This window comes from Acomys minous, assembly GCF_964271855.1.
Source record: "Acomys minous genome assembly, chromosome: 14".
Taxonomy (NCBI): domain Eukaryota; kingdom Metazoa; phylum Chordata; class Mammalia; order Rodentia; family Muridae; genus Acomys; species Acomys minous.
This window is the reverse complement of record NC_140496.1, coordinates 42,844,276-43,335,038: the sequence shown is the minus strand read 5'-3', so window position 1 is coordinate 43,335,038 and position 490,763 is coordinate 42,844,276. Positions and strand designations below refer to the sequence as shown.

Here is a 490,763-nt window from a genome sequence, read left to right as displayed (position 1 = left end):
TGCGAGAACAAGGTAGCCAGCTTTGATATGTTAATAGGCACCTTAACCATTTGCCCTGGGCTTGAGACCTGAAGAGAGAAGCTCCCAAAACTTCCTCCTCCAATTAGCTCAGTTAGGAGCCTCAAGGGGGAGGGTCTAGAAGCACAGAAGGGCAGGCTGCACTGAGGAATCCCAGCTGTGCCCCTAACCCCCTCCCTACCTGTCAAAGAAGGCCTCAGGCCTGAGACGGGCTTGGGTTGGGAGTCACCACTAGCCGGGGCAGAATTCCATCCCACTCACTCACCCGGCCTGCCCACATCTATCTGTCACATGTCCGGCTACTAATTCCCTCGTTCCAGAAACCTCACTGAGCTAGACAGCCACCCTCTCGGGAAGTTTCTGCCCACTGAACCCCCCCACTTTACAATTTCTCCCCAACACTTAAACCATCCAGGGTTCACTTCCCATCAAGGTCCCAGACACCAGATGGGGAACGAATGCCAGGCTGAAGAACTGGGTGGGGTGGGGTGCGGCTCTAAGGGGTCCCGTCCTCCCTCTCCTGTCCTCCCTCCCATCCCCGAAGGCTGTGGTGTGGCCCAGGCACAGTGACATTCATCCCCCGGTGGGTCTGACCTCCTTCTTACAACCCACCGACAACAATGAATGTTGATTGTGACCTTTGCTGTGGCCTGAGGGAGGGGACGACAGGCTGCCTGGGGCTCTCCCAGATCTAGAAAGGGGGCGATGGTGAAGGGGTAGACGGCAGTTCCAGGTCTCAGGGTCCACTCAACGGTCGATGGTTTGTCTGAGCTGCCCAAACTCACCGACAGGTTGAATGTTCCCCCAAACCCTTGGCAAGTTCTTGGAGAACTGAAGTGGGCCAGAGAGGTGGGGAGCATGTCGGGTAATGGAGAAACCAGGGTCCCTTTGACTCAGGAAATCAGCCACCAGTTAGACGGCATCAACTGTCCTTTTGGAGACTGGGGAGAAGCAGCCCTGGCAACGTGCCTGCCTCCACTCATGTGCTTTATTTAAGGGGGTGCATGGAAGGCTGGCATTGGCGGCAGGTTCCAGGCCAGCCTGAGCTTAAGAGTGAGTTCCTGGTGAGGGCTATGGAAAGAAAAATAAATAAACAAAATGCTCCAAAGCCCACGTGAGAGGAGCAGATTCCCTTCACTGGTTGGCTGGAAAAGACTGAGGCCGAAAGAGCACAAAGCAGGGCGGCGATTCGCAGCCACCACTCTAGGAAGTCTGGCCTGGGTGGGCATAGAAGCAACTGAAGTGTAAACAAGTTACTTTAACACAAAGTAACAGGGCTCCTCCGGCAAGGTTGACTGCGAGATAAATAAGACTTTCAATACAATGTAAACCTTTCTGCCTTCCCATGGTCCTAAGCTTAGGTTGGACTGCTTCTGAGCCCACCGCTGGCTGCAGAACAGGAACAAGCAGGTTGGGAGCACCAAGTGTATTATGCTTATATGAAAACTCCAGAGTGGGCAGCACCAGCCTATGCAGGCGGCCCTCTCAGACTTGCCCTCAATTCAGGCTTCTGCCAGGGTCCGCTAGTCCTCCAAACTCAACCACCTGACAGCGTAGGTCATGTCTAGCACCTCCCTGTGGTGCTAGAGTATCCCCAGAAGTCCCCTGTAAATTCAGTCCCTTCTAAGGTCCACCCCAAGCCGCAGACCCAAACCAGGGTCCTGACCCCAGCCGGACTCAGGAAGCACCCCCGGCTTCCTCAGCCCACGCTCCACAGCTGGGAGGCAGCCACCCCCTCCCCAGGCCTGTGTACCTAGCCAACAACCCCTTCCTTCCTGCTAGGGGCTAAAGGGGGGGGGGGGGGAAGGCAGCCCTACCTGGGAAAGGTGAGTCTCTTGCCTTGGGTGCTCTTGGCCCTGTGGAGGTAAACGCCTAGAGAGGTCAGAGGGAAGCCAGGCGCAGGGGCTTTGTACAGATGCCCACTGTACCCCTGAGGAAAGGGATGCTGCGAGTTCAGAAGAGTTTTTAGGGGTTCCTGTGAGCTAAAAAAATTCATGTTTGTGAGGCACATAAGACACCCTGGGCAGCGAGGTTCATCCTGCCGACACCCCTCTTTTATTCTGTAAATCCACTTTGCTTACTTCCCCAGGCAGAACTCTGATTTCGTCTTTAGGCCAAGGGAGGTGTCTGCTAAGGGTATTCCCAGCAGGACAGCAGGCCTGTGGGAGTCTGGCAGAGGGAGGGGGCGTGGCGCGCTGGAGACGCCAGGCCCCGCCCCCTCTTGTCTCTTTGTCTGCAGGCGTGGTGCAGGCTTCCCGCCCTCTGTGTCTGTCTGCGCGCTTGCATGCCCTTTGTCGGCGGGGGTCGCGTTGTCTGGGGCTGCCTGCACCCTTCCTGTGGGTCTGTACGTCTGTCCCTTCTCAGTGTGGCTCCGTGAGGGTGTTGGCAGCCATGCCCCGCTGGTGTGTGAGGATCACAGCCCTGACCTGAGTTCCTGGGTCTGGGGACTTCCCGCCAAGTGTCTGCTGCTCTAGAGTGCTTGGGCGGGAGGTTTGACTTTGAAGTCCTTTAGGGTGGGGGGTGGGAAACTCTCCTCCACCCTAGGTCCCGGTGCAGGGCACCGCAGCGGGGAGGGTCGGCTTGGGAATGACCTAGGTGGGTCCTGCTCCAGTTCACTCTGGGCAGCAGCAAAGCTGGCAGCTGGCTCATACCCTAGAGGGCAGGTTGAGGTGAAATGCCAGTCCCAGCCAGATGGGGCTAGCTCTACAATCAAGGGAAAGTAGTGGATGGGTCAGCTGTCTGCTGTGTTTGCTCCAGTAGTCTGCTGTCGTCAGTGTGCAATGCCTGTGTGTAAGTCCGGGGGGTCGGGGACAGAAGCTAGGGCCTGGGAAACAGCCTATCATTGGGGTCTAGTGACAAGACAGGAGGGCTCTCCGTGGTTTGGCCCAGGTTGACTAGACCTCTTTTCTGTCACACTTAGAAGGCTTCTGAGGTACAACCCACCCTTCCCTCCCAAGCTTGGGGCTCCCATATCCTCCTCAGCCTACGTGTAGAAGACGGGCCAAAAGCCCACATTTTCCAGGCTGGATGGATGTGAGGCCAGGGGTGCGAGCAAGGGAGAGGGGTCTGGCTTCTCCTGGGTTGAGGGCTATGATGCAGGGCTGATGGGAACTGCAGACAGTCTTCTGAACTCCTTTAGCTCCCGGTGGCGGAGGGGTCCTGGGTATGCATCAAGGTGGGCGATCTACACAAACTCAAGTAATCTACACGCGCTTGTTAACCAATTAGTGGGGTGTGTGTGTACACCATAGTAGGTGATACTACTAGTGTCCCTGTGTCAGTGTATGCAGTCACTCCCACGAGCTTGTTTGTGAGTAGACGTCAGCATTGTAGGTGGGCGTGTCAAGTTCATTGTGTGTAATTGCAGGTCGATGTGTGAACAGTTGTATGTGGGCGTCCAGGGTTCGTTAGAGTAGCTGGGTGACTGCAGCCTGTCAGATGATGGCATCCTTTAGGCCCAGCCGCTCAACTATCAGCTGTTAAGGAAGGGAATTCACTCTGAGTCACAGGGTTGTCCCCAGAGCTGCTGCTGCTGCCTGGCACACGGTAGCTGCTTAATAAGTAAGTGTCGTTGGACATGGTGGCTGTGAGACCTGTCACCTCTGTACTTGGAGGCAGGACGCCTTTCATCCCAGCACTCAAGAGGGCAGAGGCGGGCAGACCTCTGAATCTGAAGCCAACCTGGTCTCTGTGTAGTGAGTCTCAGTCCAGACAGGACTCTACATAGTGAGACCCTGTTCTCAGCAACAACAAAATGAGTTGCTGTGTGTGAGTCTAAGTGTCCTTTCCCTGGGGGTGGTCTGTGTGTCTTATATGCATGTAACCACCAGCGTCTTCAGTCTTCATGTGCACAATGAAAGTGCTGCAGTATGTGACTATGGATGCAGGGTCCATGGGTCGGTTTTTTGTTTGTTTTTGTGTTGGGCACCAAACGCCAGGGCCCTGTCACCATTCCAAGTCAGCACAGAGCTTTACCACTAAGCAACATCCCCAGCTTTGTGTGTTTTGTGGAGATCTGTTTGTTTGTTGTTTGAGCCAGGGTCTCCCTAGTTGGCCTGGAATTCACTATATAAACCAGGCTGGCCAGGAACTCGAGATAGCTGCTTGCTTCTACCTCACAAGTGGAGGGATTAAAGTGATGCTCCCTCACACCTGGACTTTTAAAGGCAGAGACTCTAAATTGCCCATGTTGACCTCAGATTCCTACTGAAGCCCACATAGGCCTTGAGTTTCCCATTGTCCCGTCTTGGCCTCCCAAGGGCTAGGAGGACAGGTCTGTGCCACCATGTCCAGCTCCAATAAGGAGTCATAGGGTTTATGGGTGACTCTTTCTATAAGTGTCTGTGTCAGCATGCACACCTGAATTCTGGTGACTTTGTTAGGATAGCTGGACCTTTTTTGGCTCATATGAGGAGTGTTCTTGTTTGGGAGTGTGTTTGCAAACTAAGTTGCTATGGGGGCCATCCTGCACCTGTGGTTGTCAGTTATTCTGGGTATGTGAGTGACCAAGTGAGAACGGGCACCACCAGTGTGTGTCTACACTGTGCCACCTTCTACTGGTGACTGACTGTTCCTTTGCAAGGGAATTTTCCCAGCCTTTGTGGGTGCAGTGTGTGCACGGGTGTCGGTGTTGTGGTTGACTGTGTGCTTAAGAAATAATTATAATGGGATAGTATGTGTGTCTGTGTCATGCCGTATGGCTTTTAGGACTTTGTCTGATGACTTGAGACTAATTTTGGTTTGGCAAGTGCATCTGTGAGCGTTGGGGGATGGGTGGGAAGGAAATGGGGTAACCCAAGTGTGATGGGGGGTACTTTCCCAGCCCCCAGTTAGCCCAAGAGGTGACTTGTGCAGCCCCCGGCCCTAGCATGCATGCCCTCTGGGGCGAGGTCCCTAGGAAAGGCGCCCAGTCGCTTTAAAGCTAGGGCTCCTCAGCAGAGTGATCGGGGCCATCTTTCCTTTCTGCGGCCACTTTTGGAGGGTGGGATCCAGTCAGCAAACCTTGTCCCCACAATCACCATGCAGAAGCGGTCCGTGCCCCGGGCCAGAGGCGGCCTCCCGCCCCGCGCCCCGAGAACAAAGCGCCCCGGCCCCGCGCCCCGGTCGGCCCGGCCCAGGCGCTCGCGGCCGCGTCCGGGTGCAGGCGGCGTCCCGGGCCGCACGGCCGGGAACAATGGAGGCCTCGGCCGTGGCCGTGACCGGCAGGTGCGCCCCCCGCCCCGGCCCGCGCTCACCTCGTCTCCGCCGCTGCAGCGCCCTCCGCTCCGTCAGGGCCCGGGAGCCCACCCCGCCGCCCGCGCGGGAAGGGACCGAGCGGTTCGAACCCGCGGCCACGCGCCCGCGCCCCCGAGGCCCCCGCGCGGCGCCGGCCGGTGGGTCCAGCTGTGGCCGTGCGCGCCCCGGGCCGCCTGCAAGCCCCCGCGCTCCAGGCTGCGGCTCACGGGGGACTCGGGGCGCGGGCAGGGACCCTGACTGCACGCAGCCCTCCAGGCGCGGCGGGAGCACGCGCGCACAAAGGCACGCGGGCCACAGACAGGGAAGGTGCGCGGGGGGCCTTGGGGCGTACACCCGCCGCCGGACGAAGGGGGTGGCGGCCACACACGAAGGGACACCTGGGAGCAGCAGACGCCTCTTTGAGGGACAGCATGGAATGTTCTTAGAACTGAATATGCCTAGCCAGAGCCCAGGTTCACAGATCACACCCCACCATGTACACACAACCGGGTGTACAGCCCAGGAAAACCTGAAGGTTAAGGTACAAACCCAGAACACTGTTGGTGAGCGAGTCTACACCTGTAAACCCCTGAACTCAGGGGGCTGAAGCAGGAGGAAAATCGCGGTGTCAAGCCAGTGTCGACTTCAGAAGTTGAGTTTCAGACCAACCTGAGCTATGTGAGGCTCTGTCTCAAAACAAACAAAACCCAAACAAACCAGAACCTCCAGACTGTACCCTCTGAGCACACACAGTTACTGGGTACCCAAATGTGCACACAGCCATTCATGGTTGAGGACCACCAGGTATTTGGTAGGACCTAACACTTGCTTCTGGGACCATGGGGCAGAAACATTCACGCAGTCTGGTTGTGCGAGCTCCTCCTGTGGTGGTGGGGGCACACAGGGAGGTGGAGGGGACTCCAGATCCGCCCAAGATGCGTATGTAGAACCCCAAAGTGGCAGCACTTTGAACACCACACAGGCAGGGAGCACTGGCTGAGCCCTTCCAGAATCTTCACATAGACCCCTAAGAGTTCCCAAACGCACCTAATCTTACCACCAACCTCAGCTGGTTGGGAGAAGGTCAAACCAGCCTAGGGCTGAGCCAACAGAGGACACTTTATGTATGCCCCGACCCAAGTCCCAGGGCTGAGGACTTTGAGCCCCTCAGACCCAGGCCATTACCTTTGTGGGGCGACAATACTGGCATTCCTGGCCCCTGCCTGCCTTCCTTTAAGTCCGTGTTTTTATCCCTGCCTCAGTTTCTCCTTAGTAGGCCTCCAGACAGCTCCCTACGTAGAAAGACAAGTCCCTGCTGGCCCAGGAAAATTCCCTGGGGTTGGAGGGTGAGGCTTATGCAAAGAAATACGTGGGAGTGTAGAGGAATTTGGGGGCTGAGGATGTGGCCCAAGTTTGTAGTGTCTAAGCTGCGCGCAGAAGGTCGAGGGTCCATCCCGGCACAGCATGAGCCACGCGTGGTTGTACAGCACACTGGAACTGTATGTAAGAGGCCAGAAGATCCCCGTCATCCTTGGCTATATAGAGTTTGAGGCCAGCCTGAGCTATGCGAAACCCTATCTCAAAGAACAAATAAAAAGCCAGGCGTGGGGGTGGGGGTGGGGGGCTGGAGAGATGGCTCAGCAGTTAAGAGCACTGTCTACTCTTCCAGAGGTCCTGAGTTCAATTCCCAGCAACCACATGTTGGCTCACAACCATCTATAATGTGAACTAATGCTCTCCTGGCTTGCACACAGGCAGAGCATGGTATACATAATAATAAATAAGTCTTTAAAAAAAAAAAAAGCCAGGTGTGATGATGCACGCCTTTACTCCCAGCACTTGGGAGTCAGATCTCTGAGTTTAAGGCCAGCCTGGTCTACAAAATGAGTTCCAGGACATCCGGGGATACATAGAGAAGCCCTGTCTCAAAAAAAAAAAAGTTTTTTAAATTAAAAACAAATAAAAAAACCAAAACACCAGCTGGGCAGTGGTGGCACACACCTTTATTCCCAGCCCAGGAGAGGCAGAGAGGCAGGTGAATCTCTTGAGTTTGAGGCGTGAGTTCCAAGAGAGCCAGGGCTGCACAGAGAAACCCTGTCTCAAAAACAAAAAACAAAGCAAAGCAAACCTCAAAACACCTAAAAGCAATTGGGCCTTCATAGATGAGGTCAGCTGTGTTGAAGCCTCTGCGTGTCCTTTTCCTGTCCCCCTGCAGGAAGTCAAGACTGCCCTTGGACTTCTGATTCTTCTGCCTCCACTTCCCAAGTGCTGGGATTACAGGCCTTGCTGCCATGCCCAACGCGGGCATATCTGTCCACTCACTCACGCGTCTGTATCTCTCAGCTTTATTTTGGCTTTAATCTCGGATCTACAAAGATTGACATCTCAGAGCCAAACCAGTCCTTGACAACCGAGAAGCCGCAGAGGCAAGACCCTTGCCCTAGGCCCCACAGCCACAGCAGCCAGGGCATCCGGTGTTCTGTCTTTTCCCGACCGGGTTTTCTTGCCTGTTTAGTGTCCTTTAGGGGGCAGCAGACTCCAGCGCTCCTCAGTTTTTGGGTCATGCTGCCCTGCAGTGAGCTTTCCCTCCTACAGCAAATGAGGAGACTCGACCTTCCGCCCTAGTCTGAGAAACGACCCCCTCTGCTCCCCTCCCCTTACTAAAATGCTGAAAAAGCTCTTCTGAAAATAACTCCACCTCGAGAAATGACGTCTGCTCCAGGCTCCCTCTGAACGTTGGACTTCTTCCCTTCCTGTGGTGTATTCACTGTGCCCGGGCAGGCGCCTTTGCATTCCGAAGCCGGTTAAGGTCGGGAGACAGGCTTTCCGATTACCAGCCAGGTGGCCAGTCTGCTTTCCGGGAGCCCAGGACAGAATTGGGAGCGGCAGGCACACCCGTGCCTGGACCACTGTCCTGAAGACTCTCTGCTCTTCCCGATCACGCCTTGCGAGCTTCCCGGCCCCCTTTAGGTCTCCTTGGGGACCCAGATGTGGACGTCTTGGGCTTCAGCATCCCAGAGTCCCAGAGTTGACAGCTCTGGGCATTGCCCACGGGTGCTCAAAAGCATGCGGCTCTCACACTTACAAGTCATCCGGGAAATAAGGCGCAGCCTTCTCGGCACCCCTTTGGGGCCTGGGCGACAACAAACAAGGCTAGAAGGACGCTAGCCCTGGAACCAGCTTCTGCCACCTGCGCCGTCTGCAGTAACGACAGTACCATTCTCCACAACCTTTAGAAACGTGCGGCGAATTTTCAAGTTCTGTTTCCCGTTTCCTGTGTATGCATCTGGAATCCTGCTGGCTTTCAGACCCCCCCACCGGGTCATCTGTCTTGGACAAGGCTACCTACCTGTCTAGCTGGTCTTTTCGCCCTCTCCAGCTGTTCCTTCTTGGCCACCAGAGGGCGCTTGGACCACCCAAGGCTACTCCTCAGAACTAAAACCAAAGTCTTGCGCAAGGCCCGCGCGTTGTCCATCTGGCCCCTGCCAGCCCTCACTTTCCCTATCGCCCAACTCTCTGTCTGTCCTCTTGCCTGACCTTAAGCTGGACAGTGCCTTGACATAAGCTGTTTCTCTCACCAGAGGTCTGTATACCCCTAGTGCCGGGCGTGAAGGCCTGCACCACCACAACTAAACCCATTTCTTCACTTTTAAATACAGTGAAACCTGGCCTCCTATTGGCCTCCGCTAGCTTTCCAGTGAGCCCCAGAAGGCCTTCAGTCTCCACTTCCCCAATACTAGAGTACACACGTGTGCCACCAACCACGCTGTTACAACTGTTTTGTTTTCCATTTAGTTTTTTTTTTCTACAATTTCCCTCGGTTCCAGCAGAGACAGGTGGTCACATAGCAAGTTCTCCACAAATCAGGGTTACATGGTGAGAGACTCTTCAAAAAAAATTTTTTTTCTCAGCCAGGAGTGGTGGTGCAGGCCTTTAATCCCAGCACTTGGGAGGTAGAGGCAGATGGATCGCTGTGAGTTCAAGGCCAATCTGGTCTACAAAGTGAGTCCAGGACAGCCAAGGCTACACAGAGAAACCCTGTCTTGGAAAACAAAACCAAAATTTTATTTTCTCATGTGTGTGTGTGTTCAGAGGACAATTTGCAGGAATTGCTTTTCTCCTTCCCCTATGTGAGGGTGGAATGCGGGACACCAGGCTTGGCAGCAAGTGCTTTTTACTTGCAGATCTTTCTTTTCTTTTCTTCTTTTTGAGACAGGGTCTGTGTTAGCCTTGGCTACCCTGGACTCTCTTTGTATACCAGGCTGGCCTCGAACTCACAGAGATCTGCCTGCCTCTGCTGGGATTAAAGGTGTGTGGCACCACCGCATCAGCCTTTTTCTATGAGTGCTTCTGTGAGCACTTTACTGAGCTAGCTCTTCAGTGTCCTCTCTCTTACTCCTTCCTTACCTCTTTCTTTTTTTTTTTTTAAGATTTATTTATTTATTATGTATGCAGATCTCATTATAGATGGTTGTGAGCCAATATGTGGTTGCTGGGAGTTGAACTCATGACCTCTAGAAGAGCAGTCAGTACCCTTAACCTCTGAGCCATCTCTCCAGGCCCCCTCTACCTCTTTCTTTTTCCTTCTTTCCATCCTTCATCCTTCTCCACTTCACTTTCACTCTTCTGCCTGTAGCCCAGGCTGCCCCTGACCTCTGTATCAGCTGCCCTCCTCTCCCTCTCTCTCTCTCATCTCTCTCTCTCTCTCTCATATCTCTCACTCTGTCTCTGTCTCTGTCTCTCTCTCTCATCTCTCTGCTGGATCCATAAATCATCTACTTCAAGTCGTAGGTTTGCCTTCTGTTTTGTTTTCACAACCAGGGATTGAGCCTAGACCTCGTGCAAGCACTACCACTGAGTTGGAGCATCATCAACTATGGTCCTCGCTGCCATTATACCATTTGAGCATCTATCCGTTGAGCCTTCGTAATCCATCATGACCAGGGAAGAGAACAGATTGAGACCTCCCCGCATCGTTGGGAGAGGGGCTGGCAGGCAGCAGGTACTTCTCGGGAGTCTGCTGCTCTGAGAACTCTGGGGGCGCAGGGACGTGTGGGAAAGGCTCAAGGCTGGGGGACTGAGCCACCACGGAGGGGCTGTGGCTTTCGGGGCAGGGCTGGTGACAGAGTGGAGGGGTGGCTGTGGAGGCCAGAGGACAGCTTTTAGGAGTCTCCTTTCATCACTTAGGTTTTTGAGGAGAAAAGGCCAGTAGTCATCAGGCAAAGGACCTTAATTCTCTGAGCCTTCTCATCAGCCAGCTTACAGTAAGATTTACACTTTCTATCACATGAGATAGTCTTTAATATACAGTAAGATTTACACTTTCTATCGCTCTCAGGTTGTTTTGCTTTGAAACTTTCATCATCATCATCATTATTATTATTATTATTTATTTGGCATGTGTGTTTGTTTTCTTGAGAAGGTGTTTTACTGTGGAGGCCAGGCTTACCTCTGACTCCCGAGCCTCCCATGCGTCTAGCTGTTTAGTGGAATTTCAAGCAACCGGTGACCACATGGCCACTGGCAACAGCCTTTAAGGGTCCCATCTGTCCTCATGTGGCTCCTTGGTGCCACATCATATCCTGTCCTCATTGGAAACTTCAGGCCTGGCTTCCTTGGGGATTTCTCTCTCTCCCTCCCTTCCTTCCGTGGGGGCGGGGATGGAATCCAGGGACTCACTGTAGCTGTGCCCTTTCATGTCAAAGCCTGCTTCCTAAGAACCGCCCTGTTTTCACTTTGCACATAGAGCCTTGGACACCAAGCCAGACATGTTAGTGCATGCCCAGAATCCCAGCTGCTAGGGAGGCCGAGGCAGGAGGCTTCAAAGCTCAAAGCCAGTCTGGATCCAAAAGTGAGTTTCAGGCCCGCCTGGGAAACTTGGTTAGACCCTGTCTCAAAAATTCTTCCTTTCCTTTTTTTTTTTTTTTTTTTAACCTCCTTCTCTTTCTTTTCTTTCTGTTTGTTTTTGTTTTTCCAGACAGGGTTTCTCTGTGTAGCTTTGGCTGTCCTGGAACTCACTATGTAGACCAGGCTTCAATCTCACAAAGATCTGCCTGCCTCTGCCTCCCAAATGCTAGGTGAGCCTAGAAAGGAAAGCAGGCCCCATTTTTTGAGTTCATTTACGTACAAAGACTGAGAGCCAGGGTTGCAGGGGCTGCTGTCTAGAAAGAGAAAAGACCTGACTGCTAGTGAACTCAGGGTTTTCTTGGGTGGTGGTGAGAAGTTCTGAAATGGCTTATGGGCCATTGTGTGACTTGACATCCGCACCTTTGAAAGGCCCAGGCAGGAGGACCCCATATATTGCTACAGTAGTGGCTCAGTGGTTAAAAGCACGGGCTGCTTTTCCAGAGGTCCCAGGTTCTGTTCCCCTCACCCACATGGTGCCTCAACCATTTGTAACTCCAGGTCTCTAAGATCTGATGCCCTCTGCTGGACTTTAGGGGCACTGCACACACTAGGTGCACTCAGGAAAAACACTGACATAAAATTAAGAAGCATCTGTGCCGGGGAGATGACTCAGGGGTTAAGAGCACTGGCTGGCTGTTCATCCAAAGGTCCTGAGTTCAATTCCCAGCAACCACATGGTGGCTTACAACCATTTACAATGAGATCTGGTGCCCTCTTCTGGTGTGCAGGTGCACATTTGGGCAGAATACTGTATAAATTATAAATCTTTTTTTTTTTTTTTTAAAGAAGCAGCTTGATCCCAGCACTCAGGAGGCAGAGGCAGGCGGATTGCTGTGCGTTCGAGGCCAGCCTGATCTACAAAGCAAATCCAGGACAGCCAAGGCTACACAGAGAAACCCTGTCTCGAAAACAACAACAACAACGCGTCAAATCATATAAAACAATGTGGTACCGGCCTGTAATCTTAGCACTCAGGTTCAGTCTGAGTAACCAAGTGAGACCTTGTTTAAAGACAAACAAGAAAACTCACAAAACAAATAACTTATATTACTTATTTTGTTTTGAACCCCGAGCGAGCCACCCTGCCTGAGTGCTGGGGCTGAAGGTATGTGTCTGCCAAACCTGGCCCCTTCTTAAGTCTTGCACCCACGTGGAGGCTTAGTGTCCCCACGCTTGGTTTATGTCTATGTCATGCCTGAGAAGGCTCCAAGGTCTCAAGGAGAGAAAGCTGGCCTCCCTCAGCCTAAAGTGGTCCTGAAAAATGGGGAGATGCTTCCAGCACCCGCTTTCCCTGTCGGCATTAGACAGCCTGATTCAATTAGCCTGCTGTGTGCGTGGGCCCTGCAAAAAAAAAAAAAAAAAAAAAGATCCTCTGCTGTCCTGGCAGTGATTCAGGCGGCCAGAAAGCCCCCTCCCAGGGGATGCCAGGCCCTGGATGGTGATTTTCCACATCTGTGGTAGATACCCAGGCCCAGGCCGGGCTCCTGGGGACAGCCCAGAAGTGTCTTGGTCCCACTGTAAGACCAGAGAGGGCCCTGGGGCTGGGTGGGGATCAAGAGCTCTTCTCAAAGGTCCTTTGTAGGAGCGGCTGGTGGGGGAGGTGCCGGGGACCCCGCCCTGTGACTCAGCCTCATTGCTGGGCAGTGACTCATGCCCAGGCCCCCTCCGGACGCCACCCGCAGCAGGTGCTGCCCGCTCCAGCTTCCACAAGTGTCCTTTACACTCACTTCCATGGCAACTACTCCGGCCTATGACACACACTCACTTCCGGGAGTGCCCACGTTGCTCTGCCTGCCTCGGGCTGCTGGGTACAGCCATAGAGGGCACCTGCACCCTGCCCCTCATTGTGGTAACGGGATGTGGTCCTAGGATGTGCTAGCTAGCCTTTGACTCACTTTTGATATGGAATTCTTTTTGTTGTTGTTGTTGTTGTGTTTTTGTTTTTTCGAGACAGTGTTTCTCCGTGTTAGCCTTGGCTGTTCTGGGCTCGCTTTGTAAACCAGCCTGGCCTCAAACTCAAAGCGATCCGCCTGCCTCTGACTCCCGAGTACTGAGTACTGGGATTCAAGGCGATACATGGAATTCTTAAACCCGTCCAGAGTTAGCCTCCTTCTGCCTCCTTTAAAAAGTGGGGCAACTGAGGCTACTGTGCAGGCAGGAGAGGACTTCAAGTAGTGATATGTGGAGGCACCAGAGCTGCTTACTCTTGCAAGGGGGCCTCCATTTTACTTATGTAAAAGGTAAACTGAGGCAGCAACCCAAAGCCCAGGCTTGCCCGACTATGCCCCCGCCGCAGTCCTCCCGTCGCCGCCAGCCCTGGGCTGCCTGCCAGCCCGCCCGGCGCCCGCCGGTCCGCGTCACGTCGCGGTGAGTCACCGCCTGCCCCGCCCCCGCCCCAACAAACAGCTCGTTGCCCAGCAACGAGCCGACAGCCTCCTTCAGCCCAGGTTCGAGCCTCCAGCCAGGACAGGAGCCAGGCAGGAGCCATCCCCTGGTGACTTTTCCTGCGTCGGGGTGCAGATCAGCCCTGCAGAGGTTAAAGGGGACATAAGAACAATCGAGTTTTCACCTCTGGATCCCTGAAGAAAGGCTGGTGGCACCTGGACCTCGAGAGTCAGGAGAGTCAAAGTTGCTCTTCTAGAAGCAGACTGCTTAGAGTCCAGATGGCGGACCAAAGTCTGCCACAGGGACTTTTCCATTTTTGCTAAATGCCCGGTTCTAGGCATGTGTTTGAGATCTGTCATTAACAAGTTAATTGTTTTGTTTTGTTTGGGGGGGGGGTGTTTGGTTAGACAGGGTTTCTTGTGGTACAGGCTAAACCTGGAACTCACTATGTAGGCAAGGAGGACTTACAACTTCAGACCCTCCTGTCTCCACCGGGGTCTGGGGATTCCTAGTTTGAGGTGAAGACAGTCTCCAAGCATTGACACTGCCATCTCTTGAGGATGGAAGACAGACTCCCAGGTGTGTGATGTGAGTGGCTGCTGGAATTGTTAACGTCTGGAATCTTCTGGTGTGTGGGCATGAAAGCCAAGTCCACCCTGGAGCTCTGGATGCAGTTAAACACTTCCTCTGACACCTTCCCTGAGGAGGCAGAGACAGAACTCCCTAAGTGTCTATACCTTCCTTTAGGCTCTCAGCATCCCTTAATAGTCATCACTCACCTGGCCTTCTGTACAGAATGACCAGCTGCCTGAAGAGAGGTGGTTTTTAATCCCATTTTAGGACGAACGTAAGGGCTGTGGAGATGGCTTGGTAGTTAAGAGCATTTGCTGCTCCTACAGGGGACCTGAGATCAGTTCGGGACACTTAAGGCTGATTGTAACTCCAGTTTAAAGGATGCTATGCTCCCTCTGGGCTTTGAGGGCATCTGCACTCATGTACGTGTACACACACACACACACACACACACACACACTCATAATCTTAATTTTAATTTCTAAATTTGATTTATGTGTATGAATGTTTTGCCTGTAGGAGTGTATGTGCACACCATGTGTTGTAGAAGCCAGAAGTGCGTGTCTGATCCCCAGAAACTGAAGTTTCAGGCAGATGTGCTCTTAACCCCCTAGTCATCGCTCCAGTACGGCATATACCCAGAATTTAAAAAATAAATACAGGGGCTGGAGAAACGGCTTAGTGGTTAAGAGCGCCACCTGCTCTTCCAAAGGTCCTGAGTTCAACTCCCAGCAACCACATGGTGGCTCACAACCATCTGTAACACGATCTGACACCCTCTTCTGGGGTACAGGTGTATATGTAGGCAGAACACTGTATACATAATAATTAATAAAAAGTTAAATACAATCTTTTAAAAAACAGAAATGAGAAAATATTCAGCTACATCATGATGGTACATGCCTGTGATCCTGTCACTCTGGGAGGCAGAGGCAGGAGGATTGCTTCAAGTTTAAGGCCAGCCTTAGCTGTATAGTGAGTTCCCTCAAGCCTAGACTATACAACAAAATCTGTCTTCATTTCTTTAAATAAAAAGTAATGTTTAGTTAGTATACGTGGTGGTGCACCCCTGTAACCCCAGACTTTGGGAAACTGAGGCAGGGCTGGGGATGTGCCTCTGCTGGTGGCGGCCTGGCTTGGCATGTACAGAGGCATGGTGTGGTTCCTCTTGTTTTTGTTTTTGTTTTTTTCGAGACAGGGTCTCTCTGTGTTAGCCTTGGCTGTCCTGGACTCACTTTGTAGACCAGGCTGGCCTCGAACTCACAGCGATCCGCCTGCCTCTGCCTCCCGAGTGCTGGGATTAAAGGCGTGCGCCACCACGCCCAGCTGGTGTGGTTCCTCTTAATGCACTTGGTAACTGGAGGTAGGAGAGTCAGGAGTTCAAGGTTATCCCTGGCTACCTGGGGAAGTCTGAGGCTTAGCCTGTGATATCTGAGATCCTGTGTCAAAACAAGCCAACAAGACTGAAATCCCAATGCAGGAGGTACCAGGACAGGGGTGGGGAGTGGGGGGGTGGGGGGGTAGGGGGGTGAGGTAGAGGTGGGGGGGGGTGCAAAAGGAGTTGGGGCTTTGAAGGGCAAGAGGGGAAACCAGGACTAGATTTCATTGTTTTCTGGAGAATAGAGGGTAGAAGATCTCAGGCTGAGAATAGGGAGCTGTGTGCTGTTGGAATGTTTTTAGGCCAGAGACCCCAGCACCCTCCTGGGACGACAAAGCCAGCTGTTAACTGCAGCTGCTGGAAATCCTAGGTTCTTCTGAGCTCACTGGCCCCTGCACACATAGGCAGACACAGGACAAACATGCATGTTTTGTGGAGTTTTTTGTTTTGTTTTGTTTGTTTTTTTAAGAGACAAGGTTTCTGGCTGTCCTAGACTCACTCTGTAGACCAGGCTGGCCTCAAACTTCCAAAGACCCTCCTGCTTCTGCCTCCCTGAGTGCTAGGACTAAAGGTGTGTGACACCACGGACTGGCAATAAAAAATATTTTTATGAAAGTCATGCTGGGAGCCAGGTGTGGTGGGGCACACCTTTAATCCCAGCACTTGGAAGGCAGGGGATCGCTGTAAGTTCAAGGCCAGCCTGGTCTACAAAGTGAGTCCAGGACAGCCAAGGCTACACAGAGAGACCCTGTCTCGAAAAACCAAAAAGAACAAACAAATTTAGACTGAGGTCTGGTGGTGGTGGAGCAAGCCTTTAATCCTAGAATTTGGGAAGGTGAGGCAGTGATACCTGTTGAGTTCAAAGCCAGGCTGGTCTACAAACTGAGTCTAAGACAGCCACAGCTGTTACACAGAGAAACCCTGTCTCAAAAAACAAAAACAAACAAATTCGTGCTGGGCCAGGCAGTGGTGGTGCACTCTTTTAATCTCAGCACTCAGGAGGCAGAGGCAGGAGGATCTTTGTGTGTTTGAGGCCAGCCTGGTCTACAGAGTGAGTTCCACAGCCAGGGCTACACAGAAAACCCCAGTTTAAAAAAACCAAAAACCAAAAACCAAACCAAACCAAACAAAAACCTTAATTAAAAAAATTTATGCTGGGCATGGTGGCACACACTTTTAATGTCTGCACTCAGAAGGCAGGTGGACCTCTGCAGTTTAAGGCCAGCCTAGTCTACAGAGTGAGTTTCAGGCCAGCTAGGTTTACATAGTGAGACCCTGTCTCAAAAAATGCACTAGCTAAAGCCAAAAGGCATGATGGTGCACACCTTTAATCCCAATACACTGTGAGTTCAAGGCCACCTTGGTCTACAAACTGAGGCCAGGACAGCCAGGGCTACCCAGAGAAACCCTGTGGGGAAAAACCATAGTATATTTGCCTCCTAATATTATACAGGATATAGATACATATTTCGTTGTTACTATTGTTTCTTCAAAATGATCCACAATGTAGCTCTGGCTGTCCTGGAACTCACTCTGTAGACCAGGCTGTCCTCCAACTCACAGAGATCCTCCTGTCTCTGCCTCACAAGTGCTGGGATTAAATGTATACACCACTAAACCAGATTTACAGTTACATACTGAAAAAAAAAATCTGGGCATGGTGGCACACGCCTGTAATCCCAGCACTCAGGGTAGCAGAACAGATGGATCTCTGTGAGTTCCAGGACAGCCAAGGCTACACAAAGAGACCCGGGTGGGGGGCGGGGGCAGAGAAAGAAAGAAGGGACAGCCGGGCATGGTGGGGCCACACACCTTTAATGCCAGCACTCGGGAGGCAGAGGTAGGCAGATCACTGTGAATTCGAGGCTAGCCGGGTCTACAAAGCTAGTCCAGGACAGCCAAGGGTACACAGAGAGGCCCTGTCTCGAAAAACCAAAGTAAAATAAAATAAAATAAAGGTGGGGGGGGGCATCGGTGGTGACACAGGCCTTTAATCCTAGCAGTTGGGAGACAGAGGCAGGTGTATCTTTGTGAGTTCAAGGCCAGCCTGGGGTAGTCTACAGAGCTATTTCCAGGACAGCCAAGGCTACACAGTGAAACCTTGTCTCAAAAAACAAACAAACAAAAAAAAATCCCCCCAAACAAAACAAAACAAAAAAAACAAAAATCAAAACCAAAAAGAAAGAAAGAAAGAAAAAGACTATGGCTGGGCCTGTAATTCCACCACTTTCCACCACTTAGAAGGCTGAGGAAAACTGACGAGTTTTGGGGCAACCTAAACCCTAAGCTAAACACTCAATTCCAGTCTGGGCTTCAGTAGGAAACCCTGTCTTCCAAAACACGCCCTCCCCGCTCAGCGAAACAAAGACGGAGTATTTGGAAATCAAATGGAATTGCATGCTTTGTGGTCTGGAAACCCCACTTGGGGGAGGCGGGTACGAGGCACACCTGAAGCGAGAATCATTTCATTGGCCTTTGTCCCAGCCTGGGGGTCTCTCCCTGCACCTGACAGAAGCCGACGGATGCGAATCTGTTGCCATTTCACAGAGGTTAGGTGAGGCCAGGGGAGATTACCACTAGTTTTTAAGTACGTGGGTGATGGGTTTGGCTGGTACGGTGAGCCTGGTCCCTGCTCGGGTTGTTGCCTGCTCGCTTGTTTTACCTCCTCCCGCAGCCGGCGACAGGAAGTACACACGCGTGGGAGCGGCAGGGACGTCCGCTCAGTCGCCTTCTCCGGACCCATCGCCTAGAATCCTGTGACAGGGATCCCCATCCCCCGATCCGGCGTCGGGACCCCCGTGCCGAGCTCCGCCCCTGCCATTGTTTACTCCGCCGCCGACTCCAGGAAACTTTGCTCGCCCGCAGTAATTTTATTTGGGAAAGTCGGCCGGTTACCATAGCAACCCCGCTGACGTCAGAGGGGCTGGGGCCCGAAATCCCCCGGAAGGGAGGGGGTGTTGAGGAGAGGAGACCCCAGAAGAGCTCTCTTTAACCCTGTGCGCTCCAGCGCCTAGTGGCCTCCTACAACCAAATTTAGCATCTTGAGCCGCCTCCCAGACTTCCCCCCTTGCCAGCGCTCCATGTCAGCCCTGGTGCTGAACGAGGCCTGGGGCCACTCCTGTGTCACCCACCCTAACATCTTCCTGGTAACTACTATGCCACCTACCACAAAAGCGCCCTGGTAACTACCCATCCCATGGGCCACTCCTGTGTCACCTATCCCAACAGTGCTCTGGTAACTACCCATCCCATGGGCCACTCCTGTGTCACCCACTCCAACAGCTCCCTGGTATTACTCATCCTGGGGCTACTCCGGTGTCACCCACCCCAACAGCTTCCTTGTAACTATCCACCCCGGGGGCCTCTCGTGGCCACCCACCCCTCCAGAGACCCTGGCAACGCTGTTCATCTCCAGGGGACCCCTGTGAGCAGCAAAAAGCTGGCCACTCTGTCGGGCCCTGGGCCCCATACCGGCGGTTGAATGACAGAGCTGGGCGCCTTCCCCGGATGCGGGGAGCGGCAGTGCCCCAGCGAGGGGGCAGGGATCTGGTGGGCCTGGGACAGTCCACAACACAGCCGGTCGCCACGGCGACAGGAGGCAGGCTGCCTGGCTGCCTGAGGAGCCAGCCGCCAGCCAGTGGGGAGGAGTCTCCCTAACCGCAGTGACGTGTGGCCTCCCTGTTTGAAGTCTCTGTGCTGCGTTGCCATGGGGCCCCGGGAGCCCTGCGTGTATGCCCGGGTGACCTGTGGGGCGACCTTCAGAACTGACAGGATCCCTTGACACAGCTTCCCCCCCCCAACATTGTGGGATCTAAGATGTTCTACTTCCTGTGGGCCAGAGCGTGACAGAACCAGCACCCAGACATTTCAGCCTTGTGTATGTGTGTGTATGTGTGTACATATGTGAGTGCCCACATATCTGGTCTTACCCTGTCCTCAACTTCCCCACTTCTTCCATGGTCAAAAAGTCAATAGCTGAGCTGGGTGTGGTGGTGCACGCCTGTAATCCCAGCACTCGGGAGGCAGAGGCAGGTGGATCCACTGGTGAGTTCGAGGCCAGCCTGGTCTACAAAGTGACTCCAGGATAGCCAAGGCTACACAGAGAAACCCTGTCTCGAAAACAAAACCAAACCAAAAGTCAATAGCTGAGTTTGGTGAGGTGAGATCCCGTTGGCTCCCACTTTGGGGTTAGGGACAGACCATGAGGGTCAGGGGTCCTGGGGGCTCCTTCCTTGGGCCGTGGAGTTTTGAAGTTGTTGGCGTGAGCCAGACAGAGCCAAGTCACACACCGGAGTGATGAAACAGTCCACCCACTGGTGAGTGGAAGTGATGGTGCATGCCTTTCATCTCAGCTCTGGGGAAACTGAGGCAGGAAGCCCATGAATCCCTAGCTGGCTGAGCCTGGGCTCCACAGTCAGCAGACTCACTCTCACTACAGGAAAATGGGAAGAAAAGAGAGGTGTCCACAGAGAGCAGGTGAACCTTTGGCTGTATGTGTCTGATGACAGGTGATAGGGTCTGGTGCCTAAGTCTTTTTGGATTATTTCTGTGTGTACACGGGACACCCGGGGAACCCCATGCGTACTGCCTTGTGCTTTCTCAACACCTCCCGCCCCAGTCTTTATATCTTTATATAGCTCTATTTTTCTTTTTTTTTCTTTTTTTTTGAGAAACAAGGTCTCATATAGTTCAAACTGGCCTCAAACTCGCTGCATAGCACAAGTGTGACTTTTAACTCCTGATCCTTACCCCTCCAGCCTTCCACACAGGGTCACACTCTCTGTAGCCCAGGCTAGCCTTCAGCTTGCAATGCTCCTGCCTCAGCCTCTGGAGTGCTGGGGCCGATGAGCTAGAACCCAACTTTTGGTCCTCATTTATACCTGCTCAGGGGGCCAGGAGGCCATCTCTCCCACCTTCCAGGCCCCGCCCTGAGTTGGAGAATTCTGTGCCACTTCAAATCCTCCCCTGGGGCCCCAGTAGGGTGGGCCGCCCTCTCTCCTCCTGCCCCAACCTGTCAGATCCTGCACTCTGGACCAGCCTGTCTGTTGGGCCCCACGTGGAAGGAAGCTTTAGAGTCGTCCCCCCCCCTTCCTCCCCTTGGGCCTCTGGGATGACAACTTGGTACAACTTCCACCCCAATCCTAGGCACACCCCAAAGTGTGCTGACCTGAACCACTGAAGGGGTCCGGGAGGGATGGGTTGAAGAGGTGACCGAGGGGCTGTCTGGCCCTCCAGTGCCCTATCTGGCATGTGCCAGGTCATTGATCTCCCCTAGCATTATTCAAAGTGGAGGTGTCCCCTCCCTCAGAAGATGGGGACTCCGTGGCAGTCTTTGGAAATGTTGGGGGTGGTTGGGAAAAACTGGGCCCAGAGTGATATAGCAGCTCAGTTCGGGGGTGGGGGGGGGTGGGGGGGGAAAGCCCTGACCCCGTGCTGTGTCACTATGGTGTTCAGTGTGGGCTGGGGTCCACCCTGCCCTGTCCCGCCCTGCAGAGGGCCAAGTGGCAGGCCCACATGCCCAAGGTTGGCGTGGCCACAGAGGGCACCCTGTCCCTCCTTGGCTGGGTTTTGTTCCCGGGCCCCCTACCTGGGCACCAGGCCAGGCCCTGAGGCAGGGCCTCGGTCTGGGGGAAACAATGCCACCGTGTTCCTAATGGTGGAGGGGAGGCCTAAGGACGAAGAAGAGACACGCACAGAATAGGGGAAAGGAAGGGAATGAGGGAGGATATTCCCAGTAGCTGTGGAGTCTCCCTGAGGTCCCTGGATGGGGTGCCAGGAAGCCTGGAAAGGGGAGGAGGGGCACAGACTTAGGAGTCACCTGGCCTAGAGTCCGGAATTCTTTTCTACAGCAGCAAGAGGGGATTGGGTGAGATAAACGAAGGGACTTCCTAGAGTGCTGAGAAGGTGCTGTCGAAGTGAAGATTTCTGTTTGGCAGGACCCCAGAGTACCCAGGCCCATGCCGGATATGGAGAAAGTTGGGCCTGAGTTGGGGGGACAAGCGACTGAGCGTGGGGCGGGCCGCCTCGGGGGCACATGACGGCGGCGCCCGCCCCGCCCCGCGCCCGCCCCCTGCCCGGCCGTGGGGGGAGGAGACGCGGAGGTTTTAAAGGCGATCTGGGCCGGCCGGCGGGGTGGGGCGCGGCCGGCGTCGTCTCGCCCGCGCGCTGCCCGGCTCCCCTCCCCCGCGGGGAAGTGGGGTCCGACCCGGGAGAGAGACTCGCGGGGCGCAGGCGGCGACAACTTTCCCGCGCGGCCCGGGAAGGAGAGAGGGGCCGTGATCGCCTGGCCCGGGAGGCAAGCGCTGGATCTCACGGCGGGGGACAGCAGGTAGACTTGCGGGGCGCCCGAAGAAGGCCTGACCCCGGCGTGGTGCAGCGCCGAGGCCACAGCCCTTGGTCTTGACCGGAGGCCTGGTGTCCTGTGCTAGCCCCAGACTGACCTCTAGATTTGCAGGCCACTGAACCCCTCAGCTGTGTGTGACCTTCCAACCCGGCCAGGCCCCATTGGGCATTTGAGTGTCTAGGAAGTGCCTTGGCTCCCTGTACCTGCCCCCTTCCCAGCCTGCAGCAGCTGCCCTCCTCTGGCTGGGTGGCCTGAGAAGGTAAGTCTGAAGGACCCCTGGCCCCGGGGGCTACCCCAGCCAGCCTAGCTCAAAGCCCGCACGACCCGACAGGTGCGCAGGCTTCCAGGCGAGGTGATGGCAGGCTCGCCCAGGCCGCTCACCCATGCACCATGCCTGGGCCAGCCTGGGCACATGTGTTCACACCACCACAGTGCTAGTAAGAGAGGATCCTGCATTGAGGCCCTTGCCCAGGGGAGCGTCATAGCTTTCCGTCCTTGTTGGGGAAGGGTCCCCTGAGAGCATCCCTAAGACCCTTCAACTGGGCAGGCCTTGCTTTTGAGGACCTAGCAAGGGGCCTTAAAATAGCTGTGGGCCCAGCCCATGGCTGGCACGCGGCGCATATGCGTGACAGGGCGTGTCCAGGGGGTCGGGCCTGTCTGTGCTGGCCCGGCCTCTGAGCTTGGCAGATTCTTGCTTGCTGGAGTAAAGGCAGCCAAGGCGGATGCCCCACGAGGCACCCCCATGCCATGGTCACCCTATGCCTGTTGCAAGTGGAGGCCAGATGTTGCCAGCAGGCCCCAGCTAGCCCCATCCTATTGCAGTTCCCTGTAACAGGCCTGTGTGGGAACCGGAGGGTCTCGCGGGAGCACAGGCCGACTTGGAGCTTGTGTGGCCCAGGTTGGTGTGGGACACAGTGCAATATTCCTGCCTCAGCTTTGCGAGTGCCGGGAAGGCTGCATTGTATTGTTTCAATAAGCAGCATCGGGCTAGTTAACTATTGTTTTCTGAGACAGAATCTCGGGGTAACCCAGGCTGGCCTCAAACTTCTGATCCTCCTGTATCCACACCTGAGTGCTGAGGTCCCAGGCTACCATCCCTGGCTTTCACAACACTCAGGACCTGTGCGTGCCAAGCAAACATTACTCGAGATCCATCTCCATCCGTTTTTTAGTTGACAGAGACAGGGTTTCTTGTTTCCTGGGCTGGCCTCAAACTTGTCCCAAAACTTGAACTCCTCATTCTCCTGCCTAGGATGATAAACATGGGCCACCAACCCCCCAGCTCAGGTGGCCTTTTCTTTATGGAGAGTGTAGACACCACTGGGAACGTCTCTTCCGCCTCAGTTTTCCCATCTGTAAAATGGGACCATTTGGAGACAGTGGAACAGAGTCCACCCCATCCCCTCTCGTCTGGCCTCTTTCCTCATCTCCTGCTGTTGAAGGTCCTGAGTGGACGTAGAGGTGTGTCTTCCTAGCTGGTCATGGGGAAGGATGGAGTGTGGTGGCGTGGGCGTGAGAATTCTTGGGTAGGGAAGGACAGCGCCATGCCGGGCATGGCTGAGTCACACTGTAGCGGCGCCTTGCCTCAGGCTGCTGCGGGAGCTGGAGCTGGCGCCACCCTGGGTGTGGCTACTGAGCCCTGGCCCTGGGCAGAGCAGGGCTGGGTAGCCAGGATGGGCGCATGGACCTTGAGGGGCTGGGGGAAGCAAATGGAAATGTCCTTGGTGTCTCCCTTTTGTCTCCTGGGTCGCCTTGTAGGACTGGGGCCATTCAGCCACAAGTAAGCGTTGGGGGATCTGGAACGCTAAGCCTTGGGCTTAGTAATAATAATCGTATTTAATCAAAAGAACTTTTTCTGAGGCATGGCCTGGAAATGGATAAGTAGTCCAGGATGGCCTTGAACTCCTCCTGAGCCTTAAACCTCTACCTCCTGAGTGGTAGAGTTACTTGTGTGCACAAGATGGAACCCGCTGATCCTATGCATCCTACAAAAAAGCCAAGAACTCAATTTTGGGTGGTCGAGACAGGGTCTCATTTCATAGCCTAGTAGTGGTCTTGAACAAACGGCAGTCCTCCTGCCTCAGCCTCCTGAATGGTAGAATGACAAAGCCTGGCTGGTTCCTGGAAGTTTTGGAGTGTTAAGGGAGTGAGCCAAAGCCTCTTCCAGGAGACAGGGAGGGATGGAGGCCAGTGCTCCTATCCCAGGCCAGGCCAGGGCCTCGGATGAACTTCATCCTGTGGACTCTGATTGGCTTGAGGGGAATCCAGCACCGCAAAAAAGAATGCTAAGAAATGGAGTAGGGGATTTGGTTGGGCCGTGCGGCTGGCGGGCAGCGAGGGTGGGACGTGGCTGTCGTCTTTCCCTATTTATACCAAGTGATTCAACCCTCCCTCACCCCTTCCTGCGCCCCCTCCACTCGCGGGTAGGCACCGGGCCCACCCACTTGCCTGTGCCCTGCCCCCCAACCCGGGCGGGCTGTCTGGTCCCTGCGTGGGGACGGGGCGTGGAGGGCCGGCATCTGCGCCGCAGGTCGGGTTGGCCCCAGCCCAGCCGCCAAGCTCCTGGGAAGAGTCTGGGCCACTAGCAAGCGCTGGTGACTGGGGCGGGGGCGGGGCGGGGCGGGGCCTGCAGCCCTTGGTATTTTCCGATCCTCGCTGCTTCGCGAGGGTGGAAAGTATTTGGGGATCAGGCTTGAGGACGGCCGCGGGGGCGTCCACCCTGGTTCCTTCTTGGGGTCCACTGTGGGTCCGTCAGGGATGCCGAGGGCTACACTTGTAGGCTGTGTGTACAAACACCGGCCGGGATGCCACAGCTCAAGGCCCGCCCTGTTCCCCAAAGCCTCTAGCGCCAGGACCTCTGTCCCGTTGGGTCCCCTCCTGTGAGACCGAGAGGCACGGTGCTTGGTACAGGGTGTCCCAGCTCCTGGACACCTGCGTGGTAATGCCTCTCCACGCCACACACAGACCTCTGGTGTGTGTGTGTGAGGATGGGAGTGGCCTTGGCCGCAGCCTTGGGCTCTTTGTAGGGGAAACCCCACAGGAAACCAGCCCGGCCAAATGGCCGCCCTTCCCGTTCTAGTCCCTGGGACGAATATGCTGTCTCACTTCCGGAGTGACTGGGGAGGCTGATCAGCCTATGGCCCTGAGGTGCCCCCAGACCCCAAAGGGACAGAGGTGGGCTGGGGCCTGGTGGATGGTAGCGTGTGTGTGTGTGTGTGTGTGTGTGTGTGTGTGTGTGTGTGTGTGTGTGTGTTGGGGAGACACAGCAGGATATCGCCCAATTCTTATTCCTCAGACTTAGGTAATGCCAGATGTAGACAGTAGGATTCATTGTCCTACCTGTCATTGATTATATGAGAGAATCCTTTTGTCCTGATGTCACAGGTCACCCAAGGACTCTCCCAATTACTTAGAAAGTAGAGATTTTTCTTTCTTTTTTAAAAAAATTGTGTGTGTGTGTGTGTGTGTGTGTGTGTGTGTGTGTATGTGTGTGTTGGGTATGTGCATGAATGTGTAGGTGCCCGTAGAGGCCAGAAGAGGGCGCTAAATGTGATGGTTGGCACCACAGGCAGCAGCTGTGTTGTGAGCAGGGGAATCCAGCTCAGGTTCTCTGAGAGCAGTACGCAGTCCAAACCACCGAGCCATCTTTCCAGCCCCGAATTTTTCTTTTTGAGAGTCTCATGTACCCCAGGCTGGCCTCCAGCTTGATCCATAGCCAAATTTCTTGTTTGTTTTTGTTTTTGAGACAGGATTTCTCTGTATAGCCCTGGTCTTCTTGGAACTCTTCTCTTGTAGACCGGGCTGGCCGGGCTGGCCTTGAATTCAGACATCTGCCTGCCTCTGCCTGTAGAGTACGAGGACTAAAGGCGTGAGCCACCACTGCCCGGTGACGTCAAATATCTTATTCCCCACCTCCACTTCCTGACCGCTGGGATTACATGTTTGTACTGCCACACTATTGATACTGCGGATGTAGCCAGGCCCCCAGTATGCTAGCCTAGTGCGTTGCCATTGTTGCTTTTCTTTTCTTTTCTTTCTTTTATTAAAAATTACTTATTATGTGTATAGGTGTTTCGTGTGCATGCATGTCTGGTGCCTGCAGAGTCCAGAAGAAGGTGTCAGAGTCCCTAGAGCGGGAGTTGTGAGCCGCCATGTAGGTGCTAGGAATTGGCCTGGAAGCGTAGCCTGCGCTCTTAACCACGGAGCAATCTCCCTAGCCCCTTTCCTTTGAGACACAGTCTCATTTGGTAGCCCAGGCTGGCCTCTAAATGGAGATCCTCTTCCTCCCTCCCGGATGCAGGGATTTCAAGTCTGCCATCATTGTCACATCAGATCAGGGTCCGAAGTAATTCATGATCCCTATTTTGCAAATAAAGAGACTTTGTCACCAGGAGAAGGGTTATGTTCTTTGCCCAGAGTCAACCAGCAAAGAAGCTGCAAGGCTGCATGAAGGCCGACAGCAGCAGAGCCAGAGGCCTTCAGCTCTCCTTTTTCTTTGCTGTTGTTGTTTGTTTTCCCTTTGAGAAGGTCTCATCATGTAGACCAGGCTGGCCTCAAACTCACATAGATCTTCGTGCCTGAGGAGTGCACTGCTGGAGGGCTTTCGGAAGGCCTGGCCCTGGCGCATGGCATGGCATGCCTGCTCCCCGTGTGCGTGTGCAGAGGCAACCTCAAGAGTAGTTTCTCAGGAATGTGTGCGTCCGGTGTCCTCAAAGGTCGAAGACATTGGATCTCCTGGAGCTAGAGGTACAGATGGTTGTGAGCTACCATGTTGGTGCTGGGAACTAAACTCAGGTCCTCTGAAAGGGCAACGCCACTGAGCCATCTCTCCAGCCCCTGGGTCCTGGAGCTGGTGAGGCCGGCTGGTTGTGAGTCCTATGGATTGCTCTAGCTCGACCTCCCAGCTCTCGGTGACAAGTGTGTGCTACCGTGCCAGATGATAACGCAGGTCCTTGTGCTTACGTGGTATCCATATTTTTGACACATCTATCACCTCAGACCCTTAAAAGAAGACATGTGTTTTGTCTGGTCTGTGTGTGGTTTGTAGTGTGTCAGTTCGGTGCCCTCAGAGACCAGAAAAGGAAGTGTCAGTATGTGGCCCACGCTGGCCTTGAACTCACAGAGATACGCTTTCCTCTCTGCCTTTCAAGCGCTTAGACTAAGGTGTGCACCACCATTCCTGACTCTTAAATGTATTTTTATTGTATGTTTGTGAATGTTTGCCTACATGTATGTATGTGCACACCCTGTGTGTGCCTGTACTCACAGAGCCCAGAAGAGAGCATCAGAGCACTGGAGTTAGCTAGCTGTAATTGTCATGTACGTTCTGGGAAGAGATCCTGGGTCCTCTGTGAGAGCACCAACTGCTCTTAACTGCCGAGCCATCTCTCCAGCCCTGAAAATCTTTAAGGTTTTTTTTGGTTTGTTTTACGTGTGTGTGTGTGTGTGTGTGTGTGTGTGTGTGTGTGTGTGTGTGTATGTTCAGAAGTAAAGAGATCAGAGGATGACTTGCAGGGGTCAGTATGTTTTTCCACTGTGTGGTTCTTGGGGTTTAGAGCAAGTTTATTTGCTGGACCATCTTGCTGGACTTTTTCATTGGCACGCAGAAGGCTGTTCTACATCGGGTGGGTCCTAAACTCTGCGCTTGCCATGGTACTGAGTGCCAAATACCTTCTCTACACATTTACATTGGCACACCTGGTGGAGGGTCTTGGGGTTTGTTTGTTTGTTTGTTTGTTTTGTTTTTTGAGACTAGGGTCTCATCTGTGGCCCAGTTTGTCATAAAACTCATCATGTAAGCCGGGCATGGTGGTACACGTCTTTAATCCTAGCACTTGGGAGGCAGAGGCAGGCAGATCGCTGTGAGTTCATGGCCAGCCTGGTCTACAAAGTGAGTCCAGGACAGCTAAGAATATACAGAGAAACCCTGTCTTGAAAAACCAAAATCAAAACAAACAAACAAAAACAAAACAACAACAACAAAAAACCCCCAGAACCAACAACAAAATACCTCACCTCATTATGTAGTTTATGTGGGCCTTTGATTGGATTCTTGGCACCCTTCCTCTCTGTCTCCTCAGTGCTGAGCTTGAGCCACCAACTGCCACTGTTCTTGGTCTGCTTTACAGATGGGGAAACTGAGGTTTGAAGGCCTTTGGGAAACTTGGGGAGCAGGGACTGAAAGTTTGCTAAGGTTGGAGTGGATTGGCTTGCTTCCCCCAGCTTGGGTCTGGGGTGTATGATGGGGTGGGGGTGGGGTATGTCTGAGCAGGCTGTGGAGGAGACAGCTATGAGACGGGAGGTGCTGGAGTTTCCTCCTGCCCTTCAGGCTTCTAGGAAGTGGCGCCAGCTGGGGGTGAGGTCACTTCCTCTCTCCAACCGCCCACCTCCCTCAGCTTCCTCTCTCCATGGCCCCATTTGGCCTGCCTTGGGCTCAGGGCTGTGGGTGGGGGGAGAGACAACCGGCTGAGAAGGCGCTGCTGCCTTTAGGGTTTTCTGGAACCTCCAGCTTTGTAGGGCTGGGGCTGGAAGCACTCCTGGGCCCAGAACCCAGCCAGCTCACTCTGTCCTCCCTACTGATGCTCCTCAGTGGTTGAATAAGCCCGAGAGAGCCCTGATTCTGTCCCCAGCACCAGGTAAACTTGGTGTAGTGAGTGTCCAGAGGTGGAGGCAGGAGGACCAGCAGTTCTTTTAGACCACCTCAGCTGTGTGGGACCCTACATGAAATAAATAATAAAAATAATAAAAGATAGGCAGCAATGTTCCCAGTCTCATTCTCCTCTTTCTTTCTCCCCTATAGGTGGCTACACTCCGACTCCATCTGCCGTCCCCTCACTATGCCACGGCCGGCTGGGGTTCCTGGGGATGGGATTTGATGCCAGTCACAAATCACATTGCCAGGGATTTCCAACTGACCCTGTGCTCTGCCTTGGGGCCTCCTGTTGCCAAGGATGCCTGTTCTCGCTACTGGGGGACAGAGAAGCCCGCCCTGAAAACTGGCCTGAGGAGCAGGGCTTAGCTGCTTGTGAGCAAGGTCCACAGCAAGTCGTGTTCACAGTGGCTAAGTTCCGCCCCCTGGACCCCATCTCCTCAGGCCGCTGCCGCCGCCGCTGCCCACCCTGCTCTGCCTCCTGGCTGGCATGGCTGTGCCTCTCCCTGGGCTCCGCCTCCTGTGCCTACTGAGCTGAAACAGTTGATTCCAGTGCACTGGCTCAGTTCAGCAGGAACAGGAGTCTAGCCCCCTAGGAGCTGGCACCCCTGCAGAACGTCTGCCATGACCCAAGACAGGGATGGAGTGGGCACCAGGAAGCAGTGGGGGATGATCAGTCCTGCCTAGGCCCTTCCCCTAAGCCTGCATCTGGGTCTCCCACCCTATGTGGCCATACCTTAAGATTTTTGTGGTTCCCAAAAAGATAAGTGAGTCATCCTTGCATTAAAAAGGCAAGCCAGTTGTGCCCCTTCAGGGCCTGGATGCCCTTCCTCCCCTATGCCTGGTGAGGCCCAGGCACAGTCCTTACAGACACCTTCCTAGCAGTCAGTTACCCAAGAGGAAGCTGTTTTAGGCCCGCTAACCGTTAAATGCCAACTCCCAGCTTCCGCACTGATTCAGTGTGCCTAACTCCCGAGGGGCCCACAGCTTTCTACTGGTGACAGCGAGGCAGGGGGCCCTCAAAGGATATGAACAGATTCCGCAACGCACCCCCCACCCACCCACCCATTGTGGCTTGGAAGTTAAAAAGGTGCCCACTACCCCCAAATCAGATGCAGGCTAGTTGGCATGGGGCTGACTTAAACTTTCCAGACCACCCAGTGGCCCCTTCCCACCCTAGGCAGGGGTAAATGGAAGCTTGGCTGGAGGAACAAGAATCAGAGCTTGTTTTGAGTGTTGTGCCTGATTTCCAAAGAAATAAAAGCTGCCCAGTTCCATTCCTTAAGGCCTGACGTCTCTTCATTGCTGCCTCCCACATACACATACAGACTGCCGGCTTTTTTATTTTCTCTTGTTTTGAGACAGCGTGTCTCTGTGTAGACCAAGCGGACCTTGAATCAAACCCCGTTCAGTGTCTGGAGTTTTGGGATACCAGTTGCACCTCTATGCCCGACCCTGGGCTACTGACTGCACCTATCCCCGACCCTGTGCCCCCTGCTTCTAGGAAGAAGGTACAAGTTTATTTCTGTGGTCAGAAGTGTCCTGATCAGAAAGTGCTGTGTTTAGACAGCTGGGGCCTAAAGATTCTGAGCAGTGACAACTGGGGCGGCTTGGACCAGAGGGGTACCTCAGGCCTGGGGTGTTCCATGCGAATCAATGTGAAGAGACCTTAGGTTTGAGGTGTGGTATGGAGACACGAGGCCTAACTGGGCGACACTGAGTCACTGGCAAACCTGCGTGCACCCCTGTTCTGTGAGGGAGTCTTGTTCTTGACCAAGATGTAGTGTCCCAGGTCCAAGTATGTAAGCTGCACAGATTGGATGCACTGGCCAACAAGGTGTTAGGGCGTCAGGCACTGTGAGTGCCGAGAGGGGGGCGTACACATACACTCCCCCCACCCCAGAGATGGGTTGCCCCTATTGGCTTCCTCCAGGGAAGGGCAGCACTATAGGCCAGTAGTCACAGCCAGCTCCCATAGTGCCCGACCTGAAGGGCTGCTAGAGCAGCCAGAACCCCTGCCCCCCCCCCCCCCCCCCCGCCATGGGAGAACTGCTCTCAACAATGACACAGTGGGTAAAGGATACAAAGAGCCGGAAAATGAGAAAACCAAGCCACTGACCCCTGGATGAATCCACCTGAGGGATAGGAGCCGTATTGGCAGCCCAGATGCTCAATGGGCAGGTCACAGGGGACACAGGAGTCGTGTCGTGTCCCCCGTCCCACCCGACCCCCCACCCCCGCGTGCCCAGCTGCACCTGGAACAACCTCCCGAGCTCCAGACTACATTGTCTGGAGCCAGGCGCCCTCTGGTGGTCATTTCCTCCGACGACCACTTTCCTAAAACTTTCAGTCTGTAGGTTTGGGCATTGTAAGCCTCCTAACTAGCAGATAAGTTATGACATGCAGATGGTAAAGCAGTACAGCTTCCAGCGAGAGCTGGTCCTTTGTGTCACCAATATGCTACTGGAGGAAGTCCGCAATCCCTCCCTGTCCCAATCTTGAAGCTGTGCCCAAAAACTAAGACGGAAATTTTTTTGGTTGATAGAACATGGTGGACCTGGGTGTGTGTGGCAATGCAACCCGATCTCAAAGTTAAAAAGTTGTGTTCAATCTTTTAAAAAAAAATAATAAAGAATACAGTATGGGCTTCAATAAATAGGAAAAAAATGTTACAAAATGGTGCCAACTTTTTCCTTAATACACAAGAGAGAAGACAGGTTCATCTGGGGTAGAGTCTCCCTTTTCTTCCTCCCTGGGCCTGGGATAAAGGGCGGCCTCTGAGAGCAGCTGGGAGATACAGACATGGCTAAACTACAGAAGTGGGGAAACAAACGGAGGTGTAGAGCAAGAGAGACAGGACGGGGGTCCCTGGCTGTCTGCCTGTGCCCCCCACAACAGGTTGGAGGGCAGCCTGGTTCCTGAGTTGTGTGTCCAGTTACTAGTGGTGGAGTCTAGGCAGCAGAGAGGTGTCCCAGTCTACCCTGTGACCTTGGTGCCCAAGACAAGACAGGTCCTGGCTGGACAAGGGTGCTTGGGGGTGAGGTATGTGGCAGAGGCCCAAGACCTCTTAATATCCTTCAGTGGGGGTGAGGCATAGGTTTGTGCTGGGAAGCTTAGGCCAGGAGCACAGGGCAGTGGACAGGGCCCCTGGGCTGTGGGAGAAGGAAGAAACATAATGGGATTTAACTACCCTGATGGCAAGTCCCCAGCACCTGGGTGGGCTCTGGAAGATCTGCTATAGTGAACTTAAGGACGAATTTCTGGAACGTTCTGCCTCCCAGCCCTTCTCCTGAAGTCCTAGGTAACCCTGTGAGTTTGGGAGAGCCAGAGCTTGCTTCTTGCTTATGGGGTGCCCAGGCACATGCCCCTGCAGGCGGCTAGTTAGTGGTATGGCTTCGGATCCTCAGACCGCCTCCCATTTGTCTGTATGCTCCTAGGCACACACTTGGAATGGTGTCACCTCCTGCCTCCCACTGTCTGTGACTTAACCCTGAAGTGGCCAAAGGCCTCCTGTTTCAGGAAGGCAGGCCAGGGGATCCTATGCTCCCAGCTTCCTGCAGCCCCTCAGCCAAACCGCTCCCGAACCAAGAGCATCAACTTCTTCTTCCCCTTGTAGGTCTGTTTAAGGTTCTCTAAGAACTGTGCGAACTGGAGGTGCCCGTCTGGTGCCAGAAGGAAGGTCTCCCGGGCTTTGCCCAGGAACTCAATGAAGTCACCATAGTGACGTGGGCTGATGTGAGTGAGGCGTGAGTGGCTGGTGCTGATGTAGGCGGCTACCGCAGCATCTAGGAGCTGGCAAAGCGGTGCCCTGTCAGTCCCAAGTGGCTTGGTAGCCCTGCGGGCCCCCAGGGGGCCCAGGCCGGGCGCTGAGAGTGTCCAGCGGCGGAGGATGTCCGAGAGCATTGGAGCACAGTGGATGCTGCGGATGATGAGAGGAACAATGGCCGACAACTCATGCCGCCCCAGCGAGTGGCTGAGCGAGCAGGCCCACAGCACATCATTGACTGCGGGGTGGCTGTCTTGGTTGAAGGCGATGCTCAGCTGTGCCAAGGCTAGCGTGGCCAGCTTGTAGGCCCGCAAAGGCAGGCCTCGATGCTCCATGTATCGCGCGACCGTGAAGAGATGGGCGTGGCCGAGGCCACCGGCTGCGGCATCTAGCACAATCTGGTAGGCAGCCTCAAAGGCCGCGTGGTTCTTTTCACACAGGGTCAGGGCTGGCAAGGCGCAGTTTTGGGGGTCCTTCATGGCGCACTGTAGTGCTAAGGTGCGAGCGCAGGCCCAGAGCTCCTCTCTCCCGGTTGTGTCTAGCTGCAGTCGCAGCAAAGTGGCATGCGTGGTGCCTGTCACTGCCACTATGGTGACTGCCTCCACCGGGGTGAACAAGGAGTACCAGTTCTTCATGACACTCATCAGCGCTGGTGGGCCTGTGTGGGGCAGAGGGCGGGGCAGGGTGTGTAAGTGTGCACAAGACCCTGCCGCCTCCCTCCCACCCCGCAGCCAGCACCCTCCAGCTTCACCATGCACGAACTTTTTTGGGAGGAGGGGTATCCTCACTATGCAGCCCCACTTGACCTCAAATTCAAGAGATCCACTTACTTCTGCCTTTCAAGAGCTGGGATAACAGATGTGGGTGGGCCATCATGCCCAACTAGGGTTTTTTTGTTTGGGGTTTTGTTTTGTTTTGTTTTTGAGACAGTGTTTCTCTGTATAATCCTGGATGTCTTAGAACTCACGCTGTAGACCAGGCTGGCCTTGAGCTCACAGAGATCCTCCTCCTCTGCCTCCCAAGTACTGGGATTAAAGGTGTGCATCACCACTGCCCGGCTTCGTTTTTGTTTTTATGAAAACAAGGTCTATAGTGTTGGAGAGAGGCTTGGTTAAAAGCACTAGCTACCCTTCCAGAGGACCTGGGTTTGATTCCTAGCACCCATGTGGCTTACACCCATTCCTAACTCCAAGGGACCCTCTGGCCTCCACAAACACCAGGCACACATATGGCACACAGGCAGGCGACACACACATACACATAAAATTAAGTAAGTTTTAACAAACAACAGGCAAGGTCTCCTACAAAAAATAGTCCAGGCTCACCTCAAATTTGCTATGTAGCTAAGGATCAACTTCTGGTCCTCCTGCCTCTACCTCCCAAGTGCCAGGTCACGTGTCCCCATGTCCAGAGAGAACACAAGGTAGTGTGTGCTAGGCCTGTGCTCTTATCTTCTCTACTGCGGAGATGTAGTTAGGAACCTCGCCCCGCCAAGCAATCACTCTACTGCTGGGCCACACCTCTAGCCCATGGAGTTTTGCGACAGGGTGTCGTTATGAGCCCAGACTGTCCACAATGTCGGCACTCTTGCCTCAACCTCCTCAGTGCTTGGATTCTAGGTGCACCACCATGTCTAGATAGAAAAATTTCCCCTTTTCAAAGGAGCAGGAGAGGCTGGGCTGCGTGGACACCATGGCGGAGGCTAGCATCTGGGCCTCCCCACTCCTGACTCCTTCAGCCTGGCCAACCACCAGACTGTCACCTCCGCCCACCTGCATGCTGTTCCCCCAGCTGGCCTAGAGCTGGGACAGGCCAGGAGGGGCCTGCTTTTGTTTTACTTTTATCTCTGCTTTTAGGCAGTTTTACTATGAAGGCTTAGCTGTCTTGGAACACACTATACGGACCAGGCTGGCCTCAAACTCATACATCTGCCTGCCTCTGCCTCCTGAGTGCTGGGGTAAAGGGCTGCAGTGTGCCAGGCAGGGCCAGTGTTCCTGGAGCCTGTCAGGTTTCCCCAGTGGCTCCTCTGGGTGCTCACCAATCTCCGTGGCACAGCTAACCAGCCAGCGAACCATCTCCCTGCGCCGCCAAGTCATTGTGTTCAGTGTCATCCGCATCACCTGGAGGGAGAGAGCAGGGTGGGGATTCAGAGTCCTGCTGACGGCTCAGGACCAAGGAGGGCGGCAGAGCTGATGCAGCAGACCTGGGGAGGGCCCTCGTCTCATGACCGCTTTATGGCTCAGTGAAACAGGGATAAAAATACAAACTGGGAGGAGGTGTTGGGATAGGTGCTCAGTGACTAAGAGCACGTGTTGCTCTTGCAAAGCGTGGAGTTTGGTTCCCAGCACTCTAGCTCCTGGGGATCAGAAGCCTGAGGGCACACACACATGGATGCACATAGCCACACACAGCACAAATGCCCTCACACACACACTCACACACACACACTCACACACACACACTCACACACATGGATGCACATAGCCACACACAGCACAAATGCCCCCCCCCCACACTCACACATAATTAAAAATAAAATAGTTTTTAGAAAATGAACTTGGCATGCTTGCTGAGGCCAGCAGATCTCCGAGTTCAAGGCCAGCCTAGTCTACAGAGCAAGTTCCAGGACAGCCAGAGCTACACAGTGAGGCCCCATCTGCAACAACTGGGAAATGCCTTGGTTAGTAAAGGCCTGCCAGGCCAACATGAGAGCTGAGTTTGATTCTCGGTAGCCATGTCAAACAAAGCTCAGAAGCTAGAGACGGCTCGGTGGCTTAAATGCTTGCTGCTCTCCCAGAGGACTCAAGTTCAGTTCCCAGCACCATGTCCCAACTCCAGCTCCAAGGGATGCCCTCTTTTCTGGTCTTCATGAGTCCCTGCATGTACATGTGCGTGCTAACACACAAACACACACAGATGCACACAAATAAAAATAATTCTGAAAAAAGAACAATCTACTGCATGGTGGTGCTGTCCAAGTAGCTGAGTCTCTCTGCAGCAATGCTGACTACCCCTGCTATCATCTAAGGCTTCTCTCAAAATCTGACTTGTAATGAACCAACCGGCCCTTCTTTCTGGAAAGTTCTATACCTCAAGTCAGAAGACTCTTCCCTGTAGTCCCAAAGCACACGACCTTCAGCCCGTGCCCTCTTACATTTGCCTGTCCCGAGGCCGCAGCCCTGAACTTGCCTCTGTAAGCTCCCACACTGGTCTTTTCTCACTGGTTTTGTCTTCCCTTCCTTCACCAATCCCTATAGCTATTAGGACCTACTGTGTAAACTGTGCTAGGTTGTCTTTTCAGTTGCGTCCATGTGCCTCGTGTATACAGTGTGCACGCACACATGCATGTGGAGGACAGAGAGCAGCCTTGAGTGTGTTACTCAGGAGTTGTCCACTTTGTTGTTTCAAATTTTCTTTTTGGTTTTGGCTGGGCAGTAATGGTGCACACCTTTAATTCCAGCACTTGGGAGGCAGAGGCAGGTGATCTGTGAGTTTGAGGCCAGCCTGGTCTACAGAGTGAGTTCCAGAATAACCAGGGCTACACAGAAAGCCTGTCTTAAACCCCTCTCTCCCAGACTGTTTTGAATTGTGTGTATGTATGTGAATGTGTGCGTGTTAGAACAGGTTCTCAGGGGCCAGAGGAGGTGGATCCCTCAGCACTGGAGTTACAGGTGGTAGTAAGCTGCCACGCGCGGTGATGGGAACTGAACTTGGGTCCTTTGGAAGAACAGCAAGTGCTTCTTTTTTGTTTTTTGACGACGTGGTTTCTCTGTGTAGCCTTGGTTGTCCTGAACTCTCTTTTTAGACCAGGCTGCCATCTGCCTCTGCCCCGCTGAGTGCTGAATTAAAGGTGTGCACTACCCCGCCTGGCTCAGCGAGTGCTCTTAACCAATGAGCCAGCTCTCCAGTCCCCACCTCGGCCTCACCTGTTAGGCTGCACTGGTAGATCAGAAAACCCTAGGGCCCGGCCTGTTTCCTCCTCCCCAGTGCTGGGATTACAGTTTCCCCGGGCCCCTCAAATTTCCCTGGGTTTCTTTGTGTAGCCCTGGCTGTCCTGGAATTTGCTCTGTAGACTAGGCTGGCCTTAAATCCAAAGCTCCTCCTGCCTCTGCCTCTCCAATGCTGAGATCAAAGCTATATGCAAATATACCTAGCTGATTAGATTTTTAATTTTCTTTTTTTGGTTTTTCTTTTCTTTTTTATTTGTTTAAATTTAATTAATTTATTCAGATTACATCTCAATTTTTTTTTTTTCAAGACAGGGTTCTTTGTAGCCTTGGCTGTCCCAGGCTGACGTTGTAGACCAGGCCTCACAGCCTCTGCCTCCTGAGTGCCGGGATTAAAGGTGTGCACCACCCTGCCTGGCAGCTTTAAAAAAAATTAAAAAAAAAAAAATCTGGGTTCTGGGAACCTAGTTTTCTGCCTGTATATCTGTGTGAGGGTGTCAGATACCCTGGAATAAATTACAGACCGTTGTGAGCTGACATGTGGGTACTGGGATTTGAACCAAGGACCTTTGGAAGATTAGGCTGTGCTTTTAACCCCTGAGCCATCTCTCCAGCCCCTGGAGACCTAATTTTCATACAAGCACTTTATTGACTGAGCCACCTTGAGAGCCACTCTTAGCTTCTTTAATTTGTCTGGTCTTTTTTGAGTCAGGTCTGCAGCCCACACTCGCTGTGAACTTTGGTCCTCCTGCTCAGCCTCCTTAGTGGCAGGTGTGCCTCACCACATGAAGCTGTTTTTCTTTTTCTTTTTGGTTTTTTGAGACAGTTTCTCTGCATAGACCTTGCTGTCCTAAACTCTACGCCAGACTGTCCTCACTCACAGAGATCCACCTGCTTCTACCTCCCAAGTACTGAGATTAAAGTTGTGCACCACCACGCCCTACTATGAAGCTGCTTTTCATTTATTTACTAAGTCCCTGCAACTGTCTGAGGTCTGTCCCCGGTCCCCTGCCTGTCTAGCTCTTCGTTTTCTAGGCATCCTAGGACCCCCGTATCAGGGCCCTTGACTGGTGACTTACCTATGGGCTGCATGCAGGCTGCCTCAGCCTTTTAATGGCAGGACACTGATATGCAGCCATAGCCCTAGCTTACAGAGCCCAAGCTAAGGGAAGGAAGCCCTTCTCCTAAGCTATAACCTCCCCCTAGCTGGCCTTACTCTTTATCCTGTTTCCAAGGGTTCTCCTTATTGGCTGAGTCTGCCCCGTTCGTGGTCCTTGATTGCACTTTATCTATCTCTTTTTTTCCCCCGGTTTTTCGAAACAGGGTTTTTCTGTATAGCTTTAGCTTTGTACACCAGGCTGACCTCTCATAGAGATCCACCTGCCTCTGCCTCCCAGAGTGCTGGGATTACAAGTGTGCACCACCGCGCCCAGCTCTATTAATGTGTATGGATGTTTTTGCCTCCATCTGTGTCTGTTCACCACGTCTGTGTAGTAGTAGAGGCCAGAAAAGGGCATCAGATCCCCTGACCCTGGAGTCATAGCCTGTTGGGAGCTGCTATGTGGGTGTTGGGAATTGAACATGGGTCTTTTTTGTTGTTGTTTTTGTTTTTTGAGACAGGGTTTCTGTGTGTAACCCTAGCTGTCCTAGACTCACTTTGTAGACCAGGATGGACTTGAACTCACAGTCATCCACCTGTCTCTGCCTCCCTGAGTGCTGGGACTAAAGGCGAGTGCTGTTTAATTTGGCTCAATCATTACTTTTCCTAGGAACAGCCCCTTTCAACATCAAGCAACATTTGTTTCAATTGTTTTGTTTGTTTTGGAGACAAAGTTTCTCTGAGTAGCCTTAGCTGTCCTGGAGCTCACTGTGTGGACCAGGCTGGCCTCCAACTCAGACACCACCACCTCAGCCTTCTGAGTCCTGGTAGTGAGTGTGCACCACCACCACCACCCAGAGAATATGGATCTTTTGGGAGAACAATCAGCTTAACTGGTTGAGATATCTCTTTAGCGTCCCTGTGTTTATTTTCACCAACAACACAAGCGGAGACTCCAGGCTCTATTTCTTTCTTTTCCGTTAAAAAAAAAAAATCAATACTGGAGCTGAAATTCAGGACCCATTCAGCATCTGCTTTGGTTTTGTTAATTTTTTTTTTTTATGGGTTTATTTACATTTGAGACAGAGTCTGAAATGGCTCAGGCTGGCCTCCAACTCTTTTTGTAGCCAAGGTTGACCCTGAACTTCTGATACTCCTGCCTACGCTTCCTGAATGCTAGAATTATGGTTGTGTACCAACACACCTGGCTCACATGGTGCTGAGGCTGAAACCCAGGGCTGGGTGTATGTTAGGCAGGGGCATTCTGCTAGCATTCTCAGCCCCTCTTACGTCCCCTTTCCTGGCCCGTCCACTAGCTTACTGACCCTGCCTGCCCGCTCAGGATCCTCTTCATTTTCAACCACAGCCCTGGAGAAGGGTTCCCACTCCTCAAACCTACAGTGATCTCTTATCACCTCAATTTTGCCCACAACTCCACCCTCAGAGGTGTAACTCCTAAGTCGGCCTTTGCCTGAGGGGCAGAGCTCCCACTCAGCCACCGCAGGCTGCAACACCCTCCTGGTGCGGTTAGCTGGAGTACCTGAAGGCCGAGCTCCAGGGCGATGCCCAGCAGCATGGTGTCTGGTGGAGCGCTGGCTGGTGTGGCTGTCTTGCAGGCGTCCTGGGCCAACTTGAAGAGCAGGGCTGGGGAGTGGATGTTTTGCTGGACGGAGCCCAGGACTGCATGCAGCCACTTGGTATCTCCTGGGCAGAAGGAGTAATAGAGACCACAGTTGGACACCAGTGTAAGTGGAGCTGAGTGACCCCCCACATCAAGCCTCCACTCAGGACCTTGTGTGAATGGCAGCTCTAAGAGGCTCCACAAATGCTAGGTGTTTTGTTTGTTTTATATAAGGCCGGGGATCCACCTTGTGTGTGTTAGCCATGTGCTCTCTTCAGGAGCTGTATCTACAGCCTAATGCTGGCTTTACTAAAACTGTCACCATTGCCCTAGATTCTAGACTTTTATCCCTGCTCCGGTCACACTAGTCTTCTCTTTATCATTGTCATAATTTTGCAGTGTTGGGGATGGAACCCAGGGCAGCACACACACTAGGTTAGCACGCCACCTCTAAGCCACACTGGCAGATGCTAGGCAGGGGCTCTACTGCTGAGCTCAGCCCTCCATCCCACCCCACCCTCCGTGTCTGATCATCTCTTGTTCCTCAGGTATCACAGCTGGGACCCTCGGGCCTCTGCACTGGCTATATCTGCCTCCAAGGTGTGGAAGCCAGGTGTGGTGACACACGCCTTTACCCCGAGCACTCGGGAGGCAGAGGCAGCTCTGTGAGTTTGAGGCCAGCCTGGTCTACAAAGTGAGTCCAGGACAGCCAAGCCTGTCTCAAAAAACCAAAAAAGGAAGAGAGAGAGAGAGAGGAAGGGAGGGAGAGAGAAGTTTAAACTGTGTCCCCGTGTTCTTCCAAATTCTTGTGTTGGAAACCCCTGATGGATGGGTTAGATGAGGTCAGAGGGTAGGCCCTGTGAGTGCCTTTATCAGAGACAAGGAAAACTTTGTTTCCTTCCCTCTCCCTCCCCTCCACTGAGGACAGCATGTGTAAACCAAGAAGGAAGCCCTCACCGCCAACCAACCCTTCTGACTCCTCCACCTTGGACCCTGGCCTCCTCAGCTATGAGGGTCCCACTGGAGCTGCTCAGCTTGTGCTACTGTGCTACGGAAGCCCAAGCACAGCCCTGCGCTCACATGGCTCTGTGTTTATGCTCCTACAGGCTGAGCTGGGGTGGGGCTCAGCGGCAGAGTGCTGGCCTGGGCCCCCTCAGCACCACAGGAAAAAACAAAGTTGCCTGCTTTAGTGGTCCTTGTGACACTGGTATCATCTTTCTTCATACATGGTGATCTTCTCCTTGTTTTCTGTCAATGTTGTGCATGTTCATGTGAGTGTGGACATGTGTCTATACACATATGTGGAGACCAGAGGTCAAGCTTGAGTGTCACTCCTCAGGCACTGTCCACTTTTTAAAAATATATTATTTTGTGGGCTGGAGAGATGGCTCAGAGGTTAAGAGCACTGACTGCTCTTCCAAAGGTCATGAGTTCAATTCCCAGCAACCACATGGTGGCTCACAACCACCTATAATGAGATCTGGTGTCCTCTTCTGGCTTCCAGGCAGGATATTGTATACATAATAAATACAGAAATCTTTTTTTAAAAAAATATTTTGGGGATGGAGAGATGGCTTAAGAGGTTGAGAGCACTGGCTGCTCTTCCAGGGTCCTGAGTTCAATTCACAGCAACCACATGGTGGCTCACAACCATCTATAATGTGATCTGATGCCCTCTTCTGACCTGCAGGTGTACATGCAGATAGAACACTGTATATACAATAAATACATGAATATTTAAAAAATATATATGTATATTATTTCATTTTTATGTGTATGGGTATTTTGTCTGGTGCCTGCAGAGGCCAGAAGAATGTGTTGGGGGGCGGGAGGGAGGCTGGAAAGATGGCTCAGAGGTTAAACGTACTGACTGCTCCTCCAGAGGTCTTGAGTTCAATTCCCAGCAACTATAGTGGCTCACACCATCTATAATGGGATCTGATGCCCTCTTCTGGCACGCAGGCGTAAAATGCAGGCAAAGCACTATATACATAATAATAAATAAATCTTAAAAAAAAAAAAAAAAGAATTTGTTGGGCCCCTGGAACTGGAGTTACAGATGAGTGTGAGCCAATACATAGGTGCTGGGAATTGAACTCTGGTCCTGTGCAGGAGCAGACAGTGCCCTTAAGCACGGAGCCACCTCTCCAGCCTTCCCACATTTTTTTGAGACTAGGTTTCTCACTGGCATAGACTTCACAATTATGCCAAACTGACCAGATAGCAGAGTCCGAGGATCCTTTGTATCTGCTTCCCCAGTGCTGGGGTGACAAGTGTGTGCCATCACCTTCAGCCTTTTAAAAAACTTACTTCAAAGACAGGTCTTAGTATGTAGCCCTGGCCATCCTGGAACTTACTATGTAGACCAGGGTGGCCTCAAACTCACTGAAACATGCCTGCCTCTGCATCTGCCTCCCAAGTGCTGGGATTAAAGGCAGGTGTACCTAGCCATATGCCCATCTTTTTATGGGATCTGGGGACTGAACTCAGGTCCTCCTTTCATGCTTGTGTGTGTGTGGCAAGTGCTTTACCAAATGAGCCATCACCCGCAGGCCATCTGTCTGTTCCTGTGTGCTGGGGAGCTCAGGCTTCACATAGGGTGAGCAAGGGCCTGGCGAGTTGATTCCACATCTTGACAGAGAACGGGGCCTGGGGCAGTATTGCTACCTGCCGCCTCCCAGCACTGGGCAGAGTTCCTGCTTGATGCTCTCAGAGGATGTGCAAGCAGTAGTGGGGAAAAGCAATTTGTTAAAAGGAGCAGAGCAGGTGTTGTGGAACAGAAGGCCAAGGGAGGAAGATCAAGGTTCAAGCTCAGTGTGGGCTAAACAGTGCATTCCAGGCAAGCCTGGGAATCACTGTGAGGCCATGTCCTAAAACAAAAGTGGGCTGGAGAGATGGCTCAGAGGCTAAGGGCACTGGTGCAGAGAACCAGAGTTTGATTCCTGGCCATGCTTACTACCCACATGGCACCTCACAACTATCACTCCAGTTCCAAGCAGTCTGATGTCCTCCATGGGCATAGCACACACATGGTGCACAGCCAAATGTTCAGGTAAATGCTCATACACATAAAAAAGTAAATGAGGGCTGCAGAGATGGCTCAGCAGTTAAGAGCACTGTCTGCTCTTTCAGAGGTCCTGAGTTCAATTCCCAGAAACCACATAGTGGCTCACAATCTTCTATAATGTGATCTGCTGCCCTCTTCTGGCATGCAGGTGTACATGCAGATAGAGCACTCATATACATAAAATAAATAAATAAATCTGTAAAATACCAAAACCAGCAAATAAATGAAGGGTAAGAGTGAGTAGGAACTGGACGAGGGAAGGAGAGGAGGTCTGGGGAACGAACACCAGGATGCCAGGACACCGGTCACCACTGCTCTCACCCTTGGCAGCAGTCAGCATGGTGGAGGCCAGTTCACACTGGCGGGTCTCCAGGTGGCCTAGGATGAACCATCGGGGGAAGCGGTTGGTGACGATGGAGTCCAGTGGGTTGGGGTGAGCTTCTCCAGCGGGGACTGTTGTCTCCAGCACAGGCAGCCTGCAATGGGAGAAGCACGCACAGAGTGAGCTGGAGCTGCCACTGCTACCTTCTGTCCCTACCTAGACTCTCCCAGAGAGGGGCTGGGGTCAGGGTAGAGTCTGGCATGCCAATAGCCCTGGGTTCCATCCCCAGCACTGTAACAAAACATGGCTGTGACTTTAATGGCTACCATGACACAGAGAGACATACATCCTGGCAAGGATGGGGAGAAAAGAGAACGTGTTGAAGTTCTAGGATCTGAGCTCAGTATTAGAGCAACTGTGCAGTAAGCACTATGCCCTGCATTTGGTCCTCTGCTCCAAAACAAAACAAAAGAAAACAAAAACTTCCACATGGTAGTGAGTTAGTACAACCATCATAGAAAGCAGACATTCCTTGGGAAACTAAACACACACACACACACACACACACACACACACACACACACACACACACACACAACCCAACAAGCTAACAGCCCCAATGTGATATTCAACACACGTGAACACAATGAACTACAGAAAATGTAACACCTGTACACAAAGGAATACTATTCATGCACTTGCAGCTATGGTATTACATCCACTCAAAGAAGCCAGGCACAGGGAGAAACACCACACTCAATCATCAACAGGAGCTAAAGCAGGTAACAAGCCAGGTGTGGTGGCCAACACCTGCCCCAGCAGCACTCCAAAGGCTAAGACAACAAGGTTGAGTCTTAAGCCAGGGGCTGGAGAGATGGCTCAGTGGTTAAGAGCCCTGGCTGCGCTTCTAGAGGACCCGGGTTCAATTCCCAGCACCCACATGGCAGCTCACAACTGTCTGTATTCCAAAATCTGACACCCGTAGACATATAATGCACATAAAATAAAAATAAATAAAAAGAAAGAGAAAAAAACTACTTAAAGGAGTCTCAGGACCGGGCCTGGTGGCATGCCTTTAATCCCAGCACTCGGGAGGCAGAGGCAGGTGGATCTCTGTGAGTTCGAGGCCAGCCTGGTCTACACAGGGACCAGGACAGCTAGAGTTGTTACACAAAGAAACAACTGTCTCTAAACAAACAACCCAAAAAACAAAAAAGAGTCTCAGGCCAGCTTTGGTAACACAGAAAGAACCCACCCTAAAAAAGAGAGAGAGAGAGAAAAAAAAAAAAGACAAACAACAGGTGGTACTCTAAAAGGGAATGGTGAGACACTGACTAGTAGAGTTTACAGCAGGGAGTGCGGTTGGGGATTGAGACAAGTCCATCCCATAGTAATTACCCACCCTCCCCACCACCACCCGTTCTCTCTCACCGGGTATCACCGGGTATCACCTATCTAGGTTTTGAGATCCAGTCTTGTTATGTAGCCCAACCTGTTTTGGAACTTGAGATCTTAACTCAGACTCAATGTGCTGGGATTACAGGCCTGTGTCATCACAGCTGGCTATTAAGAAAATGCACTTAGGCCTGGCAGTTGTGGTGCACGCCTTTAATCCAAGCACTTGGGAGGCAGAGGCAGGTGGATCTCTGTGAGTTCGAGGCCAGCCTGGTCTACAGACCAAATTCCAGAACAGCCAGGCTACACAGAGAAACTGTCTCAAAAAACAAACAAACAACAACAACAAAAGAAAAGAAAGAAAGAAAGAAAAAAGAGGCTGGGCATGGTGGCATACACCTTTAATCCCAGCGCTCAGGAGGAAGAGGCAGGTGGATCGCTGTGAGTTCGAGGCCAGTCTGGTCTACAAAGTGAGTCCAGGACAGCCAAGGCTATACAGAGAAACCTGTCTCGAAAAACCAAAAAAGCTGGTGTATGGCTTTAGTCCCCACACTCAGCAAACAGTAGGTGGCTCTGATCTCAGAGTTTGGTCTATAGAGTGGTCTAGTCTGGTCTATAGAGTGAATTTCAGGACAGCCAGGGCTACACAGAGAAACCCTATCTCAAAACAAAACAAAGAAAAAGAAAAAGATTTAATAAGTATGGTGAAGCATGTCTATCATCCCAGATGCAGGCAGAAGAATCCTGAGTTCAAGGTTGGCCTTGGCTACATAGAGTTTGAGGCCAGCCTAAGCTACATGAGACTCTGCTGCAGAACAAAACAACCCTCATCCGAGAGGATCACACATTGCTAAGATGACCTGAGAAGCGGTCAGTTTGTGACAGGGAGGAGCTTTATGTATGTAGATGCCCCCTCCCCCTTGCTGGCTTCAAAACCACAGACCTACGGGGAGCTCAGGCGCTGCATTTTCTCTGTATGAGCCATCACAGAAGGGAAAATGAGGCTGTCATTCCTGTAGATGCTCCTGAAAGCAGTGTGCCCACAGGGAGCTAGCCAGGCTCTGCTGGAGCACCCTCCCACCCACACAGCCCTTCCGCTCCCCTGCAGGGACTTAAGTATTTCTCTGCCAGGTTCCCTTGAAGCCCACATGGAAAACTGCAGCTTTCTGTCCAACCCATCCCCCTTCTGTTCTCTTCTCCCTATCTCCTGGAGCACCACCAGCTGCACCAGCTTTGTTTGTGTTGCACTTGCCACCACCAGCACACTGTTAGGTCCAGCTGGGGCAGAAGCACTTGTGAATGACGTATATGTTTCCACTACCCTATACGTATTTTAAACATGAATAGAAATATACCTGCTGAAAATGAACATGTTATATGGGCAATGCGGGCACTGGCCCCAACCTCACGACCCCAGGCCGCCACAGCACTGCTGAGTCATGCCCTAGTGCTCGACCCTAACCCTAACCCTCCATTGAGCCTCAGGAACTGACCAACCCCCCCCCCAAAAAAAAGCCTGTACTCTGAGCGCGTTTGGGGTCTGTAGCTGTGAACTATTCTCAAGTTCCATTTCACAATGAAACACACACCCTGTTGCGCCGGCCGGCCTGATTAACCAGACAGCGGCCCAGCTTGGAGGTGGGGCTCCTAGTCCCTTATTCTCTCTCTCGCCCTTACCTCATGGCTCGGAGCGCCAGACGGAAGGCCAGATCTGGGTCGTGGGGCAGCAGCGCAGCGAACAAGTATCGGGCACAGGTGTGCATGGGTACGCTCTCCCGGAAAATCACTTCTCCGAAGCCACTGAAAGGACCTCCTACAGGGACAGAATGACCTCAGTCTCCACTATTCCTGCGCTCCAGATGCATGTGGAGGAGCAGAAGAAAAGAGGGGTCCCTAGGCAACACAGTGTGGTGAAGGAGAATGAGGTTACAGGATGAGGTGCGCCAGCCCTAGCCACAGCAGTAGGGGGAGAACACTTAGCAAGGAGCCAATAGGGACGGACCATGGGCGGGGCTAGAGCGTGGGGCGGGGCTTACAAAGTGGTGGGTTGTCAGGTCAGAACACCTTTGGGCTAGGACAAGACTAAAGCCAGGAGCCCGGTCCCGCGGGGCTCACCTTCCAGCAGCAGCCCGGCCTGCTTGCGCAGCACTTGCACCAGCCGCTCGTCCAGCTCCACCTCCTCCAGCAGGGCCAGCAGCTGCTCTTCGTTGCGCACCACTTTGTCCTGGGCGTACAGGCCCTCGGGCAGGGCCCGCTGCTGCCCTAGCCCCAGCAGTGCCACCTCCAGGGCCAGGGCCAGGTAGGACTCTCCGGGGCTGCCCGGCACCGGCACGTGCTGATAGGCCAGCTTTCGCTTCTCTGGGGCTGAGTCTGGGGAAGACACATTCACAGCTGCTGAGGTCTAGACTCCCTCCTCCACCTCTGCCCGCCTCTTCAGCCCCAAGCTTGGTGACAGAGGTGGTTCAGGCATAGTTCTCTCAGCCCTGGCCAGTGGCCCCTCATTGTGAGGAAAGGCTAAGCCTACTGGCTCCTGGCTACCGCCAAAGCTACCAAGCTTGCCACATGACCTTCTACAGCATCTGGACAACTGAGTGGGTGCAGGCCCTCCTGCTGGGGTCCTCAGGGTAGGTACCTGGGAACAGATTGTGAGGCTCTTCCTCCAGGCGGCAGGCCTCCAGCAGTGCTCTGCAGAGGCAGCCAATGGGATCCAGGGGATGGCCCACCCAACCTTCAGTGCTTGTGACACAGGTAGCACCTTTCTGCAGCAGCTCTGAAATGGGAAGAGGTGGGCTCTGTCCAGACACCCACCCAAGCTCTGGCAGCTTCCGCTCACACCCCCACAGTAGTCTCCCAGTGCCATCCGCCAGCCCAGGAGCTGCCTCATCTTCCTGAGACGTGCAAAGCAGTACTCTTTTCTCCTAGGCCCGACTTCCTCCCCATCTCTGCAGCCAAGCCTCCAGCTTGAGGCCTCCCGTGGGGCAACATGAAAGCTCTCCTAAGGTGGATACCTGAGTGCCCTGTAGGGCTGCTCGTCCACTGGCCTCAGAATGATGCACACTGGCTCTGAGTTCTGCCTCTGGCCCCTGGAGACCAGCTGATGCCACCATTCGAACGCCTGTTCCTCCCTCACATGCTTCAATGTCATCAGCTTCACTGCTGAACACTCAGCCAGTGGCTTCTTTTCTGTCCCCAGATTTAGTCACAGCATTTCCTTTTGTTCAGTGCGACTGGTGCATTTGTTTGTGTGCATAATGTGTGTGCATGTTCCCGAGTGCTAGGACTAAAGATTTGCACCACCATGCCTGGCATCTTCCTTTCTTTTGAGGCAGCGTCTCACACAGTCTAGGTAGGCCTTGACCTCTGACCTTGAAGTGCTACGGTTAGAGTTAGAGCCATGCCTGACTGATAAGGTGCTAAGGTATAAAATGCATGCTAGGCAAAGCCCTCTACCAAATAAACCATACCCTCCACCCATATTTGTTGGATCTGGAACACAATTTGTTGCCCATATTTAAAAGCAAGCAAACTCTACATCAAACAGCCTAGTCTTCCAGCTTCTCTCTACCTGCAGCCGGTCACGTAGAGGACCTGGCTGGGTCTGGAAGCTTCTACATTTCCCAGCCTCCCTTGCATGAAATGTGGATGAACAAAGGGGATGCCATCAATACTCTGTGACAACTGCCCTATGAGTGGGGGTGGCTAAGGCAAGTTGAGGTGCCCTCTTGGCAACTGGCCCAGGAGCCATACACAGCTGTTAGCGGTCTGACCTAAGGCCTAAGGCATTAATAAATGGCTTCTACCCTAGAACTACACCTGGCCCATTGAGTTCTCCCACTTCAACCAACAGTGCTGCTTATGATAACATCTTTTCTGTCTGTGAGACTAGGAGTGGGAGCTAAGGCCGTGCCCAGGCTGTCTTTGCTACCTGTCATGGCTAGCGTTATGTCTTGGGCACCTGGTCTGGAGCCTGTGTCCCCACGCACCTTTTTTTTGCTGCTTGTAGCTCTCAAGCTGGTGTTGCCGCTGCAGCCGTAGGGTGTTGATTATGGCACATGCTAGCCGCAGAGCCTTGTGGGGATAACCGTGGGCACGCAAAGTATCTACCCGTGCACAGGCAGTAGGCAAAGGTTCGCCCAGCCAGATGGGGTGGCCCTGAGGGTCAAAGGTTAGCTTGTCACCTCCCATATTGCCAGTGAGGCCGGGGCCACAAGAATCACTGGCTAGGATCCTCTGCAGGTGGCTGTCATTCCAGTGCAGCTCTCCAGCCTGCAGTGCTCGGCTGAACACTGTGCGGCGGGGGCTGGCGCCTGTCACCTCCTCCTCTTCATCCTCTGAGCCTGCAGGAGAGGCGGCAAATGTGGCAATGGTAGTGCTGATGGCTAAGACATAGCCAGCTTCCCCCACCAGGTGCCAACCCTGGGTTCCACCCTAGGCAGGTAATGGATGCGATTTTTTTTTAATCATTTTATTTTATGTGCATTGATGTGAGCGCTAGGAAGAACAGACGTGCTCTTAGCCACTGAGACATCTCTCCAGCCCCAGATGTGAATTCTTGAAGCAAATCTTCAAAGGGAAAGTGGGGCTGGTGTCCGTCACAGCACTGGCACACAGGTGAGGTCTCTTTGCTCCCTGCTTGCCCACTCTTGTCCCGCCTCTCCTCAGTCTCTTTGTCCCCTCTAATCTCTCTGTTTTCCTTCCATCTCCCTCTTTTCTTGCCTCACCCATACCCGTACCACTGTCCCTTCCTATTGGCCTGTCCTTGTCCTTAGCCACCTGCTCACTGTATCTTTTGCTAACTGGAGGCCCAGAAAGCACTGTATTTCTCTGTTCTTATGGATGCCATTACTCTTGCCCTTGGCACTTGCTCCCTCTGGCTAAGAGGACAACTAATGGCCAGGGCCCCCTTTCATCTCTCTTATCCTTGCTCTCCTGGGACACAGTGCTGTGAGAGAAGGTCGGACTGTAGTGAGTGGTGATGGTTGTGTTGGAAACAGGTGGTAGGGCCCCTCTCCTACCTGTCCTGGAGGTCAAAGCAGTCTGTAGGCTGGGGGTGTCGAAGGAGTAGTTGCCCTCTTCCAGTGGGCACACATCTAGCTTGTCCCATGTGGCCAGCAGCTGCAGCCAGCCTGACCGCTCATCTGGTTTGCAGTGGGGGCTCAGAATGACACAGACCCACAAAGCCCCTGAAGAGCAGAGAGAGGATCAGCATCCAGGCCAGTGTCATTACCACAAGCTGACAAGCAGCTGCTGCAGCCTGGGCACATGACCTCCCCTGAGGCTGGGCTGCAGCGCAGTGTCTCTTCACATTATGGTAAGGAATGAAACAGGACCAGTGGGAGGGCGCAGGGGGTAAAAGTGCTTGCCCCCAAGACTGATGGCCTGCAATCAGTCCTTTGGACCCACACACAGAAGGAGAACACTAGCCCCTCCAAGTTGTCCCTTGACCTCCACATGAGCAGCATGGCATGCCCCCCTCCATATATATATAATATAAACAGATATAATTCAGAGAGAGAGAGGAACTGCAGCATGGCAAAGAAATTCCATTCATCCTAGGTCACACTGCATGCAAGCTGGAAGTCAGGGCTCAAGTCAGGATTTGGTACCTAGTGTTCTGCGTTGTTTCTTTCTCCTTTTTCACATTTTATCACCTGACACAGGGCACAGCAGCCAATGGGAAAAATATTGCACATATGGAAAGATAAACACATAATCTGTTTTTCCCCATTGGGATCTCTCGCCGAGTGACTATTCCGCTAAGATTTGTCTTTGCTCTTTTTTTGAGGCAGGTCTTACCCTATAGCCCAGGCTAGCCTGGAACTTAGCACTCTCCTGCCTCAGCCTCCAACTAGCCTTGCCATATTTTCACATTTTTGAGTGGTGAGGAGAATATTTGTTTTTTGGCTTTTTGTTTTGTTTTTTGAGATAGGGTTTCTTTGTGTAGCCTTGGCTGTTCTGGTCTCACTTTGGAGGACTAAGAGCAATCCACCTGCCTCTGCCTCTCTAGTGCTAGGATTAAAGGTGTGCACCACCATGCGTAGCAGGTGAGGAGAATATTAAAAAGAAAAAGAAGATTATTTTGTGATTTGTGCATATGATACAAAATTCAAAGAAACAAGAGTAGCTGTGGGTTGTGCATGTCTGTAACCAAGCACTCAGGAGGCTAGGCAGGACTGTGGCCAGCCTGGGACACAGAGTGAGACTGTCTAAAAACAGAAAGTGAAGCTAGGCGTGGTGGCACATGCCTTTAATCCCAGCACTCGGGAGGCAGAGGCAGGCGGATCGCTGTGAGTTCGAGGCCAGCCTGGACTACAAAGTGAGTCCAGGACAGTCAAGGCTACACAGAGAAACCCTGTCTCGAAAAAACAAACAACAACAACAAAAAAAAAAACCACACACACAAAAAAACCAGAAAGTGGCCAGGTGTGGTGGTACAAGCCTTTAATCCCAGCACCTGGGAGGCAGAGGGAGGCAGATTGCTGAGTTCGAGGCCACCCTGGTCTACAGAGTGAGTCTAGGACAGCCAAGGCTACACAGAGAAACCCTGTCTCGGAAAAAACAAAAGCAAAAACAAAAACAAAAATACCAGGAAGTGTTCATAACTATGTCTTACTGGAACGCTTCCCTTCGTGTTCTGTAACTGTGTACATGTGGGCTGTGCACAATCCTGAGGCCTTGTTCCTGCCACACAAACACCCAAGCACTGGCTGCACCCCAACCCCTTGGTGACATAGGTCTGGCTGTTTATATGCTACACTGGTGGAGCCCAATAAAGCTGAAGCAACTATTCAGCTTCGTGAAACTGTGAGATGTGGTCTGACCTAAAGTTGTCATCCCCAAATTTGAGGATCCAGTATTTGCTGGTTCTATCAAACATAAAATGAATTGGAAGTAATTTTTGGAAAAGGCTGTGTCTTTACTGGACTGGAACATGCATCTTTTTCTTGTTATTATTCTTCAAACAATACAATGACAAACTATTTCTGTGGCCCTATATTTATATTTTAAGTCACCAGAAGTAACTTAGAGAACATAAAGGGCCAGTGAGTCCCAGCTCAGGGGTGCAGCACATGTTTAACAGGCATGAGGCCTGAGGCTCTATTTTCAGCATCAATCAATCAATCAATCAATCAATCCAGCCATCTCTGGTGGTGACCACTGAATGTGGGACGAAGAGGATGAAAGACCTGGGTCATCCCTGGCAACACTGTGAGCTTAAGGTCAGCTTGGCCTACATTGAGACCCTGTATCAAAACCAAAACTGTACAGAAAGGATATGTACAGAGTAGACACTGTCTGGTTTTATGTAAGGGTCCTGAGCATCCCAGATGCCTGTGTCTTGGAGGATTTGGGACCAGTTTTCTAAGGACACGCAGCCATCTATGCAAGCATGCATCCTCCCATCTACCCACCGTCCACAGACATACCCAGCACACTTGCTGCAGCTGCGACTCAGGGTCTCACGCATGCCAGGCGACCCTGCAACACTGAGCTATATCTCCAGCCCTAACCATATACTACCAATCATGAGTCCTCCCCACTGAATTTCAGTCCCAGTTGGGCCAGAGTTCTGTGTCTTGTTCTTTCTCTTGGGGAGTCCCAGCACCCAGTAAGGTGGCCGGCATGTTGGCAGTGCTTAGGAGTGTTAAGTGGAGGGAAGGTTTGGGGCGCCAATGCTAATGTGGGTGGGAGCCAGGGTCTAGGCCTTACCCAGCTCATCCCAGAGCTGCCGGCACTTGTCTGTCATGCCAGCACCCTGCTGTCGCCACAGGGCCAGGCGAGGGTCCTGCAGGAATTGCTCAGTCATGAGGATTAGCATTCGTGCCCCATTAGAGTCGCGTGCCCGAAGCATCTCCCGCACCTGTGCAGAGAAGTGGGCGGTAAGAAAGGGAAGGGCACGCCAGGACCTCTGTGCTGCCCACCCTTAGCCCTGGCACCTTGCTGAACATGGAGCGCAGCTGCTGGCTGGCCCCATAGTGGCCACCATTGGACAGCAGCTGCTTCACCTGCTCCTGGATCTGCTCCTCATCCAGATGCCAGCAGTTGGCATCTTCAGTGCCTGCACCCGCCGTGGGATCTGGAGCACCTGCGAGTGAACAGAAAAGTGCAGAGTGGGAGAGAGGGTGTCAATCTGTCCTCTGTCCATTCCTCCAGAATCAGCAATGTATCCCATCAGAAGCAACACCCACCAGTGTGTCTGTCCACCCAGACCAGCATCCATCTGTCCCTCCACCCACTCGTTTACTCAGCCATCCAGCCATCATTCTCTTCCGTCCACCTAACATTCCATCAATACATATGCCCATTGGTCCATCCACTGATTTGTCCCAAACAGTACAAGCCCCTCCAGTCACTCAGTCAGGTGCTCAGTCCACTCATCCATGGCAACACTGTACGCACCCACTCATCGCCCACAAAACACCAGGCGCTCACCCATCATCTCACCCAGAACACTGCCCAGCCATACCAAGGCAGCTTCTACCCTGCACCTCCATACTAGTGCCTCCACACCCACATCCCTCATACTGCCTGCGTCACTAGGCCTGCCTCCCACCCACCCACAATGTGTGCCCTCACCCCATGACCCCACCTGCCCGCTATCCTGCTTGTCCTGCCAATCAAAACGCCCACCCTCCCAGTTCTGAGCCAATCAGCCATGTTGCCCACTCACTGAGCCACTCCAGCTCACAAACATGCTCTCCCACAAACCCTCACTTCTACATGTTCCTCCCAGAACACCTGCGCATCAGTCCCTGGTGTGTGCACTGCTAGTATGTCTTTCTTGTTTTCAAGACAGACTCTTACTCTATAGTTCTGGCTGTCCTGCAACTCACTCTGTAGACCAGGCTGGCCTCAAACTCACAGAGATCTATCTGACTCAGCCTCCTGAGTGCTGGGATTAAAGGCCTGGCTACCCACTGGCCTTTCACAGCATCCCATCAAAGCCATCTCTACCCAGCTGCCCACCCCCCCTTCCAATGGTCAGCCCCACTCACCTGCCTCTGCACTTAGCTAGCCACCTGCTCATCCCAAGACTCTTCCAGGATGAATCATGGCCTCCTGGACCCACCCAGTACCCCCTGACCCACCTGATCCATTACTCACCTGCCTTCCTACCTGTGTAGCCAAACAGACCAGCAGCAGACCCTCCCTCCTAGCATCTCCTGGATCCATCTATACCTCAGCTCATCCTGACACCTACCTTCAGGCCTTTACCCTGGGACTCTAAGCCACCCCACCCTGTGGGGGCACCTCACACCAGAACTGAACCCTTCTGCCCTTGCCTGCTGCCTCATGTCCCTCTTTCAACATAAGACAGGGTGTCACTATGTTCCACTCCACCTCAGCTTCCCTGGTCCAGAGATGACAGCCAGTGCCACCACACCTACCCTATTTCTAACTGCTCAGATGCCCTACAGTCAGACACCTCAGGATGTGTGACATCTCCCAAAGCAGGACGGTGACACCCGCTCTGCTGGCCTCGGCACCATGGCCCCTCCTTCCCTGGACTCACCATGCACCAGGTTGATCTCAGAGCCCAGCAGGAGGATCTCGTCAGCAAGGCGCTGGGCGGTGGGCAGCACCTCAGTGTGATGTGCGCTGATGAGGTACTGCACAAACTTCTGAAGCTGATCGCGGTTCATCTGAGACAGCGTCTCTGAGATGGGCAGCCGCAGCTCCACCTGGCGCGCGTGACGGATGCGGTACAGGGACAGTGCTACCACGTGGGCGCAGTAGAAGAGGTCTCGGTTGTCGCAGCCACAACTCACGGATGTGATCTTGCAGCGGTCAAAGCTGATGGAGACGCGGTAGAGCTGCTCTGGCTCTCCTGGGGCTCCCGGTTCTCGGATGTTCCCACTCAGGTGGAACCCTACGACAGACAGAAACACATGTGGTGGAAACTGGACCGTCCCGGCCAGACCTGGATGTGCGGTCCTGCTGAGAAAGCCAGCGCCAATCAGTTACCCAAACTGCCTCAGCTTCACCATCTGCCCACAGGCAGCAGCAATGACCTCCTCATTACAGTTCCAATAACTCTTGACAAGCATTTAGAACGGCTTGGCATAAAGTTAAGTCACAAGCAAACCCCTATTATTCTTATATTGGGGGGATGGCCTCATTTTTCTTCACCGTGTTTATTTATCTTTGGCTATTTGAGACAGGGTTTCTCTATGCAGCCCTGGCTGTACCGATACTGGCCATGTAGATCAGGCTGGCCTCAAACTCACAGAGATATGCCTGCCTCTGCCTCCTGAGTGCCAGGAATAAAGGTTGAGCAACTAGCTGGGTGGTGGTGGCGCACGTCTTTAAACCCAGCACTAGGGAGGCAGAGGCAGGTGGATCGCTGTGAGTTCAAGGCCAGCTTGGTCTACAAAGGGAGTCCAGGACAGCCAAGGCTACACGGAGAAACCTTGTCTCAAAACAACAACAACAAAAGGTTGAGCTACTATGCCGGGCCTCTACATTATTTTTTTGAGACAGGTTCTCTCCTTGAACATGAAGCTATCCCCTTTGGCTAGACTTGCCAGCCAGCTAGCTATGGAAATCCTCCTGTCTCTGTCTTCTTAGTGCTGGGGTTACAGGCATGCAGCGCCATACCTTAGCTCTACATGGATGCTGAGCATCTGATCCCAGGTCCTCACACTTCAACAGCAGGCACTTTACCCTGCTCCTCTGTCCTTACAGTAATGATCAATACATAGTATTATCAATGTTGACACAATGTTTGAAATGCTTTCACCAGCCCTTGGGTTGCTATGGTTACAACTGAGCTTCAGAATCTCTGAGCTTCCTGAGAGCATGCCAAAGGCCTGTGGCACTTGAGGGCAAGGGGCTGATGGAGCAAGTCCTGGGCAGTCCTGAGTGTCTGTCAGGCTCATCCAACTGGTTGGGCAGCCTGATGCAACCTGCGTCACGCAAGGCATGGCTTCCTCATACCAGGGGTGCCAGGGGGCCTGTGGCTGGGTTATGCCCAGACAAAGGGGTACAAAGAGGCTGCCAGGCAGGGACACCATAGCCGAACCAGGCAGCTATGAGAAGCCAAGGATCAAGTCTTAATCATTTTTTTGGCTCATTACTGGTCATCTTCTAAGCTCCATGCTAGTGTCTATGGCCTCTTTTCCTCATCTTCTTCCCCATTTTCCCAAATCCAGCCTTTTCTGACCCTTTTCTTTCCTTCTTCTTCACAGCCACTGGGCCCACTAGCTGACGTCAGAGCCTGCTTTCTCCTCTAGCCCTAACTTCTGCTCCTCAGCCTGACTTAGAGGCGTGAGGTGTGATGTCAACTCTGACAACTGATCCTAGGTTTCCACATTCTCTCTAAGATCTACTGCCTGAGGTCTGAGCCCACCCCTCATGGCCTTAGCTTTGCTTACTTCGTTGTTCAATCAGTGCTGTGTGTGTGTGTGTGTGTGTGTGTGTGTGTGTGTGTGTGTGTGTGTGTGTATACCCTACGTCATCTTCCCCATCACACACAATAATTGTACACATTCATGGCATATGGTGTGGTACTCGATGCGGTACACAACCTATGATGATCAGAACAGGGTAACTGGCTTTTCCTGCTCCGTGAACAGTGATTACTTCTGTGTTTGGAAGCTTCTAACTTCTTCCCTTTAGTTCTTTATAAAATACACAGTAAATTTTTGTAAACTATAGTCACTCTACTGTTCTACACACAGCTATAAACCTTTGATCACAATCTCTCCCAGGGCATGGTGATCTAGCCTCAAAGTCACTGCCCCTGAATCTGTGTGACCAGCTTCCACCTGGGGTCAGCCACTCAGGCCTGGGTTTATTGTTTGTTGTTAGACAGGGACTCACTGTGAAGCCTCAGCTGGCCTAGAACTCGCAGAGACCCATGGACCTGCGCCTTAGGCACCAACCACCACACTGGGGACTGCTTTGAGTTTTCAAAGCAGGGTTTCACCTGTTTAGTCCAGGTTGGTCATTACTAGAGGCTCTCCTCTGGTCCCAGGCTCCTGAGCACTGGGGTTACAAGTGTGTGCCACCATCTCCAGCCTTAGCATCATTTGTCCCTTGGCGTTGTGCTCCACTGTGTAGTCAGGAACTTCTCTTCCTGTGGCTAGCCCTCTGGCCTTCCCTGGGACCTCATTTCCTCCCTGTTTCCCCACCTCTTCTTCCATTATCAACTCAGCGGTCTGAGGTCTGTCTTTCACCTTCAGCTCACAATCGTGTCTCCAAGCCCAGCCTGAAGTCCAAATTCTAGAACTGTCATTCATGTCTCAATCCCTACAGCACTCCCCCGCCCCCCCAAATCTGAGATCTACAATGAGCTCCACTTCTGCTCGCTTCCCTTCCCGTCCTTCTCTACCCCCACTTTCTGCTTCACCTCTTCTCCCTGAGTTTCCCCCAAGTCCTGATCTCTGAGGTCTACTGTGCTGCCCCCACCCCCACAGAAACAGGATGTTACTGTGTAGCGCAGGCTGGCTCTGCCTCCCCAGTGCTGTGCCTGGAGAATGCCACAGTCTCTCACCCACTGCACCAGAGCAGGCGGCTTGGAAGCTCCCCAGCCCCTAGCCCGTCTCCCTCTTCCAGCATACCCCAGTCTTTGCTGCCTGCCCCCAGGGTGAGGGTGCTCACTCACCCACTTGCAGCACGCGATCCACAGCCCCACTCTGCAGCAGGTGCAGCCCCCGAGTAAATGGCACCCTGGTGTCCTGTTCGCCTTCTGGGGGCTGGTAGCCTAGGGATGAGTACATGCAGATCTCCCGCTCACTTCGTGGAAAAGACCAGAACACTATGCGCTTCTGAACTGGCTCTGGCACCCGAGAGAACCTCTCCTCCACCTATGAAAAGGGCCGGCGGGTTAGAAACCTGCGATGGAATCCTGGCTTTGCTGTTTATAAGCAGCACAACCTATGTTAATTGAGAAGATAAAATATATACTAGTGAGCCAAGCACGGTGGAGAACCTTGAAATCCTAACTACTTGGGAGGCTGCACTTTAGCCAAGGAGTTCGGCACGAGCTTGGGTAACACAGTGAAACCCCCAGCAACAAAACAGCTTTCGATACAATAGTACTTATTCATAATAGTGTCTCATCATTACTGTCTAGAAGTTTTTACAGCCAGGTCTCAAGGGTCTGGGGTAAAGCCCTCGGATTTTGTGGGGGATAAGAAGTTAGATATGAGCATAAGATGAGCAAGAGCTGGGTGTGGTGGCGCATGCCTTTAATAACCAACACTCAGGAGGCAGAGGCAGGCAGATCTCTGTGAGTTCAAGGCCAGCCTGGTCTACAAGGTGAGTCCAGGACAGCCTGGGCTCAAAAAAGAAAGAAAAAAAATTTCAAGGACATGGGTTTCTAGTTTTCCCTCTGTTCTGCTCCATACGGAGAAGGCTTCTTATCCTCACAGAGGCACAAGATGCTGAAACCACAGCACTGCGTCAGCATCACTACCTCAGAACCCGAGGGGGTGAGCATCACTGCCTCAGAACCCGAGGGGGTGAGCATCACTGCCTCAGAACCCGAGGGGGTGAGCATCACTGCCTCAGAACCCGAGGGGGTCAGCATCACTGCCCCAGAACCCGAGGGGGTCAGCATCACTGCCCCAGAGCCCGAGGGGGTGAGCATCACTGCCCCAGAACCTGAGGGGGTCAGCATCACTGCCTCAGAACCTGAGGGGGTCAGCATCACTGCCTCAGAACCTGAGGGGGTCAGCATCACTGCCCCAGAACCTGAGGGGGTCAGCATCACTGCCCCAGAGCCTGAGGGGGTCAGCATCACTGCCCCAGAACCTGAGGAGGTCAGCATCACTGCCTCAGAGATCAACAGAACTCTCTTCAGGATTCCTAAACCAAGGAGCTCAAAACTCCCAAGACCACCCTGGGTGTTTTCCTCCTGTCCCTCCCCTGAGAAGAATCCCCTAGAAGGCAAGGACTATCTTGCCATTCCGTGGCCTCCAAGGAACAGAACCAGCTATTTGAGGCTGTGTTCCAATCTCAGTTGGCTAGTCACTGGCTGGGTGACTTGGGACAAGTTTCTCAACCTCTCTGTGCCCCAGTTTCCACAAAGTGAGAGCAACTCCCGAAGGGCCCCAAAAGCTTTCCAGAGAGTTCTCTTTGCACCTGGCTGGGCCCGAGGCAGCTGGGTGGGAGTCCTAAAGATGGTTTTAGGCTTACTCTGTCCGTGTCACATAGGGTGAACAGCACAGAGGCCCTACCCAGGAATCTAGGAGAAGGGGGAGTCAGTGACTGGGCTCCTGACAGTTGGCAGATGACTAAGGAGGGATTTTCCGGTCATGAATCAGAGCCTGTTCAAACCACGGTCAGTCCAAACCCATCCATCCTAACGCAGGAAGAGTTGTGGAGCAAAGAGCACCCTCAAAGTCAGACTAACAGATGCCTGTATGGGACTGAGAGGAGCCCCCGCACCGTCTCGTCTCCTTGGGGGGCACTGAGAAAAGGAGAGATTTCCGGGGCTCCACCCACGAGTCATAGAACAGGGGTTCCAGATGCCCCTGCCCTGTGTATCCCAATCTTGGCTCTGGAATGGCGCAAGGGAGGGGGAAAAGGGGGAGGAGGGGGCACAGAGCCCTTCCCTCAGTGACCCCGCCTCTTGTCCCCTTGTCGTGGGATCTGGAGAGGACAGGTGGGCTTTTGTAGGCTGGAGACCAGGGATACAGGGGTGTCCTGTGTAGGCCCCGCAGAGACGGGGGGGTCTTCCTCCTGGAGGGTGGGACAGGGGAATGTAAGGCAGGAGCGGAGCGATGTGGGTCCCTCGGCAGTTGTCCCTCGCGGGGAGAGATGTAGCCTGAATAGGGACCGGGAGGGTCGCGGGTGGAGAGGCTCGGGGTGCGGGGCCCCGGGGGGTGGGGCTAGCCACTGGGAAAGGGGGCGAGGTGCGAGGCCTGGGGCAGGCCGGGGCCTTACCTGCTCGAAGGCCCAGCTCTCGGCCACCCGCTTGGCACTGAGGTCCAGCAGTGGTTCGGGGCGGCTGCGACGGGCCCCGGTCCCGGGCTCGTCCCCCGCGGGGCAGCCCCGGCTGCGCTTGGCCGCCGGGGGCTCCATCCGGCCGAGCCGGCCGGGCGACGCGGCCCCTTTAAGAGTCTTCACAACAATGAAGCCGTCTCCGCAGCCGCTGCCTCCTCAGCCGAGGCCCCGCCCCCGCCGCCCTACCTCTCCCTCGCCATTGGCCATCTTTGCGCACCCGCCCCCGAGCAGCCGCTTCTCGTTCGACGATCCTCACGTCCGTCTTTTCGGTACCATCCAATAAGAGGTCGCAGAGAGAGGCGCTGTCCATCACGGGGCGGTGTGAGCCAATCAAATCGAGGGGGCCCCCCACGGTTCGGCCTTGTGTGGAGTTTCGGGGCTGTCCCACGTTCATTCACAACATTCCTCCCCCGCCCCCATGGGCCGGCCTAGGAGCCGGGCGGCTGGGGCTGCGCCTACACACGGCTTTGTTTACGGAGGGTCGCTTCCGGGCGCCTCGGGGCCCCGGCTGACTCTCCCTGGGCTCCGTGACTCTAGAAACTCGCGAAACCTCTCGGGACGACCGGGACGGTGGCTTTAAGAGACGACTGGGGCCAGCAGAGCCTTCTAGCAACGCACTTGCGGGCTGTTCACCTCTGGAACAGCGAGCTGAGACACCCCAATCTTTTCTTCTTATGTGGAATGACGATCGTGAAATTGCACCTTGCGACCATTTTGACCCATGAGTGTCGTTAGGTTCGATTTAATGCATGTCATATCCCCGCCCCCCCCACCTTTCTGTTGTTGTTTTTGTTTTTGACTTAACTTTTTCCAAAGCTCGGAAAGCCACCATTACCCACTCCACCACCGTGACCTTTTAAAAGAACCCTGCGTTTTCCTACCCACGCGGCCTCTCCAGCATTGTTTATTCACCTAGCACAGGATTAGGCTCCCCTCGCCCTGCCTCTTGCTCCCCGGCCCCTTCTCTCAGCATGCCCTCATATAACCCCAAATTAATCTGTGATTGGAGATCCTCCTGCCTCATCCTCCGGAAGTCTGAGATGCCAGGCATGTGCCTAGGGGCCGAGGTTGTTAAACGTCTCTCTGGGCTCTGAGCTCCGTGGAGCAAGGCTATACCCACTGGGAGACCAGTCAGCAGGTGGAACCGCGCTGAGCATATAGTAGATTCTCAGTCTAAAACCTGTTGACCCAGGCAATTTATGCTGTGATTCCCTTTAGTTGACATGGCCCTCAAAGCAGGAAAAACCCCGAGCCTCACAAGCCAGGGCCTCACAACTGCACACCCTATGACACTGGTCCTCCTGGACCTAGCCTGTGAACCCCTGAAATGGGGCTGGTTCATGAGGGGCCGTGTTGGAGTGGTAAAGAACACTTTGGAGGAGCTGGAGAGACGGCTCAGAGGTTAAGAGCACTGCTTGATCTTCTAGAAGACTCGGGTTTGATTCCCAGAATCAAACTGCTATTGACTCCAGCTCCCAGGGAATCCTACATCCTCAGCTGACTCTGTTGGACAATAGTAGTAATACCCTAGCTTTCTTTGTTTCTTTTCGTTTTGTTTTGTCTTGAGACTAGGTTTCTCTATTTAGCCCTGACTGTCCCGGAACTCTGTAGTCCAGGCTTGCCTAGAATTCAGAGATCTGCCTGCTTTGGCCTACCGAGTGCTGGGACTAAAGGTGTGCACCACCACGCCCAGCTCTTTGTTTCTTTATTTTGTTTTGTTTGTTTGTTTGTTTTGAGACAGGGTTTCTCTGTGTGGCCCTGGCTGTCCTGGATCTCACTCTGTAGACCAGGCTGGCCTTGAATTTAGAGATCCACCTGCCTCTGCCTCCTGAGTGCTGGGATTAAAGGCGTGTGCCACTTGTCCCAGCTTTCTATAGAGGATCATGACCGAAAGCATTTGGGTTGGAGAGGGCTGATTTGCCTTACACATCCTGATCACTGTCCTTCATTGAGGGAAACCAGGGCAGGGACTTAAGGCAGGGGCCTGGGGGCAGGAGCTGAAGCGGAAATTACAGAAAAATGGTCCTCACTGCTTTGCTCCCGTGGCTTCCCAGCCTGTTTCCTTATACAACCCAGGACCACCTGCCTAGGGGATGGCTCTACCCACAGTGGGCTGGGCCCTCGCACATCAGTCATTAAACAAGAGATGTCCCATAGACTCGCTTAGAGGTCAATCTGATGGAGGTGTTTTCTCAGGTGAAGTTCCTATTTCCCAGGTGATAATAGCTCGTGTCAAGGTGACAAAAAAATAAAATAAAACAAAACGAAGAAAAATGTAACAACCAGCGTTAACAATCTAATCATTAACATAGCCCTGGCTGTCCTGGAACAAACTCACTTGAGATCTGTCTGCTTCTGCCTGTGGAATGCTGGGATTAAAAGCATGTGCCAGCATGCCTTGCCTGAAATCTTTTTTTCTTTTTCTTTTCTTTCTCTCTTTTCTTTCTTCTTCTTCTTCTTCTTCTTTTTTTAGGCTTTCTAGGATAAGATGGGGGAAACTGAGGCTTAGACAGAGGCAAAGTAGGGCTGCCCTATAGGATCAGATGAGGGAGGGGCCACAGATCTGAAGCTTGGGGGAAATGTCTACCCTGAGGGTCCCTGAGGCTCAGCTGCTTGCTGAGGTCACCCAGCAGGAAGAGGTAGCCTGGAAGGCTTGCAAGCCTGGATTACTGGGTATCTTGGTGTTTACTTTTCAGTTTGCAGGGCTGGGACAGCAGTCAGGGCCTCCATGCCGAGCATGCTGGGCCAAAGACAGACCCATGGGAAGGAGTAGCCAGGGCCAGGGGAGGCTGGGGGACTTGGGGTCTTCCCTTTTGAGTGTGCCTTGGGGTGGGGATATGGTGGTGGGAGGGGGGGGCTGTCCAGGGAACTTGCCAGCATCTAATCACGTTCTAGGACAGGAGGGATCAAGTGTCCTTGACCATGACCATCACTCAACAAAAGATGAGGGCAGCGTCTATATTTTCATTTGCTGATACAGGATCTCAGTGGACCAGACTGGCCTTGAACTCACTGTGTTGCTGAGAATGACCTTGAATTTCCGGAGCTTTGCAGAGTTGAGCTTATAGGCCCATGCCACCACACAGTTTATTCAATGCCAGGGATCCATTCCCGGGCATTCTGCCAATTAAACTCTGCTTTATCCTTGAGACTGGTCTTCCTATGGCCTAGAATCTGCTATGTAGTCCAGGCTAGCCTTGAACCCCTGATGCTCCTGCCCCAGCTTCTCAAGGGCTGACATGAGAGGTGTAGTCCAGAATGCCTGGCTGCTTATTCCCTTTATTCGGATCCCATCTCACAGATGAGCCAGCTGGGGAGCAGAAAAGCTGAGTGTTGACCTGACTGGGGTCACAGGAGACAGCAGAATCTGCATTCAGGAAACTGGACCGATTGAAGTGAGGTCCAGCGAGGTAAGAAAAGCTGCCCATGGTCACACAGAGATCCTGGTAAAATATTGGGGTCAGAATAGAGCAGAACAGTTGAGGGTCTCTCAAGACTTACTTCAAGTGTGCTCCCCCCTCAGGAAAAGAGGTGGCAGTGGTGGTGACCCAGACGCTGGTGCCCTCCCTCTGCTGGAGCCCTGAGGCTCTGGCGTCAGGAAGTGGCAGGCATTTGTATTCAGCCTGCACCGTGAGCTCACTGTCTAAGCATCTCGAGCTCCTGACCCCAAACCCAAGCAAAGTAGGGCTGCCCTACAGGCTCAGATGAGGGAGGGGACAGGGATCTGCGGCCTGAGGGGCAGGCATGTCTACCCTGAGGGTTCCCTGTTCTCGCAGCCTTGCCAGCAGCAGCCAGCTGACTCAGGCAGTCTGCCTTTGCTTGTGGTGGCGCCGCAGCTCGGCAGCCCCTGCTGGCCAGTTCAGCTTTGTGACTCTGGCTTCCTTTTGGAAACACAAGCTCATAGGTAGAGTGTTGCCAGGAAAAGCAGCATTCCAGACAGGGAAAAAAATGGGGTCTGAAATCACATTTGATGGTTCCCTGGCCCTGGAGAAGGAACCTCCAATGGCTAAGGACAGTTCATCTGCACACTAAAGAGCCTTGAGTTCTCCAGGCTCCTGCTTTGCCCAACTAGGGTGGGATTCTGGGTCTCCATTTTATTTATTATTATTATTATTATTATTATTATTATTATTATTATTATTATTATTATTATTATTATTATTATTATTTTCCGAGACAGGATTTTCTCTGTGTAGCCTTGGCTGTCCTGGACTCACTTTGTAGACCAGGCTGGCCTCGAACTCACAGAGATCCACCTGCCTCTGCCTCCCCAGTGCTGGGTTTAAAGGCATGGACCACCACTGCCTGGCCTTGGGTCTCTATTTTAAATAGATGGGGCCATGGGGGCTCAGAGAGGTTAAATGACTAGCTGAAGGTCTCTCTCTCTCTCTCTCTCTCTCTCTCTCTCTCTCTCTCTCTCTCTCTCTCTCTCTCTCACACACACACACACACACACACACACACACAGCCAGGAGGTGGCTGGGCCCGCCTGCCGTCCCAGCACAGGCTAAGTTTGAGGCCAGCCTGAGCTACACACAACTGTCTTAGAGCACAATCATGTAGAATTTGAGGTGTGGGAACTAGTGGCATCTCAGTGGAGGGGAGTGAGGAGACAGGTCATCGAGGACGCTTAGGAGACAGGTGTCATTCCAGATCCCTGGCCACAGGGGCTTTTGAAGAGGACCACCAAGCTGGGAGCAGAGCCACAGGGCAGCTATTCTCAGGGTCTCTTGGTTTGCTTGCAGGCTAGTTGTGGGCAGGCCTGGCTGGGTTCTTTTTTCTTTCTTTCTTTTTTTTTCTTTTTAAGTTATTATTATGTATACAGTGCTCTGCCTGCATGTACACCTGCAGGCCAGAAAGGGCATCAGATCTCATTATAGATGGTTGTGAGCCACCATGTGGTTGTTGGGAATTGAACTCAGGACCTCTAGAGGAGCACTCAGTGCCCTTAACCTCTGAGCCATCTCTCCAGCCCCTGGATGGCTTCTTTGTAAACAAAACACCCCAAACAAGCCCAATTATTATTATTTTTATATGCACAAGTGCCATCGCAAGTATGTGGAGGTCAGAGACCCACCTGTGTGGGATCTGTTCTCTCCTTCCACCTTGTGGAGGCGTCAAGCTCAGATCATCACATTTGGCGGTAAGCCCCTTTACCTGCTGAGCCATCTTGCAGGCCCCAATGGTTCTTGGAGAAGAGCAAAGTTAGGCAGCTTTAGGCCTCCCCTATGTCAGAAGATGATGCTGGAAAGCATGAGGGATGCAGTCTGGGCTAGAAGCCCCACCTTAAAAGAAGGATGCTCTTCATTGTTTGAGGGGGTCACAGGTGGCCAAGAGCCCTGATTCCCAAGTGGGGCAAGGGTGTGGCTCTGGGGTCATGAAGACCAGTCTGTTAGAGACAGGGGAGGAAGGGGCTTGACCTCTATGGAGCTCCAATCCCAGAGGGCAGTCTGGCTCTCTCCTCCATTGGTTTCCTGAGCAGAAGCTGAAAGCAAGCTTCCTGGTGCACAAGAACCCAGAAACCAGATAGCAAGCCCTTGCACGCTGAGCTGGCCCTCCTAGCTTTAGTTTTCCCCAGTGAACATCCCTTACACTTCTTTCCTTTCTGTGATGGAAGTGGCAGGCAAGCTCTCTACCACTGACACCCCAGCTCCTGGCTTTTGGATAGTCTTTACAGCCCAGGCTGTTCCTGGCAAACCTCACACTGATGGCAATCCTCATGCCTCAGCCTTCCAAGGACAGGGTTTATAGGTACCACCGCTGTCAGCACACACGAGTGGAAGGTTCACCTCTATTTGGCTCTAGAACTTTCTGGCCAGGAGGCAACCCAGTTCACCGCCCACCATGCCCCTTTCCTCCCAGGCAGCCTGCTGCCTACCCCGCCCTTTCACAGAACTGTACCTAGCTACCCTCTGCACCTGGTTTGTTACAGAGGCAACCTTGGACTCCCTTGCTTCTGCCTCCTGAGCACTGATATTAAAGGCATGTACCACCAGGCCATTTTTAATTTATCTTCTTTTTGTGGAGGCAGGGTCTCAAGTGGCTCAGGCCTGCCTTTAACTTGAACTGGGTGCTGGCTGATCTTAAAGTTCTTGAGTTTATGCCGGGCGTGGTGGTGCACGCCTTTAATCCCAGTACTCGGGGAGGCAGAGGCAGGTGGATCGCTGTGAGTTCGAGGCCAGCCTGGTCTATATAAGCGAGTCCAGGATGGCCAAGATAACATAGAGAAACCCTGTCTCAAAAAAAAAAAAAAAAAAAAAAAAAAGTTCTTGAGTTTTCCCGCCTCCACCCCGAGTGCTGGGCTTACAGGTATGTAGACCCTATGCCTAGTGTCAGCATCATCTTTTGAGGGCTGATCTATGTTGGAGCCTGGATCAGTGATTGATTTTTTTTCTTTTTCTTTTTTTGGTTTGGAACAGAGTTTTTCCATATAGCCCTGGCTGGCTTTGAACTCCCAGAAATCTCCCTGAGTGTTGGGATTAAACATGTACACCACCATTCCTGGCACACACTACATCTATACACACATACATACATACATACATCTGTTATTTATGTAGGAGGCCATAAAATATATATATATATATATATATACATATATATATATATATATATATATATATACTTTTTTTGGTTTTTGTTTGTTTGTTTGTTTTGTTTTGTTTTTTGAGACAGGGTTTCTCTGTGCAGCCTTGACTGTCCTGGACTCACTTTGTAGACCAGGCTGGCCTCAAACTCACACCGATCCGCCTGCCTCTGCTTCCTGAGTGCTAGGATTAAAGGCACGCACCACCACCGCCCGGCTAAAATATTTTTATAATATACATAAGAACCACATTTAAATGAGTAAGAAATATAATGGTGATAGAACTTAGCATTTATAAATGAAACTATCAATAATTAACAGAGAAGAAATTCAAACAGTATTTAAAAATTAAAGCCATGCATTTCATTATTTCTAAATTGCAAGAAGGTATTGGGCTTTCTTTCTCTCTCTCTCTTTTTTGAGACAGGGTTTCTCTGTGTGGCCTTGGCTGTTTTAGACTCACTCTGTAGACCAGGCTGGCCTCGAACTCACAATGATCTGCCTGCCTGTCTCCTGAGTGCTGGGATTAATGGCGTACGCCACCATACCCAGCGGTATTGGGCTTTTAAAGGTAATCATTTTTTCAGTGATCTCAAAACATATTTCTAGAAAATGTCATAGATGGACAAGAAAAAAAGATAAGAACTTTGGCAAACAAAGTGGTAGTCCACAGCGGCCTGGTAAAACTTTATGTAAATCACACCTGATATATTTTTTATGAGTGTCTTCACACATGTAAACACACCATTCCACGCAGTGCCCACAGAGGGACAAGGGCATTTGGAAGGCCAGGTCAGGTAGTAGTGGTGCACGCCTCTAATCCCAGCTCCTATGTGGCAGAGGCTGTGAATCTCTGAGTTCGAGGCCAGCCTGGTTTACAGGGCAAGTTCCAGGACAGCCAGGGCTAGACAGAGAGACCATTTCAAAACAACAAAGGGCATTGGATCCTCTTGTCCTGAAGTTACAGGCATTGTGAGCTACTGTGGGTGCTGGGGGCTGAAACCCAGGTCCGCTGCCAGAGCAGTAAGTGCTCTTAACCACTGAGCTGCTGTTTGTTTGGGTTTTTTGAGACAGGGTTTCTCTGTGTAGAGCTAGCTGTTCTGGAACTCTCTGTAGACCAAACTGGCTTTGAACTCCCAGAGATCCACCTGTCTACGTCACAAAGTGCTAGGACTAAGGGAGTGCACCACCACGCCTGGCCTTCATTTCACTTTTATTTACACTTATGTAGGGTGTGAATGTGTGTGAGCATATGCATGCCATGATGCAGGAATGCACGTCATGGAACAACTTAATTTTGGTTCTCTTCTTCTACCATGTTGGATCTGGGCACTCAACTCAGGTTGTCAATTCTTTTTTTGTTGTTGTTGTTTTGTTTTTTTGAGACAGGGTTTCTCTTTGTAATAGTCTTTGGCTATCCTGGACTCCCTGTTGTAGACCAGGCTGGCCTTGAACTCACAGTTGATCCACCTGCCTCTGCCTCCTGGGTGCTGGGATTAAAAGCGTGAGCCACCATGCCTGGCTGGCAGCAAATTCTTACCCCGTGAGCAATTTTTCCATTTTCACGGCTGAATATCCCACTGTAGCCAGAGCAGATTCTCGCTCAGCCCAGTTAACGCAGAGAGGTTGTTTCTGCCTTTGTGCTAGTGCAAAGTGGTCTACAAACACTGGTGCAAGCACCCATGTGAGTGTTTTCAAGGTTCTTTGTGGATACAGTAGGAAGGGCATTTATTGGATTAGTTTACATAAGTGCTGAGTGCCAGAGTCACTGAGAGACAGGAAGCTCCCTGGGGTGCTGCCGCTGTTTGGGGGTACAGGGAAAGATTGACAGTGGCAGACACTGGGGTAGGGGGTCACATACTAAGACAGGGTCTTCCATCTGTGCTTCCATGGTGTGGGTCAGTCAGTGTGGTCATTAGCCAGCCTGCACCCTGCATGTGCCACCTCAGACACAGAAGCTGCTGTCCAGTCAAGCTGACCACCAAGTCCATTCTTCCCACGCTTCTGATGTTCTGGGACAGGGTCTATGTAGCCCTGAGTGGTGTGGAACCCACCCTGTAGACCAGGCTGAACTTGAGTCTGAACTAGAGCTAGACTGAGCTCAGCAGCTTCCACTGCTCTTTGCACCGACGTAGGGTGGCTCACAGCTATCTGACTCTAACTGTAGATGACGGGTTATTCTACCCATACCCATGGGCACACACAGACATAGACAAAAAATGACCCAGGCCCTTGGGCGTGTTAGTCTCAGAACATGGTAGGCAGAGGCAGGTATGAGTTTGAGGCCAGCCTGGTCCCTTTCAAAGCCCAGCCTTAAAGTAAGCCACAGCCAGTAAGGATGCCTCCCGTCTTGGTAGGATTAGGACCCAGCAGGTCCATCCCATGCCTCTCAAGTGCCTTGGGAGGTTAGACTAGGGCGTGGCTCAGGTCAGAACCCCAGCAGCCAGCTACGATGAGTCAGAAGCCAGCCTGGAGCACTAGACAGACTCATCACTGTATGGGACCAGATCCCCCGAGTTAGGCTGGGAGCAGTCACTGCTGACCCGACACTTTGCTGCCTCCTTAGTGGGTAAAATAACTGGACACAAAGGGATGGGCCACCAGCATACTCACCTAATACCCCAGGGCCACACTAAGGGAAGATGCCGCTGGGCCAAGCAACCCTGCAAAGGACATGATCAGCTTGTGGTCCAGCGGGTCTGAGTGACTACCTGGGCTGTGAGCCACTCAATGGACAGGGGCAGAGCTGTGCTGTGGAGGAGGGTGGGTGAGTGGGCAGCTCATGGCTCTGGAGTGTCAGCAGGCCGGCTCGCCCAAGACAGAGGTGGGCGAGTGGGCAGCTCATGGCTCTGGAGTGTCAGCAGGCCGGCTCGCCCAAGACAGAGGTGGGCGAGTGGGCAGAAAACCACAAAAAGGGCACCCAGCCTCTGTGAGCACAGCTTTATTGGCTAACACCGGAGCATCCCCAAATGGATCTGGATCACTAGAGTGACAGGGTGAGGTCACTGAAGACATGGGACCCTTCTTTACCCATGGGGCAGTGATGGTTAACATTAGATGACTGGAAGGGTGACCTGGAAGAGACTCTTCCCAGCTGCCAGCTTCAGGTGCGGATGTCATTGCACTTTCTTGGGTCAGAGGTTGTCGGCGAGGGCACCGTGTGTGAGAAGTTTCTTGTGGAGACCCATGAAGCTCACCTGGCCCCCAGACAGCCTCCTCATCAAACCGCACAAGAGCTAGAAGGACCACAGAGCCAAGTTTATCACCCGCCGCCACACCAGTAGAGGAAATTCCAGCATCCTGAAGAGCTGGCCTAAGGCTTTACCACCACCTGCCCATTGCCGTTCCAGATGCCAGCAGGACTGGAGCAGGGTCCTCTTCCCTCAAGTCCAGGCAGCCTGTGGGGTCACCTGCCAAGTCTCAGTGCCTTTAGGATGGTGTCTTGCTATGGGGGGTGGCCCCTGTCTTCTTTGATGCTCCTTTCAGCAATGCAAGCTTTTTAGGCAGGCTGGAGCTGGCCTTCATCACTACGTCATGCTCAATCTTCTTCCGGATCCCCACTTCCAGGTTCTGTAGCGGGGGACACAGAACAAGCCCTTACTCTCCTTAGCTCGAATATACACTTTTGTTCCTTGTTTGCTTTTGTTCCTTGTTTGAGGACGGCCTCAGACTCGCGGTCCACCTGCCTTGATGCACTATTGCAGGCCTGTGCGACTGTGCTCAGGTCAAAAGCAGACTGACTCCTTCCACCTCTGTGTCTCTGCTGAGGTCTGTTTTACATACGGGGAAACAGGCTCCTGCAATAAGCAGGCATCTGCCCAAGACAGGGTTGATGGCGATTGCCCCTTCTGTCCCACAACTCACCTACTTTCCGGGGGGCCCCATGTGAGGCCACGAGCCAGTTTGAGCCAGTTTAAGTCATTGACTGGCAGCTTGGTTGCCTGAGCTCCTATCACCATGATGGCTTCGAGGGTGAGCACAGGAGTTATGAGGAAGATAACACTGTGTCAGGCATGAGAAAAAGAACTGCTAATAAGAAAAGATTCCACAGGTGATGGTGGTGCACACCTTTCATCCCAATCCCAGCACTCAGGAGGCAGAGGCAGGCAGATCTCAGTGAGTTTGAGGCCAGTCTGGTCTACAAAGCAAGTCCAGGACAGCCAAGGCTACACAGAGAAACCCTGTCTCCAAAAACCAAACCAAACCAAACAGGACTGCCAGGGCTACCCAGAGAAACCCTATCTCAGCCAAACACAATGTTGGGCGTGGTGGCGCATGCCTTTAATCCCAGCACTCGGGAGGCAGAGGCAGACGGATTGCTGTGAGTTCAAGGCCAGCCTGGTCTTTGAAGGGAAAACAAAACACCAAACCAAATAACAACAACAACAACAACAAAAAACCCCAAGAAACTCCCCGCTTCAAAAACAAAAAACAAAAATAAAAAAATAAGAAGAAAGAAAAAAAAGGAAAAAAAAAAGGTTCTAGGGACAATGTGTTCTGTGTGAGCACATCGTGTGTAGTCGAGCAGCAGAAAAGAACGAAGGACGAATGCCAACGAGGAAGGTGAGGTGAAGGAGTCAAGCTTTTCCTGGGCGGGAAACAGTCGTGGAAAGTTCTGGGCATAGGGGAACCAGTTTTGAGCCCAGGCAGGTGTTTTGGCTGCTACAGCAGAAGAGGGCAGTTGGCTAGGAGCTGACCTTGAGGGTGGGCGGGAGGTGAGGGGGTAGAAATAGGTGGACTCCAGACGGCTAAAGGGACTAGATTGGACTTGAGGCTCAGTCAAGGCTGACCTCTGAACCTGGGAGGGCAAAAGGTAAAGCGGTTCCATGGTGAACTGTGGGGTTCACTTAGGACCTGAGAGTGGGCGCCCCATGGAGAAGAGCAGGCTGCTGGGTAACCTGCTTGGGAAATCTCTGGGAAGACAGAATGAACTTAAGACTGAAACCAGACTGGAGCTTCTGGTCTCCTTACTGATTTTTTGCCTGCACATCACATGCATATAGTGCCTGTAGGGACCAGACGAGGGCGCTGCAGATCTCCCGGGACTGGAGTTTCAGATGGTTGTGAGCTGCTATGTGGGTGCTAGAAACTGAACTGACCTTGCTCCTAAACATTGCCTTGCTCCTGAATCTCCAATGTCCTAATCAGCTCAATGCTTTCCACCTGGATTATCATGTGACTCTGATAATAAAAAATCAGAGCTGGTGTGCAACAGCCCCGTACTGCAGCACTCAGGTGATAAAACATAGGCCCAGATAGAGTTCAAGACAAGCCCAGGCTAGAGTCAGGCCTTGTTTTAAAAAAGAGGGAGGCTGCCGGGCGAGGTTATGCCTGTAATCCAAAAGCCAGGCGGTGGTGCATGACTTAATTCCAGCACTCAGGAGGCAGAGGCTGGTGATTCTCTTTGAGTTCGAGGCCAGCCTGGTCTACAAACCAAGTCCAGGACAACCAAGGTTACACAGAGAAACCCTGTCTCAAAAAACCAAAATAGAGGCCGGCTGTGGTGGTGCAGGCCTTTAATCCCAGCACTCGGGAGGCAGAGGTAGGCGGATTGCTGTGAGTTCGAGCCCAGCCTGGTCTACAGAGCCAGTCCAGGACAGTGAAGGCTACACAGAGAGACCCTATCTCAGAAAAAGAAAAGAAAAGAGAGAGAGAGAGAGAGAGAGAGAGAGAGAGAGAGAGAGAGAACCCAAAATAGCATAAAACAATAAGAAGAGGGGAGCTGAGTGTTGTGGTTCACACCTTTAACCCCAGCACTCTGTAAACTCAAGGCCTGCCTGGTCTACAAAGTGAGTTCCAGACCAGCCAGGGCTACATAGGAAGGCATTATCTTAGGGGACAAGGAGGTAGGGAGTGGACAGGCCCTCTGTTGGAGGGCCTGCCTAGCATGCGCAAGTCTGAGTTCAATCCGCAGTACTACATAAACAGGGTTGGTGGCCCGTGTCAGTAGCCTCGGCATCTGGAGGCTGGGCTATGTAGCTCTAGGCTAGCCTAGGCTTGGATGACGCTCTGTCCCAAAAGCACAGCAGCAGACAGAACAAAAGACAACAAAAGGGGCTGGGAGACGGCTCAGTGGTTAGGAGCATGGGCTCCTCCGGGTTCCCAGCACCCACACACACCAGGCACGACCATCTGTAACGGCAACTCTGGGGACGCTCTGGTCTGTGTGGTGCAACTGCAGGCAAGATGCCCAGACAGATGAACAGAAATACAGTTCTTAAAGGGGAGGAGGAGGCAGCCTAGGGAGGTGGCTCAGTAGTTAAGAGCACATCTTTCACAGAGGACCTGACTTCTTCTTTTTTTTTTTTTCTTTTTGGTTTTTCGAGACAGGGTCTCTCTGTGTAGCCTTGGCTGTCCTAGACTCACTTTGTAGACCAGGCTGGCCTCGAACTCACAGCGATCCGCCTGCCTCTGCCTCCCAAGTGCTGGGATTAAAGGCGTGCACCACCACCGCCCGGCGAGGACCTGACTTCTGTTCCTAGCACACATGCCGGGCTCATAGCTCTTGCTGCCTGCAGCTCCAGATCAGATGCCCTGTTCTGGCCTCTGTGGTGCACACAACACACACACACACACACACACACACACACACAATTAAAACAATATTATTTATTTTGGAGGCTAGAATATCACCCAGCTCTTAAAAGCACTTGTTACTTGGCCAGGTGTAGTAGCTCAGGCCTTTAATCCCAGCTCTCGGAAGCAGAGGCAGGCAGATCTTGGTGAGGTCGAGGCCAGCCTGGTCTACAAATCGAGTTCAGGACAGCCAAGATAACACAGAGAAACTCTGTCTCAAAGCAAAACAAAACAACGCCACACCCAAAGCACTTATTACTCTTATTTGTAGACCAGACTGGCTTTGAACTCAGATCCACCTGCACAAGCCTCTCCAGCGCTGGGATTAAATAAAGGCTTGCACTTCCGACTCTTTTTTAAGACCAGGGTTCAGTTGCCAGCACATACAAGATGGCTCGAATCCGTCAGTAACTCTAGTTCTGGGGGACTACACATCCTCTTTTAACCTCTTAGGGTACCGGGCACACACTTGACGCATGCACAAACGCAGGCAAAACGCATTTAAAAAAAAAACACATAACAACAACAACAACCAAAAAAACCAAACCACAGATCCGAGGCTATCTGCCGACAGTCCCTAAGGTGCTAGGGTCACCGATCGCTGCATCGGTTCACTCACCTTCTTCAGCTTTTGCTGCTGCACAACGCGCGCCTTCTTGGGAGCGATGACTCGACCTAAGGGGAGAGACATCATCCGGTGAGCCTGGGCCGTCCTCCGCGAGCTCGCCGCTCTCTTCCTCTTCCCCACCCCACTACTCACCGCCTTTCCGCGGCCCGCGGCTCCGCTCCGCCGCAGCTGCCTTGCTTTTAGGTTTTTGCGCCTGGAACTTGCGCTGTCCCTGCGCCATGTTGCACCACGAGCCGGAAGAGGCGGGGCTACGAGGAGGAGGGCCGAAAGTCACGGAAGGCTCAAGGCCTCACCGGACGTCGACCGGCATACTTAAAGGAACGGCTGTCAAAAAAAAAAAAAAAAAAAAAAAAAAAAAAAAGAAGGAAAATTGTTACTATTTTCAGGGGTCAGATCACCTTTGTGTATTATAAAACATATGGTATTTTGTGCTTTTTATACATAAAAGTTCAAGTTAGGCTTGGGGTGAGGCAAAGGAGAAACTCACTTTTGGAGGAAAATTAAAGGAGTGCCCCCAGACGTCAGTAGTCGTTGGGTTGGTGGATAAAGGTGCTTGCCGCCAGGCCTTCAGTTCCATCCTGGATGGTGGCGCAAGCGTTTATCTCAGCACTTGGGAGGCAGAGAACTGACTCCTGTAGATTGTTTCCACACAGAGAATAAAGAAATACAAATGTCACTTAAAAAAAAAAAAAAATCCCGGCTGGGCAGTGGTGGCGCACGCCTTTAATCCCAGCACTTGGGAGGCAGAGGCAGCTAGATCTTCGTGAGTTCGAGGCCAGCCTGGTCTACAGAGCGAGTTCCAGGACAGCCAGAGCTGTTACACAGAAAAACCCTGTCTTGAAAAACAAAAAAACAAACAAACAAAAAAGGGGGGGAAGGGCTGGGCGCGGTGGCACACAGCTTTAATCCCAGCGCTCAGGAGTTTGAGGCTAGCCTGGTCTACAAAGCGAGTCTAGGACAGCCAAGGCTACACAGAGAGACCCTGTCTCGAAAAAAACCAAAAAACAAAAAACAAAACAAAAAAAAAAACCCAAAAAAACAAAGGGGGGTACCCCCTTAGGTTATCATGATACATTTATTTTGCAGCTGTGCTGGGGACAAAAACACAGCTTGATACTTGCAGCACAGCCACAGCATCGGCTATGTTCTTTTTACTTTTAAAAGGTTTAAAATATGGCCCGGCACGTGGTGGTGCATGCCTTTAATCTCAGCACTAGGGAGGCAAAGGCAGGTGGATCGCTGTGAGTTCGAGGCCAGCCTGGTCTATAAAGTGAGTCCGGGACAGTCAAGGCTACACAGAGAAACCCTGTTTCGAAAAAAACAAAACCAAAAGGTTTAAAATATGTACCTGCTGGCTGGCTGGCTCAGTGGGTGAAGGCTTATAATTCATGAATGAAGACCTGAGTTGCACCCCAGTGCCCTGGGAGCGATGATGCACAGCACTTCATCCCAGGGCTGAGAAGGCTGGAGACAGGAGGGTCCCTGCAGACTAGCCTAATTGTTGAGGTTCAGGTTCAGAGACATTCTCAAAAAATAAAGGGAAAGTTGTAGGGGCACAGGCAGAGGCAGGTGGACCTCTGTGAGTTGGGGGCCAGCATGGTACACAGCAAGTTAAAGGACAGGCAGGGCTATGCAGAGACTCTGTCTTAAAAAGCTAACAAAACCTTGATTACTAAACTTTGGTGTTCTCACCAAGTGTGGTGGTGCACGCCTGTAATCCCAGTACTTGGGAGGCAGAGGGAGGTGGATCTCTGTGAGTTCAAGGCCAGCCTGGTCTACACAGAGAAACCCTGTCTCGAAAAACCAAACCAAACCAAACCTAAACTTCGGTGTTCTCTTTTAAAGCGCCTGTTGCTCTTGCGGAGAGGAGCTGGCTTCAGCTGCCCGCACCCATACGCAGCTCACAACCATCTGTAATTCCGCTTCTAGAAGATCCAGTGCCTGAGAGAGCACCAAGCACTTGCACGTAAAACGCTCATACACAGGGGCTGGGCATGGTGGTGCACACCTTTAATCCCAGCACTCAGGAGACAGAGGCCAGCCTGGTCTAGAAAATGATCCAGGACAGCCAGGGCTGTTACCCAGAGAAACTCTGTCTCAAAAAAACCAAAACCCAAAAAAACTCAAAAACTATTCACATAAATAAAAATAAACAGCCAGGTGGTGGTGGTGCACACATTTAATCCCAGCACCAGGGAGCCTGAGGCAGGTCAATCTCTGTGACTCTTAGGCCAGCTTGGTCTACAGAGAGTTCCAGGACAGCCAGGGCTATACAGAGAAACCCTGTTTCAAAAAACAAAACAAAAGAAACAAATCTTCGGGGGCTGGAGAGATGGCTCAGAGGTTAAGAGCACTGACTGCTCTTGCAGAGGTTCTGAGTTCAATTCCCAGCAACCACATGGTGGCTCATAGCCATCTATAATGACATCTGTTGCCCTCTTCTGGCCAGAAATCTTCAAATGTAACTAAAAGACCATCTTGATTATCCCATGCCTATTTTGGATTCTTTGGTTTTTCAATCTGTAGGCCAGGGTAGCCTAAAACCCAAAGAAATCCTGCTGCCTCAGCCTTCCAGGAGCTAGGACTACAGGTGTGTACCCCCACAGCTGGCTTTTCACCCCATGCATAGATCATTCAAAGGATGGACCTGGGACATGAACCTGGGCAGCTCTGTTGTGGATGCTGGGACTCTGCAGAGCCTGGAGAATCCTGCCTGCTCCTGTAGCCGGAAGAGGAGCTGTGGGTGAGGATGAACTTCTGGGTAGCCGGTTGAGAACTTTATTATAAAACCACAGGAAAGCAGGGCAGGGCAGGGCAGGGCAGGGTAGGGCAGGGACGGCCAGCTAGTCACATCTGGGGACTGTCTAGGGTCTGTCCTTCTGAAAAGATGGAGGCACTTAGAGCTGTCCGGAGCTCGTCAGGGGCAAAGACGCCCAGCTCAGTGATGATGCCACCGGTGATGAGCTCGTGGGGGGTGACGTCAAAGGCGGGATTCCAAACCCGGATTCCTGCAGGGGAGAGAGGGCGCATAAGGTGGGCTTGGCTCTGAGAACTCCCTGACTGTGGTCATCTGTCCTTACCACAGTAATCCCTGGGCTAGAAAGTACTGAGACTCTAGGGGTTCACACACACCAAATATAAGGGTGCACAACTTCTTCCTGCTACCTAAGAAGGCTTCAGCCTTACAGATTTCTACCCCACTCTTGCCTGCTCCTAAGATTTTAAGGATATCAGAATCCACTCCAGGGCCTTTGCACTGACTCAAATGTGGGTGTGCTTTGCTGCTGCATCTGTTTTTCCAGTTCTGGGGATGGGGTGGAGTCCTCCATGCTTTGAAAATCAATTAAAAAAAAAAAAAAGAGGGCCAGATGTGGTGGCCCACGCCTTTAATCCCAGCACTCGGGAGGCAGAGGCAGGCGGATCTCAATGAGTTCGAGGCCAGCCTGGTCCACAAAACTAGTCCAGGACAGCCAGGGAGTCTGTCTCCCTGAGTGCGGGGATTAAAGGTGTTCACCACCATGCCCAGATGTATATGATGTATTTTGATTGTTTTTAATTGAAAATGTTTCTGATGTAGTATTGCAGTTAAATCCCAGGCCCCGCACATGCTGACAAGGACTCCATGGCTGAGTTATATCCTTGGCCCTCTTTCAAATGTTTATTTGGAGGTAGAGTTTATAATGACTAGGCTGGCCTTGAACTGGTGATCTTTCTGCCTCAACCGGAGCAGTCACCAGGGCCTGGCTTTCTGATTTGTTTATTTTGTTGTTTTGTTTTGAGATAGGGTTTTTCTGTGTAGCCCTGGCTGTCCTGGAACTCACTCTGAAGACCAGGCTGGCCTCGATCTTGGGAAATCTGCCTGCCTCTGCAAGTGCTGGGATTAAAGACGTGCACTGCTACCGCCACAACCCAGCTCTTTCTGATTTTTGAGACTCGGTTCTCACTATGTATCCCAGGCTGATCCCAAACTCTCAGCAGTCCTCCTGCCTCAGCCTACCTAGTTCTGGCATCACAGGAATGTACCACCATCCCTGGCTGTTGTATACGGACATTTGTCCTGGCAGAGACTTGTTAGTTTTATGCTTTTTCTCTTTTTTGTTCTTTATTTTTTGGGGGGTGTTTCTGACAAGGCCTCACTTGTGTCATCTGGTCTTGAGTTTGTTGTGTGGCTCCTCCTGCCTGGACTTCCGGTGGATTACAGGTCATACCCTGACACCCAGCACTGTTCTTGACCTGTGTGCATATGCTCTTGCCTACAGAAGCGGGCGGCCAACCCCGGTCGTGGCTCCTTAGGAACCGTCCAACTTATTTTGTGAGACAGAACCGGAACCTGGGCTTGCTGACTAGACTCTGCTGGCCGGAAGCCCCAGGGATCTGCCTTCTGTCACCGCATCGCTGGGATTACAAACCCATGCTGCCACACCTGGGTCTTTGCTTCTGGGTACCAAACTCAGGTCCTTATCCTAAGGCTCCAGCAACTGGGCTCCATCTGCAGCTACCCATTACTATTGACAAAGTCTGACTCTGAATTTAACCCCCACCGTCAGAATCCAGCCGAGGAGGAGCTGGGCCAAGCAGCTCATGGCTTCCGAAGCCCACACCTTACCCTGTGCTGCAATCCTGACCCCATTCAGGTCAGTCAGCTCCTGGCTGGGGCGTTCCTCTATGACAATCTCCTTTCCAGTCTCCAGATGGAGGTCACAGGATGAGCTGGGGGCAGCCACGTAGAAGGGGACACCGTGGTGCTTGGCGACGATGGCCAGCTGGTAGGTGCCTATTTTGTTGGCTGTGTCTCCGTTGGCAACGACACGGTCAGCTCCTACCACCACCGCTGGGGATTGAGGGGGTGAATTGGGGAGGTCACATCCCTGGCTCTGAGTGCCCAAAGGCACTGCCTGCCCCACCGTGCCCAGCCCACTGACCTGATACACCCTGGTGTGCCATGGCAGCAGCGGCCATGCTATCGGTGATGAGAGTAGCAGGGATCTGCTCGTACACCAGCTCGAAGGCCGTCAGCCGGGCTCCCTGGTTGTAGGGCCGGGTCTCCGTGCAGAAGGTGTGCTCCAGCCGGCCCATCTCATGCAGGGAACGGATCACACCTGGAGGCACACCAGCAGACAAGCAGGGTGGTTCTGAGACCATGGCGACAAGCGCTTAGGCTACTGCAGAGCACAACATGGCTCCCAGTCTTTCCGGTTCCTGACACACCATTCCCACCTTCCCACGTTTTTTTTTGTTTTTTGTTTTTTGTTTCTTAAGACAGGGTTTCTCAGTGTAGCCTTGTCTATCCTGGACTCAATTTGTAGACCAGGCTGGCCTTGAACTCACAGTAATCTACCTGCCTTTGCCTCTCAAGTGCTGGGATTAAAGGCATACGCCACCACCGTCCCGCATTTATTTTAAATATTTTATTTAATTTTAATTTATGTGCATTGGTGTAGGGGTGTCAGATCTTGGAGTTACAGACAGTTGTGAGCAGCCATGTGGGTACTGGGAATTGAACCCAGGTCCTTTGGAAGAGCAGGCAGTGCTCTTAACCTCTGAGCCATCTCTCCAGCCCCGCCCCCGCCCCCTTTTTTTTTGAGACAGGATTTCTCAGTGTAGCCTTGTCTGTCCTGGACTCACTCTGTAGACCAGGTTGACCTCGAACTCACAGAAATCAGCCTCTGCCTCCCGAGTGCTGGGATTAAAGGTGTGCGCCACCACACCGGCCCCACCTCTTCTTCACATCAACTTTCTGACACCCCGAGATTCCTCAGTCTCACATAGCAGCCCCACCATCCTGATCTTTTGTCCCTGCCCTGCCTGTGTCATTGTTGAGACAGGGTCTTGCCTTGTGCCTCAGCTGAACTATGATCTTGCCATAGCTAGTTGAGTGGCTTTTTAGCACCTTCTAGTAATGTATTTTGTGTCTGTTCTGCAGTGTTGGGGATGGATGGAACCCAGGGCGTTGCATTTTAGGGCCAGGTGCTCTACAGCTGAGCCACACACGCAGCTCCTCAACAAAGGGTTCTTAGCGGTGCCTCACTGCTGACCCATGCTGCTAAGCCCCTTGTCATTCCTCTCTGTACTCAAGTCTATGGATGCCCAGTGTCTCTCCCACGGTTCACTGCTGTGTTTTCAGTCCCTGGGAACAGTCAGTAGTTGCTTAAGAAATGTTGGCCAGCTGGGCAGTGGTGGCGCACGCCATTAATCCCAGCACTTGGGAGGCAGAGGCAGGCGGATCACTGTGAGTTCGAGGCTAGCCTGGTCTACAAAGTGAGTCCAGGACAGCCAAGGCTACACAGAGAAACCCTGCCTCCAAAAACAAAAACAAAACAAACAAACAAACAAAAAAAGAAATGTTGGCCAAGTCAATGAATGGGGGCACAGGGGTCTCATTCTGAAAATCTGGGTTCCAATGAGCAAAGAATGCTGGGCTCAGGCAGATAGTAGAGCTTCCTGGACAACCAAGGTCCGGGAGGAATCTGCTGCCTTGACTCCCAAATCTCTTATCTCCTGGCCACTGGGTTCGTTGACCTACTTAGGGTGTGTCACTCTCTGCTCCCCGTCCTCTGGGCGTCAAAACTGTGCCCTTTCTCTAAGCATGGGGCTCAGGTCAGGCCAGGCAGGTGACTCAGGGAAGTTTCTAGTCTCTGATGGCAGAACTACTTCAATCCATGGGCAAAATGAGGGACAGGGTCCTAATGCCTTTGGTTGAATTCTTGATGGACCCAGACCTGCAGACAACTGCCTAAGTGTTTCTGTATAGGAACTAGTATATGGGGAGAGGGTAGGGAAAAACAAACTAATATACTGGGCTGGAGAGATGACTCAGTGGTTAAGAGCACTTGCTGCACTTAGAGGACCTGCCGGGCGTGGTGGCATACGCCTTTAATCCTAGCACTTGGGAGGCAGAAGCAGGCAGATCGCTGTGAGTTCGAGGCCAGCCTGGTCTACAAAGCAAGTCCAGAACAGCCAAGACTACACAGAGAAACCCTGTCTTGAAAAACAAAAACAAAACCAACCAACCAAACAAAAAAAACCCCCAAAACAAAACAAAAAAAGAGGACCTGGGTTTGGCTCACAATCATCTGTAACTCCAGCTCCAGGGGATCCAATACTGTCTTCTGTCCTCCCTGGGCACCAGGCAGGTGTGTGGTGCCCATATACACAAGCAGGAGAAAAAAAAAACCCATACACACAAAATATTATTTCAAAACAAAACACATATTCACACTTCCGTAGTCCAAACAGTTTCTTCTTTTGGGTTCTGGGGACTAAATCCTGGACTTTGTGCATGCTAAGCTATGTATTCTTTTACAGTATTTATTTATTTTTAATTATATACATATGTGTCTATATAGATGGGAGTGCAGGTACCCATGGAGGACAGAAGAGGGTATTGGGTCCTCTGAAGCCAATGTTGGAGGTGGCTATGCGGGCGCTGAGAACCTAACAGGCTCTTGTACTCTCAACTGCTGAGCCAGCCCCAGCCAAGCAAGCACTCTCGCTACTGAACTACACACGCCCAGCGCATCAGCTGCTTTGCCTGGCACCCAAGAGTCCCCTCCCATGCCCTGACAACTGAAGGTGCCTCCTCCTCACCTAGGGCTGTACCATAGCCAGCAGTGGCCAGAGCGCCAGTGTTACAGTGGGTCAGCACAGTCACCTTGCCGCCCCTGGGGTGGGTGTGCTCTAGGAGATGGCGGGCTCCGAAGTCGCCGATGCTCCGGTTATCTCTGAGGTCCTTTTCCAACATGTCCTCGGCGCGGCGGATCACTCTGGGGACAAACGGAGCTCTTAGCATTGTTGGAAGGGAGCTGGCTTAGCTGCCCTGCACCCTTCAGAGCTGTGGGGCTCTCCTGCGAGCATCTCTGGAGACACACGGGACACTCTCCCCCACTAGTGTGTGTGAGCCAGGTGCTGGGGGTGAGGCACAGCAGCTAACATGATAAAACCGTTTGCCTCTGTGCTGATGACATTAGGGTGGGAGAGGCAGTCGATGGAACTGGTGAAATAAGGACGCGAGGGCAGAATCAGGGACAAGGTGTTTTTGAGGAGGGGAAGGAAGGGAGCAGGAACCTGAAGGTAAGAGTTCCAACTCTAAAAAAAAAAAAGAGTTCTAACTCTAAAAAAAAAAAAAAAGAGTTCTAACTCTAGAGTTTTAACTTTCTAGTCTCAGGCCGGAGGCAGGCGCCAGACAAGTGCAGCCAAAAGGCACTGAAAAGTAGCTTGACAGGAAGTGGAAAGGGAAAGAAAAAGGTACAGAGGAAAACAGGACAGGGCACATAAGGCCTCAAGGCAATCCTCACAGAACCGGTGTGCAAAAGCTGGCGTGGCGCTGCCAAGGGGATGAATTCAAGGGGGAACACAGCGCACGGATGGGCCTTAGTCCTGCCAGTGGGCCTCTGGGCACGGCACACGCGTGCACTGCGCCTGCTTCTTGGCGTCAGAATGGAAAAGGGCGGTTAGTAGCTTCCGCTTGGTGCACAGCCTGGTCCAGGATCCCGTACCTTTTCCGCACTGTGTCCTCAGTGGCACCCTCTCGTTCCGCCTCCAGGGCCGCCTCGCGAGTCAGATCGCGAGCGGCGCGGGCCATGTTGACAGCGGTGGGCCGGGCGGCGACGAGGAGGAGCAGCTGGTCTCGCACGAAGGCCACCAGAGCAGCGAGCCCCGGGCCGCCGGCGCCCGCCCGCAGCTCCACCGCCAGGCTGAGGCAGCCCACCAGCGCGATGGCGGGGGCGCCGCGCACCTTCATGGTGCGGATGGCCTCCCTGGCCTGCTGCACGGAGCTCAGCGTCTCGTAGCGGCAGTGCTCCGGCAGCTGCAGCTGGTCGAGGATCTGCAGCGAGCCCGGAGAGTAGCGGATCGCTTCCAGTCGCATGGTGCCTGGCCTGCAGGGTCACACCGAATCCAGCACAGGTTGCGGGGGCGGAGTTGCAGCCTGCCGCAGGCGCATGCGCGCACGCCGCCCAACCCGGCTATACAGTAGTTAGCTTCTTCGCGCTTCCTTGCAACTTGCCCCAAGGCCTTGGATTTGGGAAGTCCAAGGTGCTTGGTGGTAGGCTTATTTTTGCCGAGAACAGTCCATCTGCTACTGAAGCTATGACTTGGCAGTCTCAGTTCGGCTCATCTGACGGTTCACAGGCACCCACCGCTTAATCAGTGTCAAAAGACCTTCCTTAGACCACTTCTATTTCCATTTCTCTTTCTCTCTCTCTCTCCTTTCCTCTCCCGCCCGCCCTCCCCCCCGCCCCCCCAGGGTCTCTCTGTGTAGCCTTAGCTGTCCTGGACTTGCTTGGTAGATCCGCCTGTCTCTGCCTCCCAAGTGCTGGAATAAAAGGCGTGCGCCACCATGCGCGGCCTATTTCCATTTCTTTACAAGCAAGCACCACTAGGGGCTGAAGAGATTTTCAGCGGTTAAGAGTGCATATTGCCCTTGAGGAGGACCAGACCTCAGTTCCCAGGTGGCTTCAATGTGGCCTCTACCTCCAGCTACAAGACCCACTTCAGACCTCAGTGGGGCAACATACATATGCAAACACTTAATTAAAAATGTCACACTTTAATACTATTTCTTGAAAGGCAGAAATCTGTGAATCTGAGCCTCCCACCCCCGTTTACATAGCGAGTTCCAGGACAGCCAGGGATGCATAGAGAAACCCTAGCATAAAACAAAACCAAAAACTATCCAAGGGACTTCTCTATGTAGTCCAGGTTGAACTGGACCACATCTTGTGTCTATTGCTGGGATGCCAGGATGACAGGTGTGTGCCCACCACACCTGGATGGACTAGGTTTTTGATGGTTGTCTCAGAAGCACCCCTACTGGCAGGTCATCCTGAGTGGCCCACACCAGCCTGTTGTCCTTCCTGCCCACCTCTAGCACTGTTTCTGTGGCTCCAGCAGCCTGGCCCTCTCCCAACCTTCTTACATAGTCCCTGCCACCTCCTACATAAGTCATCCCAGCCCATGACCAGTCTTGATCAGTATCTCAAACTCTTCATCCTGCTGTGTGGGCACCACATTGCTGTCAAAATAATGCTGCAGCAGCATCTGCTTAGTTGGGAGGAAATGAAGACAGGGCAGCTACCAGCTGTGTTTAGTGACCCAAGGCAGGGACCAAGAGCAGGGCTTTAATATGGAGGTGTCAGGGGTCACACCAAGGCACAGGCACCCTCACCAAAACCAAATAAATAACAATCTGTACAGGAAGATCAGTCTGTGGCAGGGCTGGCAGCAATGGGGCCTGTGGTCCCTAAGGTCTGGACGAGTTATGGCTTCTGGTCCTGGAATTCTGACCTCCTTACTCGCTCTCGGAGTCAGAGTAGTCAGCTACCAGAGAGGCGTTAGGGTTGCTGGGGTGCAGCAGGTCCTCCTGGGAGGGACCTAGGGATAAGGCCTGGTCTCTACAGTTTCTCTTAGAGTCTGATGTCTTGCTGGTCTTGGATGCCTCTGCTGTCTCTTGAGGTCTGTCCTGGGTGGTTCCGGGTGGTTCTCTTGGTTCTGTTGACAAGGAGCTGTCCACTGCACACTGGGAACTTTCTGGAACTTCTCGAGACCTTCTCCTCACTATGCCCAGGTCTCCCACTGTGCCTGTGGTGCTGGGGGGTGGTCTGCGGCCCTGGCACAGCTTCTTCAGGACGTTGCTAGCTTTGCTGCTACTAGCATTGGGTGCCTGGGCTGCGGGGAACCAAGAGCGGTGGATGATCTCTGTCCGCTTCAGTCTCTGTTTGTCCTCATAGGCTGTAGGGAAGAGGGCCGGAGGCTCAGGGGCAGAGTGTGCACAGAGCATACCCCAAGCCTTGAGCATTCTCCCCACCAAAGTAAACAACAGAGCCCGAGGGACCAAGTGCCCCCAAACCCTGCAACCCCTGCTTCCCATGAACCTCCCGGCCGGGTGCCACCACTCACAATCCAGGGTGTGCAACCTTAGCAGGGCAGCCAGCCTACGGTCATCCTCTGACTCTGGCACGAGAGGGATGGCTAGGCTGGCCTTTGCCTGCAGTGCCTGGTCCTTCTCCTCCTCTTCCTGCATGGCCTTCTTCTTCTCCTGTGGGCGGGTATGGCACACAGGGAGGGACATCAGAGTCCACCCTGAGACCCACAAGCTCACTCCAGCCCCTGGATTTCAGTTGCCCCCTTGGCCCTGAAGCAAGAGAAGGCCACACAGTACCTGTGGCGCAAAAGTGGCCCCACGTGTAGGGGCTCTGAATGCCAGTGTTCTGCATGCAGTCCCTCACACATTATCGCCAAAAAGACGGCCATATGCCACAGGGCTACACTCTGCTCAGTGACAGGCTGCAGGTGTGACCCACTAGATGAATCCCATGAGAGCTGATAAATAAGGTGTGGTGGCCCGTGCCTGTGATCCCAGCACTTGGGAGGGCCAGGCGGGGTAGAGTTTAAGGCCATATGGAAGCCTGAGCCACGCTGTCAATTCTGGGTTCCTACATTTTTTTCCTACCCTTTTATTTTTTTTTGGGGGGGGCAAGGAGTTTGGGAAGGTCTCCCTCTGTAACCCAGACAGACCTGGAACTTAAAGTAGTTCCCCTGCCTCAGCTTCCTGAGTGTTGCGGTTATAAGCCTAAGCCACCAGGCCCAGCTCTGTCCAGCTCCTGGGCTTGGGTGATCCTCCCCTGAGTAGCTGGAGTCACAGACAGACATGACTGAAACTGGCTCCCTGCTTCCGTTGAAACTTAGTCCCCTGTGTGATAGCTGACAACATGAGGCTTCGGGGAGGTAACCTTGTGAGTGCTTTCCCTGATGAAGGGGTCAGTGCCTCACGCAGGATCCATAAAGAGCCTGTGTGATCCAGCAGGAAGTTCTAAGGAACCTTACTGGGCATTTTGTACAAGGTCAATTTGCAAGTGCCTAACTGCTAGACTTCCAGCTTGCACAGCAGTGAATAATATATTTGGAAGATAAACTTCCCAGCCTGTGGTATGTTGGTTATAGTAGCAGGAAGAGATTTAACAGGGCATGACTCTTGTGCTGCACATAGGGATCTTGGGCTCAGAGGGGAAATGACCAATTTGCAGGTAGGAAGTGGGGACACAGGTCTGAACCACGGGCTCCCAGCTCTGAGTCTGCTGGTGCTCCCCTGTGGGGCGTCCCTCACCCGGAACTGTCTGCGCAGCATGCTATTCAGAGCAAAGTCATCCTTCCAGGCATTCTGTGCCTCCTGGATGTGGCTGAGGGTGGGGAGGGCCTTCTTCAGGGTGCTGCGGTCAGCCTCCCCGTGCTCCAGGCGGAACATGGCATCTGTCTCCAGTTTCTCTTTCTTCTCGTGCTCTGCAAGGATCACACACATAAGCTTGACCCTGGGGAAGCAGCCGAGGGTCACGTGGGAAAGGTGAGCAGAAGGCGCTCACCTGTGGTCAGCACCTGCTCATTGTCCTCCATATCCCAACGCTCCTCCTTGCGACTGGCACCACTCACGATGACATAGTCACAGTTGGCAGGGTCTGTTTGCATCTCGATGTAGTTGACACAGAGGTGGCATTTCATCCGGAACCTGAGAGGACGTGGAGTTGGATGGTCTGACCCTATCCTGAGACCCCAGGGCCACTGCCCACTTCCTTTGGTGTTTCACACCCTTCAAGAAGTCACTGAGCATCCGCTGCACCCAGCTCAGATAGGGGAGAACCCTGAGGAAGACACAGGCTTGCACACAGATGGAGCAACAAGAGGCTGAAGATGGAGCTGGAGGTTCAGAGTATAGGGCCTGCTCAGCAAGATCTTGCTGGCTTTCACCCCCAGTGTGACAAAAACCCAACACTGAGTGGTAGGTGTGTGGCACCCGCTTGTGGTCCCAGCACTCGGCTACACAGTAAGACCCTGTCTCCACCTAAAACCCACTACCTAGAAACTAAAGCTGGCTCTTTCATTCACTGCCTATTCCTTCATTTGTTCATTCCTCACCTAACTATGCACCCATCACTCACCCATCAGTCCCATCAATTTATTCATCCACACATTAGCCCACCCATCCATCTCCATACAACCCATCCATCCACCTACCTGCCCACTGCTCCATCTATGCACGCACCCACAGGTCCATCCACCTACCTGCCCACTGCTCCATCTATGCACGCACCCACAGGTCCATCCACCTACCTGCCCACTGCTCCATCTATGCATGCACCCACAGGTCCATCCACCTACCTGCCCATTGGTCCATCTATGCATGCACCCACAGGTCCATCCACCTACCTGCCCACTGCTCCATCTATGCATGCACCCACAGGTCCATCCACCTACCTGCCCACTGGCTCATCTATGCATGCACCCACAGGTCCATCCACCTACCTGCCCACTGGCCCATCTATGCATGCACCTACAGGTCCATCCACCTACCTGCCCACTGGTCCATCTATGCATGCACCCACAGGTCCATCCACCTACCTGCCCACTGGTCCATCTATGCATGCACCCACAGGTCCATCCACCTACCTGCCCACTGGTCCATCTATGCATGCACCCACAGGTCCATCCACCTACCTGCCCACTGGTCCATCTATGCATGCACCCACAGGTCCATCCACCTACCTGCCCACTGGTCCATGTATGCACGCACCCACAGGTCCATCCACCTACCTGCCCACTGGCCCATCTATGCATGCACCCACAGGTCCATCCACCTACCTGCCCACTGGTCCATGTATGCACGCACCCACAGGTCCATCCACCTACCTGCCCACTGGCCCATCTATGCATGCACCCACAGGTCCATCCACCTACCTGCCCACTGGTCCATGTATGCACGCACCCACAGGTCCATCCACCTACCTGCCCACTGGCTCATCTATGCATGCACCCACAGGTCCATCCACCTACCTGCCCACTGGTCCATCTATGCACGCACCCACAGGTCCATCCACCTACCTGCCCACTGGCCCATCTATGCATGCACCCACAGGTCCATCCACCTACCTGCCCACTGGCTCATCTATGCATGCACCCACAGGTCCATCCACCTACCTGCCCACTGCTCCATCTATGCACGCACCCACAGGTCCATCCACCTACCTGCCCATTGGTCCATCTATGCATGCACCCACAGGTCCATCCACCTACCTGCCCACTGGCTCATCTATGCATGCACCCACAGGTCCATCCACCTACCTGCCCACTGGTCCATGTATGCATGCACCCACAGGTCCATCCACCTACCTGCCCACTGGCCCATCTATGCATGCACCCACAGGTCCATCCACCTACCTGCCCACTGCTCCATCTATGCATGCACCCACAGGTCCATCCACCTACCTGCCCACTGGCTCATCTATGCATGCACCCACAGGTCCATCCACCTACCTGCCCACTGGCTCATCTATGCATGCACCTAGAGGTCCATCCACCTACCTGCCCACTGGCTCATCTATGCATGCACCCACAGGTCCATCCACCTACCTATCGATCCATCCAATTTATCCATCTACCCATCCTTTACCTGTTCATGCTCCCACCCTTCTGGTCACCCACCTGGGCATCTTCACACCCACCATCCATCCCTTTCTTCCTCCCTCCCTCCTTTCCTCTATTGGCTATTATGTGCTAGGGTGGGTGCCAATAGCTAGGAAAAAGCTACCAGTCAGCTCTGGGAGGGACTGATGTGCCTGGGACGAGCATGTATCAGCAAGAAAAGCTACCACACAAGAGGTGACAGCTTTAGAACAGGTCCTTTGTAGGCAGTGTTTGAGCAGCACAGAGGTGGAGCCATTTGGCTTCCTGGAGAAGAACTTTCTGTGTGGAGGGAGCAGAGGCTACAAAGCTTGAAGCAGAGTGAGAAGGCCTGACCTTTTGCTGAGGAAAGTGGGAGCCATGAAGGGTTGGAGGAGGCTGACAGGACAGGATGGACAGTTCTACAGAGAATGGCTCTGGAGGAAGATGACGAGCTCCCTTCCCCTTCAAGACTCCTGTATAGACCCTTTAGCCACACTTGTCCCTAAGGTGCCACCAGATGCTCCTACCTGTAGATTGGAGTTGTGTAGTAATTGCCAACCTTCTTCTTTTCTGCATTGTAGCGCACACCTGACGGGGCGGGGAGAGAGAGAGGCTGGGACCAAGGCACGTCCACAGCCTTTCTGTGTGGGGGACAGACAAACTGGTGTTTTGTTGCCTGGCAGGGCAGGTGCCCTGGAAGGACAGGGAAACTCAGGGTAGGGAAGAGAGGAGCTTCGGAGGCACGAGTGCCCATGCTATAGAACGTGTGGACTCAAGAGGCCGGCCGCGGTGCCAGCCCTGCGTCCACTGGCTCTCAGTGTGTACCCTAAGCAAGTGCCCTGTCCCTTTGGGCCTCGCTCCCATCTAACCTATAGAGATGGCGGTAGTTCTGTCTGCACAGGACTCTGGGAACAATCTCGACGGGGTGGAAGCTGGAGTATGGTTGGGCCCCAGCACTTGGGAGACAGAGGCAAGATGGAATTGAGGCCAGCCTGGGTGACATAACGAGACCCTGTCTCAAATAAATACATACAAACTACCAAGTGAATAAATTCAGCTTTCACTCTTCTTTAAAAGATATGCCGTTTTTCCTGGGAGGTAACACAGCCCCACCTTCTGACTGTGAGTAGAGTTTGACTACAGCAGCTGAGCCTGGGTGCTGCCCATGGCATGGCCTGGCAGCTGCTTTAGTGTTGGCTGGAGGTGGCCATGAGGCATCTGGGTGGTTCCCACAGCGTAAGTGCACACCCTCAGGTAGGTCTGAGGGCCCTGTGGGTCTCTCTCACCCTGGTTGCACAGGCCTCATCCTTTCCTTTCCAGAGCCACCTTGTCTCCCAGCACTGTGCATCTGGGCTGCCATTCTCACCTCCCAGAGCCTAGCTAGCCCCGAGGCAGGCCACCTGTCCTTGCTTTTCTGGCCTGGTGCTGGATCCAAAGAGAAGCCCCGCCCGCCCTGCCCTTCCCCAGGGCCTGGCTTCTCACTGTTCTCTAGCTTGGGCTCCTGCCACCGAGACCTGGCACAGAGGGGCTAAGGGGCGGGCAGGGCAGGTGGGTGGGCGGCACTCACCCATGCCAATGTGGTTCTTGCAGCCATCACACCAGATGTTGTATGGCATCTCAAATCTAAACAAAAGACAGGATTTGCTGCGGTTGTTTCTCTTGTTTAGGAGTTTTCTCCCATTTATCCATTTATCCATGTGCATGTGGTGGTCAGAGCACGACTTTCAGGAGCTGGTTGTTGCCTTCTGGGATGTGGGCCTGGGGACTGAACTCAGGTGTTTGGCTTGGCAGCAAGGGCCTTTTCCCACTGAACCACTGCCGTCCCCCACCCCCCAAGATGTATTCTAGCTGTTACCCAGCCTGCTCTTGAACTCTTAGATCCAGTGATCCTCCTGCCTCAGGCCATCTAGTAGCTGGGAGACAGGTGCAAACCTGTGCAGGCCCTGGCTGGCACTCTTCTGTGGTCATGTCCTTGCTCATCTCTCTGTGGCTTGTCCCTCCCAGAGGAAGAGTCTGGCCCCAGCCCTGGAATCAGGCAATTGATAGGGAAGAGGGGACAAGTGTGTCAGGTCTGGTCTTGGCCTTAAGAGTCCTGGCACTTTTGTTCACTCTTTTGGGGCCGTGACACTGCTGCTCTGCTGGAAGGAAGACCCACTGTGGAGTAGTCTATCTGTACAGGCCATGGCCCACAAGGGCAGCTGGTCTTCTGCTACCAGCCCTCACCAATGAAGGAAGAAGGCCTAGTCAGGTCCTTTTAAGCCCAGAAGAGGCACCCAGACTTGTTATCAATAACAAATGCATACAATAGCTGACTGCTGTAATGTCTTCCTGCTTTGTGGAATTATAACCTTGCAGCACTGGGTCAATCAATCAGGGGACATGAGGTTGATGCAAAGTGCTGGTCTTGGGAGAGGGGGTGGGTAGTTTCTTACCGGATAATGAGGATGCCTTGTGACAACTTTCGAGCCCGTTCTCGAAGGGGGTGGCTGTTGTGGTACCGGTTGAGTGAGCCATGCTGTACAGAAAGGGTAAGTGAAGGTAAGCATCGCATAGGAGGCTGTGGAGGTCTTAGTAAGGTATACAGCTTAGAGCCAGGGGCAGAGTGGTCCTTGATATCTGAAGCAAGTGGTTCAGGAGCCCCGGGAACACCAGAGTCTACGGGAGCACGTTATATGCAATGGCACGGTGACTGGGTGGCGCCTGCACCCTCCCCTCAGGGGCCCGGGAGACCTGTGGGGTGGGGGTGGGGGCTGCTCACCTTCTCGGGGTTGAAGTCCGGAGGGTAGTACTTGTTCTGGCCTTTCCTCTCACCCTGAGAGCAGAGGGAAACATGAGCTGGAGAGGGCTATGCGGGGCCTAGGGACACGATGAAGGCTCCATCCAGGGTCTGATCTACAGCAGCAATGTGGCTGAAAAACCAATAGCTATAACTCTGGAAACTTCCTTAAGATTACACAGTCTCATAGGAGTGGCTGCACATTCTGGGGACTGCAGGCAACAGTGAGGAAAGGGGGACAGCCACTGACACCTGATGGTTTGACAGGGTTTTAGGTAGTAGCCACAAACTTGTTTCTTAGCTAAGGCTGGCCGCCAGCCTCCCGTTTTCACCTCCAATGCAGGCATCACAAACGTGCACCATACCTGGTTTGTGGGTTGCTGGAGGTGGACTCCAGACCATAATTATGCTAGGCAAGCACACTACCAAATGAGTCACAGCCCATTTCCACTTTTAAAAAATGAGACAGAATCTCATTCCACAGCACAGGCTACGCTTGAACTCAAAGCAATCCTCCTGCCTCAGCATTCTGAGAGCTGGAATTACAGGGGTGTGTTATTATTCCTTACTATCATTTCTCTTACACTACCCATGGAAGACACTGAAAGACTCTCCCATACCCCCCCCCCCACGGCTGTCAAGCTGGTCTTGAGACCTGGGTCCTGACGCAGGTCCACTCTGACATGGTGGCTGTGCCAGGTACTCAGAGGTTTCCAGATAACAGGGCAGCAAAGCTAGGGCTTGTTCTTCACAGGAGTACACTTCAGACAGTTATCAGGGAGAGACAGCTGTCCTCCATGTCTACCCGCAGCGTGGTATTGCCTATACCACTGCTCCACACCCAGCCTGGCCATGTCCTCCTCCAGGGTCTAGACTGGTAAGTGCAGTCTCTACCTCCCATCAGGGAAACTCCTCTTTACAAGGACAGAAGACCACTACAGAAAACCACAGCCCGTCAATATGCAGAGCTGTGGAGCGGTCCCCCATCTACAAAACTCTCCCACACCTACGGCTCAGGACATTGTGGAAGGGAAGGCAGGAAGACTGTAAGGTCTGTGGGGTCAAGGACTTTGCTGTGAGGGTGTGTCTCTTAGTGACAGCAGAAGCCATATCTGGAAAGTCTCACCTGTGAGCTGGACAAGAAGAATACCGACAAACATGGCACGAGGCCTCAATCCTACACAAAGAACCACAAGCCACCGAGGAAAGCTGGCAGCAGGAGGGGCTGCCCTCCCCAAGGAAAAAGACACCAATGGGTTGTCCAGTGCCAAGTGGACATACACACAAGTGGCACCGCACGAACTCAACAGGTTATCTTTGGGAATACTTATGTATTTATGAGTGTGGTGACAATTTTGGAATTTTGGTTTCTTTAAAAAATACAGAAATGAACCAGGCAATGGTGGTCCATGACTTTAATCCCAGCACTCGGGAGGCAGAGGCAGGCAGATCACTGTGAGTTCGAGGCCAGCCTGGTCTACAAAGTGAGTCTAGGACAGCCAAGCCTACACAGAGAAATCCTGTCTCAAACAAACAAACAAACAAACAAACCAACAACAAAAAACAAACAAACAAACAAAACCTCACAGAAATACCACGGGAATATGTTTTCGTTTTAATCCCAGATGTGGAATATGGGGCTGCTTCACATCAGCTGACTATGATTTGCTCTGTGCTCTGGCAGCGGTGTGATTTTTCCAGCTGCAGATAGTTTCTGCAATTGTGTGACGTTTGGAATTCTAGAGACTTTTCGGATAGGCAAGGCCCAGAGGTGTGGTGGGTTGTTGGTTGCTGTTGGTCAGTGTTTGTTAAGTAGTCACAAGCAAAGAAATTAGATATTCTGATGGCAAAGATCAAACTTGCCCCAAGGAACTCCACACCCCTAATCAGCAAGAAGTAATCTAAAGATCGCCCCGTTTCTGATCAGACTGTATTCAGGGATCTCTTTCTTTTCCTCTCTTATCTAGGGCTAGGGGGCTGAAGGGGTGGAAAAAAGAAGAACCCACAAAGTAGCAAAGAACACACACACACACACACACACACACACACACACACACACACACACACACACCCCTGATGACACCAGAGGCCATAAATCTGAAGGAGAGCAGGGAAGGATATGTGGAGTGTTTGGAGGGAGGAGAGGGAAGGGTGAAATGTAATTAAGATACAACCTCAGCCAGGCCTGTGGCGCACACCTTTGATCCCAGCAGAGGCAGGTGGATTACTGAGTTCGAAGCCAGCCTGGTCTACAGAGTGAGTCCAGGACAGCCAAGGGTACACAGAGAAACCCTGTCTCGAAAACCAAAAGAAAAAACTCAAAAATAAACAACAACGAAAACCATGGTCCAGTGTGGGGTCAAACACTTGCCTAGCGCTGCCCTGGGGAAACTGTCTATCCACAACCCTGAACACATGCTGATGAGTGAGAAACCAGACATGACAGCACAGTGTGTTACGTGCTCATGGCAGGCAGAGGCAGAGCCTGGAAGCAGCTGAGGGGTCCTGGGGTGAGGAGGAGGAGGGAAGGACAAGGAGTGACTTCTTTGGGCTGATGCGATCGTGAGCCACGGTGTCTGCCAGCAAGCCTGAGGACGTGAATTTGAAACCTGGGGCCCACATGGGGGGAGGAGAGAACCAACTCCCCCAAGTTGACAACTACTTACATGCACATCCATTCCATGATAAACACAAGTACAATGACTATGTTTTTAAAAGGGTCACTGCTTAGCCTAGCTGTACATGGCTTCCTTTTCAGAGGATGACAGCCTCCTAGAGCTACGCTGAAGGAGGTGGGCAGGAGCACGCTCACACACTTCACAGCTCACTCACAGCGGCTAATGCAAGGCTGGGATGCGGCTCAGTGGCAGCGTGCCTGCCTAGCATTACAAGCCCTGGATGCCACCCCCAACTCTGCAGCAGCAAGGCTTAGCCCTGGCTCCTGGATACTGATCGCTGAGAAAGAGGGGCCAGGAGTTTAGGACTGTCCTCAGGGTTAGCAGCAGAAAGGAAGGGAAGAGGGCAGGAGGGAGCAAGATCTAGGTGGGGAGAGCACTAGTTGGGTTGTGGCTCAGGTGCCCAGCAAAGGCCTGCAGCCACCATACACAACAACCAATAGCTTCCACACAGGAGCCTGGGCGGGCAGGGCTGCCTGGAGGGCGTGCTGGCACCTACAAGGAGCCCGGCTTGGGGATCTTCTACTTACCATCTTGGGAGCTGCCTACAAGTCCTCAGTAGCAAGCTTGCAGCTGGGAAGTGGGCCTAGTCAAGGCATGCAGCGGCGGGGCGAGCTCTCCTGCGGATGCTGCTGCAGAGGCTACAGGCTGCCCTGTAGATGTGGCTTGTATTGTCCTATTTCTTGAAGTTCACAATATTCTGAGTTGTGACCTGGCACTGAGCCTCCACAGGGTGCAGGGGCATCCAAGGACAGCCTGGAGGGAGAGAGACAGACAGTTAAGAGAACTGTGTGGCTCTAGACTCTATGCTGGGGTGACCAACCAAGCAGGGACAGTGCAGTCTGTGCCCGAGCCCTGCCCTCAATTCCACTGCCTGCCCTGCTCCTGATGCAGAAGCTGCAAAAGGCTCTTTTTAAATCTACATTTTAAAATCTTGATTTATGTGTGTGTGTGCATGGTACGTCACACATGTGGAGGTCAGAGGACACCTGTAGGAGCCTGTTCTCTCCTTTCCCCATTTCACCCTTTCATTAAACTCAGGCTGTAGGCTTGGTGCAAAGTCACTGAAGCACCTCGCCAGCCCAGCAGGGAAACTCTCATATGTACTACGGTGTTACCATGCCATGGCCTCCTGAAGCTCCCCACTGGTTTATAATCAAATCTACAGGCCTCCCAGCCCTCGCTCTGAGGAAGTCTCTCACTCCTGTCTTCTCTTGCCTTTCTGGCCAAGCTGAGTTCCTGGCTGTCTGCAGAGGACTGCTCCTGAACTGCTGGGATCTCACAAAGGCTAAGACAGTATCTCCCACTGAGCCACACTTCCCTGCCCCTCCCTCAATGGATGATTCCAGACAGGGGCCCTAGCCCTGAGCTATAGCCCTAGCACAAAGGCGTAGTTTTTGTTGTTTCTCTTGAACACCAGAGGCTCCATTTAGCCACCTAAAGTCACTTCTTGGAGCCAGGTGTAATTCCTATACTCCCAGCTACCAGGTAGACTGAGGTTGGAGGAATCCAGGTGTCAGACCAGCCAGAGCAATGTACTGGACCATGTCAAAATAAAACTAAACAGGTTTAGGGATGTAGCTGACGAGTACTGTGCCTGCCTAACATAGGGAAAATCCTAGATTCCATCCCTGGCATTAACAAATTAACAAATAAGTTAATCAAAGGAAAATAATGTAGCTGGGGTGGTGGTGTCGGCTGTGGCCAAACCTTAATCCCAGCACTCGGGAGGCAGAGGCAGGTGGATTGCAGTGAGTTCGAGGCCAGCCTGGTCTACAGAGTGAGTCCAGGATAGCCCAGGCTAACACAGCGAGACCTTGTCTCAGAGAAACAAACAAAAAACAAATAACAAGAAACAAACAAAAAGCTTGGAAATGGGCCTACATGGTAGAGAGAACAGATTCCACATGTGCCATGACATATATTCACATACATAACGCACACAAAATAAATAGGTAAAATGTAATAAAAAATTTCAATAGAAAAATATCCTTATTTGGGTGGTTGTGGCACACACCTTTAATCTCAGCACTCTGGAGGCAGAGGCAGGCAGATCCCTGAGTTTGAGGCCAGCCTGGTCTACAAAACGAATTCCAGGACAGCCAGGGCTACACAGAGAAACCCTGTCTGGAGAAACAACAACAAACAAAAGGAGAACCACTCGTAGCCTGAGCACTGGCTCCTAGCTCCTGCTCCGGTGTTGTAGGAAGCACAGCCTGTCACTCAGAGTGGCTTCTGCGAATGTCACACACTGTGCTAGCTTCACTCTGATCACACGTCACTGTTGTGCAGCTGCCTGTTAAGTTTCAAACCCAGGACAACTGGCTGAGGTGCCTATTTAACATACATATCAAATTGGACCTGGCCACCAGATACTCCCAGCATCCCTCAGTCCTACCTGTTACAGGGTACGGCTGTCATACCCACCCTCTGCCCTGAACTCTCCAGCCCAGCTTCCCCTAGAAGCTCTTCCTTACATAATCCAGACATCTTGGTTGCCCGGCCCTTCCTGTGCCTTTGGCTGCTTGGCTGCTGCATGTGGTTACCCTCTCTTCCCCTCCTGCTTAATGTGGCCGTGTCCCCCTGGGCTCTCCAGATGCTCCTGCCTCTACCTAGGCTCTCCCTTTTATCTACAACTCACTTTCTCCTCCACCATACCTAGGCATAGTCATAACTTTCTATTTGTTTTCATTCAATGACCACCGAGGACTCATAGCATCAGAGGCTGACAGCAGGTTCACGTGGGGTAAAACCTTAAATGCAAACCGAAGTGCCAGAATCCAGAAACTGTATTCATTTTCTCCACTCTTTTCATCTGCCTTGAGATTTTTCTTTTCTTTTCTTTCTTTCTTCTTTTTTTTGGAGACAGGGTTTCTCTGTAGTCCTGGGTGTCCTGGAACTTGCTTTGTAGACCAGGCTGGTCTGGAACTCCAGAAATGCCCCTGCCTAAGTGCTGGGATTAATGGTGCGCGTGTGCATCACCACCTCCAGGGGAGGATGTCAGATTCCCTGGGGCTGGAGCTACAGGGAGCTGAGTCACATGACATGGGTACTGGGACCTGAACTCAGATCCTTCAGAAAAGCAGTATGTGTTCCTAACTGCTGAGCCATCTTTCCATCCTTAAATTAAAAAAAAAAAAATCAGTGTGTGTGTGTGTATACAGATGTGAATGTGTCAGTGTACACAGGTGTGAGCGTGTCAGTGTGTACAGGTATGAATGTGTCAGTGTACACAGGTGTAAGCGTGTCAGTGTGTACAGGTGTGAATGTGTCAGTGTATACAGGTGTGAGCGTGTCAGTGTGTACAGGTATGAATGTGTCAGTGTATACAGGTGTGAGCGTGTCAGTGTGTACAGGTGTGAATGGGTCAGTGTGCACAGGCAGAGGACAATGTGGAGGAGCCAAGTCCTGCCTTTCACCATATGGGTTCTAGGGATGGAACTCAGGTTGCCAGCTTGGCAGCACTGTCCTTACCTACTGTGCCCAGCAGGTTTGGGGGTCACAGCTGCCTGAGTTTAACCTCAGGCCCCATTTCTTACCAGCTGATGGGGGGGGAAGTCTCTGGCTTTCCTGGACCCCCACTCTTCTTCATCTGTCAGAAGGAAATACAGTGCAGGGAGTGATGGGCCAGGCCTTTAATCCCAGCACTCAGGGGGTTTCAGGTCAGTCTGGTCTACACAGCAAGTTCCAGGCTAGCCACAACTACTCAGTGAGACTCTCTCTCAAAAAGCAGAAACAGAACAAACAAAAACGAAGAGAGGGTAAATGACAGCACGAACGACTCACACCCAGCTTGGTCAGCGGTGTGTGCCTGGGGTCTGTTTTAGAGTGTTCAACATATGTTTGTTTCGGAGACACGCCTCTCTGTGTAGGGCCCTCCAGGTTCAGCCTTAATGACTGAAGGCTTAAATGACTAGTGACCATAGGCAGTACCACAGCCAGGTTACATTCAGCCTGCTCCCGGGGGACGCATGCGGAGACGTCCTGACCTCACTTGCCAGAGCAAATTACAGCTTAGACATCAGTCTCCTCCCTGCTGCTTTCTAGCTGCCTGACTCCGGAGCAGCTGGTACCTCTAAGTCCCAACTACTTCATGTAGGGAAAAAAAGTTTTCTAAAGGACCGAGCTGCTAAGGCTGCTGTTGGGAATCGTGATGGGCGTTTTAAGTATTGAGATGAACAAAACGGGACAAAAGACAATCGACAATTTCAGCTTCCTCGTACCAACAACTTTAAAAACTATTTTTGGTATGTGTATGTGTGTGTGTCTGTGCACAAGTGAGTGCAGGTGCCGGAAAGGGTAAAGGGTTCAGGCAGCTGTGAGCGCTGGGAATTGAACCCTGGTCCTCTGCAAGAGCAGAGCCACCTCTCCAGCTCCTTACAAATTACATTTGTTTTGGGTGTGTCGGGGGAGTTTGCCACGAAATGTATGTGTAGGTCGGAGAACACCCAACAAGAATCGATTCTTTCACCATGCTCGAACTCATGTCGTCCGGCTTGGCCGCAAGCACCACTACCAGCTAAGCCACCTCGCCGGCCCTCAACAGGGGAGCCGTTGGCGTACAACGGCTGCTGGGCCCTGGGAACCGGCTCGCGTCCGCAGGTCCCGCGTCTCCCATGCCAAGCCGCAGGGGTGGGATTGAGGAGCTGCCACCCCCGTCGCCGTCGGGGACCGGCCAGCACCCAGTACCTACCTGCCCTCCTCCTGACGTCACGCGACCATCAGCCCGGAAACACACCCAGCGCCGGGAACGCGCAGAGCGTCCGCCTCTGTGGCACGAAAGCGCATGCGCGAGGCGGAGCGAGGCACTTCCTCTATCGTGATTGGCTGAGACTCTTGCGGGCAGCCCAATTCAGGCCGGTCTAGCCGGCAAAAGCCCCGCCCACCAGGGGAGACCCTAATCTGAGGCGTTGCCTGGCCCCGCCCTCCCGGAAGTGCTACCTTGCCACAGCCCAGGCTTGGCAGCTGTGTTTTCGAAAGGAGCTGATTCGTCATCTTTAAGCTTCATTTGATTTCTTCTTCTTCTTCTCCTCCTCCTCCTCCTCCTCCTCCTCCTCCTTCTTCTTCATCTTCTTCTCCTCCTCCTCTTCCTCCTTTTCCTCCTCCTCCTCCTTCTACTTCTTCTTCTTCTTCTTCTTCTTCTTCTTTATCTTCTTCTCCTCCTCCTCCTTCTTCTTCATCTTCATCATCATCATCTTCTTCTCCTCCTCCTCCTTCTTCTTTAGATTTATTTATTATTATTTTACAGTGTTCTGCCTCCATGTACACTTGCAGGACAGAAGAGGGCATCAGATCTCATTATAGATGGTTGTGAGCCACCATGTGGTTGCTGGGAATCGAACTCAGGACCTTTGGAAGAGCAGATGGCACTCCTAACCTCTGAGCCATCTCTCCAGCCCTCCCTCCTTTTTTTTGAGTGAATTTTTTTATTTAATTGATTTCTTCAGATTACGACTCAATTGTTACATTAGATTGATTCTTGAGACCGCGTTCCTTGTAGCCCAGTTTGGTCCTGGACTCATTACTTTGCTGAGGATGACCCTGAGCTTCTGAGTCGCTTTGTGATCTCCCAAATACTGAGATTACCAGTGTGCTGCACAGCAATGGCTATTTGTTTACTTATGGATCTTTAAAAATTACATTTATGGCTATGCGTGGTAGCAAACCCCTTTATTCCCAACACTCTGGAGGCAGAGGCAGGTAGTCTGGTCTATATAATCAAAGGCCTGTCAGGGGTACATAGTGAGAAACTACCTCAAAAAAGTGTGTGTGTGTGTGTGTGTGTGTGTGTGTGTGTGTTTTGTTTTGTTTGTTTTTGGTTTTTTTTTTTTTTTTGAGACATGGTTTCTCTGTGTAGCCTTGGCTTTCCTGAACTTACTTTGTAGACCAGGCTGGCTTTGAACTCACAGAGATCTACCTGCCTCTGCCTCTGAGAGTGCTGGGATTAAAAGCGTGCACCACCCCGCCTGGCTATGAAATCTTTTTCCAGAAGTCAAGTTTGCCTCTGGCTGGTGCCCTTTCCTTTGCCCAGCGTGAGATTCCTGAGGACACTCCCATTTCCTTGGGGACTATTATGTCAATAGGTGGATTGATTGGGAGTCTTTCTAGAATATCTTCATTTCTACCAGGCTGATAAAAACAAAAGGCCAGAATCATGGAAGATTCCTGAAGGCCCCTCAGCTTTATAAAAGGAGTCAATTACTGGGGGGAGGGAAACTGACAAACAGCTGCAAGAAGAGATTCTCCGACCTGCCTTTGAGTCATCCCTTTTCCTTGTAAGAAACCCTGACACACACTCCTGTTCATAACCCTGGCTGAAACTTACCTGTTGACCAGGTCAGACTTTGGTGTAATTGTTACTTTGATCTGTTGTGAGTTCTCTTTCCGGGGTGAGTAGATGTGTATGTGCTGTTGTCCTTCCTGCTTGGATGGAAAGGTATCCTGGGACTCGTGATCCCAGGAACCACATAGCCATGAGGTGGGACAGTGTCCCACAGGAAGAGAATCCTGAGACACGAGCCCAGGAACCACATCACTCTGAGCAGCATTCCAGCTCCAAAGAGAGGGTATCTCCAGTTGAGTTGAGGAGTTTAGGAGCCTCAGCCCCACTCTTTCTTTACTTTTCTTCTTCTGATGAGAGAGTCACACCAGGCAGTAAATCCCTTAAAAGAGATTTATTGGATGGACAAGTTCAGGAGTGGCTGCCTCTGCTCCAGGGAGAAGGCAGCAGAGAACTGGAGAGACAGAGCTTTTATATAGGATTTTTAGGGGGCAGAGCTTTCCAGGGTAGAGATTTCCAGAGTGAAGATTGGTGGGATTTAAAGTCCAGACCTTGCTGGGCAGGCATGGTGGTGCACGCCTTTAATCCCAGCACTCGAGAGGCAGAGGCAGATGGATCGTTCGAGGCCAGCCTGGTCTACTAAGTGAGTCCAGGACAGTCAAGGATACACAGAGAAACCCTGTCTTGAAAAACCACCACCACCACGAACAACAACAATAACAACAACAAAAGCCAAAACAAATCAAGTGCGGAGCTTGGGGAGCTCAGTGATTGGTGGGTTCTCCTGCTCAGGGCTTGGTGGGACAGGATGGCAGTCTTTGTCTATGTGATATTTGTCAGGTCTAAAGGAAACTCCATCTTCTCAGATTCCAAGTGGCAGAAGGAACAAATAACTATTTGTGGTGTCTATTACAATACCAAAGTGCATGCTGGCCTCCAGGCTCTGTCAGCACCACATATGCCTATTCCCCGTGTCCATCTTAGCTCTTTTTTTGGGGGGGGGGGTCGAGACAGGGTTGCTCTGTGTAGCCTTGACTGTCCTGAACTCACTTTGTAGACCAGGCTGGCCTTGAACTCACAGCGATCCGCCTACCTCTTGCCTCCCAAGTGCTGGGATTAAAGGTGTGCGCCACCACTGCCAGGTTCCATCTTGGCTCTTATCACCTCCTCCCCCACCCTAAACTCCCCCAGCTCACAGGCTTCCCTACCCCCAGCCACTCACCCTGCTTATAGCATTGCCCTTTCGACTGTACTCTGCCTCTCCGTCTCTTCCGCTCTCTCTCTGCTCTTCCATTCTCTCTCTGCCGCTGCCTGTTCTGTCTCTCCCACATCTCCACAATAAAAACCTTTGCCTTAGCCATACCATGAAGCAGTCATGTCGTCAGTTTACACAGTATGGGGTGGCCTGCTTGGGGGGTGGGGTCCACCTCGTGAGTCCTGGGATTCCCTGAGGACAGTTAAAGGTCTGGAAGAAAATTCGCAGCCTGAGAGTGCGTACCAGGGTTGCCTGGCTGCTGCTGTGTGTAGGGAGCAGTGCATCCGAGGCCGAGAGAGTAGCCCAGTAGGATCTTGCTTGTGTAAAGGCAGAGTTACAAGAAAGGCAGATCCTACTAGCACATCCATGTTGGCCTCAGTTTGGCCTGTAAGTTAGTCAAAGGAGAGGATGAGATGGAGTTGTTGACTTGCCATTTCCTTTTTGTCATTGTTGTTTGAGGCAGGGGCTCTCTATGTAGCTCTGGTTGTCCTGGAACTCACACAGATCCTTTTTCTCCTAAGTGTTGGGATTAAAGACTAGGACTGTTATGCTAGTAGCTGCCATTTCTTTTTTTTTCTTTCTTTCTTTTTAAAAATGTATATATTTATTTATTATGTATACAGTGCTCTGCCTGCATGTACACCTGCAGGCCAGAAGAGGGCATCAGATAACATTATAGCTGGTTGTGAGGCACCAAGTAGGTTGCTGGGAATTGAACTCAGGACCTCTGGAAGAGCAGCAAGTGCTCTTAACCTCTGAGCCATCTCTCCATCCCTGTAACTGCCATCTTGTATGGATGGGGAAGAGTCTGTCCTGAAGAGCCTTTCCTGGGACCTGAGAACTGCAAGAAACTAGGCTAATCAGGATCATCACCACCCAAGGTGCTCTAATTGTGGAAGCCTTTTGTGGAACTCTGCTGGACGAAGTTGAAATCTGACATCTCGAGAAAGCCATTTGTACTTAGTCTATAATAGACTCCACCCCCACCCCGTACCCCCTACCCCCTACCCCCCTGCTTTTGTTTTTGTTTTTGTTTGTTTTGTTTTGTTTTGTTTTGTTTTTGAGACAGGATTTCTCTGTGTAGCCTTGGCTGTCCTAGACTCACTTTGTAGACTAGGCTGTCCTCACAACGATCCGCCTGCGTCTGCCTCCCGAGTGCTGGGATTAAAGGTGTGTGCCACCACGCCCAGCGGTGGACTCCCTTTTCTCAGTGGAGTTCTCACTCCATCTGGTCTGGTAACCCCATATCCTCTGAGGAGCATCACATGGCCCTCAGGGATGATTACAAACACCTGAGGATTCCTGGAGTGCCCCCCACCCCACCCCATGCTAAGGAGCTCCTAGCCTCCAGCAAATGGCCTTTAATAGTTCTTCCCCCACCCTTAGGATAATTAAGTACCGTGTTCTCCTTCTTGTGATAGGACCCCATGCTACTGCACGTAGATGACGCACTGTACCATTCATGTAGATTAAGTATCCTGGCACCCCTAGCCCCAGTGAATCAGCCACATTCACCCTCAAACCCTTCCCCACTGCCCAAGGTTTATAAATAAAGGCTGGCTGGTGTGCTTGTGCTCTTGGATGCTCATCTTTCCTCCACCAGGACCATTTAAGACTCCATTTAATCTGGGTAGAACTGCTCCTAGACACCCTGTGGCCAGGCAGCAATAATGGTACTGCCTTGGCAACAAAACAAAACAAAAACAAAAAACAAAAGCAAAAACAAAAACAAAAAAACAGGCTGTAGGCTAGCCTGTAGGGCATTTTCTTATTTAGTGATCGATGCAGGAGGACCCAGACCATTATGGGTGGTTCATTCCTAGGTGGGCGGTCCTGGGTTCTACAAGAGAGCAGGCTGAGCAATCCATGGGAGCAAGCCAGTAATCAGCACCCTCCATGGCTTCTGCATCAGCTCCTGCCTCTAGGTTCCTGCCTTGTTTGAGTTCCTGTCCTGACTTCCTTTGATGATGAACCAATGATGAGGAAGTGTAAACCAAATAAACCTGTACATCCCAAAGTTGCTTTTGGTCACGGTGTTTCATCACAGCCATAGTAACCCTAACTCAGACAGTCATGGTGTTATCACAGCAATAGAAACTATGACTAAGACAGATGGCCCGGTAGTTATGTGTACTTGCTAACCTTGCAGAGGACCTAGATTTAGTTCCCAGAAACCATATTTGGCCCCTCACAACTGACTATAACACCAGTTCCAAGGGATATGACACCGTCTCCTGGTCTCCATGGACACCTGGACATTTGTGGTACACATAAACTCACACAGCCACAGACAGATGCACATAAACAAAAATAAATTTAAAATACTTAAAAAATAAAAAAGCTTAGGAGGGAAAGTTGTTCGGTGTGAGCAGGTCCTGTACTCTATCAGTGTCTGTTGCTAAGACCGGAAGCAAGCTGGTGTGACAGCGCTTGGCCTGGCCTGAAGAGTCAAACCGGCTCACTAGCCTAGTTTTAAAGAAATTTTGGCTTTGAAAAACTTCTTTGTTGCCTTTTAACTATTTAACTGGCAAACTAAACCCTTTCCTTCCCCCTTAAATGACAGCAAGCCCACCCCCCCACCCCTCCACCCCGTGTTTTCCCCTTCTGCATAGCTCAGTCTGTTCTAAATCAGCATATGATTTGGGCCAGAGCTCTGGGCCCAGCCCAGAATGCTGCTGCGCTAACAACTACATCCTCAATACACGATTTGTCGGGGGTGCACATTTCAGTCCAGACCACAGTTACTCTGTTTCCCTGTCCCATAGGGCGTTTCAATACACGGAGAGGGACTGAGCGTTTTTCCGTAGCTGTGAGCCTGTAACTCCAGCTGTAGTGAGGATCGGGCACCTCTCCTTTCCCATATCACCTGCTGGCATGTACACACCCACACAAAGACACAGATACACGTAAATAAAAATAAATCTAAAACAAGGATATGGTGGAAAGTGCCCTCAAAGAGTGCAGGGAAGTGTCTAGCGTGTATATTAGTAATGTCCACTGGCAGAAGTAATGTAGGGAAAGCAGGGTTTTTTGTTTTGGGGAATTTGTGTGTGTGTGTGTGTGTGTGTGTGTGTGTGTGTGTGTGTGTGTGTGTGTGTGTGTTTTATTAAAGATTTATTATGTATACAATGCTCTGCCTACATGTAGGCCTGAATGACAGAAGAGGGTACCAGATTACATTATAGATGGTTGTGAGCCACCATGTGGTTGCTGGGAATTTATTTTATTTTATTTTTTGTAACCAGTGCTGGACCAGGGCTTCTAGAGTCTGGCCCAGATCTGTTTTCTTTGGCCGTATTTAAACATAGCCCGATTTTAGGGGAAAAACATTTTCTGAGAACAACTCAGTCCCAAGCACACAACAAGTTAAGACATACGAGGTTCTTCACAAAGCACACCTGGCTCCTTTCACAGTGCATCCTGTTGACTCAGAGCTAGGGGCCAAGATTTAGGGTCTAGGGAACTTGACTAAGGCCTGTGGGAGTCAGGGTTGGCCTGGCTCTAAGATAACACAGAACTCAACTTGGGCTGTTGTTGGGCTGTCTTCTTCTTTTTCTTTTTCTTTTTCTTCTTCTTCTTCTTCTTCTTCTTCTTCTTCTTCTTCTTCTTCTTCTTCTTCTTTCCCTTCCTCTTCCTCTTTCTTCTTCTTCTTTCCCTTCCTCTTCCTCTTCCTTCCCCTTCCTCTTCCTCTTTCTTCTTCTTCTTCTTCCTCTCTTTCCTCCTCCTCCTCTTCTTCTGGAGGAGGTCACAAGAGGTGTGTGGAGATTTACCTGGAAGGACTGGGAAGTGAGTGGGCTTGGGGTTCATAGTGTGAAATTCCAAAATAATCAATACAAATATGAAAGAAAATAAAAGAGATTCCCTTTTCCCAGATATGTCTCTAGCTTGTGTCACGTTGTCATAAAACTTGCAAGCACACTGTATTTAAAAAAATTTTTTTTGCCGGGCATGGTGGCACACACCCTTTAATCCCAGCACTCAAGAGACAAAGGCAGACAGATTGCTGTGAGTTCAAGGCCAGCCTGGGCTACAAAGCAAGTCCAGGATAGCCAAGGCTGCACAGAGAAACCTTGTCTCGAAGAACAAAAAACAAAACAAAACAAAAAAATTTTTTAAAAGACTGAGTGTGGTGGCTCACAGATCTAAATCCTAGCACTTGAGAAGTGGAGACAGGAGGATTGCTCAAATTTCATTACCTCATTGGGCCACATAGTGAGTTCTAGGCCAATTTGGGCTAGAGTGTGAGACCCCCCCTTTTTTTTTTGGAGACAGGGCTTCTCTGTTTAACAGCCCTGGCTGTCCTGGACTTGCTTTGTAGACCAGGCTGGCCTCAAACTCATATATCCGCCTGCCTCTGCCTCCTGAGTGCTGGGATTAAAGGCGTGCACCACCACCGCCCAGCTTTTTGTTTTTGTTTTTTTGATACCCCTTTTCAAAACAAAACCAACAAAACAAGCAGCCACTTCTGAATCCTGAGATAGAAGGACATGAATGTCAGTAGGACAGGGAGAAATCTCCATGACCCAGGTTGGTGAACATAGCCCCTGTGGCCCAAAGCAGTCAGAGCCTGCCCTCTAGGGCTGAGGTCCTAGACTCCAAGGGAGGAGTCAGGCATGGGACTTAAGTGCCCCCCTCAATTGCCAGCAGCTGACACAGTAGTCTGCTAAAAGTTACTTCTGGGGCTGGAGAGATGGTTCAGAGGCTAAGAGCACTCTCTCCTCTTTGAAAGGTCCCGAGTTCAATTCCTGACAACCACATGGTGGCTCACAACCATCTCTAATGGAATTTGATGCCTTCATCTGGTCTCCAGGTGTACATGCGGATAGAGCACTCATATTAAATAAATAAGTCTTTTTTTAAAAAGTTACTTCTGTGGTGTCTTCATAGGAAAGACAGAGGGGGTGTGGAGGACCAGAGATACCAGTGAGGGAGGCGGTGACTCCTCCGTAGGTCACTCAGCCTGAGTCAGAGGCCGAACATTCAGTCCAACACTCGTCGTGGGCACTGAGCGCTCCTCATGGTTACAGACGTGGTGGTCTGGACTTCTCTGGCTGTGCGGAGATTCCAGAAGCTGTACATGTCCATCCTCCTCACCTGACAGCACCCTGGGGCGACATTCCCACAGTGCCAGGCAGTGAGTGTAGTCTGTGTGGCTGCAGGAGGAGGGCATGTGCTAGTGTCCAGGTCCACAGTGAGCTGCCGACAATCTTCCCCCCAGCCAGAAGGAGGGGACGCTCTCCGGCAACAAGCAGAAAAGCACTGATCACTGGCATCACCAGACTAGTCCTGTTTGAGGGCTGATGCCATCACGAGTTTTCACAGCCCTTCCTGGGGATCTATGCGTCTCCCCATCTTCAGCCCCGAGCAGGTGTCAGTTGGCGGAGGTCGAGCTGTAGGCAGGCCTGATGGACAGACACAGAAGGTCACTGTAGGCCATGTGTGTGTGAGTGTTTTGTTTACATGTATGCATGTGCACCGCACAGAGTCGTAACAGCACTTCCTCGGCAATTACACAGGAAAATGAAACCTCCCTCCTGAGTGTGGGAAGGCACCTTCCATCCTGGACATGGCAGGGTTTGGGGCTCCCGCAACAGGAAGAAGAGAAGACACAAAGGAAGCTTTAACTCGAAGAGTTCGAAACCCCTGTGCATGACCTCCAAAGGAGAACAGTGATCCCTGCGGCTGGGGAGCTGGCTCAGTCAGCAAAGTGCCTGCTGTGCCAGCTGGACCTGAGTTCAGACCCCAGCACCCATGTAGAACTTGGGTGTGGCAGCATGCATCTCTACCCTAGTGCTGGAAGTGGGCGTGGAGGCAGGCAGAATCCTGGAGCTCATTGGCCAGTAATACTAGCCAATCAGCGAGGTCCCAATCCAGTGAGAGATCGTATCTGAAGAAAATAAGCCACGCCAGGCAGTGGTGGCGCACACCTTTAGTCCCAGCACTCAGGAGGCAGAAGCAGGAGGATCTCTGTGAGTTCGAGGCCAGCCTGGTCTACAGAGTGAGTCCAGGACTGCCAAGGCTAAACAAAGAAACCATGTCTTGAAAAAACAAGCAAGCAAGCAAGCAAGCAAGCAAGCAAGCAAACAAATGCAATTGATAAAGATAGCTGGCATCAACTTCTAACCTGAATATTCATGTGTACACAACCTATAATGTATGTATAACACACACACACACACACATACATCTGTTACTGGCTGCTTTTATAGAGGGCCTGGATTTGATTCCCTGCACCCACATGATAGCCCACAATTGTCTGCAATTCCAGTTCCATGGCATTCAGTGTTTCCTGCAGTGTCCTGACTGGGTGTCTGTATTGAAAGGTTGAAGAAAAGCTGGGGAGCTGGCTTGTGGGGGGGCTCTTCCGGGGAGGTAGAATTCTGGTGTTTCCAGATAGCCTCTGAGCTTGGTATACAGCGCGGGCACTCCCTTTCTCATCAAGGTTCCATTTCAGAACCCTAAGAACTCTAAGGAGTGTCACGGGGAAGATTACAGACCAGACCGTTTCCTCATAGAACCTGTTCAGCAAGCACCGGGGGTTTCCTGGAAATACCTGACCCTATGCTAAGGAGATCCTAACCTTCAGCAAATGACCTTTAATCCTTTAATTGTACCTGGAAGTTATCCCCCCACCCATAGGTGATTAAGTACTGTCTTCTTCTTCCTTTTCCTCCTCCTCCTCCTCCCCTTCTTCTTCTTCTTGTGATAGACCCCGAGCTACTGCGTGTAAATCCTGTCTCGTGGATCCAGTAACAAAGCCTAAGTTTAACCTCTAGTCACTGCATGCATGTACTCACACCTGAACACACGTATACACACATACACACACACACACACACACACACACACACACACACACCAGCCTGAAGAAGCTCTGGTTTGATGCCGACAGGCGATGGCAGCAGTGGCAGACCCGTGGGCTAGGGGTGTGGCTCACATGTCCTGGACGGCCCTTCTCCCTTTCCGCTTCCACCTGATTTGGGCCTCAGGCTCAACCCCATCAGAGACTTGAGAAGGAATATATTACCTGAGTAAACAGAAAATGCAGGTTAGCAGTTTCCAAAATGAAAAACAAAAAACAAAAAAACAAAACAAAACAAAAAACAACAAAAAAAATGACAGAGACAGTATGTTGCCTGAACAATCACCCAAAATTCTCTCTAATGTTGGAGCATCATCTTCAGCCTTCTGGCCCAATATATCTGACAGACATATTTGTGAAGCAGGAACTATTGAGGACTTGCTTACCCTGTCTTGGCAAAGTTTGGCAGTTGACTCTGCCTGCATCCAAGCTTGCCCATTTTAGACAGAATTCTGTCTTTGGCAGAAACAAAGACATTTTTTCCCAGTGGCTGTTCTGTCACATCTGAAGGCGTCTCCATTAGGAGGTTCTTCGGTGCTCCTCATCTTCCTTGAGGTAGGCTGTGTGCTGCCAGGAGTTAACCTGTCTTATTGTCAAAGAATACGTAAAATAATAGAAACATCTTTAAGTGGCATATTCTGTAGGTCTCTGAGGTTTTTGAAGACCTTATCTATCTATAGAATTACATCTAGCTGTTAAACCTAGGATGTATATTCCTGTGCTTGACATGACCTTGAGTTGATCAACTAACAATTGACTTGTATTACTTAATTATCTTAAACAGCTTGCAATAGCATTATCAGAGTATTGGAAGTAAACCATGTATTAATTGAGTTGTATGTGTATAATACCTCACATTAGAGTAGAAGTATATTGTGTGAAGAATAATATTAAATTTGAATTCTATTTCAGTGTATCAAACTTAAACATTTTGTATCAATATACAAAATTCTGTATCAATGAATTAAAATTAGCCTTATTTGTGAGTGACAATTAAGGCCTTAAGTTGAGGAGTAGATTTAATAATCAATCTACTTTTTGTCTTATCATTCCTATATATTTTTATATTCCCCTTTTTTTCTTTTCAACCCCAATCTCCATACCTAAGAAAGAAAGATAAAGGAAAAGAGGAAATCCCTGGGTCTAACCTCATTTTCTCTCTGAATAAGACCAATAATAACTTATAACCAATTCTTAATGACAATAAACATCTATAGCCCAAGAAAGCAACCAAATACTCCCCCCAAAAACCTACTCACCCTCCCCCCCCTTAAGGGAAACAGGGAAACTTTCTCTTAAAGTTTCTTCTGGCCAGTTGGAGAGGTGGAACCAATTGGCACCCAACTAAATTCAAGTATTCACACCCTTAAAAAAAAATCATATTTTTCCATAGTTTGGTGGGGGAGAATAGCTCCCAGAGAGCATTTCACAGGCACTGCTCCTAGCTACCTGCGGGCTCAACTCTCACAGAGCCAAGATGGCTGCGGACACATGGCTGGTTGGAGAGGCAGAACCAGGAGGCTGGCAGTCTTCTAAACTGGCCTGGGAAATGGAGTTAACCACCTTAAAAAAAAAAAAATAATAAAATTAAAACTGCTATGGTTCCTCTCCAATGTGCGAAGGCAGAAGGCTCCTGAATCATTTTTGGCTTTTTTTTTTTTTAAGCTGTTATGGATGCAGTGTGCTTAGTCATAGAGTCACACTTCTCTTTAGCCTCTCAAAAAAAGTTCAGGGAGAAAAGCAGAGAGTCGAGAGACGTGAGGCTCAGTTTTTGGCAACCAGAAGGGAAGAAGGAACTAAACTCTTCTCCATTGAGTTGATGGCGGCTGGAATTCAGACTCCTCGGCTGCAAGGGGTTTGTCAGCACGTTCTGAAAAGCGTCCACCGAAAAGAGATTGCAGTAACTAAATTCCAAGGAATGGCGGACGGGGCTTCTTCACTAACTGAAGCCTTAAACTGGCACAACTGACCCAAGGCTCAGACTTTTCTTGTTTCCCTGCTTGAAGTTTGCTTGAGATTTCTGAAGACTTTGGCTGGAATTGGGATGAAATGTTTGAGCAGGGCGGTGGTGGCACAAGCCCTTCCTCCCAACACAATGGAGATGAAGACAGGCAGAACTCTTGAGTTGTAGACCAACCTGGTCTCCACAGGGCGTGACCCCCTGCTGATAAGCCTAGGAGTTAAACTGACACATTTTTCCTTAAATTTACTATGTATATTCCTTTTTCTTAACACTGGATTATACGTTTTTACTGATCTAAAGGATAGACACACATCAGTCTTAGGTTTATGTAAGGGAAAATGATGTCACTGCTCTAAGAAAGGCCAGCCAATCTCCTTAAAAGTGGAGCTTCCACTGGGAGAACTGGCCTAAAAGATATGTTCTGTCGGTCAATGTAAGGACCAAGGTTGGATAGGGAGACAGACATGCAAGGTACATGCCTCCAGTGTCAAAAGGCCTTTGTATGCTGAGTTGAGGTGTCATTGCTCTGGCAGCTGGCTTATCCCTCAAAACATGAGTCCCTTTCACGGGGTGAGGTGGGGGTGTGTGGCAGTCACACTGGGTGCAAAGAGACACAGAAGACTTACAGGCGGCAAAGCACATGTCAGGTAACTTAGGTCCCCAAAACTCAAAGGCTACAATTCATATGTGCTTAAAAGGTGGAAGCGTCCATCCCCTATGGAGAGGAGGGGTGAGACAGAAACACCTGCAACAACAACAACACCAAAAAAATCCAGGTACAAGATGCCTAGGGTACCCACACGCCTTTAATCCCAGCACTCGGGAGGCAGAGGCAGGCGGATCTCTGTAAGTTCAAGGCCAACCTGGTCTACAAAGTGAGCCCAGGACAGCCAAGACTAACACAGAGAAACCCTGTCTTGAAAAATAAAACAAAACAAAAACAAACAAACAAACAAGTTGCTAGGGTAAGCTTAATGCCTTTTCTTTTGCTCAGGGCAACTGGCTTGTCTCTAAAGCGGGATGCATTTTCTTGGGAAACAGGTAGCGGCCTGGCCTATGCATCAGGTGCCATAGAGCCTAGAGAAGGACATTTAGAACTAAAAGGTGGAAGAGTCCACCTCCTGTGGAGAGAAAGGATGAGGCAAAAATAACCACCACAACAGCCGGGTGTTGGTGGCGCACGCCTTTAATCCCAGCACTCGGGAAGCAGAGGCAGGTGGATTGTTGTGAGTTCAAGGCCAGCCTGGTCTACAAAGTGAGTTCAGGACAGCCAGGGCTACACAGAGAAGCCCTGTTGTTGAGGAATGCTAAGAGAATGTATCAGCCATCAATAAAGTGCTGTTTAGCCAATCAGCTGGGCAGAAGGACAGGAAGTGGAAGGCGGGGCTTCCTGGAAGAGGGAAGAAAAGTTAGACGGTTGAGGAGAGAGTTTTTTTTGGACAGTTAGAGTAGGACAGTGGACGTGGACCGGCCCAGGGGTCAGAAAGGCAAGTGTTTGGAATATATGTATGTTATAAGGTTTAGAGTAGTTTGTTTAGTTTACGAGTAGATTAGAATCAGTTCAGACTCTGCCTGGTAAATTGCTGGCAGCTTTAAAGTATGTTTTAGTCTCTCTTTGTCAGTTATTTGCTTTGTAGGCCGAACAGATACAAAATACTGTAACACCCTGTCTCGAAAAACTTAACCAAACCAAACCAAACCAAACCAAACAAAAACCCAGAACACCTCTGTGTGTTACGTGTGTATCACCACACCTAGGGATCAAGTTTCTGTCCTCATACTTATGAGGCAAAGTGTTCACTGACTGAGCCACCTTTACAGGCTCTTGCACGCTCATTTTGAGTGAAGTCTTCCCATGCCATTCTCCTGCCTCACCATCGCGCCCAGCTTTAAAGCTAGGTGTTTCCTCCTGATCACAGACAAGAGGTGTGGCCAGTGGAGTCGCCACGCCCTTCAGAATGTGCCATGTTACACAGCTAGAGCTGGACGGTAGCATCCATGCGCATGCACTCGGGGGGCCAAGGCAGGAAGACCTTGGATTCCAGGCCTGGGCTACATAGCAAGATCCTGACGGGGGCCAGGAGGCTTATCCATCTACCTCACGTTCCTGCTTTTCCCAGGCAGGTAACTATAGAAGCATAGAGTGGCAGGTAAGTGCTGGAGAGCAATAGCTTTTTGTTTAAAAAAAAAAAAAATCAGCCACAGATGAAGAACTGATAGCAGCACTTGAGAGAGTCCTATACTTTAGAAAATGTGTGTGTGTGTGTGTGTGTGTGTGTGTGTATGTGTATGTGCCTGCTCATGCATGCTGGGTATCAAACCCAGGGACTAGTGCATGCCAAGCAAGTGTTCTACCAACCAAGCTACAATCCCAGCCCATCATAGAGGCTGGGTTTTAATTATTTTTTTTCTCATGCACTCACCAGGGTGTCTTGTGTTTAAACACCATAATTTCCCACAAACGAGCCCCCTGCCATGGGCGTAAGCCACCACTGTAATTTACTTGTTAGAATCAGGCGTAATAATGCAATTTTCTGAATGCGAACAACAGCTGTATGGAGGTGAAAAGCCAGGGGGAGGTTGATGAAGGGGCTCAATAATTTATGGCAAACATAGGAATTGGCTCCATGTTGAAGAGGACTCCAGGGTCCATCTACAGAACCATACAGCGGAAAAGCCATTGTGCGGCTTATCTCTTGTCAGCTTCACACAAACTAGTGTCATCTGGCAAGAGGAAGCTCGGCTGAGGAAGTGCCTACATCAGGCTGGCCTGTAGGCAAGTCTTCTATGGGGGCATTTTCATGGTAAATGAGTGGGCTCAGCCCACTGTGAGTAGTGTCACCCCTGGGTTGTATGAAAAGCAAGCCACAAGGAGCGCGACAGTAAGCAGTACCCCTCCAGGGCTCCTGCTTCACTTCCTGCTTCCGGGTGCCTGCTCTGAGTTCCCGCCTGGACTTCTCTTCATGATGGGCTGTCACCTGTAAGATGAAACAAACCCCCTTCCTTTGGTCATGGTGTTTATCACAGCAACAGAAACACAACGGAGACAGAAGTTGGTCGCAGAGAGTGGGCAATTGCAGTGACAGATCTGACTGGATTGTTCCGGGATGACTGTGGAAGGATTTGGAAATTTGGGCTGAGAAAAGCCACTCGTGTTTAAAGTTTAACGGGCTGTTCTGTGGACGCTTGGGGGGTAAGAGTGATGAGCTAAACACAGACAACGGAAGCCTGGCTTGTGAAGTTTCAGAGCCCCGCAACGATTCTCACGGCTGTTACTGCAATATTTTTGCATTAAATAATTTCTGATTTCCGGTCGCCCGTGAAGAGTCAGCTGTGATTAGCAAGAGACCAGAAACCTTTGCTCTACTGGGGACAATCCACGCTCACCAACTGGGCCAAAGCTGAAAAAATCAGCTGTGACTGAAAGAGACCAGCACCACGGAACCTTTGGGAAACGTCTCCTCAGGATCAGCACACAAAAGCTGTGGTCCAGAGGGGGCCAAGGCTGCATTTCTAGCTGCCAGATGAACTTGACAATGTGTGTGAGCCTTTCTTATGGTACTGCTTTTAGCAGTGTGGGAGCTGAAGGGTGGAGAGCAGCAAGTGCTCGATTCTCTGTAGGGCAGGGCTGGAATCCCTGAGGAGAGGCCATTGGTGAAGCTGTAGTCTTAGTTGCAGTAGAAATTCTAGCATATTGGGGATGCCAGGACCGTCGAGTATTTGCCAAGGACACTGACAGGGGTGGAGAGGAGCCCACCTGAGCCTAATGAGACAAGGTGTGCTGAAGATGGAAGAGCCAGAGATGTGGAGCTACTGAAGTAGCTTGGAACCCAGAAGATTCTGAGCTCCAGATGCTGGACACAAGGCTGGAAGATTTTATTCATACATTGAGGGTTTTGAATTTGCTTTGATCTAACTAAAACTATGCCCTGGTTCTTTCCTCTTAGAATAAGAAATTTCTTCTTCTTCTTCTTTTTCTTCTTCTTCTTCTTCTTCTTCTTCTTCTTCTTCTTTTCTTCTTTTTCCTGTATAAGAGCCTACAGTTGAGAGACTTCAGACTTTTAAGGAGACATTGGATTTTTAAGGAGAACTTGGATTTTTAAAGTTATGGCATTTTTTAGAAGGCTGCAGAAATTCCAGGATGGCAGGTGTGGCTCCCACACCTGGCTGGCTGGCTGACTTCATCAATGCTGTCCTGGAAGGCAGCTGACACTTACAAAAACATCATGCAAACAGAATACAGTAGGACAAAGGAGGAGGAGCTGCGCTGGGGGTGTGGCAGACCACTGCCTAGCTTGCACAAGGACCAGGCAAACTTCCTGCCGCAGTATGTGAGGGAGGGTTAGAGGGACACGGGTGAACAAGGAAAGCGAAGCCAGGCTGGTTGAGTTGGCAGGTTCTTGTGGGGAGGTACTGGAGTGAGTTTCTAAAAGGACCAACAGGGAAAGGGGGCCATCCAAGGCTCCCCATGATGGCATGCCTTTAGCAGAGTCCCAAATTAAGCCCTTCCCATCTGGAAGCTGTTACTGTGACAGGGAAAGAGTTTGTCAATCCCCTGGATGGCCACCAGCAGCCTTGTTACATTTCCTGGGGTCCTTGGTCCAAGATTTGAGAAGACCACTACTCAACATTAAACATCTGACGGAAAATCCCGGAGAAGGGCTCAGAAGTGCCACTTGTCTGACACTCCGAGGGCCCCTTCCAAGTGAGGGGACACCCTGAACATGACTAGCCTGATGAGGAACCCCCCTTTACCTGCCCCCCCTCCCAGTCAGCTCCTGCCTCCACTGGGAAGGAACAGACTAGGGACTGTAATAGAGCGCAGCACTTTGGTCTTTTACTGCTGCAAAGAGATCGCTCCTAGACCCAGGGCTGGGGCTCAGAGGGTCGGTCACTCCGGAAGACAGGCAAACCTGGGACCAGCGACCTCATCATCTTCTCAGGAGGTGGGAGAGGGAAGGTTTCCCTCCTGAGTGGAGGAGGCTAGCAGTGAGCTAGGAGGGAAAGTGCTGTCTCTGTTGGACGCTGCCACCTATGAAAGGCGGTAGCTGTTTGTCCAGAGCACATATGACCACTGTTGGGGTTGCAGGACAAATCCTGCTCCACACACACTCGTTTCCCTTAGGCTGGGCTCTGTTACGGCGCTATGTGCCTCTGACATTCCTTCAGGGGAATCTGTCTGTCCCTAGGTGGTCCCTTGGCCATGTGATTGACAGGTTAGGTCTGCACCAAGCCAGAGACTCTTCTCTTGACCAGAGAGAGCTTCCTCCTAACAGGCCTGCCCTCGAGTGATCACCCTAAAACTGCTGAGGAGCCAGATGGCAGGCAAGAGCCCCAAATACTTTTGACATCCGTGGCCTCCAGAAAGGAAGAGGCTGCAAGAGTCCCAAGGACATTTCTGGCATTTAGCTAGGAGAGAAACTGGTTACTTCTCTTTGGGGGGGGGTGTCTTTTCACCCTAAACTTCCTGTTTACATCATTCACTCCCTTCCCTTAAGAGGTACTCCTAACTTCCTTTATGGAACTGGGCCAGTGACTTATCTGGCTTCTTCTTGCTAAATGGAAGCACTCAGGGTTACCTAAAAGACCCTCATTTGTGTAGCAGCCAAATGTAGGAAGGACAGGAAGGCCTTGACTGGGGCCTGGAAGGAGATGTGAGGGAGAAGTGGCCAATTATCATCGTTATGGGTCCTAGACAGGGAAACAGGAGCAGCCGGAGCAGAGGACACTTGGTGGAAAATTTCTATATCAAACTGCTGTAGGATCTCTTGATGGGCTTACAACTTCATTCTTCCACTGAGCTCCTCATTGCTTTGGCCTCTCCTGTTATCCCGAGTGTGGAGCACAGGTTCTGCTTTCTGGCCCTTTGGTAGCTGTTGGGGTGGCTGGAGTCAGCAGGAGGCCCCTCCCCCTATGGCTTCAGGATAAGGAGAAGAGATATTTAGCTACTATTTGTGTTTTGGCTTAAAATAATGGTGAGTGTGTCTCTCTTGGCTGCAGGCAGGTGCTGCAGCGAGCCAGGGTCTGAGATATGACATCTGGGCAGCATTTTTTCTCATCAAGAAGATTACTGTGAGAAATAGCTGTCTTAACAACACCCGATATGTCTGGGGAGTGCGACCCCTCGGGGCTATTGAGGAAACACTAGTAACTGTAGTATTTGGTTGTACTTTCTTGCTGTGTGGTTAATACCATCAGGTGGCCAACATTAATCACACACACACACGCCCTCAGCTGAGGATCTGGTTCTCAGGGGGTTACCTGGGCCTGAGGTGAACCCGTGCCTCCTCTAGCCTGTCTTTTACCAGTGTTTCGTATATGTGAGGATAAGCCATAGGCCTTGCTTGACGATGGCTTTGCCTGGAGGCATTGAGGAATTTTTAGACTGTGCACTTGCTAGAATTCACCAAATGGGGTCTCCACGGACTCTGTGAACAAAAGACCCAGTGCTGCCCCGTAGTTACGGGACATTTTGGGAGATGCCCCACAGCTCCTGGAACCTGTCTCTTTTTATCCTTTTGGTCACATCAGTCTCGGCCTCCAAATATGGCAACTGAGCACCCAGAAGCTCATTTGCACTAGTCGGGTATTTCTCACTACTATGTAGTGTGACCATAAAGCTTGGGTGAAAATCAAGCCCTTTTAAAGAAAGTCTGAGTAGACCAGTATTTTCATTCGATAAGCCAGTCCTTGTAATAGTAAGGAAGAGTCAATGACTACACTGGTTTAAGGAGAAACTGGACATCAAAGTGCTGAACTTTGACCTTAGAAATTTTAGTATCCTAGACGTCATCTCTACGTCTCATTTTTTATTCCCCTTAAATAACCTGCTTAGATCCTCATAACTGCATAAGCTTTCTAGCTTCCTCCTCCACACCAGGAATACCCAGCAACCTTAATATTCATACAGAAATCCTTCTTCACTAAAACTCTTCCCGTTTTGACGTCTATTACTTACATTTCTATCACTGTGACAGAACACCATGATCAGGACAATGCATAGAAAAAAGAGTTCATTTGGGCCTGAGGTTCCACGGGCACAGGGCTCATCATGGTCTGACAGGAAGTGGCAGGCTGGAGGCAGGAGCAGGAAGCCGAGAGCTCACATTTCTTTCTTTCTTTTTTTCTTTCTTTTTTTTTTTGTGACAGGAACTCACAGTGATCCTCCTGCCTCTGCTTTCCGAGTGCTGGGATTAAAGGTGTGTGCCACAGCGGCCAACTTTTTTTTTTTTTTTTTTTTTTGGTGAGAGCTCACATTTCAATCACGCGCATGAAACAGAACCAGCTACATGTGGAGTGAGTCTATATTCGCTCAGGTCTCACTCCAGTGAGATGTGGTAGAGGCCTGGAAAGAAGTTGGGGCAAGGAAAGAGGAATAAAGACCCAGCACAGCGCTGTGGCCTGTTCAGTGTTTCTGCAACTTTGCCACATCCCCTATGAACCTCCTCCTCCCCTCCTCCCTCATTCCAGAGAGTTTTAGCATCCCTGCCTGGTAGTTTAAAAACGCCCAAATGAGAGACAAGCCCCAACTGTATAAAGACACAGTTCCATTGTACTGGGGACTCAGCCTTTAAGACATGATCCCACTGAGCCTGCCTGCAGGCACAATAAACGGCTTCCTGAAATAAAGCCTTGGTGTCTCGTTTCTTTTGTTCAGAAAGGCTGCAACAGCCACAGCTTCTAAACCCCCCAAACATCTCCACCAACTGGGGGCCGATTGTTCAACTCTCGGAGCTGTCATTCATGCTGCCGTATTCTACTCCACATCAGGATTTAAAAAAAAAAAATGTGTTTAGTCCAACTGTCTAAGTTCCCATGGTTTTTCATAGTTTCAATACTGTTTCAAAGTCCAAAGTCCAAAGGCTTTTCTGAGCCTCAAGACAATCTCTTAACTGTAACCCTTTGGAAAGTCAAAGAACAAATCACACACTTACAATATACAATGGCATGGAATACACATTACTATTCCAAAGCAGAGGAACGGCAGTGTAGGGAGGAAAGACTGGACCAAAGGAAGACGGAAACACAGCAGGGCAAACTCCAAATCCTGTATTTCCATGTCCAGTGTCAAAGGGATTACATGGCTCTGTCTGGTTCGCTGCTTGTCACATACATCTCTCTCCTGGGCTGGCTCCACTCCCTGTGTGCAGCTCTCCCTGGCAGAGGCTCTGGCATATCTCCAACGTCTTCAGCTGCGGCGTCACTTTCACAGCTTCATGCACTGACCTGTCAGGTCCTCCCGTTCTCCCAGGGCCTTCACAGACAGAGGGGCTACCCTGCCGTACATTGCCTCAGTAGCACTCTAAAACAGCAGAGAGAGAATCTGCTACCTTTCACTCTTTTATCCTCTATGCCACTAAAGCTATCAGCACCGCATGAATGATGGTGACCATTCTGTCCCACCTGGCATGGGCTCCCGCCTTGTGAGCCACCCCAGGAAGCAGAACTTCTGCTCAGTTGCTTTCTAGGAGCCAAAAGACCCTTTAGACTCTTTCACAACTTGGAAACTTAGCCCTGGGTGGGGGCTTGCCCTGAGGGAAGCCTCCCCCTTATTACAGGGCTCCACAGGACGTGATCTCTTGCCAGAACAGCCATGTTCTGAATTAATATTCCTCTATACCTTATTTGTTTTTCCCCCACTATAGGCTTGCATAGGAGCAACTAATAATAACCACAGAACAGATTCAATATCAGGCTGCCTTGAAATCACCTCTAACAAATAATTTAGTCTGTGATATTTAAATTTAGGCAAGTTCTCAGGGCAAGGACAAAAAGCAGGCACATTCTTTGTCACAATATCACAAGAACGGTCTCTAAGTCACTTGCTGATATTCTTCCCCTCTGACCTCTTGAGTTGTGCCTGGTCATGCTTCTTATTTTAGCTGCCCCGGTGACCATAACAGTGTTTGCAACAAAGTCTCTGCCATTTAAATTATTGGTGAAGTGAGTGATCAGTAGACACTCTGTGAAGCCAATGAATTTTGGTTATTGGGGAGTCCCATCCTGTAGGCTCAGCTCTCAACACACCTTGTAATAAGTGCCCACACATCAGCAGCCTCAGTGTGCAGTCCCATGTCCTGACTGTTGAGCATCATTCTCTGTGAATTCTCGTCTGTCCTCAGTTAACCTATAATAATGTCAAAAGGAACCTATGATGTTGGGAACCAGGAATTTTGCATGCTATAATTTAAAAAAAATGAATTGAAGCATCTAGTGAAAATGAAGCAATTTTTAAATGTATCATTCTGCAGAGAGGAATGCCAGCATGGAGAAAAGTATGCGAAGCAAAGATGGCTGCCGTGTTGATCTGGTGCAGGACAGTGGTTTCTAACACCCTTGGTGTGGAGAAATTCCTGTTCTCTTTCCCCATAGGCTGAGATCTTCTCCACCCCTAAGGTCCCCATCCTATCAGTTTAGACACAAAGCTTTAGCCAGTGAATAATTTGGGGCTGGAGACCACTCTCTTTTCTGACTGTGGCCTCAGTCACGTAGCAGCCTAAAAAAAGCTCATACCACTTGCCAGCTAGGGGAGAGGGGGGCTTGTATGTGACTGATGAACTCAAAGTGCACTACATACTCATAACACATATACACAAGCATGTGAAACACACAAACATATCTATGCAATACATGCGTACATACATACACACACATACACATATACACACACAGACCCCACAGATCCACATATATCTACACAATAACACATATACATACCACACATACCTTATACACATCCACAACTATATGCACATTATATATACACATATGCATACAACACATACATATACATACAAATATAATATTCAACACATACATAAACTACACACACCTATATACACATCACATACACTATATCATACATATACACACCACACATATAAACATATCATGTACATATATATACACACATACACACAATGTCACATACACCACACACACACTCATATGCACCACACAAATGAGAATAGCACATGTGTATACACACACACACACACACACACACACCACATAACATACATGTTATATGGTGGGTTCCTCTGAATTGTAACATTTCCTTCCAAAGTGAAACATTTCCTGTAAGAGAGAGGGAGAGACCCAGAGCCTGGTGAGGAAAACAAAAGGTCACACATGACAGAGAACAGAGCTTGGAGATCCTTGGGGGTCCCCCAACGGAATAAAAGGCAGTGAACAGTTGCTGGGGTGCAGACAGATTCTGCTCAGTCAACTGCAGATGGAAAGACGCTCGAGCTTTCCTGCTGAACCATCATCTCATTGGCACAAACTATGGATTCTTTTCAATTTTTGTCATTATGGGCCTCTCTGCCATTTTCCTCTTTGTCTCTCCCGCCACCCCCCCCTTTTCCCACCAGAAAGTTAAGCTTCTCTTTTCTTCGCTTGTTTTATTGCCAACTCCTCCAGTTTGTGACTAAGCTTTCAAATGTTGCTTTGGAGAGAGAGAGTTTGCACCACTTGTGAGATGTGCACAACAGACTCTATCACACCAAGGACAACACCAGAATACTTTGAAGAAAGATTCTGAAGAGAGCAGTGTAAACCTACTTCAACTATTTGTAAGTAAATTGGTTTCAGGCTAACAATCTCCTTGGCCCCTGTTATATAAGTAGGTGAGCAAAACAGAGCAAAACAGAGTGTCTGCAGCCCAGGGGGCTGGGGGAGAGCGATTTGACATTGCTGGGACGTTCAGCAGCCCCCAGCCGGAAGCCAGATGGCCAGCTTGGTCAGGGGTTACTATCTGCAGCTCACTCGGTTGTGGGTTATCATCTGTAGCTCGATCTAGACAACAAACAGGGCCCTTAGCAGACTCTGGGGTGATGCTTGGTCATTGGAGCTTTGTCTCTGTCACTTTCTGGCTCTGTGACTCTGAGTCAGGTCCTCAAGTTCTCTGTCCTTCATTTTCCTCACTTATCCAGTTAAACCAAGTGCTCTCAACTGCTCAGCCATCTCTCTAGCCTCCTTTTCTTTCCTTTTAAAACAATTTAAAAAAAAGATTTATTTATTTATTATGTATACAATGTTCTGCCTGCATGCCTGCCCACCAGAACAGGGCACCCACTCTCATTACAGATGTTTGCGAGCTACCATGTGGTTGCTGGGAATTGAACTCAGGACCTCTAGAAGAGCAGGCAGTGCTCTTAAACTCTGAGTCATCTCTCCATCCCTAAACACTGTTTTTAATGGGGTGAAATTAATTTACTATGATATCTATATTATTATTATTATTATTATTATTATTATTATTATTATTATTATATTATTTTGTTTTTTTTCGAGACAGAGTTTCTCTGTGTGGCCTTGACTATCCTGGACTTGCTTTGTAGACCAGGCTGGCCTTGAACTCACAGCAATTCACTTGTCTCTGCCTCCCGAGTGCTGGGATTAAAGGCATGCGCCACCACACCCAGCACTATGATATCAATTTTATTTTATTTTATTTTATTTATTTTTTTAATGATATCAATTTTAAACTAAAGATTTTTCCTTATTGCTTGTGTGTGCTTGCGTGTGCGTGCGCATGTGTGTGTATGTGTGTGTGTGTGTGTGTGTGTGTGTGCTCCCTCACATGTTCCCACATTAGGAGGTCAGAGGACAACTTGTTGGAGTCTATTCCCTCCAGTTTGTGGGTCCAAGGGATCAAACTCAAGTCATCAGGCTTGGTGGCAAGCACTTTTTTCCCTCTTGCCTGCCCACATCAATTAAAAAAAAAAAAAGCTTGGGAGGCAGTATACCCCAAATCTGGTTCCACCTCTTGGAGGTTCCCAGCACCAGCCAATACCTCCCCCTGCACTGAGCCTTTACTTGTGGCCTCCAGGGACGGTCATACTCTAAGCACAGTGCCACATTTGTGGGAGAAAGCAACATGGATTTAAACTATGGTATTTGGTGAACCCTTCTCAATTAGTGTCAGCCATGTCAACTGCCCAAGCTCCTGAGAAACAGGGCAGACAATCAGCATCAACAGAACCATGTGTCAGAGTGGGTTCTTTTTTTTTTTTTTTTTTTTGGTTTTTCAAGACAAGGTTTCTCTGTATAGGCTTGGCTGTCCTGGAGTTGCTCTGTAGACCAGGCTGGCCTTGAACTCACAGTGATCCACCTGCCTCTGCCTCCCAAGTGCTGGGATTAAAGGTGTGTGCCACCAGGCCCGGCCAGATTGGGTTTTTTTTAAAGATTAATTTTAATTGTGTGTGCATGTGGTTGCGTATGCATAGGTGTGTGCATGTGTCTGTGTGTGCATGTGTGTGTGTGTGTGTGTGTGTGTGTGTGTGTGAATTTGAGGGCAGGTGGTCACTTGGACTGGAGTTACAAGTGGTTTGGTGCTGAGAACCACACTTGGGTCCTCCTAACTCCCCAGCTCTAAGCTGCTGTTTAAAGTTGACAAGAGTGGGCTGCTTAATTCTACAAACGTTAAATTCCAGGAAAACACAGTGCCTGGGGGAGTGGTGGTGCACGGCGAATCAGGAGGATGGCAAGTTTGGGTGTGGTTTCTCCTCCTGTCCCTTAGCTCCTGGAATAACGACTTCTGAGACTCACTAAATATTATACAAATGCCTAGGCCATATGGCTAGGCTCTTCTCTGACTAGCTCATAACATAAAATAACTCATTATATTAATGCCACGTCTTGCCACGTGGTTGGTCACCTGAGCTCAGGCACTATGTATAGGCTTGGCTGTCCTGGAGGCTGTCCCATCCTCCTCACATTTGGCAGCTAAATCACCTGCATCTTTCTCTCTCCCAGAATCCTTTCTGCCTACCAGATGTCCTGCCCCTATTTCCTTGCCTAAGCTGTAGGCCATAGGTTTGTTTTTTTCTTTTAATTGATAAGTGTTGCATCCATAAAATACACAAGAGATTCCTTCTACATTTGGGGCCACCCTGGGCTACATGGTACCCTTTCTCCAAAACGGAAGACTGAAGACAGCGGTGGGGAGCATGTCTGCCAATACAAGGCCCCATTTGATGCTCCAGACAATACGTAAGCAATTGACCTGCTCATAGTAACAGGCCAAGCAGGGCGGCAGGCAGCCAGGCTGGAGGTGTCAGCGACATCCCCAGCACCCTGAGCTGCCACCCCTCCGTCCAGCGGTCCCCAGAGCTTCCCTTCTGACATGGACGACGTGGAGGAAAAAAAAAAAAGAGGAAGTCGTGCACAAAGAAGCTGGTGACTCAGAGGCCAAGAGAGCAGTCCTGAGAGGAGTGGAGTTTCTGGGGTGTTCCAGGAAAGCTGAGTCAGACAGCCACCAAGAGGAAAAGCAGAGCGAGCAGATGACTCAGAGGGTAAAGGCACCTGGGGCCCAGACTCCACATGGAATGAGAGAACTGACTCCTTCAAGGTGTCCTCCGGCTTGCACACGTAGTGCACTGTGGGATATGTGTCCTCTCCTCACATACAAATGGAATAAAATGTTTTTTTTTAAAAAAATCTATACTATAATATCAGCAAAGCCAGCTTTTTTCCTTGTATTCCTTTGCCCTCTATGTTGCTGGCTTGTATTTATGCTCCTGAAACAGGCTCTTCTAAACTGCACGTTTACCTACATGGCTTAGGGACAACAAGTAAGAAGCTTTAGTCTTTATTAAACACCAACACCACACAAACAAGCCTCTGCGGGCAGGGGCGGCCTCATCTGGACCGCTGTTTTGTTTTGTTTTGTTTTCAGCGCCTTGGTTTCTTCAGAGAACGCAGCCCCTCAGAATGCCAGCCTTTCCAGAACTCCAGGTTCCTCCCAAAGGATTGTGTGTTCTTCCTGAGGCCGCTAGGAGGCAGCCTTGTCTTCATTTGTTAAGAAAAGTAAAAATCGGGAAACAAAAAAATGTACTGCATTAACAAAGCAAAACAAGCCTCTCCCCTGTAACTCAAAGGCTGCCCTGGCTTAAGGTGCTTGTGTTTTGATGAGTTTCCAGGAAGGCCACATGACTGGGTCTTCACCTCAGAAGCACCAGAATACGTTCACCTTCAAAAATGACAAGTCTGATAAGAGTGCTCATACCAAGGAAATGAGTGTAAAACTTCATGATGGGGTGTGTCAGCGCTGCAAAGAAGTTCTTGAATGGGGTGTAAGATACGGCAAATACAAACCACTGTCAGAGCCTAAGAAATGTGCTAAATGTTTATAAAACACAAGTAATGGACTCTTACCACATAGTGTGCAGAGTGTGCGATTGTGAACTTGACGTGTGTGCAAAATGTGGAAAGAAAGAAGATATCATTATTTCATTTGAAAAAGAACTAGAGACCTCAGAAGATACTGAAAATCAAGGCTCTGACCGTAGAAGAATCTTCAAAAGGAAGAGCAGTGATGAGGACTTAGATGCTGACTGAGATGAGGATGTAGATGCTGACTGACTGGCGAGGATGGAGACACGGAGGCCTGACAGGACGGAGCCAGCTGCAGAGGACTCAGCAAATGCACTGACACTGGAACAAGGGAGTCAGAAAAGGCTGTTCATGAACTAGGCCAACCTGGTGTGTGAGCAACACCAATTATTTATAACATCTAGTTAACAGAAACTTGCAAGTTTTCATGGTAAAACTTAAGCTGCATATACAGAAGGTGTGGAAAGCATGCCGTGTAATCTATAGAAATTATTTAGAAAACCGTATCACCTCATGTCAAATTATCCAGTGCGTGAGAATTGGTTATTGTGTCAGAACTATTTCACGCAAAACTCAGATGATTGGCTCAGAGTGCATTTCCATAGCCTGACCTGGGTGTGTAACTTCCTTAGCAAACACTCTATTACATCTTACAAAGCAAACAGTTTATTTTTACACACACACACACACACACACACACACACACACACAAAATCATATGGTGATTTTCCTTCAAAATTGCTTTTTTTTTTTTACCTTCTCCTAGTTTGAAAATATATACTCAGAAAAAAATATATGGACTATATAGTTATTAACTAGAAGGGAAAATCCAACATTCAAACACTAGTGGAGATCCTTGCAGCATCAGAAGCTCCTGTGATGTTCTCCCTCATAAGTGTCTCCTTCCCAGAATTCCGTTGTCCTGAATTACCACTTTCTTGCCAGTGTAAACATTGTAAGTTGACTTCATATGATTATTGAAATCTGTGTCCTTGTGTTTCAAATCTCAAAGTTACAGAAAAGCAGCCAGGTGGTATAATGAACTTTTCCACAGTCTGTAGCTAGATTCCCAATTTTAGTGTTTTACTATGTTTTCTTTGTGTCTTAATCTACACACACACACACACACACACACACACACACACACACACACACACACGTGAATATATTTGTTGAAAAAAAACCAAACTAAGAAAACGAACAAAAAAACCAAAACCAAAACCAAAACCAAACCAAACAGGATGGCTCAGCAGGCAAAGGTTCTCTGCTGAGAATCAGGAGACCCAAGTTCCTTCACTGGGCCCCACAGAGCGGATGGAGAAAACCAACTCCCTGAAGTTATCCCTTGACTGCCATGTGTGGGCTGGGGTATGCATTTATGCAGACAGGTGTACATACCAAGCCATGAGTCAGACAATCAATTAATTAACACAGTAAAAATTGGGCTGAGAACATGTGTCAGCAGGTGAGATGCTTGCTGTGCGGTAGTGAGGCTGTAGTTTGGATCCTTAGCACGCACATAGATCCTAGGGGATTACATATGGTAGCCTACCTGTAACCCCGGAGCCAGCTGCAGAGTCAGGGGGTCCCCAGAGCAAAACTGGCTCATCAGATTAGTCCAATCAGGGAACTCTGGGTTCAAGCAAGAGACGCACCTCAGTAAATTAGGTGAGTATTGATCCAGGAAGATACCCGGCAGGGGTCTCTGGCTTCCAAATGTATGCAAATGTGCATCCACACACGTGTGAACATGCACCCACACTACATATACACATAGAAAAAGAAATCACTCTATTTAAAAGAAGCCACTTGGCCTGGTGTGGCGGCAGAGGCCTTTCGGTGGGTCGCTGTGGAGGCTGGGCAGGAAGACGGTTGAAAGGAGGAGGGCCGCCTGGACTTATGATAAGTTCCAGTCCCCAGGGGAGGTGAATGGAGCAGGAGCTGAGTGTGTGGCTCAGGGACACAAAGTCCTGGGTTCCTCCCCCAGCACCACGTAAACTGGGCATGATGTGGAGAAAAGAGAAGACCAGCGAAGTGATACGAACCATTGCAAAGCGTAGCCACTCAGAAGTGTTGTCTCACTCTCTGTGGGCTTCTAATTATCCCTTCTCAGAGACCACACAAGTGTGTTTTTTAGCTGGCAAAAACCCATGCCCCTCTCATGAGGCAGCTTCCAGCCCCCTTAGTCTGTTTTCAGCAGTTGAAAAACACTCCCACATCCTACCCTTGGGACCAAAACAAAAAACACATCACATGACCCAACTTAGTCTTCAAAGAATCCAGAAACGTTCACTTGACTCAACCCTTCCTCTTGCTCTACTGCTGCCACTGTGAGAACAGTTCCTCTCCAACATTCCACTCCTGCCCTGTTGTTCTGCCTCAGCACCAGCCCAGAGCTATGGAGCTGCATGGCCTTGCACTAAGACCCCAAAGCACCTCCGCCCTTTTAAACTGTTTCTATTACTTTGTCACAGTGAAAGCTAACATACCCAACATCTTCCACACAGCTGTCTCTCTGTATCTGAAGCTGGGTTCCAGGACCCCATAGACACCGAAACTCAGCAGATGCCCACACTTAGAAGATGAAAAAAAAAAAGTGATGTTTGCATATAACCTACAAATATCCTCTTGCAGATTTCAATCATCCCAGACTATTTATAATTCTTAATGCAATGCAAATCATCGGTAAATAGTGAGACTGTAATCATTAGGGAACAATGACAAGACAAACTTCTGTATGTGTTCAGGACAGATGTGGTTTTTTTTTTTCTTTCTGTGTATTTCTGTCCTTGGTTCATTGAATCTGAATCTGTGGAAGGTGAACTTTTGAAAACAGAAGGAAGGTCCTCTGAAGTGTGTGTGTGTGTGTGTGTGTGTGTGTGTGTGTGTGTGTGTGTGTGATGGATGTGTGTGTGTGATGGATGTGTGTGTGTGATGGATGTGTGTGTGGTGTGTATGTGATATGTAGTGTATTGTGTATGGTGTGTATGTGTCTCTGTGTGGTGTACGAGTTTATGTGATGGGTAAGTATGTGTCTGTATATGTGTGGGGTCTCTGTGTCTCTGTGTGATATGTGTGAGAGAACACACAGGTGTCATGGCGTGCTGATGAAGTCAGAGCACAATTTACAGGGTTGTTTCCTTTCCTCCAGTGTGTGGGTCTGGGGCCTGGAGACGATGCCTGTTCCCAATGAGCCATCCCACTGGTCCAGAGGCAAACGTCTGTATCTTATTTTTCCTCCTTCTCCCTCCCTTCCCTTCTTTTTAAAGAAAACCATATATTTATTCTTATAGTAAGAATTACAAGATGAGCAGTCAAGAGTAGGTACAATTGTTTAAAATGTCATCAGAAAAGTCAGTATTTCCTTTTTTCCATCTAAACACTCTTAGTAGGAGGCTTTACCTGGCTGGTTTTGAGTTGGTGGCTGCTGCCACTCTCACACTGAGGTTGTGATTGTGTCAAGTAGACAAAACAAAAAACAAAACCAAAACAAGGCAATTGATTTGCTTGTCAAGTTGACACACAAACATCACTATTCAAGTATAACCTTTCCTTTCTTGTTTATCCCCAAGATCTCATATTTTTTAGTACCTCAATATTAAACACATATCAGCTTTTAAAAGTCCTAGTCTTTCCAAATTCAACACTTGAAAGTTCAGTCTCATTTATTTATTTATTTTAGGGTTTTTCGAGACAGGATTTCTCTGTAGTAGCCTTGGCTGACCTGGACTTGCTTTGTAGACCAGGCTGGCCTTGAACTCACAGCGATCTGCCTGCCTCTGCCTCCTGAGTGCTGGGATTAAAGGTGTGCACCACCATGCCCGGCTCAAGGTTCAATCTCTTTAAAATACCCAAATATGAAGTATATTACAGGGCTGGAGAGATGTCTCGGAGGTTAAGAGCACTGTCTGTTCTTCCAAAGGTCCTAAGTTCAATTCCCAGCAACCACATAGTGGCTCACAACCATCTATAATGAGATCTGGTGCCCTATTTTGGCATGTAGGCACATATGTGGGCAGAATACTGTATAATAAATAAATACATCTTTAAAAACCCAAAAAACAAAAAACCCAAAGCACATTACAAAGTTTAAAGCTTCTCTGAAATATCCAAGCTCTCTAAAATTCCAAAGTCTTACAACTGTGGGTTCCTGTTAAATTAAAAACAAAACAAAGGCACACACCTTTAATCCCAGCACCCGGGAGGCAGAGGCAGGTGGATCGCTGTGAGTTTGAGTCCAGCCTGGTCTACAAAGCGAGTCCAGGACAGCCAGGACTGTTACACAGAGAAACCCTGTCTTGAAAAAAACTAAAAAAAAAAAAAAAACCCAAACCAAACCAAACAAACAAAACAAAAGAAAACTAAAACTTAAAACACTTTCTTACTCCAAGAGGGACAAAGCAGGGCACAGTCACAATCAGATCAAAGCAAAAAGTCCAGTGCTTGCTATTCAGCATTCACAGTCCTTCGAACCCCAAAGAACCTTGACAGTGGCACTTTGCCACAGCACATGCGGCTTTCTTCATAGGCTAAGGCTGGCTGGACTGTACAGCTGCTGCCGCCGCCCTTGTTGATCATCCGATGGTACTGATATCTCAAGAATGTGGGGGTCTCCACTGCACCAAGAAGGGGGACTTCTTCCCCAAGAGTCTCTCCGGGGCTCTCTTCAGGCATCGGATCCTGCCCCACGGCTCTAAGCCTCATCTTTTCGCCATGATGCCTTCAATCCTGGAGTTTCCGCTGCAACCGAGTCTTCACCTCCACCAGTGGCCTCTCCTGGTGCCAAGCTTCAGCTGCTCCCCATGGTTTCCTCATGCCTTCAAACCCAGTGCCACCTGGGAAAGAGACGCTTACAGATTACCAAGTTCAGCTGCCAGTGTAGTGTGCCCCCCCCCCCCACCTCTGGACCACAGCTTCTTTGCACTGTCCCTGAGGAAATACTTCCCAGAAGGTTTCACCTCAGTGATGCTAATTTCTTCTTAGCCCCATCTGACCAGTACTGATTGTTCCAGAAAGCAAAATTTCACTTCAGTGGTTCTGATATTTTGTTAATCACAGTTGGTTGACTGTTCAGCTCCAGAGGAACAGAACCACAGGCTTTTAATTAAAAAACACTTAGTGGCCCCAGTATAGTCTTTTAGGACTCTCAAACATTCTTCTGAAACCTCACAAGCCAGGCCTCCATCATCTGCACTACTTTCAGTATTATTAACTCCCAAGGTCCCGCGGAACAGCCCCCTCTGAGTTCTGAGAACTCAATGGCTTTTCCAGGCCAAAGTTGAAAAGCCACCAAAGTTCTTCCAAAATTGCATGGATAGGGCTATCATAGCAACACCCCACTTCTGACACCAATTTCTGTCTATTTCTTCTATTTCTTCAGCTCATCTTCCTTTCCAGGCATTAATTTGTTCATTTGCTTCTACTTGGTCACTATCTAGTTGTTCCGTGTGGGTTCTTGTAGCTGATCTTTGCTACTTTCTGGGTTTTCCCCCTAGCCTTTATCCCCCCAGTTTCACACCCTATCACTAGATAGGAGAGAAAGGAGACAGGAGAGAGAGAAACAGAGAGAGAGAGAGAGAGAGAGAGAGAGAGAGAGAGAATCTTTGAATCTAATTTCTTTCTTTTTGCTACTTCTTTGAGTATAACTACTAACAAATTGCATCCAACCCCCCTTAATGACCAAGGACCACCCACCCCTCCTATTGGAGCCCTAGCATTTATGTATCCTTTAAAAAGTTCCCAGAATTCCAAACATGACACAATTGCAGAAACTATCTGCAACTGGCAAAATCATGGCCCTGCTAGAGCACGAGGCAAATCATCATCAGCTGCTGTGGACAGTCTGCAGTAGCTCCATTGCCCACACCTGGGATTTAAGTGAAAACATATTCTTAGTAATATTTCTGTGCATTTAAAAAAAAGGAAACCAAAGTTCCACAATTGTCACTACAGGTTCTAGTGACTGATCAGGAAGTGATTGGTGTGGACCGGGTGTTGACAGCTGCTATTGTAGCATGTTGACATTGTGGATCATAATTCTCCAGAGCCTTTTTACCTCCATTTTTGATGATTCTCATTAGGTGTTATGGGGGTTTACTTATGATTTTTTCCCCTAAGGGCTTCCGTAGAGGATGTGAATGTATACAATGGCTGTCTCTCTAAACAAAATAATTATTTGGAGAAAATCTTCACCATCATTGAACCACATAACACAAGAATTCCCACTGTACCGCACCCCCCCCTTTGCATCAAGAATAGAGAAACTAATGATTTCTTAACTGAAAGATTCTGCAAGAAACTCTTGGGTACTCCTCCTCCCAAGGATGAAAGCACACAATTGAGAGAAACAATGAGCCAAGACCCAGAATCTGAGCCCTTGCAAGTAGAGGGCAAGAGTTCAGTTAATAAGCAGAGAACGCCGGGCGGTGGTGGCGCACGCTTTTAATCCCAGCACTTGGGAGGCAGAGGCAGGTGGATCGCTGTGAGTTCGAGACCATCCTGGTCTACAAAGTGAGTCTAGGATAGCCAAGGCTACACAGAGAAACCCTGTCTCAAAAAACCAAAAAAAAAAAAAAAAAAAAAAAGCAGAGAACTGTGCCAATGGTATTCTTCTGTCAACATTGAGGTCTGGCATTTCCTGATAGCCTCTGAGTTCTGTACAAGAAGGCAGACTCCCTTTCTCAGCTGGGTTCCCTCTCTGCCTGACCTTGGGAATCCCAGATCCTCTAAGGAGTGTCACATAGTCCTCAGGGAACTCACAGGCTTAACCTTTTCCTGAGAAGAAACCCATTCAGTGTGCCCCCTGGGGATTCCTGGAAACACCCACCCTATGCTAATGAGGTGTCCTGGTGTCTTGGCTTCAACCAATGACCTCTAACTGTACCTGAAGTTGTTCCCCCATCCATAAGATAATTGAGTACTGCTTTCACCCTCCCCCCCCCTTATGATAGGACTGTGTTGTTACATGTGAGTGAAGTCTCCTTGGCACTCCTAGGCCAGTGAACCAAACACAGTCACCTTCAAAACTCTTCCCACTGCCCAAGGTTTGTAAGTCCCTGTTCTGTACAAAATAAACGGGCTGCCATTATGTTTCACCAAGACTGTCTGGGACCTGTCATTTATTCTGCGAAATGACGAGCTCCATTACTCCCTGAAGAACTCGCTGCTGGCCCCCCCTCCCCGGGCTTCACTTCCGGTCAGTCAGCCATGAGCTGCTGTCTGCCAAGAGCCCCTGCCATTCTCTTGTGTGTCAGGGGATCACTGCTGCCATCTCTCTCTTGCAGCTCTGCCCACAGCAGTGCCTTCCTGTCTGTGGCCATTCTCGAAGCAGCCATTTTGTCTCTGAACAAAACTGAGCTTCTGCCTCTGCCTCTCTTGGTTTTGGAGCTCTGAGAGAGCAGAGCCTTGGTTACCAACTGCTCATGAAGCAGCCACCGACCTGCCCAAGTCAGGCTGGGCCCTCGTTGCCACCTGGCTTGTGCTTCAGTGCCCTGGGCTCCTTTAACCCTGTGCTTTACCTCTTTCCACCCAGAGCATGCACTTCTTGTTTGGTGCTTGAAGGGGCCCGAGCTTCCCGGGCGAGTACCTGGCAAAGCCCAGGATCCCACCAAATGCAGAACAACAGGTGCCCAGGATTGATTCCCCAGGTATGTAAATGGCAAGATCTGTATGCCCCACGAGGAGCAGATTCTGTTAAGAAGTTAGACTGGGGGCTGGAGAGACGGCTGAGCGAGTAGTCAAGAGCACTGACTGCTCTTCCAAAAGACCTCAGGTTCAATTCCCAGCACCCACATGGCAGCTCACAACAGTCTGTAACTCCAAAATCTGACACTCTCTCATAGACATACAAGCAGGCAAAACACTAATGCACATAAAATAAAAAATAAATATAAGTAAACACATAAACAAAAAAGAATTTAGACTGGATTGATACCTCTCTGCTATATACAGAAGCATACATTGAGGAAATTAGGATCATACGGCATAATAGGAAAAGAGTAAGATATCAGGACCTTCGCTTTAGGGAGCGTATGAGAACAGGCCCATAATGGAAGACCAAGGCACAAAACAATGAAGTTAGGGAACAGCCCAGTGCTTATTATGTGTGCTACATAGTCCAAACGCTGCATCATGCCCCATCAGGAACAAAAACTGCTCTTAGGAATTTGTTTCTCAGGACTCAGTGTCTGGCACCTCCTGACCACAGAGGCTGACCAGGAGGCTGAGAGCATGCGGGAGGAAATGTAAAGGTGAGGCTGCCGAACCTTAGAGACTAGTAAGGACTTAGATGATTGCCGAACTTACTGATTTTGCTTCAAAGAAAAGTACTGGGGGCCGGGCGTGGTGGCACATGCCATTAATCCCAGCACTCGGGAGGCAGAGGCTGGTGAATCGCTGTGAGTTCAAGGCCAGCCTGGTCTACAAAGTGAGTCCAGGCAGCCAAGGTTACACAGAGAGACCCTGTCTGGGGGGGGGGGGGAACAACGCCCCCAAAACAAAACAAAACAAAACAAAAAGAAAGAAAGAAAAGTACTGATGACCCCTTTCATTCTCGATGTTGAAAAATGGGGCTAAAGAAGGTTAAAAGACAATCTGTGCAAAGATCATACATTTCTTGGGGTCACTAAGTATGCTTTCTATGTTGCTTGTGGCTAAGCTGTTACGGAAATAGAGAGAGGGCATAGAAGGTGTAGGCGTTTTTCAATAAACATGGCTATCCTGATTCACCCTTAGATGGTGTCATTTTTTTTTCCCTCGCCCACTGCACACCTCCTCTTTGGCCCCTGAACCCTGCCGGAGCTGGACTCTGGCAATTGATAAATCGGGAGGGCCATCAAACTGATCAATGTATGAGTTATCCTAATATGGTACTGTGGCGGTTTGAATACAAATGGCCTTGTAGGTCCACATGGGGGTGGCTTTATTAGGAGGTGTGGCCTTGTTGGAGGAGGCGTGGCCTTGTTGGAGGAGGCGTGGCCTTGTTGGAGGAGGCGTGGCCTTGTTGGAGGAGGTGTGGCCTTGTTGGAGGAGGCGTGGCCTTGTTGGAGGAAGTACATCACTGGGGCGTAGGCTTTGAGGTCTCAGACGCTCAAGATGGGCCTAGTGGCTCACTGTCTCTTCCTGCTGCCTGCTGATCCAGATGTGCATCTCTCAACATCTTCTCCAGCACCATGTCTGCTTGCACGCTGCCACGCCCAGCCACGATGAAAATGGACCAAGCCTCTGAAACCATAAGCCAGTCCCAATGAAAGGTTTTCCTTTGTAAGAGTTGCCACGGTCATGGTGTCTCTTCCCAGCACTAGAAACTCTAAGACAAGTTTAAAAAACGTCTGTTGACAAAACTTTCATTAATTTTTAAAACTATGCCCAATTCTTCTGTTACTTTGCCAAGCACCGTGTGAACACCATCAGGCTCAGCTCCGCATTCTTCTGCTGGAATTGAAATGGAGATCCGCGTAGAAGTGAACACAGTGCCCTTCTCCTGTGCTTAGTCCTTGGTACAGATTCCCTGCAGGATCTCTTGTTTATGTGATAAAATCCTTCTGTGCACCGTGAACAAAGCAATAATCGTAATATTTTGTTTGGACATTGACATGGTTTGAATAAGAATGACCCCACAGGCTCCTATATTTGAATGCTTAGTCATCAGGGAATGGCGCTATTTAGAAGTTTTTAGGAGGTGTGGCCTTGTTGGGGTGGGTGTGTCCCTGTTGGAGGAAGTGTGTCATAGGGAGTGGGCTTTGAAGTTTCAAACACTCAAGCAGGCCGAGAGTCTCTCTTTTTCCTGCTGCCTGCTGATCCAGATGTAGAGCTCTCAGCTCCCTCTCCAGCACCACGTCTGATGGCACGCTGCCATGCTTCCCAGCGTGAACTAAACCTCTGAGACTGTGAGGCAGCCCCAATCAAATGTTTCCAAGAGTTGCCGTGGTTAATGGTGTCTCTTCACAGCAACAAAACATTGACCAAGACACGAAAGTTCAGAAGTTCTAGCCAGCATGCAGCGATTCCTCGGTGTACTAGTTGGTGGCTCAGGGTGTTTTTCAGCAGAATTGACAAAGGCACTAGCACTTCCTTAAGAAACGGTGCCTTCCTCTAACCTCTGCAGGCACCCACACTGTGCATACACATGTGCACACACACAGAAAAACGCAAAAACAAATGAATACATCATTTTTTTCTTTCAAGATAGGGTTTCTCTGTTTAGCCTTGGCTGTCCTGGATTCGCTTTGTAGTCCAGGCTGGCCTTGAACTCACAGAGATCCACCTGCTTCTGCCTTCCTGGGTGCTGGAATGACAGGTGGGCACCACTATGCCCAGCTTATGAATCAATCTTTTCATTTTTATTTTTATTATTTTTATATTTTTATATTTGTTGTGAATAAATCTTAAAAGAAAAAACCCCCACTACTCTCAAAAAAAATTTTTTAAGGCTGAAAAAAATTGTCCTTGCGCAACTAGAAGCCCCTCCCTGAGTGGTGGGCAGCTGCTGACACTGGGCCGCGGCGTAAGTCTGCTCGTGTAGGTTCCTCAGGCTGAGGTGCTCACAGCAACCGAAAACAGACAGAGGCAGTCTTCAAGTGAAGATGGCTTAGCAGCCCCGGGAGGTGACTGTGAACTTGGACGAGGACTTGGGCCAGATAAGGAAGCAGGCTATTTTTAGCTAAAGCATGTGTGGGTGAGAGGACTCCAAGCAGAGAGAAGAAAAGAATAAGAACAGAAGGCCAGGGACCATTTAATGAGTAGAGGACTAGAGGGAGGGAGGGGAGTGGACATGGGTGAGGAGAAGAGAAGAGAGTCGTTGCCTTCCAGGGCCGTCTGCCACCAGAGGGCAAATAAGTCACCGTTCCTTGTTTGTTTGAGTTTGTTGTTTTGTGGAGATGGCCTCGAGTATCCCCCTCCCCCCCGCGTGCTCCGCCCACCTCCCACCCCACCCCACCCCCCGCGCTGGCCTGAAACTTGCTGTGTAGCCAAGGATAACTTTCAACGCCTTCTGCTCCTCTTCGCTCCATTTCCCAAGTGCAGGGATTAGAGACATCTCGCCACGCGCACTATGCCGGGCCGGGCTTGGAACCCACGGCTTTCATGCTCTCTGAGCAAGCCCTTATCCCCGTGAGCCACACATCTCCAGCTCATGATTCCCCCGTTTCGGTTTGCCTGTTTGCTCCGTCAAAGTCCCCTGTAGCCCAGGCTTGCCTTGAACTCCTGCCTTCTCTCGCCTCTGCCTTCCAAACGCTGGGATTACAGATGGGGAGGCCACCGCGCCCATCCTCCCTTCTTTGCTTTTAACAGGGTCTCAGGGCCAGAGAGATTGGGAAGTGGCTAACGGTGTTTATTGCCCAGCCTTGTGACTCAGAGTTTAACCTCGGGCAACTACATGGCGGTAGAAGAGACCCAAATCCCACAAGCTGTCCTTGGCCTCCGCACGTACGCTCTGGCATGCGTGAAGGGGTTGGTGTTTGCTGTTTGGGCACGTCTACTCCCGGCATTTGACAGCATCCCCTGCCCCACTATCTTCTGTACTGCTCGTGCTATGACCTGCTGAGGAGCAACTCAAGGGGCTGGAAAGCCCGCTCGGCGATGGAGATGCTTGCGGGCCCCCCCCCCCCCCCCCCAGGACCTGGCTTTAGTTCTCTGCGCCCAAGTCAGGTGGCTCATAACTGTTGAGGTTATTTTTTTATAAAACTGTGTTCGTTTCTCTTAGCTTATTTCTTAACCCTCTACAATATTTTGTCTCATTCCTAGCAAACATCCCAGTGATATTTGCACTTTGTAGCTTTCCTCGGCTCCAGCTCCTCCCTCCTCATCTTTCTAGAACCTCTACTCATAGCTGAATGCCTGCCTGCCTGAAGCCCCAGCTTCCTCTCCTCTAACTCCTCCTCTCCTGGCTGACAGGAAGTCCAGCCCTATTCTCTTCCCTGCTCGGTGATTGGCTGTAAGCTGCTTTATTGGCATACCAGGGAGCAATAGGGGAGCAGTGTTGACACAACATTGAAGCGGAAATCAGCGTTTAAACTACACAATAACCTTAGCGTACACATAACTGCCTATAACTCCAGCTCCAGAGGATCAGAAGCACTCTTCTGGCCTGGGGAGTACTCACACCCAAATGGCATACACTCACACAGACACATACGTACGTACATGTACACCTAAATAAATTTTTTCTTGAAAAAAAGCAAAGTAAAGGAGGAAGAATTTATTGTGGCTCATAGTCCAAGGAGACACAGTCTCGTGGGAGGGTGTCGCGAGCAGAGAGTTTACACTCAGAATCCGGAACAAAAGAGTCAGGCCAAGAGCAAGTGGTACAATTTAGCAAGAGAGGTTTATTAGCAATACAAAGGCAACTACAACAAAAGGCAGCGGCTAAGGCTCCAAGGCCAAGCCACCAATACCATTTCATTACACTCTTAAAACTATCTTAATTCTAATAGGAGTAGCATTTAGCATCTTATAATATCAGTGTTCTGGGAGCTTATGCCATTAGGGTATACGACCTGATATCGTGAAGTTCTGTCGAACAGGTTCGCTGCTGCGACTTGATTCAGTTCTCGGGTTGTTTTCTGACAGCATGTCTGTCTGCTCCGTCCGGGGGGAGCGCCCCGTTGGCTGGCAGCATTTCAAGTGATCATGGTGGCAGCGAGAGAGAGAGCTAGCGAGCGAAGAGAGCTGGCTGCTTCTTCTCAGGGTTTTTATACTTACTTTTAACCTTACCCTCTCTAATTCACACATCTAGCTTTCTGCGGCACTCTTATCACCAACTTGCAGTCGTGGCTGCTCCTAGGTCAGAACTTACTATTAAGGTTTTATCTATCACTCACACATCTGGTCAGACGTCAGCTTTTTGGGCTGTCAGCTATTTTCTACGCTGGGCTCTGAAACAAGCCCTGACATGTAGCTGCTTCCTACACTGGGCTTTGAAACAAGCCCTGACATGTTTATTACAGAGGGGAAAGTGAGAGCTGCTGATTACACTGTATCTCTAGTCAGGGATCAAAAAGTGATCACAAAGTGGGGCCTAGCTATAAAATCTTAAGGCCCGCCTCCTAGTGATGCGCACCCAGTAACATGCTCCCAGTGATGTGCTCCCAGTGAAGGGCTTCCTCCAATGGTGTGCTTCCTCCACTGAGGCTCTGCTTCCCAAAGGTTCCTGCGTCTCCCCAAACAGCTCCACATCTGGGACCCTAGTGATCTGACACATGTGCCTGGGGCGGGCGGCTCTAAATCAGAGCACCCTCCGCTCTGCCCTCTCCATATGTCTCCTTGTATCGTGGTCCCTTTACTCCGGGCCTCATCGGCTTCCGCCAGGCCTCTGTACAGGGCTGTTGTTTTCCTTTGTCTCTCACTGATTTGAAAATGCCACTCCCGCCAGCACTCCAGGGTACACAGCAACCCACATTCTTTGGCCTCGCAAGTGGAATGCCTCTTCAGCCTGGTTCATGTGACTTTGCTAGGGACACATAGCTAATGGGGAGGTGAACAAACGTGCCTGAAGGTGCCCGAGTCTTGTCCCCCTCCTTCTTTTTACTTTGTTTTATTTGCTAAGCGAGGGTCTCACTATACAGCTCTGGCAGGCTTGGAACTCACTGCCGTCTGCCTCAGCTCGTACGGTGCATCCTTCTGTTTCCTTTATTACAGGCTCACTAAAGGGACTTTGTGTGCTTGCTCATTTATTGAGAGAGGCTCTCGCTGTGTAGCTCTGGATGTCCTGGAGCTTACTGTGTAGACCAGGCTCTAGATCCACTTGCTTTTGTCTCCTGGGTACTGAGATTAAAGGTGTGTGCCAACACATGCGGCACTAGAAAGACATATTTATATCTATACCTGAAATAGCCTGGGGCTGGGGGCGTAGCGCAGTTGGTAGTGTGCCTGTCTAACAGGCACGAGGCCTTGGGTTCCAGACCCAGCACCACATAAATGCTGTACAGTGATGCATTCCTGCAACCCCAGAACTCAGGAGGTGGAGACAGGAGGCTCAAAGCCTCAGGGCCATCCTCATCTACCTAGGGAGCCTAGGGCCAGCCTGGGCTACACGAGACTGTCTCCAAACAAAGGGAGGAGGATGCGGTGGTGAAATGGCTCACCAGGCAAAAATCAGCACCCCAAACGTGATGCTCTGAGTTTGATTCCTGATGTCGGTACAGTGCAAGGAGACTGATTCTAATGAGTTGTCTTCTGGCTTTGCATGCAAACCAGGGCACAAAGCTCCTGCTCCCCCAAAGTAATTAATTAACATAAAACCCCCAGACAACCTTGTTTTTGTACTTTGAGTCAGTCTCACACTCTGTATCCCTAGAAGTTGCTTCAATCCTCCTGCTTCAGCGTCTCAAGTTGTCCTAGTCACTTCTCTTTTGCTGCTATAAAACACCATGGTCAAGGCCACTTACAGGAAGAAGGTGTTTATTTGGTTCCACAGGGTTAGGGTCCGTGATGGTGGAGACAGCACGGCGGCAGGCAGCAGGTGTAGCGGCTCAGTCAGCAAGCTGAAAGTTCACGACTTGAACTCCAAGCACAAAGCAGAGAGCGCAAATGCTCAAAGCCTGCTTCCAGTGACACAAGTCCTCCAACCGAGGCCATACCTCCTGGACGTCCCCAAACTTCAGCACCAACACTGAACCAGGTGTTCAAATATGTGAGCCTGAAGCCGGGTGGTGGTGGCGCACACCTTTAATCCCAGCACTTGGGAGGCAGAGGCAGGTGGATCGCTGTGAGTTTGAGGTCAGCTTGGTCTACAAAGATAGTCCAGGACAGTCAAGGCTGCACAGAGAAACCCTGTGTTGAAAAACCAAAAATAAATAAAATAAATAAATAAAAAACAAATATGTGAGCCTGTGGGGGACATTCTCACTCAAACTGCTGTACAAGTGCTGGGCTGTAGATGTGAGCACCACACTTGCCTGCTCTCAGCACCCCTACAGGAGCCTGTACCCCATTCCTCTGCACCTCCCGCTGCAGGAGATTGGAATCGCTCTTCTGGCCTTCAAGGGCACCTGCACACATGTGGCAGACTCTCACGTGGCCACATAAATAAGAACAGAAACGAGACTTTAAATGGACGCCCCCCCCCCCCAGCAATAGACTGGATGACACCTTCCAGCAGCGTTTCATCCGGACTGTGTGCAAACACACAGAAGAATCACAGGAACAACACTGTGTGCTGAGACGACAGGCATGTGGCACCACCATGACAGGCGTGTGGCACCATGCCTTGTAATTGCAGAAAACCCAAACCTCATGCCTGCTGGGCAAGCACTCCGCCAGCCGAGCTACAGTCCTGTGTGAGCATATGTGCCCATGTGTGTCTGGTGCCTGCGGAGGCTGGGAGCCGGAGCTACACGCGGCTTTGATCTGTTCGACATGAGGACCAATCCCAGGTCCTCTGGAAGAACATGGATTCAATCTTAACTGCTGAGTCATAAGCTTCCTCTGTCTGCCACCTTCAGTAGCAGAGCGGGATATTGTAACAAAGGCCATATGGCCTGCAAACCAAAAATATTAGCCTCCTGGCCCTCTGTGGAAAACCTAAAGCAACCAGTTAAGCTACCGGGAAGGAACTACAGTAGCGCAGGCCTGTGAGCTCCACTTAGGAGCTAAGGCGAGAGAGTGTTAAGTGTAGGCTCAAGTTTCTTAACCAATATATTTTATTAACAACTTAGTCACTGAGCATACGTCACTTATAACCCGACTAACAAAACAATAGGAAATGAGGATTAATGGACACAATAACAAAACAGTAAGGATATCAGTTCCAAGGAACGATTCTCCTGGCACAACCTGCAGGATTTCTTCTGCTGGAACATGGAGTAACCAGAACCCAGGACCTCAGCAGGAGCCTGGAGCCCCGAAGCCTTCCCTCAGTGGTTCTCTCTAGGAGCGTCTCGAAGTGTAGCGATGAACAGCCAAAACTATCCCAAGTCTCCAAAAGGCCCCGCCTCCAGCTCTGGGCTCATTTATATATCTCCTCCCAGAGTCTGTTCACGGGATCTTTTCAGCTGGCAACAATCAAGCTCCCGCACGAGGTGGTTTGTCTTCTAGTGGATTAACCTCACCTGTTCTCCACAAGACCATTCTGATACCACACTTGGGATCCTAAAAAACAGGTTTATCTCTCCTTCAGTTAAGTTCAAGGCCAACCTAGCTGAAGTGGATCTCCATAGCATTGGAACGCTATTCCAACTGTACATCAAAGTGGATAAACTTTTGTGTCTGGCTAACATCATAGAATAATTTTTTTAAATTGCAAATTCTTTATAATAAAGTTTTTTTAACAGGCTTAAGATATTTTTATTTGGTTACAACTCAAATAATACAAAATTGCAGAACAGAAAACTGACATTCGTCCTGCCCTCCTGTCCTTCAAAAATCTCATTTGCCAGTTGTTAAGAGCCCATCTTTTAAAGATGGCTTTGGAGCAGGCTAAGCTTCCTTCTGTTCAAGTAGAAATATAATAAAGTTTTAATAAAAAAATTTTTTTAAAGACATAAAAACAAAACAACAAACCCTATACAATACTCCTCTAAGCAGGGCCTTAAATGATCTGGGCTTGTGTGTTGTCACAAGGTTTGGCCAATGTACAGGAAAAAAAAACTCCTTGGGAGTTTGTGAATGGTAGCAGTCAGGGGATGTCAGCAATCACTCCATTGCTGTCCTCGCTGTAAGATGTTTTCGGGCCGTTCTAGTGCTCATCTCTAATGCTTGCAGATCGTTTTTCAGCTCCTCTTTCAATTCTGGAGCTTTCATGCCAAATCAACCACCATCGGCTGTTTTATGTCACTCTTGAGATTGAAAAAGAAGAAGAAGAAGAAGAAGAAGAAGAAGAAGAAGAAGAGGAAGAAGAAGAAGAAGAAGAAGAAGAAGAAGAAGAAGAAGAAGAAGAAGAAGAAATTTAGCAGTTAAAAACCCACAAAGCCAGCCACAGAGTTTTCTATCCCTTCTTAATTTGCGGAAGGTATTTTGAAAAGTTAACACCAATTGTATAATTTATATATAAGTTGACAGTTTAGGGGTTTTGTTTGGAAATAAAGTTGAAACGGTCACAGAGAATTAGAAAGCAATGAGAGTGACGGTGTCCCCCTGTCTCAGTGAATGACTGTTATTAGCCTGAGAGGAACATTGACTCCGCTTGTCACAGCAGCTCAGTGTCCATCCTACAGAGCAGAGGAGAACGCCCGTGCGTGCCTAGACTTAACTACAAAAGGCAGAAAGCTGATCGATTAAACAATCGGACGGAACTGACGGCAACGAAGCTTTAATATATAAATGCAGGTTTGTTGGAAGCGCGAGGGGAAAGGGAGAGGGAAGGGACAGCGCCTGCTAGGGGTGAGGGGAAGGGAAGGACAGAGGGCGGGGAAGTGGGCAAGGGGGGAAGTGGAGCAAGGGGCAGCGGAACCAGCCCCGCCCCTAGGTAGAGGGCGGGGCATGCCAGCAGGATCTAACCGGTGGCCGGTTACTAAGGCGCTCAGCCTCCAGCTCTCTTCATCTCTCTGGACTTTGTTCCGTTGTTCCTTCTCTCCAGCCCCCTGACAGGATGTGAGTTCTGGAAACTGGATGCTCAGTCACCTTTTCTAGGATGATAGAGGCCATCGCACAGTAGTGCTTGGAGCTCTGTTTGGATTAATTCAGCAGGATCATCCCATGGGGAAATAACGTCCCAAACTGCCACGCAAAACTCTACATCTTGTTTATTTAATCGCCCTAACTGGAGTTGCGAGGAATTGCAGGCAGCGTTTGTCAGCAGAGTGCCATGGCAAGGCTGCAAGCTATGGAGCGCAGTGCGATTCATCTCATTCTGACAGTGGAAATCCCTCAAACTAGCATCCGTGTAAAGCCTTTCAGTGTCTTTTTTTTTTTTTAATTATTTATTTATTTTGTATACAATGTTCTGCCTGCATGTACACCTGCAGGCCAGAAGAGGGCACAAGATGGTTGTGAGCCACCATGTGGTTGCTGGGAATTGAACTCAGGACCTCTGTTAGAGCAGACAGTGCTCTTAGCCTCTGAGGCATCTCTCCAGCCCCCTTTCAGTGTCTTAAACTGTCCTCTCTTCTTCTTTTCCTGTTCCCACCCCCGCATCCTTCCTCTCCCCTCCTTCCTCCATCTTCCTTCCCTTTCTTTGACAGGGCCTACTATGTTGCTCGGGCTCTCAAACATCGACCCTTCCTCCCCCCCCCCTACTCCATCTTCCCATTGCTGGTGTGACATAAAGGATGGGCTCTTTCTTTAGTGGAGAGAGGCCTTTGTCTCCTCCTCTCTAAGGGTATTTTTAGTGGGGCAGGCCAGGGCTGTGGCTGGGGCCCACCTCTAACAAGGCAGTCATCTTAAGAAAATGTCCCATCCAGTCTGTGCCACGCCCCCCGCCCCTCCTCGGCCCCCCGCCCCTCCCCCGCCTGGCCCCGTATCCCCAGCCAGTGGTGTAGTACTTAGCAGCCACCAGGGGGTTCGGATGGGTCTGCTAACTTTCCTCAGAACGGCATAACTACATTTTTCTCTTCTGTTTCTCTCTTTTCTGTTGTTTGTCAGAGCCTAAGGACATTTTAAAAATTCCACCAACTAGCTGGGCACGGTGTCTCATGCCTTTAATCCCAGCACTCCGGAGGCAGAGGCAGGCAGATGGCTGTGAGTTCGAGGCCAGCCTGCCCGGTTTACTAAATGAGTCTAGGACAGCCAAGCCTACACAGAGAAAGCCTGTCTTGAAAAACAAACCAAACAAAAATCCCCCACTACTCTTCCAAAGCTCCCCTCCCTGCCGTGTGGATGACCTCTGACCTCTAGGCTCATCGCCAGCCACATGGCTTCTGTTTCTTCTCTTTTCCCCTTCCAGGCAGATGTGTGGTTGCAGCTCCCCTCCCCCACTTTTAACCACTAATACATCGCCCTCAAGATTCTGTGTGAGTTCGTTCTTTGTCTTCCCACTTCTGGTATGTCTGTTATTAAATTATTTTATTGATGCGACTCCGAGTGGACCCGGATTGTCCCAGTATCACAAGATGACTTTGCGGGGACTCCCTAAGATTTCCAGGGACATCTCTTCCTTGCCTTTAATTCTTTAACCAGCAGAGGAAAAACAAAAACAAAACCAAAAAAAGCAAAAAACAAACAAATAAAACAGTTTTTGCATCCCTGCATTGACTTCAGGGTCACCACACCTAATTCTTTCTTGTATTTCTGAACAAGTGAAACCCAGGATGGTTTTTGCTCATTTTCAGGGTGCAGTCAGTCTATTTTCCTCCTGGCTGCCTCGTTGACTGGGTGGGCGTGTGGGTGGGAGAGCAGGGTGTGTGTGTGTGTGTGTGTGTGTGTGTGTGTGTGTGTGTGTGTGTGTGAATAAATGAGTGAAGGAGTGGGCGGATGGATTGTTGGATGGATGGATGAGTGGGTGGATAGACGAATGAAGGAACAAATGAGTGGATTGGTAGGTGGCTGGGTTGGTGTGTAAGTGGGTGGCTGTGTGGATGGATGCGTGGGTGGGTAGGAGGATGGATGGGTAGGCAGGTGGGTGTGTGAGTAGATTCATTCCCTCATATCGCTGCATTCAAGTTGATAGCTCCCCCGTTTCTTCTCTAGTAAGTCAGCTGTTAGCATCCCTTGAGGACGCGGCAGACACAGGCTCTGGAAGCGCGGTCCCCAGACCAATATCCACTTGTTGACTCTGAAACTAGCATGGCCTCAACTGCAGAACGTTAAGGCCAGGAAGTTTCTGTGCATCCTTAACAGCTCCCAGCAACTGGGATATTTTTAGACAGAGATGCAAGTGAAGAAAAAACATGGCTGAGACCTGTCTCCAGGGACAGGCATCTGTCCCACTGGCTCAGGACAAGGGCTCTATCATGTCTAAGGACTCAGATCCAGAAAACTGCTGCCCCCTCCCTAGTTCTGTTCCCCAATTCTAGATCTCCAGGACTAGGCAGTTGTCTGTTTGCTGAGGCTTTGTGCTGCAGGGGGAAATCCAAGAAGCCAGGAACATGCTTGAAGATCCTTGAATTGTCCTTCCCCCTGCTGGAGTGCCGCCATCGGATGCTCAGGGTTCTATGGACCGAGTCATTCATTTAATTAACTGTCGCAAGAGCTGTCCCAGGTGTAGCACTATAGCAGGGACTCAAAGATGTATTCCGATCCTATGAGATGTTACCCTAATCAGGAAGCCAGCCAATAACAAAGTAGGCTTGCTTTTCTTTCCTTGAGACTTGGGTCTTGCCGTGTAGCCCAGGCTAGCCTCTAGCTCTTGGTTCTTTTCCCTCAGCTTCCTGAGGGCTGGGATCACAGGTGTTCACCACCACACCCAGGTGGGCACTGGTGGTTAGAGTGAACAGAAATAAGTCAAAAGGCAGGTGGGAAGATGGCTCAGTTGGTACAGGTGGTAAGCTTCAGAACCTACATTGGATCCCAGAACTCACCTAAAAAGCTGGACATGTGGGTATGGGGTGCAGGTTTTTTTTTGTTTGTTTGTTTTGTTTTAGACAGGGTTTCTCTGTGCAGCCTTGGTTGTCCTGGACACTCTTTGTAGACCACACTGGCTTCGAACTCACAGAGATCCACCTGCTTCTGCCTTTCTGAGTGCTGGGATCACAGGTGTGCACCACCACACCTGGCTGGGGTGCACTCTTTTAATCCCATCACAGAGGCAGGGGCAGGGGCAGGGGCAGGGGCAGCGGCAGGGGCAGGGGCAGGGGCAGGGGCAGGGGCACGGGCAAGGGCAGGGGCAGGGGCAGCGGCAGGGGCAGGGGCAGGGGCAGCGGCAGGGGCAGGGGCAGGGGCAGGGGCAGGGGCAGGGGCAGGGGCAGGGGCAGGGGCAGGGGCAGGGGCAGGTGGATCTCTATTAATTTTGAGGCCAGTCTACTTAACAAGTTCCAGGTTAGCTACGGCTACATAATAAAACTCTGTTTAAATGATGATGATGATGATGCAAAGCTAGACACAGCAGTGCCCACCCGTAATTGCAGAGCTGGGAGGTCCTGTGATGTATACACCACCCCTAAAGGTTCTAAGAAGTCAGGCCTTTCCTAAGTTCTGGAGATCGGTCCACGGGTCTTCAGGGAGCCTGCTCAGGGATTTGGTCTGGAGGTTCCTGAGGCCTGCTGGCCGGCCAGTCTAGATGAGTCTGTGGCCAGTGAGAGGCCCTGTGGGAGACAGAGAAATGGGTGGAGTGCTTGTTGTTGCAAGCATGAAACTTCAGCCCCTACATAAATGCTGGGTGTGGTGGCTCAAGTCGGCTACCCCAGTGTTAGCATCGGGAGCAGAGGCACGCAGATCTCAGTCCAGCAAAAATGGTGAGCTGAATCTCTCTATTGCTGAATCCACACCCCAGCCCAAGGGATTTCTTTATCTCTGTAAGTTAACCCTGTCAGGCCCATGGAGCTATTTATATTTACTTTCTCTTGCTGAGTCACAAAAGTATAGCACCATCCATGTGGCCTCAGCCTCAGACATGGTTCACAGGTGGCATAGCTGTGTAGTTTGTCTCCCTCTTTCGGACGCTTGCACGGAGTCTCTGGTACCATGAAAGCTAGTCCTCACGGAGGCGGCATTCAGGTCAGTTTTAGCTCAAGGCTCTCTGGGTCCTGTTTCTGAAGTACATGGTGTATGTGTGTGTGTGTGCGTGTGTGTGTGTGTGTGTGTGTGTGTGTGTGTGTGTGTGTGTGTGTGTTTGTGACTGAACAAGGGCAACAGCAATAAGCTGTTTACTTGGAACATTGTATGTATATTGTATGTATGTCCTCTTGTACATCCCTGGCCAACAACTCAAAAGGTTTTTTTTTTTATGTCTAATATTGGGGGTTTTGTTGGGTGGTCTTTGGCTCTTGGAGAAAGAATATGCAGCCCAAGTGAGAAAAGTTTATTAAAACCATATGTGTATATTTATACACTAAACTTTTTGTTTTATTTTTTTTTAAGGCAAATAGTTAATAGTAAGATTCCTTGTAGATTTTAAAAGCTTTTAAAACCTGTATTTACTTCTCTCTCCACACCTAAGCCTCCCTCCACTTTTGATTTCTCTGACTGGATCACTGGTCCCCTGCCATTCCCCTCTCTGTTGCTCTTTTAACTCCCCCCCCCCTCCCCAAAATCCTGGCAATGGTCCCATTTTTCTTTCCTGGGTTTTGTAGTTACTATGTTGGACCCTAGAGTCCACTCAGGTAGTAGGGGGTCGTCGCAAGAGACCACTTGAAGACCACAGTGTTGATGCAAAAGCACAAGGTTTATTGCTGACACGCGTCAGGGGGCCTCAGCACTCACTCCGGAGGGAGGGAAGCACACCGAGTCACTGTCACAGACTATTTTTAAAGGCTAAAACCGCAAAGGTTAGGAGGGGCTAGGTGCCCTATGTTAGGATTGGCTCTGGTGGTCGCTAGGGGTGCTTGTCTAAATGTTATTGGCTATTGTAGGGAGGGGTGTTGGGGAGTTTCCAGAGAATTTTCAGATGGTAATTGTTTACCTTAGTTGAAATTGTTTATCTCGGTTGGCCACCTTGATCTCAGAAACTGAAGCTAAGCTGGCCTTCAATTCTCTCTGGGTCATTTTCCCAAGCTTGTCTGGGTCACGTTCCCAGGCTGGCTGAGAGAGAGGGCCTTACAACTACAGGCTATGAACTCACATCTGGAGATTTGGAGCTAGGAGCCTCCAATAAGAGAGAACATACAACTAGGCAGTGGTGGCACATGCCTTTAATCCCAGCACTCGGGAGGCAGAGGCAGGTGGATGTCTGTGAGTTCAAAGCCAGCCTGGTCTACAAAAGAGTCCAGGACAGCCAAGATAACACAGAGAACCCCTGCCTCAAAAACAAAACAAGAGAGAGAGAGAGAGAGAGAGAGAGAGAGAGAGAGAGAGAGAGAGAGAGAGAACATACCATATTTGTCTTTCCTAGTCTGGGTTACCTCACTCAATATGGTCTTTTTTAGTTCCATTCATTAACCTGCAAAGTTCATGGTTTCTTTTTTCTTTACAGCTGACTAGTATTCCATAGTGTATACGTACCACATTTTCATTATGCATTCCTCAGTCATGGGACGCTTAGGTCGTTTCCATTTCCCAGCAATGAACATGGCTGAACATGTGGACTGGGATGTCACATCCTTTGAGCATTTGCCATGGAGTGGTATAGCTGAGTCATACGGTTGATTTATTTTTAGCTTTTTGAGAATTATCCCCACTGATTTTCATAATAACTGTGCCAGTTTGTAAACCCACCAACAATGGATAAGGGCTCCCTTCCCCCCCCCCCCCCATCATTTATCAGTTGTTCTGTTGATATTTTCTATCCTGACTGGGGAAAGATGAAATCTTGAAGTTGTTTTGATTTGCTCATTACTAGAGATGATAAACCTTTTTTTTTTTTAATTTCTTAGCCATTTCCCTCCCTTTATCTGAGAACTCTCTACTCAAGTCTGTTGTAGTTACTGTTCTATTGCTGTGAAGACACTGTGACCAAAGCAACTCTTATAAAAGAAAGCATTTAATTGAGACTTACATTCTCAGAGGCTTAGTCCATTGTCCTCATGGTGGGAAGCACGGCAGTGGGCACGGCAGGCATGGTGTTGGAGTTGAGAAATACATCATAATCTTCAGACAGAGAGAGAGAGAGGGGGGGGGAGGGAGAGGGAGAGGGAGAGGGAGACACTGGGCTTGGTGTGGGCTTTTGAAAGCCCACCGGCAGATCCCTGGTAGAAGCCAGCCAGATGTGGGGGTGGTGCCTGGGACAGCACTCAGAAGGCTGAAGTGTCACACTTCCTCCAACAAGGCCACACCTCTTAATCCTTCTAATCTTTTCAAATAGTGTCACTCCCTGGTGACTAAACATTCAAATATATGAGCCAATCAGGTAGGAGGCATTCTTCCCCGCCCCCACTCCCAGACAGGGTTTCTCTGTGTAGCCTTGGTTGTCCTGGACTCACTTTGTAGACCAGGCTAGCCTCGAACTCACGGTGATCCGCCTGCCTCTGCCTCCCGAGTGCTGGGATTAAAGGCGTGCGCCACCACACCTGGCTGAGGCATTCTTATTTAAATCACTACTGGCCCATTTTTCCAAATGGATCATTTGGAGTTTTGAGGGGTTCTTCCCCCCCCCCCTATATTCTGGATATTTTCACTCAGACGTATAGCTGGCAGAGATCCTCTGACCCGCTGTGGGCTTCTCCTCCACCCGGTTGGTCGGTTCTTTAGCTGCGCAGAGGCTTTTTAGTTGTATGACGTCCCACTGTCAATTGTTGGACTTAATTTTGGGGCAGATGGAGTCTTATTGAGAAAGCCCTTCCTCTGTGCCCAAAACTTTTAAAATATAATAAGATCTGAGGTTTGAACTCAGCCCTGCATGCTTGTGAAGTGAATGTCTCACCAGCTGAGTGTTTCCCCAGCCTATTGCTGTTAGGTGAGAGCTCACTCTGTGACCCAGGCTGCCCTGGGACTCATGACATAGCTCAAGCTAGTGTTGACTCTTCAGTCATCCTCCTGCCTCAGCCTGTCTTTTGTTTTTTTTCTATACAATTGTATTAATAGCCTTTTTTATTTACTTACTTATTTATTTTATTTTTTATATCTCTGACAAAATACCTGACGTGAAGGTATTTGGGGGCTCATTGTCTCCTAAAACATACAGCCCACGAGACTGTTGAGCTCAGTCTCCAGCAACAGGAGGGAGCAGCTGGCTCACAGCAATACCTGCCCCAGCAGTCCACGTCCATCAGCGAGGTCCACGTCCCCAGGGAACTGTAGCCTCCCATGACAGTGCCACCAGTCAGGGATTCAACACCAATCAGGTTTTGAACTACAGGAGTCTGAGGTGGCAGAGTTCACATTCATGCCATATGAACACCCTGGTGCTGAGGCTTAGAGGAGGCAGCAGAAGGAGGCTTTGTCTGTCCAAGGGGAGTTTTCTGGAAGGCAAAGCCTAGCACCTGACCAGGAACAAGAGCACTGTAGCCCCCTCCTGCTCCCTGGAACAGGAGATGGGTGCCGGGACGGCTTTGGAAAGCGCCGCTGGCTTCCTGTAGCCTGCTTCCCACAGCGCCTGTCTTTGGAGCCACCTTGTTCCAGCTTTCCTGTTCTCTCTTTTCTTCTCCTTCCTTCTCCTCCTCCTCCTCCCTACTCTTTTTTCTTGTCTTCATTTTCTTCATCTCCCCTCTCCGCCTCCCCCAGATTCTGGATTCATTCAATCTTCAGCCTTCTGAGTACACGTGCCGCAGGCACCACCTCCACATCTGCCTGGCTTCTACCAGAGATCTGCCGGATTTTTTTTTTTTTTTACCCAGAGGCACTTTGCATCCCTGGCCACTTAGCTCCCGGCAGGTAAGCCCTGCCTCTTCTACTCATCTTCAAGTGATGATTAGGTCTTTCTAATGACCTGCCCACAGGAACACGGAGCCTCTGGGTTCCCAGGGGACCTGGGAGTGTGTATTTATCTGCTTCCCTCATGGGAGGCGGCTGCTGAGGACCTAACAGCTGCTATTAGGTGGTAATGACTCCAATTCCCCAAGCAGCATGGTAAACAACAGGAAAAGAACCAGTGGGGTTTCCCTGCCAACGTTGGCAGGGGATGCACGCTGGTGGGGGGGGCAGGGCGGTGACACAGGATGGGGACCGGGTGGGGGTGGGGGCACTGGCTCCAGAATCTATGCTGGTCAGGTTAAACCCTATGATTGACACCCCTTTGGTTACATCAGAGGGGTGACCAGATTACACCCCAGAATGCTAGGCTCTATAAAGGCACCAGGAAGGTCTGTTTTCTCCACGTGGCAACAGTTTGCCTTTCATGTACTAAATGGCTGCTACGGTAGATGGTTCTCTTCCTCCTCCTTCTCTTCCTCCTTAACAAGACAAGGTCTCATTATGTATCCCAGGCTTTTCCTGAACCTTGGCATCTATGCTGGCTAGTTTTATCTCAGCTTGACACAAGCTAAAGCCATCTGAGAGAAGGGAATCTCAACGAAGAGCCTGCCTCATCTATAATGTCAGGCTACGGGCATTTTCTTCATTAGTAGTTGATGTGGGAGGTCTCAGCCCATTGTGGATGGGGCCTATCCCACAGTTGGTGGTCCTGGGTGCTCCGAGAAAGCAGGCTGAGTAACCCATGAGGGGCAAGCCAGTAAGCAGTGCTCCTCCATGGCTGGTGCATCGGTGCCTGCCTCCATGGCTGGTGCATTGGTGCCTACCTCCATGGTGGATGCATCGGTGCCTGCCTCCATGGTTGGTGCATCGGTGCCTGCCTCCATGGCTGGTGCATTGGTGCCTGCCTCCATGGTGGATGCATCGGTGCCTGCCTCCATGGTTGGTGCATCGGTGCCTGCCTCCATGGCTGGTGCATCGCGGTACCTGCCTCCAGGTTCCAGCCCTGCTTTGGTTCCTGTCCTGGCTGCCGTTGATGGTGAGCCGGTGAGTGAAATAAACCCTTTCCTCCCCAAGTTGCTTCTGGTCGTGGTGTTTCATCACAGCGATACGAACCCTAAGCCAACATCCCCCTGCCTCTGCTTCCAAACTGCTGAGGTCACAAGCACACAAGCACGCCAAAATCCCAACACCTCTGTCAGCCTCCTTTTCAACAGGCCTAGGCAAAGCCTTTGCGTCCCCTTAGGGAGTCGCTGTGCCAATGGATGTTGGTACAACTTTCACCTAAAGAGATTTTGTTTTCTCTTATAATGGAAGGATGTAACTCAGAACCCTACACATGCTGCCCTGGCATTCAAATCCACTGGAAAACACCAAAGATTTGGACTCCATTCAAATGTAGATTAAATGAATTTATTCTTGCCTCCAGCAGGAGGACGGCAGCCTTAGGGCCAAACAGCACAGCCTGTGGAACGGGACTAAAGGGTTTATAAAGCTGGACGTCAAAGGTGGACGTTACACTTACCTATGGATCCGCAGCTGGGCAAGAACATTGTTTTACTGGACTCAGTTCAGTTTCTCTTTTCCGTTTTATGGTAGTAAAAACATCACTTCATCCCCCAGGCAAGTGGTTAAATCCTTCACAGCAGGAACACCATTATCCTAATCTTAACTGGCTGCTCTACTCAGATCTCACATTCCAGGGCAAAGGTCCGCATCCCTTAAGGGATGCCTGGTGCCATATTGTTTCTTTAGCCATCACACGGGAGCGATGTGTAAATGACTTCACAAGTGTAAATGACTTCACAGATCTGAGAACTATGGGAAAGTGTCACTAACTGACTTGGATAGAACAGGCAGAAAACATGGTGTCATCAGGTTAAGGTCGGCTGTCATGTTCCCACAATGCCAGGTTTGAGCCACTTACCCAGGCCCTCACAGGGGGATTCTAGCAGAGGCTAGACCACTAAGCCATTCCCTAACTCCAGGCTGAAGACTTAAAACGTTTACTATTTATTTATTTATTATTGTGTGTGAGCATACACACCCCCACACGCCCACACCCACGTGCCATGGCGTGCCTGTGGAGGTCAGAAGACAACCTTGGGTGCTGCTTCTCATCTTCTACCTTGTTTGATGCTGGGTCCCTGTTGTTAGGCACTGTGCATGCCAGCCTAGTCTTAAACCTGAGAATCTCAAGAGAAAGACCAGTGCCACTGCGTTTGAACCAAAATTGAAGCAAGCTTTAATTAAATACTGGTCAGGATGTCAGACTCTGGCCAGGTCCATTCCACGGACTTCCTGCCTACGTACATCCCACCTACATCCAATCAGGGCCAAGCATTTATCCTGATGTACTTCCTGCCTACGTACCTCCCGCCTACATCCAATCAGGGCCAAGCATTTATCCTGACGTACTTCCTGCCTACCTACCTCCCGCGTACACGTGATCAGGCACATCAGGGGGAGTTGGGTCACACAAACTTGTTTAGGGGCGTGAAAACATGGGACTTATTCTCTTCTGTAAAGAAAAGCCTTCAGCATTTCAGGAAGTGACTGTCCTTAAGCAAGGGGCTTACAGGTTAGAGGATCACATTCCAGGGCAAAGGTCGACATCCCTTAAGGGTTACCTGGTGCCATATTGTTCCTTTAGCTATCACAGGGGAGTTAGGTGTAAATGACTTTATAGGTCTGAGAACCATGGGGAAGGGTTAAAGGCATGTTTTTGTTTTGTGGGCCTCTTGGGTACAGAGATTGTTAAAACATAACTTTGGCTCTCAGACTAGCTGCCCCATGAGTTCCTGAGGACTCTCCTGTTTCTCCTCCCATCTTGCCGTAGGAGCGCGGGGGGGGGGGGGGGGGGGTTACAAACACCTGCCACTGTGCCTGGCCTTACATGTGTAAGTTCTAGGATTCAAAGTCAGGCCCTCAGGCTTGTGCACAAGTCATTTACACCCTGAGCCATCTTCCCAGCCCTCTTACTTTATTTCTTGAGACAGAGACTTGAGCCGGGCATGGTGGCGCACACCTTTAATCCCAGCACTGGGGAGGCAGAGGCAGGTGGATCGCTGTGAGTTCAAGGCCAGCCTGGTCTTCAAAGCAAGTCTAGGACAGCCAAGGCTACACAGAGAGACCCTGTCTTGAGAAGAGAGAGAGAGAGAGAGAGAGAGAGAGAGAGAGAGAGAGAGAGAGAGAGAGAGAGGGAGGGAGGGAAGGGGGAGAGAGAGAGGTGAACTTGTGATCCTTGAGCCTCGGGCTCCCTAATGCAAATGACTCAGTTTCTCCACTTGAGCCTTTCTGGGGGTTGTTTTGTTTTAGGGGAGATGTCCTGTAGCTTGGTCTGGCATGGACTCCTGCTCCTCCTACCTCGCCCCACCCCCTCCGGTGGTGCTGCGGTGCCAGAATCCAGTTTGTTCTCTCAGTCTTCACTCTTGTTTTGTGTTGATTCTGGGTGTTGAGAAGAACCTCCATATGAACTCATATGCACAAGAAGTGCATAGGTTCGCGCCAGCTGTGGTCTTGGCACTGAGCGGGAGAAGCAGACACAGGCTCCCATCCCTAACCAAGAAGCTATCCACAATTCATACCTGCTGGCAAAGGGAAAATCAGTTTTCTACAATAAAATGTTATTGGGCACATCAATCACATTCCAGGGCAGGCTCCATGCCCAGGGATAGTGGGGCAACACCAAATAAGCTCTAAAAAAAATTTTTTTTTTGGTCTTACTGGGTTTTTTTGTTTGCTTTTGAAAAAAAATATTTTTTAAAGAGAGAGAACACAAAGTTGGGTGGTAGGAAGCTGGGGGTGTGTTAGGTCTGGAAGAAACTCAGGACAAATGGCTGACTGAGGGTGTCTATTAACCAGAGTAGACACTGCCTGCCAGGTTCTCCCAGCATCACAAGTAGCTGCTACAGAGTCCTGCGTCCTCTCAGCACTTCTCACCCTGCCCCTATTCTAAAGCTGTGTTCCTTTACCTGGCTTCTTTCTCCTATACAGCCTCAGGCATTGTGGCCACACACACACACACACACACACACACACACACACACACACACACACTGTCTTGGTTGTCTCCTCTCTTGTTCCTCACTCTCCTGGTTTCTTCTCTTGTCCTTCTCTTCCTCTCCTCTCTCACCCCTCCACCTTCCAACGCTGGCTCTATCTCCTGGCCATGTTCTGTCTGGACCCTTCTAGATGCCTCTTGACCTTCTCTCCCTCATATCTACAATAAAAACCTTCTTCTCAACCACACCGAGGAGAGGTCATGTCCTCAATTTCCTTCTTGGAGGAGTTGGTGGGGGGGGGGCGGAGAAAATGTAATCAAAATATATCATCAAAAAATTTTAATAAAAAGGTAAATACATTTTGTGTTCAAAACTAACTTTTTAAGTTATCTGATTTCTCTTCCTCCTCCTTCTCCTCTTTGGTTTTTTTGAGACAGGGTTTAGCCATGTATCCCTGGCTGGCCTGGACTCACCTTTGTAGACCAGGCTGGCCTCGAACTCACAGCGATCTGCGTGCCTCTGCCTCATCAAGTGCTGGGATTAAAGGTGTGCGCCACCACACCTGGCATTATCTCACTTTGTAAATTTTCATTTGCCCTAATACAAGATGTGTTATTTAAAAAGCTTGCAAAGCTAGGCAAGTTTTCTGTCATTGGGCCATATAGCTGCAGCCCTCCCTTCTGAGTTTTTGATTAGATGTACCTTGGATTTAATCATCTCATCCTCCATCTCTCTTACTGTCTCCTACTTTGCATCTCTCGTCTTTTTGCCTCACACTCAAGGTTATTTCTTCAGCTGTGCTTTCCTCTTCACTCTCATTGTGTTTAATCTACCTCATCTCCTTCGAGTTTTTATTTCAATCTTTATGAGTCCCACTGGGGGAAAACAGTTCATTAGAATGTTCCCGAAGTTTATTGACCTTTGATTATCTTTTATTTCTCTAACCCTTTTATCCAAGCCTGTTCTTTATCTATACGCCACAGGGTTGATGTCTCTTAAGTTGGGCCATGGAGTGCCGTGACCATTGTAACATCGCATCCCTGAATTTGACTTTTCTGTATCTTCGATTCCCAGTTCATAAAATGCTGCCAACATCATGAGGGTGTTTGAAAGTGTCTTAGTCTACTTTGTATCGCTATAAGCAAATACCTGAGTCTGGGCAACTTATAAAGAAATGTATTTGACATACAATTCTGGTGGCTGGAGGGTGTAAAGAATATGGCTGTGGGGCTGGAGAGATAGCTCAGTGGTTAAGAGCACTGTCTGCTCTTCCAGAGGACCCGGGTTCAATTCCCAGCAACCACATGGCAGCTCGCAACTGTAACTCCAAAATCTGACAACCTTACACCAATGCACATAAATTAAAACTAAATAAAAATATTTAAAAGAATATGCCTGTGTTGTCCTTATCTTCCTGGGTGTGTTACCAGGTGGTGGAGAACTGCAAAGAGAAAGAGGGCGGTAATGTGGTCACAGGAACCAAATATATAGTATCAGCATGGACTATGTGAGACCTTGTCCTAAAGATAACTAAAATATTAATAAACCAAGCAGGGGACAGCTTATTGTGGAAACTCTCTGGTTTTGTGGTGTACACACATGCCGCTCCTATAACAGTGTCCTTGACAGCCTAGTTCCTTTTCCTGCACATGCTGTGCGCACACACCCCCTCTCCAAACAACTCACCCAGTGACCTCAGACCTCTCAACCCCCAACCTGCATCAGGCTACACCACTCCATCTCGGAACACAGGTGTCGGTTCCTACCCCCACTGGTAATAATCACAATTAGACAGCTCCAAGTGTATTCTCAACACATCCAGGTAGAGAGACTAGAAGGGCTTGGTTTTCGGTGCATGCGCATCAAGGCAAAATCATGTTAGCGCAAAGTCGTGTCCATTAGTAACGTTTCAGAGAGAACTTCTACTTACCGTCTTGTCCCCATGTATAATAATTGGGTGTGCAAATGGTCAAAATCAGATGTGTTATGGGAAGGGACATGCCCAGAGATAGCCTTGGGTGTGGCTCCTCAATCTCTGTCTACTTTGCTTTTGGAGACAGTCCCTCTCTGGCCTAGAACTCTTGATTAGGCTGAGCTGGCCAGCCAGGGCCTCCCGGAGAGCTGCCTCCCAGGGCTGCGGTTACAGTCTTTTGCTGTGAGTGCTGAGGCTTGAGGCCAGGCCTTCCTACTTCTATAGGGAGCATGTTTGTGACAGAGCTCACCACAACCGGTCTCACATAGCCCAGGGTAGCCTGGCGCTCACTCCATAGCCAAGGATGCCCCTGAACCTCTGATCTTCCCTCCTGCTGCCAGCTCTTGAGTGCTGGCTGACAGGCATCACCCCACGCCTGGTTACTGCAGAGTCGGGGATGGAGTCAGGACCCCCCGCATGCTAGCTGAGCACGAGAGAACTGAACCGCACTCTGGACTCTCTAGTGCAAGCTTATGTTCAAGATACTGGAATTTAGAACTTAATTATCTGTTTACTTTGGGTTTTTGGAGACAGAGACTTACTCTGTAGCCAAGATAGGCCAGGGACTCAAAGTCCCTCTCGCCTCAGTTTCCTGCACACCTGGGATTAAAGGTGCGCACCACCTGTGATCTGAAGGTTAAGATATAAACATACGTTTCTGGGAAAGGGATACCACGTGGCTCATAGCAGCCAATAAGCAAGCACCCCAGTGGGCCGAGACTCACTGTCCGGTGGGCGCTCATCGTGCCTGTCTTCACGCCCCAGAACTAAGAGTTAGCCAGAGCAAAAGGACAGAGATTCCCTCAGTGGACTAAGACAAAGCCCTCTAGAGAGCGAGCTTAAACTGGTCATGAAGTCCGTCGGTGACAGGACGCAAGGCCCGCGCCCTGCAGATAGCCACACTTCCGCTGTATTCTGCTTCTCTGCGGCGCTCACTTCCGTCCTGCCGGAACCAGTACACGCAAGTTCTTCTAAGCCAGCAGATCTAAAATTTATTTTAGTCTCCAGCCCAATTAGGAGAAAATCGGGATTCCACCTGCTCCCGCTTCCCAGTGGAAAATAGTTAGGTGATAAAAATGGAACGATGTCCTAGAGGCATCCGAAAAGCTAGGGGATTGTGGGTACATCTGTTTCAACTCCTGTTCCATGCAAGGCATACATAGCTTAAAGCCTATTTATTGAACAATTAGAGGCCAAAAATGCTGCCGACACAAATGAGTGTTATTAAACACTGTGGGGCTTGCCAAACAGCCCACAGCAGGCAAACTTGACAACACAAAGCAGAACCTGTAGCAGTTTATTTTGAGCCAAACAAAAAACACTGGAGTGAGTAGCTGTACTCAAGTCAATACAACTTAAGGACAGGATGGCCTTCCAGGACCTTTTGTGCAGCGTGGTTTGTCTGTTCTTCAAGTGTCCCGGTAGAACACCTGTTAAACAGTCAGCTTTCCTCTTTAAATTGTTTTGTTATTGTTGTTCAAGCAACGTGTAGCCCTGGCTGGCCTGGAACTCAGCTGCCTTTGCTTTTGAGTGTTGGGACTAAACGTGTGTGCCACACTCAGCTCAACCTCCCATTTTTAATGTACTGTTGTGTGTTTGTGTGTACGGGCTTGCACACTCACGCATGTACATGCCACGATGCATGTGTGGAGCTCAGAGGGCCGCTCTGGAGAGATGGTTTTCATAGTCACCTTTTTAAAAAATTAATTTATTGTATATGAGTGCTTTATCTGCAGAAGAGGGTATCAGATCACATTATAGATGGTTGTGAGCCACCATGCGGTTGCTGGGAATTGAACTTGGGACCTTTCGAAGAACAGCCAGTGCTCTTAACCTCTGAGCCATCTCTCCAGCCCTTCATAGTCACCTTGTTCAAGGTCTCATCTCTGCACTGCCCAAGATGGGAGCTCCAGGTGACTCTCTGGTCTCTGGCGCATCTGACCATGGGAATGTTCGGCCAACAGACGTGTGCCACTACCTCGAGCTTCTTTTGTAGGGACTGGGGACTGAAGTCTGGTTATTAGGCCTGCAAGGCAAGAGTTTTGCCTAATGAGCCTTCTCCCTGGCCCAGCATTTTTCATTCAGGAGTACTATTTTAGTAAACTTAAGTGACTTGGCTGCAGTTTGAATGAGTACCCAAAATTAGAAGTTAGAAAATTAGTGTCCGATCTGATAGGGTTGGGAGGTGGGGGTGTAAGGACAGGTGTCTGTCACAAGGGCACCATGCCTGCTGGTCAGTGCTAACCCTGAGTTTCTCCCTCCATCCTTCCCCACCTCTCTCTAGAAGATGGGGACCTTCTACAACGGGGACTCTTTTCTACCATTGAGAGGGCGCTGGCTTTCTCCTTTTTCTCTTTTTATTGAGCATGAGCCCGCGGTTCACGGGATGGGTTGCCTACTTCAGGGTGGGTCTTTCCACTTCAGCTAAACTTTGGAAACTCCCAGGGATGCGTCTCCATGGCGATCCTGAATCCAGTCAAGTTGACGCTGAAGATCGACCATCACAACAGCCGGGCCTTAAGTCTATGAGGGAAGGAAGCTGGGCCATGAACTGCTTGTGGCTGTTGCCCCTGAACCTGCAGAGAGTTAGTTCAAGGGCTTTGTAAAGCCCCATTCGGGGGCTTGAGCTGCTCTTGTAACACGGTGCAATTCATGCATAGAGCCCACACCTGCTGTCCTGTGAACTTTCCCGTGGGATGCCTAGAACTCCTCCTGATGTGGGCAATTTTGTGATGGTAGTTACTGGGTGGAGCTGTTCGGGAGCTACTGGAGGCTTAACTCTGAGCAGACTCAGGGAAGAGGAGGGGTTTGTGTTCTGAGATTGGACTCAGGGTGTCACCAACCTAGGGCTAGCGCTCTCTCTCTCTCTCTCTCTCTCTCTCTCTCTCTCTCTCTCTCTCTCTCTCTCATACACACACACACACACACACAGTTCTGAGATTGGACTCAGGGTGTCACCAACCTAGGGCTAGGGCTCGCTCTCTCTCTCTCTCTCTCTCTCTCTCTCTCTCTCTCTCTCTCTCTCTCACACACACACACACACACACACACACACAAACACTAGGCATGGTAGAGTGTGCTTGTAGTGCCAGTCCTGGGAGGCAGAGATAGCAGCAGATCCTTGGGGTTTGTTGAGTTGTCAGCCTAGCCTCGCCATGAACCTCCAGGCCAGTAAGAGGCCCACTTTCAGAAAATCAAGGAACGACACTGAGACTGACCTATGGCCTCTACCCATGAATGCATGTGTACACCCCACACAAACAAACACACAAAGAATGATAGAGTTACAGGCAGACTCTCAGAAGGGTGTGTGTAATTTCCCTGTAGTAGTGGGAACTATAGAGTCATCCAAGAGGAAAGAAAGAAATAGAAATAGATGGATAGATAGATAGATAGATAGAGAGAGAGAGAGAGAGATGGATAGATAGAGATAGAGATATAGAGATAAAGAGATATAGATAGATAGATAGATAGATAGATAGATAGATAGCAGATGAGCATGACACAAATTCTAACAATTGTAAGTGACCTGGCCTCATGCATTTTGTTACAGTAACACTGGTGGTTTGAATGAGAATAGCCCCTATGGGCCCAGTTGTTTGAATGCTTGGTGGAACTGTTTGGTAAGGATTAGGGGGCGTGGCCTTGTTGAAGGAGGTGTGTCCCTTGGGGTGGCTTTGGGGCTTCAAAAACCATGCCAGACAGTCTGGTCCTCTTTCTCTCTGTCAACTTGTAGTTAGTGTATGAGTTCTCAGTTACTGCTCCAGTGCCTCATTTGCCTGTCTGCTGCCATGCTTCCTGCCATAACGGAAATGGATTCACCTTCTAAAACTGTAAGTAAGCCCCCCATTAAGTGCCTTATTTTAGAAGTTGCCATGGCCATGTTGTCTCTTCCCAGCAATAGTAACTAAGACAAACACTAAATAGACTAAGATAGACAAAGTCTCATGACTTTCTATTCTGTTTAATATTTTACCCTCAGCATCTAGTTACATGAATTTCTTGTTTGTTTCAGTTTCTCTGAATGCCATCAAGTCAGATGTGCTTTCTCCTTTGTTCCTTCTTCCTTCCCTCCTTTCTCTCTCTTTTTTTCTTTTTTTGTGGTTCTAGGGTGCAAGCTAGGCAGACATACTTTTCTAAAGATGTTTCTGTGGGGTGTCTACAGTTTAAGGATGCTTTTACAAGACCCCATAGAACAAGTGAAGAAGATTAATTTCATCTGATTGTGTGTATGTGTGTGTGTGTGTGTGTGTGTGTGTGTGTGTGTGTGTGTACAGGCTAGGGGAGTGTGTGTGTGTGTACAGGCTAGGGGACAACTTCTAATGCAGTTCTTCAGGAGCCATCCACATTTTTTTTCTTTTGAGGCAGGGCCTCCTTTCTTTCTTTCCTTCTTTCTTTCTTTCTTTCTTTCTTTCTTTCTTTCTTTCTTTCTTTCTAGGCAGGGTCTCTCACTGCCCGGGAGCTTACCAAGTAGGCTAGGCTCACTGGCCAGTAAGCTTCAGAGAGCCACTTGTCTCTGCCTCCCAAACTTTGGAATGACAAGTTATGTTTCAAAATCAGGTTCTCACTCTTTGTTTGTTTTTTGAGACAGGGTTTCTTTGTATAAAAGCCCTGGATGTCCTAGACTCACTTTGTAGACCAGGCTGGCCTCGAACTCACAGAGATCCACCTGCCTCTGTCTCCCCAGTGCTGGTATTACAGTCATGTACCACCACCGCCTGGCCCCCACCTGATATCTTAAAAGAATTGTTTTTGAGATATAGTCTTTTTTTTTCTTCTTCTTCTTTTTAAATAGAGTCTTATTGGGTCAGCTTGCTTGGAACTTGCTAGATAGGCCAGGCTGGCCTTGAACTTATAATGATCCTCTTGCCTCTGCCACCAGAGTGCTGAGATTAAAGGTGTGCACCACCACTTCTGGCACAGCTGATACTCTTTTGAGAGCATGTCCTCAAACTCTTATGGAGCTATAAACAACATTTAAGAATTAGCAGCGATATTCTCCAGCATTGTTTATGGTTGCTCACAGGAAAGTTAGCTGCCACCCCTCACTGAAGAAACCTCTCTTTACAGCAAATGGAAACTACAAGTGGACACAGTGCAGAGGTCAGAAGACTGTGGGGAGGCCCAACGGGCACAGCTACACACATCCACATCACAGTCCTGCATCTGCGCCTCAGGGAACACGGAGGAGGAAGAGGCAGAAAGACAGCAAGAGCCAGAGAGCACCAGGAGCTCTGCTGTGAAACAGTCTCTCCTAGAAATGGCTGCATAGATAAGACCAGAACAAATGGCAACATCAGTAGATCTGCTGTCTTAGTTAGGGATTTATTGCTGTGAAGAGACACCATGACCACGGCAGCTTTTATAAAGGGAATCATTTAACTGGGGGCTGGCTTACAGTTCAGAGGTTCAGTCCATTATCATCATCACGGCGGGAAGCATGGAAGTTCTACATCTTCATCCACAGGCAGCAGAAGGAGACTGTGTGCCACACTGGCCCTGGCTTGAGCATCTGAAACCTTAAAACCCAGTGCCCCAGTGACATGCTTCCTCCAACAAGGCCACACCTCCTAACCACTGTACCTGTTAACATGGGATGGGGGACATTTCACTGGGTCCCACCTCTAGACAGGGCACTGTAGGCAACCTGTGACTTCTGGGTGAGGGGGAGTCAGCCTTTCCCAGGGATGAGCTCCTTATTGTTACCCAGTACAACATCGTCAGCCCTAAAACCACATGCCCACACAACAAAAGCAGACTCATCAGATTGCCGTTATACATTTGTGCATGCATATACGTACCTATACGTATGCAGACATATATACATGTGTATGGAACATAATGATGACAAAGAAAGAAGCTATTAATTTGAGAGTGGGGAGCATGAGAGAGGTTGAAGGGTGGAAGGGAAAGTGATAGTATTAAAATTATTCGCTGGGGGGAGGGGCGGGGAGGAGCAAAGTTCCCACTGCATACCAAGTGGATGGGCGGTAAGGACTGTATCTGCTTCATGACTAAATGGACCAGTTCTGCTACGTTCAAGGGAGATTTTGGTTATCTATTTACTTATTTTCACTTGAGACAAGGTTTCTGAGGCTGGCCTAGAACTCACGCTGTAGCCCAGGCTGGCTCCAAACTCATGTCAGTCCTTTTACCTTCGACACTCGAGTGCTGGCTTTCACACACCCGTGTTTTGTTTTCCTCCACCCTCGCGGTTGCCGTGTGGTTGGACTTTGCCCAGAACATGTAAGTAGCAATTTGCTTGCCTGGACAAATGGCAGAGGTGTTCTCTGGGCAACAGCCACCAGGTGGCATGGGTCCCAGCCAGGGCCTGTGTGCACCTGCAGCTGAGGCTGACACACTTGGAGCCAGCACTCTCCTGCTGTGCTGGGTGTTGCAAAAAAACCGAAGCTGCCCACTCCATTGGCCAAGGGGAAGATGCCCTGGGGACCACAAGCAACACAAGTGCTCTCCTCTCTCTGGTGGGCGGCTTAGGATGCTGTTGCTAGGAATGGAGCCGTGTGGTGCAGGAGAGGTTTCTTGTCAGACAGGGTTTTCCGGGGAATCTGTTTCCCTCTTTATGTCTGTATTCTTTGGTAGCAAGAAGAGAATAAAATAATGAGATGAGCCCACAGCAGGCTAGTGAGAAAGAAGGTGTGGCTTGCAGCAATGGAGAGCCAGTGAGGGAAAGGTTGCCCATTCCTCTCGGAGCTAGTGCCTTGCTGTAGACTCAGTTTTCTTAACCAGAATATTTTATTAACAACTTAGTGACCGAGCCTACGTCAATTATAACCCGATTAACCAAAACAGTAGGAAATGATGAGTAATGGACACAATAACAAAATCTTAAGGATATCAGTTCCAAGGAATGATTCTCTGGTCGGGAGCCACAGGATTTCTTCCACTGGAACCTGGGGTAATCAGACCCCAGAGCCTCAGCAGGAGCCGGAGCTCTGAAGCCTTCCCTCAAGCGGTTTTCTCTAGGAGTGGCTTGAAGGGCAGCGATGAACAGCCACATCTATCCCAAGTCTCCAATCCGCCCCGCCACCAGTTCTGGGCTTGTTTATATAGCTCCTCCCAGAGTTTGTTCACAGGGATCTTTTTCATCTGGTAGCAATTAAGCTCCCGTATGGGGTGGTTGCTCGTCTAGTGAATTAACATCACCTGTTCTCCTGTGACCGTTCCGATCCCACACTTGGGATCCTAAAGAACAGGTTTCTCTCCTTCATCTCGCCCCTGCTTGCTTCCGTGAAGGCTGAATTCACGCCTGCCATTTAGCTCATCCAACAGGAGTCTCTCACAGACAAAAAGAGAGAGAAGATGGGCAGACCTAAGGTGCTTCATCAGCCTCTTCTTATCATGGTTGCCAAGAGAGCCTCCTGTATCCTTCTGCTGGGGCTGGGGTGTGGGGGTGTGGGTGGTGGGTGGTGGGTGGGGGCATACTTCTCTCTCCTTCTGCACATTCCGGAAACTTCTCATTGCTCTTTCAAGTTCTGCAACAGGTCCCTTTGGTGGCCATGACATCACCTGACTAACATTATGTTTGTCGTTAATAGGTTTTATTAAGTGCTTTGAAGGCCTGTCACCAGTTTCAAGTGCTGTCTGCTTTCTACGGACTCTGGTGGAGAGTGCTGCTGGTACTCTGGCTGGCTCAGGTGTTACAGCAGCATCACACGCCAGGTACACATGTGCTGCTTTGCCATAAGCCTGGAATGGAAATATGAACATTATCATATACGTATTGCTGACTATAAAGTTGAGGCAGTTCTTAAAAGTCACAGCTGGTTTAAGTGTAGAAGCAAAGAGTCTAATGCAGGTTTTTTGTTTGTTTGCTTGTTTTGTTTTATTCTGTTTGGTTGGTTGTTTTTTTTTTTTTTTTTGTCCAGGCCTTTGTCCATTCTTACTGCTCCGGACTTTCGTAAGAGATAACGGTGATGGTGGTCACAATGGTGACAATGAAGATCACTATGCTGGTGATGTAGTGATGTTGGCCACAGTGAGATGAGGGTCATGGTGGTGATTACTACAGTGATAGTGGTGCTGATGGTGATTGTCATGGTGATGGCATAGTGATGATGGTCAGGTGGTCATGGCGATGCTTGGAGTGATGATGGCCACGGTGGAGATGATGGTAATAGTTGTGGTAGTGGAGGCTATGTGGGCTCGTTGACTAGTTCTGTGTCATCTTGACACAACCTAGTCATTTGGGAAGAGGGATCTTCAGTTGAAAAAACGTTTCTCTAGGATTGGTCTGTAGGTGAGTCTGTGGACCTTCTCTTGATAATGACTGAGGTGGGAGGGCCCAGCTCACTATGGGCAATGCTGTCCCTGGGCATGTGATCTGGAGTGTGTAAAAAAGCAGGCTGAGCAAGCTGAGAGGACATGCCAGTAAGCAGCATTCTTCTGTGGCCTTCACTTCAGGCCCTGCCCCCGGCTTCCTACTCTGACTTTCCTTAATAAAACACTGAGCTATAAGGAGAAATAAACTTTTTGCTTCTCAAGCTGTTTTCATTTATGGTCTTTATCATAGCTATAGAAAGCGAAGCGAAACAATGTTGGTGGTGATTCTAGTGGTGGTGATGATGGTGGCAGCAGTGGTGATGATGATGATGGTGGTGGTAGTGATGGTGATGGTGGTGATGATGGTGGCGGCAGTGGTGATGATGATGATGGTGGTGGTAGTGATGGTGATGATGATGATGATGGTGGCGGCAGTGGTGATGATGATGATGGTGGTGGTAGTGATGGTGATGATGATGATGATGGTGGTAGCGGTGGTGATGGTGATGATGGTGGTGGTAGCAGTAGTGATGGTAATGATGGTGGTAGTGGTGGTGATGGTGGTAGCAGTGGTGATGGTGATGATGGTGGTAGTGGTGGTGATGGTGGTTGTGATGATGATGGTGGTAGCAGTGGTGATGGTGATGATGGTGGTAGTAGTGATGGTGATGGTGATGATGATGGTGGCGGCAGTGGTGATGATGATGATGGTGGTGGTAGTGATGATGATGATGGTGGTGGCGGCAGTGGTGATGATGATGATGGTGGTAGTAGTGATGGTGATGATGATGATGATGGTGGTAGCGGTGGTGATGGTGATGATGGTGGTGGTAGCAGTAGTGATGGTGATGATGGTGGTAGTGGTGGTGATGGTGGTAGCAGTGGTGATGGTGATGATGGTGGTAGTGGTGGTGATGGTGGTTGTGATGATGATGGTGGTAGCAGTGGTGATGGTGATGATGGTGGTGGTAGCGGTGGTGATGGTGATGATGGTGGTGGTGGTGATGATGATGATGATGATGGTAGCGGTGGTGATGGTGATGATGGTGGTAGCAGTGGTGATGGTGATGATGGTGGTAGTGGTGGTGATGATGATGATGGTGGTAGCGGTGGTGATGGTGATGATGGTGGTGGTGGTGATGATGATGATGGTGGTAGCAGTAGTGATGGTGATGGTGATGATGGTGGTAGTGGTGGTGATGGTGGTTGTGATGATGATGGTGGTAGCAGTGGTGATGGTGATGATGGTGGTAGTGATGGTGATGATGATGGTGGTAGGGGTGGTGGTGGTAATAGTGATAACAGTAGTGACAGTAACACTGATGATTGCATTAGTCATGCAGCTTTTAGTTTAGACATGACCCTCAAATGTTCTCTGACTCAATAAAACTTAGCAATCTTCAGATAAATGGTGTCTCATGATGACTTTGGTTGACCTAACCAAGGCCTTAAACTCAGTACCCCACCTGAGGCATGCTACATTTCTGAAAAGCCCTTCACAGACACACCTAGCAACTGAGTCTCGCCAGCTGCACAGGTATCTCTGAGCTCAGTCAATCTGACACCTGAAATGAGCCATCACAGCCATGTTCCAAGATGCAGTGGCTTGAGCTGGGCACCGTCACACACATGGAGGTCGTCCCTGCACTCAGGAGAGAGAGGCAGGGGGAGTCACCAGTTCAAGACTAGCCTGGGCTACAGAGTGAGACCGTGTGGGTGGCTTGGCATGTATCCAGTTGGGGTTGGGCTCAGCTGTGTGACCGCTCAGGTTGTCTCTCAACCTTCTCTAGGGACACTTGTTCTCTGCGTAAGTACAAGAGGCCAGGCCATATCTGCACAGCTCAGGCTGGCCATGTGCCACCAACTAAAGCATGTCCTTTGGCTATGTCCAAGACCAAGGGGGCGGGAGAGCATGTGCTGTCTCATGGAAGATGCAGTGGGGCTCTGTAAACAGGAAGGAGTGAACAATTGGGAGCAATTGTTCAACCTAAAAAGCCACACGAGTTCGAAGCAAGCTGACTCAGGATGGTCTCATTTGCACAAAGGAAAATTAGAACTTTTTGACATTTTCAAAGGACTTTAAGGAAGCGGGGATGGCTATTTATGCTCACAAAATGACTCACATGAGTCACATGGCATGAAATAGGAAAATTCGATGCTAAATTGTGCAGCCCTGGGGCTCCCTGCCTAACTGTGATAGCATCTTGTGTTGTGTGGCCTTTTCCAGCTGACAGTGCCTCCAACAGCCATATCTGACTCTACAGTCAAAACAATCACTCTCAGGTCTTGGCCCTGTTTTGAACAGGAGGTGACACAGGCTTACAGGACTTGTTCAAGGTAACACGCGTGCACACACTCACACCCACACCCACACCCACACAGCTTGGTACACAGCCATGCCTATTCATTCACAGAACATCCACAGGGCAAAAGAGAGCAGAGGTAAAGAAGCCACTCTGTTTTAGCTACCTCATCCACTCTCTCACTTGGCTGCTGAGTCAGGACTAGAACCAACAGTTGGCTGGAGTGCGCCAGCCTGGGCTGTGTTCTTCTCAGAAACTTTTTTATGTTGGTAGAGATTTTTTTAGTGTGTGTATATTTAAGTGTGTGCATGCCATGGTGTGAGTGTGGGGGGCAGAGGACAACATCAGGAGCCGTCAAAAAGGCTTCTCTCTTTCCGCCATAGGGTCATAGGGATCGAACTCATGACATCAGGTTTGGCAGCTAGCTCTTCTTTACCTGATGAGCCATCTTGAGGCCCCAAAACAGAAACTAGCTTGTTGTTTGTTTGTCTGTTTAATTCAGGGGTTCTCTCTGTAGGCCTGTGTCCAGACCCGCCGGACAGTCCACTGAGACCCACGGACCCCTAGGGAGAGAATGGGGGGACAAGAGACGCAAGGAACGGACAGCAAGTCAAAGAATCTGATCAAGCTGACAAAATTTTATTTTTCTCAGGCTGCTTATAAGCACAAGGCAGGATGTGGGGTGGGGGGCAGAGGGGGAGCTAGGGTGAGAGCAAGGTCAGCACTCTGCTGCTGCATACTGCAAGGGCAGCCCCCTGCTGCTGCATATTGATCAATGTTCCCTTCATGGTCAGGTAGCCCTGCGCTGGCAGTTTCCAAGAAGCGTGGAACAGCAGGACAGGAGCTAACCTAGGTGAAACAGATCTCTATCTGGTTATTGAGGAAGCTGAAGACAGGAGGTCTCCTGGAGAGTTCTCCGAGAGGTCACCGAAAAGGGAGGGAGCAGGAGAGGTTTTTGTCAAGTAGAACACAAGGGGTCCAAATGGCCATATTTGCTGAAAGCGCCCCCATCAGGCCTGGCTGTCCTGGAACTTGCTTTGTAGACCAGGCTGGCCTCAAACCAAGAGGTCCACCTGCCTACTGCTGGGATTATAAGCGTGTGCCACCACCACCCAGCTGAAACTTTCAAACATACACAGCTGAAGCAAAGAATGCAGTGATCCAGCGAGATCCAGCGATCCAGTGAGCTCCAGGGATCCAGTGAGCTCCAGCAGCTCTAGAGAGCTGTGTTTTGTTGTTTGTGCTTGTCTTCTCTTGTGTGGGGGAGATTTTTTTTTTAAAGAGCTATTTTTATTTTTTTATACGTGTGTGTCTATGTGTAGGTGTGCATGTAAGAACAGGTGCCCTCAGAGGCCAGAAGAGGACATTAGATGTCCTGGAGCCACCTGATGTGTGCGCTGGGAAATGTACTCTGGTCCTCTGTGAGAGCAGTGTTTGCTCTTACCTGCAGAGAGTCATGTTTGCTTAAAAATAGTGTGTGTGTGTGTGTGTGTGTGTGTGTGTGTGTGTGTGTGTGTACACACATGTGCGCACGTGGGGGCCCCCATTTATGTGCATGCTGGTGAGTGTAGTTGCACATGTGGAGGTCAGAGAACACCTTGCTGGAGTGGAGAACACCTTGCTGGAGTAGGCTGAGCCTATTAATTATTAGTCACAGATCCACCACATGGGGCCCAGGGGTTGAACTCAGGTAGTCAGGCTTAGAGGCAGTCATTTTTACTCACTGACCCCAGCTGTTTCTTATGAGAAAAATACAACACTATCAACTTTAAAAAGGAACACAGGTGTCCAGTGTGGCGTGGACAGCTGTGATCCCAGCACTGTGAACCAGGAGGCATGATGTAGACTTCTGGGCTTGCCTGGGCTACGTAACAAGACCCTGCCTCAAAAATAGGTATGTAGGATCTGGCTGTGTGGTACAAACCTTCTTTAATCCCAGTACTCGGGAGACAGAGGCAAGTGGGTCTCTGTGAGTTCAAAACCAGCCTGGTCTACATAGTGAGACCCAATACAGCTAGGGCTATATAGTGAGATCCTGTCTCTCTCAATCAATCAATCAATCAATCAATCAATCAATCAACCAATTAGTGAACAAATCATAGGGTGCATTGGTTGGGGTGCCTAGCGTTTTCAAAATCCCGGGTTCCATTCCCTTAAAAAAAAAAAAGACTCTTTGGATTAACTTCCCAGCTGCAGACAAGTGTGACGCCCGCACTCCGTGGCCCTGTGCAGAGGAACCCCGCTTTCTCTTTTCTCAATTCAGCTGCTGTAATGTCGTCCTGAGTAGGACAAGGGAGAGGAAAACTGTTTCCAGGGCATAGGTTAGTAGCTGTACCCTAAATATTGTTTCTCTAAGAGCATGAATAATTTAGGTCGCCAACGGTAAAGGGACGTGGCTGAGTTCTGAGCAGCCTCCTGCCTTCCTGCTGCCTCGCCAGGAACAGGTGGAACGGAGCAGAGCGGTCCCTTGAGCTCCGCCCTTGGCTCTGCTTCTTCTTGCACGCCAACCCCTCAAAACCCTCCCTTTCACAGAGTTCTGAGGCACTGCGAAGTCACTGTGCCTAGAGTTAAGAGTCACAGAAAACCAAGAAGAATCTCCTGATTTCCTGCAAGGAGCAATGGGGGAGGCTTGCTTTCAGCTCCTGGTTGGAGGGTGCGAGACGCTTGGCTGCAGATGATCAAAGGGCTCAGTTGGTCCAGCCGGCTCCCTAGCTTTGGCGAAGCCGCCCCCCTCCTTCGCGCCACAGCTGGAGCAGCTGCCCTGGTCCGCGCTCGTTTGGGTGAGCAACTCTCGCGACCCACGCAGCGCTTTTATGCACCGCACCCTCGCCCCGGGCTGCTTGGAAGCCTGGGCGCTGACCTCGTGGGACCCTCAGGACTCCCGGAGGACTGGCGGCCGCACCCACTAGATCCGATGCAGGTGAGCAGAGCTGCGCAGAGTGGGGTGCCTGGGGTAGGGCATGGTGCTCAGTTAGGAGTTGTATTGCACCAGAGCTCAAGATCTCTCGGTGAATAATTTTTCTTTTGAGTTGACTTCCAAATTTTACTTGATTCTCTGCTCCTTCCCCCAATCTCTAATAAATCTTTCTCTGGAGAGTTTCTCTTAAAGTATGTGTAAGTGGATACTTATTTCTCTCTTTAAAATAATATTTTGTGGGGGGAGGGGGGGACCCAGGACCTTGTACCTGCTAGGAAAGCGCTCAGCTACTCAGTCCCATTCCCCAGCTCCTCAGCTCTGGGGCTGTAGCCCCTGGCGACCAATATCTTTGCCACCTGCTGGGACACGTGACTGAGCTGTGCGAGTTACTGGTCTAAGCCCAGAAGCTCAGCCCGTTGCTTGCAGGGCGTCCTAGCAGTTGGGGTTCAAGGATCTTGGAACCCTGTGTGGGCTGAGGAGCCCAGGCACAGCCTCCATGTGTGTCCCCACAGAACCTGGCCTAGTTTGGACTTCGGGAGAGAATTGGTCTAGATGTGTTTCTTTCTCTCTCTCTCTCTCTCTCTCTCTCTCTCTCTCTCTCTCTCTCCTCTTTTCCTCATCTTCCTGTTTTTGTCTTTATCTCTTTGCCCTTTCTCTCTCTTTTCAGTCTCTGATCCTTTCCTCTCTCTCCTTTTTTCTTTTTACCTGTCAGTCTTTTTCTCCTCTGAGTCTCCATGCTGATGGCCTCATGCAAAACCCCCTTTCAGGTGGGGTCAGGCCAGGTGATACTGGGGTGCACAGCTACCTAGCAGCATCTTATCTTGCTGGGGGGTAGGGGTGCCCCTAAGACCTGCTTCAAGAAGAAGCCAAACACAACAGCTTGGGGCAGCAGAAACAGCCAGCACAGCCTTCTCTCCGCACCCGCTGCTCCTATCTCAAGGCCAAAGGCACGTCTGAATAACCCCTACCAGCAGCCCCATCTGGCTCAGGGCTGGCGGCTTCACATGGCCTCCTTATGTCCCACGCACAGAATTTCTAGGGAGATCTCAGGTCACTTGCAGACATCAGGCATGCTTAGCTGCTACAAGCCCCACCCCCAATTATGTGGCCTCAAGCACCTTCCCTCCTCAACACTCCATCCTCTGACTCCAGGGAGACACCCCCTCCCCAAGACACTGACTTTATCTCTCTGTTGATGTCATATTCCCCCTAAGATGCAAGAACTTGCAGAGGTACATGAAAATGTCATCTTTGTGGGTGCCACCTTTCCCCATGAAAGATGGGTTAATTCAATGTCACCTTCTCCCAAAGAGCCCATAGCGAGCTTGGGGTCAGGAGGGAGATGCTGAATTTGACACTGAAAGAAATGATGGGACAGTGGCCAACAGAGTAGTGTCCTGTGCTGTCTGTGGTCACTTTAGGCTCCAGCATAAGGTTGAATTATTTAGTTTATTATTGCTTTTTTTTTTCTTTTGTGAGACAGGGTTTCTGTGTAGCCCAGGCTGGTCTGGAACAGTCAGCCTCCTGAGTGCTAGGACACAGACCTGTGCTGGAACTCTTGGCTACTTTTTCTTTCTTTCTTTCTTTCTTTCTTTCTTTCTTTCTTTCTTTCTTTTTTTCTTTCTTTCTTTAATTGTTAGCCTACAGGCTCTGAGGACCCTTAGGAAGGGCCAAGGAGAAAGGTTCTATTCTGGGATCTGTCAATCCTGGCTGTTTTCATAGTATGAGACAGTTTAGAGCTGCTGGCCAGCTCACCCTGACCCCTCTGGCAAGGCCAAGTTCATCTGGATGAAGAAAGGATTGATTTAACCAGTGGGTGGAGTCTCCCTCCTGAGTCCCCAGACACTGCCCGGGAAAGTCAGACCTTGGACAGCAGCCTAGGCAGGGAGGTTGGCCAAGATGAGACCTGCCCTAGTATCCTGAGTACCTGTCTGGCCTGCAGACTCTGGAGGTGTCACAGTCATGGGTGACAATGATGTTCCTCATATGCTTCAGGGTCCTTTGCTGAGGACGACAGCAGGGAGGCCGGGAAACTAGGCATGTGCAGCCCAATTCCACCGCACAGGCTGCATTTCCATTTGCTCCCCCTCTTCCTTCCCTCTTCCTATGTGGCACATGAGTGAGTGCATGTTCTTGCTGGTGTGTGCAGATGTATGAACATGCATGTGCACATGTGTGTCCATGTATGTGGAGACCAGAGTCTTCCTCAGTTGCTCTCTGCCTCACACTGAGTGGGGCTTACGGATTCTGCCAGGCTCGCTGGCCACTGCGTTCTTGGGATCCAGGTGTCTCTGTCATCCCTGGCTGGGATTACAGATGTGTGCCATTTTACCTATTTTGTATAGGTTCTGAGGAGTTGCAGTCAGTTCCTCGTGTCTGCACAGCAAGCATTTTACCAGTTGAGCCATTTCCAAAGCCCCTTTCCTTCCTCTGAGCCTCTACACCTGCCTTGATGGCGTCTTAAAACTTGCCACAGTACTTAGAATACCCACGAGGTGGTATGGCCGTCACCCTACATCTTGGTAATCTCCCATCACCCCAGATAGGAAGCACAGACCAACTTGGGTCACTTCCCTCCCCTAGTAGGACCAGCAGCCACTGCCTGACACTGGTCCTGGGAGCCATGTGCTCTCTGCTTTCACGAATGTGACTACAAAGTGAGTGGCCTTTGTGTCTGGTTCCTCTCCTTTCTCATAAACTTCTTCTTAAGTGCATTTTTAAAAATTTGTGGGTTAATTGCACATACAAAGAGGACATCGTGATGGTTAGAGTTGGTTTTCAACATACGGTCAACCCCAGTGAGGGATTGCCTGGATCAGGTTGGCCTGTGAGCATGTTGGTGGTGGGGTTGGGGGCGTGTTTTGATTACATTAATTGAAGTGCGAAGCCCCAGCCCTCTGTGGGCGGCACCATTCCCTAAGCAGCGGGTCCTGGACAGTGTATGTTCCAAGAGGGTGCTGAGTACGAGTGGGCATTGATTCTCTCTGGACTGTGGATGTGACTGGCTGCTTCAAGCTCCTGCCTTGATCTTTCTGCTGTGCTGAACTGACCCTAAACTGTGAGCTAGAAAAAAACCCTCTTTCTTCTCTAACTTGCTTTTGTCATAGCAACAGAAATGAAACCAGGACAGGCATGGGGGATACTCAGGGCTAGGTAGCAAGTAGCTTTATCCACTGAGCCACCTCTCTAGCCCTATATACTGTATCTTGATCATATCCACATTAACTTCCCCCTCTCTGCCCTCTAACGCATGCCTGTCCTTGCTTTAGCTCCCCAGTTTTAAACATAACACTCGGACTGAGCAGGATTGATTATGCACACCTTTCATGCCAGCCCTCAGGAGGCAGAGGCAGGCAGATTTCTGTAGGTTCAAGGCCAGCCTTGTCTACATAGTGAGTTCCAGACCAGTCAGGGATGCATGATCAGACCTTGTCTCAAACAAAACAAACAACAATTAAAAAAAAAACTCTCTCAGGGGCCCCGAGAGATGGCTCAGAGGTTAAGAGCACTGGCTGCTCTTCCAGAGGTCCTGAGTTCAATTCCCAGCAACCACATGGTGGCTCACAGCCATCTGTAATGTGATCTGATGCCCTCTTCTGGCCTGCAGGGGTACATGCAGACAGAGCAATGTATACATAATAATACATAAAGAAATATCTGACTCTGTAGACCAGGCTGATCTTCTGCTTCAGCCTATGCTGGGCTTATAGGTGTAAGCCACCATGCCTGGCTTCCTGATGCATGCGTGTGTGCGTGTGCGTGTGCGTGTGCGTGTGCGTGTGCGTGTGCGTGTGCGTGTGTGTGTGTGTGTGTGTGTGTGTGTAGGCCAGATGTTCCTACACATCACCTGGTTTGTGGGATGATCTGTCACTGAAATCAGAGCGTCCTCACTCATCTAGGATGACTGGCCAGTGACCCTCAGGGGTCCTCCTGCCTCCATGTCAACGTGTGCCACCATGCCCAACTTTCTCATGGGTGCATGGGACTCAGATTCTCACAGCTGCCTGGCAGGTATTTACCTACTAGGCTGTCTCCCCAGTCCTCAAAAGCAACTTAAAATTATTCTATCTGTCTATCTATCTATCTATCTATCTATCTATCTATCTATCTATGTATGTATCTTGTGTGTGTGTGTGTGTGTGTGTGTGTGTGTGTGTGTGTGTTATGCATGCATGTGTGCACGCTTGGCCATGTCTTGGCATGTGTTAGGATGTACGTGGAGGTTCTCAGGCGCTAGCGTCCTTACTGAGGCTGCATTCCTCACTGAGCTGGAATTGACCAATCAGCTCCCCTCCCTTGTCGGCTTCCTCCTTCTCTTCCCTGCTCCACCTCCCAGGGCTGGGGTTTCAGGCAGCGACCACATCCATACAGCTTTTATGTGGGTTGTGGGGACCTGAACTCTGGTCTTCATGCTTGGAGAGCAAGTATTTTACCTACTGAGCCTCAAGTGCAATTTTGTTTTGTTTTGTTTGAGACGGGGTTTCTCTGTGTAGTCTTGACTGTGCCTGGACTCAGTTTGTTGACCAGGCTGACCTCGAACTCACATCGATCCGCCTCTGCCTCCTGACTGTTGGGATTAAAGGCGTGCGCCACCACGCCCGGCCTCAAGTGCAATTTTAAAAGAAGCATTTTAAATCACGTTTGGTTGACTGCTCTGGCGCCGAGCTGGTGGGCACACAGAGGTGACTGTGTTTCACCCTTATGACTCTATGGAGCATGTGCTACAGTGTCTATGCTATGGTAAGAGAACAGGCTCAGAGAGGTGCAGTGAGTTACCAGGGTCACACAGCGGGTGGTGACAGACGTTGGCAAGGAGCCCAGGCACACTGGTTATGAAGGTGAGGACATCTGTGTGCTCCTGCCCACCCTTGTCGAAGGCTATCCGCCCCTCCCCCACCCCCAGCCCTTCATCCCCTCTGACCCCCATGGCTGGAGCTGGCTTCTAGGCTTAGATGAGACACGAAAGCAAGATACAGATGCCGAGAACCACCCATCCATACACAGGCAGGCAGTGGGTGCGGCCGCCGGAGGCATCTTTTAGAAACATAGGAAGCAGAAGCAAGCCTTGAGCTGGGTGTAGAGGTGAAGACCAGAAAGGCCATTGGTGGAAGTGAAGGCCGGTGGGTGACGGGCGGGAGAATAAGCCGAATTCAGCGGCTGCTCAGTACGGGTTGCTGCTGGGTGGATGGTGAGGAGGCGGCAAGCGGAGCTGGACAAGGTACTGGAACTCAGGTCATATGCAACAGGACCACTAGGCCGCAGTCTGGGCTCTCCCTCCTCTCTCTCTCTCTCTCTTTTCCTCAGTCCGTGCCCACGTGCTGGGGCCTCCCGGGCACGCACCTGCCCCAGGCACACCTGCCCCAGGCACACCTGCCCCAGGCACGCTGTAATCACACATCTGGCTGGTGGCATGGGCAAGGGTGGAAAGTGCACCAGCTGTGACTGGGTTTCACCTCACTGCGGCACACACTTCAGCTGATGCCTGCTGGCCTCTGCCTGGCATGCAACCTTTGCCATCTGGCCTGGCAGTTTGGTTAGCTCTGTCCTCATGGGACTTTTGCTCCAAGCCATGAGAGTGCTCATTGACCCTAATTTGATTTGTTGTTGTTTTTTTTTTCTTCCACCTTGCTGTATGCTTGTCTGAACACAGGTTCTACAGTGCCCAAGATGGAGCACCTATGCAAACATGAGCAAACACGAGAATCCAAGTTGAAACCCACAGCTGCCACTTAAAAAACTGGCCAGGGCCTGGGACTACGGTGCTTTGGTGGGTCAGAGACAGTAGGATGGCTGGAGCTCCCTGGCCGCCAGCTTTATGTTCAGTGAGAGACTCTGTCTCAAGGGAATAAGGGCTGAATGACATAGCAGGTCACCCCAGGCTCACCTCTAGCCTTTGTGTGTAAGTACATGTGTGCAAACACACACATGCACACACACACCAATCCATGCACATGCATACATACACACATGGCTTAGCTGTGCACACAAGGATGGGTACACATTTTTTGAGCACTTAAGAAAGTTTCTATACATTATTAAACATGTGAATATATATAATACACACATGTATATATGTATACATATATACACACACATGCATATATTAAATCAAACATTTGGGGCCTGTAAGATGGCCCAGAGAGTAAAGCTAATTACCACTAAGACTGATGGTGCATTTGATGCCTGGAACCCACAGAGTGGAAGGAGAAAAGCATCTCCTGCAAGCTGTCCTCTGACCTTGACCTCTACATGCACTTCATAGCATGCCCATGCTCACACATATGTACACACAAATGCACACACATTTGTTTTGTGTGTACACGTGTATTCTATGCAGACGCATGTGTTGTGTGTGGTATGTGTACTTGTGTATGTTGTGTGTGAGGTGTATGTTCATGTGTGTGGTATATATGTATTTTATGTATATGGCATATGTATACATGTTATGTGGTACATGTACATGTGTTTGGTGTATGAACACATGTGGGTTTGTTGTCTATGTGTGCTGTGTGTACATATGTGTCATATATGTATCTATATATATGATGTATACTTGTATGGTTCATATATGTGCTGTGTGTAGTGTATGTGGCCATGTGTGCATATGTTTCCGTGTATAGTGTGGGTGCATGCATAGGTATGTGTGTATATGTCCATGCACATGTATGCAGAAGCTATGGGAGGAATTTGAGCATTCTGTTCTGTCACTCTGCATCTTATTCTTCAGAGACCGGGTCTCTCCCTGAGCCGAGCTGGAAACCGGAATCCCCAGAGATCCCCTGTGTCCTCACCCCACAGCACCAGCTTTACAAGCACTCAGTGACACGCTCAGTTTTTTTTTCAAGTGAATTCTGGGGATTCGAACTCAGGTCCTCTTGCTTCTGCAGCAAGTGCTCTTACCTGCTGAGCTGTCTCCTCATCCTAGTAGATGCTCTTGTTAAAGAACACCTGTGTTGTATTAGTCAGGGTCCTCTAGAGGAACAGAACTGACAGAATGCATATATTTTTGGTATATCAACATATCAATATCTATCTATCTATCTATCTATCTATCTATTCCTCTCTCTATATATATGCACCATAATATATATATTATTTAGTTGCTCAGCCCTCAGCGGTCCCAATCTGGTGCTGGAGTCCTCCGAGATTCCTGAAGAGCTCCTGGTCCTCAGTCCACACTGTAATTTTGAAGAGGTTCCTTCTAATGCCACTGAGAGAAGGCTTCAGCAACAGGACAGATGAGCTCGCCAGAGAGAGTGAGGTCAGGCAGGTAAAAAGCAAAAGCTTCCTTCTTCCATGTCCTCTTATGTGAGCTGTTGCCAGATTGTGTGGCCCAGACTTAGGGCGGGTCTTCCCTTCTCAGATAATCTAATGAGGAAACCCCCTCCCGGTGTGCCCAGCTACTGGGGCTGCAGTTGATCCCGGTGTGGTCAACTCGACAGCCGACAGCCACAGTCAGCCACCACACCTGCTCTCAGCAGAGCTCTGTACCTCCTCCTTAGAGACCCACGTCTGCCCTGCCCCAGCACCATCTGTGAAACCCATGAAACCTTGGCTTGCAGTTAAGGTCTGTCTCCAGATGTCTTAGGGGGCCCAGCACGCGTCACGCTGTGTCATCTGGAGAATAAGAACTGGAGACAGGGCTGCCCTTGTTCTGCACAGATGCCATTTTCCCCAAGTGTGACCTGAGGTTGATTGACTCTGTCTGAGCAGAACCTGTGGACACCGGGGACCCACTGCCCTGTGTCAGGACGTCGCTCTGCACTGACTCAGTTGAAGTCCCAACAGGATGGTGTTAGACAACACTTCAGAGGACTTAAAATCGTGCACCCTTTGAAATAGCAAGTCTCCTCCAGGAATTAATTCATACTATAGCAGGTGGCAGACCTCTGTATGGAACACTGGCTGCAACATTTGTGTGTGTATGTGTGTGTGTGTGTGTGTGTGTGTGTGTGTGTGTGTGTAGGTCCAAAAGACTGGCTGGGCATGGTGGAGGGTACTGTAATACCAGCTGTTCAGGAGGCTAAGTCAAGAGGATGGCATCAGCCCAGGAGTTCAAGGCTAGCCTAGACAACAAGACCAGACTCCATCTTTTTTTTTTTTCCTCCATGAGACAGGGTTCCTCTGTGTTAGCCCTGGATGTCCTAGACTTGCTTTGTAGACCAGGCTGGCCTCAAACTCACAGAGATCTGCCTGCCTCTGCCTCCCGAGTGCTGGGATTAAAGGTGTGTCCCATGATGCCTGGCATCTAGACCCTATCTTTAAAAAAGGAGAGAGAGAGAGAGAGAGAGAGAGAGAGAGAGAGAGAGAGAGAGAGAGAGAGCAATTAGGGGGAGAAAGAGAAGGAATACAGAGACTTGACCTGAAGAAATGAAGCAATGACTGTTGGCGTACTTTTAACCAACTATTTTATTTTGGGGTTCTTTAAATCTCTTCCTCCCTACTCCTCCCCAATCCCTTCCAACACCCCAACACCCAGCAGGGGAGAAAGAAGGTTAGTGGGGAGAGGGGGCGTAGTTGTCTGTAGCTACTTCCTGCTGTTTAGGGCCATTGGGTTCTTTGGGGCAAGTCCAATCCTCCTTTCATGATATCTCTGACCTCTCACACTGCATCAACAGCAACCAGGAGCAGCAGGGGGAAGCACCAGCAACCTTTTTCTTTTTCAGAGCTCCCAATCTCCCTTTGGGTTTGGCTTTTAGCCCCACTGACAAAGACCACAACCCTGCACGAGGTAATTCACAGGTGACAAACATCACCTTTGTCAGTAATCAGCTGTGGACAAACTGGGGCAGCCCTCCGGCCCCCATATCCCACACCTAGGATTAAAACAAAAACATGTTTACATATAAACCAAAACCTCTGCAGCAAAAGACAAAGATGGGGGGGGCAGGGCACAGAAAAGCTGGGACCCAGTAGACTGGGCTCTCTCTGATGGAGAAGCTGAGGCAGCCCAGAAGCTCAGCGTGTTATTATATACAGTTCAACAGGAAGAAAGTGTTTATGCGATACAGCTGCACAGGAACTGGGGTTATTATTCGCAGATATACAAAGAGTAAGTGTTATTACATAAGATGGAGGAAAAGGACAGGCTTAGTTAATCTTGGTAGGAACAGTCTGAAGGTTGTGAGCATCCAGGTGGAGAAAAGCTACGGTGGATGTCTTCTGCACAAACTGTCAACGTTTTTCGCACCCAGACCCAAGGAAATTGTCACCATCCTTCCGTGCTTCACCCAGGAGTCTGAGGCACCAGAGTCCTGATCATGGCTGTGCCCATGCCAACAGCACATACGCTCAGGACTTCATTTACTTGGGGGTTTCTCTGCTCCCCTACAGAGAGAGGGAGGGAGAGAGAGGAGGGGGGAGGGAAAGAAGAAGAAGAAAAGAGAGAAAATAGAAAAAGGGGGAGGAGATAAAGATGAAACTGTATGGAGGGGAATGGAGGGGGTAAGATTGGAGAAAAAAGAAAAAAAAAACCAGAGAAACCCTGTCTCGAAAAATGAGAGAGAGAGAGAGAGAGAGAGAGAGAGAGAGAGAGAGAGAGAGAGAGAGAGGAGAGAAAAGACTTGGCAGCACAGATCACCCTGGGAGCATCACACACTTTCAAACAAGCCTGCAGAGTCTGCAGGGCTGAATCATCACCTTTCTTGGTCAGCCAGTGTCTGCCCCTCCCCCTCGCCTTCCCTGCGCACATGGGAAAGAGGAGGCCACAGATGTGTGCCCCGAGCTTTCTCTGCAGTCCTCCCCTCTCTTCCCTCTTGCCACATCTCAGGCTGTAGGTGAATCTTCAGGAGCCATCTGATTGCTGTAGCAGCAGAGGCGGTCCAGACTTGGCAATGGGCTCCGGCCCCATCGCAGGTGTGGTCTTCCTGTCACATGGGCAGGTACTGAACCCAACCTATGCCTGGCACACGGGGTCTGCGCTGTGAGGCTGTCCCATCCGTCTGTTCTGTGTGGCCTCTAGCTTTTTTTTTTTCCTCTCCTCATCTCTTCTCACACCCAGCGGCACCTAGTTGAGGCAAGTCCCGTGCACTTTGTCTTTTTTTTTTGCTGTTGGGCAAACACAGTTAGCGAGATGGGGCATACCTGCTGGCCAGGTCTGCACAGGTGCCTGGACCAACTCCAGCTGGGGAGTACCTGCTGGTGGCCAGGGCTTGTTTGTCTTCTGTGTATAGACACAGGGCAGCTGTTCAGCAGCTCGTGGGGGGTGGGGCACCCAGCTGACCTTTCTGGAACAGCTTTTCCTAGAGCCTGCAGGTGCCTTACTCCCACCTGCACAAATCCCCCAAACCCCAGGCTCTGCCCAGCCTTCTTCATAGCCCAAGGTCACGCCTTGTCTCCAGAGCCAGACCATGCTGAAGGCCCAAGCCTCTGTACCCTGCCCGCCCTTGATGCCGGCATCTTCCATGTCTTTGGAGCCAGCCAATCATGGGCCGAAACTGTTTTTGGAAGGCTGGGGTGTGCCTCAAGGGCTCAATGGCACAACACAAACTGGATGTTTTGGAGACTGCTGTTTATCCCATTGCTTGGGAGTGAGGCAGGAGGATCAGGCATTCAGTGTCATTCCTGACTCCATAGTGAGTTCAAGGCTAGCTGGGGCCGAATGAGACCCCTTCTCAAGTTTTAGAAAAAAGATTTATTTTATTACTTTAAATTATGCATTGGGGCGGGGTGGGGCTGGAGGGTATGTGCGTATGTGAGAGCAGGTGTCTGCTGAGTCTAGAAGCGGGGGTGGGGGGTGGGGTGGGGCTGGAACTGGAGTTGTACACAACCACCCCCGACACGGGTGCTGGGGCGAACAGCAAAGCTCTCTTAAGTGCTGTGAGGTCGCTGCTGGTCGTTTATATTTAAGTGGCATCCGTGGTGAATATGCACACACTTTCGTCATCACTCTGCCCTGAACAGTTCACACTAGCAGCTATCGGCGGCGGCGTGCTATTGATGTTAGACTGCAGGCTGTGGGCAGCTGGTGATGACAGAGTCTGCAGGAGGACGAGAGTGGGCTCCGCGGAAGGGGCTTGAGCTCCTGTGCAGCAGGATCGGCGTGGGTTCTGGAAGCGAGCTCCCAGAGACACGGAGGGACAGCATTCACGTCCTGGGCAACTGTGGCTGTAATGTCCTGGGTACACCATGCCTCTTTTTCAGGGTCCAGATGCCAAGTGAGGGCTTGCAAGATGTCTGGTGACTTTTCTAGGACGTACTGGTTCCTGGGAATGTTGAAGAATGTTCGGTTTACTAACCATCCACCCTCTTCCCTTCCCTTTTTTGCTGGAGACAGAACTCTGCACATGCTAGGCAAGGGCTCTGCCTCTGAGCCAAGTCGCTGGCCCCTTGCTGGGGCATTGGAGGCCCTCTGCAGCTGAGCGCTCCTGCTCTTTTCTGTTTTAGCTCAGGAATAAATAAGCCTCAGCAAACCACACCTGTGAGAGCCGTCCTTTCGTATGGGCGCAGGAAGCCTAGTTAGGAGGGACAGACTGTTCTGCCAATGGACTGGTGCATCATAGTCGGGGTCAGGGAGACTGAGAGCCATGTACCCACCTCTGGTGCTCAGTTACACGCCTGTAAAACAGCTGGTGGTTATTAAAGGAATAGCACTTTTTTTTTCTTTAGGATAGTGGGAAAGTGGCTCAAACATTTAGAGATGGTCACAGTATAGAGGGAAATTGCAGGAGCCGGAGAGCGAGATTAAAGGCACAGGAAGGATGACTGTACTAAACCGCACATGTTCCAGGATTTGAAGAGACTGGGGGTTCCTGCACTGCTCAGGCTAGAATGAACAACAGGAGGCAGTGAGGCCTGGCTTCCTCCAGTGGGGGCCTTGTGATCGGGCCCCCTCTTTCTCTGTGTTTCCACACGGAACACTCACAGATGCGGGAGTCACTTGTGTTTGTGTGAGAAGCTTCCTAATTGCATCCGCTTGCGCCAAATTTCCAGTTGGTTCTGAGTTCAGGCTTGAAAAGATACCGCAAGCACGGGTGGATTCTAAACAGCACGTACCACGTGACCTGAGAGCTGCGAGAACTTCCCTGTGGTCCACGGTGCTCTGTGGGATCTGTTCATGTTCTCTGCTTCCCTCTTTACTCAGTCTCTTTCTCACGGAGACAGCCTCCTGCTTGGTCTGTCTCAGGGCCTTTGCACATGCTGTTCCAGGTGACTGGAAAGCCCTTCCTTCAAATACCTGTATGATTCCTGCGTCACCTTCAGGTCTCTGTTTGGGGGTCCCCTCCTCAGTGGCCTTCTGTGGGCTCTATTTAATACATAACTGACTCACCCAACAGATCCTGTACAGGTTATATTGAGTGCCACCTGAAGGGAATATATTCAACTGTAATGTCAAGTGCCTTCAAATGTGGCTATGTTTGGAGAAAGGGCCTGTTAAATAGGTAATTTATGAGCTATGGATGTAGCTCAGTTTGGAGGAGTGTTTGCCTAGCACGCACAGGGCATACTCAACCCTCGGCCCCACACGAAGCCAGGTAACATAGTACCTATGTGTGACCCCAGCTTCGGCAGCCTCAATGCTTCCCCTCTGCCCGCTGGTGCTCTGCACACACATGCATCAGCCCGATGTACACACCATGCATCAGCCCACTGGTGCTCTGTACACACCGTGCATCAGGACCAGCTGCTTCAACACTGTCCAGGGCACACAGTGGCCCTCATGGGAGTGGGAAGCTTTCGATTCCCGTGGTTGAGCCTGTACTGAACATGCATGTGCAATTGTTCTTGTCATTATTCCTAAGCAATAGAGTGTGTTGGCCACACTCACGGCATCCCCACTGTGTCCGAGGTCACCTAGAGAGACTATGGAGTCTGTAGGACCATGTGCCCTGTTCTGTATACCTAGGTCCAAGGTCACCTAGAGAGACTACGGAGTCTGTAGGACCATGTGCCCTGTTCTGTGTAAGTCTATGTTTTATCCCCCTTAGGGGACCTAGACTGTAGAATTTGGGGGTGTCTGGAGGCCCTGGGCGCCAGCTGGTCTTCCTGACAGCAATTCAAATACATTTCATTTCCTGTTGCTTCTCTCTGTGGTGCTCTTCTGCCTCTGCTCTCTGCATGGTGTCCTGGCTTCCAGTCCCCTCTGTCCCTCTCTCCCTAGGATGTCCTCTCTGCATGGGTGGGGATATTTATCTGCTTATCCATGGCCTCATCCCTAGGACCCAGCACAGAGCTGGTTACATACCAGGTGTTCACTCAGTGTTTGTTGAGTGAATAAAGAAGTGACAGGAAAGTCGTCAAGGCTCCAAGGGCCTTTGGTTTTGAGAGCAGGACAATCCCCCATCACTTTTCTCTTTTCTTTTTAAATTTAATTTTATTTTCTTACTTTTATTGAATGTCTATGACTTACACATCATACACCAAAAATCCCTCTCCTCCCCCCAGTAAAATAAAACAGACAAACAAAAAAATCTTGTCACAGAGGCTGTAGTGTATCACAGTATAGCCTTTTGTTCACATATGTTTACTTTCAAATGGTCATTGCTACGAGTCATGGGTCCAGTTTGAGGCCTACACTATTGTTACCAGATCCCCACTGGGATTGCTGTTGGATATCCTGTTGTTGCCTGTTGCCGTGTGTCAAGGAGATTCTTAATCTTTGAATCTGCAGGTCTGGCCCCTTCATGTGTTCCAGCAGGTCATACATGGGGTAGATGTTGGGGTGAGGTCCACTCAGAGGCCTGGATCAGGGCCTGCTCCCTGTGTCCTCAAGGCAGGGCCATCTCACCCTCTCCCATGTCCTTGGGGCAGGGCCAGCTCTCCTGTTCCCATGTCTTCAGGGCAAGGCCAGCTCACCCGCTCCTGCGTCCTCAGGGCCAGCTCTCCTGTTCCTGTTCAGATTATTGCTGGCTGTCAAGGCCTGAATGGTCCCCTACTCCTGTGGGTACTGGATCTTTTGGGCCATCAAGCAGATGGCAAGTGGAGGCCCCTCAAAGTCTTGTTGAATTGCTCAGAGAAACCATTGATGTTGGCCCAGCTCAGCTTCTGGTCCCAGGGAACTTGTGGCTCTGTTGATTTGTACCTCTCAAGTGTCTGGTTCCATCGAGTGCTCCATCCACCATGGGCCCCCGCCTTGGTGCTGCCCCCAGTATCCACCTCTACACCATCCAGTTCTCAGCACTAAGCATGGCCCTGGCCGGTGAGAGGAGGTCCATGAGGCCTGTGGTGTGGGTGGTGCAGTCCTCGCTCGGGTCAACTCGAACAGCACCCCCTCCTTGAATGACATCTCCTTGGCTATAACTGCGTCAGCCTGCAACCCGAAAAGCAGCAGTGGTGATGGCAGCAGTGGTGGCCCTGGGCCCTGCTTGCGGCGGGAGGGCATGGACGATCCATATGACAGGATTTCCTTCTTTCTGGGAAACACCAGCGCTATGTTTTAGAGCTCTCAGTATGGTCCTTTGGTGACTGCGAGAGCCACCTTGCTTCCCTCCTCCTCAGCCTTAAAGTGCTGCGCTCATCAAACAGCTGGAGGAAAAGGCTGAGGGTTTCTCATCCCAAGAAATGGTGACTTTAACAGGTCCCAGCTCCTCAAGAGGCTAAGGTGGGAGAATCACAAATTTGGGGCCAGCTTGGCCTACAAGAGTAAATTCCACGACAATCTCTGAAAAAAAAAAAAAGTGAAAAAGAGATGGAGGCGTTGCCTGGGGTGTGAAAGGTCCTGACTCCACCTCCATATTGCAAATAAATAAATAAAACAAAATCAACAAATAAGTAAATAAACCAAAGAGCTGATGTGGTGGTGCATGTCCATAAGCCATGCACTGCTCAGGCTAAAATGGAGGATTATGAGTAACTGTAGGGAGAATCCTGTGATTTTTGGGTTCTTTTTGTTTGTTTGTTTTTTGAGACAGGGTTTCTCTGTGTAGCCTTGACTGTCCTGGACTCATTTTGTAGACTGGCCTCGAACTCACAGTGATCCACCTGCCTCTGCCTCCCAAGCGCTGAGATTAAAGGCATGCACCACCACCGCCTTGCTAATTTTGGGGGTCTTTAAAAAACACAGAACTATTACAAGATTATCTTTTCATTTTAATCCCAGGTGTCGGGGATCTGGGGCTACTTCACAGAAGCTGACTATGATTTGCCTAGTGCCCTGGCTGACGTGTGATTTTTCCCAGCTGCAGGTAGTTGCTGCCATTGGGTGATGTTTGGAAGTCTGGGAACTTTTCAGAGGGTAAATAAATGCTAGAGCTCCGGTTGGTTGGTGGTTGATTGCTGTTGGTTGAGGTTTGTTAAGTTGTTGTGTGCAAAGAAGAAACAAGGAGGAGGAGGAGGAGGAGGAGGAATAAGAAGAGGAAGAAGAAGGAGAAGAAGAAGGAGGAGGAGGAGGAGGAGGAGGAGAAGGAGGAGGAGGAGGAGGAGGAGGAGGAGAAGAAGAAGAAGAAGAAGAAGAAGAAGAAGAAATTAGATATCTTGATGGCAAGGACTAAACTAGTCCCAAAGAACTCACCTACCCTAAGCAGCAGGAAGTGGTCTAATAACTTTGCCCCCTTTTCACCCCCTGACATTATTCAGGGATCTCTTTCCTACCTTTTTTCCCCTCTTGTATCTAGTGTTAGGGGGTTGAAAGGGAAGAAAAGGGTAGAAGAAATAAGAACCCACAAAGTAGCTTATGTAGCTACAAGTTCCCTCCTAGCCTTGGCAGCGTGGTGAGACCCTGCCTAAAAAAAGCAGTAAAATAAGGGCTGGGGAAATGTCTCAGGGGCTAAAGGCACTGGCTGCTCCTGCAGAGGACTGGGGTCCACACAACACACCTTTGGTAGTTAACAACTGGCTATAACTCTAATTTTAGGGGATCTAATGCCATCTTCTTACCTCCAAGGGCATTGTCCACACAGAACACAGACTGCGTGGAAAAGCACCTATGCACATAAAAAAAAAAATAGTAAAACTTGACATTTACAGGATGGATCAATGGCTAAATGCCACTGCTACCAAGGCTGATAGCTTGAGTTCAGTCTCTGGAACCCAATTCACACTAAACTTAAGTAACAACAATATGAAGAAAATAAAAGGCGGGGGCGGGGGGGAGGATAGCTTCATAGGTTAGGCCTGAATTGAATCCCCAGAATCCATGTTAAAAACAGAGGCTGAGGATGGCAGTACATTCTAGAACCACAGAGGCCAGGGTCATTGTATACTCTAGAACCACAGAGACCACAGAGGCTAGGGCCATCGTACAATCTAGAGCCACAGAGGCCAGGAGTGGTTGCACACTCTAGAACCACGGAGGCCAGGGGCGGTTGCACACTCTAGAACCACGGAGGCCAGGGGCGGTGGTACACTCTAGAACCACAGAGGCCAAGGGTGGTTGCACACTCTAGAACCACGGAGGCCAGGGGGGTTTTTTACACTCTAGAACCACGGAGGCCAGGGGCGGTGGTACACTCTAGAACCACACTGCTGGGGAGTCAGAGACAGGCAGATCTCTGGAGCTCACTAGCCAGTCAGCCTAGCCTACTCAATTCCAAGCCAGTGAGAGACCTTGTCTCAAAAACTAAGGTGGATGGCCCCTGAAGGATGACAGCTGAGGTTGACCTTTGGCCTCCACATGCCATGTGGCACCATGTCCCATGCACACATCAATATACACAGTCACAAATAAAATAAAATAAAATAAAATAAAATAAAATAAAATAAAATAAAATAATGAGACAAAGGAACCAACAGATTTTCTACACCACACAGGAAGCAGATCAAGACCAGACTCTTAGCCCAGGACATTTGAGTTTGAACTTGTTATGAGGGTTCTGGGACTCAGGCCCAGAGCACAGAGAGCGAGGCCTCTAGAGAGTCTACCCTGCAGAAGGGAGCACGGAGATGAGAGCCAGGCAGTCCTACTGCTCAGCATCAGTCACACCCTTGCGCCCTTTGAACCCATGGCCTGTGTTGCCCGGCAACTGCTAGAAGTGTCTTTCCTGCCCCTCAGTTACCAAGGGAATACTCAATCCTGGCAGGCGGGCCTGGGGTGCTGAACTTCCGGAGGTAGGGTGGGTGGCCTCTGCTGTCCACACCTGTTCACAAGGCCCTGACTTCCCTGTTGCTTCTCTCACTCTGCTCTCCCTGTCTCCTCTCTCCCTCCAGTTTCCTCTCCTGGCGTTTCTGACCGAGGTCCATGGATGCCGAGGGCCTCCTGGGGCTCTGAGCCCATGCTTCCTCACCTCAAGCATGACGTCCCGCGCAGCCCAAGGTGCTCGGGCGCGGACTGCACCTTGGCAGGCTCATCCAGGACCACGCACGTCCCGTGGTCACAGCAGATGAGCGGCAGCCTCGAGGGCCCAACTCTGAAACGGCGCGGCGGCGTGGTGGACCACAGGGATGTCATCTTGGCCCACCAGGCGCACAAAATGCACAGCACCCCCCAGGCCAGAAGGAAAGAGTGGGAGTAAGTATGCTTGGGGCAGGCTGTGCGGGGGGAGGGGGGCCCGTGGGCCCGGATGAGCTTGAACCGGCAAGCTTCAGGGTACAGAATGTGCTAATAACATGATAACGTGTGGGGTTACTCAAGTTCTCCCTTGACAGTTGATCGACGCTGTCTTGAACACTTTGAGGCAGCTTTGTTGAGGACCCGGGTCCTCTCTGCGCAGTGCAGCCGGTAAAGGCTGGCCGGAGGTGACAAGTGCTTTCGCTGGGGGTGTGGTAAGGAAAGGCTTGAGAAAGGCTGCCTTCCATCAGCACCTGCTTCGGGTCCCCTGGGTCTCCCTGCAGGTTCCAGAGCCAGGGGTATCTGAAGGCAAAGTGGAGGCTAGCTGGGGTTTGGAGACCGTGGTGACTTCCTGAGTTGATTTGGCATCCCTAAGTGGGTTTTATGTGTGGTGGCGGTGGCGGCGGCGGTGGCGGTGGCCACCAGCTACCTGGTACTCTTTTCCAAGTTCCATCGGCAGCGCAGAAATCAGCGGCGCTGTGATCTTTGAGGGAAAAGTGCTTTGTTTAGAAAGGTTTAAGGACAAGCCATCCCTTTGCCATTGTTTTTCTAAGTGCATTGCTAGGGCTTAATAAAACTTTTTTTTTGTTGTTTGTTTGTTTGTTTTTGTTTTTGTTTTGTTCCAAAGGTCTAAAGCTAGGTTGGCTCCTGGGTTGGCAACAATGCTCCTGATTGTGACCACTGGTAACAGCGCCAGCAGCTGATGTTGTATCAGCTTAAAGGGTTCCTAGTCTCCGCACCCCTGCCTATCCCAGAGAGGATAGATGTGTGACTTCCCTGCTTATCTGCAGCTTGCCACTCTTTTCCCCCATGGCTGGAGGAGGTGGGGTGGTAGGTGAAGCCTGTGGGTGTTGATGGTGGGCGGGTGCAAATGCAAGGTGGGTACCCCCCCTCCCCCCCCCCACCACCCCCCCTCCTCCACCTTGTCTGGTGTGCGGGATTTGAAGCAGAGCTTTTGGCAGGCTTGACTCCGCCTCTGGGGTGGTTCCTGAGGTTAAGGCGACACCTGGTGGCATGTCTGAGCGTCTATGGGCGGCAACAAAGCGATCTGCTTCACCCTTTCTTCCAGTCCATGTATTGACTCAGCGTTGAGTCAGTTGTCTCACGAACCTGCGTTTCCCCTCCCTCACCAATACACACACAACACACACACACACACACACACACACACACATACACACACACACACACACACTCCAGCCACTCATCAATCCACCCACCCACCCTTTCAGGACTTCTCCCCCAACCGTCTTCCCTTTCAGCCTCTCCCCACTTGCACTCTGCTCTCTCTTGCTTGGTTTTCTCAGAAGCAATGAGTTGTTTTCTTGTTTTTTTAAAGGACTGAAATAGGTATTCCCACAGACTTGCTGCAAGGAATTTTGTTTCATTTCGTTTTCCGTTGAGACAGGGTTTCTCTGTGTAGCCTTGGCTGACCTGGAACTCATTCTACAGACCAGGCTGGCCTCGAACTCACAGAGATCCACCTGCCTCTGCCTCCCAAGCGCCGGGATTAAAGGTGTGCGTGGGCCACCGCTGCCTGACCCAGCAGAGAGACCTTTTAGGAATGGGAAAGTAGTTTTTGTAAAGAAAAAAATTTTTAAATAGATTTTAATTTATTTTGTGAGCATACGGAGAGGGGTGTGCCACAGCATGCATGTGGAGTTCAGGGGACGCCTTGCTGGAGATGGTTCTTTTCTGCGCCTGTGTTGTTCCGGGGAACTGAATCGAGGTTGTCATGTTTGAAGCAAGTGCCTTAATATCCTGAGTCACTGCTTCTAGCCCAGAAAAGTGGCTTAAAGAACCGAAAATCTGCATCGCTCAAGGAAAAGGATATGTGTGATCATGAGAGTGAATACACGCCCAACTGTGCCGAACTTGACCCCGGGCCGAGCTCCTTGGACTTGCTGCTCAGGCTTTGCCCTGGCCTGGGCTGCAGTCAGCTTATCCCGGGGGCGAGCCCTTTCTGTGTGTTTGCCATGGTAAGGCTGGTGGACTTTACCGCTGACCCCCCCCCCCCCCAGAGCTTGAGGATTCCAGGCCTACACTGTGAGGGGTAGTGTTGTCAACTTGAGGAACTCGGGAGTCTCCGGGGAGACCAGTGGTTCCTGGAAGATTATATTGGTCTTGTGGATTGCAGTGTAAGGTCCACCCACTGCAGGCGGCACCCTTTCTTGGCTCTTCAATGGGACCCCAAACTCTATAAAATGGAGAAAGACAGAGGGCTAGGACACACCATCAGCCATCCCTCCTCCTGGGGCACAGTGTGGGCAGATGTGGTGAGCACACAGCTGCAGCCACCCCCCTGCCTTGGGGTTTGCTTTCTCTTTGGGTACTGCTCTACAGAGTGTTTTGATTTTGGACGTTTTGTTTTGTTTTGTTTTCCGAGACAGGGCTTCTCTGTGTAGCCTTGGCTGTCCTGGACTCTCTCTGTAGACCAGGCTGGCCTCGAACTCACAGAGATCACCTGCCTCTGCCTCCCGAGTGCTGGGATCACAGGTGTGCGCCACCACCACGCCTGGCCCTGGACATGTTCAATGCAGTAGAAGCTGCTCAACCTCCACAAGTCTGTGATCACATTCAATACTTGCTGGGATCTCCAGGCTTGTGCCAGAAAGCTACATTCCTTTTTCTCATTTTCTGAGGATTTTAGAAAGCAAATCCCAGCCCTTAGCTGGCTTTATAAACCTCAGTCTACATCCCCCCCCCCCTTTTTTTCAGTACTACCACATTTACGGCATTGGTCACAATGTTCATGGCCCTCGTACCTGGTCTGTCATCAGCTTTCCTACCCCCCGCCCCCCATCTCTTGCGTGGGGGGCAGGGCGCTCTGTGTTATGTTGGATCATCAAGTCTGCTTTTATAATGGAGAAGTAAACACAGCACACAGATGACCAAGCACAATCCACCTCCAGAGCATGTTGCCCTCCCAGCTGGAAGTCGGGCCCCTTACACAAACCTGCCCCTGTCCCTAGGCAGCTGTTGACCTAAGGGCTCCTAGGAATGGAGTCTCTCCGATGGAGCGGCTATCTCTCCTGGAGAGCTGGACTGGTCTGTGTTATGGAATAGCTGGACCAGGACATCCTTACTTCCCCTGCCCCCTCCTTCCTCACGCTCTTCCTCCTCCCTCCCCTCACTTCCCTTTCTCTCTCCTCCTTTCCCTTTTCCTGCCCCTCCTTCCTGCCTCTGCCTCCTAAGTGAGATTACAGGTGTGTGCCACGAAGCCTGGCTAAATTTCCCTTCCTTTGTGTGTAGATGTGGATTTTTGTGCATGTGCATGTATGTGTGCATGCATTGGGGGGGATGAGAGGGAGGGAGAGAGGGAGAGGGAGAGGGAGAGGGAGAGGGAGAGAGAGAGAGAGAGAGAGAGAGAGAGAGAGAGAGAGAGAGAGAGAGAGAATCAGTCAAAGATTAACCTCAGGTGTTCTTGCCTGATCTGGAACTTGCCAAGCCAGGAAGCCCACTGTCTTTATTTTCCTAGCGCTGGGATTTCAAGTGTGCACCACCATGCCTGGGGCTTTACATGGATTCTGGGGATCAGAGTCAGCCCTCATGCTTGCAAATCAAGCACTGACCACCTGAGCCACCCTCCCAGCTCACCTTTCCTTTTTAAGGCTGAGTAATATTCCAGACCATAGTTTGCTTACCTGTCCATCCGTCGATGGACCTCGTGTTGCCTCTCGTGTATGAAGTCACAGTAGGCATAGATGTACAAGAGTCCCTTTGAGGCCCCGCTTTCAGGTCTCTGGGGTTTATATTCTGAGGTGGAATTGCTGGATTTGCTGAACTTCCCTATTTTTTCAAGCCCTCTCTGCACTCTCTATTTCCTATGCTTGTCTTCTGGGCAGGGTAGCACCCTCCCACCATCCCAGCTCCAGGGAAGTGGAGACAGGATCAGATATTCAAGATCGTCTCCGAAGGCATAGCAAATTTCAGGCCAGCTTGACATCCTGTTTCAAAGAAAAAGACAAAAACAAAACAAAAACAAAAACAAACAAACAAACAACCCCACCCCCAAAAGACTGGTGCTCTGTCTCGGTGAACCATTGATCTGGCATGTTTCATCCTCCAACCACAGAAGCCCAAGTATGGGGGTGCAGGCCTGTAATCCCAGCATTGGAGATGCAGGGGCAGAAGTTCAAGGTCATCCTTGGCTACACAGAAAGCTGAAGGCCAGCTTGGGCTGTATGAAACAATGTCTCAAAACAAAAGAAAACAAAACAGACACACACACCCCCAAAAAAACCCTGAACCAAACCAAACTCTTTCCGTAAAGAAGAGAGATGGGGGATGGGAGGAGGCTGAAAAGATGGCTCAGTGGTTAAGAACACTTGCTTTCCAACCATAAAGACTGGGGTTCAGATCCCAGCACCCCCTTAAGTGGTTCACAAATGCCTGTAACTCCAGCTCCCATAGATCCAGCACCCTTTTCTGCTCTCCAGGGTATCAGTGCACATATTTGCAGATGCGCGTATGCACGTATATACAAATAAAATCAATTGCTTTTTAAAAGTAAGGGAAGGGAGAGAGAGAGGCAAGGGAAGAAGGGAGTGAGGAAGAGGGAAAGGGGGAAGAGAGCGGAGAGGAGAGGAAAGGAGGGAGGTGGGGATAGGAGAAAGAGACACCCACCACCATGGGTCCTACAGTGGGTCCCTGGGTTATCTGAGCTGCCTCTGTGGTCCTGTGGCTGAAGCTCCCCACCATGCACAAGGAGCAAGGTTAGGCACCTGATGAGTGCTTCTTGAAAATGCCTTTCTGAGACTCTGTAAGATCTGGCTACCCGTTGCTGGCAACCAAGTTAGACGGGAGCTGTTTGCTGACCCTCAGGATGGAAGAGGTCTCCATCAGCCCCTTATGCTTTCTGAAAAACCACCTCTTCAAGCCTCCATGTCCTAGATGAGCCCATTTCTACAGGTGCAGGCAGGGTGTCACACTGACTGTCTCATGTCTTGGTCTAACCTGTACTGTCCTGCAAGGATGCTAAGCTTTCCTTCTACCCCCCCGGGTCCATCAGAGGCTGAGGCTGTGCCTGACCCAGTTAGTGCTGAAGTAGGACCTGTGAGAGAACAACAACAAGACAGCATGGCGAGACAGACAGACTGCGTGGTGAGACAGACAGACAGTAAAGTGAGACAGGCAAACAGCATGGTGAGACAGACATACAGTGTGGTGAAACAGACAGACAACACAGTGAGAGAGACAGACAGTACTGTGAGACAGACAGATAGCGCAGTGAGACAGACAGGCAGCATGGTGAGACAGACAGACAGTACTGTGAGACAGACAGCATGATGAGACAGACAGCATGGTGAGACAGACAGACAATACTGTGAGGCAGACAGACAGCATGGTGAGACAGACAGACAGTACTGTGAGACAGACAGACAGCATGGTGAGACAGACAGACAGCATGGTGAGACAGACAGACAGCATGATGAGACAGACAGACAGCAGGTGAGACAGACAACACAGTGAGACAGACAGACAGTACTGTGATACAGACAGACAGCATGGTGAGACAGACAGAAAACACAGTAAGACAGACAGACAGCACGGTTAGACGGATAGCACGGAGAGACAAACAAACAGCACGGTGACACAGACAGACAGCATGGCAGACACACAGTACTGTGAGACAGCCAGACAGTATTGTGAGACAGACAGACAGCATGGTGAGACAGACAGAGAGTACTGTGAGACAGAAAGACAGCAATTTGAGACAGACAGAGAACATGGCGAGACAGACAGGCAGCACATAGAGACAGACAGACAGCATGGTGAGACAGACAGAAAGTACTGTGAGAGAGACAGACAGCATGGTGAGACAGAGTGACAGCATTGTGACACAGACAGACAGCATGGTTAGACAGACAGACAGCCTGGTGAGACAGACAGAATGGTTAGACAGACAGACAGCATGGTTAGACAGACAGACAGCCTGGTGAGACAGACAGAATGGTTAGACAGACAGACAGCATGGTTAGACAGACAGACAGCCTGGTGAGACAGACAGAATGGTTAGACAGACAGACAGCATAGTTAGACAGACAGACAGCCTGGTGAGACAGACAGAATGGTTAGACAGACAGACAGCATGGTTAGACAGACAGACAGCCTGGTGAGACAGACAGAATGGTTAGATAGACAGACAGCATGGTGAGACAGATAGACAGCATGGTGAGAAAGACACACAGAATGGTGAGACAGACACACAGTACAATAAGACAGACAGACAGAATGGTGTGACAAACAGACAGCATGGTGATACAACCAGACAGCACAGTGAGAGAGAGAGAAAGATAGGATGGTGAGACAGACAGATAGCATGATGAGACAGACAGCACGGTGGGACAGACAGACAGCATGGTGAGAAAGACAGAGAGCATGGTCAGAAAGACAGATAGCATGGTGACACAGACAGTCAGCATGGTGAGACAGACAGACAGCGTGATGAGACAGACAGACAAGTACCGTGAGACCGACAGACAGCATGGTGAGACAGACAGAATGGTTAGACAGACAGACAGCATGGTGAGACAGACAGACAGCATAGTGAGACAAATAGATGTGATGGTGAGACAGATAGCACTATGGGAAGGACAGACAGAAGAGTGAGACAGACAGACAGAAGGGTGAGACAGACAGACAGCAGAAAGAGACAGACAACATGGTGAGAAGGACAGACAGCATGGTGAGACAGACAGACAGCATGGTGAGACAGACAGACAGCATGGTTGACACAGACACACAGCACAGCTAGATAGACAGAAAGTATTGTGAGACAGACGGACAGCACAGTGAGACACACAGACAGTACTGTGAGACAGACAGACAGCATGGAGAGACAGATAGAAAACACAGTGAGACAGACAGACAGCACGGAGAGACAGACAGAAAGCATGAAGAGACAGACAGACAGCACGGTGAGCCTGACAGTCACCATGGTGACACAGACAGACAGCATGGTGAGACAGACAGGTGTCATGGTGACACAGACAGCAGTGTGAGACAGACAGACAATACTGTGAGACAGACAGACAATATGGTGAGACGGACAGAAAACACAGTGAGACAGACAGACAGCAAGGTGAGACAGAGAGACAGCACAGTGTGACAGAGTGACAGCATGGTGAGACAGACAGACAGTACTGTGAGACAGACAGACAGCATTGCGAGACAGACAGACAGCACGGTGAGAAAGACAGACAGAATTGTGAGACAGACAGACAGTACAGTGAGACAGACAGATAGCATGGTGGGACAGACAGAAAGCAGTGTGAGACAGACAGACAGCATGGTGAGACAGACAGACAGCATGGTGAGACAGACAGAAAGTACGGTGAGACAGACAGAGCACTTTGAGACAGATAGACAGCTCCGTGAGACAGAGTGGTGAAACAGTACAGGAAGAGAGACAGACAGCCTGGTGAGACAGATAGAAAACACAGTGAGACAGACAGACAGCACGGAAAGACAGACAGACAGCACGGTGAGACAGACAGACAGCACGGAGAGACAGACAGACAGCAGGGTGACACAGACAGACAGCAGGGTGAGACAGACAGACAGCATGGTGACACAGACAGACAGCATGATGAGACAGACAGACAGCATGGTGACACAGACAGACAGCATGATGAGACAGACAGATAGCATGATGAGACAGACAGACAGCATGATGAGACACAGACAGGATGGTGAGACAGACAGATAGCATGATGAGACAGACAGACAGCACGGCGAGACAGACAGATGGCCTGGTGAGACAGACAGACAGCATGGTAAGACAGACAGACAGAACAGGGACACAGACAGAGAGCTTGGTGAGACTGACAGACAGTACTGCGAGACAGACAGACAGCACAGTGAGACAGAGAGTACTATTTGACAGACAGACAGCAAGGTGAGACAGACAGACAGTACTGTGAGACAGACACACAGCACGGTTAGACAGATAACATGGTGAGACAGACTGACAGCATGGTGAGACAGACAGACAGCATGGTGAGACAGACTGACAGCATGGTGCAATAGACAGCACCTTGGGACAGATAGACAGCATGGTGAAACAGGCAGACAGTGCAGTGATACAGACAGACAGCATGGTTAGACAGACGGACAGCACGGTGAGACAGACAGCATGGTGAGACAGACAGTACTGTGAGACAGACAGACAGTACGTTGAGACAGACAGACAGTACTGTGAGACAGACAGACAGCACAGTGAGACAGACAGTACTGTGAGACAGACAGACAGACAGCATGGCGAGACAGACAGACAATATTACAATATTGTGAGACGGACAGACAGCATGGTGATACAGACAGACAGCACAATGAGACAGCCAGCCAGCCTGTTGAGATAGATAGGCAGCACGGTGAGACAGACAGACAGCACAGTGAGACAGACAGACAGCACAGTGAGACAGACAGACAGTACTCTGAGACAGAATGACTGTAATTTGAGACAGACACAGAACACGGTGAAACAGACAGACAGCATGGTGAGATAGACAGACAGTACTGTGAGACAGACAGACAGCATGATGAGCCAAACCGCACTATGAGACATAACAAGGGGGATTCTGCAGAGCCAAGGGGCTTATGGTCTGCTACTCCAAGGATTATAGTGTTGCATCTTCCCTCCCTCCTCCCCTCCCTCCTCCCCCACGTCCGTCCTTCCTTCCTTTGAAGACAGGGTCTCAGTGTACAGCCCAGGCTGCTCCTGGGCTTGATCCTCCTGCTTAGCACCGCCATGCCTGATTCTGCCCTTCCTTTCTGCCACCGTTTGACAGAGGCTCACTAAACGTCCCTGGCTCACCTTGAACCTTTGGTCCTCCTGCCTCAGCCCCTAGAGTGTTGGGATTATGCACACAGCCCACTATGCTCCACCCAGCTCAACAATTCTTAGCTTTATATGAAACAAGAACAGAAATAGAATCTGGGGAAAAAAGTGCCCCTCCATATTTGTGAGTCTTCAACCATGGGTCAATTCTTTTCAACTTTTAAAAATGCTCATTTTATGTGCATGTCTGTGCACCATGTGCATCAAATGCTTAGAGTCCAGAGGAAGGCCTCAGATTCAATGGGACTAGAGTCACAGATGGTTGTGAGCTGCCATGTGGGTACTGGGAACTGAACTTGGGTCCTCTTGAAGAGCAAACAGTACTCTTAACCCCTGAGCCATCTCTCCAGACCCCACCACCACCCAGCAGCACACACACTTTTCTTAAAGCATGGGCTGGGGACGGGGATGGCTGAACGCCTGCCTAGCATGCCTACACCCGAGGCTCCATCACCTCCCCCTCAAGAACAGCCTCGCGGTTGCTGACTCGCACTCTGTAGTGCAGTCTACGGTGCCCACGAGAACCACATTTGGAAGCCTGAATCCACCTGAGCCTGCTAAGAAAGGAGGAAATCTGCTGAGTTAGCATACCCTTCACTTTAGATATGTCGAGGGGCACTAATTTCAGATGAAATTATATTTAACCTGAGTTGCAGGCTCACAGCCTCCAAGTGTGCAATCCATGGTCACCAGCCCTAGTTTCTGGGCTGTGTTTATGGTAAGGCACGTCATGGTATGGTGTGTGTGGTGAGACATTGCTCCACTGCAAGGCTTGCCTGAGGAGAGAGGGATCTGGGTTCTAAATTCTTGTTGGGGGTCAAGCCCCTTGTGACCTCATGTTTTCCCATTAAGCTCCACCCCTCAGTGGTTCCTACAGGTTTCGGCATGCAGCCTTTGGGGCACATGTCAGGTCCAAGTCCTAACAGGAAGTAGCCTTTAGACACTTCAACGATGTACCCGCAACGGTCTGTTTCCTCCAAGCAGGCTCCATCAGTTCGTTGACTCATCAATGGGGTGAGTGCTGCCACGATCCAGTCGCAACTCAATAACACTCTCATCTGGAGACCAGGCCTTTCAACAATGCGCCTATTGGGGGAAACACTTAAGAACCAAACTGCTGTATCAGGTTCTAGCCCCAGCACCCAACAAAACCTCCGGCTTCCCGCTGAAGGTCTTGTAGCAGACCACCAGGTGGCGCTGTGGCCCGCGAGCCGAGCAGGTGCTGGGCCCCTGAAGCAGAAAATCCGGCTCCTCAGTCCGTGCCTCCTGGCTTTCCTCTTCCCGCCGTTAGGGGGCAGAGTGTTGAGATACCAGAGGCAGCGCCCTCAAGACACCAATTCTCACCGAACTATGGCCAGCCCTCACACAGAAGGTCAGTTCTTTTTACATGCACAAAGAATCTGGTAAAGGCCGGTTGCAGGCAGGCAAGATGACTCAGTGGGCAGAGGGGCTTTCTGCACAAGTTTGCAGACCTGAAGTCAACTCTTGGCACCTGTGAAAACGTCACAACATCACCGTCTGACTCCATGCGCATGCTGTGGCCCAGGTGTAAGAGCATTCACACACACACACACACACACACACACACACACACACACACAGTAATAGTAAATGAAAAATTAAAAGATCAATTGGGTGTTGTGGCTTGCTGGAAGGCTTGCCTGGCATATGCACAGAGTTCGAATCCCAGGTCTACCACTTGCTGACCCTGACAGTGGGAACCCTCTCGCTCTCTATACCCAGGTTTATGTGTCTGTAAAGTGAAGACAGAGACAGCATCCAGGTCTGGGTGGCAAACGTTTTCTTCTGTCCACAGATGCATTCATGCTTGTGTGTGCCGGTGTGTAGGCCCCCATGTGTGTGGAGGCCAGAGGTCAGAGGTCAGAGGTCAATCACAAGTGTCATTCATTCTTCAGGGATCTTCCACTCTGTTTTTGTTTTTGTTTTTTTGTAGGCCTGACTGTCCTGGAATTCAGTCTGTAGACCAGGCTGGCCTGGGAACTCACAGTGATCCACCTGTCTGTGTTGAGAGTAGAGGCATGGGCCCTGAGGCTCCTCAGTTAGGCTAAGCTGGCTGGCGAGCAAGGCCCAGGCATCCTTCTGCTTCTGCTTCCCTCCTGTGCGAGGTCTACACGGGTGCATGAAGTCTGGCAATTCCCGAGGGTTCCGGGGATGACACGCGGGCCCTCATGCTTGGGAGACAAACCTTTTCCACACTGATTCCTCTCTGCAGCCTCAGGCAATAGTTCAGGCTCAACGGACACAGGCGTCCGTTCCCTGCACCACAAGGCAGAAATGACAAATGCTCTCAGGGCTCCGTCTCCAGAAGGAAAAGGGAAAAAAATTCCTAACTAAACTGAAACTTGACTTTTAGAAAGAACCTGCTTGGGAATCAGATATATATATATACATGGGAAGGCAGGTTGAACAATTCTAGCCTAGTTGATATTAAAAAGAAATAGGTCTGGTCCCAGGGCACTGCTTTTCCAGTGCAGCTGACTGGCTTGCCGAGCAAAGAGACCCTCTTTTTGTCCTTTGAATAGTAGCCTTGGCACCAAGCCACAAAGGAAGGTCTGCAGAGGCTCTGGGGTGCCCCTCCCACAGTGTCTGGCAGGCTCTCCATGCCAGCTGCTGGCTCCTAAGTGTCTTATGAGCATGTGTCCCTGAGGTCACCCTCCTGGCATAGGACTTTGGATGCACAATTCACTTCTGCTAACAGCCCTGAACCATCTTTTACCACCAGCACAGGATGATTCTACGCTTTCAATGCCTCTCACTTCTGTTTTGAGACAGGGTCTCTGATTGGCTTAGAGCTTGTTAATGAGGCTGGGCTGGCCAGTGATCCCCCACGGATCTGCCTGTCTCCACAAGCCTGGTGCTGGGAGGACACTCTCGTGTCACCCTGCCTGGCTTTCTTGTTACTACCTTTATATTTTTGTGTCTATGGGGGTTGCGTATCAGGGACAGGTGTGGAGGTCAGAAGACAACTTTTGGGAGTCACTTTTCTCCTTCTGCCATGCGGGTCCTGGGGATCACACTCAGGCCATCAGCCTTGGGAGAAGAGTCCTTTGTCTTCACTGAGCCACCTCACTGGACCTGACCTGTGTGTGTGTGTGTGTGTGTGTGTGTGTGTGTGTGCCTTTTGTCTGCATATGCCTGTTTCTGTAGAGGCCAGCAGAGGGCATAAGTTGTGAGCCACACCCTGCATGAGTGCTGGGAGCTGAATTCAGCATTCTTAGTATCCAAGCCGCTTCTCCAGCTCTGGTGCTTTTTTTTTTTTTAATTATATTTTTTAATGTGAGTTCTGAGCATCAAACTCAGGCTCTCATGCCTACATGGTGAGGCCTTTGCCACCTTAGCCAGGTTCCCCAGCCCCTCTCACACTTTTTTGGATGGTGTCTGTGCACATTGGAGGGTCTGATTTGGGTTTGTTTGCTTGTTTGTTTGTTTGTTTTTGGTTTTTGGTCATTGTTTGTTCCATTTTGGCAGACTGCAGCACAGATGGGCTTAGAATTCATGACCCTCCTGCCTCAGTCTCCTCAGTGTTGGGACGACAGACGTGACTCCCCACTCTAGCCACTGCAGGTTCTAATGGCTCCACACGAATGGACGCTTGACTCCGTCTCTGGCTGTGTTTTCACCATTACTACTTTCCTGGGTCAAATGTCACTGCTCTCTGTCTTCTACGCCTCCTGTTTTGTTGTGTTTCCTGTGGTGTTGGGGATGAAACTCAGGACCTTGTGCACGCCAACCAAACTCTCTACAGACAGCATCTTCTTTTATTGTTAAAAATGATTTTATAACACCGGGCGTGGTGGCGCACGCCTTTAATCTCAGCACTCGGGCGGCAGAAGCAGGTGGATTGCTGTGAGTTCGAGGCCAGCCTGGTCTACAAGGCGAGTCCAGGACAACCAAGGCTATACAGAGAAACCCTGTCTTGAAAAACCAAAAAACAAAACAAAACAAAACATTTTGTGTGTGTGTGTGTGTGTGTGTGTGTGTGTGTGTGTGTGTGTGTGTTCAGATACCTGTAGAGACCAGGAGCAGCTCATGCTCTCAAAAGCTGAGCCATCTCTCTAGCCCAGGCTAGCCCTGAACCTCAGGTGTCATCATCCCTGACTCCTGCCTTAAGTACCATTGCCGTCAAGGCCCTTTAACTTGCCGTCCGTCTCCTCTAGCTGGCTCCTTCTTCCAGGCTGGTCTTGGCTCTGATGCCACTTACTGGTATAGCAACTGGTAAAGCATTTGTCTAGTCTCCCCCAGTGAGGGGCTGGGAGCTTGGCTCAGTGATACAGCAATTGGGGGATGGAGAACCCTGGTCCGACTCCTGTGATAGGCCAGGTCACTGTAACCCAGCTTGCCTTCTTCCTAAACCTTTGCTCATCTGAGAACCCCCCCTTCCCCTCCCGCCACCGTTCATTTACAATTTGGAAGTTACAAGTCTACATTGGGAAGAACACACATGTCGACACAAACACGTGACAAAGCAAAGTGTGCCCAGAGCTTCCTGAGTGAGGATGGAGTGGTCCTGCTCTGATTCAGGTTTGGACTCTCACTCCTCGAAGCCCGGCGTCGGTCCAGCTGATTGTTCAAACTCTGAGACGGTTCCATCCTAGCTAGTGTACAGCCCTTGCTTACTCGTGAGGAAGCTCCCTCAACTGTCCAGGTCCCTTGCTGAGTCCCAGACACTTCCAGACAATCCACATTCTGGAGGTCATGTCATCTGCTGGCATCCCTGGGGGAGGGACCCCCCCAGCCACAGATGCTCAACCTTTTTCCTGAAGAACGATCCCAGATCTGCTTAGAACCAGTGTCCTCATCCCAGACGCACTAAGCAGGCTGCTAGCAACAGGAGGCAACTGAAGTGGAAGTCTGGGCAGGTGAAACCCACACTATGCTCCCGTGATGGCTCTGGCCGCGGTTTGAGCCATGAGTCCTCTACAGTCCACAGCAGGCAAGGGACCCCCTCTCTGGATGGATTTTAGATGATTGTACCCGATAATAATCACATTGAAAAGCATTTGAAATCCTAGAGCCATTACAAAAACAAAACGAAAGCCTACAGTTGTTTGTTTTTGCTGCTATTTGAGTGCAGGGGCCATTTCCCTCCCAGGTGCATTCAATCTGCACTTGGTTGAATCAGAGTCTGTAGACCCAGAAGGTCGACCGTTTTTTAGATGTGTCTTGGATTTCCACATCTGACCAGGTAAGCATAGAACATGAGCGGGAGGGTCGGGGACCAGGGCGTGGCTCTGCGTTGACACAGAGCAGTGATGATGCTGACTCTGCTCCTGGTTCTGAGACTGGTCTTTGGGGGAAGAGTCTTTGCTCTGCCCTTGAGTTTCATGGGGACCAGGTGACCAGGGAAGGTCACTAAGAATGTGAGAAGCCAAAGCTATAGGGTCAGCTACACTGTGGGTTAGGGTACTGCTACGAAGCCAGGCTGCCCTCAAACCCTCCTGCCTCCCGCCTCCCGAGCGTGAAGATGTACACCTGTGCCGCCATGCCAGGCTACGGTGATGGCTCTGACCGTATTTTGAGTGATGGGTCCTCTGCAGTCTGGTGAAATCAAGGGTCCTCAAGTCTGAATGATCATGCTGGACAGAAGGAAGAAAATCACATTGAAAATATTTGGAATCCTGGAGTTATCAAAACGACTTGCTTCTCTAAGGGCTGTGCAGAGCAGAGCTAGTGGCAGACACCAAAGAAGTAGTGAAAACAAATGGATTGTCAGAGCCTCTTCTGGGTGACACAAGCACAGTCTCTATTGGGAGCAAAGTGAAAGCCGCAGGGATACTGTTAGTCCCACTGCAACCTGTTGCTTCTAAGTGTCACTGCAGCTAGAAAGGGTGAAAAGAAATATGTGAGTTTTTCCATCTGAATTGCAGATTTTGTGAATTAGAACTAAAGTACCATGCTGGGCATGGTGATATAGGCTGGCACCCCAGCACTGGGCATGGAAGGCTGAAGCAAAAAGATGAGGAATCAGAGGCCAGCCTGGGCTATGCAAGCACGGCTTTATCTAAGAAACAAACAACCCCCAATAAATAGGGTGACATAAGGAGGAAGTGGGTTTAGAGGGAACACTGATTTCTTTTTTCTTTTTTCTTTTTTGTTTGTTTGTTTGTTTGTTTTTCAAGATCCAGTTTCTCTGTGTAGCCTTGGCTGTTCTAGACTCACTTTGTAGACCAGGCTGGCCTCAATCTCACAGCAATCTGCCTGCCTCTGCCTCCCAAGTGCTGGGATTAAAGGTGTGCACCACCACGTCAGGCAAAAAGCTGGCCTGATTTCTTTTTCTTTTTCTTCTTTTCTTTCTTTTTGTTTTTGTTTTTGTTTTCGAGACAAGGTCTCTCTGTGTTAGCTTTGGCTGTCTTGGACTCACTCTGTAGACCAGGCTGGCCTCGAACTCACAGTGATCCACCTGCCTCTGTCTCCCGAGTGCTGGGATTACAGGCATGCGCCACCATGCCCAGCTTGCTGGCCTGATTTCTTAGTGTGTGTGTGTGTGTGTGTGTGTCTGTGTGTGTGTGCACGCACAAAGAGAGGTACCTAGGAGACGATAACAAATTAGGATTCATAGCTGGGGAGCGGGCTCAGATGTTCACAGCACCTGCTGATCCTGCAGAGGGCCCAGGTTCACTTCCCAGCACTTCTGTCAGGCAGCTCTCAATTGCCTGTGACTCCAGCTCCAGAAAGGTATGACACCTTTGGCCTCTGCCTTCTTCGGGCACTGAATTCACACAGCATACCCCAACAGAGACACGTGTAATTAAAAAATAAAAATAAAAACAAGGGACTAGAAAGATAATTCCATGGTTAAGAGCACGTGTTGCACCTGTAAAAGACCTGGGTCCAGCTCCCAGCACCCAATGGTAGCTCGCAAGCATCTGTGACTTAAGTTTCAGGATTTCTGATGTCCTCTCCTAGCATCTGTGGGCTGCATGTGGTGCAAAGACATACACAGTCAAAATACCCATGCATATAAAATGAATAAATATTTTTAAAATTTAAAAATAAAAATTAATCATTTAAAAAATAAACCAGGGAAAAGACAAAGGGGTCAATAGCTAGAGCTTGGGGACCCTGAGGAACAGGTGTGGTTATGCCTTGGGCTTGTGAGCCATAGCACTTAAGATCAAGTCTTGATCCAAGTTCTCCTCAGCTTTGTAATCTCGGTGTGCACGGTCACACCCCACTCCTGGTACCAATTGGAGACTCTGATGGCTTCTGTGGCGCCTTCCAGGCTCCTTGCCCTCATTTGTGAAACTGCATTGCCTACTTTAGGCTGATGTCGTCAGGATACAGCTAGTGAATTTCAGCTAACGAATACCTGACAATCAGAGCAATAAAGTCACGCCCTCAAAATCCCCCAGACACTCAGTTCCAGGACCCCTGTGAACACCAGGGTCTGCCAAAACGAGCGAGCCCTTCTGTAAAATGGCATTTGAACCTCACATCATCTCTAAACAGCTTAGTAATGCCTGGTGTTCATTTGCCCTGCAGATAGCTGTGCTGCATTGTGCGGGGAGTATTGACACAACCGGGGCTTCTGTGTGTTCAGTATGGATGCAGTGTCTCCTCAAAATGCTTTCAGACCTCAGTTGGCTGAATGTGTGTGTGTAGAGTGTGCACACGTGTAGGGCTAAGTGTATGGAGTGGCTGTTATCGCTGAGTGACCGTAGGTGGGATGGGAGCCATGTTGCTCATCAGACACGCAGATCGTCACCGGAAATAGCTTTAACTTTCCTTGTGTCGACAAATAGTCACGCAGAGTTGGGTGGTGAGGTGCGGTGTTTTGCTCTGGGTGCGCACTCTCAGAAGGGTCGAAGACATTACCGGGTCTGACATCTCCCAAGCTTCATGTCCATCAATGACCTTCTGCGCTCTCCCCTCCCTCTCGTCTTTTCTTGTTTCTTTTGTGTGTGTACAAATGTGTGCACGAGCATGTGGAAGCTCGGGTATTATTCTTCAGGTCCTTTTTGTTTGTTTTGTTTTGTTTTGTGAACAGGGACTCTCGTGGGCCTGGACCTTGCCAGGTAGGCTGGGGTGGCTTGCTAGTGTGCCCCAGGAATCTGCCTGTCTTTCCTCCGAGCGCTGGGACTACAAGCACGTGCGTACATGCTCAGCTGTTTTTCAGGAGGACGCTGGGGCTCCTTACACTTGCGTGGCGAGCACTGCTTTTATTTAAGACGTGTTTATGATCCCAAGAGGAAACCCCATACTCATTGTTTTGGTTTTTGAGACAGGTTTGTGTTATGTAGCCAAGGCCGGTCTCACACTTGTACCTCCTGTGTGCTGGGGTCAGAGGTGTCCAGCACCACGCCCTGCTGCTATTGTTTGTTTTTGTTGGTTCTCAGAACTGCAAGGGGCTCGGGCTTCTAGCATAGTCTAATGAAGGCCCCGCTGCCCCTCTAGCGCCCTCTGCATCCTCTTCCTCTATGGGTTAGTCTTGACCAGCTCCTCCTGCAACCCAGGGAGACGGTACCGTGGGTCACATTTAATAAGAATTACAGCATGACTTCCCCTCGTCCCCTCCCCCCCAAACAGGTGTCATTGGGTAGCCTAGGACAACCTGAAAGACACTAATTTAGATCAAACTTACAACTATTCTCCTGCCTCAGCTTCCCTAGTGTTGGGATAATAAGCAGAACCCTCATGCTCAGCTCAGGAATGCTTTCTTTTAGAAGATAGTTGTCCCTTCCCAGAATTCCTGGAAACCCTTTTGGATCTCACTGGTCCATACCTGCCCACCTGTCGTACTTGGGGATTCCATTGCCGTGAAGAGACGCAACGCCCATGGCAACTCTTAAAAGGGAATTGTTGAACTGGGGCTGGCTTACAGTTCAGAGGTTTAGTCCATTGTCATCATGACAGGAAACATGGCGGCACGCAGGCAGACATGGTGCTGGAGAAGGAGCTGAGAGTTCTACATCTTGATCTGCAGGCAGCTGAAGTGACTGTGAGCTTCTGAGCCCTCAAAGCCCACCTTCCATGACACCCTTCCTCCAACACAGCCATACCAGCTCCCCCGAAGCAATTCCGCCTCACACTGTCACTCCCTATAGGCCCACGGGGGCTACTGTCATTAAAACCACCACACCATCCGTGAACAAATTACTAACAATTGCAAGCAGCCTGGACTGATTGGGAGTCAGAGTTGACATCCCAACTCCACCAGCTCCTGGGCGTGTGGCTCTGCAGCTGTGGCTTGGCCTCCTGTCCTGAGATGCAGAGCATCTTTACCATGTGCTCTTTCAGAGCCAGATGTGGTGGCGCAAGCCTGTAATCCCAGCACTTGGGAGACAGAGGCAGGCAGGAGGATCTCTGTGAGTTCGAGGCCAGCCTGGTCTACAAAGTGAGTCCAGGACAGCCAGGGCAACACAGAGAAACCCTGTCTCAAAAAACTTAAAAAACCCCTGCTCTTTCTCTGTACAGTTCTAAGAAGGTGAAGGAAACAATGATGGTGTGACGGATGCGGTATTCAGAGCAGCCTCCCCACACAGCTGAAAAAGCCACCACCGCACGGCCTTCCATTGCTAGTATGGACCACTCCAGGAGGCACCACTTACATCCGTGGTGGAGGCGACAGGGTCCTCTGGGGGCTCTTCTGAGTAGCAGGTTTGCTAAATGCCTTCCAAGAGTCGGTGTGAACTTAACAGCGCACGCCAAGTGCTAAAGTTGCACCCATCTTGCAAACGAGAAAAACTGAACCGCAGATAGGCTTTGGCAACTAGTCTGCTGTCACGCAAGAACGCAAGCGGATTTCAAATCCTGAAAGCCTGGCCCCCCTCCCCAAATCTGGTGCCCTCATCATCTCAAAACCATTAGTCTCTTGCAGTTGCCCAAACTGTGGCCCAGATCCCCACATTTTGCTCCATGGTTAGGGACTCTTCAACACCGCCAGCACTGCAAGCCACTTGCTCATCTAGAGTTGATGAGTTGCCCCAAGCCCAGCACAAAGCCTGTCAGTGCTAACTAGCACGGACACCCCAACCACTCTTGTGATTGCCGAGGAAAATTCCAGTGATTTGGTATCTAGCACTGTCAATGGGTCTCACTCTCTTCCGGGTCTCAGAGGGAGAAGCTGGTGAAAGTGTTAGCTGCCTTGAAGTACTGGGGGAGCAGGGGCAGGAACAGTGTGAACTCTAGGAGGCTCAGTGTAGACAGCGGCAGGACCAACCAGGACTGGGGAGGGAATTCACCAGGATTCCTAGCTTCTCGATCCCCGTCTCTGTGTGTCTCTGTTTGATCCGCCTGCCTCTGCCTCCCAAGTGCTGGGATTAAAGGCGTGCACCGCCATGCCAGCTCTGATCAGATTTCTGAAACTGTGGCGAAGCACCTGTCAGAACAGCGCGAAGCAGCTAGGATGGTTTCTCAGGCCTCAGGCCACAGTCACTTGGCTCTCTGATGCTTTTTGTCTGTGGTGAAGCAGCCTCCATGAGGGAAGGCGAACACTCACCAGTCAGGGATCCGGGAGCCACAGGCAACCCAACTCATATCGTCCTGCAGCTGGCCACCAGCCAGGTCGAGGGCATCTGGTTGGCACACAAGCTTCCCTTCAGGCCAATACCATGGGGGAGTTGACACCTCCAGCTGATGCGGTGGCGCACAGCTGCCATCTCAGTGCTTTGGAGATTGGGATGGGAAGATGGCAGGGTCACAGCCAGGCTGGCCTACGTAGTGAGACCCTGTCTCAAAGAAATCAAGAGCTTGCATGTGGTTTGATGGGAGAGCCCTCGCCTAGATTCTTCGATTGAGGGGCTGGGATATGGTAAAACACTGGATTCCTCAGTGAGTAGCTATGGCTATGCCCTGTCGATGACTACCTTCCCAGCATCCCCTAGGGAGGGGTAAGGGGCTGAGCGTGTGGCTCAGAGGTAAAGCTACTGTAAGGGAGTCCACACTGGAAAAACAAGTTAGCCATCTGAGGCAGGGTGAATTCACGCATTTTGTCCACTCTATTGAGAACTCATCGCTGTGACAATCAAGCTTGGCATTTGAGTCCTCTGTGGGTTGGTCACCCTAGAGACCTCCTAAGGTGCACGAACTATGTGTTTGTTTTCCTTCCGGGGCAAGGAGAAGTCTAGCTGCGCAAGGCAAAAGGCAGGGCCTCGGGTACTCAGAGTCTCTGCAGAAATAGAATTCTGGACCTAAAGTTTGCTACCCAGATGAAGGAGGGCAGGAGAGAGGGAGAGGGAGAGAGGGAGAGGAAGAGAGAGAGAGAGATTAGTACTGGGCCCAGAGGTGAGCCTAAGAAACCCCACAGTGAGTGATGTGCAGGCTGCAGACCCTAGGAGGCCCTGGAGAAATTTGAAGATACATAGCCACAGCACCAATGATGTGGGGTCCAGTCTAACAACCAGTTCTCCAGAGAACTCACCCGGTGCCCCAGAAACCTAGCCCATTCCTGGCAGACATCACTGTTTTATGGTCTGGGGTCTCACCAGAACTTCCTTACGGTTAGCCAGCCCTCACCTCTTATCTTAACTGCCCCATGGCCTCAGCCCTACTATGCTGGGGACCAAGCTCTAGGAAGCTGCGGGTGGGGCCAGGCACTGGCTTCTAAGGCTTCTGCCAGGACTGTCCTCTGGTCACGTGACCATGCTGACTTACTGAGAAACCGTCAACCAGCCACCCAGCTTCAGGGTGGCACAGTCAGCTTCTTGAGTAAAGGTGACTGATTTGGGACACACTTGACAACCTTTCTCTGTGAAGCACACAGCTCCTGGTGAGGAACTGTCCTGCCCCCAAAAAATAACTCCCGGAGCACTGCTGCCTCCAGGCCCGAAGGCTCGCTCTTCCTCAGCACTGCAACCTGCAGAAATCCACCATTTCCCCCTTCTCTTTTTCTTTAGATGCCATTTCTCTGGGTCTAGAAAATAGCCTAGTCCCACCCTAAGCCTTCCAGCTAGACAGTCACAGAACACGGAGACTGGATGGCATTTTTACAGTCGTGTGTCCCTCCCACATCTGGTGTCAGCCCGTCAAGTTGTGGTCGGTCCGCCCGACCCCTACCCTGTGATAGGGAGTTTAAACAGTTTTCTTGGCAATACTTTTGGGTGGCTTTTGTTTTGCTCTCTTTTGAGAAAGTGTCTTGTGTAGCTCAGACTGGCCTCAAACTCACAATCCTCCTGCCTCTTGGTTCCTTGAGTGTTGGGATGATGAATACACCCTGCCCTGTTTGGAACATGTGCATGGGTGCACGGCATGTATGTTTGGATATGTGTGCATGTGTGTTCACGTATCGTCTCCAATCTCACTCTGCCTTATACTTTTCTTTCCTTCTTCTCATCTGTATGTGTGACGGTGGGTGCACGATGCCTGTGGCGGGGGCAGGTGGGCCACTGTGCTCGTGTGTCTTCACCTTCCACCCAGCTTGAGGTAGGGTCTCTTTGTCCTTTCGCTAGACTGGCTGGCTAGAGAACCCTTAGAATCCTCTTGCCTCTGCCCCAGAGAACAGCCAGTGCACATGCAGCCTTGCCCAGCCTTTACCAGAGTGAGCACTGGGGTCCTGGCTCAGGCTGGCGTGTTTCTAAGGCAAGTGCGCTTTCCTGATTGAGCACTTTCCCAGCCGGGCACATTCGAGAGGGTGAGGATGTATTTTGAGTTAGCTGAATTTTCATTTGTGGTGAAAAGAGGTTGTGGAAGGTAAAACCTCGTGCTTTGGAGCTTTCTTGTTTTTCTCAGGAGTTGCGGGGCGGTGGGGGGGGGGGAGGAACGGACGGGGGGGGGGAGGTTGTGCAGGTCCCTGTAGCCCTGGCATGTGTACACAGTCCAGCAAAGCCGCTCCTCCACCCCTTTCTGCCTTAGAAGCATTTTTTCCACCACTCCAGCATCTTGCCTGCCAGTTCTTCTGAGTTCTCCTCTTCCTCCCCCCCCCCCCCAACTCGGAGGCTTTTTCCAAAGCTTTTCGGCTCAAAAAGTGCTGAGGCCGCTGCTGTTCTGCACTCCTGTTGTCACTGGAAGGAAGCCTGCAGGGGACAGCCAGCCCCTCCCCCTCAGGGCTGTCAGCACCCTGTAAAGCTGGGCTAGAGGCCTGGCTGGCTCTGAATGCAACCATCCTCTAACTAGCCCATGACTCTGCCCTAACTTAAAAAAGCAAAACAAGACCTTTGAATGTAATGAGTTTTGATTATTTGTTCACTGAGGCAGGGTCTGTCTACGTAAGCCAGGCTGTTCTTGACCGTGAAATCCTCCCGCCTGCCTCCCAGGCAGACCAGAGGGTACCAAACTGTAACGCCCACACAAGCCTTCAAGGGCAGTGCTAAAGTCTTCCTCATTTCCACACCTGGGAACTCAGGCACAGACAGGGTAACTGACCCAGCGGAGGTCCCACAGCCAGAGTTGGCCCAGCTGCAGTTCAGATCCAGCAGTCTGAATAGGAAATTAATAGACCTTCAGCTTGTCTGTCTCCAGGTGCTGGCAGCCTCCACGCCAGGTGCCAGCAGTCACACTTCCTGCCCTCCATTGTAGGTGCTGGGTTTACCTCTTATTACAGCTGCAGTATGGCATAGGGGTGGGCAGTATGGCAGAGGGGTGGGCAGTATGTCAGAGGGGTGGGCAGTATGGCAGAGGGGTGGGCATATGGCAGAGGGGTGGGCAGAATGGCAGAGGGGTGGGCATATGGCAGAGGGGTGGGCAGTATGGCAGAGGGGTGGACAGTATGGCAGAGGGGTGGGCAGTATGGCAGAGGGGTGGGCAGTATGGCAGAGGGATGGTCAGTATGGCAGAGGGGTGGGCAGTATGGCAGAGGGGTGGGCATATGGCAGAGGGGTGGGCAGTATGGCAGAGGGGTGGACAGTATGGCAGAGGGGTGGGCAGTATGGCAGAGGGGTGGGCAGTATGGCAGAGGGATGGTCAGTATGGCAGAGGGGTGGGCAGTATGGCAGAGGGGTGGGAAGTATGGCAGAGGGGTGGTCAGTATGGCAGAGGGGTGGTCAGTATGGCAGAGGGGTGGTCAGTATGGCAGAGGGGTGGGAAGTATGGCAGAGGGGTGGTCAGTATGGCAGAGGGGTGGTCAGTATGGCAGAAGGGTGGACAGTATGGCAGAGGGGTGGGCAGTATGGCAGAGGGATGGTCAGTATGGCAGAGGGGTGGGCAGTATGGCAGAGGGGTGGGCATATGGCAGAGGGGTGGGCAGTATGGCAGAGGGATGGTCAGTATGGCAGAGGGGTGGGAAGTATGGCAGAGGGGTGGGCATATGGCAGAGGGGTGGGCAGTATGGCAGAGGGGTGGACAGTATGGCAGAGGGGTGGGCAGTATGGCAGAGGGATGGTCAGTATGGCAGAGGGGTGGGCAGTATGGCAGAGGGGTGGGCAGTATGGCAGAGGGGTGGGCAGTATGGCAGAGGGGTGGTCAGTATGGCAGAGGGGTGGACAGTATGGCACAGGGGATGGGCAGTATGGCATAGGGTTGGGCAGTATGGCAGACGAGTGGACAGTATGGCAGACGAGTGGACAGTATGGCAGAGGGGTGGGCAGTATAGCAGAGGGGTGGGCATATGGCAGAGGGGTGGGCAGTATAGTAGAGGGGTGGTCAGTATGGCAGAGGGGTGGTCAGTATGGCAGAGGGGTGGTCAGTATGGCAGAGGGGTGGTCAGTATGGCAGAGGGGTGGTCAGTATGGCAGAGGGGTGGTCAGTATGGCAGAGGGGTGGGCAGTATGGCAGAGGGGTGGGCAGTATGGCAGAGGGGTGGGCAGTATGGCAGAGGGGTGGGCAGTATGGCAGAGGGGTGGGCAGTATGGCAGAGGGGTGGGGAGTATGGCAGAGGGGTGGGCAGTATAGTACAGGGGTGGACAGTATGGCACAGGGGATGGGCAGTATGGCATAGGGTTGGGCAGTATGGCAGACGAGTGGACAGTATGGCAGACGAGTGGACAGTATGGCAGAGGGGTGGGCAGTATAGCAGAGGGGTGGGCATATGGCAGAGGGGTGGGCATATGGCAGAGGGGTGGGCAGTATAGCAGAGGGGTGGGGAGTATGGCAGAGGGGTGGGCAGTATGGCAGAGGGGTGGGCAGTATAGTACAGGGGTGGACAGTATGGCACAGGGGATGGGCAGTATGGCATAGGGTTGGGCAGTATGGCAGACGAGTGGACAGTATGGCAGACGAGTGGACAGTATGGCAGAGGGGTGGGCAGTATAGCAGAGGGGTGGGCATATGGCAGAGGGGTGGGCAGTATAGTAGAGGGGTGGGCATATGGCAGAGGGGTGGGCATATGGCAGAGGGGTGGGCAGTATAGTAGAGGGGTGGGCATATGGCAGAGGGGTGGGCATATGGCAGAGGGGTGGGCAGTATAGTAGAGGGGTGGGCATATGGCAGAGGGCTGACTAGGTTATAAAAGGGCACAGCTTTTGTCCTGCTCAGCTTCTGTGCTGCTGTGTGTGTACACGAGTTCATGTGTGTACAGGTGCATGCAGTGTGTGTGTGTGTGTGTGCATGTGTGTGTGTGTGTGTGTGCGTGCGTGCTCTCATGCCCATGTTCATGCATTGGGAAGGTGGTGTAAAAGTCAGAGGGTAAATTTCCAGAGTTCTCTCCTCTCTCTGCTGAGGCAGAGTCTCTCTCGCTGCTGCCGATTACTTCAGGCTAGCTGCCTGTGTAAAATTCTTCTGTCTCTGCCTCCCAGCTCACTGTGCGAAGGCTGGAGTCACAGGTGCACACCGTCACACCACGTGTCTCTGGCTCTTTTTTTTTTTTTTAATGCTGTTTCTAAGGATCGAACTCAACCTGTCACGGTTCTGTGACAAATGGTTTCAGTGCCCAGTGCAATCTCAGTCTTTAGGTCCCCTCGGTGACAAGCCCTCCTGCTGTTTTGGCTGGCAGTTCTCACATGGCTCTATGGTTTGATGAAAACTCTGGCTGGGGCCGTCATCTTGTGCAAGGGCAACAGGAAGTTGGGTGCAACATAGCTTCCCCCCCCCCAATATTTGCTCACTGTGAAATTATTTTGTTGTCGGGGAAGGTAGCCCATGGGTCAGGAGGACAGCCCTGGGTGTCCTTCCTCCAACACTGTTCACTGGTGTGCGTGCAGCAACCACACAGCCCAGGACTATCTCTCTAGTCCCAAATTCTAATTTGCTTATTTTTCACTTCTAAGGATGCCTTAACCATGTGAAGCAAGGGTTTCCCACTGAACTGCCCCACCCCACCTCTGTGGCCTTTATGGTTTTTGTTTTGTTTTGTTTGTTTGTTTTAGTGAGGTAAGGGCTTTGCTGCCTAGTCCAGGCTAGTCTCAAACGTACAATCTTCTTGCTTCTGCCGGCCGGAATACAGGGATGAACTCTGTCTCTTTCCCTCCCTCTCTCCCTCCCTCTCTCCCTCTCTCCCCACAACCACCTCCCAGGGATGGAATCCAAGGCTTCTTGTGTTCCAGGCCTGCTAGCCACATCTGCCGTCCATAGGCAACAGTGCCTGCATAGCACGGGCTATTTAAACCTTCTTGGAATGTTTAGTGAACAGCTGCTTCATACCACCCTTCAGGGCCCAATTTCCCATGTGTGTCTTCATTCTAAAAAGAATTCTAAGTTCTAAACCTCTATCTATCTATCTATCTATCTATCTATCTATCTATCTATCTATAATCTCTCTGTCTCTCTCTGTCTCTCTCTCTCCTCCCCCCTCCCCCATCTATCTTTGCACGTGCATGTTCATACATACACGTGCTGTGGCATGCACGTGGCGGTCAGAGGACAGCTTGTGGTGGTTCCGCTTTCTCCACGTGAGGTCGACCCCCGCATGGCAAGCACCTTTACTGATTGAGTCATCTCAGTGGCCCAATTCTAAAAGCAGTTTGGAGGCTGCTGCAGAGGCCTCTCCTCTTTCCTTCTGCGGAATGGGGACTGTGTGCTAAAACCAGAGTCATCTCACTGAGGGGAATGGACCGAGACAACCATCTCAAACTAGCCCTGGTGAGAGGGTTCTCCTTAGGATTCCTTTCTTTATTCTTCTGCCGTGTGCCCCTTTCTCCTTTGCACAGCTCTGTCCTTTCCTGGTCACCTCCAGGCAGTGGGGTAGATGGATTGTGAGTTCTGTGGCTCCATTGCCAGTAGCTGGGAGGTGAGAGACATGTGCTAAGTTAGAGGTGACTGTGGCTGACAGCACTCCCCTTCTGCTCCCAGACAAACCAGCTCTGTGTGCTTCTGAGGCTCTGCTGGCTTCAGCCTGGCAGGTGGGCATAGAGACGCAGCTCAGGCAGGGGAGGCCGGCTGATGTCAGGGGCCAGAACTGTCCCTCCACACACTTCCCCTGTTATTTAAGGAAGAGATACTAGACAAAATCCCACAGCCATGGTCTGCACGGCGGACTTTGGTTTTTCTTACCCTTTAAAAATATCTTCCCTGCTGGGCATGGTGGTGCACGCCTTTAGTCCCAGGCTTTGAGAGACAGAGGCAGGCAGATATCCGAGTTCGAGGCCAGCCTGATCTACAGAGTGAGTTCCAGGACAGCCAGGGCTACACAGAGAAACCCTGTCTCAAAAGAACAAAAACAAAACCAAGAAAACATAATAAAATAAAAATAAATTCCCTGTGACTGGAGAGATAGCAGTTAAGAGCATTGGCTGCTCTTCCAGAGGACCCAGGTTTAATTCCCGGCATCCACGTGTCACTCATTTCCAGTTGTAATTTGGTTTCAGAGGATCTGACACCCTCTTCTAGCCTTCATAGGCACCAGGTGTGCATGTGAGGCACAGGCACACATGCAGGAAAACACCAAACAATAATAAGTAAATCTTAAAACCATCCCCTTCAGCAGGAGATGATCCTTTACTGGTTAGTCAATTGCTTGTTCGTTTACTACACTGGCTGTTTCCTGGACACTACTTTGGTTAGGGCCTAGATGAGAGGCCCAGGAAAGTATGTCTTGGGGACAAACAGGACAACCGCCACACACGTGAGCCATCCCCGGCAAGTATGAGTGCTGGAAGAGGAAAGCTGGGCGGGAGGTAGGAGCCATTGAGCTGGCTCTGCAGCCAGGAAGGCCATACGCGTGAAGCCCCGCCCCCTCAGGTGTGAGTAGGGAGGTGCCAGCTTGTGTTAGAAAAACATTACAGGTAGTTGGCTCAGCCCTAGGGCACTAGACACGAGCACGGGAGCTGACTCAGGCTGCCGTGGTGGCAAAGGCTGTGTAGCACCAGAATTTGGGAGGCAGAGCCATGAGGTGAGCTTCACGGTGACATGCTGGCTCAACAATACAGAACAAAACAACATAACAGAAACATCTTAGCTTTTTTTTTTTTGTTTTTAATGTAGGAAACGTGTGGGTTTATTAACCGGGGCGTGCATAAGTTGAGGGTCCAGGAATTGCTATATCCAGGGACCTGAATGAAGTCATCGGCCTGCGTTGTAACAAAAACTATCTGGTCCTGGTTCTGGTTTCCAGGCTCCTGGTGCATACTCAGGGTAAAGCCGTGTCCTACAGGACGTGCAGCGGGAGACGAGGGCCACACACCCCTCCATCCTGCACCCCAGTCTTTGGTCATTCGTGGACACTGTGCCGGTGTTTCCACGCCTGCCTTGCATCTTGCAGTGGGCGATAGAATTCTCTCGTGTGCGATGATACACGTACACTAGTCTACTTCACACGAAGTCCCCCGGGGAGGCCGGCTTTTACAGACGTGTAAGTGAGTGGTGGCGAGTGCCACAGATTGGGGAGGAGGACAGGGTGTGCGTACTTAACGTGCTTCGGGTCTGTAAGATGACAGCGCCCCCAGGAAGGAGCGATGCTGGCTGTACAGTAACGTGGATGGACAAAGATAGGGATGGACAGATGCCTGGGTAGCTGGGAGTGCAGAGGAATTAATGGACACAGGGGAGATAAGTGGGTGGGTGAATAGGCGGACGGACAGATAGCCGTGGAAGTGCATGGACAGATGGATAGATGGGTAGATGAACGGATAGATAGGCTGGTAGATGGGTGAATGAGGAGATAATTTGAATACCTTGCTGTTTGTCAGTGTTACTACAGATCTTCCCAGCTGTGTCCGATGAATAGCGGCCTTCCTATTTCCGGAGGCGTGGCGTTACAGCTCTCTGGTGGAGGATTCTGGGCCGCGTGAGGCAAAGCACCTACAGTCCACCTGGTGCCACTTCTTGTTTTGTGTGTCTCTCCGATCCTGGCCGCTTTGCCCAGCCGCACACTGCGGTCTGTTCCAGTCCTACTCTCTCGACTTCTTGCAGCCTAGACGTGCGATCTCAGACTAACTGTCAGCTCTCTCTAGGCCTCAGTTCCTTCACCTATAAAATGGGCATCAAAACATAAAAAGTGTTTTGAATAGTTTTGGGCACGAATTGAGTGATGGTGCAAGGCATAATTACCTTTTGTTTGTTTGTTTGTTTGTTTTTTGAGACAGGGTTTCTCTGTGTAGCCTTGGTTGTCCTGGACTCACTTTGTAGGCCATGCTGGCCTCAAACTCACAGTGATCCACCTGCCTCTGCCTCCCAAGTGCTAGGATTAAAGGCGTGCACCACCATGCCTGGCCTATAATTACTATTTTTAAAGACAATGTCTCATTATGTAAGGCAGGCTACCCTTGATCTTACAATTCTCCTCCTCAGCCTCCTGAGGGCTGGGATTAGAGGTGTGTGTCACCAAACTTGAAAACTATTACTCCCTCCCCGCCCCCCCCCCCCCCATGGAAGTGGACACTGAATAGAGGCAGCGCTTATTGATGGATACGCAGATTGTTGGCAATATCCTCCCCTAAGGAATGATGTGATGGGTACTTATGGTGTTTCCCATATGTCCCTTGCATGCAATGGTCTGATTAGTAATGTTTGTGATGGCTTCAGTGTAACATGGAGTCCCGGTTACTTTCCCGTTGCTGTGATCAGACCCCGTGGACCAAGGCAACTTATAGAAGGAAGAATTTATTTGGGGCTGAGTTGCAGAAGGTTAGAGTCTGTGACGATCATGGGGGAAGCATGACAGCAGACAGGCAGGCATATCTCCTAATCCCTCCCAAACAGTCCCACCAGCTGTGGACCACGTATTCAAGCACACAAGCCGCATGGGGGAGATGGTGCCAGGTGTCGTGTGACACGCACCTCTAATCCCAGCACGGGGGCTGGGGGGAGGATTGGGGGGGACTGAGGAGTTTGAGGCCAGCTTACATTTCATAAAAAACGTCTGTCTCAAAAAGACAAGAAAGAAAGGCAGTGGAGTAGGCTTGGAGATGCTGTGTGACTGGGGCAGGCTAGGCTAGAGTTGGGGGTTTTGATGTACGGTATCCAGTGGTACTCTCTGCTGACGGCGTTGCCTCCAGCTTCCGTCAACGATGCGGACGAGTGTATGTGCCCGTCCACCCTGCCTTCAGAGCATCCTCCACTCATCCATCCACTCATCCGTTCATTTCCTCATCTAGCCAGTCACCCACCTCCTCACCCACCCACCCAGAAACCCATCTACCTGGTCAGCACCCCCCACCCACTCATCCAGTGCTCACTCTTTAATGATGCCTTTCAAATACCCCCCTCATAAGACACCCCACATTCAACTGCAAAGCCAAAGATCGATCAGCTCTGTGGATGAAGCCCCCGTGTGCCAACATCAGCCAAAGGGGTGATGGAATGCTCTGAAGTGCAAGGTGTGTAACTGCAGGGTCGGATGCCACCTGACAAGATGAACTGGATGCTGCAGCAGCTGCCCTCTTGGGTTTAGGTGATGTTTCTTCACGGAATCTATGTCTGAATATGTGGTAGACAATTTCAGGTGCCTCATCTGCCTGGTTGCCTCTTAGCCTTGGCGTTCCAGTTATATTTTCTCTTGCGCTTGGCAGGGCAGCCACACTTGCCACAGGTCGATTTCTGAAGGTGGTGGGCCTTCGAGCCACAGCAGTGACACAACGTGTGCGTCTTATTGCGACGTTTCCCAACGCATGGCGTCTTTAGTCATCTTGCTTCCCTGTGAGGAAGGATGCTGAGCATTCTTTAAGGATTGCTCAGACATTTGTGCTTCATCATTCTAGAACCCTCTGTTTAGTTCTGTCGCCAATTTTTAAATTGGGTTATGTGTCTTCTTGTTATCCAGGGCTTTTTTTTTTAAGTTAACTATATATTTCGAATATTAATGCTCTATTGGATGTGTAATTGGTAAAGATCTTTTTCCATTCTGTAGGCTGCTGCTTTGTTAGATTGACAATGTCCTTTGCCCTACAGAAGCCTCTCAGTTTCAGGAGGTCCTGTTGGTTAATTGTTGATCTTAGTGCTTGTGCTAACGGTGTCCTGTTCAGAAAGCCCTTCCTTGTGCCAATGAATTCAAGACTATTCATCCCTATCTCCACCTCTCTGTTTCTCATCTGGGTATCTGGCCTTACGCTGAAGCCTCTTTTCCCTCTGGAGAGTGATAAATATTTATCTACTTTCATTTTTCTACATGCAGACATCCAGTTGGGCCAGTACCATCTGTTGAAGACGCTGTCTATTTTCTAGCGTGTATTTTTCTTGGCTTCTATGTCATAGGTATGTGGGCTTATGTCTGAGTCTTCAATTCAAGTCCGTTGACCACTCTGCCTGTTTTTATGACAATACCATGCTGTTTTGTTACGATAGCTCTGGGATACAACTTGGATCAGGGATGGCGGTACTCCCTCCAGTTATTTTGTTATTCAGTATTTTTTGTGTGTTTTTTTATTAATCTGAAAATTGTTCGTTCAATTTTTGTGAAGAGTTCTGTTGAGATTTTAATTGGGATTATGTTGAACTGGTAGATTGCTTTTGGTAGGATGGCATTTTCACTATATTAATCCTGCTGATCCACGAGCGTGGGAGAGCTTTCCCTCTTCTGATATCTTCTTCAATGTCTTAATGTTTGTATTATGAACGTATTTCATTTGTTTGGTTAGAGTTACCCCAAGATATGTTTGAAGCTATTATGGAACTTGTTGTTTCTCTGACTTCCTTCTCAGCCTGTTTGTCATTGCACATAGGAAAGCTACTAATTTTTGTGTGTGTTAATTTTGTATCCTGCTACTATGCTGAAGGTGTTTATCAGATGCGGAAGCTTCCTGGTGGAGTCTTTTAGAGTCTTTTATGCAGGAAATTATATCATCAACAAACAAAGACACCTTGGCTTCTTCCTTTCCTATTTCTATGCCCTGGATCTCTTTCAGTTAGTCGCCTTACAGCTTTAGCTAAGACCCCAGGCACTGTATTGAATAGGTATGGGCATCCTCGTGTTGGTACTGATTGTCATGGAAATGCTTTCAGTTTCTCTGTTTAGGTTGATGTTAGCTGTGGGCTTGCTGTAAATTGCCTTTATTTCATCAGGGTTTGTCCCTTGTATCCCCAGTCTCTCCGGGAGTTTTATCATGAAGGGATGTTGGGTTTTGTCAAAGGCCTTTTCGGTATCTCTGGAGATGATCGCGTAGATTTTCGTCTTTCAGTTTACTTATATGGAGGATTACTTTTACCGACTTTCATATGCTGAACAATCCCTACATCTCTGGGATGAAGCCTGCTTGATATGGTGGATGATCTTTTTGATATGTTCTTGGATTCTGTTTGCAAGTATTTTATTGAGAATTTTTGCATCTATGTTCATAAGGGAAATATGTCTGTAATTCTTTTTCTTTTCTTTTCTATTCTTTTCTTTTCTCTTTTTTTTTCTCTCTCTTTGTATAGTTTAGATATCAGAGTAATTGTGGTCTCATAAAAAGAATTAGTCAATGTTCCTTCAGTTCCTATTTTTCAAATAATTTGGGGAGTATTGGTATTAATTCTTCTTTGAAGGCCTGGTTAAATTCTGCACTAAATCTATTTGGCCCTGGGCTTTGTTAGTGGGGAGGCTTAATGCCTGCTTCTACTTCACTAGGGCTTTAATGGATCTGTTTAAACTGCTTAACTGATCTCGGTTTAAGTTTGGTAGCTGTATATCTCAAGGAGCACATCCATTTCTTTTAAGTTGCCCAATTTGGTGGAGTATAGATTTTCAAAGTGTGTCCTTATAATTCTTTGGATTTCTTGGTGTCTGTTGTAATGCAGCCCCCCCCCCACTGCCTCTAATTTTATTAATTTGGATCTTTCTCCATCTTTTAGTTAAATTTGCTTTATCAATCTTATTGTGGTTTTTTTTTCAAAGAATCAACTTTTCATTTCATCATTATTTGTGTTATTTTTGTTGTTGTTGTTGTTGTTTCTATTTTATTGATTACAGTCCTGAGTTTGATTTCTTGCCACTACTCCTTTTGGATGTTATTTCTCTTTTTTGTTCTAGAGCTTTCATGGGTGGCATTAAAGTTGCTAACATGAGATCTTTCCAATTTTTTTTAAATGTATGCACTTAGTGTTAAGAACTTGCCTCTTAAAACTGCCTTCATTTTGTTCCATAGATTGGGTGTGTTGTGTTTTCGTTTTCATTCAAGTCTAAAAAGTTTTAAATTTTCTTCTTAATTTCTATCTTGACCCATTTTTTTCCAGTAGTAAGTTGTTCAGTTTTTATGTGTTTGTAAACTTTCTGTTGTTTTTGATATCTACTTTAATTCATGGTGGTATTTTGGATGCAGGGTGTTATTTCATTTTTTTTTTTTTTCATATCTGTTGAGACTTGCTTTGCATCCAAATATGTGGTCAATTGTGGAGAAAGTTTCACAAGCTGCTGAGAATTCGATATATTCTGTGTTTTGGTAAGATGTTCTGTAAATGTTTGCTAGGTCCATTTGATTTATGGTCTTATTTAACAACAGCATTTTTCTGATTTGTTTTGTCTTGATGAGAGTCTGGGGACTAAAGTCACCCACTACAACTGGGTGAGAGAGGCTCAGGATGTAGTTTTAGCTATAGAAGTGGTTTTTTCTTTTATCAACGTGGGTGCTCTCGTGTTTGGTGTTTGGTTAGAATTGTAATATCATCTTGACGGATTTTTCATTTGATGAGTACGTGGTACACTTTTCTATCTCTCCTGGTTAGTTTTGGTTTGAGGTAATTTTGTCAGATATTAAAATGGTTCCACTTGCTTGCTTCTTGGGTCCATATGCTTGAAATATCTTTTTTTTTTTTTTTCTTGAAACATCTTTTTCTGTCCTTTTACCCTGAGGTAATGTCTGTACTGGATAGTGGCATGTGTTTCTTGGATGCAGCAGAAAGATGGATCCTAGCCAAGTGTAGTACTGCACGCCTATAATTCCAGCAGTTGGGACACAGAGGCGGGCCCATCTCTGTACACGTCAGGCCTGCTATCCTAGTTTACATAGTAAGTTCCATGGCAGCCAGACCTATTTAATGAGACCCTGCAGAAAGGGAAGGGAAAGAAAGTCATGGAACTTTTTTTTCCCCCTGAGACAGGGTTTCTCTGTGTAACCTTGGCTGTCTTGGACTCACTTTGTAGACCAGGCTGGCCTCGAACTCACAGAGATCCACCTGCCTCTGCCTCCCAGGTGCTGGGATTAAAAGTGTGCACCACCACACCCGGCTTTTTACTTGATTTCTTAAAGTTTTCATTTCTGGTTTTATCTGTTTGAGTTTTTAGTTATTCCATTTTTCCTTTCATGTCATGAGCCGTTTTTGTCGTTTCCTTGCACTGTTTGTGTTTTCACAGACTTCACTAATGGGATTGTTCACATCCTCTCTAAGGGTCCTGAGCACACTCACAACAGCTCCTGTGGCGTCCTTGCCCTGTGCTTCAGCTACGCTGCGTTTCTACTGCAGCAGGGTCCCTGGGTTCTGGTGGAGCCCGCTGTCCTGGCTGTTAGTGTTTCCGGTTCTGAGCATCCGGTGTCCGGGCGTCTGGGGTTGGGGTGACTGGGGTGATTCTAGGTGTTGGTGTCTGGCCTTGTCCTGTTGGTGCGTCCTTGGTTTCTGCTGCCCTCTCTGGATCTTAGGGAAGTGTGGGCTGTGATTGCCTGGTGGGGGATGCTTCTGCAGGTCAGAGAGGAGCAGAGGTGGGCTAGGAGGAAAGGCTGAGCTAAGGGCATCCTGTCCACACGGGGAGCCAGAGGTGGGCTAGGAGGAAAGGCTGAGCTAAGGGCATCCTGTCCACACGGGGAGTCAGAGGTGGGCTAGGAGGAAAGGCTGAGCTAAGGGCATTCTGTCCACACAGGGAGTCAGAGGTGGGCTAGGAGGAAAGGCTGAGCTAAGGGCATCCTGTCCACACGGGGAGTCAGAGGTGGGCTAGGAGGAAAGGCTGAGCTAAGGGCATCCTGTCCACACGGGGAGCCAGAGGTGGGCTAGGAGGAAAGGCTGAGCTAAGGGCATTCTGTCCACACGGGGAGTCAGAGGTGGGCTAGGAGGAAAGGCTGAGCTAAGGGCATCCTGTCCACACGGGGAGTCAGAGGTGGGCTAGGAGGAAAGGCTGAGCTAAGGGCATCCTGTCCACACGGGGAGCCAGAGGTGGGCTAGGAGGAAAGGCTGAGCTAAGGGCATCCTGTCCACACGGGGAGCCAGAGGTGGGCTAGGAGGAAAGGCTGAGCTAAGGGCATCCTGTCCACACGGGGAGTCAGAGGTGGGCTAGGAGGAAAGGCTGAGCTAAGGGCATCCTGTCCACACGGGGAGCCAGAGGTGGGCTAGGAGGAAAGGCTGAGCTAAGGGCATCCTGTCCACACGGGGAGTCAGAGGTGGGCTAGGAGGAAAGGCTGAGCTAAGGGCATCCTGTCCACACGGGGAGTCAGAGGTGGGCTAGGAGGAAAGGCTGAGCTAAGGGCATCCTGTCCACACGGGGAGTCAGAGGTGGGCTAGGAGAAAAGGCTGAGGGGAGGGTTTCCAGAACCTGGAAGGTTTCCAGGGGATCCTGTCCACACAAAGAGGTGGGGTCGCCAGGGTGTTGGAGGTGTGGTGGGAGGAAGGGATGCTGCAAGTAAGTTGCAATAAGGCAAAGGGTAATCTGGAGATATAGGGATGGGAGGGCCAAGGGGATCCTGGGACTAGACCAAGTGTCGGAGTCTCCAGTAAATGGAGTTGGCGGTGGGTGGGCGGCCACCTGTAAGCAGGTTGTCTCTGTGCTCAGGATGAGCGTGGAGAGATTATGGCGGAGAACAGGGAGGATGGTGTGACTCACCTACCTGCATTCCTGCCACGTCCACGGGACCCTGGGGTCCACGGAGACAGTATTTTCAGGTATTGGGACGGACATCATGGGACGCGGTTAGGCTGGAACAGGGGGTCAGGCGGAGGGGGTCCGTGGGGAAGAGGAAAGCTGTGGCCAGTCAAGGTTTGGTGGAGTCCCTAGGAAATGGACATGGGTGGGGAGGCCCCTGCAAGTGGCCTGCTGCAGGACTGGAGGGTACGCAGTGAGTGGCAGGAAGGAGCTGATTTGTTCTTCCAAACATACCCTTAAGTCCTTTACAGATGGCTATTTTTTTTTTCCCCCTTTGCAAGCTGGATGCAGAAGAGACACTGAGAAGTTGTATACTAAATACCAGGCTGTTCTTGCTGCTATTCAGCTATGGGGAAAGAAGCACACAGAGACCCTGAATATACCCCACCTCTCTGGCATCTCTGGCTTCCGCTGTCTCCTTGTCTCTGTCTCTTTTCTATCCCCTACATTCCCCACTCCCCCATACCTCCTAGTCTGCAGCGGGCTTGGGGCATGAATGTTTGTTTGTTTGTCCTTTGTGGTACTGGAGGGGGCTGTTGAACCCTGAGGACCTTGCACAAAATAGGGAAGTGCTCTCCTGCTGAGTCAACAGCCCTAACCCCTTACTGGGGGACTCTACCGCTGCACCACACCCCAGCTGGGGAATTCTAAGCAGGTGCTGTACCATGAAGACCGCCCCCCCCAGTCGTGTTTTGTTTTGATTTTGTTTAAACAGTGCTCTTTATGCTGTCTGGTCTAGCCTCAAGCTCATGGTCCTCTCCCCTTAGCCTTTCCTAAACGTTGGTATGACAGGTGGAGTAGCACAACACCCACATCTCATAGCATTTCTGAACTCTTACTATCTTCAGGAGCTATTCTAAGCACCAGTGACACAGCCTAGAATGAAGTCACCAAGAGACGCCAGTTAAATTAGAAAAATAAGCAATATGCAATCAGTTAATAGGGTGGAAGTGATGGAGAGAGTGTGGGGTGGGGGGTCTAGAGTTGAGGATTGAAGAAGCCCTCTGTGGTAAGGTAACGTCCCAGTAACAGCCTGAAGGAAGCGGGGCAGGGAGTCATTGGAAAGCCGTGGAAAGATCCCTGCAGATCAAGGAAACAGCAAGGACGAAGGCCCTGGGGCAGGAATTTGCTTGGTGTGTGCAAAAGGAAGTTTAGCAAATGATGCAGGAAATGATGCGGATGCTGGAAACTGGCTCCTTTCATGAGCATCTGAGGGTCCTGAGCTGGGGAAGGATGCTAGGTGTTCACAGGATCCCACCTGGCCATGAGAGCAGAGAGAAGGAGCTGGGAAATGGGGAAGAGGCAGCTGCAGGGAATTGAGGATGGGTGCCAGCCAGGTGGGTCCTGTGGGAGTCAGCTCTGGAGCTATTTTGAAGATGGAGCAGATGCACGTGGCTTATGGTTTGGGTGTGGAGGATGTGTGAAGGAGAAAATCCAAACATACCCCCTGAGGATTCTGTGGTGAGCAGCTAAGGACAGAGCTGCCATCCACTGACAGGAACAGGACAGGGTGGGGGAGGGGGGCAGGGGGAGGGAGGGGAAAGGCCGCAAATCACTCAACTCTCAACATTCACCACATCACCCCTGAATTAGAGAATCGCCTCACAGCAACAATCAGGAGGAGTGGAATGCAAACATCTATTAATAATTACTTGCGAATGCAACATATTAGCCAGTTTAGATAAACTCTGCTCTCTGGGAAGTTTGCCAGAAAAAAAAGAAAATCTCCAACGAACTTTCTGTAGCTATCAAAGCCAGAAAAATGGCATCAGGGAGTCAATTGCTAGACAGGAAAGCTGGCCTCCTGTAGGAAGCTCTAGCACTGGTCCCTTCATCTGCTTCTCCATAAGGTCCAGGACCTCCTGGTTGGAAAGATAAATATGTCAGAGGTGAAGGAGAATGGGTGGGAGAGACCCGAGGTCTGCAGGGTGAGATGCTTGCTTGTCAACGAGAATACACTAGGTTGCAGCACAGCTACAGCCTGCCTAGAATCCCCCAGTGAGGGGCTGGGGTGTGGCTCAGTGGTAAAGCCCCTGCCTAGAATCCCCCAGTGAGGGGCTGGGGTGTGGCTCAGTGGTAGAGCACCTGCCTAGAATCCCCCAGTGAGGGGCTGGGGTGTGGCTCAGTGGTAGAGCACCTGCCTAGAATCCCCCAGTGAGGGGCTGGGGTGTGGCTCAGTGTTAGAGCACCTGCCTAGAATCCCCAGTGAGGGGCTGGGGTGTGGCTCAGTGTTAGAGCACCTGCCTAGAATCCCCCAGTGAGGGGCTGGGGTGTGGCTCAGTGGTAGAGCACCTGCCTAGAATCCCCCAGTGAGGGGCTGGGGTGTGGCTCAGTGGTAGAGCACCTGCCTAGAATCCCCCAGTGAGGGGCTGGGGTGTGGCTCAGTGGTAGAGCACCTGCCTAGAATCCCCCAGTGAGGGGCTGGGGTGTGGCTCAGTGGTAGAGCCCCTGCCTAGAATCCCCAGTGAGGGGCTGGGGTGTGGCTCAGTGGTAGAGCACCTGCCTAGAATCCCCCAGTGAGGGGCTGGGATGTGGCTCAGTATTAGAGCCCCTGCCTAGAATCCCCCAGTGAGGGGCTGGGATGTGGCTCAGTGTTAGAGTGCCTGGGGCTGTGGTGTGGCTCAGTGTTAGAGCCCCTGCCTAGAATTCCCCAGTGAGGGGCTGGGGTGTGGCTCAGTGGTAAAGCCTCTGCCTAGGATCCTACAGTGAGGGGTTAGGGTGTGGCTCAGTGTTAGAGCACCTGCCTAGAATTCCCCAGTGAGGGGCTGGGATGTGACTCAGTGTTAGAGCTCCTGGGGCTGGAGTGTGGCTCAGTGTTAGAGCACCTGCCTAGGATCCCCCAGTGAGGGGCTGGGATGTGGCTCAGTGGTAGAGCACCTGCCTAGAATCCCCTAGTATGGCACTGGGGGTATGAATTGGCAGCAGAACACTACCTGGCATGTCCAGTCTCTGGAATCCATTCCCTGCATCACATGTGTGTATTTAACATATTATACTAATATAATATGTATGCCACTGTATTAATATATTGTATATTGATAGAGAATGTCAGATGTTTTGACTGGCAAGCTACATTTGTACAGATTTGGGGTAGATTCTTGGAACTAAGCACCAAAGGGTGAGATACCTTCTGACCAAGAACACTGGGAGCCAAACCATGCTCAGAACATAATGACACATTGTTAATGATTATGTAATCACTTAAAAAAAGCATGGGGGTTGGGGGCATCGTGCATTGGAAAGATGGCTCAGCAGTTTAGAGCTCTGGCTGGTCTTCAGAGGATCCAGGTTTGGTTCCCAGCACACACATGGCAGTTCACAACAGTCTACAACTCCAGTGTCAGGGGATCCAACAGCCTCTTCTGCCCTTCATGGGCACCGGCAAGTATGTAGTGTGTGTGTGTGTGTGTGTGTGTGTGTGGTGTATATACATATACACACACATAATATATGTACATGCAGACAAAATGCACATAAAACCAAACTGTTTTAAAATCAAAAGGCACTTTTGGGAAACATTATTAAGTTCACCTAGGTAGAATGGGTAAGCAAAGGCTATAACTGGACCCATAGAAACTGGGGAGCTGAGAGAGGCAACACTGCCCAGCTGATAAGGAAGGCGCTTACCACTATGCTTCACAGCCCCAGTCTGATCCTCATGGCCCACAGGGTGAAAAGCGAGACCCGTTTCCCCCAGTTGTCCTCTGTGTGTGGTGGCGTGAGCACACACCCCTCAAATAAATATATTTTCTAAAGGTGAGGATACTGTAGGAAGGGAGGAAGTGCTTGTGAGCTGTTCATTCCTGCATGGCCATGGCAAGAAGAAACTGCCTGGCTCTGGGATTCCAGACAGGCCCACACTTATGCTCAAAGCCTATGGTGCAGGCACAGGAAGGTCTTTCTTAATGTTCCCTAGAAGGCCTTTGAGGTCATTGTTATTGGAGTCTTTCCCTTTTCTGTGGTGCTGGGGGTGAGCCCAAAACCTGGCTGAGCCACTCCCTGAGCCCCTCACTGGGCAGATTGCAGCCAACTGCCCTTTGGGCTGAGCCATGCCCCCCTGGCCCCCCCTCACCCCCCTCAAACCCTTCTTTGCATAACAGTGCTGTCCTCTCTCCTTGTTCTGATGCCTCACTGCCCAGTCTCCAGCTCTGTTGGGAGGGGGCTGCCATTGCTTCTTTTGTTTTTGTTTTTTCGACGCAGGGTTTCTCTGTGTAGCCTTGCCTGTCCTGGACTCGCTCTGTAGACCAGGCTGGCCTCGAACTCACAGCGATCCACCTGCCTCTGCCTCCCCAGTGCTGGGATTAAAGGCACAGGCCCACACCTGGTGCTGCTATTGCTTTTGTTGGCTTTGTACCACCTACCGCCAAGGCAGCCATTTTCAATTCTCCTTCTGCGATTGGTGCCTCCCCCCTTGACTGTGAGGTGATATGGCAGAATCAGAAGCCATCAGAGCTATAAGCGTGGCCAAACACACAGACGTGTGGACTCTGCAGCAGAGTAAGGGGTTCCCGTGAGTGTGGAATGGATGCTGGGCAGGGATGTGCCTGGGGCGTGATCCTCTCCATAGTGGGAACTTGGCCATGACAATGAATTTGCTTTTCTAAAGTCAGTACCCTGTGGGGATCTAGACATGAGCCACAGAGCATGTTCCCCGGGATCGACTGGGGCGTTCGGGGCTCCGCTACTGAAGTGTCCGTGTGCTGCGACTGTGCGTGTGTGTAAATGGAAGCATAGGTAGCAAGATCGCAGGTGCAGCCTAGCATGCACCCTTAGTTCTGTTCTTGTATCATGGCAATGCATTCCTGTAATCCTAGGATTACAGGATCAGAAGAGCAAGGTAAGCCTTGGTTACATAGCACATGCAAGGCCAACCTGGTCTACGAACCATGAGGCCTTGTCAGAAAGGGGCGTGGCTAAGGAAAAAGTTACAAACCTTTAATGTGTCTTGGGGAAGACATAGAAACCCCATAGAGGTCAGAAGAGGGTGTCGGGTGTCTTGGAACTGTAGAGGGTTGTGGGCTGCCATACGTGTGCTGGGAATTGACCCTGGGTCCTCTGAAGGGACAGTCAGTGCCCTTATAACCACCGAACCATTTCTCCAGATTCCCCACTAGAATTTTTTAATGTAAAAATTATTTTACATTTGACAAACGTTTAAATCTAAGTTATTTTCATTTCTGTGTGTTTGTGCATCAGGGTGCCTGTGAGTGCAGGTCCCTTGGAGAACACAAGGGGGCGCCAGATCCCTTGGAGTTGGAGTTACAGGTGGTTGTGAGCAGCTTCACTTAGGGGCTGTGATCTGAACTCCAGTCCCCTGCTAGAACAGCAAGAGTCTTAACTACTGGGTCATCTCTTCAGCGGTCTTAGAGAAAAATCCCAGAGGGAAGAATGTGGCTCAGTGGTAGAGGGATGGATTTCTAGCCTCACACAGGAAAAAAAAAAAAACACATGTGTTATGTGTGCATACATTATTTACATGAAAAAAATCCCAGATTTATTTCAGAAAAAAAGGGAGTCATTTTGGTGATTAAAAACCACTTTGAAACTGGGTGTGGTGACTCACACTTATCATCTCAGCATGATAGGCTGATGCAGGGGGATTGCCAGGAGTTTGAGACCACGTCTTCCCTGGGCTACGTACTGAGTTCCAGGCTATATTGGACTACAGAGTGAGCCAGAGGCTGACACAGGAGGGTCACTTGAACTCAGGAAAAAGCCACACTCAGCAGTGCAATGTCATAAGCCTAGACCAGAGTTGGAGACCGTCCTTGGAGCTGTCTGGCCAGGCAGCCTAACAGAGTAGATGAAGTTTGTGGAAAGGTCTTGTCTCAAAACAAGGTGGAGAGCAAGTGAGGAAGGTACCCACACCAGGCTCTGACTTCCACATACACGCGTGTATATGACCTTCACACACAAACACATACACACACACACACACACACACACACACACACACACACACAGGAACATGTACACCTACTGACACATACATATATACACACACAAATAAATAGACTTTGATCACCAAAAAGGGTTCTGGGGACAGTGAACGCCACTGATACCCAGCCTTTAAGACTAGCTTTCCTGTTTCACACATAAGTGCACCAAGACCAGAAAGGTCATTCATTCACCCACTATTGGGCAGCCCCAGGCCATGCGGCCTTGGAACACAGCTTTGAGGCCAGTTAAATCTTTCCCTTGATTCTGTCTAAAAAGTGGGGGCTGGGTGGTTTGCTTTTTCTTGACAATTCTTTAAGATGTGTTCTTAAGTGGACGCCTCTAGAGAAAGCACTTTCTGCCACAAAGGCTGAGGCCATCCCTGGGGAAGGGAGACAGAAAAAGAGAGAGATGGCCTTCACTGCCTGCCTGCAGGCAGCTCCATTGTGGTCCCTCTGTGAGGTAGCATGCACTCAGCGCCCCCCCCCCAACTCTGTCCCCTTCTCCATACATGGCTCCCCTGGAGGTGGTGCTGTTCGGCTCTCTTTGCTTTCACTTTGCGTGTCTGTGTCTTTAGTGTGTTGTCCTGTTTGTGCCCTCTGGATCTTAAGCACTGTCAGGTCTCCGGATACGGATCTTAAGCACACTGCCAAGATGGTCACCATGAGGCCATGGTGGGGTGAGGTGAGCAGGTGCCCACACACATGTGTCTGCACACGTGGAGACCAGAAGACCATGCCACTGTCCAAGTTCTCAGATGAGACAGGCTCTCTCACTGAACCCAGGACTGCTGTGTCCTGCGTGGCTTTGTCCTGGAAACCTGAGCCAGGTTATGGGGGAATAAAGAAAGGACAGATACACAGACATGTGTACAGAAAAGCTGGGCTCGGGTGGGCCGAGCTCAGCCTGCTGGAGCACCAGCCACTCAGCCTTGAACGCCAGTGTTTGTCAGGTGCCGCACAGGGTCAGTCTTCATAAGAGATCTCTTAGGATGCAATCATCCAGGAGGAGGAGGAGGAGGAAGGAGTTGCACACACTAGTCAATAGCCCACAGATGCTCCTTGGACCAGTGAAAGGCTTTGGCATCCTCATGGGTTCTTTTGTTTAAAGATTTATTTATCTATTATGTATATAGTGCTCTGCCTGCATGTACACCTGCACACCGGAAGAGGGCATCAGATCACATTAAAGATTCTCATGGGTTCTCAACATGGCTGTGCCTGCATTAACAGTACACATTCACTCTGGGTGCCGTTTGCTCTTTACACACTCAGGGCATGGCTGTGACCGCGTCGACAGTACACATTCACTCTGGATGCCATTTCCTTTTTACACACTCAGGCCTTCCTTGGTTTCCCAGCCTGGGCTGAGGGATCCAGAATCCTTCTGTTTCTGCTTCTCCCAATTCTAGGGTTATAGACACCCGCCACCACATCCGACGTTTACCTGGATTCTGGAGATCTGACCTCAGGTCCCCGTGCACGCCTGGCAGCCGCTTTATCCACCAGGCCACCTCCACCCAGTTGAACTGGGTGATTCACTTATTCTAAGGGCAACTCCTAGGAGGGTGGGCTCCCCTGAAGCCATGCTAAACAGGCAGAATAATTAGTCCTTTAATGAGACTTTTTCCTCTCCAGAATCCCTGCCCCTTAGTGCACGGGCTTTACCAGAGCACAGGGCTGCAGCCATGTGGCTTATAAGTCTGTCTGATTTTCTAAATTGTTCAGGAAAGGGTAAATTCTCCTAAGCATGCCTCCCGGAACATCTCGGGACTCCTCCCCAACAATTTGAGTTTCTTTACTCTTCCTCTGAATCCTCTCTCCTTGCCAGCTCAAATAACATGGGTTTTTCTTTGTTGTTGTTGTTGTTGTTGTTGTTGTTGTGTGTTTTACATAAATTAACCCATTTATTGCAGGCCAGGCAAGTCTCAAACGGTAGCGCTTCTACTGGTCTTTCAGTTCCTTGAGTCTCTAATGGCGGACTTCACTGCGATGGCAGAAGTGGTGTTGTAGGCCCAGGCCCCACTGGCCACTGTTTTCATGCAGGCACCACAGTGCCAGATGCCAACGGCTCGTCTCTTCATCTTGGTCTTGCCACAGAAGGAGCAAGTGTACTTGGTGTGCTGGCTGATTTCAGTTGTCTTCACCGTTTTCCGGAGGGAGACACCGAAACAGGTCCTGTATTTCCCTGCAATCCCGACCTTCTTGGTGCATTTAGCCATCTCGCCAGAACTGAAGCCCGTGTTTTTTTGTTGTTGTTCTTGTTGTCATTTTGTTGTTTTTTTTTATTTTTATTTTTTTAGTTACTGTCTCCACTTTTTCCTCCGGGCACAGTGTACAGCTGACCTGCCCCAGGGATTTTCTTGTAAACACTTCCATTTGAGACCACTCCTAAAATATTTTATTAATAAGGCTAACAGCACCAACGGGGAGCCCCAATTTTCCCTGCATCATTTAGCAAGCATGAAGGGACCCCAAAATCCTAGCAACATGGTTTCTGCAGGTTGATAACAAGGACCTTTGCCAGATGAGATAACCTTTAACATGGCTCCAAGGTTATGTGTACAAATGCTGGGCCCTGCATGGTGGGTTCACAGCTTTTTACAGCATTTGGGAGGATTTTGTGTTCAGGGTTAGCCTGAGCTACATGAGACCTTGTTTTTTTAAAAAAAAAAAAAAAAAAAAAGAAGAGTAAAAGCAGGATTGGAGGGATGGGTCAGTGGGTAAAGGAGGTTGACATCAGGTCTGATGACCTGAGTTTGATCCCAGGACTCACACAGTGGAAGAGGAGAGCCAATCGCTACAGATGGCCCCTGACCTCCACTCACATACCCTCACCTGCCCAATATATAAACGCATAAATAAATATGAGTAGTAAAGTGCAAGTGTTAGAGCCGGGCTTTCTGGTTTGAACTTGGGCTATGTTCCCTGGCCGTGGGAACATAGGTGTCACATGCCTGGCTGTGGGAACATAGGTGTCACATGCCTGGCTGTGGGAACATAGGTGTCACATACCTGGCTGTGGGAACATAGGTGTCACATGCCTTGGGTTCTGCGAGGTTCAGCAAGTTGGTGTCTGCAAAAACACTTAGAGCAACTGACATCAGTGACTTAGTGGCCAGACACAGTTGTCACCACCTGGTCAACCTTCCACGCCATCTTTCCCACTTTGCCTAACCCATGTCCAGGAGTTAAGAAGTCTACATCTTATAGGGCACAGCCCCGGGAAGCCCCCATACCAGCTGGCTCCCCCAGTCTCTTTGGGATGGAACCACAGTGGGCTGCAGTGCAGGGATTCGAGCTAAAAGGAACGATGTGCTGCTCCAGGTGTGGCTAGAGTGAAATGCTTCTCTGGAATACACAGGACCCTGGCTCCGACCTGAGCACTGTGAAAGGCAGAGAGAGAGGAGAAGGGGGGGAGTAGGGAGGAGGGAGGAGGGAAGGGGAGGAGGGGGAGGAGGGGGAGGAGAGGGAGGAGGGGAGGAGGGAAGGAAGGGAGGAAAGTCAACCAAGCATAGCAGTCCCTTGTTAATTACTGTTTTGATGGATGTACAACTGGCTGAAGAAATTGGCCTCAGAATGGCATTTGCAGCCATATAGAGATGTGGCCTTAGTTGTCCACGTATAACAAAATGCCGGAGGTGGGTGTGTCTCAAGGCTTTGGAGGGTCCGTGAACTTCCCACAGTGCCCCCTAGGGACAAAGCCGTACTTCTAGCGTCAGCCTCCTAGGTCCACGTGAGTTTGGTGCTGGTGGGTCCAGAAGAAGCCGTCAGATTCTTTGGTACTGGAGTTTTTATGTGGTTATGAGCCACCCAGAGTGGGTGCCGGGGACTGAACTCAGGTCCTCTGTAAAAGCAGCCAGTGCCCTTAAGCGCTGAGCCATCTCTCCATCCACCAGGCTTGTTCTTTTACTGCCTCCTGGTGAGAACTCAACGGGGTCCCATGAGGCCCCCCTGAGCTCCTTTAGAGAACAGTGACTACCAACGACCTCAAGCTAAGCTCTGCTTTTTCCATCACCCCTTACATATGGGTCTCAGAGAGCAAACACGGAGGCCGTCCAAATCACCGCAGACGCTGTGAGAAGGTCAGATCTTCAGTGGGTACCTTACGGATAAAGCCTTGATGATAGCCGTGAAGTTTCCGTGGGCGTGGAGCTATGGAAGCTGTCTTCTCACTTGCACAACACATCCCAACTTGTCCTTAGGAGCCGACAGGGACCTCTGCTCTGTGGCATTTCCATGCAGAGCCAGTCTGAAGGAGCCCTCGCCATCTGGAGCTTTGCTATTTCTTTGCAGTAGAAAGGCTTGCTCCAGAAGAGTGCTCTCCACCCAAGAGAGATTTCCAGAATAATGTTCCCTGTCTGTGCAGTCCTATAAGGCAGATATTAAACATTGGGGGTGTTTTAAAATTTTATCTTAAGAAATACAAACATTAGGTTTAATAATATGTGGCAAGGGGTTGGAGGCTGTGCGCATGCCACTGTGTGTGTGTGTGTGTGTGTAGGTCAGAAGACAGTTTGAGGGTTGAGTTAGTTCTCTCTCTACAACACATGAATCCCAGGGATTGCACTCAGGCCATTAGGTCTGGATTTATCTACTGAATCATCTCTCTGACCATTTAAAAATTTATCTATCTATCTATCTATCTATCTATCTATCTATTTATGTACATGTGGGTTTTGAGTAGAAATGTGACTTTTATGACTGAAAAACACATTAGGAGCTGTAGTGTATGTTCAGTTTTCTTAACCAATATATTTTATTAATGACTTAGTGACCAAGCATACGTCACTTATAACCCGACTACCCAAAACAATACGGAAATGAGGATTAATGGGCACAATAACAAAACAGTAAGGATATCAGTTCCGAGGAACGATTCTCCTGGCACAATCAGCAGGATTTCTTCTGCTGGAACCTAGAGTAACCAGAACCCAGAACCTCAGCAGGAGCCAGAGCCCCGAAGCCTTCCCTCAAGCGGTTCTCTCTAGGAGCGGCTCGAAGTGTAGCGATGAACAGCCAAAACTATCCCAAGTCTCCAAAAAGCCCCGCCTCCAGTTCTGGGCTCATTTATATATCTCCTCCCAGAGTCTGTTCATGGGATCTTTTCAGCTGGTAACAATTAAGCTCCTGCACGAGGTGGTTGGTCTTCTAGTGGATTAACCTCACCTGTTCTCTCAAGAGACCGTTCCGATCCCACACTTGGGATCCTAAAAAACAGGTTTATCTCTCCTTCAGGCATACATGCAGTAAAGTGCTTACACACATAAATAAAGAAATCAGTTTTTAAAATTTGAGCAGGAGAGTCAGTGGGTTAGGATCACTGGTTGTCACAGCAGAAACCACCTGCTACATTTACAGAATAGAATTTATTTCCTCATTCATTTACTTATTTGAGACGGGGCCTCCTGTAGCTCAGGTTGGCCTCAAACTCTCTACATAGCCAAGGATGCCCTTGAGCTCCTGAGCCTCCTGTCTCCACTCCCGAGTGCTGGGATTGCAGGTGTGTGCATCGCTACTCTGTGCTAGGCCTCAGAGTCAGGGCTGCATGCACCCTGAGCCAGCATCCACCCGCAGAGCTATGCTCCAAGACTTGAGAGAAAAATACCAAAGACATTTAGTTGACAAGTTCTTGTTGAAAACAATGGTTTCTAGTCTCGACATACAGTCCAAAACAGGCCAGAATTATGCACAAAAGTTGTGTTTATCAAATGGCCTATGTACAAGAAATTTATATTTTGCTTTTCTGGAGAAACAAGTGTAAGAAGGAATACAAAATGTATGTTACTGGAAATTTCTCAGCCGTGTGACCCAGCCAGATCTCCTAGGAGATCGATCCCAGCAGAACATACCTACCCTTCCATGAACCCCTCTTCACTGCTGTGCACATCCCAAGCAGACGAGTGAAAGGAAGACATATGGACAAGGGATCTTCCAGACATCGATCTTGGGAGGTGGCCTGCTGGTGAAAAGCACTGGCTGCTCTTGCAGAGGACCCAGGTTCAATTCCTAGCACCCACATGGTGGGTCCACAACTGCTCGGGACTCCAGTTCCGGAGGATCTAATGCCACCTTCTGGCCTGGAGGGGCAACTGCTCTCATGTGTGCATATCCCCTACAAAATAAAATAAAATAAATCTTAAAAATGCCTGAAATAGCCAGGCATAGTGGCGCAGACCTTTAATCCCAGCACTCAGGAGGCAGAGGCAGGCAGATAGCTATGAGTTTGAGGCCAGCCTGGTCTACAAAGTGAGTCCAAGACAGTCAAGGCTACACAGAGAGGCCCTGTCTCAAAAAAAAACAAAAAACAAAACAAAACAAAACAAAACAAAAACCAAAAACAAAACAAAAAACCTGAAATATTGTTATGCTGTTGTGAAGAATGCACAAAAATATAAACATAAAGCAAGAACATACTACAGAAAAGGGGCACATTGAAACTGTTAATTATATTGAAATAAAAATACACAACTTCAACAGGATCAAAAGGTAAATGGGAGGACGGTCTCAAAGAAAAGAGTAACTAGATAGGTGTTCTAAGTTGATAATAACGATATGTGATGGAGATTGATTTACATTCAGAAATTTAGATACACCAAGATAGGAAAGATGTTTTCTTCAAGGCCAAAAGACTAAGAATGTACCATTTATATAATTCCTGATTGTGTCACGGTTCTTCTTGCCATAGGTAATCTATTGTATATATGTGTAATAATATAAATGTATATGTAAAAAAATAAAATAAAATTTAAAACTAAAAACAAAAAAATAGCAAAGTAATAGACAAAATATTTTGTTATTGTGTGTGAACTTCTACAATAAAATGCAAGTGATATATTTTTTAAAAAAACTTTTAAAAAAGAGTAAAAATGTAAGGGGATCAAAGTAGAAAATCATAAATAAAAGGGCCAGTTCACTTATAATAGGCACTTAGGAGAGTAGAGAGCACTGGCCGGGTAGAAATTTCAAAGAAACATTCAAGAAAGTCTGTCAAAATTGAAAGGAAGGTCTGGGTTCTTCACTGAAAATTCTTTGAAGTACTCAAAAGCAGAAACACAATGGCGTCTATGCAACGTTCCATAGGACCTGTTGTGCTAGCACAGAGGAAAGGAATCAGGGACAAGAATGTTTTAAATGTCCCATTTCAAACTGTGACCAGAGCTCACAGTAGAGTGGAATAAAATGATGTGCAAGTGGGAATTCTGTTTTGTTTTGTTGTTGTTGTTGTTGTTTTGGTGGTTGTTGTTGTTGTTGTTGGTTTTTTGTTTTTTTTTTTTAGTCAGGGTCTCGCTGTGTAGCCTTGGCTGTCCTGGACTTGCTTTGTAGACCAGGCTGGCCTTGAACTCACAGAGATCCACCTGTCTGTGCCTCCTGAGTGCTGGGATTAAAGGCGTGCGCCACCATGCCGGTTGCAAGTGAGAATTCTGAACCCTGCTGCACTATCTTTAAGATTTAAGATTTATTTAGTTTTTATTTATTTATTTATTTATTTATTTATTTATTTATTTATTGTGTGTGTGTGTGTGTGTGTGTGTGTGTGTGTGTGTGTGTGTGAGATCCCCTGGAGCCGGAGTTAGAGGCAGTGTGAACCTCCTGATGTGAGCGCTGGGAACTGAACTTGGTCCTCAGGAAGGCTCTTCCGCTGTGGTGTCTCTCCAGACTCAGTTACACTATTTATGGCACACACATCTGCAAAGCCTACTTCTGCAGGCTGATTGCGTTCTCCACAGCCATCCGCCTGTTGTCCTGTGTTGTCTGTTTCACAATTGCTGCTTTCCCAGAAGAGAGTGGCATCTACATTCTCTTCCCTTGGTGAGCTTTTGTGACTCACTGGGCAGAACAATCGGAATCGCTGCCTCATCACTTCCCAACGTTACGCCACAAAGGAGGCTTCAGATATTAACTTCTCCCAGTGAGATATAAACCTTAGAACTTCTGAACTGGCTTTTTCTCCCCCATTTACCCTGAGCTCACATTGTGGAGGCCCCAAACAGAGAGACCATACAAAGACAGAGAGACTCCAAGAAACCCTATTGTTTGGGTTTTTCCGGGCAGCTCAGTGACAGCCTTGTGATCAGGAAAACCATTTATCAGCCCGTAGCCCCTACCACTGTTTGATTATATTGGCCTGAGACCATGGGGTAGCACAACCCAGCTAATTCTGGCTGATGACTCCTCTCATAAACTATACTGACTGCTCAGTACTGCTCGGCATTACTAACTGTGAGCTATTTTATGCAGCAGTAAGTAATTAGAAGACCTCCCGGGCATCCGTCCTTGGGAAACTACTGCAGAGAGAAAGCCCTCCTCTTCAGTGGCACAAGCCAAGTCGCACCTGTGGTGTGGGCTGGGTCTGACAGGGTGCTGGCTTGTGACATCAGGTCTGGAGTTGTTACTGGTTACTCCTCCCGCCATGTAAATGTTCACGGGGAGGCAGCTTGTACTCCAACCTGCTTCCAAGCTCTCTGAAGGTTAATGCTTGTCCCTACGGTCTGTGCCACATGGCCTCATATGTCACATGTTTTTAATAAGATCGGTTTTGGGGGCCTGCGAGGTGGCTCAGCGGTTAGAGGTGGTTGCCGCTAAGCCTGGCGACTTGAGTTCAGTGTTTTTGGTGGACTTGGTGGAAGGACAGACTCCTGAATGTTGCCTTCCACGTGCACACTTGTGGCACTCCACTCACTCACAATTGCACGCACGCATACACACATGCATGCACACGCATACACACATACATACATGTATAAAAAAGTAAAGATCAGTTTAAATACAATAGTTATATGGAAAAATAATATTTCACACTGGATGATTTAAACGTGGTTAAGAGACTGAAGTCACTGTACAATGTGATGGTAAAAGGACAGCGCAACGTGACAAGGAGAAGGGCTGCCATTCTGTGTGACATCCTCCACGCAGCTGTCCCTTGTGGCTCTGTGAGTGCTGGTTCTTCTTGTTTATTCCACACTTCTTCAGACACGTAATGCCTTCCTACACACTGCATGCTTTCTTCAGGCTGTTTGTTTATTCTGTCGCCATTCAACTCAGATATGCACTCTGTTGCAATCCACTCACCCACAATCACACACATACACATACACATACATACATACATACATGCATACATACATACATGTAATAAAAAGTTAAAGATCAGTTTATGTACAAAAATCATGTGGAAAAATAACATTTAACACTGAACAAGTTAAATACTTGGTCTGTGCTTGCAAACGACTAGGCACACAGCAGGTGCCCCGGAAGACAAACGAGACATGTGCACACAGAGCTTTCTCTTACTGTTTACATTTTCTCCTTTCCTTAAAGTTCAGACTTCCAAAAAGTTGTACAAATAGCACAAAGAATTCCTGCATGCCCTCTGTCCAATTTCCTCAAATGTCAGCCTTTCCCACTTACACTTAGCATCTCTCTCTCTCTCTCTCTCTCTCTCTCTCTCTCTTTCTCTCTCTCCCTCTCTTTCTCTATCTTCTTGGGCCACCGAGAGACCCAGGAGCCCTTTAACCTTAGACACAGAGTTTCCTGAAATAGATAGGTCTCTCACAGGAGCACAGAGGAAATGACCACACCCAGCAATTAGCAGCAATACATCATTACCCAATTTTCAGGGAGCCAGCTGTGCCGTATAACATCTGTTGTAGCAACATAAGACCCTGTCTTATGGTTGAATCTCCTATGATGTTTTCTTTAACTGGGATAGGTCACTCATTCTTTTCTTTCTTTCTTTCTTTCTTTTGTTTTGTTTTGTTTTGGTTTTGGTTTTGGTTTTTGGTTTTGTTTTTTTTTTTTCGAGACAGGGTTTCTCTGTGTAGCCTTGGCTGTCCTGGACTTGCTTTGTAGACCAGGCTGGCCTTGAACTCACATTGATCCGCCTGCCTCTGCCTCCTGAGTGCTGGGATTAAAGGCATGCGCCACCACGCCCGACTGAAGTCTTCACATTATCCCCGTTCGTTTGACCTTGACTGGAAACCCGCATTCTCGGCAGAGGGATGCAGAGCAGAGTCCTCCTTTCTAAGCCCAGGATGGTGGTGTCTGATTTACCCATGCTACCTTTGATCATTTGCATATTTGCCAGAACCACACTGCAGAGTCATTTACTAAAAAGTGAGGTGAGGGCATGACCCAGCAGTAGAGCCCCTGCCTAGAATCCCCCAGTGAGGGGCTGGCATGTGGCTCAGTGATAGAGCAGTGTAGGCATGTATGGGGCGCGAGCGTCACACTACTTAGACATCCCTGATGATTCTTGCACGTTTGCTTGGCAGTTGCCAAAGTGCCTGTTTTCCTTGACCAAAACAAAACCTCACAATGCTGTATGGCGCCCAGCCCTGAGAAGGTTTCAAACTGTCTTTCTCTAGTGAAAGGAAGCCAGGCTCTTGGGAGATCCTACTGGTTCGAGGGTGGTGAGGATGATCTCGGAGAGGCGTGTTTTATCTGAAACTAAGGAAGTGGTTAGAAAGAGGAGCGGGAGGGGCCGTGGCAGGAGGCTTGCTGACCGTTCAAGGCGACACCAGACTACACTGAACTCACTACGTAAACCAGGCCGGCTTTCAACTGAGATCTGCCTCCAAGTGCTGAGGTTACAGGTGTGCGCCACCATGCCCAGCTGGCTTCATCACTCTTGGCCTCTACCTTCAAAGGCCCCGAGGCTTAACCCTGGCAGATACCAGCCAGGGCAGCAGCGAGCACATGCCTTTGGGCTGACCCCCTTCTTGCATCTCAACGTGGCTAGCTTTGCTGGTAACTGTGTTAGTAGGCAGGGGAATGCAATCTGGGCTTATCTCATGGGGCTGTTCATTTTGTTGTTCTGTTCAGTCACAAACTGCCATCACTTGACAAATGGACCCTAGCTGACAAATAGATTCCAGACAGACCCAATGGCTGGGGCTTCTGGCCACCTGCTGCTAACTCCTGCCTAGAAGGCTAGTGAGAGTCCAAGTCTTTCTCCCAGCTCAACAGTAGTCATTGGTGCTATGGAAGAGGCCCAGCAGCCACTGGAGATTCTATGGGAAATTAATACCCGGTGGTAACATGCCCAAAGCCCATCCCTCTTTAGGGTGAATGAGTTAAGTGCTCTGTGGAAAAGAGCTATTGCCCAAGGAGACAATTTTGATGGGTGTGGTACACATGTTTTTGGTCCCTGCAGTACTCCCGCACAGGGCCAGCCGGATCTCTCTGTGAGTTCAAGACCAGCCAGTTCTACACAAGGAGCTCCAGGCCAGCAGGACTGTATAATGAGACCCTGTCCCCAAACAAACACAAACAAAAATAGAAACAAATTGAAAAGATCATGAGGAAAGAGGGGGGAGTTGGTGTCATCCCTCTAGGGGGGTTGCTGAAGGACAATTAGGGTTGGGAAGATGGCAGTGAAGTGCTTGCTGTCCGTGCATGGGTTTAGTCCCCAGCTAGCAGCCATGTAAAAGGTTGGGCATGTGGTGATGCATGCTGCTAACCTCAGCACCAGGGAGGTGGAGTCAAGGAGGAGCCCTGGAGCTCACTGGCACCTAGTGAGGTCCAGGCCAGTGAGAGACGCTGTAAAAAAACATAAAGAAAAAAAAATGAAAGTCATAGTTCCTGAGGAATGAAGCCAAGGTTGACCTCTGGTTTGGTTGACCAAGGTTGACATACATGCACACATACAGGACCCAGCACAGCCCAGCACCTAGCCCAGCACCCAGCACTGCACAGCACCCAGCACCCAGCACTGCACAGCACCCAGCACAGCCCAGCACCCAGGGCCCAGCACCCAGCATAGCACCCAGCACTGCACAGCACCCAGTACCAGCAGAGCCCAGAACCCAGCACCCAGCAGAGCTACAGATATTTTTTATTTGAAATTTAACACCCCCACCACTGCATACACATACACATACACACACACACACACACACACGCTGCATACTCCCACTATATGCAGCTCAATGAAATTTTTAAACAATAGGCCGGGGGTGTGACCCAGCTGACAGGACACTTTTCCTCCCAGTATGTACGAAGCTCTGGACTCAGCCCTAAGATGCGGTCTTCATAGCACATATTGGTAATCTCAGCACTCAGGAGGCGGAGTCAGGAGGATCAGAATGTTAAGGTTATCCTTGGCTACATCGTAAGTTTAAAGGCAGCCTAGGATAGAGATCCTGTCTCAAAAAAGCAAATAAAACAAGTAAGACAGAAGAAGCCGAGCATGCTGCCATGGGCCTGTAAGTCTTACAGAGAAGAAGAGGCTGAGGCAGGAGATGAGCTGTGAGTTTAGGGACACTTTGGGCTATGTGAGATGCCCAACTTTAAAAACATTTTTTTAAAATTTTATTTTTAACATGATTACTGTGCATGTATGACACATGTGCAAGGTGGCACACGTGTGGAGACCGGAAAACAATTTGGGGAGTGGCTTCTCTCCTTCCATCTTTATGTGGAAGGTCTGAGGGTTGTCACTCAAGCGATCACAGCAGGTTTGCAGGACAAGTACCTTTACCTTCAGAACCATCGCACTAGCCCCCCCCCTTTTTCAAATGAACAAAAGTTTCAAAACAAATACATTTGTGCGACTGTCATCCACGGAGAGATGCTTCTTGTGATGCTTCTAAAAGGTCCCTTCAGGCTGGTCACTCTTTGCCATCAACGTGGTGACCTCTTCAGCTGCCCAACTGACAGCAGGCTTCTGCTCTGATTTGAACTTTGTTCTGATTTGAGCTTTATAGAATAGAGATTAATCACAGCCTGGCTAACAGGGTGGCTCAGCAGGGAAAGGAGATTGTGGCCCAAGCCTGACAACCTGAGTTTGTTTCCCAGATCCCATGTGGTAAAAGGGGAAGAAAACAAAAAACAAAAAACAAAACTCCGACTCGAGTTAAGTTGTCCTCTGACCTCCACACATGGATCTCGGCAGGCACATGCCTCCACACAAACAGCACCTCTCAGCATGCCTTTCCATGGACACATGGGCGTGTCCTTCCACAGACACATGGGCGTGTCCTTCCACAGACACATGGGCGTGTCCTTCCATGCCCATGTGTCCTCTTCGTTCTTAGACACACACCCAGAAGGATCAGCAAGATGGCACCGCAGGGAAATAGTCCTTGCCGAGAGAGCTGGATGGCCTGAATTCTATCCCTGGAACCCATGTAAAAGTGGGACGACAGAATCAATGTCACAGGATTTTCCTCTGACCCCCACACATGTGAGCCATGGTATGCACGCCGCTACACTAACAGCAGTAATAATAAAAGACACGGGTCCCACACATGTGCCACGAGTCCCACACGTGCCACGGGTCCCACCGCTAACAGCCTGATCGTTCAGATGTTTAGCACTGACGGGCACATTGTATTTTCTGAAGTGTGTAGCAGACTGTCCTCTTCCTAGCACAGAGTGAAAGGGCTTTAGACTCGCGGCAGTCGGCCTCAGTGTTTACATGTGTAAAATGGAGCTGTAAGAAGTAGGGTGTGGTGCCACACTCCCAGAACTGGGGAGGCAGAGTCTGGAAGATGGCACAGGTTTACCTTCCCCCCACCCCCCGCTGGTACAATCTACGTGGCAAAGTGCAGGCCAATGAGGAAATATGGAGAACAATCAAGAAAAAGATTTGATGCCAATCTCTGCCCCTCAGCTGATCGATCGATCAATCATCAGTCAATTAATTTAAAAGGTAGGTGGCACCTACCTAAGGAACTATACCCAAAGCTGTCCTCTAACCTCCATGAGCATTTACACACATGTGCATGACTGTCTGGGTGCTCGTGCACACACACATGCACGCCCATAAATGGCGCTGCTGTGGAGAGTCTGTGGAATCTTTACCCTGCATGCCACCCTCCAGGTCCACCCTGGTCTGCATAGCTCCAAGGGCTTCAGAAATCCCTGCAGGCGGAGATGAATCTTAATGGCCTTCTGGGAAAGGCTGAGCAAGCTCACCTCAAATGCACGCACCACCACGGCTGTCTCCGGGGCTGACTGAATCTCCCCAGGCTAAGGCTTCCTGTTTCGTGCTGAATGCTGTTGGCCTTTGAGACCGTGGAGAGCAGAATAGCATCAGATATAAACACTGGCACTGTTGGGCGAGTGGCCTGAGCCCCTCACACAGCTCGGCCCCTGGGTACTTCAATCACTGTGTCAAATTCGTTGTTGTGATTTATTTATACAATTTGGTTGGGGGGGGGGGCGACATTTGACGCTGTCTCCCAGACTAGCCAAGAACGAGCTCACCATCCTGGAACCTAGGCTGTCCCTGAACTTATAACAGTCCTCCTCCCTCTGCCTCTTGAGTACTTTAGAGACAGGTGTATGTCACCACGCATGGCTTGTTTTGACAATTTCGAAAATCTTAAAAGTGCCCCTCCAATGGACACAGAATTAGGAATATATATACAGACATACATTGTTCTAGAATGTTCCAAATGAACTCAGATACTGTGTGTGGGCCAAGTAGGCTTTGACTACCTGAAGATTTGCCTCCTCAGCCTCTCCCTCTTTTTTTTTTTTTTATACACTCAGCTTGTCAGTCATGATAAATCAGGGTCTTCCTGCCCTAGCCTGAGTGCAGGTACCAGCCCGCACCTATGAGATGTGTTTCTTTATAAGTAAGGGTTTTTAATTCTATTTTTAATTGTCTATGTATGTGTGTGTATGGAGGTCAGAGCAGATCTTGGGAGAGTTAGGTTTCTTCTACCATAAGGGTCCTGGGATTCCCACTCATGGCGGGCTTGGTGACAAGCCCCTTTACCCAGTGAGCCAACCTGCTGGTCACTGAAATCATTCCTTCTTTTGAAAACTTGGCTATTTCATTTTATGTGCATGAATGCAGGCATGTGCACCGCGTGCCTGCCTGGTGCCCAAGGAAGCCAGAGGATGGTGTTGGATCTTACAGCTTGTTGTAAGTCACCATGTGGGTGCTGGAAATCAAACCGAGGTCCTCTGGAAGAGCACCTTGCACTCTACCTGCTGAGACACCTTTCTTCCTCCCCAAACTATTTCTTGGTGCATCTGCTTTAGACAATAGTTTCACATCTTATAAACCAGAAGATACTATGTGAACAGAGCCTGAAACGCTGCCCATACATAGCCTTACTGCAGGCGTGCTCAAGGGCACGTGGTGTCTCAGGCACTACTGTGCGGTGTCCCCAAATAGAACAAACCCAGCTACCCATTAAAAAAGAAAATGGACAAGCAAATGGTGGATATTTCTTTGTAAAGAGTAGTATACGGCAAAGAAAATGTATCACTCACAGGTCCGGCAGAATGATGCTTACTAGGGCTCAAAAGAAGCAAAACACAACTCCTGCTGAGGAAGGCATGCCAAGGTCATAAAGCTGTAAGATTTAGCAGAGTGGTCAGGACAGTGATTTTAATGGAGCTGGCCCCTGTGGGCGAGTTTCTGGGGAGCTGTCCACCATGAGAGTTCATTTACAGTAATTCCTCAACCTGTTCATTTGTGTTCTAAGCAGTTTTCTCCGTGTTTTTGAAATTTCCAAGTTAAAAAAAAAAGCTGGTGGAGGTGATACAAATGCCTATTAGGGCGGCGGAGGGGGAGAGGGGCATGCCGGCAGCCCCGCCTAGCACCCTAGGACTCAGTGAGTGGGAACTCATAGGTGCTTTCGCTGGGATCCCCAGAGTGCCCTAAACATTAGCTTGGAATGGCCTCCTGCGACCATCAGCCTTCCCAGAAGTTTCCCTCAAACCGTTCTTTTGCTCAACAGACCAACATTTGTTCAGCGAGGGCCACCAGCACTACTCTCCGAGACCAAAGCCTCTGGTCTTTAAGTTTCTTCCTTCCAGCTGGGCACGCCTCGTTCTAGGCAGCGACGCGGACCTCGGGTAGCAGGCAAGGTCCCCGGTGCGGGAGGACTCTGTCCCGACTTCCCCCTGCGCGCCCGGCCGCGCCTGTTCCCGCGCCCGTGATTGGTTGTGCGCGTCGCCGGGTGGGTCTTGCTCCAGGGCTCAGGGCTGCGGTCTAGCCCCGGCTCCTGGCCGGGCAGCTCCCTTCTTGCACCCCGCACCTCTTCTTTCAGCGGAGCTGGGGGAAGGGGAGGGAGGCGCCCGGGGGTGGGATGCTGCCAGGCTCTGCCGCAGCCCGAGCCGCTGCCGAGCGGCGCGCACCGCCCTCCCTCGCTCGTTCGCTCGCTCTCTCGCCTCCTTCCCCCCGTGGGGAATTTTCAAGACTGCGCTGCTGCAATTTCCCCCCGGCCGAGGCTGCGCCGCGCCTGGCTGCGCGCACACACGCTTCCGCGCGCAGAGGAGCCGGCGGCTGCTGAATCAGGAGGAAAACAGATCGGCTTTTTTCAGAGCTGGGGACCAGCGCTCCCTGACGCCTGCGAGCCCCGCCGCGCCCCTGCGCCCCGCTCCTCCGCCCCCGGCTCTCTAGTAGGGTTGGATTTGGGGGAGGGGCTGCAGCGTTTTCAGGAATTTTCTATTCTTTCCAGGTCTAGGAAAGTCAGCAAAACAGACGGACAAATCCTTCGCTGCCACCCTCATCTTGTAGCAAAGACCTGGTTTTGGCTTTTTGTTATTTTATTTTCTTCTTCTTCTTTTTTCAAATGGGCCGAGCCCACGCCTTTAACAAGATGCCAAGCTGACCCGGACCTCGGAGGAATTTGAAGCTTGTCGCTGCGTCCCGGGGAGGGGGGGACGTCTTTCGCTTAGACTTCGCGTTTTAAAGGGGGTGTGCATTGGAGCGTTGCTTTAAAAAAAAACTGATCTTTTTACACTATTTTTTTTAACTGAAAAATATTTTTTTTTCTTCTCCGGAGTGGGTGGCCGGGGATCGCCTGGATCGCGTCCCCGGTTATTTTTGCCGCGCCCCTCCCCCGCGCCCCGCCCCCGCGCCCTCCTCCGCACCCCTCCTCCCGCCCGGGGTCACCGCCTCTGCCGGCATGTCCCGAGCCGCGCTCCCCGGCTCGGCCGGGCCGTCCCGCTCGTGAGCCCCCCGAGCCAAGGCCGGGCGCCGCCGCCCGATGGGCTGGGCCGTGGAGCGTCTCCGCAGTCGCAGGTGCAGCCGCCGTCCCCACAGCCCGGCCAGCCTGAGCAGCGGCGGCGGTGGTGGTGGTGGTGGTGGCGGTAGCCGTGGCTTCCGCAGCGTTCGCCGCAGCAACAGCAGCCGCCGCGTAACCCGAGGCCCTTTGCTCTTTGCAGAATGGCCCGCTTTGGAGACGAGATGCCGGGCCGCTACGGCGCAGGCGGAGGAGGCTCAGGGCCGGCCGCCGGGGTGGTCGTGGGCGCCGCGGGCGGCCGAGGAGCCGGGGGCAGCCGCCAGGGCGGGCAGCCCGGAGCGCAGAGGATGTACAAGCAGTCGATGGCGCAGAGAGCGCGGACCATGGCCCTCTACAACCCCATCCCTGTCCGCCAGAACTGCCTCACGGTCAACCGCTCCCTGTTCCTCTTCAGTGAAGACAACGTGGTGAGAAAATACGCCAAAAAGATCACGGAATGGCCATATCCTTTGCCCCAGCTCGGGCGGTTGTGCCTCCCCTCCTCCTCTTCCTCTTCCACCTCCTCCTCCCTCTGCAGGGCTGGGAGAGAGACCCGGGGGCTGATGGGAGCCTGGGGGGCTCCTCGGTGGCTAGGGGCTGAAGATGAGGGCCCAGGAGCTGAGGGAAGCAGCCTCCAGGCCTGCTGGGTTTCAGCTGCAGAGTGAGCCTGCGAGTAGTTAGGAGGCTCAGGGGAGTGAGTGGTTCTTTGCAAAGACCTAAGGTCTGGGTCCTAGGTCGCTCGGGGACATTGATAGGGGCTCTTCCTTGGGGTCTGACTTCCGATGAAGCCCTAGCTGGGCCAATGCCTGAACCCTTGGAGTTACAGAGCTGAAGAGCCCACATGTGCCCCACCTCAATTCCTTTAGAATAGGACCCCGGATCTCTCCACCCTGGCCTTCTACCCAAGGTGGGAGCCTCAGGCCTGAGCCATGGAATATAGCATGTGTGTGGCCTGGCAGCGGAGAAACCATCCCTCAGGGAGCGGCTCTGGGTGGGCTGCCAGCCGCATCTGGGGAACCAGCCCTGCTTAATGGTTTTGGGGGACACCACTTCTGACCCCGTGTGTGCAAGTCCCGCGATCCCCTCTGTCACAGAGCAAGCCCCTTCAACACTGTCTGTTGGGGTGTAAAGAAACATAATTCCATTCACCTAGTGAGGGCCCATGGCCTGGGAAGACCTGAGGTGGGTTGTTTCAGAGTGAGGGAAGGCCGAAGGAAGGAAAGGAAATTGGTCCCCATTCGGAGGACTGCTTGTGGACTTAGGCTTGGCATCTTGGGCTGGAGAGCTGAGAGGGCAACTCCAGGAGGATGAGCCTCCATATGGGCATCTTGGGCAGGTAGGCAACCCCCTCCCGGGAAAGACCCAGTCGGAAAAGGCAAAGAAGCGTGTTTTCCTCTGCTGAGGATCCATTCCCCACACAGTGGCCCGGATTCCATGAAGTCCTAATTTGCTTCCTATAAACCTGGAAGAGGGCTTGCTTAGCATCTGGGGAGATGCAGGCAGGCGCGGGTGGGGAAAAGTCGAGGTTTCTCTGCCATCTAAGCATGACCCAGATTCCCGGTGTGTGTTGGGGGGAGGGGGGGCGACACACCCTGCTCCACAGGCTGGCTGGCCACCCTGCCATGCCCAAATGTGCCTCTTGGCTTTTCAGGCTCCAGTCCACCGAATGCCAAAATTAGCTGGGCAGGTCAGATCCCTGGAGTTTTTGAGGGGTCTCTAGCTCTTGTGTAATGGGTGGGGCCATCCTGTCTCAGCCAGGGCTGGCCTCTCTGGGCTCTTGGAGTTCTGCTCAAAGAGCACGGATGGGTGCGTTCACTTCTGGGGGCTCCAGATGGTCGGTTCCTGGGGCTGTGAAATTATACCAAGAGAGCAGGAGGTTTTTGGAGCAAGTGCTTTACTTGGAAGCTGGTGAAAATTAAGATCTATGTACTTGAAGGCCTTTTTTTGAAGGATGTCTCTCTAGCCACAGTGTTGTTGGTGCTTAAGATAGGTGCCAGGATTTTGCCCCCTGAATTCCTCCTTGCCAAGGTTGGTCCTGAAGGCTGGCAGTGTGCCCTCCCTAGCACCCCCCAGCCCAGTAAAATGTTCAGAGGACATATGACTTTAGTACTCACACTGGAATGAGTAGCTGGGGCTTGGAGGGTGTCAGGGGGTTAGAACACACCTTCAGGTGGTTCTAGGGGGATGCTTGGGGGAACCGTCCCGGATGGGTTTTCTTGATGAAATGGTTTCCCCCCCTTTCTGCAGCCTTGCAAGAGGAAGCAGGAGAGTTGGGGAGCCCTTCCGTTGTCCTCAGCTCACCCCTGTCCATCCTGGATACTGCAGTTCTGAGAGCTGTAGGTGATGGCCCCTCACAAGAGGCACAGTTGAGTTGAGCCCTGAGCATTCTGAGAGCACCCCAACCTTGTTTCTTGGCCAGTTCAGGCCTCATTTGATTCTGGGTAGCTTTGGAGTGAGTGTGTGCAGTTCCCGCTCTCCCTGCAGAGCCTCTGTTCCCCCCTTTCAGCCTGAAGAATCAAACAGGCTATACAGCCACACTCCAGAAGGGAGCACCTCCCACCCCAAGCCCAGTGGTCTCCAAGCCAGGTCATCATGCACACGGAGCTGCTTCCGGGAGGGGTAGGGAAGGAGGGACAGAGGACTTGAGGCTGTTCCATCTAGAAATTCAGGCCAGTGGGAGGAGAGAAAGTAGACTTGCCTGGGAGTCAAGACACCACACAGAACACTGGCTTTAAAGAAAGAAAGAAAGAAAGAAAGAAAGAAAGAAAGGAAGGAAGGAAGGAAGAACCCAAATACTATTAGCATTGAAAACATAAGTGCTTAAGTAATTCACTAAACTTTTTAAAATTAATGTTGGGGGGGCGTGAAAACAAGGGGCTCGTGTAGTTCAGGCTGGCCTCAAGCTCTCTATGGGCTGAGTATGATGTGAGCAACCACCTAAGGCTTACTCTGTGCTGAGGGTGGGACCAGGGGCCTCACACATGCTAGGCAAGCACTTTAGCAGCCGGAATACATTCAGAACTTTTTCAGAATAAAGTCTAAGACACGTACAGGCAAGCATACGAGCTGGTCTGGCATCACTGATGAACGCTCAGCCTCCAGGCCAAAGGACCTCCCTCCTTCCTCTTCCTGGTCACACTGCAACAAGATCTGCCGAGCTCCTAGCCTCCTCTTGAGTCTCATGCGAAAGGGACTGGAGCTCTTTTGTACCAGACTTCTCTGCGGGTACCTCTGAGATGTTTTCTCAGGCTGCAAGCGCATCCACCGTGGTTCTGTGTGGTGCCCTCTCAGATGCTCATCATGGGGCTCCTATGGGTGTTCTCTTCTGTGCTTTCTTCGCCTGTTTCCCTCTGAGCTGGTCTTGGAGTGGACCGGCCTCACCAGTTTCTGACATGTGGAGGAGGGCATGCTTTTAGAGGTCTGTGTCCTGAGGGGGTGGGCAATGTGAGATGTGGTTGTCTCTGCTGTCTGGGGGAGGGGGAGGGATTACACAACTCTGGAGCTGACCGTGGCACAGGAGTTTTCCTTCCATCTGCTAAATTCCAGGCTAGAGGCGGGGTGGGTGGGGGGAGCTTTTCTTTCTCTCCCCTTTGGGACAGTTTGCCACCTCAGTTCCATTCTTCTGTCTCCCATCAACGCCTGCTGTAGGCCAGTCTCTGGAAGAGGTGCCCTTGCATTCTGGGTAAGAAACTCTGAATACAGTTGTATACAATGTATACTTCAGCGAACTGCCCTGAGCTACATCTTCCCTCTGTGGTCCCCTTTATTGGAAGTCTGATTAGAATGTTGAGAAGAGGGGTCCCTGGTAGCCTCTGCAGAGCTAGGCTCTGTTGACTCCATAAAGGGCACCTCAACTTTTCCTAGAGCGTCCTCTCCTAGTGCCACCTGCTCCATCAAATGTCAGTGTCATCCTTCCGGCTCTCCTTATGCTAGTGTGCCTCCCCTGCACTGGCTGTGAAATTCTGACTCTTCCAGCACTGGAGACCCAGTCTTTCTGCTGGCTGACACATGCCCTGTCCTCATCACACGTTGTCCAAGTTTGTAGAAACTCATGAAGGAGCCCGAAGTCACCATGGCTGGCATCCGGGGCCTTGTGGACACTGGCTGATTGGCTCTCCTCCAGAACCAAGGAGTATGATGGGAGCCCCCCTCCCCAAAGATGTGACAGCACATGGTCAGACACTTGGCCTGACCTGAAACATAGAATGTTCTAGACAGTTCTACTGACATGGAGGGATGTCCTGAGCCATAGAATTTCTCTACTTGCCAGGAGTTTCCAGAAGAGCAATCAAGGGAAGTAAGAATAAGCCTGGCTTTGCCACAAAAGTGTGATCCCTGACCCACAGTCTCCAAATCCAAGAATCTTTGAGCACTTCAAGATCTGCCCATCTGGAGGCAAAATCATGCAGATCTATATGGCCTTTTGAGGCGCTGGGGTGGGACCCAGCAGCACATCATGTATGCTAGGCAAGTGCTCTGCCCCTGGGACCCCAAACCACAGCTCTTGTGCAGCCCACTTGGCAAGCATCAGAGTAGGTTTTTGAAGCAGGAAAAAAAACAGTGTGTTTAATGAGGGTCTGCCGGTGCAGCCCATTTACCCCGCCCCACTAGGAATATTGCGGACAGAAGGCTCCAGAGTTAATCATGGGGTTCAGCGTAGGACTTACTGACTTAGCAAGGGGATGGAGAAGGGCGGACTGGTAATAGGTACCACGATCGGAATTTTGAATCGTGGTCCTATCCTGGTCTAGCAGGATTTGGTGTGTTGACGGCTTGTGATGCTGAGCAGCTAAACAAACAGTAGTGCCAGGTGGCCAGTGATGGCGAGGTTGATGGCTGACATGTGGGAATACTGACGGGCTGCAGGGCTGATCCGGTGTCTTCAGTTTATGGTTGTGTCAGTGATTCCTTCAAGATGTGGTCCCACCATAATCCAAGGGGCGTCTCTCTGGTAGCGATGCTGGGTCACGTGTTTGTAGGGTTTGTTTCATTAAAATGATGGCTCTGGTGTGTTGTTGGCCTTGGGATGTGGCTCAGGACTCTGCCGTCTCATCCAGGAGCTCTCCACCTGCCCCGCTTCGAGCCAGGTCTCACTGTATAGCCCGTGTTGATCTTGAACTCATGGCCTGGATGCCTCACTCTCAAGAGTGCTGGGATTGTATCCAATGTGCTTCTGAGGAACCCTCTGCTACCAGGCAGGGACTGTGCTTGGGGTCTCTAGGTCCTCCTGACAAACCCTGGGAAAGCAGATTTACCGAGGTATGCTCTCTCTGTAGCAGGCCTTGTCTTTTGTGTGTATCGCCTGGTGAGTTTTGACAGATGCGTGGGCTACAGAGCCACTGCCCCATTTGACACACAGAACAGTTCCATCCCCCTGAAAGATCCTCTGTTTCTCTTCTGAGTCAGCACCTCACATCTCCAGTCCCTTGTGACCTGTGACCTCATCTCCATTCTGTAGTTTTTCTTTTTCTAGAAAGTTCTAGAAATAGAATCGTGCGCTAGCCTTTTTTTTTTTTCCTTCAGTGCTATGAATGGAACCCAGGGCCTCCTGCATGGTAGGCAAGGACTCCGTCATTGAACTCTTGATTTTCTTCCGCACAGTCTCTCAATCTGCCTGCTTTCTTGATGGACCACATTCCAGGACTTTGAGGCAGGCAGCAGCAGCACAGAGCCTTCAGAGGCATCCTTCACTCAAGTCTGTAGAAGCCTGAGTATCATGAGCTTATTCCCACCCCGACCCATTGGATCCCCATCTCCACTCTGTAAACCAGGCTGACCTCAGACTCACAGAGATCTACCTGCTCCGCCTCCTGAGTGCTGAGATGTGTGCGCCACCACGCCTTTCAAGACCATCCCTTTTAATTGCTAAGTAGCACTCAGCGGATGGGCTACAGTTTGTCCCCTGTGTCCCAGCTGAAGGACATTTTGGATGTCTCCAGTGTGGGTGATTAAGAATAGAGTGGCTGTCAATGCTGGTGTCTGGGTTTTATTGGGAACACTGGGGAGATAGATTTCATTTCTCTTTGGTAAATACCCAGGAGAGGAATGGGTGGGTTTCCTGATAGAAGACAGCTTAATTTTTGCAAGAGTTGAGGTGGCCAAACTGCTCTCCACAGTAGCCACAGGAGACCATGCACTGTCTGTTATCCTTCAGGCCCCAGATCCCGAGTGCCATGTCATGGGAGGCCTCGGGGTTGGAAGACATCAGACACCGAACTTTTTAAGGTCGTAGGGACAGTGGTTGTGTTAGAGGCCATATCCAGGCATGCTTGAGGACGAGGTCTGAAGCTCTGTTCACACTAGAAGAGGTGGCGGAGGTGGGGGGTGAGGGTAGGGGTAGGGGGCAGGGGGTGAGGAGGTGGGACCTTGTTTCTGTGGTGGCAGAAAGCCAGGCTCCGTCCCTGTCTTCTTCATGATAGTGGGGCTCCACTGGCAGGGTCACCTTAAATGTTTGTTGAGCAAGTTCGAGAAGGGTCTGTCTTCACCCACCAGCTACCTGCTGCAACATCCAATTTGACCTTATGCTCATATTTCCATGATTCAGCTTTCAGGGCAGAGGCCCTGGGGGCCTGTTAAGCCAGGGAAGGCCTCCTAAGGGGTGTTTGGGCAGTTGAAAGCAGGGCCTTTGAAGATGAGAAGCAAGCCCATCTGCCAGGCGCTTGGGGTGTACACCCTGGTTCTCTGCTCCCCCACAGACTTGAAGGTGCTCCTTCTGTGATGGGGTCACCACTAGGAGCGCTTTCTTGGCCCCGCTCTTATGCAGATAATGCATTTCCAAGAATCAGCTCTTAAGGAAGGGGCCACGGGCCCTGAAGAGGTCAAAGGGGGAGAAGAAAAACCCTTTGGGGGCTAGAGATAGAGCTTAGCTGGTAGAGTGCTCACCCAGCATTGTGGAAACTAGGCACTATGGCGCACACCTGTGATCCCAGCACTCAGGAGGTAGAGGCAGGAGGATCAAAAATACAAAGTCATCCTTGGCTATTTAGCCAATTAGAGGCCAGCCTGGGCTACATGAGACCCCCACTTCAGACAAACAAAAACCACAGTAGAACAAAACAATAATTAGGAAATTCCTTGGCATATGGGTAGACCAGTCCCAAATCTCAGGCTCCCCGAAGCCACCCTGTCTCTGGTGTTGGGGTCTCGGTTTCCACACTTTGGATGGGGAAGATGTTGCTTTGCCAGCATCTTCTGGGGCTCTTGGGGCAGGGGTCGGGGGCTGCATAGAAAATGGTTGTTGTGTCAAGAAAGTTTCAAAACAGAATACAGAGTCATTCCGCCTTCAGTGAGTTGTCTTATGTGGTTTGGTTTGGTTTGGTTTTTGTTTTTGCCTCTGTTTGTTTTGTTTTGAGACAGGGCTTCATGTAGCCAAAGTTGGCCCTTGAACTCCTTATCCCCCTGCCTCGGCCTCCCAAATGTGAGATAATAGTGTTGTGCTTCCACACCCAGCTTCCTGGTGTTGTGTTCCCAAGATGGGCCGGCCTGAATTTATTGGGCAGAGCACTGCTGTTCCTAACGTTTCCCTCAAGCACTGTGTGCATCCTCGGTCCTTTCTGGAAGCTTTCAGGGAAAGGGAAAAAAAGCTCCTGCCCGTTTGGCCCACTTTTCGATTCCCTTCGGTCTAAGATAAAATTACTTCCCTTCCGTTGCTCAGTCCCTCCCTCAGGGGTGACAGGGTGAGGGCTTGAACTGTGTAATTAGCTTCCTGAAGCGTCCCTTCCACCCCTTGTCCTGTCCTTCAGAGCCGGTCAGGAGACCAGCTCAGAGTGAGACCAAAGACTCCAGCCATTTCTGTGCTCATCCCTGGGTGTGCACTGTAGACCCCCCAGGGGAACACTGCTCGGATCTCCGATTAGAATTTGGGAGTTTTCTTGATGTGTGGGATCTGTTAGGAACACCATGAGTTCGAGGTCAGGATGGGCCCTCAGTGAGACCTTGTATCAGAAACCCAAACAAAGCAAAGAGTATGTTGAGTGTGCCCCCCAAATTTCCAGCTCTGTCTCTCCTTATTATCTAAGAATGAAGAACTCAAGGAATAATCCTGGGGGCGGGGCAAGATGGGCAGACTGTATGAGCTGCCTCCCCTAGTTATCTGTCCTAGGTTTTTGAGGTGCCCGTCGGTTCTGAACAAATGAGGATGCTGGCATGTGCGGTGATACATACGTGTTGTTTTGGGTGCTGGGGATTGAACTCTGGGCCTCACATCCTTTGGTGTGTGTGTAGTCAGGTGCGTGCATGGATCAAGTGGCTGCAGACACCAGGGGACAACCTTGGATGTTGTATTTCTGTTGCTGTCCACCTTAATTTTTTTGTTTTTCTTTTGTTTTGTTGTTGTTGTTTGTTTGTTTGTTTTTTGAGACAGGGTTTCTCTGTGTAGCCTTGGCTGTCCTAGACTTGCTTTGTAGACCAGGCTGGCCTCGAACTCACATTGATCCGCCTGCCTCTGCCTCCCGAGTGCTGGGATTAAAGGCGTCCGCCACCACTCCCAGCTGTCCACCTTAAATTTTGAGACAGTTTCTCTCCAGGGTCTAGGGTTCTCCAGTTAGGCTCAGCTGGCCTGTAAGCCCCAGGGAGCCACCCATGTCCACCTCTCTAATATCAGGATTAAACACTACTACACTTGGATTTTACGTGGGTTCTGTGGACCAAACGATTACACAGCCTAGCGCTTCACTGGCTTGAGCCATCTCCCCAGTTCCGTTCTAGGGCCTCACACGGTCTAGGCCAGTGAGTGGTTTCCTTTACTGTTTATGCAGAGCCAGGGGCTCACTAAGTGGCCTAAGGTAGCCGTCAACTTGTGATCCCTTCTGCCTCAGCTTTCTGGGTGCTGCAGTGGTAGATGTGAGACAACCACACGCAGCTCAGCTTTAGGTTAGTCACGCCCAACAGAGAGGACAAGGTTTTATCCGGTGACTGTCAAGTGACAAAGCCACCTGTCCAGATGACGGTGACCTCCCCACAAGAAGCTGAGCTGTTCTATGAGGCCTGCTGCTTCCGTAAGCCGCTAAGAGGCAGCTGCAATGGGTTATTGCTAGGAAGCACTGAGGTCAAGTTTGGCTCGCATCTGGCTTCTGTCAGGCATAGCTTGGTTTTGTTCAGCATGGGTCCTCCCTCTACTATGTATTTCTTTATTTATTTGTTTTATTTTATTTCATTTCATTTTATTTTTATTTAGTGAGTGTGTATGTGTGTGTGGAGGCCAGATATCAGCCTTCTGGTGCGACTCCACTTTGCTTTCTGAGGCAAGGTCTCTCACTGGCCTGGAGCTTTCTAAGTAGGACAGGCTGGGTGGCCACTGAGGCTGGACACTTTTCCGGTTTCTGCCTGCCCTTTCTGGAGTGACCAGCATGTGCCACCATGCTTGGCTTCTTGTGGGTGCGCTGGGGATTGAACTAATGTCCTCATGTTTGCAAGGCAAACACTTTGCTGACTGAGCTATCTCTCCAGCCCCTCCCCTTCCCCGCCCCCCCACCCCCCACCCCAGTGCTAGGTACAGAAACAGGGACTTACAAATGCTGGTCACATGCCCTTCCACTGAGCGGCACCATTAGTCCTGCCTTTACCTTTTTATTTTGAGAACCGGCCTCCCTGTGCGGCCAGGCCCTCATGCTAATAATCTTCCTACCCAGCTTCTCAATGCTGCCAACTCTTAAAGGGTTTTGGTGGTTGGGTCAAACTTGCCACCAGGCTGCTCCCATTTCCAACCCCTGGCAACTTAGGACAACAGACCAGCTTAGTCAGCCTGCTGATAAATACCACTTGCTTTGCCAGGTGGGCTTTCTACTTTGGGCCTGTGCATTAGATGAATGTCTGTAGTAAATGAACATACGGCTTTAAATCAAGCCTGAGGGACTGGCTCAGTGGAAGAGCTCTTGCTCCATACAGGAGGCCCTGGCTTCCATTCTTGTTTTTGGTTTTGGTTTTTTTGAGACAGGGTTTCCCTGTGTGGCCTTGGCTGTCCTAGACTTGCTTTGTAGACCAGGCTGGCCTCGAACTCATGAGATCCACCTGCCTCTGCCTTCCGAGTGCTGGGATTAAAGGCAAGCACCACCACGCCCGCCCACCCGCCTGGCTTCCATTCTTAGTACCTCCCACTACTCCTAAATCAGGTACCTCCCACTAAATCCTGAATCAGTGTTGAGGCTGAGCCTGTCCGTGGGATTTGGCAGTGTCCGGCCAGTCCAGCTGTTGAGACCTTCAGCTGTATAGTTTCCTATCCTTGTCATACTAGGCACTGGGAGGGCAGTGAGGTCTGTACTTGCTACTACGAAGCCTCATCAAGGGGAGACCTGATCAGGCGGGAAGGGGAGCAGGAAGGGTAGGGCTGAGCTGAAACAGGTGGGGATGGGCAGGAGGCAGCCTGGCTGCAGACACCCTTCTTCCCCTACACCTGCTGCCCCAGGCTTCCTGTTTGCTCAGTGAGGGCAGGGCTCCTTTGTCCAGGGAATTGCAGGAGGGACATAAGGTATGCAGGTGGCATGGACAGTCCCTTTGTAAAAAGATAGGCCTCCATGATGTGAAGACAGAGTTAGCACTCTGCACCTCTGAGGTCTGAATACATGTGATTATAGCTGCTGCTCATATTCCTGTGTAACTCACTTTGTTTGGGGGCAATGGGATGGAATCCAGGGCCTTGTATCACCGAGCCACACTGTTGAAGTGGAAAAATTCTTCATGGTCCACTCTCTGTCCCAGGCGCTCAAAGGCAGTCAGTCTTTCTAATTGAATTATGAGCCACCATGTGGCTGATAGGAACTGAACTTGGGTCTCTGCAAGCTCTCTTAACCACCGAGCCTTCTCTCCAGCCCCTGCACTCTGTTTCTGAGAGTCATTTCTGGGTGCGTGTAGCAGCAGGTCGTTTTTTTTCCTCTGCCCTCTTATGTTCTGGGTTAGTTCAACAGTTTATCCATCCCCGGTGTACGGTGACGTGCATTCAGGATATTTCCAGCTCGGCGTGATTTTTTAATCTCTTTTGCCTTTAGGAGCAGTGTTAATGTGATGAGTGGGTAATATCTAAGTCAAGGAATGAATGAATCCAGGGTGTTCTTTGAGTGTATGCACGGGCATCAAATTTCAGCTCGGATCAGCTGAGAGCTGTCACATTTAGAGGACACCAGCCACCACCACACAGGCTGCTCTCAAGCAACCTCACAGTCCACAAGTGGCTCTTCTGCAAGACATCCACAAGCCCACACACGTACTTGGGAACCTGTGGTTTGGGCCTTAGTAGTGACGATAGGTGCATAGAAACACAGGGCAAAGCAGAGGCTTGAGTCCAGCGGGGGCTGTGTCTCAGACCCAAGCTCTGAGGGCCGCTGGCTGCATGACCTCAGATGAGTCACCTGTGCCTTGTCTTGTGCGGCAACTGAGGGCGCAAACCCGAGTCCACATGCCGAAGTTTAGTCCTCGGTGCAATAGCGTTGCGAGGTGAGGTCTGTAAAAGGTAATTGGGCAGAGTTGGAGGTGCGCTCAGCTATGGAGCTCTGACCTAGAATCACCCAGTGAGGGTTTGGGGTGTGGCCCAGGAGTAGAGACCCTGCCTAACATCCTCCAGTGAGAGGCTTGGGGTGAGACTTGGTGGTAGAGTCCCTGCTTAGGATCCCCAAGTGAGGGGCTGGGGTGCGGCTTGCTGTGGGTGCATCCTGTGTACAGCTGGGGCCGGCATGGTGCATGATGAGCAGGTTCTGAGGTTTCTTCTTTTGTGAATGGGTTAATGCTGTTGTCAGGGACAGGATGATTTCCACCCCGCCCCCCAGTTCCCCAGCCTTCTCTGAAGCTTCCTCTCTTGCCTTTCTGATCTCCGCCATGGGACGATGCGGCGTGATGACCCTCATAGATGTGCTTTGACATTGGACTCCGAAGCTTTGAGAAATGCATTTGTTTTCTTTATACATTACCCCACATGTGGTACTCCATTACAGCATCGCACAACGGGCTAAGGGCATTGTGCAGTCTCTGTTTCAGGCTCTTAATGGCTCTCATCTTGGATGACTGACTGGCTGCATTAGTTCAGGCGGTGCTTCCTACGGTGGGCAGCACTCAGCATAATGGACTCTTTGCAGGGAGATGGGCCCGTGATGGACATATTTGGGCTTCTCTGACCCAATGCTTGGATTACTGTATGACACATAGTAGGTGCTCCCTGTGTTTCTATGGCAGAAGCTTTGGCACCTCTTATCCTATTGTTTGGTGTCAGTGCCGTGCCCACCCACTGTTGCTTCAGGATCTAAGCCGATGGGAAGGCAGCTACAGTTTTCTTTTCTTTTCCCAAAGTGCCAGGGACTGAACCCAGCACCTCCTGCACATGCTCTGTGAGCGCTCAACCACTGAACTGTACACCAGACCCGCTGACTGTTAATACTAGAATTTCTTGGTTCCCAAGCCCAGGCCAGATTTCCCCACCTCTCAGCCATCTGTTTGTATGTTCCTAATCATTCCCTCCCATTCCCGGTGACCCAGTGCCAGACTCTGCTCACCCCCCACCGCTTCCCCTTCCTCTCTACATCCTTTCTCTGCACCTCTCCCTGCCCCTGTGAGTGCCTCCTTCCAGGGCATCTGATACTTCAAACCCGTAAGAACAGACCATCTTCTGCAAGGGCTATCCAAGGCTTCAAACTGTTTGGGTGTTGATGAACTTGGAAAGAGTTGGAAATGTTTGTGGCCTTTAGCTACTTCTGCAAGTTTTTTTTTTTTTGAGCGAACTTTTGACAGTTCCGTCTGTTTTTTAATCACATTGAACTGGTTTCTGTTATGGACCGTGGCTGGATGGCTTGGGGGAGAGGCATGAAGCTATGCTGGGTGAGTGGGTTGAGGGATGGACAGTGTCTTAGCCATTTCTCTAGTGCTGTGGCAAAACACCGTGACCAAGGCAACTTAGAGAAGGAAGTGTTTATTTGGGCTTACGGTTCCGGAGGAATAAGGCTCCATTGTGGCAGGGAGGCCCTCGACAAGCATCAGGCATAACAACAGGAGCAGGAAGTTGAGAGGTCACATCTTCAAATACAAGCGTGACGCAGAGAGACAGCTGGACGTAGGGTGAGCCCGTATAACCTCAAAGCCCAGTGTACTCCCTCCCTCCAGCAAGGCTGCATCACGTAGACCTCCCTAAACAGTGTCACAAACTGGGAGCCAAATGTTCAAATACAGCAGCCCATAGAGGGTCATTCTTAGTGGAATTACCGCAGACAGGTGCATGGGTCAACATCTGGGTGGATGAATGGATAGCGGCTTGGGTGGATGAATGGACGCATGGTGGATGGATGACGTCGGATGGCCAATCGGCAGATGAATGAATGGTTGGAGAGGTGGGTAGGTAGAGGAGTGAGCGGGTAGGTGGGGCAGTAGATGGATGACTGGGTGGGTGGATGGATTTGCTGGATAAGGATTAGTATGGGGAAGGGATGAGCAGATGTAAAGATGAAGTGATCAGAACGAAAGATGGAAAAATGAGTGGGCAGGTAGATGGGTAGTTGTTGGATGTCAGGGCGTGGTCTAGGCAAGGTCTGTGCTTGGTCTCTGACGTGTATCCTTTTTTTTTTTTTTTTACACATTTTTATTGAAAATTAAAAATAATTCCTATTACATCTCATTTTCTATCCGATCCCATGCGTCCTCCCATTCCTCCCTCCCTCCCACTTTCACCCCAATCCCCCTTCCCTATGACTGTGGCTGTGGGGGACCTCCTCCCCCTGAATATGGTGCTAGGGTATCAAGTCTTTTCTTGGTAGTCCTCTATCCTTCTTCCGAGTGCCATTGGGCCTCCCCCACAAAGGGACATGGCCAAATATGGGGCACCAGAGATCCTGTGAAAGTCAGTCCCCAGTCTCCACTTAGCTGTGGAGAATGTTCTGTCCCTTGGCTAGATCTGGGTAGGGGTTTGATGATGACTGCCCGTTTTGTCCATGGTTGGTGCCTTAGATCAAGCAGAATCCCTGGGCTCAGATCTAGCCATCATAATGTTCTTCTTGTAGGTTTCTAGGACCCTCTGGGTCCCCCTACTTGCCTATCCTCTATATTTTCCTCATCTAGAGTCTCAATAGGATGTCCTCACCTCTATCCCCGTTTCCTGGTAGGTGCAGACTTTCATGGGACCTGTCCCTTGGGCTAGTGACTGACGTGTATCCTTAATACCGGCTTGGGAGCATGCCGTTCTCTGTTTCTGCCCCGTCATGCCTTCTCCAGTAACAACCCACTCTTATCTGCTGCCCCTGAAATCCAGTAGGCTTGTGTGTTTATGTCATGATCCTCTCTCTCACTGGCTGCTCTGGAGGATCAGAGAGCACTTGGCAACTCCTGCCCTGTGCCATAACGTGAGTGTTCAGTTGGGCCTCTGCAGGGAAGCTTAGCGGAGTTGTTGACAGACATTATTAAAATCTGGAAACATCTCGTCTGTGTGTTTCAGGCATGGGACTGGAAGTGAAGCGCCTTGGCTTTTGCTCTATGGGTAGAAGGGATGGCGCGAGGTGGTGAGCCTGTCGGGGCCATCTCTCCTCCAGGCAGACTAAGGCAATGCCTCGGATGGATCCCCGCAGCCAGAACACACACACACACACACACACACACACTACAGAATCACAAGGGACCTGTGAGGCATTGCGGCCTGTTCCCCTTTGTGTCTTTTGTCTCACTCTTCCATTCTGCTCCTTCCATCTATCCCATAAACTCGGATCATTTGCATAATGGTGTTCACTCCACCTGTGGCACCTCTTACGCGTCTTCCGTAGATCGCTCCTTCCCAGGTCACCTACTCCAAGGGGCCCCGCCTCTTCATTTACATAATATCTAATGTACCAAGAAGCATGTGAAATCTGTGGACATTTCTTCCATGCACAGAGAACTACCAGAATATTTTGATGTATCTTGTGCCGTACCTTGTATACGGACACGGACTTGTGAGTACAATTCCAGTGTCGTCCTTGCAACACATAAGACCACTGTGTCTGGTCGAGCAGGTTGCGCACTAAACAAAGGTAGCAGATCACACATCAGAGGCATCGCAGAGCTGTATATTTGTTGATGGAACTTAAGAATCTTGCTCTGACAAATTGAGGATATTGTGACAGTTTTTGACAGATGGGCTTAACAACTTGAGAAAGGGGCGTCCTGTTTAAAGTCTCACGGTAGTGCTGTGTGCATTGGCAGAAACCCCAGAAAAGATTTTTGTTAATATCTGGTGATATTCTGCTTTCTGGGGTATGGAGAGCCTCCTGTCACTGTCTCCAAGGTCTAGCTGTTCCAAACAGCACTGCCGGGAACACGGTTGCGGTGCGGATCTGTCCATGGTGCTGATAAGTTCTCAATGGTGTTCTTGTCTTCACGCCCAAGGCCCTAGTTACTGCTGCCTTTGACTCTGTGGAAGGGGCTGTGAGGCAGGTGATTGGCATACTCACTGGATGGCGCAGAGAAAAGAAAGGGCAACAAAGTGATTTGGAAAACATCCCAGCCCCACGTGGAAAGCTACACTTGTGAACTTGGGGTGATTTTATTTGCCAGCGTCTGGAGACATTTTAGACTGTCACAGGTGTGGGTAGAGGGGCTGGGATGCTGCCGTTACCAGAAGAGGAGTCAGAAGTGCTTCGAGGCACCCTAAAATGCTCAGGACAGCCCTCCCAGGGAAGAGTTCCTCAGCCCAGGGAGCTAGGAAAACAGAGGCAGCGAAATCCTGATGCCCTGGGCAACTTTGAAGAGAGTGGGTGGATTTTGGACTTTTGGGTGACTTAAATTTCATTTACAGCTTTTCTTCCCTGCTGGGTGTCTAAGCCAGTTTTCTGTGAACTTTAGATCTCACACGATCAGCAACACGCCTGCTACCAGCAGATCCGTTGATATAAATATAGATGAGTGTGTGGAGGGAGGTCTCAGCTGGAGTTGGGGATGTGGGATGCAAGCTGCGGTGGCCTCTCTGCCTCCTGCCGCCTCCTTCTGTTGCCCAGCTCTTAAGTCGTGCCTCGCTATCTTCTGGTTCTTGGTTTGGACATCTCTGGTGTCAATTGTGGCTCTGGGGCCCCTTCCTTCTGTCATTAAGGTGCACCTTAGGCATCCCGGGGGGGGGGGGCCCAGAGGCATGAAATGACGAGGGTTGAGATTTGAGGAGTAACACATCCATTCATTCATCCAGCTGCATGCTTTTTATTGAGCAACTATTGTGCACCACAGAGACGGATGCTGTGAGCATTGTAGTTTACTCCCCAGGAAGTGACACAGACTGTCCTCATTTCCCCCTGCCCCGACATGCCTTACACCTTTGACTGTCTGATACAAGTACGGTCATGTGTTGTCACTGCTTTGAGGCTGGCATTTTCCCCATCAGTACCAGTCAGGAGGCCTGAGTGAATGGACCCGATTTCCTGTTTCCTTCGGTAGAGTTCCAGAAGTGACACGGCCGGCTTATTCTTGGCAGCATTCTGAGCCAAAAAGTAAAGACTAGAGGAAGTGTTTGCTCTGCAAAACAAGGCCCTGAGTTTGAATCTTAACACTCATGTAAAAAGCTAGGCATGGTGTGCTGTGCGCTCATAATCCCAGCGCTGGGGAGGTGGAGCCAGGCAGGTCCTTGGGGCATGCTGGCCAGGCAGCATAGACCTAATTGGTCTCCAGGCCAGAGAGAGACCCTGGTTGAAACAAGGCAGACAGTGCTCCTGGCCTGTACATGCTCACACATGACTTATAATGAGAGGGAGAGGGAGCGGGGGTGGTGTCCGAATCCCATGATGCTCTAGTTAGGGATACACAGAAAGTGGTCTGAATCCCCATAGGTTGTTTGTGTGGCTTTGGTCCTGTGTCCTCAAGAGCAGTCTGTACAGAGGTCCTGGGAGATGGAACTGAGTTGTGTAGAGGCTGCCGGCATCTGTGCCTGGCTTTTGAGATCAAGGCCGTCTGTGCGGGGTGTGGATGGAAGTATAACTAGACTCCCCTTGTTCAAATCCCAGCTCTGCTCCCCAGATGATGACGTCCATGTCATTTGACAACGTGCCTTTGGCCCCAAGGCCCTGTAAAGTGGGTGCCCCATGAAGCCCCAGATGATGGGATTGTATCAGAGCTCAGGACAACACATGGCACAAAATAGGTGCTGGGTCCTAGTTTGTGTGTTTCTGTTCCAGGCGAGGTGCTGCTCTGGCATACAGTGTGGAGGTTGTGTGTGTGTGTGTGTGTGTGCGCGTGTGTGTGTGTGTGTGTGTGTGTGTACACCTTATGGCCTGTGGAAGAGATCCGCTCCTTTATTTCAACAGCTTCCAGAGTAGAGCATGCTCTCCCCAGACCCCCAGCCAGCCTGGTTGCCTCAAAATGAACAAATAGGATTCCACACCACGCCCTAAACTACAGAATTTGGATTATTTAGCTGAACCATTTCCTTCTCGTGTGACATGTTACATGTTATGTGTAATGGAGCAGAGAGGCTGGGTTGGGCTACAGAAGACTTTGGGCTGCTGTCACATAGCAATGCAGTGACAGCCAGTGTCATTCTGGCTTCCTTTATACACACACACACACACACACACACACACACACACACAATTTTAAATATATAAAGCGGGGAGAAACTGAGGCAGGGCCAGCAAGATGGCTCAGTGGAATAAAGGCACTCTCCCTACAAGCCTGACGACCTAAGTTGGTCCCTGGAGCACATGAAGGTAGAAAGAGAGAAATGATTCCACAAAGCTGTCCTGTCTTAGTCACTATTCTATTGCTGTGCAGAGACACTATGACCAAGACATCATTAGGGGCTCGCTTACAGTTTCAGAGGGTGAGCCCACCGTCATTATGGTAGGAAGCGTGGTGGCAAATAGGCATGGAGCTAAAGCAGTGCCTGAGAGCTTAGCTTATATCTGACCCATCAGTTCATGGCACAGAGAGAGAGAGAGAGAGAGAGAGAGAGAGAGAGAGAGAGAGAGAGAGGGAGGGATGGATGGATACAGAGAGAGACAGAGACACAGAGAGACAGAGAGATACAGAGACAGACAGAAACAGACCAAGAGACCAGGCCTGGCAAAGGTATTTGAAACTCAAAGCCCACCCTCAATGACACACCTCCTCCAACAAGACCACGTGCACTACTCTCCCAAATAGCCCACCAACTGGAAACCCAACATTCAGTACACTAGTCTTGCTTTTTGTTTGGTTGGTTGGTTTTTTGGTTTTTCGAGACAGGATTTCTCTGTGTAGCCTTGGCTGTCCTGGACTCACTCTCACTTTGTAGACCAGGCTGGCCTCGAACTCACAATGACCCGCCTGCCTCTGCCTCCTGAGTGCTGGGATTAAAGGTGTGCGCCACCACCATGCCCGGCCAAATCCACGAGTCTAAGGGGGTCAGGCTCATTCAAGCTGTCATATCCTCCGACCTCAGCGTGCATGCTGCGTCTCTTGCACTGCCAATAATAAATGAAAATTAAGAAAATCAAACGAAACGTATATACCACCAATCCTGTTAGCCTCCCTTTTTGTGGCACTGGGGACAGAACCTAGAGCCTCATGCACGGCAGGCTAGCCCTCCCTGCAGGCTTCCTTTGTGGCAGGCTAGCCCTCCCTGCAGGCTTCCTTTGTGGCAGGCTAGCCCTCCCTGCAGGCTTCATGAGTGGCAGGCTAGCCCTCCCTGCAGGCTTCATGAGTGGCAGGCTAGCCCTCCCTGCAGGCTTCGTGAGTGGCAGGCTAGCCCTCCCTGCAGGCTTCGTGAGTGGCAGGCTAGCCCTCCCTGCAGGCTTCCTGTGTGGCAGGCTAGCCCTCCCTGCAGGCTTCATCACCAGCCGTTTTTCACCATGCAGTTTGGTAGCAGTCATGATGCCGTGCACCCATTACCTCTACTGAACTCCAAGACACTTTCATCACCTCACAAGGAACCCGTGACTGATGAATGAGTGTACCCTCTTCATCCTCTTGTCCTAATTGCTGGTGACAGCCGGTATTCATTGAATGGGTCTTGGATTTACTTTTCTAGTTTTGGGGGTTTGGAGTCCCCCTTCTCTGGCAGATTATCTTGACACTCAAGCAGGGATGTGGGGATGCCCAGCTCCCTACCTACCAGGGTCTCTATGTCCCCAGAGCACCCAGCTAGCTGTTGCTGTTCTCTGCAAGCACCTGGTCCCTACCAGCGGTCGCTGCTAATCAGAGCAGCAGGTGCACTGTCGGCCCTCCGGGGTGGCCACAAGCCAGAGGCTTCATCTCGGCCGGATGCCTCCCCGTAAATATTTAATAAACAAGACCTACAACTGGCCATGCTGAGTGTGTTTGATAGTAAAGTTAATGAGGGGCTGAGAGTGGCAGGCGGCCATAGTCCCCTCCTGAGCCTGGCAGAGGCAGGAGCTGAGAGGCGGTCTGGAGGACAATGAAGACCACTTCTTCTCTTTCTTTAGCACTGTTTTGGGTCCCTTGATAAATACATGGGTGCGAGGGTGGAAAGGACGACACATGAGAGCAGGGAAGATGGGCAGGGAGGGAGCTGGTGATGGGACCTGTGATGGGGTGGAGAGAGCAGCCAGGAGTGGAGGAGACAGAGCTGGAGAGATGAAGGGGAAATGCTGAGGCAGAGAACTCCCACCCGCCCCCCAACCCCCCCCCCACCACTTCACTCTGGCTTCTTATTTCCTGTCTCTCTATTTCTCATTTCCTCTCTGCCACTTCCCGCCCAGGCCTCACCCTGTTTCATTTCCTGAGGCTGTCTTATCTTCCACTTTCTGCCCCAACATTTGTCTTCTCGCCCCTCTTTCTTTGTGTTTCTGTCCTTGCTCTTTTCATAAACTGGCTCTCGCGGGGTGTGTCTTTGTGCCGGAGTTAGGTGTGGTTCATATTCCTCCCCCTCCCCTGAAGTGCACAGGCAGAAGCAGAGGCCAAGGGAGAAGAGAAGCAGATCAGAACAGAATGGGGGCCAGGCTGGAAAAAAACGTAGAAACAAAGAACATTTAAAGTGTTATTTTTAATTATGTGTATGTGTGTGTGTGCGCACATGAGTGCAGTTGCCTAAGAAGGCCAGAAGGGGGCATTGGATTCCTCTGGACTGGAGGGACAGGTTGTTGGAACCACAGGTTGTGGGTATAGGGGACTGAACGTGGTTTCTCTGCAAAAGCAGTGGGTGCTCTTAATGCGGAGCTGTCTCTCTATCCCCATAAAGAACAGTGTCAAGACAGTGATTTGGTCATTTTGTTGCCCAGGGGCCTCCTATCCTCCTTGTATTACCAAAACCACAGCTCAATCTCTCTCTCTCTCTCTCTCTCTCTCTCTCTCTCTCTCTCTCTCTCTCTCTCTCTCTCACACACACACACACACACACACACACACACACACACGCTGAACCAGAGTGTATCCCTGGAAGCTACTAATTGTGGTTCTGGCCACCCCTATGGGGAAACTGCAGGATCTTAGGCTGCCAAAGGCTCATGGGAATTGCTGCTCCTGGGAGGAGGTGGGGTTCACTTGTACCACTCTCTTCAAAACATGGCAGTACACACACACACACACACACACACACACACACACTCACTCACTCACATATCTTTGTTTTTTAAACCTGTGGCCTTTCTACTGGCTGGTAATTGGTGACTTCAGTTTGTTTTCTCTCTTGTGAAACTGCCTCACATCCTGTTCACCTTTCCAGGTATATCTGTGTGTGCATGTGCTAGTGCGTGTGTGTCTTCCTACACGTGTCTCCTGGAGGACACCCTCCATGCCATGTCTCCTCAGGGACACCATCTCCTCCTTTTGAGCCATCTCTCACTGAGTCTGGAGCCCTCCAAGTCAGCTCGGCTAACCAGCTCAGAGACCCTCCTGTCTCCGCCCGTGCCCACACTCAGATTATAAACTTATGCCATGGAATCCAGATTTTAATAGGGGTTTGGGAGTGAAACTCAGGACTACACACTTGCCCAGGCCCTTCAGCTGCTCACTGCACCATCTCTTCAGTTCCACTTGTTCAGTTTTTTAGTAGGTTATTTGTTTTGCTTTTTATTTTTCTATATTGATTCCTAGCTGCTCTTTGTATATTCTGGCAATGACTCCGTCATTTATCATACGCTTCCTCTACTCTGTTTTCAGTTAATAACACTTTATCATTGCATTACAGCTTTCAAAACACATTTCCATTACGATGCCTTGTGAGTGACAGCTGTTAATTTTAGAATGAGCAATTTAGACTTTTCTTCCCCCTTGGTAATTGTTGAGTTTAGTGTCTTACTTAAGAAAGCCATTTCCACTCTGAATATATTGTATACTATTTCTGGAAGTTTCGCTTTTGTTCTCTTTTTCACTGGCATTGGCTTAGCTTCTCTGTGGGGAGTTAAGAAAGGGTCTGATTCCTGATTTGTTAGAAAGGCTGTCTGGCCAAAGAGTTCTGCAAGATGGCTTCCTTTAAACATTCTTATCACGTTGTTGATTTGTGGGGAGGGGGCACATGAAGCCATGATGCTCACGTGGAGGCCACAGGACAGCTTGGGGGAGTTAGTCCTTTTCTTCTACCACGTGTGTCCTGGGGAAATGGAACTTAGATTGCTGGGCTCAGTGGCAGGTGCCTTTGCCTGCTGGTGCCTCACCAGCCCCTGGACAACCTCTCTGGCGGTTTCGTTTTCTGTTTTCTTCCTTCTGGTCTGGTTTTGTCCTAAGCCTTTTGCACTACAACTTTTAAAAAGTTAAAATTGATTGTATTTGTTTTGTTGTTGTTGTTGTTGTTGTTTTTCAAGACAGGGTTTCTCTGTGTAGTCTTGGCTGTCCTGGACTCACTTTGTAGACCAGGCTGGCCTCGAACTCACAGCAATCCACCTGCCTCCGCCTCCTGAGTGCTGGGATTGAAGGCGTGCGCCACCATGCCTGGCAATTGATTGTATTTGTGTGGTGCACGGGGGTTTGCAGAGGCCCGAGTAGGACGTCAGGGATCCTGTCCTGCCTGTGGCTCTTTATATTATTCCCTTGAGACAAGATGTCTCTCTGAGGTTGGAGCTATCCTGGCAGCCAGAAAACCCCCCGAGATCCTCGTTGCTCCACTCCCCACAACACTAGGGTTACAAGCATATGCAGCCAGGACCACTTCTTATATCAGTGCTAGGGATTCGAACTCAGGTCCTCACGTTTGCACAGCAAGTGCCCTTACCCACCGAGCATCCCTTCAGACCCTGGAGCATCGTACTTTTAAAATTGTATGTTTATTTGTTCATTTATTTAGTGCTGACTGTATATATGACAGCATGCATTTGGAGGTCAGAGGACAACTTGTGGGATCCTTCTTTTGTTTTTTGTTTTTTTCGTTGTTGTTGTTTGTTTGTTTTGTTTTTGGTTTTGTTTTTTCGAGACAGAGTTTCTCTATGTAGACCTGGCTGTCCTGGACTTGCTTTGTAGACCAGGCTGGCCTCGAACTCACAGAGATCCGCCTGCCTCTGCCTCCCGAGTTCTGGGATTAAAGGCGTGCACCACCACGCCCAGCTGTGGGTTCCTTCTTACACCGTATGGGCGGCAGGGATCAAACTCAGGTCACCAAGCTCGATGGCACACACCTTTACCTGCTGTGCCAGCCCCTCACGACATCAGCTTTAGTGAGCACCTACTATATCGTAGGCACTGGGCTGTAACAGAGTGTGTGACCCCCACAATGGTTTGTTTCACGACGTTCACAGTTGGACAAGAAGCCTTGCTGGTCACAAGTCCATGTCCTCTGAAGGGCAAATAAGGAAGTCCCTATGCTGGGGTGACAGGGCTCCACATGTGTGAGGCTTTGGGTTCAACCCTTCGCACCATGGAAATGAATATATGAATGAGGAAGAGAGTCTGCTCTGCTGTGATGGTCCAGCGGGTCCTCCATAGGAGACGGCCGGTGTGTGGCCTGGGAGGGTAAGAACGGGGCTGTGGCTGGAGGGGACAGCGTGCATAGAGGCCCTGGGTGGCCTCCAATCTTTGTCCTAACGGCAGGCCACTGGAGCAGCATACTGTGGCCGCGTGAACGGGAATGGCTCAGAACAAGAAACAGTTACAAACTGACTTCAGGCTTCCAAGTCAAGGCTGCGTGCTTGGGGCAAAGCTGGTGGATGCGGAGATGCAGGTGACCTGGAGGGCAAAATAGCTGCAGCCCGACCTGCCCTGCCTTCTTCCCTCCCTTCCTTGCCTTCCAGTTCTGCTCCTTTCCCCCCCCCCCCCTGGCAAAGTTTTCTGGGTAAGGAAAGCAGTCCACCTTCCTGCCAAGGGTATACGCTGTGGAGGGATTGCTACAGATGGTCACTGGGATTCTGGCCCCGAGAGGCCCCTGCAGGGCTTCTGGCAGCTGACCGGCAGCCTCCGCTGTTAGTAACAGAGCTGAGCTGATGATGGTCTTTGCTTCAGAGTCTCTTTCAGTGACATTGCCCCTTTTTATTCCAGTTGCTCTGCCATCCCAGTCGACGACGTGTTTCAGGTTGTGCTGGGAATAAAACTTCAGGCCTCAGGCATGCTAGACAGGCGCCACACCACCCAGCTATGGTTCTGCCCCCAGTAGGCTTGTCTTAAAATTTTAAATGTGATACTCAGAGGTGACTTACCCTCGCTCACCGCCAGGCTCAATGACCTGAATTCTATCCCCGGGACCCACATAATGGAAAGAAAGAACTGACTCTCCGAAGTTGTCCTCTGATCTCCATGTGCATATTGTAGCACACATGCCCCTTCACATACACACACACATAAGTAAGTGGAAAACAGTGTGTAAAGTTCAGACTCTTAGTGTGTATATAGTGAACAGAGGCCCAATCTTCAGTGTATAAACAGTGATCTGTAGTCAGTTCTTTAGTGTGTATACAGTTGCTATGGTAAGTTCTTCAGTGTGTATACAGTTGGCTGTGGTCAGTTCTTCAGTGTGTATACAGTTGGCTGTGGCCAGTTCTTCGGTGTGTATACAGTTGGCTGTGGTCAGTTCTTCAGTGTGTATACAGTTGGCTGTGGCCAGTTCTTCAGTGTGTATACAGTTGGCTGTGGCCAGTTCTTCAGTGTGTATACAGTTGGCTGTGGCCAGTTCTTCAGTGTGTATACAGTTGGCTGTGGCCAGTTCTTCAGTGTGTATACAGTTGGCTGTGGTCAGTTCTTCAGTGTGTATACATTGCACAGATATCAGATCTAGATCACTAGCATATTGATCACTGCACAGATTTATCACATTCCTAGTTCGTCTATCTAGAAACAGGGAAGCTGGGCAGTAGTGGTGCACACTTTTAATCCCAGCACTGGGGAGGCAGAGACAGGCAGATGGCTGAGTTCAAGGCCAGCCTGGTCTACGGAGTGAGTTCCAAGACAGTCCAGAGCTACCCAGAGACACCCTCTCTCAAATGAGAGGGGCGGACGGGACAGGGAGAAAGAAAGAAAAAGAGAAACAGGAGGAATTCATTCTCTAGTCCAGGTTAATTTACAAGTCACAATCCCCCTGCCTCAGCCACTTAAATGTTGGGTTGTCAGGAGTTGACACGGTACCTAGCTCTAGCATTTCTTTATTCAGGAAACACTCAAATTCCTCTCTTCCAGCTACCTCAGAAATATCAAAGGTTACACTGTAACTCATTATGCATGCAAGTGGTGCAGTTGATATTGATTTTTTAAAATGTGTTTTGAGATCCTGTCATGCACTCATGTGGGAGTCAGAGGACTTAGTGTCAGTTCTCCCCTGTTGTGTGAATTCCCAGGGATTAAACTCCTGTCCTCAGGCTTGGTGGCAAGAGCCTCTACTCCTAAAGGATTATAGTAGGTCCTATAAATATGTATAATTGAAAATTGATATCAGAGGCTAGAGAGATGGCCCAGCAGGTAAGAGCACAGACTGCTCTTTTAGAGGACCTGGAGTCGATTCTCAGCACCCCATGGTATCTCAGATTTGTAATCCAGTCCCAGGATAGACAGCCTGATGCACAGCAAGGACCTTTGCCCTGTGACAAGGACCTGTGTCCCCAACAGATGTTCGCTGTGTTTCACTGCGCATTTACAGTGCGTGGTAGTCAAATACGGGTCCTCAGTGGGCCAGTCACCTCAGCTTTTGATCAGCAGAGTCTGATGGCATCATTACAGCTTTGGTTCTATTTCTTTTTTAAATTCAGGGTCTTTTGTAGCCCAGGCTGTCCTTGGACTCACTCCAAGGTAGCCAAGAATGTCCTTTAACTTCTGATTACTCTGCCTCTACCTCTCAGGTGTTGGGATTACAGTTGTGTGCTCCTGGTTTTATGCAGGACAGGGGATGGAACCCAGAAATCCCCAAATGCCAGGCAAGTGTTCTATCACCTGGGCCACACCCCCTCAGCCTTGGTGCTCTCTCTCTCTCTCTCTCTCTCTCTCTCTCTCTCTCTCTCTCTCTCTCTCTCTCTCTCTCCCTCTCTCCCTCTCTCCCTCTCTCCCCCCCTCTCTGTGCTTGGCTCCATGTAGTAGTTTGAAGTCCCTGTATGTCTATCTTCCTGTGTAAGGTCCAGAGGGAGGCCTTTGCCTAAGGTGGCTGAAGGTGACATCTGAGAATGGCCCCTAGCTGAGCCTGGGAATGAGACCTAGGCTGAGGCAGGAACCATGGCCACACCCTCATCTGTGCCAGCTGGGCTTTGCCAACGGGAGGGCAGGTGCAGCAGAGACCTTAACAATGCTTTGAGGTCTAGCTGTGCCACAGTGACTCCTCCCTCTGGCTCCCAGGGTCTGTCCAGCAGCTATGACAATGGCTGGACCCTGCCCACATCTTTTATCTTCTGGAAGCCCTGTCTCCGCACCTTCTGTTCTGGGGCTGTCTGACTGCCCCTCCCCTCCAGACAGAGCGGAAGAGCAGGCCTTCATTGCCCTTGGCATGTTGCCAGCAGGCTCCCTCTCCTCCCCATCCAGCATTACACAGTGAGCTGAGGGCCAGGACCACATCTGAAAGCTCTAGAACTGGTTTTCCACACCATCTCCCAGCTTTGCTGGCTTCCAACTCCTCAGCAGGGACAGTTGTCCACGAGTGGCCAGCTTGCTTGCACCCCATCCCTACCACTCTAATACTTATTTATCTGTGGTCAACCATAGTTTGAAATTAGGGAACAGATCACTCCAGAAATACACACTTCCTTGGGTTTTAACCAAACGCGCTTCTAAGTATTATGGTGGCAGCTTCCTTTCATTTGCCGACGTATCCTATTCGTCTAGGATGTGAATGGTCCCCACACGTTGTACATCCACACTTTACCTGGCAGTTCATGTCTGGCCATCTAGGTTGTCAGATGGGTTGCTGTAGTTCACAATACTTGTGTTCCAGAGACTCTTACTTAACAGTGGTCCTCAGGAGTGGCGAAGCTGGCAGTTCATCACGGTGTGTAGCTGTAATGCATCTGTCATGCTTGCTGGTCTCTTGCTATGTCTGATTTAGACCCCATCACAATCCATTGGGGTCTCATGGATAAAAGGGGACTGATTTTAATGTGTGTGTGGGGGGGTGTGCGTCTTCATGTATGGATGTGTATTACTGTGTGTGTGTGTTAGTATGTGTGTGTGTTTAGGTGTACATGTGTGTGCACATGCATGCATGTGTGTACAGATACACCATTCTGTGTTGGGAGAGATTGGGTTTGCCTTTCTATATCTCTCTCCACGTTATCTTCCCCCCCCCTTTTTTTTTGAGACAGGGTCTTTCTCTGAAACCGGAACCAGTTGATTTAAGATAGCCCATGAGCCCTAGGGACCCTGCTGTCTTCTCCACCCACCCAGGATTACAGAACTGGGATTACACATATCTCCTTGTCTGTTTCTGGGTTTTGTTTGTTTGGCTACTATGGATACTGGAGATTTAATCCCAGGTCTTCCTGTGCAAGCCCTTCATTGACTGAGCTGTCTCCTCACCCCCTAGAGGGGGCCACTCTTCACCTTCTTGTTACGGTACAGGTGTTGACACATTGACAACCTTTTTCTGCCACAGGGTCAAGTGAGGATATTTGAAGTTCTGTGGACAGCCTGTCTCTGTTAACGTAGCACAGAGGGCCATGGGTGCGGTGTAAAGGAACAGGTGTGGCTGTTTGCCAATAAAGCTTTATTTGCACAGAGTGCCTAGAAGCTGGGTTTATTGAGGTTTTCCTAAGGAAGCTATAGGCCGTGGCAGCATCACTTTGCTCGTTTCTCAGGGTGCCCTCTCCTTCCAGTGCTCATCTTTTTTCTTGGCTCTTCCCTCTTTCTTTTGTTTCTTTGCGTCAGGGCCTCACTGTGGCACCCAGGCTGGGCTGGAATGCGTGATCTTCCTGCCTCAGCCTCGAGTGCTGGGGTTACAAGTGTATGCTGCCATGTTTTGATACCTTCTCCATCTTCCAAAGTCCTTCTTTCTGTCCTGTCTTTCCCAAAGCTGGCAGGGCCGCTGGAGCCTGCACCCTCTGTGTGCCAGCCTTGGGTGTCTAACAGCACAGGGGGGTGAGGTGGCAGGATCTGTGCCTTGTCCTGTCTTCTGCCCTTCCCCTCAGCTTCTGTCCAAGCTCCAGAGTTTGCCTCTCCTTGCCTGATGCTGATCCCCGACCCCATCCCACTCGCAGGAAGCCCGGGCGCCTGTTACATGTCTTCACTGAGCAACTGTGCCAGGGCTGCCTCAGGACCCTTGCGCTGACTCCGTTCCTCCTCACCTCCTTCAGGTCACCACTGAGGAGCTTCATTCGCAGAACCCACCTTGTATACCAGATGCTCGGCGTTCCCTCCCCCTCCGCCCCTCATTCCTGTCTGTAACCGTGGACTCCTTAGCTTTCGCATATATCTATCTTCTGGCTGCCGCCCACACGGCAGTGAGCTCTCTGCGGGCAAATGGCTTGATTGCCTGCATTTGCTGATGCGGCTGGAACATCCCAGCACAGTGTAGTGCCCGGAGTGCCACAGGCCCAGTAAATCCATGACCTACTCACCCACACTCGTGTCTATTCTTGTTTCCACCACTAGGGGGCAAAGCTGCTGTGGAATGTACTTTTGCCCATCTCCTCACTTTGGGGGGTCTTTATCAGTCTCTGAAGTTTCCCATTAAAGGTAGATGCTCCAGGCCTTCAGCAGCACCTGCATTAGCCTCCACCCTAGGGCATACTCTCTTATGGTGATGGAGGCCAGAGCTATTTAAGGCCAGAGTGAAAATATGGATTAAAGAAATAACAAAACAAAACGCAAACATCCCTGAAAGAGTTCCAGGGTGCCTGGGGAGAGGGCTTCTGGGAAAGCACACGGCACAAGTGTGGGGGTTAGAGTACCCTCTGAAGAAGCCATGAGAACAGTGTTGGGAAGGCAGAGGTCCCGGGGGTTTTCCCCTGTTGAAATCTGGTGAGCTGCAGTCCAGTGACTCAAGACAAGGTGGGCTGAGCTTGGGGAACAACCGCTGAGAAGGATCCTGAATCTCCACACACTTGTACACAGTCACATAGAGACAGACAGACAGACAGACAGACAGACAGACAGACAGACATACTACATCCTCTCTCTCTCTCTCTCTCTCTCTCTCTCTCTCTCTCTCTCTCTCTGAGACACTTGGTCCTTTGGATTTCCTGGTAGATGTGTAAGACTGGTTGAGGAAGGAGGGTCAAGGCCGCTCCTCGGGAGATGGGCTGCAACCGGTTCACCACAAGCTTAAAAGCACGCCACACTTGTTTGTTTCCTTTGCTGTGGAAAAATGCCCTCACAAAAGTAACTTAGGAGAGAAAGTGTTCGTTTCAGCTCTCAGTTCCAGGTTACAGTCCATCAAGGCAGGGAAGTCAAGGCAGGAGCTTGAAGCAGCTGTTCACATGTGAAGTCAGGCCAGGGGTAGGGGTAGGGGGGTGGAGGTGGGGGGGGGGTGGAGGTGGAGGGGGTGGAGGTGGGGGGGTGGAGGTGGAGGGGGTAGGGGTAGGGGGGTGGAGGTGGGGGGGGGGTGGAGGTGGGGGGGGTGGAGGTGGGGGGGTGGGGGTGGGGGGGAGATGAATTCATGCCTGCCCACCCAAGCTCAGCTCAAACCCAGGGAATGGTGCCACACACGGCGGGGGGGGGGGGGGGGCGGGCCTTCCCACCTCTATTAATATAACCAACATAATCTCCCACCATCCAATCTGATCTAGACAGTCTCTCAGTAAGACTTTCTTCCCCAGTCATTGATTCTAGATTGCGTCAAGTTGATACTTAAAATTGACCATTGCCTATGGGGACGGAAAGGAAATGATGAGGGAGGCGTCTGCCCTGGATCTTATATACTGGTTGGTTTTGTCAACTTGACACAAACCTGGACATACCTTGGAAGAATTCTTAGCCGAGAGATTGCCTCCATTACGTCTGCGGGCATAGTCTGTGGGCATAGTCTTGCTTAATGATTGGTATGGGAGGTGCCAGCCCACTATGGGTGCCATCCTTGAGTCCTGGGTGGTATAAGAGAGCAGTGGGGAAAAAAAAAAGCAGGCTGAGCAAGCAAGTCAGCAGCATTCCTCCGTGGCCTCTGCTTCTGTTCTTGCCTCTAGGTTCCTTCTTTGAGTTCCCTCCATAGTGGACGCTTACCTGGAAGTTTAAGATAAAATAAATCTCCGTTTCCCCACAAGTTGCTTTTGGGAGTGATATTTGTCACAGCAATAGAAACCTAAGACAGATTGCAAAGACTGATGGGACTTGAGAGAGCACTGAAGGCGCCGCAGATGCATGGGCCAGAGACCACCAGGGCCTGAAGCAGTTGGCTGGGCTCCCTGCAGGAGGGCAGAGAACTTTCTGGCTTTCTCTGTGCAGCACTGTGAGCCTTGAGTCGCTGCCTGGCACACAGTTGGCACGGAATATACTGCTGTGATGGTGCTAGTGACATACTTGCTTTACAGGGGGGGCTCTGTTCCTTAGCCACTAAACAAGCACCTTGTTGATGTCTGTTTTCTGTCTCTAAGATGGGCAGAAAGTGGCCCTGCTTCCCAGGGCCCTGTTGGAAGAGGATGGAGGGTACCATGAAGGAAAGATAATGTTTAAGTCACAGAACAGACAGGAGTCCCCGCCTTCATGGGACTGGCTGCATCCGAGGAGATAAAAGCAACAAAACCACAAGATACGTGTTACCCGATGGCATTGCTAATAAACAAAGAAAACCAATAAATACATTGTATATTAGGGACTGGAGAGGTGGCTCAGTGGTTAAAAACCCTTGCTGCTTCTTGCAGAGGACCTGGGTTCAGTTCCCAGCACCTACGTGGCAGCTCTCAACTGCCTATAACTCCAGGATTGGGGGATCCGATGGCCCCGCCTGGCTTTGCCAGGTACATGCACACACACAATTAATAAAGAATGCATTACACAGAGCTTAGCAAGACAGTGCGTTGTTTGCTGCCCGAAGTTAGAGAAACACCAAAGTAAGCCACATGTTAATTCATACGAGTTGATAAATAATAAGTTGTTTACTATTTTTAAAGACTGAGCTGGGTGTGGTGGCGCATGCCTTTAATCCCAGCACTCGGGAGGCAGGGGCAGGTGGATCACTGTGAGTTTGAGTCCAGCTGGTCTACAAACCAAGTTCAGGACAGCCAAGGCTACACAGAGAAACCGTGTCTTGAAAACCACCCCCCAAAACAAACAAAAAAACAAAAACCCAAAAGACTGTAAGAACAGTCTGTGGCTGTGGGCTGGAAAGTGCAGGTGATGGGCATGGAAGAAAGGTAAGCAGGCTGGGCAGAGCCTCCAACCTCTGCTTGGGGTTGGAGCCACCAAGGGAACAGCGAAAGGAAATGGCTCAGAAGTCTTCAGTCTCCACAGCAAACACTGGGGAGGGGGGTAAGGGGGGGGGCAGGAGTGAGGGCAGGAGCAGGGAAAGAAGGAAGTGACTGGGTGTCGGTCCACAGGGGTGGTGCTGGGAATCAGTCCAGTGTGGGTTTGGAAGCCAACAGTTGGAGGGCTGCACTCTGATGAGTGTTAAAAATTTTGAATGGTGGCCAAACGCTTGCAAGTTTGCCATTTTGAGGTTGGCCTTTGGATGGCGTTTTCTGCATTCACTGTGTTGTGTAACCATCATCCCCCTCCCCCTCCCCCAGAGCCTCACTGTCTGTTGTCACCCCCACCCCACCCCAGCCCCCACATAAGGCCACTTCTCATCCCTTCCCTCCCTGAACCCAGTTCTGGCAGCCATGGATTCCAGGTGTAATTTGAATTTGCCCTGCAGGACATGGGTGATGAGCAGGGGACAGGATGGAAGTGGCTGTGGTGAGCTGACAGGGTCTATGCCTACGGGCTTACCTGGGCTACCTGACTTTGACATCCATCCCCCTGCTGGCTCAGAGTGCACGGAGGCCAGCTGGCCTGCGTTAGTGATGGGGCAAGCCATTAGAAGGTGCGGCCAGGGCCAGCCAACTGCAGTCCACAGTTCTGGGAACTGAGCAGAGATGACGCCCAGAGAGGGGCAGCGCAGCTGACGAAGGTCTTGGCAACGCTCTGTTCCTGCGTCGCTGGAACAGATGCTACAGTGGCCAGAATTTGCTGAGCCCTCACCATGGTGCAGATGGAGAGAGCGCCCCGAGTGTGGGGGACTTTCTCACCACTGTGCTTCCAATCCCTTATCCCTGTGGGTTCTTACGAGGTGCACTAGTGCTTCCCCCTGCTCAAGCGGAGCCGAGGCAGGAGGATTCCAGGCGAGCAGGAGTTGGTATTTAGTCTGGGTAGCGGCATGCTCTGCAAACACGGGGAGGGGGGGGGGCTGAGTTTGGTTCTCCAACACTCACATAAAAGCCGGGCCCAGGGGCGTGAACCTCTGAGTCCAGCACAGCGGAATGAATCCCTGGGACTCGGGGCCGGCCAACCTAGCCAGTCAGTGAGTTCCAGGTTCAGTGAGAGGCTCCTTGTCACAAAATAAGACGGAGAGCAGAGAGTGGAAAGCAACTGAGAAACTCCCAGACATCCACTTCTGTCCTCCGCCTGTGCAGGCGCGGGTGTCTGCACCTGTGTGTCCACGTCAACCCTCTTTCCCTTCCCCCCTTGCTTCCTGCATGTTTTCAGCGTGCTCCTGCTGAAGTTTCTATTTCCTTCCATCTCTCCCTCCCTCAGGCTATTATCTTGTCCCCTCACCTGTCTCCACCTGCTATCCAGGTCTCAGCCTCACTGTTTAGAGCAGAGCGGTAGAGCAAAGGGGCTCGCAGCCATGGCCCCTGGGTTTAGAGCCTACTCTGTCATCCATAGAGCCGTTTGCCTCTGGACAAGCTATGGAGGGAGGATGTCCTCTCAGCCAGTCTGCGCCTCTTGCTTTCCCCGAGACAAGAGTCCTCAAGTAGCCTGGACTGGCCTTGAAACCCCTATTGCCCCAGAGGCTGGCCTTGAACTCTCAGTAATCCTCTAACGGCCTCTGTGGTGGGTGCGGAGATCACAGGCCTGAAACACTGAGCCCCACTCAAGTAACATTTTTCCCATCATAGGGTCTCATCAGCCACGTCCTTGAAATCAGGTGTGGCCCTGTAGCTAGTTAATAGACATGAGAGGGACGGGGTGGGGTGGGGTGGGGTGGGGGGGGCTCTGCCTGCACTGAGCTGTGAAGGCAGCGTATAAGGCCCCGTTCTCTGCTTTCCGGTGCCCCGCAGTCACGGATGCACGGAGGTTCCATCCCGAGACAGCGCTGCAGGAGGAGGCATGGTCCCCCACTCCACCTGCCACAGGCCCACTGCCCCCAGCAGGAAAAGAGCCATGGGGCTTTCAGCTGCTTCGATCCACCAGAGCTTGCTTGTTACTGCAGCGGGGCGTGGCCTGTGCTGACCACCTGTCTTCTCTTTCGTGAGCTGGGTGCCTGTATTGAAGTTCTGGTTAAGTGTGCTCCCCCCACAGCTCCTCCTTTCTTTCTGGAAGGCTCTGCTTCCTTCCTCTGCTTTTTAAATTGTGTTCAGCTTTTTTTCCTCTTTCTGAGCCCCAGGCTGCAGACCCCTCTCCTTTTCCTCTGCCCTCTTTTTCCCCCCTTTTCTGGGCATCCTGGTAAAGGATGGAACAATCTGCTCCGATTTATTTTAGCTCTTGCACGTCCCCATCTTCTCTCTGGTTTCTGATGGCCTCGCTATGTAGCCCAGGCTGGCTGGCCTCAAGCTCGCACAGATCTTTCCGTCTTGCCTTCCAGGTGCTGGGATTAAAGTATGCACTCCCACACCCTGCCACTTTTTCACATGAAAAGTATTTCAGCCTTATTCTAGGCACTCCTCTCCTAGCTAGGGTCTTAGGCTGGGGGCCTCCAGTCTTTAGCTGTTCTCTCTCTTTCTCTGCCGTTCCCTCCTGGCTTAGTGCTCTGAGGACTCAGTCCTAGTAGCAAATTAACAAATGTTTCAAATGGCCCAGAGGCGCATCAAGTTCAAGGCCTTTCTTTTGTCCACCTAAGCAGGATCGAGAGCCGTGGCTCCCATCCCGTCCCTTCCTGTAAATGCCCCTCATCATGAGGAGAGATTTAGCCAGGGTCAGCAGAGACCCAGGCAGAAAAATCTTGGCCTGCCGATGTTCCTGCGGTCCTGGGTCCGCTGCCAGAGGCTCTGGATTAAATCAATAGCGTTTGCACAGTGAGCGCTTTTGGAAGTGGGGTGCAGTGTGTTGCTGTTGTTGTTTTGTTTTGTTTTGTTTTTTAATGACCAAGCAAGGAGAATCTTCATGCCTCACAGGGCCGGTGAGGGGAGGGCTGGGCAGATCCAGAGACTTGAGGAAAACACAGAGGGGCATTTCAGCAGGGTTTCAAGAGCTTTCCAGACTGTCTAACTCATATACAAGTGCAACTCAAAATGCTTCCTGCCACTTGCAGCTCCTGGTGGCTCTCTAGGCAGCCGTTAGCCTGTGGCTAATTCCCTGCAGCCCCTAGGTGTCATCGTGTGGCTGTCGCCATCATGTCTCCTAGAATGAACGCATGTGGAGTCCTGCTTCACCTCTTGACCTTGCATGAAGAACCTCCCTGGTTTCTTCCTCAGTTTGTATCTGTAAAGACCCCATTTCCAAATAAGGTCACACCCCAAGGCCCCAGGTAAGCCGTAAGCTTTGGGGGACGCTATTCAATAGTACAGTACCCAGACCAAACCGTTCAACTCCCTTCCTAAACCCATCCACTTCCCCAAGCTAGCCTCGCCGCTGCGTGCAGAATCAGGCTAGGGAGGCATCCTAACGCCATCCTCCCTCCCCACAGTTCGCGCACACCCACCAGGTCCAACCAACTCTCCTTCGTAAGTCAGACCCCGTGCCCCCTTACCGGGCACTGCCACCCAGGGTCAAGCCACCTTCTCCTCTGCCTGAAGTGTCTATGATCAGGCATAGTGACTTTTCTCTTTGCTGTGGCAAATAATCTGCTGAGAAGCAGCTTAAGGGAGGAGGAGTATGGTAGCCTCAGGGTGTCTGCAGCTTTATTCCACGTCAGCGGACGACTATGCCTCAGCAGGACTAAGCTAAGACAGGGCACATCTCCACAAACTAGGGGAGAGGGCAGCCAGGAAGTGGGGCTGGCTATGAAGCCCCGAGGTCCATCCCACCTGCTTTACCTTCTCCCTCTTCCAGGGTCCACAGCCTCCCAGAACAGTGTTCTCAGCTGGGGCCTGAGGAACCACACAGGAAGCCTTAGAGGGTGGCTGGCTTGTCCCTTAGAACTCGGGTCATCCAGGGGGAACCAGAGCACTGTGCCCAGTGTGAGACCCTGGCCATGCACATCACAAACTGAAGGAGTCCACTCGTGTGACATGCGGAGAGACGAGAAAGTAGTGGCCAGGCATCAGTAGTGGGGAGAAGGGAAGGGGGCTCGATCTTGCTGACAATATAATTTTGGACAGATGGCCTCTGGGACGTCGAGAGACTCAAATTCCATTGTTTTGAGTTACTGTATTCATCAGCTTTCTGTGACTATAGCAAAATGCCCAAGGCAATTAACTTATGGGGAGAAAAGGTTAATTTTGGCTTATGATTCTTCTGGTTCCATTTCAGGATTGAATGGCCGTGTGTCTTGGGGCCTCTGGTAAAGGAAATGGCTTACATCTGGAGTCAAAAATAAGGAAAGAGAGAGGGCCAGCTGAGTCCACAGTCCCCTTCAAGGGCACTTCTCCAGTGACCCAACTCCCCCACTACAATCCAACGCTTTTCTTTTCTTTTTATCCCCTGTTCCCCCTCCCTCCTTTCCTTTCTTTCCCCGCCTCCATTCCTCTTTGCCCTCTGTTGTTTTCTCTTGCTCTTGTTCTCACTATGTGGCCCAGGCTGGTCTGGAACTCAGGATCCTGATCCTCCGGCCTCGCGCTGACTAAGCTATTCCTTTTAATGGTGCCTCTGCCTGCCAGTGCCTGCTCTAAAGCTGGGTCTTCATTTTAACACCTGGTCCTTTTGAAGGCCACGTCGAGTTCATGGTCTCCACCCTGGGAGGGCAGTTGGCTATGGCATTCTTAGGAGATGAAGGACTCTCACAGGCGCGAGGGGACTCCACTCTCACGAGGGTCACACCGGGTGGGAGAAAAATGATGAGACACAGGGTCTTTTTTTTTTTCTTTCCCTCAGTCTTCCTCAGTGTCTCATTGTCCAAACTGCGGGCAGGCGGGCAGGCTGTGGGTGATACTGTATACGCCAAGCCTGCCCGTCCATGGGCGCTGAGCAGGGTGATGCATGCTCTTTGAGGAGCAGCAGGGAGTGCTGACCACGTAAAGGCACGAGATTCCCCAGGAGAGGGAAAGGGCAGACTTAAGGACGGAGAGGCGAGAAACATAGACACATAACACCTAGCTCCACAGAGGGATGGGAAGATGGCTAGAAGAATGAACAGAAGGATGCATGGAAAGAATGGATAGATTAGACAGACAGACAGACAGATGCAGGCACATGGGTTCATAGATACACAGGGAAAGAGTAATTGCCAAGGACTGAGCCCTTTAGAGTTTTGATAGAACAAAGGCAAGGGAAGAAGAAAGGTTAGGACTAGAGGCCAGGAGGATGGGGGAAAGCATTAACACAGGAAGAGGAGGCTAAGCATTCTGAGCCCAGACAAATCTCATGAGAACCCGTGTGGAGGCTATACCTTCAGGACCTGGGCGGGGGTGGGGGGGGGCTGAGGAGAGTGGAGCCTGGCCAGCCTGGGCAAAGGCAAGACCCTGCCTCAGATAGGTTATGTGGAGCTTTGGAAGGTGGTAGATGATGGATTAGGTAGATAGGTGGTGGGTAGGCAGGTGATAGCTTGGAGACTGTACACCGCCTGGCAGATGACAGGATGGTTGATGGGTGATTGGCAGATGATAGAAAGATAAACTAGATGGGCAAATCATTCTGAGGTTTGACAGCTGAGGTCACAGGTGGCCTCACTGCAGCGGGGGAGGGGTGTCCCTGCTGAGAGGCTGCACTAGCTGGGCCTGCAGAACACAAGAGAGGAGGAGGAGGCCGGAGGGCATGGCTGCTGCTTTCTATGAAGGATAGTTGGTGTGGGGGCTGGGCTGGAGTCATGGGTGGGACTTGCACTAGTGGGAGCTCAGTGGTTTCTCCCATTCTCGTCCCCGAGCAGAGGTTCACCACTGTCTCTCCCTTGGGAACTTGGGGATTCACAAGTGGCCCATTTGTGGCATAAGGCTGCACTCAGTGGTGTCAATATAGATAGTTGGTGTTCTTTGGGAACGTTCTGCAGCTAGAGACAGGCGGGGTGCCTTCTGGGGTGGGTGCTGCTTGGGAAGGAGAGGAAAGGGTGGGCTATGGGAGGCTGAAGGCTAGTTGGGAGCCCCAGGACAGCTCTGGGAGTAGCAGCAGGTGGGATGCTGGCTTGTATTTAAGACAAACAGCAGAGAGAAGGCCATGACTCCAGAGAAGGATGCTGGGGCAGGTGTCATGGGGGGAAGTTGGTGTCTGGAGAGACTGCAGGAGACATGGTTAGTGGTAAGGAAATGGGGCCAAGGGAGGAAGTAACGTAAAATCTGTCATTGAGAGATGGAGGGGGTGGAGGGAGTAACCTAGACAGGGCAAGACTCACCAGACCCGAAAGGATGCTCTTTAACACTGTAGGTCTTGGTGTTGCTCATGGAGCTTGGGAGGGATGGTGGTGACCTTATTTTTTGATATGGAAACCCCTAGAACTTTGTGTGTGTGTGTGTGTGTGTATGTGTGTGTGTGTGTAAGGATGTTGATTCTTCCATGGTTCAGGTTGTTGTTGTTGTTGTTTTAATTGTGGGTTTAATTTCAGATGAGGCACATGTGATCACACTGGTCACTTTTGTGGGGAGGGACTGGGGTGGGGCCCAGAGCCAGATACATGTTTAGGAAGCACTTGTCCTCAGGCTTTCTTCCCAGCGCCTCATAGCACTTGAATTTCTTTTACATTTTGCTTATCCGTTTTGCATGCAGATGTGCAGGTATGGAGGTCAGAGGGCAGCTTGTGAGAGTCGGTTCTCTCCCTCCAAGAGGTGAGTCCTGGGATTGAACTCAGATGTCAGTCTTGGCTGCAGGTGCCTCTACCCACGGAGCCATCCTGCCAGCCCCTCATATAACTTTATTTTAATGGAAAAACACACAGCTTTATAAACTCAGGGGTGACTCACATGAGAATGAATGTCAGATATACACTCCCTCCGTATCCCCAAAAGTCTCACAAGTGCACAGAGAAGTAGGTGAGTAGTCAAGCCAGCTTTGCCAGTAATGGAGAGGAGCTGAAGTGCCGGGGGAGTGTTAAATAAATGATGAGGCAGCCACTCATAATTTGCAACCTTTTAAAAGAACAAGGCCCATCATACTGTCAGGCAGGAATGTGTCCAGGATGGTGTATGGCCCAGCAAATTAGAGGAGGTTGTTGACACTGAGTTCTGCAAGGGGGGAAAAATGTGGTCCTTTGTGCTTTTGTTGGGCTAGTTGTATTTATTGAGCAGCTGCTGGGTATCCTGCACTCAGAAAAAAAAAATGCTAGGGATGTGACCTAGAAAGAGTCCAGGTCCTAACGGGACTGTTGTTCTAGCGAGGGCAATTGACCTAATCAGACATGTAAGTCAAATAAATGTCTCACTCCATGGGGCGAGTGCAGTGCAGCAGCAGTGCCTCTAGATCTGGTAGCAGGGACCTGGGAGAAGACTATCCAAGGGAGGGAGGGGGCGGGGTAAAGGCAGGAAGAGCAGGACTGAGGCCAGGCTGGGCAACAGAGGGGAGGGGAGGAGGGAGGGAGGGAGGAGTGAAAAGAGAAAGAGGAAAGGGAAGAGAGGAGCTGGGAGAGACAGAAGAGGAAGGGGGGGGGGAGGGAGCAATGCTGGTCACAGCAGCTGCTATTAAACACAATAAACTCCTCTGCTTGATTACAATGAGATGAACCTCACCTTTGTGTTCACAGCATATTGAATGTTCTGGTCTTTGGAGGGACAGGAGTAAACAGTGAAACCGTCTCTGAGTGTTGAACATTCACTCTGTTTGGCTGCTTTTCACAGCTCACCATGAGGAAACTGAGGATAGGAGAAAGGTTTTTTTGTTTTGTTTTGTTTTGTTTTGTTTTGGGTTTTGTGTGTGTGTGTGTTTACCCAAGCCAAAGCCACATCTGTCTTGCTAGCCCCTAAAACTGTCTTGCTGGCCCCTTACTGGAAGATAAAGTGTCTGGAGATAAGTCTTAGTCTCTGTCACAGAGTCAAGCTTCAGCACCCTGAGGAGAGGCCCAGGCCCCACAGCCGTCTTTATCCTAGGATTTCTCCTACAACAAATTCCCAGTGTTGAACGCGCACAGGTGTATCTGCCCATCGGGGAGACTTTGTTCAGAGGGAAAGCCTGGGAATCCCTCGAATAATATGCAGTGAACAGCATGACAAACCAACTTAAATCCTTTTAAATTTTTATTTTCTTCTTTTGAGACAGTCTCACTCTGTATCCCTGGCTTGCCTGAGACTTTCTATGTAAACCAAGCTGGCCTTGAACTCTCAGAGATGTAACCAGCCTCTGCCTCAGAAGTGCTGGGGAGGGGTTAGTGGCTTGCACCACCACAACAGCTAGCTCCTCCCTCTCTTCCTCACCCTGGTGGTGAGATCCAGGGCTCTGGCAGCATCAGTTGAACCAGCCCCGTCGGCTGCTGGCCATGGTGCTGAATGTCCCTGCCTGCCCTTTTGCTAGGCTATCTCATGGAACCACAGCTGGACCAAGGGTGGGAAGCCCTTTTCTAGCTTTGGCTGTGTCTGCTGCTGTGAGTTCAAAGTCCTGCCTGAGAACTTGAGACTTTATGGAGTTGGTGAGAGCTGGGCCGGTCATTCATAGCGACTCATTTCCAGTGGGTTTGCAAGGTGTGGCCAGCACACTGTACGTGATCATTGGGGAATTAGATTGTGAGCTGTGGCTGAGACATAGGGCATTGGGGGGGGGGGGCTAGCTTATCCCCACAGCATTAATGAACGAATGAACCAATAGTAGCAGTTAGTTAGATCTTGGGTGAAATATGATCTGGGTGACTAAGGTTCCAAGGGCAGGGCTAGGCATGGTGGAGCACATCTGTGATCCCTGCGCTCGAAAGGCTATGATTAGAGCACCATGAGTTCAAAGCCAGCCTGGGCTACATTACAATACCCTGTCTCAAAAACAAACAAAAATTCAAATAAACCCTCCCTCTGATTTTCTTATTTTTTGCTTTTACTTACTTACTTACTTACTTAATTTTACATCCTGGCTGAAGTTTCCCTCCCAGTTCCTCCCTTCCCAGTTCCTTCTTATCCCCTCTCCCTCCTCCCCTGCCCCTCCTCCCTCCTCCACTCCTCCATTTCTCTTCAGAAAAGGACAGGCCTCCCGTGGATATCAACTAGCCATGGTATATCAAGTTGCAGTAAGATTAGGCACCTCATCTCCTATTAAGGCTGGACAAGGCAGCCCAGTATGAGTAAAGGGTCCCCAAATCAGACAAAAGCCTCACAAACAGCCCCCGCTGTTAAGCTCACAAAAACACTAAGGTGCACAACTGTAACATATATTCAGAGGGCCTATGTCTGTCCCGTGCAGGCTCCCTGGCTGGTGGTTCAGTCTCTGTGAGCCCTATGGGTCCAGGCTGGTTGATTCTGTAGGTTTTCTTGCCTCTTTCTGATTTTTTTGTTGTGGTTGTTTTTTTTTTTTTTTGAGACAGGGTTTCTCTGTGTAGCCTTGGCTGTCCTAGACTCCTTTTGTAGACCAGGCTGGCCTTGAACATACAGAGATCTGCCTGCCTCTGCCTCCCTAGTGCTGGGATGAAAGGCGTGCACCACCACAGCCCGTCTACCTCTTTCTGATTTTTAAACATATGTAAAATCATGCTTCAAAGCATGACAAGTGAAAGCTGGGGCTGCACAGTGCCAGAGTGCTCAGCTAGCATCTGTGACACCTCATTCTACCCCAGTCATTACAAAAAGGAAGAGGAAGAGGAAGAGGAGGAGAAGGAAGAGGAAGAGGAGAAAGAGGAGGAAGAGGAAGAGGAGGAAGAAGAGGAGGAGGAGGAGGAGGCACTTTACAGTGGTTCTAACTTACAGAAGTATACTGACTGAGCTAGTTAACAGGCTTGAGGTACAGCTCAGTGTTACCTCGCTTACCTGTGCCAGATCGTAGGTTCTATCCTCACACTGCAAAAAGAAAAAAAAATGAGTAAAACTAGGTTGTGGGCTGTGGTGTGATTTGCCTCAGTGTGAGCCCTACTCTCCTGCTTCTTTTGTGACCTCGACCAAATGTTTAAAAATCTCTCTGAACCTCGATTTCATTCCCCCCCACCAAAAAATGGGGCAAAGAGCAAAACTCATCTTGCAGAGTGGTCACAAGAGACCCACACTGCCTACTGCGCCGTCCTGTCACCGGCTGCCATGCTGGCTGAGCTGTGAGTCAGGCTGGAACATCTGGACCCAGTGCTTTAATCAGTGGTGGCGGTGGTGGTCGCGTGTGGCAGCATGCACTTCTTGTAGTGAGCGCCAGGTCTTAAACCTCCAGGGCTCAGAGGCCCTTGGCTCTCCTGCTGCAAACTGAGTTGTGGAAGCCGGGTATCAGGCCGCTACTGTAAGAACTCATCTACTGACTCTTCCATGTGCTTCCTCACCATGTGTTCCTTGTAAACCCCTTGCAGGGACAGGGTCACCCGAGTCACCAGAAGTCCTTTGAGGCTGGAGCTGAGGTAGGGGGTGGAAGGCTTCCTGGGGCCTGACTGGAAGACTAGGACCTGCACCAAGGGCTTCTAAGGGCTGGATACCCACTGCTGTGTCCACTTTGGGAAATGGTTCTTCTTTGATGGACCGATTCCCAAAAGGCAAGGCTCTGTGAGTACAAGGAGCTTGCCTTTCCCCTAAGCGGTTCCTCAGTCTTTTCAGAGTCTCCTACCAGGATGCTGTGTGGGTCCCACTGGGCCTTTTGAGGAGGCTGAGGTTGAGCACTTGCCCGCAGGGCTGTGTGCTCTCCAGACTCCTGGAGTCAGTGGGGAGGCAGCTTGGCTTCCCAGCAGACTGGCTTCTCTTCTTCCTACTCCTCACCCACCTGCCTGCCTTGGCCTCTTCACCGCCCAGGGACTCGAGACCTGCTGACATAGAGACTTTCTCTCCAGAGTGCCCAGGGAGCAATGCGGCTGACACGGGCGTTGCTCAGCACAGCTGTGAGCTTGGACCCACAGATCAGGCATAGGGAGCAGAGCTCTTCTCAAAGCTCCTACCCAGCACAGCTTCCATTCTGCCTCAGGATCTTCCCTTCTTCTGGTGGCAAGAACTCAGCAGCCATATTTAATCTTTGTACCTGGTGACTGCATTTTAGATTTTTCATTTTTTAAATATGTGTGAGTGTTTTGCTTGAGTGGATGTATGTGCACCATCTGTATGCCTGGTGCCTGTGGAGCTCAGAAGAGGGCATCAGATTCCCTGGAACTGGACTTGCAGATAGGTGGTTGTGAGCCATCACGTGGGTACAGGGAATTGAACCTGGGTCTTCTGCAGGAGCAGCAAGTGCTTTTAACCACTGACCCGTCTCTTCAGCTCCACAAAAGACTTTTTAAAAAGTGATGTATGTTTGCCTGTGTGAGTGTTCATGTGTTTGGAGACCAGAAGACAGCCTTTGGGTGCCATCCTTAGAAGCACTTGCCCACTCCTTTTGGATAGGACTCTTTCTAGTGCGGAGACCAGCGACTCAATCTCAATTGGACTCACTATGGATCTCCCCAGGGGTCCACCTTTCCCTGTCCCCTCAGCAACTGGAATTGCAGGCCTGGCTCTTTAGATGGGTTTCAGGTTCAAACTCCATGCTTTGTGAAGCAACTGCTCTAACCAGAGTCATCGCCCCAGGTCCCTGACTGTAGACTTGACATGTCCCCGAGGGGGCGGGGTGTGGTGGTGCATGCCTTTAATCCTAGCATTCAGGAGGCAGAGGCAGGTGGATGGATCTCTGTGAGTTCCAGGCCAGCCTGGTCTACATAATGAGTCTAGGACAGCCAAGGCTACACAGAGAAACCCTGTCTCCAAAAACAACAACAGCAACAATAACAAAAATTTCCCCAGGGGCTTGGTGAAGGGGGAGCAAAGGAGAAGATGCAAAGATCAGCACCTACCCTCTCCTCCTCCCTTGCCTCTGATGAAATACGTAGTGTGTAGCTCAGGCTTTTTTAGGGGAGCTGGACAAAGCAGAGCGAAGGAGGCCAGAGCCAACCCTGCCCGCGTCACGCCTGTTTCATGGGGAGACAACGGACACAACGAAGACAGAAAACATAGTGGTCTCTTAAATACAATGCGTGGGGAAATTAAGCAGAGAAGGAGTTGAAGGGCTTGACCTTTGATTAGAAATCTAGAGGAAGATTTTGGCAGAAAGCCTTCCAGAAGTATGAGCCACACATGCAAAGGCCCTGTAGCTCAACTGTGCCTGGGGTGCTGGGACATTCTGGAGACATAAGGGTGGAGTTGAGTGACCAAAATCAGAGCTCGGAGGAGGCAGGTCAAAGATGCAGTGAAGGCTCCTGGACCATGGAGGAGAGGACCCCAGCTTTTCTTCCAAGTGAAACGAGATCTCTGGAAAGGCTATGATGCTCACACGCATTATAACCTGGAGTCTTCTGCTTGCCCGACCCCATCCCAGCATTACCCTTGCTTCATCAACATGTGGGATGTCTTCTCAGCCCCTGGCCTGAGTAGGGAAATCTAGGACTCCTGAGCTAGGACTCTCTGAACGTGGAGGTAAAAATGGGAGGAAAAAGAAGAGCCCCTCTCCCTGAGAGGACTCAGAGCCCTGTGCTCCCAGCTCTACCAACCCTGCACACAGCCTCCAAAGCTCCAGAGGCTCCTCCTGACTCAGCAGGTGGATGAGGGTGGGGGCAGACTACATCCTTTTTTTTTTTTTTTTTTTTTTTTTTTTTTTGGTTTTTCGAGACAGGGTCTCTCTGTGTAGCCTTGGCCATCCCAGACTCACTTTGTAGACCAGGCTGGCCTCGAACTCACAGCGATCCGCCTACCTCTGCCTCCCGAGTGCTGGGATTAAAGGCGTGCGCCACCACGCCCGGCTCCAGACTACATCCTTAAAGGGCTATAATGCTGATGGTGATAAGAGCTTGCTTTTGGTGGCCAGACTGTAGGGCCGCCATCACTGACTCTCATACTCTGTGGAAATAGGCCGGGCAGTGGTGGCGCACACCTTTAATCCCAGCCCTTGGGAGGCAGAGGTAGGCGGATCACTGTGAGTTCGAGGCCAGCCTGGTCTACAAAGTGAGTCCAGGACAGTCAAGACTACACAGAGTACACAGAGAAACCCTGTCTCGAAAAACAAAAAACAAAAAAAAAGGAAAAAAAGGAAATAGTGTCAGGATCTAGGCCTGGGGGTGTGGGTCTGTCATTCTGGGGCCTTGGGAGGCTGAGGCAGGAGACACTTGCCTGAGCTACAGGGTGACTTTGGAGGCCAGCCTTGGTGAACGCGTGAGATCCTGTCTTGAAATAGGAAGTAGGAAGAAAAAAAAAAGGCTAAGAACGTGACTCAGATATAGAGCATTTGCTCAGCGCGCATAAGGTGCAGGTTTCCATGCCCAGCTCTGTGAACACTGGCAAGTAAGATACAGCGAAGTTGCAGAGAAGGAGTGGGGGTCGGGAGGGGGTGGGGTCTCACTGCACATCCTCCTGAATGCCCAAGCCTTCCTTTCAGACCTGGGGAATTCTGGGTTCTGAAGCCTAGGCAATAGGAACCTCGCTGACACAGCAACATCTAAATGTGGTGTCATCTGCTGCAAAGGCAGCTCCATGGCAGCCATCTGGGGACAGGAAGCCAAGGAATTGCCAGAGGGAGATGGTGGCTCCATGAAGGAACAGCCACTCAGGCTGGGCGGGCCGGGCTGGCTGGGCGAGGACGGGAGTCTCATTCAAATCGCCAGTGAGGGCTTAGCCTCGCTTTCTCTGTGTGCAAATATTGGCTCTTGTTTTCCAGGCTGTGGGGTGAGACAGAGGGGAGTCTTTGCAGCGCTTTGTTCTGGGTCTAAGTGACTGGCGCTGAGAGTAGAGAAGCCAGTCGCTGACGGGCTGTGAGACGCTTTTGTTGTCTTCCTAAATCGCTGTTTGCAGCTGGCCAGTGAGACTGACACCAAACACAGAAAGCGCCTGACTTGCCCGCCTTCCCGAGACGCTTCCTTCTGTGTTTACTGTTTCCTCCTTTGCTTTTCCACCTGGAAAATGGGTCCAGGCTCAGCTCCTTCCAACCTAAGTGGTTTGATAGCGCCTCCAGAATACAGTGGCCTGTCATCTGGTGTCGCTTGGGAGGCTGAGGCAGGAGGCTCCCAAGGTTGAGGCTACAGAGTGAGACACTGCCTCAAAGAGGGGGTGGGGGGAGAAGCAGGCTGCTGAATGGATCGAGATTTAAAGGGAGACCTGGCAAGCGACCTTTTCGAAGGGAAACACTGAGAGGGGCGGAGTCCTCCCTGTGTGAAATGGGAGAGCACACTGTCCCTGAGGACACTTGGTGATGCAGTTGGTTTTACAGACAGAAGCCACACATGCTGCTCCACACGCCTTGATATCCAGAACAGTGCCCCCTCAGGCGCTGTGTCAGGCTGCGAGCCCACTGTCCCTGTACTCAGGGTGCTGTGGTTGCATGCCTAGCATCCACTTGACACTCTTAGCCTTCTGGTTCCAAGATTGCTAGCCCCACACCCGACCTGTGGGACTACAGTTCCTTCTGAGGGACGGAGCCAGAGAACGAGGGGTGATTTTTTACCATGGGTCCTCCCAAGTACTGAGGTTCTATGGGACCCAGAAGATAGTTTCTGGGATGAGGAAGGAAGATAAAGGGAGCGGGCAGATAGGATCAGATAACCTCTTGAGGTGCCTGCTCTGACCACAACTGGTTTTAAAAGATTTATTTTGATTATGAGGGTCAGCCTTTTATGGCTGGGCTGAGCCATATCTCCAGCCCACAAAAGAGTGTGTGTGTGTGTATGAGAGAGACAGACAGACAGACACACAGACAGACACACAGAGAGAATCAGAGGAAACACACAGTGAGAAAGAGAGAGACAGAGACGCAGAGAGAATGAATTGAGTGCAGTGCCCATGGAACCCAGAAGGCACCAGATTCTGGGACCTGAACTTGGGTCCTCTACAGGAGCAGCAAGTCCTCTTACCTACTGCGCGCTCTCTCTCTCTTTAGCCCCGCCTCTCAAGGCTGAATTTTACTTTGTAGCCCTTGCTGGTCTGGAACAAACTATATAGATCAGGCTAGGCTTGAAATTACAGAGATCTGTCTGCCTCTGCCTCCTAAACACTTAAGATGCTTTCCAGTGACTAACTCTCTGGCATTTAGTACAGGCATAGTGTCCTGCAACTATGTAGCTAGTCCCAGCACATGAAGGCATTGCCTTCCCCTCCCTCTGCCCCCCCAGCTTCCAGAAAACTGCCTTGAAGATCTCCATACCCAGAGGCTGTCTGCTTGCTTGTGCCTTGTTCCCTTCGCTTAGCCTCATGGTCCCATGGTTTACGCACGTACCGGGGCATCGCTCTTTAGGCTGAGCAGGAGTCCACACTGGACAGAGTAGTCTCCCTACTCTTACCTGCCCGCCCAGCAATGCTCCTTCGACTTCTACCCTTTGGCAGGTGAGCAGGAATGTGCTGCTGTCATTCACATAACGGTGTCTGAGCTCTCACTTTCTAACGCTTTGGACTCTGTACCTCGGCGTAGAATTCTGGGGTGGGGTGGTAATTCCATACTTAACCTTCCTAGGAAATGCAGGCTAATTTTTAAAGTAGCCACACAGCCACACAGCTTCATGCTGTCTGAAGCAATGCACGGGAGCTCGAGACCCCATCCCCAAATCTTCCCAGCATTCAGTGCTTTCTGCTTTGTTTTACTTCCTGCTGTTCTAGTGGGAGGGAGAACTGATACCTCCCTGTGGTAGTTTTTGTTTGTTTGTTTAATCTGTGAAGAAGGGGCCATGCATGCAAGGGGCACATTTCTGGTGTGTGTGTGTGTGTGTGTGTGTGTGTGTGTGTGTGTGTGTGTGTGAGCGTGTTCACACAATTCATGGGTGGAGGTCAGAAAACAACTTTCAAGATTCATTTATCTCCTTCCACCATTTGGTTCTGGGGAGCTGGTTCTGGTTGCCAGGATGGGTACTAGGTGCCTTTACCAACTGAGCCACCTCACTGCCCCATATCCCGTTTTCTTTTGTTTATGCTTTGGGTGTCTCAACAGAACACTGGCTTTCTCTCTCTCTCTCTCTCTCTCTCTCTCTCTCTCTCTCTCTCTCTCTCTCTCTCTCTCTGTGTGTGTGTGTGTGTAGATATATGTGCACATGTGTGGGTGTGTGCATGTAGAAGTCAGAGGTCAGTGCCCGACACCTTCAGTCGCTCTCCACCTGAGTTTTTTGAGGCGGTGTATCTCAGTAACCTTAGAGCGCCCTGCTGCAGTTAGACTGCTGGCAAGCTATGGGAATTCACTCCCCACCTCCCCAGGGCCTGGGTTTCAAGTGTGCACCGGTATCCCCAGCTTTTATACGATGCTGGGTCTTCAACCGCGGTTCTCACGCTTGTACAGCAGGCGTTTTGCAGAGCGAGCCCTTTTCCGGCCCTCTGCCCATCGTGTTATGATTCTTTCCTCTTCTCCATTGTACTCACCATCTCGTGATAGGTGTGGCCCGTTGTCACCCCACAGTGTCCACACTGAGTCAGTTCTTGGACCCCCATTAATACCAAAATTTGCAGACACTCAAGCCCTGCCTCTCAAAGCTGCACACTCATCTCTAGGTGATGTAGAAGACCTGGCACGTGGGCTGCGTTTCTCATTAGTTGCTGCAGTGTGTTGTTTAGTACTCAGCCCGACACATTTTTCTCTCTCTGAATACTTTTCCTCTCTGGCCAGGTGGATTCATGGATGCTAGCACACTCAAGGCGAGGGCCATGCTCTCAGCACTGCGCACTGTCCAGTGTGGTCTGTGTGGTCTGCATGCTAGACTCACTCACTTCCTCTCTTCTCTAGGAGTCCCAGTGGTTTGCTGTCTTTGACACTTTCTGTAGTAGTGGAAGTGCCGTGTGTCCCACACCCGATGCAGAGCTCATGCATTTGCAGCGATGGTGCTGCAGGGGTGGAGAGCAACGTGTCCAAGGAGGGCTGGGGCCTGGCGTGCTGTGGCACTCTTGAACCCTCAGCTGCAGCAATTACCTACACAAGATTGGGTCTGTCAATACCATGGCATGGAGGAAAGAGAGATCACAAAGGTTTCATCTCTCCCTGAGGACTTCTATGCAGTTAGTGGGGTGACATTTTCTCCAGGGTTGTAGTTACTGATGAGGCACCTGTGCTTCTGTCAGTAACCTTAAACTCACTGAAAGAAAGAAAGAAAGAAAGAAAGAAAGAAAGGTAAAGGGAAGGAATCAGAAGAGGAACTAAGAGACTCAGTGGGAAAGGGACAGAAAAGAGGGCACAGGAGAGCAGGAAGGGGGACTTGAATGAGACCCACAGATGTAGCTAATAGAAACATTTTTTAAAAATAACAGGTTTAAGCCGGGTGTGGTGGTGCATGCCATGCATCTCAGCCCTTAGGGAAGCAGAGGCAGGTGGATTACTGTGAATTCGAGGCCAGCCTGGTCTACAAAGCAAGCCCAGGACAGCCAAGGCTACACAGAGAAACCCTGCCTGGAAAAAAAAATCACAGGTTTAGGGATGGGAGCTGCAGGGGTGGGTGCCCCCAGACAGATGAAGCAGATGGCTGTGTGTGTGTGTGTGTGTGTGTGTGTGTGTGTGTGTGTGTGTGTGTGTTTGGATGGGGCAGGGATGTGAAGAGCTGAGGACCCGGGGGTTGAGGGGTGGGCTGGGGGTGTTGGGCTGGGGTTGCTGGGAGAGGACAGAATGCTAAGCACAAACCGCTGGAGGTCTGCTCCTTAACCCCCACACTCCCTTCGAGTACATGATCCTGGCCACCATCATTGCTAACTGCATCGTCCTGGCTCTGGAGCAGCACCTCCCTGATGACGACAAGACACCCATGTCTGAGCGGCTGGTGAGCAATGAGGTGGAAGGGGTCTGGGTCCCTGGGCTGAGAGCTGTGTGGGAGAAAGCCTGCCTTGCACCATCACCAGGGACCTGGAGACGTGGAAGCCCTTTACTGCCCAACCCCACCCTTGAAGCCCAGCAGACCTGATATATATATATATACATATATACACACACACACACACACACACCAGGGCACAGTGAACCATCACGTGGTCCGTGAAGACGTCAGACTCAATCCAAATTCTAATTTGTGTTTCATGCTCAGAAACAAAATTTTCAGGAAAAAACAAAAAACAAAAAAATGTGACTGTGCTTAAATATAGAACAAAGCAATTGGCCACTGTGAACCCACTCCTAAAATTCAGTCCCTGAGGTCCCACTCCACACTCATCTTCCTCAGCAGAGGTATTGTGGCACACAGTTACAGTCAACAGGCATGTCCATATGTCTGCATAACTAGAAGTGCACCTCATGTTGCCATGATAATGGTTTTTATACCCAGCACAAATATCAGCAGTGCCTCAGAACCAATCAGTATCCAGAGATCCATCATTGTCTCAGTTACGCCATCTTTATGGTTGTTTTGTTCTACCAGTAGTCAAATACAGACTTGGTATTTGCAATATTAAGGATGAACCCAGAGCCTCACACAGGCTAGGCCAGCTCTCTGACACTGAGCCACGGCTCCACCCCTTACCAGGGGATTCTAGGCCAGGCTCTACTACTGAGTCAGGCCCTCTTGGTCTGCACAGTCTCCACCAAGGCAACCGCCATATCTCTAAGGTTGGGAGATCAGGATTCCTAACCAGGAAGTGGGTTGTTCCTAGCATTCCTTCACTGTGGTTACAATGTCTGAGGAAGCTCAACTTCCAGAATATGCTCCCTTTGACTTAGCTTCAGAAGTCTCAGCCTTCGGCTACTCGGCCTGTTGGGAGCAGGAGATGTGGTACACATCTCTGGGTGTACTGCCTTGGGGGGGGGGTCACACCACCCATGCCACTGACGCTGTCTTCTCTCCCTTCCAGGATGATACGGAACCGTACTTCATTGGAATCTTCTGTTTTGAGGCTGGAATTAAGATCGTGGCTCTCGGCTTTGCCTTCCACAAAGGCTCCTACCTGCGGAATGGCTGGAACGTCATGGACTTTGTTGTGGTGCTAACAGGGTAGGTAACTGCGTCATATTCTTTAGCGTGTTTTTTACCCCCGAGGATGTCGAGGCTTTGTTAGTATCATGATGTGTGTGTTGAGGGCTGGGCTTGGAGACCTATGCTCGGTATTCTCTAGGGCATTCCGTCTTCGCTCCACCGCCTGTGTCACCACCATTTATACCAGAGGGTGCTGTGTAGTAGAACTAAAGCAATGGCCTGTTGATGTAGCTGGCAGCTTTACGGTGTCTCATGCCCACGGCCATGTAGTCCTCAGCATAACCCAGGAGGGCAGAAGATGCCCCCAATTCCCAACCCACCACCCGGGATGGATAAACATCCTCCATCTGCTAAGCAGTGGGGCTGGGATTCAAACCGACAAACCAAGGTGTCTGAGAGATCCGTGTTAGCGGGTCTCATCCTTTGCTTGGAGGTGTGGTTCCTTTATTTCATGGTGGTGGCTATGTGTTGAGGATTTATAGCTCCGTGAACTTACGGTTTGGACTTTGGCAGGTTTTGCTTGTGTCTTTAAAGGGGTTTTCATGTGTGGGTGCAAGGACTGAGCTGTGGTTGAAAAGCAGCTGTGTATACACTTCCCACACTGACCGCTACAACAGCTCCAAACTAGGAGTGGCTTCCAGTTAATGGAAGTGTGGTTGCTCATTGAAAGTCAAAACTGGTGCTTTCTAGTTGGCAGGCTTGTCTCGCCCAAATGATTGACAGCCGAGAGCCCTTGCCGTATTGTGGCTCTTTAACTGTAAAGCTGAAGTTTGCCCAAACTCTGCGTCTGTTAACAATACACCACAGAAGGTAAATGGACATGGGGACACTGTTCAAACCATAGTTTGTGGGGCTGGAAAGGACTTGGACTTTGTCTCGTCCGTTCATGTTCCAGTGGGTGGGGCTGTGGGCAGAGCTCTTGCCTCCCAGGAAGCCCTGGGTTTGAGTTCTATCTCCGCAAGGAAAAAAGTGCATATTGACTAGAAGTCAGTCACAGACACTGGGAGGTGTGAGCTCGTGCGTAGAAGCAAATGAAAGCAGGTTTAAGGAGTTGTTCTTTTCCTTCCGTTGCTGTGATAAACAACTATCTGGCCCAAAAGCAACTTAGAAGAGGAAGAGATTTATTTTGCCGATACTCCCAGGTCACAGTTCATGACCGAAGGGTGTCAAGGCAGGAACTTGAGGCAGAAACCGTGAAGGGGCACTGCTTGCAGTCTCCCACTCTGGCTCTGGCTCCAGCTCCACTAGCTTTTTCATATGAGTCAGGACCACCTGCCTAGGGAATGGCGCTGCCCTCCTACATCAATTAACAATCAAGACACCGCCGCACAGGCATGCTCCCAGGCCAGTCTAATCTAGGCAAACCTCGACTGAGACTCCCTCAGGTGACTCTAGGCCCGTGTCGAGTTGGCAATTAAAGCTAAGTAGGACACTGACTATGTAGCCCATTTTGTATAGACTCCAAGGACTTGGCGGACTCCAGGGCGAACCTGGCAGTCTTGAAATGACTCTCCCTGCCCTCTCTCTGCTCTTCCCTGAGTCACTCAGCTGCTCAGTTCTGAGACAACCCCCCCCTTTCCAGCACACTCCAGGTTCTGCTGCCACCCCAGGCTCTGTTGCTTTTGGTAGATACCTCATATCTTAATTCCTTTCTCTATCAATATAACAGAATGGCTGACATAACCCACCTCGAGGAGGAAGGTTTTATTTTGCCCGATGGGATCAGAGAATTCATCCCAGGGCTGTCAGTATGCTGGCACGAGTTTGTGATAGAGGCTCTTCCTCACTCCTCGGGGCCTGGAAGAGACAGGTGGTGATTGCGGGAGCTGCAAGGTGGCCCTAGAGACCTGCTTTTCCCAGTCAGGCCCCATCTCTCAGTAATGCCAGCACATTAAGACTCCATCAAGGAGTGAATTTGTTGGTTAGGTCAGAGTCAGCATCCCGTTGTCGAAGGAAACACTGTCAGAGGCACACCTAGAGATGTGTCTACTTCTTCTGTCACTATCCTTTTGTGCATAGGTGTGAGTGTGTGAATGTGTGTGTGTGTGTGTGTGTGTGTGTGTGTGTGAACCAATGTATTTGTTAAGTATATATAGTTATAAGTGTACAGATGTGTATCTCTGTGTAGGTGTGGGTGTGTGTGAGAGTGGGTGTGTTTGTGGATATATGTTTTGGTGTCTGTAGGTACAAGTGTGCACATTGAGTATGTGAAGGTGTGTGGTGCAAATGTGTGTCTTTTATGTGGTTTTGATGTTTTGTTTTGTTTTGCTTTGCTTTGCTTTTCAAGACAGGGTTTCTCTGTAGCTCTGACTGTCCTGAAACTATGTAGCCAAGGCCAGCCTTGAACTCACAGAGATCTGCCTGCTTCTGCCTCTCAAGTGTTGGTATTAAAGGTGTGTGACATCACTGCCTGGAGCAAGAGTGTATCTGCGTAAGTGTGCATGTGGATCTGTGTAGATGTGTATATACATTGTGAGGATGTGTAGGTGTATGTATCTGTGTAGGTATAATGTGTGTAGTTGGAGTTTGTTTAGGTGTACAGGGCTGTGAGGCCCAGGGCCAACCTTGGGTGTGGTTCCTCAGGCGCTGCCTACCTCATTTCCTGAGAGAATCTCCTGGGCCTAGAGCTGATCAAGGCTAGCTGGCCAGAAAGTCCCAGGTGTCCTCCTGTCTCTGCCTCCCCAGCGCTGGGATTGCAACCATGTCCAGATTTTATGAGGGTGGTGGAAATTTGAACTCAGGTCTTTAATCACACTCCAAGCACTTTCCTGATTAGACTATTCCACCAGTTTTCCCTTGCGTACCTAATCCCCAAATTAACCACCTATGCTGGGCTCTCTTGGCTCCTGTCCCTCAGATCTGGAACACATTTACCACCGTCGTGTCACTGTCACATTATTTTTGTTCTAAGGCCCTGTCTTTCCTTAGAGGAATTCTTCTACACAAGTCTGTGTCTGGTGTGACTGGCATGTTGTGAGGGTCCTGGCAGGGTCTCATAGGCCTTGTGTTCACTGAGGGAATGCTGTTTCTCCTGTCCAGTCTTGTGGCTTGGGCCCTTGGCAGGCTATTGGTACCTGACATGGAATCAAACATGTTTCTCTTCTGTTGCTAGGAAGCGTATCTTTAAACAACCCAGCAGGTCCACTGTGGTGGTACAAACGTGTAGTAGGGGCTGGGGAGATGGCTTGGTGGTTAAGAGCACTTAGTGCTCTTATAGAGGACTTGGTTGCCAGCATCTGTACCTGGTGACTGTTTGTATCCACTCCCCTTTTTTGCAACAGGGTGGTTTGTGTTTGTGTATGTGTGTTGTGTGTGTATGTGTGTGGTCTGTGTGCATGTGTGTATGTATTCATGTCATGTGTTTGTGTAAGTGTGGTGTGCATGTGTGCTTGTGTGTGTATGTGTGTGCATGTGTGCTTGTGTGTGTGTGCATATGTGTGTATGTATTTGTGTCATGTGTTCGTGTATGTGTGGTGTGCATGTGTGCTTGTGTGTGGAGCGTTATATGTGGTGTAGAGTGTGAGTGAATGCATCTCTGGTCTGTAGTCTTTGACTCTGAGCATATGTTCATTCCTATGTCTTTGATCTGTATCCTTGTGATTTGGGGGACCTACCTACTGCCCAGACCCAAGTATTTCTCCTCCCACACTCTGTACCTGCCTCATCCTCTTCTCCTTTCCTCTCTGTAAAGTCCACCGCCCACTCCCCCCCCCCCATCTTTCTTGCTTGTTTATCTGGTCAGCCCTGCTTCCTTCTGGTCTGGTGATGCTTCTTGACTCACGTCCCATCCCTGGGCCTTGCTGGGGCGCTGCCTGCTGAGCTGTACTGGAGCAGTCCTGCAGAGCCGGCCCTCTACCCCTCAGCAATGGTGCTCCAGTGCCGAGCTCTGCCTGGAGGGAGAGGGACTGGGGCACGGACTGGGCACTGAGACGAGTGGTCGCTGATGAGCTGGCTGCCTTCCATTCCCACGCGGCCTGCAGTGTTCAGTCAGCAATCGGGTTTTGTGTCAGGGGCTTTTTACCTTTGTCTTGTGTGAGGTTTGGTAGGAAATAGCTTAACCATGGATTTGTTGGGTTTGTTTGGGGGATGTTACTTGAAATTCTGAGGGTTAAAACAAAAATGTGTAAGATTGATATTTGAGAAGAATGAATGAGAGCCGGGCGGTGGTGGCGCACACCTTTAATCTCAGCATTCGGGAGACAGAGGCAGGCGGATAGCTGTGAGTTCGAGGCCAGCCTGGTCTACAAAGTTAGTCCAGGACAGCCAAGGTTACACAGAGAGACCCTGTCTCAAAAAAACAAACAAACAAAAAAAGAAGTGTGAATGAAAAAAGGGAAGGAGGAAGAGGGAGGGAGGAAGAGAGAGAGAGGGAGGGAGAGAGAGAGGAAAAGAAAGAAATGAAGTGTGGAATGGGGTGTGGGGGTCTGTACTGATAATAGGGTTCTTCTGTGCTATGCAGGGAGACAAATGAGATAGATGACGGAGGGATGGAAGGATGGATGGTAACAGATGGCAGATAGAGGATAGAAAATGGGTTGTTGGAAAAATAAATGATGGGAAATACCATGAGACAGATAAAGACAGATGTGTGTATGTGTGTGCATACACATGTGTATGTGTTCACATGTGTCTGTGTGTGCATGTGTGTACACACATCTATGTGTGTATGTGGAGGCCAGAGGTTGATGTTGATGGCTTCCCCAGTCACATTGCACCTTTATTTAAGAGGCAAAGTCCCTCCCAGAACCCAGAGCTCACTGACTCACCACCACTGGCTGGGATCACGGGCACACAGTGCCACACCCAGCTTTTTATGGGTGCCGTGGATCCAAACTCAGGCCCTCAAGCTTGTGCAACAACCATTTTGCCCTCCAGCCATCGCCCTATCCCCTAGATAAGTTATTAGATAAATAGACAAATGATTGAGATGCCAGTTTGATGGGAGATACATGACAGATACATTGCTGGACAGCAGGGCAGTGCGTAATAGATGGTGCATAATAGAGGACTGCAGTGTGATTCCCTGGACCCCCCCCACACACACACACACCACACACACACACACACACACCACACACATCACACACACACACACACACCACACACACATACACACACAACACACACACACACAACACACACACACATCACACACACACACACCACACACACACACACCACACACACACACAACACACACACACATCACACACACAACACATACACATCACACACACATGCCACACACACACGCCACACACCACACACCACACACATACACCACACACACACACACACATACACACACAGAGAACAAACGAATGGATTTTTTTTAAGGACAAGACCACAGACTTCGGCAGAAGAGAGATAAATCAGTGCTTGGTAGTTGTGGGATTAGCGGTGAGCCTCACATATGTAGGTGGTCAGTGAAATAAGTAATTACGCATTTGGAATATGATAATACTTTTGACCATCAAATATTCTAGAATATGGCTCAGGAGGTGGCTGCCATCCGCTGAGAGAAATGGGGTGTGCAGAGTGCTGGGCTCAATTTCAGTGTGGCTTTATGCAAGTTACTTATTCTCAATGTGCCATGACATGTGGGACAATGGCTCAGACTGTGTACCGCTTAGAACGCCCCAGTGAGGGCCTGGGAGCATGGCTCAGTGAGTGGTAAGTGGATCACTTGCCAATCATAAGCAAGACCACCTGTGTTTGGGAGCATGTTTGAGACCTTGAGGTCCATCCACAGTGTCACCAACCAAACAAATGAGAGTCAGAAAGCAACAGACACTCAAAGGACATCCCCACCTCCTTTCCTCTTTCTGCTGCATACTTGAGGAACAAATCCACAGACATCAGAGTAATTGGCCAAAGTTATAAACCTCTAAAATGACTCTATTTTGCTCAATTGAGGAAACACATAGTGAGCTCATGCCTTCACTTCTGTTGTAGCTGCCCGGAGGTACTTACACATACAAACAGTATTTTAGAATCAACAACAAACAACCATCATGCTGATACACAAGTTGCATTTTTTTGTGTGATTTTTTCCCCTCTACAGTTATTTTGGTCACTCTTGAGTGCCACAGGGCTTCCCCACTGTAAACGAAATGCTGTGCACCCTTCTCCATGTGACGAGAGCATTGCTCTTTCCAGGTGTTGCGCTGCGGTGAGATTTGTTGAGTCTTGTTTCCTTCTGTCCTCAGTTCTCACAGAGCAGTGTCATTGTTGGCATGGGCTGTGGGCTGCCCTGGCTGTGCCTGTTATCTGCTGAGGACCTCCTGTGTGCCAGGCATTACAGTAACGATTTTGTGCCCAGTGTTGCCTTTCGGCCTCCTGAGCCTTTCACAGTGGGATGTGTCAGAGGGGGTGACACTCCTCATGGCGGTCCCCACAGCTCCTCCGGACTTCAGCCATTCTGCTAGGAAGCCATCCTGAGCCAGTGTCACATGAGCCCAAGTTAGGCTCTGACTCAGATCTATGTTTAGCTCAATCGCCCTGTGAGCCAGTGCATGCTTCTCTTCTGATGTTTGTGGTGCAGGGGTCGACCCAGGTCTTTGTGTATCGTACGCAGGCGTTCCACCACTGAGCTACACCCCCCACACACACACACCTTATTTTGAGGCAGCATCTTATTAACTTGCCCAGTTTGGCCTTGAGCTCTGGTAGTCAAAGCTGGTGTTGGCTTTGCGTTTCTCCTGCAGCAGCCTCCCAGTTGTCTGCCTCCGGCTGGTATTAGCCACAGGGTTGAATGCTTTAAAACACAAACCACAAGTTGCGTCAATCCAGCCAATCTGTGCCCACACTACTAAGCACTGCTGCTCCCCCTCCCCCCCACACCATTCCACAGGTGAAGAAACGGATGCTGCAAAGGTTAAATAGCTTTTGCAGTCACCACCTGACTGTGGTGGGTTTAAACCAAGGCAGCTCTCCCCATTGAGAGTCGATTGGTTGAATCTAACATGATTTCCTCCAAAGTCAAAAGTTCCATGGATGTCAACTTGGGAGTTGAAATAGGCAGGAAAGGAAGTCCAGGGCTGCTTCTTTACTCACCTTATTTGGGTTGCATAGAGATGCGGGAGTTATGAGCTGGGTGTGGTGGCGCACGCCTTTAATCCCAGCACTCAGGAGGCAGAGGCAGGTAGATCGCTGTGAGTTCAAGGCCAGCCTGGTCTACAAAGTGAGTTCAGGACAGTGAGGGTTACACAAAGAGACCCTGTTTCAAAAGCAACAACAAAAAAACCAACAACAAAAGCAAAAACAAACCAAAGATGTGGGAGTACATTCAAGAAAGCTGTTACCCACGGGGTTGTGAGATGGCTCCAGCAGGGGAAAGTGCTTGCTGCCAAGCCCGAGGCCCTGAGTGCCTTCCTGCGGATTGACCTCTGACCCCCACAGATGCACCATGGCACACACGTGCCTCACCCCCAGTACGCGCTAAATGTAATACAATTTTAAAATATATTTTATTAGAAATGGAAGGTTGGTGCTTTTTGATCACTTCCCCTTGGTGGGGCTGTGGTCCCCAGGCGAAGAGGATGTGGTCAGTACTAAACCGACTTGATGTGCTGGGATAGGTTGGGGGGAGGGGGCACCTCTTTTCTGAGGAATAGAGGAGGGGGAATAAAGGGCAGAGGGAGAGAACATGGGACCAGGAGAAGAGGAGGGAGGGGCTACAATCAGGAGTTAAAGATGAATAAACAAATAAATAAAATTTTAAAAAAGAAATGGAAGCTTGGCATGAGCCAGGGGTAAAGACACAGGCTTTAAGGTCATGGGAGGCTACAATCTTAACTGTGGGCCTTGCTCTCACTCGGATGCTTGTTTTCTTATGAAAAGTAATATGATAATAGTTTCTTCCTCCTCCTCCTCCTCCTCCTCCTCCTCTTCCTCCTCTTCCTCCTCTGCCTCCTCTTCCTCCTCCTCCTCTTCTTCTTCTTCTTCTTCTTTATTTATTTATTTTTGAGATGTGGCAAGAACCAGAAAGGTCCAGAAAACAACACACAGCATGAGTCAAGCCCCTGGGCCTTCCGTGTGAGCACTGAAGGACTGTGAGGGGAGACGAATGTGAACTCTCCTCAGTGGGTGGCAATGCTCCCCAGTGCCTCACTCATAGCACACACGTTTGGGCATCCACCACTTTGTAAGGTGAGGGCCACTGCGCGCATCTGTCAGTCCAGCTCCCAGGAAGCTGAGGCAGGATGCGCCTGAGTTTGGCACCAGGCTGCATAGCTCCCAGGCAAGCTGCCATCTCGGAGACCATAACATTCTCATCTCCTTCATCCACTTCATAGGACTTTCTCTAGTATCATAAAGTCTGGATGCCCACATGTCTGATGCTCAGCCCACTCCCAGGACCTGCCCATGAGCTGAACAGTACATATGTACATACATGCATACATACATCCACACATATACATTCATACACACATAAACATGCATACATACACACGTTCATACATCCACATACATGCATGCATACACACATGCATACATACACACATGCATACATACACATACATGCATGCACACATAAACATGCATACATACATACACACATATACATAATACACACACACACATACACACACACACACCAGCTTCCCTCCTACTCAGGAGGTGACTGGGACTTTACCTAGCCCTTCTTTCGTGCTTCTGCAGAACAGTAATTCTATGAAGCACTTCCCAAACTGATCCTGGTGTCAGGCTCTCCTTGCCAAAATCTCCAATGAACCATTAGGGGAAAGCTGGAGCTTTACAAGGAGCCGGTTTCAGCACTGGACAGCGCCATGGGCTCTGCCGAGGGGAGGCGGGACAGCTGCTGGCGACCTTCTGGCTCAGCCCTGAGCTGCCTTGGCCATCTGCCCTGTGGGGCTGGAGAAGACCTTGTCGTCTGTCTGTCCTCCTGAATTGCTGTGATAAATGCCAGTCGGCCTCACTTGGGGGCATCTGGCCAGTGTCCCTGCGGTTTGTAGGCAATGATTTCTCTCCTCTCCCCAGGGTAGGGAGGCAGCTGAGACAGACACAGGAAATAGTGGAACAAGAAAGAAGGGGGGGCAGGGTGTTGGCTGCCCAAGGCTGCCAAGCCCAGGGCACTGTGCATTGTCATAGTCAGGGGTGCTGGGAAGAGGGTGACCTTCCCTATTTGTGGAAAGGATGGAGTCCGGACCCAGAGGCAGGAGGCACTGGCCTTGGGCAGGGCTGCTGTGGTTCAGAGGCCAAGCTGAGATGGGGAGAGGTCCAGGAAATGTAAAGCACCGTTATCTCCTCCTCCCTCCCTCCCTTCTCCTCCCTCCCTTCTCCTCCTCCTCTCCTTCCTCCCCCTCCTCCTCCTCCCCTTCCTCTTTATCATCACCCCTTCTCCATCTCTAAATATGTAACCCACCTGTATGTGTGGGCACTTGGAAACATGTAAAGCTTCATTGAGTCCCTACGTTGTTTTCCCATAGCCTCACTCAGTAGCTCAGGCTAGCCCCCAGATTGTGATCTTCCTTCCTCGGCCTCCTGAGCAGCTGGGGTAAGAGACGGACAACATGCTGTTCTTCTTCCTCCTCCGTTAGCCAAGCCAGGCATGGAACCCAGGACCTCCCACATGCCAGGCATGTACTCACCCCTCAGCCCCAGCTGCCAGTCACCCTGAGAAGCTTTGGCCCTGGCTGAGCACTCTCTTTTGGAAGACACAGGGGTGTGAGTTATTTGTTGTCACTTAATCTGAGGCGACTGGAAGCAACTTTCAGGCTCATAACAGCAAAAGCACACGGGATGCCTTTCGCTCCTGCTCTGGGTCGTGGCTAACTCTTCTGATGTGCTGAGCTACTACAAGCAGAAAACATAATAGGGGTCTCAGGTTTGAGGGGCTGGGGGTATGGGCAGCATTAGTGCCTGCCTAGATTCCCCAGTGAGGAGCTGGTCCATGGGTTAGCGAGAGAGCTCCTGCCTAGATTCCCCAGTGAGGGCTGTGGTGTGACTCAATGGTAGATTTTTTTTTTGATCTATCATGTATAAGACTTTAGATTTCATCTCCAGAAGGGTGAAAGAAAATAAAAACAAAGCAAAATCCGGGCCCGATGTCACTGTTACACTTGTAATCTCAGGACTTGGGAGACAGGGGCAGGAGGATCAGGGGTATGTCACACACACACACACACACACACACACACACACACACACACACACACACTAACTCTGGAGGATGCACATATGACACCTACTAAAATGAGACTGGGTGCCGAAGTCCCACTGAGCCCGTGTCGCCCCGTCTCCCCACTTCACGGGGACCAAACCAGGAGACAGAGGCTAAGACTTGTTGCCCGTCACAGCTCAGGGATGCGCATGCACCGGGGTTTACACGGGCACCTCCAGCGGCCACGTTCTTTCTTGCCATGCTCAGTAAGTAGAGGGAAGGTTGCCCTTCAGCATCTGACCCACACATAAGGAGGTGAAGACGCTTATTACAGACACCGTTTGCCTGCCGTGGTTCCCAGGGGTACAACAGCTTCAGACGCAGAACTACCCAGGAGAGTTCAGCTGAATACAGACAACTGGCTCTCTGCAGGGACTGCTGGGACTTGGTGCGGCTCTTCCTCCTCCAGCTTGGCAGTACTGCTGAGCTACGGCTGCCTGAGACCTCTAGACAGGCAAGACACAGAATCCAAGCACTATGGACCTGTGGCCCCCATCCAAGGCCCTCAGTACGGGCTCAGTTTGCATGTTCCCAGAGTCTGTCTCTAGCAACTGACTGGTTTTCCTCTTTTCTCATGCCTCTCTTTCCCCGTCTCTCTTTATTTTTTGATGCAGATCTCACATAGCCCAGGCTTGCCTTGAACTAGTTATGTAGCCAAGGATGGCCACAAATCCCCATATCTTCTGCTTTTGCTTCTCCGGTGATGGAGTGACAGGCAGGTGACAATATGCCCAAATCACTTGCTTGCATTGGTAGATTGGCAGGAGTGTAAGCTAGCCAGATATTCTCCTGCCTTGGTCTCCTGTTTGCCGGGGTCACAGGTGTGTGCTACCATGCCTGTTTGACCATCCCGTGTAATCGTGGGTTCAGTGTGGTGCTTGATCCATTTGTTTACGAGGGGGGCAGACGAAGCCGAGCTGGTGAGCTCAGTTGTCAGCCTCACACGCCATTTCCTGTGTGGCAAGGGAGACGTTTCTCATGCCATCTCCGGGCAGTTGTGAACTGTGCTGCTGGCCTTCACTCTGGCTGAGGTACAGAGCGGCGCTCCAAAGCCAGCAGCTGGTCTCAGATCAGGTGGAATGTGCCTTGACCTGTGTGACTGCACAGTGCCCATCTGGATTAACTGGACTGACCTCTGTTAGGTTTCACACACCAAGAGAGAATGTGCGTTACTCCTTTCTTTTCTTGTCTTTTCCTTTCCAGCGTCTCCTACCTTCTTCTCTCCCTCTCCAGACCCTCCGCTGACTTTCTACTATGCCCCCCCTCCCTCAGCTGGGGAACCCAGGGCCCCTTGCATATGCTTGGCAGGCTCTGGGAATGGAACCCCAGGCCTGTGCGGATCCCCTGCCTCTGCTCCGTGCCTGCAGCCTTACTCCGTTCTCATTCTCTACCTCCTGTATTTCGTCAACTTCATCTTTCTAGACACCGTCCATCCCTCTTTGGCTTATGGTCCAATCCTGGCTCGCCTGTTCTGGACCAGCTGCCCCCATGCTGGCCTTAACTTTTACTCTGTTACCTGAGCATCCTTAGCATGACTCTCCGTGTCTCCGCCCACCTCCCACTCTCCCCTGCCTAAGTCTGTTCTATGAATAGCCAATAGAGGGCACTAGTGAGCGCCAGCATTAGACCCAAGCAGCCCCCAGGCCCAGATCCTCGGGGGCAGGGGTGGGCGGGGCATTTCCTTGTCTCCTTTCACTCTCTTTGGTCACTGAGATCCAACTTCGTGCCATTCTCTCTGCCTGGAACGTTCTTCCCAACATCCGCTGGGCTTCTCCTGCCTTTGGGCCTTTGTTCAGGAGCCATCACTGCCCAACCCCATTCCCTCCACACCTAATGGGCATCTGTCAAACCATATTGTGCGTGTCTGCGCTGGGTGGGGCTGGTGAATGGATGTAGGCCAGCGTTGGTGTGAGGTGTGGATAGCCACGTGGTTCAGGACTGTGTCTCAGTGCCCAGAGCTCAGCCTAGCACAGACGCTCCGAATAGATGGATGAGGACAGCCAAGTGCTGTAGAAGCATCGGGCTAAGCAGGCGCCCAGGCAGCCGTGCCACTTCCCTGTGCCTCCACACCCATCGCCCTCTCTTTTGAAAACAAAACAAACAAAATGTAGTAAAATAACACAACAACAGCCCAGGGTGTGACCCAGTTGATACAGCACTCACTTAGCGTTCAAGAGGCCCTGGGTTTCATCCCCAGCCCTGCATAAACCAGGCATGGTGGCCCGTTTTCCTGTAATCCCAGGAGGAGGTAAAGGCAGGAAGATCAGGAGTCATCCTTGGTTACATAGTGATTTCTAGGCCAGCCTGATCTGCGTGAGACCTTGTTTAAAAAATAAAAAATAAAAAATAAAAAAAAAAAAATAAAGCATCAACCCCACACACAGTGTGAGCATTCCTGTCCCGGCCGTATCTGAGTGTGCTGTCCGGGATGTTATGTGTGTTCCAACCTCCTGTCTCCACAGCCTTCTTGATACGGTTCCAAGCTGGGTCCCTATTGCACAGCGACCCCGTGTCCCCCCTAGCCCGCTGAGACCACCTTGACGGTTTGGTCTTTGGGAATGTGTCAGCTGTGAATGTTGATGGGAATGGATCTGTGGATGCAAGGCCACTGTGCTTCCGCACCGGCCAGGAGCTGCCCTTCTAAGGCTGAGAGCCACCATCCGTGACAGGACCTGAGGCACTCCTGCCTTCTGGCTCACTGCTCTGCTGGGGAAATGGGTATGTCAGGAAACCAGGGGGTCAAACCAGGGGGTTTTGACTCTGTGAATGTATGTGTGTGGAGGAGGCACAGAATGTGAACCGTGGTGTTTCCTTCATTTAAAAGCCTTGGTGGGTAAATGGGTAAAATGCTTGCCCCGTGAGCGAGGGGGAAGGTGGGAATTATCAGAGCCCACAGAAATGCTGTGAGGGCATGGCCACCTGCCTGTAGCCACAGTGCTTGGGAGAGGGGTGGGAAGGGGGATTTCCCTAGGAAGTGTTGGCTGGAGCTCTGGGTTCAACCGAAGGCGATGCCTCGGTGAGTAAGGTGGACCAACTGAGGAAGACTACATAAGACTTTATCTGCGGGGTCTATGCGGGGTCAGTGAGTAGAGCTTTCCTTGTACACTTTAACTAGAAATATAGATCAGGGGCACAAAGAGCCAGGCAGCTCTTATGTCAGTCTTTTCTCCCCCCCCCCAACCACCCATCCAAACTTTTGGATGAGCATATAGCAATTGTTCAAAGCTGCTGATGTCATGATGGTGTGCCTACGCATGCATACAGTGTTGTAAGTCCGCCCCTTTGCTACTGTTTCTTGCCTTTCCCCTTTCACCTTCCTGACAGCACCCCCTTACTTTCGTGTCCATTTCTTCCTCCTCTGAACCTGTGTGTGAGACAAAACGCTCCCTGCTCATCTTCCTGAGGCTGGCTTATTCACTGAACAGGATTATCTCCACTTCCATCCATTTTCATGCAAATGGCATAATTTTGTTTTTTATTGTTAAGTCATACTCCTGTGAGTAGAGGTCACAATTCTTTTATCCACCTATTGCTAGAAATCGAGTCTGGTTTTGTAGCTTGGCTATTTGTGAACAGTGCAGCAATGAACGTGGCTTTGCAGGTGTCTCTGTGGCTGACATATAGTCCTTTGGTATATAAATCTACAAGTGCTATACCCAAGTCATGTGATCTCAGTGTGTGTGTGTGTGTGTGTGTGTGTGTGTGTGTGTGTGTGTGTGTAGTAACATGTGTTGCCCTGGCTAGCCTTAGCTTTTCTGTGTAGCCCAGGCTAGCCTTAACCTTGTGACTCTCCTGCCTCAGATGGGATCACAAGCCTATGACATCCACCTGGCTTCCACATTGACCTCCATGGTGACTAATGGGGTGGGCGTAGGGGTAGGGGTTTCACTGCCACTAGCATTTGTTCTTGGTTTTCTCTGTCGTTCGTTGGTGGTGTTTGTTTTCTGGCTGTGGACTTTTGACTTGCTTTTTTCTCTGGTGGCCAAGGCTATGGAACACTGTGTGCATTCATTGGCCATTTTTGGGTGTGTGTCCTTTAAACATGGGGGGGGATGTGAGACAGCCCTCCCTCCCTTCTGGTGCCTCCACAACACTCCTTGCCTTAGGAAGTGACTGTGGGGTGGGAGGCCCCTGATGCAGCTGAGTCAATATCCCAAGTGCAAGGAGCCAGAGAGGCCAGGACAGTCCACTGAGGGATGGGATGAGGTGGAGCTAATTTTATACTGGGGGAGCCTGTAAAAAGATAGATGGGGGGCGGGGAGAGAGGGGAGAGACTGTCAGAGACTACAGGAATGGCAGAAGTGATGGAGAACATCAAACCAGGGGGGCCCTGGTTGAGGTGCGCTGTGGATCTAGGATGGGAGCTCCATGTCGTGGTGACATTGAGTTAAGAGAGATACAGAGTAGAAGTGAAGGCTCTATTCTCTTTCTGGCTACAGGGCCTCTTTGAACCTCAGTTTTCTCTTCTGTGGAATGGGGATCATGCTTTCTAGCCTCTTAACCTTTTGTTGTCAATGCCGGATGTTGTCCTGTGCCCACTGGGGGCTTTGGACCCTGGGCACTTGTATGAATGTGGCTCCTTCAGCTGTGATGTTTGGGGATGATTTTGGCAGGTGAGGAAATTCCTAGAATCTCAGCTACTCAGAAGAATAGGACAGAAAAATTGCAAGTTCAAGGCTAGGCTGAGCCATAGAAAGAGAGAGAGCTTCCCTCAAAAGAAAAAGAAATGGTGGCCATTGAGATGGCTCAGTGGGTAAAGGCATTTGTCACCATGCCTGGCAGTTCAATCCCTGGGGTCCATATGGTGGGAGGAGGGAACTGACTCCCAAAATCTGTCCTCTGACCTCCACATGCACATGCTGTGGCAAGCACCACCCCCGTAAATGTAATTTTAAAAATTTTAAAAGAAAAGGAAGTTGCAAGTGTATGTAAGGGGGTTTATGTAACCCTAATGCTGGAAGCTCACAGGGGTAAGGGTAGCCATACTTGTGAGCACGCTCGGTGCAGAGGGACTCCCTGGAGATGGTTGGAGCCCCAGCTAGAGTGGACCACAATAGTCACTCACCTATTGTTTAGGCCCGGTTTCCTCAACCCCCACCATCTCCTGCTATTGGCCTTTATGTCCTGTTTGAGAGACCGGTTGGTCAGTCTCACCGAGAACTAACCTCACACCTTGGAAAAAAGAAACAAAGAAAAAAATCAGGAACAAAAAGGATGCTTTACTTCCCTTGCGCCTCTTCCTTCAGGGCCACCAGACATAGCTGTGCTGCTATGTGCCTGCTGTGTGCCCCTCCCCTCCCCTTTCTGTTTAGTGAACTTGGCCAGGTATGAGAGCGCCTGCTCTTTATAGCTTCTCTTGCAGAATAAGAACTGAGAGTGTCCTGTGCTAGTGCCTGAAGCTGGACTGCTGTGAGGTCCAGCTGTGCTTGCATCCAGAGGCTATGACCTGCATGTCGCACCCTTCGGATGTACCTCATTGGGTCTGTCCAGCAGCTCCGTGGGGCCGGTTCTCTGTGGTCTCCATTTTATGCAGAGCACAAGACTGAATGAAAGGAAAGCTTTAGTCACTTGTCAGAGATGTGCCAGCTGAGAACTCGGGCATGGAAATCCAAGGTAGCCTTGGACCTGGTACCCAGCTATTGGTGGCTTCAAGGAGGAGGGTCTGGTGCATGAGCGCACAGGTACATTCGGGGTGCACATATGTGTGTGGGCTCCATGGTCTCCCCCAGTCACTCTCCACCGTATCCTTTGAGACAGGATCTCTCTGAACTCGGAGATCGCTGATTGGTTGTGCTGACTGGCTATAGAGCCCCAGCGATCCTCTTGTTTCTCCTCTAGTCCGGGGTCCATGCCCAGCTTTTTACATGGATGCTGGTGATCCGAACCCAGTTCTTCATGTTTGCAGCACAGCTCCCCAGCTCAGAAGGTGCCGTTTGCAGAGGCCATCTTTCAGAATGTTTCCTCTGTTTCTGTGTGCAGATAAATACCCCAGGCCCTCACGCTCTAGTGAGCACCAGGCCATAGCCAGTTAATGGAAGGTAACTGCCTTAGTGATGGAATTGCTCCGTCCCCTCAGGCATGCTGCCTGCCGGCAAACACAACACAGTGTGTCTTTCTTCTGTCAGAAGCTTCAGTCAAACTTTACTCTCCCCAAATATTTTGCCAAAGAAAAATAGCAAGTGGGAAAGAAACTCTGAGTCCCAGGCCGGCTGAAAGGACCATTTCCTTGGCCATCAACTGGATGGAGCTGTGGCTGTGACTGGGCTCTGATCCAGTATGGACCCATTTGTGATTTGTGTCCCAGCTAGCAAGACAGCGGCTCAATGTGTGCCTCAGTTTACTCATTTGTCAGATCAAGAAAGAAGCGGTTGTCTGTCTCTCTCCTGTTCTCTTATTCTGGCTCCAGTTGTGTGTCTCATCGGCCTCTGGCCACACCACTCTGACCTCTGACCCTGGGGTATCTTTGTTTTTTCAAGACAGGGTTTCTCTGTGTAGTCTTGGCTGTCCTGGACTCCCTTTGTAGACCAGGCTGGCCTTGAACTCACAGAGATCCACCTGCCTCTGCCTCCCGAGTGTTGGGGTTAAAGGCGTGTGCCACCACTCCCAGCACGACCCTGGTGCATCTTTAGTAGTGATGTCATGGCCTCGGGTGGAGGTCAGCAGCAGCACCGTTGTGGTTCTGAGCTGGTGGTTCTTGCCTGGGAAAGATTGAGGAGCCGTTATAGGACATTTGGAAGCATCAGTGGCTTGTACTTCTGAAAAGTTAAGGTCAGGGTGTGAAGATGGCTAAGTGAGTGAAGTACTTGCCTCAAAACCATGAGGATCTGAGTTCAGATCTCCGGTAGCTATGTAAAAATCTGGGCAAGGTGGTGCACGCCTATAATCCCCATGCTAGGGAGGTAGAGGCAAGAGGCTCCCCCGGGGTGTGTTGGCGAGCCAGCCTCACTGAACAGGTGACTCAAGGTCCCCTGAGAGACCTTGTCTCATAGGCTCCTGAAGACTGAGACCTGTAGTTACCCTCTGGCCTCCACACACACCTGCTCACCACCCCGTACACACATGTACTTTTTATAAAAAGGATTTTAATACAATATTCTTATGAACCCTTTGAGAATTTCATAACACTGTATTTTTTCATATTCAACTCTGACCGCTCCTCCTGACTCCTCCCAGATCCGTCCCCACCTCCCCTATGCTCCCAACCTTGTGTATCCTTTTGTGTGTGTGTGTGTGGTTATTTAAATAACTCAAAGAGTCAGATTTATGCTGCTCATATACTCATGAGTGTGGGGCCATTCAGTAGGAGGCCACGCCCCCTTTTAAAAAAAAAAAAGTGACTCTCCTTTCCCCCAGAGTCCATCTAGAGTCCCTGGCTCCTCCATGAGGGCTGGGAGCTTGTCCAGGGTGGAATCTTGACTGGCTTGCTCTTGCATAGATCTTGTTCAGGCACCCGCAGCTGCTCTGAGTTCTGCATGTCCGAAGACACTGTTGGCCCCGCCCCCGCCCCGCCCCCGCCCCGCCCCCGCCCTTCGGCTCTCAGTCTTTCTGCCCCTCTTCCTCTATGGTCCCTAAGCCCTGGGGAGGGTGCAGTACTGAATTTCCATTTGTGGCTGAGCACTCTGCTGACACTTACTCTCTGCACTGTGACCAGCTGTGAGTTCCTGCATTGGCCACAGCCCAGTGCGCACAGAAACGTCTCTGATGAGGACCATAGAGCTACAGATTTAAAGGGCAGTTTGACATTTATGCCCATTTAGCAAAGTAATAGTAATAGAATCACCCGTGGGGCTAGTGAGATCCCAGATCATGGGTCCTTGGCCAGCTTTACAGTACCAGATATGTTAATTTTTTAAAAATATATTTTATAAAAGAGCTGGTGGCACTTTCACCAATCAAAAGGTGGCAATGATCAAAAATGGACCCCGATGCTGCCTGTGTTTTCTGGGGGTGCCTCACGCCCAGATAGGAGTTTTAAATCACCCACTATACTGATTAAACTTCTTTAATGAGACAAGGTCTTTCTATGTAGCCTTGGCTGTCCTGGAACTCACTATGTAGACCAGGCTGGCTCCAAACTCACAGAGATTACCCCTGCCTCTGCCTCCCAGTGCTGAGATTAAAGCTCTGTGCCACTACGCCATGCTTAGACATTATATGTATATATGCATGATGCTGCAGGCTGGGGCAAGGGATCACAAGGCCAGGACATCATGGGTTACATAGTGAGGCTTTGTCTTTAAAAAGGTACATGGGGTGGAGTTGGAGTTTAATCCTCAGAGTTCAATTAATGATCCAGGTGTGGAGCATGAAGAGGTGGCTCAGTGTTTAAGAGCACTGGCTGTTCATCCAGGGCACAGGATGAGGACGGGTGTTCAGTTCCCAGCACCAACGGCAGGCTGCTCATAACTGTCTGTAACTCCATTTCCAGGAGGATCTGATGCCCTCTTCTGGCCTCTGTAGGTACTACATGCAGGCAAAACACCCACACATGGTAAAACAACAGTGTCCACAAAAGGCCAGGTGTAGTACTGCACACCTGTGATTGTACCACTGGGGAGAGAGAGATAGGATCTCTGGACCTCACTGGTTACCCAGTCTCTAGCCAAGTGGGCAAACACCAGGTCCAATGGAAGATCCTTTCTCAATAAAAATCTCTGTGGAGGCTGGAGAGATGGCTCAGAGGTTAAGAGCACTGACTGCTCTTCCAGAGCTCCTGGGTTCAATTCCCAGCAACCACATCTATAATGGGATCTGGTGCCCTCTTCTGGCAGGCAGGCACACATGCAGGCAGAACATTGTATACATAATAAATAAATAAATAAATCTTTTTTTTTTAAAACCCTCTGTGGAGAGTGACTGGGGAAGCTCCTGATGACCATTTCTGACTCCACATGCACGTGCACACATTTGCACACACATGCACAGATAACAGCGTGCAGGTGGTTGTTCAGTAATCAGTGTCAACAAGATCAGTCTCTGAAGTCAGAGGTGCGTCCGCTGGGCTCTTGTCTCCACTGGCTCGTTAGCTTGCATCTTCTTGCTGTGAGTGTCTTGTTGTGTGGTGTGGTGTTTGTACTCCCTGGGGCTGGAAAGAGTTCTTTGAGGCCTAAGAGGAAGATGTACACTCAGTGTAGGACTCACATTTTTCCAGGCACCCGGAGCCCCTTAAGTTTGCGGACCAGCTATGCCCTGAGAATCTCGGTCACTGAAGGCTGCAGAGGCCCCACGGCAGCTGAGATCTTTTTTTTTTTCCCAAGCTTCTCTATTGCTGCCTCAGAGCTGCTGTGAGTGGGAGGGAAAAACTAAATGTATTTTGGGTCTCTTATATAATGCCATGGCCTGTTGGGGTCCCATCTAATTTGTGGGATCCCCTGGACTTGCCTCAGCCCCAAGAGGCTCTGCTATCAAAACTGGTGCATTTTTCTAGGTTAAGTAGCCCTCCAGCGGAGGGGTTTAGTGATCTAGTTGCCAGCTGGAAGTGCCCGGTTTCACTTCTCTTTGGGGGCAGGTACTTTACCTATGGAATCTTTTGTGGTTTGGGCTCCAGGTTTCTGTGCACGGCTAGATGTGGCTTTTAATGAGGGGGTCACCTGGGCTGCCCGGCTGAGTCGCAACCAGTGCCACAGCACCTCTCTCTGTCCGGTGTAGGTATAGGGAAGTCAGAGGAAGCCAGGGTGAGGCTGGGGTGCTGCCCACAGAGCAGGATGGACAGCTTTCCTTGGGTGGCCTTGGCAAGCCACCAGAAGTGTAGTCACTCCACGCCGACTTTATGAAAGAAAGGCCCTGGTCAGCCTGGCACTCGGCAGAGGCGACTGTACTTTTAACAAGCAAGCTGTGCCTCTGCTGAACAGCCTCTGAGACCACAGGCATCCTGGGATGTGTGGCAGAACTGTCATCATGGGGTGAACGTGCTTGAAGTCTCTCTCCATCCTTGTCAGGGTGCATGGCAACACTAACTGCAGTAAGGGCAATCCCCACAGTGCGGAATGGGGGGCTCCCTTGAAGAAGCCTCACCATCTGATCGGAATCTTGCACTTTGAATAGCCTTTCCTTAGTCCCACCCACCCCCAGGTGCCACCATTCCACACTCTGCTCTTACAAGTGGCTTTTAAAATGAATACCCAGAGCCTGGAAATGCTCTATGGATAAGACCACACTTCATGAGTTCAAATCCCAGCACCGGTGTTAAAACAAAACAAAACAAACAAACAAAAAAAACAGTCATGGCTAAACATACCGGTAACCTCAATACTGAAGGGACGGGGACAGCAGGAGAATGTTGACTGCCAGCCTAGGTACAGGTTCAGTGAACCCCCAAAAGACTGTGGAACCAAGGTGCCAACCCACACAGTTCGCTGCAGGGCTCCTCAGGGGAGGGCTGAGACCACACTCTGAGCAGCTGTGCCTTGGGCTCTCCATACAGAAGTGTGCTTCTACTTCATACTAAAGGGAAAATGTTGAGCACATATGCCTGGGCACTGGGAGGACCGCAAGGCTCTGCTCCAGAGGAGCTGCAGGTGGCCGTGGAAACCACAATGGTGGGAGTCCCGGCCAGGGTCCGAGCACGTCAGGGGGTAAGGCAGAGAGGGATAAAGTGGCACACTGAGCATCCTTCCCTGGCCTCCGGGCATGTGAGCACAGCCACATACATGGTGCACATGAACACACCTGGGAGTGAGCATGTTCAGCACGCAGTGCTCATCTTCCTGGGGCCGGCTCACCACACGATGCAGATGTCATTGAGACCATCATGCAGCCTTGACGACAGCATTCCTCTCCTTACGTCATCCTTTCTGTTTTATGTTGTTAACTTTAGGGCATGGGGCCTTTTTTTTTGTTTTATTTTGTTTTGTTTTGTTTTTTAATCCCAAGCTGCCCTCTGTCTCCCGAATGCTGGGGTGACGGTTGCATGCCTGCCCATCGTGGCAACTCGTTTAAAATTGCTGCCCCACGTCTTCCTTTACCAGCAAAACTCGGAGACTGCGTAACTTCCAACCCAGACCCTCCTTCTGTTCACACTCTGACTTGACTGCATCCCCTGCAGGCTCTGGAGAGATGCTGTCCTTCCTGCCTCCTCCACCTCCTGGTGGCTCCAGGTCACGTCAGCTTGTAGCCATAGCCACCACATCAGGCTGCCGTGGTCCCTGGTTCACTTGCCCCCATCTGTCTTCAAGACTCCCCTTCTGCCTGACCTAAGGACAGATGTGGCCACATTCAGGGTCCTTCAGGGAATCCAGCTGTGTGCTCCCTGTTTCGATGCCTATCGCACATCCATTGACACCTATTTCAAAGGCAACAGATGTGAGGCTGCAGGCGCAGACTGCAGGTGCGGGCTGCAGGTGCGGGCTGCAGGTGCGGGCATGTCTTTCCACCATTTGGTCCACGCTACCCGGAAGACTCGTTGATTTTGCCCTCCGATCTTATCTAGGGTCTCCTCCTTTTGTATATAACGCCTGAAAATTCTTCCCCCTAATTACACCATGAGACCTCTAGACCTCTGCGTCTAAGTTTCTAAGTTTAAATTTTTTTGTTCGTCTACGTGTCTTGCCGTGCGTGTGGAAGTCAGAGGACAACTTGTGTAGGCGTCGGTCCTCTCCTTCCGCCGTGTGGGTCCCAGGGATAGAACTCAGGCTGTCAGGCTTGGCAAGCAAGTGCCTTTACCCACCGAGCCATCTTGCTGGCAGAAAACCTTGCTGGCAGCCTGGTCTCCTACAACTCATCGCCACTGTAAGATTTTTTTTTTTTTGTACATCAATTTCTTTCTATTTTGTGGACAAAACCTTTGAGAAATCGAGGTACAGAGGGGTTTGAAAATCACTGCAGAGCACACGTGTGTGCTGTCACTTCTGGGTATAATTGTGTGTGTGTGTGTGTGTGTGTGTGTGTGTGTGTGTGTGTGTGTGTACATGCAGAGGCCAGAGGAGGACATTGGGTCCCTTGCACTATCCAGCTCTGTCACCAGTAGGTAGCAGAGCCAAGACTCCAGCCCACAGGGCCTAACTTCAGATTAGTGTTCTAAAATCCACCAGAGTGTGATCACAAAGGCAGTGTGAGCTCCCACTGTGTCAGGGAGAAAGCAGAAAGAAGAAGAAAAAAAGGACCAGAAAAGTCTTAGCTGCCATGTGAGCTCTCACCTGTTCAGCAGACTGAAACAAGGTTGCTTAAGATTATCACAGGCAACATAGTTGAGACCCCAACCCTCCCCTGGCCCTAAAACACAAAGTGATAAGGAAAAACAGAAGATGTGGTAGGTAGGAGCAGGAGACAGGGATGACTGTGGACATATTGGTTGTTAACTGGTGCCGTGGATTCCTTTTAACTGCCCTGTGGACTTGCTGGAGAAGCCTAAGGTGTCCTCAGAAAACCTGGGATTTGACGAAAGACTGCAGAGGGAGGAGGGATGCAGAGGGAAGAGGGATGCTGCAGAGGGAAGAGGGATGCAGAGGGAAGAGGGATGATGCAGAGGGAGGAGGGATGCAGAGGGGAAAGGGATGCTGCAGAGGGAAGAGGGATGCTGCAGAGGGAAGAGGGATGCTGCAGAGGGAAGAGGGATGCTGCAGAGGGAGGAGAGATGCTGCAGAGGGAGGAGGGATGATGCAGAGGGAGGAGGGATGATGCAGAGGGAGGAGGGATGATGCAGAGAGGGAGGAGGGATGCAGAGTGAAAAGGGACACCGATAGAAGAGGGATACAGAGGGAGGAGGGATGCAGAGGGAGGAGGGATGCAGAGGGAGGAGGGATGCAGAGGGAGGAGGGATGCAGAGGGAGGAGGGATGCAGAGGGAAGAGGGTGGCTGCCAGGTGGAAGAACTTCACTGTCACCACGTGTGCTGAGTGTGGACTGTGCTGTCTGGATGGTCAGTACTACCCCAGTTGGAGTCCTCAGCTACTGTGTGGGTGCCCTGGGGCACACAAATCCCAGGCGTGACAGCCTTTGCTGTCCATCCCTGCCCAGCCAAGTGGAAAGCCCCCAGGAGCCAGCAGCAGGCATAGGCAGCACTATGAGTACCAGGCCCTTGCCACCCTCCGGATGCCAATGTGAGCTGACAGATGGACGGCTGGCTGCCAGCCAGGGGCCAATGAGTTCTTGGCAGTTGCTTTCTGACCTGGACAGGCGGCTGCCACCTCCTGGAACACGAGCTGTTCTCCTGGTGACAATCCCACTTGAAAGGCCATGAGCTTTGAAGGGTCCCCAAGGCTGTCCTTCGGCATTTTTGGAGCTTTGTGCACTGTGCAATTTGGTCACCACCAACTTCAGCTTCACACATGAAAATTACATTTCTTTTATCTTGATTTAATTGTGGTAAAATATACATGATATAAAACTGAGAGCCAGTGAGATGACTCAGTGTATGGTGCTTGCAACCAAGCTTGATGACCCAAGTTCTATTCCTGGGACTCCTGCTGGAAGGAGAGAACACACACTCCTATGGTCTGCTCCTGACCGCCACACATGCACCACAGAATACATACATGTACATATATACATATAAATAAGTGTAACTTTTTAAATGTAACATTGGGCATTTGCACACACGTGTGTGTGTGTGTGTGTGTGTGTGTGTGTGTGTTTCAATCATGCTAGGTGGATGTTCTCCTACTGAGCCACACCCTAATCCTTGAAGCCCATTCACGGTGTGCCAGAATCACCATCCATCCCTACAGCATCTTCATCTTCCCAAATGGGGAAATCTCATCCCAGTTAAGCACTCTCTCTTCAGACCCAAGTCCCTAGCAACCACTATCCTAGTATGGTACCCAGTCGGATATTAAACTTTAAGGTGTGAATTTGGGGTGACATTCAGTCTGTACCATTTAGCCCCTTCTGATCTTATTCTCACGTTCCCCTCTGTCCATAGCCAAACCCCCAAGATTCTAAAGGCCCTGCCTCCTGTCTTCTCACCCTATAGCCTCTGTCCCCAGATGTCCTAAAATGGATCTGGAAAAAAAGACCCCGGTGAGGAAACAGCAGCTGTCCTTGGAAAGCATCTGAGCCCGTTCCCTCCCTCCATTTTTCTTCCCCTTTCTCCCTCTCTTTCTTCTTTCTCTCTCTGTTTCCTCCCCCCTCCCTATCTCCCTCCTCTCTCCGCCTTTTTCCCTTTCTCCCTCTCTCCCTCTCTCCCTCTTTTCCTCCTCGCTCTCCTTCCTCTTTCCCTTTCTTCTCCTTCTCTTCTCTCTCCCTCCATCCTCCCTGTCAAAAAAAAAAAAAAGTATCCCAACCCCCCTGCTCTCCACCCCAACTGAGATTAGTGCCCTGTCCAGCTTCTTCCTGCAGAGAGTGGCAGTTCACTCAGAACACATAACCGCTAAGTATTGAGATCAAGCGTTTGGCCCTAAATGAGACAACCGAGTCTCCCCTCCAAAGTTCAGAAGACCTCAAAGGAGACGAGGCAGAAGAAGAAGAAAAAAAAGTAAGAGCCAGAGGATAGAGGGTAGGCTGCAAAAGGATGGGCTTGAACTCACTACCACTGTGGCTGCCTGGATCCCTCAGCGTTTCATCATGCATAGAGCCATCAGGGTCTGTAAGACCCCACTCTCCTTGAGGGACTACTGTTAGCTACTGGCTGGGGGCTCATCACGTACTTCAGTGGTGGAGCCGTTGGTAAGTTACAGTTGCACCAGTAAATACCCTCCCAGCTGTGCTGGGAGAAAAACTAATCAATTCAGTGGCCACACACACAATGACCAGAAAGCAGAGGAAGGGCACCAGTTGGAGGGGGGAGAGGAGAGCTGGGTGGAAGTAACTACCAAGCAGTGTATGAGACTTTTGAAGGAGAAGGAGCTGAGAATTTGGCTTAATGATAGAGTGCTTGACTAGACTAGAGCGCACAAGTCGAGAGGGGGGGGGGGGGCGGAGATATGTTTGGGACCAGAAATATCTTTGATTTCTGAGACTTGTATTTCAAGTTGGTGGATTGTTGGCATGTTGAGGATATAACTTTGTCATAAAATATTTTTGAAATGTAGATGAAGGGCTGGAGAGCTGGCCCAGCATTCAGAGCATTTGCTGCTCTTGCCAAGGACCCGGGTTCAGTTTCCAGCAACCACATCAGGCGGCTCCCACTCCATGTAACTCTACTTCCTGGGCATCTGAAGTCCTCTTCTGACCTCTGTAGGCATCTATGCACACATGGCATACAGCGCGCGCGCGCACACACACACACACACACACACACACACACACACACACACGGTGATTGGAAACGTGAAAGGCGATGAAACCTGAGGGTTTTGAAAGGAGAAGGATCCAGTCATGTGTCTCACCTACATCCTGTTACCGTGAAAACACCTCTGCCTGTCAGTGTTCCACGTCTGTCCAGAAAGGCTAAACTGAACAGCGGTGGCAAATGCTGGCCTCATCTGTATCGGGACAGGCTTTTGCTGGAATGACTCACCCCACATCTCAGTGACTTACAGAAAAAACATTATTTCTAGCCTTCTCCACAATCCAAATAAACGGGATGTTGGGGATGGTTGGGCTCAGCTCCACCTGTCACACAGAGCTCCAGGCTCCATCCATCTTGTGGCTGCATCCATGGACCTGTGGGATCTTCCGCTGGATCCTCCACAGTTGTAAACTGCGAAGGGAAGAGATGAAATATGGAAGGAAAGCCTTAGAGAAAGTTTTCGGGCACAGTGGCCAGGGGAGGTGGCTCGGAGGGCAAAGTGCTTCCCATGCAAGCATGAGGACCAGAGCTCATGTAAAAGCTGGGTGTGGTGATATGTCTATAACCCCCACACTGAGGAGGCAGAGGCAGGTCGTCCTGGCGCTCACTGGTCATCCAGCCAATCTAGTTAATCAGCGAACTCCAGGTTCAGTGAAAGACCTAGTCTCAAAATGTAAGGTAGAACCAGGCACAGTGGGGTACACCTGTAATCCCAGTAGTCCAAAGGTGGAGGAACTCTAAGTTAGAAGCCAGCCTGGTCTATATAGTTAGCTCCAGGCTAGCCAGAGCTACATAGTAAGACCCTGCCTCATATACATACATACATACATACATACACACACATACATACATACATACACATACATATATCATGAAGAGCAATAGAAGAAGTTCCATGACATAAGCCTTAGACCTCCACATGCACATAGATGCATATATGTGCGCACACATGAACATGTATACATGCATACACACACACACACACACACACACACACACACACACAAGTAAAAAAAGAAACAGTTTTAGGCTGCAGTTTCCACCACTCCCTCCCACGTCTCAATGGCCAGATTTAATCATTCTAACCCTGTCTAGATGAAAAAAGAGGGTGAAAAACTACATTCTAGCAAACTGCTGGGGCGTGTAAGAACATGGGAACCGGAGAGCAGATGGCCAGCCCATGCTGTGGCCACAGTCAGCCTCCCTAGAGGACACAGCCTACTCCCTGGCACAGACTGGGCCATGGTACAGGGTACGGTACAGGTGGCCTCCACGCAGCACACAGAGCCCAGGCCCGCTCCCTCTCCATCACAGCCCCTATGACATCCACCTGTCTCCAGACCAGGGACTTTTAAGCCATCCTGGCCGCCTCTCCCTCCTTGAGTCACCCCATTCAGCACTCTTGAACACACCTATCTCTGTCTCCACCCAGTGCCTGCCCCCACTCGGCACGAGGCATGTCACGCATCATGTCTGCCACTGTGGTTAGCATCCCTGGGGCCTCCATCTACTGCGCACTCCTTCTTCCTCTTTCTTCTCCCCACCTTTGGCTTCTGTGACGGGGGTTTCACTCTGCGGTCCAGGTTGGCTTTGAATTCAGTATCCTTCTGCCATGGCCTCCTAAGCAGTAAGGTTACCAGCGTGCACCATCATGTCTGGCCCAGCCAAACCATTTCCATCACATAAATACTTAAGTTAAATCATGTCACTTTCTACTTTAGCGTTGCCTACAGAAGCCATCTTCCAGTTTTGTGATGTCTGTGGAACCCTTTCTAGCAAATGGATGGTCCTTTCTAGAAGGTTTGCAGAGAGGAAGAGATACCCCCTACACACACGCATGCGCGCGCACACACACACACACACACACACACACACACACACACACACACACTCACACACACTTCTTACTCCCCCTGTTGCTGGTCTCACGCATGCTATATGCATCCTCCTCCACTGAGCCACACTTTCCACTGGCCTCTTGTGTTACCGTGGTGTACATTTCAGAACTGAGAAACCAGGTGGGTGAGACGGCTCATTTGGATAAAGGCATGTGCCACCAGGCAGGTGACCTGAATTTGGTCCCTGGGATTCACATGGCAGAAAGAGAAAACTGATCTTACACATTGTCCTCTGGCCTCCACACATGCTCTGTGATATGTGTGCACACAAACAAATAAATGTAATATTTAAATTGAAAGAAATCTAAGAAACTAAGATGGTCACATTACTATTAAATGTACCTCTAAAATGCTATTTGAATTCCAATGTGAAAAGCAAAAGAAAGTGATATTTTGAGGTAGAAAACAACTTTCTAGAAGTTTCTCTGTGCCCATTTCACACCTGACTCCATGTGTATAAGTTGCTCCACAATATCCTTTGGAGTAAACCAGTTGAACTCACAAACCTTCCTGATGCTGCAACCTTTGAATGCAGTTCCTCATGTTATGGCTCCCCGCCCCCCAACCATAAAAATTTTATTTTGTTTTTGATTTTTTTTCTGTTTTTGGTTGACAACAGATCAATGTCCTAACAGTACAATCCTGAGTCTACACTAAATACTTTATATAGCATTTCCTCCCAGCTATAATAATTGAGTTGCAAAGACCTTAAAGGCTTTTTTCCTTTTCTCTATCTATCTATCTATCTATCTATCTATCTATCTATCTATCTATCATCTATCTCTCCTGAAACAGGGTTTCTCTGTGTAGCCTTGGCTGTCCTGGACTCACTTTGTAGACCAGGCTGGCCTCAAACTCACAGCGATCCACCTGCCTCTGCCTCCCTGAGTGCTAGGATTACACTGCACCCAGCCAGAAAACTATTTTTATTGTTGCTTCATAACTATAATTGTGCTACTGTTATGAATCCTAATGTAAGTGCCTGTGTTTTCCAGTGGCCCCAGGTGACCCCTGCTGTGTGCAGGGCAGTTTCTCCAGGTACCCAGGCACAATATGGATGAGTTTCTAGTATTCAACCAAGATAAGCATGTAGTAGAAAGAACTGGTTGTGGTTGATAAATGTGATAAGATGTATAATCATTACCTTACGATTGGTACCAGGAACAAAAAGAAAACCAGGAGGAAGCCGAGGGGCTTGAGAGAGAGGGGTGCTCTGAGGGAGGGACGTGTTCTCTTTCTGCTTTGGTGAAGGGTGTGTGGAAGCAAGGTGTTGACCACGCTGGATAGGGCAGGCAGGGCTGGTAGCCTAAGCCAGTGTGTCACGTCCCATCAGAGCAAGCAGAGGAGTGGTTGGCTTCCGTGTAGCAATCACAGGAAATCACAACACATACCGACAAAACATGTGTTGACTTTAAGAGGAAGAGGAGGCAGATGGATCTCTGTGACTTCATAGACAGCCTAGTCTACATAGCAGTGAGTTCTAACTCAAGGCCACGCACTACACAGTCAGGCTGTATCCAAAAATAAAGGCTTGTTTGTGTGGTGGGAGACCCAAGATGTCACCTCACAAGGATGAGGCTCCATGCCAACCACTCTCCTCAGTACCCACCATTTAATGTCTATGTGCCCAGAGACCCAGAAGGAGCAAGCTGAAAGCTTGAGGGCCTTAAAGAGAAATGGCTGCTTTAGTGTGGTGACTCCGAATGCTGAGGGCACATCGAAGCTGCTGCTGTAACTCATCCTGCCTATGCAAGACCAGCAACTCTGTATCTTAAGTTTTCACTCCTGAGAACTCGCATTTAGGAGCTGAGCTGGGAACAGGGCCTCATCTTTCATCTCCCGCTGTTACATGTTTAGGACAGACGGGGAAGGAATGCCTTAGCTGGGAAGGAAGCTTGATCTGACCATTTAGGCACACCTACTAGGTTTGGTAAAGGTGGCTCTATGTATATACTTGTATAAATAAACCTTCTGTCAACCACAAAAAGAAGCTGTAATGAGGGACTGGAGAGATGGCTTAGTGGTTAAGAAGTGCTGCCTACTCTTCCAGAGGTCCTGAGTTCAATTCCCAGCAACCACATGGTGGCTCACAACCATCTATAATGTAATCTGATGCCCTCTCCTGCAGATAAAGCACTCATATGCAATAAATAAAATAAATAAATCTTTAAAAAAAAAAAAAAGAAGCTGCAATGAAAGAGAAGCTGGAGCTAGGCCAGGCAGCAGGTATCTGCCACTCAGGTGAGGACCTCAGTCCCACCTTCAGCCTGATGCGGCTAGAGCAGTGGCTCAGTGGTCAAGAGCATTTGTTGCTCTTCCGGAGGACATAGGTCCAGTTAGCAGCACCCACATGGTGACTCACAAGCATCTGTAATTCCAGTTCTAGGACAAGGACAGTACATACATTTGGTGCACATAAACTCATGCAAGCACATATATACACAAAATAATAGCTTGTAAGGTGGGTCACACCTTTAATCCCAGCACTCAGGAGACAAAGACGGGTAGGTCCCCGTGAGTTTGAGGCTATCTGTTCTATGTAGAGAGTTCTAGACCAGCTGAGTGACAGAGTGAGACCCTGTCTCAAAATAAGAAAACAAGGGCTAGAGAAATGGCTCCGAGGTTAAGCTCACTGACTGCTCTTGCAGGGGTCCTGAGTTTGTACTGAGTTCAATTCCCAGCAACCACATGGTGGCTCACAACCATCTATGATGTCATCCGACGCCCTCTTCTGGCCTGAAGGTGCACATGCACATAGAGCACTGCATACACAATAATAAATAAGCAAATCTTTTTTTTTTTAAATTGAGGGGGAGGAGGAGGGGGGAGGAAGAGGACAGGGAGGAGGAAGAAGAGGAGGAGGAGAGGAGGAGGAGGAAGACTTCAACAACAAGGATGGTGGCAGGTATGGTAGCACACACCTGTGCTCCCAAAGTTGTGACTGGTCGATCCCTGGAGCTTAATGGCTGACCAGCATAGCTGAATTGGTGAGCTCCAAGCTGAGTGAGAGACCCTGCCTCAGAAACTGCAAAGTGGCCTGTTTCTTAGGAACCATATCAGAGGCTGACCTCCACAGGCATGCACCTACACACATGCACAGAAGAAAAAAAAAACCTCCAAGTCTTGTTTTTAATAGTTTTTGTCAAGGGCTGAGACAGCAAAATAGGTTGTTAACTGCAGAAGAGATGGAATTCACACGTTTGCTTTAGTTTTTCTTTTGGAGAGGAGACAGGTTCTTGTGTGACCTACACCGACTTGGAACTCACTCTGTAGCCCAAGTTAGCCTCGAACTCACTGTGTAGCTGAAGATGACCTTTGCTCTTTCTGGAGTCACAGGTGAATAGCACCGTACCCAGTTTTAATGGTGCTAGGGGCAAAGCCAAAGCCTTGTGCATAGGAGGCGAGTGCTCTACCAATGAGCCGCATCCCCGGTACTTGGCTGTTTTTTGTTTGTTTGTTTGCTTGCTTGCTTGCTTGCTTGTTTTATGGTAGAGTCTGTCTGAGTAGCCCAGGCTGTCCTGGAACTCACAGTTGTTCCCCTGCCTGTAACTACTGGAAGGCACTACATACCCAGGAGTTAACAAGAGCGATATCTCAGTGGTCAAGAAAGAATGGCATTTGGAAAACTAGAAAGCATACTGTTTTCCATTACTGTAGGAGAGTACCTGAGGTCAGGTCATTTATAAAAAGTGGAGGTTTGCCAGATTCCTCATTCTGGAGACTTCAGAGTCTCAGAGCATGCTGCTGGCAGCTTTAAGGCCTTCTCGCCACATCTGAACATTGTAAAGGACCCACACTGACCTAGAGTCACATGGCCATCTCCAGTGTCTCTTCTTATAATGCCACTAACACCTTCATAATCCCCTCCTCAGGATCTCATCTCACCCCAGTGACCTCTCAAAGGCCGTGAATGTGTAGATTTGGGGGGGGTCAAGTCTCCAACCTGTGGGTTTTAGGGGACACATGCAAACACCAGAGTAGAGACTTGAGGTGAGAGCTTGCCTTGCAAGCAGAGACAGGAAAGGTTCCCTTGGGGCTGAGTGGGGCAAAGTGTGGGCGTAGAGATGGAAGGTGCGGGGTGGACCGCACTCTGGTGTGTCTGTGCTTTGCAGTTGTTCGAAGGCAGGTTTGTGCCCACCAGACTTAGCATCCTGAGTACTTCCCAGCAGACTCTTCACCATGTGCTGACCAGTGCACTAGTGCCTAGAGACACAGACATCAGGAAAAGACACAAGTCTACTAGAAGGCAACCTGTGCTGGCTGAAGGACCACCTTCCTCAAACGTCAACACAAGAGATTGGTTGCCCTGGCAAGGTGGTGGGATGTGGTGATGCATACTTTAATCCCAGCACTTGGGAGATGGGCATCTATGTGAGTTCCAGGCTAGCCAGAGCTACATAGTAAGGCCCTGTCTCAACAAACCAAAACAAAACAGTAGACTGTTGGCTTTTGTCCTGCCAGATGCCCTTCCACTCGCTCACTTCCTCTTAAAGGCTTAGTCTCTAGCTCCCCAAATCTCAGCCCAGAACCTTCTTACCAACCCCACCCCTCACTTCTTAACCATAATTTAATTCCATCATTCAGGAAAGCCAGGTTCCCAAGCCTCAAGATTGTATCAATGAACCAGTCTCCATGGTGATAGTCATGAATGAGCCCAGCAAGGTAACCTGGGAGATAGCAACATGAATGAGATGTGGCCTGTTGCCATGGAGATGTGCCGGATGGAAAAGCCCCAGCTAGCAGGAACACGTCACGGGGCTGGAACAGTCAGTGTGAAGTTGGTGTGTCTATTTTCAACCCAGAGTTACAAAAATACATTTTCATAAAGATCACGATCCAGCTCGTCCCTCCTCCCTCTTCCCTCCTCCCTCCTCCCTCCTCCCACCTGTGTGTTCACCCTTCCCCACCACTCAGCCGAGGCTCACAGGCATCCTTCCACCCACTCAAGGACACCTTGTGGGATCAACCTTCATCACCTCCCTGGGATGAGGTGGACCACTGACTGTCCTCCCTTGGGGAGCAAGCCATGGCCTCTAAATTCATGAGTGGATTTGGGAAGAAGGTTGTAATTTTTAAGATAACAATCATAAGTCAGGGGTTGGGGAGATAGCAAAAGTACTTGCCTTGCCAAAGACCTGAGTTTGGGTCCCCAGAACCCACGTCCCAGACATGGTGGCACGACTCTGTAATCCCTGTGTTTCTGTATCAAGATAAGGCAGGAGGCTCCCCAGAAACTCACAGGCCAGCTAGCCTGGCACACACAGGGAGTGGGGAATACGGGACCCTGTCTCAAACAAGGTGAGAGGGAGAAGCAACATCCAAGGCTGTTCTTTAACCTCGATACCTACACTGTGGCACACATACAACCAGAACACACACACTTTTAAAAGAGTGTGAATGGAGGTTAATGGGGACACCTTATGCACTTATGCACTCATATGCATAAACCCACACACATAAGTGAAAAATAAAAATAATCTTTGAGAGAGAGAGAGAGTTAGAAAGCAGTTAGTCTGTGTGAGGGACCTTCTTGAGTAAATTAGTTCACATCTGTCAACTGTAAGGCATGACAGCCTCTGACAAAGACCTGCAGGGCCCCCTGGGAGAACGCCAGGACACCAGCACTCAAGCCTCAGGAAGGCATCTTTGAAGGCTGAACCTCAGCACCTTGCCTGTTTCTGTTCTTACTTATTGTCACATGTTCATTTCTTCAACTATATTTATCAAGGTTTTCAGCAAAAGGCTGGGGATGCCTCCAGATAGCATGGATGGGGGTGTGAAATAAAGCCCGGTGCACCCATCGCTTGTGATGTCTCCGGAGACATTGAACAAAGGGGACAGGCAGGCTTGGGCATGATGCCTGCTGTCCTAGCACCTGGGAAAGCTGAGGCAGGAGGATTGGAGGCCAACCTAGGCTATACAGTGAGAATTAGTTTTGGAGAAACAATTTAAAAGAAGAAGGAAAGAAGGAAGGAAGGAAGGAAGGAAGGAAGGAAGGAAGGAAGGAAGGAAATGAAGGGTGGCTCTTTGAAGGTAGTAGTTACGTGAGAGTGTGCATCAGGCAGCTAGAATGCCAGACAGCTAGGACACTGGATTCATGCAGAGAACAGTGACGGGGGCTTCATGTGTGTGCTCCAGAACATTCCAGTATAGGCACACTAGATACAAATCAGCCTTGACAATACATAATGAGTCACCTCGTGACATTTTGGTCAGTGATGGGGGTTTACATATGATGGGACTGGTCCTGTGAGGATGTTGACACTACTTAAATATTCCTACCTGGCTGGGGTGGGGTTCAGCGACAGAGCTTGCCTTGAATGTGAGAGGCCTGGGCTCCATTCCTAGTACCAAGGGGAGGAAAAGGAAATTAAAAGATGGCACTGCAGTTGCTAGGGAGGCTGAGGCAGGAGGAGTTAGTGAAATCCTGTCTCAAAATAGTATAAAAAGAACTGAAAGGCAGACCTGGTGGCACACATCTGTAATTCCAGGACTCAGGAGGCAGAGGGTGAAAGATCGGGTGTTCAAGGACAGCCTGGGGTCCATGAGAAACTGAGGCACGACTCTGCAGTTGTCTAGCTTGGGCAAGGCTTAAACTCAGTTCTTAGTATTGCAGGAATAAGCTTCCTTTGACCTAGACCTCCTCAGGCCTCCGCACACATGGCTTGCATGTTTGTGGTGACACTGGTATACCAGCCACACTGCCCATGTAATAGCTATATTACATGGCACATGGTACATGGAACATCGGCACGTAACACCAGCAGTAACTGAGTATGCTTCTGACTCACATGTTTACTATATATGCTAACTTTCTGTCACAGTCACAGAATACCTGAGGTAACCAAGATACAAAGAAGGAAGGTTTATTTGAACTCACAGCTTTGGATGTTTCTGGTGAGGCAGGTGGTCGTGGAAGGTGGAGCAAGACCAGACCCCTCACAGCGATCGGGAAAGATAGAAAGGGAGGGAGGGGCCATTGAGGGGGTGAGAGCGGCATCCCATAATCCCCCAGTGACCACACTTCCTTCCTCCCGGCGCCACCTCCGGAAGGTTCTACCACCTTCCAATGTCGTCAACCTGCAGACTGGTCCTTCTGCTTGGTGAGATCCCAGAGCAAGCCCATCCTCCCACTGTTAGAGAGAAGGGTCCCCCAGCTCATTGAAAACACCAGCCGCCTCGCCAGGCACAACCAAAAATCTGTAGCTTTGGTTTTGTTTGGTTGGAAGTGGGGGGTAGGGCATGTGAAGGCTGAGGATGACTTGGTGGGAGTTGGTTTTCTCCCTCCACCTGGGTACCAAAGACCAAACTCTGGTCATCAGGCTTCCTGCTGTGCACGACAGAGCTGGGGTGTTTGTTTGTTTGTTTGTTTGTTTGTTTGTTTTTCCCTGTCCTGCTGGGCATGAGATCCAGGGCCTCCCACAAGTAGAGCTAGCAAGTGCTCTACCACCGAGCTGTGCCTCCCAGCCTTAGAAACCAACTTCATTTTTACTATGTGTGTGTGCCCATGTGGCAGCGGACATCGACATAGGGCATCTTCCCTGATCCCTCCCCTCCTTGTATTTTGAGCGGGGTCTCTTACAGCATCTGGAGTCTGGTTGGCTAGGGCTGCCTGGCCAGGAAGCTCGGGGATCCACTTGTCTGTCTCACCAGTGCTGGGATTCCAGACACACATCACCACTGTGGCTTTTCATGGAGGTGCTGGGGACCCAAAGCATGCAGGTGCGCACACACGCGTGCAGGTGCGCAGGTGCGCACACACACACACACACACACACACACACACAGGCACACACACCACCTAATGCTTGTCTGGAGTGTGTACCAGTCTCTGAGACTCCTCAGTGCTCACTGGAGATGTCTCTCCCCCACTCCCTTCCCAGAGTCAGGGTGAGGCAGGGCTTGCTAGCCTGTTGTCCCTCTACACTAACTGTTGTCGTGTGTTCCAGTTTCTTCTGTGTGGCTCTTGCACCCGCGTTTTTACTCTCACCTAATACAGAGCAGAAACTAGAGGCTCGGAGAGATGAATTAATTCTCTCAGAATTCCACCTAGTGAGGCTTCAGATGCAGCCTGTCTGTGGGTGCCGCCATTTTTGTTTAGTTTTGTTTTTTGTGGTTCTAACAGTGATACCACCAGGCCTCTCTCTGTCCCTGACCTAGGACCTTTTTTTTTTTTTTTTTAACATTTTACTTTGAAGCAGGATTTCACTAAGTCACCCGGGATTGGCTTTGAATTCACACTGCTCAGTCAGCCTTTGAACTTGGGTAGCTAAGACTATTGGCCTGTATGTACCACCAGTCCCAGTTCAGGAGTCATGTCATGAGACCCCAGGATCAGCCCGATGCCAAAGGGCTTTCACTTCCGGAATGTTCGCCCACCAAGCGCTCACATTTGTTTGTTACTGTTTTTCCAGATAGGGTTTTATCGATGTGTAGCCCTGGCTGTCCTGGAATTCACTTCGTAGACCAAGGAGATGGCCTCGAACTCACAGAACTCTGTCTGCCCATGCCTCCCAAGTGCTGGGATTAAAGGCGTGCACCACCACGACTGGCTTAGTGGTCCTTTCCTGTTGACCATGTGGCAGTGGCTCGCCAAACAACAGGACCCTTATGTATGAATTTAAAGACAATGGTGGGCTTTATGGAGGGGGTAATGGAGTAGGGGGAGGAGAGTGGAGATTTGCTTTTCTTTGGGGGGGGCAGTACTGATGAGCCTGCCACCCTTGAAGTCAGCAAGAACAGAGCGCTGGAGCGCCGATGAAAAGCTGGGCGCACAAGTGAGAACGCTGTGTTCAGCAGAGGGCTGGCTAACAGGCCTGGAGGGACGGGCTAGGAAACTATTTTTTGCTAACCCAAGAACTAACGCAGCTCTCGCTGACAGTGCTTTCCAGTCCAAGCTGCACATCTTTCACGTCTTCCCCCTCCCCATTTTCTCCATCCGCACTTTGCTGACTCATGCCTCAGAGCTGGAAGGAGAGGCAAGCTAGACTGGCTCATTGACCCCCCCCCAACCCCCTTTAGTGACTCAGCTGTGATTCACGTTTTAATTAATAAGGAAGGGGGTGGGGTGGGGTGGGGTGGGGAGCCTGCTGGGACCCGGGCAGTCTATCCAATCGCACCTTATCCCAGGCCGGGGACGAGAATCAGACCTGAAAGAAGTGGGTGCCCCGGTTGTACCATGAATCCCAAACCCTCCTGATTCTGGGCCCCCACTGGGACTCCAAAAACCGGGGCAAGTGAATCTGAGCCCAGAGCTGCATAACTGCAGCTTGGAAAGTTAGTCTGAGGTCATGACGGAACCAGGCCGGAGCTCTCCTGGGACAGCTAAGATTCATGGGAACGGACTGTCATTTCCTGGGCAGCTCTTTGGCCCTTGCTAAGGTCCTCATCTGGCCTCCTTCCTCTGGGCCGGAAACTAGTCAGAGCCAATCACAGGCAGCCTTACTCATAAAAAGAGGAAAGTCACACCCAATCACAGGCAGCTTTGCTCAGAGGAAGAGAAAAGTCCTATTTGGCTGCTTCCTGGGCCTGCTCAGCACTTTCCCTGAGCAGTCAAGTATAAGCCTCGCTCCTTATACCAAAAGGAATACTTTTTATATATGTCCTTCTCCATCCTCCCTAGAGGGAAAGTGAGGCTGCGTTTCCAGTGGAGACGATTAAGAAATAATTAGACTGGGATGAGCCGGGGGAAATGGCTCACTTGGTAAAGTGTTTGCTGGGTAGTCATGAAGACCCGAGTTCCATCTGTACGTGTGCAGATGACCGTGGTGTGAGAGAGAGTGTGTGTGTGTCCATGTCTGTCTGTCTGTCTGTCTGCCTGTCTGCAAGCTCACCAGGTCTGGAGGTCAGAGGATAGCTCGAGTCCTCAGGCTTGGCACCTTTTCCTACAGAGCCCATTCCTTTTTTAGTGGCCGGGGAATATTTCACTATGCATGGAAACACATTTCCAGAGTCTTATAGCTTCACCGCAGTTTTCTTCCTACTGAGGCAGGGCCCAGGCTCTTTAATCATTTTGCCTCCTCACCATCATCCCATCATAGCTTCTAATGTAAGGGCAAAATTAATGCCATATTCCATATTCTGCAATTAGTGATGTTCTGTATGAGAGCTTGTCCTCTAGACACCTGCCAGCAGTCCCCAGAAACTGCACTGGAGCGATTACATACAATCAGCTTCCAGTGTTCCTCTGAGATAAAAAGACTTCCCCCTCCAGACTCAGCCTCCACCTACCTGCCTAAGGATCAACATTCCTGGGACCCACAACTTCCCCGAAGATCCAGCCTCCACCCAACCTGCCTAAGGGGCAACATTCCTGGGACCCACCACACCCTCTTCCCTTTATAAGCCCATTGTGCCTGAAGCTCCGAGGCACTCTCCTATCCTGCTGCGTCAGGAAGGATTGTGATCCGAAGCTCTGAGCCTGTAATACAGGACCCTGTGTGTGTTTCATCCGTATCGAGTTCTGGTGGCCTTTTTTTTGGGGGGGGGTCTCTCGATCTGGGTGATCTCAGTATCACACTGAGCGATCGCCCCGTCCCTCTGTAGAAGATGCAGCCATAGGAAGGAATCCCAAAGCACTGAGAAGTATTTCTGTGCTGAACAGAAAACAGTCCATAAGACACCCCACCCCAAACTGCCAGCAAAGCCAGCAGTGGCACCTGAGCATCCCGGTCCTCCCAGAAGCACCCACACCCCAGCCTCTGGTCAGGGGGAGCTGGTTCTCAAGTTCCCCCAAAGAAAAGGAGCCAGTCTGAATCAAAGCTGCAGTTTATTGAGGAAAAGGGTTTTCAATTTTATTAGCGTGTGTATACATACATGTATATGCATGTGCGTCCATCTGCGCATGTGTGTGGAGGTCAGAGGACAGCTTGTGGGGGTTGGGTCTGTCCTTCTACCATATGGGTCCTGGGAATTGAGCTGAGGTCACCAGGCTAGGCAGGGAGGACATTTACCAGCCCAGGAAATGTTTTAGTGTAGACATTTAATGGAGAAATAGACACCCGTGTGCATTTATGAAAGGAAGTTGTACACCTGGCCGCGTATTTTGGTGGCCTTTGAAGTTACATTGTTGAAAGGACTTAAGCTATCTTAGTGTTCCTGTTTCCAGCTATGGCTTCTCTAGAGTAAGCTTTGTGAGGGGCGAAGGCTAAGACTGCTCGCTGAGGTAAAACCATACGTCAAAGAATACCCAAAGACTCTGTGTGAGTCAGGGCTCTCCAGAGGAACAGAACATATGCATCCGTGTGTGTGTGTGTGTGTGTGTGTGTGCGCGCGCGCGCGCGCGCGCGTGCGTGCATGTGTGTGTTGTGTGTGTGTGTGTGTGTGTGTGTGTGTGTGTGTGTGTGAAATTTATTAGAATGGCTTACAGGCTATGGTCCAGCTAATCCAGCAATGGCTGCCTGTGAACGGAAGGTTCAAGAGTCCAGTTGTTCAGTCCGTGAGGCTGGATGTGTGAGCTGGTCTTCAGTGTACACTGAGGAAGTAGGCTATGATGCCAGTGAAGGAGTGGACTCGCCAGGGAAAGTGAGAGCAAACAGGCAAAGAAGAGATGATTCCTTCTGCAGTGTCCTTTATGTGGGCTGCCAGCAGACGGTGTGGCTCAGATTAGAGGTGCATCTTCCCGCCTCAGAAGAGCTGGATTTAAGATGTTCTCCCTACATCAAAGATACGAACTAGAAGTGGATCGCCCCACTTAAGATGATTTAGTTAAGAAAAAAATTTTTCGTCACAGGTGTCTCCAGCCATTTTGGGGGGTTTTGGTTCATTACAGATGTAGTCAAGTTGACAATGAAAAAAACAGCCCACACAGGCTCTCTCCTGCCCACAAGTCAAGGAACATGTTTTTCCTTGGCCTGAGCATGGCTCTCATATATATATATATACACACACACATATTTTTTAAAATTATATGTGTGCGCGTGTGTCTGTTTGGGAAGGTGCATGTGAGTGCAGGTGCCTGTGGAGGACAAAAGAGGACATCAGATCCTCTGGAACAGGAGTTGCAGATGATTGTGAGCTGATATGTGGGTGCTGGGTTCCCAGCTCAGGTCCCCTGCAAAAAGCAGCAAGCACTCTTAGATACTGAGCCATCTCTCCAGCCCATGAACTTGATTTTTAGTTCTCAGAAATGTAAAGGTTTACAGATGAGAGAAGAGTAAAGAGAACTCAAACGTATTTTAACTTTAAGCAGAGGTTCCTATTACTCTAATATTCTTATGTGAAATGTCTCTTGAAAAAGAGAAACTGGGGTGATAATTCCCTTGGGAAAGTGCTTGTGGGGGCCTGAGCTCAATCTCCAGCGTCACACAGAGAACCTGGCATTTCAGGGGGGTATCTCTGACCCCTCACTGGGGAGGCTTGCTGGCTAGCCAGTCAGTGCGTGCCAGTGTGAAGGTCACTGAGCTTGGCTTCAGGCTCCTTACCCTGTAAACCATCCTGTAGCCCTCATTGTGTTAAAGTGTCCATTCTTAACTCTCAGAGACTGAAAGCGCGTTCTGGAGTGAGAGGCCCCTGTCACCGCCTTATATGCCCTATCAGTCCATTTTTTAAGAAACACCATTCTCTACCTCCTCCTCTGTGTCTTGTGCCTTCTGCCTGAAGACCTGCTCTCGGCTTAATGTCTGTACCCTTTGGGGTTACTGAGAATTCATCCCTGATTCTCCAGCCTTTGGTTCCCAGTACTGTAAGCCCTACAGGACCTCAGCAGACAGCAACAACAAACAGACAAGGCTATCGGGGTCTCTGGAGGGAATTCAGTCTTCCATTCTGGGGACCCTGTGGAGGTCCAACCCTGCAAGAGGGACTGAGGTCAGCAAGGGAGCCGGGAAGCAGTGCCCCTCCCGTGACGTTCTCCTGGTGCCTTCCCTATCCAGACATTAACCAAAGACGCAGTCCCAGAACCTGCGCTGAACTAAACCCAACCAGGAGCCAAAGCAGAGCATTCTGGGAGTTTGACCCAAGGTCTGAAGCAGAGATGCAGTCCCAGCACCTACCTTTAGGCAAACCCAAGCAGGAAGGAAAGTATTATGAAGTTTATAGATGGTATAGTTCTACCACACAGCTTACTGGAGGGTGGGCGTGGGGAATCACGGCCATACACCGGCTGTGAACAAGTGATGCTTCCACCAAAGTCACTAACTTTAACTGCAGAATTGCACACAACAACACGCATTGATCCATTGCCACTGTTAGGACCAAACACCTGAGGCTCGCTTGGCAGTTTCTAAAGACAGCAGGTTCTTTGGTTCACAGTTTGGGAGGCCCAAGGACAAGATATACCAACCTAAGCTCTGGCAAAGAGGCCCCTCCATAACAGCTGCACACATGTGGTTGGTATCATAGTAGGGTATGGGTAAGGAGGTATGGAGTGAGGGTACAAGAGAAATCCCTGGTCTTGCTGTTCTATATGGCCCTCTTGGCAAAATTAGGGGGAGGCCCATGAGAACTTTGACCTCCCACTAGGCCCTGCTGTTTACAGGTCCCGTTATATCCAGGTATCCCTTCCCCCCAAGCGCACTGACTTGGACGGTGTGGGATGGCGGGAGGCGTTGGCATACCATTTCTTTACATGTTCCTGTGTGTATTAAGCTCTTGGGTTCCTTAAGGCTCTGCCAAATGTTTATGGATATGGTTGTCCGTTTCTTTCTCTTTTGGGGGGGGGGAGGAATATGCTTGAAACAGAGTCTCACTCTGCAGCTCCCACCTGCTTTGAACTCCTGTTCCCCTCACCTCAGCGACTCCTGAAGGGAGTGGCCACTAGCACTAGACTCAACACCTGTCCCTCACACTGAGATCTTCCTCCCACACTGTGTCTTCTCTATGTCTCTGGTCCCTGTTGATGCTGTCCTCTGTGTGGAAGGCATGTCCCCTCCTGGCTGGCTCACAACACTCTCTCCCTCCCCCACCTCACTCCCACCCTTATCCGACTCCCGGGACCCTGGGACCCAGTAGCTTCACCTGTACCCTGAAGCCTTGGTAACCCTGGTACTCACCTTGCTTCCTCCCAGCCCCTGCCCCTTCCTACTTAAGAAGACTCTGCTTTGAGAGGCTCAGGAGCTGCCCTCAAAGAGAAACAGAGCCTTTGGTTCACCTCATCAATTTAGAAATGAAGGGAGGAGCTGGACAGATGACTCTGTGGTTGAGAGCGCTGCCTGCTCAGGTTCTGAGTTCAATTTCTAGCACCCGCATGGTGGTTCTCAACCATCTGTAATGTGATCTGATGCCCTCTTCTGGCCTGCAGGTGTATATGCAGGCAGAGTACTGTATACATAGTAATAAATAAATAAATCTTTTTTTAAAAGAAAGGAAGGAAGGAAGGAAGGAAGGAAGGAAGGAAGCCGGGCGTGGTGGTGCATGCCTTTAATCTCAGAACTTGGAAGGCAGAGGCTGGCGGATCACTGTGAGCTTGAGGCCAGCCTGGTCTACCAAAAAAGGAGAGAAGGAAGAGAAGAAGAAGAAGAAGAAGAAGAGGAGGAGGAGGAGGAGGAGGAGGAGGAAGAGGAAGAGGAGGAGTGCTCCCTACATGTGGGTGCAGTGCTTCAGAGGTGTGTGAGCAGTGAGAGCTGCCTCAAGGTTGGGCAGAAGAACAAGGGGGCCTTCTGGCACTGAGAACCTCAAAAATGCAAGCTCTGAACCTGGGTGGTGGTGCAGAGCTGTCATCCCACCCCTTGGGGAGGAGGGGCTGACAGGGGAGCATCCTGAGTTCATAGCCTGTGTGTCCTTGGGATAGTTACTTAGCCTTTCTGTGCCTCCGTTGCTTCACTAGTTGGGTGGTGAACATCATCTTTTTGAGCTGTTGGAGAGCAGTTGGGATGGGGCCAACAAGGAGACTCAGTGACTAGATTGGTGCGCACATCGGCATTGTGCCAAGAGGGAACCCACACACACGCACATCACGGCACACCTTTATGCTGGTCCGCTGGCTTGGATGGTGGGCTGCAAGGGATGTCCGTGGATGAAGGAAGATACTTGCTACCTTTGTGAAGGACGTGCGTCCAGTCCACAGGAGGACCCCAGGTTGAAGGAAAAAAAAAAACCCACTTCCAAAATTTTGTCTTCTGAGCCCAACAAACATGGATGGCACATACATGACCACGCAAATACACATCATACACATGCACGCTTTAGTAAGATTCAAGGCTCAGTTCCTTGTTGGCCACATTTTCAGTACTCACTGGGAGGACAGCCATCCCTCCACACCACAGAGTATTGACTCCAGGGAACCCTGCAGTGCTGGAGTCACGCATAGCCCGCCTGTAGCTCACAGAACCCGTGCGCATCCTCCCCCGGACGTCCTTAGAAGATGCCCAGCACATGACACTATGTGGTACTGCAGACACCTTAGTGCTCACTGCATCGCCCAACATGCATGCCTTTGTGCTTTTTAAGACATTTTCAACCCTCAGTTGATGAGAGCCCCAGGTGTGAAACCCAGCGATCCAGAGGATCAGTTGTGTTCAGCGGAGCTCGGTCCAGGGCCCCTCACTAGGGTCTGAGGAGGACAATGGTCACGTGTCTCCTCTGCAGGGCCGAGCATGCTCAGGGCTGCCCAGTGTCCATGCAGGGTCTACCTTCAAGGTTTAAAAAACAAAAAAACACCTAAGCAGGGCATTGTGGTGCAGGCCTTTAATTCCAGCGCTCAGAGGAGCCAGAGGCAGGTGGATCTCTGTGAGTTGGAGGCCAGCCTGGTTTACAAAGTGAGTCCAGGATAGCCAGGGCTTTAAACACAGAGAAACCCTGTCTCGGGAAAACAAAACAAACAAACAAACAAAAAAGCTCCTGTAGGAGCCAGGCCCAGTGAGAACCCCCAGAAAGTCTGTCCATCGGCTCCTCCCAGACACCTCGTCAAATACGGTTCCGGGTGGGAACGGACAACAGCACATGATAGCTAACTTCACCCCATGCATATGAGTTACAAATATATACCGTCAGAGGGCAGCACGTGACTGGGCAAGGATGCGTCCCAGCAAGCCCAAATTAAGCTCAACATTGATTGCCTAACAAGACAGATGTATAAAAATAGAGTAGAAAGGGCTAGGAGCATGGCTCGGGAGGAGAGGGCCAGCCTCGAGTCACCCAGCGAGGGCCATGGCACGGCCTGTGTGATGACACCCTGGATTCCGTCTTCACACCGCTGCAAAGACTGATAACCTTAAAACCTTGGCTAGGAGCTAAACTGCAGCAGACACACAGGAGAATGAACTAGCAAGGCGCCCTGCTCAGGGCCAAGGTAAAGAAGCAGTTTTGTGAGCCAAGCAGCCGGATTCCGACTCTGAAGATTTCAGGAAAAGGAGGGGGAAAGGCCAGGTGTCTCCGCCCAGCTGCACCACTAAAACCTGCTACCTGAGAGTGCTAACGTAGGAGAGAGGGTTCAGCGCTGAGAGGCCAGAAACCCAAGGCCAAGGCCAGGTGGCTCCCTGTGCACAAGCTTGCTGGCTTCGTCCTCACAGGGCAGAGGGTGGGCAGTGCCTCTACCCCTGAGCTCTTTTTTTGACAGGGTCTCACTATGTAGCCCTGGCTGGCCCAGAACTCAGAGATCTGCCAGCCTCAGCCTCCTAAATGCTGGTATTAAAGGCGTGCAACACACACCCCATTTTCACCACTGAGCTCTTTATGAAAGGCCTGTGTATCCATCCACCAAGGCGCTTTCTTCCTGGCTTAAGCCAGTTCCAGAAAAGACTGGCATCCAGCAGACATGTCGGGGGAACCCTTGGGTCCTGTGTATACCAGCAGGTGGATTTGTACAACCGCAGAGCGGCCAGGCGGCCAGATGAGTGAGAAACAGCCATTGGTCCCAGGCTTCACTTTGGTAGTGCGGGGACTGTGAGTCTTAAAAGCAGGCACCTTCTCCAGGCTGGGGTTGTGACGGCTCTCATCAGCTCCACAGCTTTCCATGCTCACTGCCTCTTTGTCCCGCTCTCCCGGCTAATAGTCACTCAGCCTCAAGACCTTGTCACATGCACCTCACCCTGTTCACAAGTGCGAGGTAATTACCACCTCTGTTAATACTTATTGGTAGGGCTGGGAACCTGGCCCCCAAGCATGAGGTCTGGAGTTCGAATCCCCAGAATTTATGCAAATACCAAGTGTGCCAACTCCCATTCGGAGAGCCAGTGCCTCAGTGAATAAAGTGGAAAAGAAGTGGAGAGGGAGATCAGCCTCTGGCCTCCACCTGCGTGCACATGGGTGTGCACCACACATGGGGGCCGGGGAACGGAAGAAGAAAAGAAGTACCTACATCCCACTTCCAACCAGCAGACGACCGTGACCTCCTCCCGACACCCCCCACCTGATGGATGAAGATTCAGAAAGAATTCAGCTGCAGATAGCACAAAGGAGGAAGAGACGGCAGCCAGCGTTCCCGAGGCTCACACACATCCCAGAAACTCTCCCACCTATAAAGGAAGCAGTTACCTCCTCCATTTTACTCAGGAAACTGAGGCACAGAGAGGCAAGGTGAGTAGCCCAAGGCTACACAGCTTGTGATTAGAAGAATTTGGATTTGGACCCTTTGAGACTCTCTCGGAGCCTTTTGGTTGTGTGGTTGGATCTGTAGCTCAGCCACACCTGGGTGGAGTCTTCCCAGCTTCCTGCCCATTCGTCGCTGTAGGGATTTTTCTTAGTCCCGCCCCCCTCCCCGTATGGCCAACAGCAGTTCCAAGATGTCTCCCAGCCATCATATGTAGACAGGAAGGCATCAGCCACGGACAGGAAGAGGAGGGGCTGCTTCCTGTCATTTGGCTCTTCTCTAGGAGAAACCCTTTCCCAGAAGTACCCAGGAACCGACTCCGTTATGCGTGTAATTGGGTCGTGTGACCAATACCCCCATAGCAAGGCATCCAGAGAAAAGCTTTCATTACTGTCCGTTTCCTCGCGCTCTGCTGGGGGACATGCTCGACCACCAAGGGAGGGCAGGAAGAGTCGGCTGAGTAATTAGTGTAACCTACAAGTCTTTGCCTTAAACTTCCTCACCTCCTATCTCTCCTGTCAGCCACCTCTCCCTCTGCTGTCTCCACACCTGCATATCGTTACCTCTCCATCATTTTTGTATTCGACAAACATTTATTGGGTGCTTAATGTTTGCCAGACATAACTTTAGGTGCTGGTGGGAACCCCTGCCCTTCCAGGGATGGGAGCACCACTGGCCACTGTAACTTTCTCCAGGGAAGCGGATGCTCCATGTGCCTGCGGTGGCTGTGGATGTTCTACATGTGGCCACTATAGCTGAATTTTTTTAGTCTGTTTAATTTCAATCGGTTTGATATTTAAAAGTTGTACAGAAGCTTGTTTGTTTTGGGGGGTGGGTTTTTTGTTGTTGTTGTTGTTGTTTTGTTTTTTTTTTTTTTAATCATTCTGGCACTTGAAGCCCAGTGTCAGCCTGAGCTACGGTGACACTCTGTCTTTGTAAGTAATGTGTGCTTCTGTAAACTCACAGTAAAACGAAGCTCTTTATGGCCAGCTGTACCAGTGAGCAGCCCAGCTCCTGGAAGCCAAGGGACCTGACATTGGTGTCCTTTCAGGATGTGTAAATGCGTGCACCAGGGACTGGCAAGGTTGCTTAGCAACCAAGAACACTGGCTGCTCTTGCAAAGGACTCCAGTTTGACCCCTAGCACCACAATGGCAGCTGACAACTGCTTGTAACTGCAGCTCCCTGGAGATCCAGTGCTCTCTTCTGGCCCGCTCCAGGAACTACACACGCATGCATATACCATCAAACACAGGCACATACTCATGATTAACAATGAAACAGATCGTACATAAGTACACCTGAGAGCTATCTCTTCTCACCTCAGTTAGAAACGTGGCACGGGGAATGACTGCCCTGTCTTCTGTGTCCTATTGGTACTACTCCGGCTACCAGTGACCCCCTTCTCAGAGCGCCTTGCCCTTGGCCCTCAGGGATGCTCCACATGGACTTTTCTCCTATTTCTGTATCCTCATCCTCTTTGTGCCTTGACTGTCCCGTGACCCTCCTGAGGCCTGTGATGGCCAGCCTTCGCAGGCGCACCTGTGTTCCTAGTGTTTCTCCTCGAGGTGTCCCTTTTCCACTGCACCCATCTGCTCAGGCACACTCAGTAGCCTGTCGCCCTGTCCCTCGTCATGCTGTCCCGCTCACCCGCCAAATATTTAGGAAGCGTAAGGTGCTGCAGCAGGACCCTGCCAGGGAAGAGATGTGCCTGTCCTCCTAGAGCTGGCAGGCTAGAGGAAGTGACTAACAGAGACAATGCCTTGCAGGGGGCGGTGCCGCTGTAAGCATAAAAAGTCTGAATTTGGACGTGAAGAAGAAGAGAGGCAGGAGTCACGATGTTCTCATGCCTGAAAGAGAAGGAAGTGGGCTTTGGGGCCAGAACACTTCGTGAGGGCAGCAAGGGCCGAGCCAAGCAAGCTCTCATGGCAGTGGTAGAGTTTAGATTTCCTTGCAAGCTCCACAAAAGCTACTTGAAGTGTGTGTGTGTGTGTGTGTGTGAGAGAGAGAGAGAGAGAGAGAGAGAGAGAGAGAGAGAGAGAGAGTATGTGCATTTGTGCTGTGGTGTGTGGGTGGGTGTGAGTGTGTGCGTGGGTGTGGTGTGTATGTGTGAGTGTGTGCATGATTGTGTAGTGTGTGAGTGTTTGTGTGTTTGCAGTGGGTGTTTGGCATGTGTGTTATGTGTGCATGAGTGTGGAGTGTGTGAGTGTGTTTATGTGTGTGGTGTGTGCTCGAGGGTGTGATGTGTATGGCGTGTGTGTAGTGTATATATGTGGTGTATGTGTGTGGTATGTGTGTGTATGTGGTGGGGCTGCTTGTGTGCGTATGTGTGTGGATGTGTGTGCATGAGTGTGCACGTGTGTGTGTGTGTGTGTGTGTGTGTGTGTGTTTCTTTGGTCGTTTTTTATTTTTGAGGCAGGATCTCACTATGTAGACCAGCCTGGCCTGGAACTAACAGAGATCCACCTGCCTCTGCCTCCTAAATGGGACTAAAGGCGTGGCCGCGATGCCTGGCACTACTGGAAGGCTTTTAACTTGGACATCTCCCACTTGGCACAGCCACTGTGGGTCCTGATATCCCCATGAGCCTCCCCCTTACCTAGCTCTTTCCATGTGCGTTGGCACCAGATCTTTGACCCACACCCAACCATGGCGTCACCTTAGTCCCTCCCTTTCCCACACATCTCTTACTCCCCAGTTGGATGTTGGGGGAGTTGCCCCTCCTCACCATCAGCCTCTCCCCTCAGCTGCTCACTGTGGCCTCCTGCAGCGCTACCCAAAAACCTGGGCCCTAGGTTTCTGATGACTGGTGAGTGTCTTTTGTCCTCCACCGTGACCCTTCCCCAACCAATTAGGCCCTTGAGAGTTCACGGACCTGAGGCTGTCCGCCCCTGTGGTCCTGAGTTCGAGTTCCTTCTTGGTGTGACTCAGATCTTGGTCCACTGATTTCTGTGAGTCTTGGCATCCTCCTCTGTAAAATGGGACGTGAGCGGCTGGCAGCCTCAGATGCGGGCCGGATGCAGCGCACCCAGGCAGGCTCCCTGCTGCACAGCGTTAATGGCAGCTATATATAACCCAAGGCCTCCTTTGTACTGCCACCGCCTCTGTCCTACTTCTAGCCCTCATTACGCCGGCCGGTCTCACAGCTCCTTCCTAACTCAGGCTTCCTCGCCACCAATCTGTCCTCTTAGCTGTCAAGCTCGTCTTCCCCTTGCCAGCCCTAATCACGTCCCTTCTCTGCTCCCATAACCTTCTGTGACTCCCACCGTCCACAGGGCAAGACGCATCGCATAGACCCCAGGTCGCAGCCTCCTGATTTCTCCATTCCCAGTTCCTACCACCCTTCCGGGGAATTGGGTAAGGGGACAGGAGCTCCAGCATCCTGGGAGTCAGCTGAAGACACACTGGCCATGAGAGAAGTCAGCACGTGTGCTATTCTGAGGCCTGAGCCAGCTAAGGCCGAGGTCTCACAGTGAGCACTGAATCCTAAGTCTGAGAGTTTATGACTGCGCCTGGATTTGAGTTCCTTGGCAGTGTGCGCTCCTGTTGGGAGAGGGTCTTCACTTCTCTCTTTTCTGCCTCCTGCTTCAAGAGCCACAGAGGACCTTGCACTTGGATCTGTGTGATGCCCTTGGGCCAGTTTCAGACCCAGTGGCAGCCGTTTCCCCTTACCCAGTGCTGATCAGCAGCCCCCGCCCCCTCCCAGGCTCTGGCCTGGCCCCATTCTGCTGTTTGTTTGTTTGTATGTTTTAGTTCAAAGGTAGCCTTCAACTCCTCTTGTGCCTCTGAAGAATAATGACAAGTTTGGGGCGGCTGGAGCACTGGCGGTGGAGTGGGTACTAGCCGTGGGGGAGGGGAGGGGATGGGGCCGAGGGTTTAGGGCTTCGGGGATCGTGGGGACTTTAGCTTTTGCTCTAAGGAAGATCTGAGAAGACAAGGGAGACGGTGGGGTTCTGTGACAGTACAATCCCAGCTGGGTACAGTGTCCTGTGCTTGTGGTCCTAGCACCGGGGAGGCTGAGGCAGGAAGATCACAGGCTTAAAGCCAGTTTAGAATACAAGGTGAGACCCTGTCTTAAAGAGCCAAGAGTCAAAAGTGTATCTCAGTGGCAGGCCTTGGAGCCCAGCCTCAGTACTACAAATAACAGTAATTAATTAAGAAGATTTTGGAGCTAGGGGTGTAGCCCAGAGGCAGAGCATTTGTAGCTGGGGATGGTGGCTCACGTCAGTTATCCCAGCACTCAAGAAGTTGAGGCAGGAGAATTGCCCTCACTTCCAGGACTAACATGGGCTACTAAGTAAGAGCTTGTTGTGTATGTGTGTATAAGTGTGTGTGTGTGTGTGTGTGTGTTACATGCCCTTAATCTCGGCATGCCTCACGCAGTAGCAGAGAACAGTTCCTGTGTCAAGCAAAGGTCAGCATCTTAAGCGGCCTATGGCATATGCACACACATACACAATCCATAGGAGAATGTGTGCAGGTCTACATAAATACCACACCATTTCATAGAAGGAATGGGGACTGTTCATCTCAATATAGGCCTGGGTCATCCTGGAAGCACTGTCTGTAGATAACAGAATGGTTGAACTTTGCATAGAAGAAACTATGGGATTTGTTTCACCTGCTTTTTTTCATTTGTTTATTATGGAAAAGTTAAAATTTCCTCTGCAATTTCAGATTTCTGCTGGGCACTGCTGGTCTATTTTCTCCTCCCTCCACTTGAGATGAAAGCCGGGGCTTTGTGGATGTTAGACAAGACCTGAGCCACTGAGTCACACCCCAGCCCCTCACTGGGGGATTCTAGGCAGGGGCTCTACCCTGAGACACACCCCAGCCCCTCACTGGACGATTCTAGGCAGGGGCTCTACCCTGAGACACACCCCAGCCCCTCACTGGGGGATTCTAGGCAGCAGTTCTACACCCGAGCCATGCCCCAGCCCCTCACTGGACGATTCTAGGCAGGGGCTCTACCCTGAGACACACCCCAGCCCCTCACTGGATGATTCTAGGCAGAGGCTCTACCCTGAGGCACACCCCAGCCCCTCACTGGGGGATTCTAGGCAGGGGCTCTACCCTGAGGCACACCCCAGCTCCTCACTGGATGATTCTAGGCAGAGGCTCTACCCTGAGACACATCCCAGCTCCTCACTGGACGATTCTAGGCAGGGGCCCTACCCTGAGGCACACCCCAGCCCCTCACTGGGGGATTCTAGGCAGGGGCTCTAACCCTAGCACAACCTGGATAAGAACACTGAGCTGCTTCCTCTCAATGATAAGGAGCAGGCACCTGTACTGATGTAAAAACCATCACTTCCTGTCCATCCCTGTCCCCAGCGTGCCTCTCTCTGACATGTTTCTCTCCTCAGTACACATCGCTCTGACATTTGATGTGTTTACTGGGTTCTCTCAGCTTCCTCCACACAGAGAGACCCTTAACTCCTCTGTTCTCACTGAGCAGCAGCTTCTGTCTGCACAGAAAGAGCAAAGTGGGGCTCAGAAATAGAATGGTGCCTGTCAGAGGAAATCTGAAAAAGCCCAAAGAAAACTGCCAAGTTGGTCATAATCAGAATGGTCAGGAGGCTGTGACATCAGGCCAGCCTGAGCTAGTGTGTGTGTGTGTGTGTGTGTGTGTGTGTGTGTGTGTGGTGTCGGCTCATGCTGGTAATTACACACCTAAGATACTGAAGCAAGAGGATTTCTGTGCGTTCAATAACAGCTTGGGGTACATAATCAGTATGTTACATTGTGATATGATACTGTCTTATATATATATAATATATATATCTATATACATATATATACACATATATACATATTTGTATATATACATATACATATGTGTATATATACATACACAAATATATATATACATACAGACGTGTGTGTGTGTGTGTGTGTGTGTGTGTGTGTGTGTGTGTGTTTAATGCTTTTAACCCCAGCACTTATGAGGCAGAATCTGCAGCAGGAGAATCTCTATGAGTTTGTGTGTGTGTGTGTGTGTGTGTGTGTGTGTGTGTGTGTGTGTGTGTAGAGACACATATTTATCATATATAAAACAAATATGTAGTGGAGAAAGAGAAAAGAGACTAGGGTGCCACTTGCTGTCTCTGGTTTGCTGTATGTTTGTATGTTCCAGGCTAGCTAGCCCAGGAGCATCTTGGGATTAGAGGTCGGCCCGCTCCCTGCGGGTACACATAGGCATACATCACATACACATGGAAAGAAAAAGGGGTGTATAAGTCACCTCTCATTCCGTAAGACGGGAGCCATTACTGTCACCTGGCAGCTGATAGAACTGACCTGACGATGTCCAGTCCCCAGCTGAGGGCCACATAGCACTACCCATCCACCTGCCCCAGCCCTAGCTTTCGGGTCTTACTATTGTTTTCTCCTGCAGCATCTTGGCCACTGTCGGAACAGAGTTTGACCTACGGACACTGAGGGCGGTTCGTGTGCTGCGGCCACTCAAGCTGGTGTCTGGAATCCCAAGTGCGTGAGTCTCCATCCTTCTAGAAGGCTCTGCTTAGGGGCCCCCGGTTCCCATCAGGGCACACTCCCCCCTCAGGGGTTCCCAGGAACCAGGTCTGGGTGTTCTCTGGAAGCAAAGATGTCTCACCCATGTGTTGAGCACCTGTCGTCTCCCGGGAGACATGTTCTGCACACAGTTCTTTCAGCACCTAGAACCAATTATATAAACTCTGCTCATGTTTCATAGGTGGGCACATAGGCTCAGGATGGCTGAATAGTCGGACCAGGGTCACTTGAAAAAGAAGAGGCCGAGTGAGAGTTAGCAAGTGGAACTCGTGCCTGGGTGGTGACCCTGTGGTAGTGACTATCGGCATTTAGTGCCCATGAACGGAGCACTGCAGAAAGAGGCTCTAGTGCTCCCATCAGTTGGTGTATACCCATTGCACAGATGAGAAGGGTGAGGCTCAGGGAAGTCCTTCACAGGTAAGTAGAGTGAGCACAGCGTCCGCATATTCTCCTGCTCTCGTGTCCCCCAGGCATGCCTGGGCTCCACGCCATGGGGAGGTCACAAAGCATCCTTGTTTTTAAAAAAAAAAAAAAGAAGAAGAAGAAGAAGCCAGGCCAGGCGTGGTGGCGCACGCCTTTAATCCCAGCACTCGGGAGGCAGAAGCTGGTGGATCACTGTGAGTTCAAGGCCAGCCTGGTTTACAAAGTGAGTCCAGGACAGCCAAGTCTATGCAGAAAAACTCTGTCTTGAAAAACAAAAACAAACAAACAAACAAAAAAGCCAGGTGTGGTGATGATGTTGGCAATTCTAGCACTGGGAATGGGGAGACAGGCTCCTGGGGGCTCATGGCTAGCAGGTCTAGCTAAGTCAATGAATGCCAGATTTAGTGAGATTTGAAGCTTTGACCCCTAGCCTCCATATGCACGCATGTGCTCTTGTTTGTAGCTAAGCGCACACACACACACACACACACACACACACACACACACACACGAATAAATAAGTCAATACTACACTGTCCCATCCCTATGTTCACTGTATTGGCCTCACTGATCAGAGTCACTCCAGGTTTCTCTGGAGGGGAGTTGATATCTCTCGGCCTCGCCATGGTTTTCCCCCTCAGCACCATAAGAACATTTAAAATTAAAAGAAAAAAGAGAGACTTGCCAGCTGACCACCAGCATGTTTATTTTACAGGGGAAAGGAGTCCAGCAGGCGCCTATCCCATTAAGTAAAGAGCAGGTGACAGGCTAGTGCCAACAAGCTGGTAAAGGCACTTGCCGGCCTGAGCCCCATTTCTCGGACCCACGTGGTAGAAGGAGAGCCCCAATCCCTGCTCTTCCAGATGATAGCACCCCCATAGAGGCTCACAACTGTCCTTAACTCCACTCCCACAATACTCAATGCCTTCTTCTGGCCTTTGTGGGCACCAGGCACACAGATGGTACACCACCATGCATATCAACAAGACATTTGTACACATAAAATAAAAGTAAATCATTTAAAAATTTAGGGACTGGGAGAGGTGGGTCAGTGGTTAGGAGCACTGGCTGCTCTTCCAGAGGACCTGGGCTCAACTTGTAGCAACCACATGGTAGCTCACAACCGTCTGTAATGCCAGTTTTGGGGGTCCTGACATCCTCACACAGACAAACATACAAGCAAAACACTAATGTACATTTTTAATCATTAAAGCTGAGCAGTGTTGGCACATACCTTTACTCCTAGCACTCCAGAGGCAAAGGCAAGTGGATCTCTGTGAGTTCAAGGCCAGCCTGGTCTACATAGAGGGTTCCAGGACAGCCAAGGCTACACAGAAAAAAAACAAAAAAACCAACTGAACAAAACAAAACAAGAAAAACCTATCTCAAAAAAAAAGTTATTTTGAATTATACAGTTATTTAAATTATACAGATTATGTGTAGACTATGCAAACGGCATCCAGTTTATAGAGCAGACGTGGGTGTCCGAAGACATTGCTGGCCATGGGGACCTCTGCATACTGCAGGGACTGTGTACAGCACAGAGACTGTGGCCAGGATTTGACCTGCTTAACAGGGGAGTTAAAGGTCTTATTCTGTTTCCCTCTAGCTTGCAGGAAAGGGAGGAAAGAGGGAAGGGAAAGAGCAAGTGGTCTAACATTCCCTGAGTTTTAGAACTGTGCTGGGCTGTGAAAGGGCTCAGCGGGTGACACACTGCTGAGGTCGAGCCCCAAGACCCCCATAAGAGTAAGAGAGCTGACTCCACAAAGTTTTTCTCTAACCTCCACAAATAATCACAATAATTAATTACATTAAAAAGTTTAGAACTGCCTGTCTCTTAAAAAAAAAAAAAAAGCAACAAAAAATAACCCCGAACCAATGCGGATGCAGCATCTAGTGAGGTGAAGACATCGATGGTGAATCTGTGAAGACAAGGGTTCACCTGGGGCCCTTCACACCCAAATCCCCCATATCCAGTGGTGTAAAGCTGGCCTCGGCCTCCAGGGACCACCCCTGGACCATCGCCTACCTCCCTTCCCCCTCCCCGGACCCCTCTGTTCCGGTTCATCCTTCTCAGTTGAGTTGTTCAGGACAGAAGCTTGTGCGGATAGCAGAGAGCAGCAGGCTGTGTCGGCCACTCAGGCGAGCTCTGACTTTGCTGTCCCTTGAGCTCACAGAGAAGTCAGACCTGCCTGAAGCTCACTTGGAAGTCAGCTGCCTCCACAGGCCAGGGCTGCAAGCTGAGTCAATAGGGAATCGGGTTCCTTGAAGCGCTTGCTGCAGGCCAGTGCAGGGCTGCTGGTAACCAAAGGGAGGCTTTGGGCAAAGGATAAAGTGGCCCCTCTTGGTTTGGGGCTATTTAGGGAAACAGCACCCCCTTGTGGAAGGAAGCTACTGAGCGTGCCAGAAAATGACTTAGAAAGCCCTAGCCAGTTGCTCCCTCTTGGGCCTTCAAACTCCTCACAGTAGATAATAAATATTTGGAAACGTTTTATAACCAAAAAGGCCCTTCTGTGGGGTGAGCACCTCCCTCTTCGTCAGTCTCACGCTGGGCTCTGTGGGAGGAGTTTGGCGGGGTGGGTGCTCACAGGCCGGCCTCTCTCTGTCTCCCCAGGTTTACAAGTCGTCCTGAAGTCCATCATGAAGGCGATGATCCCCCTGCTGCAGATTGGCCTCCTCCTGTTTTTTGCAATCCTTATTTTTGCAATCATAGGGTTAGAATTTTATATGGGAAAATTTCATACCACCTGCTTTAATGAGGGGACAGGTAGGTCCACACTGGGGGGGTGGGATTGGGGTGGGGTGGGGTGGCGTGGGGTGAGGCTTTTCTCAGGAGACAAAGATCCAGAAAGGATAGGCAGGGAGCACTCAGACTCCACAGCAAATTACAGTCCACAGAAAGAAGGCTGTGTGTTTACCCGGGTGTGGTGGCACAGGGCTGTAATCCCAGCACTTGGGAGGCAGAGGCACTTGGATCTCTGAGTTCGAGGCCAGCCCGGTCTACAGGCTTGTTCCAGGACAGCCAAGGCTACGCTTGAAAAAAACAACGAAATATGAGATCTCGGATGCACCCCAACATGACTAAACTGCCTGCAGGGAAAGACCGCAGCCACTACTGCCTCGGACGCCTTAACTGCAGGCAGACCGTTGGATTTGGGGGACCCTAGAAGGCAACCCAGGGGATGCATGGTTTGTTTGAGAGTGGTCCCTGAGGCACCCCTCGGAGACTGAGAGGCAGGCTGAAGATGTGCTCTTGAGCAGTTCTTCCTGTGGGCACGAGGAGATGAAGTGGTGTCTGGAAATAGCAAGGAGTGCAGTTCCATCACGGAAATGAGGGGCCAGGCCAGATAACAGGGTGTAAGCAAGGAAGAGGACTGCCCTGCTCCTTCAGAACCCAGCCCCTGACAGCACGTGTGCAGGCAACAGGAGCTGTTAATGCCCGGCTAGTGCTCTGGAGAGGGTCCAGGGTAGTTTCTCTCTGGGCTTAGACTGCGGATGCCCTTCTAGTTCACTTTATCTCTTGGGTGGCCAGAGCTGATGGCTCAGGCAACCGATCAGGGTTGAAAGAAGAAAAAGGAAGGAAGGGGAAAAAGAACCCAAGGTTTCTTCTCTAGGGACTGGCTGTACTGCGGCTAAGGAGAACTTTAACTGACCACCTTTTTTCCTATGGCTGAGGCTGTAAAAGCGGCTTCTGGCTAGAAACTGCACAGGGGTGGTAAAAGGAGGCCTTTGATCTGTAGATAGGCCTCTTTGCAGAGATCTCCAATAAGTTGGTGTAAACTTAGGCTTATTAGCCATAGAAGGCTGATGCCCCTGAGTCTGCTAACTTATTTGAGAATCTATAGAGAAATAAGAAGTAAGAGAGAGAGAGAGAGAGAGAGAGAGAGAGAGAGAGAGAGAGAGAATAAACCACTCACACACATACGTTCAAGAAAAGAGGACCAGGAGAAAAGGTGGATGAAGTCAGGCGTCTTAACTTCAACTGAAGTTAAGCTGCTCAATCTTTCCTCCTCTGCTCTCCTCAAGTTTCTCCTCAATTTTCTCCTTCATTTTCTCCTCTCTTCTCTCTCCTTTTCTCCTCTGTTCTCTTGCTCACGTTTATTGTAGCCCATATTTATACTTCTGAGAAAAGGGAATTACCTCATAGTCAAAAGAGTACAATTAATCACAAAAACAGATGAATCCTAAAATACAACAGATTACATGTTTTAAAGCTAAACATTTCTTATCTATGTATCCACTACATAAGTTTATGGTGAGTTCAGAATGACGAAGGTTGGCAGGGTCTAAGGTTAACAGGGTCTGAAACTTACAAGAGTATACAACTTATCAGTTAGGACGGACCCGACTATACATTATCCAGCTATCTCTTAGTTCGTTATGAGCTCAAGACAATAATTTTGCCTGTCTTTCATTCTAAGAAACAGAGTAAATTCAGACATCTCTAGGTAACTTCATTCCATATAGGTTCACATGGAGTTTAAACAAATTTGGCTTTTTCATGGTCAAATAACCAAGATTCGTGGTGCCATCTGCGGTGGAGGCTTTATCTGAAGCTACAAATCTGCTGGTAGGCTATCCTAAGTGAGGCATCTGGAGGTCCACAAAGGTATTTATTGCAGCCATAAACTAACTTTAACTTTTAAAACTATTTGAGTCAAATCAGGAATTCCATAATTAGGGATTAATTCATCTGGAAAACAAAAAGTACATCTTCAATAAGATCCGCTAGGAAGTTTGCTCAATCAGAGCTGGTCAGTACCCAGAAAATAACAATTCACACCAATGCCAGATGTATTTATTTTTGGTTTCTCGAGACAGGCTATCCTGGACTTGCTTTGTAGACCGGGCTGGCCATGAATGTAGTCCTGGCTGTTTTGGACTCACTTTGTAGACCAAGCTGGCTTTAGACTCACAGTGATTCACCTGCCTCTGCCTTCCTGGGTGCTGGGATTAAAGGCATGCGCCACCATGCCCGGCTCTAATGCCAGATTTCAGAGAGATGCAGCAGTGCACAATTGACAGGGTAGTCAGAGGTTGGAAGCAATTCTGGGGCACATCACGATACAGACCGGATCACCTCCAGAGATCTCTCATGCCTCCTGGACTTTCCCAAATCAATGGCTCCTGACAGCATGTCAGAGGCTGGAAGCAGTTTCGGGGTACATTGTGGTATAAGACCTTGCAAACACCAGATCACCTCCTAGACAGCCGACATGCCTAGAGGAGCCTTGCCTCTGATAGGATCCTTGCCTCTGATAGGATCCTGTTTCGTCCAGTTGAACCCTGCACCCAGCAGGTGCTGCAGGTGCTGCCTACCTGACCAATCAGAACCCCTCATGCAGCAGACGCTGCCTACCTGACCAGTCAGAACCCTGCGCCCAGCACCTGACCAATCAGAACCCTGCACCCAGCAGGCACTACCGACCTGACCAATCAGAACCCTGTGCCCAGCAGGTGCTGCCTACTGACCAATCAGAACCCTGCACCCCATCATGCTTTGGCTAACCCTTGGGAGGCTGAGTCCAGAGGGAGCTTTGGGTCCCCCAGAAGTCGCCCGGCAGGTGCACCTGGGGCTCAAGTCTGACCTTGTCTGGAAGAAATACACTGCATATACATTTGGAGGTGCAGGCCTTTCCAGATAGATTCACCTCAGTTCAATCCTAGTCTCTCCAGATCCGAGCTGCCTGTTGCCCCAGGATCCACGGGGCAGGGCGGGGGAGGGGGGCGTGCATGTGTTTCAGTATTGGGACCAACCGCCCCACAGAAGGAAGTCTGGATTTCCAGAACCAGAGAAAGAGTGAATTCACAGGCAGAGAGGTGTGGGGGCCTTCTTGGGAAAGGCAGCCAGGGAAGAAGTGGCCTTGTGCCAGCCGCACCCGCTGACCCTAAGCAGATCCTCAGAGATGCTGGCCTGGCCTGGTCCCAGATGGAGAGTCTGTTAGAGAAGCCTGGAGCTCCATGTCCTTCCGTCCCCTGTGTCTGTCTTCTCTCCTGGGCTTGTGAAGTTTGCTCAATACGGAATGGCCTAATTATTTCTTTCTCCAATGAAGAAGGTGTTAATTGAGGCAGATCTATTTCTGCACCTGGCCTCACCCAGGCGGAAGACGGCGAAAGAGTGTGTGTGTCTATCAGCCACATGCAGAAAAACCCAAACTTAGGGCTCAGAGGCAGGCTGTGTGAGATTTCTGGGGTGTTTTTGTTTTTGTTTTCTTTTCCCATGCAGGGTATGGCTGGCTGGGGTCCCCGGGGGTTGTTGGGGGACAGATGTAGGTGGAGCGTGGAGGACAACAACCTGGATTCGGGGAGGCGATCCAAAGAGCTCCCAATTAAGACTAGAAGATGTGTGTGAGTAAGAGACAGATATATACAGACGCCCCGGCAGCAGGCTAATTTTAAAATATATTTATAGCTGAATTTCTCCGACTCCGGATGGCTGTTTCTCGAATCAAGCCTGAGAGTGCTTGGCATCGACGGCTGGGGTTGAGGGGGCTGGGGTCGAGCACACCTCTGGGTGCTGTTGCTAAAGATAGGCGGTTCCCAGCCCCAGGCGCGGGGAGCCCACTTCCTGCCACCCACAGCCATCCCACACATTCACAGGCTCCCCGGCAAAGTGGAGTGCTTCCTGTTTTCGAAGAGTTTCCAGAATCCTGGATGAACAAGCCCCTGGCTCGCAGACGTTTCTAGGCCAGGAGGATGACATGCTGAAGGTTCACACTCAACAGAAAAAAAAAAATTGGGTGGGGGTGGGGGGGAGGGGGCACCAGAATTAGCCGGGTGAACACAAAGGGCTTCTCGTGATTTGGGCTGGAAGTGGGGCAGAGAAGGTTCTAGAGGCATAGATTGTCTCCGTAGGGCCTCTGTAGAGTTTTTGTTCTTGCCCTAAGCCTTAAGCTTTAAAGATTTCACCCTCATGGCTGCACCAACTATGTATGTGTAAGTCTAGTGTCTGAGCAGCCTGGGTACCAAAACCAGAAGCAAGGCCTCTTGTTGCCTTTGTTTACTGGACATTTTGTGGTGTTTTTGTTTTGGATTTGTTGTTGTTGTTGTTGTTGTTGTTGTTTTGGTTGGTTTGGCTTTTGTCTTGTTTGGTCTCTGTCTCACTGCATAGCCTAGGCTAGCCTGAAAGCAGTCATCTTCAAACTTCCTGGGTGCTAGGGTGACAAGTGTGAGCCACTCACTGCCCCTGGCACGGTCCCCCCTGTTGTCAGGGTGCGCCCATATACTGGGGGATGATACAGCTCCCCTCCCTGCGTGGCAGTTGGAGTGGGTGCGCTAAAGCCAGCTGCACACAGGAAATGGATCTCTGTTGAGTGGAAACTGGAGGGTTTTTTTTTATACATTTGGCTGTTAGTTTTCTTTCCAAATATGTCATCTTTGTTTTTGAGCCTTCTCAAACCAGCCATCCCAGCCCTAGGGAAGTTGAGGCAGGAGGATTTCCAAGATTTAGGGCTACACGGTGAGCCAGATTGAGCCAGGTGTTAGCTGTGGGTGCTCCAGGCCTTTCCTCCATTCACTTCAATGTCAAAGGATTTGGATGTGACCTCTACAGCCCACTCCTCCCCAAACGCTGTCTTGGATCTCAGTGTTAAGCAGTATCCCCTGGCTTTCCTGATGAGTCAAAATTATCTCCTGCTATTGGGTGAGAAAGATAGGTTATGCTCCTACCCACAGGTAAGGGTGGGAACCGTGATTACCTGCCCCTCAGCCCAGAACCCCATGTGTGTCACAAAGAAAAACACTCAGCAAGGCTCTAGAAATACACATAGATGGACGCGCATCTCATGGTGCCCAGATCTGACCGTGCTGCGCAGCACAGACCGCATCTCCGTAGTTAAAGACTGAGGAGATGTAACACAGATGCGGCTGCCAGTGGAGCCCTGGATGTTGGAGCACGCGGCTGCCGGCTGAGCCCGGAAAGAAAGAGCTACGAGTGCTTGGAAACCAAGAGGCATCCTTCCTGTTTGCAGATGAGACTGTCCAGTGTTGTGTTGGGGATCTGTCGTCACAACATTCTAGCAAGTGGTCTGAGTGTGTAGAGGGGGTGGACAGGAGCAAGGCTGACCCAGGGTCACTTGGTGTTACAACCAGTGATAGGTACATGGAAAGTCACCTCGAGAAGTAGTTCTTAGTTATATAGGTATCTGATTCTCCAGGAGTCAAAGGAGAAATAGTAATGGAAATTGGGGGCTCTGGAGACACACCATGACTACGGCAACTCTTTGGCTGGAAGAGGGGGTGTTTTTATTTTTTTGTTTGTATTTTGTGGTCCTGGCTGTCCTGGACTCGATTTGTAAAGCAGGCTAGCCTCCAGCTCACAGAGATCTGCCTACCTCTGCCTCCCCGAGTGCTAGGATTACAGGCGTGCGCCAACGCGCCCAGCTCTATGGGAACTCTTATAAAAGGAAAATATTTAATCAGGGCTGGCGTACAGTTCAGAGGTTCAGTCCATCGTCATCATGGCAGGAAACACAGTGGCTCACGGGCAGACATGGTGCTGGAGATGGCAACGGGAGTTCTGCATCTGGATCCTTGGGCAGCAGAGACAGACAGACAGACAGACAGACAGACAGACTGGGCCTGGCTTGAGCTTCTAAAACCGCAATGCCTATCCTCAGTGACACATTTCTTCAACAAGGCCACACCCCCTAATGGTGACACTCCCTGGTGACCAAGTTCAAACACCTGAGTCTGTGGGGACCCCACTCCCATTCAAACACCACAGGAGCATTTTCACAATGTTGAATAATAACCACAACAGTGTTTCTGAGATGTAATCAAAGCTTCACTTGAAGGACAATCTGTAGCCTTAAAGAAAATGACTCAGTTTCAACAGGTTAAAAAAGGACAAAGGCTGGGCAGTGGGGACACACACCTTTAATCTCAGTACTCAGGAAACAGAGGCAGGTGGATCTCTGTGAGTTCCAGGCCAGCCTAGTCTACATAGTGAGTCCAGGACAACCAGAGCTGTTACACAGAGAAACCCTATCTCAAAACAAAAAAGTAAAACAGAAACAAAACACATACACACACACACACAAACAAACAAACAAACAAAAAGGAAATAGAAAACCAAACACTGACATAATGTCATCCCAATAGGCACTGTTTCCCGTCCTCAGTTGGTTTTCTCATTCCTTTCTAGACGACATGGAGAGTGAGTCGCCAGCTCCGTGTGGGACAGAGGAACCCGCCCGCACCTGCCCCAACGGGACCAAATGTCAGCCGTACTGGGAAGGGCCCAACAACGGCATCACTCAGTTCGACAACATCCTGTTTGCTGTGCTCACTGTTTTCCAGTGCATCACCATGGAAGGCTGGACTGATCTCCTCTACAATGTAAGTGCGGCTGGGGCGCGCAAGGTGGCACGGGGAGGGGGGTCCCTGAGCTGCGGAAGTCTACATGGTACATAGACAATACTTCCTACTGGTACCCCAGCGTGTGTTAAATGTGGCTTCGGTGTGCGATCCTGAACTCAGCATGGGTGAAAGAATGGGGCCGTCCTGCCCAGGGCATGCCCACCCATGACATAAGTATATCCCGGGCGGGCGGCGGGGGATGGGCAACTATGAGGATGTTGGTGTCCAGTTTCTAGGTCACACTAAGTTATCTGGAACCCCAGTTTCTTTGTCTAGGCTCAAACCCGTGCATTTCTGAGATAATGTGTCACCGTTAGGCAGCCACCAGCACAAACATGGCTGAAGTTTGGACACACCCACCAGACTTTGCACACATCTACACAAACCATTTGACAGGCCAGAATTGTGAACAGAAGCAGAGAAATGGGGGTGGGGGTGGGGGTCATGGGTACAGACCATGGCTGGCTCACTCACTCTACACTACATGACAGACACTCAGATTCTAGAAGCGCTGAGTGTATTCAATTTGGTCAGCTTTGAAAGGTGTGCGCTTGCCAAGTGGCCCCTCCGCAGCCAGATCTGAAAGGGCACCCGTTCTACCCTGTCTCCCTTCTGCCTTGGTCGCCGTCCCTCACCTCTCGTCCAGGAGCCCTTCTGTGCCTTGGCTTCCAGTCTCCTCACTAACTCATTTACCCCAGTGCAGTCATCCCTCAGCAGCCATGGGTCATTGGCTGCAGAGCCCCTCTGCACACCACGGTCGGGGGCTGCTCACAGTCCTTGCGTGAAATGCGATAGAAGCTGAGCACCTCCTGTGTTCTCTAAATCGTGGTGTGCCAGCCTTTTGCTACCTTGGCACTGCAAACATGGCTTGCGCTGGGTAGCTTAGGAAGCATGCGCTGGAGGTTCTCTGGGTGTGCCCAGACGTGTGTGGTTTTCTGAATACTTCTGACCACAGATGTGGAGGGCTGACAGCTTGAGAAGAACCAGATCGCTAGCCTGGGCTGAGGAGATGGTTCGGTAGATAAAGTGCTCGTCTTGCGAGTGTGAGGAGCAAGGGTGAACCCTCCCAGGAATGCTGAGTGTGTAGTGGCCTGCCTGTAACTGTGGTGCTCCGGAGGCAGATCCCTGGAGCAAGCTGGATGGCTAGACTAACCAAGTGGAATACTGTCCCTGTTCAATATTGGAAGGCACTCAGTGTCAACCTCTGTGTGCACACACAGGCATGTGACATGTGCGTACACACTATGCATACAATTTTTTAAATCTATATTTTTCATCCTAGCTCCAGAGGGCCATACCATACACTTTTCCCACTGCTTCTTCTCTTTCCTAACAGCACGTTCTAGAATACTCTTTGTGGCAAGACAGGGTTCTTATTCTCTGTATAGCAGCTTAATATTGCATTGTGTTGCTGTCCACAGTTTACGTACCCAATCCCTTAGAAAGGCTTGTCAGGATGCCCTCACCGCCACCAAGATCGGGTGCTCTGTCGTCATAATCACTGGTGCACTGTGGGGTTTCCATGGTTTTGTAGATGCAGATGGACTCTTAAGGGTCTGATGTCCCCAAAGTGGGATTATGGAGTCAAAAGCTAAATTCATTCATAGAGTTGCTTTTTAAAACATGAAATGAGGGTGGGGAGATGGCTCAGATGGGAAAGTACTTGCCACAAAAGTACTAGGACTTGAGTTTAGGATACATGCAAAAAGCTGGGCATGGGGCCAGGCTTGGTGGCGCATACCTTTAAGCCTAGCACTTGGAAAGCAGAGGCAGGAGAATTGCTGTGAGTTCAAGGCCAGCATGGTGTACAAAACTAATCCAGGACAGCCAAGATAACACAAAGAGGCCCTGTCTTGAAAAACTAAAAAGGCAGAAAGGAAGGAAGGAAGGAAGGAAGGAAGGAAGAAAGAAAAAACTGGGCATGGTAGCTTGCTCTTGTAATGCCAGAGCTGGGGAGATGGAGGCAGGAGGACTCCGGGTACTTGCTGGCTGGCCACTCTAACCTAATCCTCGAGCTCCAGGTCAGTGGGAGACTCTGCCTTAAAATAAAAAGGTGGGCAACACCCGTGGAACAATACCCAAAGTTGCTCTGTGTCCTACCCATAAATACACACATGCATGCACATGCATTTAATACAGTCATACATGCATGCATTTATACATATATACACATGCACACACATACAAACACATGCATACACACACATACATAGTCATGCATGCACATATATGCGCAGCAAAATGGAGGAGCGAGCCAAGGGCTTTGCAGTTCTCATGTTTGCAGCCGGCGTTTGCTACTTTGGGGTTCCTCTTTCTTCCATCCTTCTCCACCCCTTTTCTTCTCCCCTTTCAACCCTCTAACACTAGATAAGAGAAAAAAGGGATAGAGCGGAAAGGAAAGCGACTCCTGAATAAAGTCAGGGGTCAGAATGGGGGTGACATCATCGTTAGACCACTTCCTGCTGATGAGGGGTGTTGAACTCCTTGGGGAAAGCTTGATCTCTGCTTTCAGGTTATCTGGCTTCTTGTTGTTGTTGTTTCTTCTTTGCACGTGATTACTTAACAAACACAACCAACAGTAACCATTAACCAACCAACAACCCCCCTATCAGGGCTCTAGCATTTATATACCCTCCAAAAAGTCCCCAGAATTCCAAATGTACACAGTCACAGACACCACCCGCTGCTGGCAAAAACCACGCCTCTGCAAGAGCCCAAGACGAAACGTAGTCAGCTGCAGTGAAGCAGCCCCATATCCCACACCTGGGATTAAAAATGGTAACATGTTCTTATAATATTTCTGAGTTTTAAAAGAAACCAAAATTCTAAAAAAATTCTCACTACACATATTTATTTAAAGCAGATTTGTGAGTTGGGCACAAAGCTGTCATCCAGGCCCCAGGGAGGCTGAGACAGGGTGGTTGAGAGTTTGAGATCAGGCTGGGATACTTAGTAACACTATCTCAAAACAAGACAAAAGAGGTCCAGATAGATGGCTCAGAAGTTAAAAGTGATATGGCTCTTGCAGGGGACCTTGGTTCTGTTCCCAGCACCCACACTGGATGGTTCACAAACGTTCTTGCGGATCTGATATTCTCTTCTGGTCTCCAAGGGAACACATAATATTACATAGACAGACAGACAGATAGATTTTTTTTTCTAAAATCGTCATGGAGCATCAAGAGCCAGCTATTGCATCACGTCATGTTCCAATGGGTCACATAAGTCTCATTGTTTCCTTGTACTGACAAGTTTCAAAGACTTTGTACAGCTTTCTGAGACTTAGTGACTCTCACAGTGACACCTGCAGTTGCTGTAGTCAGAAACTGATAGTTTAGCAAGCAACTGAAATCCTCAACCTCCCTGTTTGGCTCAACCCAACACCACCTTGCTGCCCAATGTTAGTGACTCCAAAAAAAGTTTTTTACGTGAGGCTGGAAAGATGGCTCAGTGGTTAAGAGCACATACTGCTCTTCCTGAGGATCTATGTTCAACTTTCTGCACCCACATCAGGTGGCTTGCAATTGCTCCTAATCTGAGCTCCAGGGGGATCTCACACCTCTAAGCTCTGTAGGTGCCTGCATTCATGTGCACATACTCTATGCACACATAATTAAAATAATAAAAATATTTTTAAAAAAACACACACACATGCACACAACCTTGTATGGAGCATGCCATGCCTATAGTCCCAGTACTCAGGACCCAGAGGCAGATGGATCTCTGTGAATTTGAAACCAGTTCATTCTATACAGTAAGCTGCAAGCCAGCCAAAGTTGAGACCCTGTCCCAGGGCAATAAATAAATAAATAAAAACAGCTTGCGTTAAGATGTGGGTTTTGTGGGTTTGGTACCATCTTCTAGATGAGAAACAGACTTATAGAGTGTGAGGTTAATCTACTGAATCTCCCAGACAATTACAACAAAATAGCATTGATTCTAATTCAACATTGGTTGCTACTTACAGCCAGCCCCTCTTGTCTTATGCCCCATATGTGTTTCCTTTATTTATTAATTTACGTGTGCATTCTGTCTCTCCTTCCCCTCTCCTCTTCCTAGTCCTCTTCTTCCTCCTCCTCCTCTTTTCTCTCCTTCCTCTTCCCTGTGCTCCCCCCTCCCCCACGCCCATGAGCCTCTTTTACTCCATGTCTTTCCTTTGGTTAATGTCAGTGAAGAAACAGCAACACTGTTTACTGTCTGTTAATAAACTCACACCTCCTGACGAATGGTCACAAACAGCAGGGCTGAGTCTGTGGCCTAAGCCTTTTCTTATTTACAGCTACCCATCCCACTTCAAATCAGGTGGCTCTGGGGGACTCGTCCATTCACCCAACAAGCATCACTGGGTGCCTACTATCTGCAGCACCCTGCTAGTGCCTGCTGTATGCACGTATGCTGTCAACACCTGTGTGGTGACATTTCAGGGCGCTGAGTGGTTGGCAATGCTAGTGGGTGAAACTGATGAATGTTAGGTCAGAGGCAGTGGGCAAAAAGTATTTTACACTCGGTGTGGGTCACAGAGATAGAAAGGGACTTCACACCAATCAGTCAATAAGGCACTTGCCTTGTTAGTAGGAGGGGGCTAGGGAAGGTGCCCCATACCTGTAACTCCAGCACTGTAGAAGCATAGATGAGAGTCTACAGGGCAAGCCCCAAACCAGTAAGAGACCCCGTCTAAGAGGAGGTGAAAAGTTGGCTTCCTTCACCCAGGCACACACGACCATACATACACGCACACATTAAGGGAAACAGAGAGATGTGGTGCATTTAAGACGGTGTGAGAGAGTCATATGAACTAAGGGACATGAAGACCACAAGGGTCACAGACTATCCAAGGGACAGGTGGCAATCCTCCTGAGAACCTAACAGAGGGGAGGGGAACCCATAGGTCTTCCTCAAAGGGCAACCCAGGCAGGCAGAATGGCCGGTACAAAGGCCCTGGCGCGGACGGTGTCCTTGGCTTCGTGAGGAACACTGAAGCAGAGCAGTAGGTGGAGAGGAGCAAGCGAAGGTGGAGGAGGAGACCAAGGAAGCCAAGGCGGGAACAGGCTTCATAGGACAAGTATAACCCTACCCAGATCTAGCCAAGGGACAGGACATTCTCCACAGTTAAGTGGAGAGTGGGGACTGACTTTCACATGAACTCTGGTGCACCATATTTGGCCATGTCCCCTTGATGGGGGGGCCTGGTGGCACTCAGAGGAAGGATAGCAGGCTACCAAGAAGAGACTTGATACCCTATGAGCATATTCAGGGGGATGAGGTCCCCCTCAGTCACAGTCATAGGGAAGGGGAATGGGGTGAAAGCGGGAGGGAGGGAGGAATGGGAGGATGCACGGGATGGGATAACAATTGAGATGTAATATGAGTGATTTTATTTTTCAATAAGAAAAGAAAGAAAAAAGATGGCCTTTGGCCTCCCTCAATATCATCCCCAAAACATTGGCTTTTTCATGATCAAATCCATTTCATCTTTATCTCAGAAACTGTGGAGTTGATTGTTTTCTTAAATTGAGGCTTTTGTTTTATTTTCTTACATTGTCTCTGTTTTTTTTTTTTTTTTCTGAATGAGCCAGGCTTCAAAAAAAAAAAAAAAAAAGATGGAAATAAACCATAAGGCAGAAGGCACCTAAGGATTTCTCTGGGACTCAGCCATTAATTTGCCTGAAGAGGATTTATCAAGTGCTCACAAAGTGCCAGGCGCCACGCTAGGCCTCAGCACCGCTCGTAATGAGTCAGAATCCTCGGGCTGTGCTGCGTGTGGCCAGGGGTGAAACGAGTTAAAAGCAGTTGGAAAGCGGAACGCCGGCGGGGTGGCCCCTTTTGCTGCCCACCCGTATGATGTGGCGCTGTCAATCATCTTTCCCAGGGAAGCAAACAGATGTCACTCCAGATAGGGAACCCATGCAAGCCGAAGGGGAGATTCCTCCGGAGTCCAACGAATCTATTGGGGTTACTCACAAGTGTGTGGGTGTGGCGATACATACAGAAGCACAAATGCACAAGGGTTACTTACAGGGAGGAGGGGGGGTGACATGATGGTGACTTGTTAACCTGGCAGGACCTCACCTAGGAGACGTGCCTCCAGGCACACCCAGGAGGGACTATCTTGGTTAGATTCACTAAGTAAGAAAGACGTTCAGTGGCCACCACGGGTAACAAGCCATTCCCAAGACTGGTGTCCTGCAGGGTATGAAAAGGAAAAACAAGCATAAAGGCAAGCATCTGTGGCCCTGCTTCCTGTCTGCAGTGTGGCACCTGCTTCCCATCCCCGCCGTGAGGGACGGACTGTACGGCTGACCTCTGAGATGGAACACATTTTGCCCTTGGGTTGTCTTAGTCGGGTTTTTATCCCAGCGACTGCTTGCACATAACATGTTGCTCAAAACAGCTGCCGTGCTGGGATGTGTTCCCAACTGAGAAGCTGAGAGTGAGGGTGCTGGCCACCTCGAGGGGTTCATCTGTAGGGGAGCTCACACCTGGATAGGCAGTGCCGGGCAGAGGCTAGGTGAGGAAGCAGGGCCCCCGGGCTGTGTCTCTAAAGGATGTGGTCCTTCCATGCCCCTCCTTCCAATAAGCTGGGTGGCTTAAGACAACAGACATTTGTTCTGCCCTAGCTCTGGGAGGCCAAAGGTCCAAGGTCAAGATGTCAGTGGGGCTGGGACCTTCCTGGTCTCCTCCCTAGCTGATACTCTTCCATGCCTGCCCTCGCCTCTCCCTTGCCTTGTCTTTCTGTGTGCGTCTGTCTCTGTGTCCTGACTGCCCCCATTATAAAAGGGCATTGGTCACAGATTTAGGGCCTGCCCTGATGGCTTTGTCCTGACATGTAACACCTGCAGAGACTCTGGTGTCACTCACAGTTCTGGCTTAGACACCTTTACAGGAGACTCCATGGACCAGAGGGAGTCTCAGTTTCCCACCTGAGAGGACAAACTATTATATATTCTTTCTTGGAATTCACAGGAGGGTTGTTGTCGGTTTCAATAGGTCAACATCCCACACGGGACTGTCACACAGCTCTGAGGGGGAGTTCAGTATGGACAAGTACAACTGAGGAAAGGGGTAACCTTGTCATGAAGGGACCTCTTACCACTCCTCCACCACCCCCACTTTGTCCCCATCTGAGCCACCCCCATGTGACAGCCCAGAGCCCTTCTTCTAGCTGGCTGCTGCCGGCTCTAGCTGCCGGCGCTATATTTAGCCTGAGGAACTCGAACAAGAAGCTCTCAGCTCCACGGTGCCAAGAGGAACACAAAGCCGTGCCGCCTTCTGTCCAGCATATTCCAATGATTTCAGTCTCTCTTCAGAATCTTTCAGGAGCAAAACACTGAGACGTGGGGGGCTTGGCAGGACAAGGGTGTGAACTAGGGTCTCAGACATGCGTTCTCTCCAGAACCCCATCAGTGGCCATAATCAAAAGTGACTTTATTTTTTAATTATCTGAGTAAATATGTTAACAATAAACATAGTTAATCTAATTATTTGTTTTCTCCTATTGCAGTTGATGGAACTTAGAGTCTTATGCGCATTAGTCTACTGCTGAGCCACACTCCCCAGCCCTGTTTTAACTTTCTTATATTTTTTTTAGACAGAGTCACGCTATGCAGTCTGGCTTGCCTGGAATTCGCTATGTAGACAAGGCCGGGATTAAAAGCATTTGGTTAGCTTTTGAGACAGTCTGTGCTCCCTGGATTGATCTTGCACTCCTGGCCTCGTGGCATCTCACCTCAGCTTCCCATGTAGCTGGGGTCACGGATACCTCCCCACCACAGTTAGCCTTTTCTTTACATCCATGCTGTGTCTGGCTACAGAGTGTGACCCAATGACTCGTGGGGAGATGTAAACTAAACTTATACCCACTTCACATAGGGAACCAAAGTACAGATACCACCAAAGTCCAATTCAGTGAACTAGGAGCAAAACTGACTCAAAGGCAGCTACATCAGCCAACTTCACCCCAGCAATGATGACAGCTCACAAAAGCTGAAAACTTAAAGACCCAGAGTACACTGCCCCTGCAGCAAGGTTGACAGATGGAACACCATCATCTATCAGGCAGCTCAGTGGTCTGGGTCTCTCCCAAGTAGCTTCACTGGTCTTTGCTTCCTCCAGGCAGCTCATCTGACCTAAACCTCTTCTGGGTAGCTCAGCTTATCTAAGAGTCTCCCAGCAGCCCTTATTAATCTCCACTTGGGGACTGAGGGGTGTAGTGAATCTGGTGAGTTTCAGGGGCTTCCTGAAGCTTTTGAGTTGTTTACCTCCAGAACTTAAGACACTACCCCGCAAGATGGAATGTTTCATGTCCCCTTAGAACATCCTGTATCTTATTCAGAAACTAAAGTGGCCGGTTTTTTTTTATCTCAGAGGAAATTGCTATACAACACACATATACAATGTCTGATTATGGAGTCAGGCATGCACGCTGTCTGTGTGTGGAGATTTTTACTTGACATTGTTGTGGTACGGGTTCCTGTATAAAATTCCACCCCTGATGATAAGGTTCTAGATTTTCTTCACAGTGTAGGGTATTCTTCTGGTGTTCACTGTGAACTTCTTGTACGTGCCTGGAGTGAACACGGGTTCGTATTTCCATTGAGTGACATAGCTAGAGTTTGGTGATGCACCAACTACTTTCAGTAGACACTGTTGAGCTATTTCTCAGAGTAGTTACATTCTGTCCTCTTGAAACTTATGTGTTTATCTTTGGTGTGGTGGTGCCTGGCCATCATCCCAGGAAGGGGAATCAGGGATTTGAGGTCAGCCTGAGCTACATTCTGATACTCTGCTTGAGGGGGAAAAAAAAACAGATCTGGGTATGTGGTTCAGTTCTAGAGTACTTGTGTCACATACACAAGGCACTGTGCTTCATCCACAGTAACACACATACACACACACACACACACACACACACACACACACACACACAATTCAACACCAAAGCATAGTGAAAATCTTATCACCACCCCCAGTAGCTTGGAATGTGACTTGTTTTGTAATTAGCCATTGCACATGTAATTCATTACATTGGGGTCAGTAGGTGTCCCTAAACCAATATGACCGATGCTTCTATTAAAAAAAGGGTAAGTGCAGACTGGAGAGATGGCTCAGAGGTTAAGAGCGCTGCCTGCTTTTCCAAAGGTCCTGAGTTAAATTCCCAGCAACCACATGGTGGTTCACAACCATACATGCAGGCAAATACTGTATATTTAATAAATAATTTTTTTAAAAAGAAGAAGAAGAAAAGAAGAAGAAGAAGAAGAAGAAGAAGAAGAAGAAGAAGAAGAAGAAGAAGAAGAAGAAGAAGAAGAAAAGAAAGAAAGAAAGCCACAGCCATACATAGGAAAAGACCATGTTAAGATGCAGGCAGAATTGGAGGTGGGTGGCACAAGATGGCCAGAAAAATACCAAAGGCCTGGAGAGATACAAGAAAACAGATTCTCTCTCTCTCAGCCTACAGAAGAATCAACCATGTCCACAAACTGCCCTTAGAGTTCCACCCTACCGAACTGTGAGATAGATTTCTTTCTTTCTTTCTTTCTTTCTTTTTTTTTTTAAGCCATCCAACTTGTGACGTCTGTCACAGCAGCTGCAGGGCACTAATAGACTATGGTGCCCCTGTGTCAGCCGGACCTGAAAGTTCTACTTGCTCCATAGCCTCACTAGTGACTCTGGGGATGCCAATCTTTCTTGTTTTAGTTTTCCTCCTGTATTAGTTATGCGTACTTCTAAAGATGAGCTTTTAAAGCCACACTTTAGAGCCCTGCAATTTTTTCCCAAGTGCCACAGGTGATCAACTGCTACACCTTCCCTAGACTTCCCTAGAAGAATTTTCTCCAGCACACAGGTCAGGTCCACAGATCTGGACATTCAAAACGCACATCTGGAACTCTGTGGCTCTAGGATGGCTGTCTTTCTCCATTCTCGTTGTAAAAATTCACATGGTGATTACACAGGGCCTCGTGAAGAGGAGACAGTATAGGCGATATGCTTGGAGGAGGAAAGGCAGACAGTAAACACTTAGTGCTCATGCTGGTCATCTCTACCGTCAACTCCACCTTCTGCCTTTCATCCCCCCCTTCCTATTCCATCATCTTCATATTTTTTTTTGTCTCCATCTTCTCTTCCTCTCATTCTTCTCTTTCAGTTTTCTGTTCTCCATGTCAAGGGTATTCTATCTGTGGACTTCTTCTCCGTGAAGAATTAGCGGGGCACTTCCTAGAGATGGTTTTGTGTTGTGGTTCTCATCACATTCCAGGGAATGGAGGTGATACTTATGGGATAAGCTTGTGGCTCTGGATTCACCAGGCCATGAGATTCTGAGGCCATGTGCTTCCTCTAAGGGGATATGGTGACTGTGGAGAGACAAATGTGGGAACATGTGAGAACAAGGGCTTCATTCCTTTCTCAGTTTCAGGTGTGTGTGTATGTGTGTGTTGTGTATGTATGTTTGTGTGTGCATGTGTGTGTGCCTGTGTGTATACGTGTTGTGTTTGTGTGTGTGTATAAATGTGTGTATATGTGTGTGTTTGTGTGTATGTGCATGGTGTGTGTGTGTGTGTGTGTGTGTGTGTGTGTGTGTGTTTCCTTCTCATTTCAGACTCAGGTCCAAAATCCTCTTAGGCATCACTTTGGCTCTCAGATGCCTTGAGAACTGTGTGACATGAGAGAGCTTTGTCCCCTGTGGTACCTTGGTGATGTTCCCCATGTACCTCCAAGTCACGTGCTTGGCTTCCAGAGTGCCAGGGTCCCACAAGTCAGGAACACTTGAGACAAATCACAGGAGGCATGACGCTAACCCTGTTGCTGTTTGCTGGGCCCCGCTCCAGTCTCACATGCTGTCCCTCTTCGCAATCTGCAGAGCAACGATGCCTCAGGGAACACTTGGAATTGGTTGTACTTCATCCCCCTCATCATCATCGGCTCCTTTTTTATGCTGAACCTTGTGCTGGGTGTGCTGTCTGGGTAAGTCTCCGCTACTCCACTCTCCACCTCACTCTCTCTAATGGATAAACTTCTTTCCTGGTTTTCAGTCAGCAAGGCTCTCACTAGCAAGCCATGGGCAGCTGCAACAGCCAATGAGGAAGGCCTTTTGGGTTTTCCTGTCAGATAGATAGATAGATAGATACTTTGGATAGATAGATACTTTAGATAGATAGATAGATAGATAGATAGATAGATAGATAGATAGATAGATGCTTTGGGAGGCTGGAGAGATGGCTCAGTGTTTGTTAACACTGGCTGCTCATCCAGAGGACCCAGGTTCAATTCACAGCACCCACGTGGCTGGCAAATAACTTTCTATAACTCCAAATCCAGGGAATTCAACACTCTCTTCTGACCTCTGTGGGTACTACACACCCACCCATAACACACAGACATACATGCAGGCAAAACATCTATACACATAAAATAAATATAAATATAAGAAAGAATAAATTTTGTTTAAAAATTATTTGGAGTAACTTCTTTCCTGTTTTTCAAATATTCATAGCCCATAAGCCATATGTGGCAGCACAGGGTCTGTGATCACAGCATAGGGGGGTAAGGCAAAAGAATCATGAGTTCCACGTCGTCCTGGGTTTTAGAACAAAATCCTATCTAAAATAAAATAAAATAAGGGCTGGAGAAACAGCTTAGCAGTTAGGAGCGCGGGCTGCTCTTCCAGAGAGCCTAGGTTAGCCCAAATGGCAGCTAACAACCATCTGTCCTAGGTTAACCCAAATGGCAGCTAACAACCATCTGTGACTAGTTCCAGGGAATCCAACAACCTCTTCTGCCCTCCAGGCATCAGGTGCACATGTAGTGCACAGCATACGTGCAAGTAAAACACCCAAATACATAAAATGCATATATATACACACACACACACACACACACATATATATATATGTGTGTGTGTGTGTATATATATATATATATATATATATATATATATATATATATATATAAACTCACACAGATAATCCCAGCACTCTGGAAGGTGAGACAGGAGGGTTGCCACAAATTTACTTCAGAGTCATTTCCAGGCCAAGCTTGGTTACAGAGTGAAGCCCTGTCTCATAGGAACAAAACACTGACACACAGACACACATACACACACACATTTTCCTTGGGTCTGGAGAAACGGCTCAGCAGTTAAGCATGCCTACTGCTAGGCTGATCCTGTTGATGTACATCTTTGAGCCCAGCACTCTGGAAGCAAAGGCAAATGGATCTCTTGGAGTTCAAGGCCAGACTGGTCTACATAGTAACACCCTGTCTCCAAAAAAGGTAAGGGGGGATTGTAGAGATAACTCAGCAGTTAAGAGCGCTTAGTCTTCTTGCAAATGGCCTGGGTTTGGTCCCCAGCACCTTTATGATAGCTTACAGTCATCCAGAACCAGTTCCAAGGGGTCTGATGCTCTATTCAGACCTCTAGCACCGGGCACATACCTGACGCACATACATACATGCAAGTGAAACACTCCTACACATATAATAAATCTAAAAGAAAAAAGAGTGATTACTGCTATTGCAGAGGACCTAAGTTTAGTTCCCAACACCCAAAACCACCTGTAACACCAGCTGGAGGGAATTTGACACCCTCCTCTGGTCTCCAAGGGTAACTCTACAAACATGGTACACACACATACACATATATAAAATTATAAGTAAGCATTTTAAATGCATTTCCCTAACACAAATGGGTCCCCAAGTCCCCAAGATTACTTTGATTAAAAGAAAATCTTAATTATAAATAGGCTTCATATTTCTCACCAAAGAAGTCTGGGGGCACATAATGTAGTTCCCCGCTGCCAACAGCGACCCCAGATTCTTCCAGGTTTCCACTCCAACGTCCTTTTCCAGGGCTTTTGGTGGCAGATAGTTCGCGTCTCAAGATGGCTGCCTGATACTCAGAAGATGGCCTCTCCATGATTCAAACAGAAAGATGTAGAGCCTCTAGGGGAAGAGACACAAAAGGGCAAAAGGGGCCAGAGTGGTGTTAGCCAGGATTGTTCTGGAAGAGCGAGACCAATGTGTGGCAGCAGTAGTTGGCTTAGCTTCAAGATTTTGAGCTCTTGCCTTTTTTATTCAGATGTTCGGTGACACTGGGAAGTGTGTGCACTGTCAGAAATACCCAGTCCTGTAAGATTAGGGTTCCTCCTAGAGGGATCACTTCTGTGTTGAGAACCACTGCCCTTTGCTGAACCCCTAAACACATACGGCCTCTTAAAAGTTTTTCCTAACAACAAGGTCTCTGAACCGGGCGTGGTAGTGCACGCCTTTATCCCCAGAACTCAGGGGGGCAGATGCAAGTGGATCTCTGTGTGTTTGAGGCCAGCCTGGTTTAAAAAGAAAAAAAAAAAGGTTTCCAATAGCCCAGGATGGTTGTAAGGTAGCCAAGCATCAACTAAGGTTTCTTGTGCCTCCATCTTCGGAGCACTGGGATAACGGGCATGTGCCACTATGCCGGATTTATGATGTGTTCTGGGGAAGGAACCCGCAGCTCTGCATGTGGTAGACATTTGTTTATTTATGGGCTAAGCGCCATCACCCCCAACCCCTGGCTCTTTTGCGACTCTACAGGGAGTTTGCCAAAGAAAGGGAACGTGTGGAGAACCGGAGGGCTTTTCTGAAGCTCAGAAGACAACAGCAGATTGAACGTGAGCTCAATGGCTACATGGAATGGATCTCAAAAGCAGGTGAGGTCCTTCCATCCTGGGGCCCAGGGGTGGGCATCTCAAGGCACCACCCAGGGTCACACCTGCAACTTGAAGAGGCCCAAGGGGAGGGTGTTGATGGGAAGAGAAAGAGAATCCAAGCTGCTAGCCCCAGAGTTTAGCGGCAAGAATCCGCAATGGAGTGGGGGCCTGGAGTGCACACCTGTGGCCCAGTATGGCGTGTGTGTGTGTGTGTGTGTGTGTGTGTGTGTGTGTGGAGTGCACACCTGTGGCCCAGTATGGTGTGTGTGTGTGGGTGGTGCGGGGGAGGAGCTGGGGGTGGTGCTCTGCTAGTTAGCTTGCTGCTGCTGTGATGAAAACCACGACCAGAAGGGTTGGCTTTAGCTTACGCTTCACAGCCCATCGCTGAGGGAAGGCAAGGGCAGGAGCTTTAAGGGAAAGCCAAGAGGCAGGAACCGAAGCCGAGGCCGTGGAGGAGCACTGCTCTCCACACTGCAAAGACCAGAGACCAAATAGTTCCTCCATCCCCGGGGGTGGGTTCCTTAGCAGTCCCTATCTGGTACTAAAAACCTGGAAAGTTCCTGGAGAGCCACTTGTCCTCAGTCAGGTGACGGAAGCCTGGAAACGCTGGTTCTGGTATCAATCAGCGAAGTGGTCAGCAGTAGCAAACGAAGGAGAGACTCCCTCGTGAGAGGAGAGGCCAGATACCCTCTCCTGCCACACCCTTTCTATCTGAGCCCGCTACCATATTCTTCCCACGCCAATTAAGACAATTCCTCGAGTAAGGCTTCCCACTCAAACGAGTCTGACCTGTGGCAAGCTGGCATTAAAACCGACCATCTCACTAACCCAGTGGTAGTTATAGAGCTTACTGAGTGTCTATTACTTCCTTGCTGCTGTGATAAGAGCGATGTAGAGGGGAAAGGGCGGGTAGATGTGGCAGCAGGAAGGGGAGATATGATGGCAGGAGCAGGAGGCTGGCTGGTCACATCACACTCACACTGAGCCACCAGCACCAGAACAAGAAGTGGGGGCCTGGGCCGGGCGGTGGTGGCGCACGCCTTTAATCCCAGCACTCGGGAGACAGAGGCAGGCGGATCTCTGTGAGTTCAAGGCCAGCCTGGTCTACAGAGTGAGTCCAGGACAGCCAAGGCTACACAGAGAAACCTTGCCTCGAAAAACCAAAGAAGAAGAAGAAGGAGGAGGAGGAGGAGAAGTAGTAGCAGTAGTAGTGGTTGGTGGGGCCTGGCCGTAAGCCTGAAGACCCGCCCCCCACCCACTGACCCACGTCCTCCATGGCAACTTCCCGAAGCACCACCTCCATCTGGGGGATGTTTCACATCTGACCACAGAAAAAAAGATCTAAGGTTCATTAAGGTCAGGGCCCCACACGGGCTCAGCCTGGTGAAGACTCTAGGTCTCGTGGTGGGCATCGTAGAGCTGGGACGTAAGAGACATCAACACACAAGGAAGTGAGACAGACTGAGAGCAGGTTTGCCCGGACAGCTGACTTGTGCCATGAGCTCAAATGTCCCATGAGAGCTTTCTTAACCCCTTCCAAGGACACACGTCCTGTAACTTAAGGACCTCAACCCTGAAGCGCTGTTCCACACAGTAAATCACAAACTACCTCAGCTGACAATTGTACCCACTGCTAGGTGGGGCCAGGGATGCAGAAGGCAGCTGCCTGGGTCTGGCCAGTTAAGTTGGACTGGTAGCCAGGGGCAGCGGGTGTGGCCAGGGTACTTCGTTTGCAGTCCTTGGGGGTCAATCCCCTGGAAAGCACTTCAGGCAAGACCTTAACTCTGCTCTTCTTCTCAGAAGAGGTGATCCTCGCGGAGGACGAGACAGACGTGGAACAGAGGCACCCTTTTGATGGTAACTTCCCTGAGCCAAGCATGACGGCGGGTCCCAGGGGAGTGGGGTTCGCTACAGCTGGCTCTAGGGGGTATAATAGGCCAAGCCAGAAAGAGATGTGACACAGGGCTGTGCAACGAAACTTGAGTAATTGAGGCATGGGCCTCTGGATGGAATTTCAGAACCTCCGGAGGGGTGGGATGGTGGTGAGTGGGAGTCCATGCCTGACTGCCCCTTTCCTCCTTTAATCGTGTGCCGTGAGCCCACAGTTTTTCTCTTCTGTAAAATGGAATAGGGCTGGTGATATGGCTCAGTGGGCAAAGGCATTTGTTTAGTCTAAGCTTAATGACCTGAGTCCCGTCCCTAGAACCCACATGGTAGAAGTAGAGAAAGAAGTATGTGTGCACATACACATGCACATACATGCATACACACACACACACACACACACACACACACACACACACACACACACACTGTCTCAGGTGCATGAAAATGTCCTACTCTGTGGGGGAGCCCGGAGAGATGGATCCTCACCTTAGAGCACTTGCTGCTCTTCCAGAGGACCCGGTGACAGAGAACACCTATGGCTCTAACTCCAGAGCATCTGACGCCCTCTTCTGGCCTCCATAAGAACTACACCCATGTGCACAAACTATGCATACACTTGGTTTCTTTTCAAATATTTCTTTAAAAAACAAAACAAAACAATATTTTGTTATCAACAACAAAAACAATTAGGAAAAAGTTTAAATGTCGAAATACCAGAAAGAAATAAAGAATCCTAAATGTATTTATTTGGGAGTAAAAAGAGCTTCCCCGTGGGGTCCTAAGTCTCTCTCTTGGAGTGCATGTCCACTTGCCTTGGGGAACAAGCCTCAGCACTGAACGATTGCCCCAACGCCAACCAGCCCAGCACATGTGAGCTAGGATAAGGGATGAACCGTGTCTCCTGTCCCAGGACTTCCAAGAAGTGAACCTTGCTCTGAATATAAAATAGACCAAAGTGGGCTGGAGAGGTGGCTCAGGGGTTAAGAGCACTGGCTGCTCTTCCAGAGGTCCTGAGTTCAATTCCCAGCAACCACATGGTGGCTCACAGCCATCTATAATGTGATCTGATGCCCTCTTCTGGCCTGCAGATGCATATGCAGAAAGAGCACTCATATATAAATAAAATAAATAAATAAATTTTTTTTAAAAAAAATTAGACCAAAGCCAGCATGGCGGTGCACAACTATAATCTCAGAGTTCAAGAGGCAGAAGCAGGTGGATCTCTGTGAGTTGCAGTGCTATGTAGCAAGACCCTATCTCAAAAACCAACAGGACTGGGAAAATGGTTCAGCAGTTAAGAGCACTGGCTGCTCTTCCAGAGGCCCCTAGGTTAAATTCCCAGCACCCACTTGGCGGATCACAACTTTCTGTAACTCCAGTCCCAAGCAATCTGTGTCCTAGGCTCTCTTTGTAGACCAGGCTGGCCTGAAACTCACAGAAATCCACCTGCTTCTGCCTCCCAAGTTCTGGGATTAAAGGCATGTGCCACCACTGCCCGGCTATAAAATAATTTTTAATTAAATTAAATAATTAAAAAAAAAAGAACAGATTGAAAATAGTGTTTCTGAGCCTAGACTTTGAACTCAAGCTGAACAGTACCAGACTTGCCCTGGCTCCTTTAAGCAAAGCCGCCTCACCTTCCCCACTGGTGGCTTGCATGCGTGTGCAGTGGGCATGGCATCCTGCTGGCTTAAAAGGGTAATGCCGTCTTCTCTCGCCATGTTTCCCTTGTTGGAGCTCTGCGGAGAGCTACTCTGAAGAAAAGCAAGACGGACCTGCTCAACCCTGAGGAGGCCGAGGACCAGCTGGCTGACATCGCGTCTGTAGGTAAGTCCCTCCCTCTGCACCAGCCACTGCCCATCACCTGGGAACGCCCCCCTGCCCCCCCACCCCGTTGAGCCCCAGGGGCCCCAGAACTGCTTCTCATGCTCTCAGTTTCTAGGAGGTTGCATTATGATGCTTTTTTAGTTTATTTGGTGTGTGTGTGTGTGTTGTTTTTCAAACCTGGCTGGATCCTGTCTCCTAATTCCATTGTAGTATCTCAACTAAATGAGCCCCATAATGTCTCTTTAAGACCTACTTGTGTGTCTTATGTATATGAGTACCGTATTTGCATGTACACTGCAGGCCAGAAGAGACCACCAGACACTATTATGGATGGTTGTGAGCCACCATGTGGGTGCTGGGAACCGAGCTCAGGACCTCTGGAAAAGCAGACAGTGCTCTTAACCGCTGAAACATCTCTCCAGTTCCCATAAATCTCTTTATTGTGGGTGTAAGTCTAAACTTCACTCATTTACATGCAGTTTTAGTCCGAGAGCAGGCTCCTAGTTACCTTGGCTAAGACTGTAACAGCTGAGCATCCCTACCTCGCATAGCAGGGCGTGGCAGCACATACCCTGCATCTCAGCTGGGGATGTGGGGGGGGGGCACAGTGAGGGACAGAGGCAGCTGTACTGCATAATGAGTTCCCACCCAGCTGGACTACACTGGGAGACCCTGTTTCAAAAACAAACAAAACAAAATTCCTCTGAACTGTTTCAGACTCCAGGTGTTTTCAGATTTGGGACTAGTTCCGAATATATCAGGCAGTGTCTCAGGCATAGGATCAAAGTCTAAAAACAACATTCGTGCCACTAAGCTCGATACCTGAGTTCCATACCCAGGCTCACTGTGGTGAAAGGAGGGAACTGACTCTCACGAGTTGTCCTCAGACCTCCACACTCACTGCGTGTTACACACCAACACACAACAAATAAATTACATTGTGATTTTAAACGTAATTTATTTTTGCGCCGGGCGGGGTGGCGCACGCCTTTAATCCCAGCACTCAGGAGGCAGAGGCAGGCCGATCGCTGTAAGTTTGAGGACAGCCTGGTCTACAAAGCGAGTCCAGGACAGTCAAGGCTACACAGAGAAACCCTGTCTCTAAAAACCAAAAGAGAATAGTAATAATAATAATAATAATAATAATAATAATAATAATAATAATAATAATAATAATAATAAAATAAAAAACCGTTTTGCACGATGAATAACGTAGACATTTACACTTTATTTATCATTTTGTTGTGTTTGATATATTGGGGGAGGGTCCCCACCTGCCACATGCACGTTGTGGACATCAGAAGACAACCCTCTGAAATTCTGAAGTTCTTTACCCATCTTGCCAGCCCCAACACAGACTTTTCCACACGTGGTGTTGTAAGGTGCGCAGAAGTTTCACATTGCTTAGGAATGTCGGTCCGAGGTCACTGGCCAATGAGCTGGGCATGGGTGCTGGGTTCAGCACAGCACAGAGGCTGAATTCCCACCCACGTGAAAGTTGTCACCCAACGAGAACACGAGAAACCGAGATCTGGGGCTGAGGGACGGCTCAGTCAGTAAAACGCTTGCCTCAAAAGCACGAACACCTGAGCTCAACCCCAGGCTCCACGTCAAACCTGGACAGAGTGGAGCGCATTTGTAACCCCAGTGTTGAGAGGAGAGCGGATGGCCAGCCAGCCAAAGATTGAACCCCAGGCCAGTGAGAGACCCCAAGGGAGGTGGGTGGTATCCTCCGGCCTCCACACAGATGTCCACCCACACAGACACAAACATGAACATGCCAACACACGTACACACACGAACACACACGTTCAGACAAAAACAAAGAAAGGGAGTCGCAAGATGGATGGGCAGATGACGATGCTTGCTGCCAAGCTTGACCTAAGTTTGAGTCCCAGGACCCCACGTGGTCAGAGAGGCTTCTTGGAGGAGATGCTGTTTGTGTTGAAAGCTGAAGGCTGATGGTAGAAAGAATTGCTGAAAAGGTGACTCTTCGGCAGTGCCACTGGCTAACACAGCAGCCAAGCACCGTAGGCGCTGGGGGTGTTTGGAGGAGCAATGTGCGCGCACACACCCCTCTAATCTCACCCACGCCACCACCTCCCCTCTCAGCGCACTCTGGTCCCCGAGGGTGGCTCTGCCGGATGACATCTGCCTCCTTGCAGTGTCTCTGAGTGGGAACGCTGTTGTGCGCAGTCACAGTTACTCCCCAACACCCTATGGGCGTGCTCCTGGGGATAATTGCAGGATCAAAGACATGAATGAGTCCCCAGCTCCTTACTCCACGAGCCGTTCTGTGCATGAATACCAGGACACTCATTCATGAGCCTTGGCAGGACAGAGAGAGTCTCACTGGTCCCCGCCCTGGCTCTGCATAGTCCCTTTACGGAGGTTTGTAATGCTGTTTTAAAGCTTAGTTTCCGTTTCTGGGTGAAACACACTTGTTTATGGTGACTGTTACTTCTGTCCCTCTTTGTGGGCACATGTCTTTGAGAAGCATCGCAGCTGTCTGCTTCTGCCTCTTGCATTCAGTCAGCATTGACCTTGAGGACTCACTTGTCAGCCCTTTCCCCCCACACACAGGGTCTCTCTGTGTAACCCTGAATGGAGAGATAGCTTAGAGGTTAAGAGCACCTGGCTGCTCTTGCAGAGGACCAGAGTTCAGTTCCCAGAACACACACGGTGGCTCACAATCACCTATAATCTCAGCTCCAGGGGGATCTGACGGTCTTTTCTAGCCTTCTCAGATGCACATGCAGACAAAACACTCACACATATAAAGTAAAAGTAAGTCCGGCCAGATGTTGGAGGCACACACCTGTAATCCCAGCACTCAGGAGCCAGAGGCAGGTGGATCTCTATGAGTTTGGGGCCAGCCTGGTCTACACAGAGTTCCAGCTCAGCCAAAGCTAACCTGTCAGTTAGACCTTGTCACAAATATATATATTGTAATAATTGGTATATTAACATGTCACCATACATGTGTGGAAGCAGCAGACAACTGTGGAAGGAGGCTCTGTCTTCCATCATGTGTGTCCTAGGAATCAAACTCAAGTCGTCAGGCTTGGTGGCAGGCATCTTCACCCGCCCCGCCCCCCAGCCATCTTACAGGCCCCACTTTTTGCTTTGTTCTATATTAACAGGCAAGCATCTTTGTTGCTACTGTTGTGTACTTGGGAACCCAGGTTGAGACCTTCCGAGTTAGACAGGTGGCCATTCTTAGTGAGTTTCTGTTCATCATCCTTCATCAGGACAGACACGAACACGTGATCTGGCCCCCTGCTGACAAGGACGAGGGGAAATTGACCCTATTGGATGGATGCTCTTGGTAGAGGCGTAAACGTGTAATGTTCCTGGTTTCCTTATATCACTTGGCATTATTTAGTTATAGGTCAATCCCTTGACCTGCCATCTATGCAACTTTTATCTGTTTACTTGCTTTTGCAGAGCTGCGGGCACAGCCCAGCTCCGTCCCCGGCCCCTCCCCCTCACCTACTTTAATTCTTCAAAAGTGACTCCTTCTCTTGTGCAGGAGGCCTTCGTCCCAGCGGCTCTGGCAGAATCACTTCTAATGTTTAAATAAGTAAAAGCAAGGGGCTGGAGTGGAGCTCGCAGGGAGCACGCATTCAGAATGCATGAAGCACCGGCCTCTACGCTTGGCACTTTAAAAACCAAACAAATTTAGAAGCCAGTGAGGGCTGGGGAGGTTGCAAATGCAGGGACCCGAGTTTGAGTCTTGGAAGCCATGGAAAGTGAGAGTCGGTAGCAAGTGCCTGTAAGTCTAGTAATTCTACCCTGAGATAGGAGGCAAAGACAGATGCACTCCCAGAGACTTACAAGGCCAGCTAGCCAGCAGCGAGCAGCAAAAAAGACCCTGTATCAGTGGGAATGGTGGCACCCAACTCTAATACCAGCACTGGGAGGCAGAGGCGGATACATCTCTGTGAGTTCAAGACCACCCTGGTCTACTTAGTGAGTTCAAGACCAGCCAGGGCCACACAGTATGACCCTGTCTCAAACAAGGTAGAAGTTGAGGATGGAAACCCAGAGTTGTCCTCCATATATGTATCATGTGTGTGAATGTATATACAAACATGTATGCTTTATACACTCATACACACCAAAAAAAAATTTTTGGAAGAAATAAAACATGTCTTTCAACTTTCTAAATGGACCCCAAACACAATCTGAGAATTGATAGCCTGTGGCAGGTTCCATCCATCCAAGCAGCAAATCTGCCCAACCACAAAGGAGTGGACCCTATGCTAAGCACGGGCTCCCTAGACTATCCAGAAGGCAGGGATCCCAGAGCCCTGAGGAGGAAACGCTGTGCTGTGCCGTGAATTAGCTGAGGGGTGCCCCACAGCAGCTGTCCTCACCACAGAGGAGCTGACTATGGGCTGAGGAAGGGGATCTAAGCAGGGTCCTAGGATAAAATGTCTGCTGGAAAGACAAGTTCCTTCAAGGAACACCGTTGTAAGCCGTGGTCAGGCTGTGTGTGGCAGTGTATTATGTACTTTAACATGGGAGGGGGGCAGAGAGGATGGCTTGGTGGCTAAAGTGCTGGCTGTGCATGCCAGCCCTTCCCCCCACCCCCTGTATGGATCCTTGACTGTGCTGGTGCATGCTAATAACGGAAGCCTGGGGTTCCTGGGGGTCTCTGGATAAACAGTCTAACCTAGGAGGGAAGTTCCAAACCAGTCTCAAAAAAAAAAAAAAAAAAAAAAAAAGGTTAGGCTGGAGAGATGGCTGCACTTCCAGAGGTCCTGAGTTCAGTTTCCAGCAACCACGTGGTGGTTCACAACCATCTATAACAAGATCTGGTGCCCTCTTCTGGCCTGAAGGTGTATTGCAAGCAAATCACTGCATACTTAATAAGTAAATAAATCTTTTTTTTTTTAATATGTGGATGGGACCTGAAGACCTCTGGCTTCCATATGCACACATGCACACAGACATAAGAACTCACAAACATGAGGGTATGCACACATGTATGTGTGCACAGATGACATACACACACACACACACAGACACACACACACACAGACACACACATGTCTTTCTGTCACGGTGGCCTAGGCACTCCCTCCCACACCAATCTCTAAGAAAATGATCCCCCAAAGACTCGCCTACAGGCCAGTCTTATGGAGGCATTTCTCAATTAAGATTCTCTCTTCCCAGACACGTCTAGGTTTGTTGACTAAAACCAAGCAGCACATCCCTCTATGAGACACATGGTAATTGGCTCAAGCCAGCCGTGCTGCGGTGTGGATGTGCTTCTAAACCACCTGCAGAGGCTGCAGACAGTGCAGCAGTAACATGCTCACTGCCTTCGTGAGACTCTGGTTCCATTCCCAGCACTCACACAGCGCAGCTCACAACAGCCTAGCTCTGGCTACCTGGCATCCTCTGCTGGCCTATGTAGGCGCGCACATGCACACGCGCGCACGCGCACACACACACACAGAGAGGGAGGGAGAGAGAGAGAGAGAGACAGAGACAGAGACAGAGACAGAGACAGAGAGACAGAGAGAGAGAGAATAATAAACAAACCCAATTATGTAATCTGCAATAATTATTTTTTAGTTGTATATATGTGTATAAAATATAATCGCTTTTATTTAAAAAACATTTTAATTTTAAAAGGCGGGGGCCAGGGTTCAGTAGCAGTATGTTCACCTACTGTGTAGGCCTGCTGTGTGCAAGGCTCCGAGTTCAAATCTTGGCACTGTCAAAAAAGTAAAGAAGCAAGGGAACAAATAAGGTGCTGAATATAGAGCCTAAGAGAAAAGGGAAGCCTCTGTGGGTGGCTCTCTCCGATCGGTTATTACATTTGGGGCCTGGAGAGATGCTCGGTGGTTTAAAGCACGTGATGGACCAGAATTCAGTTTCCAGACCCACATAAAGTAACTCTCATCCTCTGCTGGCCTCATAAGCATCTGCACATACATGACACACATGGCACATGCATGTTTGTGTGTGTGTGTATATGTCTGTTACATGAAAATATTTTCAAAATAAGTATTACATTCTATTCATATTTTTTAAATGCTTGGTGCATACCGCATGTCCATCCATGTGTGCACACTCTGCCTACATGTAGAGGCCAGAGGAGGACACCATGCCCTGCTGTATCGCTCACATGTGCACGTGTGTGCGGGTGCACATGCATTTGGAGGTGGGAGCACAGCCTGAGGTGACATCCTCGGGAGCCCTGCCCTCATCCTTTGAGATGCAGTCTCTCGCTGGCCTGGGGCTCCCTGACTAGGCTGGGTGGGGCCGGCCAGGGAGTGTCCTGTCACCAGCGCTGGGATTACACGCACACTCCACTCTTCTGTCCAGGTTTGATGTGGTTTTTAGGGTTAAACTCAGGACTTTGTGGTTTGGGGACAGGCACTTACTGACTGAGCCATCCCCTGGCCCCAGATGTCTGTTTAACGTGTGTTCTCCTCGAGTGGCAGCTTTCATGTGGGTGGGAGTTCTGCCTCTGTCTTGTCGCCAGCTCAGGGCCTAATAAGAAAGAACAGTTCCCCAGCTCGCAAGCTCCACACAGCCGCGTAATGCCTCAAGTGGGAAACTCTGTGCTGAGCACTTAGGGGAACCCAGGATCCTATCACCCCCTCATCCTGGGGGGGGGGCGGCCCTTTGGAGCCTGCAGCACCACGCCCTCTTCCCTCTTGCCCTCTCACGTGGCTTCCTCCCCGAGGGAGGCCGTCCTCAGTTTCACCCTCTCTCTCCCTCCTTTCCCTGGCAGGGTCTCCCTTCGCCAGAGCCAGCATTAAAAGTGCCAAGCTGGAGAACTCAACTTTTTTTCACAAAAAGGAGAGAAGGATGCGTTTCTACATCCGCCGCATGGTCAAAACTCAGGCCTTCTACTGGACCGTGCTCAGTCTGGTAGCCCTCAACACGCTCTGCGTCGCCATCGTCCACTACAACCAGCCCGAGTGGCTCTCCGACTTCCTCTGTGAGTAGAGCCCCTCGGACCTTCGCTCTCTCATGACTGCTGCTTCTCCTTTAGCCCTCTTCCCACACCTACCCCTGCCTATGGCCGTGTCTGCAGCTCAGACGGGGCCGTGCGGCCGCCGCCATAACGGAGCCTGCCTTAGACTGGGGCTGATAGAAGACCTGAGGCAGCTGAGGGAAGAAAGACAAAAGGGTTTGTCAGGGTCAAGGGCCGGACCCTTCGGCTTAGCTCTGGGCAGAACCCCAAGGAGAATGACGTGTGTGCCGGAGCCTGTGGTCACACCTGCAGCCAGGGAGCTGAGACAGACTGGCATCAAAAAGAGAAGAGTTAGACAGGAAGTGGCTCGGTGGCTCGGTGGGTAATGGCCGGGGTGGCTCGGTGGGTAATGGCTGGGGTGGCTCGGTGGGTAATGGCTGGGGTGTCAAGCCTGGAAACCCGAGTTGATTTCCAGAACCCACACAGAAGAAAGAGAAAACGGAATCCTCTGACTCCACAGGAACACTGTAGCATGGGCATGTACATACACATACATGCATACACAGACACATGTGCATGCATGCTTGCACACACACTCATACACACATGCTCATGCACACATGCTTGCATGCTCATACACATATACAGTAGTTTTTTTTTTTTAAGAAGCACAGAAAGTTAAAGAAGACGGAGAGATAGGAGAGATAGACGCAAATGCAAAGATAGAGACAGTGAGATAAAGACAGTGAAAGAGCCTCAGAGCAAGCCAGGCAGGCAGCGCGGCCAGTGTCCTAAGCACCGCCCACTAGCCCCACCTTTGAAGGCCCCTCACCAGGTCCCAGTGTTTCCTGCTCTGTAGTCCAGCCTCCTAGAACATGAACCTTTGAAGGGGACACAGGACATACCCAGCCTTGCCCAGCCCATCTTTCTCACCGTCCTGAGAGCCGAAGGCTGGAAGTCAGGCCACTGTTCCTAATATGGTACAGGAATATTGACGATGTGCAGATGGAAAGATAAAAGCCAGACAAGAGAGCCACACAGGCAGTGGCGTGTGTTAGACCCCGAGAGCACTGCTCGGAATGTCCATGGGATACCCACTTTCGAACTAGGAACCTCAGAACCTCAAGTGCCCTGTAAGCAGTGATGGCCTCTGTCCCTCTCTTCCTCCCAGTACTAGAGGTAGACCTTGAGGATTTTCACATGGTAGGCAGGGACTCCACCGCTGACCCATGCCCACAGCCCACACTGGGGGACTCTAGACTCCCTGATGTGGTCCCCCACCCGCTTCTTTGTTAAAATGTCTACTCCCTTTTCTCTCTCCTTTTGCCTCACATCTGCCTGAGGCTTAAAAACATAAGTGTGTTTTGCTTCCTCAGAGAAACCAGGACCCTCAAGGTTTTGCCCTCTAGATTCTGCTCAGAGTTTCAGGATTTGCCTAAACTGAGTATGGGTCCTAGAAAGTGGGAGCCCCCAAGGTGGAAAAAAAACTATAAGGAGTCAACAGAAGGTGTGGGCCTAACAACGGTGTGGACGGCCTGGCTCTCCCCTGGAGGCCCCGTGAAAACTACTCAATCTTTGGTGCCTACTAGCTGCCTCCTACTGGAGCTGTTGGCTTTCTGGCCTGTTTACTGGCCTTGTTCAGAAGTGGCTTAGGACAGCTATAAGGATGGCCATGCCTTCGACCTGGAAAGGCCCGAATTCTAGTGCAGAGGACAGTCTCCCTGAACCTTTGTGGTCCCCAGAACTGTTGTCTGACCCCACAGGCCACCCCAAGGGGACTGTTCTTTCTCTGAGCCTGACCTGCTTCCAAGCTGCGTAATTGCATCTGGTCCCTCTGGAGCTGTGTGAACGAGGACTCTCTATTTCTCGTTATGACCTCTTCCTGCAGACTATTTTTACTCGCCTATTTTCATCCACTAATCATCTTGCAATCTGTCCTGGTTAAGGAAACAGGGGATTAGGACTTTCTGCCTGGAGGCTTTGGTGTGTAGACATCTTTTAGTTAGCCCCATTTTCCAGTTATGAAAAAAAAAAGGGAGACAGAGAGGTGACAGAACTTTTCCCAGGTCACACAGCTTTTAAGGGAGGAATCCAGGATTTGAACCCACCAAGCTGTGTTCCTAAGTCCAAGTTGTGTCTGATGGTGGAGTCCTTGAAGTCTCAATGCCTGTCCTACCCCTTAGGCAGGACAGACTGTAATCCATTGATCAGAGATCTTCAGTCCTAAGGCAGTCTATAAATAACAAAGACTGAAACAGTTTCAGAGAACTCCAGACCAGAACAAGGGAGCCCCTTGGAACTGATGAAATGAACACCTGGGTCTCAGGATCTCTGTCTGGACCTGGTAGAGAGGTCCGACAGTCCCTATGGTTCTTCTATGGTCTGGTGTTGTGTGTTAATAACTCCCGAGTTTCCATGGTAACTAGTGAGCAAGCATCTCAGAGACTTCTGTCCCATTGGGGCCACCCTGCTGAGTCTCAGAGGGACCAGATGTTATAGACAGATCTGCTTCTCTAGATACTCAGTCCCAGACACTCGAAGAGTTTCTCCCAGAAACAAGGAGCTTCTGAGAATCCTGCAAATCAAAGCAAGTTTTGGCAAGAAATGACAATGAGGGGGTATTTGGCAATCAGTTCAAAAACCACCTCCTTAAAGCATCACCTAGCTAGGGCTCTTGGCAATTGTCTTAGCCAATCCACCCTACTGTAACAAAATACTTGAGGCTGGGCGGTTTAGTAAGAACAGATATTTTCTTTCTTAAGTTCCGAGAGCCACCTAGGAAATCTACATGTGGCATTCAGAGAGGCTTGATTGTCTGCTGGAAAGTTGTTCCCTGCCCTCAGTTCTATGTCCTCTGGAAAAGATGATACCGTGCCCTCATGAAAGGCCAGAAGATGAACTCCTACACCAAGCCCCTTTATAGGTTGTTCATGGGGCTCTAGGACTTGGTTCCCCTTCAGCATCTTACACTGTTCTAACAGTTTTGTATCCATGGGAACCGCTCCCGTGGGTTTTAGAGGCCAGGTGTGGTCGTGCGCACCTTTTTTAATCCCGGCACTAGGGAAGCCGAGGCAGGATGATTGCGGTAGGTGTGAAGGCATCTTCATCTATAGAGGAATGCCAAGACTATGTAGTGAGACCCTGTGTCTCAAAGAGCAAATGATCACAGATTTCCAGGGGGTGGGGATGGGGGATAAACCATAGAATTAACTCTGGAGCCACAATTATGAAGTTTGTAGAAACTACTTTGACTCCACAGCCTTCCCTTTCTTTACACTTCCTTTGGCTTGCTCTTCTGTTTGTTTGCTGCCATGCTGGGATGGAACCCAGGGTTCCAAACATGCTCTACCACTGAACTCTGCTACACAAAAGCTCTACCACTAAGCCGTACCCCAGAGCCTCACTGGGGGATTCCACACTCGCCTTCTACTGCTGATCCAAGGCCTCTGCCTCTCACTGTCTGGTTTCAGGCAGGCATTCCACATACGTGTGGCTATCCCTGAAACCCAGGTAGGCACTGACTAAATTTAACAAGCCACACAAAAACGTGGTCCATAGCCGTATCCTACATCCAACTTTCCTCATCAAACCAGAGTAAAAACTATTCAATGACTACCTACTGGTCATTTCTTTAAAGACTGGCCTAAATTTGGCTGGCTAGTCGGTTGGTTGGTTGGGAGATAGGGACAGTTGGTTGCAGAAGAGAAACTGAGGCCCATGGGGAAAGAATCCTTGCATAGCCATTGGCCATTGATCTACAGAGTACCGTCTCTGCCTCCCTGCCTGCCAGGGAGAAAGGCAGAGGGGGCTCGGGGCCTTCCCCAGGGCCTGACCCACGCCTCTTCCTCTTCCTCTTCCTTCCAGACTATGCAGAATTCATTTTCTTAGGACTCTTTATGTCCGAAATGTTTATAAAAATGTACGGGCTCGGGACGCGGCCTTACTTCCACTCTTCCTTCAACTGCTTCGACTGTGGGGTAAGTCCTGCGTTTTCACGGGCCTCTTGTTGTGGATCTCGTCAGTCAGCGATGGCTGACACCTGGGGAGGGAGCCGGGTGTGGGTTGCTCCCGCAGTCCTAGCACCTGAGCCGGAGGCGGGACCGTGAGTCCAGGGTAGCCCGAGCTGGCTTTCAGTGATAAGAATGACGATAGTAAGGTGACTTCTGGGTGTGAGGTGACTTGGGGAGAGAGGTGAGGGGCGCTAAGGACGCACAGCTGTTGTCAGCAGGTAGGGACAGCTTAGGCTGTCTCAGGGAAGTAGAGGTGGGGAGCCCAGGGAAGGAATGGAACTAAAGTCCTAGCTTAAAATCTCAAGGCAGTCAGGCAGGGGTGGCTGGCGCTCAGGAGGCAGAGGGGGGTGGAGTTCTGAGGTTGAGGCCAGCCTGGTCTACAAAGCAAGTTCCAGGACAGCAAGTTCAGAGATCTGCCTGCCTCTGCCTCCCAAATGCTGGGATAAAAAGTGTGCACCATCAGTGCCAGGCCATGTAGGCCTTTCAGAAATAAAAATAAGTAGAGGGAAAAGATGAGTTTTTGGCCCCATCATATATGTTAGTCACTGTGGCAAAACATCTGACAGATAGATGCCCACATGTGGTGGCACATGCCTTTAATGCCAGTACTCGGAAGGCAGAGGCAGGCAGATCTGCGAGTTGGAGGCCAGCCTGGTCTACAGAGTAAGCTCCAGGACAGCCAAGGCTACACAGAGAGAGCCTGTCTAAAAAAAAAAAAAAAAAAAAAAAAAAAGCACAAACAAAACCTGACAGAAACAACCTAAAGAGGGAGGGGATCTTGACCCCTAGTGACACAGACCTTCCAGCCGGGCACCACCTCTTAACAGCTTCACAGACGTCCAAAAAGCAGTATAAACGTGAGCTGGTGCAGGACCCTCCAGACAGACAGACAGACAGCATCCTGCACTCCTGAGGGGAGGACCTGGTTCCGGCCCTGGGAATGGGTGGGGGTCCTGAGGCCAGCCATGACCTTGAGCTGTCTGCTGCAGGTCATCATTGGGAGCATCTTTGAAGTCATCTGGGCTGTCATAAAACCCGGGACATCCTTTGGGATCAGCGTGTTACGAGCTCTCAGGTTATTGCGCATTTTCAAAGTCACAAAGTAAGTCTTTGAGGTTTCTTAGCACTCTGATGAGGCGGGGTGGGGGAGGGGGAGAGGGAGAGCTCCCTGGTCTGACCCCCCACTTTGTCGTCTGTCGGCAGGTACTGGGCGTCTCTCAGAAACCTGGTTGTCTCCCTTCTCAACTCCATGAAGTCCATCATAAGTCTGCTGTTCCTCCTCTTCCTGTTCATCGTCGTCTTTGCCCTCTTAGGGATGCAGCTGTTCGGTGGCCAGTAAGTCCTGCCTGCCATGCTGGAGCTCTCACCCAGAACTCCTACTCAGCCTCCGTTACACACAAACACACACCCCTTCCAGCTGACCTCCATCCTCCATCCTGTGACTTGCCCCCGGACGGGAACAGTCGTATAAGGCAGTGGGCTTCTGGGTACTAGATACATTACCTTCCTGGGGAACAGAGATACTCTAGATGTTACCATGGAGATCAGAAGCTGAACCAGTCCTTTCAGAGCAGGAGGGCTAACGTAAAATGTCCTTGCTGTCCACAGGTTTAATTTTGATGAGGGGACGCCTCCCACCAACTTCGACACTTTTCCAGCAGCAATAATGACTGTGTTTCAGGTATGAACTTCCTCAGTCCTGATGCAGGCTCCTAACCCAGCAGCTCAGGAGCATCCTTGAATAATCCCTCCATTCCTTCCCTTTCCCCCCGCTGTTTTAGAATGTTTGCCGATGCAGCTCAGTGCTAGCGCATTTATTTAACACATATGAGCCCCCAGATTCCAGCCCAAGTACAGCCAAGCAACACACACACACACACACACACACACGAGAGCAGGAGAGCAAGAGTGGGGAAGAGGATAGTTTGTCACCTGTATGACCCAAAAGAGTATAGGCTGCTCTACAGAACCACACAGGAAAGCACTCCAGCTAGGTGGCATAGAAAAGAGCCTTGCTTGAGGTTCTCACAGGAAGAAGCAGGTGAAGTGGAGAGTCTGCCCCCTGCTGAAGCAACTGGAAGAAAGACCCTGACAGCTCCGTTAGGGTGAGCTATTCTACACCAGAAGACTAATAGCCAAAGTCTTCCCCATCTCTAGAAATTGGCTTCCCCAGGGTAAGACTATCCCTCCAGGGTCTGCAGGGCTCCAGATACTTAAGTATCAGAATTTAGCCCGTAAAGTTGGCGGGCATGATGCACACAGGACTTGGAGGTTGGAGCAAGAGGATGTAGGAGTTCAAGATCATTTCGGGTATCTAATGAGTTTGGGATCTGCCTGGGTTGCATGAGACACTGTTGGAAAGAGGTAGGGGGAGAGGGAGAAAAAAAAAGAGAACCCAGGGCAGTGGCACACACCTGCAAGCCCAGCACTCAGGAGGCTGTGAGACCCCACCCAAAACAAGACAAACCAAGAAGGGAAAGGCCTGGTGGGTACATCTACCGAGCTTCAAAGTGAGTGTGTCCACTTGTCCCAGGTCAAGGAGGCTTGCGTCCTCTTGGGGGCACCTACACTGAAGCTTTGGGACTGGCCCATCAGAGACCTCTAACATATTAAAATAAATTGGTGGGGTTTTTTTTTTTTGGTGTTTTTTATGTTTTTGAGTGGGGGTGTATATAGAAAATGTGGCCTCCATCCTCCCTTTTCTTAAAGAGGCTGGTCCTTTCTAAAGGAGACTGCAAGGCTGGCTTGAGAGAGCACAATCCTCTAAGACAGAAAATAAATACTAGACAGGGCCAAGCTCCAAGGGGGGGGGGGGGCGGGTTCAGTCCCCCAAGGTCACAGGGCATTGTCTGCAGACGCTGCTGGTAGTCATACGTAGTTGGGGTAGGCAGATGACATTGGCATCTGGTGATGGAAAGCCAGGGATGCTCAGCAGTGGGCAGACATGGATTGCTCCACCCCGGGGAATGGCCCACCCTTGAGCAACAGTACCAGGCTGAGAAGCCTGGCTATAGCGGAGGAACATTCTAGAATTCTCTTTCCTTCATCCTCAGGAGACTTTGGATAGAAGGAAGGAAACTGGGCTGTTGTTTTTGTTTTAGTTTTTTGGTTGTTTTGGTTTGTTTTGTTTTTCTCATTTTAAAAGACGTAAGTGCTGAGTAATGTGGCTCCTGGGCTCAGCCACAAACAAAACCCAGAGCAACACACCTATTTGTAAAATGAGGTGGCACTGTGGTCTTTCCCTCCCCACTGCTCTGTGAGAGAGCTTCTAGGCTTTTCTCTCGGCCTCTGGTCGGCTAGTCCATCCGAGCCGGCTGAGTCAACTTTTCAGCCTCTCTGAGTGAGACTGTGGTCTATCTGTCTTTCTGGGCTGAACTTAAGTGAACTCCCAGAATATCCTCAAAAAAAAATTCTTTAAGCATTTGAGCACTGCTCAGCCATCTTTTTGGAGCTAAGCACTGTGGCCCATGCCTGTCATCCAGGCACCGGGATGCAAGAGGATCAGTTATTCAAGGTCATCCTTAGTTATTTGGGAAGTTTGAGGGCAACCTGCCTTACACACACACACACACACACACACACACACACACACACACACACACACACACACACACATACACACACACACCGGGAAAGCCTGATAGCCCCTTCGCCTCCTCTATGCTCATCAGCGGGGCAGCCGCCTCTTGCTCCACCTGTTCCCTCACTGTGTGACCTGCCTTTGTGCACTGCTACGGGAGCAGTCAGTCCTAGGTGGGCGAACACCTTAGCTCCCTCGCCTGGGCCATAGCGGAATCTCTCTCCATAGATTGTCTTCCTTTGCTTCTTGTTTTGTGCCAGTGCCTCGTGTAGCCCAGGCTAGCCTCATGCCATCTATATAGCTAAGGCTGTCCTTGAATTCATCTATCTCCATGCCTCCACCTCCCTAGTGCTGGCATGACGGGCTTGTGCCACCAAGCCTGGTTTATGTAATCCTGGGGACAGAACCCCTGGCTTCATGCATGCTAGGCAAGTGCTCTATCACTGAGCTACGTCCCCAGCCCTCTCCCCTCCTCCCCCTCCCCCCTCCTCCCCCTCCCCCCTCCTCCCCCTCCCCCCTCCTCCCCCTCCTCCCCCTCCTCCCCTCCCCCCTCCTCCCCCTCCCCCCTCCCCCCTCCTCCCCCTCCTCCTCCTTAGCCTAGCAGCAGCCTCACATCATAAGGCTTCACTCTCATGACCCCATGTCACCCCAGTTACTTCTCACAGGTCCCATAACCGTTGCCAAGTGATGAGCTAGGGAAGGATTCTGCCACTGAGCTACATCCCCAGGACCCGTGCCATTTAAAACTGCTGTTTGTTTGTTTGTTTGTTTGTTTGAGACAGGATCTTGCTAAATTGCCAAATACCAACTCACTCTGGGAGCTGAGTTCCTGCCCATCCAGCCCAGAGCAAACCCTTGTGTCACATCAGAGAAGACAGGCTGACAGCAAGCCACAAGATACCCCCAAGTCCCCTCTTTCCCACAGCCAAGCCGAGAACCCCCAGTTACACGCACAGAGATAGGGTTGCTGAAGCCCCCGGGGGTTGGCGTTGGACTGACAGATCGTGACCGCAGCTGTGGCTCCAACAAGCTGGTGGCTGAGAGAGGTTTGGCTGTGCGTTTGTCCCTGTCTTCCAGATCCTGACGGGCGAGGACTGGAATGAGGTCATGTACGATGGCATCAAGTCTCAGGGGGGCGTGCAGGGAGGCATGGTGTTCTCCATCTACTTCATCGTCCTCACCCTCTTCGGGAACTGTATCCTTCTTGGGGACCAGGGACAGACTGGCTGTGGGTGGAGCAGGAGGGACCCAGATGCCCAGGCTCCGGGCAGTATGCTTCCATTAGCTTCTTTCCCTGACTCGATACACAGACACCCTGCTGAATGTATTCTTGGCCATCGCAGTGGACAACCTGGCCAACGCCCAGGAGCTCACCAAGGTGGAGGACAGAGTGACCACCTGCTCGTGACAGATCATGACAGCAGGGGTCGGAGGGATGTGGGGGCTGGGTCACCGCTCTTGCTGGGGATGGGAACACTAAGGCGCCTCTCCTGGAGCCATGCTGTCCCTGATCGAGCTCAGAAGGGGAAGGAAACAGCGAGGTGGTGGCTACTGAGGACAGATAGCCAGCTGTACCCAAGGGCTTGAGGAATATGGGGTTCCAGGATAACGGGCGCCTCTGCCAACTCAAGAACAGGGCAACTCGTGACTTGGTAGGGCCGCAGGCAGGAGCAGAGAAAGGGGGCCATCTTAGTCTCTGTGACCTCTGGAAAGCCAGAACTATGGTAGGGGGGGAATGCCCCCACTTCACCCTCCCTCTGGCTTCCACATGGAGCCTGTGAGGGGTCAGTTGCTGGGAGACCACAGACAGGATGCCTCGAGGTTAGCTGCCTGGGAAGGCAGAGAATGCGTCTGTAGGCATGTGGCTCCACCTGTGACCCCGTGCTGAGGGGCTGGGCAGATAAAATGCCCTCAGGCTGGCCTTCGGAGGGGCAATGGAAAAGAACTGTGGTGCTTCGGGTGCCAGGCACTCCTGTAGTCTCCTTTTGGGGAAGGGGAAACTGAGGATCCGAAAGACAAAGCCCATTGTCCCGGATGGTATGACAGCTACAGCTACTACCTAAAGCATCATGCAGCTGGTGCAGTAGTGGTGCATGCCTGTGTGAGCATAGAGCTGAGGCAGGAGGATTGCAAGTTTAAAACCAGGCTATGCTACATGGCAAGAGCCTGGCTTCCCGTGTGTGTGTGTGTGTGTGTGTGTGTGTGTGTGTCCTCAATCCACATGTGGGAAAGCTGAGGCCAGGGATGGCAGATGCATAGGCCCATACACTAGGAACTAGGAGAGCAAAGACAGAACCCTGCAAAGGGCAGAGGAGAAGAGATGGGACAAGAAATAGGAAGAAAAGAGCCCAGGTTTCACTAGCACTCAGTGTTACTGAATACACTGGGGACAAACTGGCATCACGTGCCCCTCAAGGCAGCCTCAGACATCCTAGTGTCATCAGGCCCACATCAGTCAGGCACCGGGGCACTGCTTTCAACAATGCAGCCTCCTCGTGCACCCTGGTGGGGACAGCCCGTGAACAGGACAGCCCGGTTATGCACTCCACAAAGGAAACTGGAGAAGGTGATGAGGGAAAGCTGTGTACCCAGAGATGGGAGCATCCGCCTGGGAGAAGAAAACTCAGAGAAACTGCACTTTGTGCAATCTTGAGAGGTCAGAGGTCAGAGGGGCCTCTGCAGAATTACAGAATCCACAGTGCTTGCATGTAGCGGCTTTCTCCCAGGTCTGGAGTCTCCCTCCCCCCACCTTCAATTTCACAGCATCATCCCTAGTGCCTCAGAACCCAAGACACTGGGGCCACAGGGCTAGGGGCTGCCAACCCTCCATCTGTTGGCCCTGGCAGGAGGGAGGGAGAAATTTCCCGGCCCCACCTTCTCAGGCAGGGAATAGCGGAAGTCTCCCACCCCAGGCACAAAGCCAAGAGTTCAGCCACCCGTGAAGCTGGCTGGCATGTGTCCCCACAGGCCGACCCAGCCGTGAGCTCATCCAAGATACAGGAGGCTGGCGTGGGAAGCGGCCGCTCGCCTGCAGACCCCAATCTCTCCCTTCATCCACTGGACACACAGGTCACACAGTTGTAATCCTCAAGCAAGAAAAGGCATTTGTCTGAGGCCCCATTTTACAGATACCATTCCTCATCCGCTAATCATGTACTGAGTAACTACAGTGAGCATGGCCCTGGCCCAGAAGCCAGGGACATAGCAGCGAACAAAACAGATCATCCCTGGCCCAGGCAGAAACCAGACGCATTTTGTAAAACAGCTATTTGTCAGATGGTGCTGAAGAGAAAAGTGCAGTGGGAGGAGTCAGGGAGTCTTGAAAGTATAGGTGATGAAGAAGAGGCACAGAGAAGTTAAGAGAACTGCTTAAGGTCACACAGCAATTAAGGGGTCAGGCTGGGATTTGAACCTGGGCTGTCTGAATCTGAAATGTGTGGTTTTCTCCACTGCACACGAGAGGTTTAAATGTGAGTGTGCTTCACGCCCACCTAGGAGCTTGCTGAAAATGCAGATCCCGGGAGGCAGCTCTGAGTCTGCAGGTGCTGCCAGGGGCCTGGGAACCTCTGGTTTCAGTGTTGCTGAGGCCAATGTTCTAAGGACTTGGTTTTAAAAGATTCTAGGCATGGTGCCGGGAGAAAGGAAGCCCTGCCTCCTTGTCACTGACAGTTTTCAAAGTGGAGGTTCCTTCTGGCCCCTAGGGGAACTGAGAAGGTAGGGGCAGCCACCCTGCAACCCCCCAATGGCTCCACTTTTTGGTGTTTTTGGGGGTTTGTTTGTTTTTCTCCTTTTCTTCATTGTCTTTCCATTGATGGTTCCCTCCTCTCTCTCTCTCTCTCTCTCTCTCTCTCTCTCTCTCTCTCTCTCTCTCTCTCTCTCAAGACAGACTATCACTTTGTAGCCCTGGCTGGCCTGAAACTCACAGAGATCTGCCTCATGAGTGCTGGCATTAATGGCCTGGGCTACCACACCCAGTCTCTGATGGCTTTTCTGAGACATAGATAAATGACTTCAAGTCCCCAGACATCTAGGTCATGAACTGAAGCCATGACCCCATCCTTCCCTCCCCATCTTTCCACAGTGGGGACTGAAGATAGATCTTATAGACCCCAGACTTCCTTCTCTGGGCTGTTGTGGTACAAGCTATGGCTCTGCCACAGGGGGTGGAGGTGGGGGGTGGGCTTCTGCCTCAGGGAGTGGGGGGATGCCCAATGTCTAAGGGAGCTAGTTCTGAGCATTTAAAACAGCCTGAAAAGCACAGAGCACCCACAGACACGAGACTGGGTTGCAGCCCGGCGACAGAGCTCTGTCCTAGCTAGCACAAAGCCTCAGAGTCCACCCAGCACCAATAAGGAAGTTGAGGGGACAGAGGTAGGGGGAGCCAGGCATGCTTGCCCATGCCCGTTACTCCAGCACTGGAGAGGGCTGAGCCAGAACCATCTCAAGTTCTAGACCAGCCTGGGCTACAAAGGGTTAATGAGCTAGCGATCCAACTGGTAGACTCACTTTATTACCTAGTCTGACTGGGGACCTTGGGTCCATTGGTTAAGGTCCGGGTACTTGTTTTTCAGTACCTCACATTTGCCCCTGGCTGGCAGCGAGGTGGGACGTGGGACCCCAGGTCTGTTCTTGTGAACAGGAACCCCATTTGCCTTCTAGGATGAGCAAGAAGAGGAAGAGGCAGCCAACCAGAAACTGGCACTACAGAAAGCCAAGGAGGTAGCAGAAGTGAGTCCCCTGTCTGCGGCCAACATGTCCATAGCCGTGTAAGTGTCCCTAAGCCTCGGGTGCCACTCGGGCTAACATGTGGAGAGGGTTAGGGTGGACCCCCTAACTACTGCTGAGCCTAGGAGAAATGGGCGCCTTTGCCCTCTCACCCACTTTCACCCAGCGAGGATTTAATGAGCACCTACTTTGCACCTGGTCCTGTTGTCACTGCAGGAAAAGCAGCAGCCAAGTGGGGCGTGTGAGACCCTGTGTGTGAGTTCAAGGACAGCTAGGCCTAGATGGACAGAGTGAGATGCTGTCTCCAGGAAGTAAATTATTAGGGAGGGACACGAGAGAGGAGCCAAGGCTCTGCAGCAGGGGTGTCTCTGGAATAGGTAAGAAAGAGACTGGCAAGGCTGGAAAAGAGTGGGTGAGGGGACAGACTTGAAGAAAAAAGCAAGGAAGGAAGCAGAATAGGCAAGGCCTTGTGGGCCTCAGAGAAAACTTGCCTTTTGGCTCTGAGAGGGGTGGTCATCCATAATTAAGTGAGGGCCAGAGAGAGTCCTTGAACAGTAGAGTGTCAAGACCAGACTCAGATGTCTTCTAGTTATTCGTGGGGTAAGAGACTGTGGGGGTGGCTGTGGTGATGTGGGCCTGAAGATCAAGTCCAGGAACCTAGGCTGGCCCATGCAGAGGAGATGAGGCCTGGGCAGTGCGGTGGGTGCCGCTGGACTCGGAGTCAGATTCTGAAGGTGGGCGGGACCTTTCTCTGGCGGAGGCAGTGAGAGCAAAGGTGTCTTCATCAAAGGGGGGTTCACAAACACTCAGAGCCACGCCTCTGCGGATGGTCAAGGGGAAGACAGGTAGGGTCCGTGATACAAAAGGCTCGCACAGCCAACTGCTTTCCTCCAGGGCTGCCCACAGCTCCCGCCTGCACATGCCCAGCTGCTCACAGCCCAGAGGAAACCGATCAGACAGGGCTTCTTGTGCCGCCATTTGTTCTGGCACTGGGGATGGAAGCCAGGGACTCACAGGCCGTACGCAGGCCAGGCCTCCACCACTGACCACACACACCCTGTCTCTCACTGGGAGACTATAGACAGGAGTTCTAGTGCTCAGACCACTGGAGCCTGTAGTGAGGCAGAGTATTTTAATAGAAGCCTACAGTGGAGCCAAACTGCTCAGCTCAAGGAGCAGAAAGAGAAAAGGTGCCAAGGGCTCTTAAATATGCAGGCTCTCGCTCACCTAACTTCTTCCAAGTAGAACCGGTCTCCTAAAGTTTCTGCCACTTCTTGTAAGTCCATGCGGCTCTAAGCCCATCAATGGACCAATCGCACATCTAGTGGGGGAGCGGAGGTGGGAAACTGGCCTACTGAACAATCCAAAAGAAAGGGCAAGGTAAAATGGCTCCTCGGGAAAGGCGGTTGCCATCACGCACCAGGAGCTTTCATAGTAGAGAACGGAACGCAAATAGTTGCCCTCTGACCTTCACACACTTGCGACGGCCAGGGCCCAGGCACATACAAATGCTTCTGTCAATGTAAAAAAAAGTTGAAAGAACCCACTAGAGTTAGGGGGTCACAGCCCTCGTTATCCGACCACCCTCACGCACGGCTGCATGCAGGGCAAGCAGCCTCCCTCCTTGCCTTGCAGGAAGGAGCAGCAGAAGAACCAGAAGCCCACCAAGTCGGTGTGGGAGCAGCGCACCAGCGAGATGCGCAAGCAGAACCTGCTGGCCAGCCGCGAGGCGCTGTACGGGGACGCGGCTGAGCGCTGGCCCACCTCCTACGCGCGCCCGCTGCGGCCCGATGTCAAGACGCACCTGGACCGGCCGCTCGTGGTGGACCCTCAGGAGAACCGTAACAACAACACCAACAAGAGCCGCGCGCCCGACGCCCTGCGCCCGACTGCGCGACCCCGCGAGAGCGCGCGCGACCCCGACGTGCGGCGCGCCTGGCCGGGCAGCCCTGAGCGCGCACCTGGCCGAGAGGGCCCGTATGGCCGTGAGAGCGAGCCTCAGCAGCGCGAGCACGCGCCGCCCCGCGAGCACGCACCCTGGGACGCGGACGCCGAGCGCGCCAAAGTTGGGGACGCGCCCCGTCGCCACGCGCACCGTCCTGGGGCTGAAGGCGAGCCTCGCCGACACCGCGCGCGCCGACGGCCCGGGGAGGAACCCGACGACAGGCAGGAGCGCAGGCCGCGTCCCCGCGACGCCGCCAGGCCGGTCCGCGCTGCAGATGGCGACGGCGGCGATGATGGGGAACGCAAGCGGCGACACCGACACGGGCCGCCCGCCCACGACGACAGGGAGCGCCGGCACCGGCGCAGGAAGTGAGTGGACTCCGGGAGGCAGCTGGGTGGACCTAGGTGGACCTCCAACTCACTCCAGACCTAGGACGTCTCCCCAAATGGCTAGGGTGAGGGTCACCAGGCCCAGCTTACCGGAAGACATGGGGTGTATCCAGGAGCTACAGACCTGGTTAACAGATGGGGGGAACAGAGGCAGTTCAGTGCTGGGGTGGACCCAAGGTCTCATTTTCTAAGCAAGAATCTACAACAGAGCTAACGCCCCACACTGGGGGATTCTAGGCTAACACTGTATCGCTGAGCCACACCCCAGCTCCTCACTGGGGGACTTTGGGCGGGCCCACTAATGCTGAGCCACGCCCTCAGCCCTTTACTGCAGGATTCTAGCCAGGGACCATATCACGGAACTACGTCCCATCTCAACATTATGTACTTAAAACGTCTGAGGTCCTGCCGTCTGGCATCCAGAGAGGCTAAAGGACTAACGCGTTGTGCGTCTTCCGCAGGCCCTAGGGAAAGCCCGCAGTCATTACTGGTTGTTTATTCTAGAGCCAGTGCACTCGGTATTCTCACTTGTAAATTGAACTCCCCAGAAATGACCGATGAACCATTGCTAGAATTAAACCAGTCAATGCCAAGGCTCGCACGAGCACTAGTGAGTGTAAAGCACTTGGGATTCAGCACCTGTAGCTGCTATTTTGTCAGTCCTTTGCTCACTTGATGGCGCACCACGTCCCCTGCCGGGGGCGGGGACGGGGTGGAGGGAGGGCATCAGAAAAGCCACTCTGGTCTCTCAGAGGGAAAGGGAGGCATCTTCAGTGACAGTACCCCACCAGTAGGGGCTTTCTCTTATCCTTTTCATAACTTTTTTTGTACCCTTTTGGGTTTGGGGCAGTATCTGTTAACATGTAAATACAGCTTTCTCTTGATGGCTTTTTCTTTCTTTCCTTTTTCCTTTTTTTGGGAGGGGTTGTTTGTTTGGTTGGTTGGTTTGGTTTTTCGAGACAGAGTTTCTCCGTGTAGTGTAGCCCCGACTGTCCTGGACTGGCTTTGTAGACCAGGCTGGCCTCAAACTCACAGAGATCCGCCTGCCTCTGCCTCCCAAGTGCTGGGATTGAAGGTTCTTTCTTTTTTAAGATTTATTTATTTATTATGTATACAGTGTTCTGCCTGTATGTCCACCTCTAGGCCAGAAGACAGCATTAGAACACTTTATAGATGGTTGTGAGCCACCATGTGGTTGCTGGGAATTGAACTCAGGACCTCTGGAAGAGCAGCCAGTGCTCTTAACCTCTGAGCCACCTCCCCCAGCCCCCTTTTCGTAACATTGTGCAGCGCTTCACGAAGACCCTGAACTGACTCTCTACAGAGAGGCCCAGGGACTTCTGTATTGACAGAGACATCCATCTGCCTGTTAAAAAATACCCTCCTCAAGCCAGCTGTGATGTCACTCCTATGATCCTTGCTCTTGGGATGTGGGACAAGAGGATATTGACTTCAGAGTTAGCCTTGGCTACTTGAGAACCTGCCTCAAAATGATGATGCTGCTGCTGATGATGATGATGATGGTGATGATAACATCCTCTTGATCCGTCACACTGGCTTTTTGAAGGCCTGTGGGAAAGGGGCATTCGTACAACCTACAAGAGTCAGCTTTCTCCCTCCACTGTGTGGGTTCTGAGGAGTCAGGCATCTTAGCAGCCCAGCTTGTGACTGGGCAGGACTTGGGCTTCCCTCAAGCCCTGAGACTCTGTGTTCCAAACAAGAGCAGACCCAGTGCAGATGTCAGGGCCACACACTGAGTAGTTGAGGGATTCCCAAGAGAATGACAGTTTAGACAAGACAAGGATCTGCAGACAAAAATCACAATGCTTGGGAAGCTGAAGCAGGGAGGTCACGAGTTCCAGACCAGCCTGGGATACACAAAGAAATCCTGTCTCAAAGAGAGAGAGATGAGAGGGTCGGGATTAGGAGAAATGGGAGAGCCGCCTCTTCCTGCAGGGCCAGTCCTGCTCATGGGGACTGACTAGCACCCTGACTGGCTACTTGTCCACGGCGTCCCTCAGTTACTTCATCACTGCATCCATTCCCACAATTCTCCTGTGAACACCATGGCTCTAGATCATTCTTTCCCTAGACATTTCTCTTGAGTGTTTTCCTCTGCTCAGTGACAGTGTGAAAAGGCTCAGCTGCATTTTAGCCCAGACTGTGAATTCCAACCAGAAACTACAGGCAGTGGGGGGGAGGGAGGGACCAGACACCTGAGGTCAGGTTATTCATTATATAGAGTAGAGGTTTATCCAACTTCCTGTTCTGAAGACTGCACAGTCATAGAGCACGATGCCAGCCACTCTGACATGATGAGGGACTCCCAGGGCGACCATGCCAGCTCCAGTCTCTTCTCCGTCTTATATCGCCACTAATACCATCATGGCAGGCCCTGCCCTTGTGGCCTAACCAAGCAAGCCCCTATTACCTCCCAGATCTCCTCCAAAAACTGTCATCAGACAACTTTACGGATTACGTTTCCCAGTATGAGGTTAAGTAGATGGGGCGATCACATTAAAACCATAGCATACACACTCTGAGAAGTGTGACCAAGACAGATCAGACCTACAAGAAGAGCAGTTAGAGAAAAGTAGAGAGTTTCCATCAAAAAACAGCACATGCTAAGGTTCTGGGGTCAATCAGAAGACAGCCAGCTTGCAGGGCAATGAGAGGAGAGGAGCAAAGGGGTGATGGGGTGATAGCACCCTGGGTCCCTTGAGAGGATAAGCAGCAACTGAAGGTGTGTTGCGCCTGCTGGTGCTGTGTTGAGGGAGGCAACGCGATGAGGACAGAATGGGTTTTCTGTTGTTCTGAGATAGGAGCTCATGTGTCTCAGGCTGGCCTTGAACTCATGATGTAGCCAAGGCCAGCCTTGAACTCCCGGTCCTCCTGCTTCTACCTCCCAAGTGCTGGGATTTCAGGTGTGGACTTACCACACCAAGTTTTATTTGGCGTTGGGCATGGAATGCAGGGCTTTGTTCACACTGGGCAAGCACTCACTGGACCACACCCCAGCCCTCCAGGAGGAGTCTTTGGAAGTCTCTAAATGTTGGGGGTCGGTCGCTCCATGAGCAGAACCTGGTACTGAAATGCAGAGACTCTGAATACTCCTGCCTATCACTGTGAGTTTTAGGACGTCACTGTACCTTTCTGGTCCCTATCTCTTCATCAGCAAATAGGGTGAGCAGTAGACTAAAATGTACGGATTTGAATGAATGAATGAATACGTATAAACTGTGTTGAGTAATGCCAAGCCAATGGCAAGGACTCAGTAAGTGTTAGCGTGGGTGAAATTCGTAGCATCTCTGAGTTCAGCCATCCTTGGATGTCTTTAGGGGTCATTCTGAGGCCCTCTAGGATACCAAAATCACATATGTTTTGGCTCCATCTCTAAGGCAGTGTAGTGTCTGCATGGAACCCACACTCATCCTCTGTGAACTCGAGCTCATCTCCGGGTGACTTAGAACACCTGATGCTCTGTGGGCAGCTATTAGGCCCTTTAGAGTGGCTGCAGAGATGGCTCAGAGGTTAAGAGCACCAGCCGTTCTTCCAGAGGTCCTGAGTTCAATTCCCAGCAACCACATGGTGGCTCACAACCATCTGTAATGTGATCCAATGCCCTCTTCTGGCATGCAGGTGACCGTGCAGGTGACCGTGGAGGCAGAGCACTGTATACATAATAAATAAATAAATGTTTAAAATAACAAACGAAAAAAACCAAATATTTAGAAGGCAGTTTGGCAACATGGCCATTTAGCAAAATAACAACAGTGGGTTCCCCACTAGGGCCTGTGACCTCTGCACCCATCAAGGTTACAGTGCCTCCTGTGAAGCAACCCTCACATTCAGTCAGTGAGCACTTGGTTGCCTCCACAGCAGCAATGCCACTATTGCACTGGTGAGCATATCGTTGTAGCACGCAGGGACCAGCAGTGGGGAAGACCACTGATACAGTCTGTATTCTTTTTTCAAGATGGGGTTTCCCTGTGTAGCCCTGACTGTCCTGGAACTCACTCTGTAGACCAGGCCTGGCCTCAGACGCAGAGATCTGCCTGCCTCTGCCTCCTGAGTGCTGGGATTAACAGCGTGCTCCACCACTGCCCAGCTGTAACTGTTTGTTAGGAAGGAGACAAGAGAGGAAAGGTCTATATATTTGGGACGCAGTTTTCTTAAATGAAAAACCGTTTTCAGTCTTGGGCTCAGCACTTAAGAGCACTTCTGCTGCCCGGAAGACTCGGGTTCAGTCTCTAGCACTCACGTGATGGCTCACAACCTTCTGTGACTCCAGTTCCAAGAAATCTGATGCCCTCTTAGAATCTCCAAGGGCACTGGGCACCCATTGGCACACAGACATACATACAGGCACTAATAGATACACATAAAAGGCTCACGCCTTTAATCCCAGCACTCGGGAGGCAGAAGCGGGTGGGTCGCTGTGAGTTCAAGACCACCCTGGTCTAAAAACAAGTCCACGACAGCCAAGGCTACACAGAGAAACCCTGTCTCGGGGGAAAAAAAAAGCCAGCCTATAGTCAGTTCTGTATCCACAGATACAGATTCTGTAATATGAAAGGGTGAATATAGTAAGAACGTACCAACTGACCAGGCATGGGGTACACTGCCAGCACTCAGAAGGCAGAGGCAAGGGGAGCTCTGTGAGTTCGAGATCAGTCTCACCTACATCGTGAGTTCCAGGCCAGCCAGGGCAACATGGAGAGGCCTTGTCTCAAAAACAACAAGACTATATCAAGTGTTTTAGCACTGTATGAGCACTCAGTAAGTGTACACACACCATATTAACAATACTGAAGTCCCTCCCTGACAGACATCAAAAACCTTAGAGCTGGACGTAGTGGTGCACACCTAGAAACCTACACCCAGGAGGCTGAGACAGGAGGATTGCCATGAATTTGGATTCTGTTTTGAGAATCATTTTGATTCTGTTTAAGAGAGCTCAGCCGGGCGGTGGTGGCGCACGCCTTTAATCCCAGCACTCGGGAGGCAGAGGCAGGTGGATTGTTGTGAGTTCGAGGCCAGCCTGGTCTACAAAGCAAGTCCAGGACAGCCAAGCCTAACACAGAGAAACCCTGTCTCGAAAAACCAAAGAGAGAGAGAGAGAGAGAGAGAGAGAGAGAGAGAGAGAGAGAGAGAGAGAGAGAGAGCGCTCAGAGTTCCCATGAGCTTCCCCATTTCTTTTTCCTTCCCTTAGGTTATCCTCTGGCCTTTTCCACAGGCTGCCCTATGTGTTTCATTCACCCCAGGATGTTGACAGTGTCTTTTTTCCTGTTCCGTTTATCTCCAGTCCCATTTCTACACTCACCTCTCTTCCCCTCTGAAGCATTCACCAGAACACTCCTTCTGCATTGTTCAATAGTTGCTAGACTCAGGTTCCCCCCAAGCACCCCAGATGAACCTGGTGGTACCCCCAAGGTGGCCAAAGTGAGGCACAAGCTCCTGAGTCCTGGTAAAGACCTATGAGCTACCAAACATCTACCACTCCTGGGGACTTGTCTCCTGACCAGTCGGATCAGCTGTTTGCAGCCAAAGTCCATCTACATCTGTCACCATGGCAACCCACTCCCTCTTGGTACAAGGACAGGATTGCTGCAGTTCTGAGTTTCCTGGCTTACTCTGCCTGTGTAGCAGAGAACTGTGATCCTTTAACACGCAGCCTCTCACACACTCCTCAACACCTCCATCTCACGCACCCCAAAATGTTCACTGCCTGTTGTCTTTGCCGAACGATGATGATGTTTATAGTTTCTAGATAGGACCAGATTCCAGCTCAGCCCCATCAAAGCTGGTTCACGCAGGACAAATGTCCTCCCCTCTCTGCCTCAGTTTCCTATTCTGTTGAATGGAGCTGATCCTAATACCCATCTCAGGAGCTGTGCTAATGCAGGAAGTCTAGGGGGGGATGCAGAAAGTATGCTGTGAAAAAAAATAAAAAATAAAAATAAATAAATAAATAAATAAATAAAAATTAAAAAAAGAAAGTATGCTGTGAAGAGGGCCACTTTATGATCACCTCCAAATGGTCTAGGACAGTGTCCTAGGTCTCAGGGGAGTACACCTCAAGAGAAAAGTCCATGGCAGCTGGCAATGACACTCTGCCTGAGACAAACCTGATACAGCCAGCAGTCTCTCCCAGACACTGGAACAGGACCCAACTTCAGTTTTCTGTATCTTTTAAATCTTTTTTTGAAGATACTTAAGGATTAAAGTTAACTTGAAATTGAACTAGGCATAGTGATCCATACCGTTAAGCCAAGCACTTGGAAGGCAGAGGTAGGCAGATCTCGTGTGTTCGAGGCCAGCCTGGTCTACAGAGTGAGTTCCAGGTCAACCAGGGCTACATAGAGAAACCCTGTCTAGAAAGAAAGAAAGAAAGAAAGAAAGAAAGAAAAAGAAAACCAGAAAAATAAATAAATAACCGGAAATGTATGAATGAGTTTGCACACTGGGCCAGCAAAAAAAAAAATAACCCAAGTAGTACCAAGGGTGTGATTCAGTGTTAGAGCCCCTGCCTCGAATCCCACAGTGAGGGCAGTGGGTGTGGCTTCAGTATTAGAGGTCTACCACAGCGCATGTGCGGCCCTGCGGCCTTCCCGGAACTAGGGAGAGTTCACAGGCTGTGGTCCCTTTTATCTTAAGCGTTCACAGCTGCTTGACCTGCCTAGAGCTGTGCGGCGCTCAGTGTGCAGAATCAGTAAACAACTTTCTCCCTTTCTTTCCGAGTGGGTGAAGTTTGGCCCTCATGGGTGGTAGTAGAGCTGGGAAGGGCAGCATACCGAGCTTGTGCTGTGGCCGCGGCCCTGGGTACTGGGTAGTGGTCTCAGGGTTAGGGTTACTCGCAGCTGCACCGCTAATCCTAACAGCTACGCACTCTTCCATTCTGCTCCTCTCCTTAGAGAGAACCAGGGCTCCGGGGTCCCCATGTCTGGTCCCAACCTGTCCACCACCAGGCCAATCCAGCAGGACCTTGGCCGCCAAGACCTGCCACTGGCTGAGGATCTTGACAACATGAAGAATAACAAATTGGCCACCGGGGAGCCTGCCAGTCCCCACGACAGCCTGGGCCACAGCGGCCTTCCCCCAAGCCCCGCCAAGATCGGGAACAGCACCAACCCTGGTCCCACCTTGCCCACCAACCCCCAGAACGCTGCCAGCCGCAGGACGCCCAACAACCCGGGCAACCCGTCCAACCCCGGCCCCCCTAAGACCCCCGAGAACAGCCTTATCGTCACCAACCCCAGCAGCACCCAGCCCAACTCAGCAAAGACTGCCAGGAAACCCGAGCACATGGCGGTGGAGATCCCCCCGGCCTGCCCGCCCCTCAACCACACTGTGGTCCAAGGTGAGGAGCTGCGGCATTTCCTGGCCTGTTTCCTCCGTGGTCCAGGCTCACAGTGGTGGGAGGAGGAGACAGTGGAGCTTGTGGGCAGACCTCAGGGGCGCTGGTCTTTGGCCGCCCTCTGCATGTTGCCTTCTCTCCACAGAGCCCACACTGCCACAGAGGAGAAAGGAATCCCCAAATGGAAACATTGGGGGGAGGGGGCGAGGGCGGGCTGGGGACAGCTTGAAGGCTTAGGTATACCACTCCTGTCCAAAACACACAACACAGCCTGAAGCATCGACATTGTAAATAGTCCTGTGGCACAATAGGGAGGGAAGGGTCTTGGGATCTGGCTCAGCTGGTAGAGTGGGTGCTGAGTGCACACAGTAGAACCAAGGACAACCTTTGGGTAGAGGCAGAAAGTTCACAAGTTCAAGGCCACCCTTAGCTACATAGCGAATTTAAGGCCAACCTGGACCTCATTTCTGTTAGCAACAGTGATAATGTCTGTATTCATCCCAAACGTTTGTGTTTATCCAAATTCAGTTACTGTGGCAGCACACACCTCAAAATGTGTTTACTTTGCTCTTCTCCCAGTCTTGGTAATCCGGTGGGGGATCGGCCTGGTTTCTCCAGTCACCTGGGGCTTTGGCCCCTAAAGACAGTATGGCGTAGATTCCATAGGGCGTTGAGTCGGTTTGGGGCTCCGGCTTATTGTGTTTTGGGATTGCTTCTCACTATGTAACCCAGGGTGGCCCCAAACTGGAAGTGACCCTCCTGTCTTCCTCCCCCTCCCCCCCCCCCCAGTGCCAGGTTTACAGGTGTGCACAGCGAAGCAGGACCTCGTGGTGGGTTTTAACAGTGCACTAACGATCAGATGAGGAAACAGACCCCCCTCCCCTCAGCCCCCACACACAACCAGAGGGCCTGCCCAAGAGGGAGGAGCCACAGGTGCTCTCACAGGGGTCTGAATTTTCTATTCTATGAAGCAAGGCCGTGGGCAGCTGCCCCAGGCAGGTCTCAGTCACGTCAGAAAAGTCGAAAGAAGCAGGGACTCCATTGGCTCTGTAGAGTACTTGGGAGCTAGCATTCTGGGACCAAATTGCCCAGTTCAACCCCAGCTCCGCAGCCTCTCAGCTGTGTGACCTTACACTAGCCGCGGCATTTCCCTCATCTGTCCGATGTAGATCGTGGGCACCAGGCTCCCAGGGTCAGGGGATGCCTGGTGCACAGAAAGCTTTCTCAAAGGTCTTGTGCTCAGTGTCAGCTCCAGGCATGACCAGGAACCCGGAACCTTGTGGGAAATCATGGAGGAACCCATTTGGTTCTTGTCCCAACAGTAAACAAAAACGCCAACCCAGACCCACTGCCAAAGAAAGAGGAAGAGAAAAAGGAGGAAGAGGAGGCAGACTCCGGGGAGGACGGCCCAAAGCCCATGCCGCCCTACAGCTCCATGTTCATCCTCTCCACCACCAACCCGTGAGTATGGAGGCGGGAAGGGAGGGGGCACCTCCCCTTGGGGGGCGGAGCCAGGCTCCTGCGTGGGGGCGGGGCTTAGGCTCCCACCTGCGTGGGGGCGGGGCCAGACTCCCAGCTTGGGGGCGTGGCGGACAATGGGAAACAGATCACTTCAGCACCAGCCCTCTGGAGCTGAAAACTCTTGCTTCACTTGTAGGGAAAAAAAAAAAAACTTGTCATAATACACTGCCCTGGAAAAGACCCCTTCCTGCTATGATATGGAAAACTACTGCCATAAATACCCATATCAAAGCCATGCTAGGAGATGTGTCCTTTAGAAATGTTTGCCTTGTGCAGTACCCAACCTGCACGACCTACAGAGCAGCCAGCCGTGCAACTGAATTATGCTTCTAACGATTGCACCACAAAGATGTGGGTTCTGGGGTCCTGCATGTCAGCTTTCTCTGAGGTTCAACTTTTCACCTTGATCTTCTCCCTTATCAAACAAACGTTTAAGTGACACCTAATGTTAGGTACTGTTCTAAGTGCTTAATGTACCCCCCCCCCAAAAAAAAAAGAGCCAGGTGTAATGTAATCCTAGCATTCCGGGAGGCAGAGGCAGGGGGATCTCTGTAAGTCTGAGGCCAGCCTGGTGTACAAAGGGAGTCTAGGACAGCCAAGGCTACACAGAGAGACCCTGTCTCAAAAACTAGAGAGAATGAATAAGCTCCCCAGCATTGGTACAGTGAGAACAGTTAAAGCTTAAACCAGAACAGCCCCAGGTTTTGTTTGTTTGAGTGGTTCTCGGAATGGGTCCAGGTGCTGTTGTTTTTTGTTTTGTTTTTGTTTTTAATCTCAAAAATTCAATTTTACCAAGAAATACTCAGGAGCCAGTTGCTGGGGTGAAAATCTGCTAGCTCAAAAAGGCAGAGAAAGCACCCAGCTGACCTTCCTCAGCTGACAACAGTGTCCCAGGATTCCTGTCTCCTGCACCAGCTCAAACAACGCCTTTCAAACTAAATGTCCTCCCTTCTACTTCCTGTGCATCTCTCTGTCCATCCTCCTGACTCCCTCTTCCTCTCTATGGTTTTATTCTTAATAAGTCTATGTTTACTTCTTGCCAACTGGTTGCTTTCTCCAGCTGTGGAGCTACAGTTAACTTTATTTAATCCTGTTTACAATATTCAAGCAGAAAGGTTCTGGATTAAAGATGTGTGCTAAGGCTGAGCCACACAACTAAAAGCAGGTTTTTAGCCGGGTATGGTGCCTCACACCTTTAATCCCAGCACTTGGGAGGCAGAGACAGGCGGATCACTGTGAGTTCGAGGCCAGCCTGGTCTACAAAGTGAGTCCAGGACAGCCAAGGCTACATAGAGAAACCCTGTCTCAAAAAACCAAAAACAAACGAACAAAATTCATATAGGAAAATGAGTAGAAGACAGAACAGCCAAAATACAATCCAGCTTCGGAGCCAAACACACTATATGTACATCCTCTAATTTCCTTTCTACTAAAGCCCATTATCTCTCAGCCTCAGCTGATAATTTCCTTGGACTACTTAAATCCTTACCACCTTTGAAAGTTTGAAATAAATTACTCAGTCGTAGTTAACCAATTGTGGCCCATAGCCAGTTATTATCTTCAAGCAATTTTTTAAAAAATCATTAAGAGTTTATAATTGAGCTCTCCTGATTTGTACTTTTTGTGGTCGAATTTTCCATAAACCTATCTTACATTCTAGATAATTGATAGCATCTCCTCCTTGTGGTTTTTTTTTTTTTTCAGGAGCAATTTGTAATCCCCAGCAAGGCAAAATTATCTTTATTTCATCCAACAGTTTTTCAGAGATATCTATATCTGAATCAGCCAATAAAATATGATTCGTATAATGATAAATTTTAGATTAAGGAAACTGTTTACAGTTCTTTTTTTAAGATTTATTACTTTTTAAGATTTATTATGTATATTATTATATATTATTACTTTTTAGAGATTTATTATGTATACAGTATTCTGCCTGCATATATGACTACATGCCAGAAGAGGGCACCAGATCTCATTACAGATGGTTGTGAGCCACCATGTGGTTGCTGGGATTTGAACTCAGGATGTCTGCAAGAGCAACAAGTGCTCTTAACCTCTGAGCCAACTCTCCAGCCCTACAAATTATTTCTAATGGCTGTTGTACAAAATATTGACACAAGGTGGAGCTGTTGAACATTCCTTGCGGAAAAACTTTCCGCGGATACCTTTTAAGAGGCATTATCATAAGTAGGCACTGTGAAGGCAAATTTTTCTTTATCCAGTGCTTGTAAAGGCATAGTTAAGAAGCAGTCTTTTAAAATCAGTCACTATAACAGACTACCCCTTAGGTAATAAAGAAGACAAGGCTGTAAAGATCCTGTGTGCTGAATCACCTTATTTAAGGCTCTTAAATCTGTTATTATTTGCGCCGGGCATGGTGGCGCATGCCCTTAATCCCAGCACACTGAGTTCAAGGCCAGCCTGGTCTACAAAGCGAGTCAAGGACAGCCAAGGCTACACAGAGGAACCCTGTCTTGAAAAAAGAAAGAAAGGGGGGAAAATCTGTTAATATTCTCCAATTTCCAGATTTCTTTTAATGACAAAAACAGTAGAATTCCAGTGACTGGGCAATTCTTCAATGTGTTGAGCCTTTAGCTGCTCCTGTACCAGCTGTCCTAGTACCTGTAATTTTTCTGATGTCAAAGGCCATTGCTCCACCCACACTGAGTTCATCAGTTATCCATTTTAAAGGTAGGGAAGTTGGTACCTTTGAAAGACCAACAGCTGTTGTGTCCTGCTTATGTACAAACTGACCGGTTTGTGGCTGGTCTTGATAATACTTTTTAATATTTTTCGAAGAAGAATTCCTTATTTCATGGTTTGTTCCTGAGATTGGAGGAATGTTAATCTTGTTTTCCATTGCTGCAACAAATCACATCCCCATAAATTCATGGCTATATAGCCACATATGGCTTTAATTTTCCTATTTGTCCTTCTAGCCTTAAATACCCATCTTGCACTTTGTTTTCCCTGAGGTAAAGTTCCAATCCCTAGAAGCTGACTACTTACCTCCTGAAGAGGCCAATCTAGACACCAAGATTTTGGTGAAGTCATTGTTACATCTGCTTCTGTGTCTACTAAAATCTTCTATTTCAACGTCATTTATTTGTATATTTAGCTTTGGTCTCCGATCATTTATAACAGTTTACCAAAATACTTGTTTTCTTGTCTCTCCTGAATTTTTTGTTTTATCTACTGAAGCTGAGCAGTGTTGTTTTTTTAACAGCAAGCGTGAGGTCTTTTAAGCGCTCTGTGGATGAGTTTCTTCAATGATGACAAGGAGTAATTGAATCAAATTTGATATTGAGACCTGCAAGAGGCCCCAGAGGGCATCTCCTGATGGCAGTGGGTTACCTTGACTGTCCCTTGTTGCTATGCATTAGTCTAATGCCGGCCTTTGCCACACTTTCTGCACACTCTAGATGACTGGGGCCTTCTTTTTGCATTATCTCTGGGGGCGGGGATTGTTTCTAGGAATGCCTTGCCTACTGTCCCTTTTCAAATGACCTTGCTTACCACAATTAAAACAGCTGACATTTTGATTTTCTAAAAAACCTTTAGAAATTCTTCTCCTGTCAGAGTAGCATGATGAATGTGAGATCCAATATCAGCCATGTTTCTAACCCATTTCTCTACAGGTGCTCATCTTGCTTTTAAAGGCTTAATTGCTCTTCCACATTCTGAATTAGCATTTTCAAAAGTCAAAGGTTTGATTAATATTTGACTTCTGAATCTGATACTATTCTATTTATAGCTGAAGTCAGTCTTTGCAAAAAAATAATAAATTACTGAAGGCTTCTTTTGGACCTTACACAATACTGAAATTGTATAATTTTAGTAAATGATACAGACTTCTTCCCTGGTTCCTCAACCTTGTTCCAAGCTTTTAAACTGCTAAATGACACGGCACCAAGGTGTGGTGATCAAATTCAAGCTGTCTTCGTAACTCAGTTTATTGACCTCCACCTAAGCAAATAATCCTGGGAAATATTAATACCTCTAGCCCTATTTTGTTATTCTATTGGCCCTAGCTTCCTCTTTCCACCGTGCTCACCATTATAACTGAGGACCAGCTTCCAATGTTGCTGTTGCCAAGTCTTTCCAGTCTTGGGGAATAATTCTGTTCTGAGGTGCCTATGAATTTAATATCTGCTTCACGCAGGGCGAATGCATACCATTTGAAACAACTGCTTCCTTAAATATCCTCAGGTCTTAAAGAATTGCCTCCTTAAATCTCCTTAAGTCTTAAACGTCTATAGGAGTCCATTTAACTTCTCCATAACTTGGGGGTAGCTACCCTCTGCTGGTTCTTGTTTGGTAACTGGATAAACGAAGACTGGTTTTTCTAACAACCTTGGATTGCCCTTCTTCAGTTTCGTTATGTGGTGGTGCGGTAGGCTCTTGTCTAAATTCCTTTGTCTATGTCTGAGTATTTCTCTTATTTTCATTTATAAGTCTTTCTATGGCTTCTATCTTATCAATTTGGCATAATTATGAAACTATTTTTTCATATCTGGCACAAGAAAACACTATGTCTATTAAGGATAAACTATGAATTGCCAGACTGGTAGTGCTTATGATCAGTGTTATGTCAATCTCAATTAAGTCATTTATCTTTTCATTTTCTGCTCCTATTTCAAGCCATATAAAGTAGCACTATATAAGGCCCTAATGTCCTTTATTTGCCATCCTTAACATAGGAAAGATTTTTTTTTCCTTTTAATATTCCTTTACTCTCTCCGTGAAAACTTTCCAGGTGTCTTACCAAATCTGAGGGCTTCTCGGTTTGTCCGTAGCTGGTGTGATTTCTCTGTCCATGTGGTTGCACCACACATAGGAGCACCAGATTTGTTTGTTTGTTTGTTTGTTTGTTTTAACAAAATCTCAAGCATTCCATATTAACAATAAAGACTCAGGAGCCAGTTGCTGGAGTGAACGTCAGGTGGCTCAGAAAGGCAGAGAAGTCACCCAGCTGACCTTCCTCCTCACCCAGCATCCCAGAAGGAATGTGCCTCCTCCAACACCGTCTCAAACAACCCCTTTCAAACTAGACGTCCCTCCCTTCTACTTCCTGTGCATCTCTCTGTCCATCCTCCTGACTTCATCTTCCTCTCTATAGTTTTTCTTAATAATCTTATGTTCACTTGCTATCAACTGGTTGCTTGCTCTGCCTCTTGACCTATGATTGACTTCATTTAATCTTGCCTATGTTACTCAAGCAGACAGCTCTTGGATTAAAGGTATGTGCTAAGGCTGAGCCACACCACAACTAAAACCAGGTTTTTCCAGTAAGTAACACAGACTTGGGGTTCACAATGTGATCAAACATCCTGCAACACCCAGGCTTTGTGCATGCCAGGCAAGCACGCCTACAGCCCTGGGTGTGGTTCTCTTGGTGGTGGTAGTGATAGGATTTGGTTTTGGTTTTACTTATCATTGTTGTGTGTATGAATGGTGTTTGTTTGCCATGACTCCCGGGTGGTAGTCAGAAGGCCCTGGCGTCATCTTTCTCCTTTCATCTTCACCTGGGTCTCAGTGATTGAACACTGGGCACCAGGTTTGCAGGGCAAGCACCTTTATATCTCACTGGCCCTTGTGTGTGTGTGTGTGTGTGTGTGTGAGAGAGAGAGAGAGAGAGAGAGAGAGAGATTGGTTTTGTTGGTGAGTATGTTTGTGTTTTGTTGATGTGATTTGTTTTGGGTGCATGTGATTTGTTGTCGTGTATGTTTTTGGTGTATGTGTGTAATTTGAGCTGTGTGTGTTTAGTTCTGTGTATGAGTGTTTGGTATGTGTGATTCATTTCCAGACCAGATCTTACTCTGTGACCACACTGGTCTTGAACTCATTCCATAGTCCAGATTGTCTTGAACTCTTAGTGATCCTTTGCCACAGTCTCCTATATGCTTAGATGACAGATAAGAGACACCACACTTGGTTCCTTTGTTTGTTTGTTTGTTTTGTTTTGTTTTTGTTGTGTTTTGTTTTGTTTTTCGAGACAGGGTTTCTCTGTGTAGCCTTGGCTGTCCTGGACTTGCTTTGTAGACCAAGCTGGCCTTGAACTCACAGTGATCTGCCTGCCTCTGCCTCCCGAGTGCTGGGATTAAAGGCGTGCGCCACCATCGCCTGGCTTGGTTCCTTTTTTTTAGACCCTAGAATATTTTACACATGGAAAACCTGGCCTTGGGATTGCTCAGTGCATAGAGGCATTTGTTGCCAAGGCTACCATCCTGAGTTCACTTCCTAGGACCCACAGAATCAACCCCAAGTTGTCCTCTGAGCTGCACAGGCAAGTTTTGCCACAATCAACACCCAACACACACAAATAAGTAAATGTGATTAAAAGTATAAGTAAATGAATCTTTCCATGCCCTGCAACGTCATAAGCAGTGGTGCTTCCGCCTGGCTTGGGAAGCAAAGTACTCCAGTAGTTTGGAGGGCAGGAGCTCTTCCGTTGGTAAGCATGACTGTCTCAGATGGCTGGAGTCTTCCAGCCGCACTGGACTATAGGACACAGCCTCTGAGAGTCCTTGACACGTGCTTAGAGGCGATGGAATTGTAGATGAGAGGAGGCAAAAGGCCATTGAACCCGTGATCTGAGTTGCTCCTTGCTCTGCCTGCAGCCTTCGCCGGCTGTGCCATTACATCCTGAACCTGCGCTACTTCGAGATGTGCATCCTCATGGTCATTGCCATGAGCAGCATCGCGTTGGCCGCTGAGGACCCAGTGCAGCCCAACGCACCCCGCAACAACGTGAGTCCCTCCCCCCCCAAGATTAGAAAGACCCTCGGCCCCACCCACCCATCCACCCCCCCCCCGAGCCACACCCACAGCCCCTCTCACTGGAAGATTCTAGCAGAGGCTCCACCCCTGAGCCACACTCCCAGCCCCTCACTGGCCGGATTCTAAGTCGGGGCTCCACCCCTGAGCCACACCCAAAGTCCCTTACTGGAGGATCCTGGTAGGTGCTCTATCCCTGAACTTCATGCCCAACCCCTCACCTCCTGAACCACATACCCAGCTCCTAGGTAACGTTTTTCACTGGTGACCATGGAAGGCATCACTAGAGAAGAGACATTTGACCCAGCCATTAAGAAAGAAAGAGCAGGCAGACGTGGTAGCACACACCTTTAATCCCAGTATTCGGAGAGGCAGAGACAGGCGGATCTCTTGTCAGTTCGATGCCAGCCTGGTCAACAATTCGAGCTCCAGGACAGCCAGGGCTGTTACACAGAGAAACCTTGTCTCAAAAATAAAAATTAAATTTAAATTAAAAAAAAAAAAAAGGAGAGCAGGAATCAGATGAAATGCAGAAAATGAGCAAGGAGAAAAGTGTAGTCATCAGTGAGACCGGAAAGTGGCTAGCTAGAAGGATGCTTCAGACCTGACTCAGATGATGGTCATAAGCATGCCGCCAAGGCCATTTTAGAGGGTTGGAACGCATGGCCCAGCGCGTCTCTTATCCTAAGGGAGGCAAGGATTAGAAGCAGAGGAACTGTATAATTCAGGTGGTCATACCACCCTCTGCTGGTCATGTGTGGTAATTACCAGCCCTTGAACCTACAGCCCCACCCCCACCCCCACCCCTCCACACAGATGAGTGTCCTGGGTGGCTCCAGAAGCTAGGGGTAAGGACAACTAGAGCCCAGGTCTGGGCAGGATGATGGAGTGAGGAAGAAGAGGGTCAATCATCCCAGACTGAGTGGTACCTCAGGGTGAAAGAGCCAGATGACAGGGGGCCCCAGAATTTTGAAGATGCTTCTGGAAACGGAATCCCACAGCATGGACATTCGCCAGTCAACCCCATCACCTCAAGGACAGTCACCTCCAAGGTGGGATGGACTCCTCCAAGGCCCTCGTAGTCCCCAAGGGGCTTGAAGTACATGAGAAAAGCGCTCTTGGTGACTGGAGGGGTAGGATTTGCTGCCAACTCCTGGATGCTTTTATTAAGAACCTACACATCCTTGATCATGCCTGGGAGCAGTTGACCGGGCTTGACCCTGTCCTGTCCACTGGGTGGAAGGTCTACTCCCAGGGAATCTTCAGGGTGGTCCCCACACCCGAGTGGGCCACCAATAGGTTCCCTAGGAATCGGTTGCTGGAGCGAGCCTGTGACTGGGGCCCACTGGCCTCTTTTTCCCTGCAGGTGCTGCGATATTTTGACTATGTTTTTACAGGCGTGTTTACCTTTGAGATGGTGATTAAGGTAAGAAGTGGGGCTTCCACAGATCTCCCATGGGGAAAGCGGCTCAGTCCAGGAGTGAGGCACGCTGAGTTGGAGGGTCAGTCGCCAGGCAGGTGTGGAGGGAGGGAGGAAGGGAGGAGGAAGGAGGCCGGGTGAGCAGGGAGGTAAAGGCTTGGCAGTGGCTGGGAGGGCTTTGGGATGCCACACCAAAGGAAGGGAGAGCCATGGAGGTGGGCTGCAGGGAGAAGAGGGGCTCTGTGTGAGCGTTCTCAAGCACCCTCTGCCAAGCTGTAGGTGACAGATGAGGGCATTGTCAGGGACCAAGTAGACCTCGGTGAGGGCAGGAACCACAGGTCACCAAGGAGGAAGTAAGAGGCAGACAGATTCTTGGGAGGGCCCAAAGATAAAGATAGAGTTGCAGCGCTTGCTGAGGCATGACCTCCTGTGGGAGTTCAGATAAAGCACACTCTGAAACTTAGGCTTGAGAACTGTTTAGCCAAGCTCCTTTTCCTCAGAAGGACCCACCTGTGATCCTCCTGCCCCAGGTGGGTGCTGATCTCAGGAAAGTTGAGGTCTCTAAGCACTCTGTCCTCTCTCCCCCCCCAACCCCCAGATGATCGACCTGGGCCTCGTCTTGCATCAGGGGGCCTACTTCCGTGACCTATGGAACATTCTGGACTTCATAGTGGTCAGTGGGGCCCTGGTGGCCTTTGCCTTCACGTAAGTCTCCATGCAAGGCCCACCTGGCACCCCAGTCTAAGTCCCACTGACAGATGTGGGTCACATTCTAGGGTTCAGAGATGGGAATGAGAGCTATGGCCAGTGGGGGCGGGGGCGGCACATGGACCAGCAGGGGCGGGCCCAGTCAGCGTGCCCCAGGGGAGTTGCAACTGGCTTTGTGCATGTCATCACCATTAAGGAAGGAAGGAAGGAAGGGTCCAGAGCCACCTTCCGCTCCTCCCACAGCAAGGCGGTGGCCTCTTGCTGTGCTGCTGACAGCATTCTTGCCTCGGAGGACATCTCATCTCCCTTCCCACAATCCCACTACATGTTGTCTCTTTGGGGTGCCTCCGAAAAGACAATCAGAAATCAAGTGTGTGCATGAGAGTCCCATTCCACCTGTGGGCCCAAGGCTCCTCACCATAAACCTCGTAGCCTCCTTCTCTGTGTGTCTCTCCTCCCAAGGCTCCTAGGGTGCCCTGCCATGGCACCACTCCACTATGGCACCCTGGATATAGGTGGCAGTTTCAAATATGGCTCCCAACTTCTGAGGGACCATTTTAAAACGGCAGCCAATTCCAAGATGGCGCCCACACGTCACATTGGTGCTGGAGAACAGAGCGGCCGTTCCAAGATGACCCGTGAATTCTTGCTATTATCCCAAGATGATATTCTAGGATTTAGTGGCCATTCCAAGATGGCACCTGGGTTAGATAGCCGTTCTAAAAATGACCCCCTGGGTGTAGGCAGCCACTCCTAAATGGGGTCCAAGTTCTTGAAAGCCATTTCAAGGTGGTGCTCAAGAAGCAAGCAGCCTTCCCAAGATGGCAGCTGAGTTCTAGGGTGCGCCATCTCAAAAGCATCCAAGGGTTAAGAAGCCATTCCAAGATGGTACCTGAAATCTGGCCATCATTCCAAGATGGCGCCTACATTCAGAATGCCCATTTTAGACTGTCACCTGAGGTTCGGTGTATCCGCTTAATGTGGTATCTAAAATCTCAGTGGCCGTTCTCAAAGGCACCTGAGCTCGGCCATACAAGTCTCTAGGCAGCCCTTCCAAGATGGTGCCCGGTGTTGGACCCAGCATGAGATGGAGCCTAGTTCAGGTCTAGTTGGAGAGGGGCCCCAAGATCCCTGGTATTCCCCGGGGCAGTCTCCCCACAGCAGACATCAATATCAGAGCCCTAACTTGCTCCTAGTCCTGAAATCCATCTTGGAAACCAAGGTTGTGCCTTATCACAAGGGTCATTCCCTTAGAGGAAGGTCTTCCAGGGACCCTGACCCACCTCATCTGGCACAGAGACCTGAGGGTTTCTTTGTGTTGTCTTGTTGCTTGCTCCTCAGTGGGTGCTGCCTCTCCGTCAGCTCCCTCACCTGGCACTGAGTGCTTGCATTGTCACAGAGGGCCTGGACTGTTGTTGCCCATTTCCACATGAAGGGCTACAGTAGGCTCTCCCTGGGGCACAGCAAGCTGTCACTGTGATGGATAAAAATCAGTGTTTCCAGGGCACAGCAAGCTGTCATTGTGATGGATAAAAATCAGTGTTTCCATAGCCTGCAAGCCTGACTCAGCAGACACACTCTCTCACTCTCTCTCTCTCTCTCTCTCTCTCTCTCTCTCTCTCTCTCTCTCCACCTTGTATTCTCTTTACTTCCCTTCTTCTCTTTTTTCTGGTGTTGAGGGTACAGCAGGGGGTCTTTGCACTGTGGCCTAAGCCCTACAGTCAGGTTTTTCGTGTCCTCATGAACTCAATGCGGACATAGTTGTTGCTGTTATTTTACCAATATGGCCTGATAATGTTTATTATTAGGCCTATAATTATTATTATGGCAGAATTTTCTAACCCGCTAGCAATCAATCAAGACACAGACACTTATTATATTTTAAAACAGCCTTAGTTAACCTGGGGCAGGGGAGAGATTAATCCCCTAAACTTCTTCCCATGGTGGAGCAGGTACGGAATACCTGCCCCAATCCCATGCCATCTGGTTCTAATAATTTCTGTCAAGCTACCTCCCATCTACAATCCCAAATACTCGATAATGTTCTTCGTCTGGGCCAAATCTCCCTCCACACCGGCCATGTGCTTCTCCTCCAACTCTTCTCCTCTCTTCTCCTCCGGTCTGTCCTCTTCCCAAGATTCTCTCTGTCTCCCCCAGCCTGGGACCATTAGCCATACCTGTCCCATTTGCCCTGCCCAGGTGTGAAGGCCCCTTTATTGGTCAAACAGGTTAGGCTCTCAGGCAAAATACAGTTGGGGCAGAGAGACAGCAAGCAGTAATTAGCATCAAAATACATCAGACCAACAATTCCCCTTCTCTGTCTAAGTAAAAAGGTCATTTTTATATACAGTAAGGGCAATTATGAAAAATTATAAAAACCAGTAGGTAAGACTTACATACATAATGTCTAATCAAAAGGTATTTGACAACCTTGAAGAAAGTATCATGTATTTTTATCTTGGTGAGTCTTAAGTTTTGAACTAAATCAATATCTATCAAAGCTCAAATCTATCAACCTAAAAGTATATCTTCTTAACTCCTAAACAACTGGGATTAATTTTAAAACTAACTATCTGGTCTTCAACCCCATCAGAGACTTGAGAAGGAATAAATTTAACTACCTGAGTAAACAGGAAGTGCAGGTTAGCAGCTTCCAAAATGAAAAAAAAAATGACAGAGACAGTTTTCTACCTGAATAGTCACCCAAAATTCTAATGTTGGAGCATCATCGTCAGCCTTCTGACCCAGTATATCTGGCAGATGTGTTTGTGAGGCAGGAACTATTGAAGACTTGCTTACTCTGTCTTGGCAGAGTTTGGCTGTTGACTCTGCCTGCATCCAAGTTTTCCCATTTTATGCAGAATTTTGTCTGTGGCAGATAAAAGGATATTTTTGTCCAGTGGCTTGTTTGCCACATTTGAAGCCATCTCCATAAGGAGGTTCTTCGATGTTTATCATCTTTTTTGAGGTAGGCTGGGTGTTGCCAGGAGTTAACCTGTCTTATTATCAAAGAATCCTCAAAATAAAAAAATAAAAAAATAAAAAAAAACGCTTTTAAATGCCATAGTCTGTAGTTCTCTGAGGTTTTTGAAGACCTTATCTAACTATTTTACCTTATCTGTTAAACCTAGGATGTATATTCCTGTACTTGACATGACCATGAGTTGATCACAATTGACTTGTATTACTTAATTTTCTTAAACAGCCTACAATAGCACTATCAGAGTGTTGGAAGTAAACCATGTATTAATTTAGTTGTGTGTGCACAATACCTCATATTAGAGTAGAAATATAATCTGTGGATAATAATATTACATTTGAATTCTATTTCAGTGTATCAAAAGTAAACTTATTTTGCATCAATATACAAAATTCTATATCAATGAATTAAAATTAACCTTATTTGTGAGTAACAAGGCCTTAAGTTGAGGGGTAGATTCACTAATCTACTTTTTGTCCTATCATCCCTATATTTTCTATATTCTCCTTTCTTTCTTTTAAACCCCTATCTGCATACCTAAGAAAGAAAGATAAAGGAAAAGAGAGAAATCTCTGAGTCTAACCTCGTTTTCTCTCTGAATAAGACCAATAATAACTTATAACCAACTCCCAATGACAATAAACATCTATAGCCCAAGAAAGCAACTAAAAACCTACCCAACCCCCCTTATGGGAAATGGGGCGTCTTTCTCTTAAAGTTTCTTCTGGCTGATTTGGGGTGAATACTACCTATGTAGGGGCCCAAATAAAATTGGAAAAAATGGTTAAACAAGCTAGGAATAGTATTTGTGGTCCAGTCTCTAAATGTTGAAAAATTCCAGGCTTAATATAAGTCCTATGTGGGGGACAGTCTGAAATGCTGGACCAGTTCGTATCAGGAGCTTTCTTTGAAGCTGTCCTTTTCAGATGAGGAACAGCAACCAAAGCACTTGGGGCTGGAACATGAAGGATGCAGGATGTCAGCGTCTCAGCATGCTGGAGGAATGAATCCTGTCAGGTCTGATCCAGCGTCAGTGTCCAGTTATTTTATTCTGAAAACATATACTTTCTCACAAGCATTATACAGTCCTAAAACTATGAATGCATTAGGTGTGCAGGATGCACAGAACAATCAGAGCTAGTTAGTTCTCTGCTCTTTGAGCAGATTAAAAACATCTGTAAATCTTCCTTCATGCCATAAGAAGAATGGCATCTAATAATAAGTCATGGGGATTCTGTAACCAACAGGAAGCTTTGTCTATGCACAGACATTCATGTCTCAGCCAGTCTCAGAGCTTTTCCCATGTGGTGGGATTAGTAATGTAAGTCAACTGTTTGTTCTGCAGTTTGAATTTATGTAAACATAGACTCACTTAAGTTAGCGGTCTCTCTTTTACCCAGGTCTGTTTTATTTTGACCTCTTTCAAGAGGAAAATATAACGTCACCATTAACAATGAACATACAATTATTATATTGAAATCAAAACAAGATTGTATAGTTCTAAATGTCCTTCTGTAGGCCCTATGGCACCTGATGTATGCCGCTGCCTGTTTCCCAAGAGAATGCTTCCCGTTTTAGAGACAAGCTGGTTGCCCTGAGCAAAAGAAAAGGCATTAAGCTTTAAATAAACATCATATAAATTCCCATTTTATTTTAGGATTTATGTATAGCGTAGGCATCTTGGACCTGGCTTTTCACATTTGTTGTGGGTAGTTTTGTCTCACCCATTCTCGATGAGGGAGGCGTGCAGCTTGCATGTCTGTCTCCTTGTCCAACCTTGGTCCTTACACCGACCAATAGAATACTATCTTTTGGGTTTGGAGAGATGGCTCAGAGATTAAGAGCACTGACTGCTCTTCCAGAGGTCCTGAGTTCAATTCCCAGCAACCACATGGTGGCTCACAACCATCTGTAATGTGATATGACGCCCTCTTCTGGCCTGCAGGTGTACATGCAGGCACAATACTGTATACATAATAATAAATAAATAAATCTTTTTTTAAAAAATATTATCTTTTAGGCCAGTTACCCTTTGGCACCGTATCCCTCATGGAAGCTTCATTTTCAAGGAAATTGCCTGGCCTTTTTAGAGCAGGGTGTCAGGCCAGAGCAATGACACTTTAACTCCGTCAGCATCAAAAAGCTTTTCGATGTGGGAGGCATGCAGCTTGCATGTCTGTCTCCCCGCCCAAAGCTGGTCCTTACATTGGCCAACAGAACATATCTTTCAGTCCAATCACCCTTTGGCACCAGTTCTCCTGTGGACAGTCCACTTTCAAGGAGATTAGCTGGCCCTATATAAAGTAGGGACATCATTTTTCCTTACGTAAACCTAAGACTGATATGTATCCATTCCTTTAGATCAGTAAGGATATATAATCCATTGTTAAGAAAAAGGAATGTAGATAGTAAGTTTAAGGAAAAATGTGTCAGTTTAACTCCTAGGCTGTCTCTGCAAGTAACTTATTATCAGCAGGGGGTCGCGCCCTGTGGAGACCAGGTTGGTCTACAACTCAAGAGTTCCGCCTGTGTTTGTCTCCATTGTGTTGGGAGGAAGGGCTTGTGCCACCACCGCCCTGCTCAAACATTTCATCCCAATTCCAGCCAAAGTCTTCAGAAATCTCAAGCAAACTTCAAGCAGGGAAACAAGAAAAGTCTAAGCCTTGGGTCAGTTGTGCCAATTTAAGGCTTCAGTTAGTGAAGGAGCCCCGTCCGCCATTCCTTGGAATTTAGTTACTGCTATCGCTTTTCGGTGGGCGCTTTCTTGCAGCTCTGGATTCCAGCCACTATCAACTCTCTGGAGAAGAGTTCAGTTCCTTCTTCCCTTCCCGTGGCCAGTTCCATGGCCTCACAGCTCTCGGCTCTCTGCCTGTCTCCCTGAGCTTTTTTAGAGAGGGTAAGGAGAAGTGTGACTGTGACTAAGCCCATTGCAAACAAATTCATAAACGCCAAAACAAAGTCGAAAAAGACCCAGAAGCCTTCTGCCCTGTCGCCTTGGAGAGGGACCGTAGCAGTCTCTATTTTATTTTTCTAGGGGGTGAACAGTTTAGAAGTCTGTCAGCCTCTTAGTTCCTCCTCTCCAACCTGCCATCTCTGCTCTGTAAGAGTTGAGCCCACAGGCAGCCAGGGGCAGCGTCTGTGAAATGTTTGGGCCCATGGGTGCTCTCTGGGAGCTATTCCCCACTGCCAGACTATGAAAAAAATATGATTTTTTAGCAGTGTGGATACCTGAATTTAGTTGGGCGCCGATTTGTTGCGGTTAGTTTATCACTATGATGTAATAGTGTTTATTATTAGGCTTATACTTACGATTACAGCAGTATGACCTGCTAGCAATCGATCAGAACACAGACACTTGTTATATTTTAAAATAGCATTAGTTAACCTGGACCAGGGCAGATATTAATCCCCTAAACTACTTCCCATAATGGGGCAAGTACAGAATACCTGCCCCAATCCCATGCCATCTGCTTCTAGTAATTTCTATCAAGCTACCTCCCATCTATAATCTCATATATTTGCTAATGTTCTTCATCTGGGCCAAGTCTCCCTGCACACTGGCCATGTGCTTCTTCTCCAACTAACCCATGGCGGCCTGCCTTCTTCCTCTCCTCTCCTCTGGTCTCTCTTCCTCCTGTACCTGAGGTGCCTCGACTTGTGCGGTCTTTGCTTGTGTGTCCCCTTGTCGATGTCATGGTAGAGCGTCAGCTTGCTGGTTCCTTTTGTTCTGCCTGCCACGTGAGGATGTCTGTTCATAGACAAGGTGGGGGGACTCCAATCATTGAGAGGTGCCCCCAGCTGGGTGTGGTGGCAAGCGTTTGTAATCCTGCCCCATAAGAGGCTGAAGCAGGAGGATTACTGATCTAAAGCCATCCCTGGCTACGGAGCACAAATGGGTCAGAAAAGGAAGGAAAGAAGAGAAAGTTCCCCAAGACTGGTAGCCTCCCTGAGCCTCAGTTTCCCCATGCAGCAAGATGTAACGGCTCGGATGAGAGCATGCACCTTGAGCACGTCATCGAGGGCGCTGTCACACCAGAGTAGTGATTCCCGTTCCACAGATGAGAAACTGAGGCTGAGGTGGGGTGTGTATGGGGAACGGAATCTAGAGCAGCTTCCTGTCCTGCTGGGCCCTTCCTTCCCTGGAGGCCTGGGAGGCCCGGGAGCAGGAAGGAGGAGGGAGGCAAGGGCTCGGTCTGCCTGCCTGGGCTCTCCCAGCGATGTGCCGAAACCCTCTGAATGACCCGACCCTCCTCTCGTCACCCACATAAGTATGTGTGAGCCGCGTGAGTGTTGGTGTGGGTGCGCATACGTGTCCGCCCCGTCCCCTAACCACGCTCCATCTTCCACGCACCATCCTTCACGAGTCATCTCACAAGCTGTCACATGAGGGACGTCATGCTTAGTGCCCATGCTTGGGAGCAGCCGGCTAACATCTCACAGCAGCTGGTAGATGGTGACCCTCACTGCCAAGAGTCCATCTGGGTACCATCAACCCTCCCCCCCCAGCCCAGGGTGGGTCTTCAGCCCCACAGAGCTGGCAGAGCGTACCCTGATCAAGCTGCTCCTGCACCCTCAGAGCCACACTCCCAACAACCAAAGAAGAGGCTCTCCAGCAACACCCTCAAAACAGCCATGCCCCCAGAGGAAGGCTCTAGCTCAGGACGCATGCACCTGGGTTTGAATCTCAGTCTGCCACTTTTCTGGCTGTGTGCCCGTAGGGACACCACTCTCCCTCTCTGGGCTGCAGCTTCCTCATCTGGAAAATGGGCCGATGGTGCCATCCTCCTGCAGGTAAACGCAGTGACACAAGACTCAGGGGCACTTTAGGTAAAGTCTGGCTAGGGACACAGCTGATAGTGCTGGCCTGACGTTCATGAAAAAGATGAGGTAAATGCCAGTGCCACTGAAAGCACTTCTAACACCCGTGGGGAAGGACCAGTAGACTTACAGGCAGGTCTGAGAGCCCTAAGCTCAACAGAGACATCTGTAGACATTAAGCCGGTCAGTTTTAAAAAAAAAATTGCTGGGTAAAATATGATTCCAAGAATCCCAGCTCCTCTGGAGGCTGGTCCAGGAGGGTTACAAGGTTAAAGACTGCCAGGAAATTTAACAAGACCCTATCTCTAAGTAAAAAAAGTAAAGAGAAGTCTCAGAGTGTGGCTCAGAGGTAGAGCCCCTGCCTAGAATCCCCTAGTGAGGGAATGGGGGCGTGGCTCGGCAGTCAAATGCTGACCTAGCATGTGTGAGGCCCTGGAGCCCAGCAGCAGCAACTCTCCTTCCAGAACACTCCACCCACCAGAGTGGTACACACATCCACATCCCAGCTACTCAGAAGTTTGAGGCAGGAGGATCAGTTATTCAGGCCAGCCTGAGCTACATCTTGACATGAGTCAAGATAAGCCAGAGTGGGGGCTCAAGAAGCCAAGTCCCTTTTCCAGATGAGGCTTGTTGGCAGTCAAGGTCGCATTCAAACCTCGGTCCCATCCCCACACAGCTCACCTCACCTACAGCAAGCTGTGCCGCTGTGCCAGGACCATCCCGGGAAGCTAGCCTGCTCTTGGCAGTGACTAAGTGGCTAGTTCACCCAGGGTAATAGGCAGCCTTGGGGTCACCACACTCCTTGCAAATCTGCCTTTGCAAGCTGCTGTCAGGGCCGTGTCCTGCCCAGTGCAGAGAATAAAAGAGGAGGTGGCTCCCCTGGTCCCCCGGGGTCCCAAAGTCCAGTGCCCATGTGTGTCTGTGCCTGTCCTGTGTTCTCTCTGAGGCCGCTCACGATTTGTCTCTCCTTCCGACGCCACCTCACCAGGAGCAGTACACGGTAAAGTGCCTCTCTCTCTCTCTCTCTCTCTCTCTCTCTATCTATCTATCTATCTATCTCTGTCTCGTCTTCCATGCCCCGTTCGCAGCCATGTGGCCTTCTTTTTCTGTGGCCTTTGTTCTTGCTGGTGTCCTGTTGCTTACCATGACCAGAGCCAGCTCCCAGGGCTGGAGGAATCACAGGGCTCGCAGCATCACCTGCCACTGTGACCCACTAGCTCTTGCGTACAACAGAGGGGCAAGGCGTGTTCTTCCTCAAGTGGTATCAACAGGGCCAAGGAGCTGGGGAGAGGGGTCACCAGAGCAGCTGGGGTGTGGAAAACGGGCTCTGGGGCTGGGGAGTGGCCGTGATGGAGCATCTGCCTGACAGATCTTTCTAGCCCACGAAGGTGGTACATATTTAGCACTCTGAGGCAGGAGAATCTTGAGTTTCAGATTAGCTTGATTTACATACTGTATCCCTGCTTCAAAAACAGTAAGAGATGTATATAGAAGTCAGTGTTCTTCCTTAAAAAAAAAAAAGCAGCCTGGCATGGCAGCCCACGCCTTTAAACCCAACACTCAGGAGGCAGAGGCAGGCAGATCTCTGAGTTTGAGGCCAGCCTGGTGTACATAGTTTCAGACCAGCCATGCTATAGAGAGAGACCCTTTCTCAAAACAGAAAAAAGATACCTTAGTTGGTAAAGTGTGTGACATGCAAACATGAAGACCCAAGTTCAGTCACTAGAACCCATGTAAAAATACTGACATGAGCCAGGTGTGGTGGCACACACCTTTACTCCCAGCACTCGGGAGGCAGAGGCAGGCGGATCTCTGTGGGTTCGAGACCAACATGGTCAACAAAGTGAGTCCAGGACAGCCAGGACTACAAGAGAAACCCTGTCTCGGAAAAAAAGAAAAAAAAAGAAAGAAAGAAAAGAGAAAGAGAAGAGAAGAGAAATCCTGGCATGGTGGCATGCACAAATAAAGCCAGCACTGAGGATGGAGAGAGGCAGATCCGTGGGGCTCACTGACCAGGCTATCCTACTTGGTGAGCCCCAGGTCACAGAGAGAGCCTGCCTCAAAAATATGGTGGGTGACACCTGAGGTCTCCATACACATGCACAGATACCTACACAGACACATATGTACATACATGTCACACGCAAAAAAAAAAATCACCAAGAGGGCTGGAAGCACAGCAAACACACACACACACACACACACACACACACACACACACACACAGCCAGCTTTTCTCACCAGAAGCCCCAGTGCCAGGCAGATCTGCCCATGAATTGGACAGGAACCAATAGACACCTGTTGGTCCCTAGACTTCAGACTTGGTCCATTTGAGTGCCACAGGACCTCATACCAATTGTGAGTCAGTAGCTGGGACAAGAGCCAAGGTTAAAGAGAAAACACAGAATTCATCACAAGTTGGGCCTATGAGGGGTTTCCTGTCTCAAGATAGAAAGCAGCCTTTCTGCCTGGGTCTGGCATCAGATCTCTCTGGAGTAGCACCAAGGCCGGCAGAGCCTGGAGCTGCTGGAGGAGGCACCAGGAAAGGGAGGTGAGTGTGGCAGAGTGAGTGGTGCCGTTCTGTGCAAAGCCAGACAGTGGGCACACCCATCATTTCTGCACTGGGGAACATAAAGTCAGAGCAAGCGTCTCAAGGACAACATGAGCTACATGGGAATGAAACAGAGGGCTGATGAGCCGGCTAAGCTGGCAAAGTCCAACAAGGCTGAAAACCTGGGTTCAACCCCTCGGATCCATACAGCAAAAGGGGAGAACCACCTCCCAAATGTTATCTGTCCTCTGATATGCATGCTATGACACACATGCCCATAAAATAAATAAAGGAAATTTAAAAGGTTTTGGCAGATCTGTGAGTTCGAGGCCAACCTGGACTACAAAGTGAGTTCCACGACAGCCAAGTCTACACAGAGAAACCATGTCTTGAAAAAACAAAAACAAAAAAGGTTTTTGGGTGGGCCTGGTGATGTGTGCCTTTGAACCCAGCACTCACAAGGCAATTGGCTCAGAAGGTAAGAGCACTGTCTGTTCTTCCCAAGGTCCTGAGTTCAATTCCCAGCAACCACACGGTGCCTCACAACCATCTATAATGAGATCTGGTGCCCTCTTCTGGCATGCGGGTGTATATGCACGCAGAGCAGTGTATACATAGTAGTAAATAAATAAATCTTTTTTAATTTTTTGGGGTTTTTGTTTTGGTTTTTGTTTTTTTGTTGTTTTTGGTTTTTGTTTTAGTTTTTGTTTTTTCGAGACATGGTTTCTCTGTGTAGCCTTAGCTGTATTGGACTCGCTTTGTAGACCAGGCTGGCCTCGAACTCACAGCAATCCACCTACCTCTGCCTCCCAAGTGCTGGGATTAAAGGCGTGCGCCGCCGCCGCCACCACCACCACCTGGCAGAAATCTAATCTTTAAAAAAAAAAAAACTATCAAAAAAACAGGAAGATCTCTGAATTCAAGGCCAACCTGGTCTACCTAGTGTGCTCCAGTGCTACACAATAAGACCCCGTCTCCAAAACTAAAGAAGAAGGAGAAAAAAGAAAGGAGGAGAAAGAAAGAAAGAAAGAAAGAAAGATAGATCAATAGAAAGCCAGGGAGTGTGGCCAGAGGAAATTGTGCCATGCGGCGTCAGCGAGTTGGGCTTGAATGCAAAGTACCTTGGCATGCCAAGCCAAAAAGTCTACCCTGCCCTTGAAAAGCTCAGATTCTAGAAGGACCCTCAGTAGGGGGTGAGATGATGACCAGTGTGTGTGAAGAGACAGGAAGCAGGTGTATGAGGTGACAGGGTCTGATGTAAGAAGGTGGCCACACCGAAGAGTGGACCCTTGGGACAGCCCGCTGTGGGGCTTGGGCATGAAGACAGCAGACAAATGTGATGCTAGGATTTGTGTCTGGGCCCTGGGTGGGGCGGGAACCATGAACCTCAAGCTCATTGGTGGCCCCTTGGCCTGCCACCCCCTTAGGGAGCCGCGGTTTGGGTAGTTAGGAGCTCCATATCATTGGGGTCTGCATGGTTAAGCCCAGCACGCCCCACTTTTTACCACTGGCAAAGGTAGATGGAGACCTTGGCAGACTGAGGTCTTGTTGGCATTTGAAAGGACCTCTGGCTACTTCGGTCCTTCAGCCTAGGGGGTATGGGGTGGGGACTCCCTCAGAAGGAGGTCAGATCTGATCTAACAGGTCACCAACCTCCTAAGGCAAAAGGTTTGCTACAAAGGGCAGTGGAAGAGTTGGTGCCGCAGGCTGATGAAAGAGTAGCTCTGTAGTTCCAGGCCAGACCACCCATCAGGAAGGGGAGCCACAGACCTGCCTCGGCCCAAACCTGGGTCCAGACAGCAGGACTGTGTGGGGTTGCGGGGGCCCCCCTTTCACAGGCTGACTTCCTCTCCATCTCTTCCCTTCCCCCAACCTTGCCATCCCTCAACAGCGGCAATAGCAAAGGAAAGGACATCAACACCATTAAGTCTCTCCGAGTCCTCCGGGTGCTACGACCGCTAAAGACCATCAAGCGGCTGCCAAAGCTGAAGGTAAGAACTGGGGTCTGGAGGGGGCCCTTGGGCCAGCCACCATGCAGATGGAAAGGTCGCACACACATTGCTCCAGAACACCACGTTCAGAAACAGATATGGTAGTGTGCACCCGGGATCCCAGCACTTGGGAACTGAGGGAAGACAATCCCAAGTCCAAGGTCAGCCTTGGTCCATTGGGGGAACCCCCTGTCTGAAAAACCTACCCGGAGAAGATACTGGTTGCCTCTAGGTCTTTGTGTATGGGTGTAGTTGCTGTACTTGTCCAGCAGATGGCAGCAAAGGGGGTTGACTGGCAGAAACTGCCCCAGGTGAGGACTCCTTTGGATGGGTCTCTGCAGAGACAAGGCAGAGCCTAGTGGGGGAGGCACAAGTTCCAGGCGGACAGGACTGTCTGAAAAAGCAGCGAGGCGGGGATGTATCTCAGTTGGCAGAATGCTTTCCCGGTGTACAAGAAGCAGTGGATTCCATAACCAAACTGTGGTGGAGGCGGGACTATTAGAAAGTCAAGCTCATGCAGGGTGTGGTGGTGCACGCCTTCAATCCCAGCACTCGGGAGGCAGAGGCAGGCGGATCGCTGTGAGTTCGAACGAGGCCAACCTGGTCTACAAAGGTGAATCCAGGACAGCCAAGGCTACACAGACAAACCCTGTCTCAAAAAAAAAAAAAAAAGAAAAGAAAGTCAAGTTCATCCTCTTAAGGCCCACCTGGGCTACAACGAGACCCTATCCTAAAATGGTTGTGAGGTGCCTGGCACAACACACCTCACAGAGGTGCAGAGCCACCACAGAATCCATCTTCCTCCAATATCTTCTACGCAACTGTTAGGACCTGCCCTCGGGTGGCGCCTCAGGTGAAGGGAGCAGCGGCCCTTCCCGCCCTCACACCTGCTCTTCTGACACAGGCTGTGTTTGACTGCGTGGTGAACTCACTCAAGAACGTCTTCAACATCCTGATCGTCTACATGCTGTTTATGTTCATCTTTGCTGTGGTGGCCGTGCAGCTCTTCAAGGGCAAGTTCTTCCACTGCACGGACGAGTCCAAGGAGTTTGAGAGAGACTGCCGGTGGGTGGGCCGAGATCTGGGGGACACCCCGTGGCTGGGGGAGGGGGTGTGGGGTGCAGGGGAGTAACTCTGGGTCAGCTTGGGTCTGGAATAGGGCTATTAAAGTCAGGACCTCAGCGCTCAGAGGGCTAAGGCAGGAGGATGACCCTGAGTTCTGAGACCAGCTTGGGTTACGAAGTTAAGCACCTTGTGTTGCAAAAATGAAGAAAGGAAGGAAGGAAAGAAAAGGAAAGGAAAGACCTGTGGAAGGTGAGGCACAGACCTGCCGTCCAGGCCAGCCTGTCTCACAGACAGACCCTGTCTCATAAAAAGAAAACCAAATGAGAAACCATTGGAGAATGTGGGGAGTGTCCACCTCATTTCTTCAGACCAGATTAAGCCATTCTAATCTCCTAACGACTTTGTTAATCAGATTCTTTTTTTTTTTTTCTTTTTCCCCTGAGACAGGGTCTCTCTGTGTAGCCCTGGCTGTCCTGGACTCACTTTGTAGACCAGGCTGGCCTCGAACTCACAGCGATCCGCCTACCTCTGCCTCCCGAGTGCTGGGATTAAAGGCGTGCGCCACCATGCCCGGCCTTCAAGCAGGGTTCTTAACACAAGTCTGTAGTCCCTCTCTGGGTCACAGCTGAGCAGCCTTGTTCAGATGCAGGCACGGTGACACAGGCCCGTCATCCCACTGCTTGGGACATTGAGGCAGAAGAGCCAGAGTTCCTCACCAGCCTTAGCTACTCCATGAGACCCTGCCATTAAAAAAAACAAAAAAGAAAAAGAAAAAAAAAATGGATGCTAGAGTTTTGGGTGGTATTTGAATCTCACTCCTTCCTCCTCTGAAAGAAGCAGCCACTGCCTCTGGAAGTGTGAGGACCCTCGTGTAGGATGGCCTCCCGTTTGCATCCCCATCTTGTCTGTGTCCCCACACCACACGCAGCAGCCAGGGGCTCGCACTGGGCCTGCTCAGATGGCCGTGGGGGGTGGTAGCTCCCGGCGCGCGCTAACCGGCTCTCTGTGACAGAGGCAAGTACCTCCTGTACGAGAAGAACGAGGTGAAGGCCCGGGACCGAGAGTGGAAGAAGTACGAGTTCCACTACGACAACGTGCTCTGGGCCCTGCTCACGCTGTTCACCGTGTCCACGGGAGAGGGCTGGCCACAGTGAGTGGCCCGCACTGAGGGGCAAGGGCTGGGACCCCGGGAGCAGGGGAGCAGAGCGACACGGGAGGGGGTGAGGGGATGGGGGCGCACTGAGGGGGGTGAGGGGGTGGGGCGCACTGAGGGGGGGTGAGGGGGTGGGGCGCACTGAGGGGGGGTGAGGGGATGGGGGCGCACTGAGGGGGGTGAGGGGGTGGGGCGCACTGAGGGGGGGTGAGGGGGTGGGGCGCACTGAGGGGGGGTGAGGGGATGGGGGCGCACTGAGGGGGGTGAGGGGGTGGGGCGCACTGAGGGGGGGTGAGGGGGTGGGGCGCACTGAGGGGGGGTGAGGGGATGGGGGCGCACTGAGGGGGGGTGAGGGGATGGGGCGCACTGAGGGGGGGTGAGGGGATCGGGGCGCACTGAGGGGGGGTGAGGGGATCGGGGCGCACTGAGGGGGGGTGAGGGGATCGGGGCGCACTGAGGGGGGTGAGGGGATGGGGCGCACTGAGGGGGGGTGAGGGGATGGGGCGCACTGAGGGGGGGTGAGGGGATGGGGGACGCACTGAGGGGGGGTGAGGGGATCGGGGCGCACTGAGGGGGGGTGAGGGGATCGGGGCGCACTGAGGGGGGGTGAGGGGATCGGGGCGCACTGAGGGGGGTGAGGGGATGGGGGCGCACTGAGGGGGGGTGAGGGGATGGGGGCGCACTGAGGGGGGTGAGGGGATGGGGGCGCACTGAGGGGGGTGAGGGGATGGGGGCGCACTGAGGGGGGGTGAGGGGATGGGGGCGCACTGAGGGGGGGTGAGGGGATGGGGGCGCACTGAGGGGGGTGAGGGGATGGGGGCGCACTGAGGGGGGTGAGGGGATGGGGGCGCACTGAGGGGGGTGAGGGGATGGGGGCGCACTGAGGGGGGGTGAGGGGATGGGGTGCACTGAGGGGGGGTGAGGGGATGGGGCGCACTGAGGGGGGGTGAGGGGATGGGGGTGCACTGAGGGGGGTGAGGGGATGGGGGCGCACTGAGGGGGGTGAGGGGATGGGGGTGCACTGAGGGGGGGTGAGGGGATGGGGGCGCACTGAGGGGGGTGAGGGGATGGGGGCGCACTGAGGGGGGTGAGGGGATGGGGGTGCACTGAGGGGGGGTGAGGGGATGGGGCGCACTGAGGGGGGGTGAGGGGATGGGAGCGCACTGAGGGGGGTGAGGGGATGGGGGCGCACTGAGGGGGGTGAGGGGATGGGGGCGCACTGAGGGGGGTGAGGGGATGGGGCGCACTGAGGGGGGGTGAGGGGATGGGAGCGCACTGAGGGGGGTGAGGGGATGGGGGCACACTGAGGGGGGTGAGGGGATGGGGCGCACTGAGGGGGGGTGAGGGGATGGGGGCGCACTGAGGGGGGGTGAGGGGATGGGGCGCACTGAGGGGGGGTGAGGGGATGGGAGCGCACTGAGGGGGGGTGAGGGGAAGGGGCCCACTGAGGGGGGGTGAGGGGATGGGGCGCACTGAGGGGGGGTGAGGGGATGGGGCGCACTGAGGGGGGGTGAGGGGATGGGAGCGCACTGAGGGGGGGTGAGGGGAAGGGGCCCACTGAGGGGGGGTGAGGGGAAGGGGCCCACTGAGGGGGGGTGAGGGGATGGGGCGCACTGAGGGGGGGTGAGGGGATGGGAGCGCACTGAGGGGGGGTGAGGGGAAGGGGCCCACTGAGGGGGGGTGAGGGGAAGGGGCCCACTGAGGGGGGGTGAGGGGAAGGGGCCCACTGAGGGGGGGTGAGGGGATGGGGGGCGCACTGAGGGGGGGTGAGGGGATGGGAGCGCACTGAGGGGGGTGAGGGGATGGGGCGCACTGAGGGGGGTGAGGGGATGGGGCGCACTGAGGGGGGGTGAGGGGAAGGGGCCCACTGAGGGGGGGTGAGGGGATGGGGCGCACTGAGGGGGGGTGAGGGGATGGGAGCGCACTGAGGGGGGTGAGGGGATGGGGGCGCACTGAGGGGGGTGAGGGGATGGGGGGCGCACTGAGGGGGGGTGAGGGGATGGGGCGCACTGAGGGGCAAGGGCTGGGACCCCGGGAGCAGGGGAGCAGAGCGACGATGAGAGGGGTGTGAGAGGGTGGAGGGGACGCACTGAGGGGCAAGGACTGGGGACCGGGAGCGGGGGAGCAGAGCGACTGGGGGGGGCGGGGGACCCAAGAGCAGGGGAGCAGAGCGACAGGGGGGTGCGGGGGTGGTTTGGAGGATGGCTCACACTGAGGAGCAAGGGCTGGGGACCTGGGAGCAGGGGAGCAGAGTGGTGGGGAGGTGGGTCAGGAGAGCAGAAGTGTCAGAGCCTGGCCTTGTGCCCAAAGTTGTTGCGCTGATGGCAGTCTCACAGTTTAGGGTCTGCACTGAGGGGCTACAGGTGTGGCTCTAATGCTGAACTCCGACCCAGCTATTGGGAAGCCCAGGTTCCTCCCCCAGCAGCCTTACAGGGCTTGGTGGCCACGCCTTTAACCCCAGCATTCCCAGAGGGGTGAGGGTGGGGGGAGTCTATCCAGGGCGTCACAGTGAGACTCAAAACAATACAGGCCCCCTGGAGCAGTGGGGCACCCCTGTAATCCCAGCACTCTTGAAGGCAGAGGCAAGCAGATCTCTGAGTTTGAGGCCAACCTGGTTTACAAGAATCCAGGACAGACAGCCAAGGCTACACAGAGAAACCCTGTCTCAAACAAACAAACAAACAAACAAAAAATACAAGGCTGAAAAATAGCTCTAAAAGAACTGCTTGCTCACCCAGAAGACTGGATCTGGGTTCTCAGCATTCCCTCGGGGTTACCAACCACCTATACATATCTCTATGGATCGATGCCTCTGAGCTCTTAAGAACACTTGTGTCTATATACTCACACGTACACATAATTTAAACTGTTTTTTAAAAAATTAAAATTGAAAAAAAAAAAAGAGAAAGCCTCAGGGCTGGGGGATGGGCCAGTCGATAAAGTAGAGTTTGGATTCCAGCACTCACAAAACAGCCCGGCATGGAGGCACACACCTCTATCCCCAACACTGGGACGGAGGCAGGTAGATTCCAGGAACCCCATGGCTGTCCCGCTTAGCTAAATCAGCAAGCTCCAGGTTCAGTGAGAGACCCTAACTCTAAAAATAAGGCAAGGTCAGCAAAATAGCCCAGCAGACAAAGCTGTCCTCTGCCCTCCAACACGCACACGTGACAGGCACGCACACAGAAATAAATACATTTAAATGTTGGGGCTTAGTGGTTCAAATTGCTTACAGTTCTTATAGACGATCTGGACAGTTCCCAAGATGGTGGCTCAAGCCATGTGTGGGTCCAGCTCCAGGGGATTCAGCATCCTCTTCTGGTCCCTGTGGGTTCTTGCAGTCATATGCCTCAAGTACACAGACGACAGACAGACAGACAGACACACACACACACACATACACACACACACACACACACACACACACACACACACAGATACACAAGAGTTGAAAACAGAAAGAAAGTCATAGCCACACAAATGATTTCGCTAAACAAGGTACCCATGGCCATCACGGGGAACAAGTGCATCTATCACATTTGCTACACACAGGCAATCCTTAGACACCAATCGTTTTCTATGATTAGAGATTATTTACAAAGCAAAACACAGTCATACACACTGCATTCATCAGATACAGAACTTTTTGTTTGGTTGTTTGGTTGTTGTCTCGTAGTGCTGGGAATGGAGCTCAGGGCCTCACACATTCGAGGCACTAAACCCTTGCCAAGTGCACATCCTGTGCATCTGAACAGAGCTGTTTCGACCACACTCCCACAACGCATTGCTTCTGACCCTCCCTCACACCCACCACTGCCTCTGTTCAAATCCCTACGCTGACCGATGCCTGCTTCCAAGGTGCCCTGCCTCATCCATCACCACAAACCTTTAGACCCAACATGGCCACTTCTTTGTGAGTCTCTCCAAACTGAATGTTAGGTTTCCCTGTGTGCAAAATGGAGCCAGAAATGACCTCCCCAAGGGCTGCTGTGGGGGGGAATGTGAAAAGTTCAGCATTACCTAACACCTGATCAACCCCACACTCTTCAGAAGTCGCTGAGGGTGTTTGTTTCTTTCCCATCTTCTCTTGCTCCCTCCACTCCTGTGTCCTTGCCCTCCCCCACCCCCTCTGTTGCTCCCCTGCCCCCTTCCTATACTTTACAGGGTCCTCAAGCACTCAGTGGATGCCACTTTTGAGAACCAGGGTCCCAGCCCCGGATACCGCATGGAGATGTCCATCTTCTACGTGGTGTACTTTGTAGTGTTTCCCTTCTTCTTTGTCAATATCTTCGTGGCCTTGATCATCATCACCTTTCAGGAGCAGGGAGACAAGATGATGGAGGAGTACAGCCTGGAAAAAAATGAGGTACCACTGCCTAGTCGTAGCCCATGTTCAAAAACTGGTACACGGCCCACATTCTCTCTCTCTCTCTCTCTCTCTCTCTCTCTCTCTCTCTCTCTCTCTCTCTCTCTCACACACACACACACACACACACCTGATTTAAAAAAAAGAAAGAGAGAAGAAAGGACAAGACTGCCTCTAGATATGATGGGAGAAAAGGTTTATTGTAGATAAAAGGAGAGCATAGGCCAGAGAAGATGGTGTGCCCAGATCGCGAGACCCCCAAAAGACCACCAGGACTTGATACCGATGCAGTACACACAGGGTCCTTTATTACGGGCTCGAACTTGGACCGCAAGTCTTCCCGATGCAGCAGATAAGAGAGTTGCCCAGAGCTTCATGGGTAATGGATTTATAAAGGGAAAAAACGGTAAGCAGGGGTTGTGGGTCACAGGAATGTTGACCTCTAGGTGGGTTGGGTGGAGGCTAAATCACGAGGGGAAATGTTTTGTCTCAGAGGAACACTGGGTGCTGATCATATCTAATTGCCCGGGTATGAGTTTCTGGAAATTGCTGGCAGGTGCGGGTTATAGTAGTTCGTAGTCATTCCTGAAAGAAACACAGGAAGAACGAGGTCACCTAGAGGACAAGTTCCCACAGAACACACAGAACATGAAGGTTAGATACAGAACAAACAGAACATGGCAATAGTTTGGTCCTAGCAATGGGACATCTGGAAGAACCCTAAGAGACCCTGACCCTGAGCCAGGTCATGTGAGGAGAGGAGGAAGATAGAAGGGAGAGGAACCACCAAGCCTGAGCCAAGAAACTGGCCAAGAAGGTTAAAGGGTAGACCAAAAGACCAGGTAGCCAAAATGGCTAAATTATAAAGGGAAAGGCAGCCGGGGGAAGCCAACCCAGCCCCTGGGCTGAAGAGGTTTATGGTAGGAGATGTGGTAAGCAAGCCACACTCTGTAACAGGTAGGGACTGGCAGATGCTGGGAAGCCTCAAGGCCAGGTCTGCTCTGATATATTAATGGGCACCTCAGTGACCCATTTGTTCCAGGTTTGAGACCTAACAAAACCAACTTGTGGGGGGTGGGGGGGTGGGGAAATTGGGAATAAAACAGCAGCAAAGGTTCCCAAGCGGGGGACAATCTGCGAGATAGCTCTCCTTTGGGTTTCCAGGAAAGAAAATAAAATGCATACATCAGATTTCAGGAGGATGTATCAGTCAGTCTGGATCAGGTTGTGCTGCAGTAACAAGCAGCCCTGCGTATCCACGAAAGGACTTTTCTTTCTCGTGCTGCATGTCCAGTTCAGTGGTCCTGTCCATGCTTGCTTTATTCTTGTTAGCCAAGCTGGCACACAACCTTCTTCCATGCTACCTCAGAGCAAAGGATAGCGCATCAGAGGTCTAGCCCTTGGTCCCTCCCAGAGCGACTATATGATTTCCTCTAAGGACATACAAACAGATGTCTATTCACCCCCAGATAACCCACCAGAGACAAAACAAAGAGACAGTTCCACCCAGGCCTAGCTGTATGAATCAGCAAGTTTATTGGAGTCACTTACAGAAACATAGTTGACTTAAAAACAGCTGCATCACCAAAAGCCCACATTATGATAGCTGTATCCCTTCTCTCTACACAACTTGCAGGCTCTTCTCCAACAATTCTCTACTGCACATATAACGTTGTGAAGAGGCCTAGTGAATATAACTTTGTGGGCTTCCTTAGTCATGTGAGTTTCCTGAGCTCCCTGAGTCTTGTAAGTTACCTGAGCGTCCTTAGTTATGTGAGTTTCCTGAGCTCCCTGAGTCTTGTAAGCCTTCCTCTTTGCTTACGGAGGGAGAGAGTTTTTATAGAAAAGAGCTGCACATAACTGCACACCTTCCTCTTGTTCCTACATATTTTTTTTTCTGCCTCCTCCTGCCCTGGATCTGGTGATATAGATGCCTGTTTCCCTCTACTTACAGCTGAGCAGTGGAATACTTGGCCACAAACAGCCACTTATTCTCTGAAACTTGACCAGTTTTTAATCTCTGCAATAACCACCGCTCACTACAAAAAAAATAAAATGAAATGAAATGTGTCCGCCTGGCAGTGGCAGCACATGCCTTTAGTTCCGTGACAGCCAGGGCAACACAGAAAAATCCAGAAGTGCCCCCAAACTGACAACAGAAGTATATGTAGGCATGGACCGCAGATGTTCAGAAGATGGCGTGACAGGACACCACTTGTATTTATCAAAGCAATGGCAGTGGACAATCCACTGGGGCTTATGACCAACTATATTTTTCTTCCTGAATTTCAGTACCAGATGGGGTTCTTTCCTGCAAAGCAAGCTTTAAAGCCAATCAGATAGCGGTTGGTTGCACCCCTAACAGTCATGCCGTTATTGTACGGGTAGGCACATCCTGCTGTTACGGAGTTACTATATATAGCACATAGCTGAGCAGGACCATTGGTGACGGTCCTTCCTCAGCAACCTAGTCACTCTTTCCAGTACTACAAAAACCAGCTCAATAGTGAAGGAGCATCCAGTTTATCCCCAACTTTATTTCTCCATGAGCTGAAACCACAGCACAGTGTCTTCAGCAACAGGCTCTTACTATTTCTGGCTGGTAGCCAAGAGTAGTAACAATGGTCTCTTCAAGGTTTGTGGGGCCTCAGAGAACTTCCTGGCTAACAACTCAGAGGGAGGAAGCACACCCCTGGGACTGAGGTTTCTCGTTCTGCAAGTTTATGGCCCCTGGGAATGCCTTTCCGACCCATGCAGGGGGCTTTTGTCCAGACCCTTTGCATGTTATTCTCACTGCTCTTCCAGATGCTTTCACAGGCCCGTAGGACACTTGAGGGTTAACATTTTATAATGAGACCTTGCTATGAGAGTGGCCAAGGTCTCTGGCATCCACTGCCATCTGCTCCAAGCAGGTGCCATCGGTCGTGAGATTCAGAAGCCAAGGGAACACTAAAAGGAGACATTAGTGAGAGCCACCACAGCATCCCTTGTAGCAGTGGCTTGTGGGAGGAGTGACACTGGGTAGAACAAGGTCAGGGGAGGCTGCTGGGCTGGGCTTGGTGGCCTGTGTCATTCTCCGTGAACTGTGCCACCTCTTCATCTTGGGAACCTGCTAGGCTGCTATGGGTCCTCCCTCCCTCCCATGGGTTCAGTGGGGGCAGGCCGTCCCTGGTTGGCCCGGCCCAGGACTGTACGGAAGAGGAGAGCCCTTTTACCTGCTGCTCCTGCTGCCGGAGCCAGCTCCTTAAGCCACAAGCTGAGTGAACAGCCTCAAGTAGAGGGTATGGAGAAGTGTGCCCAGCGTTCCCTGAGGAGACCACTGCCTGCGCGAGGACATGCTTAGCCGCTGCCACCCTCACCGGCAGGCACTCCTCCCTCCTCCCTTTAGTGAACTGTGTAAGGACCTACAAGGTCTCACAAACAACTGAATTCCGCTTCTTTCGTTTTCTTTCCGAACTCAGTCTCAAGATACATCTTGCCAACTTTGCCCTCCAGTCAGCCAGACCCTTTTGCATGCCTTTCTCTTGTCTCACTTGCTTCAGCACTTTGCAAACCTGATTTACATGCTAGCGTGAGTCATTGATATATATATATATATATATATATATATATATACCAGAAGCCGGGTGTGGTGGTGCCCGCCTTTAATTCCAGCACTCAGGGAGAGGCAGGCAGATAGATCTCTGTGAGTTCGAGGTCAGCCTGACCTACAAAGCAAGTCCAGAACAGCCACGGCTACACAGGGAAGCCCTGTCTTGAAAAACAAAAACAAACAAAAAAACTGTGTGTGTGTGTGTGTGTGTGTGTGTGTGTGTGTGTGTGTGTGTGTATCAGAGCCTCTCCTACCTCATAAAGATCAGTAAAACTCTGAAACCCCATAGCATCCCAAAGGTCCTTGATGGGTCAGTCTTTTTCTTAGATCTCCTGTTAACCTATGTGGCCCACTGAACAAGGCACCAAGCACTGCCTGTCACACACCTCAGCTCCCTTCCGTGCTGTTCTCTGGTACCTGATGACCACAGAAAGCTGAACTGAATTCCTCATGGCTCTTATAAACTAGTCCCCCATGGCCTTGGCCTCTGCAGCCTTCGAAGCTCAGCTCTTCGGCCTCCACATGTCATCCTCTCTGTCCCACAAGCCTCCCTCACAGACAAGGAGACTCATGGGACTCAGAAAGAAAGAACAGTTGAGCTGGCACTGACAGGCCAGTGCTCGGAAGGCTGGAGCAAGGAAGAGGATTACTGCAGACCGGGCTGCTCAAATGCAGAGACAGCAGCTAGGAATGTAGCTCAGGCGATACAGTCCTGGAGGCCCTGGGCTCCTATCCCCAGCACCTAGGAAGTCATCTTGTCTCCAGAAGCAGCTTGGAACCAGGCTGGGCTACATAAAATCCTGGAGGGTGGGGGAGAGCGGGAGGAAGAGAAAAAAAATACAGAAGGAAGTGTCAGACCTGAAGGGCAGATGCTGGCTTTCACAGGCAGTGCTTTTCCCAGCTGTGCCTCAAGCCCGGCCTCTCTGAACTGGTTTTCCACATCTGCTTGCAAAGGAGAGAAGCAGACGGCAATGTGGTGACTCTTCCCGAGTTGGTACAGGCAACACAACTGTCAGGTTTTGTGAGGAGCCCTGAGGGACTGCAGGGATCCCAGCTGGGGCCAGCAGAACAAGGGCAGCTGCACCAGCAGGTTAGAGCAGCTGGCCTCCCTGCTGTCGGCTCCTCTCACGCGCTGGCATCTCCCACAGAGGGCCTGCATCGACTTTGCCATCAGTGCCAAGCCGCTGACCAGACACATGCCCCAGAACAAGCAGAGCTTCCAGTACCGAATGTGGCAGTTCGTGGTGTCCCCGCCCTTTGAGTACACCATCATGGCCATGATCGCTCTGAACACCATCGTGCTGATGATGAAGGTGAGCCACCCCCGCCCCCCGTGTCAGACCCATGCATAGCATCCCAGGCAGGCAGCACTGCCACCTTGAGCCTTCCTTGCTCTTCCTCTACCTGCCATGCGCGCTGTTCCTGCCAAACTGCCTGGCCAGCCCCTTCCTAGGTACTCAGGCAGAATGCTTCCGCCCAGAAACCTTAAACTAAGCCTGGGCTGCTCTCTGCAGTCCCTCTGGTATTACCCAACTAGTCTGTGCTCTATGGGCAATCAGATGCCTGACTCCCTAGGGCGCAGCAGGGGCCTCACGGAGAGGAGCGGACACTCTCCTCATCGGAACAGTTCGAGAGGGGGTCCAGAACTTTAGGGCTCCCACCCCTCACTGGGGGATTCTAGGCAGCTGCACTACCTCTGAGCCACGCCCCAGCCTTCGCTGAGGGATTCTAGGTTATTTTTGTACCATGAAGCCACATTCCCAGACCCTCCTCTCTTTATAACGGTTGTGTATTATTTGACTAGTAGAGCACTGGAGAGTACCAAAAAACAGTAACTGTGCCAACCAGGAGGTTCAAGCAGCTCAGTAGCACACAGCGGCTCGGAGGCTGAGACACGTGACTCACAAACACACCGTCAGCATAGACAACACAGTAGAACCCTGCCTCAAAAGTAAAAGGATAAAGAGATGACAAGACGGCTCACTAATAAAGGCGCTTGCACCAAGCCTGGTGACCCGGGTTCGATTCCCAGGTCCCACGTGGTGGAAGGAGAGAACCAACTCCTGCAGGTTGTCCTCTGACCGCCACATGTATGCATGTGTCGATACACACATGATAGCCAAGTAATATGTAGTTAAGTATTTAAGAATAAAATAAAACCTGAGGAAGGATGTGGGTCAATGGCATAACACTTACTTGGCATACATGAGGTCCTAGATTCCGTTACTAACAACACCAAACGATAAGCTAAAAGAAAAGTTTGGAGGGCTGAAGAGATGGCTCAGTGGTTAGGAGCCCTAGCTGTCCTCCAGAGGACCTGAGTTTGGCTCCCAGTGGCCTATGGGAAGCAGCTCGCAACTGCCTGTATCTCCAGCTTTCTGGTCCCCACAGTCATTCACACATGTGATGCACATGTGCACACAACACACTCACATAAGCACCTGTGTCCATAGACACACACACACACACACACACACACACACATGTTCAAACACAAAAGTAAATATATATGCATAACCTCTTTGAACTGACAAGAAAACTTGGCTACATTGTCATTAAGATGCTTTGTAGGCTCACAACCATAAATATAAGAGTTCGGTTCCCAGCACCCACGGCTGTCTCTCCAGCCACTGAAAAAAAAAATTAAAAAATAAAAATAAATAAAAAATAAAAAGATGATTTGTAGTGCCAGGAGGTGGTGGCGCACGCCTTTTAATCCCAGCCCTTGGGAGGCAGAGGCAGATGGATCTCTGTGAGTTCGAGGCCAGCCTGGTCTGCAGAGCAAGTCCAGGACAGCCAAGGCTACACAGAGAAACCTTGTCTCGAAAAACAAACAAACAAACAAAAAAAAGATGCTTTGTAGTAAGTAAATTAAGAAGTAAGTACTCAGCATATCAGGAGAGAAAGATTGCCGCAAATAAAGACTGATGCTGTGTGTGTGTAATTGAGGCTGGGATGGTTACCATGGTTCTGAGGCTGGCAGTGCTAGAGTGAGACCCTGTCTCGTGGTACAGAGTTTGCTGGGCTACTGTCGTCTCTAGGTGGTTAGGTTAGTCCTGCAGCCCGGCTCCCGGCCAGGCCACTGACCTCTCCGCTCTTCACCTCCATCTAGTTCTACGGAGCCTCTATGGCCTATGAAAATGCCCTTCGAGTGTTCAACATCGTCTTCACCTCCCTCTTCTCTCTTGAGTGTGTGCTGAAAGTCATGGCTTTTGGGATTCTGGTACGTGGGGCCTGAGGGCAATGGGCAGTGGGAGGGCAGGGGGCTCAGGGTGTGGGAGAAGGTGTGTGCTCTGGACCCCAAGCCCTGGTCCCCAGCAGAAGTCCACACCTTAGCCAGACATTACCTCCCTACCCTGGGAGCACCAGGGAGGCCCAGTCCACATTTACCAGGGGCGGCATGTAGATTCAGCTGTCTGCCCCACCACGCAGGTCAGGGGTACTGATGAAAGGGAACGTGGACCACAGAGCACAGTCCTTAGTATTCACACTGGCCAGGCATGTCCCTCTAGCTGAGGGAGGCTGAGGCAGGAGGTTCTGGGGCAGAATAACACTTGTCAGAAAGAAAGACAGATGGAAGGGAGGTAGGAAGAAGGAAGGAAAGAAGACAGTTGTGGCCTTAACCCAGTAGATGTCACGGCACAGTGTCAGGACGCCGGAAGTAGACTTCCCAGGATCTGAGGTTTAAACTTGTGGCACCTTTACCACTGCACTCCACCCACTCACTGTCTCCTTAGTTTTCACCTTGATTTTTAGTCAGTTTTATTTATGTGTATTGGCGTTTCGCCTGCATGTATGCCTGTATGCCACATGTGCTTGGTGCTCTTGGACACCAGGAGAGGCCATCAAGTCTCCTGAGAGTACAAATATAGGCTGTTGTGAGCTTCCACGTGGGGACTGGGAACCGAGCCCAGGTCCTCTAAAAAGGCAGCAAGTGCTGCTGACTGCTGAGCCATCTCCATCTTCACTAAGTTACCCAGGCAGAAAGCTGACAGATGGCTCTGTCCGCAAAGTGCTTGCTCTAAAGCATGAGGAATTCAGTCCTCAGAAGCCTCACAAGAAGCTGGGTATGAAGCCGGGCGTAGTGGCGCACACCTTTAATCCCAGCACTCGGGAGGCAGAGGCAGGCAGATCTCTGTGAGTTCGAGGCCAGCCTGGTCTACAGAGTGAGTCCAGGACAGCCAAGGGTAACACAGAGGAACCCTGCCTCAAAAAACAAAAAACAAAAAACCAACAAACAAGAGGATGGCAGCATGCAGCATGCACTGTGATCCGAGCACTGGGGAAGGAGAGGGAGGAAGACCCTTGGCTCCCTGGCCTGACAAGGAGCCTAATTGGTACACTCTAGGCCAGTGGGAGACCTTATCTCAAAGGGGACAGCATCCCTGAACATGACCCTTGAGTTTGTCCTCTGGCCTACAAATGCATGCACACACACACACACACACACACACACACACACACACACACACACACAGGAACATGCACACACACAGGAACATGCACACATATGCAAGCAAATGAAAAAAAAAAAAAAAAGGAAAGCAGAGGCCCAGGCTGGACTCGCCTTTGCTCTGTGCCTCAGTGCTGCCTTTGAACTTGCAGTCCCCGTGGGTCAGCCTCCCAAGCACTGGGATGGCAGGCTTGTGCTGTCAGGCATGGCTATGCCATGTATTCTAAAATTGTCTCTTTTATCCAAACCCATTTTTTTCTCTTTTAAAAGTGTATCATGTCCTAATTTTGTCTAAACTGATGGTATAATTTTAATCTCAGGCCCTCAAGACCCCGAAGGGTATCAGAGGCTAGGTAGAGGGCTGTGAAATTAGATATGAAAACATCACATCCTTATCTTCCACCAGCCGACCAAACAGGAGAGCTTTCTTTCGTCTTGCTGTGTTAGTCAGTTTCCCGTTGCTATAACAAAATGCCTGGGATGTGCAACATATTAAGCTGGGAAGGTTTATCTATCTTTGGTTCAAAGTTTCAGATGTTTCAGCCCATGGCATTTCAGCCTTCGGGCCTATGGGGAGGCCACTGGCCATGGAGGTAGCAGAGCACAGCCCCTATGTCATAGCAGCTGAGAAGTCAAGAGAAAGAGAAAGAAGCTGGCTTGCCCCAGTAGCTTGCCTCCCTCCCATGAGAGCTTAGTTCCTCCCGGTCTCACATGCCACCTAGCCTCTACCCTGTAGGTCCCTGGCACAGCCTCTACCCCACACAGTCTGAAACCTCACTTCCTTTCACTAGGCCATATATATATAATTTTTTAAAGATTTTTTTTTTTTGGCAGGGGATTTTGAGACAGGGTTTCTCTGTGTAGCCTTGGCAGTCCTGGACTCACTTTGTAAACCACGCTGGCCTCGAACTCAGAGATATCCACCTGCCTCTGTCTCCCGAGTGCTGGGATCAAAGGCATGCGCCACCATGTCCAGCTTTTATTTATTTATTTTATGCACATGAGTGCTCTGTCTTCATGCACACCAGAAGAGAGTATCAGATCCCATCACAGATGGGTGTGAGCTGCCATGTGGTTCTGGGAATTGAACTCAGGACCTCTGGAAGAACAGCCAGTGCTCTTAACCACTGAGCCATCTCTCCAGCCCGAGGCTCCATCTCTTTAATGTTACACCATGCCAGCCATCATGGGTATTCCCCTGGAGTGAGAACGGAATGGACTGAGTTTTTTTTTGTTTTTGTTTTTTGGTTTTTGGGTTTTTGGTTTTTCCAGACAGGGTCTCTCTGTGTTAGCCTTGGCTGTCCTGGATTCGCTTTGTAGACCAGGCTGGCCTCGAACTCACAGAGATCCACCTGCCTCTGCCTCCCGAGTGCTGGGATTAAAGGCGTGCGCCACCACCGCCCGGCTCTGATTCTGTAAATCTTAGAAAGAGTTAATACCGCTCATTGGGACTGTGGAGGCCGGACTCATTCAGTGCAGTATTTGCCACACAAGCATGAATTCAGATGCAGAACCCATGAAAGAGACATGTGTGGCAGTGCATATCTGTAATCCCAGCACTGGGAGGGTTCCCAGGGCTCACTAGCCAACAGCCTAACAAGCCACAGGCCAGTGAGAGACCTTGTCTCAAAAAACACCCTTCATTGGCCTCTGATCTCTAACGTCCACAGGTGTGACCCAAATGCACACACACACACACACACACCAGCAGCAACACATGGGCAAATGTCTTCAAGTTGAATTTGTCCCAGATCTACCTCCAAAAGTTCCATGTTGTTGGGAAACAGCCCCAAACCTTGGTTTTCTGGTCCTGTTTTTATAGTCTCACACTGTAGGCCAGGTGGGTCTCGAACTCTCAATTCCCCTGCAGCAGCACCATGAACAGCCCAATCTTGTGGGATTTTTTTTGAGATAAGGTCTCACTGTGTATCCAAGGCTAGTTTGGAACTAACAGAGTGCCAGGCCAGGATAAAAGATATTCACCATCACACCTGGCTTCCACCTAGTAGTTGGGGGTGGGGGGGTTGGGTTTTTGGTTTTTGGTTATGTTGTTGTTTTGTTTTGTTTTTTGGCTTTTTCAAGACAGGGTTTCTCTGTGTAGCTTTGGCTGTCCTAGACTTACTTTGTAGACCAGGCTGGCCTCATAGCAATCCACCTGCCTCTGCCTCCCAAGTGCTGGGATTAAAGGCATGCGCCACCATGCCCGGCCCATATTTTTTTCTTTAAAGATTTATTTATTTATTATGCATACACTGTTCTGCTTGAGTGTGTGCCTGCACACCAGAAGAGGGCACCAGATCACACTATAGATGGTTGTGAGCCCCCATGTGGTTGCTGGGAATTGAACTCAGGACCTTTGGAAGAACAGCCAGTGCTCTTAACCTCTGAGCCATCTCTCCAGCTCTACTTTTTTTAAAATGAGTACTGCCAGAAGGCTCTGTAGGGATAGTCCGTGCAGTGGGGCACTGAGCTGTGTACCTGCAGGCAGGAGTTATCTATGTTGAGGCAAACGTGCAGCCAGGAGGCCCCATGTCTCCTGTAGGCTGCACTACACAGGAGAACCACAGAGAGAGTGCAGGGAAGGGGTCAGCTCCAGGCCTAACCCAACATGGGTTCAAATACCTTTCCGCCTGAGTGGACACCGGATCCCTTGCTGTGTTTGCATTCACTCATGGGCACTTTTGAGAAAACAGAGATGACACATTGGCCTCCTCCAGCTGGAAGGACACTCTTCTCAGCCAGTCTTCCACTGTGCTGGGACTGAGGCTCCAGCCCTTGTGGTGTCAACTCTTCTGGAACCTTTTACAAAAAGCCTGAAATTCCTCATGTGGCATTCAGGTGACACAGACTCTGGGCTTGAGATCTGCGGCCAAACACCTAGAAGCAGGGGTCTGAGATGAGGGCTGATGGCAAGGGATCTACCTGGAAGGGACAGGACAGGAGACACGTCAAGGACAGGGACACCACTGCTGCTAGCAGTGTCTTTAACGGTGCCACTTGGCTCTCAGCTCAGGGCACCAGGGGCTCCCTTCCCACTGGAGCCCTCCAGGTGGCAGCAGAGAGCACATTCGACAGCCGTGATCCCAAGGGAGGAAGATGGAGTATTGAGCACCCAGTGGCTGTCAGTCAAGAACTGCAGCCAGGCCCTGACCCCAAGGCAGGGGCGCAAGGGTGTAAAGAAAGCCAGTGATGATATATGGGGGGAAGGGAAGGGTGGGTCCAAATGCCAGAATGCCAATGGGACCCGAATGCCCTCCAGGCAAGCGTACCCCAGAACTTACCTGTTGAGCACCTACTGTCTGTCAGACTCCAAACCCCATGCTCATTGTCTGATGACCCAGCCACCCGCAGCTCTGGGGCCTTCCCTGTGAGGCAGGAGGACTGTGTGAGAGTCAAGGGAAACGCTGCTCACATGGAAAGTTTTGTTGGGGGCCGGGGGGAGGGGGGAGCTCTGGGGATTTGAGGCTGTGACTGTTGCCAAAGAGCATGGGATAAGAGTGCAGCTGGGACATGTGTCAGTCAGGAGAGGCGGTAACAAGCATCCCCTGAGTCTGTGGCTTCTTCTATCAACAGGGGCTTTTTTTTTTTTTCACTCATCAAGGAGGTGTTTTGCCTCCCAGTTGCTTGGGGATCCAGCCACCACTTGGAATAGTCAGCTGCCGTAGAGTTAGGAGACCTCTGGGGTCGGCTTACAGAGTGTTCTGTGCAAGCTTGAGGGCCCGAGTTTGATCCCCCAGCAGTCCACATCAAACCCCTCACAGCTGCCTGTATGTACCTCCAGCTCCAGGACACCAGACACCCACACATACACACAATAATTCAAAAAAAAATTTTTTTGAGACAGAGTTCCTCTGGGTAACAAGAGCCCTGGCTGTCCTTGACTCACTTTGTAGACCAGGCTGGCCTCGAACCCACAGAGATCCACCAGCCTCTGCCTCCCAAGTGCTGAGATTATAGGAGTGAGGCACCACACTAGGCAATTATTCAATTTTTTAAAAAATCATCTAAAAGCCAGGCATGGTGGTGTGCGTCTGTGATTCCATCAGGGGAGGTCGAGTCAGGAGAGTCCGTACGTGGGGCTCACTGGCCAGCTCGCCTAACTGAGGCAGTGAGGTCTAGTTGAGTGAGAGACCCTGCCTCAAAAAACAAGATGGCGGTCTCCTGAGGAACAACACCTGAAGTTGACCTGTAGCCTCCATCCCCATGTAGACATGTGTATGTGCAACACACACACACACACACGTAGGGGGAAGGCAGGGAGGGAGAAACAGTGAGAATACCCCTCATTGGCAGCAGCACTAGCTTTGCTCACAGCAGCCTCAGCCACCTTGAAGACCCTGTGGCAGTGCCCTCTCTTGTCCTTCTCACTCACATCAGGAAAGAGAAACACAGAGAAGCTACGCCATTTACCCACAGCCACCCAGCTCTGGTGGTAGAGATGAGATCTGAACTCACAGGCTGCCCTATTAGACAGTGGCCTTAAGCGTCCTGGGGGCGGGAGGGGGATGCTGGGGGAAGGTGCTGCATGCAGTGCCTGAGCTCCCCTCAGCCTGGTTTTAAATATTGACTCTACCCGCATCTTAGCTGCCGGCCACAGAAGGGGAGCCTGTTCATATTGCAATGTCTCAGAGAGATGGCTCAGCAGTTAAGAGCACTGGCTGCTCTTCCAGAGGACCTGGGTTCAATTCCCAGCACTCACAGGGCAGCTCACAACTGTCTGTAACTCCAGGGCCAGGGGATTTGACACCCTCACACAGACACCCATGCACACAAAACACCAATGCAGATTAAATAAAAATTAGTAAGTCATTAAAAACAAACATTACGCTGGGCGTGGTAGCGCACGCCTGTAATCCCAGCACTCGGGAGGCAGAGGCAGGTGGATTGCTATGAATTCAAGGCCAGCCTGGTCTACAAAGCAAGTCCAGGACAGCCAAGGCTACATAAAGAAACCCTGTCTTGTTGGGGGGAATTACAATGTCTCATAGTCATCACTCCTAGCATCTTTTGTGAGGAATTCAATGTTATCCTGAGGACTTGAGGAACTTTCAGACACTTCCATGGGCCCAGCAGAGCAGGGGCAGGTTTCTGAGTCCCATCTGGGGCCAGCTGTCAAGGATCAGCAAGGAGTTCTCTGATGACGTGGATGCCACACAGTTGGCATACCCTAATCTGCCCCTTCTGGCCTTGAGAGGTGAGGGCACAGAGCCCTCTGTTGGCATCTTTGTTTTGTGGGTCCCTATTCTAGAATTATTTCCGCGATGCCTGGAACATCTTCGACTTTGTGACTGTTCTGGGCAGCATCACAGACATCCTCGTCACCGAGTTTGGGGTAAGTCTCCTGCCAGCTTCTCTCTGGGTGACTCTGGGCTGGTGTAGTGGGGGCGGGGGAGCAGAAGGGGGGAGCCCAGAAGCAGCAGTTCCTGGCAGCCACAGTGGGCCATAACCAGCGCTTGGCTAGCGGCATAGAGGGAGAACTTCAGATGCGCAGCCTGAGACTGGAATGTGGAGAGGTTTTTCTGGGTGGTGGTTTCAGGGTGCAAAGGGAGCTCTTAGGGTCACAGTGACGGGACATGGGCCCAGGGCTGAGCAGTGCGCTTCCCTGCCTGGTGGCTGGTGAAAAAAGCGAAAGGAGTTCCTGCTCCAACTAGCTCACAGGTTGTGGTCCACTGCCCCCTGCTGGCCATGGCAGGGATAACACTTTCAAGGCCTTAGGCTAGTCCCTCGAATAAACGGCCCTCCACTGGCCCCAGGCATTCCAAATAGGGAAAGTGGGGTAGTTCCTGGGCTTTCAGACCAGATTGTCATTATCCCTTTTCAAGTAAACCCAGGACCCCAGAGCTCCCCTCCCAGACCTTGCCCTTGGCCATGAGCCAGTGAGCCCTGGCTTGGGAACCCTCAGGAGACTAAGGGTCAGTAGGAGATCCTCCTAGGGGACCAGAAGGCAAAAAGCAAAGCATCAATGCCTAGGGTCACTAGTGGGGTGGGTGCCCCTCCCCCAATGACAATGGAAATAATAATAACTGGACTGGGGGTACAGCCCAGCCTCTGAGTGCTGGCTTGGCTTGTGTGGTGCCCTGGATTGGTCTTCTCACCCCAAGCAAAACAAAAACACGCTGAGAATGTTGTGCCAAGCACCTCATACAAACTGGCTCCCACTAACGGTCCCAGATCAGTGCACAGGAGAATTGTCTCAAAGGGTCTGAAAGGACTAACGAGTGAGACAATTAATTGTCCAAGAGGGTGAAGGATCCAAAGAAATTCAGTGGGAAGGGCTAGGCACAGACCAGAGTGGCCGCTTGCAGACAGCACAGTGGGGAGAGGCCCTGTCTTCCCTGTCTTCTCCCACCAGTGGCCCTTGCTGACCCAGGAGAAATGGGGAAAGGAAGTGAGTCCTTCACGGGCCGGATGGGCAAAAAGGAGTCATCTCTTTTCACACAGCAGGAACCTGACTGACACCCAGCACCAGAAGGGACTCACCCAAGGCCTGAGTGACTCCTGCAAACTCTGGATACCCCCAGAACAGACTTAGTCATTTCCCACTCCTCCAAGGCTGGCACTGCTGGGGCCTTCAGACAGGAGGGTCAGGCAGCGTTAAGACAATGTCTCTTTCGGTTCAGAGTTTGGGAAGAGGGCAAGGTAGAGAGCAGGTAGAGTTGGTTGGAACTTCCAGTTGTCAGTAAGGTATTCATAGGTCGAGCCGAGAGTCAGAGGCAGGTGGATCTCTTGAGTTTGAGGCCAACCTGGTCCACAAAGTGAGTTCAGGACAACCAGGGCTACACAGAGAAACCCTGTCTTAAATTTAAAAAAAAAAAAAGACATCCATAGGTGTAGATCCCCACTGCTTACTCTAGCAGGTAGGATGGTGGCCCATAGAGGCCAATTCAGAGACATCTAGACCATTACACTTGCCTGACAGCTCCACCACCACCACCACGTCTCTCTTGTCAGATGACCTCTTTTGCAGTAGGGATAATGCTACCAACTTCATCCATTCCATACAGGACTCACCCTCACTCAGACTCTGATGGGAGCACACACTGAGCACCTGCCGTTTCCTGGGGAGCTACGGCTGCTGGAGACGGAGCACAAAACCAAACGTGCCAAAAGAGCAGACACACAGAATGCCTGACCCGCAGGGCTCTTGCTTTAGAGAAAAGAAAGGGTGGACAAGAACAGTCACGGGCCACCAAGATGACTCCATGGCTTAAGGTGTGGTCGTGAAGAGACACCATGGCCAAGGCAACGTATGAAAGAAAGCATTTAATTGAGAGCTCTTGGTTCCAGAAGGCGGAAAAATAGTTGAGAACTTACATGAAGTGGGGTGGGGACGAACTTAGGAGCCACCTTGGAATGACATGAATTTTTGAAACCTCAAAACTTCCCCAGTGACACACCCCCTCCAACAAGGCCACCCCTCTTAATCCTTCCCAAACAGTTCCACCAGTTGGGGGCCAAATATTCAACTATGTGAGCCTATGGGCGGCATTCTTATTCAAATCACCACCTTAGCTGAGTTCAGTCCCTGGGACCCACACGGGCACACAAAATAAATAAGTAAAATGTAATTTTTTTAAAAAAATTAGGGGAAGTGGGCTGGAAATGCAGTTCAGTGCTAGAGCCGCTGCCTGCAAATACTACAGTGAGCACATGCCTTAGACCCTACGCCACCCATGGCGTGTGGGTGTGTGGCTCCGTGGCAGAGCTCTAGGTTTGTCTGTGGGAGACTCTGCATCTAGCCATAAGTGTACACACAAAAGAAGTCATCTCCTGAAGTGCTTGGCACAGAACCTGCCACAAACAGCAATACCCAATGGTTATTATTATTTCTGTTGTTATTGGTTCCGTGAGTGTAGTTTGATGAGCAGCCCAACTGCCCTGAGACACCATCATTTTGAGGGGCAGATGATGGGGAGGGGGGTGGTATAGCCTGTCCTCACCCTGCGCGGGTGCGGTAGCCCCTGTCTAGGACCCAGGTAAGGCCACTATCCGTGAGGCTAGAGTCAAGCTGAGGTAGGAGAGCAGGAGCGCAGGCAGTTCCCTGGGATACTAGACAGAGACCCTAGCGCTAGCGCAGCCCTGGGCTTTTATACCTTGCCCAGAGTTGGCCGGGGGGCGGGTTTGCCCATGCGCAATGGATAATGACTGTGTTTCTTGTCTTGTCTCTTTCCATGCCTGCTGTTTAAACTGTATATTGGCGCAACGCCGTCTGAAAAACTCATCCAATCAAAATGCACTATGAAATCCATTTGTTCACCCATGACGTGGTCTGTGTGTCCATACACCAATGACTTTACCTCCCAACCCACCGCCACCGCCACCGCCACTGCCACCCCACTCCCCGCCCGGGAACCGAAACCCATTGGTTTTTTTTGGCACTGGTTACAAATCCACCTAAAAAAAAATTAAATTAAAAACGCTGAATCGCCTCCCCAACTGCCCCCGCCCGCCCGCCCGCTCCCCCTCCATCTTCAACATCTGCACCTAGAACCCGGTTGGTGTTACTTCTTTCTGAAGTGTAAATGCCTTACATTAACTGTGACTGCACTGCATGCCCCGCCCACCCCGCCCTGCCGGTGGATGCCCGAGCACTGCATGCCCCACCCACCCCGCCCTGTCCGTCTCCTGCCCTCTTTTTCTCCCCTTTCGTAGAGCTCCCTCTGGTTGGTTTTTATTGGATTCTGAATTTGAGGCTTCTGCTCCTATGGGTCCTGCGTCCTTTGCAAGAAAGGAGCGCTCTCTCCCTCCACTAGGACCCCAGGGAGGACCCGTCTCCCCACCCCTATCACAGAGTGGAGTCATAGAGCTATGATCTCAATATTCAGGAGGTTAAAGCTAGCGGATTTGAGGCCAGCCTGGTCTACATAGCAAGGTCTGGTCCAGCCATAGTCACAGTAACCCTGCCTCAAGTAAATAGAGAATGAATAGACTTGGGCATCCATATTATCCTCAAGACCCCACAAGTACGTGTGTGCTCTCTCTCTCTCTCTCTCTCTCTCTCTCTCTCTCTCTCTCTCTCTCTCTCTCTCTCTCTCTCTCTCCTCCCACCTTATTCCTTGTCCCCCTTCACAATCGTCAGTTGCTGTGACCCCCCACCTCTGCCCACCTCCACAGAAACACTCGGAAGAACCTCCAGTGGTGTGCCCACAGTAAACATTGGTCCCTGTCAGGTGACACTAATAAAGGTGCAAATTGTGGCCCCCCTGTCGCTACCCTGCTTGGCTAACTGTGCAGTAGGGGAGGCTGACTTTGATCCTACAACCCCTACTCTACGTGAAACTGTAACCGCACTGCGAGAAAGAACAGGCCACATTAGCCAGGTGCCCTGGGCCCCCAGCCCTGTGGCCAGGAAGAGTCTGCAGAGGTCAAAGACTGCAAGGAAGGGGACTTGCGTACAGCAGGGGAGGAAGCTGATTGGGAAAGATGAAGGGACTGGGCATCCTCGGGGCTCCATCCTGAGCAATGAACAGATGTGGGAGGATTTAAGTTAGGGGCACCTCTGGCGCTGAGTAGACAAGATTGATGGAAGTGGGTGCCAGGAGGTGACAGTGGGGGAGGTAGGGGGTGGCAGGAGGGTCTTCAGCAGGGCCTGGGGAAGGAAGGGTAGGGCTGGGTGTCTCTGGAAAGCTAGAGACGGAAGTTAGGAGTGGGAAAAGGCCCGGGGTTGTGGGGAGAACACCTCTAGCCAGTTTGAGTCGGAGGCATCCTTTGGATGCCCCAGAAGAATCCCAGCTAGGAGCCTGGGGCTTGAGGGACGGGACTGGCGGGTAAAATGCATCCGCTACTAGCAAGGACTTTTGGGATCTGGGGCGAGTGGTGCCCACTCTACAAACCCACAGGACACCTGCCCTTGAGTATGTCACTGGGGAGAGCACAAGGACCAGCATCCCCCACACACCTGAGCCTGGATCTTCCACTGCTGCTCCATCGGGCCCTGGAGCCCAGGGTGGGGGTCTGAGTAGACAGAGGACCCCTCTTGGGAGCTCTGTGTGCTAACAGGACTCCACAGCAGACCCAGGAAGAGCTGCAGGAGCGGATGAGGCCTAAGACCCCTGACTTCTCTGGCCCCTACCCCTTCTCCCTCATGTGTGAGCATGCTCAGCAGCTGCTAGATCCCTGCTTCTGCATGTGCTGGGTTGCTCGCCCACCCCTCCCCCGGCCCTGGACTGCTCCCAGGAACCCTGACCTCTGCATGTTCAGCCGAGCCCACATGTTATGATCTGCCCCATGGAAGGGATGGCTTGTTCTCTGGGGGGGGGGGGGGGGGAGAGGTTTCAGGGAGAGGGTTGGGATACTACTCCTTGGTCCCATCCCAGTGGAACTGGGTGGCCAGGCAGGACCAGGCATCAAGTCAGCAGAGAGGATACGGTGGGTGACTCTTAGCTAGTTTTTTTGCAGCCTTGTGTAAGGCCCTTGGAGCAGTCACCATGGTTGGGCCCAAAAGGCTTACTCCCCACCCCCAGGAGCCCAAGGGCCACTTTTTTTTTTTTTTTTTTGCACCAGAGGCCTCTTACCAGCCTCAGAAATCCTTCAAACTCCAGTCACTGCCTCTTAGCTTCCAAGCCAGGGCTAGCTCAAGGCACAGGTCCAGTAAAGGGCTGCCTCTTTCAGGAAGCAGGCTAAACATAGAATTTACCGCCCCAAAACAGAGCATAGCAATGCCCCACCCCCACCCCCCGCAATCCCAGCACTTGGGAGTCTGAGGCAGGAGGATCTCAGACTCAAGACCAGCCTGGATGATGCCTCGACCATGTTGGAATAAATAAACAATACACTGTGCAAATAGGGAAAGATGAAAGGCCAGAAGAGCGCTGCTGTCTGGGCCGCTTACACAGCCGGCATCATTAGAGCTCATCCAGTCTTGCCGTGTGATCTGGCTCCAAGACAAATCCTTAGACTGGGGCAGAAAGCTCCCACTTATCCAGAGACCCAGTGCCCTCCTGCCTCATGCCTGCTGGTAGTGACCGTGTGGTCCCCAGGCAGAAAACTCAAAAACCAGAGAGATTAGGAAGCTGGAGAGCATACAGCCAGGCTCCAGGGACAGCTGTGAGAGGCCTAAGGGAGAGAAAAAAAAAAAAAAAAAGCCAGATTGGTGGGCAAAATCTGATTTTAAAAGTAACAACTTAAAAAAAAAAATTCAGCAGGCCCAACAAATTACTTTCATTGGCTATACTGGGTCACTAAGCTCCCGTGAAGAGGCTTGGGCCTTGCCCAGTTTCCTGTCTCCACTTAGCCTGGGTGGGAGGCCAGAGGCAGCGACTAGACCTGGGTTTGGAGGACAGACAGGGCCCACCTAGGGAAGTCCTGGGGCCAGGAGTAATCATCCGCCCACCCCCAGCACTGGCCCCTTGGTAGGCCCTGGGCTGATCAGAGCCCACTCGCCCTGGGAGCTGAGATCCTTCCTGCTTCCCTCAGGCCTGGTCCCGAGACCACCACCCAGCCCCAGAAGCTGAGAAGCCATCCCTGAGAGGGGGGAAAAGGGCCCCTAATGCATCTTCTCCGACTCAGCGGGCAGCGAGGACTCACCCTGCAGCCGAACAGCCCCAGCTCCCTCCCGTCCTCCCCATACCCGCTCGCCAAGGGGGTAAGAAAAGATGCCCTTCCGCTTCTCCCCATTGGCTCCAGGCCGCTGCTCCTCTGGGCCGTGGGGTGAGGTCAGGGCGGGCAGGAGCGGGTGGGCAGCTCGGCAGGGCAGGGCAGGGCAGGGTGCCCGGTGAGTCCCAGGACAGATGCATTTCTGGCCCCGAGCGTAACATGCCCTCGAAACCGCACTTGCCCCCTAGGCCTGCGTGTGCTGGCGCCCTTCCCCCACCCCGCCCGTGTCTGTGCTTTGTACTCTTGTGCTGGGTTCTGCAATTTGACCCGCTTGTGTCCTATCGTCTCAGTGCATTTGGTTGTTGGGAGAAATAAAAACCATCTCGATTTTTTTCCTGATTGGATGATTCGGATGTATTATTTTCTTTTCCGTGCTCTTTTGTTATTTCCTCCTCAACCCTGTTTGGTTCTCCTACTTCCCCTCCTCCCGACCTTTCCCCCACTTGTGAGTGGGCCTGGCTGGGTGGGCTTAAGCTTTTCAGTTGATATCTTCCTTTCCCGTACCCCACTCCTTTTTTTTTTTAAGTTCCCCTCTGCTCCATTGCATTAACGGTGCTTTCTCTCCTCTCCCTCTTTATTTGGGGTGTGGCTTGCTTTTTTCCTATTGGTTGGCTTCACGTAGGGGCCTCTGTGAGTGTTGACTACTCTAAGCTCCTCAGGGTGGGTGGATGGTCACCTTTCTTCCTCATCTCCTCAGAATAATTTCATCAACCTGAGCTTTCTCCGCCTCTTCCGTGCTGCCCGACTCATCAAACTCCTTCGGCAGGGTTACACCATCCGCATTCTCCTCTGGACGTTCGTGCAGTCCTTCAAGGTGAGCCCGCAGCCGCGGCCGCAGCCGCCTCTCCTGCTGCTGGTCCGGGCCAGAGCAGACCCCTAGCTCTGGGCGAGATGAGGAAACCAGGCTGAAAGTACTTCTGTGATAGCTACGTCCCCACCCCTGAGCACGACTCTTGCCTAAAGTCAGCGCACAGTGTCTACAGAGCTCTGAAGACTTCGTCCCGCACCCAAGCAGCCCTGGGCGCGTGATCACCTGACCCCAGTGCAAGCAGCTCTGGGCAAGCTGCCTGGCACCCTTCCTCACTGCCTTCCTTCCCTCCAGGCCCTACCATATGTCTGTCTGCTGATCGCCATGCTCTTCTTCATCTACGCCATCATTGGGATGCAGGTGATCCCACACCCTTGGGGTACCAGGGCTGCGGGAGGGGAGCCGGCCACAGAGGGAGCCAGGGCAGCTATGGCTGCCCCGGTCGGTCGTCATCCTCCGTCTCTCCAGGTGTTTGGCAACATCGGCATTGAAATGGAAGATGAGGACAGCGACGAGGATGAATTCCAAATCACTAAGCACAATAACTTCCGGACCTTCTTCCAGGCGCTTATGCTTCTCTTCCGGTGAGGAGGGGCCTGGGGGAATCGAGCTTCTGTTTCGGTTGGGTTCGAACCTGTCTTCATCCTGTGTGATCATTACTCTTCTGGCTGGGGATGTGGTCCCTCTGATTCTGCCAGTTGGGGTGAAGTTAAGTCCTTCTCAGATCTCCTCCTCTTCTTCCAACTACTGCTTTCTGGACAGGGTAGGAGCGTAGAAGGAATATTCCCGGTGTTATCTAGTTGAATTGAGGTGGGAGTTTTAAATACCAATGAAATATGAGATATGAAATATTCACCACAACAAGCCTGGCGTGGTGGCTCCTGCCTTTAATCCCAGCGCTTGGGAGGCAGAGGCAGGCGGATCTCTGTGAGTTCGAGGCCAGCCTGATCTACAAAGCAAGACAGGACAGCCAAGGCTAACAGAGAGACCCTGTCTCTAAAAACCAAAAAAGAAAAGAAAAAGGAAAAAAAAGGAAGAAAGAAAAGAAATATATGGGCATGAGAGAGATGGGAGGGGGGCATTCTAGAGAGAGAGAGAGAGACAGAGAGAGGAAGAGAGAGGAGGAGAGAAAGCAAGAGATTAAGAGAATAAGAGGGGGGCAGGTGAGGCGGGTTTGTCCTTTAATATACTGGGCAGGGGCACGCCTACTGGCAGGTAGGTAATGATGTCATAGGTTGCTAGGCAGACTGGGCCAGCATCTTAACAGGGAGTCCTTGTCTCACAAAGGAACACACTAACAAAACAAGGCAGCTCTTTTTTTTTTTTTTTTTTTTTTTAAACAAAGCATACAGCAAGATCCAGGAGACCCAGCAAGTAAAACCAAAGTAGTTTCTGTCTTGTATCCCTGATGTAGGTATTGACTGTGTCTGTGTTTCACCCCATTGATGGCAACTACTTCACAAGCTGATGTGATCAGCCAATGGGTTCAAAGGGGACACGGAAGATTCAGAAAACAGGAGCCCTTGCTCACTAGCTACTTTCAATAGAAAAAGTCTGTTTCTCACAATCCCCACCCCATCTTAGCCAGCATAGATTGACCATTTTCAAGTTTCTTTTTTTTTTTTTGTCTTTGTTTTGTTTTTTGAGACAGGGTCTCTCTGTGTAGCCTTCGCTGTCCTGGACTCTCTTTGTAGACCAGGCTGGCCTCGAACTCACAGAGATCCATCTGCCTCTGCCTCCCAAGTGCTAGGATTAAAGGCGTGCGCCACCATGCCCGACTTGAAGAAACTATGAAGTTTCTAGTAACAGGAAACTTGCTATAATAAGTGATAGCTTAAGCATGGTTCAAGGTAAGCCCATCTTCCTAAAGAAAAGACTGTTTGATCGACCCAGCCCAACTGGATTGTGAGGTTTTTTTTACCCTAGACAGGAGGCCTACTCTCCTGACCAGGAGTTCTGTCTCAACACACATTTACTGTTTGTCTTGCTTAGGGTCACGATTGCCTTGATGAAATACCATGACCAAAAACAAGTTGGGAAAGAAAGAGTTTCTTTGCCTTGTACATCCATGTTATCACTTAAGAAAGTCAGGGCAGGAACCTGCAGGCAGGAGCTGATGCAGGGGCCATGGAGGGGAGCTGCTTACTGACTTGCTTCCCCTGGCTTGCTCAGCCAGCTTTCTTTATAGAACCCAGGACCACCAGCTCAGGGGTGGCCCCATCAACAAAAGGCTGGGACTTCCCTGCTCAATTGCTAATTAAGAAAATGCCCTACAAGCTGAGCGTGGTGGCACACACCTTTCTTTAATCCCAGCACTTGAGAGGCAGAGGCAGGCAGATGGCTCCAAAAAACCAAAAGAAAGAAAATGTCCTACAGGCCTGGCTGCAGGCCAGTCTTACCCAGGCATCTTCTCAGTTGCGACTCCCTCCTCTCAGGTGAACCTAGCTTATATCAACTTGACACAAAAGTAGCTAGCACAAGAGCCCATGAAGGGTGTTGCTTATTGGCAGAGGGAGGCGGATCTCTGTGAGTTGTGAGTTCGAGGCCAGCCTGGACTACAAAGTGAGTCCAGGACAGCCAAGGCAACATGGAGAAACCCTGTCTCAAAAAAACAAAACAAAACAAAACAAAAAAACCAAACAATAACAAAAACAGAAATATTATAAGAATATGTTTTCGTTTTAATCCCTCCCAGGTGTGGGGATACGGGGCTGCTTCTCAGGAGCTGTCTATGATTTGTCTAGTGCCCTGGTGGGGGCCATGATTTTGCCAGCTGCAGGTAGTTTTTGCGCTTTCGTGACATTTGGAGTCACACGTTGACTTTTCACACAGTATATAAGTGCTGGGGCCCTGAGAGGCACAGAGGGTTGTTGGTGACGTTGGTCACGGTTTGTTGAGTAGTTATGTGCAAAGAAGAAGAAATTAAATCTCCTGACAGTGAAGTTCATACTTGCCCCAAGGAGCTGGATGCCCCTAATCAGCAGGAAGCAGTCTAAGATAACACCCCCCCTTTCAGACCCCTGCCTTTATTCAGGGATCTCTTTCCTTTCCTCTCTATCCTTTTTCTCTCTTAACCAGTGTTAGGGGTTGAAAGGGAAGAAGAAAATGAGTAAAGGGTGGAAGAAAGAACCCACAAAGTAGTAAAAAGCCAGGCTGTATACCCTCCCCGACCCTGGAACCCCCAACCCTGGTCCACCCTCCTTTTTACTTAGCTTCTCTGGGTCTGTGGATGGTAGTGTGCTTGTCCTTTACTTTGTAGCTAATGTCCCACTTGTGAGTACATACCATGTTTGTCTTTCTGAGACTGGGTTAATGGAGGCATTTTCTTAATTGAGGTTCCCTCCTCTCAGATGACATTAGCTTGTGTCAGGGTGACATAAAACTATCCGGCACACTGCTATTTTACTATTCTCTCTGCTGAAATGGTAACCCTAAAGCTGTTTGGGAAACAAGTCAAACATCAGGGGCCCCCAGAACACTTTGGCATATATCTTAGTTGGGGGTCTATTGCTATAATGAAACACCGTGACCAAAAGGCAAGTTGGGAGGAAAGAGTTTATTTGGATTATACTTCCATATCACTGTTCATCCTCCAAGGAAGTCAGGACAGGAACTCAAACAGGGCAGGAATCTAGAGGCAGGAGCTGATGCAGCCATGGAGAGGTGCTGTTTACTGACTTGCTTCCCATGACTTGCTCAGTCTGCTTTCTTATAAAAGCCAGGACCACCAGCCCAGAGATGATGACACAACCCATAATAGGCTGGGCTCTTTTAAAATGCCTTACAGCCTGATCTTATGGAGGCATTTTCCCAATTGAGGCTCCCTCCTTTCAGATGCCTGTAGTTTGTGCATCAAGTTGACATAAGACTAGCCAGCACAGCATATCTAGTCTCTGACAAGAATGGGGCTGCTGCTGGGCAGTGGTGGCACACGCCTTTAATCCCAGCACTCGGGAGGCAGAGGCAGGCAGATCTCTGTGAGTTCGAGGCCAGCCTGGTCTACAGAGTGAGTTCCAGGACAGCCAGGGCTACACAGAGACACCCTGTCTGGGGCTGGGGGTGGGGTGGGTACGGCGGCTGCTAAGCAGCACAAGGATATTTTTGGCTTTTAGCAAAGAAAGTTTACTTTGAGCCTTTTTTTTTTTTTAAGTGTAACTCCCATTTTATTTGTCCAAAGTATTTTTTTCTTCTGTCCTGTCTTTACATGGGCTTTGGAGGAGGTCGTGGTGCAGCACCAGCGGTTCTAAACCATGGTGGGGGTGTTCGGTCCTTCCGGGCCTCACGGATCGGTTCCTGACCATCTTGCTATGAATGGCACAGCTCACGCAGTAATGCAGCTTGACGTAGAGCTTGGGCAACACGTAAGCATCAAAGATGCTGGCTTTGGAGATGTCCCTGACAGCAGGGGCCTCTACAATGTTCCGGATGACGATCTTCTTAATGGCCTTGTCCTTGGGCATGCACCGGGCGCGGTTGGTGCATCGAATTGGCTGCACGTGACCGAGGCCCCTTTTTAGCCCTTTTTAGCACGGCCGTTGTTTCTCCTTTTTTTGGTCATCTTGGAGGCAAGACTTGCACTTTGGGCCTTTTTACCCTAAACTGCGTAGACAATTTCTACCTCCTGTTCTTAACACCCCCCACCCCCATCCTCTGAAGAGATCACCCTGAGTGCTACTGCAAATTTGTGGTGACAACCAATCTGGCCCCTGCCAGCTGAATTGGAGGAATCAAGTTTTGAGTTACCCATCCAGAGAGCACATCTCCCCTCCACTGTCAGATGCAGGGAGCAACGGGACTTTGACTGGTCTGTGAAAAGAGATGTTGGGGGAGAACTAAAAGAAAAGCCTGGGCAGGGAACCAGAAGCCATATCCAGGTCAAAGTTCCTCACTAACTGGGCTCACAAGAGCGCCCATCTGCTGGGCCCTTCCTTACTCTTCTCTTGGCCTTCACGGCCTGACTCAGCAGTGACGACCGCAGGATCTGTTTTCCGCAGGATCTGTTTTCAGGCAGCAGCTCAGACGTTGGATTGGCTACAGTCACAGTGTAAGGGCCTCCCAGGTGGCGCTAGAGAGTGAAAGAGAAGAATTTTGATTTTTTTTTTTTTTTTAGGTTTTTTGTTTTGGTTTTGGTTTCATTTTTTGTTTGTTTGTTTGTTTTATGTAAGTCTACCTCTCCAGGCTTCAGGTAGGTTCTACAGTGAGTCAAAGCCTGAAGTCTCAAATCTGAGCAAATGAGCCAGGCATGGTGATGCATTCATGCCTTTAATGCCAACGCTTGGAGGCAGAGGCGGGTAGGATCTCTGAGTTCGAGGCCAGTCTGGCCTACCTGGTGAGTGCCAGGACAGCCAGAGCTACGCAGAGACTCTGTCTCAAACAAACAAACAAGGGGCTGGAGAGATGGCACAGAGGTTAAGAGCACTGGCTGTTCTTCCAGAGGACCCAGGTTCAATTCCCAGGCCCTCATTGGCAGCTCACAACTGTCTGTAACTCAACTTCCTGGGGATGTGACATACTCACACAGACATACATTCAGGCAAAACACCAATGCACATAAAATAAAAATAAACAAATCATTCAGAAAAAAATCTGAGCAGCACTTGTTTGTTTGAAACAGGGTCTCAGTATGTAGGCCTGGTTGTCCTGGTACACCAGGCCTTCAACTCAGTCTCTGCCCCCCAAATGCTGGGATTAAAGGTGTGTGCCACTGCACCAGCAAAGTTTTTGTTAATACTTTTTTAAAAAGATTTATTTATTTATTTTATTTTATTATGTATACAGCATACTGCCTGCATGTACACCTGCAGGCCAGAGGAGGGCACCAGATCTCATTATAGGGAATTGAACTCATGACCTCTGGAAGAGCAGACAGTGCTCTTAACCTCTAAGCCATCTCTCCAGCCATATTATCTTTCTTCCTGGGCGGTAAAGACCCGTAGATGGCCAAAATTAATCACTTTCTTTGTTTCTTTTTTCTTTTCTTTTCTTTAATTTTTTTTTTTTCCTCTAGTCAAGCCCAGTAGAGGGTCTGATCCTCAGGGATCACTGCTTGTGTTTGAGGGACCTCTGGCTCCATTAATAGTTGCTCCATTTTTGTAAGGACAAATGGGAGACCTTGCTTGAACACAGCTTCACTAGGCACAAAGAGACTCTTTCCTCTGTGTGGACACCTCTGGAGGCTGGAGGCTGGTTAGAATCAGTTGGTGGGTCTCCATGACCTCCCTGACCGAGAGAGCAGGTGACTCACCATGATTACAGAACATATTTAGAGATGCCCCACAGTGCCCCAGAATCTAGTTGACCTTGGAGGCAAAGGGGGTAAATACTGACTTTTTAATCCTTCTGCCCATACCAGTATAGGCCTGCGAGTAGGACTGCTGAACACCCAGAGGGGTCAGTTACGCCAGTCAAGGATTTCAACTACTGCGTGTGCCTGGACAAAAGCAAATCACTTTATATATAAGAAACATAGATTACATCCAGGCGGTGGTGGCGCACGCCTTCAATCCCAGCACTTAGGAGGCAGAGACAGGCAGGTCTCTGTGAGTTCTCCTGGTCTATAGAGCAAGTCCCAGGACAGCTAGAGCTGTTACACAGAGAAACTGTCTCGAAAAACAAAACAAAACAAAAAAACCAAGAAACCTAGATTAGCCATACATGCCCATCCTTTAAACCAGTCTTTGTGGTCAACAAGAGCAGATCAATAGCATCATTGATTTAAACAGACATTTGACATTGATGTATTGAACTTTGACCTTAGAAATGTCAATGTTATCTATATAGTCTCTAAGAATCATTTACAAACCTGAACTAACTAACTAACTCAGACTTTCGTAAATTACATGGGCTTCCTAGTTTTCTTATCTATTCTGGAAACATCCAGCTATGTTAATCTTCATGCATAAAGCCTTCTTTACTAATGCTATTTCCATTTTTGCATCCTTCTAACATTTTCTTTGACCTATCAGTTTTCTTTTTCTTTTCTTTTCTTTTTTTTTTTTTTTTTTTCAAGACAGGGTTTCTCTGTGTAGTCCTGGCTGTCCTGGACTCACTTTGTAGACCAGGCTGGCCTCGAACTCACAGAGATATGCCTGCCTCTGCCTCCTGAATGCTGGGATTAAAGGCGTGTGCCACCACCGCCCAGCCTATCCCCTTCTTATAAGGTCCTAATGACAAACGGAAGTTCACCCTGTGGGAACCGAAGAGTTTGTAGGGCTTACTTACAGATTTTGACTGAGGAGTTGCTGACAAGAACGTGGGTGACCTGAAAGGCACACTGGAAAGTCTTCACTCAGTATGGACAATGCCTTTCCCATAGCTGCGTAGGTGGAACCCTCTCTCTCTAGTCTTCCCCTGTCTTTATACTCTGGCTCCTCCCCAAGACCTCAAGGCCAAGTGCAAACCTGTGGCAGCTGACTGGGAGGTGGGGGGGAGGGGGGAGGGGGTGCGGCAGCGAGGCAAAGAGGGCTGGACACAGTGAGGGTCCAGTGGACCTGCCCACGCCCTCCTCCTATGAAGAAACATCAATGGTTAACAAGTTCAACTGTGAGGATCTTTTAAAAGATTTATTTCGTGTGTGCGTGTGTGTGTGTGTGTGTGTGTGTGTGTGTGTGTGTGTGTGTGTACATCACACGCATGCAAGAGCCCTCAGAGGTCAGAGGAGGAGTGTTTTAACTTAAGCGGAGGACAGAAAGAAGGCCACTGCGGGATATGTTAAGACTTTACTAGCAGCAGGGGCATGGGCCTCTGACAGACCCAACTGCCCGACAGCCTAAGCTGAAACACTTTTACTGTTACACAAAAGGCCTTTCATCAAAGTCAATTCCCACATACCAAAAACTCCTATCTGATCTAGGAGTTGTCTGAAGGAGCCATTACCTAAGCAATTAGCAGCCGTTACACGAGAATTCCTGGTTTGCCAGGGATGTCGTACAACTGAGGTCATACAAAGAATGGCTCTGAAAGTACCAAGGAAGTCCTAGATGGCAGCCGCTGATACGTTTGCAAAAGATTGCCGCAAGCCTAAGTGGCAGCCGCTCCAAGGCAAGTGCCTGGTGCTGTGGCTCTTCTAAAACCCCTCTGCAGAGCACCTCTAAGTGGAGTAAGCGGCCATGTGGGTGCTGGGAGGGGAGCCCCGGTGGCCTGCTTTTGTTGGTGGCATCACTTCATGGTCACATCATTGCCCCCTTTTACTTTCCTCCAAGCCCTCCCCACGTCCTGTCTTACTCTTTTTTTTTTAATTTATGACCTTTTGCATATTATTTATTTATTTATTTATTTATTTTGGGTCTTTTTTTTTTTTTTTTTTTTTTTTTTTTTGGAGACAGACAGGATTTCTCTAGGTAGCCTTGTCTGTCCTGGACTCATTACACGATTGCCTGGCTCATTATAGTATTTCCCACTCCTGTCCTTATCTCAAACAACGCCCCCTTCTCTAAGGAGAGGATGTCTGGATCTAAATTGAGAGCCCAGTGAGCCCCTTAGGGATGGCACCCCTCCGCTGGGAACAGCTTCCTGAGTGTCCTGGCATCTACTGTGCGGTTCAGTCTTCCTGGGCCATTTCCCACTTTAGTGAGAAACTTTCCATCCTGGGAGCCTTGCCAGCCCACTTTACCTGAGACCCTGGGAGCCACCACAACATGACAGGGCATGTGTCTCCCAGGGGAGGGAATCTGAACATCTCCCAGATGGGTTTGAAATTCAAGACAAGCCCTCAAATTGTCAGAAACAAAGAATAACCTCCATGTTCCATAAAGGAACATATCAGCAAAGTGAATGGAGCTTGGCAAGACATTTTTTTTTTTTAAAGAGTATGGACCAAACTCCAAACTAGTCTAGCAAGCACACCAGGACCAAAATGGCCTCTGTCTTTTATCCTTGACATACGTGGTGACAGCATCCCATCCCACTGGCTTCCACAATGTGACACGATTAGCTGACTGGCACAAAGAGGAAGATTCAGAAAACATAATGCCTTGTCCAGCCAGCTTCTTATGATTTTATTTTTGTTTGTTTGCTTGCTTTCCCATCCCCCCACCCCACCCCACCCTTTTTTTTTTTTTGAGACAGGGTCTCTCTGTGTAGCCTTGGCTGTCCTGGTCTGGCTTTGTAGACCAGGCTGGCCTCGATTTTATAGCAATCCACCTGCCTCTGCCTCTCTGAGTCCTGGAATTAAAGGTGCGTGCCACCACGCCCGGCCAAAGATAGCAGTTTAGCTTATTTTTAATTTTTTGACTCAGGGTTTCTCTGTGTAGCCCTGGCTGTGCAGGAGCTAACTCTATTGACAGATTGGCCTCAAACTCAAGATCGGCCTGCCTCTGCCTCCAAGTGCTGGGATTAAAGGCATATACCCACTACGTCTGGCTAGACATTTGGTTCTTAATCCCGGCTTCATGTTCTGAGCCAACAGATGCTAGCTGAGTCCCCCATGTTGCACAGAACCCAGGATACAGCCAAGACGGTGGCAGGGGGAAAGTGAGAACACTTCCCTGTTGGGAAGACCATTGGTCAGCTAATTATTGAGGCTGTTAAAGAGGACAGGACAAGATTTAGAGGGAGTGGAAACCCAGCTGCCGTCCGTCCCAGCACACAAGAAGAAGAGGCAGGCAGGCAGGAGAACTGAGAGCCTGAGGCCAGCCTAGGCTACATAGTAAGACTCTGTGAGAGACACGGAGAGATCCTGGGAGGGACCGTCAAGCCAGGAAGTGCAAATGTCCTGAGGCGGGAACATGGCTGCTACATTTGAAGACAGGAGCCTGGCATGCCTAGAGCAGCAGCCTGGAGACAAAGCACTAAGACATGGGCCTGTGGAGAAGAGAAGAAAGGCTTAGAGTCACAGATGGAATCCCCAGACAGTCACCGCCACCAGTCACCGCCTCCTGGGGACTTTCTTTCGCATTCTTCTTAGATTTATTTTAAAAAATTTTTAGAGATGTATTTATTTATTGTGTATACACTGCTCTGCCTACATGTACACCTGCAGGACAGGAGACGGCATCATACTGGATTGTAGATGGTTGTGAGCCACCATGTGGTTGCTGGGAATTGAACTCTGGAAGAGCAGTCAGTGCTCTTCACCGCTGAGCCATCTCTCCAGCCCCACATTTATAAAATTTTAGTGGGTGTGGCACACCTGCCATGGCACATGAGTGGAGATCAGAGGACGACTCACGGGAGGATGGCAGGTCTTCCCTTTTGTCCTGTGGGCCCCAGCCATCCAACTCATGGGGGCCAGGCCTTGTGGCAAGAACCTGTGCTCAGGGCTGGAGAGATGGCTCAGTGATTAAGAACACTGGCTGCTCTTTCCAGAGGTCCTGGGTTCAATTCTCAACAACCACGTGGTGGCTCACAACCATCTATAAAGTGATCTGATGCCCTCTTCTGGTATGAAGGTGTACATGCAGATGGCGCGCCCATCTACATAAGAATAAACAAACAAACAAATAAATAAAGGAGCCTGTGCTCACTGACCCTCCCACCCCACCTTTAAGGCACTTTAAAAGCATGACCTGGGTTATGCACAGCCTTCTGAGCACTTAGGTAAAGGGACGATCCCCTGGGACCTGAGCCCATGACCAGCCAGCCCAGAGCAGTAGTGTCCATTTGGGGCCGGAGCCCAGGTCACTGACGCCGCGTATCCTCAGGAGCGCCACAGGGGAAGCGTGGCACAACATCATGCTCTCCTGCCTCAGCGGGAAGCCGTGTGACAAGAACTCGGGGATCACCACAGCTGACTGTGGCAATGAGTTCGCCTACTTCTACTTCGTCTCCTTCATCTTCCTTTGCTCTTTCCTGGTGAGTCTGCACAGGCGGAGGGCCGTGGCCTTACCCCTGGCCCCTGGCCCTGACTACGGCCAGTGAATCTCTACAGACTGTGGCTGAGGGGTGGTGGGGGGCGGTGGGAAGACTCCTTCGCTCCCTGCTACTGTCTCCCACATGGTGACATCTGGATGGGTGGCTGTGTTAAAGAAAACCCTAGCTCCATTACTCTGAGCCGGGCCTCCCACAGAGGACCAGGCCTCTGCAATTGGAACTGGACCCCAGTGAGAATCGAATTTGTCCCTGGTGGGAGACTTTGGACCACCACACCAGGCACTAGCGTTGGCTCCAGGCTCACATAGCCCCCTACCTCTGAATGTGCCATCTCTCTCAGGCTTTGCTTCTCTCTCTCTCTCTCTCTCTCTCTCTCTCTCTCTCTCTCTCTCTCTCTCTCTCTCTCCCCTTCCCCCCTTTTGCTTCCCCCCCACTGGCTTCTACTCTCATTGGCCTTGTGAGTGCGTTATGATTATTCTATCAGGATGGCCTAATAATGTTTATTATCAGGCCTATCATTATTAGAGATGTATTTTTAGTTGTATGGGTGTTTTTATTTTTAAAGGTTTATTTATTTATCATACAGTATCCTGCCCAAATGTATGCCTGCAAACCAGAAGAGGGCACCAGATTTCATTATAGATGGTTGTGAACCAACATGTGGTTGCTGGGAATTGAACTCAGGACCTTTGGAAGAATAGCCATTGCTCTTAACCTCTGAGCCATCTCTCCAGCCCCAGGCCTATCATTATTATTACAGCAGTATTTTCTAACTCACTAGCGATCAATCAAGACACAGACACCTGTTATATTTTAAACTAGCCTTGTTAACCTGGGGCAGGGCAGGTATTAATCCCCTAAACTACTTCCCACAGTGGGGCAGGTACAGGATATCTGACCCAATCCCATGCCTTCTGTTTTTAATAATTTCTATCGAGCTACCTTCCATCCATAATCCCAAATACTTATGAATTATCACCATCTGGGCCAAATCCTCCATCCACACTGACCATGTGCTTCTCCTCCACCTAACCCATGGCGCAACCTTCTTTCTCTAGCTCTTCTCCTCCTTTTTCCCTGGATCCTTCCCGACTCCCAAAGCCACACCTATCCCATTTGCCCCACCCACATATGATGGCCTTCTATTGGTCAAACAGGTTAGGTGAGGTACAATATGGGGCACAGAGACAGCAAGTGGTAATTAGCATCAAAATACATCAGACCAACCTCCAACCTGAGTGGGTATCTTTTGTGTCTGTGCCATTTGTGCCTGGGTCCTTTTCCTCATCTGGTCCCTTCCTCTTCCCCTTGGGTCTCTGTGTCCCTGCCTCTTCTCCCTCAGATGCTGAATCTCTTTGTTGCTGTCATCATGGACAACTTTGAGTACCTCACCCGAGATTCCTCCATCCTGGGGCCCCACCACCTGGATGAGTACGTGCGTGTCTGGGCCGAGTATGACCCTGCTGCCTGGTAAGGAGGCATCTCAAATGATCTAGCTGTGTCGTCCACCTCCTCCTGACTGGAACAGGAACTCAGTCAGGTCTCAGGCATGGGACATTGAGTCCTAGGGCTCTAGCAGGGACGTTATGAGTGAGTCCAGGGTGGGAACCATGACTTTTTACACTACCCCCAGGTTGAGCACATTCCAACCCTTGCCCAAGTCCCAGCCTTTCTAGATGGTCAACTATGAAGATTTTCAAGGATCCCCGGCCCCTACAACTCCTCTGGTCTCTTAGGGTGAGGCCTCTGGGTGGTAACCAACGTTAAGAACCTCTGGTCTCCATTCACCTGGGAGTAGAGAGACAGCCCTGCCCACGCCCCCTTGGCACATGCCCCAAGGGTCAGAGTGGCAGGATTCAGTTCAAAACTTTGAACAGGCTGAACATTGGCACATGTAGGCAATCCCAGCACTCCAAAGGCTGAGGAGAATCAGGAGTACAGGGCCAGCCTAGGTTACAGTGACCTTGTTTTAAAAATAATCAGAATAAACAAGGCATGGCAGTACATATTCTTAATCCCAGCAAATAAGAGGCAGAGGCACATGGAGTTCTGTGAACTTGAGGTCAACCTGGTGTGTACAGTGAGTTCGAGGCCAGCTAAAACTATATAATATATGAGACTGTTTAAAAAAAAAAGCTGGATATGATGTTACACACCTTTAATCCCAGCACTCAAGAGGTAGAGGCAAGCCGATGGCTGAATTCAAGACTAGCTTGGTCTACACAGAGTTCCAGGATATCTAGGGCTATACATAGAAACCCTACTTCAAAATAATAATAATAGTTGTTGTTAGTATTATTACTACTACTACTACTACTACTAAAACAAAAGAGCCAAGCATGGTGGTGTACAACTATAATCCCAGTTTTTAGAAGACTGAGGCAGAGCTGGGCGCGGCGGCACAAGCCTTTAATCCCAGCACTTGGGAGGCAGAGGCAGGTGGATCTCTGTGAATTCAAGATACATTACCCCACTTCAAAATAAAATTTTAGGGCTAGCGAGTTGGCTTAATGTGTAAAGGCACTTGCTGCCTCGCCTAACTACTACGTGAGTTCAATCCCCACAAGTTGTTCTCTCGCCTACACACACACACACAGGCTTAGTTAGGGTTTTATTTCAGTGAAGAGACACCATGGCTATGGCAACTCTTTTTTTTGTTTTTTGTTTTTTGTTTTTCGAGACAAGGTCTCTCTGTGTAGCCTTGGCTGTCCTGGACTCACTTTGTAGACCAGGCTGGCCTCGAACTCACAGCGATCCGCCTGCCTCTGCCTCCCGAGTGCTGGGATTAAAGGCGTGCGCCACCACGCCCAGCTTTATGGCAACTCTTATAAAGAAAAACACTTCATTGATGCTAGCTCACAGTTTCAGAGCTTTAGTCCATCATCATCATGGCGGGAAGCATGGCAGCGTGCAGGCAGACATGGTGCTGGAGAAGGAGCTGAGAGTTCTACATCTGGATCCACAGGCAGCAGAAGGGAACTGTGAAGCTTGGTGTAGCTTGAGCATATATGGCCCCAAAGCCTGCTCCACAGTGACACACTTCCTCCAACAAGGCCACACCGAACAGTGCCACTCCCTATGGGTCAAGCATTCACACCCATGAGTGTATGGGGCCACACCTGTCCAAACCACCACACTCCACTCCCTGGACGCCATAGACTTGTTATAGCCAAAACATAATGCAAGATGCATTCGCTCCAGCTTCAGACGTCCCCATTGTCTGTCACAGTGTCAGCACTGTTCAAAAGCCCAAAGTTCAAAGTCTGTTCTGAGATTCATGCAGTCTCTTAACTGTAACCCCCGATAAAATCAAAATGAGCCAGCTCAGTATCGCACACCTGTAATCCCAGCATTTGGGAGGCAGAGGCAGGCAGATCAATGTGAGTTCAAAGCCAACCTGGTCTACAGAGTAAGTCCAGGACAGCCAAGGCTACACAAAGAAACCTTGTCTTGAAAAACAAAACAGACAAAAATCAAAACGGAAAAGCAGATCACATATTTCCAATACACAGTGGCACAGGATATACGTCACCACTCCAAAACATAGAAGAGCGCAGTGAGGAAATACTGGACCAAAGCAAAACTGAAAACCAGCTGGGAAAACTCCAAACTCCATGGGCATCTCCATGTCTGATGTCAAAATGCTTTTCAGGGGCCAGGCGTGGTGGCACACGCCTGTAATCCCAGCACTTGGGACACAGAGGCAGGCCGACCACTGGGAGGCCAGCCTGGTCTACAAAGTGAGTCCAGGACAGCCAAGGCTACACAGAGAAACCCTATCTCGAAAAACCAAAAACAAACAAACAAAAACAAAACAAAACAAAACACTTGCTGTCCTTGTGGAGGACGCAAGTTCAGTTCCCAGCACCCACACGGTGGCTATGTCTATAACTCCAGCTCCACGCCTCTTCTGGCATCTGGGTACCCACATACATGCACATAATTAATATTTTTATTAAAATAAAATGTGAAGTTCTAAGAGTGTGGCAGGGAGGTAGACTTGCCTAGCATATTTGAGGCTCTTAGTTCTAGCTTCCACATCTCGGAAAGCAAAAGCCTCAGAGCAGATTACACAGGAAAGGCGGAGGGGCTTGCAACCTATCGCCGGATGACAAGGTTGAGTTTCCCTATCTCACAGAGACCACACACATACACACACCCGCCGCCACCAGCTCACCCTCTGCTGGCAAATGGGAGATCACATAGCATCTTAGACTACGTGAAGTGCACTGAGGCAGGATTCTGGTTCATTCTGAGCACAGCACTGAGCGCTGCTGCACGTGGGGGGAGGGGTCACCAGTGCTCTCTGATCTACTTCCCCTGGCCTCAGCCCTGAGGGACAGGCCCACAAGGAAATAGAGACACCTGTCTGTCTGTCTGTCCCGTAGCTGCAGCCCCCAGACATGCCCTCCTTGAGTCTGACAGGCTTGCGCAAGGCATGGGGCTGGGACTGGATTTGGGGTCCCTTTTAACTCTTCCTTTTTGATTTTAGGTCACTGCAGTGGGATGCTGCCCCCTCCACTAGGCCATATACCCACCCATACCAGTGTAGCCCATGTAGATGGCAAAGGAAACAGATGCAGAGGAATTCTGGGTAGAGAGGCCACCACCTAGAACCTCCAACACCCCTTACGCCCCATAAAAGCCTGTCCCCGAGGGCGGGGATGCACAAGTGTCTATAATGCGTCAAACCCTTTATTTGTCCCAGGTTCCTACTCCTTCAAATCAGGAGGCCTCGGCCTCATCACCCTGGTCTCACTGTGTGCTTGGGGAGCCCTTCTCGTGGGGACCAACCCGGGACCTCCACTAACCCCTCTCTTCTCCTTTCAGCGGCCGCATTCACTATAAGGACATGTACAGTTTATTGCGAGTAATATCGCCCCCTCTCGGCTTAGGCAAGAAATGTCCTCATAGGGTTGCTTGCAAGGTTTGATTTCCACTAAAACCTGCTAGCATCGATTGAATGAGTGTGGCTTGGGGTCTTCCATATATATATTTCATATATATATATTTCTCAAAAAAACAGAGCCATCTCTCTCTCTCTTGCATTAAACTAGCGAACTCTTAGCCTCCAGAATGCGGCCATGCAGACTCCACGAAGCATGGGACCATGCAGACTCCACGAAGCATGGGACATACCCCTCTGTTCCTCTGAACATCCTGTGCTTGCTCTTAGCTGAAGCTGCCCCATCCCGTGGTCTCAATGACACCCCCCCCCAAATCAGACGCATCCCTTGGGAGAGTTGCAATTTTGCATTTCCCTACCCCCCCACCCTCTCCTTGCCACTCCCTGCCTCCTGAAGCCTCCAGCCCTCCCTCCCACCCGCCATGCCCTGCCCTGGCTCCTCTTCCTCACCCAGGCCCCCTCAGAGACCAGCCTCAGCTAAACCAGAGTACCCGCCCCTCCAACAGTAGGGCCTGCAGCTCTGCACCCACCTGAGCCACAGCCTGGAGCCCAAGTGGAATCTGACTGTTTCTCTTTGCGCTCTCTCTCTCTCTCTCTCTCTCTCTCTCTCTCTCTCTCTCTCTCTCTCTCTCTCTCTCTCTCTGCCTGCTTGTAAGCAGTGAAATAATCATTTTTAATTACCTTTTCTTCCATTTTTTCCTCCTCTTTTCCATTTGTTTGAAATATCTATTTTATTGTTCTCTGCCTCTTTATTTTTTCGGCTCGTGTGGTTTTTTTCTTTTCTTCTTTTTTTCTTTTTTTCTTTTTTTCTTTTTTCTGTTTCTTCCCCGCCTCTCCCCTCACCCGTTTGGTTCTCTGCCCCACCCACCCCCTCCTGTTTTTTGTTTTTGGTGCTGCCAGGGGTCGCATGCCTTACCCGGACATGTATCAGATGCTGAGACACATGTCCCCACCCCTGGGTCTGGGGAAGAAGTGCCCAGCCAGAGTGGCTTACAAGGTAGTCTATCTTTGCCAACACCGGATGTCCCAGAGCTGGGGATTTTTCGGTGGTGACCACAACACCCAGCGAATCTTCTGCCGACATTCCTCTTCTTTTTTTCTTTTTTCTTTTTTTTCTTCTTTTTCTTTTCTCAAGTGACTGAGTCATGAGCATCTCTCGACTCTCAGCAACGCACTGTGTCCTTTCTGATGAGTGTCTTAAGTGTTTTGAGACTCCATTATGGCCAACAAGCCTAAGGGAGGGGGAGGGAGCACCCCAATGTCCTAGCACCCATTAATACACACACATCCCCGAGGGAGCCAAATTATTGTCTCTGCCTATCCCGAAACACACACCCCAGGCCCAGGCCAGACTGTGTTTTGTACCTCGAGCCCCTAAGTCCTGGCCTCCCCACACACACATCTGAAGCTGACCTCTGACTTAGGGCCCGGGGGATCCGACATCTCCCACAGCTGAGTTCCCCCCTCCCCCCACCCTCCTTTTGCCCTGGAGATGTCTCCCCAGCGCCTGAACCATGCCACCCATCTACCCAAGATGCCCCAACATGCCTCTCCACTCCATTGTTTCAGAGCAAGCAGAGCAGGAGGGCTGCAGCTGCCCCTACTCCGACCCGTGGTGCACCAGTCAGGCCTTGCACGCTGCCTTGGAGGGGCCTGGGGGTTGGTGTGGGGGGGGCGTGTATGCCAGCTGAGGGGATGAGGAGATTGCTGCTCCTCTAGACTTCTGTCCTGGAATCTCCCCCGGCCCTGGAGGACAATCTGCTCCCTCAGTTCATCCTCGAGATGGCCAGGGATGACCTTCAAATCCCATGCCCCAGAAGTGACTCCACAACTTGACCTTCCCACCCATCTTGGACTTCCCCCTCTTTTCAGTACTAGCCAGTGTGGCTATTTCCTTACCCCTCTCAGATTTCAGCCTCCTCACACAAGTGTCCCTCCTAGCCTGATCTCTATATGAAGCCACCATGCTCCCAGAGGCACCGTTGCGTGCATCTAAATAGCATGTTTTCCACAGAATATTGCTGGGAAAGTGTTACAGAGAATACACTTTCCTGCTATGGGTCTGTGCAGTACACACCTGCCCCGCTGTACACAGTGCCCTGTGTTTATTTGTCTCCTGCCTCTCTCCCTGCCCTACTCCAACATCCCACTTCCTACCCTATCCTTAGTTCACAGTTTTCCCCACTCTGTGAATCCCCTGGATCCTCCCAAGCCTACGGCACACCAAAGTCCAACATTTCCCCTTCCCAAGCCACCAAGCAGGACAGAACCCCTGTCTGGGACCCGGAATTCCTTCCCTGGGCCTCAGGAATGCCTCTGGCCCCTCCCCCTGCTACTGCACAGACAGCCATGATCTGGCGAGCCCCAACAGTCACTTCCCACGGAGCTATGAATGAGTCTCGAGATTCCGTCTGCATGTGCCCGTTTGTTTCGCTCTGTGTAGGCCTCGCTGCATGTCCACGAGGGGCCTGCGTGGGGAGGTGCCTGCCGCTTCTGAGGATGGAATGCTGCGGCTGGGTGCCTATCATCTGCCCGTTTTTTGGGCCGAGCCGGGGGTGGGGGCGGGGAGCGGCGGCTGTGGCCGTGGACCCCACCGCGAGGCTGCTGCACGCTCATGCTGCCGACATCGCCTTCTGCTCTTTCTCTTTGGGTGGAAGTGAAAGGGAACCTTTGAGAAGAGCTCTGGGCCAGGGCAAGAATCTGCGGCAACGTCTCTGGACCTCACATCCCACAAGGTGGGATTTAAAACAGAAAAAACAAAACAAACAAAAACAACAACACCTTGGGCTGGAAGTCATGGCAGGCCTTGGCATCCCAGCTACTTAGGAAGCCAAGGCAGGAGGATTGTCATGAGTTCTGAAGACAGCTAAGGGTACTAGCAAGACCTTGTCTTCAACTAAAAAAAAGGGGGGGGGAGGGGAGCAAGGCAGGGTCAGCCTCAAGGATAAGCCCTGGATTCCTTTGTCGCTCCATACAAGGGAAAGGAGAAATTCTGCAATTCTGTGCTGGCATAGGTGACCACAGAGGGAGTTGCCCTGACTTCAGAGTTCTTCCTGGGGGCTCCCTGGGTCTGGTGAATTTGGCTTGCAAGATGCTGCTAGGGCCCAAAAATGACTGTCCTCACCCGGGGTTTTCTGTAGAGACTTCTGCGCATGGACCTGCCTGTAGCAGATGACAACACAGTCCACTTCAACTCCACCCTCATGGCTCTGATCAGAACCGCCCTGGACATCAAGATTGCCAAGGGTAAGGCAAGCTGCAGTCTTGTGGGGGGAGCGGGGTGGACTGTGCCTTGGAGGGGCAGCGAGGGCAGCCAGGGATTCCCACTGCTGGTGGGTGGTCAGAGGGACACTAACCTCTGGCTCTTCATTCTTGCATCTGTGTGAACATTTAGTGCACAGCTCAGGTGTGCCAGACAACACACTTCCAACGGAAAGGATGCAGAAGCTTACACTTAAAAGGGAGAGTCCCTCACCCCAGTCTCTGACGTAGGTGGCGTGATAAGTTCTGGACACTTAAGGGAAAAGGACCCAGGGCTGAGGCCAGCCTGTGTGTCTAAAGCCCTGAGGAGCCGGGCAGCAGTGGTACAACGCCTTTAATCCCAGCACTCCTCCGGAGGCAGGGGCAGGGGGATCTCTCTGAGTTCGAGTCAAGGCCAGCCTAGTCTACAAAGTGAGTTCCAGGACAGCCAAAACTACACAGAGAAAAAGAAACCGTGTCTCAACAAAAAACCAAACAAACAAACAAACGAGGCAGGGTCTGCCCCAAGTCACATTGGAATATCTCCTAGTCTGTGGAGACAACCCAGTGGGAAGAGGTAGGTTGGGGGCCTAGGTTAACCTACCTCATGTTACTGTCATGAACTAGCTGGGGTCGCGTGCTTTATAATTGGCTCAGTGAGAGTGCTTGCCACCGAGCCTGAGCACCCTGATGACCTGACTTCAGTTGCTGAAACTCGTTTTCTCACTTCCTTAGGTGGCTGTGGCATACACAGCCTGCCCCACCCTCGTGCACACACACTGGGACAAATGTAACTTTTTAAAATCCCCAAGAGGTCTGGTGGCTCTCAAGAGATGCCATAATTGCTGGGCATGGTGGTGCACGCCTTTAATTCCAGCACTCAGGAGGCAGAGGCAGGTGGATTGCTGTGAGTTCGAGGACAGCCTGGTCTACAAAGTGGGTCTAGGTTTTCAGCAGAGAGCGCAGGTAACATCAGAGCGACCCTCCTCGCTAGGTTTTTCTTTGAGAATCTTGTTTATTTGGAGCTGAGAGAAGAGTGGAAGGAGAGAGTAAGGAAGGGCCAGATGAGAGGAGGAGAGACAAGTGTGTGTGTGTGTGTGTGTGTGTGTGTGTGTGTGTGTGTGCAGCTGAGGAAAGCTAGAGGAGAGAGACAAGTGTGTGTGTGTGTGTGTGTGTGTGTGTGTGTGTGTGTGTGTGTGTGTGTGCAGCTGAGGAAAGCTAGACTCCTCTGGCTCTGTTCAGCTCATGATCAATCCTTATTTATTTCTTATTTTCAGACAGCTCTCCCTCTCTTTTTTATTTTATTTTTACTTTATCTTTTTTATCGTTTGGTTTTTCTTTTTTTTTTTTTTAAGATTTATTTATTTATTATTATATTATAGCTCCCTACCTGCAGGCCAGAAGAGGGCACCAGATCTCATTACAGATGGTTGTGAGCCACCATGTGGTTGCTGGGAATTGAACTCAGTACCTTTGGAAGAGCAGTCAGTGCTCTCAACCTCTGAGCCATCTCTCCAGCCCCTATCGTTTGGTTTTTCAAGGTACGCTTTCTCTGTGTAGACTTGGCTGTCCTGGGCTCGCTCTGTAGACCAGGCTGGCCTCGAACTCACAGAGATCCCCTTGCCTCTGCCTCCCAGAGTGCTGGGATTATAGACATGTACCACCTCGCCTGGCTCTCTTGCTCTCTCTCTTTTATTTTAATTAATTAATTAATTAATTAATTAATTTCTGTTTGTTTTTTAATGTATTTATTTTTATTTCATGTGCATGTCTGTAGGCGTCAGATTTTGGAGTTACAGGCAGTTGTGAGCTGCCATGTGGGTGCTGGGAATTGAACCCCGGTCCTCTGGAAGAACAGTCAGTGCTCCCAACCACTGAGCCATCTCTCCAGCCCTAATTTTGATTTTTTCAAGGCAGGGTCCCTCTGTGTAGCCCTGGCTGTCTTGAAACTCTCTCTGTAGACCAGGCTGGCCTCAAACTCAGAAATCAGTCTGCCTCTGCCTCCAAAGTGCTGGAGTGGTACCCGGCTCCCTCTCTCTTTAAAATGTTGAATGATTTATTTTTTTTTTTATTTTTATTTTTTTGGTTTTTCGAGACAGGGTTTCTCTGTGTAGCCTTGGCCATCCTGGACTGACTTTGTAGACCAGGCTGGCCTTGAACTCACAGCGATCCGCCTGCCTCTGCCTCCCGAGCACTGCCTCTTGGGATTAAAGGTGTGGTCCCATTCCCTGCTGGTAGTGGTGTCCTTTAGTCTCTGTCTGAGGTCAGCTCCGAACTCCAGACCCCCAGCCATCTTAGGTTTGTCTGACAGGAATATAAAAGAGCAAGGTGCCGAGTGGCTTATCCCCTCTCAGTGTGCTCACAATCTACACTGTAAGATTACAGCCACGCCTGGGATGCATATGCTGTCTTGGGCTCTCCCGGGAGGTCACTGCCTGCTGTGGGAAATTCTCCCGACACTTTTACCCTGCAGACTTAGGGAAACTCATGGCCCCTTCTGTGGCATTGGCATAAGGAGGCTCTCAGATGCTCTCAGATGACGTCTCAGACATGGAAAGAGGCAATGAGAAAAGGGATAAGCTGACTTGCCCCTGCTGCCATGGTAAATGACCCAGCAGAAGGAGCTTGTGGGAGAAGGGCTTTATTTCAGTTCACAGTTTCAGAGGGATACAGTCCAGCGTGGCAGGGAGACAAGTCCTCAGGAGCAGGAGACTGACTGATCACCTCCAAACCCAGGAAGCCGAGAGAGTGCCAGAAATGGGGCTCACCCGCCAGCAGCCCACCTTAAGAGGCTCCATCTGGAAAAAGTTCCATAACCTTCCCACACAGCGCCTCCAGCTGGTGACCGAGTGTTCAAAGACTTTTCACGTGCGCACTACAACAGAGAACATCTGACAGTCGGATCATAATAAACCAATGGGCGGTGGCTGGAGAGATGGCCCCGCCATTAAGAGCACTGGCTGCTCTTCCAGAGACTGGGTTTCAATTCCTAGCATTCACATAGTGACTCACAGCTGTCTGTAACCCCAGTCCCAGGGAATCTAATGCCCTTTTATGACCTCTGTGTGCACCATACACACATGATGCACAGACATACATGCAAGCAAAATATCCATACACACACAAAAAATTTTTTTATTTTGTTTTTTTCCCAAGGCAGAGTTTCTCTGTGTAGCTTTGGCTGTCCTAGACTTACTCTGTAGACCAGGCTGGCCTCGAACTCACGGAGATCCTCCTGCTTCTTCTGCCTGGGATTAAAGGCCTGTGCCACCATGCCTGGCAAAATAAAATGTAAAACAAACAAAAAATAATAAACGCCGAAGGTTTTACCTGGTAATCAAAAGGACATAAGATCAAATATAGAGGTGAGGGGTAAGTGGCCACAAAAGGGACAGAAGACAGCCCAGGGATAATTTTGGCTACTGATCTGCAGCACTCCAACGCTCCACAATCTTGTCAGTCTGTAAATCGTAGCATGAGTGTGACATTTTCAGGAAACCTCATTTCGCAGGGGACACCCTTCAGCCTCTTTCACACCACAGCAGGGCCACATCGCCCAAGGGAAGACAGGCTGGCAGCTTAGACCGCGGAGCATGGCAGTGTTCCAAGTCTGGCAGGATGTGGCTGTGGACTGAGAGGGAGAGAGAGAGGACCCAGAGACCCCTCAGACTTGAGGCACGGGCTACCAAAGGATAGAATAGCTCTGTCCTGACTCAGACAAGAAAGGAAGCAGGCCTTGGAGAGGTCGCTTCAGACTTTCTGAGGCAATGAATGGGAGCTGAGAGACTGTCATCCCAGCCCCTTGGCAGGCTGAGGCAAGAGCGTCACAAGTTCAAGAGTAGCCTAGGCTGTGGTGAAGCTTGGTCAGTTTAGTGAGACTCTCTCTCTGAAGAGGCCTGGGGTGCAGTGGTGGAGAGCGCTCTGAACATTTCAGACTGAGTCCCAGCCCTAGAACAGCGGTGACTCCCCTAGACACCAGTCCCGAGGTTCCTTCCGTCGCTGCAGGAGACAGAAAAGGTGCTGAGGGACAAGGACAGAGACTCTGAGGCAGAGTGGGTGCCTTAAAACCACACAAAATAGAGTAGCCAGCCAAGTGAGCTGGCACACGCCTATGGGCTCAGTACTTAGGAAGCTGAGCCGGGAAGATCATGGTTCAAGGCCAGCCCAGGCTAGAGAGAAAGGGGGGGGGGGGCTGTGTTATGAGAAAGACCATGACTACAGGAGCAGCCGGAAGAGGAAAGAGCCCCTCTCTTGTCTGGCACCCTAAGGGTTCTAGACCACAAGTCAAGTTTTACTTGGTAGGCAGTTGGTTACAGGTCTCTCACTGTTTAAAGCACAGGTTCAAGCCAAGGAGCACACCTTTAATCCCAGCACTCGGGAGGCAGAGGCAGGTGGATCGCTGTGAGTTTGAGGCCAGCCTGGTCTACAAAGTGAGGTCAGGGCAGCCAGAGCTATTACACGGAGAAACCTCGTGAAAAGGGAAAAAAAAAAAAAAAAAAGCACAGTAACAGGGGTCAGCCCTCTAAGCTAGTTTGCTATTTCCAGCTACTTGCCTTAATCATTGCTGTCTGGGTTGCTTTTGATCTGTCAGGCCAGCCCTCATGGCCACGTGCCCATGGTCCACACTGCCTCAGGGTGACTTCCTTCTCTCCAGCTTCCTCTCCTCCTGCCTCACCCCTCTCCCCCTCAGCCCTACGGTCCCTCTCAGACCCCAAGCCCGGGAACCTGGATTCCACACACCTCTCTTCTCGGGTCACAGACTTCAGCAACTTCATGAACCAAATTTAAATTAAGCAGAGCAAGGTTTGCACATCAAAAGGCAGGTGACCCTGAGACTGTGCTCTTCTGGGCAGCAGCCAGATCTTGGGGGCCAGTGATTAGCATTAAATAGGTAGCACCAGACCAACCCCCAACACTCTGCTGCCCATCTCCTGCTTGGGGACTGGGGCTCTGTTGATGAGAGTCCCTTAAAGACGGCCTAAGGAAGCTAGGTGCCAGGGCTCACACCGGTGAAGGCTGAGACAGAAGGATTGCGAGTTCCAGGCCAGGCTGGCTGTTTAGTGAGACCCTGCCTCAAAACAACCAAAGAAAGGATGGGCTCGAGAAAGACTCGCTGGCCCTGCTGTCCTAGCCCTGGGTGACAGAGTGAAGGGAAACATGGAAGGTCTCCATAGCGTTAACAGATCCTCCATTGTGTCCACATCTCAGACCACATCACAATCCTGCCATCCCAACCTGAGCCCCAGTGACCCCTGTGGCTGGGACGAGGGACTAGAAACACGATACAATAAAGGTCACAGGAGGGACACCAGGGTGGAGAGGGCTGGCGGCTTCTGTCAGGTGTGCCAGGGTAGCCCAGGCTCCTGTGACAGGTCACTGGGTTTCTTGTCTATGTATTGATGACATACTCCAAACTGGATAAGAGAAGAGGTTTGTTTGGCCTTGTAGTTCTGAAAGTCCACGGGTCTCTTCTTTTCTTTATAGCTACTGGGATGTAGCCACAGAGATGGCTATCAAAGATCAAACCCAATCATCCCCTGCCTCTCAACATTAAACACTGCCCTCTATGTGTGTGTGTGTATATATACATGTGTGTGTACGTGTGTGTGTGTGTGTACATGTGTAGGTGTGATACTAGTGTTAGAACCCAAGACCTTGTACATGCTAGGGAAGTATCTGATTTTTCATTTATATTTATTTAGGGTGCTAGAGATGGAACCCAGGGATCTGTGTGTACAAAGCAAACACTTTACCAACTAAGCTGTATCCCCAGCCCTTCCTTTGAGATGGGGGGGTCTCACTAAGTTATCCAGGCCAATGTTGAACTTGTTTTATAAGTCTGTGATTCTGGAAATCCAAGCATGAAAGGTCACATCTACTCACCAAAGAGTCCTGGGCAACACGGGCATCCAGCAGTCTCTCAGCATCTCTGCCTTCCAGTGCTGGCGTACAGCCATGCACAGCTCTTTCCGTGCCTGCTGGGCATCCAAACTGAGGTCCTCGTGCACATTTCTCCTACCCACCAAGGCATCTCCTTAGCCCCAGGCCTGGACTTCCAATCCCCTGCCTCAGCCTCCCTAGTGCCAGGATGGCAGACTCACAACAGTAGGCTGTTTTTACAGTTTTTGTGTAATGGAGGCTGGCCTAGAACTTCTGACCCTCCTGCCTCCTTCCCCTCTCCTGAGTTTACAGTCATGAGCCACACTATACCCAGATTTATCTATTCAAATAACAGTTGGTGTGTGGCTCAGCAACACTTTCCTAGTATGTTTAAGTCCTGAATTCAGGCTCTAATATGCATGCCCCCCACCACCCCCACCCCCCCACCCCCCGGCACACACATCAATAAGAAGTTTTTTTTTTGTTTTTTGAGACAGGGTTTCTCTGTGTAGCCTTTTTCTCTGTGTGCCCTGGCTGTCCTGGAACTCACTATGTAGACCAGGCTGGCCTGGAACTCAGAGATCCTCCTGCCTCTGCCTCCCACACCCAGCCTGAAGATAAACATTTTAATTCAGGGGCTGGAGCACTGGCCAGATGGCTCGGCCGGTAAAGCTGTTTGTTACCAACCGTGGTGACCTGATGGGTTACCTGGGACTCAGTTAATAGACGTAAAAAACTAATTGCCCCACATTGTCCTCTGACTTCCATATGCTCTCACACATAAAAACACACATGCAAGCCAGGCAATGGTGGCACACGCCTTTAATCCCAGCACTCGGGAGGCAGAGGCAGGAGGATTGCTGTAAATTCAAGGCCAGCCTGGTCTACAAAGTTAGTCCAGGACAGCCAAGGCTACACAGAGAAACCTTGTCTCAAAAAAACAAAAAAAAAGAAAAAACCACACACACACACACACATGCAAAAACACAAAAAACATAAATGCACCAGGCATGGTAGCACACATTTATTCCCAACACTTAGGAGGCAGAGGCAGGTGGATTGCTGTGAGTTTGAGGCCAGCCTGGCCTACAAATCGAGTCCAGGACAGCCAAAGCTACACAAAGGAACCCTGTCTCGGGGGAGCGGAGGGGGAAGGTTTACAAACAGGAAAAAAGACTAGGGTTTGGGAGCCAGATCAGTGGGTAAGGCTCTTGCTGTACAGTGAGGGGCCCTCTCAGTCCCCCAGAGCGTGTGTAGCATTGGGTAGGTGGAGACAAACTTCTGGGGCTCCTTTTCTAGTCACCCTAGCCTAGTGAGATTCCAAGCCAGTAAGAAATACTCTTTCAACACACGTGGGAAATGGCAGCCAACTCTCACCTCTGACCTCCACCTGAATGCACACAAGTAAACAGGCACATTCACGCACATTATGTGTGTGTATGTATATATGTGCTGTGTACCGCTAGGCAGACATATCTCTCACACACACACACACACACACACACACGCTATCTCACAATGGGGGCCATCTGTTACAATGATGGCGCATGCTCCACCCTGACTGATACACTTTGCCAGTCCCAGCTATCAAGTGGCAGTAACGACCTGAAAGCTCTGTCCCCGGGCGGCACACACATACACTACTTGGATTAGCAGACGCCAGGCAGGGCAAGTACTATGACTGTGGTCTCTTTATGGGTTTCACCGATGGGGAAACTGAGGCAGCAGGAGATAGCCAACCCTAGGAACAGAGTTGGTAAGTGGAAGCCAGGATGGTGATCCTGTTTGCTGGTCCTTTCAGTGCCTCTAAGGCAGGCCTGTGGGTGCTCATCCCTGTCTCACTCTGCTTTGCAGGCGGAGCTGACAAGCAGCAGATGGATGCGGAGCTCCGTAAGGAGATGATGGCCATTTGGCCCAACCTGTCTCAGAAGACCCTGGATCTGCTGGTCACGCCTCACAAGTGTAAGAGCAAACAGAGGGAGGGGAGAGAGCGGGGGACCCCCGGAGAGTGGCCTGGGCAGTGCGAGAGCTTACCTGTCCGTCTTCCACAGCCACGGACCTGACAGTGGGTAAGATCTACGCAGCCATGATGATCATGGAGTACTACCGGCAGAGCAAGGCCAAAAAACTGCAGGCCATGCGAGAGGAGCAGGTACTCCCATCTCCAGGGGGGACCAGGAGGGGAGCCAGGAGGGGAGGGGCTAGGAGGGGAGGGGCTAGGAGGGGGGCCCGGGAGGGGCGCTAGAAGGGGTTCCCAGGAGGTGGGGCCACGAGGGGAGACTGAGTCCGTTTGTCTTCATGGGAGCCAGTGGAAATAAGAAACGCAGTGAGGCTGGACCATCTTTCTATCACCAGCGGGTGCTGAGTGTCTGTCCGTGCCAGGCACTGTTCCAACCCCTGGCCTGGCTGCCTGCCCACAGTGGGTGGCGTTCTCACTGGGGACATGCTAAGGGCCTCAAATGACTGAATGACTGTTCCCAGAGTGGTAAATAGCAGCTGCCTTTGGGGCAAGTGAAGCCAACTGAAGAAGACAACAGTGCTAGAGCCAGGATGTGTGGTGTCAAATGGACGGTCAGGGGCACCCTCCCTCGGGAGGTGAGAGCTGAGCAGAGAACTGAGGTCGAAAGGAGAGGGGACTGCAGACCTGGCTCAGCAGTCAGGAGCTGAGAGCAAGTGCTGCTCGTGCAGAGGGCCTGGGGTCGGCTGCCAGCACCCACATGGCAGCTTACAACCAACTGCCTGTAACGCCAGTTCCAGGGGATCTGAAGCACTCTCCCGGCCTCTCTGGTCACCTGATCCCTGATCTCACACACATACACACACACACACACACACACACACACACACACGCCTATACACGTACACATAAAATAGTAAGATATATATATAGATATAGATTATTTTTATGTGCATTGGTGTGAGGGTGTCAGATCACCTAGAACAGGAGTTAGAGCCAATGGTAAGCTGCCCAAGGCAACATAGTGAGAACTTGTCTCAAGAAGAAAGAAAGGGGGCTGGAGAGATGGCTCAGAGATTAGGAGCACTGACTGTTCTTCCAGAGGTCATGAGTTCAATTCCCAGCAACTACATGGTGGCTGACAACCATCTATAATGTGATCTGATGCCCTTCTCTGGCCTACAGGTGTACATGCAGTACAGAGTACTGTATACATAATAATAAATAAATCTTTTTAAAAAAGAAAGAAAAAAGAAAAAGAAAGAAAGAAAAGGGAAAAAAGAAAAGGGAGGGGCTGGGAGAGCTGGTTCAGCGGTTAAGAGGACCAGTTCCTCTTGCGGAGGACCCATGTTCAGTTCCCGGCTCCCACTACCACAGTGGCCTACAGCCACCCGTAGCTACAGTTCCTGGGGTCCTCAGGCATCAGGCACGCAAGCAGTGCACATGCATAATCATAGGTTTTCTCTGCTGATGAAATGAGCCAGTTCAAGTGAGATTAAAACATTTAATTTACAGGGCTGGAGAGATGGCTCAGCAGTGAAGAGCACTGGCTGCTCTTCCAGAGGTCCTGAGTTCAATTCCCGGCACCCACATGGCAGCTCACAACTGTAACTCTACTTCCAGAAAATCCAACACCTCTCACAGACATACATAGGCATACATGCAGGCAAAACAACAATGCAAATAAAATTAATTAATTTAAAAACAAAAAACAAGGCCGGGTGGTGGTGGCACACACCTTTTTTTTTTCTTTTGTTTTTGTTTTTGTTTTTTTTGAGACAGGGTTTCTCTGTGTATCCCTGGCTGTCCTGGACTCGCTTTGTAGACCAGGCTGGCCTCGAACTCACAGCGCTCCGCCTGCCTCTGCCTCCCGAGTGCTAGGATTAAAGGCGTGCGCCACCACGCCCGGCGGCACACACCTTTAATTCCAGCACTCGGGAGGCAGAGGCAGGTGGATTGCTGTAAATTCAAGGCCAGCCTGGCCTACAAAGCGAGTCCCTGTCTCAACAATGACAGACATCCTAAATGACAGGGACAAAACATCAGGCTGCTGTGTGAGATGCTGAGAGAAGATGAAGAAACCCTGTCTCAAAAAACGAAACATTTAATTTACTGGGCACAGCTCTTGGGTGGGGTCACAGTCCCAAGGAATAAAGCCAAGGACGTCGCCATGCGGAGGGAGATGGAGTGCCAGGGCAAGAGAAAGAAAGCAGGTCCAGAGAGAGAGAAAATGCAGAGAAAAGCAGGACCAGAGTATCTGCATTATATAGGTAAGCCCCACCTGTGGGCCGGAAAGTTCCAGGGAAGGGTATACCAGCCTTGCCCTGTAACAGGTAGGGGACTGAGGGATGCTGGGAGAACAAGGAGGCCAAGTCCATCTTGATATGTTAAATATGCACCTCAGCCACTTGTCTCAGGTCTGAAACCCAACACATATATGCCGGCGGAAGAGTTGCACGCACGAAATAATAAAACTTTTGTTTTGTTTTTTTGAAGACAGGGTTTCTCCGTGTAGCCTTGGCTGTCCTGGACTCACTTTGTAGACCAGGCTAGCCTAGAACTCACAGTGATCCACCTGCCTCTGCCTCCCGAGTGCTGGGATTAAAGGTGTGCGCCATCATGCCCGCCTAGGCAGGTGTTCTTATCTCAGAGACTTTGGTACAGTTTGGCTCCTCTGAGAGTGACTCTCAGCAGTCTTTCTTACGTACTGAGCAGAGGAGGGCCTAGGTGACTGGTGGGTTTCAGGGACTTCCTTAAGCTACTTAGTGTTATTTACCTTGTGCCTCAAAGAACTGGCAGAGAAAACAGCCTATACAAAGGCCCTGAGGCTGATGAGTGTGGGAAATACAGAAGGGGTCAAGGTAACAGAACACATTAAAGAGGGGACTGAGAGGCCGGGTGTGGTGGCGCACACAGGAGGGACGGCCCACTGGGTGCCTGCTGGGGCCCTCTAGTGGCTATGTGTGGGAAAAGGCGTGGGTTGTGGAGGCTGAACTCGGTAAAGGGTAGGCAGTAAGTGGTTTACTTCTGAATGAATTTTGGTGGAAGACATGTAGCTAAAAGTTGATTGCATGCGTCTCCAGCCTTAACTTTGTAAGATGACAACATGGTGTCACGATGTCCAGAGTTGGACAGGGTCTCAAGAAACAGTGCCGTAAAGGTTCTTGTCTCGGAGGGCCGGAGTTCCATTCTCTGTGGCATGTGTACATGCACAAAAGTGGGCACCCAAAACAAACAAATACATTTAAGTGAAAGAGAAAAATACTAATTAGAGCACTAAAGAAGGAAAGTCAGGCAAATCTCTATGAGTTCCAGGACAGCCAGAACTACATACAGAAAGACCAGCCCTCAGAAGAATGAAAAAAGAAAGAGCCGGGCGTGGTGGCGCACGCCTTTAATCCCAGCACTCGGGAGGCAGAGGCAGGCGGATCGCTGTGAGTTCGAGGCCAGCCTGGTCTACAAAGCGAGTCCAGGACAGCCAAGGCTACACAGAGAAACCCTGTCTCAAAAAAACCAAAAAAAAAAAAAAGAAAAAAAAAAGAAAAAGAAAAAGAAAAAAAGAAAGAAAGAGGGGCTGAAGAGATGGCTCAGCGGTTAAGAGCACCGTCTGCTCTTCCAGAGGTCCTGAGTTCAATTCCCAGAACCACATGATAGCTCACAACCATCTATAATGAGATCTGATGCCCTCTTCTGGCCTGCATGTCTACATCAGATATACAGAAAATAAATAAATCTTTTAAAAAAGGAAGGAAAGAAAGAAAGAAAGAAAGAAAGAAAAGAGGTATCTAGCTGACGGAACAGACCTATCTGTGTGTAAGTGAGTGTCTCGAAGGTCTTGTTGGCCCGGCATAGTAGCACATGCCTTTAATCCCAACACTTGGGAGGCAGAGGCAGGAGGAGGATCTCTGTGATTTCAAGCCCAGCCTGGTCTACAAAGCAAGTTCCAGGACAGCCAGAGCTATACACAGAGAAACCCTGTCTCAAAAACCAAAAAAAAAAAAAAAAGACTTGTTACTTGCCAACTGGGTTTGACCCCCAGCATCCCAGGGTCAGCCTTAGCTGCTGGTGGGTGCTCGCTCTGTGCAGCCCTCCTTGTACACGCTCACTTCTTTGTTCCCTTCCCAGAACCGGACCCCACTCATGTTCCAGCGCATGGAGCCACCATCTCCAACACAGGAGGGAGGACCCAGCCAGAACGCCCTCCCCTCCACTCAGCTAGACCCAGGAGGAGGCCTGTGAGTACCCATCTGGGCAATCGTGGATGAGTTTTGAGTGCCAGGCTCCAGGGTCCAAAGCCCAGAGGATGCACACCCTTCTGGCCTCTGTCCCCGGTGCAGGATGGCTCAAGAAAGCGGCATGAAGGAGAGCCCGTCCTGGGTGACCCAGCGGGCCCAAGAAATGTTCCAGAAGACGGGCACCTGGAGCCCAGAGCGAGGGCCACCCAGTGACATGCCTAACAACCAGCTCAACTCACAGGTGCTGCTGCCCCTCCCCCAGGCTGGGGGGCGGGGGTGGTTCAGGCCTAAAGGGTTTACTGAGAACACACACACACACACACACACACACACACACACACACACACACACAGAGTCAGGGCCCAGACTCACCCTACCTCACCCTCTGCCTGACAGTCTGTGGAGATGAGAGAAATGGGTACGGATGGCTACTCAGACAGCGAACACTACCTCCCCATGGAAGGCCAGGCCAGGGCCGCCTCCATGCCCCGCCTCCCAGCGGAAAACCAGGTGAGAGCTTGCAGGGTTCTGAGTCATGCCCACACAAGTTCCTGAGGACCCTGTACTTGTTTCTTAGGCACCCTGGCCTGGATGGGACCACCTACAGCTTTGTGGGGAAGGGGGGGCGGTCTACCTTTTCCTGACTCCTTCAGAGCTTCCTAACATATCCCTGACAGAAGCCAGAGAGAGATGTGGGGGCGGGGCAGGGACTTGCGGGGGTGGGGGGTGGGGGGTGGGGGGATGGGTTTGGAAAGAGGTGGGTCCGGCTCTGGTGAGAGATGCCTTTGGGAAATGCCACGCACTCAGGAAACAAGAGTTCCTGGCCATCTTAGGCTATAGATCTGGGCCGTAATCTCAAAAGGAACAACATGGCTTACATCCATAATCCCAGCACTTAGGAGGTGGAAACAGGACCATCGGGAGTTCAAGGCCAGGCTAGTTTGAGGCCAGCCTGAACTCTGTGAGATCCTGTCTCCAAACAAAACTTAAGAATCCTGACTGCTAGCTGGAGAGGTGGCCCATCGGGTAAGAGCACACTCTGCTCTTGCAGAGGACCTAACAGATTACAAGCACCTACACTAGATGACAGCTCGCAGTCTCCTGTGACTGGAGCTCCAGGGGACCCAGTATCCTCTTTTGGCCTTCTCAGGCACCTACACACAGGCGCACAAACTCCCACAAACACAAACACAAATAAGAAACGCGTTTTCCAGGATGGAGAGATGGCTCAGAGGTTAAGAGCACTGGCTGCTCTTCCAGAGGTCCTGAGTTCAATTCCCAGCAACCATGTGATGGCTCACAACCATCTATAATGAGATCTGGTGCCCTCTTCTGGCCTGCAGGTGTACATGCAGGCAAAACCACTGCATTCATAGTAAATAAATCTTTTAAAAAAAAAAAAAAAGAAGAAAGAAAAAGAAACGAATTTTTCAAAAGAAAAATAGAATCCTGACTCCAAAGCTGGAGGTGGAACTCAAGGTATCCCCTGCACTTAGCATGGGCAGACCTGGGTCCCATCACAGCAAAAAACATGTCCCTGCCTTCCCATGTACTCCACACACGTACCACTCACATGTGCACCTGCACATAAATGCACATGCACCTGTGTGCTGCCATCGTTAACAGGCATGTTCATGTGCATGCACATGGCATGCTGCCTTCAGGAAGAGGGCATGTGTGAGGAATCTGAAGGCAGAGTCTGGGTGGGCCTGGGATGGCTGGGGGGCGTATATTCTGTCACACGTCTGGGAGGGGCGGGGCGGTTGGGTCTGTACCTGGTATGTGTGTCTCCGTGTGGCTGCTTCGGGGCCCTAAGAGGGAAGGCGAGATCCCCCACCGGGATACAGGAGCGAAGCATGCCTGGCTATTGTGCTGTTGGAGACAGGGATAAAGCTCAGGCTGCCACTGAGGACACGAGGAAAGGGCAGGAGGAGGGGGGCAGGCATGTCTGGCTGGGGCAGCTTGCCCTCTGTCGTGTGGCACATTCGCTGCGCCTGGCTGGGTCCTCATGGCCCAAGGGCCTGGCCTCTGGCTGCTGTGACCTTGGGGTGCATGTAGCTGCCCCATCCCTTCTGTCAGGCCTGGCCTGCTGGTCCCCAAAACAGAGATGAGCCAAGCTGGGCCGATGCCCACCTGGAAGCTTTGAGCTGAAGCGGGGGAGGGGCGCTGGGCCGCAGTGCATCGCATGAGATGGGCCAGGAGCCTGTGGCCTTGCTGTTCCATCTGTCAGTCTCGTGTCTCTGCCATCTGTCTGTCTACTGTTTCTTCTGTGCCCGTTGTCGGGGACAGCCTGCCGGGTCCTGGGGCACCCCCTCACTCAACTCCGGAAATTTAACCTCTCTCTGCCCACCACCTCCTCCATGTACCACCCACCACCTCGCCATCCTTTTTGCCTTTTTATATTTATTTCCTTCTTTCTGTTTTTTTTCTGTGTGCGCCATCCTGTGGGGCTGGGACAGAGGAGAAGGGGCCGGCCACGTGGAAATAACCTCAGTGTATGTACCGCGCCCGGCCAACTTGGCTCCAGCCCCTCTCCCTCCCTGCCCTGTCTGTGACAGCTCCCACCATCTCCCCCTACCCTCCACCCCACCCTTTTGTTGCAGACCCCACCCCTCCCCCACGGAGCCCTTCCCTTGTGTGTTATGTCCTGTGTGTGCACGGGGCTACACTGCACCCCACTTCGTCTTCAGAGCCTCCAAGAGGCCGACCTGCCCACCCTGCCCCTTTCTTGGGGGTCTGTTTCTCCAATTCCACCAGTGACCACTGGCCTACTGCCTCAGGTCCCATTAGCTCCTGCCTTGGGCTGGGTCCTGCACATCAGAGTTGGACCAGGCCTGGTCCAGTTGGCCCTGTCTTCTGCTACAGAGAACTGAAGTCTGTCCATGGCCGAGCAAGACCAAGGATTGTGGGACAGTAAATGCAGCCTCACAATGATCTCCTCTTATCTCCATTTGCCAGGGCAGCCCAAGTGGGGCCTGGGCGATAAGAACCAGAGGTGGGGGTGGGGATGAGGGTTGGGGTCAGGAGAGTTGGGCCAAGGAGAAGCAGGGCTCCCAGGCTTGCACTGTGCAAGTGGAACATGCTTCCTGTCGGCCAGCCAGCCCGAACACCAGGGGCTCCTGGAAAGCAGGGCAGGGGGTTAGCAGGGCCTTCTGGCCAGAGTCCAGCACATACCCCAAGAACCAAACCCCAGTCCTGTCAGTGAGACTTAAGTATCCTTAGGGCTCCACCCTTGCTGCCAGCAAGCCAGACACTCAACCCCCCCCCAACTGCACCCCTGGACACAGTCCCTGGGTGCTCACACACCCCAATTCTGTCACCAGTCAGCCAAGCATCAGCTGTAGGGCTGGAAGGCACAGGCCACACCTGTGCCGGCCATTAACTCTGCCCACACCTGTGCCCCTCTCCCAGACCATCTCTGATACCAGCCCCATGAAGCGCTCAGCCTCTGTGCTGGGACCCAAAGCCCGGCGACTGGATGACTATTCACTGGAGAGGGTACCACCTGAGGAGAACCAACGGTACCACCAACGCCGCCGGGACCGTGGCCACCGCACCTCTGAGCGCTCTCTGGGCCGCTACACTGATGTGGACACAGGTAGGCCAAAACAGGACTCAGGAAAGAGGACCTGAAAAAAACAAAAACAAACAAACAAAAACACAAAAACCCAGGGAGGAGGAGGCTGATACCAGCATGGGGGAAGCTGGGAGCGAGAGAGAAGGTTAGGATCTGGAGTTGGAGGCCCAGCCAAGGTACATAACATGGCACATCTTTAATCCCGGCACTCAGGAGGCAGAGGTAGAAGGAATCTCAGAGTTTGAGGCCATCCTGGTCTACAGAGCGAGTTCTGGGAGAGCTGGAGGCACACAGAGAAACCCTGTCTCAAAAAAAAACAGAAAGAGGGCTGGAGAGATGGCTCAGTGGTTAAGGTCACTGACTGCTCTTCCAGCGGACCCGGGTTCAATCCCCAGCAACTACATGGCAGTTCACACCTGTCTGTAACTCCAGTTCCAGGGGGATCCGACACCTTCACAAAGACATGCATGTAGGCAAAACACCGATGCACATGAGAGAGAGAGAGAGAGAGAGAGACAGAGAAGAGAGAGAGAGAGAAGAGAGAGAGAGAGAGAGAGAGAGAGAGAGAGAGAGAGAGAGAGAGAGAGAACAGGCTGGTGACGCCTCGTCTCTGTGTGAAGCGGTTGGTTGGTGCACAAGGCCTGACTCAGGATCACAGTAGCATGTACAAAGCCAGGTCTGGGGAGGCAGAAAGCTAGGTCCCTGCTGCCCACAGGCTGACCAGCCTAAGCCACTCCCTGAGGCCCAGGCTAGTGAGAGACACTGTCTTTGTAAAGAACATCATAGAGGCTGGAGAGGCTCAAAAGGTAAGGCAGCTTCCGTGCAAGCATGAAGACCTTAGTTCATAAAGAACCACTTAAAAGCCAAGTGTGGTGGTGGCGGCGGCGGCGGCGGCGGCGGCGGCGGCGGCGGCGGCGGCGCACGCCTTTAACCCCAGCACTCGGGAGGCAGAGGCAGGCGGATCGCTGTGAGTTCAAGGCCAGCCTGGTCTACAAAGTGAGTCCAGGACAGCCAAGACTACACAGAGAGACCCTGTCTCCAACCAAACAAACAAGCAAAAGACAGGGTAGTGGATGTCCATAATCCCAGCCTTCCTGTGGTGAGATGGGAGATGGGACAGCAGAGTCCCTAGAAGCTCTTGGGCCGGCTAGCATGGTGTATACAGCAGATAACAAGACCCTGTCTCAAACAAAGATGAGGCCCAACCTCCCCATGCACTTCGTGACACTTGCACCCATGATCACACACATGTACACACATCACATACACATATTTATTTAGTTTGAGACAGGATCTCACTATGCTAGGATTAAAGGTATTGCCTTGTGTGGTTGTTACTAGGTATTTTGTTGTTTGTTGTTGTTGTTGTTTGTTTGTTTCTTTTCTTTTTTCATTTTTTTTGTTTTGTTGTTTTGTTTTGTTGTTATTTATTTATTTTGAGACAGGATTTCTCTGTGTAGCCTTGGCTGTCCTGGACTCACTTTGTAGACCAGGCTGGCCTTGAACTCACAGAGATCCACCTGCCTCTGCCTCCCAAGTGCTGGGATTAAAGACGTGCGCCACCACTGCCCGGCTTGTTTTGTTTTGTTTTAATTTTTTTTAATTTATGTGCATTGGTGTAGGGGTGTCAGATCTTGGGAGTTACAGACAGTTGTGAGCTGCCATGTGGGTGCTGGGAATTGAACCCAGGTCCTTTGGAAGAGCAAGCAGTGCTCTTAACCACTGAGCCATCTCTCCAGCCCCTGTTTTGGTTTTTCTTTAAAGATTTATTTATTATTTATACAGTATTCTGGCCACACATTGCTGTTGGCTCTGTTTATTAACAATTAAACTTTATTGTACAACCCAACTAGCATACACAAGAAGGAAAAAAAAAAGGTTAAAGGGACAGAAGAATGAACCTTCCGGTATCCGTTCCACAGGACGGTTCCTTAGGTGTTTCTCCGTCCCGCGTGCTGGTCCGGCCGCTCGCTCCTCTCCACGCGCTCTCCCTCTCTCAACCTGTTGTTTTGTCTTCTCACCACCTTCCCAGTCACATGCAAAGGGCGGTCTCCTTCTCCCTTTGAGGGTCAATTAGGAAAACAATAGCCACGGTGGGGTTCCCAGGTAGGCTTCCTGAATTCCAAGCCCAGGAAGGCTCCAAACTGTCTCTCACAAGGTATTCATGGTGTGCCCCAAGGGTAAAGCCCGCCAAGACTGCTTCCACCTGTGACAAAGCTTAATCTTTCCCACACATGGCCTGCCCAGAACCAGAAGGCACCAGATCTCTTTCTCTCTCTCTCTTTTTTTTTTTTGGTTTGGTTTGGTTTTTCAAGACTTGGCTTGGCTGTCCTGGGCTCACTTTGTAGACCAGGCTGGCCTTGAACTCCCAGTGATCCACCTGCCTCTGCCTCCCAAGTGCTGGGATTAAAGGTGTGCACCACCATGTGGTTGCTGGGAATTGAACTCGGGATCTTCAGAAGAACAGACGGTGCTCTTAATCTCTGAGTCATCTCTCCAGCGCTGTTTTGGTTTTTCGAGACAGGGTTTCTCTTGCAGTCCTGGACTGACTCTGTAGACCAAGCTGGCCTCGAACTCACAGTAGTCTGCCTTCCTCTGCCTCCCAAGTGCTGGGATTAAAGGCGTGCGCCACCACCGCCCAGCCTATTGGTTGTTTTTTCCCCATGAGAGCTTCTGCACAGAGTTTGTCTGTGTTACCCTGGCTCACTCTGTAGACCGGGCTGGCCTCGAACAGAGATCTGCTTCTACCTCCTGAGTGCTGGGGCTGAAGGGGTGTGCCACAATGCCAGGCTGCATTTTATTTTTCTAATTCGTGTGTCTCTGTGTGTGTGTGTGTGTGTGTGTGTGTGTGTGTGTGTGTGTGTGTATGAATGCAGTTGCCCCCAGAGGCCAGAAGAGGGTGTTGGATCTCCTAGACATAGAGCAGTTGTGAGCTGCCAGACATGGGTGCAGGAAACTGAACTTAGCTCCTCGGCAAGAGCAGCCGACACTCTTGGCCACTGAACCATGACAGAAACAGCCTCCCTCCCCCATTAAAACACAAGTAAGGTAAGCCGCTCCTGAGGAACAACACCCAGGGTTAACTTCTGCCCTCCACATGTAGGAGCACACACATATAAACAGAGAGTTGAGGTAAACGTAAAAGGAAGAGAAGAGGCTGGGCCAGGTTTGTCTGGATGGTACCAGCTAACACGCGCAAGGTCATATTCAATGCTGAGAAAAGGGATGGGCCAGGCAAGACAGCTCAGCCTGGAAAGGCATTTGCTGCCAAATCCGAAGACCTGACTATGGTTCCTAGAACCCATGAGGTGGAAGGTCACACCTGCCAGATGAGTGCCACCTCGGGAAGGTGTGAGGGCTGAGGGGGTGAATAAGGAAGGAAGCCAGGGGTTGCTGCACAGAGCCTGGGGACTCTCCAGGTCCTGCTTCCCCAGACTTCTCCCTTCCCTCTGGGGCGTCTTCTGCTTTCCTCACCATCGCCTTCCACTTAGGCCTTGGGACAGATCTGAGCATGACTACCCAATCGGGTGACCTGCCCTCCAAAGATCGGGATCGGGACCAGGACCGGGGCCGACCCAAGGACCGGAAGCATCGGCCGCACCACCACCACCACCACCACCATCATCATCCCCCGGCCCCCGACCGGGAGCGCTACGCACAGGAGCGGCCGGACACAGGCCGGGCGCGGGCCCGGGAGCAGCGCTGGTCCCGCTCGCCCAGCGAGGGTCGGGAGCACGCGACACACAGACAGGTGCGTGTGGCAGGCCCAGACTGACCCTGGACTGGATGGGCAGGGGCGGGGCTGCAGGAGGTGAGAAGGGGCGGGGGCGGGCCTGGGAGGCACCCGGGGTGGGGCGCGGTAGCCCGGTGCTCTTGCTTCCCCTCCCCCACCCCCTTGGACGGCTTCCCTGCGACTCGTGTCCTGCGGACGCCTGTGAGTGACTTCGGAAACTTACGAAGCTCGTTTCTCGTTTCTCTCCTCACTGTTGTGTTGGTTTGCCCGCCCCCCTCCCCGCCTCTCCGTCCCGCCGCCCGCCCGCCCTCCCGTCTGTGTGTCCCCGTGTGCTCCTGGTTGGTCCGTGGTATCTTTGCTTTTGATTTCCTTTGTTTCGATTTTCGTGTAGGGCAGTAGTTCCGTCAGTGGAAGCCCAGCCCCCTCTACGTCCGGCACCAGCACGCCCCGGCGCGGCCGCCGCCAGCTCCCCCAGACCCCCTGCACCCCGCGGCCGCTTGTGTCCTACTCGCCCGCTCCGCGCAGGCCAGCGGCGCGCAGGATGGCGGGTCCTGCGGCGCCCCCTGGCGGCTCGCCGAGGGGTTGCCGCCGTGCGCCGCGCTGGCCTGCGCATGCGCCTGAGGGCCCGCGGCCGCGCGGCGCCGACTACACCGAGCCCGACGGCCCCCGCGAGCAGCCAGGGGGCGCGCACGAGCCCGCGCCGCGCTCGCCCAGGACTCCGCGCGCCGCGGGCTGCGCGTCACCGCGCCACGGCCGCAGGTTGCCCAATGGCTACTACGCGGGGCACGGCGCGCCGCGGCCGCGCACAGCCCGCAGGGGCGCGCACGACGCGTACAGCGAGAGCGAGGACGACTGGTGCTAAGCCGCCCCGCCCCCCACCCCGCAGCGCCCGCAAAGTGCGGGCGCCCCGCGAATGATAAACAATAACGTTTTTAAAAATGAAAACCGGGGAAGAAAACAAAAAATAGCTTCTATTGATGAGTTTTATCATCTCAATTGAATCTTTCGTTTTCCCGGTGAACGAAACCGAGGTGGCTGCGAGCCGGAGGGACGGCTGCACGCCCCACACACTTCTCAGACCCACGGGAGTGCTTGCGGGCCACGCCAAACGTATTACTGCCTGCAGAGATCAACTACAAGAAAAATAACACTTACAGTTTTTAAAAGGACAAAAAAAAAAAAGGTTGAGAAAAACTTTTTTTTTTCTGACATTTGGTCCTGCTTGAAATAACAAAAGAAAAAAGAGAAAAAATTACCACCACCACCTTGCTTCTTTTTTCCTTTATCTTTTTAAAAACTTTTTTTTCTTTTTTTCCTATCTTGTTTGAAAAACGTGGGCTTGGGACTGTGAAATATTGCATGACATTAAAAAGAACAAAAAAAAATAATAAAAACGAAAAAACTTGAATCCAAGGACTTCTGAACTGGAGTGGTCTTTGCCCCTTGACCAAGATGCCATGCAAGTTACTCTTGGGAAATGGGTGGAAGAGGACAGTCAGTTTGTTAGCTCCCAGAGAAACAGCGCTAGGGTCATCGCTGAGCCCACAGGCACCAGGAACAACAGCCCTGGGCTGCCTCCCAGTTAAGGGCAGCTGTGACTCCTTGAGAGGCAGGGCAAAGGCTCTCCTGGCCAGAGACTCTCCTGGCTGTGCCCAGCCTTTGGTACCACCCACCACCTCTGCCTCGGGAGTTCCTCAGCCTGCCACAGGCATGGAGACACTCTGAGGGGATGGGAAGGGCTCAAAGATCTGAACAGCCCTGGAAGGATTATGGGTCCCACCAAAGCAAAGAGTGGGGCCAGGATTTTATTATTATTATTTTTAAGATTCATTTATTATGCATACAGTGTTCTGCCTGCGTGCCAGAAGAGGGCGCCAGATCTCATTGTAGATGGTTGTGAGCCATCATGTGGTTGCTGGGAATTGAACTCAGGACCTCTGGAAGAAACAACCGATACTCTTAACCTCTGAACCATCTCTCCAGCCCAGAGTTTTTGGGGTTTTTTTTTGGTTGTTTTTGTTTTGTTTTTAAAGATTTATTGTTATTTATGTATGTGTGGGCTTGGGCATGTGTGAAAGTGCCTTCTGAGGCCAGAGTTACAGGCAGGTGTGAGTCCTCCAACCCGGCTGGGAAAACTGAGCTCGGTTCCTTTGAAAGCGCAGTCTATGCTCTTAACTTCTGAGCCACCTCTTCAGCCTCCCTCCCTCCCCCAGCCTTCCGTCCCCACCAGGGTTCTTACACAGAAATGATTCCCTCACCCGGCATTCTGCCTACGTGCCCGTGCCCACGGCAGCCTTCCAACAGCTGGCCACGCATTTCCAATGATAAGAGCCCCCTGTCCTGTGCCTCAGTTTCCCTGGCCTTAAACTCCCTCTTCGCCTGTTTGGGAAATCCTCTGTGGATATAGCTTGTGTCTGAAATACTGAAGTAAATTTAAGAGAGTGGAACCTTTGTTCACACAAAGGCCAGGTACCCCTCTTTCCCGTTGAGACAAAGATCATATCTCTGGCCTAATGGGGCAGCTTCGGGTTGTAGGTGTCTTGGGGGATGTGTATGGTGCATATGCATTCATACAAGGGTGCGCGCATATGAATTGTGTGGAGGCCACACAGGTCTTCTCTCACTGTTAGCCACCTTTTGGTTTGTTTTTTTGTTTTCTGTTTTTTGTTTAGTTGGTTGGTTTTTGGTTTTTCGTGACAGGGTTTCTCCCTGTAGCTTTGACTGTCCTGGATTTGCTTTTTTAGACCAGGCTGGCCTCAAGCTCACAGAGATCCACCTGCCTCTGCCTCCCGGGTGTTGGGATTCCAGGTGTGTGCCACCAATGCCTGGGCACACACTTCGGTTTTCAAAGCGGTCATTAGACTGAGTGATTGTCACTACCACCCAGCCTTGACATCGTATTTTCAAAACTTCACTGGCTTTGTAACCTTTAGCGCGTGTGATTTAAGTTCTCTCTGTTCCTATTTCTCTTTAGTAAAATGGAAATAATAGAACTAGACACACATCATGTGGGGTTTTTTTTTCCTCCTTTTTATGATATATAAAATGTGTGAGCTCTGTGTTCTGATTAAGACATTTGCCATGAAAGCAGCCAGCGGGGGTGGGGGG

The 490,763-nt window shown here is 50.6% G+C and overlaps 6 protein-coding genes, 5 long non-coding RNA genes and 1 pseudogene across 21 annotated transcripts; 4 read left to right on the top strand and 8 right to left on the bottom strand.

Moving 5' to 3' along the window:
• The first annotated feature begins 21,599 nt into the window (after positions 1 to 21,599).
• Positions 21,600 to 29,752, top strand: LOC311583186. Its single transcript, XR_014774392.1, has 2 exons — positions 21,600 to 22,077; positions 28,618 to 29,752. It is a non-coding gene; the product is annotated as an uncharacterized lncRNA (long non-coding RNA).
• A 1,307-nt stretch (positions 29,753 to 31,059) lies between these two features.
• On the bottom strand, positions 31,060 to 58,776 carry ZSWIM4 (zinc finger SWIM-type containing 4). The gene is made up of 14 exons (XM_084756467.1): positions 58,577 to 58,776; positions 56,292 to 56,493; positions 53,199 to 53,555; positions 51,622 to 51,770; positions 51,395 to 51,545; positions 48,700 to 48,867; positions 47,668 to 48,021; positions 46,317 to 46,454; positions 45,800 to 46,054; positions 45,362 to 45,497; positions 42,289 to 42,443; positions 38,820 to 38,983; positions 34,272 to 34,353; positions 31,060 to 32,891 (listed from the first exon to the last, which is right to left on the bottom strand). The coding sequence occupies exons 1-14, from the start codon at positions 58,712 to 58,714 to the stop codon at positions 32,032 to 32,034; spliced, it is 3,309 nt and encodes a 1,102-aa protein (XP_084612593.1). The 5' UTR covers positions 58,715 to 58,776; the 3' UTR covers positions 31,060 to 32,031.
• Positions 58,777 to 65,492: 6,716 nt separating this feature from the next.
• On the bottom strand, positions 65,493 to 65,815 carry LOC311583189. Its single transcript, XR_014774396.1, has 2 exons — positions 65,682 to 65,815; positions 65,493 to 65,631 (listed from the first exon to the last, which is right to left on the bottom strand). It is a non-coding gene; the product is annotated as an uncharacterized lncRNA (long non-coding RNA).
• A 2,099-nt stretch (positions 65,816 to 67,914) lies between these two features.
• Positions 67,915 to 68,334, top strand: LOC311583191. The gene is made up of 2 exons (XR_014774398.1): positions 67,915 to 67,985; positions 68,047 to 68,334. It is a non-coding gene; the product is annotated as an uncharacterized lncRNA (long non-coding RNA).
• On the bottom strand, positions 68,148 to 73,030 carry LOC311583182 (leydig cell tumor 10 kDa protein). The gene is made up of 4 exons (XM_084756542.1): positions 72,914 to 73,030; positions 72,559 to 72,750; positions 72,418 to 72,473; positions 68,148 to 68,792 (listed from the first exon to the last, which is right to left on the bottom strand). The coding sequence occupies exons 2-4, from the start codon at positions 72,644 to 72,646 to the stop codon at positions 68,652 to 68,654; spliced, it is 285 nt and encodes a 94-aa protein (XP_084612668.1). The 5' UTR covers positions 72,647 to 72,750; positions 72,914 to 73,030; the 3' UTR covers positions 68,148 to 68,651.
• On the top strand, positions 72,914 to 73,758 carry LOC311583193. The gene is made up of 2 exons (XR_014774401.1): positions 72,914 to 73,043; positions 73,648 to 73,758. It is a non-coding gene; the product is annotated as an uncharacterized lncRNA (long non-coding RNA).
• An 832-nt stretch (positions 73,759 to 74,590) lies between these two features.
• Positions 74,591 to 81,357, bottom strand: MRI1 (methylthioribose-1-phosphate isomerase 1). The gene is made up of 5 exons (XM_084756515.1): positions 80,922 to 81,357; positions 80,014 to 80,189; positions 77,349 to 77,525; positions 77,033 to 77,257; positions 74,591 to 75,434 (listed from the first exon to the last, which is right to left on the bottom strand). Exons 1-5 carry the CDS (start codon positions 81,290 to 81,292, stop codon positions 75,274 to 75,276), a joined length of 1,110 nt encoding a protein of 369 aa, XP_084612641.1. The 5' UTR covers positions 81,293 to 81,357; the 3' UTR covers positions 74,591 to 75,273.
• Positions 81,358 to 82,505: 1,148 nt separating this feature from the next.
• Positions 82,506 to 97,069, bottom strand: YJU2B (YJU2 splicing factor homolog B). Of its 2 annotated transcripts, none has more exons than XM_084757909.1 (10): positions 97,001 to 97,069; positions 92,838 to 93,063; positions 89,615 to 89,668; positions 89,289 to 89,371; positions 88,424 to 88,479; positions 87,384 to 87,444; positions 84,783 to 84,925; positions 84,530 to 84,702; positions 83,323 to 83,461; positions 82,506 to 83,154 (listed from the first exon to the last, which is right to left on the bottom strand). In XM_084757909.1, the coding sequence occupies exons 2-10, from the start codon at positions 92,838 to 92,840 to the stop codon at positions 82,715 to 82,717; spliced, it is 1,152 nt and encodes a 383-aa protein (XP_084614035.1). In that variant the 5' UTR covers positions 92,841 to 93,063; positions 97,001 to 97,069; the 3' UTR covers positions 82,506 to 82,714. The 2 variants fall into 2 exon arrangements, with proteins under 2 accessions (XP_084614035.1, XP_084614036.1); XM_084757910.1 differs by lacking the exon at positions 97,001 to 97,069 and adding an exon at positions 94,966 to 96,730.
• A 130,619-nt stretch (positions 97,070 to 227,688) lies between these two features.
• On the bottom strand, positions 227,689 to 228,092 carry LOC311583184 (large ribosomal subunit protein eL43-like). The gene has a single exon (XM_084756544.1). It carries the CDS (start codon positions 228,015 to 228,017, stop codon positions 227,751 to 227,753), a length of 267 nt encoding a protein of 88 aa, XP_084612670.1. The 5' UTR covers positions 228,018 to 228,092; the 3' UTR covers positions 227,689 to 227,750.
• Positions 228,093 to 241,803: 13,711 nt separating this feature from the next.
• On the top strand, positions 241,804 to 489,068 carry CACNA1A (calcium voltage-gated channel subunit alpha1 A). Of its 9 annotated transcripts, none has more exons than XM_084756456.1 (47): positions 241,808 to 243,228; positions 290,895 to 291,000; positions 292,022 to 292,161; positions 343,256 to 343,347; positions 346,430 to 346,582; positions 352,961 to 353,154; positions 364,034 to 364,137; positions 366,742 to 366,857; positions 368,658 to 368,714; positions 370,482 to 370,571; positions 377,326 to 377,535; positions 381,376 to 381,488; positions 382,511 to 382,623; positions 382,725 to 382,856; positions 383,130 to 383,202; positions 386,179 to 386,296; positions 386,412 to 386,479; positions 389,761 to 389,867; positions 391,462 to 392,139; positions 399,075 to 399,520; positions 400,840 to 400,978; positions 407,662 to 407,791; positions 409,185 to 409,244; positions 409,837 to 409,943; positions 422,187 to 422,286; positions 423,191 to 423,351; positions 424,364 to 424,501; positions 428,669 to 428,870; positions 433,611 to 433,775; positions 435,575 to 435,685; positions 442,164 to 442,247; positions 449,208 to 449,324; positions 449,613 to 449,678; positions 449,787 to 449,902; positions 459,959 to 460,109; positions 461,470 to 461,597; positions 465,934 to 466,030; positions 468,174 to 468,279; positions 476,008 to 476,115; positions 476,205 to 476,305; positions 480,236 to 480,345; positions 480,448 to 480,586; positions 480,742 to 480,855; positions 482,805 to 482,840; positions 483,757 to 483,943; positions 487,414 to 487,673; positions 488,047 to 489,068. In XM_084756456.1, exons 1-47 carry the CDS (start codon positions 242,930 to 242,932, stop codon positions 488,515 to 488,517), a joined length of 7,113 nt encoding a protein of 2,370 aa, XP_084612582.1. In that variant the 5' UTR covers positions 241,808 to 242,929; the 3' UTR covers positions 488,518 to 489,068. The 9 variants fall into 9 exon arrangements, with proteins under 9 accessions (XP_084612585.1, XP_084612584.1, XP_084612582.1 ...); XM_084756453.1 differs by having other exon boundaries at positions 370,476 to 370,571; XM_084756457.1 differs by lacking the exon at positions 465,934 to 466,030 and adding an exon at positions 464,958 to 465,054 and having other exon boundaries at positions 241,868 to 243,228; positions 368,661 to 368,714.
• LOC311583179 (small ribosomal subunit protein eS26-like) lies at positions 453,094 to 454,380 on the bottom strand (annotated as a pseudogene). The gene has a single exon. The product of its transcript is annotated as a small ribosomal subunit protein eS26-like (transcript).
• On the bottom strand, positions 470,615 to 476,258 carry LOC311583195. Its single transcript, XR_014774403.1, has 4 exons — positions 476,188 to 476,258; positions 474,157 to 474,288; positions 471,470 to 471,549; positions 470,615 to 471,148 (listed from the first exon to the last, which is right to left on the bottom strand). It is a non-coding gene; the product is annotated as an uncharacterized lncRNA (long non-coding RNA).
• Positions 489,069 to 490,763: the final 1,695 nt, after the last annotated feature.

What these genes read in the sequence shown, in the direction of transcription:
- ZSWIM4 (XM_084756467.1), bottom strand. Translation starts at nt 58,714, where the DNA reads ATGGAGCCCCCGGCGGCCAAGCGCAGCCGGGGCTGCCCCGCGGGGGAC. An exon ending in CATGCTGACTGCTGCCAAGG is followed by an intron (nt 38,984 to 42,288) that starts GTGAGAGCAGTG and finishes CCTTCTGCCCAG; the next exon opens with GAGATACCAAGTGGCTGCAT. An exon ending in CCCTGGAGCTCGGCCTTCAG is followed by an intron (nt 34,354 to 38,819) that starts GTACTCCAGCTA and finishes CTCTCCCTCCAG; the next exon opens with GTGATGCGGATGACACTGAA.
- LOC311583182 (XM_084756542.1), bottom strand. Translation starts at nt 72,646, where the DNA reads ATGGCGCAGGGACAGCGCAAGTTCCAGGCGCAAAAACCTAAAAGCAAG. An exon ending in CCGCGGGCCGCGGAAAGGCG is followed by an intron (nt 72,474 to 72,558) that starts GTGAGTAGTGGG and finishes CTCTCCCCTTAG; the next exon opens with GTCGAGTCATCGCTCCCAAG. An exon ending in AGCAGCAAAAGCTGAAGAAG is followed by an intron (nt 68,793 to 72,417) that starts GTGAGTGAACCG and finishes CCCCCGCTACAG; the next exon opens with AACCTGGAAGTGGGGATCCG.
- MRI1 (XM_084756515.1), bottom strand. Translation starts at nt 81,292, where the DNA reads ATGCGACTGGAAGCGATCCGCTACTCTCCGGGCTCGCTGCAGATCCTC. An exon ending in GAGGACACAGTGCGGAAAAG is followed by an intron (nt 80,190 to 80,921) that starts GTACGGGATCCT and finishes GTTTGTCCCCAG; the next exon opens with AGTGATCCGCCGCGCCGAGG. An exon ending in GGTCAGGATTGCAGCACAGG is followed by an intron (nt 75,435 to 77,032) that starts GTAAGGTGTGGG and finishes TCTCCCCTGCAG; the next exon opens with GAATCCGGGTTTGGAATCCC.
- YJU2B (XM_084757909.1), bottom strand. An exon ending in CGGACTTCAACCCCGAGAAG is followed by an intron (nt 89,372 to 89,614) that starts GTGAGCAGCCCC and finishes CTTTCTGTACAG; the next exon opens with CATGGCTCACTCAACCGGTA. An exon ending in TGCTGCGCAGACAGTTCCGG is followed by an intron (nt 83,462 to 84,529) that starts GTGAGGGACGCC and finishes ACCCGCCCACAG; the next exon opens with GAGAAGAAGAAGGCCATGCA.
- LOC311583184 (XM_084756544.1), bottom strand. Translation starts at nt 228,017, where the DNA reads ATGGCTAAATGCACCAAGAAGGTCGGGATTGCAGGGAAATACAGGACC.
- CACNA1A (XM_084756453.1), top strand. Translation starts at nt 242,930, where the DNA reads ATGGCCCGCTTTGGAGACGAGATGCCGGGCCGCTACGGCGCAGGCGGA. An exon ending in CTGCTTTAATGAGGGGACAG is followed by an intron (nt 346,583 to 352,960) that starts GTAGGTCCACAC and finishes ATTCCTTTCTAG; the next exon opens with ACGACATGGAGAGTGAGTCG. An exon ending in ATCCTCTCCACCACCAACCC is followed by an intron (nt 400,979 to 407,661) that starts GTGAGTATGGAG and finishes CTCTGCCTGCAG; the next exon opens with CCTTCGCCGGCTGTGCCATT.